This window comes from Mixophyes fleayi, chromosome 11, assembly GCF_038048845.1.
Source record: "Mixophyes fleayi isolate aMixFle1 chromosome 11, aMixFle1.hap1, whole genome shotgun sequence".
Lineage (NCBI taxonomy): Eukaryota > Metazoa > Chordata > Amphibia > Anura > Limnodynastidae > Mixophyes > Mixophyes fleayi.
The window spans coordinates 15,273,724-15,754,491 of NC_134412.1; the positions used below are offsets into that span (position 1 = coordinate 15,273,724).

The 480,768-nt window shown below is 42.7% G+C and overlaps 2 protein-coding genes and 1 long non-coding RNA gene across 4 annotated transcripts; 1 reads left to right on the plus strand and 2 right to left on the minus strand.

The window, feature by feature from the left end:
* Positions 1-71,386: 71,386 nt before the first annotated feature.
* Positions 71,387-97,324, plus strand: LOC142107258 (cell surface glycoprotein MUC18-like). 2 transcript variants are annotated; one of them, XM_075190566.1, is made up of 8 exons: positions 71,387-71,529; positions 76,407-76,531; positions 84,910-85,114; positions 87,945-88,087; positions 89,225-89,390; positions 93,084-93,225; positions 93,909-94,012; positions 95,795-97,324. In XM_075190566.1, the coding sequence occupies exons 1-7, from the start codon at positions 71,469-71,471 to the stop codon at positions 93,997-93,999; spliced, it is 933 nt and encodes a 310-aa protein (XP_075046667.1). In that variant the 5' UTR covers positions 71,387-71,468; the 3' UTR covers positions 94,000-94,012; positions 95,795-97,324. The 2 variants fall into 2 exon arrangements, with proteins under 2 accessions (XP_075046667.1, XP_075046668.1); XM_075190567.1 differs by having other exon boundaries at positions 93,909-94,009; positions 95,793-97,324.
* A 1,401-nt stretch (positions 97,325-98,725) lies between these two features.
* Positions 98,726-334,082, minus strand: CADM4 (cell adhesion molecule 4). Its single transcript, XM_075190796.1, has 9 exons — positions 333,922-334,082; positions 130,070-130,216; positions 127,625-127,777; positions 127,006-127,140; positions 122,189-122,350; positions 118,660-118,750; positions 105,840-106,012; positions 104,992-105,120; positions 98,726-104,013 (listed from the first exon to the last, which is right to left on the minus strand). The coding sequence occupies exons 1-9, from the start codon at positions 334,001-334,003 to the stop codon at positions 103,904-103,906; spliced, it is 1,182 nt and encodes a 393-aa protein (XP_075046897.1). The 5' UTR covers positions 334,004-334,082; the 3' UTR covers positions 98,726-103,903.
* A 43,898-nt stretch (positions 334,083-377,980) lies between these two features.
* LOC142107236 (uncharacterized) lies at positions 377,981-395,743 on the minus strand. The gene is made up of 3 exons (XR_012679914.1): positions 395,706-395,743; positions 379,106-379,224; positions 377,981-378,044 (listed from the first exon to the last, which is right to left on the minus strand). It is a non-coding gene; the product is annotated as an uncharacterized LOC142107236 (long non-coding RNA).
* Positions 395,744-480,768: the final 85,025 nt, after the last annotated feature.

Here is a 480,768-nt window from a genome sequence, read left to right on the forward strand (position 1 = left end):
AACCCTGCCCACAAATGGGCATTTATTCAAGACTCCACTAACTTTCTGGTTAAGCCCCAGCCTTTTGTGCACCACTAAAAGGGATGTCCCAGTAAAATTGAGACAGCTGTGAGGTGTGCTCTTAATTACCCCACAGATAGTACCACCCCTCACAACGTACACACTTTGATGGTGGGTACCTGGGACAACACTAGTTTTTAGTATTTTTGGTTACTATTCCTTGGCTGGATGGGATTTTAACGCCAACCTCCTGCCCTCCAATTATAATCACTGATTTCAATCTAGAGGAGCCAACTGCCATATTTTAGATGGAAAATCGAATACTCTCATCTGAGCTAAACTTATAATCATCATTTATTTATATAGCGCCACTGATTCCTCAGCGCTGTACAGAGAACTCATTCACATCAGTCCCTGTCCCATTGGAGCTTACAGTCTAAATTCCCTAATGTACACACAGAGAGACAGAGACTAGGGTCAATTTTGATAGCAGCCAATTAACCTACCAGTATGTTTTTTTTGGAGTGTGGGCGGAAACTGGAGCACCCGGAGGAAACCCACGCAAACACGGGGAGAACATACAAACTCCACACAAATAAGGCCATGGTCGGGAATTGAACTAATGACCCCAGTGCTGTGAGGCAGAAGTGCTAACCATTGAGCCACCGTGCTGCCCAACAATATAATACAAACTAATGAAAAACAAATAAATAGAAATTGGATAACGTTATAAAAAGATGAGCTTGTCAATACTGCATCTGATTTTTTGGCATAGCATATTGTGCCACTGAGTGTAAGTACTCGTGCATTCTAAATACGTGGAAAGTTTTCTTCTCTAACTTTCTCCATAATTAATCTGTAGCTTGTGGGGTAGAGGACGAAAATTAATATAAATGGGTGTAAATAGTTAATTAAAAACAATTTTCCACAAAATAGCCAGAAGAGACCTGGCTATCCATTTTGTCATCCAGATTAGCCTGATTAAGGATGGTTGACGCATTAAAATGCAGCCAGATATTAATGAACATCTATAGATCTCTTGTCTTGCAATGTGACAAATGTGTCCCAAATATGAGGGCCATTATTTCATAAATCAGGTTACATTTACATAGAGCAGAACCACTTTTCATTTACTCTTTATTTCCATCCAACAAAAAAAAGGTCTTTAGGCTTAAAGAGGAAGTCAACATTTTAATTCTCTACCCTCCATAAATATATAGCAAACCATTTATTTACTGTATAAATCTGTAATCCTAACTACCTATTTTCGGATCCCTCTCCCCCTTGATGAGGTAGTAGATGTGCAAGACGATACTGATTTTTGGGTGTATGAATATTCATGAACCGTCTAGCGCTCACGTCCTCAAAATGTCATTCATACAAACTGTGAACGAGAGAGTAAGTCCTGCTTTGCCATAATGCAGTAAGAGATCTCTATTAATATCTATAGTTGTAGTCACAGCTTCAGGCTGCAAGAAGGTACGAGGTACAAACAAAAGAATACAAGTGCTACCGGTTCACCTCAAACATAACAAGTTGCGCTCACATACGGAAAATTAATTGGGCCTAACAATGCTTATGTAACTGTTCCAACTTGCCAGGAATCTCAGTCTGATCTCAGCGATATAGAACCTGTTGCCGCTGGAAGGCTGGGTGGTGTTAAGTGCGTATTGTCGCTAACCAATAACGATTGTCGAACCTCGATTTGTGTTTCCAAAGCACTAAGATTTATTCTCAAAAAGAAGCAGAATAATTCAAGCGAAATAATAATAATAAGTACAGCCGTTACTTATCGCAGGCGCTCTGGATCCAGTGTGCAGTCATTCAATCCTGAAGTCTGGGGACAAGATGTCTGAACACTAGATGAGAAGCTGCTGCTTATATGCACACAGAAATGCAGTAATACAATGAAGATGGTATAGCTTGCTTCTATTGGTCCAGGTTTCAGGAAGGTCCAAGGGGTTGTCAATCATTGGCTAGTTCATCCTAAGGAATCCAAAGGAGGGGGTCATCTCTCCAGGGGGTATGCTCTGCTCTTCCCGCCAAGATCCCTTAGTCTTAAGTAGTTCATAATTCCCTATCATTCATATCTTGTGTATGCACTCTGCGATTCCTTCGCAGAGTGAACCAAACAGTAGCAAATGTTAAGAGGTTTATTATGATACCACTCATGATATAATTCCTTCAACCTGCTCCATATATTTCACTAATGTGCATATAACTTATATTATAACACATAAATACTACTATATTTCGACATAACTGACTATGTGTTGCAACTACCATTAATGTGTACTATTTTACAAGTATGCGTGTTTGTGCGAATGTATGGTAAAAGACCAAATACTGTTGCTGCCACGTGTAGTAGCTGCGTACGCCTTTCCACGCCGTAGCGTGCCCTTGTACGTCATAGCGTACCGTACGCATCTTTTCAGACAAAGACAACCAAGTTTGCTCGATTTTAATTGAAATGACTTTATCCAATTTGCTGACTTCGACAGTGGGGTGCAGCATATCAATGCCAAATACCCCGACAACACTTACCACTACATGGTGATTCCGAAGGGCTCCTTACTGACTATCACCAATGACGACTACTGTTGAAAGCGACTTGAACCAATCACGAAGAAGAAATATGCCGGCTCCCCTTTATGACGTCATTCACCATGGCGATGGGATTATCGCTGTTCTTAATGGGGTACTGTAACTATGTGCCTATGTACAATGTAGTTTACAAAGCCTTCTTCATTGTACATAGGCGCATGTTTACATTACACCATTAACAGCAGCGATAATCCCATCGCCATGGTGAATGACGTCTTCGTGATTGGTTCAAGTTGCTTTCAACAGTAGTCCTCATTGGTAATCATTGGTAGGAGTCCTTCGGAATCATCATGTCGTGGTAAATGTTGTCGGGGTATTCGGCATCGTTATGCTGACTACCACCGTGTAGGCTGTAGGATCAGGAAGCTGCGGTAAAGCCAACCTAATAACTCCCAAATAGTCCAAATATGTTGACAAGTTTACCTATAGTGTCAAGATGTAACAGTTGCAGTGAATGGTAGGTGTCATAGGGAGGATGATGTAGACACACACATTTTGGGACTTTGAATCCCTTGATCATAGGTGATCTACAAGGAGGTACTAACCAACCCACGAAAAGAGAAGGAACAATAGCAATAGAACTCCATGTCTTGCCATAAATAGACTCCTAAGCCAAGGATTGTCTACTTGCGTGTTGGTTCCCTAACTACTCGCTTGAGAGATGGCACACAAACGTAATCCAGAATGCTGGTGCTCTTGGCTGATTTAGCAATTGGCAGATTCTTGTCCTGCATATTGAAATGATCACCTTATCTTTAATAATATTTCAGTGATTTCCTCTAGTACTCTGTCCGATCCCTCATTTGGGGTATTAGTTGTTCCTATTTGAAGAAAATATCTCGCCAGTTTCTAGAGTTACCCAGTTTACCAGACTCCGGCTTTGAAACTTAGCCATTGCTTACCACTACCTTTGTACCAGACCCTGGCTTTGAGCATCCACCACTACTTATCGCTACCTGTGTACCAGACTCCGGCTTTGAACATCCACCACTTCTTACCGCTACCTGTGTACCAGACTCCGGCTTTGAACATCCACCACTACTTATCGCTACCTGTGTACCAGACTCCGGCTTTGAACATCCACCACTTCTTACCACTACCTGTGTACCAGACCCTGGCTTTGAGCATCCACCACTTCTTACCGCTACCTGTGTACCAGACCCTGGCTTTGAACATCCACCACTACTTATCGCTACCTGTGTACCAGACCCTGGCATTGAGAATCCACCACTACTTATCGCTACCTGTATACCAGACCCTGGCTTTGAACATCCACCACTACTTATCGCTACCTGTATACCAGACCCTGGCTTTGAACATCCACCACTACTTATCACAGCTACCTGTGTACCAGACTCCGGCTTTAAACATCTACCACTACTTATCGCTATCTGTGCACCAGACCTTGGCTAGTTGTTACCTGTGCAATCCTTCTTCCAGCTTCAATGCCTACTTGTGCCTTATCTACATTGAAACTCTTTTACAGCAACTACTACTCTGCTACCTGTCTCGCAGACAACCCAGCTACCAATCACAGCTTCCGTCCAGCTCCATTACCTCAGCCAGGACTTCATATTGTTTATCATGCATCACTATTGAGTTTGAAAAAGAGACTTCGTCCTGGGTATCAGCGGCCTCCAGCCACCAGGGTCTATCCATCTTCCACAAATTGTACCAATAATTTAATGAATGCACCCAAGATGGCCGCCTCATCGTCTTTCTGAGGTAAAAATGGATACGAATATTGCCTTAAAGAAAGAGATAATCATCCACTGGAATAACATTCTCTCACTATATTAAAAAGGTTTCTTGAGCTAGAAACATTTATTTTCCTGAAGGAATTCTAGCTACTGTGGTTAAAAAAAAAGAATGTTGTACAATAATGTGGTAAGGTTCAGTCTCCCTGCTGCCTCCATACATGTCTCTCGTTAACAGAAAGAAGACGCGGCGGCGTGAGACTTAAAAGATACACTGACCCCTCCGGCAGTGAGAGGCTTATGTTTTATTAACCAACCACGCTGACACTAGTTGTACTGTATTACAGGCATTTCAACGCCTCTGTGTTCTGGAGCTATAAAAGCTTTGCACTTGAAACACACAGTTTACAATCTCCAGAGAATAAGTTAAGTGTTATTTAGCGAGGTGACTGGATCTTCTTATTACTAGAGAATGGATACAGCAAAATGTCATCCTGTATAGTTACAATTGCAGACTATATCTACTATTATAATGTCTACATATAACGCACCTCTGTGCAATTGGATCTTTCTTTTCATTTATTCACCGTCCCTCCCCCAGTGGAGCTTACAGACTAATTGCCCTACCCCAGGCACCCAAACACTATAGGGGCAAATTTTCTCTGAAGTCAATTCACATGGCAGACACGGGGAGAACATATAAATGCCACGCATGTAGAGTCAAACCTGGGGGAAAGACAGCGTTGACAGGCAGCAATGCTGACCACTTAAATTCTAGGGTATATTTACTAAACTGCGCGTTTGAAAAGGTAGAGATGTTGCTGTCATGAATATAGCGAACTTACAGTTGTTTATAAGGGTTAACCCATCACATAATTGTGGGGAATAAGACCTAAATCATAACTGCAGTGTAAATATGGTATATTAATTGAATCCACTGATAAGTTGAACTACTGAAGGGTAAAATGTGAAGACAGAAAGTCTGTTGTGTGTGTATTTCATGGCTCTGCACATTCCAGTGTGAGAAGATAGGAGTGTCACCTGTGACAGCCTCAAAGAGCCCCTGCTGTAAGATATATCCTGGCCTGGGATGGAGTTTTGACACCTAGATAGACTTTTAAGAACCTCTCAGCATGGTGTCTGGCTCAAAGAGCCCATGTGCTGACTTGGCTATATATGATATAGACAAAAATAATTCAGTTTTAAAATATACCACTTAAAATCAATAAAAGTAGTGATGAACCACATATTGCTCAATAGTATGATGAAGGGCAGCTCATATGTCAAATTAAGAATTCTTCCCCACAGAGAAGTTAAGGAAATAAGTGTAAGCTCTACGAATAAACTGTATTTAAGAATGTTTGGTATCAAAAGATGGACAAATTCATAGGAGATTTATTAATAATAAAATTGGATTTGTGTGACGCTCCACAGAAATGTTAGGTCACATAGTAGAATTGGGTAGTAAATCAGACAACATGCAAATGGTGATTGAAAAAAGTATCACAGACTACAATCCCCAGGAGGTGGGAAGGTGTAAAGGTGTCTTTAAAAAGTTGAGACCAGTTACAACAAAATTGTCAGTCTTTTGGGAAAATCAATCCACATTGATAAGCTGTCCATCTTCCTAGCAAATTTCCCGTGGCACAAATTATACAACTCATGTAAGTTATACTCTAAATGTAACCCTTTTTATTTTAAACCGTTTTGCTTGTGTATGCTATGTCAGTTTATTAATTGGTTTTTTTTTTATATCTGAATGCCCTGTACTTTTGTATATTAAATCTATAATTTAATATGTGGCGTCCTTGATACTCGAATCCATTAGCCTATTAAGAAGAATATAGCTCGACCAAGTTAACCCTTTGAATGTCGGTGTGTGATTTGTTGATACATATGATTACCAATCTTAGTGTGTGCTTGCCTTTACATTTGTGTAACAGTCTGGATGTGTGAAGAGTTAACCCTTTGTTTGCTGGCGGGGTCTTATTAGCCTGTGATAGCTAGAAGCCTTGTGTGCCAGTGTGGGACAGTATATTGGGGTCCTATAGCCTGTATTCAATAGGTGGTGGCAAACCTGAAGTGTGTGGGGGTGTGAGCGCTGTCTGGAGGCGATTCAGTAGGTCTATAACCTGTGTGATAGATAGAGAGAGACTGTGGGCTGGAATCGCGTGCCCCCTCATACAGCAAACACCCAAAGTCACGGCAACTGGGAGCGTGTTTGTGACAGTTGCCTATAGCAACCAATCAGATTCTAGCTGTCATTTTGTAGAATGCACTAAATAAATGATAACTAGAATCTGATTGGTTGCTATCGGCAACATCTCCAATTTTTCAAACCTGAAGTTTAGTAAATATACCCCCTGGTCTCGCTAGTTGTAAGAGATCATATATGGCAGCCGCAAGAGGTGGGCCAGGAAGTGAAGTCAGGTAGCGTATAGGGAAGGAGTATGTCATTAATAACTACTAAATAAATTGATTGAATGTATCCACAAGCCAACATGAATATGGTGCCAAATCATATTCTCAAATCATGGCTGTTAATTGCAGGATTGTTTTATGAGATGGGTGTTGTGAGTTCTAATTTATTAGGCGTTCATAGACATAATATTCTGGGTTAAGGATCACTGTGCTTCATAATTAACTTGTGATGTTTCATTATGTATTATAATGAACTTAATATTGTGGTGTATATTCTAAACTGGATTTAGTCCTGGTTGTTTCCCGTCCTTCCAAATTATTTCCATCTAAGATGTGGCCTTTGACCTTTTCCCTAAATTCTGCCCTGCCTCTCATATAACATGTATTAGGTACCCACCTAGATGCAAATATATTAACACCATCGTCCAAATGACAGCTTGCATAGCAACCGATCAGATTTTGTCTTTACAATTTCGAAAAATGGAACCAAACGTCTGGTTGCTATTGGCAACACCACCTTTTCTACATAATTACCCGTAGAACATTAGAATGTAGAATTTTTTCTTAAATGTTCCTCAATGTGTCATATTGCCTCCTACTGTAAGCATGGTCCCCATTAGCCTTTACAGTAACTTCCTGACACTGAGCGTTATGTCAAAGCTTGCTGTCTATAAGCACAACTAAACCCTTCTCTATTAAGCCTTGACCTCATTTTGCCCAATTTACTTTGTATGTAGTGTGCTCACTCTTGCTTAACAAATGTATAACCTTGCGTTTATCTGAATTAAATCTCATCTGCCATTTACCTGCTCAAGCCTGCAGTTTATTCAAGTAGGTCGGCAGCGAAATTATATCCTGCTGGTCGTACATAATTTACCCAGCTGTCTGCGGAGATGGAGGCTTTGGTCTTTGTGCTACCTTCAGGTCATTAAGCAAAATCAGCAGCCCCATTACCAAATTTTCAAGGCATGTCACTTACATCTTCAGCAAAGCCTGAAAACATGTATATTCCATTTATATCAATTCTTGCTGCCTGACTTCCAAGCACTTCTCAGCTGAGAATATTTTACCCATGAATGTGATTATTTTACATAGTATATGATGTTTTCTCTGGGTGTACTGAAAAATTGCTTGGTCCCGGTAGACACAATCTGGCCGTGACATCTACTGACATTTCTCCACTGTTAATAACATCCATCCCAATCGAAGACACCAATTCCATTGCCTGTCTCTTGTCTGACCTTCATGTCTCTGGATGTCCCCTCTTCCTTACGGTTACCCCCCCTGTCTCCTGCCTTAATGCCAGTCTTCCTCTGTCTTTTGTTATTTTTGTGTGTCCACTATGGTCTCTTGTACGTCCTCTCCTTGTCTACCCCGCTGGTCTTCAACGTCTGCCTGCCATTCCTTTCCAAGTTCCACTTATGTTCCTGTTAAAGCACCAGGATGTTGTATAGAAGGTGTATGAGATTTTCTAGTTCTGAATTCCCACACGAGTAGCTCCTCCTCTTTATAAAGCCTGCTACAACTGCTAACCGGCCTGGTGCTTCTGTAGCGTCTGCGGGAAAGGACAGACGCACACAAAGTTCTTAGCTTCATCACACTTGGTCCATCTACAGATCGTACGGACTCTTTAGCATGGCCCCTCAATGCGCTTGAGTCTAGGAAGAAACCACAACAATTCACTAAAGGGCATGGATACACAGTGGAAGTAAGGGGGTGTACGAGGTGACGGGCAGTAGACCCTGCACTCTTCTCCTATCGCCGACACCTCAACAATATCTGGTCCTGGGTACAGGACTATGGATATTCGGGACAAGTTAGTATCCCGCATGAATATCCTACTGACCGATGTACTGGTGAGGGCCCCACCAAGAGACAGACTAAACGGAAAGAAGATACTCACCAGGTAATCGCTGTCTTCTCTTGATAGCCGTCTGCACTTCCAGGATCGGCGTCTAGAAAAAGGGGCGACACAAGACAGCCCACCCACAATGCTGTCTACCAGACTATTATGTACTTCCCACATTGTACAATAATACAACAAAACAGCGCCCAGTTCCTAAAAAACAAACTATGTGACCAGATGCTGCGCAACTATTAGCCTGATTACCTTGCCAAGGCGCCAAAAATTTAAATGGCAGGAGGTGAGTCCTGATTGACTCAGCGTTCCAGCCACTGTTGGGTTGGCAGCAAATGATTTCCGATTCGCTGTCACCAGTATCGGGACCTGATAGGAAGAAGAAGAACTTACCGGTCAGATGAGTTTCCTCCTCTTCTTTTCTTCGCCCTCTTCACAGGCTCCACAACCAGTGGGTACCCTCTCACAAGTCTACAGAGGGAGAAAGGGGCAACTAGCGTATATGTAGTGTATAGGGGTCGCAGCTTGGTTCCAATCCACCTGGGCTGGGTTGTGGTTGCTGCCACTGATCTAATGTTGAACCATATAAAGCCAAAATTATCATTATGTTTCTTTGTCTAGGAACAACTGGTAACTTTTATTCTTCATCTTGAGGTGCACCCCCAGCCGGCCACCCCACTCTGCCTCTGATCCTACGTCTCTCTTCACCTCTCATTACTTCCTACCACTCCCGCCTCCAAAACTTCTCTTGTGCTGCCCACCCAGGTGATGTCCAAGAAGCTGACAGGGCCAAAGTCAGGGATGTTGAGGGGCCCATTGGTGGGGGACTATAATGGGGGGTGGGGGGTAAGGGGCAGGCCCGGGGCCTCACGGTTCCAATGCTATCAGTCAACGAGGTGGAGGTATCCAAGAAGCCCAGTGGTAAGCATGACTGTCTCACAGCACTGAGGCCATGGCTACCATTTCAACCAGGTCATTATCTGTGCGGAGTTTGTATGTTCTCCCCGTGTCTGTGTTAGTTCTCTGGGTGCTCCGGTTCCAAACCAAAAATATTGGGAGATTAGTTAACTTCTGATGAAATTAACCCTTGTGTGTGTTGTAGGATGGTAGACAATTTAGACTATAAGCTTGGCTGGGGCCGGGACTGAGGCGAGGGATTAAACATTCTCTGTAAAGCACGTAATTGGTGCTATAAAAATACACAAACCAGAAAGCCACTCTATTAACAGTCGAGGACCATGTACCAAAAAGAGAGGTGTTATGTAGAAGATAAAATAAGCAAAATCCGTCAGCCAGTAAAAAAAACACCAATTAAAAAGTCTTAGTTATTAGTTTTCTGGGAGATTGTTTATTTCCTACATAAATAAAGGTTATTTTTATTATTTTTATTATTATTATTATTATTAATAATAATAATAATAATAATAATAATAATAATAATGGGAAAAAGGGATTAGAGCAAATTTAGACTTTGTTGAAATCTTAAAAGATAAGTAAATGTTCAACACAATTGAAAGGAAAAATCCCTAATAATGTAAGAAAAAGCTGTGCCCTAAAACCACTTACCTTTCTGTATGTCTCCTTTACGTAAACCAAAGTGGAAATACATTATTTAGAGGGACACAATTAAGCTGACCTTTAAACATTTCTGTTTGATTGGGTTCAGTCAGCAACTTCAGACCACTGAATTCAGTATTGTAAGTGCTGCCATTAGCTGATGGTCAGTCAACAAGTACTTTAATTTCTGGAGGCCAGTCAGCCTTTACCCTCAAGTGATGGAGGTCAGGTAGTAGGACCTCCATATTATTGATGAGACCAGTTAAGAACTTAATGGCAGTCAGTCTGTTCTGACCCAGAGTCCTTACTGTTCATGCACAACCTAGGGTCACTCATGTCCAGTTGCCAGTTTTGTTAATCAACACAGGGGAGAGCGTGAAGGCTGCCGTAGAAGGATCTTCCTCTGCGATGCTCTCCCCATAGGATTGAATAGCTATGGCGTTAACCATCGGGGTCAAACTGGGCCAATTTGCCCACACAGAAGTCCCCATTTAGTATTGTGGGGATTGCGGTTCTTTGCATAATGCAGGAAATATCTCTGATATCTTCAGCATTAGGTCGTTCAGTAACCACCTCCATTTTATAAAGGTCAGTCAGTAACCACCTCCATGTTATAAAGGCCAGTCAGTAAGCACCTCCATGTTATAAAGGTCAGTCAGTAACCACCTCCATTTTATAAAGGTCAGTCAGTAACCACCTCCATTTAATAGGGGTCAGTCAGTAAGCACCTCCATTGTCACGGGCACTAGGAGTCTTTACCCAGGGATCACCAGGTGATAAGCTTACCAGAGCAGTATAAGTGGTAATATGGTACTCTGGTAGCAGGGTGATCACGGAACAGGAGACAGCAGATGATAGAGATGCTCAGGAAAGTCTATGACTAGCAGCACTGGTAATATATATGTAGTAATACACGAGGAACTGAATGGACAAAGGACACGTGAGGGTAGTCAGTGGTCTGCGGTAGCAAGTTGTACCACTGCTATAGTGAGGAGGAATGTCCAACAGAAACGAGGAGGTGATGAGAGTCAGCGGTCTGCGGTTAGCAAGTTGTACCGCTGTCTGGGTGAAGGAATGGAATCCAAGTGGAGGTATCCGGGGAGTCAGTGGTCTGCGTTAGCAAGTTGTACCACTGGTATGTGAGAGGATACTGGAACAGGTGACACGGGAAACAGGGATCAGTGGTCTGCCTCTAGCAAGTTGTACCACTGAATATATATGTGAGGAGGAGCACGGGGAGAGACTGCAATACAGAGGATACACGGGCACCTTGAACTTGATCCACAATGACATGCACAATATAGTAATGACTGAACAGCACTTCAGTAATATAAAGTCATAGAAACTATCCGAGCAAAAGATAACACAGTCAATGATGGCGAAAGTCTCAGCGGATAGTAAGCTCCAGAGGAGAACAACTCAGTCCAGCAAGATATGCAATACACCAGCACAGTCAATGAGAAGTATGCATACCGTGGTTCAGGAGCAGGCTGTCAGACAGGAGTGCAGAGATACCTGAACGGCTGGAGGCCGGCAGGATGCGAAGTCCCTGGAGGGTGAAGCGGTAATAAAGTAGGTGCAGCGCACAGGTAGGTAGACCAGCAGGGGAACAAATACTCAGGAAGCAGTAGTATGTAGAACTGGACTCCTGGAGGACCCTGAAGAGTAGCGATGGTCTAGACGAGATGAAAGCAGTGAGGCGCAGATCCGATGCAGACTGGCGAGTAGAGACCAGCAGGAACACTGAGAAGCACGGAGAGCGGATCAGCTGCTGTAGACACAAGTAGAACTGAGGAGTAGCAGCCAGCAGGACTCTGCAGGTACACGGAGGTAGCGGATAGCAACCAGCAGGTGCAGCCACGATGAAACACGGGAGAGCAGAGCTGAGCTGGAACTGTTGAGCACGGAGAGCAGCGGATAGGAATTAGTTGTAGCAGTCTCGAGGAAACACGGGAGAGTTGAGATGAGCTGAAGACTGAAGCGCACGGAGGCAGCAGATAGGAATCAGCCAAACAGTCACGATGAAACACAGGAGGGTTGAAGTGGTCTGAGGACTGTAGTGCACGGAGGCAGCGGATAGGAATCAGCTAACAGTCACGATGAAACACAGCAGAGTTGAAGTGGTCTGAAGACTGTAGTGCACGGAGGCAGCGGATAGGAATCAGCTAACAGTCACGATGAAACACAGCAGAGTTGAAGTGGTCTGAAGACTGTAGTGCACGGAGGCAGCGGATAGGAATCAGCTAACAGTCACGATGAAACACAGCAGAGTTGAAGTGGTCTGAAGACTGTAGTGCACGGAGGCAGCGGATAGGAATCAGCTAACAGTCACGATGAAACACAGCAGAGTTGAAGTGGTCTGAAGACTGTAGTGCACGGAGGCAGCGGATAGGAATCAGCTAACAGTCACGATGGAACACAGGAGAGTTGAAGTGGTCTGAAGACTGTAGTGCACGGAGGCAGCGGATAGGAATCAGCTAACAGTCACGATGAAACACAGGAGAGTTGAAGTGGTCTGGAAACCACAGGAATAGAAGTGGTCTGGAAACCACAGGAATCAGCAGCGCTGAATACACGAGGAAACTTAGGAACACCTTCAGAGGCTCATGGGGAATGAGACTCCAAGATCAGGCAACAAGGTATGGACAGCAGGTGCTTTAAATAGGGAGTGTTGCCTGATCAGCCAATTAAGTTAAAGGAACAGGTACTGAAGGTTTTGAAAGGGCTGCGCATGCGCAGACCCTCAGGATGGTGGACGGCCACGGTTCCTAAACATACGGGAAGAAGCACTCACAGTCTGGTGAGTGACAGTACCCCCCCTTTTAAAGGTGGGCACAGAACGCCTGGAACCGGGCTTGTCCGGATTTTTGGAATAAAACTTCTTAAGAAGAGCTGGGGCGTTGAGATCTTCAGCTTTGATCCATGAACGCTCCTCAGGACCAAAGCCCTTCCAATGAACGAGGAAACGGAGAACTCCTCGCGAAATTTTTGCGTCCAATACATGAGTAATCTCGAAATCTTCCTCCTGATGAACTTGAACTGGCTGAGGTGCTGAAGGAGGAGCCGAGAAACGGTTGATGATGAGAGGTTTGAGCAAGGACACGTGGAAAGCATTGGAAATACGAAGGTTCTTAGGAAGTAGAAGTTTGAAACAAACTGGATTTATCACTTGAATGATCCTATATGGACCAATAAAACGGGGAGCGAATTTCATAGATGGGACCTTCAAACGAATATTTTTGGTAGATAACCAGACACGATCTCCAATTTTCAGTGGTGGAATAGCCCGCCTCTTCTTATCTGTGAAAGACTTATATTTGGCAGATGTCTTCTTTAAACAGGTTTTGACCTGAGACCAAATATTTTTGAAGGTCTGACAAACAGTCTCTACAGCAGGAACTTGGGTGGGAGGGAGGGCAGAAAATTCCGGAAGAGACGAATGATGACCGTAAACTACCAGCACTTGACTTTTTAAAGATGACTCCTGAGATCCATCTTCAACGTCCGAGGACGTCACGAACGCCCGATGAGGAGGAAGGCGTTCAGACTGAACCTTATCGCACAGATCCGTAGATGAAGGATCCTGTGGAGGAGGACCTGGTGGAATAGACGAATGCTGTCTTTTGAATGAAACCACTTGAGAGAGACAACGATGATGACATTCAGCTCCCCAAGACGTAACTTGAGAAGTGCGCCAGTCAATCTGGGGAGAATGACATTGAAGCCATGGAAGGCCTAAGACAATCGGACTTGTCGTAACAGGAAGAATTAAAAACGAAATCTCTTCATAGTGTAGCACACCAATCTGAAGCGTTACTGGAGACGTACTCTGGGTGATGAGACCATTGATGAGACGTGATCCATCTATAGCAGTCACAGTAATTGGTGTTTTCAAAGTAATCACTGGTAGGGACCATTGATTCACTAGGGATTTAGAAATGAAATTTCCTGCTGCTCCAGAATCAATCAGTGCTTGAGACTCAAAGGATTTGGTAGCAAAGGAAATCGTAACATCAAAAGCGCAGACTTTTAATTTCGTAGAAGATGGAGAGGACTCCAGGAACCCTAACCTTATCTCCCCAGTATTGGTTAGAGCCCGGCATTTCCTGGGACAAGAATTGAGCATATGCGTGGAATCAGCACAATAGATACAAAGTCTATTCTTTACTCTTCGGTTCCTCTCCTCTAAAGTTAATTTGGAACGTCCTATCTCCATGGGAATCACAGAAGGTGAAGCTGGACGAAATTGAGGGGTTGAGCGAAGAGGTGCTTTAACTGAAGTTGTTTTCTCAGATTCTCTTTCACGAAACCTCATGTCTACACGATGGCAAAGAGAGATCAAATCTTCTAATGACGTAGGAAGCTCTTGGGTAGTCAGTGCATCTTTAATTTTATCGGAGAGCCCCTGCCAGAAGGCGGAAATTAATGCTTCAGTGTTCCACTGAAGTTCAGAGGCTAATATCCTAAATTGAATGACGTACTGGCCTACTGTATGAGAACCCTGACGTAAACGAAGAATGCTGGAAGCAGCGGAGGTCACACGACCTGGTTCATCGAACACACTTCGGAACGTAGAAATGAATTTGGCACTATCTTGTAATACAGGATCGTTTCTCTCCCACAGAGGGGAGGCCCAAGCCAGAGCTTGTCCAGAAAACAATGAGATAAGATAGGCCACTCTGGAACGATGGGTAGAAAAATTTTGAGGTTGGAGCTCAAAATGAACTGAGCATTGGTTGAGAAAACCCCTACAAGTTTTGGGGTCTCCATCGTACTTTGACGGAGTAGGCAGGTGAAGCGTGGGAGCTGTAGACACCTGGGATGGCACTGGGGAAACGGAGGAAAGCACAGGAGCTTCAACATTAGCTGTAACGGTCTGTCCAGATGTTCCTTGGGAGGCTAACGACTGGTAGCATTGAAGTAACAGCTGTTGGCGAGCATCCTGTTGCTCCACACGGGTGACCAGATGCTGCAGCATCTCTTTGGCTGTAGGTTCCGTATCTGGGTCTGTCATGGCCTGATCTTACTGTCACGGGCACTAGGAGTCTTTACCCAGGGATCACCAGGTGATAAGCTTACCAGAGCAGTATAGGTGGTAATATGGTACTCTGGTAGCAGGGTGATCACGGAACAGGAGACAGCAGATGATAGAGATGCTCAGGAAAGTCTATGACTAGCAGCACTGGTAATATATATGTAGTAATACACGAGGAACTGAATGGACAAAGGACACGTGAGGGTAGTCAGTGGTCTGCGGTAGCAAGTTGTACCACTGCTATAGTGAGGAGGAATGTCCAACAGAAACGAGGAGGTGATGAGAGTCAGCGGTCTGCGGTTAGCAAGTTGTACCGCTGTCTGGGTGAAGGAATGGAATCCAAGTGGAGGTATCCGGGGAGTCAGTGGTCTGCGTTAGCAAGTTGTACCACTGCTATGTGAGAGGATACTGGAACAGGTGACACAGGAAACAGGGATCAGTGGTCTGCCTCTAGCAAGTTGTACCACTGAATATATATGTGAGGAGGAGCACGGGGAGAGACTGCAATACAGAGGATACACGGGCACCTTGAACTTGATCCACAATGACATGCACAATATAGTAATGACTGAACAGCACTGCAGTAATATAAAGTCATAGAAACTATCCGAGCAAAAGATAACACAGTCAATGATGGCGAAAGTCTCAGCGGATAGTAAGCTCCAGAGGAGAACAACTCAGTCCAGCAAGATATGCAATACACCAGCACAGTCAATGAGAAGTATGCATACCGTGGTTCAGGAGCAGGCTGTCAGACAGGAGTGCAGAGATACCGGAACGGCTGGAGGCCGGCAGGATGCGAAGTCCCTGGAGGGTGAAGCGGTAATAAAGTAGGTGCAGCGCACAGGTAGGTAGACCAGCAGGGGAACAAATACTCAGGAAGCAGTAGTATGTAGAACTGGACTCCTGGAGGACCCTGAAGAGTAGCGATGGTCTAGACGAGATGAAAGCAGTGAGGGGCAGATCCGATGCAGACTGGCGAGTAGAGACCAGCAGGAACACTGAGAAGCACGGAGAGCGGATCAGCTGCTGTAGACACAAGTAGAACTGAGGAGTAGCAGCCAGCAGGACTCTGCAGGTACACGGAGGTAGCGGATAGCAACCAGCAGGTGCAGCCACGATGAAACACGGGAGAGCAGAGCTGAGCTGGAACTGTTGAGCACGGAGAGCAGCGGATAGGAATCAGTTGTAGCAGTCTCGAGGAAACACGGGAGAGTTGAGATGAGCTGAAGACTGAAGCGCACGGAGGCAGCAGATAGGAATCAGCCAAACAGTCACGATGAAACACAGGAGGGTTGAAGTGGTCTGAGGACTGTAGTGCACGGAGGCAGCGGATATGAATCAGCTAACAGTCACGATGAAACACAGCAGAGTTGAAGTGGTCTGAAGACTGTAGTGCACGGAGGCAGCGGATAGGAATCAGCTAACAGTCACGATGAAACACAGCAGAGTTGAAGTGGTCTGAAGACTGTAGTGCACGGAGGCAGCGGATAGGAATCAGCTAACAGTCACGATGAAACACAGGAGAGTTGAAGTGGTCTGGAAACCACAGGAGTAGAAGTGGTCTGGAAACCACAGGAATCAGCAGCGCTGAATACACGAGGAAACACAGGAACACCTTCAGAGGCTCATGGAGAATGAGACTCCAAGATCAGGCAACGAGGTATGGACAGCAGGTGCTTTAAATAGGGAGTGTTGCCTGATCAGCCAATTAAGTTAAAGGAACAGGTACTGAAGGTTTTGAAAGGGCTGCGCATGCGCAGACCCTCAGGATGGTGGACGGCCACGGTTCCTAAACACACGGGAAGAAGCACTCACAGTCTGGTGAGTGACAGACATTTTATAGAGGCCAGTCAGTAACCACCTCCATTTTAGAGAGGCCAGTCAGTAACCACCTCCATTTTATAGAGGCCAGTCAGTAACCACCTCCATTTTATAAAGGTCAGTCAGTAACTACCTCCATTTTATAGAGTTCAGTCAGTAACCACCTCCATTTTATAGAGTTCAGTCAGTAACCACCTCCATTTTATAGAGTTCAGTCAGTAACCACCTCCATTTTATAGAGTTCAGTCAGTAACCACCTCCATTTTATAGAGTTCAGTCCGTAACCACCTCCATTTTATAGAGTTCAGTCCGTAACCACTTCCATTTTATAGAGTTCAGTCCGTAACCACCTCCATTTTATAGAGGCCCATCAGTAAGCAAGGTTTATAGACCAAACAACCATATCATTTTGTGGTAATTTGGGTATTTACCATGGTAATCATAAGCTATTTTCTGTAAGAGATAACGTCAGTGAGCACCACCATTTGACAGCAATCAGTTAGGACCTCATTCAGCTATAATCTTTTCCTTTTTACAAGGTTTGATAAATCTACCCCTTAAACATTACTTATTTTAAGACCAATGCAATCCTTTCTTTTTGAGCTCTGCTTTCTGTATAAAACATTGGTACTCCCTCATATATATGATAGATCTTGTCTGTCTACTTTTATTGAAATTAGCAAATTGTTTGCACAATACCCGTAGGTCAGACAGCTCTAGGGAGATATGGTCACTTTATAGAGTTATATTCAGTTCCATAGGGAAAAAGCTTTTCACACACGACTTCACAATGAACAGAGGTCGCCCCTTTCAACTAAAGGAAGGTCAATTTCATCTTCAGAAAGGATTTGTTTTCTGCAGTCGGAGCAGTGACGTTATCAGATCGGGACACAGGACAGAGCTGTGACAAATAGCAGATAGTTGTAAGAAATGGTTGGGTGCTTTTTTAGTATAACAGGATATAGGAAGTTGCTGGTATCAGTATTACACCTTGTAGCATTCGATTCAGGAAGAAACCAGATTGTCGTGCAGGACTTTGACGGAATATAGAGACCACATTTTTTTTTTTATTGTATTAGGGATATGAACGGTTGTATTTAATTAACTTGTACCTTTTTTTTTTTTAACCTCAGTAACATTGTAACTATGTACAGGGTAATTCCACAGAAACGTATAGCCAATTAAACAGTACAGCAATTTGTACAAAAGCTGATACATTGTGGTAAACAAATGATTTTAGGAATATATATGTAATAACTTAATTCCAGAGACTGCAATGGTGAATACCTAGTTGACAGTAATCATATTTAATAAACTGCGGGAAAAAGATATTGCCTATAGCAACCAATCAGATTCTAGGGCCTAATTCATTAAGGATCTTAACTTAAGAAACTTCTTATTTCAGTCTCCTGGACAAAACCATGTTACAATGCAAGGGGTGCAAATTAGTATTCTGTTTTGCACATAAGTTAAATACTGACTGTTTTTTCATGTAGCACACAAATATCAACTTTAAATTTCAGTGTACAAATAAGCTATAAAGTGTTTGTGTGCTACATGAAAAAACTGACAGTATTTAACGTATGTGCAAAACAAAATACTAATTTGCAGAACATTCTATTTTTATATCATCAAATTAATTTTTCCACTCTTCATTTCCTGAGTACCGCAGGGGTGCACATTGTCATAGCAGCTGCTAATATTTGTAAACATGCATATACACCTACTAACATTTATGTAAATATGCAGCAAAGTGATAAAAAATATTATATTTTTATATCGGGCACCTAGTCCCCCTCCCCCATAATTATACATAACTATGTATTCTGAGCAGATGACAATATAATACAAGGTCTGAATTGCTTATGTCATTTTGTTATGGCTGAGCAGTTTCAATTCAAGCCTGATAAAAATCCCCCATTTACCTTCACTCCTTCAAGACACCATCGTGCCAGCCCCCTTTGTCTGGTAAATGTTAGGTAAAGGTCATGTTGTAAAAGGTTATTGTAATAACGGTTTGTGAGAAATTAGTATGTCCAGTACTATGGAGACAGAATACAAGACTTAATATAAGGATTCCATTTGCACTTGGGCCCATGGGAGGCTGCAAGATAAAAGATCAGCACACGATTGCAGCTGTATAAATTCCAAGCTTAAACCACCAGGGGGCACACTTGAATGAATTCTTTAATAACAACAGAGAACGGTCAACTGGTGTATTTTGTATATGCAAGAGACCCAATTTTGCAGTAGCAAATTGTAATGATGACTTTTAGCATTTCAACTACCTTTTTTAATTAAATTATACGTAAAAAGAAAAGTCAAGTTTTTCAGACAAAAATGTAATTGTAAAGCGCTACGGAATATGTTGGCGCTATATAAATAAATGATTACGATGATGATGATTTAAGTACGGCTGTCGTTCTGACGTTACCAACCCTGTGCTGTTAGTGGAATATTATGCTGGTTTCTTCTCCTCTCCTTTTCCAGAGAGACCGATATTGGCTGCAATGTGTTGGGGTTGGTTGGATATAATGTACTGGGTTGGAGTTAGGCATAATATCCTGGGAACTGCTGAACTGATTGTGATGGCCACTGCTATGTATAAAGTATAGGCATAGTTGGGGATAATATTTGGCATTGCTCAGTATAATATGCTGTATTTATTCAACAGAACCAGCAGTGGGCAACAGGTGACCAGTGGCCCGCCAAACCTACACCTGTGTCCGCCCGTTCTGTTGCGCCCGCTCTTATCAGTACGGTGCCAGCCCACTTCTCCATCACGTGACCTCATAGTTGCCTACTCTTCCGGAATGTCCGGGAGACTCCCGAATTCCCCGGTTCCTGGCCAATTCGTTAGTTATCCTCGACCTCTGAGACCAAAACGTCCCTTTGTGGGACAATGATCTTCAGACCTCCATTTTCCGCAAGGCTAGGAGGGTTCTTTTGCACTGGGATCCACCAAGGCTTCACCCAGAGTTCAGTAATTTACTCATCCCTCGGAAGGGAGAGCATCAGAGGTTTTCAGGGGTTCTGGGAACCTCAAAGCCACACTGCCCACCCTAGATCCTCGAGGGAGTATAGAGCCAATAAGGGTCTACCGCACCCCTAAATCCTTGAAAAATAAACAAAAAAGGTAAAGTGACACATAAGACTTGGAATAAATAGTGCCGTGTGGGTGCAATATTTTTGGCCAGGCAAATAAAAAAAATCTCCCGCCCAGCTAGAAGGCCGGGGCATAAGGAGGCAATTGCATAAATGAAAGGGGTCAAAAGTGACTTAAAAATGACATGTGGTGTTTGGGTGTTCACATAGACTTCATTTGTCTGTAGTCCCTTTTCTCGTCTTTGTGTGTCTTGTCTGTGGTCCTCACTCTCCCCTCCTGTTTTGTCCCCTAAATGCTTCTAATTTTCCATTTACTTGAAAGTTCACCTGGTCCTTGAACCAGCATGGCAGCTCTTCCATGTGACAGGATGCTAATGGTGCCAAATGCACACGGCTGCCTCTACCCTACAAGAGGGAGCCGGTGGGACAATGAGTTTCTTACTCCCAAACTATTACGACCCTGGCAGCATTAACATTCAACAGTCTCACCAGAAATCAGGGGCTCGCGCTTCCTAAATCTACTGGACTGTCTACTGGGCGAGTGCTGGTATATTGGCACTAACATGACACTAATATCCCTGCATTCAGCCTGCAGTGCTAAGCTACACACAGATAGGACCCTAGTCGGAATCAAACCCATGGCTGTGAGACCACAATGCTAAGCACTACGCCTTTCTGTCCGTCCCGCCCACCAGTTTCTGCCCTTTAATGTGCTATTAATGCTTCGTGTGAAAATATATATCTGAGAGTAAATTTAATGTAACTAATTGGTGATACATTCTATGTGCAGATATGAAAACAAAGAATATTGAGGGCCCTGCTCATAAGAGCTTACATTCTAATTGGAAGAGGGCACAGCTGAAGCAAGAGGAGCGAGTGTGACTGGGAGTGGAGATTGGATCAGTGTGAGGGGGCATTAGTGTGGGTAGAGTAGGTCGGAGTAGCATAATCTCTAATAAAGAGATGGGCTTTCAGGGAACATTTAAAGATTTGAAAGTTGTGGGAGAGTCTGATCGGGCGTGGTAGGGAATTCCACAAGTGGGAAGCAGCACAGGAGAAGTCTTGTAGGAGTGAGAGGTGGTTACCAGAAATGAGACGAGGCGCAGGTCAGAGGTAGATCAAAGAGGGCGGGAGGGAGAGTATTTTGAAATAAAATTTGGTAAATATGATGTGTTGTTGATATAAGGGCTCTCCTTCAACCGAAAAGTGGTTACTTAGCCACCCTGTTAGTAACCCCACCTGATAATCACAACTAATGATGATATACAGTAAATAAAATGTGCTTTACTTGAGAAATGTACTGGCGGATGTATATATTTTATCATGTGAGCTGTATATTTTCCATTGCAGGTTTTTCTCTCTGTATTTTTCATTTGATATATTATCTTCTCTTGGCGCTGACAAGGTTAAGGGAAGTCCGTGTCCCCAGGCTTTGGGCAGTCAGTGAACTGGATCCGTGGAGGAATACTGAAGCAAGACGCTGCCTTGTCTCCAGCGTGGGGAAGCGCCCAATGCCTGTGACATTAGTGAGTCCCTCGTTACGACTGATCACCTGCGCAGATTGGGCGTGTAATGAATCTGGATTAGTCTGAGATGAGATCCAGGCCCGGTAGACAGGGAGTTTATCCCGCAGTTGATGAGCTGTTTAAAATGCGATGTATTCTCCACAGTGAGACTGTACTGTGAAGTGAATAATTACCCTGCTTTACACATACATCCATATAGAAGTATTTCACAAATCACAAACGTGCATCATGACACACACCGAACTAGCATTTAGTAACAGACATGTTCGTGGTTACATTTAAATACAAGCCCCACTTCAAGCAGCCTGTCTTTCAGTCACAAGTGTCTATAACTGCATACAGCGGTTTCGGTCAGCCATTTTGTCGAAGCACAAATGACAGGACAGGTTCTCTAGCTGACAAACTGAAAACAAGCTGCTGGAATTTTAATGTCATTCCTGACTGGAAAGTCTCCCAATTAGCCCTCTTTAGGTCCTTATTCAGAACTTGGGGGTATTACTAGACCCAGATGTTAGGGCAAAAGGCCTGACTGTAGGGATGGCCCCACTGCACAGTGGGATTAAAGGGATTGTTCAGTGTCAGGTGACTTTGATTTATTGATTTGTAGGTGTCCTCCTACAACTTTTATTATATTTTACTAAACTTTCTGGTTTCCTTCTGTCATTTTCAGCAGTGTGTTTATAGCAATAGTCAGATTTGTTCATTTTCTGTGCTCTGGCATAGAGCACAATGCTGCTTTCCAGATACAACTGTATTGAATGCAACAAGTACAGGCGAGTTGTCCTATTCCTGGGCAATGGAAAATAAATGATTAATAAAAGTAATAAATTAAGGTCGGTATAAAATAATCCCGGCCTGATCCATACAAACCTTGTGTACAAGTGACAGGGGAAATAATGGTGGCTTAGTGGTTAGCACTTCTGCCTCACAGCACTAAGTTCGATTCTCGACCATGGCCTTATCTGTGAGGAGTTTGTATGTTCTCTCCGTGTTTGCGTGGGTTTTCTCCAGGTGCTCCAGTTTCCTCCCAAACTCCAAAAACATACTGGTAGGTTAATTGGTTGCTATTAAATATACCTTAGTCTCTCTTGGTCTGTGTGTGTGTATGTTAGGGGATTTAGATTGCAAGCTCCAATGGCGCATGGGACTGATGTAAATGAGTTCTCTGTACAGCGATGGGTAATTAGTGGCACTATATAAAATAAATAGATGATGATGATTATAATCAGTCTCCACAGGGCATGTAAAATCCTTTGGCGTACCTCCCAACATGTAAGTGGGACAAAATAGTCCCTGCCAGAAACACCCAGGGCTAGATTTACTAAGCTGCGGGTTTGAAAAAGTGGGGATGTTGCCTATAGCAACCAATCAGATTCTACCTTTCATTTATTTAGTACCTTCTACAAAATGACAGCTAGAATCTGATTGGTTGCTATAGGCAACATCCCCACTTTTTCAAACCCGCAGCTTAGTAAATATACCCCCCAGTCTCTGCCAGAAACACCCTCTTTTGTAAGCTCTAGACCTCTTACTGCCCTAGAATTTTTTTGCCCTCATAAACAACTTGTAATATATCCCCACTACTGACATGTCTGGGAGGGAAATTACAGGTTCCTGGAATCCACCTAAGTGAAGACATTTTTTTTTAAATAATGATGCTAAAAAGCATTAAAATAAAACGTAAATTGCAGTACCACTTAAGACCACCAGAGCACTTGCAACACTTTTTCTTTGCAAACCGTACAATAAATACAGTATTTATAGTTAAATAAAGTTTGTTGTTAAAACCTCGATTGGATTCCCATATTATACCCCCCAACAGCTTAACAAAAGTGGGTGGGTTTTTATCAAAATTTGCCCATTTGTAGGCGGCGTTTTGGTGGAAAGGGGGAGGGGCTTTCTTTGTCCTATTTTCCTGATTATAAATGTTGGGGCTGGTATAAACTATTTGTGGTGATAGTCGCTATATACAGTATATATTAAAAAAAATAACGTGACCTTTGACAAAACGAACGGACCTATGAAAAGCTTGCATTTACTTCTGTAATAGTTCACATCCTATTGTACATGTTACATTTGGAATCCCCCCTCTGACATCCTGCTCCTCCCCTATCCCACCACAAATCATCTTGAACCCTACCCCTACATCCCATTAAAAAAAAAAAAAAAACAGCTTCATTTAGAATTAGGAGCAAAGCAAAAAAAAAAAAAAAGGTGCAAATTTGCTCCCGGACAAACCATGTTGCAATCCAAGTGGTGCAAATGTATTTATGGGGGTTTTTTGCATGCAGGGAACATACTGGCTGTTTTTGCATGTAGCACACGAATACTGAGCAGCTTTATTTTTACACTGCAATTTAGAGTTGAGCTTCGACACGCCCCCTTCCAACTCTAAATCTGTCTGCACATTTTAAATACCACCCCTAATTGCAGTGCGCCATGGTTTCACCAAGATGCAAATTTGCTCTCTTTTTTTTTTTGCTTTGCTCTTAGCGCAAAATGAGGCCCAACATCGGTAATTGAAAATGATCGTGGATTTTTTGCCACCGTCTGTCCGCGCCTCTGTATCCTTTCCTCAAATACAGGTATGTCTGCTGCTAACAACACATGCAGTATAAAAAGAAATAAAACTTTTTTCTCTACTTATAGAACCCCCTTAAGTCTCTACCTTTCTCGCAAGTTAAATGTGTGTGCGAAAAGCCAGCTAAAAATTAGGTGTATAGAGAAAGAGTTATTTTGTATGCAATTCATGTCTGGCAGCTCAATCACCGGAGCGGGGATAGGCTGCTATTATGGGTGTGCGAGGACTAGACTTGGGAACACTTGTAATACTATTAAAATACCGATATAAGATGATATATGAGAATGAATGTGATGGTTTCTGTTGCAGTGTGTCAAAGGGGCTATTTAATTTTTCCTCTACGTGAGGCTCACATAGCAACAAGAGAGCGTACGTGGGAGGAATGGCACAAGGGATAGGTGTAATGTGTTTCACCAATGTGTTGGATGCTCAGCCGGTGGAGAGGTAATATTAAAAGGTAATTATTTTTTGCTCTCCGACATATCGGAGTCATGTGATCACAGGCAGCGGCGGTCTGGGCTGGGGGGCAGAGGGGCATCTCCCCCCCCCCCCCCCCGGGGTGGTCCCATAGTGGGCTACCTTGGGCTGGATCAATGGGCCACCTGCATTTTTTTCCCCTTTAAAATTCAACTCTTGTCCCCCGGGCCAAAATTTGCCAGTCCTCCCCTGATCACAGGAATAATTAATGATGTTAACCTGGGCTAAGGGGTCCTCCATCCCCCCGTGAGGCCCCCCCCCTGTGAGCTACCGCCCCTCCCCGGAGATACATCCATTTGCGTAGCGTATTTTGCATGAAATAGCTCTTCGCATGCTCAAAAAACAGCACGCCAACGAACGCAATTGTATGCAGTCATATCCGAATGCAAATGACGCTTAGGACTGCCTATAACTTGAGGGATGGCAGAGGCGGGCTAATATAGACTATGTACAGTAAGGGTTTGCCGAGGGCGCTCTGATGAGGCAGATTCAAGTCCTGGGTTTCTCATGTACGCTTGGTTTTAGCCGTATTGCTCGCACCAGCTACTGGACTGGTGTAAGTGCCAACTGATAGTGATAACTGGCGCGGCAGAACATTTGCATTAAAAACTAAATGTATTTTCGTGCCACTAGCTAGCACATAGCGTGTGTGCAAGTAAGATAGACTATGAAAAAGCATTATATGTACTGTACACATTAAAAGCATCTTTATTTATGTATCTAATGTTAAAAAAATAATGTTATTATTATATAGAAATAATATTTTTATTAATGGTTATTCTGTTTAGAGCTGTTCATTTATTTGATAATATAACATTTTATTTATGCATTCTGGTGTGACCTTATATTGCACAGAGGCTTGTGTGTATTTGAAGGGGCATAGAGTCAACTATTTAGTTGGTCTCTTATTATATTTGGTACCGTATTGTGCTATTTTTATTCATTTTCTACATGCTTCAAGTGCCGGCTATATTCCACTCAGCATACGCAGGAGTTGACATCACCGGATCAATCTGGAAGTAAATAAGTGACTCCGTTGGAATCCTACGGTCTCTTCATACCCCTCTCTCCGCTTGGAGCTTTCTTCCACCACAGTAAGTGGTGGGTCAGGCGGCTACACACGCAGCTGTGAACTGCGGATTACACAAGGACCATCATCTGATGCAGTGCGTGAAGTTATCCGTGAGAGTATTCCGCTAAAGCCTAAAAGGCTGCACTATTATTCACCCACGATTCCAGTCTGCATCATGAAGGAGTGGGACTCCAATCTATAACCATCGGACACACAGTGATCCTAAGGAGATGATTCTCTAATGGTATAAATTAACGGGTGTGCAGAACGACGCATCTAATTCCAATCAGAGACAGTGAGTACTATAATATATCTTACTCATTTATGTGTCTTTCTCCATCTATGGGGTATGAAGTGGAATACACTTTTCATGGTGAACTACTACTATAAAACCAACTGGAAGCGGAGGCTTCAGATTATCTTTACTCCGTACGGAGCTATACATATGGCTATATAGATATTATTATTCATCGGAAAAAGTCTTTTATTATTATATGTGGACTAACATCTACGGCAATAATCAGCATTTTTACAAGGTATACAGCTGTTATACATATTGCTAATAGTAGCAGTGTGGTTCCAACAATATAGACTCATGAGCACTATTACATATGGTTTTTTACAGCCAATGAATTGTTATATTATTCTATGTCACAGTGCACTGTGACGTAGATTCTGTATATCTTTCCTCCTATTATCATCATTTAAGCATCAATAGGTAATATATGTATGATTTTATTGTGATATTAAATACTATTTTATATATTTGACCACTCGTGATCTGCTATTTATGCTCTACTAGCCACACTGTTAGATTTGAGCGCTGCATTCGTTTTTTGTAGCTGAGGCCTGTGTGTATACTGCAATCTACATACGACAAGTAACGTTTAGGCAGAGCGGACTTACACTCAGAATCAAGCTGAAACCTATCTTGAGATCCGCTTGGATTTGAATACGGTCGGCACTGCGCACAAGTATCACGCTCTTGTTTAAAACGCATCTTAGGTGCATGTTGTGTGCAGACAGGAATCAGGTCCCAGTGGGGTGCAAAAGTTTTTGAGGAGCTGGGTGGGTTGGCTCATTCCTCGCTAGATGCCAGCCGGCTGTTTTAATTTGCCTACATTCAAAAACGAGATTTTGTTTAGTGGAAGAGGATATTTAGGTTCCAGAGGTGGAGGTGGCGTCTGTTTAGCAGGTGATCACAGAAGCTCTTTCCCTGCTAAAGGACTGATTTTTGTGGCTGCTTAAGAGGTTCCAGAAATCAGAAGTCATCCCTTAGATTGTACGCTCCTTTGAGCAGGGTCATCTCTCCTCCTGTCTTCATCACTTTTAACTCTGCTCTCCAGCTACCTTACCCTCCTCCTCTATGACCTTCTTCTCCCCGTTCCCTCTTGCTCCCTCCTCTCCACTCTGGGGGTTTCCCTGCCATCCGTGCCCTCCCTCTTGGGCTCCGCCGTATGCGGGACCTTCCCCTCTCCCCTCCCCCGCCCCTCTAGCTGTGCTTTGAGCTCACTGAGTTACTGTGCGTTTTGTTTACTCTATTGTGCTGTCTCACCTTTGTATTGTAATTTTGTTTGTCCCTGTGCGGCGCTACGGATACCTAGCGGCGCCCTATAAATAAAAATTAATAATAATAATAATTAATAATCTTTTAGTTTCTATGGAATAGCTTTGTACAGCTGCATTGATGTGTGTAAGTGCATTTAGGTGTGGATTGTCCCACTGTCCTTATAGTCAGGACCTTTGTCCCGACTGCCCAGAATGTTGGAAGGTATGTCAGTGTCAGGGTCCTTTTATTGGAGCAGAAAGCAGCAGTCTGGTGTTTTGGAAGTGCTAGGCACGCTCCCATTGGAGGTTACATGCCCCCACGTGACGTAAAATATATACTGGTTACAATGGTCAGCAAGATATCCAGTAATAGTAATGCTAATTAGTAGCTGAAATTCTCAAGACGCTCATCAGTAGAAAAGGATGACCTCTAGTAGCAGTAATGCCCACCAGGATTCCCTGCAGTAGCAGTAATGCCCCTATTACCTACTTGACTGTTCTCACGGTATGTGCGAGAGGCTGGCGACTTTCAGGGAGTCCTCCCGGAATTTTGGAAAAGCAGGCACCTCCCAGATTCTGTGCGGAGGGCAGGCTTAATGACGTGAATCAGAATCATGTAATTAACCCGCCACCCCTCCCCCGCAATGCCATGAATCACGACAGTTTGAAGGCAATGGGCGCACTCTCATGTCACATTAAGTGGCACGTGAAATGTCTTTCTCCGTCACCCCCGTGAAAACATTCCAAAGAGTCAGATAAGGGAGTTAAAAAGCTATTAAACAAGGCAGTCCAAGCACTAGGACCTGCACTGGGATATTCCAGACGGTTAGCAGGTGAGGCAGTGATTTCTTTGGCTTCTAGTCAGTCCCTAGCCTGCATTCTCAGTGATGTCACTGGTTCCCAGGGAATGGATAGGCTTCGTTCTCAGTGATGTCATTGGTTCCCAGTGAATGGATAGTCTTCGTTCTCAGTGATGTCACTGGTTCCCAGGGAATGGATAGGCTTCGTTCTCAGTGATGTCATTGGTTCCGAGGGAATGGATAGGCTGCATTCTCAGTGATGTCACTGGTTCCCAGGGAATGGATAAGCTTCGTTCTCAGTGATGTCATTGGTTTCCAGGGAATGGATAGGCATCATTCTCAGTGATGTCACTGGTTCCCAGTGAATGGATAGGCTGCATTCTCAGTGATGTCACTGGTTCCCAGGGAATGGATAGGCTTCGTTACCAGTGATGTCATTGGTTCCCAGGGAATGGATAGGCTTCGTTATCAGTGATGTCATTGGTTCCCAGGGAAAGGATAGGCTGCATTCTCAGTGATGTCACTGGTTCCCAGGGAATGGATAAGCTTCGTTCTCAGTGATGTCATTGGTTTCCAGGGAATGGATAGGCATCATTCTCAGTGATGTCACTGGTTCCCAGTGAATGGATAGGCTTCGTTCTCAGTGATGTCATTGGTTTCCAGTGAATGGATAGGCTGCGTTCTCAGTGATGTCACTGGTTCCTAGTGAATGGATAGGCTGCATTCTCAGTGATGTCACTGGTTTCTAGTGAATGGATAGGCCGCATTCCAAGTGATGTCACTGGTTCCTAGTGAATGGATAGGCTGCATTATAAAAGATATCACTGGTTCCTATTGAATGGATAGGCTGCATTGTAAGAGATATCACTGGTTTCTAGTGAATGGATAGGCTGCATTATAAGAGATATAACTGGTTTCTAGTGAATGGATAGGCTGCATTATAAGAGATATCACTGGTTTCTAGTGAATGGATAGTGTCATGAATCAGAGTCTTAGCCCTGTTCACGCTACTCGGTGGTACCATATCACAGTGCATCTCCCTTTTGTCAGAATGCAGCATTCTAAATCCTGGGGCAAAGCGTGACTTTTGTCTGCTGCACTGGAGGCTGCCATCTTGGGTGAGACATTTTTCAACATCCTGCTTATTTGGAGCACCTGACTTCATTCACCAGTTAGCTCCCTCTGCAGGCTATAAAAGTCACCTCCTACACTCAGCTAATTGACAGTGCAACACTTTCCTAGTTCCAGCTTACCACTCATGGTGTGTGTTTGCTGCTGCAATCTACCTCCTGTACAGAGTTAAGCCATTAACCCTTCGTGTGAATGCAGCTTCAATCTGCCTGCTTCTATACAGACTTTGACCATTTACCCTTTGTGTGGATTCAGCTTACATCTATCTGCTGCTGTACAGATTATAGCTTTCACCCCTTGTGTGGATCCAGCTCACTTCAGCCTATTCCTCTGTCTCACCTACTGGCTATCTGGGGTAGTAGGTTACTGCTCTGAGTCCAACTTCCAACTTCTGGAGCCATCTCTGTGTTTCTGGGTACCGGCTTCCAGTTCCAGGCTTGACTCAGAATCTGAGTTGCCTGGGGCCAGTTCCAGGCTCATACAGTTCAAGAGGTAGTCACCCCTGATAATTCACTGCCTGAGTTCTTTGCCTTCCCGGTCCCCATTTTGGTACTATAATCATCTGAGTTTCTGGATCCTTGAGGGTACTGAGTCTCTGACCATGGTTCAGTCTCTCTATTCCAGCGTCCAGGTTCCAGTCCACCAGGTCCAGATTCCAGTAGTTTATTCAAGTACGGAGTCCAGTCCAGTTTTCCTCCTCCTGGCATCTGGTATACATGAATAGAGCACATCCTCCCTCTATGAGCAAGACCTTCATCCCCTCCTAGCTGACACTTCATCTCTGCCACAGCTAGTTCCAAGGGCCCCGAGACGGATCCCAGAAACCCTATTGCCGTGACAGATAGGTTACATTCTCAGTGATGTCAGTGGTTCCTAGTGACTGGATAGGCTGTTTTCTCAGTGATGTCATTGGTTTCCAGTGAATGGATAGGCTGCATTCTCAGTGATATTATTGGTTCCCAGTGAATGGATAGGCTGCATTCTCAGTGATATTATTGGTTCCCATTGAATGGATAGGCTGCATTCTCAGTGATATTATTGGTTCCCAGTAAATGGATAGGCTGCATTCTCAGTGATATTATTGGTTCCCAGTGAATGGATAGGCTGCATTCTCAGTGATATCATTGGTTCCCAGTGAATGGATAGGCTGCATTCTCAGTGATATTATTGGTTCCCAGTGAATGGATAGGCTGCATTCTCAGTGATATTATTGGTTCCCAGTGAATGGATAGGCTGCATTCTCAGTGAGGTCACTGGTTGCTGATGAATGGATAGGCTGCATTATCAGTGTTGTCACTGGTTCCCGGTGAATGGATAGGCTGCATTTTCGTGATGTCACTGGTTCCTAGTGAATGGATAGGCTGCATTCTCATGAATTTTGGTTACCACCGTGCACAGATTATGGGGACACTTTGACCACACTGATCTCACACCACTCCAGAAACCTTAGAACAGTGCTTGATATGACTCCACAATACCAACATGTTTACTGAGCATTGTTGCAGGAAGATCTTGTACAGCAATTAGTTACTGTCATTTTGAAGTTATACGCATCCGGGGATATGCTGATAAACTGAGGCAGTTGTAGAGAATTACATAAAAGCTAATTTACTCAGAGCAATATGATTTCCAACAGATCAAATAATGATGAAACTGGCAGGTTGCATTTCCCACTGTACTGTACGTGATTTTTATGTTGATTTGTGAAGGTGTACACCCCAAAATCACGCAGGATAAAGGGCTCAGTAAGTTCTTCATGTGGCCACAGTGACTCGGGCCATAGCTAGTTCATGGTGTGACCTGATTGGATGTGGTCCTAGCCAATATGTCCCATTTATTGTTTAGGAATATTGAGGTGTAAGGGATGAGAACATTTTTCATTATTACTAAGTTGTTTTGTAACATTTTGTGGTGATCATAATACAATGAAAAAGCCCATATTCTGGTGACCGCAGTACAATGCAGAGCCCATATTATAGTGACCGCAGTGCAATGCAGAGCCTATATTATAGTGACCGCAGTACAATGCAGAGCCCATATTATAGTGACCTCAGTACAATGCAGAGCCCATACTATAGTGACCGCAGTATAATGCAGAGCCCATGTTATAGTGACCGCAGTACAATGCAGAGCCTATATTATAGTGACCGCAGTACAATGCAGAGCCCATATTATAGTGACCTCAGTACAATGCAGAGCCCATATTATAGTGACCGCAGTACAATGCAGAGCCTATATTATAGTGACCGCAGTACAATGCAGAGCCCATATTCTAGTGACCTCAGTACAATGCAGAACCCATATTCTAGTGACCGCAGTACAATGCAGAGCCCATATTATAGTGACCTCAATACAATGCAGAGCCCATATTATAGTGACCGCAGTACAATGCAGAGCCCATATTCTAGTGACCACAGTACGATGCAGAGCCCATATTCTAGTGACCTCAGTACGATGCAGAGCCCATATTCTAGTGACCGCATTTCAATGCAGAGCCCATATTCTAGTGACTGCAGTACAATGCAGAGCCTATATTCTAGTGACCTCAGTACAATGCAGAGCCTATATTATAGTGACCGCAGTACAATGCAGAGCCCATATTCTAGTGATCGCAGTACAATGCAGAGCCCATATTCTAGTGACCTCAGTACAATGCAGAGCCCATATTATAGTGACAGCAGTACAATGCAGAGCTCATATTATAGTGACCTCAGTACAATGCAGAGCCCATATTCTAGTGACCTCAGTACAATGCAGAGCCCATATTCTAGTGACTGCAGTACAATGCAGAGCCCATATTATAGTGACAGCAGTACAATGCAGAGCTCATATTATAGTGACCTCAGTACAATGCAGAGCTCATATTATAATTACCTCAGTACAATGCAGAGCCCATATTATAGTGACCTCAGTACAATGCAGAGCCCATATTATAATGACCGCAGTACAATGCAGAGCCCATATTATAGTGACCCCAGTACAATGCAGAGCCCATATTATAATGACCTCAGTACAATGCAGAGCCCATATTATAGTGACCTCAGTACAATGCAGAGCCCATATTATAGTGACCTCAGTACAATGCAGAGCCCATATTATAGTGACCGCAGTACAATGCAGAGCCCATATTATAGTGACAGCAGTACAATGCAGAGCGCATATTATAATGACCTCAGTACAATGCAGAGCTCATATTATAGTGACTGCAGTACAATGCAGAGCCTATATTATAGTGACCTCAGTACAATGCAGAGCCCATATTATAGTGACCGCAGTACAATGCAGAGCCCATATTATAGTGACCTCAGTACAATGCAGAGCCCATATTATAGTGACCTCAGTACAATGCAGAGCCCATATTATAGTGACAGCAGTACAATGCAGAGCGCATATTATAATGACCTCAGTACAATGCAGAGCTCATATTATAGTGACTGCAGTACAATGCAGAGCCCATATTATAGTGACCTCAGTACAATGCAGAGCCCATATTATAGTGACCTCAGTACAATGCAGAGCGCATATTATAATGACCTCAGTACAATGCAGAGCGCATATTCTAGTGACCGCAGTACAATGCAGAGCCCATATTCTAGTGACCTCAGTACAATGCAGAGCCCATATTCTAGTGACCGCAGTACAATGCAGAGCCCATATTCTAGTGACCGCAGTACAATGCAGAGCCCATGTTATAGTGACCGCAGTACAATGCAGAGCCCATATTATAATGACCGCAGTATAATGCAGAGCCCATATTATAGTGACCTCAGTACAATGCAGAGCCCATATTATAATGACCTCAGTACAATGCAGAGCCTATATTATAGTGACCGCAGTACAATGCAGAGCCCATATTATAATGACCGCAGTATAATGCAGAGCCCATATTATAGTGACCGCAGTACAATGCAGAGCCCATATTATAGTGACCTCAGTACAATGCAGAGCCCATATTATAATGACCGCAGTACAATGCAGAGCCCATATTATAGTGACCTCAGTACAATGCAGAGCCCATATTATAGTGATTATTTCTTCTGTCTAAAAGTACAAAATTATAGACATTCCAGTCTTATTGAACTTATCCATCTATACTTTTAACCAGGTTAAATAAAGTAGTAAATCTATAGATCTGCTGCGTTGCTGTGATTTAGACAACCATGGTTAGGCTGCATTCTCAGTTACATTGCTGGTATTAAGGGGACGATGCAAGGATCCCGGCGCTTGTATCATGTGTTTGCCTTAGTAAAAAAAACCATTATACAAGCGCCAGGTCCTTGCATCGCCCCCTTAGTACAAGCAATGTAACTGTAAGTGACAAGCATCCCAGTGTCGGCTTGTTCGCCTGTCTGCTATTTTTTTGAACAATGCCGGAAATGTTGTGTGTAAGTATTTCAGGGAGTCTGTATATTTGACATATCGACATTACCAGATTCTGCATTGTAATGTTACTCTCATTCTTGTCAGCAAGTTAGAAGTCGCAATAGTTACCACCGCCGCGGTCAATGTATATTGAGCCTTCGCATACAAAAACATTACTACAATTAATGTCAAGTGGTGGCTTTATTTGTTCCTTAACTGCCTTTCTCCTTCACTGACAACACAAATATATGAAAGTCAAAGAATCATTACATTTATTTTCACTTTATTTGATCTTAGTGAAGTTAAAGCAAAACATAGGAGGGCAACTCTCGACCTCATTCCTTTGTACATTTGCATCCATTACCAAGTATCTCCTATTTATAGAACATCAGTATTTTATGCAGTGTCACGTCAAGAGGATTATGTCACCGACAATTTACATACGATGACAAGAAATGAAAGTAAAAGCGATTGTGACCAGCCAATATTACAGAGACTGGGGGATTTTTCTCCTGTACGTTATGCAATTACCCTCGTGAACACCCGGCTATAAAAATGGATTAGAGGATCTTGCCTACTGCTTTCATTTTCGGTGAAACTTACCGTCTTACTTGACATTATAAAATGAGATCATCTTTAACAGAACGAGCTAAAATGATTATAAACATGTGAAATTCTGGCCTGAGCCAAACAATAACTTTAGCACAAAGAATCTCTCAATCTTTATTCAGCAAGCAAACCCTTGCAATGTGTGTGCCCTTTAGCCCATAGTTGCCTACTCTCCCGGAATGTCCGGAATGTTTGGGAGTTCTCCCGGACTCCCGAGAGAGCAGGCAAAAATCCCGGATCCAGCTGTCGCTGTTGTTGAAGATGGTGGGGGGCGGGACTAAACGCTGCATCGTGGCCCCACCCCCTGCCACTCTCCCGGGAATGCCTAGCGGTAGTCTCCCGAATTCTGGATAGATCTCCTGGACTCCAGCAAGCCATTCTTTCGCGTTCTGCCCACTTTATAGCTTTCATGTGATTGCAACGTGGGGCCAAAATGATGTGATTCACTGCACCCCACCCACCTCTGTCCTCTCAGTCACCTCTCCTAAGGGATCTCCCAGAGGGAAAGAGGAAAAGTAGGTTAGTAGGTCCTTAGGTTCACCCCAAATTCCCAGGATACGCCCTCTAGAGGATGGTCGTACAAAGCATCCAAGAGAAAGCAACTATGCAGGAGAGATTGGAAATACATTGCTTTTTCCTCCATATCTATTTTAGTACATAGACCGGATTGAGTTTCCAGAACAGACAATTCACTTTTAATTGCCTATGCCAGAGATAGGCAAACTGGGACGTTGTTGAACTACAAATCCCAGAATGCTCTGCCAGCCACTTCAATTCTTGATCATAGCCAATTGAAACCTAACATCCATGCTTAAGTCCTGTCCACAATGTGGGGTCATCAAGTCCAGAATGCAGATGATCACATTCAGAAGCAGTAATTTATTTAAGCAAAGACGATACATTTTATATAGTGGCGAAGGAAGATGAACTAATGACTATAGGGGGTCACTGAATCTCTGAGATACAGTTCGCTCTGCAGACAAGAGTGACGACCTGGGCATAGATCTTGTCTGGACGAGAGCCAGGCTTCAGCCGGCGAATCTTAATTTGGTGGAAAATACATCATAATACAAGATATAATTTACAGATTTTAAATCATTATGACATAAAGGCCAGCAGCAGCCATTACGCATAAAGACATTGTGATTTAAAATGCATTGTATCATGTTCTGACTAATTACCAGACGCCTTACACAGAGCTGCGTTCCTTAGATCTACCTTCCGAATTAATTAGTTTTTTAAAAGGGCAGCGTCCCCTGCTTCCATTGTTATACAACTGGGCTATATCCTGAACAAAACATTTGTAATTGCACATCATTGCTTCGTTTCTTAAAGGAGAACTCCGGCCCTTAAAAAATATCTACTCCCCAGGATCACCGACCCCTGGTCATCCTCTCGTACTTTCCACCGCCGTGTCCTCCTTGCCCACCGAGTCTAAGAATAGTCTGAGCTGTCTTTGTGTGACCACGATTTGTCCAATAAACCGAGACCTGGCATTAGGTAAGTGGACAAGTCGATGTCCCGGGTAAGTACCCCACTGATGGGCTGTGGGTGGTATCCATAAACCATTATTAGAGATGGGAGTTCTTCTATGACTTCTTCTTCTATGGGGGGGAATTCAATTGGCGGCGATGTGGCGCGCGGACATTGAACCGCTCACACTGCCGGCAATTACGGTAGAAATCTCTGCTCACTTTTTCTTGCACCCCTGTGGGGTAAACAATAATATTGCATTTGTAATAAATACTTTAGCTGCAGTTATGAATGATTTGCAGGAAACCTGGACGTGTCTATGAGCAGTGGCAATACAGGTCAGGTGTTAGGATTCTCCCTGTTTTATAAAGGGGTGTTTAGTTAGTATTGATGCAGTAATCTGTCCTGTGACATCCTTACTATATGGCCTGCTCGCAGTAACGGAGAACTAGAATTGTCTCAATACATGTTGTTCTTTTATTTTTAACAAAGGGTATCTCCGAAGGCATTGAACCCAATACAGAGATTCAGCAATATATGGTATTGTGTGTGGCCTTTTGTAGATGAGTGATCTTCAGATGACTTTTCTGAAAGTCCGATTACTGGCCTGATGTGTGAGTTTCTCCAGCAGGGATTACCTGGTGTGACAGATCACAGCGCTAGAAGTGTGAGCACATCCTTCTGGGATATCCTATCAGTTCCAACAGTCCCTCCCCTCAGCAGTCCACTCTACCCAGCTATATATCCAATTTTTAAGTCATTTCTCAAATTCTTATGGTACTATTTATTTTCACGCATTCATTTAAGTTTTGTTTTGTGTTTAATTTAATGACGGTTACGGTTTCCAGTCACTCTGGATTGTAGGGAACAAGAAATCAGAATGGAAACAGTGCTCCAATAAGGGTGAAAGAGTGTTTCTGTCGGGGAGAATTCAGTCTTGGCTCTGGCCCTCATTAGAAAGGGGGTAAAAAATTGATTGAAAAGGATATCATGTAAATGGCATTTTCCTGAAATCTCTTCTTATGAATGAGAGTGGCTTACTTGCAAGGAAAATTAATATTGTATAGGGGGTGTCCACTTCTCAAATAAACCTTAGCTCACTCACACACACATTCCGGGTAAACGCACTTGGGGGTATTTTTACTAAACTGCGGGTTTGAAAAAACAGAAATGTTGCCTATAGCAACCAATCAGATTCTAGTTATCATTTATTTAGTACATTCTACAAAATGACAGCTAGAATCTGATTGGTTGCTATAGGCAACATCTCCACTTTTTCAAATGAGCAGTTTAGTAAATATACGCCTTGGTATTTATTGTACTGCCTTATATTCTATGGCCTTAAAACCTTACAAGTAGGTGGCTGGTATACAACAAATTTAATCTCTGATGGGATTGAAAATGTGTAACCCCAATATGATAAATGGTTAATAACAACGTTACAATTCATTGGAAGGGTAACATTATCTGAACCATAATGCACAATATCTGAAATTGACATAAACACTGAGTAAAAACACAGCAATTATGATGACGTGAATAGCCGGAATCACATTAAAACCCTTAAACAGGGTAATGTACATTGCAGCGGGATAGCCAGGTTTTGATGGGTGGGGGAGCGAATTCAAAAAAATAGTTGCAAGCTGTTTTGAAGAGTGGAATCAAAAAAACTCATTCTGTCAAGAAAATTATAAAAAATTATTTATTGTAAATTATTTATTGTAATATATTGTAAATGAGAGTCATGGACCGTATAGGAAATATTCACCGCACTAATCTAGACAGTCAGTCAGTGCATTATTATGAGAATGAAATTGACTATTGTGCCCAGTTTGACCAGAAGCAGCCCCTTATTATAGATTGAGTATAACAAGTCCAGAACTCACAGTGATAGTTGCATAAAGGTTTAGTAATCTCGAAATAATTTGTGTGATACATTGTGATTTTTAATGGTGATTGACGCATAATTTATTCGGTAGGGTTTGTATTCCTGTTAACACAAATACAATACAACTATCAAGATAATTGGTACACATACACGACTCGGTGGGAGTGTAATATTAATAAATTGTTGTTCATTATGGCCTGTGTGTGCAGCATATGGAAGTCAGAGGTGGGGACAGCGGTCAATGTCAATGTGTTTGAAATGTGTTTGATTTGTGCCTCAAATGAGTGAACCACATAAATAGATTCGGATGCAGTATCTGGAGCAGAAGAAAAATAATGTGATTTGCTTACAAAGGACAGAAGTCAGGAGCATATGTTTACCGTTCTGCTCTGCCCGGACACAGACCACACTCTTCAGGGGCGGGCATCTCTCTATCACCCCGCCCTCAGGCTCACTCGCGGAACAATAGAGAGGCATCAGTGGGGAGGATCTGCATTCCAGTGCCTCGCCTCAGGGCTAGACAATACTGTTCTCCTTTCACTGGTAACGCTGCCACGCAGCATCATTTAACCCAGCAATGCCGGAAAAGACTGACGCCCCATCCCCATTGAAGTTCACTACTGATTAGGTTCCGCTGCTAACTCCCAAGACAGCCGGCCCTTAAGGTGCCAATCTTAACTACAATTGTGTTAGGGGGAGCGTTCACTCCCCCTGCTCCCTGCTGGCTACACCACTGGTACACAGCTCTATATAACAAGAATGAGGTGGTATATCTATATCACAATACTAGCGCGGTAGTAAAGATTGGTATTACTTTTGTCGGTAAGACTTTCAGCTTTCCCTGTTAAAAGCGCAGCTTGCTCTATAATATTTGCAGCTCTGTCTAAGGGATGTGTAGCCAAACTCATCTACAGTTTCTAAGTACAGTGTCCTCTGCCTAGTTTTAGGGTAATAATAAACACAATACTCGCTCTCACTGTGTGTTTCCTCCTCTGTAGTAGGTTCGGCAGCTGAACTGGAACTGGTTTCTGAAACACTGCGGCTTCGCAGGGTATGGCGTCTGACCCAGCAATGACCACACCTACATCCTCCTCCCATGCTTCTCCTCCATCTTCCTCTGTTCTAGAGCCCAAGGAACCTCTCTTGGCAGAATCTGATACCACATCCTGGGCCTAAATCATCAAAGAGTGCAATACGTTGCGTATTTTGCGCACAATTACTCTGCGCATGCCCAGAACCGTTCTGTACACCAGAGAACGCAGCAACGTCCAATTCATCTTGGAGCTCAAAGGACGCTTACTACAGCCTATGATTCCAGGGGCGGAGGGGAAGAGGAATGGGCGTGTGCATGTAGTCAATGTACATAAAGGCGTGCCAAGCTCAAGCGCATCGGGCATGGCCCGATTTAAGCTTTGGGCATCTCTAAGGTATGTGATTTTCAATATCATCATTTGCACCAGGTGCAAGTACCAATTACAAGTGATGACGGCTATATATGCAATGCTAGAACATGTTTGTAATCACAAGCAACTGTAAATATGTGTCTTATGCATAGTAGACATTTGGAAAATCCTAATAAATGTATTTTATAGAAAAAATAAAAATAAAAAATAACTTATTTTTAAATGATTATATAATTAACAGGTGACATTAATTGAATTTTTTTTTCTGTGCGTACTTTTGTGACTTTATATTCCACATATGTATTGGACGTAGCCTGCAGTGTGGACCTAGAGCCGTATTCGTACTCCTCCCCTGTCAACTCTCAAGGCGGCTCACGAGTCCGCAGAGGGACCCTTCACCTGCCAGGTAAGACTCCTCTTACCGCTGCCACCTTTTATTGATAAATTGTGCTACCAAATATGTTCTATTGCTGCGATAGGCAGCAATAGGAAATCTTCAGAACCACAGGGTCTTGAGAAATATACCCCAAAGACTTTAAACATGAAAATAAATAAACACGTTTTCTCCTTACTAATTGACTTCCTAGATTTTCCCTTCCTGTTTAATTTTTTTTTTTTTTTTTTGCTTTACATGTCATCCTCCCCATGTCAATGTTTCCCTCCCCACCCAGATAAACTAATCTGCATAGTCCTTTATGCCTAGTGTCCAGTGTAATCTTCTAAGCACAGGAGGTCCATTTCTATGTAATGGAATTCATCAAAAGACATATTTCAGTAAAATATGCAAGATTACTGTAGTACGGAGAGATTGCAGTCTTTCTGGTTTGCCGAGCACTGATTCCGCCAAGATTAACTCGCAGAAAAAAGTTATTTTCTGCAGAACTAGTCTTGTATGCTGAAAGGTCTCCGCTATGCCTTATAAAACCTGGAATGAAACACTGAGACAGCACTACGGAGTAATATCATTTATCACTTCAGTCCTGTTTTACTAGTTCATTTCTGTAGTAAAGCGACACCAATCAGGAGGCGGAGAACAGGATTTATATGACTTATGTCATACAAAACGTCTTCACAGACCACATCTCGTCCACAGTCTCTAAATTCTTCTATTGAGTTGTCCTCAAATATCAGAAGGAAATAATTTATAGAAGAGCCCACTCATACACATACATAGTAATGTGTTCTATGTACAATATCCATCCCTCTCATATCTATATCTATATTATCTAGCTCATATCTATGCATCCCACCTCTATCTATCTCATATATATATATTATGATTAGATTGATAGATAGATAGATAGATAGAAATGAGATAGATAGATAGATGGATTGATATAAGATAGATAGATATGAGAGATAGATAGATAGATAGATAGATAGATAGATAGATAGATAGATAGATAGATAGATGGATCGATATAAGATAGATAGATATGAGAGATAGATAGATAGATAGATAGATAGATAGATAGATGGATCGATATAAGATAGATAGATATGAGAGATAGATAGATAGATAGATAGATAGATAGATAGAAATGAGATAGATAGATAGGTAGAAATGAGATAGATAGATAGATAGATAGATAGATAGATAGATAGATAGATAGATAGAAATGAGATAGATAGATAGATAGAAATGAGATAGATAGATTGATAGAAATGAGATAGATAGATAGATAGATAGATAGATAGAAATGAGATAGATATAGATAGATAGATAGATAGATAGATAGATAGAGAGATAAATAGACAGATAAATAGAAATGAGATAGATAGATAGATAGATAGATAGAAATGAGATATATAGATAAATAGATAGATATATAGTGTTCTTTTTTTTTATTTTGTTTAATTAAACTTTCTGATATCAGTTGTACCAAAACCTTGGACTTGTGTGACTTCTCTGCTGCTGTACAATCACATCCACCCCAAGAGATAGCACCTCTTACCCTACCGAGAGATGGATAGATAGATAGATAGATAGATAGATAGCTAAACAGATAGATAGATAGATAGATAGATAGCTAAACAGATAGACTGATATGAGATAGATACATAGATATGACATAGATAGAATTATAAAATTACAGCCATGTTTTGGGGGCTCAATTAACGACCTACTCACAAATTGTGCTCTCCTTTTTGGACCTAAAATCAATTCATCTATACAAGAAAAAAAATGTTTTGCTTTTTTTATTTCATTTATGCTTAGATGAGATAATATAACGGTAATAATGAGCAGGCCACATTACTTTTACTCTTAACGCGGCCAATTGAATTCTCCCCCTAAGAGTCTGTGACGTATGCTGCTGGTACAGACCTGCGCGTATCCTGAGATACCTGCAGCTTTACAAATGCCGCATTGCATCTTTTTTTAATGAACGCAATCTGCGCCTGTGGTTTGCATCCCAATTGCGGCCAGCTCTGCTCCAGTCCCTTTGTGCCTCATGCCTCAAATATGTCTCTAGTTCCTAGTGCAGTCATTGGGGTGGATTTACTAATGTTTCTAAAAAGGAAAAGGGGAGATGTTGCCCATAGCAACCAATAAGATTCTAGAATGTACTAGATAAATTATAGCTAAAATCTGATTGGTTGCTATGGGCAACACTTCCACTTTTCTCTTTAGAAGGTTTTAAATGTACCCCATTGGCTGTTCTCAGTGCAGATGACAGACAGGCTGGGAGCCTTAGGTCTGGGCTGAACTGTAGCCGCAGAGGCCGTCCCTTGCTTCATTATTATGAAAATCCCCCATCACAAAACAAATTAAAGTTAATTTTTTGATTACTGGTATAATACATTCATTTCCGTTACACATATATAATATGGTGGAAATTGAGGTCATGGAGCTCTGCACGGTTGGATAGCGGGGAGCAGAGGCAGCAAAAACTGCGTATGGTGACAAAAGTTTGAATCTGGGCATGATGCCAGGTACACTTTAGTGCAAATGAGGACTAAATACGGGCACGAAAATCCCCATGGTACCGATGAGAGGAAAGAATGCAATTTTCAGAAAAGCAGAATGTACTCTCTCCAGTCATTAAGTCATTTTAAAGCGTCAAATTGGTTTGGTGCAAATTAATGGGGTTTCACTAATTAATATAGAACAAGCAGAACCTTAATTGCATATTTTCTCTCCTAGTTTCTCCCAATTCTCCCATATATTAGAAAAAATATTTATACCAATATGCTGTCAAAGAAAAAGCCCTACCAATGCAAAAATGTATAAGGGCCTGAGTCATTAAGGATAGCAAAGCATAAAAAATGAGTAACTTTGCACCTTTGCAAAACCATGTTGCATTGGACGGGGGAGGTAAATTTAAAATATGGGGGCAGATTTATAGTTGGGGTAGGGCATGTCCTAGAGATCAACTTTAAATTGCAGTGTAAAAATAAAGCTATCAAGTATTTCTGTGTTACATGGAAAACCAGTCAGTATTTAAGTTGTGTGCAAAATAATGAACTAATTTGCACCCCTTGCATTATAACATGGTTTGTCCAAGAGCAGTTACTCAGGTCCTAAATGTTAAATTTGCTTTGGCCCAGAAGGGGTTAAGATAACGGACAACTTGCATATTGTTAACGGTTTATTACGGATTTCAATTTGGAGAATTAGAGCTTTTTTGTTGAACGTGCCTTGTTCATTCCTCTAATGCTGCTTTTTTCGAAATCTAGAGTGGGGAACAAAAGGTCGAAAAGCCAGGCGGACAAAAGCTTTTCCACAATCAATAAACTCATCACTCAGCTGCTGAAAAGCTAAGAAGCTGCAGGGACCTCAGACCCTTCTCTTCCAAAAGCCGGAATGGGATCTGCTCCTGACAATAAGATAATCAGAGTATCAGTTTCATATTTTAATAAGCCCAGTGTGAGAGGACTGTGTATTTCCATAAATTAACTAGAACAGAGTAGGTTATGTTTAATTTCTAGCCACGCATTCAGAACCTACTATGGATATGACAAGTAGAATTCTGCCAATCTATAAGTTCTAGCGTATGTCAGAAACCACAAGCCAATCTCTACGAAGCTTCAGGCTTAGACTACATTATCACACGCCTAAGTGATGTGAGATAGAGAAGCCCCTCCCTACTGAACAACGTTTTAAATATGTCAGCGGTCATCAAAAAACTGTAACAAACTTAGTGGGTCACTTTATTAAAGGAAAAAACCCTTGTCTCCTGTGAAAATGTTATCGCCATCTCAGGAGAACAGAAGAAAATAATTTCATTACAAAGCATTTGTCTTCTCAACATTCAATATTTTTAACATATTTTATATTATTTTTATTTACATATTTTATTTATATTTTTTTACTATTATTATTATTATTATTTTTTTTTTACAACTGAAGTGTAATTGAAAACCCAAGCAAAACAGGTCACTAAGGTGCATATGCCTAAAGTTTGACCTGGAGAAATGATAAGTTAACTTGTATCTATATATTAATAGCATAGGAATGGTTTTTATGAGTGACTTATTTCTATGATGCCGTTGTCTGTGCAGGGCATATACCAAATTAAAGGTCTTGGTCTGTAATATTGGCATTGTAACTGATTGCATCGTTTCAGGGTTATTTCACAAAACGTCATCACCAATACATTACCGTTGTGCTTTGGAAAATGCGACAGTTGGCAATACACCTGTGCACCTGCTGGTTGCTCTGGAAACTGTGACAGTTCGTGAACTCTCCCTGTGCACCTGCTGGGTGACCTGTATCATGTGACCTGCTGGGTGGTTTGGAAACTGTGACAGTTATTTACTGTTCTGCTGGGTGACCTGGAACATGTGACCTGTTGGGTGGTCTGGAAACTGTAAAAGTTATTTGCAGCCGCATATATCAGCGAGTCTTGCGGGGATATCAATCAGCTGCTGTGTTATTTCATTATTCACTTATCCTGGCTTTGGTATAAAAAGTTATTGAATTCTGTCAATAAAGTAATTTAGTCATTACATTTCAGTTTAATTTAAGGCGGTTATCCCTGTCACTTTTATTTATCACCTTCAGCTACTTACAATAATACTATTCTCTTCCTCCGCCACAGCTTCCTTGAATGTAAAACGCAATCTATATCTTGATAAGTTGACTGTGTCATTTCATACGCTGGAATCCTGTATTGTTTCTCTGGAGCTAGGTTGTTCTGCTCCAGCACCCGATTCCTCCTCCTTATGTCTCTATTTTCTTTGTCTCTGAGAGTCGGCCTGTTACGTGTCTGTCTTGAAACTTTCCTTTAGTCAAAGATTATTTGTGGACAAGCTGTTTCGTTATGGTAATTCCCTGTGTCAGTAGAGACAATTCATTTCTTTTACAAGGGAAAATGATATTATAACTCTGCTTTGTGTCAAGAAATATGCTGTGTGGTCTGACGTATTGGAGCCTAAGTAACATTATTAGAAGCAGGACAGGTTAAAGAGAACCTGGTATTTAATATGATGCTTAAGGAAGATGTATTTTTAGAATATTTTCTACTGGAAGCCGACATCCCCAAACTAGTAGAAGCATATTTTCCCAAAGCATCAAAGACTCCCGTCCCCCACCCTGAACCCTAGTGTCTGCACCTATGGCATGATTCATCACCATCATCATCAGTCATTTATATAGCACCCAGGGCCAGATTAAGGGAATAGAGGCCCCTGGGCTCAGGGGGCCTCCATTCCCCCGTGAGCCCCCCTTGTGAGTCGCCACCTTCCGTGAGGCCCCCCCCAAGGGCTTAACTCTCTGTTCTCTTGTCACTGTAGTCATACTTCCGCAGCCTACTGTAAGCTCCTTACTGAGGAGATCTCGTGAGAGTGAGACTCATAGTCCAACTCTCACGAGATCTCCTCAGTAAGCAGATTACTGAGCACCGCGGAAGTACTACTGTGACAGGCTCAGCAGCAGGGCCGTAACTAGGGCTGTGCGATAAGGGCGACCACCCAGGGCGCAACGCTGAAAGGGGGCGCATTTTAGGAATGTTTTAGGTTCATTTGGTTAAAATTGAGGGCTAGGGAGGCGGCATTTGTCTTTCTCACCCCAGGCGCTAGAATTCTAAGTTACGGCTCTGCTCAGCAGCATTGATCGGGCCGGGAACGCCCCCGGCCCTGCGCTAATCAATAATGCCGCTGAGTACTTTCAAGGGCCCCCTGGATGCCCAAGGCCCCTGGGCTATAGCCTAGTTAGACCTCGGGTTAATCCGGCCCTGAACGTATCTCTGCAGTGTCTTGTCTGTTAGAGCAGAGCAGACCTAGACCCATATTTATCAACAGGCGTATCTCCAGATCTGCTGGTTGTTGAATAAGGATGTGTGCATACCTGATGTATGTGCGTTTTTAAACAAAATGCCTGTTACGTTCATTTTATGTTTCTTGATGAATGAGGCTCTTGATGTTTTGCTTACTTTTTTTAATGAATCAGTGAGTCTAAGTCAAAATTCCCAAGGCTGTGATGACTGGAGAACACAAGTGATTAGTTACTCCTGATCTGTAGAGTCCTGGGCACGGTACCAGGTAACTGCCAAAATCAAGGAACACCCACAAGTGTCTTAATAGCGTACAAAGCCCTCAGTAGGCATAGGGGCAGGTGTGGTATGTCTTGGGATATATTCTGTAAGTGCATAGAATTCTAATGCAGGAATGTGACACTAACGTTGTTGGAACACTCATTAAGTGTGCACGTGATTTGGCATATGATGACTGGGACAGACTTGTGGTTTATATCATTGGTCGGGGGTCAGTAGGTGGTTTCAATATAGAAAGTGAATAAATGTAAGTTTTGCAAAGAACTGTGTAGTAAAAGTGGGAATATGGTGCAATATTCTATGGAGATTAAGAAGGTGGACCTGGAATTTGATAACCATGGTCTTATCTGTGTGGAGTTTGTATGTTCTTCCCATGTTTGCGTGGGTTTCCTCCGGGGGCTCCGGTTTTCTCCCACAATCCAGAAACATACTAGTAGGTTAATTGGCCGCTATCAAGAAATTGACCCTAGTCTGTGTGTCTGTCTCTCTGTCTATCTGTGTGTGTGTGTGTGTGTGTGTGTGTTAGGGAATTTAAACTGTAAGCTCCAATGGGGCAGGGACTGATGTGAGTGAGTTCTCTGTATAGCGCTACGGAATTAGTGGCGCTATATAAATAGATGGTGATGATGATGAATCTAAAGAGATGAGTTTTCTGGGAAGGCTTGAAGGATTGGAGGTTAGGGGGAAGTCTTGTTGTACAAAGGAGGGATTTCCACAGAGTGGGTGCAGCCAAACAATTCATGTAAATGGAAATGACACCAAGTAGTGAGTGCTGATGAGAAGCTTTGGCAGAGCAGAATGGATGAGCTGGGAGATATATTACGAGACAATTAATAAAAGAGTTTTGTTGGGAGTTTTTTCGTTTCAATACTCTTGTTTCATTAGAGAACCTACAAAATATAAATCTAATGTATAAACCATAACCAACATTCCAGGAACAAAACTGTCCATGTCTCATCCGCACAGTCCTGCTTTGACCGAACCATTACCACTCCGACCAAATCCTGTCCGATTTGCATACCACACCCCCAACTTTATTAGGCCAACTTCTTTCAGACCCTGAAAGTCATGATGCTCCCACAAAATTCGGGACTGTTAGTGGATATGAAATACAACAATCACATCTCAGAAGAGAGGCAAGGAAAATCATGGACAAAACCAAGAAGAGAGAAGACAATACAAGTGTCACATCCACCAATATTTAATGCAGGATTGAGTCATGGTCAGTCAGGGCAAGTACTTGTTGTAAGGCAGAATGAGAAGAGTCCAGGGGGTATATTTACTAAACTGCGGGAGATGTTGCCTATAGCAACCAGTCAGATTCTAGTTATCATTTACTTAGTACATTCTACAAAATGACAGCTACAATCTGATTGGTTGCTATAGGCAACATCTCCACTTTTTTAAACAAGCAGGTTAGTAAATCTACCCCCAGGTCTCCCAAAGGGTCCTACAGTATGTAAATCTGCCTTCCAGTACAGGGCAAGCAGGAATGAAGGCCAAGCACAGTGGACTTAGGTGTCCTGTGGATCTCGATCTGTTTCCCAAGTTTCCCACACGTGCCATGGAAGAATGGAACAAAATATAATAAAACTGATAAAAGTCTCATAAGCAGATGAAATAATGTTGGAAGAAGTTCTAGAGATGTTAGAAAACAGAAAACATTACATATATTTTCAGCATGGGATTGTACTGTGGGGCTTAAGAGATTTGTCCTGAGAAACCTACAAGTGGCTAATTCCATTTTTTTGTGGTATAGTTCCACTTTAGGCATTGCCTGCTGACTTACAGTAGGTCTATTTTACGCCTCAATGTTCACAACCACCAACGAACCATCTTTCAACCTCCGACCCTGGTCTGGCCTACACGGAGTTGGGAATCATTATCTTCTGAGGCAATGAATCTACTTGACATATTGGTCAATTGATTCAACGAGAGGACTCATTACATTACATACATACCTAGGTGCCATTAGCCCTAGTTGTGAACGCACACTCTATAGGTAATGCGTCATCGCTCATGCAGACAGAAGAGAATTGCCTGAAAAAGTGTTGGGGAAACCAGAGAGTCAGGATTATATTGATCAAATAACTATAAGCGAGAGATTATTCACAGCAGTTCCCGACTACATTGAATAAACATTGTAGAATGGTAGAGTGGTTTTTTTGCCTATTATTTTAGTATTGAATGTAAAACACCATTCCATTGAATATGAAAAAGCATTTTGTAGAGTTACACGTGTCCGTAAAAAATCCCAATACAAAAAATTCAGAGCCTTCAGCATGACCCCTTCAATCTAGTACACAATGCTCTGCTCCTAATGTCATACTTATTTCTCTAATGCCGTTACCTGGTCTGAAATAATCCATTGCTAAAAGGGGTGGTTTTAAACAGCAATTAATTAATTCAGCACAAGTGTCTGCAAAAGGAAAATGAGTGTGAATCCCTGTCTCTAGAATATTTTAGTGAATGAAATGTATATGTATATAGAGCTGCTCCATTTCGGCAATGCTGAATTGTACAGCAGCCGCGACGCTGTCAAAGAAGCGTCCGCGGCAGTGCTGTATTGTAATACAATACAGCACCACCGCGGATGCTTCTTTGACAGCGCCGTGGCTGCTGTACAGTACAGTGCTGCTGTGTAGGGGAAATGTTTAGCGCCCGTTTGTTCGCGAAAGGGAGGGGTTTCTGGAGAACCAGAAACCCCCCCCCCCCTTCGTGCGCCCATGCGATTAGCAAAATCCAAAAGGGGAGTGGCCTTGCCTAAAATGGGCAACACAAAATGGCCTTGATTTGGGTCATACAGGCATGAACTAATTATAATTATAATGGAGCCATGTAACCCTACATATACATTCCAACCAACTAGAGTCTAGATAACGTCTCTCAATATATATATACAGTATATATATATATATATATATATATATATATCCTAAGTAATTAAGTTCCTGTCTTTTTACCTAGAAGTAACTATAGCAACACATTTTTTAAAAGTTACTTTTTACCTATTTTTCCTAGTTCTTTCTATTAAGTGCTCATAAACTAAAACAAATATTTATTCCAACGTGCAACCAACAGAAACCCATAGCCCTACAAAAATATCAAATAGAAATAGATAAAGAAATGGAAAAATTATTGGCAGAGCGCAAAACTCTCCAAATATGAAACGGTAATGTAGATATTACTGCATGCAGCATTAATATGGGTATTTGGGTTTGAGCATGGCACTGTGCTTTACTCATATAGTCTCTTTGTGTTTTGAGTTATCAGCAGATGGAGTTAATGTAACTTACATTCTCAGTAGGTTTGTGTGCTTTAAGCACTGGGGGGTTAATAGTCCCAATATCCACAAATTAAAATAATTAGCCTTGTTTCCAAGCAATCCTGCACACATAACTCATACTGCCCCTCTCTAACAGAGCATTAACTCCTCCCGGTAGGAAGACGAAGAAACTGGAAATACATAGCTTATTAACCCCTTACTGCTAAGTAGTCTAATCTGCAATTCGCAGGAACAGATACATCACGTAAAAGTGGACAGAAAATAGGTTACGTTAGATGGAGGCAGAGCTGCGGCTGCCCAATCAGCTTCTCTTGCAAAATTAAAAGAAAAAGACAGTTGTTGTCAGCGCTTGTCCTTAACACTGTATATATACTGTATGTGTGTCTAGCAAAATGAAAACTGGAGGTATCATTTCAGGTAACATTTCAGCCATGTTGCATTAGTAGACTAATTGCTGACTCATCTGGGATCCTGTGTGAAGAATCACTGGCACTTTGATCAGGGCCAGCGAAACATGGTAAGCTCCTGACAACTTACCCGCAGGTGAAGTCTCTATATAGCTCTCTGTCTGTGGCTTCCTGCTGCCTCCATTCCTCTCTGTACATCATGTCACTGCACCTGTCACATGCAGCTCTGTCCTCACTAACACATCACTCATCTCCTGATATACTTTGTGCTGCTGGGGGACCCTGCTCCTTCCACTATATAACTCTCAGTCTGTGGCTTCCTGCTGCCTCCATTCCCCTCCACACATTATGTCACTGCCCCTGTCACATGCAGCCTTGTCCTCACTAACACATCACTTTCTCCTGATATACTCTTTGCTGCTGGGGACCCTGTTCCTTCCAGTAAATAGCTCTCAGTCTGTGGCTTCCTGCTACCTCCATTCTCCTCCTCACATCATGTCACTGCCCCTGTCACATGCAGCCCTGTCCTCACTAACACATCACTCATCTCCTGATATAATCTGTGCTGCTGGGGGACCCTGCTCCTTCCACTATATATAACTCTCAGTCTGTGACTTCCTGCTGCCTCCATTCCCCTCATCTCATCATGTCACTGCTTCCTGCAAGATCAGTTTGATGAACTAATCAGGTACATTTTGTTCTAGATTAGCCTGTGGACGGATACATGGACAGTCTGGAGGTGATGATTGATAACAAAAATGAGTGCTCTGACCATAGTCAAACACCACTGAAAGCTCATGTAAAAGTTCCAAAGCCCCAGGTAAGTCAAACAATATTATAAGAAGAACAAACCCCCCCTCTACCCTACTGATAAATGCGTTAAATAAAATGTTTGATAAATATAAGGTCCTTATTAAAGTTTGAGGGACGAAGGAATTATTCTTGATGCTCCCTGAAGAGTGAGTGGTCTAGTGGGACCGTTGTATGAAGCTGGTATTTTTAAATAACAGTTTAAAAGAGGATGACGCAGAAATCCAAGTAAGCCAAATAAAGTAATAACAAACACACCCTCATTTTTTACTTTTAGTTTCCTTTTAAATCATAATAGCTTATTTATGTCCTATTAACTAGAGATGCTCGGGCTCGGTTTTCTGAAAACCGAACCCACCTGAACGTAGGAGATCCGAGTAGGCTTGCGACTCGGCTCGGTACTTTTGCGCGTCCTCGGGTCTGATCAAGGCAAAACATCATCGTTGCATTGTGGGATCTCGCGGGTTTTGGATTCTGTAAGTACCTCCCTCGCCAGGAGATTCAGCGCCATTGCTCACTCAGAAACAGGAGGGGTAGCAGTAAACCAATTACAAAAATGAGGTGTATCTGCGCTATGAGACCCAAAAAGCAGCCTTTCACCTTATAGTACCCAATCCCCACAGGTACTAGAAAGATATATACATAAAACAAGTGTAAGGAAAAACTGGCGCTGATGGTATAAATCCTCAAAGTCTACAAAGTTAATAGTCCCCAAAAAAAAGTGTCCTCCAAGTGGAGTAATAAAACGACCAAAACTCCGGAAATAATGATAATGATGTAATTCTTCTATGCTTGATCCAATCTTCCAATATTGATCTCATAGATGAACATAAAAAAGAAGCGAAGAAATATACATAGCGTAACCTGTAAATTTCAATGTAGCACAGGAAGCTATCCCTATATAGCCCGTGTGTAGATACTAATACACTTTCACCACGTGATAGGAAAATTCCTATAACCCCTTAAGGGTGTACACTTATTAGACGTAGTGAAATTTCAAGCATTGAACCAAACAGATAGAGTTTCTCCTGTGACCAACTCCTTCAAATACGAATATCCACTCCATCAGAATAAGGACCAAAGAAGGGAAAAGAAATAGATCTCCATAGTGTAAAATCTTCCCATTTAATTTCCACACATAAAAACTTTACACATTTCACATGTAATAAACTCTAAAAAATAAATAGCGCTGAGTCCTGCTACAATGGAGATAGATGGACTCTTACCGTCCTTCCTTTCAAAACAAGCGTGGTTGATGTTAAATCCAATATCGCCAGCTGTGTCCCGGGTAACACTCCCGCGATCCACGCTGTCTGAAGAGAAGAGACGACGGATGGAACCTCCGCTGTATGCGTATGACGTCACTCACCCCCGTCTGCCGACGCGTTTCGATTGTAAATCTTTATCAAGGCGTGGTGAGTTGACAAACTGACAGTCTTTTATCTTACATCCGGACCAATTATAGGCTTCCTCCGGGTCTTCTGTGCAATTTCAATTATAATAAATGCTCGCGGGTCCTTATAAACATCTATTCAATATAAAAACACAAAACTTTTCTGTTTATTATTGTTACACAATCTTCACTCCTCACCCAGAATGCAGTGTTCTTGTCACTCTCCAGTCTCCTGTGACATTGCTCAGTGCCATTGCGCACACGGAAACAGGAGGGATAGCAGTGTTCTTGTCACTCTCCAGTCTCCTGTGAAATTGCTCAGTGCCATTGCTCACACGAAACAGTAGGGGTTGCAGTGTTCTTGTCACTCTCCAGTGATATTGTTCACTACCATTGCTCATACAGAAACAGGAGGGGTAGCAGTGTTCTTGTCACTCTCCAGTCTCCTGTGAAATTGCTTAGTGCCATTGCTCACACGAAACAGGAGGGGTAGCAGTGTTCTTGTCACTCTCCAGTCTCCTGTGAAATTGCTCAGTGCCATTGCTCACACAGAAACAGGGGTATCAGTGTTCTTGTCACTCTCCAGTCTCCTGTGAAATTGCTCAGTGCCATTACTCATACAGAAACAGGAGGGGTAGCAGTGTTCTTGTCACTCTCAAGTCCCCAGTGACATTGCTCAGTGCCATTGCTCACACAGAAACAGGGGTGGTAGCAGTGTTCTTGTCATTTGACAAAAATTGACTGGAAATTAATGTTATTGAGGTTAATAATAATGTAGGAACAAAAATGGGCCAAATAATGTGATTTTAGAAAAAACAATAGGGATCCAAAAACCAAAACACATGAGGGCAGTTTTGCCAAAACCAAAACACAAAGTTTATACAGATCCAAAACTAAAACCAAAACCAAAACATGGGGGTCAGTGAACATCTCTACTATTAACATGTCTCAGTCAGTAGTCATTTCTGACTGCAGATCCTTTGCCTGTTGCTCCCACTGGTTTCCTTGTCTGGCTGCACCTGGTTATTAGAAGGACCTTCACATGGTAGCCAGAAAAACGGAATTCTAAGTCATTTCTTCTAATCTGTTGTTTCTGTACTTGTTTTGCAGCTGGGAAGTCCGGTAGACTCTCTTGTGCGTGGTGTCAGTGGAAACTCCCTGGATTCTATCTGTATTTTATTCTCAGTGCACGATAGTCCTGCTCTGTCCGATGTCGCACTTAGATACTTCCTTATACAGGTGGCTAATATGTAGATCTGGTGCTCACAACAGGTCTTAGACAGTACTGCAACAAGTGGCATATTGAACCAAGGACAAATTCCATAGTTGCCTACTCTCCCAGAATGTCCGGGAAACTCCCGAAGTTTTGGGAGTTCTTCCGGACTTCCGAGAGAGCCGGGTAAGCTCCAAGATCATACCCTGTTCATTGGTGAATTGGGTGAGGGTGGGTCTAAACGCGTCATAACAACACGAATCTCATGGCCACGTCCCCATGACGGAGCCACTTCCCGGACAGCTTGACGCCAATGTTGGCAAGTATGATAAATTCATGTCACCTCACTTCACTAGCAGAGTCTAGCAGCAACTCTTTCATGTTACTTTACTTGCCCATTATATTATAATCTACAGGAGTGTAATGAATGCTGTAGCAGAGGGTGTGGCTGCTATCGGGCCCCTGAGGTGAGGGGGCCCCATGACGTCTGTTCATCCGCTACGCTAGGCCCTGCTCTGTTCTTCAAAAGACTATGGGCTATATTTACTAAGCTTCGGGTTTGAAAAAGTCGAGGCGTTTCCTATAGCAGCCAATCAGAATCTAGTTAGCATTTATTTAGTGCATTGACAGCTAGAATCGCACTGGTTGCTATATGCAACATCTCCACTTTTTTAATGCCTATATTATTAACAGGTGACATTAGATGAATAGGTTTTTTTGTGACTTTATATTCCGCGTATGTATTGGACGTATCCTGCAGTGTATTGTCTGTTAGAGCAGAGCTGACCTAGACCCTCATTTACCACCACACGTATCTTCACATCCATTCCTTGTTGTAGTCGGGCGTACGTATACCCGATCTATGTGCGTTTTAAAACAATCGCACATTGCGCTCAGTAAGCGTGCCTTGGTGAATAGGTCTGATGTACCTACCTCCCAGCATAGCAAATAAACAAATTAGCACACAGCACTAGGGTCACGTGTTTTATTCCAACCAGGGCGCTATTGATGTGGAGTTTGTATGTTCTGCCCGTGTTTGCGTGGGTATCCTCTCATAGAAACATACTGCTATGTTAATAGGATTATGAAAAGAATTGTCCCTAGTCTGCGGGTATGTGGTAGGGAATTTATATTGTAAGTTCCATTGGGGTAAGGACTGATGTGAATGATTATTCTCTGTACAACGCTGCATAATATGATTGGCACTCTCTCTCTCTCACTCTCTCTTTCTCTTTATATATATATATATATGTATATATATATATATATATATATATATATATACAAGTTAACCCGTGCATGATACTCATGCATTCTAGTCAAATCAAGCTACATAAGGTGTTAAAAAGGTTCTTGTCATGCATTTGGGCCTAGCCCATGCCTCCTCAGGGGAAGAGCGTTACTTCCCTACGCAAGCGCCCTTTTTTAATGTGGTTTTGTCCACATGTCACCACCTCATCATTTTTCTCCATCACCTCATCCTTCATCTTCATCGCCACATCCTTCATCAAGCTACTTAAGGTGTTAAAAACTCCCCACTGTCACCCCCAGCAACCACCAACCACTCCCAACTGTCACTTCTCCTTCTAGAAATATATAGGTCAGTGTATAACTCTGCCCAGCAGGTGGCACTGCAGCTTGGTTTTTTTTTTTCACACACGCCACTAGGCATTTATATAGTAGAATATATATATATATATATATATATATATATATATATATATATATATATATATATATGATAATAATAATGATACACGAAATCCTTCTTCCTGAATGTCAAATACATTTTCCTTTACTTACTGGTAATAAATGTTAGCATTCATTACCAGTTAAAGTTTAGTCACAAAATCACTAGTTCAGCCACAAAATAGTCGCTCCGGCTATATGAAGTCAAAGGGTGCTCTTTAATATGACCTGTGATTTTCTTATTTTTCTTCACCTTATAATGTCTACGGATGTTATTTGCTATTTGGAGTTATTTATTTAAAACTTATTTTAATTTAACCTCTTTCTGATCATTCGCTCTTTAATCAAAATGGGTTCTGTTTTATTCACTCGGTCTTGATTCATGACCAGATATCGTGTGTTCATTACCTTTTACAGCTCTTATTACCTTTGTATTGTATAATATACTGTTATGTATTATATACTGGTCATTCATTATGCAGTCTTTCATTCTGCCTGCCTGGCATTAAGAATTAAGCAGTGCTCTCTCGTTTTCTGCATCAATCAGGGCTCAGAGGTAGACGCCGCCGTGCAATCTGAAGGTGAACGGACAATTTTTTTTTTTTCCACAACGGCAAACGGGATAATGAATCCTGCTCAGAACTAATAAAAATATAGCAAGCAGTGAACCTTAAATATACTACTCCGGGAATCACCTTAGATGTGGATAGGCAGATGCAAGCTCTTCATAAAAAAGGGATTACCAGAGCAACTTTAATGTAGAGTTTGAGGATGATGTTATATTACAGGTATAATCTTCTAACAATATTGAAGCCTAACAACAAAATCAACAATTTGTAGCATCTTTGAACACTGTACAGAGGGAGAGGAAGGGAGGAATGACATTTTCAATGGTCCAACCGCTTTAGCACCATTCATAAACCAGAATGTGCCTATTGGGTCATTTTAATTTTATATGTAGGATAATACTTTACTGAGAAATAGAAGGAAATTAAAAATTGCCAAGGAGTTCGTTCTGCGACCATATAAAAGAAGACGACACAAGGTATGTAATCTACTCTTGAGGACACTGCGTTATTTATCAATTTCCCCATCATCAATGGCCCCATCCAGGACATGGAAAAAAGAACTATCAATGTTTTCTGGTTCTTGCAACAACTGATTCCCCGTTACTCCAATGTGGGGAAATCCACTGATGACCCACTACTTGGGGGCTCGTGAGCTCTTCTATTGGAAATGAAAGTTAATGAAGATAATTGACATTATTGTAAAGGAAACACATAAAACATTTGGCAGTTTCAGGAGTAGTTCTAATTACATTGTGAGGATACTTCTGAATTTGGGAATTGCTCTCTCCTGTTAGGCTATAATGAGACCGAAAATAACAAGGTACAGACTTCATAAACCTATGTCTAAAATATAACACACTCCTTATTCATAAAGCCCCTTCTGACCTAATGAGTTGTTTCAATAAATGTGTATTACAATGCTTAGCGGTTGATATTTTTTTATCTTACATAACCTATCTTACCCTCTTAACATATACCTAGAGTCCTACAGAATCCTTTTCAAACTCCTCACCACCACTTACAAGGCTCTCTCCAACTCTGCTGCCCCTTATATCTCTAACCTCCTCTCCATTCACACTCCTGCCTGCTCCCTGCGCTCGGCCAACGACCGCCGCCTCTCTTCCACTCTTATCACCTCTTCACACTTCAGAATCCAAGACTTTTCCCGTGCAGCCCCCCTTCTCGGAAATGACCTCCCTTGTTCCATCTGTCTCTCTCCTACTCTGTGCTCCTTCAAACGTGCACTCAAAACTCACCTCTTTTTCAAAGCCTACCAACCATCTACTTAACCCCCTTCTCCTCCCTTAAGCTCATTCTCCCTTCTCTCCTCTTGCCTCAACTGGCTCCTCTTGTGCCTGGTCTGTTTACCCTCCCTTAGGATTTAAGCTCGTATGAGCAGGGCCCCCTCCCCTCCTGTCTCCATACCTGTTCTTCCGCTCCGTCTTTACTGCATATGACTGGCCGGAGTTTCTGAAGTATTGGTACTTTTTGTTCATTGTTCTGTATGGTTTCACCCTGTATAGTCTACTGTTAGTACTGTGTGCGGCGCTGCGGATACCTTGTGGCGCCTAACAAATAAATGATAATAATAATAATAATAACTACCATTGGTGCAGCAAGTTGGGTGCATGGAGATAATGGGGCCCGCTGCACAGAGGACAAGTGAGCTGTGGGCCCCGCTGCAGGGAAGTGAGAAGGAGGGAACCAGGTCCCGTAGCTCGCTAGTTCTGCTTCTGCCTAGAATATTTGACGCCAGACTTAATTGTGGCAAAATAAAGGAGTTTATGTGGCAAAAATTGTATGATGGAGGAGAAAACAGCAGGCAGTGCGACAAGGCCCAAAACCAGATATCCCAACGTGGGTCAAATTCCCCTTTGGTTAGCAAACGACGTGGGTATCAACTTTCACCTTCACCGGCGATCAATTATCCCTGGCAATCCAAAACCTGTAACTCCTCCTGGCTGAAAGGAGCGCAACCACAAGCTGACCCACAGAGGCGGTACTTGTACCAAAACTATAGTCGACTCTTTGAAGGGAAACGGGTCCCACCAGATTAATGTGCGCCCACCAATCACTGCCCGCTGACTGCACTGCATAGTCCTGCAACAAAAAAATCTCTATCCAGGACCTCCAAAATACGAAACGCCATACTGGGCCAGGAACCAGCGAAAAGAGAAAAGTCGCCATAAAAATAGAACATCTTAAGAATCCAACAGCAGGTGACGAAGAATCCAACCATTACCTAGGAGGATGGACGGGCAACGTCCTGGATCCTAGAGACTGATTTCCACTCCGCCCTCACTTTTACTAAGTAATCCTTAGCCCTCCCCTAGTGACATCAGCTGGGCGTACCCGACCCCTGCTAGCTCTTTTAACCCGTAGAGAGGTGAACACCACTGTGACACATCAAATGTTAGGGCAGTAGCATGGTTTTAAAAAAACGGGCGTCTTACTTGAAATGGGTGTGGCTTGGGCAAGTATGGGTGTGGTTTGGGCAGACCAGGGGGGTGGCCTATTTTGCCCCAGATTTTCAATAAGTAATATTGACAGACTTATAAAAAAAAAGTTGTATAACCTTATTTCAGCTATTGTGTAAAATTATATATCATTTCTGTCAAAGTGGGGTGCGTAAGCATTTGTATATTGTGTTAATGAAATGGTACAGAAGCTACTAATGAAAAAAAAAATATTTTACATTAACTCACTAACAATTTATTCAATTAAAAATAACAAGCCTTCTGATAGTTAATGCATTTTAGCGGTAATGTTAAATTAAATGTTGATAATTGCAGCGCATTCTTAGGAAATTAGACGTTTTAATAGTTGTTCTTCATTTTCTTTAGACAGGAATAACTTCCTACTTTTTAATACGGGGCGCTGATTCAGAGCAATTGGTAAGAAAAAACATCTGTATTAGGTGTAATTCTAAAACACTGATATTTTCTTATGGAAATAACTCAATCTCGTCTACTTTTTAAGAGTAAGAGGCAGGAGAGCAGGAAAAGTGGTGAATTATTGTTACAGATGATGGAGAACAAAGAATGAAGAGACAGGAAAAGACAAAATTTAAATTCCTCTGCTATAGAATATTTCCCAATTTATTTCAATACCAAAGGCTGAAACCCAGGCTCTAGATGCTTTTAGTGTCTGAAAAAAAAGAACCATTCTAAATTCTAAAGATTTAATTGTGGTTATTCCTGTGCTTCTTAATTGGATATTGTACACTGAGCAATTATAACATGTATTAGCATCTGTAGGTACCAAAAAAATATAAATAAAGTGTTTCTAGAAGTTTGTAAAAGTTATACATCAATCACTGGGCAGGGAAATCTCCAATGGCAGAAAACTATGGTTGTCAGCTATCATTGCATTTACTGACAGTCAGTAAAAGGTCAGCTTGTCATTAAAATAATGTCAACCTCTCACTGTGGTAGATATCACATGGATTCGCTGTGGATTTGGGTCAGAATAGGGTTCAAATCCTACAATTTTCGATGCATAGGCTGGTTTTATTGTAGATGCTACTATTTTGTCTTTTTATCCTTTGTATAATGTGTCAGTAAAAATGTTGGATGTCAGTATATTGTTATAACAGTTAAGTTGGATGGTGCAATCTTACAGGGAGATTAAACGTCTGTAAATGTCTAATAAATATTACACTTGCTTTATATACATATTTTATTCCATCCACATACAGCAAGCACTTATTGTGAGTTATATTTACCTGAAAGCAGGTCAGCGAGCCGAGGACTGGTACACTGGCAGTAGCAAGGTACAAAATCAGTATGCTGAAGGGAAGTCCAATAACAGGACAGGATCTGGAACACAGGCAATAGTGCAGTACAAAATCAGGATCTGAGAGAGAGTGGTCAAAACAATCAAGGACTGATACACAAGGGGTTGACAGGCAGAACCACCATCCAAGAAGGAATCACAAGGGAAGCCAAGATCAGCAGCAATACAGCATAACAGGTGGCCAGTCTGGGTATGAATACTTGTTGCTCTGACACAGCTGCAGTGTCAAAGTGAGCTTTATATACTCAGCCATGATCATGTGACCACCTGAACCAGGAAATGCTGACCCCTACACAGAGGCAGAGGAAATCAGCAGCACAGGAGTGTGACACAGGTGCCGGTGTGTTGTCACCTGGCTGCCTTACTCTCTCTGTCCCTTGATTCGCAGATGACTGGCCTCTCTAGCTTTGATCTTTGGTTCTTGGATGACCACCCTCTATAGCTTTGACCTCTGGCTATTGGATTAATTTTTCACTGGTTTTGACCCCTGGCTCTTGGACAACTACCTTCTCTGGCTCTGGATCCCTGTCTAATCCCTGGATTTGCTGCTACATGAGACTAACTCTCTGTATTTACAGTATTTATGTATGTACAGTATCTCTTCTCACTAAAATCTCTATCTGTGTTTACTGGAATCCAACGCAATATTCACAAACAAAAATGTTAGAGACCTGACACAAGCCTCTCAAGTAGTTTGGAAGCAAAGGGGTGGAGAGTAAAAGAGCGCTATTTGGAGGTAGGGTTGCGAGATAGTTCATTGAGTTAGGTGTAACGTTTTAGCTGGATATGCCACACAGGAGTTATACAGAACTTACAACTTGGCACCGAAGACTGGAAAATTCATCTGAATAACATTGTTGATTTGGAACCCTACCTACAATAAGGTCTTTATTTGGCCTTCCACCTTAAAGACACATTGGTCTTATTCATTCCTGATAACTGATAATGTTTTTAATCCATATTTTATATATAAGCTGTTTCACTTATTATAAATTGAGAGATACATTTGCTCATACATGTGAATGATATCTTATAGTGGGTATATACCTTGTGCTCTATAGACTGCGTATTATTGTATTGTCTATTGTTCCTATTAGCAGCAGAGACACTTACATTTCTCTTATTCTGTGCAGCACAGACCTTCAGATGTGTTTATTTTAAAGTAAAATTCTATTTAACTAAATGAACTGAGGTCACACTCACACCTCCTCCTAGCCACACTGTGGCTATTATTAGCAGTGAGCACTCACCCTTACATGACTGTGCGGCATCAATTATCCTTCACTCACACAGAGACATAACCGTAACTCATCAGACTTATTTATATATGAGTATATGTCTTGCAAATATGTCTTTGACCATGCTTGTAGCCGCTTCCTGCTCCTCCTCTCGAAGACAGGATCCTTCATGACACATAAGCTACCTCATTTTACTTAGATGTTTTACAGCTATTTCAGGCCATGTTATTATATACTTACAATAATTTTTGTTCGAATAGCTTGTCACATACTGTATATTTGAAACACAAAAACAAACAAAGGAGAAACACTAACTTAGTGCTGAAAAAGTTAATTCTGGCTATGATAGAAAGGACTCTGAGTAAAGATACCTTTATGGGAACAGACATCGCTACTCAATGTGAGTGTTTTTAATGTCATTTCAATAAATGTACAATGCGTTTTTACGCTATGAGCGGATTTTTTTCTCTTCTTACCCTGTATATATGCTAATCGGGTTGAGGAGGAACTACAACATTTCCTACAAAGTGATTAAGGGCACCATCCTACACCCGGATAGAACTGTGATTTTGAACTGGTAACGTCAGAAACATTCCCCACAAGAAGTGGGGTAGGACTTTTTCAGCTTGCATAATACAGTATTTGTTTTTTGTTTGTCCCCTTCTGTCTCCACATCCTTCCCCCTGCGCCGACTTCTGTATTTATTGCAATTATATGATAGAAAGGTGTCAGAACACACAGAGAATCGCAGCTTGCTGTGTATGGGGCTGTGTAGCAGCAGACCGGTAAGAGTGCTCCTGCTGACCCTTGTCCACTGCTGAAAGTGCCTACAACTGCCACGTGAGCACCAGAACTGGACCATGAAGCAATAGAAGGAGGTCTCCTGCTCTGATGAATCGCGTTTTCTTTTACATCATGTGGACGGCCGGGTGCGTGTGCATCATTTACCTGGGGAAGAGATGGCACCAGGTTGCACTATGGGAAGAAGACAAGCCCAGCGGAGACAGTGTGATTCTCTGGACAATGTTCTGCTGGGAAACCTTGGGTCATGACATTCATGTGGATGTTACTTTGACACGTACCACCTACCTAAACATTGTTGCAGACCAAGCACACCCCTTTATGGCAACGGTATACCCTGATGCCAGTGGCCTCCTTCAGCAGGATAATGCGCCCTGCCTCCCTTTTTCTCCATATTCAACTTGGTGAACTGTGCCTGAGACAGCCATATATCTGCTGGGGATTGGAGAGCTACTAGCTGAGTAGCAGAAATTAGTAAGATAACTCTGTCCAGGTTTAAATACACAGGCAGTAGTAGAGCCTCTGGTTTGGTTTTGCAGGTAAACTTCCTTTTAGTATCTTGGATGTTGCACTAGTATCTTATGACATTGAAAAGCTAGGCTCATTGATGGCATTGAGAAAAGTCTCTTCACTAAAATAACAAGCAAGCAGGTTTGGTGGACTAGTAGTTTGATGCTCTACTAACAGCAATGTAAAGCTTCCTAGTTTGAGTCCTAAGGTAGGTTTAATTTTTACACATTTGAACCAGCCTGGTTGATAACATTGATAAAAATTTCCAGAAACACTGATGACAAAAGCTAGCTTAGTTGTCTAGATGCCCAGTACTCACCTCTCTATGATGGAGATGTCTAGAAGCCAGGTACTTATTTGGCTGTGATGGTGAACTTGTTACTTGAATCCCTAGGTGTGTTCTCTCTTACTACAATAACTGTTGCACCAGGCTGCTTTGTGACATTGAGAAAAGTACATGAGCTGGCCCAGCAAGCCACAGCTGGTAATGTGAGAGTCCCAGGTTTGAATCTCCAGACAGGTATCATTTTAGTACTTAGGATATTGCACACGCTTGGTGACATTTAGAAAAGTCTTACCTCCTATAGACACTGTGCTGGGTCACTGGACTAGTACCCATGTGCTCTACTAACAGAGATGTTGAATTTCCGCCAGACAGCATTATGTCAATACCTTGGATGTTGCTCCAGGCTGGTTGAAGACATTGATCATAATCTCACCTCCCCCAATACCTAGCAAACAAGGTGGCTCTGTAGACTTGTGTCCAGAGTCTCTGTTCACAGCTAATGCTGGAGTCTCTGGTTTGAACCCCAAGAGAGGCTTCTTTTAACTACCTTGCCTGATGCATCAGGATGAATTATGATACTGTGGTGAAAAAGTCACTTCTATAAGTGTAAGCTGGCTCAGAGGACTAATACCCTGGTTCGCTGGTTGTGGAGGTGATTGAGCTCTTAGTTCAAATCCACAAATAGCTATACCCTTTTGTACATTGGATTTTACACCTGGCTTTTTGAAGACATTGAGAAAAGTCTCTCCCCACTTGCTTACACCATATGTTGGCTCAGAGGACTAATAGCCAGGTGCTCTTCTGACTTTATGATGGCTGAGGTCCTGGTTCAAATCCCCCTTAGAACATTGGTTGGTGTACTTGGCTGTTTCATGATATTGATGAAGAGCCTTACTACTTACCTGAAGGATGATATGTCTTTAGTTAGTCCCAAAAGTTGCTCCATATGCTCCATATCTGCAAAATGCAACACAGTTCCCAACTGGCTAACACAGTTCCCAACTGGCTAACACAGTTCCCAACTGGCTAACACAGTTCCCAACTGGCTAACACAGTTCCCAACTGGCTAACACAGTTCCCAACTGGCTAACACAGTTCCCAACTGAGAAAAGAAGAAAAGTAATTTAGTGGAAATGTAAGAAAGTAGTTCTCTTTTCATAACTTGACTGTTGTACTTTTACACACAACAGTCAAGTTTATTAAAGAATGCTAGACAATTAAGACTTCTAGAAGTGAACCCAATAACCAGCCCCTGAACAGGCTAATGACATAGGAGACACCAAGCCTGTCAGGGGAATCAAACCGGGACCTTCAGCATCACAGTCAGCAATCCTAGCAACTAGCCATCCAAGCCAGTACATGATAATAAGCAGCAATGAGACTTATATCAATGTCATCAAGGGGCCTGGAGCAAAATGTTACCTGACTGGGGATTCAAACCAGGAACCATATAAACTACAATCAGATCACCTATGTACTGAGCCACCAAGCTTGAACATTTCTTGCTGGTATGGAGAAACTTTTCTCATGGACTTTATCAAGCCTGTTGCAATATGAAATGTGCAACAGGCCCATGGACAGTCGTCTACTATGACTGTCAATGGGCACCTTAGTACTCTCAACTGAGCTAACTTATACTTTTCCAAATGTATTCAATCAGCCTGCTGCAACATTCAATGTACTAAAAAGAGACCAGACAGGGGATTCAAACCAGAGTCTCCTCTATAACCGTAAGTAAAGAACCTGGCTCCTAGCCTGGTGAGCCACTCCTTCCTTTAAGCAACAAAGGTTTTTTGACTTGCAGTTCAGCAACATGGACCATTCCTGATGCAAAGTTACTGATTAAAGACAGTGAGGAAAGACTCCACATGTTGCTTAAAGGAAGGAATGGCTCACCAGGCTAGGAGCCAGGTTCTTTACTTACATTGATCGAGGAGCCTCTGGTTTGAATCCGCTGTCTGGTCTCATTTTAATACATTGAATGTTACAGCAGGCTGATTGAAGACATTGAGAAAAGTATAAGTTAGCTCAGTTGAGAGTACTAAGGTGCCCATTGACAGTCATAGTAGACGACTGTCCATGGGCCTGTTGCACATTTCATATTGCAACAGGCTTGATAAAGTCCATGAGAAAAGTTTCTCCATACCTACAAGAAACGTTCAAGCTTTGTGGCTCAGTATATAGGCGATCTGATTGTAGGTTATATGGTTCCTGGTTTGAATCCCCAGTCAGGTAACATTTACAGCTACTTTGATTTTGCTCCAGGCCCCTTGATGACATTGATAAAAGTCTCGCGGCTGCTTACTATCATGTACTGGCTTGGATGGCTAGTTGCCAGGATTGCTGACTGTGATGCTGAAGGTCCCGGTTTGATTCCCCTGACAGGCTTGATGGTGTCTCCTATGTCATTAGCCTGTTCAGGGGCTGGTTATTGGGTTCACTTCTAGAAGTCTTAATTGTCTAGCATTCTTTAATAAACTTGACTGTTGTGTGTAAAAGTACAACAGTCAAGTTATGAAAAGAGAACTACTTTCTTACATTATTAACTCACTAAATTACTTTTCTTCTTTTCCCAGTTGGGAACTGTGTTAGCCAGTTGGGAACTGTGTTAGCCAGTTGGGAACTGTGTTAGCCAGTAGCCAGTTGGGAACTGTGTTGCATTTTGCAGATATGGAGCAACTTTTGGGACTAACTAAAGACATGTCATCCTTCAGGTAAGTAGTAAGGCTCTTCTTCAATATCATGAAACAGCCAAGTACACCAACCAATGTTCTAAGGGGGATTTGAACCAGGACCTCAGCCATCATAAAGTCAGGAGAGCACCTGGCTATTAGTCCTCTGAGCCAACATATGGTGTAAGCAAGTGGGGAGAGACTTTTCTCAATGTCTTCAAAAAGCCAGGTGTAAAATCCAATGTACAAAAGGGTATAGCTATTTGTGGATTTGAACTAAGATCTCAATCACCTCCACAACCAGTGAACCAGGGTATTAGCCCTCTGAGCCAGCTTACACTTATATAAGTGACTTTTTCCCCACAGTATCATAATTCATCCTGGTGCATCAGGCAAGGTAGTTAAAAGAAGCCTGTCTTGGGGTTCAAACCAGAGACTCCAGCATTAGCTGAGAACAGAGACTCTGGACACAAGTCTAGAGAGCCACCTTGTTTGCTAGGTATGAGGGGTGAAATTATGATCAATGTCTTCAACCAGCCTGGAGCAACATCCAAGGTATTGACATAATGCTGTCTGGGGGAAATTCAACATCTCTGTTAGTAGAGCACATGGGTACTAGTCCAGTCTAGTGGGCAAACACAGTAAAGTGCTCAACTGACAACAGAGTTCCCATCAAGAATGAGAAATAGAAGTGTCTCAAGAATGAGAAAAGAGTAGTCACATCTATGTTGTGACTATAGTCATATACACAACAGCCAAGTTTATTAAAGAATGCTAGACAAATTAACACATCATCACTTCCAGAAGAGAACCCAATAACCAGGCTGATGACATAGGAGAGATCATCAAGCCTGTGTGAGGATTCAAACTGGGGACTTCAGCATCACAGTCAGCAATCTGGCTACTACACCACTGAGCCAGTACACAACCTAAGCAGCAGTGAGACTTTTATCAATGACATCCTGGGGCCTGGAGCAAAATTAAAGGTGCTGTAAATGTCAGCTGGCCAAGGAATCGAACAAGGGAAGTCATGTAGATAGTAAACAGATCATCTATCTACTGCACCACCAAGCTAGAACATTCTTTGAAGATATGGAGGGACTTTTCTCATGGACTTCATCAAACCTGTTGCAACATGAAATGTGTGAAAAAAGAAGCCACTTGGAATTCATTGCAGGACCTGTAATATGACTGTCCATGGGCACCTCACTACTAGTCAACTGAACTAACTTATACTTTTCTCAATGTCTTCAATTAGCTTGATGCAACGTTCAATTTACTAAAATGAAACCAGACAGGGGATTCAAACTAGAGCCTTCTTTATCACTTCAAGCACAGAAACAAGCGACCAGTGTGATGAGCCATTTCTTTCTTTAAGCAAAATGTTGGACTTTTCTCACTGTCTTTAATCAGTAACTTTTTTTATCAGGAATGGGCCATGTTTCTGAACTACAAGTCCCTGCAAACTCAATAAACCTCTGTTTGGCCATCAGTGGAGAGAGTCCAGCCACAACTGGAGTCCTCTATTTCTCTGACTGCAAAAGTCTTTGATATTTGATTATCTTATATTTCTACATAGGTACCTTTAGAGCTTTGAAACAATGGTGTCAAATCATTCTGCTCTGTGGTGGGGTTTGTACATGTCAAGGACTATAGGAAGGGGAAGGTGACAAGTAATATATGGAGTGATGAGGATGATGATGATGATGATTTTGGTGTGGTCACCTCTCCAACAGACAATTCACGGCTGGGGGCAGCTTGTGGTAGAGGTTAAAGAGAGATCTTTGGGGCCTCCTCACACTTGGGGCAGTTAGTGAGAGAGACAAATATCTAAGTTAGGTACAATGAAGTTATAACTGGTTAGATACAACCCTGATACCTGTGTGATAAATGTCAGATATTACTCTTTAAGATAGACACAAAGGGCCTGATTCATTAAGGAACGCGAATGCCGATATGTGACGTATTTTGCATAAAATTGTTCTGCGCATGCCCAGAAACAAACCATGCGTCAGAGAGAGCAGCAGCGTCCAATTCATCTTCGAGCACAAAGGACCCTACTACAGACTACAATTTCAGGGGTGGATCAGGGAGGGAATTGGGTGTATGTGTGTGGTCAATGTACAGTAAGGACGTGCCAAGCTGGAGTGCAATCAGCAGCATCCGATTCAAGCTTTGGGCATCTCAAAGGTGTTTTTCTGTCATATCACGTGCACCAGCTGCAGGTCAAATGTAAGTGCAGATTACTAGCAATGATGTTCTCATATGCATGCTATAACATGTGTTTGCAATCAGGAGCAACTGTAAAAATGTATTTTATGTAATTAGACATTAATAACATCCTAATAAATGTATTTTATGGAGAGAATTTATTTTTTAATGTTTTGTTATTAATAGCTATAACAGGTGACGTTAATTTAATTTTTCTTTATTTCTGTGCGGGACTTTATAGACCACATATGTTTTGAATGTATCCTGCAGTGTATTGTCTGTTAGAGCAGAGCTGACCTAGAACTGTATTCATCAGCAGAGCCGGGCTAGATTAAGGGCCTCATAGAGCTGGGGTTGAAAATTATAATGATCCTATTGTGAGAAGTGCCATCCCACCGGAGGTGTGGCCAGCTGTGTGTGGGCGTGGTCAGCTGTGTGTGGGCGTGGTCAGTAACCACCTACATCTCCCTCCCATCCTCCCTTATATAAAGAGTGCACCACTAACTGGATCACACAGCATGTATGTGAAGTAAAGAGTGGGAATACGTCCCAGCTGTCCCTCATGCCGGGACAAGCTCCTGACTGATCAGGATAGTCCCCTAAAATCAGGACTATCCTGATCAGGACAGTTAAAAGGTAAAGATATGTTATTTTATTGACCATTAAAGACAAAAATTCAAACAATGGTTGATTTTTTTTTATTTATACATTGCTTTAATAGAAACATACATGAAAAATGCTAATATTCAGGTTTTTAACATTGAACAAAGTACAGGGTGCTGAAAACTTAAGAAACATAGAATCTAATTATAAATATATATATAAATACACTGTCTATTGTATCTATCTATGTTGATCCTACTATATAAACATTCACTGTCCACTTTTTTAGGTATACCTGAACACCTGCTAGTTAATGCAAATATCTAATAAGCCAATCATGTGGCAGAAACTCAATGCATAAAAGCATGAGGACATCAGGGGCTGGGGGGCATCTGTTCCCCCAGCCGGTCCCATAATGGGCAACCTTGTGCTGGGTCACTGGTCCACCTGCATTTTTTTACCACCAGATATTCAACCCCCCCCCCTTCATTCTCTTCTTCTTCATCACCCCCCATCTAGTGGATAAACTACCTTTTTCCCTGTGGAGTAGTATATACATTTTAAGGTGTGTTTATATTCAAAGAGGAACATTGCATCATATCAAGTAATTCAACCTAACTGTAAACAGGATTATGGTTTTCAAAACTCAACATACAAGGAGGACGGCATTGTGAGAACAAATACATGTTTTATATTTATAACATCATCTGTGTCAGAGAAATAAACACAATAACAGATGCCCAACAATCATCTTTGTGACAGTAATTTACGAGTTCAGGTTCATTGACCCAAATAATAAAACGTTTTACGTGAGTAAAGTGCACGTTTCACTTTACTCTACCTGCAATATACTCAAAATACTCTATAACACAAAAGTAGACATTCATGAAGAATGCAGAAGACCTTTAATTATATGAGAGACTTGAGTGAGAGAAAACACACCCTGTGGTGGTCTAGTTCCGTGTTTGTGATTGGTTATTCAGCAGCGAGGGGGCGGAGTAGAACCGGTTCATGTACAGTTAGCGTGAGCTTCCTCCCCCTGGCAACAAACGTGCTTCTATAGCAATGATGGAAACCTGATATATTTAAAGGGTCGCATGTGCTGTCCTCCAACCTTCAAAAGGGCCACACAGTACCCTTAATCTCAGTAATAGAAAACTGACCCAAAATGACCACCACACCCTCACATCACTCATAAAAACATCCACCGACATGTCCCATAGACCCAGGGGCGGATCTAGAATATTATTTCACGGGAAGGACTGTAATGTGCTGGGTTAGGTAGGAAGGACTGTGATAGTTGGGTTAGGTAAGAAGGACTGTAATGTGTTGGGTTAGGTAGGAAGGACTGTAATGTGCTGGGTTAGGTAGGAAGGACTGTGATAGTTGGGTTAGGTATGAAGCACTGTAATGTGTTGGGTTAGGTAGTAAGGACTGTGATAGTTGGGTTAGGCATTAAGCACTGTAATGTGTTGGGTTAGGTAGGAAGGACTGTAATGTGTTGGGTTGGGAAGGAAGGACTATAAGAGTTGGGTTAGGTAGGAAGGACTGTAATGTGTTGGGTTAGGTAGGAAGGACTGTAATGTGTTGGGTTGGGAAGGAAGGACTATAAGAGTTGGGTTAGGTAGGAAGGACTGTAATGTGTTGGGTTAGGTAGGAAGGACTGTAATGTGTTGGGTAGGTTAGGAAGGACTGTAAGAGTTGGGTTAGGTAGGAAGCACTGTAATGTGTTGGGTTAGGTAGAAAGGACTGTAATGTGTTGGGTCGGCTAGGAAGGACTGTAAGAGTTTGGTTAGGTAGGAAGGACTGTAATGTGTTGGGTTAGGTAGTAAGGACTGTGATAGTTGGGTTACGCAGGAAGCACTGTAATGTGTTGGGTCAGATAGGAAATACTTTAATAGTTGGGTTAGGTAGGAAGAGCTGTAATGGTTGGGATAGGTAAAAAGGACTGTAATGTGCTGGGTTAGATAGGAAGGACTGTAATGTGTTGGGTCGGGTATGAAGGACTGTAATGTGCTGGGTTAGGTAGAAAGGACTGTAAGAGTTGGGTTAGGTAAGACGGACTGTAATGTGTTGGGTCGGGTAGGAAGGACTGTAATGTGCTGGGTTAGGTAGGAAGGACTGTAAGAGTTGGGTTAGGTAAGAAGGACTGTGATAGTTGGGTTCGGTAGAAAGGACTGTAAGATTTGGGTTAGGTAGGATGGACTGTAATGTGTGGGGATAGGTAGAAAGGACTGTAATGTGCTGGGTTAGATAGGAAGGACAGAAACGTGTTGGGGTATGTTAAGAAGGACTGTAATAGTTGGGTTAGGAACGACTGTAATATTTGGGTTAGAAAGGACTGTAATAGTTGGGTCAGCTAGGAAGGACTGTAAGAGTTTGGTTAGGTAGGAAGGACTGTAATATGTTGAGTTAGGTAAGAAGGACTGTGATAGTTGGGTTAGGTAGAAAGGACTGTAATGTGTTGGGTCAGGTAGGAAGGACTGTAAGAGTTGGGTTAGGAAAGACTGTAATAGTTAGGTCGGCTAGGAAGGACTGTAAGAGTTGGGTTAGGTAGAAAGGACTGTAATGTGTTGGTATAGGTAGTAATAGGAAGGACTGTAATAGTTGGGTTAGGAAAGACTGTAATAGTTAGGTCGGCTAGGAAGGACTGTAATGTGTTGGTATAGGTAGTAAGGACTGTGATAGTTGGGTTAGGAAGGACTGTAATAGTTGGGTTATGAAAGACTGTAATAGTTAGGTCGGCTAGGAAGGACTGTGATAGTTGGGTTAGGTAGGAAGGACTGTAATGTGTTGGTATAGGTAGTAAGGACTGTGATAGTTGGGTTAGGTAGGAAGGACTGTAATGTGTTGGGTTAGGTAAAAAGGACTGTAATGTGCAGGGTTAGATAGGAAGGACAGAAACGTGTTAGGGTATGTTAAGAAGGACTGTAATAGTTGGGTTAGGAAGGACAGTAATAGTTGGGTTAAGAAGGACTGTAATAGTTGGGTTAGGAAGGACAGTAATAGTTGGGTTAAGAAGGACAGTAATAGCTGGGTTAGGAAGGACAGTAATAATTGGGTTAGGAAGGACAGTAATAGTTGGGTTAGGAAGGACAGTAATAGTTGGGTTAAGAAGGACAGTAATAGTTGGGTTAAGGACAGTAATAGTTGGGTTAAGAAGGACAGTAATAGTTGGGTTAGGAAGGACAGTAATAGTTGGGTTAAGAAGGACAGTAATAGTTGGGTTAGGAAGGACAGTAATAGTTGGGTTAGGAAGGACAGTAATAGTTGGGTTAGGAAGGACAGTAATAGTTGGGTTAGGAAGGACAGTAATAGTTGGGTTAAGAAGGACAGTAATAGTTGGGTTAAGAAGGACAGTAATAGTTGGGTTAAGAAGGACAGTAATAGTTGGGTTAGGAAGGACAGTAATAGTTGGGTTAAGAAGGACAGTAATAGTTGGGTTAGGAAGGACAGTAATAGTTGGGTTAGGAAGGACAGTAATAGTTGGGTTAGGAAGGACAGTAATAGTTGGGTTAGGAAGGACAGTAATAGTTGGGTTAGGAAGGACAGTAATAGTTGGGTTAGGAAGGACAGTAATAGTTGGGTTAAGAAGGACAGTAATAGTTGGGTTAAGAAGGACAGTAATAGTTGGGTTAAGAAGGACAGTAATAGTTGGGTTAAGAAGGACAGTAATAGTTGGGTTAAGAAGGACAGTAATAGTTGGGTTAAGAAGGACAGTAATAGTTGGGTTAAGAAGGACAGTAATAGTTGGGTTAGGAAGGACAGTAATAGTTGGGTTAGGAAGGACAGTAATAGTTGGGTTAGGAAGGACAGTAATAGTTGGGTTAGGAAGGACAGTAATAGTTGGGTTAGGAAGGACAGTAATAGTTGGGTTAGGAAGGACAGTAATAGTTGGGTTAAGGACAGTAATAGTTGGGTTAGGAAGGACAGTAATAGTTGGGTTAGGAAGGACAGTAATAGTTGGGTTAGGAAGGACAGTAATAGTTGGGTTAGGAAGGACAGTAATAGTTGGGTTAAGAAGGACAGTAATAGTTGGGTTAGGAAGGACAGTAATAGTTGGGTTAAGAAGGACAGTAATAGTTGGGTTAAGAAGGACAGTAATAGTTGGGTTAGGAAGGACAGTAATAGTTGGGTTAGGTAGGAAGTAAGTTAGGTAGGACTGTAATATGTTGGAATATGTAAAAAGGACTGTAATAGTTAGGTTAGAAAAGACTGCCAAGTGCTGGGTTACACAGGAGAGGATAAACAGAACTTAACTTGCTTTGTGAACAAAAAAGACAACTTCTCTCTACTATATACGACTGCGACACACAGAGTGTGCTGAGGACATCTGCCTAGCTACTAGTGATGCTTCCATTATCCTGATCTTCTATTGGCCAGCTGGAGTGTGGAAACTTTGTTCTTGGGGCTCTGCCCGTCACCTCCTGTTAGTGTCACGTGTGTGCATTGTGTGTGTTACATTGTACTTGCAGGAAGCTGCTGTATTACAAAACAAAGACTCAACAAGATACAGCAACATGAAGTTCCTGGTGTGTCTGTCCCTCCTTGCTGGGATCTGCACTTTAGCTGGACGTGGAGGTGAGATCATTCTCTCTGTCCAACTTTACTGTGGTTATTAATGTGAGGTCAATAATAATTATTAATAACCTGCACCCTACACTGAGTTCTGAGTAATGTCTTTGTGTAGTGTAAGCCTGCTACTTGCTGCGTTTGTTTACGTGTTTTTCTGTTTCATCCAAATACTTTTATTCCACTTTGTCATGTTTATTTGTGGTTTTTTTTATTGTAACTACAAGTATACTTTGTATATAAATAGAAGTATTTTGTTGTGATATATTGTTATTACTGTTTGTGGTTAATGCAGGGCGTTTACTAAAGATCCCATGTAAGATAAAATTTAAACGTTCTATAAGCTTATTCCAACTTCTGTTAACTTAGATCTATCAGGAGTTGACATTATGGACAAATAAGTATTGAGAGTTAAAGATTTTGGGGTGGAAATATAAGGGAACTTCCTGGGGTAATTGGGACACATGCGAGCCCTATATTAATACAGTTGATTACAGTGGTGGTTTACACTGGGGGATACTCTCATACCAATGATGGTCTAAAATAGATAATAGCTAAGGGTATAAATAGACTTTTGTAATTCTCAACTTCAATAAAGGAACCTATGTTAATCATAAATAATTAGGATTTTAGAAACAGGACAGACTACAGGGTTTAAAAATGAATCATTTGAAAAGTTGAATTGTGAAGCGCGGTAGATTTGCTGTCTGTCGCTATATAAGATAGTTGATGAGGTTGAAAAAAGACACCAGTCCATCAAGTTCAACCTATTTTGGATCTCCTGCGATCCTGCACTTATATTTAAAATTGATCCAGAGTAAGAAACCGCCAATCTGTTTCAATTGTGAAAATCCCCCCAGACACAATATTGCAATCCTATTTTTACCCTATATCCACTACTATCCTTCATTTTAATTAACGGTCATATCCCTGGATACACTTTTTTTTGCAAAAAAATTTGTCTAACCCTTTCTTAAACATATCTATTTAATTTGCCATCACAACCTTCCCTGGCAGTGAATTCCATAGCTTGACTGCCCTTACTGTAAAGAACCCCTTCCTTTGCTGGTTGTGAAATTTCCTTTCCTCTAACCTAAGGGGATGACCGTCTGTCCTGTGTATAGTCCTTGGGGTAAAAAGTTCCCATGAAAGTTCTCTGTAGTGACCCTTAAATGTATTTGTACAAAAAAATTAAATATTAATAAATAGTAATAACAGCCACTACATGTGGAGACGATGGGCATATGATAAATTCCTCATTTACAACATGTACTTGATATGTAGCACAGAACACATTTATTTTCTACTTAAATAATCTGCACTGCACATATATATGCAAAGTAAAGAAAAATATGAAGAAACACAGACGCGTAAATGTTGTATTAAGCACCAGCCCCCTACCAGCTTTGTACCATCCCCTTCATCAAATAAAACTTTTCAGGTTTTCTCCTAAAATACTGCTTGATTTGGCCTTATTTAATGCTGCTTCTATGCAGATAACTCCCTCACTCCACCTAACTCCTCCCATCAGCTGATGTGTACACGCAAAGAGGATTCTGCTCCGCGCTCCTGGCATTTTTTGCGCTTAGTGTTTCCACTAGTAAAATAGTCATGTTTATTAAAAGTATTAACAGAATTCAGGCAGTATATTTAAAAAGAAGTTCTCGAACAAAGGGGGGCACACTTTGAAGTTGGAGGAAGGATGGCTGAAATGTAAAATAAGGAAATACTTATTTATAGGAAGCCTGATAGATCCATGAAAGAGTCTCCCTGTAGAATACGAAAATGCAGGGGACTGACATCTGGGTATTGTTACGACCCATTTAAAAAACAAACACAAGCACAGTAAAAATAAAGACTGGATGAATATTTAGGTATTTGTTCCCATTAAAAGTTATATTTCAGTGTTAATGCTTTCGGGGTCTTTTTTTTGGTGGGGTGCCACCATATTAAGGTAAAAAAATAATAATTATTATTAAATTATTACTAAAATAAAAAATACTGTTCACTATAGAGTTCAGTGATTTTTATTTTCACAACAACTGCATTCAGAATTGAGCTTCCCACTGGGTGGGCAAAACAAGTGTCTTTGTGGGTCTAAGATGCCAATCAGGCATTGCAGGCTATGAGGAAGTATCCTCGTTCAAGTGTAAAAGGGAAATTTCTGCACGATTTTACAGAATTGACGTCTCAGAGTCTGGGGGATTTCTTTAGACTCACTGAAACATCTAGAAGAGGCACTCCTGTTTAGGAGGACTGACTTCTGGGAAACGACATTTGCTTAGCTTCGTGTGAATCATTGTCTTCACCCCCTCTGGCTTATACAGCATGACACAGACTTGTGAAATGAAATCACTTTCACGCAGACATTAGTCATTTAACTACAATAATCATATCTTTTATATAGTACAGCTATCTTGTTCATGTCTGCTTTCTGGTGTATATTACTTTAATGATACACTAAGCCTAGGTGTGTCCTGTTCCCTCTGTTTGAGCTTGTGTTTGTGTTAGTCTGCTGTGTTTTCCTGTGTAAATAAGTGGCTGCTTATGTGCATCATTGTGTTTTGCCTTCCCTGTGTTTGTATTTTTATATTACGTGTCTACGTCCTCTGTGCTAACCGTTGACCGGCAAGTTAGATTATATTGCTTTTGTATAAATACACCTGCGCTCCTCTCCTGCTATCTTATATAATAGTAGTTAGGCAACCTGTCCAAAGCATGCTATGCGAGGTATTTGTAGTTCAACAGCCCCTGCAGAAGATTCGATGTTAAGAAACTGGAAAGCAAGAAATGTTTTAATTTGGCCATTGCTGTTTGTGTTGAACATATAGGTGACTAAGCATATAAATCTCTATGCTGCGCTAATTCCCACGTTTGTTTTCTTGCATTGTGTTCCGTTTCGAACCAGACAAGAACCAACTTGTGCCCTGAGTCTCACCAGGTGCTATCCCTAAATTGCAGAACATAGTGAACGATACACAACGCTGATTAGGTGTAACGCAAGTCACAAAGTTTCTAACGCTTGAGAGCGAAAAGCCTGAGAGCTTTATGCACACAGAGACATATGATCAATAAATGCAACAAAAACATGTAAACGTATAAACTTGTACAAAACGTGTAAACTTGTACTAAACATGTAAACTTGTACAAAACGTGTAAACTTGTACAAAATGTGTAAACTTGGATACAAAAATATGTATCTTTAATCTATAGAGAATAATGCTGTCCCCCTTAAATTCACGTAGGTAGAAAAATCTAAATCATACACAATTGGGAGAATATTGTACCTTTAAAAACCGTCAACATGTGGAGACTTGCTCCCATGTATTTGAAATACCATTTCATATAAAATAAAGTTAAATTTTAGTTCTAATTTTCCATAAAGACCTAGGAGAGAATCCTTTCCAAACAAAATAAAAGTCATAAGATTTGTTCAGTTGGGTTTCATTTTAACTCAGAAGACTCGTCACTTGATCTACAAAGGTGTCTTAGATCCTGCAGGGATTGAGGCCCCCCCTCCAGTGATGATACAATTACCAGGCATGTAACACGAGAAGATCATACTGTGCGTGATATTGTCTGAACCAGCGCACTGAGCCTTTCATCAGGACTGGCAAATATTGCTGGAGTTCTCCAGTCAGGAGTTATTAGCCAGAGGATAAGAGGATTGCAAGTCCATCTGACGCTACAGATCTATTGTAAATAGATATACAGCCAGTCTCATTGATGTGTCTTATGTTCTCTGTATCTGCTGCCTTCCTGCATGGGAGCAGCCATTTTGTTGGTTGAACTAACATGCATAGCGAACAGCCAATCAGTTCACTAGCTGCTAGTGACATCATTGTGACACAGCTTGAACATACTTGCCAACTTTTACTCGTTGACTTCAGGGAGATCCTGTGGGAGGTGGGCTTGTGGGGGCGGGGCTAAATGAATTGCATCATTTTGGCCCCGCCCATGAATGATTGTCACAATTTTGGCCAATAACAGCAGGCTACGATGACGCAATATTTGCGTCATTAAGCCCCCCCCCTCCCCACCACTTATCTACTGCGGGGGCGAGAACCGGGAGGTTGCCCAGCTCTCCTGGGAGGTCTCCCAGAAATGCGGGTGTCTCACAGACATTCCGGGAGAGTAGGCAACTATGCATTAAAGAAAAGCAGCTAATGAATCTCTAGAGACTGAAGTGTCTTTTACATTTCTGTCTCCATTACTGAAGTCATGTTGTCTTACCTGTCGGTCTTTGATTCAATCTTGGTCTCCATGAAAATGGCCACCTCCATAGGCATCAATACATGGACATAGGACACAATTTTTGAACTGTGTCATAATGCCACAGATGGTGAAGCCAACCACGTCTTGTACTGGCTCAGTATCAGGGAGAATGCCAGACTCTTCAGGGAGTGAGGGAGATCACCCCTATTTCAGGGAGTCTTCCTGACATTCAGAGAGAGTTGGCAAGTATGAGCTTGAATATTGGTTCGGAAAACACAAAATGGCCACTGTATGTGGTCGATGGGTGCTCTTTTAAGAGTTCTGTATTAGTGGGGCTTGACAATTAACAATGAGACAGCAAATGCAACAACTACCATTATCCTCTCACAAGGGCTGAATTTCACCAGTTGAAGTGACAAATTATATAGCAAAAAAGTTACAGGGACTCTCCACTTGAATTAAAAAAAAATAAAATCACCCCTCAAACCTTTAGGATCAGCCCCATAAACTTAATTTTTTTTGTTTTCATTTATTCAACAAGAGGTTCAAAGACCCTACCTCAGCATACTCACCCACTACATAGCAGATGATGTATAAATTGTTTTTATGTGTATGATTTGTTTTTTGAGACGCCCCCAGAACTTTAAGAAACTTGTGTGTTTCCCTTTAAGCCAATGCCGGGTTGACTATCTCTGGACCACAGTATCCAGTACAAGAGGGAGAAGATGTGGTCTTGGAATGTCTTTCAGACAGCGAATCCGATATGGGAAATTATACGTTCCAAAAATACAGCACAGTAAGTATGTGTGTGTGAGTGAGCGTGCTTGTATAGTGGTATATACATTTTATTAAGTCTTAAACGCACTCTTTACTGCTGCTAAAGTGTATCAGTTATCTGCACCCAGTAACGACAGTCCTCACCATAGCTGAGAACGCAGTTTATTCATTTGTTAGGATCTGTTGACTGCACGAGTCAGAGTTTAGTCAATAAATAACTTTTAAAGCGACTACATTTTTATGTTTCTTTTGTATTTGTCTTTTGTGGACATTAATGGGTAAATGTAAAACATATTTTTGATATAAGACTTTTATGCAGTTTCAGTAATGACGCTAATAAGACAGCCTGCAGAATCCGCCATTCAGGAGAGGTGCCGTTAATGTTCTTCTCTTCATGATAATCCTTGCAACATCTTGGGCGCTTGTTCTAGTTGCAATGTCGTTGTAAGGCTGTAGTCAGGTCTAGAGAGGATGGAAACATTTATGATGACTTGTTTAGAATATGCCGTCCACTGTGCTAGACATAATTAAGCAAAGAAAATATATGAGGTTGTAGTTTATATAAGGTGTGTTTGACTAAGGTTATTGTACTCAGTCTTCATCTCCTGCTCATTCGGATCTCCCCAGTTAATGGGCCAATAAGTTTATCAGACTGTGTATAACAGCAGTAGAGTTCTTGCATACGTTACAGTATTGCTTTGCTTTGTTGTTTATGCTTTTTTTTTGTGTTGTGGATTTTTTTTTTTTTTAGCCAAATGCTTATAGCAGTTACATATTAATTGAAAGTGAAACATTAACTTGTTAACAATTCTAGTCTCTAGGCTGTAAGCTATCCAGGGATGTGTGTTAAGTCACTGTTTGTTCAAGGGAATGTCATGTATTTCTGCTTTGTGTACACAATATCAAATGACTTCTTACAGCGTGATCGCGCAAGCCGTGGCAAGCTTGAGGCCACATCACATGATTAAGCTCTGGCCGCATTAGAAATCATCAAGCCTTGGTAAGGTATTATAATAGTTTGAGGGAGGCCTTGCGCGTATCGTTGCACGCTCCCAAATGTCACGCTGTAGCAGAATAAATCTTTTTAATTGGATTCTTTACAAACTCTGAGAACTCGGATATTGTTGTGTCATATTTCTTACGTACAGCAGCAAAGTATATTACTATAGAGCGATAAAATGTCTCTACAGAAGCCATTATCATTTTGATTGTGTTTTATCTCTTTCCCTGCATGATAAATATATAATTCTGTACTTGAAATCACCAGAAATATAAATGCGTTGTCTGTCTGTGTAAATGGGCGATGACACATATGTAGTCGTAGTTTGCAAAGGCCAATGCATGTACACAGTGTTTGATATTTTACATTATAGTTCAGAATTTTGTGAACTATAGATTCTGTTTGACCTTGGTGGCATCGTACCACATCCAGGGGCTATCAGGCCATGCACGGACTTGTAGTTCCACAGCGGCTTGCCAAGCAGAGGTTACCTATTGTCTGATCTGTAACCTAGCTAAGCACACTGTAGTTGTTTAGCTGTTGCAGAAGGACTTCATGTCTTATTGAGCTGGGAAACTTTGACAAGGAGTCAGTGTGTCCTTCCATGGTCACGACAGTTCAATGGTCCAGTCTGTGTGTCAGTGACCTTGTGCCTACAATTATTCCTCAACTGTAATGTAATCACAGCCAGCCGCTCACAAAGCCAGTCTCTTGTCTTCCAAAATCTGCCCGCACGAATCAAAAAAAAATAAAATGATTTTTATATTACAAATGTTTGTTTTACACTAAACAAAGAGTCGAACACAAACTTTTACTTGTAAAATGAAAAGCAAATACAATTATACGGCTGCGTCGGTTTCGCTTGGCGGCTTTGCCTGCTTTCCTGCTACGAATCTGCCGGAGAACGTCACTGCATGTTTGTTTGTTCTGCGCTCCGAGTGATGGATGGCCTAGAAAGCTGCTTACAGGAGGAAAATGCCAGTGCCAGTGTTAAAGAAGAGCACTTAGGGGAACAATGTACACTATTTACAGGCAGGGTTTATTTTCGGCTAAAAGGAAAGGATTACGGTGGCGAGCATTTGTGAGCTCTTAGAGTTATCTGTATCTCTGTATTGATTTGACTTAAATTGAGATTTGATTAACATCTGCGTTCTACCAACAGGCCGAGAGGATGCGGTTAAACAAATAACAGAGAAGACAATTACTTTTCAGGTCTTTATTTGAACATGTTTGGCCGAATGGCGGCATAGGCCTGATCCTACAGAAGCATAATGCCATTATATATATAAAAACAAGATTTCGTGTTGCCAGACAAGATTATTTCATAGTTGCCAACTTTCTGTTGAAAAAAACTGGCATTTTGTTGCGGGGAGGGGGGCCAAAATGACACGATTCACTGCAAATTGCGTCATTGAGTCTGTTGTGGGAGAATCGCCTGTTCTCCCGGGAGCCTGGGAGACCTACCCTGAATTCGGGAGTCTCCCGGACACTCCGGGAGAGCCGGTAAGTATGGATTATTTACATGAAGTTGAAGAGGTGGAGCAGGCACAGGCAGGAGGTGTTCCCTGCTTGGTACGGAGAGAGGGTACAGAGCTTTTAATTTTCACCCCACAAAAGGACTTGAATTTTACACGTCTTGACCATGGAGTTATGTACTAATCCACCTCTGCTGTATAACCAGTGCAGGAGCCACTTATTAACATGGCGTCCTACTGGAAGATTACTCAACCCGACCATCTTGTGCATTTTATTACTTCCTACAAGTGGCTTTTTATTTACAACTGATTCCACGCTAGGCGTTGATAATGTGCCTTATATCTGTCATTGTGCATCTGATATACTTGTATTGTTTTTATACTGGGGATAAGAAGTTAGTTAATGTTGGAAGGAAAGGAAAAAAGAAACGTAAAAAGCAAAGAAAGTAAATAAAATAAACGTAACATGAAAGTATTGATTATATCAGGTCTGGCCAATCTGTGACTCTCCCGGTGTGGTGGAACTACAAGTCCCAGCATGCCCTCCCAGCTATGGAGCTTGTAGTTTCACTACACTTGGGGAGCCACTGGTTGGCCAGGCCGATCCATGCAGAGGCCCTTATGAAAGAGACATTTCATGAACACTGCAAAGTAAACAAGTTCAAGTGCAGCAAGATGTGCGTGACCAGCGGAATAGGGGAAGGTGTTGTAAGAGGTGTCACACTGGTGTCTTACGTGATCCGTTCTGCAGAAATGTTCCTCTGTGTTAGCTGCATCTTCCTGTCAGGCCGAAATGTCATCTAGGTATTCCCCTGTATCTCCTGCTATTCTCTGCAGGTCGTCTGAATCATTGTCTGTCTCCTATGACCTCCTGTCAGGAGCACAGCTGTCATGGTGAAAGCCTCCCTTGTACTTTGTACTGTTAGCTGCTGTTTGCGTGAGACTGTATTATGCTATGTGATGTGTTTTATCGCTTCTCTGTTATGTTATGTGTCTCTCTGATACCATTTATTGCTCTGCGGTAACCTAGGCTGCATGTGACTTTACTTTCATTTGGTTACAGATCTTACTCTGTACTGACCTGTGATACCATATGCTCCTCTGTGATATCATATGTCATTCTTTCATACCTTGTACCCCTCTGTGATGTACCGAGTCACTGTCAGAGTCACGTCTAGTATTACAAAACAAGCGTTTACCTTATCAGCGCTTCTCCTTAACACTGCCTGTCTGTGTGTATCTAGCAAAATGAAAACATGAGATATTGGTTCATATTTTGATCAAAACATTTAAGCCTGCATCCCATCATCAAGGGCACCTCATTGTATGAAGATCCTACACTTACCTATATGCTATAAACAACATTAAATTGCTGTTAAAATCAGATACACTCACCTCCCAGGTATAGGGGCTTACATCTAACAAGGGCTGGCTTGTGAGCCACACCCAAATGAGCCTTAAATAGGCTTGACGGACAGCTGCTAAGGTAATATTTTGGATCAGTGATCCTGCATACACATTATCCTGGGAGTGCTCATCTCCCTGTAGTTCTGATTTGTATGGCCCAAAAGGGGCAGGGCTTAGCTGTAAGAGGGTGGTGCTACCTTATGTAAATTTGGCCACAATTGGATGGATTGGGGGTGTAGTCACATTTTATTCCTAATCTTTCTACATGTCATTTTGGGAGCTATGGGGGCAATTAATGCATTTCATCATATTTCCTTATCAAACCTCCCAACATTCCAATTTTTGCAATTGGAACACTGTGAGAAAGGGGTGTGAGCATCTCGCGATTGGCGACTTATGATAGAGGTGTGGCTGTGTCCGCATGGCGGTGGGGCTACGACACCCAGAGAAATGCGTAGCTCTTCTGAAGCATTAGGCTGCTCCCCCGTATCTCATCTGAAAACACCCTTCCATCTACAGGTGCACGCGGCAGCCGCTTTCCGCTGTGGATGGGATATACCGGAGAACGATCCTGGTAGTCGGGACCGTGCATTGTCCCGTCTAAATCGGGACATATTGGAGAAATGCGATTTTATTTTTTTCACTCTATGGGTGTCATTGCATTTCGTCCCCATTGCTGTGTGCAAAAATATAATTGTAGTGTTGTGTGAATTTGTGAGACGAGACAGAGGTAAGACATTTGTACCTCTGCTAAAAGCTCTGCTGAATCCACCCCAGTACCTGTGAGCGCTCCCCTCTCCAGCCCGCATGGAAAGTTCCTCCCAGCTGTTGACGATAATGTGGTTACAAACCAGTTGGGCAACATTTCTTGACGATTTGTTTTGTCTCATTTTGTAAAACAGTGGTTTTATTATCTCTGAACCACTTCCTTGTTAGAGGTAAACAAAGCGCTTTGTGTTACCAATATGCAGTGTTGTAACTGAGATATGGGGGTATATTTACTAAACTGCAGGTCTGGTAAAGTGGAGATGTTGCCTATAGCAACCAATTAGATTCTAGTTATCATTTATTTAGTGCATTCTACAAAATGACAGCTAGAATCTAATTGGTTGCTATAGGCAACATCTCCACTTTTAGTTTTGAGAGGTTTTTCTACCCCATAGTCTTCTATACAGAATGTCTACCTCCATTGTTTTTCCTTAGAAAATGTTTTGTTTTTTTTAGATTAGATGCCCCCCACACAGTTAAAGGTCAGACCAATTTTCAAGTGTTGGCGATGTGCCAGTTTGATATGGAATTTTATTTTTCAGTCAATCAGTTTTATTTTGTTTTTGTTTTCATGTCATTGGGCTTCTTATGTCACCATATTGGAAAAAATTTGTTTTTTTTTTGTACATTTCTATTGTATAGCATTCTTGCCTAATCTCCCGGGATTTCCGCAAGGCTCCCGAATTTCAGGGCGTCCTCCCAGAAGAGTAGGCACCCTCCTGGACACTTTTGTGGGCGGGGCTTAATGATATAAGTGTCATTAAACCCCACCCTCACTATTCAATTCCACTAATTTCTGCTTTTTTAAATGGGGGCGGAGCTACCGTGACGTAACTGCGTCGTCCACGCCCCCCTACACCTGACCGGGAGATCCCGGAGGACAGGCTTTAAAAGTTGGCAAGTATGTTTTATAGGCATTATACTGTATATGGAAAAAAAACAGGCAAATATAGGAACATGCCTATGTGTGTGTGTGTGTATATATATATATATATATATATATATATATATATATATATATATATATATATATTTATTTTTATTTATTTTTTTACCCACTACTTTGTCCCACTTAAGTGGTTCTTTCTGGCCTAAGGGATACCAAGCCAGTCTTTTACATCCCTTTGAACACTTAACTGGGTAGTAAATATAGTGCCAAGTTTTATTTTGATCAAAGACATATTTACTACTATTAATGTTTATTTTTTGCATTGTCTTGTTTACCATTCTGCCAATTAACATTGTTTATGTGAGCTCTATTGGCTGCTATAATAAATATACGCTATATAAAAAGATATAAATATTGATACCAGGGCACCTCTTGAGTAAACAATCCGGCATTGTCAGGAAGCAGGACCTTTTTTTTTAAGCATCCGTCTATTTCTGCAAAATACATTAACCCCTTCAGTGGCAAACACAGGAATTATAGAGGGGGAGGGGTCCAAATACTTCCATTGTGAAGCCCATTTAACAAGTTTTTCGTGGGACTTGTAGTGTCTTAATACCGCTGTCTGTGGATGGCAGTAACACATTTATACAATTTAAAGGATGCTTTTTATTATTTGAATAATGTATTTTCTGATGAATGAAGGTTTCTAAATATTTATAATGAAATGGTAGAAATTTGATCTGTACTTGCTGTTGCTGATATCCGGACAGGGTGAGCAGTGTTCTCTGTCCTGTTTTGCTCTGAGTGCTGTAAAATTGTAGATTAATCACACTTTCATTCTTTGCTTCTGAAAGGTGAAATTTGATGGCGGAGGGGGCGGAGCTCAGCGAATGACGCAAATGTGTCATTTTACCGTGGGAGAAGGGCCTTAAATGACGTGAATCACAAAGAATCGCATCATGGGGGCTCCCACCATGCGGGGGTAGTAAGAAAAAAACTTTCTCAGAGTGGTCAGCATCAGGAGCTGGCGATTTTGGGGAGGGGGGGTATCAGGGCAACTGGAAACCCCCCTTCCTAACTGCTCGCCTGCTAGCTTATAGGGAATGCAGTGATTGGCTTGGAAACCATTTTGACTTAGAGCTGTGCAACCACCTAGGTAAAATATATTCTCCCTTCTTTCTCCTAGCTAAGGTGCCCTCGGTTCTCTAAGGTGGATGGGGCACCTAAATGAAATCTTGTACAAAGTGTTAGTGAGCAATAAAGCTGTAGCAAGACAATATTGTTTAATTTTTTTTATTTTTATTGCTTGTTCTTTTTAACACTTTTTATTACTTTGGAGGCGTAGTGTTATATAGATGTGATAGCAGCTCACGTTTCTCTTTATCACTGTAACTGAATTTGTCCAACCCTGAGCTACAATTGGTACTACAATCTGAAACATAACACTGAACCCCACAAACTACACTGTTACCCGCTATCTATATAAATATCTATTAAACCCCACATATTACGCTACAGTGTAATATATGATACACTATAATCCCCTGATCTCCACCATGCACACACCACTAACACATACACACGGTCTCCTCTAAAATCTCCACACAGTTATATATCGTCCTGGTTTGTCGCTTTCCATATTTTAAGTTCATTCACCTGACGTACTATGAAATGTAACCTTTACAGCAGTGGAAAATAACTATGAATTGAATCCTGGAGATCTGATTTGCAGAGAGGAAAGACAAGAATTACTGCATCGTCCTATAGAGATGTGCGACCTTTGTACTGAACCTGAAGGTGAAGTCATGACTGAAGCATTTGCAGTTTCAGGCTCCCCGTGGCTCTCCAACTGCTGTGGAACTACAGCCATTGATAGCTACCATCGTGGCGGGGCAGTTCTCTAACTCCTGGGTTACAACGGCGAATTTACCTCTCAATTAGTTGCACCCATGTCGTTGTTTAATATAAACCAGTGTATCCCCCCCACGATTGTTAGAAGAGAGTACAGGACATTTAGCTGGTCCCGTAGGCAGGAGAACACAGTGGCGGAACTACCATTGGTGGGGCAGGTGCCCATGGAGATAATGGGGCCCGGAGTCGGGGACCCTGGCTCCCTCCTCCCTGCAGCGGAGTCCACAACTCGCTAGTTCCGACCTCTGGCAGAACATTTTTATTTTAGCCGACTAGATGAATGCAAACTGTTACCTACAGTCGCCCAGTTCACCCAATCGCTGGTCGATGTTGCCAATGTAATCAACCCCAATGGTGCAAAAAACGCCCGCAGTGCATTCAGCCCATACTTCTTGGCCATCTATCAGAGTAGAGAACATTGATATCTACAGTGAGTGTGATGTCATCACACATTGACACTTTGCAGGATGGAGACAGACCACCGCAGTCATTTAACGCTGATCAGCCTAACAGCTCTCAGGGTTGTCCGCTGTTGCCCCCAGTATCCGCTAGTGTTGATGAGCACCATGCGGTAGGGGCCACCAGTGTTGGATCTGTACGCTTTAGGCAGAGGACTACATGTCAGGTGCGATTTAAGAATACATTGATACAGCTTTTACAGGAAGGATCAATGCCAAATTTGCCATGAATTATAAATCATCCCGCGACTTCCCACCAACTGCTGGCGGATGGACCATGCTGTCAACTGTAGCGGCGCAGTAGATTGATGCCTCGTTCATCTATCACTTTTCGGTTGCCCATATTCTGGGTCATTTCTATGTTTTAGATACTTGGCGTTGTTATTGGTCAGTGTGAGATGTTTAGAAGCTAATGTACGTCTTCTTCAATAACAGAATGAAAAATACATGGTGTGATGCTAATAGTTCTGTCTCCTTTTATGTCACCAGTGGATGAAGACCTGGGTTCAGCTGGACTCCGGCCGGTATCTTCGCTGCTGGTTCTTCAACGTCAACATATCTCGCGTTGACAGACGGCTGTTCATGGAACTCAACGACGTCACCGATTACCAGAAAGGGCCGTACCGCTGCGTGTCAAGCGGAAACCAGACCAGCGACTACGAGGTGTCGGAGAACTTCACCATCTCTGTCATCTGTGAGTTTTTTTTTATTTCAGTCGCTTTCTGTGGTTGATAAAACAATGGAGCTCCCGCCTAAAGATGGGGAGCCTTGTTGGTTAGCGGAGGTGGCACAGTAGTTAGTATTGGGGCCTTGCAGTCTGGGGTCTTGAGTTTTATGTATGGAGTATGTATGTTCTCCCCATGCTTGTGTGGGTTTCGTCTGCGCTCTCCTGTTATCCCCAACAGTACAAAAACATACTGCCAGGTTAATTGGCTGACTGTTAAATTGGTCCTAGTGCCTCTGCTCAGGAAATTAGATCGAATAATGAATAAGTTATTTGCACAGCGCGACGTAATCAGGATAATAGTCCTCACATCGTAATTTAATTTTCCAAAATGTAGTGTATTAACTATTAAACCTATTATAAAACATATGTTTCTGTTAATATATATATATATATATATATATATATATATATATATATATATTGAGAGAGAGAGAGAGAGAGATATAGAGATAGATAGATAGATAGATCAGCTGTACGGTCTTTGCAGAGAGACAATTAATATCACCTCTAAGCTGAGCAGCCACGGGATGAAACGGTTAATATTCTATGATCCTCAGAAAGCCAGGTTGAAGGACGTCAATTAGAATTTATAGTCTATTCCGAAAGCCAGTTTTTAACTCTTCAGTTGCCGGATCGGGCAGCTTAGCAGGATCAGTAGCCACAGCCACACTTTGCAATCACGAGACAATTATTTTTACTGACAAGTAAAAGACGATACCACGGAGCAGCGTTTTAAACGTTAAGAAAGGAATCTGCAGAAGCATGAAGGGGGCTCAGGAGCTGTCAGAATGAGGTTCACAGCGCTAGACAGCGCCAACGCCAAACAATACTTACCTGTTCCCAGCTGACCTGTATCATTTTCTTACTGCCGAATGAAAACTTAATTCATTGTTACTGTCAGTAAATTTACTGACGTTTGTCATCGCTTGGATAACACAATGGTTGAATGCGAAAAATTACCATAGAACCCTGGCCAATAAATACAAACGTTCTGTTCTTCTCCGAACATACTCCTCAGTTTGGACCTAAATATATCATGATAGTGAGGGGGCTGCCTTTTGTATTTCTTATGTCTTTCACTTTTATTTTTTGGATAAAGTGCGACTACAAACGCGTTTCTTGGCAGAGATACAACAGGAAGCCACAAAATCATCATCATCATCATCATTTATTTATATAGCACCACTAATTCCGCAGCGCTGTACAGAGAACTCACTCACATCAGTCCCTGCCCCATTGGAGATTACAGTCTAAATTCCCTAACATACGCACACAGACACACATTCATACACAGACAGACAGAGAGGGAGAGACTAGTGTCAATTTTGATAGCAGCCAATTAACCACTGTGCTGCCCCTTATAAATGCACCTCATTACAAGTATAAGACGAGACTCCGTCTCCACACTTCCCAGCTTTCTAAGTTGAGATCTCGCCTCCACTTCCCCCGAGCCGCAATGGCGCGATTCTGTCATCGCTTTCCGCAGGGGCTAGGAAGTTGGCGTGATCAGGGAGAAAGGCCTGGGAGTCTCCCGGAGATTGAGGGAGAGCTGGAAAGTACGTCGATCTCTGTCAGTTTAGAGCTTTTGCAGAAAAGGTCTTTTTTTTTGGAGCGGAAGTGACGACTTACCCCTCTGCACAGCACGTAACCGACCTAAAAACACACCCTCTCCCCCTGTCACCTCAGTTCAGTAATCTCGTTCCGCAGAGTGAAATCTTTCCATAAAACTTGACACATCGATGTTCCTACGGGGCAACACCCTCACTCCCGACAATAAACTGTCCGTGACTTCTGCTCTTCCGCAATTGCCGCCAACTTTCTCGGCAAACTTGTGCAGAAATCTCGGCCTACTCGCGCAAAACAAAGAGCGTGACACCCAACAAAGAGCATTATACACTGCAACCTAGGCCGTGTGCTTGGGATATGAGATCCAATGTGTTTATCTGTAGTGACAGCAGAGATAAGCGTTTTTTCCCCCAGGCTGTGTCACGATCATTGTCCCTTCCTGGCAGCGCAGGTTCTTTAGCAGGCGCGGCGCAGGATCTGAATGCCTAGGAGGGCGTCACATCACAGGAGACATCTTTCATCTAAAGGGCACGGGGAAGCCTGGGAACGTGATCCTTACAACAATACACTAAATGAATGCAGCAGGAGGCTGAGAAAAATATCACTGGGTTATCACAAAATGTCACCAAACCTCCACAAAGAGCCACAGGAAATACATCAAATATTGAAATGGAGCTGAGCGTATAATGAGCTTTTGACTGAAGCGTACACAGAAGTAGACACAATCGCCTACCCTCAAACACCCGTCGCCCAGCAGCTGAGTGTCAGGTGTAACAGCGAATACAAATATAACACAGTGCTTATCGTTTCAGGGATGGACTTTGTCTTCTGGTTTACTCTGTATTGTTTTCAATGGAAGTGAGGGTGGAGTAAATGGGAGGAGCCTATTTCTTGAGTAAGTCCACGACTCCGCAATGTCATAGTTCAGCCACAATGATGTAACACTTGTTTCTTGCAACTAGGCCACACTCTAGCTATAGTGTTATGAGAAGAGCATGAGCACTCGATAAGATTGACAGGAGAGCTCTGGGAGGAGATAATGGGATTACGGGGGAAAGAAGAGCAATAATGGCATCTGTACTGAACGGCGAGCTCCGCAAGTGGACTTATTAGCACCGTCAACTAGATAAAGAATGTTTTTAACTGTTTATCGCTTGATATTTGCATTAGACAACTGCAAACGGAGAATAGAAAACCAGAGTGCTTAATTATTTTCCGTTTCTCCGCACAGATTTGCAGGATATCTACCTCCAGAAGGCCCATTCTTGGCGCAGCAGCGTCTCCGATGTTGTGTGGGTGGAGGAAGGCTCCACGCTGGAGGTGAAATGCACCGCTTACTCCTCACAGGAGCCCATCTACGAGTGGAGCCAAGAGGTAAGGGTGTAACGCAACGGGGGCGGTTTTTTGAAAACTGGGGTAAGCGCGTAGAAGAGGAGGTGGCACATTTTCATCCACCCGTACGTCTGTTTATTAAGGCAAATGTCTGTCTGTCCCTGGGGCGAATTCACAAAAGTATTTGTACGAAAACAAAATGAAAGAGAAAAATAATAAAAAAAATTTGAGTGACGTAAAACTCACAAATGTTACCAAAATACTTTAACACCTTTAATGTTTAATATATTTTATTTCACATCTTTTTAAAAGTCTTAAAATGTTTTCCAGAATAATCACAGTTTTGTTTTTAGTTTTTTAAAAATCTTACACCCCCCCCCCCCTAAAAATCTAAGTTAAAATATAGCACTTTTAAAGGTATATTCAAAAGCAGTCAGATGTTACTGTCAACATTTCCTTGCAACCAGTTCAGGAAGCAGATTTGACATTATCTTGATATCTAATTACTGTTTAAGCACATTATAATGTATATAAACAATTGACACTTACCTGGGAATCAGTTGGACCCTTGATGTGAACTGTAGGGACTTGGATTTAAAAATATATATATATGTGTGTGTGTGTATGTGTATTTGTGTATGTATGTATATATATATATGTATATATGTGTATATGTATATACTCTCTCTTCAATAATATTTGTATAATATATGAGTGATTTAACTCCTGTAGATACTATCTGTATAAGCTGCGTTCTAAATAATGCACTCCCTAATGCAAATTATTAGACCATCACCTTGGATGTCTGTGACCGGTATAAAATCACCTGGCCTACAGTCTTTTATATGGTCAAAAAACTCCTCTGTGACTTGCAATTCTCATATAACTTACAGCAGGGAATGCTTTTGCATTATACCAGATATAATAGAACAGGTTAGTTCATACTCCCAAACGCAAACTGCTATATATAGATTATGTATATTGTTTGTAGTGTGAAGAATAACACCCGCTAGTGTGTGATGATCACACATATTGGAAGTTACCGTGCTGTATAGAAGCAGTTGAACTGCAGCCTTGGGCCTTTATATGGTCATTTGTAATATCCTTATAATTCACAGTAGGGAGCACATTGTCTCATTTATCACTCGCCTGAAGCCTATGCCAATTTTTCCCCGACAGTTCAGTGACTGGATATTACCCTCCGATACCCTCATCATCAAAAACGTGAACGAAGCTCACGAGGGGAAGTACATCTGCCTGGCCCGTCACCCAGACATGTTCAGTCTGGTCAAGACCAAGTCCTTCGAGCTCAGAGTGATGCCCAAAGGTCCCGAGCACGTCCGAGGTAAATAATAGCAACCCCAGTCTGTCTCTCGTATCGAGTCATGGATCTTCATGACTAATGACAACGGTAAAACCGATGGATTGACGCACAAGAGCTCAAACTTTGTTGCCGGTCAATACCACGCCGGAATTTGTATGTCTGCCTTGTATTTCCCTGTTTGATATATGCCCTTTTTTTCCCAAGTTATTTCAACGCTGGCATTTGTTTTTGTCTACTGTGTATGTTCCTATTTGATATATGCCCAGTGTTCAGCGCAGTCTCGTGATGTAGCGCTGTGACGGTTTACAAATCACGGACAATAATAAGAATCCTACAATCAGACTGGATTAGTGCACAGTCCTAAATGAGGCGCAAGATATTGATATTTGAATAACCGGACCGTGAAGAAAGTTTCATTGTCTATAGATCTTCAACACTGTCTGTAATTCATGTTTACGTTACAGTGTAGCTACAGGAATGTGTTGTTGTTTTGTATCACTCACAGTCAAGGCCAATGCCACTTGTCATTGGGAAAGCTTTGTTATGTAACTGCGTTATGTAACACACATTGTTACCTTGAGGCTGGCATGTTGAGCGGATAGAGGAAGGCTACACCGAGATGGGAGTTTTTTTCTCTTCTTTTTTTTTTTTGGAACAGCTACAAAATTTAGCACAATTTATCTTTTAGGAATCCCATTCAAGGGAACGCAAAGGGTTTTAGCTGCTTATTATGAGTTTCTGAAATGTCAAAGCACTTCACATACCCCAGCAAGAAACCTAAAACCGTCTGGACGTAGCCTATGAGATATCACCAAATGAAATGTGATGGCAATGTAAGATTGTTGGCTTGTGCACACAGCAAGCTCTACTCCGCACAACAGAAATGTGTGCCATATCATTAAATGTTAAGAACACCAGGATGTCATCTTCTGGTCCCTTTTAAGGACCAGGAAACACACAAAAGAAAATTAATATAATGCCCTTGCCCAAAATTCCCCATCTCTTCCTTCTCCTCCAGTTATGCAGATCATCACCGGGAAGCCCTGCTGGAGAAAGCAGCTTTCCCTTTATAACAAGGAAAAAAAGCCATCTTTGGCTAGTGTGCCATGCAAAGAATCCCTCACATAGCTGACCCTGCAGAATGAATGCACATTTCGTGTTTCTGCAGTGAGAGGGGGTTTGTTGTCGGCAGTATAGCAGCACGGTGGCTTGGTGGTTAGCAGTTCTGCCTTACAGCACTGGGTTATGAGTTTGATTCCTGACCGTGGCCTTATCTGCGTGGAGTTTGCATGTTCTCCCTGTGTTTGCGTAGGTTTCCTCCAGGTGCTCCGGTTTCCTCCCACAATCCAAAAACATACTAGTCGGTGAATTGGCTGCTATCAAATTGACCCTAGTCCCTCTGTGTGTGTATATTAGGGAATTTAGATTGTAAGCTCCAATAGGGCAGGGACGGATGTGAGTGAGTGCTCTGTACAGCGCTGCGGAATTAGTGGCGCTATATAAATGATGATGAATATTGCAAGACGGCCGGGCATCATTATAACAACAGCTATGGATCCACATTTACTAACTTAGTCTTTGCACTTTCACCATACAGCGTAATCGGTTTGGTCTTGTCTCTTCTCACTCCACCACCCCTTATACTGGTTATGTGTGTGAACGGCTGTATAATCAGCTGTGAACGATAACCGCATTTCCTTTTTTGGCAGCCTCCGATGTCTCCCTAGCCACCAAAGATAATAATAATTACTGCCATGGCCGTATTAGACGGTCCCTAATCTGTGCCAGAGAGTGACAAACATAACTATGTTTTCACATTTGGATTTAGATATTACTTATTCATTCCTGTTTCATTTCTTACTCATGAAATTTACCTCAGACAGACATTACGCTGCTCATAGCACCCCCCCATCCCCGGCCCTTCCCCCGGGCAGCTTCCTGTTGCAGATAAACTCGCCTCACGTGATATAGCTGTGTGGCAGCTTTACTTTCTCTTACTGTAAACAGAAGAGACAAGATTAAACGTGTCACCAAGTATACCTAAGTATCATTTATTACAAATGTAATTGCAATGTTAAAATGTTTTTGTCCTGAAATGACAACTTCAGGATTCTCTACTGTGAAATGTAAGACCACAGCAGCGGCACATGCAGGATTGCTAGGGGGGGGTTCCCCACCCAAAAAAAAGAAAGAAAACACGCATGGGCAGCAGCTCCGTTTCGGCAGCACTGTACTATACAGCAGCCGCGGCGCTGTCAAAGAAGCGTCCGCAGCGGTGCTGTATACACCGCCGCGGACGCTTCTTTGACAGCGCCGCGGCTGCTGTATAGTACAGTGCCGCTATGTGGGGCACATCGTTAGCGGAGGGGAGGGGTTTCTGGAAACTCCCCCTGCGTACGCCCCTGCACAGGGCACCTCCGAATCCTGTGACCTGTATAAATTTATATGGTCATGGAAATGCTCAGATCTTTCTAATTTTCTTATTTCTCAGTAGTTATTATATTATTGTATTATCTACTAACATACAAGGCCATCAGCAAAACTGCACCGACATACATCTCCTCACTTGTCTCAAAATATCTCCACACTCGACACCTCTCTTCTGCACAAGATCTGCGTCTCTCTTCCACTCACATCACTTCCTCCCATTCCCGGTTACAGGACTTTATTCGGGGTGCACCCACTCTGTGGCATTCCCTCCATCGCACAGTAAGACTTTCTTCTTGTCTTTAAACCTTCAGGCGTTCTCTGAAAACCAACCTCTCCAGACAAGCTTATAATATTCCTCAACCAGCATCTTAGCCTCATTAACCTATTGCCATGCTCTACACCGGTAACACAAGACAGCAACTCTCTGACCAACATTGCTGTGTAACTGGATCACATAGCACACTAAGCACTTAATACTTTTGCATTCTGACTGGGCTAGTATGCAATATGTAGCGCTCAACCTCATGGATCAAACCCCTATTGTTCGATCATCAATCTCTATATAGCGCCACTAATTCTGCAGCGCTGTACAGAGAACTCACATCAGTCCCTGTCCCATTGGAACTTACAGTCTAAATTTCCTAATATACACACATACTAGGATCAATTTGATAGCAGCCAATTAACCTACCAGTATGTTTTTAGAGTATGGGAGGAAACCGGAGCACCCGGAGGAAACCCACGCAAACACGGGGAGAACATACAAACTCCCACGCAAATAAGGCCATGATTGGCAATCAAACTTATTACCCCAGTGCTGAGAGGCAGAAGTGCTAACCACTGAGCCACCATCCTATAATTGTAGGCTTGCAAGCAGGGCCTTCCTACATCTCTGTCTGCGTAGCCCAGTATTATTTCTGTGTTTGCTCTCAATTGTAAAGCACTACAGAAGATGCTGACACTTTATTAATAAATGTTAATAATAATAATTAATAATATTATACATACACCAAGCTGTAAATATGTCCATATCTACCTGTATGCCTTATATAAGTAATAACATAATTAATAATTTCATAAATAGAATATAATAATGAGCGACTCTCTGCTCTGACATTTGCACTGAGAAATTTTGCAACAAGTGAACCAGACTTTAGGCCACTCCTACTAGGCCGCCAACACGGCCGGTCTTCGCTTGTCTGACGCCAACCTTTGCACATTGCTGTGCATGATGCCAGTGTGATATTGATGGGTAACGGGTTTTATTTGTCTTTCTCTCTGCAGCATTCTCCACCGGCCTGAACTTACCAGACATTCTTCTTTACATCACTATTCCTGCCGTGCTCCTGGCAACCCTGGTCTTCTCCGTCTTCATTATCATCCTCCGTCATCGCAGACAACAACTCAGGAAGCCACAGATCAGCCTGTGAGTTGTTAATATAAACACCAGGGTCAGCCTGTTTTGCATGTTTTCACTGTCATTTAGCCACACCAGAGATCTGCAGTGCACACTATGACCTTCAGGTGGCGATGGAGTCCTGCCAAATTTATATTATGTAGAATGCAATTTGTAGACTATGCTAGGGTAAGAATTATATAAGCCGTACTTGTGTGTACTCTGTATAATATTGTACAGTATAGGATGGGTGCAGGGTTATAATACTGTGTTACAGGTTTCTGAGCTACAAATGATGTGATCCACTTTATCCAACAACAACGTAATGTTCCCATGTCATCACTGCAATTCCTCAGGGCCCATAGTTATCATATCAATAAGTATAAAAAAATAGATGGAAATAGATGGATTTTTGTTTGTTTTTATTTCAACTTTACGAACTATGTTGACTTCATCCCGTCCCTCAACAATTGCTGGCCAAGGCGGTAGTCTTGGGTGAGCCTAAGCACTGTTCTATGTGATGGCCTCTAGATGGCAGTGGTGCAAGAAAAGGGGGCCGCTCGTTTGTCTACCATAGAGAGGTCTCTGGTCAGCCCCCTATAGATTGATTCTGTCTAACCAGCTAGACTCCTTGACACACAGGTGGCTCTTGTGTCCTCCAATTATACATTGCACATTGTATGTTAACTTTTCTTGCTCTCTCTCCTAAACAGAGTGGATGGTGAGAAGAGAACCCCCATATATAAAGGGAGCCTCCAGTCCGTGAGCAGCACCACCTCTGACACGCAGCCACTGGTCATGTGATTGGTGGAGCCAGGTCAGTGACGTAGCATTGTCCACATTATTGATGTGTTCTACTCACTAACATTATGCAGGGCTTCAGTCGGGAGATTCGGGGGAGAAGTCATGTGACACGGGGTAGGAGGAGGGCGTGGTGACATTGTATTGCGTCACCATAGCCCCCACTATATAAAGCCAAAATTCACGGTATTGAATGTAGGGGGTTGAGCTTAATGACGCAATTAAGTCCTGCCCCTTCCATTCACTGCTGTGAATTTCGGCAAATGCTGGGGCTTTGCCTACTCTTCAGGGAGTCCGTGAGGACTCCCCGAAATCCGGGAGCCTCCCGGAAATTTCCGGGAGAATAGGCAAGTATGCCATAATGTGCGTTTAGTAAAAGAGCACACAACAATTCAACAACTCTATTCAAAGACATCATTTCTTAATGATAACAGGAGCTACAAAAGTCAATGTTGAAAATGTTTCTATTTAAAAAATTTAGTCTCCGTGAGCTTCCTCAGTTTCTCCAGTTGTAGAATCCCCCAGAATCTCCCTGATCTGGTGTCGGTGACCCCGGAGACCTGTTGTCTAACCGATAAATGAGGGCATAGGAAGAGCGGAAATATGTATTTATTGACACACTACTAGACAATCTCAGCATAACACACACATTTATTATAGTGTAATGGTGCTGAATTGGGGGGTGGGGGGTTTCAGAAAGACTCACTGTTTCCGACAGGGACAAGTATGGCAGCAGTCAGAGGCTATACTGAAACACCAAACACATCTGGAAGCTAAGTGAGATAATCTTCTTCCACCTTTTAGGACATAACAACTTAGGACATAACAACTTACATTTTTACCTTGTTTAGGCTTTTGTTCATAGCCGGGCTGTGCCTGGGCATCCTTGTCTGAGGTGGCACCCGAAATGGTCCTCTTGTCATCCCTCAGGGCAGATAGACACAGAGCTTGTGGTAAATTCAGTCCCAGCTTGAGTCGAACAAACGGTGACATTCCCCCAAAAGCTTGACGGACCATGAACTTCGGCACAACTGAACAAACCACGCCAAATATACACCCATGTGTTATATGTATCTGTATGCAAACAACCATAGACTTTTGTGATAGTGGTGGCCACCTTAATATTGTAATATCTAAGCATTATTAGGCCTCCCAGCTTAGTAATTAGCAATGCTTTAGGCTTAATTCCCTTTATTTTGTGACACCTCAGTGATCCAAAAAGTTTCTGCTTGAAGTTAAAAACCTGGGGCCTGATTCATTAAGGATCTTAACTTGAGAAACTTCTTATTTCAGTCTCCTGGACAAAACCATGTTACAATGCAAGGGGTGCAAATTAGTATTCTGTTTTGCACATAAGTTAAATACTGACTGTTTTTTCATGTAACACACAAATACTTGATAGCTTATTTGTACACTGAAATTTAAAAGTTGATATTTGTGTGCTACATGAAAAAACAGTCAGTATTTAACTTATGTGCAAAACAGAATACTAATTTGCACCCCTTGCATTGTAACATGGTTTTGTCCAGGAGACTGAAATAAGAAGTTTCTCAAGTTAGGATCCTTAATGAATCAGGCCCCTGATCCCTTGGACAAAAATAAAAAAAGTGTTGTCAAGAAACGGCAGACTTAATTTTTACCTTTTGGAATATAGACTCATGATCGGTGATAGAAGAGAAACTGACCGTATATCAGGGCGTACAAATAATCATTGCATTACCGCCTGAGCCTATGATCTTATATTAGGCTGGGTGAGACCTGAGCACTCAGTAATTCTTCTCTCCGTGTCTTCTCCTAGAGCTGCCAGGACATGTCTTCTTCCCTGAGTAGACCTCACCGTGTCCCCAACCAAAAGCCTGCTGCGTTCTGTATGTCTGTCTGAATCCGGTGGAGGGAATTCAAGTGGCGTCAAAGAGAGAAATATGTTTGTGTGATGTTATTAAACCATTATTAATCGATTCAGAGTTAAAAAAAAAGAAAAAAAATCAAATCTTACTGTAGCACTTGGTAATTTAGATGTTAATCAAACTTCTTTATGCAAACACGATCACTGTTATTCCGCTACGCCTACTTCAAAGGCCAGCAATTAGTCCGGCATCTCGGATACCAAAGACTTCCAAGACTCGTTCGAACTGCTGTTGGTAATTGGATTATTAAATATCTCCGCTCAACGCCTCCCGCAAGCTGGCATGTCCTGTCCACGGCAGAAGGGATTGCATCCTTCGTCCTACTAATCTGTCAGCCTAGAAGGATGTTTAGAACAACTCAGCCTGGTCCTTTTAACGGCACATGATGGATCTGAATTGTTTGGCACAGATACAAAGCCTTGCTCCTATGCTATGTCAGTGCCACTTACCATATTATAGTAAACAACAGAGTTATTGTCTTATGCTTTTAATGTACACGAGTAGCACTCCAAGATCGGACAGAATAGACCTGGAGATAGCCCCGTCTCTCTACAAAGCAGTTGTTATATTAGAAATATTTTTATATGCTTCATGCACATTTAAAAGCTAGTTTGTGCACAGTCGGTTTAGCTGTCGGGCATCGCCGTAGACCAGAGGTATGAGTCATGTGACTGTTGCTGAACTACAAGTTTCAGAAGCAGCCATAGATAGACAACTATGTAGGGTCTGCAACATTAAAAACACCAACAGAGTTTCATAAACTGGAGAAGCTTTGTGTAGCTGATGTTTAATCTGTAGCTTGGGCAGTTAGTGCCAATTGATGTGATGTGAGCCAGCTTCTGAATAGGGAATTTATAAAAACCACTCCAGCTTGAGCAGTAGTAAAGGTATAATTGCTCGGGTAAATCTGTCCTGTAACAGACCAGCCTTGCTATATCCTGCATCCCAGGACCCCCCCTCTGCTAAGACTTCCGTTCTATCTGTAGCCATCAACTAGGGAGGACACAGCATTCATAAGAATGCAGCCTGTCCATTCACTAGGAACTAATGATGTCACAGTGATGTCACCAAGTCTTAACGAATAGGTGAACTGCCTTCCTTATGGCTCCAACTCCGTAGTGTCTGGTGGGGGTGCCCTTGTTAGTATTTGAAATGCATTGCCTTACAAAACAAATTCAAATTTTGATTTCATTTATGGGGGGAGTAGTGTTTTTTTGTTTATGTATTTGATTATTTTCTACTGTTTATCTGTGCTTGGTTGTCCAATCCCTGCAGAGCTTTCAGGGGCCCTGTTGCTTTTTCCAGGGCACTATGCTGTGTTTTTTGTAAGGGCCTATGTTTGTGTACGGATCACTCCTCTACTGTTACCTGTGTTAATTGCATTGTTTTACTAATAAAATTTGACATTGGACACCAGATAATTGAAGTTTGTTTTTTTTGTAAAGAAACTTTTTACGGACCAGAGCTGGGAAGATACAGAACGAGATTGGGCTCAGAGGGATGTTCTGATACAAAAGTGGATTTAGATGGCATGGAGCCAGTGTGAGAAACTACAGATGGATAAAGCAGGATTTGTAAAAGGACTAGTGTCAGATGCATAAATACTGGTCTCCCGGGGCTTCCGTTTGGTGAACCTAGGTGTTGTCCTAGGGCTCCAAGGTTTATAGGGCACCTAAAGTACCAAATGAGTGACCACTGCAACATTTGGAAAAAGGCAAAGTATTGCACTATGGCTAAATGTAAACTGATCGGCAGAGATGTGCTCTGTCCCAGAATAATCACTAATACTGCTGATACTCCTTAATATCATTCAGCAAACTGAAACCAAGGTCTCTATTTTCAATAGCCAGGGGTTCCTCTCTGAATAGTCCAATAACAACTGCAGCAGTAGAATACCTATGGTTTGCCAGCTCCTGCATCCTGGGATTTGTAGTTGGACGAGCCGTACGTTGCCTTAGGCTAGGTTCACACTGGAGAATTTTCCGACCAATCTGTTATCTACAACGATTGTACCTACGGCTGAAGGTCCAACCGGTCAGACGATTCCTGCTTACACACTACACACGATTTACCTTCAGATCTGTGCTCTTCATCTGGTCCTATAATCGTTTAGAGAATGACGGCACAAAAGTCACCCATTCATTCATTCCCGTCACACTGATTAACCACCGTGTTATAACTATCCACATGTCCTCATGAATTTTGTTAGCTTCTGTGACTCTGAAACGAAATATTCAGTCTCGGCACGAAACGAACAAATATTCCATCTACGGCACTCTCTACATTTAGTCACTATGGGCCTGATTCATTAAGGATCTTAACTTGAGAAACTTCTTATTTCATTCTCCTGGACAAAACCATGTTACAATGCAAGGGGTGCAAATTAGTTTCCTGTTTTGCACATAAGTTAAATACTGACTGTTTTTTCATGTAGCACACAAATATCAACTTTAAATTTCAGTGTACAAATAAGCTATCAAGTATTTGTGTGCTACATGAAAAAACAGGATTCAGCATTCCTGAAAAAGGGGCTGATTATAATTGCATTATTATTGGTCATAATTGGCCTCTATGGACTGTGACACTGCTGCATTAAGACTGGATTAAAGTAATGTTTATCCAAAACGAATGAAATAATCCTTAGTGGAGTTTTTTATTCATCCCCCCTCTAAATCAACAATGAGAGCATTGAAAATACTGTTGGCATACAGACGTGCCCCATTCATCAAACCTGCGGCTGTGTTACCCAGAATTCCCTGCTGCCGGGTCTCATTTTTCGTCTACAGCCTCCATCTTGAAATAAAAACACACATCACCACGAATTAACTAAACATGAACTTTATTTTTATTTTTTTCTCGGTTTTCTTATTAGTTTGTTTTAATCTGTCCGCTCTTGTCGACTGTTGTGGGTTTTATTTTTTTTTGTCCTTTTTTTTTTTGGTACATTGTGTACAAAAATTGGTGCTCCGGACAGGTTTGTGAGATGACAGAAAACAAAAAAAAAAAATGGAGGGGATCAGGGAGCGGTGGAGAGAGGAAAGAGGGGGGACATGAAGGGAGAAAAAAAAAATACACAAAGCCCCTCCACCCCTCAAGTAGCAGGAACACCCACGTCCCCCCCCCCCCCCACTTCTCTCTCCACAACAAGACCGGTGTCCACATTTCCCACACAGGGGAAGCAGCTTTTTTCATTTACTACCAGAGAGACCATATACATTTAAAAAGAACGAGACTGTACACAGTTTTCAGCTTAGAAGGAACAAAAAAAAATAAAAAAAAAGTCTCTGGTTGTCCTGACAAAATTGCACAAGTGAAAGTTATTCCCCTTCTGCTGCTTTTCCCACTTCTTCTAGATCTGTGGAACAGGGTATTGTGCTGTTAGAAGTATATGGCTTTCAGGCCGGATATTTGACAAGCGATTAACCCTTTTGCTGACAGAGGAAGGGGAGGGGCGATGTTGGCTCTACCAATAGCAAAAGAGTTAAAGCAATACGTTAAATTTACAAAGAAAAAACAAAAAGATGGCACAGTACACGTTGAGTTGGGTAAGTGCTTCCATTTCTCGTGTCACGGCCACATCCTCCGCTCCTGCCTCCAAAAACTGACTTGGACGCTATAGTTTTTATTTACATATATATATTTATATATTAATTTCCCCCTAGGTTCATGGCTTTTTTAAATTTTATTTTAAAGGTTTACAGTTAACGATAAACAACAAGAGAGACAATTGGGTGTCGTAAAAACAAAACAAAAAAAAAACAAAAACTAAAAAACAAAAAAACGGAAAATAAAGGAACACGGCACAGATTAAAAAAGAATGACATCCACCCCACCCCCAGTGAAAATAAAAACAAGACGATATACACAGCCCAGTCAAAATGGCTCCCTGTCACGCAGGAAGCGATGTTACAAAGCAGTTCGTTGGCTCCCAACTGTCTCATAAATATCATGAATTATATAGAAGGAGTGGGATCAGACTCTAGATTCCGTTCTCCGGACATAACCCTGCTTCATATCCCTTCGCTGAATATAAGGAGCTCCGAATACCTGGCACCCATCACTTCACGAGGCGGAAAAATGGCCGACGGCAGCCATTTTTGTTTTCTACGTTTTGTTTAACCAGTACCTCTTTGACTTTTCCAATACATTGTTAAATAACATTATTTAATTGGGGATAAAGTCATGGTTGGGATAATCTATAGCTTGGGGGAACACTTGGGATTAGTCAGAAACTATAGTTCATGGTGAAATCCTGACCAATACACCTGTGTGCTTTATCTCCTCGGTTCCACGTGGCCCAAACTGTATAATTTATCCTTTGTGCCTCAAGATGCTTCATCATTATTCCCAAGAAGTTTAGATGATTAAATAGAAGAGTATAAAATAGGATAATGCACACAGCAGCCAATTACAGATTATCTTAGATTAAGCGCGTGAGGTTTAGACTAGATGGATGGAATGGTCTACCTTATCTGTATATATGTTACAGCATATATGTGTTATTTTATCATGTTAATAAAGGCGCCTCTAGGAAGTTAAAATGGATGCCTCGTGAGTGTTTGTTCACCTCACACCTCAGCGACCTCTCTCTAGTTCCCAGTGAATTAAAAGATTGCGTTCCAGGAATATTGGTTCATCCTGCAAAATGGCCGCCTCCCTTGTGTGAAGGGGACGGTTATAAAGTTCAAGACTTGAATGAGGTAAAAATAGAGAAAACAAGTAAATTCAGCAACCTTAGTATATCACTTATGAATGTGACTTTGCCCTAACTTATTTTTCCCCAATGACTCACCTGAATGGATGAGTCTGATATAAGTTCGATTACTGGATAAATTATACTCTCTATTGGAGGTAGACTGTGGAACTACTGGCCCCAGCATACTTTGTAGTTCTGCCACAGATTCGGAGACGCCCGAGCCTGCTCTATATAAACATTTACATTGTTCTATGAACCGTCAGGAAACAATATGGCTATAAGTTATTCTACACAAAAGTATCTGATCTCCCAGTATATTTGCATTTTAATTAAAATGACTATGCGACTTTGGCGTAAATGTATCAAGCTGCGGGTTTGAAAAAGTAGAGATGTTGCCTATAGCAACCAATTAGATTCTAGCTGTCATTTATTTAGTACATTCTACAAAACGACAGCTGGAATCTGATTGGTTGCTATAGGCAACATCTCCACTTTTTCATACCCGCAGCTTGATACATTTACTCCTTTATCTTGCTTGTTCCATAAAATAAATTACCACATGATGTCAAAAATCATAGCCACCCCCCCCCTCCTCACACTGGGAGTACTATCATTACTTAGATATGAGAGTATTACTAGAACTAAAGAGATCACTTTACTAAAAATATAGAAAAATAAATAGTTATGAAATTAAACAATGTACATCGGAGATTTAATTACAATTGTTTTCTCTATTTTTGCATCACAAAGGGGTAAATGTATTACCCTGCGGATTTGTCACATCGCCTATTTTCGGCGGTTTTGACGGCCATATTAAAATTTGACGAATCCGCAGTTTAATACATTTACCCCCAAAGTCTCCAATTTAGAAGCATAACCACATACTACACACCAAACCTGCTAAAGTGAACTAAACTCTCGCGTGGTTTGAAGCACTTTCACAGAAGGAACAACTTGATTGTTTCTAATTGTAAAATAGTTGATATGTTTCTTCAGAAAAAATATATTGTAGTGTTTTTTTTACAAACTCCATCCCACACAGCGTGCCTGCTGTCTGGTTTTACTTAACTAGGGTGTCAGTGTCTGGCCCCTCCCACTACCAGACACCAACATTCTACTGCTGTAAGATGGGGCATTAATGGTCGGCTGAGTGTAGAACAGAGGGGCATCTTTTATTTTTCATACTAAAGGGTATTTTTTTTAAACCATTTCCACTGTGAAAATGCTTTTAACTGTGCATTTCCCTGGCCCTGATATATTATGTTCTCAAAAATAATTTGCAGAGCCCCAACAGATAGGGGAATTATATCATGGGCAAGCTCTGGAGTTTTGGGAGGGCAAAGGGGGGGGGGGTTCTCATTAGCAATCCCAAGCAGCCTGTCACTTCTGAATATCAGAGTCTGTTGCCTGCCAAGTCGGCTCCATTATTTAAATCTAAAATGTCATTTTAATAGATAATTTCTGTCGCCATTGTTCAAATAAACCACTCCTATTCAGGACAGCGGACTTCTGGGTAAAGCCATTTCCCAGAAGTCTGTTCTCTTGACTCTGCTTTTCTTCTTGTGTTTCAGCAAGGCCGCCTCACCGCCTAAATGAGATGTCTGTTTAGTTTAATTAGCTATAAACCCTCCAAAAATGATACCTATGTCCACCTGCAACCCGCTGAAAGGTTGCAAGCTCTTCAGCCGTCACAAACAATATGTACACAGCGACATAATTGGTATTCTTTAATACGGCACACGTGCTGACTGATGCATTACACTGCTGGTAAGGGAAGCGGTTGACGTCTGTAGAAAAACCTGCATATATTACAAGACTGACACACGGGATGTTCACTTAAAGTGATCCTCAAATGTCGGTGTGCTTTGCCTGATACTGTAGTACGGTTCATCATAGAACGCGATGACCTGCAGGACAAAGGGGTTAATCGCGCCGAAAGGAAAGGTGCTTCTCGCTTTTTGGCAAAATGCACCAAAAACTTGCCAAAAACCCCAAAAAACCCTTTACAGCTGGATGAGTCAGCAAATCAAAGTGGTTGAGCACAATATCCCAACCTCCGGCACAGTCACCGGGGCGTTATCTAGATCCAGCTACGTGGTAAGATTGCTGCAGCATGCAGCTGATTGCTGTGTTTATTTTGACAGAATTGATGCAATTAAGTGTCTAAAAGTAGACGGCAACTAATTACCGCAACCAATTCCCTGCACGTATTAAAAGTGACAGGCAAATACTTGTGCACGGTTAATTGTGAAAGGTTCCCTACATGTGGCAGGGCTGAATCGGCAAATATAAGTGGCTAGTAACTGGCTTCCTCGCAGTGTTTATAATGCCTCAATCAGTTCCTCGAATTACTCTCGTTCTCCCTTTTAAACCTGTGACTTATGGCTCCATTCTCTCTCCCCGCAGCAGCTCCCCCTCCTCACTGGAGACTGAGCCGTGCTGATTTCTGCCTAATTACGGTGATTAAACAAACGTCACGCTCTTAATACCGAGCCTGTACTGGCACAAATCACTGAGCTCTCGTCCTGCCCAGCTCACTTTTCATCCAAAGCTATTACCAGGAACACGGCTCCGTAAACCATAGGCCATTCCTGGGAGCTGGAGTGTCCTAGAGGCGCCAGGCTTTCGTGTTGAAAACGTAGAGAAAGGCTCCCAGGCTTGGCATGAGCCAGCTTGGTGTTATCCCGTACCAGTGTTTATGCAATTAGAGACAACAGACTCTGTATTCGTAAGTGCCAGGCTCTCACCCCCCCCCCCCCCTCTATTGTTATAGTCTGCCATTGATGTCCTATCGTGTTGATGGGTCGAGATATGTGTATAGGTCTCACTAGAGGTATACGGTATGTTCTCCTTTCATTTAACCCTTCAGTATTTTTACAATTGCTCTGTTGTGTACGTCCAACGACAAACAAACATCATTTCTTTTTTGTCCATTAAAGGAAATTCAGAGATCAATCATTATCCTGAACAGAACTGACATACAATATGTCTTTCCATCAAGCATAGCCCACCATTTGTCTTCACGTAAGCAACCTCTAAACCAGATCATTGACCCCCCCCTCCGAGGTGTAAGGTCTCAGCAAACGCCCAAAATTGCCGATACTCTCGCAACAAGGAGGCTAATTCCTGTCCATTCTATCAGTGTTCTAAAAACGTCGTACTATCCCACTGCCTCAACTTCCCCGCTGCCCACCCGCAAAAGGTAAGATAAAAATAAAAAATTCAGATTATTAATACTGTGTTGGGATTTTTTTTTCTTCTCTGTGTCTCTTTCTTTTTTTTCTTTTTCTTTTTTTGTTTATTTTTAAATAAAAAATTCCTCCTTCCGCTTGTGGTTCTCGCCTCCGTTTAGAAAGGCCTCCCTGGCTTCTCCATGCTCGTCCAGTCCGCTTGCTTCGTGAGTCAGGTAGGAACCTACGAGAGAGTCACACACACTGCCGTTACAGCGGGGGGGAGGGTGGGAGGGTGGGTCTGATTTCATGTGCGTAAGTCACGTGGCTAGAGGCAATACAAAGGACACCAGCGCCAGTGATAGACAACAGCCCCGAGCCACACAATCCCTGTCAAGTTAAATCTTTGATCTGTGCGCAAAGAGACAAAAAAGGAAACGTTACCCGCTTGAATGTTGTGTCTGGTATTCTCCGGGCGAAGCTGGTTTAGCCTGATCATCCAGTATGTTGCCTTGGGGACATTGCTTAGTCCCCAGGACAGAGGAAGGCAGCTTTTTTTCGTGCTGGTGTGGAACTACAATTCCTAGCAGCAGCTTAAAGTAGTCAAAGGTTGGCTCTCTCTGCTGGATCCTCTACTATATATGTACCGCCTAAGGTAGAATATAAGGGTTCTAGGTCACCCAGTGGGCAAAGGTTTTTATTTTACAGTAGGGAGTTAGTTATTTCCTATAATACACACGTTTTAATTTGTGTGGGGTGACCCTGATCTCAGTGTTTCAGCTTCACTGAGAGTTCCGATTCCATCACGGAACACTTTTACAAAGAGTTGTGATCAGGCCATAAGGAAACCGAAGGGGGGGGGGGGTTCCTAGTGCCTAGAAAACCCCCCTCCAAGACTGGGGCACTGTATAATTGAGGTAGCTGGACCCTGCCCCCGATTCACACGGCTCTGCTTGAAAAGGGAAAGCTGCGTGCACCTAACAGTAGTGCACGCAGCATTGCCCATGTATATTATGGGGATAGGACGAGTTGGAGAGCAGCCAAGCACTGTCTAATATTATAGCTACGCCCCCATGCATGCTGGACACGCCCACTAGTGGCGTGGTGTGGAAACCCCCCTCTACAAATCCTGCGTTTGCCCCTGCCGGCGCTACTCTCTAAGACATCCTTACACCCTTGTCCATTACTACCGTTTCACCGTCCAGACCCTCCACCTTCTCACCTTTTTGCCGCACGGAGCACCAGACCATGATAATCAGGACGCAGATAACGAGGAAGACCAGAAGCGCCAATATCCCACCGATGATCGCGTAGGGAACCTGAGTCTGGGCCTCAATGATCGCTCCGGGATCTGTAAGAGAGACGGTGAATAGTTCAAAAAATCCGTAAGCACCGGAACCGACGGTATCCCTTATAACCACCGCAATATATATTAAGACATAAACACAAACTCCAACAGAGAATCCATTTTATTTTCCAGGAGAGCTGAATCTACTTTATCAAACTGTGGCGATTAGAGAGTCAACAAGAATCATTGGGCTTCACGAAATCCCACAAGACCACCTGACAAATGAGTTTTATATGTGTTCGATGGCGTCATTTTCAGTAATGGGAGTTACATTTTCGGATTTCTTTCCATCGTGGTTTTGCCATTGGAAATCTCTAAATCGAGAATTATTATTTTCAAAGAATTTACTTTCTTTGTACATCTAAAATACAGAATTATTGGATATAGAGCCCTGTAATTATTTTTTTTTACTGCATTTAGCATCTACGATGATACAAGAGTATCTAACCATAAATAGTTTATAATCTATGTGCCCTTTAGGTTGTCATCGGTGGTTATCCATTTCCATAACCACTTATGAGAAATATATGCCAACCTGTGTACTATAACTTCATGACTATAGTAACTGTTTAATAGATCACCCTTAAATCTCTGAATGGTTCGGAATCCTGGGAGTTGTAGTTAGAGACCTAGCGTAGTGTTCTATATCCACCACATTCCGCTGTGCCGTGCCCCAGACTCCGCACCCTATTCTCATTCCCCAGACGGCTCCTCCTACTCACCATACACCACCAGGACATACTGGTCTGAGGAACGCCCGTGCTTGTTGGAGACCTGGCAGCTGTAGGTCCCGTTGTCCTGCAGGCTGAGCGAGGGGAAGCTCAGTAGGTCGCCCTGGATCTGTGCTCGTTCTGGTAATGAGTCATTGAGACGGCTCCAGATGATCTCGGACGGCCTGTCAGGATGGGAATATATCATCAGGAATGCTCTAGTTCCTATAAAGTACTGTCAAGTATGCAGCTCCGACCTCAATGTATAAAGCGGAATCATACAGATAACATTTATCACCAGCGCCAATAGACCTGGCACTGCTTTAAAGACTGCCAGGTTGGGGGCTACAACACCACCGTGGTGCAAATGCAAAAGTTTTAAAAATCAGGGTCCAACATTTGACATACAAGTTCCAGCAAAACCTACCAGTCTAAGCTGGGAGCTGTAGTTCCCTGCAGCTGTGGATTCACAGGTCGGCTAACCCTGACCTATGTTATAATAAAATGTCCTAGTTTAGCATTTATTGGGCTATTCTTATTTATTGACTCTTGTTTAGCAGTTTGAAATTGGTGATCGATTTGGCATTTATGAAACCTCTCCTTTGTAAATCAGAAAGTAGAGACCTCATGCTGTAACAACGCTTCATATACTTGGCGAGCCAGGCCATCTAAACACATCCTCTACTGTTCTTATGAAGCAACAATGTTCATCACATCATCATCATCACCATTTATTTATATAGTGCCACTAATTCCGCAGCGCTGTACAGAGAACTCACTCACATCAGTCCCTGCCCGATTGGAGCTTACAGTCTAAATTCCCTAACATACACAGACAGACAGACTAGGGTCAATTTGTTAGCAGCCAATTAACCTACCAGTATGTTTTTGGAATGTGGGAGGAAACCGGAGCACCTGGAGGAAACCCAAGCAAACACGGGGAAACCATACAAACTCCTCACAGATAAGGCCATGGTCGGGAATTGAACTCACAACCCCAGTGCTGTAAGGCAGAAGTGCTAACCACTGAGCCACCATGCTGCCCATAACTCACATTACAGATTCATGTAGCACATGATTTCTTCTACAAAGCTCCGGCTTATACAAACGTGACTTGGAAATGCTAGAGTAATGTTTTACCGGTCAGAAGACTAAATAACTACTTCTGAATTTAGTACAGGATGGACTACACTGCCTGAACTTCCCTCTATGTAATCAGGATAGGAATGTACTAAAAGTATTCTTTTTTTATAATAGAGAATGGATTGCCTGTATCTCTTGTCAGAACAGATCTAGAATGTGTTCTGTGGTTTGTCTATTTTTTCTTTAACATGCATTGAATGGGGGTTTAAACACAGTTAGTTCTGATTGATCTACCCAATTGCCAAGCAATAGGTTTCATGTCCAGTCTGACAACATTAATGGTACGTTTCATTCCACAGATTTGGTTCAGTCTGCACAGATGTCAGTCATCAGCTGACCAGAATTTTCAGCCAGACATCATGGAGTGATTTCAGCTACTATCTTGTTACCAGCTTCAGGGTATGCTAAAATGTTTTTACAGTACTCGTATAAAAAGGACTTCCAGGGAACCTATTAAGCTCTCGGCATAGACTTTAGTACTGAGGATGATTTACTAGTTTAGTACTTTCAAAGACACATACATGATTTTAGTATGTAGTGTTTTAATGCTTGTGTGTTTCGCTCTACCTTAACATACTCTGAATTATACGGCGTACTGTACTCTTTCTAGAGGAAAACTATCATTTGTCTCCTAAACTGCCCCCCCACAACTCACCTTAATTAGAAATATGGATTCTTCTACACCCGTGTGGTGATAATAGGCTTTAAGCACCGCGGCTTCCTAGTTACAGAGCGACTGCCGTACTACTCAATATGCGCAGGAGAGTTACATGTCGTATTGTGCAATGGCGCAAACGTGCACAACGGCTCCAGGGTAACTATGTCTCATTTGGAAGACGCAGAGCTGGAATAGTGGCCAGGGGCCATGGATAGAGCTTGGTTTCCTGGTGGATGGATTTGCATGTCTAATTAAGGTAAATTACCGAGTGGGAATTTATAATTATTTAATGTTTTACTTTTAAAATATTCTAGCACAGACATGCATATTTATCGTGACTGCAGTTAAATTCTGCTTAAAAGTACCTATAGAGTGGACTAAACCATTGTGTGGGCTGAACCACTCTTTAGCCTATCAATACACAAGGTATTAGTGACCTTACTGGAGTATAATTAACATTTTTGTCTAAGCCATACATACAAAAATGCCCTCCTGGAGACGCAGAGTGGTGGTCAACACTGATGTGTGAGGATGACATGAGTCAATGTGCCCTGGGCCCAGCCAATTCCTCTGGGAGAGTCAGTATGTATCGTTCTAGACCTTATGAGCCTGATTCATGGCCGAACGCAACTTGCACCTAAGTTGCATTTTTAAACACAGAACAGAACTTGTACGCAAATCAGAGCGGATCTCAAGATAAATTTCGATGTTAATCTGGGTGTCGGTACACTCTGGCTAAACAGTACTTGCCGTAGCTAGACACAGACAACAGACTGCAGTATACGTACATGCGGAAGTACAATATAAGGTCACATCAGAACACATAAACCTTTTATTTGATCAACAAAATAAATAATAACCATTAACAGTATAATCATTTACATAAATATCTAGTTTCAAGTAAATATTTTTTGCATCTTTAGCTAAAGATTATTTACATAAATAAAAATGCTCTCAGTTCTAACTGTACATACAATGCGTTCTTCTAGTATGTGTTAGTTGCAAACAGTTGTTGTGTGATAGCTAGTGGCACGCAAACGTATCATTTTTAATTCAAAGGCTATACCGTGTCAGTCATCACTATCAGTCGGCATTTACACCTGTCATGTAATGGGTGCAAAAAGATTACTGTACATGGCCCATGTTAGCCCACCTCTCAAGTCATAGGCCGTCGTAAGTGTCCAAACATAAATTGCGCTCATTGGCGTAAAGGCCGTTTCTTAGCCTACGCAGAGATATTTCACGCAAGATTGACTTACGTGCAAACATGAAACATACTTGCCAACTCTCCCTGAATGTCAGGGAGACTCCCTGAAATAGGGGTGATCTCCCTCACTCCCTGAAGAGTCTGGCATTCTCCCTGATGCTGAGCCAGTACAAGACGTGGTTGGCTTCGCCATCTGTGGCATGATGACACAGCTCAGAAATTGTGTCCTATGTCCATGTATTGATGCCTATGGAGGTGCCCATTTTCATGGAGACCAAGATTTAATCAAAGGCTGACAGGTAAGACAACATGACTTCAGTAAAGGAGACAGAAATGTAAAGGAAACTTCAGTCTCTGGAGATTCATTAGCTGCTTTTCTTTAACACATAGTTGGCTACCGGGAGACTCCCGCAATTCTGGGAGACCTCCCGGGCTCCCGGGAGAGCAGGGCAACCTCCCGTGTCTCGCCCCCACAATAGGTAAGTGCCGGGGGGTGCTTGATAACGCAAATATTGCGTCATCTTAGCCCCGCACCCTGCTTTAATTGGCCAAAATTGTGACAATCGTTAGGGGACGGTGGCAAAATGATGCGATTCATCAAGCCCCGCCCCCGCATGCCCACCTCTCCAGGGATCTCCCTGAAGCCAATGAGGAAAGGTTGGCAAGTATGACATGAATCAGTCACTATATCCCCATTATATCTTACATAACATCATACTTGTCTACTCTCCCGGACTGTGACAGGGGTGGAGCTTAATGACTCGATTTCACCCCCCGTTATAAAATGCAGTGAATTTTTGCATTTCCTAGCAGGGGGCAGGGCCGCTGTGATGCAATGGCGGCTCGCCATGCCCCCTCCTACCCATATCACATGACCAAGTATGACCATGAAAATATCCCAGTGTTTCAGTATTGAATATCTGCACAATAAAGATCATTGTTTTTCTGCAGATTTTACATATGATGTTCTTCCCGTCTACTCTTATTATCTGGGCTTTAGAAATTAACATTTATTGAAAAGGAGCATTTAAAATGCAAAAAAGTGCACATGACACATACAGTAAACATGAAATGATAGGCATTATAGCGTTCCAAGGTCTTTACAAACCATATTGTGTGTAACCTTCATGGATGATGAGTGGGGATCGGCTTAGCGGCAGCGTCCTTGGAGTGTATTTTTGAAAGGGTCTCACTAACTGGGTTAGAATAACTATGGGGACAATTGTGGAAAAGTGTTTTTTTTTTAAAAATAAAAAATAAATAAAACAATTTATCTCTCCCTATGCTAAAAAAAAAAATGCCTTATCTGACCCCAAAAACAATGTGGAATTTAGCAGGTACACAAAGTATAAACTATTTCTCAGTTAAACAAAGACTTAGTAAAACACGATCTAATCACAAACATATAAAATGACTCCGGTTTATTAATGGATTGACACAACTTGCTAAATAAACCCTATTCCAATGTTTAATACACTCTTATATAGCATGGGACTGTGGATAAATGCTCTGTATACCTATCCCGCTTAACAACCTTGGTAATAGCGTAATACAGCTTAACCTCAGCCGTTGCACCGTGCCTCTTAATAATCCCTATCAGACAGCATAATAAACTCTGTCTATTGCACAGGACAACCCAAGTCATTACACAGCACTATTTGAAGGACAAACACACTTAGTGTATCACTTAGATCTTGATAGCATCCCATTTCTACTAGCAGATGAAGGAGGACCAGTTAAAGCAGGCCTCATTTACAATAAGCACCGGATAAACAGTGCAAAACACCTTCGTTTTGCACCAGTGGTCAGCAAAGCGCACATCAAGATGCACACCTACTTTCTGCATACTTGCCCACTTTTTGGGCCTCCTCTCCAGGATCCAAGGGGCAAGTGTACGGGATGTGATGTCCTCATACCCTTCCCCCACCCCAGCTATGAAGTATATCACTCCCTCAAGGCCCCTACCTACTTCACAAGAAAGAGAAGTTGAAGGGTTGGAAGACTCCCCGAAATTCAAAAGTAGAAGAGAGTCGGAAAGATCTGAAGAGGTGCAGAGTTGTAAACATCCAAACGCCTACAACAAATAACCTCTCTTTTCATTAACTAAAACATTTCCATTTTTACACTGAAATACTGCTCATTTATTGGTTAAATTAGTTACAAGCAAACAGCCAATGTACATCTGGAAGACGCGAAATCCCATTAAAAATCCAAGACGAGACCGGTCTCCACTAGCTCCAGTTTAATACACTAGTCGTGCTCCCACATTCAAAAACAAAATTTGATTTTAGGGGTCAATATTATTTAAAGGAGATACAGGTGGTGGAGACTAGATAGAAATTAAAATTAATGACAGGGGTGGTGCTGTAGTAGGCTGGACTTTGATGTGAGGTTTTTTACTATGTCCACTATACACAGAGAACATACCTCCCTTCTCTCCCAGACATTATGAATTTCACCCTCCCGGATCCAACCCAAAATTCTTGCAAAATTGGCAAGGGGCGCTGCGCACTGCCGACAACAATTGTGTCATCACAAGTTGAAGTTAGTAAATTAGCTTTAGTCTACATTTATTTTCTACAATTGTTCCTTAGAACATATAAGGATACATGATTTTTAAGAGAGACTTGAAACATGTTTCTATGAGTAGTTGCTTTGAAATCTGCCATATTGCTTTTTGTCATTAGGTTAAATGAAGACTCATTCTTAGCAAGCGCCACCTAGTGGTCAACTGATTGCAAAAGCTGGTAGAATGCTTGCAGGCTTTTGTCAGGCAATGTCTTTAAAGGAAACATCTCTTACGGAAGCACTAGTCTATTAATCATTAAGTGGAAAAATGCAGAATGTGTATTATTTTCAGTATGACTAAGTTTCAGTATTATATTCTGTACAGTTAGAACATTTACACAAATATTAGGCAACCATTGGCTCTCCTACGCCTGTGGGACTACAAATCACAACCGGCCCTGCCAACCAGAGGTCTAAGAGCTCTAATGTAGTTTTGGATGGAAATATGGGATCTTTAAGGCCAGGTCTAAGCTTTTTATCATATTCAGTCTTCACCTCCTTTCCATTCAAGGTGTCCTCAGTTTTGAAATGGGCAAGGATAGGACATTAGCCAGCCAATCAGATCATTGGAATGTTCACACAATCGCGGAGATGATTGGGCTAATCTTGAAGGGAGTAGTAACTTATGTTAGTGAGGACAGAGCTGCATGTGACAGGGGCAGTGACATGATGTGAGGAGGGGAATGGAGTTTGCAGGAAGTCACAGAATGAGAGTTATATAGTGGAAGGAGCAGGGTCCCCCAGCAGCACAGAGTATATCAGGAGATGAGTGATGTGTTAGTGAGGACAGGGCAGCATGTGACAGGGGCAGTGACATGATGTGAGGAGGGGAATGGAGGCAGCAGGAAGTCGCAGACAGAGTTATATAGTGGAAGAAGCAGGGTCCCCAGCAGCACAGAGTATATCAGGAGATGAGTGATGTGTTAGTGAGGACAGGGCTGCGTGTGACAGGGGCAGTGACATGATGTGAGGAGGGGAATAGAGGAAGCAGGAAGCCACAGACTGAGAGCTATATAGTAGAAGGAGCAGGATCTCCCCAAAAGTACAGCGTAGTGATGTGAGGGTCCCATCAAACTGGTGCAGGAAAACTGTGGTGTCAGATACATTTCTATAGGAAACAAAGTTCATGCATCCAACTAATTTTATGTTAGCACGTACTTCTGTCAAAGACATCCTACCATCTTCTATGATCACATTGCCCAGTGGCTTCTAGTTATAGGCTGGCAGAGCTGGGGAGCCTGGTCAATTCCTAAATCCCAAATACAAGAGGATGAGAGATACAGCAGCAGCGGTAACAATACAAAGCCCATTGTTCTGCATAGAGCAGATCTCGGCATACCACGCTGACAGACAGAAGGGCCCTCGCTGCCAACATACAGAGAAAACAGCTGGGGAGAATTAGGACCGCGAGAAATGACCGTTTATGAGCCACTGGCCCTCTCTCCTCTCTGCCAGAACAAAGGACACGAAATGTGTTTGCATCGAGTTCAGACGACGAGAGTTAAATGACGAGGTGACCGGGAGACAGAGAGGAATAATCTGAGGAATGTCTTGTTACAGTCACTGCAGTCTCACTAATAACTTGTCCTGTGGTTACATTTAACTTTGTGGACATAATAGCAACTGAAAAAAAAATTGTGGCTCTGACAAGTCATTAGCGAGACATAGAAACTGAAAACATTTACAGTATATTAACAATCCTTGTTAGAGTTTCATGCTCGTCGGGCTGCTTCTCTGTAGTACGTCTCTAGTGACATCGCTCTTAGGCGCAGGTGTCTACTCCCAGAATGTTTGGGAGACTCCCAAATGAGGGGGGAGACCTCCCAGACTCCTGATAGAGCAGGCAAATCTCCAGCAATGGCGTTGACGTGATGCTAGGTGAGCGTAACGCCGCAATTAGCATGAATCATGGCCGTCGTATTCACTACGGTTTTGTTTATGCTCCATACTCCATTTCCTAAATTTTTGGCCAAAAATATGTGGGGTTTACCGATTTGAGGATAACGCAGTACGGCTGCTATTTATCATACTGGAGCTGCTCTGGAAGACTCCCCTCCTCCTCTAAGGATTTTACCTTTTCGTGAATGGAGGAAGTGCTGTGCGCATGCGCAGCCAACGTCCACGCATGCGCAGCCAACGTCCACGCATGTACAGGGTGATCTGACCCAATGGGGGATCAAGTGAAGCCTATTGGGCTTCACTGGACACCATAGATAAGATGAGCCAACACATCATCAGTTTGATGTTTTATTTACAACGCAGTCCCCTTAGAGGTCTATGGGAACTACAGTAGCAAATGAAAAGTAGGTTAAAGCAGGAGAAATCTGCATTACCCCTTGATAAATTGAGAGAAGACCTGTAACAGACATTCTCTGGAGAAAACAGCTGTGTCCTCTGGATTGCCGTCTAAGAAACCGACCCCATTATCTGTCTCACAATGGACAGAAGAAAATAGACTATAGTTTTATCTGTCTAAAATTTTTTTGCAAATTAAGAAATAATATGCTAATTTTCTGGCTGCAGAAGTCCTAATCAGTCATTTCTACTGTGTGGTTATATCTAATAACAAGTAATAGTGACAATTGTGGGCATCACGGTGGCTCAGTGGTTAGCACTTCTGCCTCACTGTGCTGGGGTCTTGAGTTCAATTCCCAACCATGGCCTTAACTGTGTAGACTTTGTATGTTCTCCCTGTGTTTGCGTGGGTTTCCTCCAGGTGCTCTGGTTTCCTCCCACACTGGTAGGTTAATTGGCTGCTATCAATTTGACCCTAGTCTGTCTGTGTGTGTGTGTATATAGTAGGGAATTTAGACTGTAAGCTCCAATGGGGCAGGGACTGATGTGAGTGAGTTCTCTGTACAGCGCTGCGGAATCAGTGGAGCTATATAAATAAATGGTGATAATGATGAATAGTGACCAGTTTATAGACTACACTGCACTGATACAAATATGTTTGTTAGACAGTTCCAGGGATAAGAACATACTTGCCAACTCTCCCAGATTATCTGGGAGACTCCTGAATTCCAGGTAGGTCTCCCGGACTCCCAGGAGAGTAGGGCATCCTCCCGCATCTGTTCACTTCCTAGTGAAGGATTTGGAACTTCCATGACGCTATTCGGAATCGTGTCAGGGGAAGGACCAAAATGATGTGATTCACCGAGCCCCGCCCACACATAACCTCTTCTCCCCTATATATTCAGTGACACAATTAGCGAACCGAGAGGGACAACCTTGGAAATATTGCTGGGAGGGGGGAGGTGGGGACACAAAAATTGAGTGCATGCGTCTCAAGGAACAAATAAGCATATTCTGTGACAGCATCGTTGTTATGAGAATATTATCCGTCTGTTTGAGGTAAATGTCCCCTCTCAGCATTTTGGGAAGTGTGACTGGATATATTTTATCATTTCATTTCTTCTGAAACATACGGCACAGACAAAAATGCCGTTTTAATACTGATAACAGCATTTGAAAACATAATATAAATCTAGCAAGCGAATGATAATCAGGACAAACCGGAGAGAGGTGAAAACTATGCAAAGAGAGAACTATGGAAAAATGCCGTCTTCCTGTGGTGTGCAGGAAGTGACATCACAACGTACACCGTTAGTGAACCCAATCCCTCTGTCCTCCCAAACTGTCTTTCCTTGGGGTGTGAGGAATAGATCTATGTGTATAAACTCACCCAATGGCTCACAAAAGTGTCTGTAAGCATGCTCTATGTTGCATGCGGAAAATCCCAACCATCCCATCAAATGAACTATAACTGGCCCTATGTGCAGAGATATTCAGCGATTAGATCTTTTGATGAATGATTATAAAATTATTTAATGCATGAGCAATGTTATACTATTACTTGTTTTTATGCCTTTGTAGCTGTGTATAGTAAGCTGCGTTTTATGTAGAGATGCTCACTGACCCCCGTGAACTGGTTTTGGTTTGGGATCTGGATTAGCTTCGTGTTTTGGTTTTGGCAAAACGGCCTTCGTGTGTTTTGGATTTTTTAGAAAAAAAAACTATAAAATACGCTAAAATCGCATAATTTTGCACTTTTTTTGTTCCTACATTATTATTAACCTCAATAACACTAATTTCAAGTCATTTTCAATATTGACCACCTCACAGGTCACAATATTATTTTCATACACTCTCGGACAAATACTGCAGTGACCTGGCTGGATGGTAAGCGACAGAGCAATGACACAAACACACGGCAGCTCCTAGCACATCTAGGACACATTGGCACACAGCAGTGGCGGAAAAGATAAATGGGGGTCCAGCCTCCCTCCCACCGCCCATTATGATGGATCTTAAAAAGGGATCAAAAACTCGCGAGATCCGATGGCGTCACGATACCGTTTTGCCTTGTTTTCAAATCCGAAAAAGCGCGACAGTACCGAGTCGACTCGGCTCGGATCTGCTAAGTTCGGTTCTTAGGGTACCGAGCCTGAGAATCTCTAGTTTTATGATATTTGTATCTGAGCGGCGCTGTGAGGTGTGAGTGTGCACAAAACGCCTCATGACTTCAGTGATGTCACTATTTCCTAGCGATTTGATAGGCCGCTCTCCCATGCAGCGCCGGTGCTAGGGTCCTTGGCGCCCTAGGCACAGTGTGAAAATTGGCGCCCCCCCTTTAAAAATCGGCGCCCCCCCCGCCGTGGGTCAAAATTGGCGCTGCGCTTCCCTCCCCTCAGCTCCCCTCCCCATGTCTTTCTTTATCTTACCTGCATGAAGCTGCTCCTCACTGCTCTGTCTTCTCCCCTCCACTCACAGACACTGTCGGGCCGCGATGATGTCATCATCCTGGCCTGTCACTGTCAGTGAGCGGAGGGGAGGAGACAGAGCAGAGAGGAGCAGCTTCATGCAGGTAAGATTCATAGCCCCTTCCCCCCTCTCCTCCCCGTGGATTTCCGCACAGTTTTAAATGACCATAGTCATTTTTTTTTAATTTTGAGGCGCCCTGCAGAGCCTGGCGCCCTAGGCAATTGCTTAACCTTGCCTAATGGGAGCGCCGGGCCTGCTCCCATGCATATTGGTTCAAGCCACAAAATGGCTGCCTCCACCCTGTGCAGGTCACACGTCCACTTTAACGGCAGAGCAGGGCTAGGTGTGTGGCTGCTGTGCTAAATTGAGAACAACACATTAGGTTTGGAGAGTGTAGTGAAGATTGAGAGACACTTCAGCCACTATTGATTGTATAAAAGGTGCTCTTTCATGTAGGCTATCTAGTGCTCTGTAGAAATCAGTCTTCGCCTGTTGTGTGGGGTTTTCTGGAGGATTGTACTGATTAGGATTCTTAGTGGTGTTTAGGGATGCAGTGGGAGGTTTGCGCGTCTGCTCTCTTTCTCTGCCTGCCGCTGCAGTGTGAGATATATGGGGTGTGCAGGTCGTATTAAAACACGTTTTATGTTCTGCCCGCACGTCATCGGGATGTCTGCTCTGGGGTTTATATATCCATGCAGGGGCTGCAGAGAAGATGCGGGGACGATTTATAAGATCTGAGACTGTACAGATCCAGAGCCACAAAAAAAAAATGTATTTATTTCCCTACTCCCCCCTCACCCCCCCCCCCCCACCACCACCAGCAACTCAGCACACTGCTGCTACTGCTGTGCACGTATTTCACCGAGAAATGTTCCTCTGCTTCCAGGACAGGGGGAGAAGCACTTACAGATGCATGTCACAGGCAGTTCACAAAGTCGCTGCCGGTTTTGAAAAAGCTTCGAAAATTCCCTGAATATCTTATTAGTAAAAGTTAAAAACAACACGTACTCATAAAGGTCTAGTTCTCTTGAAATTCTTGGCATACTCACAGGGGGGATTCAATTAGCCAAGAAGTGTCTCACGGACGATTCGGAGACGCTTCGCTGAGGAGATTTTGGCAGAAATCTCTGCTCATTTTTCTTTATACCCCTGAAAAATGAGCGGAGATTTCTACCCTAACTGCCGGCGCCGTGTGCGGCACGAGGTGCGCGGGCCACATCGCCGGCGGTTGCATTACCCCCGTAGACACAGTTTATTTTGTGTAGAGGACACAGCGTCGCTGTGTGAAAGGATGAACGCTTTCAATACACTATACAGCCACCGACAGAATCTGAGAAACAAAGGATGCAAAGAAAGAGGGGAACAAACGAAGGGGTCTATTTATCAAGACCCCGCTATATTGTTATATTGGTGCCTAACGCAATAGGATCCCGGCCAAGGCTCCCGCCGGCAATAATTTTCTGTAGTGTGTACCCAGCCTTACTCCTCTAAGCTAACCTTGCCTCCAAATAGAAGGCTAATGTGCAGTACAGGCCCTGTTGGCAATCTTACTCGGAGGCTCAACCTCTACAGCGCCTGCAAGTCTAGTGCAAGGTAATAGAAAGTGTTACAGAGGAGAGACCCCGGTCGGACCACCTGGAGGAAACGGGACCCACTTAGAGAATAGCGCCATTTTGAGTAGTATTCTCCAATAACTCGAAGAGCACTTGTTGTCTACACACGATGGTGGCAGCTATTTTGTCGCAATACAACTTGGAATGAGTGACATCACTGAGGAGCTTCATGGAGAACCAGTACCTAGTCTACTTAATGGCTGCATTCTCACGGATATTGGTTTAGGCTACAACATGGCTGCCTCCACTGGAGATCACCTGTGCCTCTTTTGTGTATTTGGAGCTGTTTTTTTTTTTTAACACATTAGGCAAAATGCGCTTAGGAATGAAGTTCTCCACCAGAGTGCAAATGAAAGGCACAAAATGTGTCTTATTAGATTTATACAACGAGACCAGCTCCGACCTGGTGCAAAAAGTCATCTTCACGGTGCAGAAATGTCCGTGTGTATAAACATACCCCAACTCCATCCTGTATCTCATTCCAATAATTTAGCTTCACAAACAGAAATCTTGTTTCTGCAATTCTCCACAAACCAGGTATGATGGTGCTCATGTAAGGAACAACTGCACTGTAAATACATTGTGTGTAGTATAATAATGTTTCTACTATGACTTTATTGACATTTGTTAAGAGTTTTATTAGAGTTTGAACGCAGGAATCAAGGGTTATCAGAGGCATCACAAGACTGCTAAGAGGACCGTGTAATGGGTCATGTCCTCTGAAACATGGACATGCAACCAAACACAAACACACGATGCAAAGACCCAGCTACCCCAACAACTAGCTCAGATAAGGACATGACAGCCCACAAGTGGATACATAACAATGAAGTTGGTGGGTTAGTGTGGCCAGCGAATGATGTAACAGCGGCTCCTTACCTGGGATTCCCAGTTACGTCACATTTCAGAGACAAGAGGTCCCCCTCCCTCACCAGGAGCTGAGAGGCCTGAATACGAGCTGTAGGGGAAACTGTAGGAGAGAGAGGAGTCAGAACACAGAAAAGGAAACATAGTGGTAAATAGGTCCAATTCAACTAACTACAATCTGTAAGTAAAATCATGCTGTCATACATTAGATGTGTTCTGAAGACCACGGATCATCATTATAGTCTTCCAACTTGTTCTCATTGCCTCACAGATCCAGTACTAGGGTTAAATTTACTAACGTTTACTAAAATGGAAAAGTGGAGGTGTTGCCCATAGCAGCCAATCAGATTCCAGTTATCATTTTCTACACTGTATTAGATAAATGAGAGCTAGAATATGATTGGTTGTTATTGCCAACACCTCCACTTTTTTTTTTTTTTTTTAGAAGATTTGGTAATGGTACCTCCTAGTGTGAGGAAATTTCTGTTCATATTACAAAGAGCACAAGCCAGAGCCTGACTGTCAATGTTGTAAATTGTTGTAAAATGCTAGAAATAGCACCATATGCGCCAGCATTTTCCGCAGTGCTATACAATTGGGAACACACACAGTAATAAAACAAAACTGGGTAATACAGACAGACAGGGAGGTAAGAAGGCTCGACTCGCAGGCTTACAATCTATTTCAAGCAAATTTCACTATATGTGACAGGGTGAACATGCCAGAGATTTCCTTTAATCTATCCCTCGCCTTACCACCTCCAGACCCCTGCTTAGCAGACACAGTAACATTGCCGTGTGTTTTATCTGTGTCCAGCCATATGCACCTCTGCAATCCGCTATATATGGCACTGGGCTGCCATGGTTACAGCCTGGCGACGCCCCTGTCGCTAATTAAGGCAGTTATGTGAGAAAATGTTAATTTAATTAGAGGTAAATGATGAAGCCTCGCTGGTTCCTCCTCATGAAAACTATCAATAGAAGTATTCGGGCTGTTTTGTTCAGTGGTGACACAGACTGGTCTGGGGGGGGGGGGGGGGGAGGGGGTCCTGAAATACATACACGGAGCTCCAGACAGATATATTGTAATGTATTCCTGCCCCCCACGGGCCTCTCAGGAATATATTATTTTATTTACATAATGCTAATTGTGTATACAGCGAGGTTCAGAAATCTTTGCATGCAGGATCATAGGATGTGTCTAGAAGAATTATAGTGATTAGAGCGGCATTTACCCCCCCAATGAGGGGTGCAGCTGCTGATGCACCTCTTGAGCAGCTTGGCTTCTTAAAGGGCAACTAAGCTTTTAAAGGGGACACCAGAGGTGGAAGTGGGCTGGTGTATGGTGGTATGTCAAACCGCTACTTCTTCTACTGCTTTGACTGGAAACTATCCAATTTCATTCACTTACATCCCCATACCGACATTCCTAAATTTCCACTTCGACCACTGAGCCACACAGCATAATTTTACCCAAATTAGGACCAGATCCTCATAACTATGTCCACATTCCTGTGATCCCATGCCCATTTGCAGCAAAAGAGATCACCAGAAGGTAGATTCATCAACACCTTCTAAAAAGGAAATGCGGAACTGTTTCCCATAGCAACCAATCAGATTCCAGCTGTCATTTTCTAAGCTGTACTAGATAGCTAGAATGTAATTGGTTGCTATGGGCAATGCCTACGCTTTTCCTATATTAAAGGTTTGATAAATCTATTTGTAGTGCCTTAAATAAGCCGCAGACCATATCAATAAAACAGAACCAAAACGTCAACCTGACATTTTAATTTTGGAATATTAATTATAGGACATTAACCTATATTTTAAAGCACGGAACATGGGCACTGCCCACAAATGTCAACGTTACATCAATCGTCCTACACTCATTTATGGCTTAGATTAATCCTGAGAGTGAGCGATCATTGGACCTGATTCACTAAGGAGCGTAACTGATGATTTCTGCGTATAATTTCGCATAATTACCCAGCATATGCCGAGAACTGAACCATAGGCCACAAAACACAGCAGCTTCTAATTCAGATTTTAACGCAAAGGACACTTATGACAGCTTAAGAATTCAGGGAGAGAAGAGGGAGGGGAATGGTCGGATGCACATAGCCAATGTACAGTAAGGGCGGGCTAAGCTCGAGTGCACGCAGCAGTGTCCGATTCAAACTCTGGGTGTCTCTAAGGTACGTGTTTTTAGTGGTATCTCTTGCTCCAGCTACAGGTCTAGTCTAAGTACTGATTACTAGTGAGGACGCCTGTTTATGCATGCAATAATATGTATTTGCAATCGGGAGCCACTGTAAAAAGGTTTTTTTTATGTACAGTAGACATTTATAACATCCTAATAAATGTTTTTCACTCAAAATTTGTTTTTTGTTTTGTTTTTTTTTTTAAAAATGTTTTGCCAATTATGTCAAAATTGAATAGTTGTTTTTTTTCTGTTTCTTCGTTTGTGAGTTTATATTCCTCATATGCATTGGACGTATCCTATAGTATCTTGTTTGTTAGAGCAGAGCGCACCTAGACCTGTATTCATCAACGGACGTATGTTCTCACCCACTCCTTGTTGAATAAGTGTGTATACCGTTTCACCATTGCTTTTTTTAAAACAAAATGCACATAACGTTCGTTTTGCATGCCTTAATGAATCGGTCCCCGTGCTAAAACCAAGACCTTTCTGCGAAGTGGAAATAGCTGTGTGTCCTAAATCCACCATTTCCAATTAATTGTAAATAATGTCCATGAACTCTAATAGGACTTCTGTAGTTGCTAAATTATCACGGAAAATGTGGACTACTCTGTATTATACTCCAAGTTATAACGATGAAACAATCAAAGTTTCTCAGACGCTTGTTTTGTCCAGCAATGAAAGTCCCAGGCGCTATTTATCGTTTTTAGAACAAATAATGTCACACAACAATGTCCATTTAAGAGCTTAAGTGATCCGGAAGTTGCAGTAAGTCCATTAAACAATCATCAGTGTGGGACAATGCTGTCTACTGCACAGTTTAGCTAACATAAATGTGTAAATAACACACATTAAGGCACTTGCTAGTGTAATTAACAAACAATGATTCCTATGTGATGTCTGGAGGCTCAAAAAATGTCAATACCTGTTAAGGTCACGGAGACAGCAAGTAGGGGTCACTGGGAATTATGAAGGTTTATTTGGAGTTTAAGGGGGTCGGCAAAGGGATTGCTGAGGATTACTGGCAGTCAATGGGGGTCACGGGGATATAGTTTGAGCAAACAAGAAGTTGGAAGGGGTCAAAGTTATGGAGAATTAGCAGAAGGCAGATGTTATTGTGATTTAATTTGGGATAATGGGATATATTATCTGTCAACAGAAGTTCATGAGTGATTAAGATTTAGCGTGACTTACTAGGAGTGTATAGAGGTTATTGGAGGTTTGTTGAGATGATTATAAACTTGCCCATTTGGTGTTAAATGAGCATTTTAGGACACTAGAGCTGGTAGGCACAATATTGGTTACTCAGAATAATTAAATACTCAATATGTGCTTTACTTACACTGGACGTCCAACACGTATTGTGTCTGCTTCTTCTGTCCCTTTAGAGCGGCGTGAGAGGCCTCGCAAGTAACAATCTCCCCGTTGTCTTTCCTTTCAACCGGGAACTGGATGCTGTTGGTGATGCTGAAAGTCTTTATATTCTCCTGTTTGCTGGTGACTCCTATAAAACCAATGAATTTGAATCAGAATATTCCCGAAGGCAACTTGCAATTGGAGCGCAAATATCTGATGTTTTTTCTATTTTATTTTACCACATACATTTGTGGTAAAAAAAAATACTTATTGAGGTGCGTTGTGCCCAAGACATGAATCACCTATTACGCTCATCTGCTTAATTCGCTTATCTATATGTACAAAAATAAGATTTAGTGGTATCATTCATAACGAACCATATAAGGTAAAACATATATAAACAGGATGGGTGTATATTAGAGATGTTAGTTGTAATAAACTCATGTAGGTCAAATCTCAGTTTGTTCTTGGGTTAATTTAAGCTTCCCCCTCCCCCCAAAAAAAACAACAAATTTGCATCATACATAAACATGAGCATCCATTGGTCTCCACAGGAAGCAGCCATCTTGCTTGGCGAGATTAATGATTAACATTTGCGTCTCTACACACGGGTCTATTTTTTATTTATCTAGGAGCGGTGAGCACTCATATTTCTTTATTATTTATTTATATAAAATATATTTCCACATGGCGCTGTGTGAAAGTGGCTTTTCCAAGCTTTGATTTCAATCTTGTTTTTTGAGTGGTTTTAACTTATCACAGTTGTGATCCTCTTATGAACAACATAGGAGCAGAATTCAACATTGATTTTAAAACACTCTACAGCCCCTTACGACCGGTCTTACGCAAAAACACTAAGAAAAGAGACCGTACCAGGTTTCGCTTAGTTTTTTTGATACCAAGCGATAGATTATTGTTTTATACAAATAACTTAAAGCACACCACAGGCGAGGAAGCCATTTTGTAGGCCGAGCCAATGTTCCTAAGACTGCGGTCTAACAATTCACAGCAGTGATCTCACAAAGTCACACTGCCCCCCCCCCCTCTATTTTTATTGGCCTTAGCAGGGATGACTGCTTTGGGGGCGGGGCTAACGACACAAATTCTTTGAGCCCCGCCCCCACACACCCAACTGCCTCCCGGGACACAAGTTGCTAATGTTGGCAACTATGGGGTAGATTTACCAAACCATCTAAAAAGGAACAGTGGTGTTGCCCGTAGCAACCAATCAGATTCTAGCTAGCATTATAGAGAATGTAGTAGATAAAGCTAGAATCTGATTGGTTGCAATGTACAATACCTTCACTTTTCCTTTTTAAAAAGTTTGATACATTTACCTCTTTAATGGTGGGAGTTTGCGCTCAGAATGTGCGTCGCAGTGAATCACCAGGAGGATTAGAGCGCCAGAATCTCCCTGACCGCTCTGATCATTTCATGTGTCTGGCAGTCTTGTTATCTGTATATGTCACATCCATCTACTCTTTCATATCTCTCTTCCCTATCATAGCAGCACACATTCCCTATATATCTCCCTATTTGTAGCTGTTCTCTATACAACACTGCCATCTTCTTATCTGGAATCATTCTCTAGATTTCTGTCTGCATCTCCGCAGTTTCAATCACCCCGCAGCCACAATGAATCCTGGATACAATCCTTATCATAAGCCGGGCGCTTGTAGTTCTCTCTGCACAACTTCAACACACTCTTACAGCTCCCGGGGGGAGAAATCCCTGGTATAAGAACGACACAGCCATGCAATGTCCTTGGCTGAAACAGAAAATACTTCATCCTGATTGCAGTGTCCCCACAGGACCCTCGCGCTCAGTCTCAAGGGACGTCACGTGGAAACCAAAACACACACTACACACACACACACACACACGCAGCACTCATATGAGCAGCCTCGAGAGGCTTCACACACAAACCGAAATACATATTACCCCCACACAGCCATCACATGCCTATTATCAAGGGATATCACACACAAACCTAGACACTTTACACACTCGATCCTTGCGTGTCCTAGGATATAAGCTCTTACGAGCAGCGTCCTCTTCCCTCCTGTCTCTATACCTATTCTTCTTTTACAACTCCACTGTGCAAGCTATGTTTGGAGTAGGAATGTTCACTGACCCCCGTGTTTTGGTTCTGGATCTGTATTAACTTCGCGTTTTGGTTTTGGCAAAACCGCCCTCACGTGTTTTGGGTTTGGATCTGTATTTTGTTTTAAAAAAAAAAATGCTAAAAAATGCTAAACTCACATAATTTGGATCTTTTGTTCCTACATTATAATTAGCCTCAATAACATTAATTTCCAGTTATTTCCAGTCAATATTTGTGAAGTGACAAGAACACAGCTACCCCTCTTATTTCTGTATGAGTAATGGCACTGAGCAATGGCACTGGAGAGTGACAAAGAACACTGCTACCCCTGTTTCTGTGTGAGCAATGGCACGAAGCAATGTCACAGAGAATAGGAGTGACAAGAACACTGCTAACCCTCCTATTTCTGTATGAGCAATGGCACTGAGCAATGGCACTGGAGAATGGAGAGTGACAAGTACACTGCTAACCCTGTTTCTATGTGAGCAATGGCACTGAGCCATGTCACTGGAGAATGGAGAGTGACAAGAACACTGCTAACCCTGTTTCTATGTGAGCAATGGCACTGAGCCATGTCACTGGAGAATGGAGAGTGACAAGAACACTGCTACCCCTGTTTCTGTGTGAGCAATGGCACTAAACAATGTCACAGAGAATGGAGAGTGACAAGAACACTGCTAACCCTCCTATTTCTGTATGAGCAATGGCACTGAGCAATGACACTGGAGAGTGACAAAGAACACTGCTACCCCTGTTTCTGTGAGAGCAATGGCACTAAGCAATGGCAGTGGAGAGTGACAAAGAACACTGCTACCCCTGTTTCTGTGAGAGCAATGGCACTAAGCAATGTCACAGAGAATGGAGAGTGACAAGAACACTGCTACACCTGTTTCTATGTGAGCAATTGCACTGGAGACTGGAGAGTGACAAGAATACTGCTAAACCTGTTTCTGTGTGAGCAATGGCACTGAGCAATGTCACTGGAGAATGGAGAGTGACAAGTATACTGCTAACCCTGTTTCTATGTGAGCAATGGCACTGAGCAATGGCACTGGAGACTGGAGAGTGACAAGAACACTGATAGCCCTGTTTCTGTGTGAGCAATGGTACTAAGCAATGTCACTGGAACTGGAGAGTGACAAGAACACTGATAGCCCTGTTTCTGTGTGAGCAATGGCGCTGGATCTCCTGGGGAGAAAGGTACTTATGAAATACAAAAGCCGCGAGATCCGACAACGCAATAATGACATTTTGCCTCAATTCAGATCCGAGGAAGCTGGAAAGTATTGAGCCGGCTCGGCCGGGTATTCAGATTGGCAATGTGCTGGGGGGGAGGGGGGTGTTCAGTTTTCAGAAAACCAAGCCTGAGCATCTCTAGTTTGGAGCTATTGAAGTACTGATATTTTTGTTCACTGTTCTGTACTGTTTTACTGTCTGTTTTCTGTATGGCACTACAGAAACCTTCTTGCACCCTATGAATAAAGATTAATCATCTTTGCATGTGCAGTCCCATTTGATGTCATCCACGGATAGAATTACCCTCTACACATAGATGCACATGCACACACAACTCTCATGTACCCAGGCTCAAGGCATGTCATATTTTAACACACAAACCAAAATACATTCAACACACACAACACTCACATACCCAGTCTCAATAGATATCAGATGCGTGTCTCACAAAACACATACTCCACTTAACCTCAACTTTCATTCTTGGTTGCATATAAACACACAATTTTACACAAATTCTAATAAAACTCAAAATCGGAACGCAAATATACTGGAAACAAGGTGAGATGTTTAAGCAAAACTCTTGTCATCTATTTACTGTTCAAGAACAGAGCGGATTGCCCACACAGTAACGCTAAGCAAGAGAAATCACCTGCTACAAATAGATATCTACAAAATATATTTAAATTTTCTGCTGAGGAACAGCCGGAGCAGAGTCCCTAAATAATCATTTGAATTCTGCTCTTCAAAAATCAACCATGATGTTTTGGATAGTACAAGTTTATAGATTAATACATCCAATAGTATAAACCCCTTCGAGACTTCCCCACCCCTTAAACTATGGGGGGAATTTAATTGGACGCGTTACTGCCAAAAGTAATGTAGCCTGCGCACTATTACCAATATTACAGTAATAGTATGCATTATTACTGTTAATACGGCAATCTTTAACACTGTTTTTTGCTCGCAGCTCAGGGAGCCATGAGCAGAAATCAGGGTTAAAATTACCTTATTAACGGTAATATAATTTATGCCGCATTGAACGTGGCCGAATTGAATTCCCCCCCTATGAATGGCGTATTAACTACACAAAATTCATTGTACACAGATGAAATTACAAGTAAGTTATGCTTACTAAATGCCCAATTACCCACAACCTACTCTCATTGTACACATAAAGAACACATCAATAACAATGAGACTACACTGAAAGTGGAACTATTGACAAATATACAGTATACTATCAGTGACTTGACTGGGGTCAGCCTTGGTGTTTATGATAGCAGCCATGACTGTGCTGTGGATACTGACAGCAATGATGGAGCAGTTTTATGCTGTTGTTCCAAAGTCCTGACAATCTGTAGTGCCAGTTTTTCACAGAAATATGGCATAGTGTAACGAGAGAACGTCAGAAAAGCAAGGTTTGTGCTCCTCTAAATGATCAACATTAATGATGCGCTCACCTTTCAGCTCCTTGCGGTCTCGGTACCAGCGCAGTGTAGCTTCGGGTTTCGTTCGTGGAGCAGAGCAGATGAGCTCCACCTGGCCCCCCTCTACCGCCTGATCCCTCACTTCTACCACTGGATTTTCCGGGGGAACTGTGGGCAACAAAATACATCATACACGGTGCTAGGTGGATGAAAAATGGCGCTACGTTTATGGTTGTGTTATACAGTAATTGTGTTACGCACTTAATCACTGAAAACAAAACAGACTTATATTAGGACCAAATCTGGCATCTAAAATTGTTATGTGTAAGGAGCAGTCCCCTTGGTAGGAAGTGTCTTATTTATGATGTGCAGTGATGTTTTTTGAGTGAGTGCTTACTATCGGCATGTGCTGACTGGCGAGCAGTAGGTGCCAAGCGTCGTTTTTGGTGGCGATATTTAACAGTGCTATCCATATAATTACATAAAGAGGATTACAACATGTCTATGGTCCAAGTGCTGATGAAAAATTATGCCATGCAAGGTCTACACAAAATGTCAGATAAGTTGGGAACCACAAAACATAGGGTTTCCAGGGAGGCATCTGACCCATTGGCCACAAGTTGGGTACACACAGTACCATTAAGGCCCTTACCGAGCACAGTGAGTGTGGCGATCTGGTGATGTGTGTCTTCTGTATACAGCTGGCAGAAGTATCCACCTTCATCCTCCAACTTTGCATTGGATAAATGAATCTTGACCAGCTTCGGTGTGAACTCAACTAACTGGAACCTCTCATCCTTTAGAGCTGCAGAGAGATATCAAAAAATAAGTCAAGATTGATGGATGGACGGGTGGACAGACAGGGGGATGGAGAGGTGACTGGACAGGTGGATGGACAGGGAGAAAACAGTTGAATGGAGAGGTGGAAGGACAGTAGAATGGACAGGAAGATGAACAGATGGAAGAATAGATGGAAGAACAAGTGGATGGAAAGGAGGATGGATGAACAGGAGGAAGGACAGGTGGAAATACAGGTGGATGAACAGATGGATGAACAGGTGGATGAACAGGAGAATGAACAGATGGAAGGACAGGAGGATGGAAGGATGGATGGACAGGAGGATGGACATGGAGAAGACAGGAGGATGGACAAATGGAAAGACAGGTGGATGAACAGAAGGAAGAACAGGTGGATGGAAAGGAGGATGGAGAGGTGAATGGACAGGAGGATATATAGCTGGACGGACAGGAATAAGACAGTTGGATGGAGAGGTGGAAGGACAGGTGGAAGGACAGGAGGATGGACAGGTGGATGGACAGGTGGATGGACAGGTGGATGGACAGGTGGATGGACAGGTGGATGGACAGGTGGATGGACAGGTGGATGGACAGGTGGATGGACAGGTGGATGGACAGGTGGATGGACAGGTGGATGGACAGGTGGATGGACAGGTGGATGGACAGGTGGATGGACAGGTGGATGGACAGGTGGATGGACAGGTGGATGGACAGGAGGATGGACAGGAGGATGGACAGGAGGATGGACAGGTGGATGTAAGGATGGATGGACAAGAGGATGGAAGGATGGATGGACAAGAGGATGGAAGGATGGATGGACAAGAGGATGGAAGGATGGATGGGCAGGAGGATGAACAGATGAATGGATTGTACCTGTTTCCCCACACACAAAAGACAGCTACTGTGTCCATGTCTATTAATTCACTAAGAACTAGTGGCTTGATCATGAGACACTTATGGATTTCATTGTTGCAGACATATGTTGCTGCATTTATCTACAATGTAAATAATTACTGTAAAGTGCCTTCAACTTAGTATAGATTTGTAATCCACAACAGATGATAATACATGTATAAACTCATGTACATAATATCTGTATAAAGATTAAGAAATGATGTCATCAGTAATAATTGGGGAGTAGTGTTCTCTCTTCAGTCTTCAATAGGAAATGTTGTGAATTATATGTTCCCTTCCCCAACGTAAATTATTACACATATTAGAAGTCACCCCTGTATTATCAGGGGACCCCATGGTGACTTGTAGTAACTTACACAAGGTTGTACCTTATCTCATATATAGTGCACAATAGACATTGATATAAGCTCAGTGCTGAAATAACCCAACTAGGGCACGACCACCTCAACACTTGTAGCTAATAAGGATATTCTAAGTCACCCTGGAAGTCTTGTGATATTTCAATTTAATCTCAGTATCTGATCTTCTAAGAGGAAGTAGTAATAATCATCCAGCGTGAGTAAAACATTTCCCCAAAATCTTTAAAAGTGAGACCTTTTTGTTCCTCCTATTTTTTGTGTGCTGAAGTTACAGCTATTGAATTGAAACCGCAGATGTTTGGATAAAATTAGAAATTAGAAGTGGGATAGAATTAGCCTGAATCACACTAGGGAGGGGGTATCATTATGGCAAATTGTAACGTTTAGCCTCCCCCCAGTCTCCCGATGTACCGCTGTATACTCAGCTACACACATACACACACAGGGAACCTTTGATTACAGCCGGTGCTTCAGACGGGTCTCTGAATCATCCCCAAAAAATGAAATGTTACCCAATCATAAAAACCCTGCAGTGGGTGTATCAGCATTGTTTAATGCTACGTTTGGTCAACGTTAGGGAACCTGCAGCTCTCTAGCCGTTGGGGAACTACAAATGTCAGCATGCTTTGGTTAGCAGAGTCAGTGGTGTTCAGTTGTACAGTCCCTATCATAGATAATTAAGGGGTCTATTTATTTATATATGTAGATATTGGTGATTTTCTACCACCGCTTTTATAAAATCACTTATCACCATAATGTATAATTAAATATCATTTAATAATAAAAATCAAATAGTAAAAAAAAAAAAAATTAAAATATAAAAAAAAACAATATTGTCCATTGAAAAAATAATTTATTCTACATTTTTTAATTAATTTTCTTCCGATATCGCCAACATTGTTTGTTCTCTCTTATTTGCGGAGATACTTGCCCTATAATAAATATTCCCCTAAATCCAGGCCGCAACCATATAAACTTTAGCTCAGCCACAGCTGGTGACTGCCACATTTATAGGTCCTACTTACCACGTGTTCCGTTGAAGAAGAGGGTTTGGCGAGAAGGATTCTGGATCACCACGATTGAGCCATCGTACTGATGTAAGCGGCAGCTGATCTCCGCCATGCCACCTTCTACCACGGTTACGTTCTCAGCCTGCACTTCCTGAGAGAATGCTGCAATAGAAAAGAGACAGCAGGTGACCCGGTGGTAGAGTATCGGTGTAATCTCAGAGGTCATTAGAGGATTATGGGGTGTCAGGAGGGCTGTACAGCCCAAAAGGAAAATTCATAGCTAAACTACGACCAGATTAAATAAAATGATTGTGTTCAACTTGCACAGAGATTAGTAAAGTCTAATTTTTTTGATTTTTGATGACATTCTGCTGTTCCCCATGCTAATTATTCATCTTAGTTTACCAGCTCTCATCAAGTAGAACTCCCCCCGGTACCTCTCAAGGCAGTTAAGTAACGTTCTTCTGCTTCTACCATATTTTTTATAAAATAAAAACGGACGATATATAATTCATACTTGCTCCTTCACCCGGAATGTCGGGGAGAGTCCAGAATTGCCTCTCCCGGACTCCTGGGAGAGGCAGGCCTTACCCCGCCCCCTTCCCACTTACTAGTGAAGTGACCAGGATGTTGGGCCTTTGTAATATGATTAGTCGCAAATCGTGTCATTTTGGCCTCGCCCCCCATGGCCAAAAATAAAAAATGACAGTAACCTCCATAACTCATTTTGCAAGGAAAAGGGCAGGGGCACACTGAGCATTTTTAAGGGGGGGGTTTCCCCTCCACCGAAAAAAAAAAAAAAAAAAGCGGGCGAGCTGCCGCGCATGCGCCCGCGCAGCAGCTCATTTTAGGCAGCACTGTACTATACAGCAGCCGCGGCGCTGTCAAAGAAGCGTCCGCGGCGGTGCTGAGACCCAGAATCCCCCCCTGCGTGCGCAACTGACGGGTACAGACGCAATTATTGTTGCACGCATGGAAAATGCAGCTTGTATTTGCATGTAGCGCACAAAGAGTGGGCATCTTTGTTTTAACACTGAGATTTAGAGTTGAGCTAGCATACTCCCCCTCCCAACTCAAAATGTGCAGACAGATTTAAGGTTTGCCCGCCATGGATTGCACCTTCTAGCTGTATTTATTCTAAAACTCTAAATGAAGCCCAGGGGAGCAAGGCTTAGTAACAGACCAAAAAAAAAAAGGGCCTTGAAGTGAGACAAGCTACCAGGGGATGAAGAGAGATGCTGGGGGCTAAGAGTGTGACATACAGTGACTGTGGGAGAGATTGTCACAGGAGGTACGAGACTTCAAGGGATAAAGGACACAGCTCCCTATATAACCAAGCATCAATGCCAGGAGTTTCTTTGACATGTGTGTGGGCTTTCTGCAGGTTGTCAGACAGAATCAGCTTGTTAACCAAGGTCTTTACACTGACACATATCGTTAGCTAGTAGTTTTAGGATGAAGTTTTACCCGACCTTAAAAAAAAAAAGTAACATGTAGGCAGCTTTATACATTCTATTAAAAAGGTGAATGTCCTGGTATCATTACCCAGCGAACAGTGTCTGCTTTTGGGGGTTAATAATGCAGCATAAGATAGAAGCACAGCAACTGATCACCTTCCACATAATAATTAGACAGAATTAGAACCTCTCACACTACCCTCCTGACGCCCACAAAACATCTTAATCAGACAGCAGACAGGAATTTGTGCTGTCTGCAGACTAAAATACACACAATCAGGCTCATTTATAAAAGCTGCCTCTGAGAGGTGGTTTTTCAGGTGATAAAAAAAAATTGTCATTAATGGTCTCTCATTTCCAACAAATTTACAGTGTCGGGCTATACTTCATGCAGATGTCTCACCATTGTCTAAACAATGTTTAGGGAAAGGGGCATAGGAGGCGTGCGTCGTTCTTCTCTTGCTCTGTTGCGACGGTTTTCAGAAATGTCTCTTGTACTGTCTCTGTTTTGTTCTACTAGAAGAGTGGCTTCATGAGCTACTACGGTGTCAAAGCAAAACAAGTTGGATGTATGAATGTTGTTTGATGTTGAAATGCGTTGTGACGCCACCATTTTTCTGCATCGGTTTCCAAGGAACCTCACATCACAGCTCTAAGCCGAGAGAGGATCCCACTCTTTCCATTAGCAAATATTAATGAGGTTTCTTACTTATCTACCTTAAATCATGACATTGCCCCTGTATTATGCAGTAATCAAATCAGTGAAGAATGACTGCCCCTCAAAAGATCCAAGACCTGGAACTATGGCGGAGCTTATCAATTTTGTGCTCTAGAGCGCTAAAGGAGCTGGCCTATGGAAGCTGGAGTGGAAATGGAATCAGAATGGATTAGGGTTCGAGAACATATCAGAACATTTTCAAACCAATTCCATGGGCACTTTACTTCTGAACCAAGGTATCCAATCACATCTCATGCGCAGAACTCACATCTCTAAAACCCCCACCCCCTGCCACAACATGGCATTGTGAGGCTTAATAATGCTAACCACATCTCTGCCTGGGATTCGGGAGAGTGCCTGCCCTTCCAGGAGTCCGGGAGGGGTCCTTGAAATTCAGAGGTCTCCCAGACATTCCAAGAGAGTAGGCAAATTTGAGCCTGGAGCCAGTCTAAAGCTGGCAAACATGGCGCACTGCCAGCACTACTCCAAAGAACTGTACTTGAGCAGTAAACAGACTTAACAATTTGGAGATGATTCTCTTCACATGTTACAGCAGTAACACTTTTTCTATAAATAAACGCACATTGACACGGAAGTGTGTGCCAAGTACTGTTTCACACTAAGCTGCAACTGGTTGGAGGTCATGTAACACCTCGTTTACTTGTAGCCGGAGGCCAGTGGACTGCGGTGGCACAAGGTCATGTGATACCCAAGGCAAAGATGCTTAACTATTCTTTACGCCGTGAAAAAATATGATGTGAGTGCATGGTCACTGCATAGCAACGCTGCAGGACTTATATTTTATACTTCTGAATGTTTTGATGGACTTAAGTATTAATCTAACAAGCCATGGAAAAGCCAGGATTTCTCTTTGGTGATGCACAGCAAAACAATGATTGTTTTCATGTCTGACCTTGTGCACCCAATTTTGTTTGGGCTCAAGGCAGTTGCCTTTTGTCCCTACTTCTCGGCACAACCCTGCTGCTGGTCATCGTCATAGAAATAGAGATCACAGTGTTCGCATCTACGACAGGATCCACAGTTCTAAGGGGCTCCAGGTCTGAGGACCCACAAGCCAAGCAACAAATCCCCCTCCAAGATTATACACATTGATTATAAAACAAGATTATAAACTGTATTACACTTCTTACTTATAGCTCCCTCTGCACTCCTCCCTCCTCCGGCTGCAGGTGGAGCAGCACACAGGACGAGTGATAAATGAAAGTGAAACGCGTAGACACTATGGAGGAAGCTTTAAACGAAGGTAAGAAGGTGTCTGCCATCAAGGGATACCCTGGTGTAGGTGTTGCACTAGGACCCAGGGTCCCCTAGCCACACCAACACTGGCAGTCATGTGATTTCAAGACAAAGGATAACTAAGCACAAACATATACGGTATATGAAGGTAAATTACACTGCACAGTCTGTTTCCGACTTTCCACTGTACGTTTGTTGAAGAGTGGTAGTAAATATTAAAGCCACACCCTAAAGTGAGGGCAAAAGTCTCAAATATTAAAGCTCAGCATGTCATTCACAGTACTTTCTGTAGCATTGCTTCACTCAATGAAGCCAGTTTTTGCCTCAATGATATTACTGGTCTCTAGTGATTTAATAAGCCTAATTCTTATAAATTGTTTCGGCTAACAGAATGATTACCCCACAGTGTACAGTTGCACTTTCAGAACACCACATATATCACAATAACTTGACACAGATCCTTCGGCACTCAAAATTCTGAGCTGAGGAATTCTATTGTTGCCACAAATATGGGTGCTACAACTCATGTGGTCTACGGTGGCCTACTAAGGGTTTTCTGTGGCCTTAAGCTTCCATGAGAACCTATATAGACCATCATCTCACCATATGGGTACAGGGATTGATAATAAACATATACGTATAAAATATATAAAAACTCAGGATAGAAAGAGACTTTTTACAACACTTCTCTCCATAGACGAACATGCGATCGTAAATCTACCCAGCACACAAGCAGAGGGGTATCTACAAAGCTCTTCTGTAAATTAATGAACAGCAGAAGGTACTGTTCAGTGTCTTCTTCTGATTAAATGAATTATTAATGAAATAATGCCTATGCAAAAGACGCACACTCATGAACGTCTTTGATATCACAGCATAGGGCTACTGCAAGGCATACATGATCCGTTTTTAACCACAAAAAGCACTAATTAACATTTATATTTCAATAAATCCTCTTTAGGCAGGGTCAACAATACACATAATTTGTTGTACATTGCCTCCAGCCTACATAACCGTGTTTGACAGACTCATTTGCCCGGCAGAGAAGCCAACGGATGGAGGTTTTAGTCAACCTTTGTGCAACATATGTGCAAACCCTGAGGGGAATCTCTTGCTTTGTGGATAATTCCCTCAGGACCTGAACTACTAAGCTATCCCAGTGTTTCATGTTAACACCGCAGTAACTGTACATTTCCTTCTTCTGAAGGATTACCATATAGCTTCTGCCTTCTCTTATTCAATGCCCCATATCGTTTTACGATCGACTTCCTCTGATTCTCTCTCCGACAATGTACAGGAATCACCATAATACTGTCGTATGGATTTCACAGTACGATATTCTATACATCCCCAGCTCATTCAGCAAATCTTAGATCCTATATCATTTGTTATTTATTATATATACTCAGTATACGTGCTAAGCCTAACTGTATTACTGTATCCATTATTATTGTTCATTTATATAGAACTAATCATATTACGCTGCTCTGAACAGATAATATGTACTCATTCATGTCAGTCTCTGCCCCATTGGAGATTACAGTCTAAATTCCTTAACACACATGCGCACTCAGAAACCAATTAATCTCCTAGTATGGCGTGTGGGAGGAAACCGGAGCACCCGCAGGAAACCCACCCAAACACGGGGAGAACATACAAACTCTACACAGAGAGGGACAATGATGCGATCAAACCCATGGCGCCAGAGCTGCGAGGTAGCAATGCTGACCACCGTGTAACCATGCTGCAGAATCTTTCACCCCAACTTTAACCTACCGGTACTATTTGTGGTGTTGTGCTACTGTCCCTTAATTTGACCCTATTATCTATACTTCTTTTCTGGGCATTATAAGCTAACTTTTATTAAAAGACAAACTCATGTTCAGCAAAATAGTCATCACGGAAGTTTTACGGCACCTAGGTCCGCCTAAACTGCACCGCGCACGAACCGCGTAGATGAACCCACTCAACAGAAAAGTGTACTCAGCAATTCTATTGAAATATGAGGTTAGTTGTCTTGTGGAATTAGTTCATTGAATTGAAGAGAAACAATTAGCAAAACAATGACGTTGAGCTTCAGACTGACCTGACTGCTCAGATGATTTACAGCATTAAAAGTTAAAGCAGAGACTCTACAATAGAAAATGATAATTAAGCAATGTTAAGAAATTTTGCATGCAAGACAAATATAACAAATACGGAACTTGGATGTCTTGGCACAATTCGGAATGCGTTCTACACTTCTTTATGAAAATCTAGGTCAAATCATGCTCGTTCATGGCAGCATTAACCGTATTAATTTCTGTGCCAGTGAGACGAAGTTTAAATTGCTAATGATATGTAAATATAGTGTCACATGAGCAGAGCCTTCTTAAGAAAATAGCCGAGATGACCAACAGGACAAGGAGGGCAACCTTAGAAAATATAGTAATGGAACCTGGATAGCAGAGGACCTAAAGTCAATCCCAGCATTCTGGTGTTTTAGGAAGACAACTGTCTCCTTTATTCTAAACTAGACCTGCTACCAACACACAGTGGAAGCAGCCATTTGTTGGCAGAACTAGTAGGCAGCCTATTCATTTGCCAGTAAACCAGTGACATCAGTAAGGCACCCTCCAACTAATATTTATGAGCTCTGACCAATATTCATGAGCCCTGACTAATATTCATGAGCCCGACTAATATTCATGAGCTCTGACTAATATTCATGAGCTCTGACTAATATTCATGAGGTTCTGGCTTCTAGTGTATTGATAGGTCGTATTCTCCTATATCTTTTGTTCAGACCATAAAACGACTGCCTCCATCGTGTCTTACCCGCGGCTAAATCTCCGTTAGCAGCAGAAGCCAGGAAATTGCCGGTGCAGCATCCACTAATGACATTTAATGGATGTCTAGGTCTATATTTGCAGCAATGTTCACTTGTGACTGCCACTGAGATAACCAACAGTGTGACATTACTCTTGACACGGGGAAACTTATGTCTTACGTATTGTTTATCTGCTGCCCCTCCTCTACCTATATTTTTACCCATTCATTCTTACTTTCTCTTTTCTGTTATGCTTTCGGTACATTTTGCCCTCGCTGCCTGTACTGGCTTCTCTCTCTCGCCTTCCACTCCTCTCTCTGCAGATTTGTTTAATTCTCTTTATTCCCCACACTGCCACCCGCTATATTGGCATTAATAAGCAGACTTTGGTGATCTCAGGGTTCTGTGTTCCGACATAATCTGATGACAGTACGTACCAGCTGCTAAGTGCTTGCTGCATGTGGCTGGGTGGAAACGAAGGTTCTGTAGGAGTTTAAATATCACCAAGCAATTGCTCATTTTTTTAACGAACGGAAACTGAACCTACTGCTCCGATGTAACCTCTTCCTGGAATGCCAAATGTCCCATAAAATCTGTCTATACAACTGACCCTTATTATCTAGCCTGACTAACAGCTGCCAATGCCATAAAACCAACGCCAAACAGCTCCTTCTGAAAACTGCACACAAATAACCAGTGTGGATAAAAATACCTCATTAATAACTTTGACCCAAAGTGCCAACCTCCCTCTATGACTTCTCCCTACGACTACCCCATACAATATTTACAAACATCTCTGCCATACAATGTATCCCAAGTATCCCATATAAACACCACTGCAGGATTTCCAAGAGTGAATTATTATTAGGGTTTTTGTTATACAGTCACATGACATTCTTCTGCATCAAGCTGCCATAGAATAGCCTACAAGCCACAGGGTACAGTGAATAGGTAAGAGAAGAATGACAGGGCTCTACACTGCCACATAGTGGCCGCAAGTAATACTGCAGTGTGTTTCTTTTTTTCTATTAAAACTATAGGCAGTCAAGCTACCTGTATTGTACATGTGAGCAAGCCTATGACCTGCCCGTGCAATCTCTCTATACAAACTGTCATAAGTACCTTTCCGTTAAATTTTATTTATAATAAGTCCCCTTTCTCTGGCTTTATATATAACGTCCCATAGGACTTGTTCATTATATTCTGTTCTATAACTGCACTGTTCATTATTCACCTACAGCTATCTCATATAATTGTTTCTTTCAACTGCCAATTAAAGCCTATAAGAATTGTTCCTCTGATTATCACCCTACAATTACAACACAGAACGTTACATCAAACTGCTGCAAATAGTCTGATTCCATATAATTCATTCCAATCCATTGTTTCGGTTCCCTGGTAGAGAAAAAGGATGATGTCATATCAGTACACTCTGTACATCCTGTGATTAAACCTCTGCTGTTCTTGGATGAAGCACCGAGTTGTCCAATTGCCCTCCTAGTATTTTACGCTGATAGACATCTATCATCCATCGCACCAAAGGCTTCCGGTTCTCAGTGCTGTAGTACGCATAAGGTTAACTAATGCTACAGGCTCCCTGCTCCCCCCCTCCCCCGACAAGAGAACAGGCTGACCCCAGACTATACATATCTTGTACTGAACTGCAAATAAGACAATTATACCCCAGTGTTAGAGCCGAGTTTGGGGAGTTCTGTACACCGGGCGGATAACACTCTCTCATCACAATTCTAGACAACTGCTGAGTGTTTAAGGGGTTTGTTGTGAAAAGCTCACACTGGAGCAGAGGATTTGCTGGTTACACTGAATCCATTAGATGCTGAGAACCAGATTAGATTAGAATGTCCTAAGCCTGGCAACAATTTCCGGCCCTTCAATTATAAAGCAGGACTACCTGACCTTGTCTCACTGCTAGGGCTTCCGTCTTACCTCATGTTTAACTATGTACTGTCTAGAGTATAGAGCTACATAGGCAAGACCAACAAATAACAACATAAATAGCACACAGAAGCCTTAAGGCAATGATCATAAGCGCCTCCACCATCTTAATTTGGGTTCAATTGTTGCTCCTCAGCAATTTGTGCTTATTTGCTCTCTAAGTGGTTTTTATCCAGAGACGGAGCATTTAGCATTGATGCAGTTCTACGACTCCCTGGAATAATCTCAGGCCGAAAATGTTTCAGTCATCAAATTGCCAAGAGCCATGATGACAGGGAACAGACCTGATGTCATAATTGCTGAGCGAATCATATGTATCGATAAGATACAGTTCTTCGGCAAAAGCACAAAGCACCAGGGCCACAATGTGGAACCAGGGCCCGATCGCATGTGGGTCTGTTGGGCGGCCAGGAGATGCTCATCTGGTGGATTTCAAGTGGACCAATTTGTGGTCAGCATGAGAATAGGGAAAAATATCAGGAAAAACCAAAGCAGATGGTGGGAGTTATCCTCAGCCAAAGAACCACAAAGCTAAGTCAGGTTTCAGGAACTCGCGGCTTAGTTGCTTGGACTGTATACGAATCTGCTACGTGGTTCTTAAATTACCCTGACAGGCTCTTTGTACCCATAAGGCCAAGTGCTTCACCTTGGATAGGCAATATTGTCTCCTCTACTAATATGCCACCTAAAGCAAGATCTTCATGATGCTCCATAAGAGTCATTGCCAGTCTAACAACGAGCCCGGTAGAGTTTCACCTCCAGGCATCGTTCACAAAATAGGCCCACTTCACTTAAAATAACAACAACATTGTTTTGTAGAGCTTTGACACAAAAGACGATCAGCCAAGAGGAGATGTATGCTCCTACAGACCACCAAATTAACATTATATTCAGATAAATTATTGTATTCTTTATTATAGGAGGATTTCTTTTTTATTTCTTAATTCTCAGTCCCTGTTCCGAGTCCCACTGTACACAGAGCGAGTATCGGAATAGGAGATTGCCGCATGTGCCAACTTCCAGCAGGGTGGCGCTGAAGATTCCAGCACCCCCCCTGGGTACTGCCCCCTCGTGAACTGATAGGCTGCTTTGTCATGACTACTGTGGCTGCCTCTGTGGTATAGATGGCAAGGGCACTGTAAAATCCCAACCGAACTGAATATTAAAATCACAGAGACAGTGATTTGGTCACTAATGCTAATATCAACTGACAAAATGGGCACTTTTTCAGTAGGCAGACCCCCGGCTCCATCTCACACATTGTTCCCAATATGCTGGGCTATAAAGAAAGGATAGTGTCAAGCACTGCAGTTCTATTCTTCTAAGAAAATCTATCGCGCTGGGTTGCACTGAACAGCACATTTAATTGATGCCGTGCAAAACTGTCTTTGTATTAGATCAAGCTCCTAACTCTTTCATCTTCGGATCTCTCAGTTCAGAAGCAACATCTCACATCTGCTGGAAGCAAACGTCAATCTTCACTATTCGATGTGGAAATCGTTACACCGCATTATTCTCAGTTGCATAGATGGATAACTGTGCAAGTCCCAAGGTCAAAAATGACATTTGCCAGAGAGATTAGGGCACATGTACATTTCTCTTCAAGCTGCCAGGGATAATATACATGTATGGACAAGTTCTCATAGAGCGGCAGAGAGATGTGAGGACTGGCCAGGATCAGACAAAGATAGGGACAACAAGTTGAAGTTTAACGCTTCACCTGTAACGCGGTTCCTGCACCTTTAAGCTGCTGCAGATGCTTGTGGGGCGATAGTGTGGCACTGACCTTTTGGGAGGCGGGTGACATTCCAGATGGAGATGACAGCAAACGGCACTGGGGAGTGGGTAGAGGAGGGGGCAGAGTGGTGACCTGCTCTGCAATGGAGGGAGTGAGGAATTGACAGGCGAGGGGCACAGAGCTGCCACTTAAAAAGGTCAGTGAAAAATGTCATAAGATTTATCACTACTCTGCAGGCTTGGAGAAATGGAGAGATGGGGGGGGGGGGGGGAGCTGAAACTGAGATGGAGCGAGAGGAGGAAGAAGAAGTAGATAAACACGTTCAGCACCAATATGTGGACAGCTCCTTTCACAATCTACCTTGCATGGTGGAATGGAGGAAGATGTAAAAAGATCAGTAATAAAACAAGGACTGTTAGATAATAAAGGACAGCTCAGGGAAGCCACACTGAGATGCACGCAGCACGTATACAGAGCTGTAATAACTGACTAGGTGAGAAGAAAATGAGATTGCTTCATTTATTGGACCCAACCGGCAATGCCTTATTCATGTCACTTACACACAAGCTGCTGATACTGCAGGATGTGGTATAAGAGGCCTCCGGACATATGGAGCACGCAGAAGAGAAGCTAAATTGTGTACTCAACGACGCCAACGGTGAGCTCACCGAACTACAGAAGTCGCTGCAAAATACACATAACACAAAACGTGGATACGATGACAGACGCCAGGTACCATTTATAGGCGGCTCATAATACGGTTAAAAGGCAGCAGTCAACTATCTCTATGATGCATGAAGATATATGCCCATACAGACTATGGTATGGAAACATAAACATAAGTAGAAAAACAGGCACACACACCAAAATAATAAAGACAAGAAAAAAACACACATAACAGAGCCGTGTACACAAACAAACAAAGACATTTACGCAGGAGAAATACGCAGGACGTGCTCCGCCGGGACTCTGAACACCTGGCCTCCGTCCAAACACGTTCCAGAAATAAGGAAATCAGCCCAAATCTGACTGAAGTGAGGAGTGATTGTAACTTTACCCACAGTAAATTACATGCCAGAGAGCACTCAGCATGGCAAGAGCAGCTGGCAAGATAGAGACTGAGGGAGGGGGGAGGTGCGGCAATCGGAAAACAGAGAGAGAGAGAGAGAGAGAGAGTGAAAGCAAAGAGAGAAAAAGCGAATGACAGACAGAGATCTAGAGTGAAATGAGAGTGAGTGAGAAAGATGAGAGAAGGATAGAGAGAGAGAGGGGGGAGAAGAGAGTTAGAGAGCTGTTTTTTTTATTATTTAAAGCCTGAAAAGCAGTGCTCTCGTGTCCAAGTGTCTGAAAAAATAAGTGAAAACTTAAAAAACGTGCACAAGGGTGAGGTACATGGCCCTCCTTGATAAAGGAAAGGCCCTAGTCCTCGACACCCGGATCCAAAAGGACCCTTAGGGGGCTAGGGTCCCTTTAGCCCCTGGGATCCGCCAAAGCTTCACCCAGGGCTCGGCAACTCGTCCAACCCCCGGAAGGGAGGACCCACAATGGTTTTCAGGGGGGCCAGAACCTCAGGGCTGCACAGCCCCCTTAGATCTTCGGCAGGAAAGCCCAAAAGGGCCTACCCGCGCCCCTAAAATCCTTGAAAAGAAAAAGAAAACATAAAAATAAGTGAAGTGACAAACAGTGAGAAAATAAATAGTGCCGTGCAAAACGGCTCCGGCCTTTCGACCGGGGCCGTTAGAGAGATAGAGAGCAGATTACGGGGTGAGACATGGACAATGGAAGTTACGCAGAAGAACAACATTCTCTCTAGGCCTAAGGAGAGTGTTATAACTGTGCGCTTATCTTTAGATATACACATTCAGCACCAGCATATGGGACAGCTCCTTTCACAATGTACCCTGTACTAGAAGAGGCTTGGGACACCTTTGCCTCCAGAGTGGTTGCGGAAATCCAAGTACCAGCATGTAGAGGCTGGCAGAGGATGCTGGTACTTGTAGTTATACAACACAGCTAGAGATTACCCTGTGCCACAAGTGCAGACAGATTAGAGTATCCAATACTTTGTAAAGGAGGGTGAGTTCTAGGGGAACCAATGACTGAAGAATACTGTCCTCATTAGGCTGTATCTTGTAAACCGCTCTGATATTCTGGGAGGGTTTGGGAAATAAACACCCCATGAGCTCAGGCAGAAGCTGTAATGTTAGGAACAGATCCTTCTTGATCGTCTTTAAAACATCTCAGGTTCTAACAAGATAGGGAAACAATATAATCATTAACATGTATCAGGACTGCAATATGTTCTTTCAGAGAGGCCGTAGTTAGAATATACCCTGTACATATTTAACTCAATCATCCTGACATTGCCCTGACCTATCGACACACACACACAAACTCATCCCACCAAACAACTCCTGTATAATGGCTGTTAGATAAGGTAGTAATGTAGTGTGTGATATTTCTCTATAGGTCTATGGGCGCGCGCCTTTAATACCTACAAAAGATGTCCAACGCTGTAGATCATTATATCACCTGTAATGAAGTTACGATGATTCTCCCCGATGCTTTGTGACAACTTCTATAACTTTTCCTAGCGCTCCATATAACTGTTCATTACATGTTACTAACGTCGCAAATAATTGCTTCCTATATTTCCTTCAGCACAAGTAAATCTCCACTGACTCCACAGCAGCACGCTCTATTAATACAGAACAGACTCCATCTCCCAGTCACTGCAATGTGACTCCATAGAGCCTTTTTGCTGTTACAATACTGACTTTATAGAACCTCTGTTGCTAATACAATTCACTTCTAGAATACACACAAAGACATATCTATCTATCTATCTCATATCTATCATCATCCTCATTATCAGCTATTTATATAGCGCCACTAATTCCGCAACGCTGTACAGAGATCTCACTCACATCTGTCCCTGCCCCATTGGAGCTTACAGTCTAAATTCCCTAATATACAGAGAGAGAGGGAGAGAGACTAGGGTCAATTTGATAGCAGCCAATTAACCCACTAGTATGTATTTGAAGTGTGGGTGGAAACCGGAGCACCCGGAGGAAACCCACACAAACACGGGGAGAACACACAAACTCCACGCAAGTAAGGCCATGGTCGGGAATCAAACTCATGATCCCCTTCGCTGTGAGGCAGAAGTGCTAACCACTAAGCCACTGTGCTGCCCACGTCTCACATCTATCTATCTCATATCTATCTATAAATCTATCTATATAAACTCAGGAAAAGGAGAGCACACAATAGTGTAGTATTTCTAGGTACCAACCAAATGACTATTTAAAAACTGCCTACATTAATTAAGATGAAATATGAAATAGTCTTATCTTATATAAATCCTGGACCGCCTTTCCATACAGATCTCACATTTGATGATATCGATATACTCACCAAGGAACCTGTTTGTGAGTCACCAACAAAAAATATAAAGGGAAAAGAAACAGGAATGGCCCCGATAGGCCCCTATGTGTAAAAAGTGTCTTTTAATTAACAAATGCTAAAAACATGATTGAACATCAAAAACAAATTTTGAGCGCTTATCTGTAACGCAGAAGATCATGACCTCCGCCATCTGCCAGATCTAGAAATCAACGTCCAGGTGGGGTCCACACTACAGCTTCAAAGGTTAGATCAAACTGAAACAATGTGGGGGAGGTCACCCAACGCGTTTCGTCTCATGACTTCTTCGCTGTATAGCGTAGTATGTCAGTATACCTTTAGGATAATTCAATAAGAAAACTGTGTCAACCCTATTTAAAATGATGTTGCCTTATCTGAAACTACGATAAGTCATCAGAGTATTCTCTCTCTCTATAGATACATATCAGACTCTAATTGGCCGACTGCATATTGACGCCTTCATTCATTGGCCTTGCAGCTCCACTATGAGCAAGTTTCGTTGCTCTATTAATGTTTTTAATTTTAAATCCCTATGGGTTACCCTCAACAACAAAACAAGAAGATTCCCTATGAATTAGGGGTGTAATAAAAAGGTATACAAGGAGTTTTTATTTGACTAAAAATACGTTTTCTATGGCGTCTCTCTCTATTAGGTACTATTATGGCATTACATGTTACAGCCTGCTCTGGCATGGGACTTGTAGTTCCACAATAGTATTTAATTTAGTTTTGACTTTATACTATAACCCTGGTACCCACTGCACCAGTGGTGCCAGGAGGATTACTAAAGGGCAGTTATCCAAACTTGTGGTACTACCCACCCAGCAAGAGTTGCCATTATCGGTAGCAATCATGTCTCAATCACCTTCAGGAATAAAGTGGTTAATAGCCATCGTCATAACTTTATCGGCACATATCCATTGTATCTAGCACCACGGAGATAAACAATCACCTTCATAAGAATAACAAGGCGGAGAAACTTAATCACACTCCATAGCTGTACTGGGTATTAAGTCCGTACTCTGGAGATAATATTGAATATTCAGGCGCGTGTGGTGCACAATCTCCGGAGCTTGTCCTGGAGTCAATGAAAATTGTAATAACCATTGTATGACAGCTCAAAAGATGGATTGCACCATGGGAGAGGGAATCCCCAGACCTCACATACATAATGAAAAGACAATGTAATTAGCAATGTGTGTTCAGGGAGAAAAGCAGGGAGGGGTCCTCTATGGAGAACTGCCCACTTTATCTACTATCAACAACTGCACTCTCTGGAGCCGGAGCAGTAATGGATCCAACAGTCGCAGTGGACAAGACTGAAAACCAGCAAAGAAATGAATAGCTTTCTTAACCCCCCCTATGCAAAGACGACTCTTAACCTCTATAATGGCAGGAGCAGTACAATGACCACCAGTGATTTATATGCATTTATACAGAGCTTTCTATAATAACACAAAACAATTTAATGACCATTTTGTGGGCTGAACCAATACCTTGAGATTACAACCTATCAATTAACTAGGAGCTAGTGACATCATTAAGGCACGAGGCAGTCATTGGCTAAGGCTTAGCCAATGACTGCCTCGTGCCTTAACCAGGGTTTCCCAAACCCAGTCCTCAGGGCTCCCTAACAGTGCAGGTTTTCCATATCTCCTTGCTGGAGCACAGGTGTATTCATTACTGAGTGACACATTGTAACAGATGCACAGGTGGTCCTAATTATGTCACATGTGATCTGGAAAACCTGCACTGTTAGGGAGCCCTGAGGACTGGATTTGGGAAACCCTGGGCTAAGCTCAGAAAATTGTTCTACCAGCTTAACAAAGCACAAAATCCTCTATGGTGGTGACGTCTGTCACACCTAGATTTGCACCAAAGCACGTGGAATTTTTCTGATCAAGATAGCTTGCAGCCGCCAATGGGGGAAGTCGGGGAGAGCCAATACGTTCCTTGTATGTTGTAGGCTCGCCAGTGGGTCTAGTTTGGCGGAACAGTGCAAAAAAGAGGATTGAGAACTGGCGAAGAACATCCCATCTTACCCTCATCCCATAGGCAAACTGAGGGGGGTTTTCTAGTGTCCGGAAACCCCCCTCCAAGCCTGAGGCACTGTATAATTAAGGTGGCTGGACCCTGCCCCCGCTTCACACGGCTCTGCTTGAAAAAGGGAGAGCTGCGTGCCCCTAACAGTAGTGCACGCAGCATTGCCCACGTATATTATAGGGATAGGAAGAGTTGGAGAGCAGCCAAGCTCTGTCTAATATTATAGCCACGCCTCCATGCATGCTGGTTACGCCCACTGGTGGCGTGGTGTGGAAATCTCCCTCTACAAATCCTGCGTTTGCCCCTGCATCCTATACTTTTAATGGGATGCATTTTACACCATTGGTCCCACTTTAAAAAACTGATGTAGATTGTTACCTTGGATGCTGTGAGTTTGACCAAGAAACACTGAGCACTTTGCCGATCACCGTAAGACTACAAAGCAGAAAAGTACTTTGCGCGGTACTGTCAGTGCATTTAGACGAAGCTGGTATATTTTTTTTCCCCGCGTGTCATAATAGAAAATGCGACTATTTTACTTTTCGAATTATGGAGACCGTGCAAGCCAAGGTTGAGCCCTTTAGTCAGTTTGATAAATAACCCCATTTGTGTGTCACACTGCAGAGAGCTCTTGTGGGAAGAGGGAATGTATAAAATCATAGTAAAAGCTAAAATGGAAGAAAATTGGTGTAAAGTACAAGATTCCACTTACAAACACCACTGTGACCATTATAAATACATTGCGAGTAGCTCGAAGATGTGAGGTTGACTGAACGTGGGCAAAAACAGTCTGACGGATGTTAAGGAGCAATCGTACGTTTGAGGAGAGATTCACTATCCAGAGTGGAGTCTGTGTAAAATAGGAAACCTCTCCGTGGTTTAGGAATCTGTCGCACTGTCTGTCCCATCAAACTACAAATCCCAGCATGCTTTGCCTGTTAATTGGCTTTGTTGTAACTGTGGAGACGTCTCTTTCTGAAGTGACTACTTTCAACCCTCTCGCTGTTTAGAGAATCCCTCCCAAACCGTGGGAGATTCTGATAACAGATATACAATGGCAAGAGGAATAACGAGAAGCAGGGATGTAATGCGTAATTAAGGCCAAACAGCCTTGAAAAAAGGGAAAATGGAATTAGCGAATGATCAGGGAAAACACATTTGTATTTCAGAGGAGAAAGTTATGATAGTTATTGTTATCACAACAGAACACTGACTGAAGAAGACACAGAGCTGTCACATTCCAAAATAGATTGCATTCAGGGAAAAATGTTCTAATATACAGTGATAGAGTTACACTAAATGGGGCCTGAAAGTGGAACAGAATCAGGAGATGCGATACGCTACAGCGGAGGTAGGCAGCCTTCGGCTCCCCAGCTGTTGTAGATCTACAAGTCCCAGCATGCAAAGCAAGTTGGCGGTGCTTGCAAAGGAGCAAATGTTTGCTCCCAGGATGTGTACGAAAGTCCTTTTGTGGTGAAAATGCTCCACAAAACGAACTATAGTTTCTTGCACAGGGGAGCAATTCCAGGCACTTTTATGTGTCCAGCTGCATTTAGTTAAAAACTTAAAAACACGCTCAAACTCCCATCAGTAGACAATATTTTTAAACCCCCCCTCACACACAGACGCCATTTTGACCATCAGATCCATGTGTGTCCTAAAAAATACAGGTGTATAGATGCAGGCGTGTGACCTCACCACATGCACTGCAGGATGCTATTTTTTTAAAGTTACCCCTATTTAATGTATGGAGGTAAAAATCCTTTACTAACAGGACAGTAGGGCAGTTGTGACATCATAACCAAGCGCCACACCCCCTGCCCATTACAAACATGGAGGAGCAACAGCCGGCAACATCACAGGTAAGCTTAATGTGGGGGCACAGCTGTGACAATCAAGACAGTCAGTAAGTGTTTTAGGGGCTCCTTTTACGCCCTGGAGCCCTAGGTAACCACCTATAGTCGCCTAGTGTTAGCACTTGCCCTGGCTATTGCTGCTATGCCTTACTTGCCTTGAATTTCCAGGAGGCTCCCGAATGTTCGGGGAGTCCTCCCGGAAGAGTAGGCTTCCTCCCGGGCTACGGTGGAGGCGGGGCTTAATGACACAAATTTGCATAATCAAATCCCGCCACCCACTATGCAATGCTACGATTTTTGCCATTCAAAGCAGGGGGCGGGGCCACGGTGACGTCACCAGGCCCCACATACCCCTGTCACATGACCTTCCCTCCAGAATCTCCCAGAGGGAAGGTTATAAAAGCTGGCAAGTATGTACTACGCCACTGCAGGAGGGGCAGATATATTCAGCTCTCTTTGTGCATACTTCAAGCATCTGTGGGAATAACTAGTGGAACTGTCTCGGCAGGGAGGTCACTAAGGGAATGTACTACTCTCTCCAAACCACCCCTGCCGTCTCTCAGCTTCAGTGCATGACCTCTGGTTCTAGAACGTCTCTTCCTCTGAGTTATGCTTTCATGGATTCCTTTGTTAAGTCCCTTAATGTGTGTAAATGTTCTTATCACTCCCACTTTACTCTTCCCTGCTCAGAGCTCGACATACTACACAGAAAGCCGATGGCTCCTCTGGGTGCCGTATACCAGGGATGTTCCGCTCCCATACATCTTTATATGAGGGACTATTAGTGGTGCAGAGTTGATGAGAGAGTTGGTTGCAGACTGGCTGATCCTTCTCCACTCTGTAACTTCAGCACAAACTTTTCACATATTAAGAGGAATTGATGCCTCGCAGATTTTCTCTGTACTCATAGATCAATTACGTGAAAACCGCGGCAATTTACGGGTTTGGCAGGAGACAATACCCCGTGCCAAGGTGACAAATTCCGCAGGTTACGTGTAGCCAAGTGAGGGGGGGGGGGGTTTGGGTATTGTGTGTATCCAGAGATGATATAAAGCTGGTACAGGCTGTGCTGACAGCTGCTGATTCAAAACGCACACACTGCCCTGTGAACAGGACTCCGCTGATGGAGGTCTGCAGACTATCGCACCCAGCAAGACCGTGAGATGGAGGGAAACAAAACCAAGGAAACTAAGGACGGAGAATGGATGGCGTAAACTAAATGCGCATTTTAATTGAAAGCTACGTCTGCTACATCATTTTAAAAGGGACACAGCCACCAAAATTGTGTATAATTTATACTTATATTTAAACATAACCATTACAAGCATATTTTTGATACTGATCGGATAAAGATTGAAGAAAAATAAAACATTTTTTTTTATTGTTTCGCTGCTATAGGCTCTTTTTCGGCTGCCCCCCCACTCCCATCAGTTTTAATCACCAGTACTATAAGTACTTACTATTATCACTAATTAGGTGATAGCGTTGTCTATAGTCTTCATTGAAAGATTAAAACAGAAAGAAAACAGATAACTGACTAGTCCTCTATACTTAAATCAATTTTTTTTTCTCTCATGACAATATCACTTTATTTTTAAATATTCGTGTTGAAAGCAGCCATGATGCATACGGACAGTATGATAGTTCAGGCCTGTTAAATACACTCTTTTAATACCATGTATTGCTGCAAACTTTGCATATAACAGAGGGTTAAGCAGTATTGTAAATATATAGCATGTAATTCTGAGTCTCCTATACCGTATTTGCCTCTTCTCCGTGAACGGAAAGGAGTCTCCCAAATTTTGTAGAGTTCTCCCGAGAGAGCAAGCCACCCCCCTGGATCCCACCTAGTTCCCCTCTGAATTGCAGCATTTCGCAGGAGGGGTCAGGAGGAAACCCATCTGGAATTTGTGAGTCTCCCGGACATTCCGGTAGAATGGGAGAGTATGATTTTAATGATCACAGAGGGCTTGTCCACTTTTACCAGAATTATACATATCTCCCTACAGTACCAGTCTTGACATGTGCCATTTTAAAAAGGGGTGGAGCCTTCTTATAAAGTGGGTGTGGCTTCAAGCACATTTGGGCCCGATTGGCAGGTCAGGGGCGGGGTTTTGGCAGATCTGGCGCAAGGCTTATTTTGTACCAAGTTTGAACTGTTAAAAGCATGGTGAATTAGATGGCAGCTTATGAAGTAAACCCCCACCTAAGATAGCGTGTAATATCAACTGTTTCCCACTAAAGTTTTTAGAAGTCACAATAATTAATATGGGGTGTAGTATTCATGGACTGATCAGCCCTGTCTTTACAGACTTTCTGCATACATTAGGTGGATGGGTTTATGTATAGATTCCATGGGGTAGATTTACTAAATCCATACTTGCCGACTTTTTTAAGTCAGAATCCTGGGAGGTGCCTGGAAGAGGTGGGCGTTTTGGGGGCGGGGCTAGGCAAATCATGCCATTTGGGCCCCACCCCTGTGACGTAATGATGCAAACGCATCATTTTACAGCAAGGGGCGTGGCCAAATTCTCAGGGAATCCCGGCATTTTGGATCTTATTCTGCCCACTACCTGGAATCCGGGAGTCTAACAGACATTCCGAGAAGGTTGGCAAGTATGACTAAACCTTCTAAAAAATATAAGTGGAGGTGTTGCCCATAGCAACCAATCAGGTTCTAGCTATCATGTTCTAGAATGTAGTAGATCAATGATAAGTAGACTCTGAATAGGTCCTATGGGCAACACCTCCACAGAAGGTTCTTTGTATATGAATGCAGTTAAGTTGAGGTGGGCACCTACTAATATGTGATATGTAAACATGCTGTCAAAGGTCACTTCAGGCCAGAGGACAGACTTCGTCATGCAAAACAACCCACTGTAGAGCAATCACTTAGAGTCTATGGAGTACGTTTACCAAGCAATCACAACCTTGCTACAATAGAGTGGGCATTATCACTATGGTAAACTACAACAAAATGGTGTCCACCGCTGCATGTAAGTGGTAGGTACCTTTAAACAACAGCTTCTGTTGCTTCCAATAGAACATTCTGCTCCTTCACTAAACCCAATTCCTTTCTGCAGTAAATGTTTTAGACTTTTTTTTCCTCTCAAATACATATACTGTATCTCAACATATATATCACTATATTTAATTTCTGTTTCAATCTGCCAGCTGCAGACATATTTTTCTTGCCTTTTCTATTCTAATCACAGTTCCACATCTCCTTCCTTTTTTCATTCTTTTAACGCGCTTTCATCTGCTCTCCTATTTTCTTCCTCTCGCTCACCCTTTCTATCTTTTTCCTCCTTTTCCACAAACCAATTACTCCTCCACACGTAACTATTTTCTGAGCTGTCAAGTCTGCCCATTATGGCAGAATTTAGTGAGTCCTTGAATATATCCAAGAGCCCAGCAATGTGGAAATATGGGGGTCGTGCTCCCACCCTCCATCCACGACTCCCAGCATGCCTAGGGGCGCACACTGTCTATTCAGCACATCTTGGAACCTGCATAATAAAAACTGGTTCTTCTAAGACTGATGATCGATTGCAAGCTCTTTGTACAACTCAGGAGCGAAGAGAGTAAAAACTTACAGTAAACATATAGACAAAAATACTACTATTATTAAAAACTGACATGTAGCTTAAATTACCATAGTAAAATCAAATGTTATACACACCACGGCACACAGTGCTCAAATGTGCATCAACAACGCTAAGACCTTAAATGGCATTATCCTAACATTGGACCTAAGAAACATCCAATTATTGCTTAATAATGTTGTAAATAAGTCTCCACTACAAATTATTACTTTCTAATTCAATGCTACCTCATAAATATCCTAAATATTATGATAAAATGTACCCACTGGACGCACACAGTGGAGGAAGCCATTTTGTGGGCAGGAGCAATAATAGTAATACTGGTTTATCGGACAAAATGGCTGCCTCCTCATTTTCTGCCAACAACACTTCAAGCAATATTTTTAAAGCAAATGAGCCTCGTTATCAATCATTTTGGTAATTATATATATATATATACAAAGCTGTTTTATGGTTACATTTGTTATAATAAAATGGCGTTTACTGGCCCTTCGAGATATCCCAGTTGCCTTCCTAGTATATGGCCTTCTATGTATATACCACTGTGGCAAGCTGTCACTTGTTAAGTCTCCACTTTGCAGACAGTCTCTTCAGGTCAGTAATTGAATATAATCTGCTCTCCTGTCCCATGTCTTGATACCCAGACAGTCATAGGTCATGAGGTTCCTAGCTCATCCCTTGTAGACACAGATCAGATCAGTGACCCTCAAAGACTGGGATTATTAGGATAACGGTAAGGGACATCTGAGGTACCATGATCTCCAGTAAATACCGTGGCTTCTTCACAAATACCAAGTATTCCCTTTACATAGAGATGGGTATGTTTAGATCTGCAGAGGCTGATTTTATCAACTGAAAATTGCCCTTTTCCTGTTTTATTGAGTAATATAAATACCAATATGTCTTGCGTTTACTAGGGACAAAGCTGAAAATAATAAAAAAAATAATTACTACAATAAATCATGAGCTGTTTCTCAATGTCCAAAAATACATTAAAGTGATGCAAGATGGCTGGTGTTGAAAGTTTCCTCTTTCAGTTCCGTCCAACAAAGAGTGGCATTACAATGCGGGCGAGCGTGGAGCAGAGACGTGTGAGGTCTGGGAAGAGTGTGTGAAAGAGGATCTATAAAAATCCCACGTGTTCGACCTATAAAGGATATCCAAGGCTGCCAAAAATCTATTCTCCTCATAAATATTCTCAACATTTCTGTGCATTTATGGAGTGGATGTTTCCCGCTGTCTGGTTGTAATCTGCTGGGGTACTGGACTTAATCGGCTATTTAAGGCATCGAGAAGACTGCTTCTGGACCGGGGAAGCAGTTGGGCACAACGGTTATCACCGACGAGTAAGGACGGAGAATAAAAAGTAGGCAAGGGTGCTTTTTAATGAGTGACGATGGTTCGTAAGGAAGGGAAGGTGGGCTCTAACATCATCATCATCATTTATTTATATAGCGCCAACATATTCCGTAGCGCTTTACAATTGGGGACAAACATAGTAAACTAATAAACAAACTGAGTAAAACGGACAAAGAGGTGAGAAGGCCCTGCTCGCAAGCTTACAATCTATGGGACAATGGGAGTTTGACACCTGAGGTTAAGTCTACATTTTGCATTTCGGCCCAGCCAGACTGTAAAGGTAAAAGTGACTCATAAGCTAAATGATCCCGTCACACAACAATGTCGTTCAAGGGGTAGTTGTCTTGTGTGAAATTGTGTAACGGGTGGTAATAGGGTAATGTAGTGAGGTTAAGACGGTGGTTGAGGAATATTATAAGCTTGTCTGAAGAGGTGGGTTTTCAGAGAACGCTTGAAAGTTTGTAGACCAAAGGACAGTCTTATTGTGCGAACAGAAACGAACAAGGGTGGACTCTTATGAGTGAGTGAGGACCAGTAGTAAAGCAGAATTGTTGGATAACAAGTGACTATAGGTTCTAATAACTAAGAAAACGCTGTTCAGAAGGAGGGAGGATTCTAAGGCTATAAAGAGAGGGTGGGTTCCAGTGTGTGATGATCTGTTATAGTAACATTATGTTGTTTCTGTAGAGTAAAGACGGGTCCTAGTGAGTGAAAATCTGTTCTAATAAGTAAGAAAGAAATGGAATGCGATCCCTGTTTAGCAAAGAGGAAATTAATATAAGTGCAACCAACATGCTCTCGGAGGCAATACCATGTGCCCCGCTGGACACTGTAACACTATATTCTGCTGATACTGTACAGCAGTTAATGGAAGTCACATTGCAACTTCTTACGTTGCAGAGTGAGACTGAAATACTAAGTGAGGAGCAAAAGTCCTTCAGTATGTGTAAAGTGTAAATTGTACATAAAGTCATCAGATCAATAGCACCTACGACTAAGTTGTATTTCCTCCATCTCCGATGGTATAAAATTAAGGAATTAAAAAATGAGCAAAATCATGTAAACAATTGAGAATGACATCAAGAAGAATCTAGAGCCGGAAGTGATAGGACATTTGGATACCGTAGACCCTGACTGCGTTCTGTAAAAGACTGAGCGGACGCACAACCGTGTGGCAATACATACAACCCTATGCCACTTTATACTATGCCATTATGTAGCATGCTCTCTACCCAATGCCACTATACATGGCTCTGGTTGAAGTGAATGTCGAGGTCTAATTTCAGAGACTTTTGGTAATGAGTGAAACCAACTTCACAATATTCCCTTGTCTAGCCTGTAACAAGAGGAACCGAGGGGTTAATGTTTACAGGTCACATGTTGCCGCTCATTTGCATGTGTAACGAGAGGTACGACTGGAAGGGTTCCGGGCCCTGATTACATACATATTTAAAGGGTTACCAAAATTAACCTCCAGCTTGAAGATCCGCTCGCATCTCTGAAAGAGATTAACATAATGGTGCTATTACAGAAGCATAGCTCTGCCCTGCAGCCCCTCTGCTATTCCTGCGCAATGCAAAGCTTGCCCTGTACATCTTCAGACAGTCGTGGAGAGGGGGGGGGGGCGGATACTACTCTACTAAACCTTGATTAAGACCCCCACCTGAAGTAGTGCCACTGATCATTTGCCAAGTAACTCCCAGTGGAGGGGGGGTGGTGTTGGCAGTTGTAGTGGTGCACGTTGGCATACACAATATACATGTGTGCCATTGATCCTCAGGTGTATTACAGATATATTACACTGGCATAAAAAAAAGTGCGTCTATCCCCCAGTGCATTGTTATAACCAACGAGAGGTGCTACAATCACAATCACTCTTCTGTTACAGGATGTAAAACAACATCCATGTTATTGTATATACGTAGGTTAATAATAAGCCATTTTGTTTCATGTCAGTAAACCTGTGCTGTACTTCATCATCATCATCATCATCATATATTTATATAGCAGCCACTTATTCCGCAGCGCTGTACAGAGAACTCACTCACATCAGTCCCTGCCCCATTGGGGCTTACAGTTTAAATTCTCTAATACACACACAGACTAGAGTCAATTTGTTAGCAGCCAATTAACCTACCAGTATGTTTTTTGGATTGTGGGAGGAAACCGGAGGAAACCCACACAGACACAGGGAGAACATACAAACTCCTCACAGATAAGGCCATGGTCAGGAATTGAACTCATGACCCCAGTGCTGTAAGGCAGAAGTGCTAACCACTTATCCACCGTGCTGCCGTACTTACATAAAGAGGGCGGTATATGCGTTATATCTATGTGCTTGAGAGCAAAATAATGTTAAAACATATATCTCTTGTGCAGTACAGAGTCTATGGAGGTCCCTACGGTACATGCAGAAATTTAAGGATGTTTTTAGAGGTGGGGGTTGGGGGCAGTCTTGCACTCCAGATATGCTAGAAACGCCCTCCCAGGGACATAGCTAAGCCCTCTATATTGCGTACACACAAGTATCAAGACAGGTCTACGGCCCCTACATGGGAAGAATGCTTCTATCTATCCCATATCTATCTACCTACCTATCTATCTGTCTGTCTATTTATCCATCATTCAATTCATTCCTAGTGATGTCCCGTCGGAGCCTTGAGTGATGAAGCTCGGCGGGATGTCAATGCAGAAAAACATTGCTGGGTTTTGCTCGCACCTCAAAGAGATACAATCAAAAATCAGCAATGTTTTACTACGCACCGTAAAATCATGAAGAGGTAACATCACACAAGGTTCTGACGAGGCTTCGCGTTGAATTGAAATCCCCATCTAAGGGGCAGACTCAATTCCCCGTGTTGTTCTTTGGAACAACGCCGGCCGCGCACTATTACTGTTAGTATGGTAATAGCTGCGCATTATTACCGTCACTACGGTAATTTCAACGCTGATTTTACTCGTAACGGTAATAGTGCGCGGTCTGCGTTGTTCTAAAGAATTGAATTACAACTATTATTGTACATGTGTAGCTATACACATATAATAGGTAAATCTCTATATAAATCAAGCAAGCCGTGCCGTACAAGATATAACAGTTAATAGCTGTACAGTTATAAATATTGACGTAACCAGTTTGCTACTAAGCCCAGGGAATAAAACAACAGTCGACTGCTGTAGAGTTCCATAAAAAGAAGTCGTCACACCACAATTGCATTAGTGTGATACATAATGATACCTCCAAATATCTAAATATTAAGGTGACATCAGCGTGCACCGACTGTAGCTGTGGCGAGAAGAGGAGCGCTGGATGGGGTTTTGCCTTTGGACAAATAGATCGTTAGAATGTAATAACTTTTTACATTAACTGGCTGCTCACCATCCATTCTTACACTTTCACTCCTTCCGACAAGTGAGAGAAAGAGACGTATAAATAGGAGCTAGTGTTATCACACCCAGCAGGAGAAGACAGGGCGTGAAATAAAGGGGGTGCAGCAGAAAGGAGAGGGGAGGTGGGGAGGGGAGGGGAGGGGGGCAGCAGAATATTATAGAATGTGTGGAGGTCGTGTAAATGAAAAAAAAAAAAATTAGCTCTGGCAGGAAGACAGAAAAGGCAGGAGATAATTATATAGAAAGAGAGAATAGGAGAAAAGGGGGCTGCAGATGAGAAGTCGAGGTAAGCAGAGTGTATGCAAGAGGAGGAAGAGTCCGAGATCATTCCCGCCAACTCGGAAAGCCTCTGATTGACACCTCACTCCGTACTGGGGGTCACGAACACACGCCCCTGTCAAGAAGTTCCGTCCCTAGCGATCCCTGCTTTCTTACACGTTTCCACGGCGACAGTAGACACTGATTTGCATTTTAAGCTGCAAGCTTTCATTAGGCCTTAGAGACTATTATAGAGCCCCCAAACAAGGGGTGCGCGGAGATCAACATCATGCAATGACATCTCCTGTGATTGAAGGGTTAATAATGCCTGTGGGAAATAATGAGACAATAAAAAGTCTACTATAAGGCCCAAGACTGTGGCCATTTGTCACCGCTGGCCCAGAAAGAGTTAACATGGCCACCAGGATGGCATCATCATTTTTTATTTTTTTTTAAGCCTAAGCTACTTGATGTGTTCAGTGTATTACAGAAGCAGTGATGCTAAGCTTTCTGAAAGCAAATCCCTATTACTGTCAATGGGGTTTTATGTGATAATTGGAGCACCGGGAACTTTAACGCCTGGAGGTCAGGTCAGAAGTCGAAAGACGACCAGTGACGCTCTGACCAAAGCACAATCGATGGACAACACATCATATTTGAAGAAATTTCAGGTTGGGTGGTGGAGGCCTTGTTAGAAGAACCAGAAAAGAGCAGCCGGCGTGTGTGTGTATATCTGGGAGCGAAATATCATATACACTGAGAGCAAAGCCATCTGTCTTTCAGCAGAATAGAGGAGGGGGTATAGAGAGGGGGAGAGAGAGAGCATGAAGAAAACAGAACAGAGAAGGAAATAGGAAGGAGAGGAAAGAAAACATCACAGGGAGAGAAGAAAATATAGATATAATAAAGAAAGAGATAGGGATAATAATCAATGCAGAGAGAAGTAATAATATAGGAAGAGGATGATGAGAAAGTGAGAGGACATAGCAAACTGGGACCAGATGGGATGAGAAGAGAGGAAAAAATAAGCTGGTAAGTTTGGAAACTATGTACACATGATGCAAGTCTTACATAGTGTCATGATTTGCAAGAATACCTGCTAACTTAGATATGGGAGATTCCAAAGGGGAGGTCAAGTGGTAAGAGTGATTGGGGGCATGATGCGGAATTTAGCATCAGTTAGGCCCAGCCCCTGCTGTGCAATGCCGCAACTGCGTCATCGTCGCGGTGGTTGGGCTCAAAATGATGCCATTCGACCTGAATTATGAAGTCCCCAGCCCACCCAACTTCACTAGGAAGTGGGCGTTACAAGGGAGGGTGGACTGCTGTCCCCGGAGTTCGGGAGAACTACCTGAAACTTGAGTCTCCTGGACATTCCCCAACTAAACCCACAGCTGGGTACATTATTATGCTCCTGACGGCTTCCATGACATCACACAAGAGTGGCGCTTCTATTATGCATAAAAAGGAGATGACAGGTATAAGTTCAATCTACTAAACTGGGTTTTACCCTTGCATATGAGTAAAGGAAACTGAATGCCCTCCTCTTGAACTCCGTTTGTACTATGTCCTTCCTCTGAATCACCTCCTCTTATACCCAGTCCTTCCTCTGAATCTCCTCCTCTTATACCCAGTCCTTCCTCTGAATCTCCTCCTCTTATACCCAGTCCTTCCTCTGAATCTCCTCCTCTTATACCCAGTCCTTCCTCTGAATCTCCTCCTCTTATACCCAGTCCTTCCTCTGAATCTCCTCCTCTTATACCCAGTCCTTCCTCTGACTCTCCTCCTCTTGTACTCTGTCCTTCCTCTGACTCTCCTTGTCTTGTAACCTGTCCTTCCTCTGAATCGCCTCCTCTTGTACTCTGTCCTTCCTCTGAATTTCCTTGTCTTCTAACCCATTCTTTCTCTGAATCAACTCATCTTGTACCCTGTTCCTTTATCTGAATCTCCTCATTTTGTACTTTGTCCTTCCTCTGAATCTCCTCCTCTTGTAGCTTGTCCTCTGTATTGATCTGGAAGGCAGTGTCTTTCTCTGACGTTCTGTCAGTTCATAAGATAAAGGACGAAAGGATTTCAATCCACATCAGGCACGAAGAAAGGAACAAATTATAGACCACTGAGACAAGATGAGGAATAGGGTGTATTATTAATAGAGAAAATCACTAAAAGGTCAATGAGAGGTGAAGTGATAATTATGGGAGATTTCATTGTGCCTGATGTGGATTTGAATCTGCCAATTGCTAAGCCAGCTAGGTTTAGCAATTGGTCTTCTAGTAGTGCTATTCCAGAATGCTTTGTGGGACATATCTCAAGTCATTTCTTCAAGAAAGCAATCGTAGATTTAGTGATCACAAATGGTGACTTTAGTTGGATACACAGTAGAGGTTTTTCAGCCAATTATCAGGCAAATCACACGCTAAATGACTGTTCGGCCCGTTATCTCGTTAGTATTTGCGCTCCAAAGATGAACGATTATCGTTCGAAAGCACATCATATCATTGGATTTTTAAACCGGACTAAAAATCCCTGTCAACGATGGAATGATGTTGTTCCAATTCTGCAGTGTGTACACATCTCCCGGATCTGCCCACTTCCTAGTGAAGTGGGCAGAATTAGGTCCAAAACGCAGCGATTCCCCGGGAATCTCGGGTGTTTGGCCCTGGCTCCGCTGTAAAATGACGCGTTTTGCGTCATTACGTGACAGGGGCGGGGCCAAAAGGGTGCGATTTTCGGGGCCCCGTCCCCTGCATGCCCACCTTCCCTGGCAGGCTCCCTGATCATACTTGCCATAGGTTGGCAAGTATGCCATTGATCTCTATGGACTGTGCAGAGTCACAATCTTTTCAGCCAATGGTTATGACATATGAAGAGCACAGAGCCGACCAGGGCCGTAACGAGGGTGGTGCGGGCGGTACCGTCGCCCAGGGCGCAAGGCCAAGGGGGGCGCAGCAACCGCCCGCTACCTGCCTCCGAGTCCATACCTTCAGCCCTTAAGATAGTAGAGGTCTAGCGGGGTAATCTGTGAATCCAAAAAGTCCTCATACATGCTGTACAGAGAGATCATCGCGTCCATAACAGCTCCGGTCCCCTCTTCCTCCATCTTCTGATCTCCAGGCTCACAGCGTCCTTAGAAACGAGGACTGCCGACCGGGTGCCTGTCATAAAGGCCGGGAAACATTCACCTTTGTGGCGTCAGCAGGCAGCACCCAATCAGAGGTCGGGCTGCGGTAACCCCGCCCACATGTGTCAGGCAGAACTGCTCGCTGATTGTTGGTTACAGAGCTGCTACTGACAGGTACTGTAAGGTCAACAAAACGTTATCCCAGTATACTGCTTGCCTTTTAATTCGGTGGATTACATTTAGAGTTTATTTTTATGTGCGGATTGTAAAAAAAAAAAAAAAGATACAGGTATTTGTTATTGTTTTTGTACTGTATACTAAACGCAATATTTATCTAAAATATAAGTTGTTGCCATAGGAAAGATAATTTTTAATATAATACCACTTATTATTATAAGCAGTATATGTAAATAAGAATGTTTTCATGTAAACAATAATATTTGCAGAACTTAATAAATATTTGAAAATGTAATCACATAATAGCTTAGTGTACAAAAGCCAATACTCATTGGTGAGCCCTGTCGAACATCACCCCCCTTCATAAAGTGACTAAAAACTCCCTCACCTGCAGCCTAATGGTGCCTGGAAATGCATTATTTGACCCCTGTGTGGCTACTGTGCATTTGTTGCTAAGGTTGTGCACACGGATAGCAATGGGACCATGTGTTGGGTGCAGAGAGGCTTATTCGAGTGCGATGAACACCCATACACTACATTGGAAAGATGAGCTAACGCCATATGGCGAAAGCAAAGCTTGCTAAATGTGGTCAGATCGCAATCCCCATAGAGGTATATAGTAGGTTGGCCACACCCACTTGTCAAATGCCACTCCCACTTAGATGGGGGGCGCCGGTGCCCTGTCTCGCCCAGGGCGCTAAAATCTCTAGTTACAGCACTGGAGCCGACGGTAAATCTTGTAAAACGTGTATAGCGTGTACACATGAATAGGCATGCTGATCAGGATTTTTTCTTTTTCCAGTTGTTGGTAAAATCGTTAAGGATATCGCATCAGGAGAAATTTTCTGTAGTATGTACCCAGCCTTAATATCACACGTAGGAGAGAACTTGGGGTCTAGTGACAATGGGTCAATTTGGTTTAAAATACCGACAGCAATAAAGCAGAACTGCACCAATGCAAAAGTCTTTCTTTTCAGAAGTCTGACTTTAGTCAAATGCTAATCAGAGGATAAAATAGCATCTAAAGCTAGTCTAAAAGAGACACAGTAAAACGTGCTAAAGCACAAAAAGCATAATAGATTGCACAGTCAGTAGAAATGGGTAACAAAACATTCTTTAGATAAAATAGGGAAAGGCAAAAAAAAAAACAAAGGAGAAACAATAAGACTAAAAGCTGAATGGGTCGGATATGCTGAAGAAAAAGAAATTGCAGACTGCCAAGTAACCATTTTTGCTATGCATTCACTGTTGAAAATGCAAAGGTGTCACCTACACTAGAGGGAACAAAATATGCTTTATTGTACTGTACAAAGAAATATACTAACTACAGAAGGGGTGGAACTTGAAGCTTCAAAATTAACAGTTGGTAAGTTAAAGGGTGCAGATGGTAAAAATATGAGTATTTAAAGAACTAAGAATAGTGCCTTCAACCAAACTTTTTAGGCAATTGCTGGTGGTGGGTATAATTCCAGGTGATAGGAGAATGGCAAATTTTGTTCCATTACACAAAACAAATGGCAGTCGGAAAGATTATAACTATAGACCTATGAGTCTCACATCAATCGTAGGGAAAATAATGGAATAATTTTAGAGTCAAACTAGAGACATGATCCTAAGCAGCATAGGTCTGCTGCTGGGAGATCATGTTAAACCATACTTGTCAACTCTCCCTGAATGTCAGGGAGACTCCCTGAAATAGGGGTGATCTCCCTCACTCCCTGAAGAGTCTGGCATTCTCCCTGATGTTGAGCCAGTACAAGACGTGGTTGGCTTCACCATCTGTGGCATGATGACACGGTTCAGAAATTGTGTCCTATGTCCATGTATTGATGCCTATGGAGGTGGCCATTTTCATGGAGACCAAGATTTAATCAAAGACTGACAGGTAAGACAACATGACTTCAGTAATGGAGACTGAAATGTAAAGGTCACTTCAGTCTCTAGAGATTCATTAGCTGCTTTTCTTTAACGCATAGTTGCCTACTCTTCCGGAATGTCTGGGAGACCTCTCGAGCTCCCAGGAGAGCAGGGCAACCTCCTGGTTCTCACCCCTGCAATAGATAAGTGGTGGGGACGGGGCTTGATGATGCAAATATCGCATCATCTTAGCCCCACCCCCTGCTGTAATTGTCCAAAATTGTGAAAATCGTTCAGGGGGCAGGGTCAAAATGATGCGATTCATCAAGCCCCGCCCCCGCACACCCACCTCCCCCGGGATCTTCCTGAAGCCAACGAGGAAAAGTTGGCAAGTATGTGTTAAACATATCTAGTGGATTTTTTGGACATGGTTACGAAAGTGACAGACCAGGGTAGATCAGTGGATATGGCTTATTTAGATATTCATAAGTCATTTGATGCAGTATCACACAGAAATGTACAGCAATTAAATAACGGAAAGTCCTTACTCAATAGTAGATAGTGGAATGGATAAAAGTTTGGCTAAAAGATAGAAGATACAGTGTTGTAATCAATGGTGCAAGTTAAGATAAAGGGCTGGTAACCTGTGAAGACAGCGAAGAACCTCTTTGAGTACTGTGTATATGTTCTGGAGGTCATTTCTCCAAAACTTAATTCATAAAAATAGAAAAAAAAAGCTGTAACCCATTGTTCTTCTGAAAGTCCTCTACTAAAATGTTTTTAATGTGAATGCCATACGGTTCTAATTTGTCCTTCCTCTGAATGTCCTCCTCTCCTAACCTGTCCTTCTTCTACATGTCCTCCTCTCCTAACCTGTCCTTCCTCTACATGTCCTCCTCTCCTAACCTGTCCTTCCTTTACATGTCCTCCTCTCCTAACCTGTCCTTCCTCTACATGTCCTCCTCCCCTAGCCTGTCCTTCCTCTACATGTCCTCCTCCCCTAGCCTGTCCTTCCTCTGCATGTCCTACTCTCCTAACCTGTCCTTCCTCTACATGTCCTACTCTCCTAACCTGTCCTTCCTCTGCATGTTCTACTTTCCTAACCTGTCCTTCCTCTACATGTCCCCCTCTCCTAACCTGTCCTTCCTCTGCATGTCCTACTCTCCTAACCTGTCCTTCTTCTACATGTCCTCCTGTCCTAACCTGTCCTTCCTCTACATGTCCTCCTCTCTTTACCTGTCCTTCTTCTACATGTCCTCCTGTCCTAACCTTTCCTTCCTCTACATGTCCTCCTCTCTTTACCTGTCCTTCCTCTACATGTCTTCCTCTACATGTCCTCCTCTCTTTACCTGTCCTTCTTCTACATGTCCTACTCTCCTAACCTGTCCTTCCTCTGCATGTCCTACTCTCCTAACCTGTCCATCCTCTGCATGTCCTACTCTCCTAACCTGTCCTTCCTCTGCATGTCCTACTCTCCTAACCTGTCCTTCCTCTACATGTCCTCCTCTCTTTACCTGTCCTTCTTCTACATGTCCTCCTGTCCTAACCTGTCCTTCCTCTACATGTCCTCCTCTCTTTACCTGTTCTTCTTCTACATGTCCTCCTGTCTAACCTGTCCTTCCTCTACATGTCCTCCTCTCTTTACCTGTCCTTCCGCTGCATGTCCTACTCTTCTATGATGTCTTTCCTGTGAATGATCACTGTTTGTTGTAACCTGCCTTCTAATGATTATCCTCCTTTAAATCCTTTATCTGTACCTCCAAATGGTCTTGTTTTGCTCTCTCACCCGTCCTTCCCCTGAATATCCACTGCTACTTATAATAACATGTTTTCTTGTATTTGAAGGGTCAAAATAATCTCACATCTTGTTGGACTGATTTCTAAGCATGGCTGCAAAACTAATGATGTTGGTTAAGAATAAGGTAAAGAAGATGGTAATACAAGCAATGCGTCAGCAGTGAATTTAGCCTTAGAGAGGACACATCCTATCTGACCCAATACCAGCAATCAGACAAATTCCTTGGATTAATTATGGAATGTACTTATTTCAGATACAGATTCAATTCCAATCCATTTTCAAATGCAATTAATTATTCTGCTATTACCATTTCCTTAGATACGTAATTCCTAGGGTTTGGTGGGGCACAGGTACATCCTTACAGTGTTCATAATAACTCAACTTCTGCCACCATAACAGACTCAAGTGAAACGTGAATGCTACCCCTGTTAGAAAAAGACGCATGAAGTGTCTTTGTGGAAATGTTCACGATCCGTATTTGTAATTTCCGCCGAATTTAAAGCATACTTGCCAACTTATGGCAAGTATGATCCGGGAGCCTGCCGGGGAAGGTGGGCGTGCAAGGGACGGAGCTCCGAAAACGCATCATTTGGGCGATTTCCGGCGTTTTGGACCTAATTCTGCCCACTTCACTAGGAAGTGGGCAGATCCGGGAGGTTGCTACACTCTTCAAGGGAGTCCGTGAGACTCACACGAAATGCGGGAGTCTCCCGGACATTCCGGGAGAGTTGGCAAGTATGATTTAAAGTCTATAAAAAGAGCTGGGACCACAACTGTGTCAATTCAGTGGCTTGGGTGAAAACAGACGAAGCAAAAATTATAGGAGGAAATCAGCGTGGAACACAGCAGCAGAAAGCTGCAAACGTTCCGGGGCCAAGTGCAGAGTGCGGGGCGGTTTTGTAAATTTCGTGCATCTCCAGCAATTTGTAAAAGACAAGATTTACACAGTTGAGCACACATTGGGGAAGCAGCTAGCCGATAATAAAATACCAGATTGTACAAATGATGCTCTTGATTGTAGGAAGAGGTGAACATTTTGTGGAACAGTTTTGAAAATTTCTATACTTATTTCTAAGAAACAAGAGTTACAAGGTTATACACACATTGGGGTGCGCTCAGCTGCAAATAAAAGAGATTTTGCAAATGAGGCACAAGATAAAAGGACATACTTTGCATGTTAAGAAACAGAAGATCTCGGTCCTGTATCAGGTGACATTTTATAAAAGCTTATAATGAGCGGCAGCTGAAACAACATGAATACAGAGTGACATTTGTTCTATTAAGAAGTGTTTGTTATTTTAAGGGAATGTATGAATAAAATACAAATACGAAAGTGTACATTTTAGCATTTCTAAATATAGTTGTAAAAATTGCCCACTGTAACATGGCAGAGATGTTTGTTATAATTCGTACTTGTGGGGAGATGAATTATTTTTGCACTTTGCAATTCCAAGTGCTTGTATTGAGTCTGTATCTGTGCTGACAAGCACATCTGATTAGACAGAATTGGCAGCTGTCCAGTCAGCTACACCTGTCAATGTGTGCAGCTTGTCGGATACCATGATGTCATTATATGTTTTGGACTAGAATTTTACAAGTATATCTACTAAGGGTGCCAGGGCTGAAAGCCCAAGGGGGAGGGTAACTTTTGTAGTGGGGAAGGGCAGAAAACAACACCAAGAATCATTGGCTTGCAATCTCCTGGTTAACTGGAATACACTGTACAGATTGGTGGGTTGGAAGCATATAACTCAGAATGTTATGCTATGCTATTTCAACCTTTTGACCATCTTAGCAGCACATTAATCATACTGTACTTGCTTTTATTTCATACCTGCTGTTTGGGAGATGTGGAGAGCGGGTATAAAGGAAGAGTGGGACATGACTTGATGACGCCAATCGCATCATCAAATGGGCGGGGCAAATGTGTACAATGACGCTTGAATGCGCCATCAGCCCTATCTGTGTCAGCCTAGGTGGGCGTGTCAACCATCCGCTCACCAGACGAGACAACTATGATGTTAATCATTAACGGTAAGCTAAAGGATGTGGTTTTTCCTGTCTATTTACTTTGCATAAATAGATCTTTAATGGAAAGTCAGGTAAGAGATGAAAGAAACAAATCCCTTTTTATAAACAAGGGATAGGATCCATAAAGAGACTAGCTTTTATCTGTCAGACATACATTTATTTATTAACCTTTATTTGTATGGAGTCTACATATAACGCGCCACTTTACATAGAATATTCAATCATTCACATCAGACAGTTTCTGCCCCAGTGGAGCTTACAGTCTATATTCTCTACCACACAAACACAGCAGCCAATTAATCTACCAGGATGCTTTTGGAGTGTGGGAGGAAACCGAAGTACCCCGGGGAAGGGGGGGGGGTCCTAAACAAACACAGGAAGAACAGACCCTACAGAGATAGGGCCCTGGCAATGCTAACCACTGTGCCACCGTGCTGCCCAAATCAAATGTCCGCTTGGTTGTTACGTCTTTAGTGGAGATTAATCCACACCGATCTGTATGCCGCCTGTAAATAATTGAGAACAAGGTATTAGGCTCCAAAAGTGCCAAGCATGCTGCTTTCAGGTGTTGCATTAAAGCAATTTGATCAAATCTAATAAAGAATAAAACCATCGCACTGGTACAATATGACGAGCGTAAGTATAATAGAAAGTCAGAGAAGACGAAGACCAAGTGGGAGAAATAAATATGAGATAAAGGAGAGCAGGAGGGATGATTGTGATATGACAAGGCAGGGAACACAGGTTGGTGACTTGTCACTGTCACAGAGACCCGAGACGTCTGGATGAGCATCTATAAACTTTATGTCACATTTACAGCCACAAGCTGTTGTGCGTCCTGCTGGAAATCAAGTGAGCTCCGTGGGCACAGGAACAGGGAACGAAAGGAAATAAAGAGCGGCTAAGAGAACAACATGACAGCGCCTGTATTGAGACCATGGGGTAAATGTATCAAGCTGAGAGTATTCCGGCAGGTTTGAAAAGTGGAGATGTTGCCTATAGCAACCAATCAGATTCTAGCTATCATTTTGTAGAATGCACTAAATAAAACGATAGCTAGAATCTGATTGGCTTTTCAAACCTGCCGGAAAACTCTCAGCTTGATACATTTACCCCCATGTTTCACAACCTCAGAAAGAGTGCCACCCAAAGGGCAGTTGTGATGGGCACTGCAGAAAATAAAACTCACAGCTTCTACCGGTTTATTATTATTGTTTATCGATATAGCGCCAATCACATTACGCAGCGTTGTACAGCGGATTTGTGGCCATTCACACGAGTCCCTGCCCCATTGGGGATTACAATTAAGGTTATGGTTGTTTTATCACGAGTCTCAGGACTATAACTGGCCTCTAAAGTCTGTTGCTGATAAGCATTAAAGTCTACAGGAATGGAGAGATAGAACCCAGGAGGAGCCGGCAGTTGTGTCCCGCAGGATAATCATGGATGACTGTTGATTCTACTAGAGCATTCTGGGGACATCTGCTATGTGACTACTGGATGTCACTGACGATACAAGCTAACAACAGACGAAAAAACAATTAATGATTCTATTGTACATAAGAGACTGAAAATATGTTCGTATTTATACGTAAAGTTCAAAGACTGTGCCCTGCCGAGAGCGCCAAATGTTGCACAGAGATATACGGACTGGATATCTACACAGCAGGTATTAGGGAAATGGCCGAGTCATTTATTCCTGATATGACTCTCTCTGTTTGTCCTGTGGTACAGAGGGCTCATTCATGCTGCGGGGTGAAGGTTTCTTAACCCCGCACTTATCGTCTTTGATGTCAGAGCTCATTCCTAAATTGGTGAAGTTTCATAATAGATACATTAAGAGACAGGCGTAATATTTTGTATTGTTATTTGGTTTGTTAAGGGGTGAATGTTGGGGCTTGAGAAAATATTAAAAACCCAAGCTTATTTCTTGTCCAATCTGTACCGAACCAAATAATGATTTTGTACTACAACATGCTTATATTCCAGTTGTCTCAATTTGAAAGGCATCTACTGTATTTCCCCATGTATAAGGGGTAGCGGCGATGCAGGGGGGAGAGCAGCGTTACAGTGGCAGCAGGGTGGTAGAGGGGGAGGGGGTAGCAATACAGTGGCAGCGGGGGGGATCAAGGAGGAGGGGGCAGCGGTACAGTGATATGCGCGCATCCAGGAGGAGGGGGGCAGAGACACAGTGGCAGCGGGGATCCAGGAGGAGGGGGAGCGGTATGCGTGCATCCAGGAGGAGGGGGGGCAGAGGCACTGTGGCAGCGGGGATTCAGAAGGAGGGGGACAGAGGTACAGTGGCAGCGGGGATCCAGGAGGAGGGGGGCAGAGGCACAGTGGCAGCGGGGATCCAGGAGGAGGGGGAGCGGTATGCGTGCATCCAGGAGGAGGGGGGCAGAGGCACAGTGGCAGCGGGGATCCAGGAGGAGGGGGACAGGGGTACAGTGGCAGCGGGGATCCAGGAGGAGGGGGAGCGGTATGCGTACATCCAGGAGGAGGAGGGGCAGAGGCACTGTGGCAGCGGGGATTCAGAAGGAGGGGGACAGAGGTACAGTGGCAGCGGGGATCCAGGAGGAGGGGGGCAGAGGCACAGTGGCAGCGGGGATCCAGCAGGAGGTGGACAGGGGTACAGTGGCAGCGGGGATCCAGGAGGAGGGGGAGCGGTATGCGTGCATACAGGAGGAGGGGGGCAGAGGCACAGTGGCAGCGGGGATCCAGGAGTAGGGGGACAGAGGCACAGTGGCAGTGGGGATCCAGGAGGAGGGGGACGGGGTACAGTGGCAGCGGGGATCCAGGAGGAGGGGGAGCGGTATGCGCGCATCCAGGAGGACGGGGGCAGAGGCACTGTGGCAGCGGGGATCCAGGAGGGGGACAGCGGTACAGTGGCAGCAGGGGGATCCAGGAAGAGGGGGCAGCGGTACAGTGGCAGCAGGGGGATCCAGGAGGAGGGGGCAGCGGTACAGCGGTATGGACGTATCCAGGAGGAGGGGGGCAGAGGCACAGTGGCAGCAGGGGGATCCAGGAGGAGGGGGCAGTGGTACAGTGGCAGCAGGGATCCAGGAGGAGGGGGTGGCGTTACAGCGGTATGGACGTATCCAGGAGGAGGGGGGCAGAGGCACAGTGGCAGCGGGGATCCAGGGGGAGGGGGAGAGTGGTATGCGTGCATCCAGGAGGAGGGGGGCAGAGGCACAGTGGCAGCGGGGATCCAGGGGGAGGGGGACAGAGGTACAGTGGCAGCAGGGGGATCCAGGAGGAGGGGGCAGCGGTACAGTGGCAGCGGGGATCCAGGAGGAGGGGGCAGCGGTACAGCGGTATGGACGTATCCAGGAGGAGGGGGGCAGAGGCACAGTGGCAGCGGGGATCCAGGAGGAGGGGAACAGAGGTACAGTGGCAGCGGGGATCCAGGAAGAGGGGGAGCAGTATGCGCACATCCAGGAGGAGGGGGGCAGAGGCACAGTGGCAGCGGGGATCACAATCAGAGCAGCCGGCCAGCACACTCTCCCTGTCTGTCTCTGCCGAACGGACCTGCAGGGAGACAGTGCTGCCCAGCTGCTCTGATTGTGATCAGAGCAGCCGGGCAGCACTCTCTCTCTGCCCTTTTTGACAGCTACTGTAATATTTTTTTCTTCACATTTCGGGGGCCAAAATTAAGGTGAGTCTAATACATGGGAGCTCCTTATACATGGGGAAATGCGATATCTTGTTCTTCCTTTTCAACAAAAATAGTTTAAAACATGCAGCATTAAAGGAAACCCAACCATTCTCTCCATCATGATACATACAAGAGAGGCAATTGCCTCTCCTTTGCTTTCCTACCAGCTTTCCTATGTCTTGTGTAACAGAACGGACACTGATATCAAGAACTATGATGATAGTAAGAAGCATTGGATGTCCTCCCTAGCTGATCATTAACTTTCTGAAAAATGGCGGGTCTATTTTATTGGAATAGTTGAATAAATGACATATTGCTTAATGAGAGATGTTGTCGTATAAAGGTGTTGTAGCTGTACCGCCACTTATGCAACGTCTGTTGATTGACACTTCGGTTTGGATATTTATTTTTTATGTAATATAATATCCGCAGGTTATCACGTCAAACAATGGAGAAAAAAAAAAAATCAGGTATTGTAATTATATTCCCAGGAAGACAGACATGTCATAACTAATGCTGATAACTAATGGGAGACCATGAACTGGAAATGAGTGAAGCCATAAATGTTATGATACTAACACATAATGAGTGACTGTAGTCTATTGAGTGTCAATGACTCTATTATCTATCCAGCGACACTGACATATAATGACAGACGCTGTTATTGAGAAACACACACCCATAAAAGTGAGGATTTACCTATAGTGTGACACTTAGTGTGACGTTAGGTACAGAGTGACAGTGTTATGTTGTTATTTATCAGTGATACGGATATGTACTGAATGATAACATTAATTAACAAGTGATCCTGTGTCACCTAGCACGCTACACCGACATGCAATGATTGATGCTGTTATCTGATGACTGACACTGTCAAATACTTAGTAATACCGTTATCTTTCAAGAGACACTGACGTGTAATGAGTAACATCGTTATCTATAGAGTGACAATAACATGTAATGCTCCTATCAGGACAGGCTGGGCTAGGGGGGGGCTGGTCCCATAATGAGACACTGTGAGACACTGTGAGTGACACTGTTATCTATAGCGTAACACTGACATGTAATGAGTGACACTGTTGTCTATAGAGTAACACTGACATATAATGAGTGACACTGTTGTCTATAGCGTAACACTGACATGTAATGAGTGACACTGTTGTCTATAGCGTAACACTGACAAGTAATGAGTGACACTGTTATCTATAGAGTAACACTGACAAGTAATGAGTGACACTGTTGTCTATAGCGTAACACTGACATGTAATTAGTGACACTGTTGTCTATAGAGTAACACTGACAAGTAATGAGTGACACTGTTGTCTATAGCGTAACACTGACAAGTAATGAGTGACACTGTTGTCTATAGCGTAACACTGACAAGTAATGAGTGACACTTATCTATAGCGTAACACTGACATGTAATGAGTGACACTGTTGTCTATAGCGTAACACTGACAAGTAATGAGTGACACTGTTGTCTATAGAGTAACACTGACAAGTAATGAGTGACACTGTTGTCTATAGCGTAACACTGACAAGTAATGAGTGACACTGTTGTCTATAGCGTAACACTGACAAGTAATGAGTGACACTTGTCTATAGAGTAACACTGACAAGTAATGAGTGACACTGTTGTCTATAGCGTAACACTGACAAGTAATGAGTGACACTGTTGTCTATAGAGTAACACTGACATGTAATGAGTGACACTGTTGTCTATAGCGTAACACTGACATGTAATGAGTGACACTGTTGTCTATAGCGTAACACTGACAAGTAATGAGTGACACTGTTGTCTATAGCGTAACACTGACAAGTAATGAGTGACACTGTTGTCTATAGCGTAACACTGACAAGTAATTAGTGACACTGTTGTCTATAGAGTAACACTGACAAGTAATGAGTGACACTGTTGTCTATAGCGTAACACTGACAAGTAATTAGTGACACTGTTGTCTATAGCGTAACACTGACAAGTAATGAGTGACACTGTTGTCTATAGCGTAACACTGACATGTAATGAGTGACACTGTTGTCTATAGCGTAACACTGACATGTAATGAGTGACACTGTTGTCTATAGAGTAACACTGACAAGTAATGAGTGACACTGTTGTCTATAGCGTAACACTGACAAGTAATGAGTGACACTGTTGTCTATCAGGTAAGACTGACATGTAATGAGTGACACTGTTGTCTATAGGGTAAGACTGACATGTAATGAGTGACACTGTTGTCTATAGCGTAACACTGACAAGTAATTAGTGACACTGTTGTCTATCAGGTAAGACTGGCATGTAATGAGTGACATTGTTGTCTATAGCGTAACACTGATATGTAATGAGTGACACTGTTGTCTATAGCGTAACACTGACATGTAATGAGTGACACTGTTGTCTATAGGGTAAGACTGACATGTAATGAGTGACACTGTTGTCTATAGCGTAACACTGACAAGTAATGAGTGACACTGTTGTCTATAGCGTAACACTGACATGTAATGAGTGACACTGTTGTCTATAGGGTAAGACTGACATGTAATGAGTGACACTGTTGTCTATAGCGTAACACTGACATGTAATGAGTGACACTGTTGTCTATAGGGTAAGACTGACATGTAATGAGTGACACTGTTGTCTATAGCGTAACACTGACAAGTAATGAGTGACACTGTTGTCTATAGCGTAACACTAAAAAGTAATGAGTGACACTGTTGTCTATAGCGTAACACTGACATGTAATGAGTGACACTGTTGTCTATAGCGTAACACTGACAAGTAATGAGTGACACTGTTGTCTATAGCGTAACACTGACAAGTAATGAGTGACACTGTTGTCTATAGCGTAACACTGACATGTAATGAGTGACACTGTTGTCTATAGGTCAAGACTGACATGTAATGAGTGACACTGTTGTCTATAGCGTAACACTGACATGTAATGAGTGACACTGTTGTCTATAGAGTAACACTGACATGTAATGAGTGACACTGTTGTCTATAGCGTAACACTGACATGTAATTAGTGACACTGTTGTCTATAGAGTAACACTGACATGTAATGAGTGACACTGTTGTCTATAGAGTAACACTGACATGTAATGAGTGACACTGTTGTCTATAGAGTAACACTGACATGTAATGAGTGACACTGTTGTCTATAGAGTAACACTGACATGTAGTGAGTGACACTGTTGTCTATAGCGTAACACTGACATGTAATGAGTGACACTGTTCTCTATAGCGTAACACTGACATATAATGAGTGACACTGTTGTCTATAGAGTAAGACTGACATGTAATGAGTGACACTGTTGTCTATAGCGTAACACTGACATGTAATGAGTGACACTGTTGTCTATAGAGTAACACTGGCATGTAATGAGTGACACTGTTGTCTATAGAGTAACACTGACATGTAATGAGTGACACTGTTGTCTATAGCGTAACACTGACAAGTAATGAGTGACACTGTTGTCTATAGAGTAACACTGACATGTAATGAGTGACACTGTTGTCTATAGCGTAACACTGACATGTAATGAGTGACACTGTTGTCTATAGAGTAAGACTGACATGTAATGAGTGACACTGTTGTCTATAGCGTAACACTGACATGTAATGAGTGACACTGTTGTCTATAGCGTAACACTGACAAGTAATGAGTGACACTGTTGTCTATAGAGTAACACTGACATGTAATGAGTGACACTGTTGTCTATAGCGTAACACTGACATGTAATGAGTGACACTGTTGTCTATAGAGTAACACTGACAAGTAATGAGTGACACTGTTGTCTATAGAGTAACACTGACATGTAATGAGTGACACTGTTGTCTATAGAGTAACACTGACAAGTAATGAGTGACACTGTTGTCTATAGAGTAACACTGACATGTAATGAGTGACACTGTTGTCTATAGAGTAACACTGACAAGTAATGAGTGACACTGTTGTCTATAGAGTAACACTGATATGTAATGAGTGACACTGTTGTCTATAGAGTAACACTGACAAGTAATGAGTGACACTGTTGTCTATAGAGTAACACTGACATGTAATGAGTGACACTGTTGTCTATAGAGTAACACTGACAAGTAATGAGTGACACTGTTGTCTATAGCGTAACACTGACAAGTAATGAGTGACACTGTTATTGATCGAGCAACACTGACATGTAATGAGTGACACTGTTGCCTGTCAAGTAAGACTGACATGTAATGAGTGGTGCTGTTTTCTATTGGTGAAATTGACATGCATATCTATCTTGTAATACTGGAATGACAATATTATATGTAGACTGACACTAACAAATACTGTGACTGTTAACTATGGACAGAAATTATATGTACAGCGTAACATTGTTTATACAGTCTCGTTAAACTACAGTAAGCAAATATATCACCAGTGGAATGATACTGATATGTAATGAGTGACACTATTATTTACTGAGTGATGTCATGAAACAAGTGAGCGTTTCGTCTACCAAGTGACACAGATATGTATGAGTGACAGTTTTATTAATCATTACACTGACATGTTAGAGTAAAACGAAAACATAATGAATTACACTGCTACTAGATATGTATCTAATCTATAGTATTTTGATTAGTTGGAATACTGAATTCTTTTAATACCTATCCCAAATTTTATTTATTAACATTATGCAAATAGGACTAATAAAACTGTATATACAACTTTAGTCCCAGGATGGAATTAATTTGTGATGTCATCATCTATCAAGCGGTAACAACTCCTAATAAGTAATGTTATCATCTACTGAGGTTCAACGATACCTAATAAGTGATGTCATCATCTACTGAGGTTCAACGATACCTAATAAGTGATGTCATCATCTACCGAGGTGCAATGCCAGGTAATAAGTAATATCATCTAATCGATGGGCAATGACAAGTGATGAATGAGTGATGTCATTATCTATCGTAGGGCAATAACACGTAATGTGATGTCATTATTGATCGATGGTTAACGACAAGTAATGAGCTACGTAATCATCTATGGATGGGCAAGGACACATAATGAGTGATGTGATCAGCAATTGATGGGTGACGACATGTAAGTTATGTCATCACCTAATTGATGGGCAATAATGCTAAATGAGTGATGTCATCATCTATCAATAATAGATAATGAGTGATGTTGCCATCTATCAATGGGCAACAACACATAAAAAAGGATGTCATTATTTATCGATGTGTAACGGCACGTAATGAGTAATGTCATCATCTATTCAATGGGCAATAACACGTAATGAGTGATGTTGCCATCTGTTAATGGGCAACGACATATAATGAGTGACATCATCATCTATCGATGGCAAATGACACCAAATGAGTGATGTCATCATCTACTTAGGTGCAATAACACATAACAAGTGATGTCTTCATCTATTGGTGGGTAACGACACGTAACAAGTGATGTCATCCTCTGTCGATGGGCAATGGCACAAAATGAATGATGTCATAATCTACCATTGGGCAACAACATGTAATGTAATCTCATCACATATCGATGGGCAATGACACATAATGAATGATGTCATCATCTATGGACGAGCAACGGCACGTAATGAGTGATGTTATCATCAATCTCATGGCAACAACAAGCTATGAGTGATGTCATCATCTATCAATGGGCAACGACACATACTATGTGATGTCATAATCGATCGATGGGAAACGAAAGTAGTGTGACGTCATCATCCATTGATGGGCAATGGCACATAATGAGTGATGTCATCATCTATCCATGGACAATAACATGTAATGAATGATGCCATCATCGACACGTTAGGAGTGATACCATCATCTACCAAGAGGCAGCTACACATAGTAATTGATATAAGCAACAACACATAATGAGTGATGCCATTATATAATGTATGATACCGACACTACTATAGATATGCTCACTGAATAAGTAGCACCGGCATCCGAGTTATTTTGATGATAAATATCTGGCACTTTTAAAGAATTCCTAGTGCCTAATAAAGACTGCTCTGACTTCCAATCAACTCTGTTGACTATCTGCCTAGCAACAAATGACACTTGCAGCTATAGGACATTTAGGTAATGGGTGAGAGTGACATTTAATGAGCTAGATTGTCCTCCAATAAGTCACTGCTCTGAAAATGTAACCCCCAGAACAATAGAAGCAACGAGAGGTGAGAGATCAGAAGAGAAAACTGTGTGTGGGGCGAGGAGAGAGCAGGCGAGAGAGGACAGTGCTGCAGAGAGTAATGGAACGGTCTCTAATTGAGTCACCGCTGGATGCCTCAGGATTGTCTGTCTGCCTCTAAACACTCAGGAACTATTGATTAAAAACTCAAAGGACCCTTACTGCTGTCTTTTATTGTGTTTTATACCTCTCCATCTCTCCCAGTCCAGTTCTGTGTCCCTATCCTTTCTCTGTGTCCATCATCTCTCTCTATATCTATCTCTCCCTCTTGGCTATTCCAAGTCTATCCCACTGTCTGCATTTCCCTCTATATTGTTTCCTAGGCTTTTCTATACTGTAATCGACTCTCCCTCTTTTCTTTGTAAAACAAACACACAGCGCAGTGTTCTATTGAACAAAAGATTTTCACTACCACCCTGCAGTATGGATTTTTCAGAAGTGCTTGGTGTTAACTCTTTCATTAGTGATATGTACTTGTCTAGTATTCACTCTCTGACTCTCGTTTACCATCGTCTCTCCATTTTCCGCTCCCTCTCTCCCATCCTCCAACCTCCCTGTCCTTCGTTCTCTTTTTTTTTTTTTTCTGTCCTCAACTCGCTTTATTCCCTGAACGATAAAAGTTGATGACTTCACATTTTGCCAATCACTTCACTCTATTGTTGTGACAGTGGCAGTCTTGGGTACACAGAACATCCCCTCTATCTCCTCTCAAAGGCACTCATTATCCTGCATAGCCACGACTCAGCAACTTTTGGCTGACTGAGAAAGGGTTAACGTGCTGGCATTGAAACTCGCCAGTAAATTGAAAGCACTCCATCCCCCCGGGAAACTCTGCTCCATCTCATCTCGCAAAACACATTTCACCATTACATTAACATGATAGTGTGTACATAATATTGTGTCTGTATCTATGCACCTGTCCCCAGAGAAGACTAGTCCTTAAGGTACTACACTCTGCAAGCCTGCTCTTACCCCACATACTGTGCTTGAGATGTGAAATTAATTTGCAGAGAATTGAATCAAGCAGAGGACGATGTTGTGCAATTAGCCATTAATCAGATGTTTGTGAAAACTGAATGAAACATTACATAGTGCTTTTTTTAAAAAATTTTGCAGGAAAACGCTGAAACGGCAGCAACACATACATGCATGGTCACACACCGACAGCCTAATCTGTAAGCCATGCCACAACATTTTAGTCATGCCAGGCTGTGTACATAGTCATGCCAGGCTCTGTACCACCGTGCTGTATTCATGATGTCAGGCTTTGTAAGCTGCACCATGATGTATGACAGACGCCAGGCTGTATACCCAGCGCGATGATGTATGACAGATGCCAGACTGTGTACCCAGCACAATGATGAATTAGGAATGCCAGCTTCTGTACCCAGCAGTAGTCTGTGTTATCTGCTTAGCAGGATGCACTTTCCAATATGAAGATGCCATTCAGCAGTATACACAGTAAGATTGTCTGATCAACTGATTAGCCAGGAACAGTCGGCAAAAGCAACGAACAGGGTTGCAGGTTGCAATGACTGCATTTAAACTGCTTGTTACATGGTTTTGTTGCAAGAGGGTCCCAATTAGTCAGATGAACTGGTAAGCTTACCGTAAGTGGTGCCACCTAATGACAGATTAAGATCTTGGGCTATAGCAAAGGTGGGCAATATGCTATTCAACATCACATTATGAGATCCAACCAGCGGCACAAGGTGTTTACACAACCCAGACCATGTTACCTCACTATGACATTCGTGTCACAAGGATGAAGAACAAAGGGGGACAATTATTATGGTCAAGGGCTGCATGTGATCAATATAAGGACTACATGAGGCCTCAAGTCTTTCTGCTACCCACTGTTGGGCTAGAATCAAGTCATGGGCTAAACATATGAGTACCATGCTTCCTGTCTTACTGCCTTCTGATGCCCTCATAGTACCCAATAAACACCTGAAAACAAGATAGTGCGCTGTAATTAACAATTAATTTGAACAATGAGCCCTATACCCAGGGTCTAGTCATCTATACCTAACACCATCCTCACGTTACCGTTATATAATGCCCTTAGAAACATAGACTATGACGGCAGATAAGAACCACTTGGCCCATCTAGTCTGCCCACATTTTAACCTACGGTAACCTCAAACCCTATTTGATCCTTAGTTTTTTATAAGGATATCCTTATGTCTATCCCAGGCATGTTTACATTGCTCTACTGTATTAGCCCCTACCACCTCTGATGGGAGGCTATTCCACTTATCCACTACCCTTTCTGTGAAGTACTTTTACCTCTAATTTCCTCTGACCCTACTTCCCCCCAGTGTCAGTTCATGTCCTCGTGTTCTAGTACTTCTCTTCCTTTGAAAAATGTTTCCCTTCTGTACGTTGCTAAAATCATTGATAAATTTGAAAGTTTCTATCATGTCCCCCCTTTCCCTTCTTTGCTCCAAACTATACATATTAAGATCTTTGAGTCTTTCCGGGTACACTTTGTGCTGTAGGCCATGCACCATTTTAGTCCATCTTTGTACAGTCCATAATGTATTTCTATCCTTCTGGAGATATGGCCTCCAGAGCAGAACACAGTATTCTAGATGTGGCCGTACCAATGACCTATACAGTGGTATTATTACTTCTTTCTGCTACTGATTCCTCTCCCTATGCAACCAAGCATCTGACTTGCCTTCCTCCTTGCTTTGTTACATTACTTACCTGCCTTTAAGTCACCTGAAATAGTGACTCCTAGATCCCTTTCCCCCTCAGTAGTTTCCATTCTAGAACCATTAATACTATATTTAGCCTTTGGGTTTTTGAGACCCAAGTGCATGATTTTGCATTTTTTGGCATTAAACTGTAGTTGCCACTCTCTTGACCAATTCTCTAGTCTACCTAGATCATCAATCATTTGTTTTACCCCTCCTGGTGTGTCGACCCTGCTGCATATCTTAAATAATATTTCACTGATTTAGTGTTGAAGAAGACACATATTCCAATATCCTCTCGAAGTTGCAGATGGACTATGAATTGTATATACTGTGCATACATAGTCATGTAAGCGGCACCAATGTGTTAGACGTCAGGTAACAGGATTCTGTCATGAACTAACTTGTACTACGGATGCCAGGCTTGTACTATTAGACATTTTACGTTGTGATACTGTTGTTGTAATCGCTGACCTGCCAGCACTCTTACCCACAATTGTGGCATAACTGTAAGACTGTACACAACAGTAATGTTACCTCTGGGGAGTTACAATAACACCAGACGTCTCATCCAAGGAGGATTATGCTCCAATTCTTGGCTGCAATTGTTGCTCTAAGGAGGGCCCATAACAAGATCCTCTAATGGTATTTTTTTTATTTACTACATAGGGGGGAATTCAATTGACTGCAAGTTTTTTTTTCTCCCACCGGGTTAAAAAAAACAAATTCCCTGCGCAGGTTTTTACCTGCTAGAGCGACCGTTTCTAGTTAACGCAGCGTCAAAACTGGTGCAATTCAATTGAAAAACAGGTAACTCTGCCCCTGTGCGTTAATCATTGGTGCTTGCGAATTTTTAGGGAAGTAAAGGGGACGGTTTAACGCGGTCTGAAATTTATTTAAGCCATAGATAGGGATAAAACGAGCAGTATTGTAGGAGAAGAGGTGTGTACCTTGCTGTGTGCTGAGCGGACAATAAGGGCGCATGGGTGCAACACCAACCTCAGCGACACTCAACTGATTCCGGGATACCGACTTGGATTGGCAAGTGGATGGGCCAGTCTCTGCGAAAATGTTCTTAGGGAGCTGGCTAGAAAGCTCGCACATGCTCAGTGGAACTGAGAGCCCAAGTTTGAGATTTTAGTTCCATTCATTAAAATTAAAACAAATAATAATAATAAAAAAAGAAAAAAATAGATAAAAAAAAAAAAGAAAAAGAAAAAATGTTTATTCGAAGATTACTCAAATGGATTAAAGCTATCCCCTGACAGTGCTCCCATTACACTGATTTTATTAGATATGATAGCGATATTTCTTGAGCGGCCACTGATCAGATAAGGTGTATCAGATTAATACAGCCGGCCGGAGAGTTAAGAAACACACAGGTCTGTTTGCACAAACTCTGACAAAAAACATCAGTTTTGAAGTTCACGTTACGTAGACATATCACAATCACGCAGGCGTACAATATATGGCATTATGCCAACGAAGAGAAAAATACACATCAAGGCTAAGCAGACTAAAAGAAATGCATTAGATTTGGGTATAATATTTCTACGTATTTCTAGAAATCGCTAACAAGCAGATGCCTTATCTATACACATCATACAACCTTGGATCCACAAGTGACAGACAGCTGGGTAGCTTCCATGGCACTGAGCAAGCCTGTAGCAAAGTACAAATCTCCAAAACTAAATACGCTAAGTTTGTTATAGACTTAAACTGCTTTGGTTCATCTGACAATCTAACCACTAACACTTTCAGATATTATCCAGAAATACTTGGCTTACCTACAATTATCTTAATACCATTATACAACCATTGTTATTCTATCTGTAATATACATCATTATATTCAGGTGAGAACTAACAATCATTAAAACACAGACGGGAATACAAGTATATACATTAGATAACGGTTTGAAGTCATTAACCCGATAGGAAGCAATAAGGGTTTATTTAGTGGTTTAAGTGAGTTTTACTGGCATTAGGAAAGCCTAGTTTACACCTAAAACCCTGCACTGTGTTTCACCGATCTGGATAAAGATAATACATTATATATATGCATCTCAGAAACAAATCAGGCCTTCCCAGCCTCAAGCAGGTGATAAAACAGGCGATAACATCCTCAATTATTTGCGTTATTGCACACATTTCATCTCCGGGAATCAAGCTATCACATATAGTATTTTACAGTGGAATAACCTCCCAAAGCGACGTTATATCTGGAGCTATGCCTACACCGCATCTGAAAGCATCAATTGATTAAAAAGAAAGACAAATGTTTTGCTGACAAATCAAGAGTCGCTTTGTGGCGATATTTAGTGATGTAGGGAACATGTTCTAGATCTGAGACTCCAAAAGGAGACTCCAAAAGGTTTCTGATCCTGAATATCTTGTAACTTGCAGTGTTTAGAATTCAGCCCCTGATAGACCAGAACTGATGTGATCTCTATAAGTAGATTCCCATAAGTATTTATTTTTGTAATAGGCTTCCTAATGAAAATACGAGGACACTTTCATCATTATTATTATCTTTCAATTATATAGCAGCAACGTATTCCATAGTGCTGTACAATCAGAGACAACAAACTGAACATATCATGATTTACAATACAATAACAAGTAATAAAACGAAGAAGATGAGAGGCTTCTATGCAGTAGAGCTTACAATCTAACTGTTATTCGCTATGATGTATTCATGCCCAAAGGTATCGCTTGCCTAATCTCTCGGAATATCTTGGAGACTCTCAAATTTTTGGGCGGTCTCTCGGGTGAGCAGGACACCCTCCTCACCCAATTCAATAGAGTAATGGGCGTTAGCCGGGTGGGTGTCATGTTCTCCGATGTGACCTAAACAATTCTATTGGTAGTATGAGGTATAGTTCTGAAAATGGCATAAAAATAGTGTTGGGTCTATTTATGACACTACGTCATAAATTTTCTATCGCTGTTCTATTATTGCGTCAATTTACCATGAAATTGTCACCAGAGCAGCTAAGTGATAATGACTGGCAGCAGTACGAGTCCTCCAACGTGGAGGTACATGTGCTTACGTGATCCGGTGAAAGCTATTACCGGCCAGGAGGAATCGATACATAGGGTATGTCCTGAAAAAGGGCTTTATTCCCTTTCATAAATAGGCCTCTATAAGAGATAAAGATAGCAAGGTGAGATGACTAAAAGATAATCACTATAAAGTAGTGTAATAACAGCTGGCTGCCTCCCCCCCCCCCCCAAAAAAAACCCAAGGGTGTGTAAACCATACTTGCCAACCTTAAAATAGTGAATTCCGGGAGATCCCGGGCAGCGGGCGTGGTTGGAGGGTGGGGCGCAGTCAATCGCGTCATTTGGGCCCCACCCCTGTGACAAAACCATTGCAGGAGGCGATTCACGTCATTTTGGCAAGTAAATTGCAGTATGCGGGATACTTGCTTGCTCTCCCGGATTTCGAGAGTCTCCCGGGCATTCCTGGAGAGTTGGAAAGTATGGTGTAAACTTCTGCATAGTCTCTCCAAGTATATAGCGCATGGTACATAGCAGTGATGAGCAACTCTGCAAGGTTGGGACTAGAACTAGGCTGTAGGGACTAGATGACTGGGGGAGGTGGGGACGCAGGTCAAGGCTCAGCGGGCCACTGATGGTCCGCAGGCTGCCAGCTACTGGGGGCAATGGTGTCAGGGGCAAACGCAGGATTTGTAGAGGGGGGTTTCCACACCACGCCGCCAGTGGGCATAACCAACATGCATGATAATATAGATGGGCAATGCTGTGTGCACTACTGTTAGGTGCATGCAGCTCTCCCTTTTCAAGCAGAGTGGTCTGAAGCGGGAGCAGGGTTCAGCCACCTCAATTATACAGTGACCCAGGCTTGGAGGGGGGGGGGGGGGTACCAGGCACTAGGAACCTCCCCTCGGTTTGCCTATGGGTGTGGACCCCCAGGGGACAGAGCTCCACCAATCTGCTACACGGGGGTCAGGAGCTAATGACGGGGAAGGACTATTCATCAGTGCATCGACTCAAACGCTATCACAGCCCTTCCACCTTTGTAAATTACAACCTCACGGTTGAAGACAGGCAGGTGAGCAGAGAGACCAGAGAGGAGATCTGCTACAATAGCTAAAGACCGCGCTGAGATATGTAAACCGACGCTCATAGTACTCAGCCTCTTCCTGGAACGGGGTGAATGAGAGTTAATGAGAAGAAATGAATACTTTTTTTTTCCCTGCACTTGACTGCCAGATTGGCATCACACAAGAGGAAGGCAGCGTGCCATCCAAAACTTCCCTCTACTGTTTTAATGTCTGTTATAATTTAGGAGTGCAGCGAGAGGATTCTCCAGTCATTTGCTGCTCTGTCCCTGTGGACTCGCTAATATAGTTTCGGAAAAACCTTGTTAAATGTACAAAGCACCAACAAAAATGTAAACCAACATGACAAGCGCCTAACACCTATGTAAGTACAGAGAGCACGTGGCTCTTGCAGCAGGAGATATGTCAGATAATTAGTGCATTAAAAGATGTTCCTCTCCCGGCAATGTTAAGTTGCAGTCTCTGGCATTTATCCCATTCACTCTAAATTATTGTTATTAAAAAGCCCAGGTAGGACATTGACGGTGGTCCTGTCAGTGGGTAACTGGGGGCTGCAGGCTATATTGCCTGCAGGTAGAGAAAGATGTCCTTAGTAGACAACTTTAACAGTAATGTCGGGTGACTACAGGTAGATCAAAGTTGGCCAGACAAAGGGCTGAATATTAGTGGGAAATTTTCTATTAAGCAGTGTGAGAGCTCTGCTGCTGTGTGACCTGTTCTGCCGACAGACACAGTGTACGGAGAAGAGAGCTGCCTGTTCTAATCAATGTACATGAGTTCTCTGTACAGCGCTACGGAATCAGTGGCGCTATATAAATAAACGGTGATGATGGTGTACAATGGTGAGCATACAATAAACAGGTGCTAACAGCAATAAGCTAACTTTCGCAGGCAGCAGGTTTTGAAGGGCAGCAAAAAAACATAGTGGAGTAAATATAAGGATGCTGATTATCTCACTACAAGCATCTTAATTAGGGTTTCAAACCTTAGATCTTGTAGTGTTCGGTGACATAATCTAGTCTCTTCGGCACCTGTTAGGTGGACCATGCTTTGCCTGAAGAGATTGCACTTGTAAATACTAATGGATGAAGTCTGATAGCTAATGCAATGTCTATCATCATCAACATCCTTTATTTATATGGCGCCACTAATTCCGCAGCGCTGTACAGAGAACTCACTCACATCAGTCCCTGCCCCATTGGAGTTTACAGTCGAAATTCCCTAACACACACAAACTAGGGTCAAATTGTTAGCAGCCAATTAACCTACCAGTATGTTTTTGGAGTTTGGGAGGAAACCAGAGCACCTGGAAGAAACCCCACGCAAACACGGGGAGAACATACAAACTCCTCACAGATAAGGCCATGGTCGGGAATTGAACTCATGACCCCAGTGCTGTGAGGCAGAAGTGCTAACCACTGAGCCACCGTGCTGCCCCTGTCTATAGCATTCCGAGCGTAAGTACTGAAACCCTACTCAGTACTACATGTCAGCGTGGGAGCGTCAAAGAGGTAGATTCAAAGCGCATCATAAGATCCCCCCGTTTGGCCAGGATGGTCTCATAGTGGGCTACCTTGGGCTGGGTCACTAGGCTACTTGCATTTTTTTTTTTCCTTTAAAAATATTCCTAATAGGCTTCTAAGCCATGCCTCGCCCCATGGGCTAAAATTTGCCAGCCAGTCCCTGCCAGTTTGTTAGATCCCTACGACTGCAAGACATGCCAACGCAAATCTTGGTGTTATGTTTTTTTTGTAAGAAGCGTGCCATATCAGTGCCCCCCTCAGTCCATATCAGTGCCCCCCTCAGCAGAGTACTTTGAGTGACACCTGTTACTACAAGGTGTGAGAAGTCTGATCATGTCCTGTCTACTGACAGAGCACAGGAAGAAAAAGAGAGAGAACTGGACCCAACACAAACCAATTTGTCTAATTTAAACTCCTTTGTATGATATTATTTCAAGAGCTTTCCGTAGTCAATCATGTATTTATAACCCGTGCCGTTATATGCCCCCTCCACCGTGAAATCTCTACCTCTCTATGGGGCATATTTAATAAAGCACGATAGTGCTTTTAACGGGTAATTAAGGTCCCACAGTGTCCTCCGCAAATTTATTAAGGGGGCATCGCAGCAGATATCATGGATATCTGCTGCTTTGCACTCCTCTTCGTTTTTGGGAGCAGTCACCATTCAACAGAATGGTGACTGCTCCTGGCCGCAATCTAACAAGTCCCGAAAAAACATTTTTTTCGGGAACTTGTCATGTTAATGTACGCCAGCTGGAGCTGGCGTACATCATCCGAATTGAGGAAATCCAATGCTGTCAGCTCTGCTCCGATGAGCAGAGCTGGACAGCGCATGTGTGGAGGGATCACATGATCCCTCCCTGTCACTCAGCGCTCTCTCTCTGCAACAGAGAGGGGATCTGTATGCGCATGTGCAGTTCTTGGAACTGGACATGCGCACTTGAAGAGTGAAGAGAAGACCCGGAGACAGCGCTTCCGAAGAGGGGGGTAAGTATGATTTTTTTTATCACTGAAACAGCAGTTTTTCGGAACTGCTGTTTCTCTGCAGGGCTGTACATAAATGTGAGAAGTAGTTCAATCCTTATCATTGCGATAAGGATTGAAAACTACTTTTCACTTTATGTGAATAATGATAAATGTGCCCCTATGTTTGCAAATTTCTTCATTACAGGTCCGTCTATCCTGCAATGTATATCATTACTGACGATGATAACCGAAGGTCACGATCGGATGTAACATCCAAAAGGTGACTGTGTTCTAAACGAAAATCATTATTACTGTATTCTTAAAAGATTATGTTGAATAATCCCCAATGCGTGATATGAAGCGCTGAGGCCGTATCGATTGCTATCTAACGTTAAAACAATCCGGTTTCCGATAATGGTTCCTTGTTCTGCTCGGCAAGGGGAGGGTTAAATACAGAACTCCTACATCAGGGTAGGGAAGGAGAGGCGGCTGCATGCGATGACATTATTCAATGTCTGTCATCGGCCGTGTGACAGAGGAGGGCTCGGTAATTACACAGAAAACGAACTTTTAGACACAAATTGCAATGAGCGAACACCAGCAGCCTAGATGTGTTGTGTTGATGATACAGGAGGGAACTTGAAAACACATAGGGTGTGAGGTTACAAAGAGGGGAATTTAAATGGAAAAAATGCTGGTTATTATCCAGGAAGGGTGACTAGTGGCACTTGTGTAGCGGACAGAAAACCAGAGAAAGAAATGCACTTAAGATGTGATAATTGCACAGATGAAATTGTTTTCTTTCTTTTAAGCAGTCCCCTGTGCTCTGCCAGCGTACAAAGACATCCAAGTTCGGAAGCAGTCGGGTTAAGAGACAGTCAGAGGGAGATAGGGATGTCTAATCATGTCAGTAACTCGGTAGGTTTCATAGGTTTAGCCTGAGGCCTCTGGGTTTACTGAAACCTGCTGCCTATCAGTGCATTGTGCCAAAGCTCTGGGGAGCGTTACCTGTTAGATGAACATCCTCTGCCTGCCTGCTCCAATAAGGCCAACTCTACACAACCTGCCCTAGGGGAGGCTACCCTCGTCTTGTATAGTGTATGAACAACTATATATTTATATCCCACGCTGAGATGCTGTGGAGTAACAGCAACGCACGGTAGGGAATCCCGAAATTTACATAGTAATAGAGTGAGTAATTCCTCGTGAACAAGCTGAAAGAAAACAATACCCTGCAAAGATCTTAAAAAAAATAAAAGACCAATTATCATCACGTACAGTGGAGGCAAGCTATGGCATAGGCCAAACCAATATCCCTACGGGTGTAGCCTATCCATTCATTAGGAATCAGTGACATCACTGGTCTCCCCAACATGGACAGAGGTAATGTAGGATATCGCTGTCCCCATTGATCGCTATGGGGATGTCAACATGATCCAATTCATCAAGGGCAAGTCTTTCGGAGATATCCCTCGATAGCCAACTCCTATATCAGATGGCGTTAGCAGCAATTACCATTGGTGGGAAAGTCAATCATCGCTGAACTAAGCTAATGGCAAAAGGCATCTCTGGGGGACTTCACTGGGGGGGGGGGGGGGGGGGGGAGTTCTTTGTTGGCAAAGCCTCTTTTCAGCAGATGTATCCCAGAAACCAAATACTATTCACTTGCTCCGAAAACTTGTGAGCAAAGATTATCTAATAGATCTAATATTATTATTATTATTATTATTAATATTTATTTATAAGGAGCCACAAGGCGTCCGCAGCGCCGTACAGAGACAAACAAATTACAATACAATGGGAGACAGCACAGTACAGTAAACAGTAAGCACAGTAACTCAGTAAGCTCATTGCACAGCTAGAGAGGGCGGGGAAGGGGGAGGGAGGATCCGCAAACGACGGGGCCCAAGAAGGAGGGCGCGGAAGACAGGGAGACTCCCAGGGGGGAGGAGGGAGCGAGAGTGGACGTGGGATGGAGGACCCTCGAGGAGGAGGGCTAAGTAGCTGGAGAGCAGAGTTAGAAGTGGTGGAAACAGGAGGAGAGATGGCCCTGCTCAGAGGAGCGTACAATCTAACAACAATATCTATTGGTATTTATCTCGGAAAACCCCTGATAAATGATAAATAGACCTCTGCTGATCTCTGGTTGCTGAGAGAAACACGATAGAGCAAGCTCTTGCATCTAACCATCTCCTCTAAGGTTGGTGACTGGTGCCCATTTGTTACTACACACAACCATCTGCTAGGTGTCAGGCGGTCTCACCGGGACGGTCGCCTGCTTGGTCTCCCCGTGCTTCTGGTTGCCAGGCAACCAGACGCGGCACTTCCGGCTGCCCGGCCAGCTGCGCATGCACGTCCCATTGCCAGCCAACGGGACACTACTCTCAACCTCCGCCGCCGCCCACTCGCTCCCCATTGGCTGCTTGGCCTTTATAAGGCATATCCTGACTGTCTCCCAGTGCCAGAGTATCGGGTCTATTCCTGCCTCCAGTGTTTCAGTATCTTTTACCTTGTCTTGACTCTTATGCCGGCCTGTGCCCTTTAGACCCGGGCCGTTTGACTACCCCTTTGGATTTCCCGATTGTACCGCATTGCCAGACTGTTACCGACCCAGCTTGTCTTACTATTCCTCTGGATACTCCTTGTGTACTTTGATTGCCAGCATCGTTACCGACCCGGCTTGTCTGACTACGCTCTCCTCGTGCCTCGCTATCTGACTTGGTGAAGGACCGCGACCTGCGTGTCTCCAGTGGCTAAGTCCATACCTCCTTGCAGGGGTCCCTGGTGAATACCAGGGGCGCGTTAGATTCCGCACCTTCCTCCAAGCAGTGTCAACACTATCAGGTACGCAACAGTTAGTTGTGACACTAGGAAGCGGACTTCATATATGTAAATATACCATTGTAGATGTAAAGTTTATTTAAGCTGCCTGCACACAGCTACGCATTTCTAAAGAGTGATGGGCTAAAATTTTTATCTGTGTAGAGAATTATTTGTGCATTTGAGGTTATTTGAGGGTGGGGGGGGGGGGGGTGGAATGATCTTCTCATACATATGGAAAACAAAGAGACGACTGCTCTGTATACAGAACGTGCTTTTGCAGCAACTGAGAACTGCAGAAAGCTGTCAAGTGCCCGACGGTGCTCATCAGCTCCCACGAGCCTGTGCACTTATCTTGTAAAAGGGCTGTGTCTACAACAGGTTGCATTACAGTCTAACAGCTCTCTACCGTGTCAATTAGAAGACATTCACTCCTGCATTGTGTACACAGATGAAAAGTGCCACACGACTACACCTGATATTAAATCCAAGTACCCTTACCCGATATTAACCCATCCCTGCCACTGTGAAACAGGAAAACAAGCTCCCTGACCTGATTCGATCATTTGGACAGGTCACTGGATTAGGTGAATGTTTAGGTTAATTGTCTGGTGACTAAAATGAACCCTAGTGGGTGCTGGGAGTGTGGGAGGCGGGGGGGGCAATGGGACAGGGACTGACGAGAATGATTGAATATTCTCTGTACAGCTCTGATGGCGCTATATGAGTGAATAAATTATAATAAAAACATTAAAACATGTGCTCTATAGAAATGTTTTGGTTTCTTTATTCCCCATTTCCCCATCCCGTTCCCTACCAGGAATCGGAAGCTGTCAGAAGCGTCCTTTGTGCTCGACAATAAATTGCATACACTTGTATTCACTGGTACATAGGCCGTTTCTGGCCATGTGCAGAGCTATTTAAGGCAAAATATGGCTCGTATCGGCACTTACGTTCCTTAGTCATACTTGCCAACTCTCCCGGAATGCCCGGGAGACTCCCCAATTCCGGGTAGGTCTTCCGGACTGTCGGGAGAGCTGACAATTCTCCCGCATCTGCCCACTTCCTAGTAAAGTGGGCAGATTTGAAGCCTCCATGATGCAATTCTCCGGAAATCGCATCATTTTGCGTTTGCGTCATTACGTCACAGGGGGCGGGGCCAAAATGGTGCAATTCACGGAGCCCCACCCCCTCCCGCCCAGCTCTACAACGAGACTCCTGGAAAGCCAATCGTTAAAGGTTGGCAACTATGTCGTTAATGATTCAGGGCCTTTATGTGCCAAGTCCCTTTAATTTTAGGATTTTCCCACATATAGATTGTTTTTATTATAAAAATCTGTGCCTCTGAGTCATACAGTGAATCCCAGCACTATTTTAAAAAAAAACGCAACAATGCCCCCCCCCTCACTCTGCTCCCACTAATTCCAGCATTTCCAGAATATCACGCTGATTCCTGCTATTATACCCACATAGAGATCTCTTTTGTGAGTTCTCGAAACATCCTGCACCTCACATTCTTACAGCTGTCGCCCCCAGAGGTAAAACAGACCACCCTCCGTTCCTTTCACAAATCACTGTCATATAAAACTCCTCGCATATAACCACATGGGGATCACGCAGTGCAACAATATTAGAACTGTAAGACTTCACATATTCCTGCTCAGATTTGCATCAGCAGCCTGGGCTGTACGATGGAGTATATATTGCCTGAGGCCTCTGTGAATAAATAAAACACTTTTAATTAATAAGAGTGCAGCCCTGCACGCTTGTGCTGTCTTTCTTATTTAGGGAAGGAGGTAAAAACTATGTTTATAACATATGCTGCATCTAAACTCTGAATACCGGCAATAATGTCTCAGCCACCAGAGTGATTAGTTGAACAATTTAGCATAGGATGGGGGAGAACTATGGATTTACTGAGTTGAGCCACGACTGTGACAAAAAGACGCAACATTATACATTAAGGGACCGATTCAGATTTAAGTCATACTTGCCAACTCTCTCTGAATGTCAGGGAGACTCCCTGAAATAGGGGTGATCTCCCTCACTCCCTGAAGAGTCTGGCATTCTCCCTGATGCTGAGCCAGTACAAGACGTGGTTGGCTTCGCCATCTGTGGCATGATGACACGGTTCAGAAATTGTGTCCTATGTCCATGTATTGATGCCTATGGAGGTGGCCATTTTCATGGAGACCAAGATTTAATCAAAGACTGACAGGTAAGACAACATGACTTCAGTAATGGAGACAGAAATGTAAAAGACACTTCAGTCTCTAGAGATTCATTAGCTGATTTTCTTTAACGCAGAGTTGACTGCTCTCCCAGAATGTCTGCATTTTTGGGAGACCTCCTTCGCCCCCGTAATAAATAAGTGGTGTGGGGCGGGGCTTAATTATGCAAATATCGCGTCATCTTAGCCCCACCCCTGCTGTAATTGGCCAAAATTGAGACAATCGTTTAGGGGGCGGGGCCAAAATGATGCGATTCATCAAGCCCCGCTCCCGCACACCCACCTCCCCCAGGATCTCCCTGAAGCCAACGAGGAAAAGAGGGAAGTATGCTCTATAGGGCTGTTTCCATGTTGCTTGTCCAAGTGTTAAATATTATCTTGCTTATACATTAATTTTATGCACAGTATAGAAGGTACTGCCTGGGTTCCTGAGCCTATTCCTATTATATAGTATATTATATATTAGTACTCTTAGTAGACTGTTCACCCATATAATGAATTATGGCACATGGTGACGAGAGATGCACTAAAGGCTGCAGCGCCAGCACTATCACCCGCAGTACACACTGCGACTCGTCACTAGTAGGATATATATTTCTCTGTACTGTTGTTTCTCTTCAAGTATTACAGGGAATCCCTACTTGGATGAATTCACTCAGAGTGACAGCGGATTAATGTTCTGCCAATTCTTTCGTCTGTGCCTAATTCTCCTCTATTGTAAATTACCCCTGTACTGACTGTCTCTTCCTGTATTCTCAGAACACCCCAGTACTCTCTCTGCACTCCGAGATTACCCCTGTACTGACTGTCTCTGCCTGTATTCCCAAAGCACCCCAGTACTCTCTCTGCACTCCGAGATTACCCCTGTACTGACTGTCTCTTCCTGTATTCTCAGAACACCCCAGTACTCTCTCTGCACTCCGAGATTACCCCTGTACTGACTGTCTCTTCCTGTATTCTCAGAACACCCCAGTACTCTCTCTGCACTCCGAGATTACCCCTGTACTGACTGTCTCTTCCTGTATTCTCAGAACACCCCAGTACTCTCTCTGCACTCCGAGATTACCCCTGTACTGACTGTCTCTTCCTGTATTCTCAGAGCTCCCAAGTACTCTTTCTGCACTCCGAGATTATCCCTGTACTGACGGTCTCTGCCTGTATTCCCAAAGCACCCCAGTACTCTCTATGCACTCCGAGATTACCCCTGTACTGACTGTCTCTTCCTGTATTCTCAGAGCACCCCAGTACTCTCTCTGCACTCAGAGATTACCCCTGTACTGACTGTCTCTTAATGTATTCTCAGAGCAACCCAGTACTCTCTCTGCACTCCAAGATTACCCCTGTACTGACTGTCTCTCCCTGTATTCTCAGAGCACCCCAGTATTCTCTCTGCACTCCGAGATTACCCCTGTACTGACTGTCTCTCCCTGTACACAGAGATTACCGACAATACTGACTCCCTGTACCCTGAGCACCCCAGAACTGACTGTCTACCCCTCTACTCTGAGAGCACCCATATATACTGTGTGTATATATACTGTTATACTGTGTGTATATATATATATATATATATATATATATATATATATATATATATATATATATATATACACACACATGAAATTACGCAATACTTAATGTACTGTTATTAGAAGTCTTCTGTGAGATTCGTAATCTGTACTTCCCAGTGACTTCTAATACCCATATAATTTACAGTAGGGAGTGCATTATTTTGTTACATGTAAGTGGATTTGCACATGATGGTCACTAAGGAGAGCAAAGTAAAAGAGGAGTAACTTTGCACTTTGGCAAAACCATGTTCCATTGGAGGGAGAGGTAAATTTAAAATGTGGGGACAGGTTTATAGTTGGGGGAGGGCATGTCCTAGATCAACTTTAAATATCAGTGTAAAAATAAAGCTATAAAGTATTTGTGTGCTAGATGAAAAAACAGCCAGTATTTTCCTTATGTGCAAAATAATAAAACTAATTTGCACCCTTTGTATTGTAACATGGTTTTTCCAGGAGCAAATTTACTCCTTTTTTGTTTTGCTTTGCTCTCCTCAATGAGTCAGGCCCAATAACTCTGCATTTGTCGCACTGCGCATGCACCTGTATTTTGAGTTGCACTTACAGCTCCCTGCATTTTGTGAGGCAGTAAGGGTGCCTGTGACCGTACAGTGAGAGCCTTTCTACACCCCTTTCAGATGCGTTTTATATTGGGTTACAGGTAGCCCTCAGGAGGCGTGTCTTTGCGCTTCCATAAGCCAGGTGCACAGTTACTAGCTGATGAGGAGGAGGACTGACGTATCTTTGCTCCGTACGCATCTTTGCACTCCATTTTATTCTGCATGGAGACAAGCACCTATATGGACTAGAGAGGGGTCAGTCTACAGCAGTGATGGCTAACCAGTGACACTCCAGGTGTTGTGAAACTACAAGCCCCAGCATGCTTTGCCAATAGATAACTAGCTGGTAGCTGGCAGAGCATGCTGGGACTTGTAGTTTCACAACCCTTGGAGTGTCACAGCTTAGCCATCACTAGTCTACGCTAATGTCCCCTTATGCCAGGAATGTGACTTACACAGGAAGGGAGTTCTGGTCTGTCCTTCATACTGTACACATATATGCACTTTTCTTCTCATCCATCTCACTTTCATTTTCTAAACACTCCTCTTTCCTCGCTCCTCTTTATCTAATTCCGCTCTCTCTTTCCAGCCACTCTTCCATCTTTCTTCTGGCGGATTCCTCTGCCACCCTCCTCCCGCATTACCCTTCCATTTCATTCTCTTATAATCTCATTTTCCCTCAGAGGATCCTTTCATCTTCCTGTCTGTATCCTGCTCGTTGCTCTTCCTCGCTCTGTATCGGAGCTTTCATCTGTCCTCCGCACACCCCCCCCCCCACTCGTACTCCTCCATCCTTTCCCTCCCGCTTTAGAACGTTACACCTGTTGCTCAGACTCAGATACTTCCTGGGACCCAGACTGAAATCATCCATTACAGATCTCACAGGTAGGATAAGTTAGCGCCATTCATTCCAAACATTGACTCCACCGCAGACCAATGTGTGCTGTACCACATATATCAGACATGTCATGCAAATAACATTGTGAACTAACTGCAATCGTTGGAGAGGAGGGGTCAGATTAATGGTAAGGTAAGAACATATTTGCTGACTTTCTGAAGAGCTGCCTGGGGGAGGTGGATGCTCGGGGGCGGGGCTATGCAAATTGTGCCATTCTGGCCCCGCCCCGCGACGTAATACTGCGGTTCCGAGAATCGCTGCACTTTGGCTCTAATTCTGCCCACTTTATAGTGAAGTGGGCAGATGCGGAACGATGCCATACTCTCCCGGGAGTCTGGGAGACCTACCCGGAATCTGGGAGTCTCCCGGACATTCCGGAGGAGTTGGCAAGTATGGGCAAGGAACATATAAAAAAAAAAAAAGAATATTATGTTATATATAGTGTAATGATCACATTACGAGCAGTCATGGGGAGGAGCCAATTGAAGCATGGGAACGAGTAATGGTATAATGGGAGGAGCTACAGCATTGATGGACAACCTTTAACCTTGCTGATAAAATCAATGCTCCACACCAGATGTTCAGCAATAGAAGTGGTAAAGTCATTTGCATACATAGGCAACATATAGAATGACATTAATAGGTACAGAATAGCTGCGGTAATGTAAAGTATCAAACTATTATACTGCACAAGAGGAGGGTTTATGGATAGACAGCATTCTATATAGAGAGAGAGATATAGAGAGAGAGAGAGATAGATAGATATAGATATATAGATATAAATATAAAGAAGTTTGCTTGTTGGCGAATATAGTTATTTAGTATCGAAAAAGTAACCTATTAGACCACATAGCGACAAATATTGAAAACATCATTTTCTGTTTGTAAACAATTCTTTGACTGCTGGAAGGAAACAGCCACAACACGACTTAACGACAAGGAGACAAAGCAACAAATCTTATTTTCTAAATAGCATTTCTGGTCTATTTACCAAACAATTCGCTAATATATAACAAACGCTACACATTACAGATCGGACCCTGCCGGGTGACCCTGCTAGTTATTAATAAAAAAAGTGATCAATCATGAGACAGAAACAACGCACTGCAGGAACAATCTTCCTCTTATATAATAATTTCTCATTGTAATGCCTAAATTAGAGCGAAATGATGTGTATATTTATTATACAAACATGCAGTGGTGGTTGAGAGCTTAGAGGGCTATGACATGGGAGAGGTTATGGGGCAAAAATCCAAGCCTGGAACTATGTCTTGAAGATCAAAAGACCTTGCTGTAAAACACAGAAGAAGCTATATAACTTACAACAATGAATTTAGCAAAACATGGAAAAGTTTGTATATTAAACGCAGGGGCAAACGCAGGATTTGTAGAGGGGGGTTTCCACACAATGCCGCCAGTGGGCGTGACCATCATGCATGGGGGCGTGGCTATAATTTTAGACGGTGGTTGGCTGCTCTCCAACTCTTCCTATCCCCATAATATACATGGACAATGCAGTGGCGGATCCAGGGGCGGGCGATCGGGGCGATCGCCCCCCCTACCAGGGGCTTGCTGCCGACAGCTGCACAATCAGAGCAGCGGGACAGCACACTTTCACTGCTGAACGGACCTGCACATACTGTGCAGCCGCCGGCAGCCTTAGAACACAGAAAGGGGGCGGTGCCTAAATCGCCCCCCTCTAAAATCGCCCCGGGTAGGGCAAATGTCTGGGTCCGCCCCTGGGACAATGCTGCGTGGACTACTGTTAGGTGCACACAGCTCTCCCTTTTCAAGCAGAGCCGTGTGAAGCGAGGGCAGGATCCAGCCACCTCAATTATACAGTGCCCCAGGCTTGGTGGGGGGTTTCCAGGCACTAGGAAACTCCCCTTCGGTTTGAAACCTGTACGATCACCTGCTGAAAACATTTTGGCAATATGCTCCAGCCCAACCTGAAGGAGTTGTGTGCAAACTCCTGGGGCACATCATTAAAATTATTTGTTACAAAGCTGCACGAAGGTGGAAAAGCCTTTAACGTGAGGCGCTAGAAGCTGGGTTATATGTGGGGAAAAAATGACTAACTTTGAGAAGTTTGAATAATACAATCCTATATATAGCCCGCATTGAGAACACACACATTTACTGCCTGTTGTAATTTCCTCATCTTGCTGTGAATCCTTTCAAGCCCCGCATGGTTCGGTATATAATGCTTTCTCTGTGTAAGGAACTCCGAAATTGTATCACAAGCTCCTTTTGTTTAATGCACTAGAAGTACAGGAGAGGGATATTCCCTGACAGACATGAATGCCGGTCTGTTTGATACACATTGTGCCGACCGTGTGACCTTTACCTGCAGGCTGGCACCAATCTCTCATCAAACCCTGCCCCCAGCAGAGCGGGACATGAGCTGAGAGGGAAGCAGCAAGAGGGCGGCCATTTTTGATGTGACCAGAACAGAAACATGTGAAGGGGTTAATGGCAAACAATATCATCAGTTTAAATTGTTTTTCTCCTTTAGATGTCTCTATGATTACCCCTGTGGGGAGCCAATATGTGTTCATTTCTAACAATACTTCAACATCACCATTTACTATCAGTATAAGGTGCACTGAGCAGGATCCCGTGTATCACAGCTGGAGACAGCAAAATAGATTAGCTGCAGATGAAGATTTTCTCATGTTAACCGCCTCTGGGATCTTATATTATTGGATTTTTGTCTCTAAGACCATTAACGCTCTCTCGTTTGCAGACTTCAATGGCTGAGGACCTACAACTCCCATCCCACCTGGCTTGTCAGGATATGCTGGGACCCATGTCTGACAGGCAGTGCATGCTGGGATTGTAGTCCAACGGCAGCAGGTAGAAACGCAGACTGTCTGAAGATGTCTACTCTTCACACTGTTCAAGGCCAGCATGTTCAGGGGATTGAATTAATTCTTTCCTATTTGCATTGCAGAGTATATACTTTAAGCTTAATGCTGCACTCTGAGCACGGTGATTGGAAAATGCTGCTGCACGGTCATTGCCCAAGGTCATATTAAGATATGGGGGGATGAATTCTGAAGCAGGTTTGGGAGATAATCACTGCTTACAAGCACACATTTTTCTCAAGACACTGAATGGGGGGCAAACTGCAGTCAGTCCGGCGCTGAAAGTGTTAATAGGGGACATCTGGGGTTGATACTGAACCCCCCCCCCCCTCTACCCTTCTCCGTTGCCACTCTCCGCTGTCACCAAATCTGCAGCTGCATCCTATTACCATGACAACCAACCCACCCCCTCCGGCGTTGCTAAGAAACAGCAGCATCCGCCATCCCTCAAAAAGCTGCAGGCGGGAGGGAGGGAGGGAAGGGGGGGGGGGGGGGGGTGGGGTTAACCCTTGAACCGCTGGCAAAATGCAAAGTGACAGACCAACATGCATAAACATAATTCAGAGCAAGGTTATAGATACCGCTGCTCAGAGTCCCTGTCTTGTATAATCTCATCTTAATGCAGTATGCACAAAAATAATGTGTACAAAATAGTCGCACTAAGAAGGCGAGATTCCTGCAATCTGTTCACTAAAACAATACGTATAAAAGATAGATGGTATTACAGCGTCATCTCCGTGTGTATCTTCTTAGTAAAAAAAAATTAGTCAAACAATTAATAAGATTAGCCACATATATTTGGCTAATGTTGAAAAATGATGTTTGGAGCGGCAATGTTTGCCCCTGGTGTGAATAGAACTCAGGAAAGTACCCCATGGCCTGATGCCACGCACAGCTGAATACAATTGTTTGCCCAATCGTCAAATGTTGATGTGTTAACTATTTGGGCCTGATTCACTGACAAACACAGAACGTATGTAATGTACGTTTTTAAACAAAATGCACATCGGGGATACGCAAGTCCGTATTCAACAATGGCTGGATCTGAAGATACGTCTCTTGATGAATACAGGTCTAGGTCCGCTCTGCTCTAATAGACAATACGCTGCAGGATACATCCAATACATTTGTGGAATATCAAATCACAAAAGAAGGCACAGAAAAAAAAAAAATGTTATTATTACTTCCTGTACGTAAAAATTAGAGATGCTCAGGCTCTGTTTTCTGAAAATCGAGTCCACCCGAACTTAGGGGATCCGAGAAGGCTCGAGAGCCGGCTCGGTACTTTCGTGCGCCCTCAGATCTGAATCGAGGCAAAACGTCATTGTTGCGTTGTCGGCTCTCGTGGATTTTGGATTCCATAAGTACCTCCCTCCCCAGGAGATCCAGCGCCATTGCGCACACAGAAACAGGGGTAGCAGTGTTCTTGTCACTTGACAAAAATTGACTGCAAATTATTGGAAATTAATGTTATTGAGGTTAATAACGTAGGGATAAAAAAAAGAGCCAAATTATGAGATTTAAGCTAAAAAAAATAAATAGGGATTTTAGAGAGAAAAATCGGAATCCAAAACGAAAAGCAAAACACGCGAGGGCGGTTTTGCCAAAACCAAAACACGACGTTAATCCAGATCCAAAACTAAACCCAAAACACGGGTGTCCGTGAACATCTCTAATAAAAATAACATTTTCCAGTTGCATAGCATTTGTGCGCCAAATACGCAACATATCACCATTTGCTCTCCTTAATGAATCAGGCCCTTTGACCATAAACCATTCAGATAATAGTCCCATTGATCGTCCTATCTTCCCCTCTTTGCTTCCTTTCATCTCTGGGGTATCCAACTGCCTCACACATGGATCAGTGACTAACTTACCAAATTTTTAACTAATTTTCTATCATGACAGATGAATTCCGATCTGAATAGATCTAATTTTAATCTCAAACAGTAAAATGGTCGTTCAACTTGGTACAAAAAAAGGCTTAAAAATTGTCCAGTTAAACTTGTATGTACATATCCAGCCTAACACTTATTAGCTGGTTGGAAACATCCACTGCATTCATGTTCGGAGAATTATTTCATATATTAGCTAACATGGACCTGCTAATCTTAACATTACACCGCTTATGACAACTTTTTTTCTGACTACTAGCTGGAAAAATGTATTTTGTATGAATATCTTTGTTTTGTTTGTGCTACCAATGTTGTCACGTGTTCTGTATTTTTGCCCTTTCTGTAATGGGAAATGCGTTAGAAGAGGGGATGCCGTAAGCATCTCTGGATGCTTAGGGGGGGAATTCAATTAGCCGCGAAGTGTCTCCGAAAAGTCTGTATGACACTTTGCGGCGGAGATTTTACATAAATCTCCGCTCATTTAGGGTGCAAAGAAATATGAGCAGATATTTCTACCGTAATTGCCGGATATGTGGGCGGACACCACCAGCAATTGAATTCCCCCCTTAGTGTGAAATTATATCACCTCTGAAATATCTTTATTTTACAACCCTCGATGTATCCATAACACAGATATTTAAATATAATCTAATATCGCAAAATAAATATATTCTGAAAATGCCCCCATAACCTCTCATCAGCTTTTGCAGAAAAAACGTTGTTGTTGTATTTCTCCTGACGTTATCTGTTGCACACACAATTGTACCGCTGGTGTATGCGTAGTTTGACTCCAAGCATCAACTTGAGAGCCTTGTGAAGAGGATTTCCATCTCCCGAAAGATATCCTGAAATCTGTGCTTAAAGTAAACTCTTACGAAAAAATACATTCCCTGCAAATCCAACCGCCAGGCTGATACAATCAATGCAGATACCTAGCAGCATATTTTACAGGGGAAAAAGAAAAAAAGTTAGGGCTTACTTGCTCTCTACACTCAAACCGTGGCTGTCGTCTACAGAGGAGGAAGCCATATTGTGGACTGAACCAATATTTATAATTAAAAATGGCAATCAATTTATCAGGAACTAGTGACAACACTGCAGAATGAGGCACTTTGTGAATAAATATATGGACGGCCGTAATTTGAAGTGCGCACCGTTCATGCGCATGGGAACTCTTACAGAAAGCAGTTAATTGCTTTTGCTCTTAACAGCTTCTTGGTGCTTGTGCACCCTCGACTCAGTCCTGGGTTGGAGGACTACAGGGAGCATGTTCATGTACTGGGAGGAACTGCAGCTTCTGCAGTGACTGTTTCTGTGTGTTCCTTCCAACAATCAGCTTCAAGGCTTCCATGCTGTCAATGACAACATCTCCTGCACTGTGAAATAGGTAAATATGATGCAATGCAATAAGGTTATGAAGTTCAGGGGGAAGATGTGATTCCATCTGGCGCCTTTCAAAGCCTTTAAAAAAACAGAGGCAACTATACAGCGGTAAGCTTTCCCTATATTTTTGTTTGCAAACATATTCCTTGTACAAAGATGTGGGGCCGGATTCATTAAGGAAAGTAAAGCAAAAAAAAAGAGTAACTTTGCACCTTGGCAAAACCATGTTGTATTGGAGGGGGAGGTAAATTTAAAATGTGGGGACAGATTTATAGTTGGGGCAGGGCAGGTCCTAGATCAACTTTTATTGTCAGTGTAAAAATAAAGTATTTGTGTGCTACGTGAAAAAACATCCAGTATTTTCCTCACATGCAAAATAATAAATTAATTTGCACCCCTTGCATTGCAACAGGGTTTTGCCAAGGTTCAAAGTTACTCTTTTGTTCTGCTTTACTTCTCTTAATGATTCAGGCCCATGATGTTTTTGTTTCTGATACAAGGAATGGGAACAGAGATGTCCACTGCAGGACTGGGACTGATGGAGGGAAGGGGGAAGCCGACATATTTCGTATTCAGATTGGTAGAAATAGATTGTATAAATTAAATTTTTCCTGATGAAATTGAAGAGCTAAAATAATATTATTATTATGTGAAAGTGTAGGCTGTATAAGTGAAATAGAGAAGGGTTATAGGTACACAGCCAATGGGGAACAAGGTCCTTAAAGGTGTTGTCCACTTTTGGATCAATCAATCCTTTCCCCAAAAAATAGCCGCCCCCTCTGGACACAGCCCTATGCTACCTATAAGGAACCTGCATCTATAGCTATGGCTGCACTTAAGACAGGTCTCCAGTCCCTGCCAACTCCAATTTATAGAACCATTAATTGCCAGTCACTCAGGTACACACAATACTGACAGGGCTATGATAAAATGCAGCGTTTCAACACAAATCAAACCCGTCCTGAAATCCTCTGCAAGTTAATATCCGCACTTCATAGCTGTATTAATTAATCCCATCAGACCACTGATTAGATTACATTTGGAACTGAGAGAATAACTCCAGTATGCAGTAATATACTGGGCAGCTTCCTCCTCGCTGGCCAGATTAATCCGCTCCCAGTCGGGGACTTTAATAGCCCCTCCCTGCGCTGCTCTCTTAAACAGACTCACATAAATACGTTTGTTTAAAGCATCGAGGTCTCCGACACGCAACGGAAGCAGCCATTTTGTGGGCTGATAAAATATTTGGCCTATCAATTCACTCAGACAAAGTAGCATCACTAAGGGGCCCATTTATTAATTAACGGGCCATCTTCATATGGCATTATCCACTGTGGACAAGTTTTGAAAAGCTATGCTTTTTGGAACTTGATGAAATTGCCCAGACCGCACAGTCCTCACTGAGTATTATGGGGACTGTGGCTAATGAGGTAATTTGTCAAATTAGGATTTTCTTAAAATTAATATTTTACTTAAAAATGCTCAAACTATGCGGAAAAATCAGTTTCCATGTGGTGTAGGGGTTCATAAAAAGGATCCCAAGTCACGAGACACTATTGCCTTATGACAAAATGGCTGCCTGCACTGTTTATAGGTAACAGCATATTTGCCTAATCCATATCTCCCAACATGTCTGTACCTCCCTTTCCACAACATCACCACCCGCGGAACAAACTTATCCCCGAGCGGGATAGAGTCCTAAAATCATGAAGTATGCTTCTCCCCTGGAATGTCCAGGCGATACCCAAATTCCATGGAGTCCTCCAGATCTACCCTTCCAGATCACGCTTTCCTATCTTGTGATCGCATCATCATAAAAAGAAATAAAAGTAGGGATTATTGATTTTATGATAAACAGATCAACCATAGAATGTTCAATTAAATATAAAGATCAATAATCCCTACTTTTATTTCCAATGAATGCATTGCACAGCGCAGAACCTGTGGGAATAAGTCTAGATATCCTGTGATATGTGTCCTTAAGTGTACTTTTTACCTCAGGTTTCAGAGATATCATTAAATCTGAGTGATTTCTCAGCTGCAATCTGCAAGAATATTGGTTTGGAGTTCAAAATGGCTGCCCAGTGTCAGAGCTGATACAAGTCCCAGAGGTGTGTGGGGGGGCACCTTGTTTGGCTAAAACCTATACCTATGAACAGCGATTCTTTACCGTAGCAGGTGGCAATATGCAAAACCAAACACTGACGCGATGTTCGGCACCACCTCGCACTCAATTGATTTTACACCATAGAGGAGTGTTGGCCAAAAGTGGACTATGACATGTATGTGATCATTTAAACACTTAGCGACTGATAATAATATTGCAAAATCACAAGAGAAAAAAATGATACTGAATCTAGGAATCACAAACATATCATAAACAATAGTATATTAGATGCTGAAGTTTACCATTAATAACATCACTGTTGTCTGTGGCCTGTGATTTTGTCATTATTAAAATGTAATTAAACATAATTCATTTTCAAGCGTATGATTTCCTTGATCACAATGGCAAAACAATTTTTTAATGTTGACAATAAGAGGACATAATATAACTCCATAAGTTATGACTACCAAAAACAATCACATCACTTGCAGTATACATTAGCGAGAGAAAGTTTATGAACCTTAATTATCCTGACCCAAAACTTCATCTGATTGTCTTCTAAATTAAAAATAATCTGATTATGGGCAAAATAAGCAGCAATTCCACATAGGTATTTTTTTTTTTTAATTTAAATGGCATGCAACTGTAATTTTTCATAGCTATCCTACAATAAATAATCTCCTTTTCAAAATCTCTCTAGAAGGCATGCAAGTATGGCTGCCAGTCACAGACTCTCAGCATGTCATTTGATGGCAGAGGGGATGAGGAGAAGGGGAATATTTTTTACAGTGTAGACAGAGCTCAGAAAGATGTTCCAAAGCCTCTATGCTCAATATATGTGCCAGGTTACTGTGGTTACCATGGTACTCACATGACACTGAGCAGAACTATGTCATTAATGGCAGTCTGAAAAAACAAACCAAGGAAAATGGTAATTACCCTTAAAGGGGTGCAGCCAATTACTATATCTAAACTGCTTTCGTCGACAATTACAGTGACTATTGGATCAGCGAATTGCATCATTTGGCATCACCCCTTGAACTGTCATCCCAATTTCTAGCCTATTACAGCATACAGCATTAACTTATGAAGTTGCCAGTAACCAGGAGGTTGCTCTGCTCTCTACTATGGATAAAAGCCATCAACCCCATGGCATGTGGCGCAAGTCATTAGAGGGCACCGGTTTCCCACCCCTTCTGGAGTCTCCAATTTACTTCATACTTGCCAACTTTTCCTCGTTGGCTTCAGGGACATCCCAGGGGAGGTGGGTGTGCTGGAGCGGGGCTTGATGAATCACATCATTTTGGTCCCGTCCCCTAAATGATTGTCACAATTTTGGACAATTACAACAAGGGGCGGGGCTAAGGTGACGCGATATGTGTGTCAAATAAGACTCAGCCACAATGTTATTTACAGCGCAGTATCACACACCAGGCTCTCAGGTCTATTGTGGGGGCGAGAACCGGAAGAGTAGGCAACTCTGCGTTAAAGAAAAGCAGCTAATGAATCTCTAGAGACTGAAGTGTCTTTTACATTTCTGTTTCCATTACTGAAGTCATGTTTTCTTACCTGTCAGTCTTTGATTAAATCTTGGTCTCCATGAAAATGGCCACCTCCATAGGCATCAATACATGGACATAGGACACAATTTCTGAACTGTGTCATCATGCTGCAGATGGCGAAGCCAACCACGTCTTGTACTGGGTCAGCATCAGGGAGAATGCCAGACTCTTCAGGGAGTGAGGGAGATCACCCATATTTCAGGGAGTCTCCCTGACATTCAGGGAGAGTTGGCAAGTATGGTTTACTTGTCGGTCAACCAAGGACTTCAGTGAAGAGACATGTTGACAAGTGCATCATGAGAGATACACTTGTGTGTTTGTGTGAGGGTAAAGGGAAAGGGCAAGCAGCCACAATAATGGCCCACCAGGACTCCTGGAGGGCCATTCCATAGCTGCGAGGGGGTAAGTATATAGTGCTGCTACTGTCCCCACTGGGATAATAACGCCACCAGAAAGAACACAGACAACTCACAGCCATTGCAAGTCTGCAGATGTTTATCACTGTCCGCTGGAGATTCATCTCTGGCCATATAATAGTCTATGACATGGTAAACAAATGCTAAGCTCTCTGTAACTAAGCTTCTAGAAAAATATATCAATAATCTGTATTAACCCGTTGGTGGGAGAGCAATGATGGACTGTGATATACCCTACTGTTACTGCACGGGTGGTATAATTCGGAATATAGTTAATATCTTTCTCTCTGTCTGCAAGGGTCAGAACAGTATGCTCCCTCGGGGAGCCTGGATTCCCGGGTTGAAGCTGCAGTGAGAGGATTGGGGGGGGAATGTGTTTTGCAAAAAATGATTTGCTTAAGGGAAATCAAATCCATGCTGTGATAATGGCAGAGATTAAAGGAAGACTAGAGGGAATGGACTAAATGCAAAGCAATGACAGGGAGATATAGCCAGAGAGATGGGGGGGGAGATTGGGAGAAACAATGCAGAAGGGAATGTGACCGAGGTGGGAGAGAGGAAGACGAGGATTTATGTATATGATGTGTATAATGTCCGAAATTACAGCCCTCTTAGATTATCCAGGAATTCTTGGATAATATTAATCAAAAGAAAATTCTGAAGGCGGTTTCGATGTGATTTTCATATTTTAAAAGTGCACTTGTCAGCACCGTCCAGTGGAGGCAGACATTTTGTGGGCTAAGGACAGAGAACAGCAAATTGTGCCGTTTTGGCGCTGCTCCCCACAACGCAAGGATGCACAAACGTCATTTTGCTGCGGGGGTCGAGGCCAAAATGATGCGATTCACAGCGATACGCGTCATGGAGGCTTCCATCCTGACCACTTCACCAGGAAATCCAGGAGACATACCCGGAATTCAGGAGAGTGTACAAGTATGGGATACAGCCTATTGATTCACTAGGAATCAGTGATATCACAGAGGTGCCTCATGGAACAAGTAGAACCAAACTTTAAACATAGCTTATTAATCTACTAGGAATTAGTGACATCGGTGAGGTGCGAGGCACCCAGTGTTCTGACCAGGACAAAAATATAGGACAATGTTATTTACAGTGCAGTATTATGCATCAGGCTCTTGGGTCCTGTTACTTATCCCTTCGTTGTCTTTCTAAGCTCTCACTGAGGTCCACAGTCTCTGCTGGTCTCAGATCTCTCTGCAGGATGCCGAGACCAGTCTGCCTCCACTCCAGAGATCCCTGCAAAACCAGTACATGGGCGCTGCCATCTTGGATCCAGTCACATGATCCCTCTCAGCCAGTCAGAGTGCTGCTTCAGCTCAGCCTCCAATCAGGTGATAGCAGTTAGTATAAAAGGACTTCCTGGAGCCCTAACCTGATGCCAGTGCCACGTTGAATTCAGACGCCGACCTGGTTCCCAGCACTCTGCAGTCTTCTCGATTATTTCTGCCCAGACAATGCAGTCTACATTCCGGTCCAGCATTCCAGTTCCACTACTTGCCATACTTCAGTGCCATTCATATTCTCCTCTAGTCTCCTGATCTCACAGCAACCATCATCTGTACCAGTCCTTTCTCTTCCATGCAAAGGAACCTAATCCAGCCACCCACCTGTTTGTACATGGTCACCAGTCCTGCTCCAGAGGCGCAATCCAGCCCAGGTACAGACAGATCCTCAGGAATGACAGGCAGAAGAATAGAGATAGAAGAACGATACTTTTTACCAGAAACTGTGGTAACCATACTAGTTCCAAATGTATTCATCGCCTGCATTGATATGAATACTGGTTTTGCCCACAAGATGGCTGCCTCTCATGAGCGTAGAAGATACACTTTACGGTGCCTCTGTGATTGCACTGGTTTCTTGTGAATCGATAGGCCATACTTGCCTACTTTCAGGCAGTGCAGTCCTGGAGAGGGGCGTGACTAGAGGGCGAGAGAGGCGGTGCGCTGTGAATCATGTCATTTTGGTACCGCCCCAGCGACGGAAATTATGTTTTGTTGCCAGGGGCCGGGCCAAAATGACGCGATTCACCGCAAATCGCATTATTTTGACCAGGAAATTGCGGGATGCAGGAGACTTGCCTGCTCTCCCGGGAGTCCGGGAGACTGAGCCGGATTTTAGGAGTCTCCCGGGCATTCTGGGAGAGTTGACAAGTATGCAATAGGCTGAAAGGCTCATAAATGTTGGTTCAGGCCATAAAATGGCTGCCTCCCCTGTGTGCAAGTGATAGTCACACTCAAAGAGATCTGCATAGAGCACCCATGTTATTAATGGGACACAGCCAGCAATGAAACCCAAATGTACACAATGATGTATTTTTACAGAAACCCGCACTCAGTAAGATCTATAAAGCCACAAAATACCTCAGTCCTAAAAAGGGGAGAAAACTCAGAAAAATTCCTTAGAAAGTCCTCCGTTATTACGGGTCATTAGCCAAGTGTGCTTATCATCATCATCAGTTATTTATATAGCGCCACTAATTCCGCAGCGCTGTACAAAGAACTCATTTGCATCAGTCCCTGCCCCATAGGAGCTTACAGTCTAAATTCCCTAACATACATATACACATACACACACACACACACACACACACACACACACACACACACACACACACACACACAGAGACTAGGGTTAATTTTGATAGCAGCCAATTAACCTACCAGTATGTTTTTGGAGTGTGGGAGGAAACCGGAGCACCCAGAGGAAACCCACGCAAACACGGGGAGAACATACAAACTCCACACAGATAAGGCCATGGCCGGGAATCAAACTCATGACCCCAGTGCTGTAAGGCAGAAGTGCTTATCAGTAAAATGTGGGCATTGTGCGCTGTCTAGTCCTAAAACAATATATTTACACCAGCAACAGGGACCAGAATCCCTTATGTATTTCTCACTGAGGTATTTTAGGGTACGTGTAAGACATTGAGACAGCACATAAGCACCTGACTCGTCTAAAACGTCCTCAAAAAGAGCACGGGATTAACTAGAATGTTTATACATAGACATGGCATCGCTACAGTCTATCTGCTTATTAGGCCTCTGTGCCAGGAACATGAAGCAGGAAACTCAGTGATTGGTAAAGACCCTTTGCATAAGCTGCCTCATCCCATACACCCAAGCAATAAGAACACTTTATCAGCCATCACCATAAGGGATAAAATTATCACCCATACGGCTCCCGCCGCGTCTACCTCATTCCGAATAACTGAACAGCTGTTTTACTAAAATATTTAACAGCCGATAAACAAGGACCCTACAAGGATAGGTTTGCAAACACCGCAACACCTACATGCCTATATGCGTGCGGCTTTATTTAACTGTTTTGCGGCCACGTCGGATTACATCGCCGGCTTTCCTGGAGGAGATTACCAGTTGCTTCTACTTAAAAACCTTTAGGGACTATTTACGACCCTTATGTAATGTCTTCCAGCGAAGGTTTGTCAGGTCTCCAAGTTCTCTGATGTACGTTGGCAAAGCAATTATGATGCCATCATTAGTCAAACAGATAAACATAATTAGCCGATGTTTGGCTGAGCTTCTTCCAGAGAAATGACATATTTTCATTGCCCCCACCCCCCAGAATAGCGACACGTAGAAGTCAAATGACTATTCCCTAAGGTCCTGAGCTACAATGAAAATCCGATGCATTGCAGGCTGCCGCTTTAATGCTTAAAATGGTTTCACTGCCTAGGCTGTCGGGTAGAATTAAGACTCCTAGGGCATGCCGAACTATTTCACATGCACTATTCTTTATCCCTGAATGGCCATTATCCTGTGAAAGGGATTACTCAGAAAACAACGTTTCATGCAGAGAGAAACAATGGTTCTCCCAGAGAGAGCGATGCTATGTATATATATTATGAATTATATTGAACTGCTCAGACTAGATAATATTCCACTTGCCCCTATGTGAACAGGTATATGCTACAACTCAACAGGGGGAAAGGCCTTTAAAGACAATTCAAGGAAAACTTATTTATAAGAGATAAACTGAATATAGCTCTAGGAGGTTGGGTATAGACCAACCATATGGAACCCACAGTCTACTTGTCCACTTGTACAGTCCATCTATTTAAAAACAAGTCTAATGTTTTTTTTAGGTCATGTCTACAAAAACAGGATACACGTTGGGCTAAACAAAAGGAGGGTAAAATGACACTGACCCTTGTAGACACGAGAAAGAACAACTGAATCACAAAACAATTGTTTAGAATAAGGGTACGTTCTGAGCAATGGTTGGTAAACTTTGTCAGGCAACCAAATTGGCTAACGAAATTTGCACACATGTGGGAAGCTTAAGATTTTTATCAGGTAAGGGTGACTATTGAATTACATTTGCCATAAATACTGCTGTGACCCAAAAACGACAAATATTATCCTAATATATTTTGGGCCGAGTTGTACTTTAATATTGTAGTTCTGCGTTGTTCTAATAAATCGCAAATTAAGTTCATGGTCAGAAGACAACTCCCAAAATGCATCGGTTCTATTGCTCATATGTCTACAGAGATTCGCAGATGGTTCCTATTGTAAGCTTTTTCATGGTAACGTGGCCACTGGGTGGCACTGTTCATATGTTGTCCATAGGTGAGATGTAATAGACAGAAAATCAGGATATTCATAAGGCATATGACAAGTCAGCTCATGCATGCCCACAAGGACAGAAACTGGCCTATGAAAGAGGATTAATCAGGGTATGGTAAAAATTCCCAAAATCATAACTTACTCGGATTTGGGGATATATTTACTAAACTGCGAGTTTGAAAAAGTGGAGATGTTGCCTATAGCAACCAATCAGATTCTAGCTGTCATTTTGCAGAATGCCCTAAATAAATGATAACTAGAATCTGATTGGTTGCTACAGGCAACATCTCTACTTTTTCAAACCTGCAGTTTAGTAAATGTTCCCCTTAGACTCCTGACAAGACAGACTGTGGCTGTCAGATTTATTTTCTGAATTCTAAATCCAGTTACGCAGTGAGCTTTTACAAACTGTAATTAACATCTTCATTGCTTCTGAAATATTAAACAATGACAATGGAAATAAATCTGCTATTTATCAACTTGAGGATAGCTGTCCTTTGAATTTTTCCATTGACTTGTTCTAGGAGTCCTGAGACACATAGGTCACAGAGATCATTAGAAACACAATGGAGTTCAGCTACTCAGCTAAAAGATACAAGTTTCTTTGTATTAAATATTCATCACACCCTGATGTACAGTAAGAATCTAACTAGACATCTATTTCTACAGATCTGCTCACTGTTAGTATGGAACGGATATATAGGCAACCTCAAACCCTCTGGCTGCTGCTGAAAATTTCCCATGATGCTCGGCCAGCCGTTTGCTTAGCATCCTGGGAGGCAAAATTCAAGAACAGTTGGAGCGCCAAGGGCTGAACTACCCTGCTGTAGAAAAATAATTATTTATTGAAATGTAGCAAGACAGCAAAGTACTGCCTTTACCACATCAGGAAAAACAGAGCATCTACATTGCATGGTGATATGTACGTAATTCAGGAGTATGGGGCAAACAGTATAAATGATAAAGCTGCTAAATAAATTGTACTAACCGCTCCCGTATTGTAGCCAGAGCCCAGGAGGTTGCTCTACGCAACTGTAGGCTCCTCTCAAAGCCCCGGACAAAAACGAGGGCTGTGTGGCGCTGCAGAAGGGGCGTGTGAGCAGAAGGACCAATCACATGTGATCACCAAGGCCCCGCCCCCTTCATGAGTCTCCCGGACATTGCGGGAGAGTAGGCAAGTGTGACAAATAGGTGTCACTCACCGGACTGTGAGTGCTTCTTCCCGGACATTTAGGAACCGTGGCCGTCCTCCATCCTGAGGGACTGCGCATGCGCAGCCCTTTCTATACCTCCAGTGTATGTTCCTTTAACTTAATTGGCAGATCAGGCAACCTCCCTATATTAAGCACCTGTGGTCAACACCACGTTGCCTGATCTTGGAGTCTCATTCCCCATGAGTCTCTGAAGGTGTTCCTGTGTTTCCTCGTTCATTCAGCCCAGCTGATTCCTGTGGTTTCCAAACCACTTCTACCTCTGTGGTTTCCAAACCACTTCTACTGCTGTGGTTCCCATACCACTTCTACCATCTACTGTATCATCGTGACTGTGAGCTGATTCCTATCCGCTGCCTCCGTGCACTACAGTCTTCTAATCACTTCAACTCTACCATTTATCATTGGGACTGTTAGCTGATGCCTATCCGCTGCCTCCGTGCACTACAGGCTTCAACCACATCCACTCACCTGTTCATGATTGTGACTGCCAGCTGATTCCTATCCGCTGCCTCCGTGCACTACAGTCTTCAACCTGCAACTCGTCTGTGTTTTCATCATCGTGACTGTTTGGCTGATTCCTATCCGCTGCCTCCGTGCACTACAGTCTTCAACCTGCAACTCGTCTGTGTTTCATCATCGTGACTGCTAGCTGATTCCTATCCGCTGCCTCTGTGCGCTTCAGTCTTCAGTCCTTGTCAACTCTACCGTGTTTCCTTGAGTCTGCTGCCACTATTGCTACCCGCTACTCTCCGTGATCATCTGTTCCAGTTCAACTCTGCTCCGGGGTCCCATCGTTACTGCACCTGCTGGTTGCTATTGGTTACCTCCGTGTTCCCGCAGAGACCCGCTGCTGTTACTTCTCAGCGCTACTCATCCATCTACTGCTGATCCGCTCTCCACGCCTTCCTGTGTTCCCTGCTGGTCTACCTACCTGTGCGCTGCACCTGCTAGACCCCCGCTTCACCCATCCAGGGACTTGTATCCTGCTGGCCTCCTGCCCTTCAGGTATCTCTGCACTCCTGTCTGACTGCCTTCTCCTGAACCACGGTATGCATACTTCCCATTGACTGTGCTGTGTATTGCATACCTTGCTGGACTGTGTTGGTTCTCCTCTGGAGTGTACTATCCGCTGAGTCTATTGCCATCATTGACTGTGTTGGTTCTCCTCTGGAGTGTACTATCTGCTGACTCTACTGCCATCATTGACTGTGTTATCTCATGCTGGATTACTTCAAGAGACTTTCTATATTGGCAGTGTTGTTCAGTCATTTATACATTTATATTGTGCATATTACTGTGGATCAAAGTCAAGGTGCCCGTGTATATATTGTGTTGCAGTCTCTCCCCGTGCACCTCCTCCCATATATATTCAGTGGTACAACTTGCTAGTGGCAGACCACTGACTCCTGTTTACAGTTTCACCTGTTCCAGTATCCTCTCACATAGCAGTGGTACAACTTGCTAACGCAGACCACTGACTCCCCGGATACCTCCACTTGGATTCCATTCCTTCACTCAGACAGCGGTACAACTTGCTATCCGCAGACCGCTGACTCTCATCACCTCCTCGTTTCTGTTGGACATCCCTCCTCACTATAGCAGTGGTACAACTTGCTACCGCAGACCACTGACTACCTTCACGTGTCCTTTGTCCATACAGTTCCTTGTGTATTACTACCTCCATATTGCCAGTGCTGCTAGTCATAGACTTTCCTGAGCATCTCATCATCTGCTATTTCCTGTTCCGTGATCACCCTGCTACCAGAGTACCATATTACCACCTATACTGCTCTGGTAAGCCTATCACCTGGTGATCCCTGGGTAAAGACTCCTAGTGCCCGTGACAGTAAGATCAGGCCATGACAGACCCAGATACGGAACCTACCGCTAAAGAGATGCTGCAGCATCTGGTCAGCCGTGTGGAGCAACAGGATGCTTGCCAACAGCTGTTACTTCAATGTTACCAATCATTAACCTCCCAAGGAACATCTGGACAGACTGTTACAGCTAATATTGAAGCTCCTGTGCTTTCCTCCGTTTCCCCAGTGCCATCCCAGGTGTCTACAGCTCCTACGCTTCACCTGCCTACTCCGTCAAAATATGACGGGGACCCCAAAACTTGTAGAGGTTTCCTTAACCAATGTTCAGTCCATTTTGAACTCCAACCTCAAAATTTTTCTACCCATCGTTCCAGAGTGGCCTATCTTATCTCATTGTTTTCGGGTCAAGCCCTGGCTTGGGCCTCCCCCCTGTGGGAAAGAAACGATCCAATTCTACAAGATAGTGCCAAATTCATTTCCACGTTCCGAAGTGTGTTCGATGAACCAGGTCGTGTGACCTTCGCTGCTTCCAGCATTCTTCGTTTGCGACAAGGCTCCCATACTGTAGGACAGTATGTCATTCAATTTAGGATCTTAGCCTCTGAACTTCAGTGGAACACTGAAGCATTAGTTGCCGCCTTCTGGCAGGGGCTCTCCGATAAAATTAAAGATGCACTGACTACCCAAGAGCTTCCTTCGTCACTAGAAGATTTGATCTCTCTTTGCCATCGTGTAGATATGAGATTTCGTGAAAGAGAGTCTGAGAAAACAACAGCTGTCAAAGCACCTCTTCGTTTAAACCCTCAATTTCGTCCAGCTCCATCCTCTGTGATTCCCATGGAGATAGGACGTTCCAAATTATCTTCAGAGGAAAGGAAACGAAGAGTAAAGAATAGACTCTGTATCTATTGTGCTGATTCCACGCATATGCTCAGCTCTTGCCCTAAGAGATCGGGAAATGCCAGGCCCTAACTAGTTCTGGAGAGGTGAAGTTAGGGTCCCTGGAGTCCTCTCCATTGTCTATGAAATCTAAAGTCTGCGCTTTTGATGTTACGATTTCCTTTGCTACCAAATCCTTTGAGTCACAGGCATTGATTGATTCCGGAGCAGCAGGAAATTTCATTTCTAAATCACTAGTGAATCAATGGTCCCTACCAGTGATCACTTTAAAAACACCCATTACTGTGACGGCTATAGATGGATCACGTCTCATCAATGGTCTCATCACCCAGAGTACGTCTCCAGTAACCCTTCAGATTGGTGTACTACACCATGAAGAAATTTCGTTTTTAATTCTTCCAGTTACGACAAGTCCGATTGTCTTAGGCCTTCCATGGCTTCAATGTCACTCTCCCCAGATTGACTGGCGCACCCCTCAAGTTACGTCTTGGGGGTCTGAATGTCACCATCGTTGTCTCTCTCAAGTTATTCCTCTCAAAGTACAGCAATCTTCCATCTCATCTTCCTCCCCGGGACTCCCTCCTCAGTATGCTTCATTTGCCGATGTGTTTGATAAAGCTCAGTCTGAACGTCTTCCTCCTCATCGTTCTTGGGATTGTCCGATCGACCTTCTACCTGGCAAGACTCCTCCCAGGGGTCGGGTCTATCCTCTCTCGTTACCTGAAACTCAAGCCACATCTGAGTACATACAGGAGAATCTCCAGCGTGGGTTCATTCGACCTTCCACCTCTCCCGCTGGAGCTGGGTTCTTCTTCGTCAAAAAGAAGGATGGATCATTACGCCCTTGTATAGATTTTCGTGGACTCAATGCCATTACTATCAAGAATCGGTATCCCATTCCGCTGATCACTGAGCTATTTGATCGCATCAAGGGAGCTCGGATATTTACTAAGTTGGATCTTCGTGGTGCCTACAATTTAATTAGAATCCGTTCCGGTGACGAATGGAAGACCGCGTTTAACACCAGAGATGGGCATTACGAATATTTAGTAATGCCCTTCGGGCTGTGTAATGCCTCCGCGGTTTTCCAGGGTTTCATCAATGAGATCTTTCGGGACTTATTATATGTATGTGTCGTTGTCTACCTGGACGACATATTGATCTTCTCACAGGACCTGCCTTCTCATCACCAACATGTGGCAGAGGTCCTCTCCAGACTACGGAAAAACTCGTTGTTCTGTAAATTGGAAAAATGTTCATTCGAGTTACCCCAGATTCCATTCTTGGGGTATATAGTTTCCGGAGTTGGCCTGAAGATGGATCCAGACAAAGTAAATGCTGTACTACATTGGCCTCAGCCAACTACTCTTCGTGCCATCCAGCGTTTTTTAGGTTTTGCCAATTACTATAGACGCTTCATTCAAGACTTCTCATCCATTGCATCTCCCATTGTGGCCTTAACTCGGAAAGGGGCTAATACTAAGCAATGGTCATCTGAGGCTCTCCAAGCCTTTCAAATCCTCAAAGAGTCCTTCTCGTCTGCTCCCATTCTGCGACAACCTGATGTGACACTCCCCTTCTTCCTAGAAGTAGATGCCTCTAATGTGGGCTTAGGAGCTATTCTCTCCCAACGCTCGGAGCAACAAAAATTACATCCTTGTGCCTTCTACTCTCGGGGTCTTCTGCCCGCAGAGAAAAACTATACTATCGGGGACAAGGAGTTGCTGGCCATCAAAGCTGCATTAGAGGAATGGAGATACTTGTTGGAGGGAGCTCGCCATCCGGTGACGATCTTCACGGATCATAAGAACTTGTCATATTTGCAATCTGCTCAATGCTTGAACCCTCGTCAAGCAAGATGGTCTCTTTTCTTTTCCCGTTTTGAATTAATTATAACCTTCAAACCAGCTGCTAAGAACAAGAAAGCTGACGCTCTATCTCGAGCTTTTGTGACGTCCTCTGATGTAGAAGAGGTTCCCAACCATGCTATTCTAGACCCCAAATGTATTTCTCTGGCTGCTTCATCCACCAAAATGCTACCATTTGGGAAGACCCTCGTGCCTCCTACTCTGAGGCGGAAAATCCTTTCGTGGTTCCATGCCTCTCGTTTTTCTGGACACGCCGGTGAACATAAGACCTTTGAGATTCTCTCTCGTAGTTACTGGTGGCCTTCAATGAGGAGAGACGTCAAAGAGTTTATTGCTTCCTGTGATTTATGTTCTCAGTTTAAATCCTCCCGCAGAACTCCAGCAGGGTTGCTGCGACCACTACCCATTCCGTCCAAGCCTTGGACCCATATTAGTATGGATTTCGTTACTGATTTGCCACCAAGTAAGAATCACAATACTATTTGGGTAGTGGTAGACAGATTTTCGAAGATGGCTCATTTCGTCCCTCTGTCCGGTTTACCTTCCTCGTCTACTCTGGCTGAACATTTCATTAAAGAAATCTTCCGCATCCATGGATGTCCGTCTGAGATTGTGTCAGATAGAGGAGTACAATTCGTTTCCAGATTCTGGCGGGCCCTTTGTAAAACCTTGGGCATACGATTAGCACTCTCATCGTCTTACCATCCGCAATCTAACGGACAAACGGAACGAGTCAATCAAGATCTTGAGACTTTTATTAGGATGTTCTCTTCAGCCAACCAAGACAACTGGGTAGAATTGCTCCCTTGGGCTGAATTCGCCCATAACAACATGTACCATGAGTCATCATCCAAAACTCCATTCTTTGTGGTCTACGGTCACCATCCGTCTTTTCCGGAATTTCCTGCCCTCCCGCCCACCCAAGTTCCTGCTGTGGAGACTGCTTGTCAGACCTTCAAAAATATCTGGTCTCAGGTCAAAACCTGTTTAAAGAAGACATCTAACAAATATAAGTCTTTCGCAGATAAGAAGAGGCGGGCTATTCCACCACTAAAAATTGGAGATCGTGTCTGGTTATCTACCAAAAATATTCGTTTGAAGGTTCCATCTATGAAATTCGCCCCTCGTTTTATTGGTCCATATAGGATCATTCAAGTTATCAATCCAGTATGTGTTAAACTTCTTCTTCCTAAGAATCTTCGGATTTCCAATGCCTTCCATGTGTCCTTGCTCAAACCTCTCATCATCAACCGTTTCTCGACTCCTTCCTCAGCACCGCAGCCAGTTCAAGTTCATCAGGAGGAGGATTTCGAGATTACTGAGGTATTGGATGCAAAAATTTCGCGAGGAGTCCTCCGTTTCCTCGTTCATTGGAAGGGCTTTGGTCCTGAAGAGCGTTCATGGATCAAAGCTGAAGATCTTAATGCTCCTGCCCTTCTGAAGAAGTTTTATTCCAAAAATCCGGACAAACCCGGTTCCAGGCGTTCTGTGCCCACCTTTAAAAGGGGGGGTACTGTCACTCACCGGACTGTGAGTGCTTCTTCCCGGACATTTAGGAACCGTGGCCGTCCTCCATCCTGAGGGACTGCGCATGCGCAGCCCTTTCTATACCTCCAGTGTATGTTCCTTTAACTTAATTGGCAGATCAGGCAACCTCCCTATATTAAGCACCTGTGGTCAACACCACGTTGCCTGATCTTGGAGTCTCATTCCCCATGAGTCTCTGAAGGTGTTCCTGTGTTTCCTCGTTCATTCAGCCCAGCTGATTCCTGTGGTTTCCAAACCACTTCTACCTCTGTGGTTTCCAAACCACTTCTACTGCTGTGGTTCCCATACCACTTCTACCATCTACTGTATCATCGTGACTGTGAGCTGATTCCTATCCGCTGCCTCCGTGCACTACAGTCTTCTAATCACTTCAACTCTACCATTTATCATTGGGACTGTTAGCTGATGCCTATCCGCTGCCTCCGTGCACTACAGGCTTCAACCACATCCACTCACCTGTTCATGATTGTGACTGCCAGCTGATTCCTATCCGCTGCCTCCGTGCACTACAGTCTTCAACCTGCAACTCGTCTGTGTTTTCATCATCGTGACTGTTTGGCTGATTCCTATCCGCTGCCTCCGTGCACTACAGTCTTCAACCTGCAACTCGTCTGTGTTTCATCATCGTGACTGCTAGCTGATTCCTATCCGCTGCCTCTGTGCGCTTCAGTCTTCAGTCCTTGTCAACTCTACCGTGTTTCCTTGAGTCTGCTGCCACTATTGCTACCCGCTACTCTCCGTGATCATCTGTTCCAGTTCAACTCTGCTCCGGGGTCCCATCGTTACTGCACCTGCTGGTTGCTATTGGTTACCTCCGTGTTCCCGCAGAGACCCGCTGCTGTTACTTCTCAGCGCTACTCATCCATCTACTGCTGATCCGCTCTCCACGCCTTCCTGTGTTCCCTGCTGGTCTACCTACCTGTGCGCTGCACCTGCTAGACCCCCGCTTCACCCATCCAGGGACTTGTATCCTGCTGGCCTCCTGCCCTTCAGGTATCTCTGCACTCCTGTCTGACTGCCTTCTCCTGAACCACGGTATGCATACTTCCCATTGACTGTGCTGTGTATTGCATACCTTGCTGGACTGTGTTGGTTCTCCTCTGGAGTGTACTATCCGCTGAGTCTATTGCCATCATTGACTGTGTTGGTTCTCCTCTGGAGTGTACTATCTGCTGACTCTACTGCCATCATTGACTGTGTTATCTCATGCTGGATTACTTCAAGAGACTTTCTATATTGGCAGTGTTGTTCAGTCATTTATACATTTATATTGTGCATATTACTGTGGATCAAAGTCAAGGTGCCCGTGTATATATTGTGTTGCAGTCTCTCCCCGTGCACCTCCTCCCATATATATTCAGTGGTACAACTTGCTAGTGGCAGACCACTGACTCCTGTTTACAGTTTCACCTGTTCCAGTATCCTCTCACATAGCAGTGGTACAACTTGCTAACGCAGACCACTGACTCCCCGGATACCTCCACTTGGATTCCATTCCTTCACTCAGACAGCGGTACAACTTGCTATCCGCAGACCGCTGACTCTCATCACCTCCTCGTTTCTGTTGGACATCCCTCCTCACTATAGCAGTGGTACAACTTGCTACCGCAGACCACTGACTACCTTCACGTGTCCTTTGTCCATACAGTTCCTTGTGTATTACTACCTCCATATTGCCAGTGCTGCTAGTCATAGACTTTCCTGAGCATCTCATCATCTGCTATTTCCTGTTCCGTGATCACCCTGCTACCAGAGTACCATATTACCACCTATACTGCTCTGGTAAGCCTATCACCTGGTGATCCCTGGGTAAAGACTCCTAGTGCCCGTGACAATAGGTTAATAGAGAACCCTTCAGGACCGAACAGCCATGTCCAAGAGATCTCCCACAATAATCACTTGAGGCAGTCCCCATTGTCCACCAACTACTTCTCAGCAATTCTCTTGGCCATGGAAACCAGCGGCAGGTACGTACAGCATTGATCGGGTGTTTCAAGGGCAGAGGCAGCCCAGCACTCCTGAAGCATTGACAACGTCCTGGGGTGACATGGTGCGCCCCTTATATTATGACCAAGCTCCCTTCTTGTCTGTCCCGAATCTTGATTTGCAAATTTTGGGAGGTATGTAATCATCTGAGCCACGTTCAGGCAAACCAGCAAACCAGCATGTGTGAGGAGACGGTATTCATTTTCCGTTACAAGCGCACAATAGCCTGTACCTAACAAAAGAGACTACGTGACAGGTTCTCTACGAGGAAACTGCGTTACCTATTCTTTCCTCTACAACAACACTACAACAGTAGTAGGCGTTATGCAATCTCTAATATCTTGTCACTCATAAACAAAACGAATGTGAAATGTAGAAAATGACTCATACTTCTTAGAATGCTAAAAGAACATTATCATCACAATACGATTAGCGTTCAAAATACTTTCTCTTTCATTGATTTCAGAGATTGAATGAAGCTCTATTTTAGAAGTTTAACTCATACTTGCCAACTTTTCTAATGTCTCCTCTGGGGGATTCCAGATGGAATGTTAAGCACAACTGTGGAGGGTGAGAAGGAGAACATGGCACCCCTGATTTTGCCATAGAAGCGGGGCCAAAATGACGCGATTGGTGACGAATGATATTGTTTAAATTGATTGGCGCACGTTATGACCGTTGTCTACAGATGCGGCCGCGGTGCAGAGCTGCTATGGAAATGTTTATCCCTGCGATTTTACAAATGGCAATGTATGTATAGAAATATAGTATAGATATATAGTATAGATAGTATGTTATAACACCACTTCTCCTACTGCCATCACTGCAAAACTATCACATTACATTCCCTTACATTTCCATACCACCATGGCTAAATTTCCACTTCAACCACTCCATATATATATATGTCCCAACCATCCACTGTCACAACTTTAGGCGTAGAGTACCTGCTAACGTTGGCACAACTCAAGAGGAAGGTGCGGAATCTAACGGGACGCTGGTTTTCACCAAGAACCCCCGCAAGGCGGTATGGTCTCCGCTGCAGGAGACACGCAGGTCTCGGTCCTTCACCGAGTCGTATAGCGAGGCACAGGATGAGAGTAGTCTGGTGAACCGGTTCGGTAACGTGCCGGCAACGAGGTACAAGGGGGAATCCAGAAGAGAGGTCAGACAAGCCGGATCGGTAACAGTTTGGAGCAACAATGCACAAGGGAAAATCCAAAGAGAAGTCAAACAATCCGGGTAGTAGGGGCATAGGAATATCAGAGGTAGCCAGGCAAGCCAAATCACAGGAACACTGGAGCAGGGAGGAAGACCTAATACTCTGGCACAGATGGGAGAATAGGGACTGCCTTATATAGTATGGGCAACCAATGAGAGGGAGAGAGGCGGCGGCCGGTTAGAATAGCGTCCGTTGCCTAGCCAATAGCCAACTGGATTTTATTTAAACAAGAAAGAGATGAGAGTAGACAGATTTTAGAGATAATATAGCATAACTCCCAACATTTAAAATCACAAAATCAATACAAAACAAGCCCTGCCCCATTGTGTCCAAACTCCGCCCATAAATACAGAGATGCGGACAAAGCTCCACCCAGTCTTATTTAAGTCCCATTCCTTTTCCAGCCCGCTAATCGGGAGGTCTCGCTAAAATCGGGACAGCTGGGAAGTATGATACAGTAGTTTTAAAATAAACATGCCCTAGCCACCGTAGCCTTAGCCAGAGGAACGTCAAGGAAATGACTAACAGTCGTTCCTTTCCATTTTAGCTCACATCCCATTTAAAAATTATTACATCTAATTCCGTAAAAAGACCAGTGTGGTTTATGTGAGGACAAGTTCATCTACTTATTATCATCGACTTATTATGTCTTATAATTATAACCACCATAAAGTGTTAAAATAATGTATTTTGTTTTAAATGCAATTTATATAAGGAATGTTTTCTTCAGAGTATTTTTTTTTATTATTAGTTCTACTATCCTGATCTATTATTTTTTATGTGTTCATAAAATGAATAAAATTATTAATCAAGAAATATAAAAAAAAAAAAAACAAGCTGCAAGACAGGGGTAGGATTATAAAAATAAAACATTGCAGTTAAAATAAAGGGGAAAAAAAGAGTTTAAATAAAATTGTAGAACACTTTTATTATAATAAAACAGCATAATATACAAGCTGAACTTAAAGGGGCCGAAAGAGTCAGCTCCTCTTGTAGGTAGGAGACGGACCGCTTAGTCCGCCAAGTTTAGTATCAAGAAGCCCTGAATGAATGACTGTGTGATGGGGCAGACGTCCAGGGGAGTGTGCTTCTTCCCAATGCCATGATAATATAAGCAATGTGCGCATTCTGCCCCTTCCTGAACTGCCAGCAGTCTAGGGGGTAAATGTATCAAGCTGCGAGTTTTCCGGCGGGTTTGAAAAGTGGAGATGTTGGCTATAGCAACCAATCAGATTCTAGTTATCATTTATTAAGTACATTCTACAAAGTGACGAATCACATAATTTTGGCCTCCTAAACGATTGTCACAATCTATTGCGGGGCGAGAACTGGGAGGTTGCCTTGTTCTCCCAGGTGCCTTCCCACAAATGAGGGAGTAGGCAACTATGCGTTAAAGAAAAGCAGCTAATCAATCTATAGAGACTGAAGTGTCTTTTACATTTCTGTCTCCATTACTGAAGTCATGTTGTCTTACCTGTCAGTCTTTGATCAAATCTTGGTCTCCATGAAAATGGCCATCTCCATAGGCATCAATACATGGACATAGGACACAATTTCTGAACTGTGTCATCATGCCACATATGGCGAAGCCAACCACGTCTTGTAGTGGCTCAGCATCAGGGAGAATGCCAGACTCTTCAGGGAGTGAGGGAGATCACCCCTATTTCAGGGAGTCTCCCTGACATTAAGAAAGAGTTGGCAAGTATGGCTTAACCACACATTTAGGTTAAACACTGGTGGACATCTGCCGAGTAGATTTACAAGCATGGCTGAAAACAATCCGATCGGTTTTCATCCAATAATCAGGTAGGACAATCATTTGCGGAACGCGTGGTATCCAGCGGCATTTACTTAGGAACACCCTGAACAGCTTCTGGTATCAGAAGATGCTCAGAAGAGATGAGAAGGATGACTAGGGATGAAGCCCCGATGTAGTGTTCCGCCACCCGTAGCTACAGGACCCACTGGGGACAATACCATTGTGACATGAAGATCTACCCCCATCCCAAAAAAACCGACGCATTTTAGCAAGAATAGGCATATGCCTCTCGGCAATGTCATCTTAGTTGTGGTGGTGTATTTTTAGACTACCGTACATGAAGCTAAAAAAGGTTTTTTACGGTGGAGCAGCTATTAAGGTTAGGGTGCAGTGAGCTAAAACGACCCAAAAAGCATCTTAAATTAAGAAGGTTTTTGCTGTATTGATTTTCAGTAGAAGGCATTTGTCATTGTTTAGGACGTGGCCACGGACACTAGCGATGGTTGACCAGTTTGCTCAATCTAACGGGCACAGGCGGATTAAAGACCGTCAAAACCAAAAACTCTCTCATTCATTCTTCAAAACAGTTTACATGGACTTTACACGCTATTTATCTGACCTTGAAGCCTTGGTTCATCTACAAGGAGATGTACTTTGTAGAAAATGATTCTTTTGATGCAGAAGCCTACAGAGGAGGACGTTGAGGTTGAGGCATAACCTTGTTTAAACCCCTCTTTGTGATTAAACACAACAACAACCGCCGGCTACAAATTCCAGTTGCAACATCACAGCCCTGTCTGTTGAGCAACGCGGCTTCAGGTGAAATTTAGCTGTTTAACTCTTTCCTCGAGGAAGGAATCTGCAGTGTCGAGAGGGAAAGGGTTACAAAACCAAAAGCTGTGCTAAAAACAAAAGTACAACATTTGAGAGAGGTGGTTGATAGAGACACGCTGAAGGCACAAGATGGCATCTGTTTAGCACACTGGCTCGGAACAGCATCTGGTTAGCGGAAGATAAGAAAAACCTGTCTACATGCCATATGGGGGCTGTCAGGGACGCCTCCCACTTATTTTTAGAGCATTAATACATAATAGCTCATGGCTTTCTGATGAAAAAAAAAATGGGACACACCAAACCAGATTCATTAAAAGTCTGAAAGGTTGGGGGAACTATTTCACCCCATGAGCTTTTGTTGCAAAAAAAAAAAAAAAAATACTCAAAATCCCTACAAGCAAAATATTTATACATTTCATTTTAAAACTTTTAAGCCATCTTTTAAAATTATTTCAGTGCTCTTTTACTTGATACTTTTTCTGTGCAATATATGCCACTGAAATTTCGATTAAGAGCGCTTTTCTGATCCTCGTTTAATGCGAAAGTCTCTGACATTAAGAGAGTTGGATTATAAATAAATATATATATATTTTTTTGTTATTGAAGCCCAGCTACTTGGCTCAGACAGCGCCTCTGGCATCGTGCGCTGCCAAGGGCTGCGGTTAGGATGTCAAAAAAAACCCTCAGGGGCCACCAACCACTTTAGAGCTTTTTAAACCTTTTTTCTTAAATGTATGGGTAAAGTATCAAATCTCCGGAGTCCAGATTACCTAAAATAAAAAGTATTAGCATTGCTAGCATTACCGAGAAAGAAATCAGACCTGAAACTGAAGATTGTCAACCTTGAAGGGGCTGGTAGATGGGGCGCACACTGCACAAACCAAAAAACATAACTACACTCCTCTAAGAATACCGTTTATAGGAGGCCATTTACGAAACGCAACTGATGTGCACAGCAAACTGTCTGGTCTTGGCACCGGTGCGCATGGATGGCACACAATAAGATCGCACACCTAGGTGTGCGGAGAGGTGGAATAGTCTCCAGAGATGCGTAAATGTCTTGTCAACGTCACACCCCTAACGCTTGTACCACCTATTTCAGTATAGTCATTGTTTCGGATAATCTCTTAAAATGCTGCTCGGTTTAGCCCCATTTACGGCATAAAATTAATCAAGAGTGGCCGATATTAGGACTGTCTACAATATTGTGTGCGTGAGATCCGCTTCATGCAAAGGACGCAAGAACGATAAAGAAACCTGTTTAGCAAACAGTTGCAGAAGAGCATTCACATAGCAACAAACTAAGATCGAACCTACTTGACTACTGTCTCGGAATCTCAGGAGACGCCTTAAATTCGCTAGGAGAGTGGGCTGCTGTCAAGGACCCCACTTGTCTTTCTTATGAAGTAGACGGGGAATTGAGGACACAATCTGTCTCAGCGGTGGGCAGGGCCTAATCATGCAAAGAGACTAGCAATATCGTCACCACCCCATCCCCCCACACATACACACACCTCCTCTCCTGCACTTGATTCCTGGACCTCCCCTCCGGGATCGCATGGATGGGAAGTCCAAAAAGTAGACAGGTATGAAATGATGTGACGGTGTACAGGGGCAAACGCAGGATTTGTAGAGGGGGATTTCCACACCACGCCACCAGTGGGCGTGACCAGCATGCATGGGGACGTGGCTATTATTTTAGACAGTGCTTGGCTGCTTTCCAACTCTTCCTTTCCCTATAATATACATGGGCAATGCTGCGTGTACTACTGTTAGGTGCACACAGCTCCCCCTTCACGAGCACAGTCGTGTGAAGTGGGAGCAGGGTCCAGCCATCTGAATTATACAGTGCCCCAGGTTTGGAGGGGGTTTCCAGGCACTAGGAACCCCCCCCCTCGGTTTGCCTATAGTGTAAACCCCTTATAAATATGTCCCTCTAGTACCTTTGGAAACGGCCCACACTACATGAGTTTCCATGATTGGGAATGAGATATGAACATTCAATGCCAACGGAGTTAGATTAATCCTCAATGTCAAGCTGCAGCTACAAGGTGAAATAAATGTCATGCAATATCAATACACAGGAATTCAGACCCATTTTAACAAATCACAAGTCCTTGGTAAACATTGGACCACAGAGCGCTTTCTTCAACAATTCTTAGTAAAAAAAAAAAAAAAAAAAAGAAAAGGAATGAAAGACTAATCTTGAGAAGTTCAAAGAAGGGCAAGGAAATAAAATAAAGATAATTGGAAATGTGAAGTGTTATTGAATTCTATCCAAATTTGGTGCGTTTACTTTAGGAGAAAGGTACACGGGTTACTGTGTACGGACAAATGTGAGGTCAATATAAAGACATTGTGAAGGGACCCTTTCATCCCATTGTATAAGTGAGAATCTGAGTAAATGGAGGGACACTAATCCATCAGCAAATGATAGTCTTCTTCACTTGAAGGGCAGTTCAGCTGTGAAATTCACTCTGGTCACGGAAAATGATGAAATATGTCTCAAAGAGAAATATGCTCCTAGCCCGCTGCCCGTGGTCCAAGTCCGGGGTAATGGACGCAAACTGAGTCCCTGCTAAAAATTATTTACAAAAATGACGTTCTAAGAAACTAAATAAAAACAGAAGCCAAATGCACAAAATATAAATAAAATTATCCTCAGTTTGTATGGGGAATGTATTCAACCAGGAAAGCTACCCAAAAAACAGCTATTTATCAGCAGTCTTAGTGGTTGATTTACTAAAACTTCTAAATAGGAAAAGTGGAGGCATTGCCAATAGCAACCAATCAGATATTAGTTCTCATTTTGCAGAATGTACTAGATAAATGATATCTAGATTCTGATTGGTTGATATGGCCAACACATTTGCTTTTCCTTTTTAGTAGTAAATCCACCCATTAGTGTTTTAGATCAGCGATAAGATGCTGCAGGACAGGCAATAGCAGAGACAGAGCTCTGCCCAATGGGTGTTTAGCATACTGTGTGCACGCCCTAATGGGCCAACTCCCAAAACTCAGTGTTGGATATCCTGTGACACTCCAGGTGTTGTGAAACTACACGTCCCAGCATACCCTTCCAGCAATAAGCTGCTATCTATGGACAAAGCATGCTGGGACTTGTAGTTTCACAACATCTGGAGTGTCACAGGTTAGCCAACACTGTCCCAGGTGAATATAGGGGGGGGGGGGGGGGGGAAGGGTTTTTTAATATTTACTTTTCCATTCGACCTTTGTTGCTGTCTAATTAAAATGAAATATCCTGTGCCCCGAAGGTGACAGGTCTTCTTCAAAATTGCGGTTATTCAGGAAGTAAAGGGTGTTACTAAACTATTTTTTTGTTGCGATCCGATGAAACATCACCAGCAATAGGGAATGGGTTGCTAAGTATTATGATATTAACATAACATTAACATATATGGGATGCCAACCGCAGAACACTGGACAAACATTATTTTTGGGATCGCTGGTCCCTCTAATCTCACTTAGCGTATTGAGATTTTAGCGGGGCGGAGAGGTTGCCATAGGAATCAATGATCACTGTTGCAGAAGCATTTTTTAAAGAAACGTGTATTTGCTTGTCTGCAAAAGTCAACACAGACATAATTAACAGGAGACAGAAAGTGGAGTGCAGCAAGTCCGTCTTTCAGGAACTTGGACAATTCAAAATGAATAAACTAAAAAAAACAAAAAAAAATGTTTTTTGAGTATAATTCCTAGAAATAGCAGTGTATGGAGCTGGTCTCTTGGTACAGATAAAGCAAATGTGGGCACAATTGGTGGGTAAACAGCATGGGTAAAAAAGAAAGTGGATAATGCGGAGGTCTACTACATGTACCGCGTACTTGCCTAACTCTCCCGGATTGTCAAGGACAATCACTAATTTCCTCCCGGACTCCCGTCAGAGAACAAAACCTTCCTGGGTGAAGTGGGCGGGGGCTTGAAGACGTGATGTGAAATGCGTCTTAATTGTGCAAATCGCGTTGCCACCCTCCGCACCCACCCAATACTTGGACCTTCCCGCTACTATCTCACGGAGAGGAGGTCCAAAAAGTAGAGTATTGAGTGTACAGTATAACATTTTCTTATAAAAACCATAATACGTAGTTATGTGAAGGGTGGGCAAGCCTGGAAAACCTGGACAACCATGGGTCCCAGACATTGGTAAAAGCTCTCGAGGAGTTGCAGATAATATTGGTCATATACTGCATCCGCTGGGTCTGCCAAACTCTGTTAACTATTGACTGCAAGGACGGAGGAGATTTCTGTCGCCAGTCTGTTGCTATTTGGCAAGTAGCCGCCGAGAGAATGTGCCTAATTAATTTAATTTGATGACATGTTGCCGAGGGAGCTCCCAGAGGAAGAGGAAAGAATTTGGGCTCCAGGGGAATATCCACCTGAAGGACTGATTGGATCAAACGTTTGATGTCGATCCAGAAGCTTCACATGTTTTGGGCATGTCCACCGAATAGTTCAGGGAGGATTCTACAGAGTCGCCAAGGCACGTAGTACCATTGGTAGAGCACCTTATAGGTATTCTCTTTATTTCTAACACAGATAGAACTGGAGGCTGAATTCTCATGGACCTTATCCCATTCCTCATCTAAAATATATGTTGTTTTATGCAGGGCTAAGGGCTAAACTGCGGGATTGAAAAAGTGGAGATGTTGCCTACAGCGACCAATCAGATTCTAGCTGTCATTTATTTAGTACAGTCTACAAAATGACAGCTAGAATCTGATTGGTTGCTATAGGCAACATCTCCACATGCACAGTTTAGTAAATATACCCCTAAGTCTTGATGAGGGACTTCAGTAATCCCAGACTGAGAATCTAGCAAACGTTGGTGCTTTTTATCAGAAGGTCAAAATAATAAATTAGACAAAAAAACTGTGTTTTATTAAAAAAAATATATATCTATTGTTACATGTAAACATTACTATTGCAAAGCTCATCACTTTCTGTATCTAACACAGAAGGCCACATTCATCAAATAAGTATATGTGCTGCTTGAAATATTGCATTGCATTGTAGTTATGGAAGTATGAGAGAATCTATTGTGCTAAACTGCGGGATCAAACGGCATGTGGTCTATGAGGATTGTTCTCCAAAACGGACCGTCAGGAAAAAAAATGGAGTATAATTGACTTTAAAAAAAAGTTAACTTTAGTATAATGTAATATTTTATAAATAATATTGACATTATTTTAACAACCTGTTTAATTGTATGTCAATGAGGAAAACGGGCAGCATTTTAATTAACGCCAAGTACAAAGCAATTTATATAGGATTTGCGTTACGGTTTAAAAAAATATAAACAAATAAATAAATAAATGAAAATAAGCCAAAAAAGGGAACTCCGTAATTAAAAGTGCTGCTGTTGCCAAAAGTGCTGTTAAAAGTTTTAATTTTCGCAGTAAAGCGAAGGAAAAGTGCAGAGTATTCAATATTTTTCTTTTCTTCTAATCTCAATTCTATTGAGTTTTTAGAGGGAAACAAACATAAAAATCCACACGTTGTAAAAGAGGTGTACATGATGTTTTATGAAATGCAAGATCTAAGAGTTATATACATAAAAAGCTTTTATTAGGAAAACATGACACTAAGGGGGGAATTCAATTCCCCCCGAATTAGTGCGGCATTAAAGCTATTACCATTATTACGGTAATTTTAAACCGTCTTTTTAAGCCGGCATTGAAACTACCGTAATAACGGTAATAATGTGCAGGCCGCGTTACTTTTACCAGTACCGCGGCCAACTGAATTCCCCCTAACGGGGCTGATTCATAAAAAAAATTGCACAGTGTCCCGAATTGGCCACAAGACAATATGCGGCAATTTTCTTGTGTAAAATATCCGCTCACTTTTGTTCGCACCCTATAGGGACGGGAGCCTAAACCAAACAGGTGTCAAGAATATTCATAATAAAACACAAATAAATCCCTAGCTCAGGCATTTCTGACTAAAGCCTGGTGTAATAGACTGGTTCGAGGTGAAGGTATGGGGTAGATTTAGTAAAGCTTTTAAAAAGGAAAAAGTGAAGGTGTTACCCATAGCAACCAATCAGAATGCAGCTATCATTTGTCTAGTACATTCTAAAAAATGACAGCTAGAAGCCGATTGGTCGCTATGGGCAACACTCCTAGCTAGCGAGAGACCGTTGGTTCCATCGGGAAGTTATATTGCTCTACTGCATCATGGTATATTCTTCAGAGGCACTAGATGCACGCCCCGAATGCGACGCTGTTATGCCGCCATCTTGGTATGACCACGCCCATTTTCATTCAGTATATCAATTGCAAAGATCCAACCCTTAGGAGGCACAAGGCTTGTATTACAATGTTTCTGGGTCTCGAATTTATGGACGTCCACCTCATTTATCGAATACAGGTGGGAGGTCTGGATACTAGGACAATGCATAATTGTACACATTTCCAAGCGATAGATTACAGAGTTACCACGTTGACTATCTGCTAATATGTAAACCCCAAAATATCTAGTCAAATATTGAAATTAAAAAACATCTGTAGATATTTAGAGCTGAAATCTTCTCAGACTTTCTAGGCATAGAATAGGCAAGCAATACTAACACCACGACCACTGTGAAGTGGAGGTGTTGTCAATAGCAACCACATTCTCAAATGATAGCTAGAACCTGATTGGTTGCTGTGGGCAACACCTCCACTTTTCCGTTTTAGAAACCTAAATACAACTCAACCTAAGAAACATATGAGGAACTGTCAGCTGATGATATACAAAACCAAATTTAGATGTCTGTCACAGGTCATAGATATTATGGGCTAGATTTACTAAACTGCAAGTTTGAAAAAGTGGAGATGTTGCCTATAGCAACCAATCAGATTCTAGTTATCATTTATGTAGTGCACTCTACAAAATGATAGCTAGAATCTGATTGGTTGCCATAGGCAACATCTCCACTTTTTCAAACCTGCAGCTTAGTAAATATACCCCTATGAGTCTACTCCATTATAACGTACCTCATAATAATGACTCCAAATTGCAAATATGATCGCTTTGATAGCCCATTGCAAACTAATGTACTGTGGAGTACTTTTCTATATTACATTATTTTAGTTCAGAGGAGTTACAGACAGGAAGTCAAGCATGCATAGGAGAAAATGTTTTCCAAAACATAATGGGTCTGATTAATTAAGAAAAGTAAGGCAAAACCATGTAACAATGCAAGGGGTGCAAATTCGCTTATTATTTTGCACATAAGTTAAATATTGGCTGTTTTTTCACGTAGCGCACAAATATTTGATAGCTTTATTCGTACACTGACATTTAAAGTTAATCTAGGACATGCCCTACCCCAACTATAAATCTGTCCCCACATTTTAAATTTATCTTCCTCTCCAATGCAACATGGTTTTGCCCAGGTGCAAAGTTACTCTTTTTTTTTTGCTTTCCTTTCCTTAATGAATCAGACACAATATCTTTGGATTTGACATGTTCCTGGGCTATTGTGTATATTATATATTGCAAACTATTGTCTATATTATATAAAAAGACTCAGAGAATATCATGACATAACGCATAACAACCTGATTTTCCATTCACGGAAGGAAAACATTTTAGATATTTCTCTTGGCACAATAAAATCATGTTCACCAACAAGATTAGATTTATAGACACACTTATACGGATAATATTACATCTTGGCTGACCCAATGGTGGGTAGATTTGGGGCAGCACAGTGGCCTAGTGGTTAGCACATCTGCCTCACAGCACTGGGGTCATGAGTTCAATTCCCAACCATGGCCTTATCTGTGTGGAGTTTGTATGTTCTCCCTGTGTTTGCGTGGGTTTGCTCCGGGTGCTCCGGTTTCCTCCCACACTCCAAAAACATACTGGTAGATTAATTGGCTGCAATTAAAAATTGACCCTAGTCTCTGTGTGAGTGTGTGTATATAGTAGGGAATTTAGACTGTAAGCTCCAATGGGGCAGGGACTGATGTGAATGAGTTCTCTGTACAGCGCTGCGGAATTAGTGGCGCTATATAAATAAATGATGATGATGATGATGATATGGAACAAGATGAGAAAGTGATATCTTAGCTCTCCACATACAGGGAATCAGAGATACAACCCAATATTTCAATACTTCACATACACCCGAGACCAGATCATGACAAACAGGTCTTTCTAGAGAGTCTATATACACAACACAGATGGAGGAACAGTGATAAACTTGTCTCACACTTCAGCTCTGCGATGGCAGGAGGCTATTTCTCACTGCAGTGTATTACCGTTCATATAATCACACAGGTATATATGTTGTGTTTGCCAGACTGGGTATTTATAAAGATAGCTTGTCCCTAGTTGTCAGAGACAAATTGCAGAGTATCCTTGTAGCTGAGGCTGTTCGGTGTGATGTACAGCAGGTGGATGATCTATACGGATAGGGTGGTAAACACTGCGCTGTTACAGCCACAAGAACATATAATGAAAATCTACTGACAGGCCACATAAAGAAGGAAAAATTCAAACTGAGCATTAGTAAGGATGTAACCCCTTGTAGTACCATATCAATACAAAGAATTCAAAGCACATTTTTATTCTTTAACCAATTCTATATTAAAGCACCAAGCGCACATAGAAGATTTAATTAAGTTTTAAACATGCATGTTTTTTTTTTCCACAGCTATCCTACTATAAATTATTATACCCTTTTCAAAATTTCTCTGGCGTACAAAGCAAGTATGGCTGCCAGGCACAGACACAGTCAGTCTGCCACAAAGGCACAGGCTCACAGCTCTCAGCATGTCATGTGTTGGCAGAGGAGGGAGTAGGAGGTGGTCACAGTGCAGATAGAGTTCAAAGGGGTGTTCCAAAAGCTCTCTGCCCACTACATCATGTGACTGTGGTTGCCATGGTAGTCCAAAAACATAAATCATTACTAGCAGCCTGAAGACAAAAAACAAGGGGAGATGGTAAATACCAACATTGTTCTTGTACCTGCCACTTGTGCCCGCATTAATGGATGGGTGTTCGGAGGGAAGGGGGCAAGGGGCAGCCTGGTGCTACAAAAATGCGATGTGACCACTCCCCCATTGCAATGTGGCCACACCCCTTTCCTGAACAAATAATGTACATGTTACTCCCTCTTCACTAAAACATAAGAACTACATTTTATGTCCGGCTTTTTGTAATCTGTTAGATGTAAGACAAGACTAACATTTTACATGTGACAACTAAACCTACAGTATATATTTTCATAGCTGATACGCAATATGCATAAACAAATATGAAAAAGACAAAATCTACAACACTAGAAATCAATCAATACTTTGCAACAAGGGCTGAGAATTTCTTTGAAGTACATATCTTGAATGCCCCTATAGCTCTTTCACATCAATTCAACTTTTATTTCAGTGTAACATTGTCTTTAATAAATGTCAAACTCAATTTTTTTTTTTTTTACATTTCTGCTCCAGATACGCCGCACAGTCTTACTTAGAAGACGATTGGTTAATCCCACCTTCGCCCAGGCATTGCGCCTGTTTTCACCTTGCTCTGGTGGCTTGACGAAGCAATGATACCCTAATGAGAATATCACTATTACAGATTATTAAGCAATGTCCTAAGCCTTGGGATGGAGCAGTCAGCCCACTGGAACAGAACGCTGCCTTCCGCCAAGAGCCTGAAACGTGGGCCAACACCATCTCCAATGGGTCATTTAACTTACTATGCAAATTTTATGCTAATTCCATCTCCCTTCACCCAGCAATTACTCAGAACAGGGGAGGAACCTTCGCTCGCCGTAAAGAACAGGAAGAGGCAATGGTGGAGACGATGAAGGGTTAGCCGGCTAGTTCTTTAAGGGAACGATAAGATCTAAATGTAAGATAAAATAAAATAGACAGCTATATCTTTTTTTTTTTTTTTTTTTTCTAAGACTTTTATACTACTGTAATCTGTTTCGCTCAGGCGCTTCTATCTCTTCCTCTGCCTTTGTTTTTTTTGTGTCTATTGTACGGGAGCCTTTTGTGAAAACCGTAGCGTACAGTACGTACCGAGTCTGAATTGTGCCCATCTGTAAACCCTGGCACCAGATTACCAGCTGCTACAATCAGTGCAGCCTCTGCTTGATAAGCGGCGTGTCATACTCCATACCAGGCTGCCTGTCTCAGCTTTTACAGCTAGCAGGCTTTAATAAATGGAGACCGAGGGGAGTAGAACTGTACACTAAAAACATCTTGTACTATAAAAAAAAAAAAAATGTTATATGGAAATTGAACTATAAAAATGTTCTAACATCTCGGCTTTATACCTAGAGGAGCTCCTTTAAGTCCTAAAGAGGACGGACCTCCCACTGGGGAATAAAGGCAATTTCTGTACAGTGACACTTTAGTGTCTGAGAACGGCAGAGTGTTTAAGGCCAAGAGAGAGCGGCACGTGGTTGGCTATGAGCAGATCTGTGGTTATCACTGCGACACATGTGCCTAGACCACTCTATTGGAAAGAATAGAGGGACCATAGGCAAACCGAGATGGGTTTTCTAGTGCCTGGAAACCCCCCTCCAAACCTGGGGCACTGTATAATTGAGGTGGCTGGACCCTGCCCCCGCTTCACACGGCTCTGCTTGAAAAGGGGGAGCTGCATGCACCTAACAGTAGTGCATACAGCATTGCCCATGGGGGTAGGAAGAGTTGGAGAGCAGCCAAGCACTGCCTAATGTTATAGCCACGCCCCCATGCATGCTGGTCACGCCCACTGGTGGCGTGGTGTGGAAATCCCCCTCTACAAATCCTGCGTTTGCCCCCTGGGGACATCCAAGCACTTTATTTAATTTATTGCAGATATTTCAAAGTCAGCTTTTAACAGTAATTGTTTATAGTGTGACCCTGTATCCGTCATACAAAATAAATCACCCTTTTTGAAAGGTCTGTCATTAGAAGATATAACACAGTAGGTAAAGGTGTGAATAGAATAATAATACTCTACCTGTACATACTTGCCAACATTGCAAGAAAAGCAAATTGGGGCATGTCCCGATTTTGCAAAACCACACCCACTATCCACCTGGCTTTGCCCACATTGTACACTCCTCTAAATCAGCAAGCTCCGCCCTTTTTGGTGATGAAAATAGTGAACTGTGCAATGACCACCAAGGGGGTAAATGTATCAACCAGCAAATTCTGCAAGTCAACGATTTCTGGCGACTTTGCAGGGATCATTTAAAACAGTAATGGATTTCAAGACAAAACTTGCCTTGAAAGCCACTGCCGTTTTAAGTTTTCCTCTGCAAAGTTGCCGGAAATCAGCGACTTGCAGAACCCGCTGGTTGATACATTTACCCCCAGGACTTTTCCATTCCATTTTACCTGTACCTGTAGTTTTTCCTGTTTAGATTTGAGATCTGGTAACCGCACTGTGATGACATCTATGGATGGATGTATCCAGGGATAAAACGGATATCTGCAACTGTCTGTTGCTAAACCCAAGTCACTGATAGACCAACACATCGCCTTATATCATGATGGGTAAAAGGAAGGAGGAATAGGACAATGCACAACACAGTAAGGAAAGGACTGATGGAAACAAAGTAACTATGATTTAAATGCCTGGTCTCAGAGGTTTAGGACAAAGTAAGTTAGACGAGCCCTCTATATTGTTTTTTTAATTACAAGCTTCCACTTGTAGCTATATCCTCTAAAACTATATAGATACTATGGGGGGAATTCAACTCAGCGCAATGTCTCTAGAAGTTCAGTTATGAGGGCACTCTGCAGTGATGAAACATTGTGGATTTCGCCTCACAACCCATAGAGATGTGTGGGGAAATCTGTGAAGTTTGGGCGCCATCGTACCCAGACATGCTCAAAGCCAAACATGGCGGTGATGTTTGGTGGCACATCGGGCACAATCGAATTCTTCCCTGCGATTCTTTCGTTTATGGCTAACATTTTTGCTTATATTAGCACTTGGGTTAATCTATGGAACAGCACAGTGGCTCAGTGGTTAGCACTTCTGCCTTACAGCACTGGGGTCATGAGTCCAATTCCCGACCAATTGCCTTATCTGTGTGGAGTTTGTATGTTCTCCCTGTGTTTGCGTGGGTTTCCTCCGGGTGCTCCGGTTTCCTCCCACACGCCAAAAACATACTGGTAGGTTAATTGGCTGCTAACAAATTGACCCTAGTCTCTGTCTGTCTGTGTGTGTATGTTAGGGAATTTAGACTGTAAGCCCCAATGGGGCAGTGACTGATGTGCGTGAGTTCTCTGTACAGCGCTGCGGAATCAGTGGCGCTATATAAATAACTGATGATGGGGATGATGATGATCTATGTTAGGTTAAAAATTTAGGGCAGCTTAATAGTCAGAATTTGAACTGTGCTAAGGCTGTATAAATGATGGGACTGAGATGGTTAGGATAAGGTGATTGTTCCTTACTTGGTTATATTTAATTTGATCCAGTAGAAATAGAGTGAGAATCAACTCACTTAAACGATGAGTTTAGTAGGGGAGTCTCTTGTTTTCCTAGGAGAAAGCAGCTATTTTTTACGACCTCTCCATTACCATAAAATCTATTGGTGGGCCGTCTGTCCTGGTGGGCTCAAGCTCATTGCCCTTACCGTTTTTTAATTTAACTGGCCCCGAATTGATGCTTACAGTAAATAAATAAAATTCTAACAACTGAATGGAGCCTTCCCCAGAGAATTCTGGCTCAGCAATTATGCAAAATCAATTAATATATACCAACACAACTTAAGAGTCCAGTACTGACTGCTGTGAAAAGGCAAGTCAGCTAGTAGGGTACAGCGCAAAGACACATCCTTCAGTATTTAATGCATATTCTCTCTCTATGATTTGTACTTAAAAGACAGAAAAGTTATTAACTTATCTTCGCATGGATCATCCGCTTTTGATTAAGTAATATATTTTTCTAATTTATTTAACAAAAATATACCAGATCATTTGAAGCCCTTTAATTTCATATATGCCACTTTAATTTTTATCTGCTGACAACAGTCATTTTATAGTGACTTCAATATACACATTGTAACGGGCTATTGGAATTGCAATGGCGTGTATGGGCGCCATAGAAATGGCGTATTAAACTAAGCCAATAGTAAATTAAAACATTTCAGTTTAGTCACCATTTTAAGGGATTGTCTCGCCATTCCGGGGCAGTCAAAACTTTTGATCCTCAATGTGGCATGACCCCTTTTCCATCAGCACGAAGGAGCAGCACGCACTGTTCCAATTAACGCATTTACAATGTTGGGTGATATGTCAAAAGAAACTTAGGTTTTGTGTATAGTCTAAACATGTGACATCTTTAACAATTTCACCAAATTAATATTTCTGTATTTATTGCCTGATCAATTTATAACATGAAAAAATTAATGTACACAGCCTGTATACCACTTACATAAACTGATGCTATTATAGCTACCACTTTTCATCTTCTGCCATGCCCTGATAGATAGACTGCTCAGCCAGTCATACCCTGGCATCAGATTGTACCTCCCAACATTGGTGCCAGACCAAATCTGGACAAAGTGTGCACAAGTGTAGGCCATGTCTGTCAGTGACCCGCTTCACTGAAGCACTAGACCTTCACCCCCCCCCCCCCCCCCATTAAAATGACCTCTGAATTGCTGCACACATCAGTGGTAAGTGAACATCCCCACTTCTAGATAGCTGGAACACAGGTGCTTCAATCGGATGTATGTATCGATGTGATATTTTGCAGGGACTAAGTACATACTTAATCTAGGGATAGACGGGACTGTCCTATGTCCTCTACAGCGGTACAGGTTCACTAACCCATTAAAATATTTTCTATTGACTATTTTAGAAAACGTACTACTAACAGCCAAGCATTTTTACTGGCTTGTTATGCAATATTAAGTTGTATGGACAGAAAAAAATAAATGTTGTGTAATCTATCTATATCAGAAGGGTGAATGGTTGTCCATTGTTTGGGTGATAACTGACTCAGTGAGCAGATTTCTAACAATTTTACTTTGTGTTCATTGTTAATTAGTGATTTTATTGAGCTGTTTATGAAAGGTTACATTTTATTGTTCTGTTCCTTTCATGGGGAGCTGGGTTTGATTGCTTTTTAGGTATTTGTGTGGTCTGCATTTAATTGTGCTATTCATTGTCGGCTTATTTTTCACCGTTGTGCTTTGTGGCAAAGTGGCGCAGAGACCGTTTCCTGGTCACCCATCCAAGCTGCCAAGGGTACAACTGGCAGTGCCATGCTCCCTGGAACACAGTTCTCTGCCAATTCCTCTATACATAGATCAGTGTTGGCTCGCAGTGTTTACACGGCTCTGCCAGTCCTACCATGTCCACACAGAATAACATGGGCAGTGCCAGGGCCACTCTGTATGCATTAAGCGATTATCCTGGTTGTTATATTGAGAGTAACATAACCTCTTATTGTCATTCAGGTCGGCGCGGACCCTTCCTCTGCCACATTCTCACCGAGCGCTGCCTGAAGCAGAGATATGGATGGAGCACAGGAGAAGGGGCTGGGTATATACGGAGAACAAACGAAGCTCTGTAGGAAAACCTCCTCCCCAGTGAGCCATATAAAGGGAGCTGTAATCTGCAGGCTGCAGGGAGTGCGTGAGAGAAATGCAGAGCACAGGCAGCAGCACGTTCCCCTCCCTGCTCTGCAATGCTCCCCTCTCTGCCACCTCTTTATATCACTCGACAAACCTACTATCAGCTCCCTGCACCTTCCTTATCCTTATCTTTATCCCAGCTCTGCACCTTTATACCCCGCTCTGCACCTTTATACCCTGCTCTGCACCTTTATTCTCTGCTCCTTTATTCCCAGCCCTGCTCCGTTATTCTCTGCACCTTTATACCCTGCTCTGCACCTTTTTACCCCGCTCTGCACCTTTATTCTCTGCTCTGCACCTTTATTCTCTGCACCTTTATTGCCTGCTCTGCACCTTCATTTCCTGCACATTTGTTCTCTGCTCTGCACCTTTATTCCCAGCACTGCACCTTTATACCACGCTTTGCATCTTTATTCTCTGCCCCTTTATTCCCCGCTCTGCACCGTTATTCTCTGCTCTGCACCTTTATTCCTGCTCTTCACCTTTATACCATGCTCTGCATCTTTATTCTCTGCCCCTTTATTCCCAGCTCTGCACCGTTATTCTCTGCACCGTTATTCCCAGCTCTGCACCGTTATTCTCTGCTCTGCACCGTTATTCCCAGCTCTGCATCTTTATTCCCAGCTGTGCACCTTTATTTCCTGCACATTTGTTCTCTGCTCTGCACCTTTATTCCCAGCTCTGCACCTTTATTCCTGCTCTGAAACTTTATTTCCTGCACATTTGTTCTCTGCTCTGCACCTTTATTCCCAGATCTGCATCTTTGCTCTCTGCCCCTTTATTTCCTGCTCTGCACCTTTATCCAAACTCTGCACCTTAATTCCTGCTCTGCACCTTTATTCTCAGTACAGCACTCCCTATATGTTCTGCTCAATACTCCGTAGTCCACACCCTTCACTATTGTGCAACTGTCTCAGCTGCCTTCTCTCTGCAGGCTCATACCTGTCCCTGCTCTGTGCCGTGTGTCCCATCTATATAAATCATTACTCACCAGATCTTCAGGCTTCTTATGTAACCCCCCAGTCCCAGCTACGCTTCTTATATCCTAGGATATTACAGAATTCTACACAGCCTGGAATCCTCCCACTCTCTCTCCATACACTGGTGTAAACTATATACAAATAAACACCCACTCCCTCTAGGGTTATCACTATCGGTCACCCGTACCCTGGGCACATACTCAAGTATGGCGCACTCTGGATTCACCTAGACCATGATCCCAAGCTTCCATGTCATGCCACCATTTAGCCGTGGCTCCACCCCCAATCTGGTAGACCCCACCCCCAATCTGGTAGACCCTACCCCATGTAACTGCAAAGACTGGACTCTCCAGCAAAATGGTCAGTTTGCATTGACCACAGGTTAAACACATTCAACTGGTGACTGTTACCAAGGTGAAATTTACATTTATTTTAATGCCCCTATTTGCAATATCGTCCTCCTTTGTGGTTTTGACTGGAAAGATGGTTGGCTGGCATAGACCGACTAGTGAAAAGAAAAAAGAAAGCCGATATCTAAAATACCAAAGAAATGTAATATTAAACCACTTCTATACTGCTCCCTAAACAGTGCTGCCCCATCCATGTAAATACCTAGTGATACCTAGATATGGGGGTAAATGTATCAAGCTGAGAGTTTTCTGAAGGGTTTGAAAAGTGGAGATGTTGCCTAAAGCAACCAATCAGATTCTAGCTGTCATTTTGTAGAATGTACTAAATAAATGATAGCTAGAATCTGATTGGTTTTTCAAACCCGCCGGAAACCTGTCAGCTTGATACATTTACCCCCTGGTGTTGAGTTATACACAAATCCTGTCTGTTGATTTCATATGTCGTCCTCTGATGCCACCACCATATGCACACTCTGCTCTATGTTTCTCCCCTACCTCCATTTCTTCCATCTACCCCTTTCCTATCCCCCTCTCGCCTTCTCCTCCTCCTCCTCCTCCCACCCTTGTGTCTTGGTCTTTGACTCTGAATGGGATTGAGGTCCCTGGAGATTGCGCAATGTTATAGTCAGCTGGGTTCCTCATTAAGATCAGCATTTCACTCCCTTTCAGAGACAGATGCTTCTCATTAACGGGCGGGATGGCAGAGGACTGACCTTCTCACATCGCCTCGCTCCAGTCATGCCAACCACAGGTGTCTCTACTAGATGCCACGGGGCATCTCCTCCTCAACGCGCCCGTTTCTATAGATCGCCACGTAAAAACATCCCACGTGACATCTCATTTCCCAGACGTGTCTATTCCTATGGATCCAATTAGATTAATGGCCCCTGTAAAACATTAACTTATCACAAGCTGGGGCCCGCCCGTCCTATTGATCTGCAATTCTCCCATCTTCAAAATTGGGACCATCCCTCATTTGCTTGTGCTTGTGTTCACACTTGGACCATCTGCTCTTATTTAACTCCTTTGCTGTAGTCAGGGGAAAATAATTGCGCTCTCTCTCTCTGCTGGCAGTCGAAGGGTAAAGGCGGCTTACTGTAATATTTCACAATGATCTTAGAAAATGAAAATCTAAAGTGCTTGATTCATAAATACTTGCTCATTCTGCTATTACGCTATTGAATTATAATAATTTGCAAATATATATTTAAAATTATGTTGCAGCACTTCTGTGGACGATAGCACTCAGGAACGTTTCTCGAATTCAGCCCATTGTTAGAAACTGGTTAAACAAAGCGGCTGGGGGGATCCGCTGAGAGTAACACCCCTTCCTAGAACTCTGCTTGGCTCTTCCAATTTGCCCCCGCTATAAATATTATGAGATTTAAATCCCTTTAATCTTATCGCAGCCTAAGCATGTCCAATCAATTAAATCCTATTATAAATTCTAATTACACCCCATATAAGCGTGGATAGGAGAGAGGAATTAGCCTACACACAATCATATGCCGCCAAGACTTATTTCTCCCATTCATTACAGTGAAAAGACGGCACTGTATGTAGTTCCACTGACACAAAGGGGATCCCTGACCTCTGAAGCCAGCCTCTAATCTGTGTTCATTTAACTGGGGTGCAAGAGGGCGCGACCCAGCGTTGTAAATCTGTGGTTCTTCCTCCCCCCCCCCCCCCCTCCAGGGAAATCCGAAGCCACGTTAAACAATTATATCTCAAATTACCGGCGGTGTAAATTAGTTATACTCCAGTATACTTATTGCTAAGATATCACTTTAAAAGACCAAGAAATAGAAAAGGTAAAGTACGCTGTTCAGTGTAACCCTGACTATTAAAAAGTAAACTATTGCCTCTTCGGATTAAAGCAGAGATCTGATGCACCTCTCACATCTTTAAGACAGTGTGATGTGATCAGAGAACCATCAGCCACACCTCCCAAGTGTCTCGATTTCGGTGAGACGGCCCCGATTTCAATGCACCGGATGGGAACAGCTTTTTGGAATGGAATGATGGGAGTTATGTGTACAAAATCCATCCACTTTCATCCAGCGCTGAACAGGTCCCGCATGAGCGCGTCACTTTCATGGCCTTTTAAGGGGAGACGAGGGTAGTAAGGGGTGACCAAGTGCTGGAGAAGCCCCCAAAATGATAGATCCATGCCCCTGTCTTTATATGGCCACACCCCAACACCTTCTCTGTCCCGATTTGAACAGTCACAATGTTGGGAGATGGGACAACATGAAGACCCACGCCCCCAGCGTGATGTGAGGCCTCTCCCATGTCTGGATTTTACTCCAGTCCACATTTCTACAGTGCAAGTCTGAGAGTTACCGGGGATCAGTTACAACAGCAAAAACCACAGCGCTAACGCTCTGTTGTGACATCACGCTCATAGATTAACGTGAGCTTTACCAGGAAGCGCAGAGATCAGCCAATAAGGGGAGAAGCACCCTACCTTTGCAATGAACTATAAGATTTTCAATTTTGCAGGTCTGGATTATTTAAATGAGATACAGGGCTGGAAAAGGTGCATTTAAAGGGACAGGAGAGTGCGAAATTCTTTGCCCCATGATCTCCCAGAGATCGGGTCTTGTCCCTCTGCTTATAATAAATGCACCCCCGGGTGTGATCCTACGGTGGCTGTAGTTTGCACTTTGACGTGACGCAGCGCTCAGCGCAGTTTGCAGGGCATCCGCTAACCCGCGAAACTAGCCGCAGTTTACACGGGTGTGGCAAAATGCGCGCGCGCCTTACGCGCTTGGTGACAAGTAGGTGCCCTTGAATGCATAAAACAGCATCATTAATTGATTCCTGAGTTCCGCTGTATCTTTCCTTACGGAACGGTCACAGGACAACACGTGATTTGGAATATACTGCACTATGCAGTTCCTCTTTGTTCACGTTTTGTCCCTGAGATGTAAAGGTTTTGCTGCCATTCCATAAGGAGAGATACAGCGGACCTCATCAATCAATTGACACAGATAAGCCTGATAATTGATTACCTCTGGTACAAGTTCAATACGTACCTTTAATTCAGCACTATATACACTTCCAAAGTGTACGGATAGTCGTCGGCAACCTGATTATTATTTTTTCAAGGAAGTTTTTCTATTTCACTGAAGTTAGCGCCTAGCGCCACTACTGCCATTTCTCTTTCCCTGGTCTCTGCTCACTTCATCTGTCGTAGCCATTGGCTGAAAAAATCGTGACTCTGCAAACTCTATGGAGATCCTGAGTGCTCACACTGCAGAATTGGAAGGATATTATTCCACCGTTGAACAAGATTTTTAGTCCGGTTTAAAAATCAAATGAAACAATACAATGAGCTTTGTGAACAATAATCGCTCATCATTTCAGTGTACAACCGAATGCAATATTGGGTCGAACAATCATTTATGGTGTGATTGACACGATAATCAGCTGACAAGCCTGTAGTGTGTGCCCAGCCTTACTACTGTAACCTTTTATCCGATGGTCTACCTAATAAGCTCTACTGCAATCCAAACCAGCCAATTCTTGCACCAGTTCAACAAATCGATTCTTAGAAGTTCATCTGAATTTCTCCAATTTGAGATCGATTAAAAAACAAAAGCTAAATTCGAAAAAAGTTTGATCCTGTTCCACCGTCTTCTGGCTGGTTCCCACATGATTGAGCTTTTTCGCACATGGTTGGGTTGAAATTGATGCACGTTCAAGCTGAATTAGATACATTACGTTTTTTAATTGTGAATGACAAACCTTCAAAAGCATAAAACAAACCTCAAATGGCAAACTTGCAACACTGTAGTGTCTGAGGTTCGGTTATAAAAGAAAATAAATGTTAACATACTTATTATAAATATTATTTAAATATTGTTAATGTTAGGGTTTTTCATTTTCTTTTAAAATGCAAATGGTGAACCTGGAAAGACGGACTGCGCATTCAACCGGTGAGTATACGCTGCAAATTTCTAACCACAAATTTAAAACGGTGTCTAATGATCATGGTACCGTAAATGTGGACATCGATTTATGATCCATTGAATCCCCTGCGCAAAATAAAACATAGTCTATCACTAACCTTCGAAGCTGTCCCAATAGTTACCCACATTCCGCCAAAACACCCATCTGGGCAGCACGGTGGCTCAGTGGTTAGCACTTCTGCCTCACAGCACTGGGGTCATGAGTTGGATTCTCAACCATGGCCTTAGCTGTGTGAAGTTAGTATGTTCTCCCCGTGTTTGAGTGGGTTTCCTCCGGGTGCTCGGGTTTCCTCCCACACTCCAAAAACATACTGGTAGGTTTATTGGCTGCTGACAAAGTGTGTGTCTGTGTGTTAGGGAATTTAGACTGTAAGCTCCATTGGGACAGGGACTGATGTAAACGACAAATATTCTTTGTACAGCGCTGCAGAACTGGTGGCGCTATATAAACAAACGGTGACGGTCTGCCTATTGCCCCTGTGTACGGCGCTGTTATTCACTGTCGCTCTCAGCTTCTACGTGTTGATTAAGCTGCCATTTGTATTCAAACTCTATTATTAGCAATTTATACAACTGCCAATAAGACAAGCGATTTTACATGTTTTTTCCGACTTCTTCCTCTTTATACTTAATCATTTGTAACCCAAGATTACCGTTGTAATGATACAATCAAAGTGCATATTCCTTAGCACTGATTAAAGTGTAACTTATCAGAAAACATGAAAGTGTCACTGCTTAAACTCCCCGCACGCGGCTCCTTTTCATGTCTTTGAAAGTGATAAATGGGTAATATACAGTAAAACTATCTCACATTAGTTATACACCCTGGACCTTTGCTGATCAAGGGGGTGCAGTGGTGATCTCTCACAATAGATAGATTCCTGCTTAGTAGTAAATTATATAATAATATGTAACTTTTTTTTTTTAATCCTGAAAATTTTATTGATTTCTCTTTAACAGACACTGGAAACATCAAAAAATAAACATTCAGTCAAAAATAGAAAGTGTTTCCATCTACACAGGAAGAAAGGAAAGTGCTGTAGGATTCCTTATCAATTAGGAATGTATATTCAATGCAGACATTTAAACATGTTTGCCAATGTCCGGCAGACTCCTGAATTTCGGGTAGGTCTCCGGGACGCCCAGGAGAGTAGGGCATCTTCCTGCATCTGCCCAATTCCTAATGGAGTGGACAGGATTAGAGCCGCAATGACACAGTTCTCAAGGTATCGTGTAATTTTGACCCTGCCCCCGTTGTAAAATGACGCTGACGCTGCATTACGTCACGGGTCGAAAATGGTGCAATTTGCCAAGTCCCATCCCCATAGGCAAATCGAGGGGGTTTCCTAGTGCCTGGAAACTCCCCTCCAACCCTGGAGCACTGTATAATTGAGGTGGCTGGACCTTGCCCCCGCTTCACATGGCTCTGCTTGAAAAGGGAGAGCTGCGTGCACCTAACAGTAGTGCACGCAGCATTGCCCATGTATATTATGGGGATAGGAAGAGTTGGAGAGCAGCCAAGCACTGTCTAAAATTATAGCCACGCCCCCATACATGCTTGTCACGCCCACTGGCAGCATGGTGTGGAAATCCCCCTCTACAATTCCTGCGTTTACCCCTGATCCCCTCCACCCCTCCGGAGTGAAACATCAAAAAGTTGGCAAGTATGCATTTAAGCAATTATAGACATCAGTGATTATTATGAATTATCTGCTCTTTGGGCTCCCAATTCCGGAACTGAAAGCTCCCCGACCAAACTATGCTGTGAAACCCGGGAATGAAATGTTGTACCCATGACTAAAAGTATAGCAAAGACCTGTTTGCATTATACACACACGTGGTCATTGTTGAGATAAATCATCGATAAAACTATGCACGATTTGAATTAGCTTTTGGTTAGGGCAGAAATTCCTGCGACACCGAGGTCATGTGATCCTTCAGAGCCAATGTAATAAAAGCTGGCTCCTGATGATGTCACAGGATGTTTCTCAGGAGCACACTGAGCATGCTCCTGCCAGTACATGGGTTGATCACTCTCATTAATACTCATGAATATTTATAACGGCCCAGCAGATAGATAGCTTAATGCAGACATGTATGGAGGTGAATATTGAAGAACAATATAGCTGTAACACAGTAAATATTTGATGCTGTAATATAGCTGCTAGCAGAAGAATAATCATACACTGTCTAAGTTACTTGGAATATTCTCTATTGGAATAAGACAGAATTAAACAACTAATTAATGATTTATAGATTTATAAATTAACAGAGCTCACTACCATGGAAAGGTAAAACAATGCATAGAGAACCAATAAACCCCATAATGACAATTTTACATGTGAACATATAAGCCATACAAAACCATTGTGTAGAGTTACCCTGACATAACACTAAGGGGTAAATTTACTAAACTGCGGGTCTGAAAAAGTGGAGATATTGCCTATAGCAACCAATCAGATTCTAGCTGTCATTTTGTAGAATGCACTAAATAAATGACAGCTGAAATCTGATTGGTCGCTATAGGCAACATCTCCACTTTTTGAAACCCGCAGTTTAGTAAATCTAGCCCAAAATCTACCCATGAGCAGAAATGCGGAGACCCAGCAAAAGCAATATGTTAACTCTTTACCACTCTGTGGCAGTATGACATAGTTTCCTATTCTCTCGGAATGTCTGGGTGACTCTCGAATTTTTGGGAGTCACCCGGATGACTCCCGAATTTTTGGGAGTATGCAGTATCACCGGTAATGATCAGTTGCCTCTGTAATATTTTCTTGGATACAGGCAGGACACATCGCCGTAATAAACAAAAATCAGTTGTTGCCACTATGGGAGATTTGATAAATAAATAGACCTCTTACTGCTGCTAGCAATCCTTGCCCAAACTTCCCATCTGTCCCTCTTAATAGACTCAAATCCAACCTCCCCTTCCAAATGGTTCCTTTTGTCACAGTGATCTGAATGAATAAAAAAACAAATCAATTTGCTAAAAAAAAAAAAAAAAGTGTTGAAATATGCCGTGGAGGGGCAGAAGGGGCATTTGCCCCGGCCATAAGGGGCAGATGGGCCCCTATTAGACTTCCTTGTAAGGCAACCTGGGCCTGATTCATTAAGGATCTTAACTTGAGAAACTTCTTATTTCAGTCTCCTGGACAAAACCATGTTACAATGCAAGGGGTGCAAATTAGTATTCTGTTTTGCACATAAGTTTTAAATACTGGCTGTTTTTTCATGTAGCACACAAATACTTGATATCTTATTTGTACACTGAAATTTAAAGTTGATATTTGTGTGCTACATGAAAAAACAGTCAGTGTTTAACTTATGTGCAAAACAGAATACTAATTTGCACCCCTTGCATTGTAACATGGTTTTGTCCCGGAGATTGAAATAATAAGTTTCTCAAGTTAAGATCCTTAATGAATCAGGCTCCTGGATATTAGAGACCCTAAAAGACCTTCTATATCAGACGCGGATGTCCAAAGAAGACAGGAGAGTCCTTGTTGTAAAGAGTGCAAGCTCATGGGCCCACTCCTGTCTAAAATCGGCCTTAGCCTTGAGATTTGGGATGTGATATCATCAGAGTGCCTGCGCTGGACTTTTTTGGAATTTTGAAAAGTTTTCACACGTTCGACAAGAAGTCGTTTTGGGTTAAACTCACAAAAAAATTCCGTGAGGTTGCTGGGCGTGGGTAATGTGACCGCCTGAAACGGCTGGGTGATAAATTGTCAATTAACTGGGTTGTTTGCCTTGTACTGCCTCATTCCAGCTCTGTACACCCTGCTTGAAACGCTAATAAAACTTTATACCAGCACAAATCCTACTAAAAATATTTATCCTCAAGCTTTTAATCATATAGTCTTATTGGATAAACCCCTAATGGCCTTGGTATGCCACATAAGCAATTAATTATTGTTAATAGATGAGAATTAATCTCTGCCTTACATCTTATTGCAGGGTAACATGTCATTTTTAAATGGAAATAATATTACACCCTCTCCACATCATCGCAGCAAATCCAACGCCAGATTGCTAAATAAGATCCCGCTTAAAGGAACATTACAGCGGGAAGACAACAGTGTTCCGAATTAAAGGAGGGCTGTGTGGTATTCACAAACATATCAAAGATTCTAAAACTGAACAATACACGCAGTTAACATTAGTTGGTCATTGTGAATGACAATATATAAGAACAACACTAGATGGCGCTGTTTGTGGAGTGGCAGAAGTTCTCACCAGCCAATAGAAGCAGTTAGGTGGGACGACGGATGTTGCTGCTATGACTACCGGTGCGCCTAGTTTTGCAAAGCAGCGCAAAAAAATGAGATTTCATTTTGCAGATTGAGAGAGAAGAGATTCAGGGGTGAAAAGGGTAAATTTTCAGGGGTGTCCCATGCCTTGTGGAAGGACGCACAGCCATTTCCCCTCCACAAATGCACCTAAAATTTTGCATCAGCACAGTGACGGCCGAGATTATTATCAGCGTTTAATTTATGGGGCGCCACAAAGTTCCGCAGCGCTGTGCATGGCGGTAGTATAATCAAGGTAGGCATAGTTCGCATAAGCAAACAAAAATTTGCATAGCACGGGTAACGAGCACAAGATGGATAATATAATTCAAGTCATATTACAATGGGCAATTCACGAGCAATTGCAAGAATGATAAGGTTAGTCAAGGCTGACAAGGGAGGCGTAGGTAGCAAGTGGGGTAGGAGCAAACAAGAGGAAGGAGGGCTCTGGTCGTAGGAGCTTACAATCCAAAAAGGAGGGGTTAGAGTGGAATAATAAGAGGGTGACATGTGGAGGGGAAGGAGGGGGACGTTAGGGATGGGTAAGGCATTGGTGAATAGGTGAGTTTTGAGGGAGCGTTTGAAGCAATAAAGGCTGGGGGAGAATCTGAGGGAGAGCATTTCACAGATGAGGAGCAGCGCGAGAGAAGTTGGGAGTGGAAGTGGTAATCAGAGGCGAGGAGGGGCACATGCCGTTGGCTGAGCGGAGAGGCCAGGAAGGAGTATGATAGGAGATGAGGTTGGAGATGTCAGGGGAGAGAAGCGGGCGAGAACTTTGTAGGTGAGGGTGAGGAGTTTGAATTGGATTCTATAAGGGACTGAATTTCATCCTATACATTTAATGAGACATTTTGCATCCTCCAGTTGCACTTCAGCAGAGCAGTGAATCTCTAAGCGCAGTTTAACAAAATGTGAGACGTAATAAAGACAGTTGTGTCGTCCTTTCATTCTACTAATTAATGTAGGCCAAATGGAACATTTTATTTTAATGAAAGGTGTTGTATGTGAAGTGGTAGAAGGTTGATATTTGAAGTGACGTTTACACTTTTTCACAATGCGCCTCAGATTTTTCTGCCTCCCCACCTAAGCACACTTGGGGGTAAATTTATCAAGCTGCGGGTTTGAAAAAGTGGAGATGTTGCCTATAGCAACCAATCAGACTCTGTTATCATTTATTTAGTAGATTCTACAAAATGACACCTAGAATCTGATTGGTTGTTATAGACAACATCTCCATTTTTTCAAACCTGCAGCTTGATAAATTTCACCCTTGGGAGTTTGTGGAGGTGAAAATAAGGTCCACTGTCCGCTAGCAGGAGGTGCACTTTAAGCATTGCTTAAATAAATGCTGGGCATGGCATTCAAAGACATTATGTTGCATTTCGGAGTTAAGAACGGATTGTTATCTAATATGATGCAAGATTAGGGACTGCACTAGTCGTTCTGCTGCCTGAGGGGACAACTGACATATCATCTCTCTCTTCCCTTACACAACCTTGTTATTGGTAAATGTTTTTCCAAACTTGTTTCTGGTCAACGGAAGTCCTATACAGCTATAGATAAAGCAATAATAGGTATTCTAAAGTAAAAAATCCCTCATTGTCCTATGACTTAACAATGTGTAATCCAGGTATTCATTGTAGTACTAATACGTCATAGAGTATTATAATAGCTAAATAGTTTTTCTGGTTATAAAACTGCTTCCTGGGCTTAGTACATGTGTTGCCAAACAAGAGATTGGTAATTTTATCTGTGTCTGTTTTGCCGCTATAGTTTAATATATGTAATTCTTTAGATGAACAGAGATGGTTGTAATGGATTCCTTAAAATGTTTAATTACATCTCGAAGCCAGAGGTGTTATTTTATAAATTGATCATATGTCACGTCAAAAACTGCCCTCATTTTCTGCCACGACTCCCCCCCCCCCCCTTAACCTGAAGCTCGTAGTTTTCCTTCTGTTAGTACATATTCCTACTGTACCTATCCCTATACTCACAAATACATCCATATCTCACACGTCTCCCGGGCTGGAAATCGGGACACTTTAGACCACGTTCCCAAACAACCACACGTCCAATCCACCATGACTATGCCCCCAATTGGCTAGGTCAAGCTCCCCAGCATGACCACTGCAGAGGTGTCAGTAGGATTTAGAAATCCCGCAAGAAAATTTGGAAAGTGCTCCCATTATCAATCTGCTCCCCAGCACCACTATTACCACACCAATTACAATCCCAAAATAATACCCAATTAATTATAATAACAACAATAATAATAACAATAACAATAATAAGAATAATAATAATGATATCGTTTCCAGGGCATCCTTGGGGGGGGTAATCAGTTTCCAGAAACCCCCCTACACTTGAAAACGACAATTCTCTGGTTTAGACAAAGGAAACGGTTAGAATCACGCGGACTTGGCTGTTTCCACATGATTATGACAACTTTAAGTATTTGTGGCATCAATTTCTCTGGGGTTCATTCATCACTTGGTGCTTAGAACCACTGGCCCCATAGATCTCTATGGGGCCAACAATTTACCAAGCTGCATAAAGCTTTGCTTCACGCAAAATGCTACCGCCATCTTCAGGCGTCGTTACGCATGTCTTACTTTGTTCTATGGCGGCTGGGGACTGTAGCCTTTCACCCCACACATGCACTGTATATGCCAGCCAGCAAATCATGGCCGTCATCTCTTTCACCACTGCGGCTAAAGACATAACTGGGGGGGGGGGGGCGGGAGGGGTTTGTACTTCCCCGGGACAGCTGTTTCGGAAGTGCTGTCCCGGCTAAAGTCTTATAACAAAGGGTGGTGAAAAAAAAAGTTAAGAATGCAAATTATCAGGGCAAACCCCCGATATCTAGTAAATAGGCCCCGGGTGAGTAACTGTAACACTAATTGTAATTTGTTTTATTTAAATGGATGTGAGTGGGAGATTACGGATTAATTTTGTTGTATTGCTTTACAAGGTATTCCATTATAATGATATTTTGGTAAGATGCTCAACAATAATTTATTTAAAGGAGGAGATTAATATTAATGTGTGTTATTTATTGTACAGCTAACTTTATGCCTCATTTTGTTTATTAAACTCACGTTATAACATTTTTATACATTGTACTTTTCTATTATTTTTTTTACTATTGCAGCAACTGTTGTTTTTTTCAAAGAAACCATGTATATCCAACCCCCCCCCCCCCCCCACTAGAAACCCTGCTTTTGCCCCCTGCATATAAAGCATTACTTGCCAACTGTCCCGGAATGCCCGGGAGACTCCCGAATTCTGGGTAGGTCTCCCGGAGACCTGGGAGGGCTGACAATTCTCCAGCATCTGCCCACTTCCTAGTGAAGTGGGCAGATTTGAAGTCTCCATGATCGTAAGTAGAACCTCCCTTCACCTAACCTACCCACCCGCGGGTCAAACATGTCCCCGGGAGCGACAGCAGGACAGGGCTCTAAAATCGGGACTGTCCTGCTGAAATTGGTAAAGTTGGGAGGTATACGATGGATACAACAGGTCTGTTCTGGTAACTGCCGACTCTGGAAACACGAGCAACAATATTATTCTACATTTTCACGTCAAGGATCCTTAATATTATATTTAACAAAAGCACATAACGAAAAAAAAAGGAGCGCATTCACTCTCCCCAATTCATCTACACCAGCCACTCAAATGATAACATAGTTGCCTACTCTCCCGGAATATCTGGGAGACTCCCAAATTTTTGGGAGTTGTCCCAGACTCCCAGGTGAACAGGCAAACCTCACGCATACTGCCCTCTTCTTTGGTGAAGTGGGGCTAAACGTGGCGTCCTGGCCCCGTCCCCTGATATAATTGGCCAACATTGGTATACTTTGACAGGGGGCGTGGCCAGGATGACACACTCTGTGTGGCCACGCCCCAGGGTTGCAACGCAAAGTTGACAAATATGAATAAGGATTGTCAATCTAAATTAACATGTGTTTATTAACCTAAAAAGTCATGCATATAAAAACGATCCAACTTATATTTTATTTTAAATCCAATACTGCAGATCTGCAATAAGCCCTCTCTGTCATCCATCAAGTATAATGAAAAGGAACATAAATATTATTGTATATAAGGTGCTCTAACCTCTGTGGACTTGGTACTAGGCGCCCACAGTTATAAATGAACCCAACTCCCTCCCGGCAATTAGCGTCATGATTCATTCAGACATGTGTAGAAGTTTGCTGCCGCAGCAAAAATCACGCCCGCTTTTATTTACTTGCGAGTTTTCCCAGTTATTTTTTTTTCCCATCAACCTTTGCAGCATTTAGAAAATGAAGTGACAAATTGTAGGTCCGTACAATTTATTGTCGCTGTGATCTTGCTGTGTTGCTGGAACGTTGCCAGAGGCGGCATGAAAGTGATTGTCACCCGTGTGCACTGCTGCATCCATCAAGGTGGAAACTATTTTTGGTTTTTTTAAATCATTTTTCCGTCAGCATGATGTCACATGACATGACTTGTCACATGACTTGCATGCATACTTGCCAACTCTCCCGGAATGTCCGGAGACTCCCGCATTTTGTGAGAGTCTCCCGGACTCCCGGGCGAGTGTGGCAATCTCCCGAATTCTGCCCACTTCACTAGGAAGTGCCCCACTTCCTAGTGAAGTGGGCAGAATTAGATCCCAAACGCCGCGATTCCCGGTGAATCGCGGCGTTTGGGCCCCGCCCCCGCTGTCAAATGACGCAATTTGCGTCATGACGTCACAGGGGGCGGGGCCGAAATGACGCGATTTCGGCCACCCCGCCCCTTCACGCCCCCCTCCACTGGCTGGCTCCCGAAGGGAGCTGAAGAAAGTAGGTAAGTATGCTTGCATGTAGTGATGACATCACAGGCTGTGGTTTACAAGTTGGCACAGCCTGGCAGTGTAGTCCGCTGAGAACGGTCTATTGGCACCAAAACCTATATCTTATCTGTCAATGGCACAGTGGCATTCTGCATATGGGTACATCATTGTGCCTCTCCCCAATATGAGCAAAGCATTCTGGGATTCTATGGAGTACACTCGCACGCACCGTGAGGTTTGGGAGATCCCGGGCAGGGGGCGTGACCAGAGGGCTGGAGGGGGCGGGGAGCGGTCAGTAGCGTCATTTTGACCCTGCCCAGCAAAGAAAATTACATTTTGTCGTGGCGGCGGTGCCAAAATTACGCAATTCACCACGAATCGCATTATTTTGCCCAGGGACTCATGAGATGCGGGAGACTTACCTGTTCTCGCGGGAGACCGGGAGACCGACCCGGATTACGAGAGTCTCCCGGACATTCCAGGAGAGTTGGCAAGTATGGTACAAAGCATATAAACAAGTCTAAAAATAGAACCCACTCTTTATAATGATCCTATACACACTTGCGTTTTTACTAGCGTTAGGCAGCGTGTTCTCATCCCTTTCCATTCACATCTTTACCACAAATCCTAAAGTAAACTACTTAAAAGCGCTATCACATGTTAAATGCATTTGCATTAAATCACATTTCCACTCGGGTTTTTTTGGGAGTTCTAAAAAAAAAAAAAAAAATCTTGCTGATGGAAATTAAAAAACTTGAAGCAAGTAACAAGAGATGTCTTTATCTCTACAGCCGGGCGTTTATAACCGACACCGTGAAGGATCCCTCGGCACAGTCTGGTAGATGGCTCGCATCGTCCTCAAACTACCTGACAGCTGAAATCCGGATGCTTTTTCCTATGACATTGAGGCAATCCTAGGGAACTAGAAAATCTCTTTAACTGGAGCAGAGCCTGTAATCCAGCAATTGAAATCTTCCTCGCCCTCAGTACGTAGGACTCCGCGTGATCCCAGGAGGGAAAAACAGAATAATCCCACAGTCTTCAAAGCATTTCCTACCCCGGAGCGAGAGATAGTTGCGCAGGCTCCTCTCGCTCCCTCACCACAAAAGCAGACAGATCAAACGCAAAAGCCAGGATTTGGCTTCAAAGGCGCTCAAGATGGTAGAGGAGAGGGGGGGGAACCTATTGGGAACGGTACCCCAGCTCTTCCATGTTTCCTATGGGGCCATATCAACGACCAAAAGTGGCTCACAGTGCGATAGAGGGATGTAATATGTAATTACTTTTCATGGGTCAGTAACTTCACTTAGATGAGCGTATGCAAATCAACTTACTTTTTTTTAAAGAGGGTATAAATAGGATTACAGCTTGTTGGATCGTTCAAAAGAAAAGTTAACTCTTTGTGTACACAGAAATATTGTTATTGAATGTTCCTTCACTTCAGCTTTCGATCTTGAATAAAACACTCTTGCTACACACAGTGCTTGAACACATGTAATGCTTGGATAAAGCAGCAGTGGACAATTTCATTATTGAAACTTTTTCAGAACTACTTTGTCGTTTATGTAGAGGTGTATAAAATCTACACCCAGAGCTATCCAAACATCTCATTTATCGGCATGATCCAAACTTGCCAATATTCGAAAATAGTTTGCAGAGGTAACTGAAGTCTGAGGGACATATTAACCATGACGTCACTACTTGATCTAAACATACAATTCTATACCACAGTAGGACACTACACCTCCAACATGACCTGACCACTGGACATGATCATAATACAATTCTATTACACTGTATACAGACATAGGACACTACACCCCCAACATGACCTGACCACTGGACATGATCATAATACAATTCTATTACACTGTATACAGACATAGGTCACTACACCCCCACCATGACCTGACCACTGGACATGATCATAATACAATTCTATTACACTGTATACAGACATAGGTCACTACACCCCCACCATGACCTGACCACTGGACATGATCATAATACAATTCTATTACACTCTATACAGACATAGGACACTACACCACCAACATGACCTGACCACTGGACATGATCATAATACAATTCTATTACACTCTATACAGACATAGGACACTACACCCCCACCATGACCTGACCACTGGACATGATCATAATACAATTCTATTACCCTCTATACAGACATAGGACACTGCACCTCCAACATGACCTGATCACTGGGCATGATCATAATACAATTCTATTACACTGTATACAGACATAGGACACTACACCCCCACCATGACCTGACCACTGGACATGATCATAATACAATTCTATTACACTGTATACAGACATAGGACACTACATCCCCAACATGACCTGACCACTGGACATGATCATAGTACAATTCTATTACACTGTATACAGACATAGGACACTACATCCCAACATAACCTGACCACTGGACATGATCATAATACAATTCTATTACACTTTATACAGACATAGGACACTACATCCCAACATGACCTGACCACTGGACATGATCATAATACAATTCTATTACACTGTATACAGACATAGGACACTACACCCCCAACATGACCTGACCACTGGACATGATCATAATACAATTCTATTACACTATACAGACATAGGACACTACACCCCCAACATGACCTGACCATTGGACATGATCATAATACGATTCTATTACACTGTATATAGACATAGGACACTACACCCCCACCATGACCTGACCACTGGACATGATCATAATACAATTCTATTACACTCTATACAGACATAGGACACTACACCTCCAACATGACCTGACCATTGGACATGATCATAATACGATTCTATTACACTGTATATAGACATAGGACACTACACCCCCAACATGACCTGACCACTGGACATGATCATAATACAATTCTATTACACTCTATACAGACATAGGACACTACACCTCCAACATGACCTGACCACTGGACATAACCATTTACTTGAGCACCCAGCAATCTAGCCGTCCCAACCTCTTTTAATTACACCAATACCACAAAATCATCACCAACAATAACGATGCCAAGAAAGATGCAAAATTTCACTGAACAAAACATTATAAAATCTTTCTCCGTCATAACTATTCTATTCTCATGTGAAATTTCCATCTATTGCAATATAATCCTCCACTTTATTGGTGTCTAAATAGCCAATTATGCTGCTGAGTAACACACATCCCATGATGCTCAGCCAGACACTACCTGACTAAGCATCATGGGTAATCTTGTTTAGCATTTTTTTTTTACAGCAACGTTTGCACAGTCTAAAAGCTGCAGTCACTACAGATAAATAAAAGAAAAAAAAAAAAGGCCTTTAATATACGGGTGACACATCAAGTATCTCCATGTAAGAGTCACTGTGAACACAATTATCTATCGCATTATGCAGCCCTGCAGAGAGAGATTAGTGGCCGGTACATAAAACATGTGCCATGTTTGAAGTTATGGGCAGACAATGGTTTGCTGTCCTCTGGCAGTGACAATGGCCTGTGTGGGGGTCTAGACGAGTTACCTGGAAACCCCCCGAGATAATGAGACGTGACTCATTTGGTGCTTTGTAGTAAAATGTTCCTACTGGCAAATGGCTGGGCGCAGGTATTCAGCTAACATTAGGGAGACTGAGAAGACAGCCTTTTGTCTTCCACCTATCTACTCTTTGAGATCCTCATAATGAAAGCTGAAATCATTGTTTGATAGATAATACATGTTGGATACATAATCTTTCAGTGGATATGGTTAGAATTAGACAGTAAATCAAGCTAGTCATTAAGCTTTCTTAATTCTTCCTGGGGGAGTAAACTGTGATCTTCCCTGGCTTTGTACCTCTACCTGCTGGGCACTAAAGGATTGCGGCATTTAAGATGCAAGAGGCACTCACAGACAAATGGGCATATATAAAACATACTGGTGGCATGGGCATTGGACTGGTTGCAATCAACCAACGCATTGGCGCACCTTTGATTTGAGCATTCTGTTTCAAATGAACCTCAGTGTCTGTGGTGGACCAAGCCAATAGGGTGCCCCAGGTAATAACATATAAATGACTTACCACCCCTTGCAAATAAAAACAACAAGAAACGCATTTTGAAGATGCCCCCAGGGATTGTAGAGGACACGTTACAGGACTGGTCTCCTGCCTCCTCTTACTGTCTGCCACTCTGCTGTGTGCCACTCTGCACCCCTTGCTCAGAGAGGGAAGGTGCATTCCTTCCCCACTAAGCAGAACTTAATCCCAGAACCCTAGTGTGCTAGCTCGTGCCCATGGCATTCTGGAGCTTCCAATACCTTGTAGTGTCGGTGATCAGTCAACAGGGGGCGCAGTGAGCTCCCTCCTGACCGTGGAGACCGCACTGACAGTAGAGAGCAGGGTAGATGGGTAGTCTGTAAAAGCTCTTCCCACCCAAAAGCTGGGTCACCATGTTCCCAGGGTATCTTGTAGAGATGAGCAGACTACATTCTGTCCCATACTTACGGATTCTATTTAGTTCTGATTATACCGATTTATGGTCTGAAATCATTTCAACGTGTGGGTGGTGTGAGTCACAGATATGTTTGTGCCTTGGTATGCACGTGGGAGTGTATATGTCTGTGTGTCTATGTGTTGTTTTGTTTGTTTGCATTATGTAATACTGCATATCGGTGAATGAGAGCGCGAGACATATGTTGTGTGAGGGGATAGTGAAGATATTAAAGATTTGTCCTAGGAAATGTTTGATCCTGGAATGTCCTATCTCTCTCTCTCTCTATATACACACACACACACACACACACACACACACACACACACACACCATATATCCTGATGTCAGATCCCCTACACCGCACCCACATTCTCTTGCAGACCCCAATCTGCCCTCCTCCACCTACCATCCTATATCTCTTGCCTCTTTGCCTACAAATCACCTGAGAGGCTTTTGTATAACCACCTATCTTACTTTCTCTACTTCTTACACATCTTCCCCTCCACTCCCACTATCTGTTGGGGTCCCACATGACTTCTCGGTCCTCTGCTTTTCTCACTGTACACCTATTATCTTGGTGAACTAGTTTGCTCATTCAGTCCCCAGTACCACCTATAGTCTGGTGTCCTCCTCTGACCTTATCTTCTCTACTACCTTGCCTGACCAACTATCTCTGTGCTATTTCCACATGGGTGTCTCAACGATATCTGAAATTAAACGTGTCCGAAGCAGAGGTTATAAACTCCCTTTCTTCTAGAGTCACTGCCTACTCTGAAATCTTCCTCACTGTCTACACCACCACAAATCTGACAAGCCCACTGCCTCTGTGTCATCCTTGACTCCCCCCTCTGCTTTACTCCTCACTTCTAGTATCTTCCAGTATCTCTTGCATTTCGCTTCTCGGCCTTCTGGCTAAGATCGAGTGCAGTTGTGGCAGAGCTGCACTTGGTCCTCTGGCCAGGGGCCGGGTGAGCTGCGTTGAAAGCCCGGGACTAATGTGCCCCCGGAGTGGCGATCCGGGGGTGCCAAAAAATCACAGGTCAGGAGCACCCTAAAACAGATACAATGTGATTATGTTGGCACCGAGCACGTTATACCACTTTCAATATACGCACCGCCTTTTTATTCGTTGCCCCGGCCTTATGGCTGGGCGAGAAAATTTTGTGGCCGTAACCACTCGGCACTTTTTTATTTTTTTTATTTATGACACTTCTTGTTTGTCACTTTCACTTTTATGTTTGATTGCTTCACGGATTTTTAGGGGTGCGGGTAGGCCCTTTTGGGCCGTGTCCCCTAAGATCTAGGGGGGTTGTGCGGCATTTTGGTTCCTGCCCCCCTGAACCCCATCGTTGGCTCATCCTTCCGGGGGTGAGCTAGTTGTCGAGTCCTGGGTGAAGCCTCGGTGGATCCCAGGGGCTAAAGGGACCCCCCTAGCTTTGCGGCGAAGGGGGTCTGAAGACCCTTGCCCCCTAAGGGACCTTTTGGTTCCGAGGGTCGGGGACTAGGTTCCCTTTCTTTTTAAAGAAAGGGCCAAGTACCGCACCCCTTGTGCACTTTTTTACTGATTTTGCACCTTTTTTGGTCACATTGGGTTTTTGATTGCACGTTCCCAGGCTTTCAATAAAAAAAAAAATCTCTTGCATTCCTGGCGTCTCCACCTTCTAAATTGTTAGAATAAACCAATACTCAAGATGCAACCAAAACTCTTATCCATTCATTCATTTCCACTCCTCCATTACTGCAACCTCCACCTATCTGGCATTCCACTTATCCATCTGTCCCCACTTCAAGACATCCGAAGTGCTGCTTGCAAGGCTGTTCATCCTTTCTTGCCACTCAAAATCTTCCACACCAGTCGGCAAATTCCAACATTTCCAACCTCACCTCACAATACTCTCCCTTGCACCCTCTAAACTACATCTGTCACCCCCTCTAAAAAACACTTCTCACTTCCGCATATAACACTTCTCTTGTGTTGCCTGATCAGACTCTCCTCCAGCCTTCAAATCTTTTAAAACTCAACTCTTTCCAAGAGTCTACCCTACAGCTCTCCTCTCTCCCCATTAGCCTGTAAGCTCTCATGTGCACAGCTCTCAATACCCTTTGTTTTTACGTCTGCATTAAGTTTATCCTCCCTGTATGTTCCAGTTTTATATATGCTGTTTGCCCCGCTGTCTGGCGCTCGGGAGCACTGTTTCGCCTTTCAAATCAACGGCAATAACAGTAATCATAATATTAATATACTTTATGCAATTATCCTTATCTCTTATTATTCTCTAGGCTTTATAAAGAATATAGTTTATAATGTTGAAGTTTTTAATTGCCATAACACTGAATTATAATCAAGTTCAATAAACACACCACAAAAGGGGATGATAGTACTTCAATGTCTGGGTAGATGTTACCAAGCGCGATATGATTACTTGTACCTACACAGAAGCAGGGTGTCTACACGAACGAGTGTCTATGTGTGAACGTGTGCAAGGAGACCTTGGTTAACAGATAACTTTTAACTTCTACAGAATGCAGACATTTTTTTGGCCAGGTTCCATGTGTTATGTGAAGAATTCAGGTATGTGGATGTCACGTCACAGAACATTCATGTACAGACAACAATTATACAAGGCAGCAAATAGCAACACCCAGTGCCGGGGGTATAGGGAACCGTCTTAGTACATAGTGGTACATGCTGACCTGGCCTTGAAATCTTATCATTTAAACAAGATTGCAGCTATACTACTTTACATGCTGGACAAGTAGTACGGTTGATAACGGGCCACTGGCTTCCCAAGCCTACGCTAGAGCCATGGTTACACCGATCACCGTTATATGTTAATCCTAAAGCCACCACACATGCTTTCAATTTACTTGTCTCTACTACTGCTTCATGGATGCCTCTGAGATACGTTTATTCTTCTTTCTATAAGGTATTCCAACGTTTGGCACAAAGACGATTATAAACACAAAAACATTTTGTACACAACACCGACTGGTTGTTAATGTGTGCCTATTATGAGCAATGTACACATAAAGAGTCTTTGGAAGGGACTCTGTTATCAAACATAAATCTGGCGTTGTTCTTGGCAGTAGAGACAGTTCCGGAGACAGATGTAAGATCCATGCGTCAACCTTTGGAAAGTGCAAAGACTTTTACATAGTTCTTCTCTTTTCTGCCAACTTGTTACTATACTAGAGGGGCACGCTGCAAAGGATTTGACGGTAGACATGACAATCCCTTGTGCACAGTCCTTGTAGGAATCCTGGCATGGATCCATCTCTTGCAGGAGCACTGGAGAATGTGGGGTACAAAAGGAACGTACGCCACGGCTGTCAACAGGAGTAATGCTTTAGTTTGTCACGCTGGCTTAATTTTTTGGACACTCTTTATTTTTGAGCACCCTTGTGCATGCCCCAGAAACACTTCTCCAATCTTGAAATCACAATGTATCGCCGACCAGGACGTGTGTAGTTCTTTGTATGTAAGTGGTTCAGGACAGTCGGATTTACCACGCTTGACATTGCCATTTCATAAGTATGCAGTGAACGGCAGGACTAACTGGTCACTCTCGGGTAATTGCCGTGGCATTAAACGTTCATAGAACAGAAGGAGTTAACACATATACAGTCAAGGTCAGATGACTTGAATGCTCTGTTTTGCTGGAGTCATGTCACCCTCCCACTTTCTGGTAAATTAAACTCTAACCAACTCTTTAAGCACTAAACCAAGTGTCCTCCTGAATCGGCTCCAAAGGTGATTCCTCTGCTACGTGCGATCTCTATCTGTGATAAGAGCCTGGGCTTCCCGCTGAGCTCACTGTGAGGAGCCAGTAAAGAGAGATGTTTCACTGCTAAAAAGGAGCATCAATAATGCAGCATGGATCTGTAACCACACATTATGGCTGGCAGCTTATACACTTAACTCCTTTCCATCAAAAAGACCTTCACATCATTCGTGATGTCCAGGGAAAGCTCCATACGCCAAACCCCATGAGCCAGTGGGGTATGCGAAGTACAAAGAGTTGAAAGAAATAGAATGGGGGGGGGGTGTAATACATAACACAAGAAATAAAGAGAGAATAATAAAAGAAGGTCGGAAAGAACTGGGTGAGGGAATATGACAGAGAGAGAGAAAAGATAAATTTGCAGTAGAAGACATACCGTGAATAGTATACCGCATGTTAATCTCATGTCTAAAAAGATAAAGAGAAAAGTAGTACCAAAAGATTATATGATCAAATACATTGAGCGATCACTGAAAGCTGAACTTCAGCAGAAGGGACAGTGACACAGAGACATTATACCGCAAACGCTGAACATTTAGTTACGGAGACATGAAAACTTATGTTCATGGAGGAGACACTTCATACCAAAGACCATCACAGCAGACTGGAGACATCCCAACGTGATGTAACAGAGCAGACGCCAAGACCCAAGATCTACAGAACAAATCTAAGACATTCCTCCACCAGAAACCATCATAGTACAACAAGAGACAACTGACCAAGAGAGTCTAAGAGTATAAGCCACATGATGAGAAATAGTCTCTGATGTTGGGGTATTTCGGATTTGATTTCTATCAGAGCAGATGGGATTTACAGAACAGGTCCAAGACATTCCACCATCAGAGTCCATCATAGTACAACAAGAGACAACAGACCAAGTAAAATTAGAAGAGTATAGGCCACAGGCTGTAAATTAGATATCAAATCCAAAACATGCCACCATCAGAGCAGATGGGATCTACAGAACAGGTCCAAGACATTCCACGCCATCAGTGAACATCATAGTAAACTGGAGACACAAGAGAAGAGTTAAAGAGAGTACAAGTCACTGTCACACGCCGGTCCCATAGCTAGGTATTGGCGTTGTGACTTGCCCTTTAAGACCTATGTTGGTGCTTGCTCTTACTTCAGAGTCTCTACCTGTCCATAGGTGTTTCTCGTTATATTGATTGGGACCTCCTTCTGAAGCCTATTGGTCCCAGAGGACTATTTCAAGTTCCTGTAATCATGGACTCATTGTCTGATCTTCGTGTTACTCACACTGCCGTGGGTTCTGGCTGCATATCTGACCTTTTGCCTATCTGCTTGATACTATCGGTGGCCGAAGCTACCTGTCATCATTGCTCTCCATCGGCTCCGCTGTATGCCAGTTCGTGGTTCATCTACAAGCTGAAGTTACGTGGTGTCATTCATCTGCACGCAAAACTATTCGTGAGTTGTCTGCTACACCTGCGCTCATGCTGATTGGCTCCAGTACTATTCTACTCGGCTGTCTATGTTGCGGTATTCTATGTTGAACTACAATCAAGTTCTCTTGTCATCTGTGGTTCTATGTCTGGCACGGCTATTATTATTCTGCTGATTATTTGCTGGACTGTTAATATGAATATACTGCTAAGCCGGGAGCCTCTACTTCAATTCAAGTTGTGTGCATTACAGCTGTCATCTAATTGTGATGAACTCACGCTTACCCGTTAACCGTATCTCCTGTGACCTGTAGTTCTACGCTCAGTTTGGATTTCGTTATCACGCTGTACTTCTAGGCAACACCTTCCTGCTTACCCAAGTACCTGGATGGCATATAGCGTTCTTTGTTCCGCTATATAAACTATTGTGATACATATAACCACCTGCTAAAGTGAATCATATTATACGTTTGGATCAGCCAAGTCTACATACTATTCTCATCGGACTTTTAGCTGTGTCAGTGGTTCACCTTCATCTGCTGTGTGTTTCGTGTGGGATCCAAGTGTTCTATTACCATCTAGCGTTGAACTGTTATATTGTCTATTTCACATGCTGTTGCCATTGGTTACCAACTGAAGTGCATCTGTGATTACGATTGTATTTTATTATAACTGCTGTTGTATCTTCTATCAATATATCAAGTTGCAACACACTACCATCGTTTGTGTTATTGTTCCTTGTGATGCTCTCAAGTTAAGAACTTCAATTCCATCGTGTCCTGTCTCCACCACCCTCTGCTATCACCATCTAAGTAGAGGCTGGGGATCCATAATTATCCTTAGCCCTGACAATCACACATTGAGAATTAGAAATCAATTCCGAAATACCCCAACAACAGTGCAGAACGGATCTACAGAAAAGGTCCAAGATATTCCAGCATCATTGACCATCATAGTAAACTGGAGCCACCAGAGCAGGAGCATCTAATAGAGTATAAGCCACATGCTGAAAAATTAAAAATCCAATCCGAAACCCCCATCATCAGAGACAATCGAGTAAACTGGAAAAAACGCACCAGGAGAGTCTAAAAGTGTAGAAACTACAACCAGAAATCTACAGACCAAATCTGAGACAGCTTCCACTAGCGACCACCAGCGCTGACTGGAGTCAACCCACAAGGTCGTTCCAACACTTCTGACCGGACAACCAAAGAACACTCATACTCAAATACTGCATTGCAGGGCCGTTGTTAGATGCAGCACCCGAACAACGAGATCAGTACAATTTACCCCACGTTTGTGTCCAAGTTGGACAATGATCTGGTTGTTCAGCTATTATCAGCTAATATCCGAATATAGGCAGTTAAGACACCCCAGGATAAAAGACCATTAGGACAGCCTGGGACAAGAGGAAGCAACAATTAATCTGCAGACCAAACACAAAACACCACACACTCAGGGCTTGTTTATATCTTTATAACTTTCATTTAGTTTTCATGCATCTTGGATAAACAAGGCGTAAAAAAATAGAACATATCAAGCGAATAGTGTTCTGTTCAATCCTTGAAAAACAATTAAAACGCATGGAAATCTTCTGAGGGAAAAATGAAAAAATCTGCAGACGACTCTTTGACAACACACACACAAAGAGCATGACACCACAAGAGACCTGCAGATTACACGCCTGCATTGCACATTTGTCCTTGAGGAGAAAAAGGACATCCTACCACTGCAATAAACCTGCAGATCACAAATGTTAAAAGCACTGCGTTAGCCATTCAGAGGAAAATGACACATCCTACCACTGTAAGAGACCTGCACAGTAAGAAAAGGCAAGAGGTTTGCAGGACATAAATTAGTACCCTCTATTTGCATATGAATAAAATGAAGGTTTGGAGGATGTAAGAGCGAAACAGACACACACAGGTTATGGCATCACGGTGACTTAGTAGTTAGAACTTCTGCCTCACAGCGCTGGGGACAGGAGTTCGATTCCCGACCCTGTGTGACGTCTGTATGTTCTTCCCGTGTTTGCGTGGGTTTCCTCCGGGTACTCCGGTTTCCTCCCACAATCCAAAAAAACATACTAGTATTATAATTAGCAGCTATCAAATTGACCCTAGTCTGTCTGTGTGTATGTTAGGGAATTTAGATTGTAAACTCTATTGAAGCAGGGACTGATGTGAGTGAGTTCTCTGTACAGCGCTGCGGAATTAGTGGCGCTATATAAATAAGATAATGAAGATGATGGCATCCTTAAGGAAATGTTTGATTGACTGCAGATGACCCCAATTGACACCTGCCGCCAGCAAATCACACTAACACCCGATTTGCTCGCTCCTCTCTCTCACGTGGCAGACTCTCAGGGTTCAGCTGGGAATAAAATCCAGAGAATTGGTCCACGTCTCCTGTGTCTTCTGCTCCCACTCCGGAGCTTTATAAAGATGTCACTCACTCGCATTATCACCTTCCTGCTCTCAGCCACAAATAATATATTCTGTGCACATATAGATGGGGAGGGGGGGGGGGGGGGGGGTGACACAGTCCTACTGGCTCTGTATAGATTGTTCACACATCCTAAACAGCATATTGAGTGCATCAGTTGTGTGTGTGTGTGTGTGTGTGAGTGAAACTTAAAGCAACATATTGTATATCTGTAGCTACAGGTCCCGTTAAAGATTTTCTCAGCCTGATCCATCACAAAAAAAAAGAGCAAATAAAAACACACAAATTAAATACCTTAATTGTAAAAAAAGTAAAAGTACACCAGAAAATATTATTAAGTAATTGTGCTCGTTTAACATTGTAAGAATTGGGTGCACCAGGCAACCTGTGCTCTCTCATTGCTATTAAACTACAAGTCCCAGCCAGTCCGGGGGGAGCGCAACGGTTTTGTGAAGCAGGTGCATCGCTGTCTATCTATTTTTTCTTTCAAATAGAAAACAGCAAGAGGTCGTTTGCGTTCATTCGGGTATATTTTATCACTCAGGGAAAAATACACAGCAAGGGACTGAAAGAAGCATTGAGAAATACAACACTTTATTAGAGCAGTTTTGTGCATAGAGACAAATAACACACAAATGTTTTTTTCCTGACATACAGAAAGCATTGCATAGATAATTTGCAACAAAGCAACCAAAAAAACATATAAAAGATTTATATTATAAGATTAACAGAATACAGTATGTCTCTGTCTAGGCTTACATGTATCATCTGCCCTCTAAACTCCCATTGAAAATACCTGCAGAGTATGTATATTTTACTGCAAAGGTCCCTCCCCCCCCCCTTAATGCTTCTGAACTTGACAGAAATATTGCTTCTAACCCAGGATCAGCCATTTGCTGTAGATAATTCCTGGTTTTAACTAGGGATGTGCACCGGCGACTTTTGAGGTCTCGTGTTTTGTGTTTTGGATCCGGATTTTCGTTATTTTTGAGGTTCGGATTTGTCTCGCAAAACACTTGACGAAAGGTCTCGGTTCGGATTTAAGGTATTGGATTCGGATTTTTTTTGAAAAAAACATAAAAAGTTTAAAAATCAAGTTTTTGGGCTTATTTTCACTCTAGGCTATTATTAACCTCAATAACATTCAATAACAAGCATTTCCACTAATTTACAGTGTATTCTGAACACCTCACAATATAGTTATTAGTCCAAAACGTTGCAACAAGGTATCTTTCTGGACTGCGTAGAGGAGTGGGTCACCACAATATATATTAAAAACCCTGAACTTTTATGATTCGCACCAATAATTGTACCTGGACTGCGTAGAGGAGTGGGTCACCACAATATATTAAAAACCCTGAACTTTTATGAATCGCACCAATAAATGTACCTGGACTGCGTAGAGGAGTGGGTCACCACAATATATATAATAAGAAAACCATCAACTGGTTTGATTCGCACCAATAAATGTACCTGGACTGCGTAGAGGAGTGGGTCACCACAATATATTAAAAACCCTGAACTTTTATGAATCGCACCAATAAATGTACCTGGACTGCGTAGAGGAGTGGGTCACCACAATATATATAATAAGAAAACCATCAACTTGTTTGATTCGCACCAATAAATGTACCTGGACTGCGTAGAGGAGTGGGTCACCACAATATCTTAAAAACCCTGAACTTTTATGAATCGCACCAATAAATGTACCTGGACTGCGTAGAGGAGTGGGTCACCACAATATATATAATAAGAAAACCATCAACTTGTTTGATTCGCACCAATAAATGTACCTGGACTGCGTAGAGGAGTGGGTCACCACAATATATTAAAAACCCTGAACTTTTATGAATCGCACCAATAAATGTACCTGGACTGCGTAGAGGAGTGGGTCACCACAATATCTTAAAAACCCTGAACTTTTATGAATCGCACCAATAAATGTACCTGGACTGCGTAGAGGAGTGGGTCACCACAATATATATAATAAGAAAACCATCAACTTGTTTGATTCGCACCAATAAATGTACCTGGACTGCGTAGAGGAGTGGGTCACCACAATATATATAATAAGAAAACCATCAACTTGTTTGATTCGCACCAATAAATGTACCTGGACTGCGTAGAGGAGTGGGCACTGGGCACCACAATAAAATATATAAAAAACCTTCAACAGGTCTGCATTACACTACACATACGGCTGCTCCTCCATCCTCTCCATCATATACATGTTGGAGTTTTAGCATGTGACAACCTCTTGTTTTTGATAATGTCAGTGCATTTTGAATATTTTTCAATTTGCCCCACACCACTGAATGTACTTTATCTATGATACGCATCTATCTATCTTGACTGCGTAGTGTGGTGGCCCCGGTACACAATTTGGTACCGGGGCCACAATAAAATAAATACACCCTCCACGTGTCAGAATTCCACCAAACAAGTATCTGGACTGCGTAGTGGGGTGGCCCCGGTACCCAACTTGATACCGGGGCCACAATAAAATAAATACACCCTCCACGTGTCAGAATTCCACCAAACAAGTATCTGGACTGCGTAGTGGGGTGGCCCCGGTACCCAACTTGATACCGGGGCCACAATAAAATAAATACACCCTCCACGTGTCAGAATTCCACCAAACAAGTATCTGGACTGCGTAGTGGGGTGGCCCCGGTACCCAACTTGATACCGGGGCCACAATAAAATAAATACACCCTCCACGTGTCAGAATTCCACCAAACAAGTATCTGGACTGCGTAGTGGGGTGGCCCCGGTACCCAACTTGATACCGGGGCCACAATAAAATAAATACACCCTCCACGTGTCAGAATTCCACCAAACAAGTATCTGGACTGCGTAGTGGGGTGGCCCCGGTACCCAACTTGATACCGGGGCCACAATAAAATAAATACACCCTCCACGTGTCAGAATTCCACCAAACAAGTATCTGGACTGCGTAGTGGGGTGGCCCCGGTACCCAACTTGATACCGGGGCCACAATAAAATAAATACACCCTCCACGTGTCAGAATTCCACCAAACAAGTATCTGGACTGCGTAGTGGGGTGGCCCCGGTACCCAACTTGATACCGGGGCCACAATACCTCCTCCAAACATGCTACAGACAATTCGTCATTGAGATCCCATTAAGTATGTTAAAGACAGACAGGGTCCAAGTGTTATTAGTTGACTTTGTAAAGAAAAAAACTGTCCCTGTTGCACATAGTCGTGCAATGAAGACTTACTTTTTCATTTAAAGGCACGATCTTTCAAGTGTAGTGTTTGTAAGTCTAAGTCATATTATACTTTTGGTAAAATTGGTTTTTTTGGTTCCTCTTTATGTTAATTAATTAGTAATAGAATTAAAGTAGGAAATAGAATTAAATAGAATTAAAGTAGGAAATAGAGTGGTATAGAGTTGTAGTGTGGTATAGATAGAGTGGTCCACACAATATAATAATAAAACCCTCAACTGGTCTGAATTCCACCAAACAAGTATCTTGACTGCGTAGTGTGGTGGCCCCGGTACACAATTTGGTACCGAGGCCACAATATAATTAAAAAACCCTCCACGTGTCGGAATTCCACCAAACAAGTATCTGGACTGCATAGTGGGGTGGCCCCGGTACCCAATTTGATACCGGGGCCACAATACCTCCTCAAAACATGCTCCAGACAATTCGTCATTGACAGACCCCAGACAGACAGGGTCGTAGTGTTACTGTTTGACTTTGTAAACCCAAAAAAATGTCCCTGTTGCACTTGCACATAGTCGTGCAATCAAGACTGACTTTTTCATTTAAAGGCACGATCTTTCAAGTGTCAGAAAGAGAGAGAAGACACAGGAGAGGAGAGTTGTAGCTGGGGACCTGGGGTGGAAGCTCCCAGGCTCCCCCAGCATTGCCTGGAAGTCTGAGCGTGGTGACTGAGCCAGGGCAAGGAATGTGTGCCCTGGATGAGGGGGAGAACTCCATGCCACTATAGTGAACCCAAGAGAGAGGGGGACACTGCACATGGAAGAGGCCCTGGAGTGAGGGCTGCTACAAGAGGCATGGTAGCTGTAGTGTCAGATCCTGAGGCTGAGAGTACACAGAGTGACGTGTCAGAGCACAGGAGACATTATCCCCGCAGAGGAGGGATGAGCTGCAGTTGAGAGGTCTGCTGTTGAAATAGGACATGCACACTTTAACAAACCAATCATTTCAGCGACAGGGCCTACCAAACAACTTTGACTGAAATGATTGGTTTGTTTGGGCCCCCACACCAAAAAAGCTATTCATCTCTCCCTGTACAGACTAAACAGGCTCTACTGAGGCAAGATGTCGTCCTCATCCTCAACCTCTGATTCCTCTCCCCCTACAGTGTCTACTTCCTCCTCATCACACATTATCAATTCGTCCCCGCTGGACTCCACAACCACAGGTCCCTCTGTAGTATCTGGAGGGCAGTGCTGTACTTCATTGAGGAATTGATTATTCATTTTTATAAACATCATTTTTTCAACGTTGTGAGGAAGCAACCTCCTTCGCCGCTCACTGACCAGGTTCCCCGCTGCACTAAAAACTCTTTCCGAGTACACACTGGAGGGGGGACAACTCAGGTAAAATAGAGCCAGTTTGTACAGGGGCTTCCAAACTGCCTTTTTTTCCTGCCAGTAACAATATGGACTGTCTGACATGTCTACTTGGATGGTGTCAGCAAAGTAATCATCCACAATTTTTTCTATTGTGACAGCATCCAATGCAGCGAGAGTAGACATGTCTGCAATGGTTGGCAGGTCCTTCAGTCCGGACCAGATGTTATCAGCATCCCCGCCAGTGCCTCTTTTGGGAAAACTGAGCTTTTTCCTCGCAGCCATAGATGTGGAAGAAAATGAGGGTGGAGCTGTTGGCATGTCACGGTCCTCTTCAGAGGACAATCTCCTGACCAGCAGGTCTTTGCACCGCTGTAGATTTGTGTCCGCCGGAAACAGAGACACAACATACGCTTTAAACCGAGGATCGAGCACGGTGGCCAGAATGTATTCCTCTGACTTTAAAAGAGTGACCACCCTCGGATCCTGGCAAAGCGTACGAAGGGCTACATCCACAAGAGCTACATGCTTGCTGTAATCGCAATGGCTTACCAGCTCCTCCCTCACTTTCTCCAGCTGCTTCTGCAACAGCCTGATCAGGGGAATGACCTGACTCAAGCTGGCAGTGTCGGAACTGACTTCTCGTGTGGCAAGTTCAAATGGCTGCAGAACCTTGCACAACACGGAAATCAGTCTCCACTGCGCTTGACTCAGGCGCATCCCCACTCCTTTGCCTATGTCGTAGGTGGCTGTGTAGGCCTGAATGGCCTTTTGCTGCTCCTCCATCCTCTGCAGCATATAGAGGGTGGAGTTCCAGCGCGTCACAACCTCTTGTTTGAGGTGATGGCAGGGCAGGTTCAAGCTTTTCTGATGTGCCTCTAGTCTGCGGTAGGCACTGGCTGAATGCCGAAAGTGTCCAGCAATTTTGCGGGCCACCGCAAGCATCTCCTGCACACCCCTGTCACTCTTGAGGTAATGCTGCACCACCAAATTAATGGTGTGGGCAAAACATGGGACGTGCTGGAAATTGCCCATATTTAATGCCCGCACAATGTTACTGGCATTGTCTGACACCACAAATCCCCATGAGAGTCTAAGTGGGGTAAGCCACTGGGAGATAATTTCCCTCATTTTCTCTAATATGTTGGCAGCGTTGTGCCTCTTATTAAAGCCTGTAATGCACAATGTTGCCTGCCTTTGCATGAGCAGCCATTTTGTAGATGCTGCTACTGATGCAGCTGTTGCTGTTGCTGCGGAAGGGGATGCATCTACCCAGTGGGCTGTCACAGTCATATAGTCCTTCGTTTGCCCAGAACCACTTGTCCACATGTCCGTGGTTAAGTGGACAGTGGGTACAACCGCATTTTTAAGAGCACTGAGGACACTTGATCGTACTTCTCTGTACATTTTTGGTATCGCCTGCCTAGTGAAGTGGAATCTCGAGGGGATTTGGTACCGGGGACACAATACCTCCATCAACCCTCTAAATCCCACTCCACTGATGGCGGACACCGGGCGCACGTCTAACACCAACATTGCAGTTACAGCCGCAGTTATACGCTTTGCAATAGGGTGACTACTATCGTATTTGGTGGTCATGGCAAACGACTGTTGGACGGTCAATTGTTTGGTGAAAGACTTAGCGGTCTTACGACTTCCCCTCTGGGAAGATGACCGACTAACAGCAGCAACAGCAGCAGTGGCAGTAGTAGGCGTACCGCTGCAGGATTCCTCGGATGAATCCCGTATTGAGGAGGACTCAGTCTGGCTGGTGACTTGGGCTGCAGGACTGAATCTGATGGAGATTGTGGAGGAAGTTGACGAGGAGGGTGTTGCTGGTGTGTATCCAACTGGACCACGGGATTTAGGTGTCCCTGTACCGATGAGGGTCCTAGCCCCAGTTCCTGAACTAACCACTGAACTATGAAGGTTATTCAGGTGACGTATAAGGGAGGATGTTCCTAGGTGGGCAAGATCCTTACCCCTGCTTATTTGAGCTTTACATAAGCTACATATTGCCATACATTGGTTGTCTGGATTTGGATAAAAATAACTCCAGACCGAAGAGGTGCATTTTTTGGTCTTCTGACCAGGCATGACGATGGGCTTTTTCATCCCATGGACATCAGCTGTTTCCCCCCCTGGTGCCTCATTTACAATAACCACATCACCATCCTCATCATCAAGTTCCTCCACAGCGCCAGCTACATCATCAATAGCCTCCTCCCGAGCCACCTCTTCCCGTACAGTGATGGGAAGGTCAGGCTTGACAACCACCAACACGCTTGGACTCGCCTTGGGGATTTGTGATAATTTCTCTTTAGAAGGCAGAGTTGTTTGCTGTTTTGTTGCTGACAGCATAACTCTCTTCAATTTTTTGTAGGGGGGGGGAGGAGGAGGAGGGCTAAGATCCGTGGGTGAAGCTGAACCACTAGTCATGAACACGGGCCAGGGCCTAAGCCGTTCCTTGCCACTCCGTGTCGTAAATGGCATATTGGCAACTTTACGTTTCTCCTCAGATGATTTTAAGTTTCTCTTTTTGCTACTTTTTCTTAACTTGGGCTTTTTGGATTTTACATGCCCGGTACTACGAGATTGGGCATCGGGCTTGGAAGACGACGTTGATGGCATTTCATCGTCTATGTCATGACTAGTGGCAGCAGCTTCAGCATTAGGAGGAAGTGGGTCTTGATCTTTCCCTACTTTATCCTCCAAATTTTTGGTCTCCATTATATGTAGCACAAGATACTGCAGAATGTGTGAACTTGGTAATATTGCAGTACCAATGGACTTATAATGCTGGATTGGTTTTGCAAATTTGGTTATAATTATTATATATATTTTTTTTTTTTTAAATTTTTTATTTTTTTTTACTTTTTTTTTATTTTTTACAAACTTGGGAATAATGGGGAAATAACTATGCCCTTAGAAGCACAGAGCACAGGACACAGCACCACTGGACTGAACAGGACACGGCACAGGACCCAGCAGCACTACGGAACTCAGCAGGACAGAGCACAGGACACAGCACCACTGGACTGATACTGCAGAATGTGTAAACTTTGTAATATTGCAGTACCACTGGACTTTTACTGCTGAATGTGTGAACTTGGTAATATTGCAGTACCAATGGACTTATAATGCTGGATTGGTTTTGCAAATTTGGTTATAATTATTATATATATTTTTTTTTTTTTAAATTTTTTATTTTTTTTTACTTTTTTTTTATTTTTTACAAACTTGGGAATAATGGGGAAATAACTATGCCCTTAGAAGCACAGAGCACAGGACACAGCACCACTGGACTGAACAGGACACGGCACAGGACCCAGCAGCACTACGGAACTCAGCAGGACAGAGCACAGGACACAGCACCACTGGACTGATACTGCAGAATGTGTAAACTTTGTAATATTGCAGTACCACTGGACTTTTACTGCTGAATGTGTGAACTTGGTAATATTGCAGTACCAATGGACTTATAATGCTGGATTGGTTTTGCAAATTTGGTTATAATTATTATATATTTTTTTTTTTTTTTAATTTTTTTATTTTTTTTTACTTTTTTTTTATTTTTTACAAACTTGGGAATAATGGGGAAATAACTATGCCCTTAGAAGCACAGAGCACAGGACACAGCACCACTGGACTGAACAGGACACGGCACAGGACCCAGCAGCACTACGGAACTCAGCAGGACAGAGCACAGGACACAGCACCACTGGACTGATACTGCAGAATGTGTAAACTTTGTAATATTGCAGTACCACTGGACTTTTACTGCTGAATGTGTGAACTTGGTAATATTGCAGTACCAATGGGCTTATACTGCAGGATTGGTTGTGAAAATTTTGTGGTAATTAAAAAATATTAAAGTAGTTTTTGGTATTTTATAAAAAAAACTTTTTTTTATTTTTTTAAACACAGGGGAATATTGGGGAAATAACTATGCCCTTAGAAGCACAGAGCACAGGACACAGCACCACTGGACTGAACAGGACACAGCACAGGACCCAGCAGCACCACTGACCTCAGAAGGACAGAGCACAGCACACAGCACCACTGGACTGATACTGCAGAACACAGCACAGCACAGCACAGCACAGCACTAAACAGCACAGCACTAAACAGCACAGAACTAAACAGCACAGAACTAAACAGCACAGAGGACCACCTAACACACCCTCCCTCTACCCTGATCAATGCCCGAGTGAAGATGGCGGCGACTAGCGGGGAATTTATAGGATCCGAGTATCGCGAGATCCGACAACGGGATTATGAGTCAGAGCCTCAGTTTCACTTTTGAATTTGGCGCCAATACCCGGATCTGTCTCGGATCCGACTCGGATCCGCAACGTTCGGGTGGGCTCGGATTTCAGAAATCCGAGCGCGCTCATCCCTAGTTTTAACACGTTTATATTGCTACCTCTGGAAAAATTCTAATTGGTGATCATAAAATTCTAATCATGTAAAAATAATAATGTGTTGTGAGTACTCGCACATCCTCTTGCACACGTGCACACAGTCATGAATCCAGAAGCCCGCTCGGAATACTGACTATATAACTGATTGAAATTCCAAAAGGACTGTCCTAAAGATCACAGAGCCCCAACCCCCCAGCCAGTTAAAGCCACGTTAACCAAGCACATTGGTACACAAGCACACACAGGCAGAATCATTCATGTATACCCTGCAGAATATGGCACTTACCTATAAAACTTTACTTCTGTTCAGCTATGACATTATATAACATCCACCGCTTATGCCTAAAAAAAGTATACAAATGTAAAAGCAAACAACACAAAAACCTAATTGTAAAATATATATTATATACCCAGAGCGACACAATGACACAGATCCCAGAGATGTCCTGTAGGCGAGGACATGTTATAGTACCACTATGCAGCATAAAGCTGGAAATTGGGAGTGATAATCTATTATCGCCGCCTGATTACTATGCAACACATCCCTTGCACCAGCCTAACGTGATTATAGCAAGACCGTATTTCCCAGCAAACACTCCACCACACACACAATATAAAATAACATGCAGCCCCTAGGTCGCTATTCAATCCACACAGCGGGTGTACAGATAGAGGATGCTCGGCTGAGAAACACGAGCTTCACCCTCCAGCTGGCTGCCGGCTACAGGGAATTTATAACCATGGAAATACACTAGGCTTCATTTGAGTCTGTAAAACAATATGCAGTTAATATAGACCCAATTCATTTTTGGAGCACGTGCCGTTTGCTGCTGCTCAGTAGCGCGGACGCCACATTTTGGTCTATTGCAGCTAAGGTGTTGCATTTAAAGTGTGGCTGCTATATGCCAACCAGTCCCAATTTTGCAGGTTCTGTTCCCGGCAAGATTATGTTGCTGGCAAAGGCCCAATGGACCGAAGAAGGGCCGTGTGTCTTGCAGAGGCTTATTTATTCATCACCGTTAATTATCATTGGTCATTGCAACGATGACAGATGACTTTTCGGCTACATTTATTAAAGAAATGTTCACAGGGCAGCGCATCCGATAGGTGGTTGTCCCAGCGATGAGTTTTGTTACCTGTCAACTTTGCGTTCTCTCCCGGTGTATGTACGGAGTGCATGCACGACCGTAGGCATTTTGTGATAGTTACCGGAGAGTAGGGCAGGAAGGCTGAGGAGAGGGATCTTCTACCGCAATGCTCTCCTTGTAGGGTAGAATGGATAATGCCATCAACGGGTTCAGAGCTTGTTAAACTGCCCCAGACTGCAGTGCCCATTGAAAATTATGGGGACTGAGGTTTCATGCGAAACTTAGCCTAATGCAGGTGATACCTATGATAATGTCACGCTCCTGTGCTGCTGATTCCTGTGCCTCTGTGTACAGGTCAGCATTTCCTGGTTCAGGCGGTCACATGATCGTGGGAGACAGCATATTCAAACCTGCAGAGTATAAAAGGCTCACCCTGACAATGCCTTGTCAGAGCAACAAGTTACCATTTGGCATCTGGCTCTCCACTTCCAACTAAATCCTGTTTTCCCTCGCTGTACTACGCTACCGCTAAAGAGTCTGCCCTGCCTGGTCCAGCCTTGGCCTTGTTCCCTTACCAACTGTGTGTCACCTATCATATCAGTGGGCTAACCTAAGGGCTGCGACCTGCGGACCTCCGGAAGCAAAATCCATCTCGCCTTGGTGGTTCTTGGTTAAGACCGGAGGGGTTCGTTAGACGCTGCGCCTTGGGAAGTCCGGCGCTAATACTGACTGATAGAAAACTCCTGAGAATCCTAACAGATCTCTCCTGCACTAGGCTTTTGTTACATACCCATGCGGATAAAGCCGTTTCTGCATGGTTTGCGACTTAATAATTAGTCCCCATAATGAGCTGGTGATCGTATTGTTTTATGAAGACAATTTGTATGCCTTGAAATGTGTTCTTGTGTTACTATATGTATGAACAGCTGCACGGTGTTCTTTCTTTTTTTATATGTAGATGGAAAGCCATAAATCAAGATAAATTTCCTATTTATCAAAGCTCCTGGGCCAGCGAAGACTATCGATGCCGGCAACCTACACCATAGCCTTCGGCAAAGCTTGCCCATGACTAATTATCATGGGCAATACTGGACATTTTAGGATAGCGATAGCCAAGGGGTACTGTAAGGAAAAATAATATTTAATAGTAAAATAAAGCATTTTTTTAATAAAGTTATTTTATTTTTTTTTTCTATTTTTTTAAAATAGTTTTATTATTATTTTTTTGCAAAGCCAGGCCTCCGGTTCCAACCTGCATGCGCAAGTCCTCTTATCCATGCCAGCCAGTATCGCCAGGTAGCTGGCCCATCAACTTTCGTTGATAAATTGTGCAATAGAAGATTTTCTTCAATATGGTAGGGTCTTGATCATAGTTGCCTACTGTCCCGGAATTTCTGGGAGGCTCCCGAATTTTGGGGAGTCCTGCCAGACCCCCGAAAGAGCCGGCATCCTCCACGATGTGATGGAGGTGGAGCTTAATGATGCGATCCTGAGTCACTAAGCCCCTCCCCTGCTATGCAGTTCAACGTTTCCTAGCAAGGGGGCGGGGCTACGGCATCACCACACCCCCTCCCACCCCCTGTCACATGACTTCTCCTCCAAGTAGGCAAGTATGGTCTTGATACATAAACCATTATGCACATTGGATATACTGTGATTCTCTGTGCTTTTGCATATGACCAAGTGGTCAGGATAAATCTGCAGGTTTTCAAATTAGCGCGAAATGAGACACAGATTAAAAAGAACACGGTCTAAACAATTGCTAGTGCCAAATGGACTATATTCAATATTATATGTCTGTCTCTGGAATTAAATCTGGCAACCTTTACATAAAACAGTTTTTAGAATATCTTTTATGAACATTTAATTTAATTAGATCTTTTTTTTTTTTTTTTTCCTTTTAACAAACAAGGACATAAATGATACCAACTATATTTATGTGACTATAGGCAACTTAGCAGGCGCAGTTGAGAACAGCAAAATGGTTGAGCACCTGCAGTGCTAACCTATTTTAAACTCGATTTGTTGTTTAAAAATACATTACATTGAATAATTCATCATGCTTTAATAAATTACATTTATTTAAGCTTAACTAAGCTATTAGTGCCAAATACTTTAAAGAAATTCAGGAAAGTGAATTGTCTCTGATGAAATGTAATTGCAATAATTGAACACACAGTAGACATTGTGGTTGGCTGCAGACTTAGCTGAATAATATATGTAGGACTGGTTTTCCGGGGGGGGGGGGGGGGGGGGGGGGGGTCTGTAGACTTTACTCTTTGTGCCTATGCAATTTTAGGGCTGAAATCTTCAGCCAACTGCAACAGTTAATAAAACTTGACAAACGATCAAAGAGACGCTCTGTACTGTGTTGGATGGGGGTATAAGGGGCACACCAGGGAGAACAATGGCCAATGAAATAGTGCTGGTCTGAAGGGTGTGGCCAATCCCAGGAGGGCGTGACTAGCCCTTAACTAGTCTCCCCCCGAACCATCCCCTTCCATTATAACCATCTATGCATAGGGTAGGAGAAGGGGCCCTCAGGCAGTGGGGCCCCTAGGGATTTCCTCAGTATCCCAGTGGATCAGTGCAACACTGACTCTATATGGTCAACTTGTGAGGTGTCCAAATAAGGCCACCATGCTGATCCTCTAAATAAGCTTGTGGGCCAATAAACGATGGCGGGTGGGACTTCCACCCTGAAGTTTATAGATTAAATTAATTTGGAGGGCAAATTACACAGGACTATCAGAAGAACCATAATATGTGTTCTCCTCAAAATACTATATATTTATAGTTAGTCAAATACCATAATCAAATACTACACTGGTCTATACAACGTTAAGGCAAGAAGGTCCTCTATGAAATTTGAAACCTCCCATCTGTCACAACTATATGTTGCGTACCTGCTAGTGTTGGCACTACTTGGAGGAAGGCGTGGAATCTAATGTGCCCCTGCTATTTACCAGGGACCCCCGCAAGTAGATATGGACTCCGTCGCGGTCCTTCCCCGAGTCGGCTAGCGAGGCACGTGAGAAGACTGGTCAGACAAGCCAGGTCGGTAACAATGCTGGCGAACAAGGTACACAGGGGATATCCAGAAGTGAGGTGAGACAAGCCGAGTCGGTAACAGTCAGGCAATGCGGTACAAAAGGAAAATCTTAAAGAGTGGTCAAACGGTCCGGGTAGAAAGGGCACTGGAAAGCAGGGTAGTCAAGGCAATGCAAAGGTACAGGAACACTGGAGCAGGCAATGAGACCTGATACTCTGGCACTGGAGGTCTGACTGGTGATGCCTTATAAAGTCTAGGCAGCCAATGGGCAGAGAGGGGGCGGCGGCGCTGTCATCAGTCGCCACCGGAGATTCCAAGTAGCGTCCCGTTGCTAGGCGACGCATGCGCAGAAGGTCGGGTCGGGCGGCCGGAAGTTCGGCATCTGGTTGCCTGGCAACCAGACGCGCGGGAAGAAGTTACAGGCGACCGTCCCGGAGAGACAGCGGGACAGCGCCCGACATCATCTTATTACGTAACGGGCATTGGTGCCCCAACCAGCATTTCATCCTTGCAGAGCAGTATGGAGACAATGTGGCAGAGCTTAAAAGAAGAAGCCTGATGTTGAAGATGAAGGATCCACTCCCACAGGGCAGATCCCCGTCTGGGATACTCCTCTACAGTAATATCACACAGTAACTTTGCGTCCATAGGTTCAACAACAGAGACATGACGAACAATATCAACTACATTTGTGTTTAGGTTGCTGGAGATTTGACTGTACCTTGGAACCGTACTTCATAATGGATGCATTATTTAGAACAGAAATTGTTTATTTTAATATCAACCAGTGGTATATACCGTTTGCCTAAACAAGTGTAGTCTTCATACTCCCAGGGAGCCTGTGTCCTGGCTGACCTCTAATGAACCCCTGTGCCAACACTATGCACCAACATCTCTTTGCTCCCTGAACTCTATTCATCAAAGCCTTTGATAAAGTGGGTTACCAGTTGGAAACCATGCTACTTGCAGTGTTACTGGTCATTGGTTTGAATTTGCTTTTACCTTCTGACTTCTGGATACATGAGAACCAAATGATCAGGTTGTGGCACTCTTGTGGAACACTGGGAAGACCGCAACGTGCTTTGGATGCGCATCGTTGGATCCCTTGGTTTTGCATCTGTGCTCCAAGATGGTCAAAATAGTTAATGTCAAGGAAACTACTCTCCACCCACGGAAGGCAACTCCACGAACAAAAAATATAAAATATGCCACAGGTCTCAGGGAGGCGGATAAATCTGAACAGTCCAAACTCCTACTGCGTTAGAATAACCTATAAAACTCAATGACCGCCAACACTGAGCTGGTGCAAATCTCAAGTCACTTTGCGCCAATAAATGGCTGTGCGCCACTCAACACAAAGATAAAGTTGGCCAAAAACGTGCCCTCTACACCACTTTATCTTGTTTCTATAATCTCACTCCACAATTATAATCTTTTTAGTTTATTATTATACCACAAACCTAGGCTCTTTAGTGTAAATACATTGAGGCGTGCAGGTTTGGATTTTGTAGTCGACACTTTAGCTCCAATAGAGTTTTATTTTTAGACTTTAACATACAAACCACTAATGATGACACAAAAAAATCACCTTGCTGTCGTTCACCAATTTTTCTTAAATTGCCTAGATAATACAGACAATAAAGCTGTCCAACTAGCCCCTCCACCAGCAGTCGTCAATGTTACGGCAGGAATCTCAGCTCAATTTTTCTCACACCCCATAGAAGGGCGCAGAAAAATGAGTGGTGATTAAAACTGCAACAGCTGACAATCTGCACAGCCGGACAACCCGGGAGACTCCCGGACTCCCGGTCTCTTGGGAGAGTATGGTAGCCTCCCGCATCCGCCCACTTCCTAGTGAAGTGGGCTGCATTAGATAAAAAATGCTGTGAATCTCATGGAATCGTGGCATTTGGCCCCACCCCCCACAGTAAAATGACGCGATAACGTCATTACGTCACAGAGGCGTGGCTAAAATGATGTGATCTGCATAGTCCCGCCCCCAAAACGTCCACCTCCCCACACAGCTCCCTGGCGCCAATGTTTCAAAATTGGCAAGCATGATTAAGTAGGATAATGTACTTCATACTCTAAAATAAAAAGGGTATTACAAGTCGCCTTGGAGTTCTTGGACCATGAAAATCCTCCATAGCGTACATTTTACAGTATGGGGAACAATATTCTCATTATAAATATACAGACACACACTTTGCTTTATAATACATATTTTTATATAGTATATAATTATACGTGAACGGTAGGGATGTTGGTATGTTGAGTTTTCCGAGAGATGACACAGCCAACTGTTATTATAAAGGCATTAAATTATAGCTTATAACGCTGTGTGGAAGGAGATTCTGGGGAACAACAAGGATGAGTAAGTATCAGGTAGCATAGAGCCGTTACTGAGGAAACCAGAATAAGGATAACAATTGAATATACACAGCATAGAGGTGCTGTTTACACCGTGTTATTACAGAGTTATTAATGTGTGCACACTTGTCGTGAAGAGAGTTGTGGATTTCTGCAGAAATAATAAAAGAACACAGATCACGGGAGTTATTAATTAAGCGGACCATGTAGGGGAAATCTTCTCTGATGTACAATGCATCTTTCCAGAAGCAACAGCAATAATATCCATGAAGAATGAAGAGCCTCCAGGGGACACTAGGGGAAAAAAAGAGAGAGAGCGTCTTGGAAGCTGGAGATGGAGGGGAATAGTAACACAGAGAGATCTTCAGATGCTACGTGACAGGAAAGTACAGGACAGTCTTGCAGATTCCTCATAAACCTGACAGGAAAGTTTCCTCAAACTGGCTGTCGCTGATCTCCCAAGCTGCTCAGACATTCACACGTGGTCTGCACAGGTAACCTTAACCCTTTCTTGCATTTATTAAAGGGAGCCTGTCTGTGAGCGGTGGTGCAGCCATCTTGTCGCTCGAACCATTGTTCACTTGAAGGAAACCCATCAATCACTTTGTGCCTCCTCATCCCAGAAAATAGTTACCTCCAGTGAATAGGTTGTTTGCCTACCTTGTATATCCACCCCCCCCCCCCCAGTGGCGGATCCAGGGGGGTCGCCCCCCCTACCAGGGGACTGCTGCCGACAGCTGCACACTGTGCAGGTCCGTTCAGCAGTGACAGTGTGCTGACCGGCTGCTCTGATTGTGTTTTAGCCTTAGACACCAGAAAGGGGCGGGGCCTAAATTGCCCCCCCTAAAATCGCCCCAGGTAGGACAAATGTCTAGATCCGCCCCTGCCCCCCCCCCCCCCCACCCCAGGGGAGGGCTGGCAAATTTTAGCCTGAGGGGCAGGCCTCGACTCAGCAGCCTATTAGGAACATTTCGCAAAAATATTGGGTGGCATCTAGTAGGGTGGCCTGCTCTTCTGGGAGTCCGAGAGAACCCCCCCTGAAATTCGGGAAACTTCCGGTCATTTTCCTCAAATTATCAAGGAATCATAGCAGAAAACTTGCTTAGCACAAACGTTTGAAGCATCCCTCGGACATCCATTAATTCTCTTTAGAGACGCAATGGATTGGAAGGAATTACCAGATTTAAAGACTACTGAAAAATAAATTTGATATAGTCCATCATAGGGACAGAGAGTTTTTATTCACATGTAAACTAAGAATGTGTGTGAACGTACACATTAGACCAAAATATAATATTAATACTTCAGAAATAAGAATGATTATTTTGGTTAGGTAGCGTTGTAACAAACCTCACATGATGTATTTTCAGTTATCTCATTGAGTAAGTTTGAAGTGGGTGGGTTTGAATGAACCATGAGACCAACCTATAGCCAGAGCATTAGATTATGCGCTCGGCCAGACCAAGCAGTAGAGATTTTGACCTTTAAAAGGAGGGACGTACCAGGAAAACCCATTGCCCACCAGGTCACAAATAGCGGGACCCATAATCCACAATCCAAAAAGTCACATAACAGTGCCCATCAACCGTCCTCTTGTCTTGAGGAAAAATCCCAAACTGGGGTATTAACCCAAACGATTTGGCGAGAACAACTCCAGAACTGCTGCCAAAGCCAATCCCAGGGTTTCCCGCAAACATCTATATCTATAAAGCACTGTACAATCCCCCTTCCAGTATGGACAACCAACAACCCCCCACGGTTTAAACACAACACAGCCTGTGACAAATGTCAAGTTGACAATTCTCCAAGTATTTTGTTGTAGAAAATTATTTTGTCAATTCTTTTTTTTATGTTAGCAATACTTTAGATTATATTTTCAATCTAATATTTTCTTCTTTATTTTGTACATGTACATTTGTGTGTAATTATATATATATATATATATATATATATATATATATATATATATATATATATATATATATATATATATATGAAACAACAACAAAAAACGCCTTTTGAGAAAGTCTTTGGACGAAACGCGTCAAGCGTACTATCTGACTGTTGAGACCACTTCACTTTGGAACTTCACAGTGGTGGCTTTGTTTTCAGATAAGTTATTTTATGTCTTGTTGATGTACAGGCATATGTTTGCCCGTATATCAAAACAAACCCGTGCTTATCCAACTGGCTGATTAGGCTGCAGCCTAATCGGCCTATTGGATAATCATGCCCTATTGTTTTCTGATTGGAAATTTGACTTTTTAACGACCGGCAGAAAATTTACTGATGGTAGATCACAATGGGGTATATTTACTAAACTACAGGTTTGAAAATCTGGACAATCAGATTCTAGTTATCATTTATTTAGTACATTCAACAAAATGACAGCTAGAATCTGATTGGCTGCTATAGGCAACATCTCCACTTTTTCAAACCCGCAGTTTAGCAAATATACCCCTATAAGGAAAAACGTATGAAGCAAGCTGAGAACTTTCTAACTATACTACGTTAACATGTGAGTAAAATGGAAAAAAAAATGTGCTCATCACACCATATATAACTGTTGATCAGCCCTTAATATGACATAATCGTCAAACTAAAAAAAAATATATAAAGCAAGAAAAACTAATAAATGAGACAACCAAACAGCAAGTGATAAAACTCCCTCCCTCCCCCCCCCCCATTATTCATTTACCAGACAGACTTATTCATGCCATGCAAATAGGGACTCAGATAGAACAAGGGAGAAAGTAGTTTTATAGTCTGGTAATTAGGTTACAAACATATCACTATAGATGCTGAAAAACAAACTGGTTTTGCTGAGAGAAACACAGATGTAAAGCATTCTCCACATTATCAGCTAATTAGTGATAACATAGTTAAATTGTTTTCAGTGCTGTTTAAAGTGGAATGCCAATTGGATTGATATATGTCTTTGGTATGTAAACTTTGAGCTGTGTTCAGGAACATGCTGAATGCAGCTCCTACTGGAATGGAATGGGACTTAGGGGTATATTTACTAAACTGCAGGTTTGAGAAAGTGGAGATGTTGCCTATAGCAACCAATCAGATTCTAGCTATCATTTTGTAGAATGTACTAAATAAATGCTAGCTAGAATCTGATTGGTTGCTATAGGCAACACCTCCACGTTTTCAAATTCAGTTTAGTAAATATACCTCTAATTGTTCTGTCTAGCACTTTTTTACAAATGCACTTTTGTGGGTTTTCTTGAAATCACTTCTCATTACAGTGTTCCATGGGCATATCTTTACATAGGGCAATTAGCCTTATGTCATCAGGGGCAAACGCATGATTTGTAGAAGGGGGTTTCCACACTACGCCACCAGTGGGTGTGACCAGCATGCATGGGGGCGTGGCCATAACTTTAGACAGTGCTTGGCTGCTCTCCAACTCTTCCTATCCCCATAATATACATGGGCAATGCTGCGTGCACTACTGTTAAGTACACGCAGCTCTCCCTTTTGGAAGCAGAACTGTGTGAAGCGGGAGCAGGGTGCAGCAACCTCAATCATACAGTCTCCCAGGCTTAAAGGGGGGTTTTCCAGGCATTTGGAAACCCCCTCGGTTTGCCTATGGCCATTACAGTGTGAGCTGAATTCATGACCATACGTGCAGCTATTCAGTAGCCAATGTGGTCATTTTAGATCAGATTGGACACAGATCCCATGGCTTGATATCATGTACAGACAGATTTACTGAGAGGGGATGAGGGGTTAGTCACCTGACCAGACGGTTGGACAGTTGGGTTCCTTTCACACCATGAAATATCAAAATGTACCCAGCTGGTATTTTCCTGTATAGTGTCCCTGACTAGTCAGACACAAGAGGGTTTATACTGAAAACTACATGGGGAAGGCAACTCCATTAAGACTGCTTGACCTTAAATAAAGCAGGGTACACAGTCACACGGGTAAGATATATACACTTAAGAGCCTAATTATGAATGGCCGCATATCCCCCCCATTAAATATCATCCCTTATCACAATGCTAAGGGATTATATTTTGCGGCCATTCATTAAAAAATTAACCCGGAAAGCGCATCTAACGTGGGGGTCGTTACTGAGCGCGTGCGATCTTTGGACGCCTATGCACAGAGCCATTTTGCAGTAGTGACTGGAGTGAAGAGCAGGACGGGCACGGGGAGGGATCCAAAGATCCACCTCCTGCCATGGTCTCCCCATAGGGTAGAATGGCATTGACCATTGGGGTCATGCTCCGAAAAGATAGGCTTTTTGGAGCTTGTTAAATTGGTCCACACCGCAGTCCACATTGAAAATGATGGGGGCGTTGTAAGTACATTTGCAAATCTAAGATAATATAACAATAATATTAATGCTGGCTTAATTCTGCTGTGTCGTTTTACACCTCTGCTTGACGTTCATCCGTGAAATCAACCTCAAGATGTTATTAATGCATTAGAGCAGGGGTGTCCAACCTTTTAGCTTCCCTGGGCCACATTGGCAGACGACGAGTTGGTTTGGGCCGCACATAAGATACACTAACAACAATGATAGCTGATCATCCAAAAAATCATAGAAAACATAGTTAACATATATATATATATATATATATATATATATATATATATATATATATATATATATATATATATATATCACTGTTTTTCAAATACTTACCTTTCAATCGCCCTGTTCAAAAAATCCTCTCTAGTTATTATACTATAATCACTTTTTGTATTGTTTCGATGCAATATCATTTAAGCCAGGCATTGTATATCAGGGTGCCCTGACCAGGCCTGCGGTACCTGACATATTCACCACTGTGACCCCAAATTGTGACCTGTTTTGATAATTACACCACTATGTTAGTTAAGGGATAACAACTTATAATGGGCCAAAGAGAATAATATATAATGCCCCATTAGTATTACAAGTAGAAGTATGTAGCAGGGAGATAAGGTCCATGATGCTCCAGGACCAGGTGACTTTTATTCACTTGTCAGCGTCCCTTAAAATAATAAAAAAAATCCCCCTTAACTTACCTTTTAATCGGCTTGTTCTCTGATCCTCTTCTCTTCTTTTCTCCAATTCTGTGCTGCTGATTGTTCTTCTCGCGCGGGTGTCTCCTCTGTGCTGCGCTCCGCAATGGATGTTGGGTGTGATGACATCACGCCCGACATTCACTGCGACTGCCGCACGGAGGAGGAGACAAGGGAGGGAGCCGGAGTACCAGCTGACGTGACCGCAAGGTAAGTATTTTCTTTTTTTTTTTTGCAGGATTTTTTTTTTCCATTAAGAGCGCTGCCCCCTTGCCACAACCAAAACTCTTTCTGGGCCACATTTACAGGCGTGCTGGGCCGCGGGTTGGACAACCATGCATTAGATAGTACTACAGACGATAGTAACGTAAAATACATATAGACATCTCAATAGTACAAACAAAACAACAACTGGTACCGTAATAATAAGACCAAAGCCGAAAGAGTTACAAATCTGTTTTGGTTTATCTTTAAATGCTACACTGACCTCCCCTCCCCCCCCCCCCAAAAAAAAAATTCCATCTCTCCCATCCCTCATTTCAAAGCCTAAGCAGCTGCCAGGAATTAGAGCGTCCGCACGGCAATAAACTGCTGCAATCAGCTACAATTGTACCATGAATTCAGTCGCATTCTCTGGAAATTAAATTGCTCATCGCCCAGTACCACGGGACGGAGGGAGAGGGGGGGCTGGCATATTAAGGAGGATAGCGCCCTAGGATTGTAAGATAATTGCACCAGGGACTGGAACACTGGACAAATGTGGGAAAAGCAGAAAACTGAGGACACGAGTAGATGCAGAGGGGAAAAGAACAAGGAACAGTTTCCAGTAATACACTCTAATTGCTTAATTCGTTTACCGCCTGAGGGTCCTACACGATAATCTGCAAATAATATGTGCCCGACGTGCGATCTTTGATATAATCAAGTTGCCGAAATTGCTTAAAGTGACGCAGGCCTTTAACTCTCTTGAGGATGATTGGCAGGTGCCAACAAGCATCATAGTAACCGGAGGCCACGGGCAGAGATTTGATACGCCGCATTACAATACACAGCCCTGGCTTTCTCTATCCGCAAGCTGGCACAGACAGGCACGACAGGTGGAAGGCATCTTGATACATTATACTTAGGAAGCATATTAAACGAAGTCTGAACACTGAAATAAAAAAAATAAAAAAGTGAAACATTGAGGTTTAAGATTTTTTTTTTTACCATAAAGTTAGATGATTTGCATAAGTATATATTGCTGGGATGTAGGTTTTTAAGGCACCTTGCGGTAATCAGACACAAATCACAAGAATGTGTTTACAGAAATCATCTCTATGCAAATACTTGCAAGGAAGTCTATCCCAAGGATAGTGAGGCTGCTATGAAAAACCAGCCCATCAAAATCAATCCATTGCTCCTATTCTGCTGTACAGAAACCAACTATAAATGGGAACTTTAGGTGAGGCCGTTATTCAATCATCCCAACCCCTTGCAGGACCATATTAACCGTAGAGCCTCTCCATAACCATGATGACATTTCCATGGAGAGGGCTGCTGAATAACTTCTCAGTGGTTCACAGGACACCCAACAAGAGTGCCAGGGACTGTTATTGTACTCAGAGTTTATTATTAGAATTATTATTATCGCTTCTCGGCTAAGATCAAGTACAGTTGTGGCAGAGCTGGACTTGGTCCTCTGGCCAGGGGGCTGGGAGGTTGAAAGCCCGGGACTAATGTGCCCCTAAAACCACTGATGCCCTCCCAGGGAATGGGCAAGCTTGTCTTACCTTGGGTGAAGCTCTAGCAGATCCCAGGGTCAAAAGGGGTCCCCCTAGCCTTGCAGAGAAGGGGGTTTGAAGACCCTTGCCCGTTAGGGGACCGATTGGTTTTGGGGTCGAGGACTAGGGCCCTTTCTCTATAGAGGAGGACATGTTCCACACCCTTTTGTGCACCTTTTTTTGGCACATTAGGGCACGAAAGCACTGTTCCTGGGCTTTCAAAAAAATTATTATTAATATTAACAGTTGTGCATGGTCATCTGTACAAAATTCTTCAAGTTGTAGCCAATAAATGTGTGACCTCAATGGCAGTAAGAATCCAGATCTAAAGATTGATCTAGGACAGGGGTTGCTTTGAGGGCCTTGCTTGGGACCATAAATGAGATGGCAACTGGGGAAACCTACTCAAGTGGTCCTGGTCATAAGACTACCCTTGTCTCAACTTTTGCCACCAGAACCTGCACATATAAACATTAATACTGTCTGTCTCACCCAACCCTGAGCGCCTACATTGACTTAAGACTCTCTCAACACCAATATAAGAGAGTCTCTCTCTTGAAGAGACCCTCACACAAGTGTTCACGAGGGTGGGTTCTTTCCCGAGGCCAATGCAACACAACCAAGGATGTGGACGTTGTTATTGAACATAAACTCTGTAACACAATCTACCAGTCAGCAGTAAGCATTGTACCCCTTCCCCTATATCTTTAATATAACCCTTTCTTGAACTTACCTATATCATCGCGTTTTGTCAAAAACTTCTCCACAAACTTACATCTCTAGTATAACTGTTGAATGCCAATGATGAAATACAGGCCAACATTTAGGGTGACAGGATTTCAGCTCTGGTCCGGTTCCATGAATTTTTGGAGTGATATATGACTTAACGTCCTTTAGAAATTATATTTCTTTCTCATTTCACGTGTAACTGCACTTGTGGCGGAAACAAAGATGTTTTGTTGAACAGAAACCTGTCAGCTTAAAATATTTAATTGTTGCTAAAATATGTGTATTTCTTTTATACGGAAGTGATCAGCGGATATCATCATCATCAGTTATTTCTATAGCACCACTAATTGCGCAGCGCTGTACAGAGAACTCACTCACATCAGTCCCTGCCCCATTGGAGCTTACAGTCTAAATTCACTAAAATACACACACACAGACAGACATAGAGAGAGACACTAAGGTCAATTTTGATAGCAGCCAATTAACCTACCAGTATGTTTTTGGAGTGTGGGAGGAAACCGGAGCACCAGGAGGAAACCCACGCAAACACGGGGAGAACCTACAAACTCCTCACAGATAAGACCATGGTCGGGAATCAAACTCATGACCGCAGCGCTGTGAGGCAGAAGTGCTCAGCACTTAGCCACCATGCTGCCCCAGGTATTAAGGCTAGGGAGCTTTGAAATTTCACTTGAGGCCTGTTGGTTGGTTAATATACCTTATAGTGATCAACATATTGGGACAAATAAAAATTTCCCTTATACAAAGCTGCTACAGATTAAAACACCTTTGCCGTTTACAGGGTGAGGAGATTGTTAGAAGCCGCGTCTGTGAATGCGGTCCGGCACAATCGGTGAATGAGGCAGGGCGGACCGAGGGCGTGTGACAGCATCTGTCACACTGGATGGCACTTCTGAGAGCAAAGCAGGGTCAAAACTCTTTTTTTCTCGTATTATTTTTTTTCCAGAACTCAACGTGATCATTAATAACGAAAGTTTACAGCTGCGGCGAGCCGGCTAAAGGCTGTTTACTCGTGTCCTGAGCAGTGATAGATGGCCAGTCCCACAGAGACAAAGCAGGAGTGAGATACGGAGAGAGCTGGGTAGTGAGGGACAGAGAGATAGAGGTGAGGGTGATGGATTGTGAGATGGATAGAGAGCAAAATGGGGTCTGAGGTAAAAAAAAAAAAAAAAAGAGTCAACTCTTGGGATGAGAGAAAAATGAAAAGAACAAGTGAGAATGAGAGTAATTTAGTGCTAAAATCTATACCAAAACCTACCAAGAAAGCAAGAGGGAGTTTTTTCTGCCAAGAATTTCCAACACCGTCGGAATATAAAACAAGTACAATTCTGACAGGAAATCAAGGATGAAAAGTAAGGAAAAGAGTGGGAGAGAGGGAAGAGGGAAAGAGGATGACAGCGAGGTGGGAGAGAGTGGGCAATCGTTTGCAGGCACAGCCAGTACTGAGGTAATACTCTGCAGAAATGCAAAATACGGAGGTACATTTATAATGGGGTAATAGTCTGCATGTCAGACCTTTAGTGGTGTAATACTCTGCTGCTTAGGGTATCCTGAGGTAAAACGCTGAAGGCAAAGCTGGTAGACTGGCAGTGAGGGGCAAGTCTGGCCTACCCTGCCCTGATAATCCACAGCGGACTCTACTGAGGCGATATTCTGCAGTGAAGTCAGCTGTGCATCTTAAGCTATACTGATGCAATACTCTGCAGATCAGGACTTCTTAATGAGAAAGTGTGTTGACACATGGCTTATATGTCACAGTGCAGCTTGATGAACCGAGGTGACATTCTGCAGACAAGGCCTGGACTGTAGTAGTACTGGGCAGCTAGCTATACTGAAGTAATACTCTGCAGACAATGCCAGCTGTAATGTATGGTAATACTGCTCTGTCCAGTTCTGTGATGGACCCAGAGTTATAAAACTAATGCAGAGCTCCTTTAAGTGTTAAAGTTGCTACCCAAAGGAGTTACTTTCTGGTCTACCTGGAACATACTTATCTACACTCCCGGAATGTCCAGGAGTTTCCAGAATTCCATCCCCAGATTCACTAGTGATGTGGGCGGAGTCTGGATTTGATGATGCCAAAAAACTAAAGGGTCAAAACTTTAAAACCTGGGACTCTCTCTGGAAGTCAGTGATAGCGGTGCAACTATGACACCGCAGGAAATAGATTACGAAAATAAGCGCCCCTATATCATAATGTAATAATACAGTTTAGTGATATAAATGAGTATATTATATATTTATACGTAATCCTTAGGTCTTCCTCTACGCTCCTGTTCCCTCTCGCTGCTGTCTATATTTCTCTCCCGCTTTTCTATCTTCTCACCGGCTTTTGATGATTTTTTTCCCTCCCGTTACTGCACCTAATGAGGGTTATTCTTCAAGGCCTTGTGCGTCTCACACAGCTAGGAGATTAAACATCTTTTTCTTCTCCGTGACAGATGCCCGCAACATTTCGCCAGCCAGGGCCCACGGACGTAAGACGGTTAAAAGGAACTATAACCACAAAAGTCTAGAGAGGGCTAAACATTTGGCTGGTTACCAAACGAATTAAGAAGGAATAATTTATCTGGCACGGAGGGATGAAAGACATTACTATGCAGGAATAAAACCATTTCTTCTGATAGCTCAATGTATCAATCTCACTACACGAGTGTTTACACATAATGTTTATTTCAGTACAGCAAGAGGATTTCATCAACTTGCATTAGGGGTAGCAGCTATTAGGAAAAAGAGTGATCTGCGCGCTTTTCAGAATCCTTCTTTTCAGGTTCCTCCATAATCCACAATGTGATAGCGGCGCAAATTGTGCAATTAACTGTTGCTTCGCCTCTGCAGTGGGCGGAAATTCATTATTTGGGCTTTGCTATGGCCTAAACTATGAGATCATCTGACCTCAGCAGAACAACCTACGAGACGTGAGATGATTAGTTGGCGGTGGGCAGACAAAGCCATGGAAACATTAACTCAGTAACACACTAAAGGTTTCACTTTAGTGTATTAAACCATTATCTTATTATTCTCCAAAGGACAGAAGCATGAGCAGTTGTAAGTATAGACCTGGGATCAGCATCGGTGCTAGGGTCCTTGGCGCCCTAGGCACAGTGTTAAAATCGGCGCCCCCCCCTTTAAAAATCGGCGCCCCCCTGTCAAAATTGGCGCTGCGTTTCCTTCCCCTCCCCATGTCTTTCTTTAACTTACCTGCATGAAGCTGCTCCTCTCTGCGGCCCGTGATGATGACATCATCACGGCCTGTCACTGTCAGTGAGCGGAGGGGAGAAGACAGAGCAGAGAGGAGCAGCTTCATGCAGGTAAGATTCATAGCCCCTTCCCTCCTCTCCTCCCCGTGGATTTGCGTTTTCAATGACTAGTAATTTTTTTTTAATTTTGAGGCGCCCTGCATAGGCCGGCGCTCTAGGCAATTGCCTAACCTTGCCTAATGGGAGCGCCGGGCCTGCCTGGGATTTGGCAACTCACAGTGGCCCACTTGCCGGAGCGTGCAAACAGTTCTCCTGGAAGGACACTCAAGGGGATAGGCCTTCAAGCCTTGGCGCCTTCAGTGAACAATGAACGAGCATAAGCGTGATTCAGAAATTAGCGTCAACATGCGACTTGCTACCACCCTCTTAATATAAATGGTTTCGTCAAAAATCACCCAACTCGTCATTCCACCCCCACTTATATCCTGGAAGCAACTTATGCAAAGTAGACAAGTGTCATCATCATCATTTATTTATATAGCGCCAGCAAATTCTGTAGCGTTTAACAATTGGGTCAAGTATGCTGTAACTATTAAACTAAACATATTGCCACATTGAAAAAAAGACAGGGTTATATTTTGATGATGGGTACAATCAGCATTGAATTAACATTGAAGGTCTATAATGCATAACGGCAAATACAGAGAAAATGTAATGTGAACATTCCAGGAATATAAGGCACTGTTCTATCTATTCTGCAAACCGAGATACAATGACAGCGTCATAAAACGACCGCACATATAGAGACCTTATTTCACCAGTTCCATCATCCAAATTTTAAAAGATACATATTAAATAGTCAGTCGAAAAAAAAAAACAATCGCCAAACACAACAACTATGATATCATCCAAGACGTGCTCAGTTATATGATCGTTTTTAATGTTCATTTAAGGTCATTCTTCTCCCGCTCACCAGTGGGTGCACAGTTTTAAAGTGGGCAGGAACAGAACCACCTGTATCCAATCAGATTATCAGGCTGTTCACAGCAGCACAGATTATTTCAGACAAGTGTGAAAGGTACAGTAGAGAATAGATGACGGTCACATAAAAGGAAGCTATAGAGTAGTGGTTTTGGCACTGGAATATACTAGTAAACTAATAGGGTAGGTATACTGTGGTTGGCATTGTAGAGTGATAGGGCGGGGACATAACTAGGAATTTGTGGGCCCAACTTACTACTCAAGGGTGGACATGGGGGCACACACAACTGTGGGCCCCATAACATCTGCACCCGATGCTCCTATAACAGTTAAACATTTGGGCGGAGGTCTTGATGGCTAAAGAAGAATTCTAGAGATTAAAGCAGAATATTTGACCAGTCGCAGTACCAGGAATACAGTGATGCCGGGTTTCTTGGCTGTGATCTCTCACAGGCCGGCTGGCGCATATCTTCGGACAGAATCCTTTGTCTCAGAACAATGGCATTCCAAAGAAGACTGTGCTAAACAGATAGGGTAATTGTTGTGTACTGTACATGGAGATTGCTGACTGAGCGTGTCCAATGCAGAGAATAACGTGGACATAAAGAAGAATAGAGAATGGCTCTACTAGCACAATGCACATTTTCTGCTTCAGCAATTTATAAAAACAGCCCTTGTATCATAGTACAGAAATTATTACATATTTTATTTTTCTTATGGGCTTTGCATTCTCTCCCTTCTCTGTCTACTTAATAGAAATGGGCAAATTAATACAACCGATTTGACGAATAATATAAACTCAGTGAAGAATCTGTCCAATCACAGTGCATGGAATGTCAAGAAGCCAATCAAAAAGTGTCTACAGCAGGCCTGGAGAACCTGTGGCTCTCCAGGTACAACTAAAAGCCCCAGAATGCTTTGCCAGATGATACCTGGCAGGGTATAGTGGGACTTGTAGATTCACTGCCCCTGGAGAGCCAAAGGTTGACCAAGCCTGGTCAATCACCTTGTAAAAGTAGATTAGAGTGCCTCTGGCTTTCATAACTCCTGCATTGTTCTAGGGGACGACATGTGTAGATCCCATATCTCACAAATGTCCCAGTTTAAAGGCTCCGTCCAGCCCGAGCAAAATTTTGTCCTGCAGTTGGATAGATTGGTAGTTATTCTTAATAAACGACGGTACGGGCACTTACTTTTGAGGAGCAGCGCGAACACAAGTATTCAGCATGCGGAACAAGTTACGGAAAAAAAAGAAAAGGTGTAAAGGACGCAATATTTGGGAGCTGCTTGTCACATGGAAGGGTGCACGGCCACTTCCCCAAATGTAACAATGCACATTTTCCACCAGCTCATAGCTGGCGATCTTCAGGTCTTGACCTATTCTTTTAATGGCTTTCCATTTCCACTTCATCTGTGGGAGCACTCCGAGCAATGTCATAAAAAGCTTCACACACACACACAAAAGTATCCCATATAATAAGGCAGTCACTATGGGGCACATTTATCATTTATCGTTGAAATAGAGAAATGGTTATCAATCCTTATCGGACGGATAAGTATTGATTAATTTCTCAAATTTATCAAAACCGGAGTACAGAAACAGCAGTCCCGATAATCTGCTGTTTCTGTGGAAAAAAAAAAACATACTTACCCCCCTCTTCGGAAGCGCTGTCTTCGGGTCTTCTCTTCACTTTTCAAGTGCGCATGTCCAGTTCCAACTGGACATGCGCACACAGATCCCCTCTCTGTCTCTGCAACGATAGTTGCAGAGAGAGAGCGCTGAGTGACAGGGAGGGATCATGTGATCCCTCCACACATGCGCTGTCCAGCTCTGCTCTCCGGAGCAGAGCTGACAGCATTAGATTTCCTCAATTCGGATGATGTACGCCAGCAGACTGGCATACATTAACATGACAAGTTCCCGAAAAAAATGTTTTTTTCGGGACTTGTTAGATTGCGGCCAGGAGCAGTCACCATTCTGTTGAACGGTGACTGCTCCCAAAAACGAAGAGGAGTGCAAAGCAGCAGATATCCATGATATCTGCTGCGATGCCCCCTTAATAAATTTGCGGAGGACACTGTGGGACCTTAATTATCCGTTAAAAGCACTATCGTGCTTTATTAAATATGCCCCTATATCCCTGCACTCTAATGATTAACTTAAGCCATACATAAGGCTAAACCGAGCAGCGAGATGACAAATTGTAGACTTTTAAGCAAATTAAAGGGTTGTTCTAAAGAACGGTAGGACGTCATGTAAGATTGGCGCAGAGTTCCTCTCCCTAACCCCCTTTTTGCACTTATCATTACTATATTATAATTATATATAGTACCTAGGTAACATATTTCTTGCTACTGCTACTTCAATAGTTGCATTGTCCTACAACACTCATACATTCAAACTGTCCGTTAATTCAAGACTCGTCCTGTCACCCCATCGATCATTACTTTTGCTCTGATTCCAGGACAGTTGGGAGAGATATGTCCCTTTGAATGCGGGACTTCGAAATGTGTCGCACATCCGTGCCCCCTTCTCCTGCACGCAATTAAGGGCGGTATAAACTGAGAGGTTTGTGACTGGTGCAAAAACTATATTTTGTTATGCACTTGCCATCGGCTTTTTTTGTTATCTAAGTTCTAAGTTTACAATACTAAAAGAAGACAAGTATGAATTATATCGATGTATAAGTACACGGGCAATTTATTGTGATATCAGTGTACATGTTGTAACTCACCGACACATTTTTTCTGTACTAATTACTAGTCAATCTGTCCACCTCCTCTATTTAAAAGCCCCTTTTCATTGTGAAGTCACAATATCCAATTTACTAGTAGTGACTGTCAGTTAGAATGGTGTCAGATGCACCGTTAATAGCACTCCGTTGCTCCCACGCTGACACCCTGATTGGGGGATAGCCCCCTCCCCATCGTAGAGGTACGATTACGCTTTGAAGACGTTGCGTTCTGGGTTCCCTGTAATGTGTCAGCAGGGGGGTGATGGAGTACTATTAACGCTAGTACTTTTCCAGCTGGACCACCATCTCTAACGCTCAGTGACTTGATGCTGCCTTCTGCTCCACATATGGAGCAGTGATTGCTGTGAATTGTAGCCAAAATTTGCTGATACACAGCGAACAGAAGTTCTGGGCTCTCTCATACTGCTAATGCTTTACAGAACCAAAGATGCTCCCACAAATGGGAGTTTCCAATTCCTGGAAATATTGGCTTCGGTAGCGTTCTGAAAGATCGCCTTGTCCCTCTGCTAATGAATACAAGCTAGTCATGATTGATTGGGGTTACCCTGATGTTACCTCCCAACATTTTAAAAAGCAGTATCAGGCCAAACCACACCCAGATCTGTCCAAATCAGTGTTGGCTAGCCTGTGACACGCCAGGTGTTGTGAAACTACAAGTCCCAGCCTATCCTTCTAGCAATAAGCTACTATATATTGGTAAAGCATGCTGGGACTTGTAGGCTCACAACACCTGGAGTGTCACAGGTTAGCCAACACTGGTCCAAATCATGTCCACACTATGGCGAGTCACTACAGCGTCCCACCCAAATAGGCACTGTTATGTGGTATGCTATTGGATATCATGGAAAGTGACCAGAAATACTTTACTTAAAAAAAGGAAAATAACTGTAATGAGGTGTAGGGAAATTGCCCTCTTACACCCCAAATAAAAAAACAAAAACAGGCATTAGAAAAATTTAAGCATAGCTGTCACCTAGCAACGCTAGGGCATACTTGCCAACAGGGATTCTGGGAGACTCCCGAATTCCAGATAGGTCTCCCAGACGAGCTGGCAATTCTCCCGCATCTGCCCACTTCCTAGTGAAGTGGGCAGATTTTGAGCCTCCATGGTGCGATTCTCCGGGATAATTAATAGGCTGCATTCTATATCATACTTGCCAACTTTTCCTCGTTGGCTTCAGGGAGATCCCGGGGGAGGTGGGCGTGCGGGGGCGGGGCTTGACAAATCACATCATTTTGGCCCTGCCCCCTAAACGATTGTCACAATATTGGCCAATTACACCAGGGGGCGAAGCTAAGATGACACATTTGCATCATTAAACCTCGCCCCCCGCCACTTACCTATTGCAGGGGCGAGAACCGGGAAGTTGCCCTGCTCTCCTGGGAGGTCTCCCAGAAATGCGGGAGTCTCCCGGACATTCCGGAAGAATAGGCAACTATGCGCTAAAGAAAAGCAGCTAATGAATCTATAGAGACTGAAGTGTCTTTTACATTTCTGTCTCCATTACTGAAGTCATGTTGTCTTACCTGTCAGTCTTTGATTAAATCTTGGTCTCCATGAAAATGGCCACCTCCATAGGCATCATTACATGGGCATAGGACACAATCTCCGAACCTTGTCATCATGCCACGGATGGCGAAGCCAACCACATCTTGTACTGGCTCAGCATGAGGGAGAATGCCAGACTCTTCAGGGAGTGTGGGAGATCACCCCTATTTCAGGGAGTCTCCCGACATTCCGGGAGAGTCGGCAAGTATGATCTATATCTCAAAGCTCGTCATGTAACATAGGCTAGTGACAGACGGGTGGCGTTCATTGAGTGTATCGGCACCATGGAGTTGAATTGATGGGTTAAACTATACTATAAGATCTCTAGGGACTAACAATCCCTCTTCAGTCTAGAAGATGGTAGTAGTATGATTGTAGATAAACAACACACTCCTCCGGGACGGGAATACAGTGTCTTGTTAGAGTAATTGCAAACCATATGCTGGTAGCATATGAAATGTCTGTATACCAGGCATTATACTGCACACTGGGAATAGAAACTTAATGATTGCCCATATGACACCCAGCCATACAGACTGCTGGGATTCTAACCACTCTCCTGCAGGAGACACATCAGGATCCCTGGTGCCTCTGTCGCCTTGTCACCCTAATTGAAAGCTCGGACAGACAGGACAGGTTATATACCATGTCACAGTGGATTGAGGGAGATGGATCTCATGAGCTATATTTCCCTGTCTGCCGGTGTCGTCCTGCATTGTAACGGTCACATTCAATGAGTACGAATCGCTCTGTGCATGTGTCACCGTGTCACTTTGCATTGCAATGGAACAGACTCTTGGCCTCCTCCTGTCACCCCACATTGGGAAATAGATTAGATGTACTATAAGAAAAGCCCCCTCTGTCACACGTTCAATGCACAACGTATGACTTTTACAACCGCTTATAGGTAACCAGGCAGAAAAAAAATAAAATGCACAACTGATGCTGTACAAAGACAATAGAAGGATGTCAGCCATTGTCCGTGAGCTGCTCACCAGGCGTTAGGCCCGCAGTCCTGACCAGATGACTGAATGCACTTTTGTCATTGCTCAGTGCGGAGTCCTCAGTTAGACCCACTCCGTGAAATATGCCAACAATCCATACATTCCCTAGAGAGCAATACTGGGCTGCGTGAGCATCACCCAACATTCCATAGCCATTAACCCCTTAGTGCAAATTCATGTCCATGTCTGGGCGGCTCTGTGATGGAATCGGACTTTACTGCTAAGATTTACTGAACTGTTTACGCTAGAGCTCAAGCAGATCTGACACAACAATGTGATCAGGATGTAAGAGTGTATTTAGTATCAGCAGTGCAGGTCACCACCATCGGTGAAATGTTTGTGTTGCACTTGTTGCGTGCACAAATATCCAAGACCTAATTCACTAAGAACCAGTGACGTCAATGTGACACAAAGTGCCACAGTGACGTCACTATTTGCTCGTGAAATGACAGGCTGCAATCTCACTGTCTCCACTAAGGGTCTGCAAGAGATATCAACCAATCAGGGGTCCCCTTTCATGAGATTTGCGCAGTCAGGATAATGAAAGCTATCATTTAATTGGTTGCTATGGGCTGCAGCATATGTGCCCAGGCTGAAAGTAGCTGGGCCTCAGGGCCATCTTTTCCATTGGGCACGATGGGCAGCTGCCCGGGGGCCCCACCGGCAAGGGGGCCCCATAGGCACGGATGTTAATGAGAATACATAATCCTGCAAAAGAAAAAAACCAGCAAAAAAAACCTACAAGGGTCACTGAGCAAGTACATCTATCTCTCTCTATCTCTATATATCTATATCTGTATCTATATCTAGGGGCCCCAGTGCACTGCTTTGCCCGGGGGCCCATAATGTTGTTAAGATAGCCCTGCTGGGCCTTAGGAGAATGGGCGGGACTTCACCAGAAAAAGTGGACGTGGCTGAACGCGTTTTGTGTCCCAATTTTGCCTGGATACATTTTGGAAGGTATCTCATTTCATGAAGTCGAAATCCACACATATACCATGCACACACTTGCTGACCTTTGCAGCAAGCTATCCGGGAGGGGGATCCTTCATGGGTGCGAGGCCACACTGTTCGTGTCTTTAGACTCCGCCCCCTGGCAATATTTGACCATTTTAGCCTATCACAGCAGGGGGCAGGGCCAGGATGACGCATTTAGCCCTGCTCCCACCCACTTCACCAACGGGGAGAGCTGGTTGCCTTGCTTTCCCGGGAGACCCGGAGAACTCCCAGACATTCAGGAGTCTCTCGGACATTCCGGGAGACCAAGGCAACTATGATCATACATCTAAATAGGTTCATCTAGTGTTCACCAAAACTCAAATGTGAGAGCAGAGATCAGCAAAAGAAAGATCTGTTGATATATGCCTCAGTGTTGTCACTAGTGGATAGACTGCATTTTTAGGAATATTAGATATACCCACAAAATGGCTGGTCTTCAGGTGACAACTACATCTTCAAAGCTCCTGAAAGGGCTAAAAATAAGATGTGGATCATATCACACCTAAAAAAGAGATAACACATAGGGGTAGATTTATCTAACCTTCTAAAAAAAAGAAAAGTGTTGCCCATAGCAACCAATTAGAATCTAGCTATGAGTTTCTACAATGTACTAAATAAATAATAGCTAGAATCTGATTGGTTGCTTTCACTCTACCATTTGAGAAGGTTTGACGAATCTAACCCATGATATTAACAATCCGTTGAACCAGGGCATTATATTTCATGAAATCTGAACTATTGTCCATTGGCTAAAATTAATCTACAGAACAAAATCCAATAAATTCACTTATTTCTAGATATAAATCCTGTCATGGTATCTTGGAACTTATGAATGTGTGTTATGGAAACAATAAGTGGTTCTAGTTCATTATAATCTTTATTCTTCATCCTTTATAATGAAAATGTTTCATTGATCCTCAATCACTCATTACCAGCAAGAACCAAGCCATGCGTATATACAAATAATTATGTGTATGTGCCATATTTTTTTCTTATGTCAAATACACTAATATCATACTTGCCAACTCTCCCGGAATGTCCGGGAGACTCACGAAATCCGGGTAGGTCTCCCGGACTCCCGGGAGAGCAGGCAAGTATCCTGCATACTGCAATTTACTCTCTAAAATGAAGCGATTTGCGGTAAATCGCGTCATTTTGGCCCCGGGGGTGGGGCCAAAATTACGTGATTGACCGCGTCCCGCCCTCCAACCATGCTCCCTGGCAGGGATCTTCCGGAATTCACTATTCAAAGGTTCGCAAGTAGACTAATATGCAAACATTAAAATCGCTTATAAATTTTCTCCTTTCAGATGTTTGTATCCCCCCCCATTCCTTTCCCTTTAACGTAGGTGAAGCCATTTTGTTTGCTATCAGTTCACTATAAACTAGTGGTATGACTGAGGTATGAGGGATGGAGTACCTCATTCCTTGGCAAGGTCACAAGTACCTAGTGAAATGATAGGCTGCATATTGGTTTATCTCACAAAATGGCTGCCTCCACTGTCTGTAGGCAACTGACCCAATATAAGCCTGCGTATCTTGGGCTTGACCTAAAACGGCTGCCAGTCTCTAAGTTTGATCTACATTGTCCAAACTCTAAAACGTACAGCTGACCAGACCATAGAGATACAATTCCTGGAATACACTATACATCAACTGAGATATCAACCGACCACAAATCACCAGTGAAAGAAAGTCAGGTTTTTTTTTTCCCCAAGACATACTCTCAGTGATGGAATAAGATAATGGGAAAAAAAAAGAGAAGTAAATCATTATTTCACAGGTGACACAGGGTCAAAAGACATCTCGGAGTTAACCTCACGGTCCACTGTAGCTCACGTCAATTAGTTCTTTATACACCGAACATTCCCTTATGAAACAGCCTCTATCTAATACAGAAGTGCCAATTAAGACAGCAATTCGATAGGTAGGAACCCATGTAAAACAGACTTGAATTGAGATGAGTGAAATATAAAAATGACATGGTAGAATTTATGAAACCAATGGCAGCAGCAAGCCCATGATTTTCTGGCATTACTGTGTGAAAGGGAACAAGTTATTACCTCCAGTTCTGAGGGACCCCTAAATAGACATCTGTTCGGGATCTCTTCATATAATCACAGATGTTCAAACATTTACAAAGGCGGATCAATCAGAGTTAATGTTGTTTCTCCTGTGACATTGTATTCGCTCTCTGCATGAGGAGACACGTTAAGATGACTCAACCCAAATCAACATAGTTATGGTTTTAACCTCAACGCAATTTCTCTTGATTTAAAGATATCCCCCTCAGGTTAATCATCCTACATTCCAATTAGAGCATCCCCTCTATGAAACAATATTAGAACCTCAGAGATCCCATGTTTGGGGAGTTGAAGCGCCGGTGGTCTGGGATAAAAGTGCGTCACGTTTGAACGCCGTTATGTGCCGGTGCCTATCTCTCGGACATGGAACCCTGTAGTTCTACTCATCAGAACTTCGTACCTCTACAAAACGCAATTTGAATTTCGCCATGACATCTCTATTTATTTATTTTATACACATCCTTTTCCAGTCTTCTCGTTCTTATGTGCGTTTGTTTGTATTATTACAGAACAACATATCTGCTTATGTCCACGGTGCAGGGTACAAAACTCGAGTTAGGGGTTCAAACAGACCACAAAGGAGGATGAAAAAAGAAATAAACAATTCTATTTTGTACGGATAAGGGAAATAGAAAGAATCCGTCAAATCAAGGAAGCGTTGATATGTTAACAATGCAATTCATACAACAATAGGCACAGAACACATGGTGCGCATGAATATAACCTACGTACAATAAGGCATAAGAAGTAGAATTGATCCATCGTATGACTGACAATCAAATTACAATACACATCATTATCTGCAGAACAAATTGTGTTCTAGTCTTCAATGGTGCCGCACAGAGATACCTCTGCATTATCCTACAAAACGCTCTATATTTACTTCCCAGTAAATACAGGAGGCCATCCCCCGACCTTGCAGAGCTACAGATAACAGTCATGAATGCGCCATGTATTCGCAGCCGTGTGCTTGCCGTCAGAAGCATTAACACGAGCTGGTGACCTTGTGTGAGAGAGACTACGTCTGAAATAATAGCCTATAAACAGAGGTGGTATGTGATACTATTTCTGGCGTCATGTGATCATTTTTCAGCTAAGATAAAGATACAGATAAAGTAGAATATGCTATTAAAAAGGACCCGTCGTCTACACACAGGGAAGGCAGCCATTTTGTTTTGGGCTGTAAACCAATATTCATTACACTTGCAGCCAATTACCAAAAACTTAGTGATGTCACCAGTTCCTAGCGAATTGACGGGTAGAATTCTCACCAACATTGGTTCAGCGCACAAAATCCATACTTGCCAAGTTTTAAAATCAAGCGGCGGGGGGGGTAGGCGGCCACAAATCATGAAATTCTGGCCCCACCCTCTGCGGCAAAATGGTATGACCGAGTCTCTGCTTCAAGGGGGCGAGGCCAAAAATGGTGCAATTTGCGGCGATTTGGGCGATCGAGGATTCTGTTCCGCCCACTTCACTAGGCAAGTATGATAAAGTCACTGGGCCTGGTTCATTAAGGATCTTAACTTGAGAAACTTATTATTTAAGTCTCCTGGACAAAACCATGTTACAATGCAAGGGGTGCAAACTAGTATTCTGTTTTGCACATAAGTTAAATACTGGCTGTTTTTTCATGTAGCACACACATACTTGATAGCTTATTTGTACACTGAAATTTAAAGTTGATATTTGTGTGCTACATGAAAAAACAGGCAGTATTTAACTTATGTGCAAAACAGAATACTAGTTTGCACCCCTTGCATTGTAACATGGTTTTGTCCAGGAGACTTAAATAATAAGTTTCTCAAGTTAAGATCCTTAATGAATCAGCCCGACTGTCTCCATTGTGTATAGGCGACACCTGCCTATCTTATACTTGAATGCGGACGTACGTGTGTGCAATATCAGGCCGATTTTAAAAAAACGCAAATTGCGTTCACTTTGCATTCCTTGATGATCAGGCCCCAAGTGAACAGATGTATGATGTGTTAATTAGTGTCCTCTTTTCCCGTTCCACATCTAATTGATGTAAATGACATTAAGCCATGCCCACCTCTCAAACTCCGCCTCCTCGCCTCCCGGGGAAACAAATCAACGAAAAGTAGGCAAGTATGATATAGGTGACGAGTGACCTTCAAGCACCACGTACAACCCTCTGCTTGGAGGCTGCTCAATATAAACTCTTCTTCCAGTTTCTCAAGTCTCTCAAATTGTATAGTATGGACTCCTAAAGGAAGCACTTTCATAACTAACCATACAGAAGCCTATAAAGACGCCTCTTGCCACACACGCACACCCAATAATTAGATTACATCCACCCTCCCTCTTTCTGCCCCACAAACAAACACACCCTCACATTGCTATACACAAACACAGCCGCAGCAAACACGAACCTACATCAGAATGTGCTTTCATCCCATACACATGGGTGCTTGTCTTTCTCTTTATACCGCTCTGCCCATATACACCTGTGTCCTGTGTCCTGATCTGCACTGTCTGCTGACATCAGGGAATGCACTTAAGTTCTATTCTGGCTTTCACCCAATTTGAACAACATAAACATCCACCCAGAGCTCCCTACAAGTTATTCGGAGGCACATACCAATTATATACAATACTCAGTCATTGTAACGTCAACTTGGAACACAGGACCGTATGACCATGGTAAAGAGCTTTATACAAAACTGAATAGTGCACATTTGTTAAGAGAAAGAGACCGGAAGTATCAAAAGTGAGAACTTCATTCATCCATAGGCACCAAGAGGTCTATTTATCAAAAGGCAAAACGCTCTACGGCCCCTTTGTCGCAGGTGATAGGACGTTGTCTTATACAACGCAGGTGTTTGACTGCCGCTAGTTTCCAAACGCAAAGCATAGAGAAGCCTATTAATATTGATTGCGGAAGTACAAGTACCGTACCAAACCTTACCAACCTGGTATCGCCATCTATGCATGGGTCATAATATTAATGAACACAACTAAACTTTCAACACTCTTGAAGCCATGAGTACGGCTTTTATCATTTACCTGGAAAACCTGCTTTTATCTTGAATTGCATTTTCTAAAGAGAAAATATAGGGCCTGATTCATTAAGGATCTTAACTTAAGAAACTTCTTATTTCAGTCTCCTGGACAAAACCATGTTACAATGCAAGGGGTGCAAATTAGTATTCTGTTTTGCACATAAAAGTTAAACACTGACTGTTTTTTCATGTAGCACACAAATACTTGATAGCTTATTTGTACACTGAAATTTAAAAGTTGATATTTGTGTGTTGCATGAAAAAACAGTCAGTATTAGACTGAAATAAGAAGTTTCTCAAGTTAAGATCCTTAATGAATCAGGCCCATAGTCATTTACTCACAGGTTGACTAGTGCTGACCTTTAGGTAACTTTTTTCAATCTAATTCCAACTGTCAGTTGCCAAACAAGTTTTTATTTAATATTTTTGCACTGCTAGGACTACAAAATAGAGTAATAATTCCATGTAATTTGAAAGACCGTTTTCCTCAAGATGTAAAGTGTTTAGGCACACTTATTTCTCTTAAAGAAAACACAGTATATAACGTTAATTCCAGGATTCTCAAGGGATGGAGAGGAGAATTAGATATTGGATCATTCAGCATCCAGAATCTCATGGTGCCTTCTTTAACATATTTTTCCTAAGTGTTACTGAATATTGTACTATTCTAACCCATACTTGCCAACTCTCCAGGAATTAAAGGACAACTGAACATCCTAAGCATGCATCATTCATTTTTCTTAGCTATCATCCTACAAATCAGTATCTCCATTTGAAAAGGTGTCTTGGCAGACAAAAACGGCTGCCAGGCACAGTCAGTCTGCTACACAGACAGCGGCTCACAGCTCTCAGTATGTCATGTGATGGCAGAGGAAGGAGTAGGAGGATGTCACAGTGCAGACAGAGCTCAGAGAGGTGTTCCAAAGCCTCTCTGCCCACTACATCATGTGACCATGGGAGTCCAGAAACATAAATCATTGATAGCAACCTGAAGAAAAATACAAGGGGAGATGGTAAATACAACATTCTTCTTTTAGCCTGTCACAATGATTTATGTTACAAAAAATACCTGATCTTTTCAAAGGATTGCAGCTTTAACTGTATGTGGCGTCTGTGCTTTAAAGCTTTTTGTTTACATTGCAAAGTAAGTGGCACTTAAAAAAGAACAAGTATAAACTATTCATAGATGATATAAAAGGTACACACAAGGCAATACATTGATGTAGTTTGAATGTGGACAACCTTAAGAAGATTCTATTTATTATAAGAATAACAGACTACATTCTATACTGACTTTACATACGATACATCATTATATTGGTAACATTGTACCCAATGATGGCTAATAGCTTGGTATAATTGACATACAGAAAAAAACATATTTAGATATAAATGGTCTCAAGGAGACATGTCTCATGTAAAAAAGACAGATCAATAAAGTAATTATTGGTAACTCATGATGTATTGTTTATGCAACATAAAACCTATCTCTGAAAACTCTACCTAACTAGAAACCCATTATACATATAAATACAAATAAAATCTTCACCACTAAAAGCAGAGCTCATTTAAAACAACCATTTACAGAAGTTAGCGGTTTGTTTTCTTCCAAGTCTCTTCAGGAATAATAAAAATATGCATTTAATTACAGATGTCTGTTCCTAATAACCTGAATGAACTCAGATGAACTTAACAAAAAAAGGCCTTTTACTATAGATCAAAAGTTAAAATGAAACGACTGTATTGCTGCAGAGTGCTTATGAAAGGGGATGTGTGGATCGGAGTAATATCACTTGAAATATTTGTGTTTTAAGAGAAATAGTCTTTTTCAGTGCATGAACACTTATTATATTCGTTTTTTATAACTGGTTACACACAGACAAGAAGGTGATGAAGGGGGAGGGGCTAGAATACCCTGCAGCCAATCAGAACTTTGGAATGTTCATAAAAGCACATGATGCAAGGCTCATGTCAAATGACTAGAGAAAGTTATTGCTGTCAAATGTACATTTATATAAAAGCAAATTTCAAATGTTAATCATTTGTTCTACTATTAACCACCAAGTTGTTGTAATTTGTGTTTTGCATCAACTGTCTCCAAGAAATACTTTAAGACTTTACAACCTTAAAATAGTTATAGATTAGCTGATCTTAATAGGCAGTTGTTTTGACCTTCAATATAATCCATCTAACATAAGAAAAAGTTTAACATGACGAAAGTGAATTTTTGTTACAAATTTATTTGTTTAAAATGTTAATATATTGAAATATATAAACTATAATATGTCACAACGAAGAAACATAACTATTATAATAAATTTTTATGGGGAAGGGGGAGGACAGAGGAGAGACATGGAAAAGATTATACATAAAACGCGAAATGCAGTGGACACAAGCAGAAGATATCCAAGGTTTCCAACATTTTTAAGAATCTGTGTGTAACTATAATGTTAGCAGAGACCATCGTCTCCACCATATCATTATTAATCTTTATTTTGTACGGCGTCACAAGGTTTCCGCAGCACCTTACAAGATACAAAAACAGCAGACCAAAACAGTACAGAGTACAACAGTACAGAGCAGAACAAGTAGAACCAAGACTAGAGGCGCCCCAAACATTGTAAGTAAAGTGACGTTGGAGAAGAAGAAATGATAACGAGACAGCAGGGAAAAGGGCCCTGCTCATAAGAGCTTACATACTAAAGAGGGAGGGGAAATAGACAGCAGGCACGAAAGGAGTCAGTGGAGGGGTGAAATGCAAGAGGAGACCGGGAAGTGGGAGGAGGGGAGAACAAGGGTTGGATGGTTGATTGGCTTTAAGGAATAGATGGGTTTTGAGTGACTGCTTGAAGGTGCTCAGATTAGAGGACAGACGGATGGAGCGAGGGAGGTCGTTCCAGTGAAGGGGGTCAGCACGGGAGAAGTCTTGAATTCTGGAGTGGGATGAGGTGATCAGTGCGGAGTTTGAATGTAGAGGAGGTTCGAGATATAATGGGCAGTGGAATGAGAGAGAGCCTTGTAGGTGATGGCAAAGAGTTTAAAGAGTTTATATAAATAAATTAATGATGATGATTATGATGATGATGATGAAAGAGGATTCTGTAGTGGAAAGGAAGCTTTGTTGTAAGGATACAACACAGAGAGGCCATGGTCGCTGATGGGATTTTTGTTTGGTGGAAATAACTAACTGTGCAAGCATGGTAATACACCTCATCAGTTTATATGATGATATATCTAGATCTGGAATATCTGCACTCTGTTTTACTGCTCAAGCCATTCTGAAAATCTTACTCCATAACTCCCACTTGCCTACTTTCTCACCCTTCTGGAGATACCGGTGGAAACGTCCAAAGGGCAAATATGGGAATGTGACGATGCATTTCACCTCATGGCGGCCCCACCTCTCCACTGCACAACGATACAGTCACATTATGGCATAGCACAAGGGTGGGGCCATGACATCAAGAGTCACGTCATCCTGGATCCTAGCGAGCAGCTCAACCCAATAAGGACTATAATCTCCCTACTTTAATCATACATCCCTGGCAGCCAAAAATACTACCAGGCCTTTCTCTGGCTCACCTTGGCGTTAGAACACATTTTGTGGCCTGAACCAATATTCACTCTATGAGTTCACCAGGAATAAATGACATCAGTGTCTAATAACTTAGTGGTTCTGCCAATAAAACGGCTGCCTTCTTTAGGTATAGGTCCAGTTTAATCTCTCAGGAACAGGTTACAAAAAAAAAAACCCTGCAAAACCTACAAACACTGTTTGTTCTGAATGGTGAATGTCATACAATGCACCAATATCGGAAATATAAAACCCTTGATTTTATCAGCAGACCTTCCCACAGCGCTCTAATACAGCTGACCTAAGGGTCATCTCCTGCCTTAATTAGAGCATGGATATGCATTAGGGGACGGAAAGAAGATCAACCTACGTAAGCCTACATCTGTGTATACAGCCCATGTAGTCCTGTGTATCTGAAGATCCTAATCAGCTATTTTATTTAGCGCCACTAATTCCGCAGCGCTGTACAGAGAACTCATCCACATCAGTCCCTGACCAATTGGAGCTTACAGTCTAAATTCCCTAACATACACTAGGGTCAATTTTTTAGCAGACAATTAACCTACCAGTATGTTTTTGGAGTGTGGGAGGAAACCGGAGCACCCGGAGGAAACCCACGCAAACACAGGGAGAACATACAAACTCCACACAGATAAGGCCATGGTTGGGAATTGAACTCATGACCCCAGTGCTGTGAGGCAGAAGTGCTAACCACTTTGCCAACCGTGCTGCCCACAAGCCGAGGTGAACAGTGGAGTTGACCAGGCTGCACATCACCGTGAAACCTTCAGACAGCTCCCTTGCATGAGAGAATCCCTGAAAAGTACCATCCTTTAGAAGGATTCAGCTTCAAATGGTAATTTCCTTTGCTTAGTCTTCTCTTAAACTGTAAATTCTGCATGACAGTGTGGCATTGTTCCAGTGACCCTATTAGCTCCGCACAAGTTAACATATTACAGTGTTATTATTTGCAACAAAGAAGATTAATATTAAAACGTTGACTCCCTCTCCTGAGCTGATGGGAGCTGCCGCCTCCTTCGAGCACCAGGCACAGACGTTTTCACCCTTTGAACAGGATCCAGATGATGCAAATGTAAGAGATGTAATGACGGAAAGATCATAGTAACCAGGCAGGGATGAGAGCCGTTGGCAAATGTTCCAGATCGCAGCTGAGGGAGAAGCCTCCACCTCTCCGTCTATTTGCTTAGAGGCAGAAAATGCGATTTGGCTGAAAACTGCTTTGACCAGCAGTTTTGCGCCGCAAAGTTGCAAAAATAGGTGTTCGTTTTATTTATTTTTGCATCCGTGGCTAATGGTTAAGTCGGCAGGACAAGGAAGGGGATTATGAAACGTGATGTACAAATTCATTTTAAAGAGAAAGGAGTCACAAAATGAAGGTGGGAGCAGTACAACGGTCCTGATAGTCATTAAACATTAAGCAGATTTTTACAGTCATGTCATGATCTGCAGTATGGACACGTACGTACATAGGACCCCAGTGCAATCATCATAATCACCATTTATATAGCACCACCGATTCCGCAGCGCTGTACAGAGAACTCACTCACATCAGTCCCTGCCCCATTGGAGCTTACAGTCTAAATCCCCTAACACACACACACACACACAGACAGAGACTAGGGTCAATTTTGATAGCAGCCAATTAACCTACCAGTATGTTTTTGGAGGGTGGGAGGAAACCGGAGCACCCGGAGGAAACCCACGAAAACACAGGTATAACATACAAACTCCACACAGATAAGGCCATGGTCGGGAATTGACTCAAGACCCCAGCGCTGTGAGGTAGCAGTGCTAACCACTGAGCCACCATGCTGCAATGCCTCTTGCTATGCTTTCCCTAACAATTCTTCCTTGAGAACTTTGTGGCGAGTCATATATGGCATTGACCTCGTCAAGGGCACCCATCTACAGGTATCTATTCATACTAGATTAATACAATTTCTGGAAACAAAAGGAACCTATGATCAACTGTTGAACTGTGCCTCAACCTTCCACCAAGCGGAAAGGGCCACAAGCTTGCAGTTAATACCGAAAACCCTTTAGGAACTGGGCAATTATTCCATGGAAAGATTCAACATAATCCAGGTAATGTCAGGTTTAACTATTTCCATATCTACAGTGGTAGTTCTCTTAAACCGAACAAAAGTCATCCTTCAAGACATAAAACTCTGCCATGGGACTTCTTCTGTAGTATCATCATCATCATCATTTATTTATATAGCGCCACTGATTCCGCAGCGCTGTACAGAGAACTCACTCACATCAGTCCCTGCCCCATTGGAGCTTACAGTCTAAATCCCCTAACATACACACACAGACAGACAGACAGACAGAGACAGACTAGGGTCAATTTGATAGCAGCCAATTAACCTACTAGTATGTTTTTTTGGAGTGTGGGAGGAAACCGGAGCACCCGGAGGAAACCCACATAAACTGGGGGAGAGCATACAAACTCCACACAGATAAGGCCATGGACGGGAATTGAACTCATGACCCCAGTGCTGTGAGGCAGAAGTGCTAACCACTTTGCCAACCGTGCTGCCCTACTCCTGTAGTATGGGGGATAGGTTTAATTACAGGCAACTTCCAAGGGAAACAAGAGCTTTTGACAATTGCAAAAGGGATTCATAGTATACAGTCAACTCCAAAACGTGTGATATTTCTACCACATGTAAAGCATTTGCCAAGGAAACCAAAATTTTGGAAACACAACAGTACGAGCAGGACTGTAAGAAGTGGTAAAAGTCCCAATCAGTATATCCATTTATATATTTTTATATTTCTGATAAACTGTGGATGACTTTCATTTCTATATCGAACAATGAGGTATTTTGTATGGTTTTTTTTCTTGTACAGTTGGACTTTATTAAGTTTAGAATACATGGTTTGGAGGGATGTTTGGGTTTTGGAAGGTTTGATGAGAAATGCCCAATGTACCTTTGGACATAAATTTCGTTCGGCCATCTCTGCGTCTGAGTCTAGACCCAAACTCAAACGTTGACCACGCACCCACAGCTACATTGTAGCAAGAAAATGCTAAAGTATAAAGATGGAATTCGAATCCTCCGTCACTTACAGTCACAATCACTTAACCTAAGAGCTATCTCACGCTTTGCTGGGTCTGCAGAGAGTAAGCCACCCACTTGCAAAACTGATCTGCGCGCAGTTTATCATAACCATCAATTTTATTTTGGCGACTGTAAATCAAGCTCTCGGTATATGCGGTGAGAATCTGAAATCAAGGCTTCGGTTTTTGAGGTTTCGCAGTGAACGGGGACCTCTTGGCAGGTGCGGAAGAAACAGGTAGAGGGCACAAGGAAAACGCATGTCAGCTGTCTGTCTCTGCAACGCTGCTGGGTGTTAGGATCTGATTTGCAAGACGAGCTGAGCACAGAGTGTCATTATACAGAAAATACAAGCTAATCTTTTTCTCTCTTTATGCCCTCATCACCAAGAATTGTCAGATCCCAATGAGTGGCTGATTTTACTTGTTAAAAAAAAAGTATTTGCAGGGCGGTACAGAATGTAGGAGCTGGCAGTGGGGCGAAGTGGCGTCTGTCTTGCATACCAATAGCCAGAGAATTCAACTCTTTCTCTGAGGATAGGTCTCGGAGCCTTTCTACTGCGCCCACATGCAGGGAAATTACAGTTTTATTAACCTTTTCAGTGATTTCTTGCAGAGCACTGTGAAGACTGGACGGCGCAACACGATCTGCAGATCAACGCAGCAATCTGATTGTCACCAGAAATCTGCAGAGTTAAGTCGTTAGGACTGATTCTCACGTCAGGGGATAGTTGTCTATTATAGCTAGTTTTCAGGAAGGGGTCCAAGTTTTAAAGATTTGACCCTAGAAATTGCTGCTCTGCGAATGTCCCTGTTTTACAATATTACCAACTAAATTGGCTTCTGCTACTACCCTACTGGATTTATAAACTTGATTTTTTTTTTTAAAGAGGAATAAAATAATGAGATCGAAAAAAAAATTTAGTAACTGTGATTTGATGGGTATTGTAGTACTGCAAGTTCTGTCAACATTACAGTGTCTAACTATTGCCCAAGCACAATAGTTGGTTCTTAATTTTGACACTAAAAACACCCAAAAAACGGTCTTGGATAATTCCTTTAAACCAGTGTATAGCTGAGCTAAACAACAAAACTGATTGTAGTTCCCCAAGCAGAATAGCAGAGTTGTAGCATTCAGGGGGCCCCTATTTTGTGAGACATTACCCAAATTCCCAGCCCCACTTTGGGGCACCTGACCAATGAAATTCAAGTGCTGGAGACACCTCCATTCTTGATTGGGTGGTGAGCACTGATTGGATGGCTGTGACAACTGTCCAATCAGGGCTTTTGACACAAGAGGAGTTGGGAGTGCTCAAATACAAAATATTCCTGCCTGTACCAGCAGCAGAATTAACTGGTGATCAGGTGCTAATATTATACTAGTTGGGGGAAGGTTATTAATAGAATATAATTTCAGTTCTGGATGGAGTACTGCATTAAAACTGCACAACTTTGCTTCATTTCTGCCCCGTCAATATCCATCATCAACAGAACTTTGTTCATAGTCTCAGATTCTCTGCATCAAAGGCAGCTTACAATGGGGGTAAAAATCAATATCAAACAATAACTTAACGATCTAACCGACTTCTTGCAAAGAAATCCATCAGTAAATTATGTCCTTTAAACTAGGGAACAAATTGGCCTCCAAGTTTTAACCTCATATCTTCATAATACCTGTCCAGGAGCTGCAATACACACAGCAATGACGTAGATGTTTTTAAATATCCGCCTGAAATGAACACTGCATTAATTAGCAAAATGCTTTGCTAACTGCAAACATGAAACTGAGCCGAGGGCACTGGGGCCCGCGAGAGGTTAATCTGGTATGTAAATGAAGCATTGTTGTTAGTGTAGGCTGACATGTAAGACAAACAGAGCTCCCCCTCTCCGCCCTAATCTGGAGAGTTTCTGGATCCCTGGCCAAGGGAATGGAATGGGGAGAAGCCCAACCATTCTGGGACTAAGGGATGCCAGGAATACATTACAAGCATGATGGAAAGGAGACATTTAGGAAAACGGTGCATATGAAGTTGCACAAAAAGTTGTTGTATTTTTATTTTTGTTTACTTTTTTGTTCACCAAGTGGAACTGGAAACCCAAGTCATGGCCTTCAGTTCCACCGCGCATGCGTAAGCCTCCTAGCTGGGTCACGCATACGCATGTCCCATGACACTGGTCCGGCGAAGCGGTAAGTTGACCCTTATCGGTCAAGGTCAGTATCACTCAGCTGTCTCGGCAAGATTTTAATATTAAATTATGGTGATTGGTGATTTTCTATCACTGCGATAAGCAGCTGTCTGAGACCAGCCCTATATTATAAATAGACGCCTCAAAGATATAGATAGATAGATAGATAGATAGATAGATAGATAGTTAGATAGATAGATAAAAAGATAGTTGGATAGAAATATATCAGATAGATAGATGGATAGATAGATAGATAGATAGATAGATAGATAGATAGAGATAATGTAATTGCTCGGAGTCACAGGATGAAATGTGTGAAATTAACCATTTTATGAAGTTGTTTCTCCTTCTCTAACACCCCCCTCCCCCTCCTCCTTTCTTGGTATTATAGCTAAACAATATGTTGAGGTGTTGCTCTATTATCGATAGCGAGATACATTAGGAGTCCATTCAAACAGGGTTTATAAAGAGGTTGAGAGGATTAAAAGCATTAAGTAGGGTGGGGTTTCCGTCTTAAACCTTTTATTTCCAGAGGGGTCTTTCACTGGTTCTAAAATGACAAATCCACCCACTTACCAAATATAACCGTTCCCTATAAAACGTCTTATTACTTGTAATAGGCCTTCAGTAAAACATCTCCTAATGTTCTTTACAACTGACTCCATAATGTATTAACCACTCCCTGTAATGTCACCTATAACAATGATCCCATACATAGTAACACTTCTTCAGAATGGCCCCTATTGTGTTATATAAACACGCATCCTTTTGTCCCATCAAGCCTCCATTTGTTAGATGTAAGAATCTTTCACCACACCCCACCCCTAGTAACTAGTGTTGTCTCCTGGTATCAGGTCATGTGCATTAACCCTATATATGCAAGTTTTTTGTTTTTTTTAAACTGTCAACCAATAAAACACAGATATGTAGCATCCCTACACATGATAGTAAGCGGCCTTAAGACTCGGAATGTTCAATCAAACTTTGGTTTCACAAAGTTCCAAGCGGAATGTTACAATGTTACAAACGGAATCATGTATACACCTGATCTACTATGGCGGTGATAGTTGTTACTCAAATGCTTCCAGCTGTGCAGCACTGACCTATGGGTTAATCAGGACAATGATTTAGAGCAGAGATCAGGGAACTTTTTTACCTTTTACCCCTAAATATATTTCGATACGCCGACATTACCCCCTTGATTTGAAAGGAAAGAAATACTATAAATGAGTGGGGTCTCTAGTAATGTGTCTTCGTGGACTATTCTGGAGACACACCCAGCACCTCGTGTGTCTCCAGAATAGTCCACGAAGACACATTACTAGAGACCCCACTCATTTCATGCCCCACAGAACTACAGGGATTTCTCTACCGTATTAGCCAGCAAATTGTTCAACCGGATGTGCCACCTCGCTGCTAATTGATTTTTCCCCTACGAAAGAGGTTTTATCAACTTTATTATCAACCTTTATATATACACACCTTCTATATATTACACAGTGCTTTACAGAGAATATTTAGTCATTCACATCGATCCTTACTACAGTGAAGTTTATAATCTATATTCCCTACCACACAAACACACACAGATTCATTTTGTCAGCAACCAATGAACCAACGTGCATCTCTTTGGAGTGTGAGAGGGGACCAACACAAACATGGAGGAGAACGTGCAAACTCCACAATGATAGGCCAGAATAAAATCCATGGTCCTAGAGCTGCGAGGCAACGAATACGCCAGCGTACCAACCATTTGGGACAGGAAAATGGACTTTACTCCTACTCCAATGAAGGGTTGCTTAGTGCAAAGTTATCAGGTGAAACAATGGCTATTAACATTGCTCAAAGGTGTAAATCTGCACTAAATTCATAGCAACCAATCAGGAATCTGCTTGCATCTGTCTAGTGAAAGTGACACAATGTTACAAAATGAAAGCAAAGATCTGATTGGTTGCTATGTTTATAGCTCAGGTTTGTGACTTTGAGCAATGCTAGTAAACAGACCTCACAGACAGCATAAACACTGAATTGTATGAACAACAGGGAGATGAGTGTGGAGGATGGGAGCTGCAGTTTGTCGAAAATATAACAACCCCTACCTCAAACTTCTTATTAAGTATTGCGTAAGGATGCATCTAAATTGAACCATACTTGCCTACATTTGGCAAGACGTATCTGGGAGAGGGGTGTGTCTAGAGTGTGCGAGGGGGGCGGGAGGGGGCGAGGCGCGACAGATATGCAGTTTTGCCGCTTGAGGGCGGGGCCAAAATGACACGATTCGCCGTGAATCGCGTCATTTTAGACCCGCAATTGTGGGATGCGGGAGATTTGCCAGCTCTCCCGGGAGTCCGTGAGACCCACCCGAATTTCGGACATTCCTGGAGAGTTGGCAAGTATGTATTGAACCAATAATAGATTGTAGAGGATGTAGTATCATCATCATCACCATTTATTTATATAGCGCCACTGATTCTGCAGCATTGTACAGAGAACTCACTCACATCAGTCCCTGCCCCATTATGGCTCACAGTCTTAATTTCCTAACACACACACATACACATACACACAGATTAGAGTCAATTTGTTAGCAGCCATTTAACCTACCAGTATGTTTTTGGAGTGTGGAAACCGGAGCACCCGGAGGAACCCCACACAAAACACGGGGAGAACATACAAACTCCTCACAGATAATGCCATGGTCGGGAATTGAACTCATGACCCCAGTGCTGTGAGGTTGAAGTGCTAACCACTGAGCCACCGTGCTGCCCACAAGTATGTGCTTAGGCAACCTATGTGCACACAGGTTTGTAAGGTTTGTAAGACAACTCCTGCTGGGAAATACTATGCATTACCTACCCAAGCATAAAGGGGAAATCCACATTAGCATATTCTATTATCCAGGACAGGCATGTTTATTTTCCTTGCCCTTTGGTATGTCAACAGATCTACTGGGCCAAAACAAATGTATCCAATGCACAGGCCTGAGTATTTATATAGCATCTAAACGTGCCCACACACGCTGCCATACCGCAACGGGTCTTGGGCACGTTTCCTGATTTTGCAGAGTGTGAGGGTTGCTAATGGCCACGATCCCCATTTACTGGTCCTCTCCAAACTAAGAGGATCATTTTCTGACACGGTGGAAAATGGACCTGCTGACAACTGCGCGGTTATCTTCTGGCCGCCGTAACCGGTGCGAATCAGAGAAAAGTGGTCTAAATAATCGTCCCAAAGAGCCAGGGCTACCATTCGGTGAACCAACGCCATTGCCTAGGATGTACAGTGCAGATAGGCAATATATGGCTGTGCTGTCGCGGAACTACAAGTTCAAGACTGCCCTGCCACCGAGGGGAATCCTGGAACTGGTAGTTTTCTAGCTCATATTTGCCAACTCTCCCGGAATGTCCGGGAGACTCCTGAAATTCGGGTCGGTCTCACGGACTCCCGGGAGAGCAGGGAAGTCTACCGCATCCCACAACTGCCTAGCCTAACTGACGCGACTGGCGTATTTTGGCTGCTCCCCCGCGACAAAACGTCATTTTCGTCGGGGGTGGCGGAGCCAAAATGACGCATTAGGCCGCGCCCCACCCCCTCCCACTCTCTAGCCACGCCCCTCTCCCGGACTACACTTGCCGAATGTAGGCAAGTATGTTCTAACTACTGAAGAGCAACAGGTCGCCTGAGCTGAAAGGAGAGTCTATCAAAATCCCCATGATGGAAATTAAATAAGTACCAGCTTTTTAAATTGACTTGGACATAGGCAGTCAAAAATGAGCCAATTGGTTCTCTTCAGTTGTCAATTCCTATATTTCCAATTAGGATTTCCGCAGAAATCTCGATACAAAGTATCCCCGCTAAATACTGACACTCACTGGCGCGTATTCCGCTCGTGTTGTCCTTATTCCTGCTCTGGGAGACGCAGCTAATCCTGAATTCCACGGATGACTCCTCATCCTCCTGCAGATCACTGGAGTGTGTCCTGAGGGAAATCTCAAGCAAACAGGGCTGGTCTCACACTGTCCCTACTAATCGCAGTCATGTTCTGACCCCACCGCGGGCTGCCGCCGCTTCAGCAGTAACCCCTTTAGTGCCCGAGGGCTTGTTCTCCAAAGTAAATTGGTAAAAGGTCCGTGATCCTATCGCTTTATCCCCAATCTCCGCTGACTGCTGCTGAAAAAAACTATATTTGTTTTAATGTCATTTGCAGGCGATAGGAAGTCATATTAAATGCTTTCATGTGCATACATCAGGTTATTATTCCGGCTGTAAAACTACAGCCGACCCTGGAATTGAATGGGTTAAATAAAAGAGATGAATATTACGGCTGTATGAATACAACTGACTCTGGCAGTGAACGGGTTAAAACGCAGTGAATATTGCCACCTCTGTCTGGAAGTGAATGGGTTAACCAGTCTAAGCCACCTCGTCTTGAAGGTGAGCACTATAGCGGTGTGTCTAAATAATTACTGTTTCTCTTTGGCAGGGAATAGGTGAAATACAGATTTTCACGAGAGACCAAGGGGCTAGATTTACTAAACTGCGGGTTTGAAAAAGTGGAGATGTTGCCTATAGCAACCAATCAGATTCTAGTTGTTTTTTATTTAGTACATTCTAGAAGATGAGAACTAGAATCTGATTGGTTGCTATAGGCAACATCTCCATTTTTTCAAACCAGCAGTTTAGTAAATATACTCCCAAATGTGCATTATCTTGAGTTCCCTATCCGCACCGTGATGAACAATCTAGGGTCAGCAACGCAGAAAAGGATGCCCTACAGCTTCACCTTCGCCCCTGGAACTGAACAGGTTAACATTGTGGGCCTAAATCATCTTCGGACGCAACTTGTGTTTAAAAAAACGAGAGCACGGAATTTGAGCGTATTTCCGACTGTATTCAAATACAAACCGATCTCAGTATATGTTTCCATTTGGATCTGGTTTTAAGTACGCTCAGAGTAAACGTTACTTGTATGTAGACGGACAGGACACAGTGCAGGATAGGCACATTCATGTGCAATTTAAAGTCCCGTCTGAATGCATGCAAAAGAAAATGTATATATTGTTTAAAACAAATGAACAACTCCTTACATTATAATCATTAAAAAAAAAAGTTTGTAAAAAGATGTTTACATTTATTTTTAATAGTAAATGCATAAATCAGGATGTCAAGGCGTACTGTACATACAATGCATCCTATAGTCATGCTAGCTAATGGCACACATACGTGTAGCTTTTATTACAATGACTATGCCATGACAGTTATCACTATCAGCACATACACCTGCCCTGTATCTGGCACAAATGATCTGGCTAAAAAAAACGTACCGTGTAAAAGTTCTGCTCTGCAAGTCGTAGGCTGATCCAAGTGTAATTTGTTATTCAATTGCGTAAGGTCCATTTCCGAAGATGAATCAGAAAATGAACAGTTCAACCATATTTATAAACAATTCCTTTTTCCAACTGGAAACGAACGAGTCAACGCTATTGAATCACATTTCTTCCTGGAAATGAACGGGTTAACAGTGCGTCCGTGGATTTGCTTCCATATGGAAGTGAATAGGTTAACATTTGTCTAGCGAAGTGAAGTGAACTTTGCAGTGAAATGACCGCATCAGCTCACTGTGACAGGTCTCCCCGGCTGTGCCCTCCACGTCGCTGCTAATTTTGGTCAAACGTTATGCGTTCAGTTTTACAATATCTGAGAAGGAGAAAGAGTGAAAAAAAAACCAAACCTATCCATTTAGAATTAAATCGAGCTGTAATCTGTAGAAGTCGCTCAGTGTGTGGACATCAGTGTTAAGCACATAGGCAAACCGAGGGGGGTTTACTAGTGCCTGGAAACCCCCCCTCCAAGCCTGGGGCACTGTACAATTGAGGTGGTTGGACCCTGCCCCTACTTCACACGGCTCTGCTTGAAAAGGGAGAGCTGTGTGCACCTAACAGTAGTGCACGCAGCATTGCCCATGTATATTATAGGGATAGGAAGAGTTGGAGAGCAGCCAAGCACTGTCTAATATTATAGTCACGCCCCCATGCATGCTGGTCAAACCCACTGGTGGCGTGGTGTGGAAACCCCCCTCTACAAATCCTGCGTTTGCCCCTGAAGCAGGGTATACTCAGGCAACATTATTCCAAAAGAGCAAAGCATTAGATTTATGAATACATCTATGTGTATTTGAAAAAATCAAAACACTAACAGTATGAAACATATAATGGAACCTGTGCTTATACTAATTCCATAACGGTAATTTACGACCTGTAAAATCTACACCTAGAAATGCCCCCTCCCTTCGGAGGCACAACTAGAAGGTTTAAAAAGTGCATCCCAGGACCCTGAGGGTGGTAGAGAATACAAATCCGTTTTTTAGGAGAAAAGGGCTGTGCGTCTGTCAACTGCTTTATCTAATTTAAGGAATACAGTTTTTGAACTTCGGTGCAAAAGTGAGTTTGGCTAATCCGCAAATAGCGAGAGACCTCCTGGATCTGCCAAACTGGTCTCATCGACCAGTACAAATCCACAGCGATGCCTGTCTGTTTGTGTGTGTGTTAGGAAATTTAGACTGTAAGCTCCGATGGGGCAGGGACTGATGTGAGTGAGTTCTCTGTACAGCGCTGCGGAATCAGTGGCGCAATATAAATAAATGGTGATGATGATGATGATGAGATGCTACATCTTGGTCTGCAAATCCACAAATTTTCCCATAAATCTCTTGCACTTGCGTACGAGTAATAAAGATCACAAAAATGTTTTTTTAAATGATAAACTACAGATGAGCACAATTTACATATTTGTTCCATGAAATATTCGCATAATTCCGCACGTAGCCATGAAGTTTTGCACATGTCACCAGCAGCATTTGACCTTAAACGAGTCCAGCCCTACCACAGCCAAACACCACGAATTGACCCTTCTTGTTCCACCTCTATTCCAAGAATATAATTTCAGCAAAATGTCAATTTACAAATACAATGCAGAATGGCACAGCAAAAACCGATCAGAAAGTTTGCACTGAATCCGTCTGTAACTTGTGTGGGACTCCTCTGCCATTTCACTCATCTACTTGCAACTAACATTGAGCAGAGCAAAGCTTGCCTTGTATTTGCATTCTAAAAATACGTTTCTCTTGAAAATGAAACAGTCAATCAGCTTCTGTTTGGGTAAACACAGATTCTACCAGGCATAAACATCTCCACTGCAAGTATTTCCTCCAGTAGAATTATATATATATATATATATATATATATATATATATACACAGTATATTTATCTAGAATTATATTTATTATTACTCCTTATGGGTATAGTAAAAACATAGCTATAAATAGGACTTTCTGTTGTAACTTGCAAGATGGAAAATATTGTGAACTGCAAGGTGGCAAAAGCGATAATATTTAAGTGGACTGAGAAGCTGATCGGGACAAGCAGGAGCAATCTTCCTCTCAAACCTTGGCTGAGTCACAGATAGATTAAAAAGTCTTCAGGCTAAGGGTGTGCGTTGGGTGTAAGCTTGTATCTACCAGTCAGCGAGACAGGCTGGGGTAAGAGGAGTGTTTTTTCTTTTGCACATAAAATATATAATACATTTTAGAAAAATAAAGCAGCAAGTTAATATTTTGAAATGATAATGTATGCAAGGATCACTGTATCCCATACTTGCCAACTCTCCCAGAATGTCCGGGAGACTCCCGCATTTCACGCGAGTCTTACGGACTCCCGGGAGAGTGTGTCAATCTCCTGGATCTGCTCACTTCCTAGTGAAGTGGGCAGAATTAGGTACAAAACACTGCGATTCACCGGGAATCGGGGCCAAAATGACGTGATGTTCGGAGCCCCGTCCCCTGCACGCCCACCTTCCTGATATAGCGCCACTAATTCCGCAGCGCTGTACAGAGAACTCACTCACATCAGTCCCTGCCCCATTGAAGCTTACTGCCTAAATTTCCTTACACACACACACACACACACACACACACACACAGTAGGTCAATTTGATAGCAGCCAATTAACCTACCAGTATGTTTTTGGAGTGTGGGAGGAACCCAGAGCACATGGAGGAAACCCACGCAAACACGGGGAGAACATACAAACTCCTCACAGATAAGGCCATGGTCGGGAATTGAACTCATGACCACAGTGCTGTAAGGCAGAAGTGCTAACCACTAAGTCCATTCTTGCCTACTCTCTCAAATGTCAAGATACTCACGAATTTCGGGGAGTTCTCTCGGACAAGCCCCCCCAAGTACATATAACACTCACAAAATACCTCCTTCTTAAACCATAAACGATGGTAGGACACAGTGGCAAAACCATTGCCGCGGAAGGAGAACAGACACATTATTTATAACCACTGCAGATCTAGTATAAAAAGACATTATTCCAACAATAATTATTACAGCCGGCACACAGGAAAGCTTATTTTTACTTGTTGCGTTCATGGTTTGTTTTGGAAAATTGTCAACCTGTACTAACACTCCTGTTTGCTGTAGAGATTAATAATCTCTACTTTACTGGCCTAACGGTGATTGCTGCTTGAACAGAAGGTTCCGTTGGGACAAAAGAAGTATACAAAGAATGCAGACATGTGTGCAAACTCGTGTCTGGTGATAACAGATAACACAAGCGCCGTGCCTTCTTTCAATATGCTTAATGCTAGCCATAGCTTCATTTCATGCTGTGACAAACCTGCCTTAAAGTTCATTTAAAACTATTAAAAAAAAATAAAAAAAAATACTCTAGTACAGGCGTAAATTTTTATGCAAGTGGGAAACGGGTCCTAAAAATGTTGGGATGAATAAAACTGGATCCAAGAGAGATGAGTAAAGGGGAGCACAATCCATTTTACATATCGTCACTCTAGATATCTTGATTTCAACACTTTGTAGCGTTTACACTTAGACGTGTGATACACATGGACTAGCACACAGATATCACCCCAACACACTGCTTGAAAATCAGTTCATTAACCCTCTTTCAAAGCTGAAAAACGTTAAAGATATTAAAGGTCTCGTCTATCTGTTGCCGCTGTAAATATAATGACGTTATGCAATGCCTGGGGTGTAAACACACCGTTACGGAAATAAATAGACTGATTGTCAAACAACACACATATATTATCATACCTCTCATCAGGGCACAGGATCCTGCAGAATTTAGGAAACAAGGACCTATTTAACATGCTCCTAATCCCCGGAAATGGCAGATTTGGGTGGACCACCGCTATTTTAAGTATTTCTTCTATTTTTAACTACAGTTATCGTCAGCAATGACTGCTATTTTTCGTGATTTAACAAGTTCTGAAAATCAAAGATTTTTAGGAACTTGTACCTGATGGCTATCGACATCTGAAACTGGTGCTAGTTTTTGAATCCTATATGGAGAGCATTGTGGTAGAGGGATCTTCAGATCACTCACCGCATCTTACCTGCCCTCACCTCCGGTGACTATCACAAAAGTGGCCACTTTGCGGATAGTGACCATAGAGAAGATTGGATATAGCTACACTTGTTTATTCGCAAACGTTTATCATGATTGCTGTTCCGGCTGCTGACAATTTTTTCATTCCTTATCATTGCGATAATAATCCCAAAGCCCAATTGTAATCCAAGTGTAAACACACAGATCATTATAGGACCAGTGGCGGATCCGGAAGGTGGGGTGGGGGGGGGGGGCGATCGGTGCAATCAGATCTTTAAATTGCGGCCAAGATGTCAATCAAAACGGAGGAGGGGCGGGGCAAATCGGGACCAGGGCCTGGGCCAACTGGGAGCAGCCAATCGAATGAAGGAGGGGCGTGACTATGTTAAATCGCCCTAAAAATCGTCTAGGTCCGCCCCTGTATGGGACATGGTGGTAAAGGTAATATAGATGACTTCAGGACTGATGGTCTCTGGCTGTGGAATCATCGTCTGATGCGAGTTCTCTGTACAGCGCTGCAGAATTAGTGGCGCTATATAAATAAATGGTGATGATGACGATGACCATATTAAAATGTCCCAGAGATTGCTGAAGTGATCTAGCCGAGCAACTAAATCGTCCCGGGTGAAGCCAGGTTATAGACTAAGGAAGATGTACTGTTACTGATAATAGTAGATATTATCCTAGAAGTTTTATTTTAGCTCTACGTCCAAGCCTAGTTTACATGTTAATGATCACACTAGGCTCTATCAGAAGCTGTGACTTCCATTTCTAAATAGATACCGCAGCTTTTATCCCCCTAAAGTTTTTAGATTATAATAGTGAAATGCAATACAAAATACATAACATTAAGTTATATAAAGGTCACTGAGTAAACACATGGCAGAACACATCATTGTATGGACCACAAAGTTCCGTCCACCCAGTGTCTATACACTGTGTATATACAATGTTATCTCTGAAATTTAGTGTTGTGTCAAGATGGTATTTCTTAAATAAAAGCAAATGTGATAATATCTGCATTACCCCCGGTCTGAGAGCACGCTGGTATTCATTCTGAAGGACACATTATGGAGTGTAGCTATAGCTCCATCCATACCAGTAATCGTGCGTAAATTCGTTGTGATCACACATCTCCTTTTATGTACCATAAAAAACTATTCCAAGCATTGCACTATCAGGGGAATATCGGCAGGAGCCGAGTAGTATTGGTCTGGGATACTTCCATATCTGTCATCAGTCCCGATTTTGCCCGAAATCTTCTCCCCTCCTCTCCCCTCAAAACATTCCCATTGCCGTGCACACTACTGCCATGCCAAGCAGCGGTCACTGACAAATACCTCCCAAATGTCCACCCCCCTGTGGGACAAAGCCGTCCCAACTGGGATGACAGGACTGTCCCACCTAAATCGGAATGGTAGGGAGGTATAAGTACAGTTCATTAGATTGCAAGCTCTCGAAAGCAGGGAGCTCTCTCCGCTTCTCCACTCTCACCTTGTATCATGCCTCTTGCGTACTCTGTGTTACACTATACCCTCTTGTCTTATATATTGCACTTTATTTATTGGTATTAATGCATTTATGCTTCCTGAGTGTTCCGTATTTTGCTCGTTGTCCCTGTATTTTTATGTTGTGCTTTATTTCCCCAATATACAGCCCTGCGGAATTCTGAGGCAGCATATAAACAAATGCTAATAATAATAATAATAATAATAATACACTTCACAAAGCATTGTAATATAAAACAGAGGAAAGCAATAAAGCACAAAGGACACAGGGACTAAGGGCTTAGGTTGTGTTCAGTGTTGAGTGCTGTAGAAAGCACAAAGTAAACTGCCATTCACTGGAACGGAAAGTACGCACTGCAGCGGCACAGGGACGTAGAATATGCAGACAGTGATAGGGATGATAAGCAAGGCTATGAGATGGGTCCCGTGCAGGGCGCAAAATTCCATTTGCTCCAAACTTTGCTCATCTGTAGTGAAATGAAGAAAAATTGTATTTATTTGTTGAAAAAAACAACAACTACCCCATAGGCAATGCGCTAGTGACTGCCCTCCCCACGCGACGTGCGTCATTAAACCCAGGATGACGCAGTTTACTGTGAATCACGTCAGTAAGCCCCGCCCCTACATACTTCACAGGGGCAGTGGGCAGGAAGCGGGAGGGTACTCTCCGGGGAGAACTCCTAGAAATTCGACAGTCTCTCGGACATCCTGGCAGAGTAGACAACTATGAGTGCACAGGAGATCAAGAACTACAATATGGCATGCACAGAAGATGTAGAGCTATGCAGAGAACAAGTGACGTTGAGCTATGCAGAGAACAGGTGACGTCGAGCTATGCAGAGAACAGGTGACGTTGAGCTATGCAGAGAACAGGTGACGTCGAGCTATGCAGAGAACAGGTGACGTAGAACTATGCAGAGCACAGGTGACGTAGAACTATGCAGAGCACAGGTGACGTAGAGCTATGCAGAGCACAGGTGACGTAGAGCTATGCAGAGCACAGGTGACGTAGAGCTATGCAGAGCACAGGTGACGTAGAGCTATGCAGAGCACAGGTGATGTAGAACTATGCAGTGCATAGATATTGAAGATATGCAGTACACAGCAGATAAAGAGATACAATATGCAGTGCACCGGAGATACAAGGCTGTACAGAATATGCAGAGTAAATAAGGGACAATGCAGCTGTACATCCAGTGCACAGCACAGTGTGATTATGGGTAAGAGGGAAGCAGTAAGAAAGATGAACTGCGCCAGGGCACGAGGTACCCGCTGATGTATAGCTGCGGAGGTGGTGGCGACCTGGGCTCTGGAACTAGTTCAGCTATTGATTTGTAGAAATGTAATTTCACAGGAGGCATCTGCCGGCCACGATAAGATGTCCTAAGGCTCCAGAGGTGGGAAATATAGAAGAATATTCTCATGGAAATGCGCCCTGGAACACAAACACTGAATAGGAAGCAGCGCGTCTGTGTCCTCTTCATGGCTTAACCTTCCTGAACAGCTTTGATTCGCTAATTTGAGCCGAGTCGAGCGTCACAGAGAAAGGGAGATAGAGAAATGGGGGGGGGGGGGGGACTAGAGAGGGAGATAGAGATTGACAGATGGGCAGTAAGAATATGAGAGGAGTGAGATGAGTAAATGAAGAAGGGAGAGAGGAAGAAAGAGATGGAGAGCGGCCCCGAGACTTTAAAATGTCCTCGGTATCTGTACTAGGTGACTTAGTAGTAGACAGATGTACGTCCAGGGAACATACACAGCTCAGATGCAGAGCTCTATTTATCAAAGGACGAAAAGCCCTATTGCCAAAGAAACCGGGTATTTTCACTGGCGTTGAGGCTTCCCCCTTCTACATTTAGGTGATAACACCTGGGGAGGATTATTTAACAAGCATCAAGATAGAACTTGTACGGCCCCAATACTTGTTCTGTCATCGCCATCTGAGGGTTAATTAAGCATTTTTTTCAACTGACATCTATAGCCCCATATGTCCCTTAACACCCCAACTGGTGTCCAACATGTCCCCCTACTCACGGATCTATGTTCCACATGCCCCACGCCTCTCTAACCAGCACCCCACATGCCCTTCAGCTCACCAGTCTGTGTCACACATGGCCGACTCCTTCCCTACCTGTACCCACGTGCCCCTCCCCTCACCAACCTGTACCCACGTGCCCCTCCCCTCACCAACCTGTACCCACGTGCCCCTCCCCTCACCAACCTGTACCCCACATGCCCCTCCCCTCACCAGTCTGTGTCACACATGGCCGACTCCTCCCTACATGTACCCACGTGCCCCTCCTCTCACCAACCTTTACCCCACATGCCCCTCCCCTCACCAGTCTGAGTCACACATGGACGACTCCTCCCCTACTTGTACCCACATGCCCCTCCCATCACCAACCAGTCCCCCACATTCCTCTCATCACCAACCAGTACCCCACATTCCCCTCTCATCACCAACCAGTACCCCACATTCCCCTCTCATCACCAACCAGTACCCCACATTCCCCTCTCATCACCAACCTATACCCCACATTCCTCTCTCATCACCAACCTATACCCCACATTCCCCTCTCATCACCAACCTATACCCCACATTCCCCTCTCATCACCAACCTATACCCCACATTCCCCTCTCATCACCAACCTATACCCCACATTCCCCTCTCATCACCAACCTATACCCCACATTCCCCTCTCATCACCAACCTATACCCCACATTCCCCTCTCATCACCAACCTATACCCCACATTCCCCTCTCATCACCAACCTGTACCGCACATTCCCCTCTCATCACCAACCTGTACCGCACATTCCCCTCTCATCACCAACCTGTACTCCAAATGCCCATCCCCTCACCAATCTGTGTCACATGACTGACTCCTCCCCTACCTATACCCCACATGCCTTTCTCCAACTTGATCGCCATCTACTTTCCTCCTCCCCTGCGATCTATGTACCGCGTAGCAGAATGCAGTTCCTCCACCTCCGTTTCATTCCCCCGTCACACCATCCCTGGATATATACAAAGTACAGACACAGCGCCGTATCCTGAGTACAAACACTGTACAGATCAGCCTCTCTCTTTCCTAAATCATCTCCCTCTTCAGATCTGATGTATAGTTCTCCACCGGCTTCCAAACCTGGAGGTTTGATTTCTAAACTTGCAATAATATCCGTGAAACTATATCAAAGATAAACGCGCATTACAGACACATCTACGTTTCTTAAGATGAAATGTTAATGCTGTACACAGTTCTATAGGTCAGCTGGGTTGGAAAGTAACAAGGTAAAGACACAACGTAGCTACATACACACACAGAGATTTTCAGAACATGAGAGACAGCAGCTATAAGAATAACAGAACAATCAATAGAAGTACCTGCTGTAAGGTGCCTTGAGAAACGGGATGAAATGTTATACTCTCCATCACCCACCGGTTAGACCTGCAAGGTGCAGTGAAACTCGTATGGAGAACATGTATATAATCTCTACACATAGGCAAACCGAGGCAGGGGGGGGGGGTCCGAATGCCTGGAAACCCCCCTCCAAGCCTGGGGCACTGTATAATTGAGGTGGCTGGACCCTGCCCCCGCTTCACACGGCTCTGCTTGAAAAGGGAGAGCTGCGTGCACCTAACAGTAGTGCATGCAGCATTGCCCATGTATATTATGGGGATAGGAAGAGTTGGAGAGCAGCCAAACACTGTCTAAAATTATAGCCACGCCCCCATGCATGCTGGTCACGCCCACTGGTGGCGTGGTGTGGAAACCCCCCCTCTACAAATCCTGCGTTTGCCCCTGCTACACAAGGTGCTGCCCGATTCTACTGCTGTGTACTTAGATCTCAACTTTTAATGATCCCCCTCATCCGAGTCTGAATCCTTCACCTTCCACTTGTGCCAGTCTGCTGGCATTTCTTCGTGGGCGACAGATGACAAGGTGGGAATGAGCAAAACAGAGTGTCAGACTGCATAGATGGATGGCAGACATAGGATCCACAGCAGCATAAGCTTGATACAAAAAAAATTAACTTTTAACCTATTCTCTCCTTCCACCGCTCTGTGTATTAACACATTTCTTAGATTAATAGATTTGTACCCACCATGTCTGTTTATTTCGAGTACATAGTTGGCTGGGTCTGAATATACATCATTGATCAGGGTTGGCACTGTCCGTATTAAAACCAATAGAACTGGGAATTAATTTTAGACAGTCGGAGTTTGTTATGAATCTGGCAGTAAAGTGACTTCATGGAATCCTTAACAGTCTTTTAAAGGGACAATAAACTCATTTACCAAGAAGGTTAAATAGCCGCTGTAAATGACTGGTAAATCATTAGCATATTTAATAAGATTAAGGTAAGGTTAAGTATCAGAAATAAAGTTTATCAGAACAGCGCCCCCTAGAGATAAAATTATGATGAACAACCCTAAAACAGAAATATTCGGTGTTCCGGTTGGATGACCGTATCTTCTTGGGTCATTGGTATAGGTGGATTTGGCTAAGACCATTTCAATTGGAGGATTTAGGGGACATTTATTCGATGTTTGTCTTTTTATCTCAATCATTTGTTTTATTTTTACATAATTAGCGAGGCTGAAAACCTTGTACTAAATCATAATAGTGTTAAACTAAATAAAGACAAACAAAAGCCCCATCAATGCAGCGTCACGTTTAACCTCATAGGGAGGAAAATAATTGCTGAGTTCCTTCTGTACACGGAAATAGGAATGATTCCCTTGTTCAATCACCCCAATTATATTCACTCCTCTGTTATAGTAGTCATTTGGTGGGATGAGCATGACGTGAGGGATATATATATCCAGGGATATATATATATTGTATTGACTGTAGCCAATGACTTAATTGGAATACGTATACTTGTTTGCACTGTATTGTGCGTATATATATATATATATATATATATATATATATATATATATATATATATATATTTATTTAATTTTTCAAACAAACAGAAACAAAATATGTATGTGAAATGAAACTTGTTTCGCCTACTGTTTTCTGGATGCAGAGATTCAGTAAACAAGGTACATGGCGAAGAAAGAATTTAAGCATACTTGCCTATTCTCCCGGAATGTCCAGGAAGACTCCCGAAATTTGGGTCGGTTTTACGGACTCCCGGGAGAGCTGGCAAATCTCCCGCATCCCGCAATTGCGGGGCTAAAATGACATTTTGCCCCCCCGCGACAAAATGGCATATTTATGGAGGGGCGAGGCCAAAATGACACGATTGCCCGTGTTCCGCCCTCTAGACACACCCCTCTCCCGGATACGACTTCCCAAATGTAGGCAAGGATGAATTTAAGGCTTGCACGTTGCTGAATTCTTTTAGTATGTACGGGTAATGTATATATGAGATAATGTTCTCCCCACAAGAAGTCAACTGACGACTTCTGAGACTATACAACAGCACAAGGCAGTAGGACACAGGTTAGAGAAATCCAGGGTGACTTTTAATATCCATAAAAATGTAGGTTTTCCCAATGAACATAAGTAATGACATCAGAGCTCACTGATAATTAGCAGTGACGTCAGAACGCCCTGTAAACAGATATTATTTACAGAACTATATACATTAACGTCACTTGTGCATTATATGCTCTCTCTGGGCCCGATTCACCAAGCAACGCAAAGTGAACACAATTTGCGGTCTTTGAAATCAGACACAAATTGCACACAGGTACCCCCGTATTCAAGTGCAAGAGGGTCTCAAGGAACTTTTACATTTGATTACAGGTATAAGTACGGTACTTGTCTATGCAGACAGATCACTGCAGGATACCACAATGCATATGTACCATATAAAGTCCCATCAGAACGCACAGAAAGAAAATATTATTTACATTAACACCTGTTAATTCTATAATCAATAACAAAACTACATTTAAAAATAAATAAATAAAATGTTCTTTTTTTTCTAATACTATTAACATCTACTTCAGCTACAGATTGCAAACACATGTTATAGCATGCATGACTGTCATCACTATCAACTGGCACTTACAGCTGTCCTGTAGCAGGTACAAGTGAAACGGCTAAAAATCACGTACCTGAGAGGTGCCCAGAGCGGACGAATGTGCATGCGCTCGGCCGCGGCATGCCCTTACCGTACGCTGCCTACGTGCAGGATTTCTAGGGGGGTTCCAAATGTTTGATTTTGGAACAAACAAAAATAAACTTGCTGCGATATAATCGGCAACAGACCCTTTTTTGCAGTTAAATTATTTGACTGTAAATAAGAAGTGTGGTGGAGTCACAGAGCGTAAGACGTAATCGAATAACTGGTGCAGAAGCCGCTACTGAGAGGCGTTTCCTCCACTCGCCGCTTTTATTCACTTTTCTGAAATATTTTACCCTGGTCCAGAAAGGTTTGTGAAACCCCCGGTAATTCTAACTTATTTTAATATTTTACATTTACAAGAAAGAAAAAATGTCTACTGCCGAGATTCCGAGACTTTTGGTGCTGCGTGGGTAGGGGCGATTTTCCTAAATGTACAACATGAAAATGACATAAAGAGAAGTGGTACTGTGCAGTGTATATATGTACAGCACCAACAAGACATATACAGAAGTGGTACTGTGCAGTGTATACATGTACAGCACCAACAAGACATATACAGAAGTGGTACTGTGCAGTGTATACATGTACAGCACCAACAAGACATATACAGAAGTGGTACTGTGCAGTGTATACATGTACAGCACCAACAAGACATATACAGAAGTGGTACTGTGCAGTGTATACATGTACAGCACCAACAAGACATATACAGAAGTGGTACTGTGCAGTGTATATATGTACAGCACCAACAAGACATATACAGAAGTGGTACTGTGCAGTGTATACATGTACAGCACCAACAAGACATATACAGAAGTGGTACTGTGCAGTGTATATATGTACAGCACCAACAACACATATACAGAAGTGGTACTGTGCAGTGTATATATGTACAGCACCAACAAGACATATACAGATGTGGTACTGTGCAGTGTATATATGTACAGCACCAACAAGACATATACAGAGGTGGTACTGTGCAGTGTATACATGTACAGCACCAACAAGACATACATAGAAGTGGTACTGTGCAGTGTATACATGTACAGCACCAACAACACATAAATAGAAGTGGTACTGTGCAGTGTATATATGTACAGCACCAACAACACATAGATAGAAGTGGTACTGTGCAGTGTATATATGTACTTCACCAACAACACATAAATAGAAGTGGTACTGTGCAGTATCCATACATTCAGCATAACAAAACAATTCAGAATCGCATACAAAACAGACTTTAGGCAGTAAAGCTGTAGTCAGACATGAACACTAGAATTAGAACAGTAAAATGTACATAAATGTAATAAAATATTACCTAAAAAAGGAATGAGGCATAAAGCTGTACATTAATGTGAACACTGGTTTAAATAAATCTGATCATCTAACCATATTAATATTACTCTACAAAACTAATATTAATCTCCCCTCGCACCCAATTAAAATAAAAACGATTAAACTTTGTGTTATAGCTACTTACCCAGTGCTGCACCTCAGACTGCATATGATAACAGGACATTGACTTTCTCTAGTTTCTATTTCAGACACTGGAGCACTAGATCGAAAACTATAAAAATAATACACTAGAGACAAAACTGACGACGGCCATTTTGTTGAGGCCAACGTTCATGAAAACATATGCCGATGCTCATGGAAATGTTTCGTAGGCTGCAGACAATGTTGTTATAGTTCATTTAACATATCTACTAACTGGGAGGTTCCATGATTAGAGAAAGGGGGGTTTCTGGGTACCTGGAAACCACCCCTAAGTGCTCCCTTACTTTCCCAACCCCGTTCCGTCCTTCAATTCGCAGCCAGTCGGAAGTGTCGTTTGCGTTCACAGATGAATTGCGCTCACTGGCAATTTCAAGCAATATACGGCACGCAACGGGACTAACTTTCTTTAAAGAATCAGGCCCTTTATCTATACATGAATATATACATACACAGCGGTTGAAGTGGACATTTAGAAGCGGCAGTATGAAACTTTAGAAGTGGCGGTATGAAAAATGTAATGGGAATGCAAGTGAATGGGATTTGATAGTTTTGCAATGAAGACAGTAGGAGACTCTGCGGTACAGCAAACCACCGTACACACCCCCACTTCCCCCACTGTGTGTGTATATAGTGTGTATAACAGAAGAGATAAAGAGAGACATTGATCTTGGATATCAGTGTTCTATTAACCATTGTTGCTCAATTGACCATCAGAACAGACTGCAAGGTCGCGGTCTTGATCCCCAGCACAATAGAACACACAGGAAGACTATAACCACAAGCTCATTAGGATGCAAAGGGAGCGCTCACCTATCCCCAGTTCATTATACTACGCCTGGAGCACCTCAGCTCATTATCACATAACATCATCACAGAACGCTGCTTAGGGTCGACCACCAAACCTGCTCTACTCAATCCCATTTTTATTTTTTTTTGCTAAAGCACGCACCCAGCTTCAGGTCTTTTATCCAAAGCAGGTTCCAGGTTCAAAAGCCTGGGCCTAAGCAAAAAGTAATTACCATTATTCTATTCCAGCTGTTCCCGAGTCTGACTGCGTCTTATCCTTTGATTTCTGGTCCTTCTGTGTCATTGGCTGACTAGCGAGGTCAGAATGATATCCTGTCCCAAAGCCCAGGGCCTCATTGCAATGGGGGTGTCCTACAAGAAGCCCAGACGTTTATTTAGACTCTGCGCCTCAGGTAATCTCCATAGAACTTTTGGAAGACAAACAGTTGATTTTATTCCCAGCAGCGCAACTTGAAGTCTGACCTGGAACATCGCCCCTCGCCCCCCCCCCCCCGTTCCCAGTTACCACTCTGTATATGTGTCATTGTAATTATATGAATATAATTGCCGGTATCGTTGCCTTCAGAGCAGAGTAGTAGTAATGTACAAATCTCCCCTTATTTGCCAGAGGGACCTGGAAACCATCGCTCTGAATATTACATTAAACAAAAGCCTTTGATGTCGGCAAGCTGAACAATTTGTAATTGTAAGGCGCTATTTAAATGCAGGTTGTTGGTATAATGGAAGTGTTAGAGCCGGCGCATACACATTTTAGCTTGTTCATGGATTTATGGAACAGAAATTGCTGCCCTCAATACGCTTATTATTTATTTTTGACACTTTTTTTTTTTTTTTGTGCATTTAAAGTGTACCCAACATCTATACGATGGAGGCAGCCATTTTGTGAACTGATGTCTAGCCTATCAATTCTCTAGGAACTAAGGATAGCAATGAGCCGTGAGTATGTGTTTAGCCCATAAAATGTCTGCTATGATGTTTTAGGCAACAGGTATATTAAAAATAATAATAATAATAATAATAATTAGCAATAAATAATATTTTCTGCTATGGATGGTTAAACCCTAAAACATAAGGTCCTCGGGACAGGCTAGAATATATGCCAAGGATTAATTTTAATAGATCGTTTATGAGGTAAGAGGGCATTTGTGTAACAGAATGAACGACATGTGATATGGCTAACCAGCAGGCAATGCATGTTGGGAATTTAACAACAAGTGGCGTGCAAGAAACTGGCCAGTCATACCATAGAGTACGGCGGTTTGTGAGGGAAGGAAATACATGTTGTTATTTTCCTTAATGTTCCCTGGAAATGTAAAGAAAATGTATACGTTACCTATGGGCAAGGGAATATATTTATTCTGTACACAAATCACGTACAAAAACCAAATCATTGGTGATCATTGAGACAGAAAACACTTTTTTCTCTCTGCAAAAAAACTGTTTTGTTTACATATCTTCAGAGCCGTAGGATTAAACTTTCAATGGGACCAAAATTTGCTCCTTCCAAGTGCGCTTTATATGGGACCCCCTGATTCTAAGGCATAAAACAAGCGAAACTGAAGATTGAATTAATATATAATTCGACCTTAACGCTGAAGATTGGGTGGAATATCATAAGTAGAACCCGGTACCCAGGAAAGATTACTTACCTGGGGTTCACAGTCCGGCAGCTTACTGCCTTATCTTGTCATGCCTTCGGTGGTACAGACACGCTGCCCGTCAATAAAAAGACTGGGTTGGCAGGATGTCAACCACATTGCTGAGCAGCGGATTGCGTGCACAAAATATCGAAGGATCTTTGATCTTCCATTCCTCATGTAGGTAATCCTTTAGAAGCGGGTTTTACTTAGGATATTGAACCAGACCTGATTTTCAGCGTTGGGTGGAATTATCCTTTAAAAGAACAGATGGTCCTGAAGTGTTACTATAACGGATATTGTCGTGTTAGTATTACTCTTTCAACCAGTCGCGCCAACAGAAATGTTTTCCGCAACCTCTTATTTTGCGGTTCGCAATTGATCTTATGAACTGACCTCTATATGCAATTATAACCAACGCAGGAAGCAGACCAGAGGGCAGATGGATCAAACCTTCTAAAAAGTTAAAGCGCAGGTGCTGCCCATATAAACCAATCAGAAGCTAGCTCTCAAATTCTAGAAATGCACACCTCCTTTTCCAAAGGTTTGACACCTCTGTCCCCAGATCTGTGCAGGAAACACACTAAATGACTTGTCCTGGATATAACCCAATGCAGGACAGCATGCACAAACCATTAACGTCATTTAAAAGGTAGAAAACTCCCCCGTTACTTTAACATATATCTGAATTAATGGTACAAATCGCACTTTTACTTATGAGTCACTTGCAGTCTAGGAATCTGTGAACTTTCAGCGGCAAAACAAAACGAACGACGCTCATAGTTTTAATATCAAACACATGATTAAGGAGCGTGCGATTTAACTGTCCAACCTTTTCCCATTAAATATAACAGAAGAACTTGTATGATATCATTGAGAGTACTGTTGACATTTGCATCCTACCTTATTTAATTGTCTTACTGTATGAAACAGAAAACACTATGGCCAACTAACACATCCCCTGGATCACAAGAATTTTCTTTTTACAAATATATTTTACATCGAAAGCAGGCGGGATTTATCTAGCGGCACGCTAGATTTGTTTACAAATTGACGTGTTCTGGGCAACTCTGCAGCATTTAAACCAACTGGTGTTTAACCTGTCACCAAGTTCTCACAATTGATGACAGCAAACTAACAAGAACAGTAGAGGGAAAAGACACAGCGACTGCAACGTTGCAGTTATTTTTAACTTCGTGTGTACGAGGGAGAGGTACACACGCACTCTTTTGAGACAATTCATTTTTAATCAGCAATGTGCAGACATATTCATATTACGCAGGTAGGAACCTTTTGCCTCACACCCTGGGGGCCTGCTCTAGTCATGTGACTAAAAGACATAAGGTATAGGCAACGTCAAACTATTCACAGTTACAGAAGTACGCGGCTTTTAGGAATATAGGTCACACCCAATTCATGTAAAGGGATTCGCAGCTGGTGTTGACGAACCCTGAAAACAGCATGTACTAACCCGCGATAAGATCAAAGCCATCTACTCAGCCAAAGAGGAAGATACAATGTTAATGTAAACATAAACATCTTATGTAACCTGCCTTCTGTTCAGAAAGAGTGGTGTATATAATATAGTAAACATCTAAAGTTAATATATAAGAAAACACTAGCAAATAATATCAATAGTGAGTACAGATTCCATCATTGGGGAAACTTGTGAATTAAAAGGAATAAATGATTGTGGATATTCACAGAAGTCCACAGTGAGCTCTAATAACCTTATAATTTACAGCAGGGGTGCATTACAACTCATAAAATACACAGTATATTATAAAATGTCGCAAAGCACTAAAACTCCCCAAAGAATCAAATGTAGACATCAGATAAATACTTTTGAATGCCACATGACGACAATATATAATATATATATATATACACACACACACACACACACACATATAACAAACAAAAATGGTAGTGAGGGGAAAAGTCCTATAAAATACATAGGTATAGCATATGTCACTATACCACCAAAAAAATAACATAATAGAGATTAATACAGTGCAATTCAGAGATTCATAGAAAATATTAAATAATGTATTTTTTAAATATTAAATAATATTTTATTTAATTAATGATGACCATATTCTGTTATCAGAAGTAGGATATATATATCACACAGACACAAGTAATGCATTATCTGCAAACGTGTATTTTGCAAATGCAGAGATCAGTAAACACTTTCACTCTCCCTGTGTTAGCAGTTTCATATTTATAGTCCTGAATGATTGTTACAAAGACTCAGTTTGTACTTTATAGGTCAGCCTTGATAGATTAACGTCCCCAAAACTTGCACAGTCCCCACACACACATCCCCATGTGTAAGAGATAAATGATACATGTTTGCAAATAATGCCTAGGACAAGTCTGCGCCCACAGCGCCCCTGACAGCAGTGTCCCCCCTGCTAGGAGGATTGGATAGAGCCAGCTCAGATTGTCCTGGCAGATGATTGGCAGAGTGTTGGGTGCTCAGGAAGCACTGGCTGGTTTAATAACCACTGTGATTAACTATCACTGATGTGTCATGTGGTCAGGTTATCAGAAGTCATATGATTAATGCAGCTACTTAGCCCATGTGTTAGAGCTCCTCAATATGTAGTCCAATGGAGGAGAGAAAAAGCAATGGTTGCAGGATGCAATAAGGCACTCTCTGGGATATATATATATAGGAGATTCACATTGTGATTAACATGAGTGAACACAATTTGGTGTAATACAATATAATTCATAAATATATATCATTAAACTGTTGCAATACATATATAAATAATGTAAATATATCACAGTAATATATATATAGCCAAAAGTACACACACCTGTCCCCTTAGCATTTTTCAAGCAATCCTGGCTTAATTATGTGAAAATTATTTATTTAGAGTTAACAAGCCATCCTCTAGTCGTAGCATTCAGCAAGAGACTTCTCATCCTGAAAGGCAGTATTGTTGGAAAGCCCATTGCTATATCTCCCTCTAATGACGGGAAAAGAACACGCTGAGAAGTAAATGACCTTTTTTTTTTCTTACTTTCAGATGAAGCCAAAAACTATACAGACATCAAGTTACAAGTCGGGAGGTGTCAGGTGCCCAGCAGATGGCACAGAGTGGCAGAGATGGGCACAGGGGAGGGGGTATCTCTAACACCATCAAGAACATGCAGCAGAGGTGGGCAGCCTGTGCCTGCTGTAGGACTACAAGTCTCAGCATGGCAGGCTGGGGCTTGTAGTTCCACAGCAGCTGATCATTACACCCATGCCCTCCAGTGCCAAGGGGGTCGGGTCCCAGGACTATCAATCCGTGCTACATTGTGACATTTGATATAAAAAAAAAAAACGCATCTGCTGCGCACGCAGTCTCAGACTGATAGCAACACGCAGCATCAATGGAGATAGGATCCTGTGTAGCCCCCAGCACTGTGGGTACCACTGCCAGCCCCACTGAATGGACAATGCGGACAATTGGGTGGAATCTCTTCCCTGCTGGCTTGGCACTGGGAGAAGGGGGGGGGGGGGGGGGGACAAGTGAAGAAGATGACAAGGGCAGAGCAGGGACCTTGTTATTTTGGACCACAGGGATTAACTCTTTTCATCCCGGCTGCATCAATCACACATGCTGGAGGGGATGGGTACACACACACACACACATACATACAACCCCAAAAAAAATTAAACAAAAAGGAGGAGGAAGAAGGAGGAGGAGGAGGGGGGCACAGCATTCAGCAAACGATGCTGCCCCTTAAACACACATCTCTTTGTTTAAAATCGTCTGCAGCAAGGAAAAAAAAAAGCAAAATGCAAAAAGCATCCCTTAAAATACCTTCTCTCCCAAAAAAATCACTAGCCCCCAAACCTGCAACTACCCTCCTTCCTTAACTCCTTCCATGCCAGGGGTTGACCTGCGAACCCCAATCTGCTTGACCCTGGTCAAGCCAAGAGCTTGCAGACAACAAGTAGAGCTCATTGCAGAGAACAAGAACATTACATAGGGCTTTAACTCCTTCCCTGCCAGCCAGTGCCTTGCAGGTGCCTGTCTATGTCATTGCAATCCACCCCCCCCCCCCCTCTCCCTCCCCCTCCTTGTAAATGCAGAAGATAATACAGATGGAGAGGTCCCATTGGGGGGTACCAGGGAGCCCCTTACCTGTCCCCGCAGTGCTGAGCAGCACGATCCCCAGGACCCAGCAGCCATGTAGTAGTGGTAGTAGTGTGTGTCCAGGAGCCATGGTGAAGAAGTGGCTTCCTATGCTGCTGTCTTGTTCTCACTGCCTCCCTCTGCACCTGCCCTGCCACTAATGTATGCTAATGAGATGCAAAGGGAGGGGAGGAGCCCCCGGGAGAGAGAAGCCTATAGCGGAGGGAGCTCTGTCCCTGTCTATGCAGAAAGGGAGGTGACTGTTTACTAGTCCCATGCGGGTGTTATAGGGGGAGGCTTTAACCCATCCACTGCTGGACTGCTCTGCAAAAAAGGGACTTGTGCTGGGACTGTTTATCCGCAATGGGGATACACAGCCTGGTTAATGGATAATCAAGACAAAATAAATAAAATAAAATGCAATGCTAATAAAAAAAAGTTTTGCAATACTAGTTTAGTTTAAGTCATCTTTTCTTTTTTGTGAATTGAGTTGTTTTTTTTTGCTAAGATTAATGAACACAAAATATTGAGCTCAAAGGGTGTAGGGGGAAATACTGGTATCGAAGTCATTTAGAAAGTAGGTGCTTCTCCCTTTTTTATTTCAATACACTGGGCAAGCTTTGCAATTTGAATGGAGGACACAGTATGGTGCCCTTCTGTTGGGGAACTACAAGTTCCAGTATGCCCTGCCAGCCAAGGTTCTGCTATTTGGACACAGGATGGCACACTCTGACCTAAAGATGCTCTGCAGGGAACGTCTGACACTGTGAGAGTTGTTTGGTTCTGATTTGCCCAGGAGCTTGGGCAGAGTTTGCCAACTGATGTTAGAAAATAACTTTAGATCCAGCTAATTAATTTAACCCATGTTATCGCAGTTTGAGAATAAGTAGAAAAAGCAGAAGCAGACTGTGATCACACAGAGAAAATGAGGGAGGTTGGTGGAAACATGACATAGTATATAGTTATATTTAGATTACCCAGCATGCACAGCCAGGGCTGTCAAGAGGAATTTGGGGCCCCAGTACAGCTACTACCGGGGGCCCCTTCCATAGCCACAAAGGGTGCGTGATCATACCAGTTTATTGGTCCCTCTCACTACAAAGGTAGACCAGGGGCCCCACATCGGCCTGGGCCCCTGGTACTCTCTGCCTGCCCCCGCCCCTCTTTTACCCTTGTGCACAAGAAGACTGGTTCTCTGGTTAGCAGTAGAAATGGAAGGAACATTTCCAAGGACATAGCTTTAAAACCTGTATCCCTGGAAAGCATTATGGGTTATTAACTATGACTGACGTTTTCTAGGCATCAATATGGAATTTAAAGTGTAACTGTCACCTACATAAAACTCTATTACGTTAAGGTGCAATACTGCAGTGACAGAACATACAGTATATTTAAAGACCAGGAGCCACTGGTATCACGGATAAATGGACCTCAACACTTTGATCACATTATTAACTAAGAACCATTCCTTGTTTTTAAAGAATGACCAATTTGGCAGCATATTCAGATGTCCTTGTTTTAGCCTATATGTATGTTTTTGGCTATTTCTGGTGTGCTCTCGCCCCTTGGAGTGTAATGTGCTTGTCACCTGCATACAGCAGACGCAGCCGTGCTGTGGGCCGGTGGGATGTTCACGTCAACGCGGCCTATGAATTCAAAAGGAATTGCGACATCACTAGGTCATGAGTGATGTCACTTGTTTCTAATGATGTCATTGTTTGAATGTTGGTTCAGATGGCAAAATGCCTCTTTTCTTTCCAGATGACAGGTAAAGTGCAAAGTCTTATTTTCCATCAAGAGTGGCTGTGTCAGTGTTAAAACAAGCAACTAGTCTTGAGAGCTTGCAATCTAACCTAGCACCCGGACCATGCCACGCAGTTTATTGGGAATCTTTTAAAGGGGGAAAAAATGCAGTGATGTAGCCCTAGGCTGTCCACTATGGGACTGGCCTGTGGGGCAAATGCCCCTCAGCCCGGCCAGCCCCTGTCTATAGGCCACAGCAATGACCTGTCCCCCAATGAAGACTTCACACAGATTCTCCCTTGCAGTAAAATTGTTTATATAACAAGGTAAATAATTGAGCAGAGACCGTAATACAAAGGAAATTAGTCTTTGCAATATCTAAACTCTGGAGACAGATCCTTCAATCTCACAGCATGAGAGTGAAAACACATTTTGCTGCATTCAGGGAATGTGGGTGGAGACATGCAGATGAGCTACTCCTGTGTCACCTTTAGCTTCATATCTTTTTAAAGGGGAAGTCTAAACTAGTTTCACCAGTGAAATAGCTGCAACCTGTCAGCACCTTCATACCACATCCTGTAAGAACAGCTTACAGGCAGAATCTTAGCAGTCGGACCTGTAATATTTCATACCTGATTACAGAAGTGTCAGACTCTTGTAAATAAGAAATATTTGGTAGCACGGTGGCGTAGTGGTTAGCACTTCTGCCTCACAGCGCTGGGGTCATGAGTTCAATTCCCGACCATGGCCTTATCTGTGTGGACTTTGTATGTTCTCCCCGTGTTTGCGTGGGTTTCCTCCGGGTGCTCCGGTTTCCTCCCACACTCCAAAAACATACTGGTAGGTTAATTGGCTGCTAACAAATTGACCCTAGTCTGTCTCTCTGTCTATGTGTGTATGTTAGGGAATTTAGACTGTAAGCTTCAATGGGGCAGGGACTGATTTGAGTGAGTTCTCTGTACAGCGCTGCGAAATTAGTGGCGCTATATAAATAAATGGTGATGATGATGATATTCTTTTTTTGCTGAAAATGTTTCCGAGAGTCCTCTGACTATCTGCCACCAGCACAACTTCTACCAATCTTTATTTCCCTCATTCCACACGTTTTTCAGAGCGATCCATTCGTCCGCCTTGCACGTAACTAGGCGCACGTCCATTTGTGGATTAAAGAAGTGTCCTCGGGCAAAAACCTATTGCATGTTTTGCAGGCTGAGACAGGAATGAACGGGGCGGACAAAGTAAAGAAATCCGGTTACAGTTTTGCACGCTGTCACTTTAGGTCCAGCTCTTTAATAAATGTAAAACTATTCCATTGTTTCCAAAAAATTGTGCTCATTAGAGACTCACTCATAGTTCCCAACTGTTTTGGAATGTTAGGAAGTCTCCCAAATTAGCGGGAGGGTGCTAGTTCTCCCGGACCCCCGGGAGACCAGGGGGTAAATGTATTAAGCTGAGAGTTTCCGGAATTTTTTAAAAGTGGAAGATGTTGCCTATAGCAACCAATCAGATTCTAGCTGACATTCTGTAGAATGTCCTAAATAAATGATAGTTAAAATCTGATTGGTCGCTATAGGCAACATCTTCCACTTTTCAAACCCGCCGAAAACTCTCAGCTTGATACATTTAACCCCAGGGGCTAGATTTACTAAACTGCAGGTTTGAAAAAGTGGAGATGTTGCCTATAGCAACCAATCAGATCCTAGTTATCATTTATTTAGTACATTCTGCAAAATGACAGCTAGAATCTGATTGGTTGCTATAGGCAACATCTCCACTTTTTCTAACCCGCAGTTTAGTAAATATTCCCCCAGGTCTTTTTCCCAGATCCCACCAACATCCAAGTGAAGTCGATGGGACGGGGACCTCAATGAAGCGTTTTGCTGCAGCATTTAGACTCAGGGGTTGGGGCCAAAATGATGCAATTTGCGTATTTCAAGTATATCCACATTTATACAATACATAAATCTCAAGTATGAGGTCACTGGTCTTTAATAATCTGTACTTGTACATATTGGGATTCTAGTGCATTTAAGGAAGAAGCAAAAGTCATCCCAAGGAAAGCATAGTCTGATCTGTGGCCACCTAACTGAACAGTTTGCTGAAATTAACTTTATATATAGTGAAAATGAACACATTTTATTTCCTACATTAAAAGAGATGCTTTCAACACTATTATATAGACGTGCTGTCTGCGTACCTTCATAAAGTTTTTCATTTTTATTGTTTAATCTGGTGATTATTTTACAAAATGACTGTATTATCATTGTAAAATAACTACATATTTTTTTAAAACTAAAGAGGTAATTGCCTTTAATTCACGAAAGGGTGACAAATAAATGAATATCTTGTTAAGAAGAAGATTTTAATTATTAGAAAGAGAGTCCTGTTATTTCCACCCGTAAGGGCTGATTTGGTAACATTGCACCAAGGTGCAAAAGTTGCCCTGCACTCCAGCAAGCAGTTAGCAATGTGACTGTGTATTGCAAATGAAAGAAAGAATGCAACAGCTTGATGGATTGTTATGCAGGGGAGGGAAAGTGTCCAAGCAAAGCAGGTCAAGTTTTTCTTTCAACTTTGCGGTCTCAGAATCCTTAAAGCATATCCTGTTGGGATGTGCTAGAACGACAGAGACTATTTCCAGGTTCTGTTCTGGGCTAATCCATACTTGCCAACATTTGGAAACTTAATTGCGGGAGATCCCAGGCAGGGAGCGTGATTGGAGGGCGGGAGTGGCGGGGCACGGCAAATCGCATCAGCTTGGCCCCTCCCCCGCGACAAAACAACATTTTGTCGCGGGGCAGGGCCAAAATGCAGCAATTCTTCGCGAATCGCTTCATTTTGAGGAGCAAGTTGCCATATGCGGGATACTTGCCTGCTCTCCCGGGAGTCCGGGAGACCCACCCGAATTTCGGAAGTCTCCCGGACATTCCGGGAGAGTTGGCAAGTATGAGCTAATCTCTGTGCATGTGTGGCCATCACAGTAAATGGTGAACTAATGGCATCTGAAGATGCTAACCTAAGCTTTTGAAAGGGGATATGGGGACTAAGAGATAATTTAGGGAACGTCGGAGATATCGGTTATATCTCTGGTGTTGCGCTGTTGTTAAATAGCCTTATTGCTATAAAATAAGCCTTAATCTGGCGGAAACAGGCAGGATTAAGGCAAATTAATGTTTGATAAATAGGTCTGTTATTCTCTTGGCCCTGTAACATCGGTAAGTATTCACAACTAGACAATGTCTGCTATAACAGGTAACTCTACTTCTAACAACCATCCTGAAAAGCTAAAGGGGCCTATGTATCACTAATCTCATTTTGCTCCCTGTTAATTAGCATTCCTTATGGCCGTTTTTAAAGGATGCGTTTTCGTACCCATTTATTATAAAAATCACACCAGCACGCGGTGTCGTATAGGAGCTGGCCCGCCCATGACTATATGGCCACCCAGTGCTTATCGCAGAGGTGAAAGAATGAACTTTCCTCTACTAACCCAATGGGGGTATATTTACTAATCTGCGGGTTTGAAAGAGTGGAGATGTTGCCTATAGCAACCAATCAGATTCTAGCTTTCATCCATTTAGTGCAGTCTACAAAATGACAGCTAGAATCTGGTTGGTTGCTATAGGCAACATCTCCACTCTTTCAAACCCACAGATTAGTAAATATATCCCAATGTCTTTACTGCACATGATTAGCCTACCCTGTAACCGATTTCCTGCCTTACCCTCCCCTGTAATATATTTTCCCCTCATTCAGCCATTCCTTGTACAGTATGTCTGAAAGGAGAGTATTATAAGATTGGTAAGTATGGTGGGGACTGGTGAGTGGGGTTAATGTGAATGATATTAAATGGATGTTGGGGCTGGCTGGGACGGACTTGGCTTATTTATTGAATATGAATGCTATTAAATGTCGAGCTGGCTGCGAGGGGGAGGGTGGCCTCGAGTGTTCGTTTGTTGCTCTGCTTTCCTGGAGTTGAACCTATGTCTGCAGCAGCAGGTAGTCAAAATCAGGGAAATTAACACAAAAACACATTGTCATCTATTAACAGTTTGTTACTACCAGAAGTAGTAAAGATCATATCTAAAAGTTCAAAACTGCGGACCTGCAGGGCGGATGATGTTGCCGTGAGCAACAGAGGTAATGATGCCCTGAACGTGTGCTGCATTGTAAAATATATAGTATTAATAGTTTAAAGCGGCGGTGGGCTGTTACTCATCGGAATGGTGCGGCCCTCTAACCTTCACAAGGGCCGCGCGTTAACCTCAATCTCAGTAATAAGTTGAAACAAAACATTTAAGCAAAGAAAGAGGCACCTATCTGTAATAACATATCAGCAGGCATGTTAAACAAGTGTTACAAGCTGTAACAAACAAATCGGACAGTAAGGCAGGCAGGAGCTGGGACCACGGGTGGCGGCTCGGAGGGCCGCCTGTTGCCCATCACAACAGGCGGCATCACAAACTGGTTGCGCCCAGCTACCAAATGATACCATTCATGGGGCTATGACAATGCGATTTCCACACATGATCAGGAATTGAACTCATGACCCCAGTACTGTGAGGCAGAAGTGCTAACCACTGAGCCACCGTGCTGCCCGTACGGACTGACACAGTGAGTGACAAGAGCATTATTACTACCTATTACCTCTTCTTACGCACGCATTCAAGACTTCTCCCGCGCTGCCCCCTCCATCAGAACATCCCCCAATCTGTGCAGTTTCAAACCGGCATTACAAACCCACCTTTTCTTAAAAGCCCTTCAGTCATCTGCTTAATTACCCACCTTGTCGGCTAGCTCTCCCTCTCATCCCTTCTTCCCCCTTCCTTTCTCATTCCATGTGACTCTCTCTCTGTATCACCCTTGCATCTTCAATTTGTTTGCCCCTCCCTTTAGATTATAAGCTCCCTTGAGCAGGGCCCTCTCTCCTCCTGTTTCCACCACTTTTAATTTTGCTCTCCAGCTACTCAGCCCACCTCCTTCTTGGACCTTCTGTCCTCTGTCTCCTCTTGCTTTTCCCTGCCCATCTCAGTGGCTCTTACCTGTCAGCCGCGCCCACCCTCTTGGGCACAGGTTTCCAGCTTGTGCTGAATATCCCTCACCCTTAACCTTTCAGGTTGTGTCTTTAGCTGCGCTTTGAGCTTCCTGAGTTATAGTGCTTATTGTTAACTGTACCGTGCTGTTTTACCTTGTACTGTCCTATTGTTTGTATCTGTACGGCGCTACGGACACCTTGTGGCGCCCTATAAACAAAAAAAATAATAATAATAATAACTTGCATACTGGCTCAATGCATCCAACAGGAGTCCTACCCAACCCAGGGGTGCACGCAGGATTGTTAATGGGGGGGGGGGGGGGGTTTCCCTTCCCGAAAAAAAATAGAGAACTGCTGCGCATGCGGCCGCGCATGCGCAGCAACTCCATTTCGGCGGCACTGTATTTTACAGCAGCCTCGGAAGCGGCCGCTTCTTTGACAGCGCCGTGGCTGCTGTACAGTAAAGTGCCTCTATGTAGGGGCACGGTTTAGCCCCCGTTCTTCGAGGAGGGGAGGGGTTTCTGGAGAACCCCCCCTGCGTGCGCCCCTGCAGCCAGCCCCTGTTTCTTACTGGATACAAGGCAGAGCATTCAGTAATAGCCAATTTCAAGCAGATATCGCTTTTTTTCTCCTCTGTGGACATTGAGAACTGAGATGCACCTTTGATAAACCTCAGTATATCCCTGATACTTGCTTAATGTATTATTTGAGGTGCTGCCTGGCTTTCTCAGAAGACTAGTGGTAAAAGCCACATTTCAGCAAGTAATATGATATCAAAGACTGTTTTCTTTTTTTTATATATAAATATTGCAAAAACATCGCTGCTAGCTAGAACAACAAATTATAAATAATATTGCATAAGGATTGCTGGCAAAACATTTATTAACAGGATGCAAGAAGTTCAATAAAAAACACATTTAATAAACAAGTAGCAAAAATGTTTAGTGAACTTGTCAGACACCAGTCAAATTTGTTTCTAGACATTCAACAGCAAAATATTTATTTGTCCTCATTATAACGTACAAGAAACCCTAGGATTAATATTATGTTCACGTACAATTAAACTAAATAATATATCTGAAATAACTGACGTAGTTATGCTTAGATACATATGTCCAGTGTGCTATCTATCCCATTCAATTAGAGAAAGCATTTCTACACCATAACCCCCAATATTTGCCTTTACAATGTGGCACAGTCACTTGTCCAAAATGGGTGTGGCCACTTCACAGTGGGCGTGACCATGCCTCTGGGGGGGGGGGGGGGGGGGCAACCTTGCGCTTCTAGGCTTTTGTGCACGCAACATTCAAGCAATGTGGGTCCATCTAACAACGTAGCGACAAACCTTGCTCACCAGCGGGGCTGTGGTTCAGTCCCCTCAAATCAGGACTGTCCTTCTGATATAGGGATAGCTGAGAGGTATGCCACATCAGTTTACATGCTTTTACTAGCTTTGAAAAGCACTATTCAAAGCATAATTTTGACACTAGTGGGTAAGGTAGGAGGGATAGTTGCAGATACTGATAAGTGACGAAGTTATTCAGCATGGTGGCTTAGTGGTTAGCACTTCTGTCTCACAGCACTGGGGTCATGAGTTTGATTCCCAACCATGGTCTTATCTGTGAGGAGTTTGTATGTCCTCCCCCATGTTTGCGTGGGTTTCCTCTGGGTGCTCCGGTTTACTCCCACACTTTAAAAAGATACTAGTAGGTCAATTGGCTGCTTTTAACTTGACCTTAATCTCTCTGGGTCTGTGTATGTTAAGGCATTTAGACAGTAAGCTCCAATGGGGCAGGGACTGATGTGGGCGAGTTCTCTGTCCAGCGCTGCGGAATTAGTGGTGATATATAAATAGCTGCTGATAATGATCGGTGTATAAAAAAAAAAACACATTATCAAGGACAACTATTTGACTGTTTGGTTTGGTGCTGAAAAGCATAGCTTCTATCAGAGCAGCTGGAGTGGCTTTTGTGGATGAAAGATAATATTTACTGTATCCTTAATATTCAGAACACTGAGTGTGCGTCATGCAGAGAACTAAATAAGTCAGATAATACATTAAATACTTTTGTATACTGTTGTTATTTACTTAGGATTAGGAACATATTTAAACGTTAATTATTTATAAAAGATTGTGATTATAAAAGCGCAGGGTGCCTCGATTGCAAACAAAGCACTGTGTATCTGCTACTGGTAGATATGTATCCACATCTCTATTATGCATAGTGTTGTGCCCTCAGTACGTGCTCAGCGGTGTGTTTATGTAAGAGGCAGAGCATTGTGCTTGTGTAAAATGTATAGCAGAGCAGTGTGTCTTTATACCATGCAGAGACGTGTGTCACTGTAAAATGCAGAGCATTATTACCGTACGATGCACAGCAGAGTTTCCCTATAGCATGCAGAGCAGTATATCTATACCATGCAGAGCAATGTGTCTACTGTGCAGAGCATTGTCCGTAAATTGCTTAACGGTTGATGGTCAACCATGACGCGACTCCCTGAAAGCATACCTAAAACCTTAGCATTAAATAAAAGACACGGGCTAGATTTACTAAACTGCGGGTGTGAAAAAGTGGAGATGTAGCCTACAGCAACCAATCAGATTCTAGCTGTCATTTATTTAGTACATTCTACAAAATGACAGCTAGAATCTGATTGGTTGCTGAAGGCTACATCTCCACTTTTTCAAACCCGCAGTTTAGTAAATATAGCCCATGGACACCAGAGTTTGGCAAATACAAGGTCAAGTTTATTAACATGAGAAAACAAATGGTGGTGAAGAAAGCAGAACCAATTCCCATCATATCACAATGAGGGTCTCTCACCCCTCAATATAAATCAACTGGGGGACGGTTTCCTACAGAGTGTGCACTGTTACAATAACAGGATATCCATAAACCCCAAGCCTTAGAGGACCAGCGTCCCCTCTGGGCTGACGTAATATAACCAACAAACCCGCTCACGAGGGTGTAACCGAAACCAAAGCCTGAGAGACTGGTGGACTCGTAAGCTAACCAAGCATACGCCCATCAGGTATTGGCCGCTAGCTGGTAATGCTTTCTGACCACGCCAGGTGCTGTAGGGGACCAAGGCCCACCACCATACTGACCTAATGACCCATCCTCAAACGCACATAAATGCACTTAATAAAAATGCCTAGATACTCCTCCATCAGAGGTGCACCATAGGGCATAAAAAGGCGTAGAAAGCAAAACTTTATCCGCGGGTGCTCAGTCCGTTTACCACCTATGGACAGCATAAACCAGGAAACAAATTAATTCACCTTGCTTTGCACCATTTCCACTGCTCTGCCATCTGAAAAATTCCTCCAAATCCACCAGGAATAATCAGACCAGCAGATAACAAGATGAGACGCCCAGAAACCCTCAAAATCAGATCAATTGAAGTGCCAAGGCCAAAATAATTACCTTCCAAATGAATGACAAGACAATGATGGACACTTCTGAAAGCCACTTCCTTATGAAAAAAGAGTCTGAAACCCAGACCACCGCAAGCCCCTCTGCCCCAACCAGACAACAACTACTGGCCCAGAAATGGAATAATTGTCCTTTGCCAACCGACGAAGAGCAGCCCAATTCACAAAGGAATAGCCAATCACCCAGATTTCCTACAATGACCTTGCAATGCAGGAGAAAGAGCCCAAACGTCACAACCAAAAAGCCAACAGCAACAAAAACATGAAACACAAGTGGGAACATTCCACCCAGGCGGCCGGAGAGGAGAACAAGAGGGAATAAGAAAAATAGAGCGGAGGATCGGAAAGAGAGAAAAACGAGCCATAGAGATGAGAACGGGTAACCCACACGAAGGACAAAAAAATAAAAAACCTTAGGATCCAATAGTCAATCAGGCTCCCATAACAGAGGAAAAATTAGGTAAAATCCAAATGTAACAAATGACCAAAGCCCTGTGTCACCCATCAAATTTCGATCTCTGCAATTGTTGAATACTCTGAACAGTAGCTCCAGCAACGGCCACTGATGTAGCCCCCAATCCGATAGGAATTCATGCCAAAACACAGACTATCCAACCCCAACTGCTCCAATGTTTGTTTGAGGATAACAGTGAACTGGTATCTAGAAATGAGTTAAACCAACTGTGAACCCCCTTACCATACAGTAGTAACAGGGCAAATCAAAACATTCCAGTGAGGAGACAGTGTAAACCACTGCTCCTTGCTCGATGGGTCCGTCTTAGGCTGCTGGGCCTTACAGGTGACGGAAGAGTCGGAAATAACCAAGCATTCCGGAGAACGGGGACAACTTGGAGGAGGCAATAAGCTCTTTAACCCTGCAAGTACCAAAGAACAACATAACAACCGCAGTGCGAAGCAGCAAACTCTCGTAAATATTACCGACATCTTTAACAGTCCCAAACATGGACTCCAGCATAGCAGGACTAATAGGTTGTCTCGGATCCAACTGGAAAGGTTGCGTGACCACCCTTTCAAAGCCTTAGTGATGACAAAACTCTTAGACGCATCAAGCTGGCCGTACATTGTGGCAAAAAATGATAAAACTGCTAAGGAAGCAGCCTGCATACCTCTTCATTAAGTGAGACAGTTCTAAGAGGCTCTCTATGCCGGCTTGACACTCCGCCGGACATAAAGCGAACAAGGCAGGCCAATGAAGGACGCACGCGGCGCCAAGGCCCTAGACCTATCCTAGCGCCTATGGGACAGAACGTCAACCAAAACATTGTCAACCCCCGGGACATGCCGAGCTCAATAACAAACATGAAACTGCAGGCAAAGCAAAACTAAACGCCAAAAGAGGCCGTTAGCGGGTAGAGAAGATGCACTCTGCTCGTTAATGAATTGCATCACACCCAATTGTTGTACAAAAACACAATCTGTTTCCCTTGCAACTGGGGAGCCCAAAGCTCTAACGCCACAAGAATAGGAAACAATTTGAGCAGGACTATGTAACATGTCCATTCCGCAGCAGCCCATTACAACGGCCATGGTGCTGCACACCAATCACCATCAAAATATGTGCCATATCCCATCCAAGTCCTCACGAATTTCCACAGACAAGAAAATACAGCAAAGAGACTTGGTACAACCCATGGTACCACTGTCAAGTTTCTGGCAGAAGACTTGTCCCATAGGGATAAAATAGATTGGGCCTTCCGCAAAGTCACCTTGGCAGACATCCGCACCTCTGTCTGTAGTCATCACCTGAAGCCTACCCACCTTATCAGCGGGGAGCCGACGTTGCCCTAGAGCAGTGTCAATTTCAATGCCTAAATAAGAGAAATGGGTAGCAGGAACCTCCTTCTTATCGTGAGCCATGGGAACGCCGAAGGAATGAAGAAGCGCAATCAAAGACAAAAGGCATCTGCACAGGAGACGGACATGCTGTCCATGATGACGAAGATATCATCCAAGTAATGAGTGATACCCCGATGACCTGCTCTACAATTCTAAACATGTGTGACGGCCTGCGCAGCAAAGCCCTGTTTTGTGCTTAACTACCTTTGCACTGATATGAGAGAGAGTACAGACATTGGCGAAACTACTGCCGGTGCATGGAGTACACCGACAACACCCCCTACCCCCCTCCTTAAGCTCTGGGCTCCATACCCGCTGCACCCCCGCTATCGAATACTTCGGCCACAGCACTGGGGGGTGACTTTATTTCATGTGTCAAGTGTTTCTCAGGATGGTCTTAACAGGACAACATCTTTTCAAAATGAATTTTATTCTTGGTAAAAAGCATTAATTTCAATGTAATAACTTTTTTTTTTTTTTCAAATTACTTAATGTTTTCAACATTTTTCTCTTTAATTAGTAAAACTAAAAGGCAAAATCTGAACTTTTAAGTTACACTTTACTTGTACTACAGCTCACACAAGGGCCCAACCGTAGAGATTGACCCTTGGGGCTAGATTTACTAAGCTGTGGGTTTAAAAAAGTGGGGATGTTGCCTATAGCAACCAATCAGATTCTAGTTGTCATTTTGTAGAAAGTACTAGATAAATGACAGCTAGAATCTGATTGGTTGCTATAGGCAACATCCCCACTTTTTCAAACCCGCAGCTTAGTAAATGTAGCCCTTGATCTCTTACCACGAGTAATGCTCAGCCAACTCTGCTATATATATATATATATATATATATATATATATATATATATATATATATATATATATATATATATATTAGATAGATATTACAAATTACACCCATGAGTAAAGAAAAGATCATTCTAATCACTGTGATGGGACTCCTAATGTTAAACAGGCCCCATAGGAGTTCTTTTGTGGTTTCTTCAGCAGAATTCGTAGCTTTGTCGTGGAGGATACTATACTAAAATATTGAAATTAGTGGAGCTGGCCATTGACTGTAATAAACACGGAGCACTGTACATAGCGATGTACTCTGCAGGGACGTGGCAGAGGATGAGTTAAGTATTGACTAAGGGCCAGGCCCCCGTCTCTGCCCTCCTGCAGGTGGGTGTCCGGAGTTATGTAGGAGGGCACTGCAGCCTTGTCTGCTCCCTTTGTTCATTGTGCCCTGCAAATATCCCAGTCGGAATGAGTTCATTCCAAAAATCCTGAAAATGTGTTGGGGGGGGGGGGGGGGGGGGAGGCCAGCGCTGATTCACTTGGCTGAATGACAAGACCTATCACTTCTGTGATGTTGTCTTACACATGTAACTGTTCCGGAGATAAGAGATGCCAGATTAATGTCCTTGCACCTAGGCTTCCTCAGACACAATGGGCCTTATTCGTTTTCAGCTGTATGTCTGTGCTTTGATTCCACACTGTGTAAGCCCTGAAACGAACGTTACGCCACTGAGCGCAGTTGCAGATAATTCACATACGCACACGTTTGACACTTACGACTTGAGAGGCGGAATGGGGAGGGAAGATTTATTTTCAAAATGCATTGTATGGAATGGACGCATTGAAGAGTTTGTTATTTAGTGACTTCATGTAATATTATTTATAAAAATAAACAATAAAATATTCTTTATATTTGACAATTTTTTTAATATTATATTATTAGCAGTTGTTATTTTACTTTATGATAAAATAAAGGTTATGTGCGTTCATATGTGAAATTATTGTACATACACACACGTGCTTTTCTGTTATGCGTGTCTGCGTACGGCAAGTACTGTTTAGACAGCGTATTTCCACCTATATTCAAGTCGTAAGTTATCTTAGGATCTGAATATGGGTGGATCTACACACAAGTTGCGTGCTCTTTTTAAAACACATAAATTACGGCCAAGTTGCTTTCGTGTTTGAATCACGTACATTAACTTTTCATTCCCCCAATCTGTGGCTATATCTACTGAAATGTATACAAAAGCACGTACATATCTCTATTGGATGTATTGTCCATTGTAAGGACCCATTTTCCTTTGTTCTTTTTTCTTCAAAATTGTCCCTCTTTTTTCGATGAATGGATCTGGATGGATAAACTCCTCCCTCTTTCTTTAGCTTGTTTTCGCAGCAGTACAATGGCACAGCCTTCACGTTACGTGTTTAAGGGGACTCTTTAGTAAAATGCAGTGGATGAGGCTTATTATCTCTCACCAGAAAACCACTGCTCAGACGACAATAGCACAAGAAGAATCTCAGCAGTACTTGGAGAGCGGAGCCCTGTCTCTGGTGAAAACACCCATTTTTGCCGGAGAAACTGCTTTTTGCCTTTTAGTAATAACGAACAATAACAACCCATAATGTTTGTAGAGGTATAGATCAAGCCGTGTACTATCTGTGTGCATCACAAGGAAAATAACACAGATCAGAAGAAAAAAAAAAAGCCTGTATAATATACTGACAAATATGGTGCTTTATTGGCACACGTTGTGACAGACCCTCTGTCTCCTAACAACAGAGATAAATGACGGCTCCCGATGAACAAATGAGCTTCTCGTGTAAAAGAAAGGACTAAAACGGCTCCAACAGAAGATGGGAATTGTAAACGGTTCCCAATAAAAACATAAACAGATGGAATGATTCAAATGTCTGCTCACCCAAAACTGGGGCCACGGCTGCTACGTTTCAGCTAGTCTGCACTATGTCTGTGCTTAATAAGGGGGGGGAAGTCGACGTTTCGTTAACAATCATGTATATTGGAGGAGATAACATTTTTTTAGTAATGTTTTTATGATAAACAAATGTAACCTTTAAGGTGTGTCAAAAGAAAGGGGAATCATTTGTGCTCAACAGATTAGGTCAGTGTGTATTTCTAAACTTTAAAAAAAAAAAAAAAAAACTTTACAGCACCCCAATTCCTCCCCTTTTTGCCCATGAATGTATACATTATTTTGTTTGCTGTAATTCATGTTCGCAAAAGTACCAGGTCTGTTGGTCTACCAGCATATTGTGTGATGTAGTGCAGAGGAGGTCATGTGGAAATTAGCATCTCATTTCAACAGGGGTAGGTGGAAGGGATCAACTTGACGACTACATTCTTTCACACCAGGGAGCCTCCTGTGTGTCTGTTTTAAAGACATGTTCCAATGATGCAGTTCTTTGTTAAATTGCAAATTACAGTGTATTTGTTATTTTCTATTTTTATATATTGTTTGAATTAAAATTTTAGATACGTATTGTTCTATATGATTAGAGATTCCTATTACTATAGCTTTCCTCTGACGCTAAAAATTAATTTGTAATATACTCTGTTGATGCTAAGATATGCTGCTATAAGGAAAAGGGGTCAGTTTCTTTTGCAAAACCAGGGAAGAAGTGAATCACCCATCCTTATAAAGATCTTGTCCATTGGCACAGTTAAATCTAGTCCTGATTGGTAGGCTCGGTGTAGTTGACACTCTTCATTGGCTACTCTGCTCCTACAACTAGTAGGATTGCCACAGAATTCCTATTTTAATTTATGGCAGTGGCGGAGGTTTTGACTGAAGAATCAGATGCTATTAACCCTTTGCTGTGTGCTCTGTTACATTAGCTGCAGTATGATCTTGTTAACCCTTGCCTGTATGAGTCATAATTGCTGTTAGTATATAATCCTGGAGGTTATATAGTCACTATTATTATACCTTTTATTAATAAACCGTCAATATAAAAAAAAAAAAAAATGGATATTTGCCTAGTTGTAGTAGTGTGTGCCCACATTCATGGTGCCAGGGGGCGGGAGGGCAGCAGGGCGAAGGAAGAATGGCAGGCGTTAATCTCCGCCATTTAATCCTGGGTACATTCTATCGTTGGCCATGGTAAAATGCTGGTGGGTGCCCAGTGTCGCTACATTAATGATTTTTTAAAACGAATATTTAGAAAAGAAAGAGAAGCAGTATAAATATATATATATATATATATATATTTTTTTTTTATAAAACGGTCACATATCACACATTTCAGTGATACATTAATATCTAGCCAACTGCCATTATTCTGTTACCAAAACCAAACCTAGTTTGCAACCAGCTCCACCCACAGCCCATCCTAACATATTCCACGTCTTTTCCTAACTCTGCCTCTTACCTGTTGCCGCTCCCCTCCTTTCATTTCCTTTGGTGCTACTTACATGCCCCATTGGTGCCAGTCTCATGCTCCTTTGGCGCCAGTCTCATGCTCCTTTGGCGCCAGTCTCATGCTCCTTTGGTAATGCTCTCCTGCTTCTTTGGCGCCAGTCTCATGCACCTTTGGCGCCAGTCTCATGCTCCTTTGGCGCCAGTCTCATGCTCCTTTGGCGCCAGTCTCATGCTCCTTTGGCGCCAGTCTCATGCTCCTTTGGCGCCAGTCTCATGCTCCTTTGGCGCCAGTCTCATGCTCCTTTGGCGCCAGTCTCATGCTACATTGACACCACTTTCATGCTTCTTTGGTGCCAGTCTCATGCTCCTTTGGTAATGTTCTCCTGCTCCTTTGGTGCCAGTCTCATGCTCCTTTGGTAATGTTCTCCTGCTCCTTTGGTGCCAGTCTCATGCTCCTTTGGTAATGTTCTCCTGCTCCTTTGGCGCCAGTCTCATGCTCCTTTGGTAATGCTCTCCTGCTTCTTTGGCGCCAGTCTCATGCTCCTTTGGCGCCAGTCTCATGCTCCTTTGGCGCCAGTCTCATGCTCCTTTGGCGCCAGTCTCATGCTCCTTTGGCGCCAGTCTCATGCTCCTTTGGCGCCAGTCTCATGCTCCTTTGGCGCCAGTCTCATGCTCCTTTGGTAATGCTCTCCTGCTTCTTTGGCGCCAGTCTCATGCTCCTTTGGCGCCAGTCTCATGCTCCTTTGGCGCCAGTCTCATGCTCCTTTGGCGCCAGTCTCATGCTACATTGACACCACTTTCATGCTTCTTTGGTGCCAGTCTCATGCTCCTTTGGTAATGCTCTCCTGCTTCTTTGGCGCCAGTCTCATGCTCCTTTGGCGCCAGTCTCATGCTCCTTTGGCGCCAGTCTCATGCTCCTTTGGCGCCAGTCTCATGCTCCTTTGGCGCCAGTCTCATGCTACATTGACACCACTTTCATGCTTCTTTGGTGCCAGTCTCATGCTCCTTTGGTAATGTTCTCCTGCTCCTTTGGTGCCAGTCTCATGCTCCTTTGGTAATGTTCTCCTGCTCCTTTGGTGCCAGTCTCATGCTCCTTTGGTAATGTTCTCCTGCTCCTTTGGTGCCAGTCTCATGCTCCTTTGGTAATGTTCTCCTGCTCCTTTGGTGCCAGTCTCATGCTCCTTTGGTAATGCTCTCCTGCTTCTTTGGCGCCAGTCTCATGCTCCTTTGGCGCCAGTCTCATGCTCCTTTGGCGCCAGTCTCATGCTCCTTTGGCGCCAGTCTCATGCTCCTTTGGCGCCAGTCTCATGCTCCTTTGGCGCCAGTCTCATGCTCCTTTGGTAATGCTCTCCTGCTTCTTTGGCGCCAGTCTCATGCTCCTTTGGCGCCAGTCTCATGCTCCTTTGGCGCCAGTCTCATGCTCCTTTGGCGCCAGTCTCATCCTACATTGACACCACTTTCATGCTTCTTTGGTGCCAGTCTCATGCTCCTTTGGTAATGCTCTCCTGCTTCTTTGGCGCCAGTCTCATGCTCCCTTGGCGCCAGTCTCATGCTCCCTTGGCGCCAGTCTCATGCCCCTTTGCTACCATGCTCCTTTGGTCCAAATCTCATGCTCCTTTGGTGCCAGCCTCATGTAACTTTTAGTGCCAGTCTCATCCTACATTGGCACCACTTTCATGCTCCTTTGGTGCCAGTCTCATCCTACATTGACACCACTTTCATGCTTCTTTGGTGCCAGTCTTATGCTACTTGAGACTGGCATCTTGACAGCTCTGCAGAGGCTAGGTACCAGCAATACAATTTTCGAAGATATGGTACATTGCTTCCTGGAATTTATCCAGCCAAACATTCACCGATCATTCCAGCTCAGTGGGTGCATTTATGCATACAGAGTAGTCATTAGTACAGACCCTTGATTGATTTTGCAGGTGATTTAAAACAGGCAGAGACTGAGCCATTCTTAAATCCTTGACTTCTAAACAAAACATCGTCCTTTGTATCTGCTTACATACTGCGCACAGTGTTACACAGCACGGCACAGTCAACAAAAAAGAAAATATAAGTGTTCGGGCTTAATGCTGCTGAGTAAATCTAAGGTACTTCCAGTTTCACAAGAGGTAATTTACGAAGCACTAAACATTTGCTGCGCAGATCAAAAGCAGTTCTGATATGTTATTCACCTTGATGTGTGCAAATGCGCTTAGGTTTCTGCCAATGCCAGTGGTTTTGCGAAGATAGCGGCATTTGTGGAAGACCAGGTAGTGGCACAGGCAAAGGGGAGGAGTCGGGGGGAGGGATTGCTTTCCTTGAAAAGGTACGGGTACTAGAACCTAGATTTTATTTTTGGGAGTGACAATATTGAGATAAGTGGGTGCACATATCACCCATTATTGAGACGTCCAGAAGCCTCACCCCGATCTTCCCAAACTCTGCCCAGAACCTCCTCAAAACACCCACGTTGGGGGGGGGGGGGGAACACTGCCCATTTTAATATAAGCTCCGCCTCTTTCCAGGTCCATGGTATGGGACTGGTTAGCCAAAATCAAGACAGTTGGGAGGTATGTGAACAGAGGGTCCATTTTTAGAGGCTTTGCTGAGTGAAGGGCCGCATGACTATTTCACCTCCCAACTGTCCTGATTTGCGGGCCGCACAGTGTTGGGGCTCAACTAAAAAAGTGGGTGGAGTTTTACAAAATTAAACCGTGGGTGGGTAGAACAGCAGAGAGTAGATTCATCAAACCTTCTAAACAGGAAAAGTGGAGGTGTTGCCCATATCAACCCAGGACTGTGGGGCCCGGTACTAATTAATCTGGCCGGGCCCCCCTCCCTATACACGTGCTCCCCCTCCCTCTTCGCCATACATGCGCCCCCTATCCCTCATCATAGTACATTCCCCCCACTTCCTCATCACAGTAAATGTTCTCCTCCGCCCAAAGTAAATGTCCCCCTCTCCTCTCCCCGCAATTAATGTCCCCCTCCCCCCCAGTTAATGTCCCCCTCTCCCCCCCAATCACAGTTAAAGTCCCCTTTTCTCTCTCACCGCCCCTCCACAATTAAGGTCCCTCTCTTCCCCCCTCCCCATACATGTGCCTCCCTCCACAGTTAAGGTCCCCCGGGCTCTCCCTCTCCACCCCCTCAAAAAAAAGAATAGCTAATTAACTTACCTTCTTCTCCGCGATGCTGCAGCTCCTGGTCACCGATCCACTGTGGGTGCGGTGCGCAGTGATGACATCACCACGCTGTGCTCCCAGCCTATCAGAGTCTGGGAGGCAGAGCTGCAGCATCGCGGAGAAGAGGGTAAGAAAAAAAAAGGGGCAGCACGGTCGGTCTGTCCGGGGCCCCTCACAGCAGTACTGGCCGTACTCCCCCAGATGGCGGCCCTGTATCGACCAATCAAATTTTGCCTATCATTTGTCTAGTACATGACTAGAAAATAATAGCTAAAATCTGATTGGCAGCTTTGGGCCACACCTCCATTTTTCATTTTTTTTCTTTAGATGGGTTGATAAATACACCCCTTGGTGTGCAACTTATAGTGAGCTGGGCGGACTATCCACTGGTGATAATTTATTGGGTAAAATTGCAGTAATAACTGTTTTTTTTTATTGTTGCGATAAGAAATATAATCTTTAAAGCCACAGATTGATAAATAGGCTCCTATATGTTTAGATTTCCCTGGGGCTTTGTGTCTCTTCACTAACACTTAGAATGAACTATTTATCTGAGACCTTTCCCACGGATTACTGGGGCTGATTAGGTTCCTAATTATCTGGTCACTACATATCGGCTCTCACTCAATTGGGCTTTCAGTTTCCATCTATTGTGTTTTAACTAGGCTGCCACAAATTATTGCTTTTAGTATTTATTATTGATTTATTATATGAAATTATGTTTTATCTGATGTGTTTTGAATACAAGATCCACAATTATGTCGTTTTTTTTCAGCTGTTATTAATTGTAATAAATTGTAGCTTTTATGATTCACAGATGCTATCTATTATTAGTAATATTATTATTATTTTAAATGATTATCTTTTTGAATAGCATCCTCGGTCTTATTCTAATTACATAGATTGTTCAGAGATCACATTAGTGTTATTTCGTTTGTTTGGTTTCTTGGCTGATTGCTATGAGACGATTTTTGGCTCATAGCATCAGTATCTAACCTGCTCTGTATACTTGCCGTTTTTTCACATTTGGAAGCAGTAACGACTCCATTTTTTCCAGTTAGCATCAGATCTGGTTCAGCATATGCTTTGACCCACAAATGGCTGAGTTTGTTTTAGCCTGTGCTTTGCATCCTCTGATTTTGTACTCCAATGGACCTGTTTTTATACGCAGACCACAAGAGAACGGGCAACTATTTTGTAAAGGTCCGAACTGTTCCACGCTTTCTTGTGGACAGGACTGGATTCTCTATTCCATCCTTTTCTTGTGACAAGACTGCACCTAAGCCGACATCGGAGGCATCAATTTAGAGGAAGAACCTCAGGGTCAGGGTCTTGTAGTACTGGAGAGCAACAGAGGGCTAAGCCAAGATCTGACCAAGCAGCCTCTGCAGAGACCAGGCTACCCAATCTAGACAGCGTTTCCTCACCAGGTCGTTAAGTGGAGCAGCTCTAGTGGCTAAATGGCTTACAAATTGCCTGTAGCAACCTACAAGGCCGAGGAAGGTTCTTAACTGTGATTTCTTTTATGGTCTTGGCCAGTTTTTGACTACATTCGCCTTGTCTAGTTGGAGTTTCACTTGCCCCAAATATTTGGCTTCTCTCATAGCTATGGCACATTTTTCTGAATTAGCTGTCAAGTCTATGGACCTCAAGGCGGCTAAAACGGCTGCAACTGTGGGCAGATGTGACTTCCAGTTTGAGGTATAGATCACTATGTCGTCTAAGTAAGCAGCTGCATAGGTTGTATGGGGTCTAAGCAATTTATCCATAGCCCTATGAAAGGTGGCAGGTGCCCCATGCAACCCAATGGGTAGAACCTTATATTGGAAGAGACCATCATGGGTGGAAAATGAGGATGTAAAGGGAACTTGCCAATACTCCTTTGTTACATCAAAAAGTCAAGTAATCAAATAGTAAGTACCAGATTGATTTTCTATCAGTTCATCCACCTGTGGCATAGGATAGGTATCGAACTAGGATATGCAGTTTAACCACCTAAAGTCATTGCAGAAGCAAATACTCCCATTGTTGTTTTTTTTTGGGACAAGCAAAATATGGCTGTTCCACTCACTGATGGGGTCTCGGACTTGTGTTTCCAGCACATCCCACGGATGCTCGATAGGATTGAGTTCTGGGGAGTTTGGAGCTCAAGTCAACACTTTGAACTCTTTGTCATGTCCTCAAACCATTTCTGAACAATATTTGCAGTGTGGCAGGGAGTTTTGTCTTGCCAAAAGAGGCCACTGCCATCAGGGAATACCGTTGCCATGAAGGGGTGTGCTTAATATGCAACAATGTTTAGGTAGGTGGTACGTGTCGAAGTAACATCCACATGAATGTCAGGACCGTAAGTTTCCCAGCAGAACTCTGCCCAAAGCATCACACTGCCTCCGGCGGCTTGCAGAACTTTTAGATGGGGAGCCTGTTCTGAGCCTGTATTCAGGGAACCCCTGCACTGATTGGGATGAAACCAACGCAAGGTGGTCCAGTTGGACCCTGGCCATGTTTTAAGCGGGTAAGGGCCCCAGTTGGACCTCCTGATGGTGTACACTGGGCAGACCTTTGACCCAGGGAGCCTGTTCTGAGCCTTCCACTGGTTGGATTTGGATGAAAACTTCACAGACTGGTAACATTGGATCACAGAAGACATACTATGGGACTGAGGTCCCAGTCAGACCTCCTGTTTGGGTACGCTGGACAGAACTTTGACCGGGGAGTCTGTTCTGCGCCTGCCACTGGATGGATTTGGATGACATTTGATATAAAAACAAGAACGACTCATAGGTGTGTTGGAAAAGCTGCTAATTATTTTTAGGTGGAGAGCTACATCCAACTCATTGATAACTTAGTAACTCGAAGATTTAAATCCAGGCAACGCCGGGTACTTCAGATAATACTGTATATATGTAATAAACTGAAAATGTGCCATATTTATGACATGTTATATACATTAAATTATATTTGCTTAGGGATACTTTTTAACAGGAGTATCATACAGATCCCTATGGATGATTCACACATGAATGCATATTGCAATGTCAATGACTGTATGATGATTCATGGAATAGGAGTTGTTGTGAAAACGCATAGGACAAACATGGCTATTTATAAGACTCAGATCTAGTATAGATCTAGTAAAATAGTTTCAATTTATCATCCAATGTAGCGGTCATCTATTAAGGAAAACTGGACCCCAGAAGTGTAAAGAAAAGGGAGCAGGAGCCGCTAGTTAGAGCCAGTGCAGGGCCTCCTTGGCCTCTGCAAACCTCGCATTCCTGTGGACAGGGACTGAAGTGTCACTGCCGCCCTAGGCTACTGCACCAGTTGCCTCCCCCCCAAACAACTGTGTGTAAATATGTGTATATATATATATATATATATATATATATATATATATATATATATATTACACACATAAAACACAATTCATTCTGCACTTCATCTCTTACCTGATCTTGCAGCGTAGACTACCTGATGTTCTCTTTTGCTTGTTCTTAAATGTTGACCGTTGGCTCCTGGAAACTTGGGAGTCCTGTATTTAAAATGTGCAAAACTTGTATTATAGCGCAAAATTTTAACAAACCCTGAATGAGTCAAACACATCATTCCATTATGACCATATAAAACAACCCCCTAGTACAGATATAGACAAAAAAAAATATATGAAAATTATTTACATATATTACATAAAATCTACCAGCCCTGACTGTCTAGTATTTAGCATTCTAGTCACCGCCACACAATACAGAGATCATGCCCCCTACAAGCTATTTCATCAGCTCCCCCCTGCCAGCCACTACATCCCCCGGCCATTTTTATCAACCCCCCCCAGAAGGTTTATGACCCACACCATCTATTTCATCAGCCACCCACTCATGTGTTCACCCTCCAAGTCAATTCATTAACCCCACCTCAATCACTTCATTAACCCCCCCCTCACAGTCACTTCAATAACCCCCCCAGTCAATTAATTAACCTCCCCTAGCTACTTCCTTAACCCCCCTGATATTTAACAAATAGAACTTACCTTGCTGTCTTCTGATCCTCATTTCTCCGGCACTTCTGTCTTCCTGACAGGCAGCTCACAGCACACCCCATGCTGTTAGCTGCCCTATCAGTGCAGCAAGTGTGGTCATGTGATCATCTCACATGACCACACTAAGCTTAGCACCACAGCTGCACTGACAGGGCAGCTAACAGCATCGGATTTGCTGTTATCTGCCTGCATCAGTGTGATTGAATACACTGACAGCCGGGACCGCCTCCTTGAGACCAGGGGCCACCCCACGGAGGAGGCAGCACCGGACATTTTAGGAAGTAAAATTTATTTTATTTTTTTTAAAAAAAAGCTTGCTAATTGTTCTGGCGCTGTGCCCCCTAGGGACCCAGCACCCCAGGCTGCAGCCTGATCAACCATTCGGCTGCCCATGGAGCTAGAAGATGGAAAGTGACATCAGAGTCCACCAGAAGGAAGGAGTTTGGCACCAGAAGAGGAGAAACACAGTCGAGAAGGAAGTAGGCATGGACATTGCTGGAACCACCACCTAGCAGAGGAGAGCTGTTGAGTAAGGAGAGTCAGTGCAGTCAATGCAAGGGAGCTGGGAAGTGAGTCCTGTTACTGCTGGGAGAGTGAGTACTAAAGAGGGAGAGACTGCAGGGTGGTGCACAGCCGTAGATAGCACTGCCATTATAGAGGGGCTGAATGCTATGAGGAGAGCTGTCAGCCTAACAGAGCGAGCTTCCAGAGTCACAGGAACAACTGCCAGTATCAGAGTGAGAGCTGCCAATTCCACAGGCAGGCCTGCTAGTGTCAGGGAGTAAGCTGCAAGTCCAAAATATATCTCAAAGATTAGAATGTACAAAATAATGACGCACTCTAATCCACTAAACTACAATAACATATTAAATCTTTATTAATCACTGTATTAAAAGAGCTATTTTTCATCTATATAGCCCATCTGTATCTTATAGTTCATTCGCTGTGTATTTTAGTATTTTTATTAGAAATGGAAATGTGAAAATAAAGTGAAGTGAAGGAATGGGGAATATTGACATATCAAGAAATGAAAACACAGAACTAGCTGTGTGTATCCACAACACAAGACGATCACTTGGATATTATTGTTTTATTCTTATACGTAAAGAATGTTGCGTAAATATAAATACAATTTATTTCTGTTTTATAAATTGTTTTTAGAGTAAATATCTATTATTAACTGAATGATTGAGACATAAATGTGTTGGTTCCCAGAGTGTTGTTAATATCATTATTCAAGCCCCATAAATAAAAGCCGATTGTAGCATTTAATTTTCCTTTGTTTTATAAGGTCTTGTCCCCTGTGATTACTTGGGATATTGTTCTTATATTCTACTTAGTAATGCGGTATGTCTGTACTTGAAATGCCAGGAATTACATTGTCTGCATTAGACATTAGGGATATATATATTATATATATATATATATATATATATATATATATATATATATATATATATATATATATATATATATATATATATATATATATATATATAGCGCTCGATGACTAAACTTAAATTAACTATAACTATCGCATGTAGCTCCAACTGTCATTTATTTAGTTTTATCATCAAATATGACTGTAATTTAAGAAAGGTGACCAGGTCGCAATGTTCTAGTATTGGTGAACCAGAGTATTGTAATTGCAAAAGGTAGAAAAAAAGTGTAATTTAATTATTACATTGCAAAGCTAAGGGGGTGTATTCGATTGTCAGCGAGTTGTTTTTTTTTTTTTTTACTGCATTGAGTCATTTTAACGCTGTTTTTTTTATCATTTTCCAGCGGGTTAACTTTACCAATCGATTCAATTCCATTTTTAATGCTCATTTTTTTTTCATGAAACGGTCCTCTCGCGCTCCAGTAGAAGGTCTGTTGAAAGTATAGGGTGTGCAAGAGGCAGCCGCGTTAAAAGCTATTCAATTGTTTTTTAATCCGGCGCGTTAAACAGGCCAATATGCTCTTTTATCTCACACCTCTTTGGGGTGTGTTAAAAATTAAAAACCTCTGAAAACTATTTGAAATTATGTAATAATGTGAAAAAAAAGTTAAACTATGTTTATCACTAATACCTAACATGTAAAAGTTGATTTTCTTGTAAAAAAAATAATGAAGTAAAAAAAAAAAACATTATAAAAATAGAACAAATAGAATCACTAATTAATTATATTTATATATGTTTTGTTTTTGGTACAAATATGAATGTAGTAATGTGTTTGACATGTATAGAGGATTCTATGTTAAAAAATAGATTAATAAAAAAATATGCTAAAGAAAGTACTATTATGTAGATATTATCAATGTGTAATGCAATCTAATGTATGAAAATGTATGCAAAACCTTTTTTTTGTGTTATACATGACAGCGTTAAAACTCCCCTTCACTCCCCTAAAAACTCGCAAACACAATGTTTAACGCGCGGGGGCACGGTTCCCTCTTTTTCAATTGAATTGCACGAGTTTTTGCGCTGCACTAACTAAAAACGTTAGGTTATTGTAGACTCTTGTATCATCAACACGTTTGGTTTACTGCAGTTCAGCATATATAAATCTGCTGTGCATATTTATACGTATGATCAAAATAGATATGTAAAATATCAATATTTGTCTATAGGATAGAATATGTAACCTTACAGTATCACCTGTTCAACTGATATTATTTTCAATTAGCTCCCACTGTTGTTTAATGAATATTTTTACCCTTGTTGGGGAGCTTAATCAAATTGCAACACTCCAGTATTTGATTACCTTATCAATTTAAAGCAAGGGGCGGATTTCAAGATATTATAGAGATATTGGCTTAAACTCCAGTCATACAGCTGTTGGTAATATGGTCAGCCTCACTCGTTTGTTGAAATATCGTTGGTCAGCATCTATTATCAGTTGTCTATGTAAATTGGTTACTTGGCTGTAAAATATTTCGTTAATACTAATATTCTGTTGCAGCATTCCGATACTTGTACATTTTAAGCGCAATGGATTTAAATTTTTTTTGCAGATGACACTAAACTCTGTAAGGTAATAAAATCAGAGCAAGATGTAGCTTCTCTACAGTGGGACTTAAATAAACTGGAGGATTGGTCGGCCAAATGGAATATGAGGTTTAACATAGATAAATGTAAGGTTATGCATTTAGGGATCAAAAACAAGAACGCAATCTTTAAATTAAATGGAATTAATTTAGAAGAATCTATAATGGAAAAGGATTTGGGAGTGCTCGTAGACAGTAGACTTCGCAATAGTGCTCAATGTCAAGCAGCAACTGCAAGGCCAAATAAAGTATTGGCATGCATAAAAAGGGGCATAGATGCAAGGGAAGACAGTGTAATTTTGCATCTGTATAAATCGTTGGTAAGACCTTATCTTGAATATACAGTACAGTTCTGGGCACCACTCTATAAAAAAGATAATTTGGAACTAGAGAGGGTTCAGAGAAGGGCGACAAAATTGATAAAGGGTATGGAGTCATTAAGTTATGGGGAAAGGTTAGCCAGTTTAGGCATGTTTACTTTAGAAAAGAGGCGTCTAAGAGGAGATATGATTACTATGTACAAATACATTAAGGGTCAATACAGAGAGCTTTCATGGGAACTTTTTACCCCAAGGACTATACACAGGACACACGGTCACCCCCTAAGGTTAGAGGAGAGGAATTTTCACAACCAGAAAAGGAAGGGGTTCTTTACAGTAAGGGCAGTCAAATTATGGAATTCATTGCCAGGGAAGGTTGTGATGGCAGATTCAATAGATGTGTTTAAGAAAGGGTTAGACAATTTTTTGGCGGAAAAGTGTATGCAGGGATACGACCGTTAATTAAAATGAAGGATAGTAGTGGATATAGGGTAAAAATAAGACTGCAATATTGGGTCTGGATAAATTTCAATATAAGTGCAGGATCGCAGGAGATCCAAAATAGGTTGAACTTGATGGACTGGTGTCTTTTTTCAACCTCATCAACTATGTTACTATGTAAAATTATTCTACCTATATTAAATCGTAGCACTTGGTTTCCGATGATTTTTTATATATCCTGATATGCTATATATACTGCTTAACTCTTCTTACGGTAACCATTATGTAATTGACATAAATTCGAGTCTTACGGCTGTTGAGTCTTGTGGCGTCAGCTTGACGGATATTTTAAAGTATCGTGGTTCAGCTTCTGTTATTAATTGCATTTATAAATCCGTCAGGAGCGATTATCATTTGTCATTTGTTATTTGCTGCTGGGCTGCATCACAAGTATACATAGTTGTAAGATGCTTAAATTTAAAAGGACAGATATATATTTAGTATTAAGTATTTGAGCACAGGCAGACAAATCTTTGCCTCCGTCAGCTCTAGGATTGTATGCTGTCCTCTGTTAGATTAATTCACTATCTACCATACACTATGTGTTCATTTCGTTCAGGAAAAATTATTTAAAGCTAATCATTGTTAGCGGATAGTATTGGGCAAAGGTATAGCTGCTGGATAATTTCATTAATGCTAATATATTTATAAATTTCAAAAGCAGCTAAGCTTCTTTCACATCCTGGGTATTGTGCTTGTGGATTGTGACGTGGGAATAACTACTACTGCCAAAAGAGTTAATCTTTGTACCAAATTCTTCTAATTGACATATTCTACAGCAACAGTCACTTAAGCCACTTTAACTTCTCTGAGGGCAAGTTCTTCTTCGCCTATTCATTATCCATTGATTTACTGGCCTTCCCGTGGACAGGGCAATTAATAAACAGCCAATTGCCTTGTCTCCTTTTTCTTGGTGTGTGAATAATCACCAGTCGTTGCCTTTGAGTTGAGAGAGAGGGTTTTCCTGATTCTACTGTTGGGTGTATTGGTGATAGTCACAGGTGTGAATGAACAGATTTCGTTTGAGTACCAAACCAACGAGTGGGTCATCAGTAGTGAATCAGATTGTACATTGTGCTCATGGATTACTAGATAGATGTCACTCAGTGAGCTGCAGTTTAATAGTGGAGATCATTGACATGATTTTAAGACAGATTTGGAAGCACAACACATCCGCATAAGAACATTATCTCCTACAATAAGGTTATCGGGGTTTTGATAGAAAACAAATCGCTGGTATGATAGTTTATAAGCGTAGTGACAAGTTCATATTGCTTGGGTACTGGATCGATAAGGCCGTACTCCTTAGAAAACTTGCAGATTTGTTTCTAGAACTTGGCATCAAGTTTCGGAAAATGACCAAGTCATTACTACCTGACCGGCATGTTGCATTCAGCAATGAGCATCATCTAATTCTCAGCAAAAAAACCCCCAAGGGCTAGATTTACTAAACTGCGGGTTTGAAAAAGTGGAGATGTTGCCTATAGCAACCAATCAGATTTTAGCTGTCATTTATTTAGGACATTCTACAGAATGTCAGCTAGAATCTGATTGGTTGCCATAGGCAACATCTCCACTTTTTCAAACCCACAGCTTAGTAAATATACCCCCAAAAGTTCTTAGAATAAGAATATATGCTGAGAATTCTAGTTTACCCAATATACAGAAAGAGAGAAATAGAGGTCAACAGTCGACACATATTGTACTATAAGAACAGATTTTGATTACAACTCTTATTTTAGAAATGAAATCTCTGACTAATCAGTACTGTAGGTTTTTCCAAATACATATTAGAATTTAATTTCGTCTAACTCTTTGTGCAATATTTTGGTTAACATAGCAAGCTCCCGTCAGTCATTTAGGCTGTAGTGTCATCGTATCTTTTGCAGAGAGAAGGTGGATTTGATGGTCTGTGGAGAGAATCGTGCAGGTGGAATCAGAGAGTGTTGATGTCAACGTGCGATTTTGAGACTGTCTGGCATATATACATGTAGTGTAAACACTCTAGACTAGATGAAGAAATTATACTGAGTAAATGGTGTTAAGTCTCGCACCTCATTTTCATCTCTGCTCGTTCTCTCACAATTACTGAAGAGCTGTGACTCAATGATGTCATTTCAGACAGGTTAAGCGGTTTTTCCTTTGCTGGGGAGACTGGGGCCCGTGTATCGGGATTAAAGGAGTTTGAAAGATAGAATTAAACATTTCTCTGCTGGTATAAATGATATGGAGCAATATAAATCATTGAATGTTTGCACATTATAGTATATGACAACTCCATATGTAATATCAAGCAAAATAAATCATTGAGAGATTGCACATGGCAATAACATATATGCCCATTCTGCCGGAATGTCTGGGAGACTCCCGAACTTCGGGTACCTCTCCCAGACAAAGTGGGCGGAACGTGGGGGACATTGATGACGGGTTTGATTGCAAATCACGTCAATTTATCCCTGCCCCTACTGATTCAATGACACGATCTCTGCATTTCACTGCGAAGGAGTGGGGCGGGGGGCAACGTGATGCGATTCGCTATACCAGGCCCCCTGAATGTGCCCCTTGACCTCCTCAGTCAGAAAGTAGGCAAGTATGGGCAATATGTGAGGTTATATCTACAGCTTTGCCATCGCCAACATATCATATGGTTATTGGGCAGGCTCGGCAAACCTAGTGTTGCTCAACGGCGGTGGATCTACAAATCTCAGCATGCCTGCAAGCCAAGAGAGGTTTGTGTAGTTTATCTTGAGAAAATAGCAACACCCCTGAAGTTTTTCTGAACTACATTTGAAAGGTGTCTTAAGTAGAAATCATCCAATTTTTGCTGCATTTTGGCCTGCATTGAGTTACTCTTTCCATTGGAACCTCACCAACTCTCAGCCAGTTTTATAACTGGACGATAGCTGCTCGGTTTCCTGCTCTTCACTGACAATGCCGTGAATGGGACACAGTAGGAGGTATCTAACAGGGAGAGCTGAAATACGTAACTATACTACAAGACATGGGTCTGACTATTAGACTTGGCACCAGTTTTGGTTCTGAATTTTAGATGTGGCACCAGAAAGAGAGTTCGCATTTTAGACTTGTTTTGGAAGATTAAATACAGGCAATCATTTTCTCACAGATGTAAGAAGATCCCTACACCCCCTCCTCATTTTGAGAGAGACAAGAATGAAATGACAATGGATAAAGTGAGTTCTGGGTAATTATGAATATTCTAATGGATTCGTCAGATGCTTTAGGCAAAATATCTGGTGTATAAGGTTTACTTTGTATTTGAATTAGAGATGCTCACTGACCCCCATGAACTGGTTTTGGATCTGGATTAGCTTCGTGTTTTGGTGTTGGCAAAACCGCCCACGTGTGTTTTGGTTTTGGATTTTTTAGGAAAAATCCTAAAATATGCTAAAATCACATATTTTTCCTCTTTTTTTTGTTCTTACAGTATTATTAACCTCAATAACACTAATTTCAAATCATTTACAGTAAATTTTGACCACATCACAGGTCACAATATTATTTACATACACTCTCGGACAAATACTGCAGCGACCTGGCTGGATGGTAAGCGACAGAGCAATGACACAAACACACGGCAGTTCCTAGCACATCTAGGACACATTGGCACACAGCAGTGGCAGAAAAGAAAAATGGTGCAAGATGGAATTGTCCTTGGGGCAGCCCTCCCTCCCACCCCCCGCTATGTTGGATCTTAAAAAAGAATTCAAAACTACCGAGATCTGACAACGTAACAATGACGTTTTGCCTCGTTTTCGATTCCAAAGGGCGTGCGAGAGTACCGAGCCGACTCGATCCCCTAAGTTCGGGTGTGTTCGATTCTTGAGGAATCGAGCCTGAGCATCTCTAATTTGAATATGCTTGTGAGAAGCTTGTTAAATATTCTAATAAACATGTCAACTTAAAATTGATCTGGAGTGAATATTGAACAATTTAGTGTTTCAGTGGGTGATTAGGTACAGAAAGAATTACATGGGTAGGTGGCTTGGCAAAAATAGGAACTTTATACATGCACAATCTGCTTACAGTCATTTAAATACCTTCTCCGTTTTGTGGATTGGGGACATAGCTATTTGTACCATGTTCCCACAGTGGTAAACAAGCCAACTACCCATGTACGTCTATTATCCCATGTTACAATGTTCTCAATCTGCACTTCACAGATTGAGAACACACCTAAACATGGGCCCTAAAAAACCCACCTTTTTCTTAAAGCCTTTCTGTCTCCCACTTAACTTCCTACCTTATCTTCTGCCTCTGTCCCCCTACTCTCCCTCTCTCCCCTGTGTCTCTCTGTCTGTCCACCCCTCCCCTTAGATTGTACGCTCCTCTGAGCAGGGCCATCTCTCCTCCTGTTTCCACCACTTCTAACTCTGCTCTCCAGCTACTTAGCCCTCCTCCTCGAGGCTCCACTGCACGTCCACTCTCGCTTCCTCCTCCCCTGGGGGTCTCCCTGTCTTCCGCGCCCTCCTTCTTGGGCCCCGTCATTTGCGGATCCTACCTCCCCCTTCCCCGCCCTCTCTAGCTGTGCATTGAGCTTACTGAGTTGCTGTGCTTACTGTTTACTGTACTGTGCTGTCTCCCATTGTATTGTAATTTGTTTGTCTCTGTACGGCGCTGTGGACGCCTTGTGGCGCCTTATAAATGAAAATTAATAATAATAATAATAATAATAATAATAATAATTTCTTTTCAAAGTCCTGTAAAGAAAGTTACTTTCTACAAATACTCTTGTTTCCTTAAGACTTTATGCTACATCTCCATCTTAGAAACAACCATCTGAGTGCCCTCTTGGCATATTGATAAGTGATCCTTAGTTTTGGATTACATTGTGGATTGAAAACAGACACACAAGATACTTATGTACTCAAACACTTAGAAAAGATGCATTATTTTCAAAATAAGTTATTTTCCAGTTAGACATCAGCACCAGATTGCATTAGGCTGGCTGAAAAAAAGTTCTCTTTTTTTTCTAAATAAAATTGCTAAAATTGAGATGTATTGGGAATGAGATTTTTAATTGTTCCATCTTTAGTACTTCAATTTCTGAGAGTAAAAGATCTATAAATGTTTATGGGATTTTACCCCCTGGCGTCCACTAAAGATATTATGTTTCTAACCTCCTCTTTAGCGATGACTGTTATACTTTCTTAGCATCCACAATAAGATATTCACGGTTTTTCAGATTATTTTGTTTTTATTGTGTTATTTTACTCAATTTTGCGTTTTGTTAAATAATTCTTCTAGTGCCTTGAATGTTCAGTGGGGTCTACACCAGGGAAAATGTGCTAGAAAGATCCAGAAATGACCATTTAAAATAATCTAAAATTTGTACCACAATCTGCAACACCCAGGGGTAAATGTATGAACCTCCGGATTCTTCATCTCCGGCGAGTTCAGCGTCTTCAGCGCTTAAATTTAAAGCGGCGCTGCCTTGTAAAGGGAAACTTCCCTTTACAAGGCAGCGCCGCTTTAAATTTGAGCGCTGAAGACGCTGAACTCGCCGGAGATGAAGAATCCGGAGGTTCATACATTTACCCCCCAGTTTTTGTACAATGTACATTCGGTGAATTGCACCTTTTGGCTATACCTAAAAGATGAGTGCGTTGAATTAGTATAATGAGAATGCAGCCAATCAATTCACTAACAAGTGACAACACTGAAGCACATAATGGATAGAAATTCTCAAATTAATCAAACTAGTTTACAATTTGGCCAGTTTGTGGGCTTGTTCATGGAGCGATATTAATTTTTGGCCTTGTTCCATGAAGTTTAACTGCCCCTACCACCCTGACCTCGAAGGTGAACATTGAACTTGAATTTTTAGTTCAAGCAGTGGTCAGCGTGCCCAGGAAACATTCGGATGTGACTCCCAGGCTAACATTCGGACGTGACCTAACATTGGGACGTAACCTCCAGGCTAACATTCGGATGTGACCTAACATTCAGATGTGACCACTAGGCTAACATTGGGACGTGACCTAACATTAGGATGTGACCGGCAGGCTAACATTGGGGCGTTACCGCCAGGCTAACATTCGGACGTGACCTAACATTTGGATGTGACCGCCAGGCAAAAATGCGGACGTGACTACCATGCTAACATTCGGGCGTAACCCCCAGGCTAATATTCGGGCGTAACCCCCAGGCTAACATTCGGGCGTAGCCCCCAGGCTAACATTCGGACGTGACCCAACATTCGGACGTGACCCAACATTCGGACGTGACCCAACATTCGGACGCGACTTCCAGGCCAACATTCGGACGCGACTTCCAGGCCAACATTCGGACGCGACTTCCAGGCCAACATTCGGACGCGACTTCCAGGCCAACATTCGGACGCGACTTCCAGGCCAACATTCGGACGCGACTTCCAGGCTAGTTTCAAATTTGTGAGCCCTATCCCAATTCAGCCAGATACTGCTGCCAACTTGCTAACATGCACCCGCTACATGCACATGCTGAGATAAAATCAGCACCCGACAGTGAGCCACAAGTAGTACATTTACTGAAACCAATTGATAAATACCAAATAATGCTCACTAATAAAATCGGACATGTCTAGGAAGACTAGTTATTATAAGATATGACATACAAACCCTGAGGAACAAAGAAGTGAAAAACCTGGAATCTGATATGGAGTTAATAAAACGGGTGTCCTCTTACCAAAACAAATTAGATGACATGAAAAGCAGGCTACGCAGAAATAACCTTCGTTTGGGGGGACTATCTCAGAGAGCTGATGGGAATCTTTACTGGTGGAAATATTTGATTCTGAGGTGATTTTCAAAAAATTCCTTGAGACACCTTAGAATTCCAAAACAAGCAGGGACCAGCAGAAGCATCCACAAGCCCGTTTGTCGTCCTTCTTCTCAAGTAGCTCCTTATGCTGGCACGGGAAACAGGCAGGATCCAATAACAAAATGGCAGCTTATCATTTTCCCTCAGACTTTTCCATTTTGATACAGCATCAACACCCATCCTTCTTCACTGGGAAGAAGTGTCTTAGAGTTATTCATATTCCCTCTGCCATGTTGTTCCCACCAAAAGTGAAATGAACAGTGACAAAGCTGTTTTCTTCAGCTACCCAAACAAAATCCACGCACATGAATATTATGTACATGTATGCAATCAAATCAAGCTTTGGCTGTCCCATATAATGTTTGATTATATACGACTAGGCAGGAAGTAATGGGTGGGGGGGATAAATATTGTCTACTAATATATTTTTCTGCCCTTCAACAAGGTCACGGCCAACAGCGGTGGCCTTTTATAGGTTGTTAAAACGTATAGTTCTGTGTAACACCTCATAAAGGTTTCAGATAATGGAATTAGGCATCTTCCAATTGAAGGGAGAATCAGGGAGGTTGGAGGGGGTTGGGAATTCAATATGGTTTATAGGTTAATGCGTCTCACTACACTGCACATACTAGCATTAACACATCAACACAGGTCATTTGCATACATTGTATATGGGTAGATTTGTCTATGGACAAGGCTATAATATTTTGACTGCTCCAGCTAAAACACTTGTCTCTTGGAATGTCCATGACATGAAACAAATTAAACATTGATATTTAATTATGTCAGGAGGTTGAGAACTGATATACACATGTGACAAGAAACTCATATAATGGGGAAGTAGCATAGACTAACTTACCATTCCATATACTCTACCTGTGCCAGGGGAGTATGAAGTTTAATTAGCAATTCTGTCTCCTTCTCCCCAATAGCTATTAAATTGGATTTCAAGGGCAGATATGTGATCATCGAAATGCAATATTAATGGCACTAAATTGCTGTTGGTTAATGTGCGTTGTCCTCTGCTTTGACTTTGACCTGATTAATGAGGTTGTACTAAAACTTGCTGAAATGCTTCCTTTACTGATAATGATCGTAGTATTAAATGCCAGGCTGGGTAGAATGCATAGAAGGGTGAAATTAGGAGATCCTGGTCCTGTGGTAACCAAAATTCCTAGCACTTTAAATCTCACTGAGATCTGGAGAGCTACAAGAACAATGTTCTCTCGTCATTCCTCTTCTAATGCATCACTGTTCCGTATAGACATAATTATTCCAAACCTGAGCAGGGTTTGAAGGTTCCATCCTCAATGTGGGGCTTACAGTCTAAATTCCCTAACATACACACACACAAACTAGGGTCAATTTGTTAGCAGCCAATTAACCTACCAGTATGTTTTTGGAGTGTGGGAGGAAATCGGAGCACCCGGAGGAAACCCACGCAAACACAGGGAGAACATAGAAACTCCTCACAGATAAGGCCCTGGTCGGGAATTGAACTCTTGACCCCAGTGCTGTAAGGCAGATGTGCTAACCACTAAGCCACCATCTTTGCAGATAATATGGCTACAACCTCAAATGGGATATAATGAGATGGCTTGACGCCTTCTACCACAGGCAACATGGTGAAGCATCACTTTATAATAAAAACAACGAAAGAAATAGAACCCAGGTAAAAGTTAAAAAGCTGGAAAGGCAGTACACAGATCCACCATTGTCATATATATATATATATATATATATATTATATATATATATATATATATATAAAGCCCAAATTGAGGCAAAGCAAACACACGCCAAGAGGATGCCAAAAAAAGATTTATTCTATGTGAGGCGCAAATGGTTCGAGAGTAGAGACCAGTGGGCAAAATGCTGGTGCTTTTCTCTAGAGAGCAGCTTGTCAATACAGCAATAACAGAGTTAGGAGTTAACAATTGCCAATTAGTAACCCAAGCTATTTTGATCAAGAAATGTGTTAGAGCATTTTATGAAAGATTATATTGATCCTCACTGAGGATATTTCACTACCAACAATGACACCAGATGCTTCATTAGCATTAGAAGCAAATATTACACTTGAAGAGGTTGCAGCATCTATGGATTTACTCACAACCTGTGAAATCCTAGGTCTAGAGGGACGTTTGGAGGAAATAGCACCTAGACTAATAGATTTATACTCTAAAGCATTTTTAAAAGGGAAATTTCCACCTTTGTTGACAAACTCCCTCATTATGGTAAAAGTCAGGCAAAGAGCTCATGGATTGCAGTTCATTTTTGGTGCATATACTTAATTTACATTAATTAACACAAAATGTAAAATCTTGACAGTCAGGCTCAACACAGATGGTTCTAATCCATAGGGATCAAAGGTGGCTTATGTCTGTGGGCCCAACAGCAATCCATTTAAATTGGGTCTTTAGCAATTTGCAAATGAACCACAAGACTCCACAGTCAGAAGCTCAGATGAGGAGGCCAAAAAGGTAAAAAGAAACTGAGGGCCATGGATTAATTTTGGTGGACACACTTTAAATATCTTGGTATATATGTCACTTTGAGACTTGAAGAATTTGCGGCACTTAAAGTGCTCCAACTTTTCAGTAAACAGATTGTGGGGGGGGGGGGGGGGGGGGGGGGGGGGGGAGTTGTTGCGGACCATTATTGGCTGGGTTAATCAGTGGGAAATGAATGTCCTTCTAAAGCTGTTGCATGCTTTCCAATCGTCCCCAGTTTTTATTCTTTAAAAACACTTCAATCATCTTAAAAATGTAAGGACCCACACTTTCTCGTCTCATAGCTTCGGCATATTTATCCATGGATCCAAGATTCTAATATTACCTCTGGAGCCACCTTTGAAGCTGAACAGAGTCTCCTGGTAATCATTTAATGGCGTTATTCTGAAACAATGCTAGTTTATAAAGTAAAAAACAGTGCTACCGAAAACTGCATATAAGGCCAGGAAGATATCTCGCCTCTGAGACCTGCATTGTTTATACTTTTGCAAAAAATCAATAAAAAAAATATTGTTTAAGAAATATATATATTGTCAAAAAATATTAAGACAAAATGATATAGAAGACAAGAAACAGTAATATTATAGGTACATTGCCAGGGCTGAAGGGCATGTTAAAAACGGTTTTCCAGTCATCATTTTTATCCACATTAAGTTATAAGCTCTACGTAAATCGAGATTTATGAAAACTGAAGCTTTGTGGATTTGATCACAAAGCTCAGATAGCAAACAAAGAGGATGACATTTTTGGTGGTTTTGTTAAGGCCTTCCTAGTCTACACAGTCTTTAAGTGCGCTCTTCTCTTTCCTTAATAAAGTTAAAACCTGCAATATCCGGAGAGGTGGATTTTCAAATTAAACCTCTGTCCAGGTTCTTCATCTGTTCCTACAACCCAGGCGGTGTCTAAATAAAATTATACTGTATATAACTATAAATATATACTGTACTAGCCAAGAGGTTGATGGCACCATTATTTGGATGATAGGGTCGCAGGACACCAGCATTGCCCTTAGAAAACAGATTACTGAGGATAAATTATTGGATACAACTGCAAGGATATCAATGAAAAAGAGGGGTGTCACGGAATTGCAGAGATGGCCGCTAACCGGTATTAGCGCAACTGAACAGGGAGGCAGGGAATCTAACATACCCCGGTATTCACCAGGGACCCCCGCAAGGGAGTTTGGGCTTAGCTGCAGAGGGTACGCAGGTCGCGGTTCTCCAAGGCAGTCACCGCTTTAGCGTTAGTAGTAGACAGGCGTAGTCAGACAGTCCAGGTCAAAGCCAAACAAGCAGAGCGGCACAAAGGGAGGATCCAGAAAGTAGTCAGGTCAAGCCAAATAATCAAACCAGCCCAGCAACATGGTACCAACGCGTAACACAGGAGAGTAGTAGGAAGCAAGCCGAGTTAGAACCGAAGAACACTGGATCAAAAGTAACAGCAGAAGCTGAAGTAGGGAGTGAACCAATACTCTGGCACCTTAAAGGTGTCAGAGGATGCTCTATAAACAGTAAGATGCACCCTGATTGGGTGATGGAGATTTGGCGGTCAGGCACACTGACCGCCGACAGATGAGTGGGGGAGGCACAGGCGCCTGTCTCCTGCACCAAGTGTCGGTGCGGAAACGGCAAGGGAAAAGGCGAACAAACTCCTCCAAGCTAGAGGTGAAGCAAGAGGACCTCTAGGAAAGTATGTACAGAAGATACCAACAAGACCAAGAAGTAGCTCTTTGTGTAAAGCATCAACTCGAAGGGTAAGAGTTGTAGTTCTGAACTGAATAGAATCTTCAGGGATGAGAACTATTAATTGCAGCTCAAGTCAAAGATTTTTCCTTGGGTACTGTGGAAATTCCAAGTTCTTCAATGTGACCATATTCAATAAAGCTTCATGTTGCTCATAAATCCAGGAAGGCAAATGTTGAGAAAGTTGTGTTGTCAAGAGACATTCACAATTACGGAAAAATTATGTGAATTGTTAGTTACGGGAGAGAGATAAACTTCTTCTAGCATGACCTATCTGGCTTCAGCTAGATGTTCGAATTTCCTTTCTGAGCACATGGGATGCCAGAATGAACATTATTTCTGCAATAAAAACATGGATCCAATGTTCTCCTGTGGATACACTACTCCTTAGAGAGACATAAGCAGAGAGACATAGGCTCTTTAGTGAAAGTAAGTAAAGGTTATTGGAAGTTGGACGCCAAATACACTTGGCGATGAACTCATTAGAAAGTCCTAGGAGATTCCAAAATGCCACTGTATCCTTAGTGCTTTCAGAGAGACCTTGCCAGAAGGCAGAGACTCCAAAGCAGTGTTGGCTAACCTGTGACACTCTAGGTGTTGTGAAACTACATGTCCCAGCATGCTTTGCCAATATATAGCAGCTTATTGCTGGAAGGGTATGCTGAGACTTGTAGTTTCACAACACCTAGAGTGTCACAGGTTAGCCAACACTGCCCTAAAGCTTCATTGTTTCAGCCCATTTTTGAGGGGGAACCTGGAAATAAAGGCTGAACAGTTGGATAAGAGCAGAAAGGTTCAGGTAAGGTTGGGCTTATCCTGATAAGAGAAACAATATGAAGACTACTTAATACCATTCTGGAAAAAAAATAAATATATATTCCCAGGCTAAAGTTCATAATGAATTGAGCACTGGTTGTAAAAGCCCAAAAGGGGGCTGTGTATCTCCATTATAATGAGGTAGTGGAGGAATGCGCAAGTTAGTCACAGGTTGTGCAGGAATATGCAGGAATCTTCGTTACAGGTGGAGAAACTGTTGAAGAATTTAAACGAGGATGGAAGAGCTAATGAGGGCTGGAGAACTTTGATTACAGCCTACCTCCCCTGCCTCCTAATTAGCAGAGGGACTGATCCGGAGGCCGGGGGCAGAATATAGAAGTAGAAGGAGGCAACTGATGGGCTACTGCGGTAGGAAGATCTTCTCTACCTGGTGAGCGTTGCTGTAAATGTTCCAGTGACCTGGTGGAAAATAAATCCATATATGTTACGGTTAATAATTATTTTCTTGCAAGCAGACCTCTAATTTCTTGGTATTTACTTTTTCATGTCTGACAACTCGTCCTGACATTTTCCCCAGACTTCTTGCTCAGGTCTCAAATGATTCTTCAGCTATGAAACTCATTTTCTGCTTTCTGTCATATTGGAGCTTCGTCCTATCATCCTTTGCTTGTGTTCTATAATTTACATAACTGTTTCTTCCATTATTAATCCTAATACTCTATTTAGCTTGTAATAATCCCATGGAAAGTAATTGCATATAATTTGCATTTTCCTTCCGTTTGGGGGGAAAAAAAAACACATTGTTATATTAGTTTTCAAATTCTTCCACCAATCTGAACATTTTTTTTTAATACATTGTCTTATTGTATGCGATTATGCAATGCCATTTATTAACATTTTCACAGATGATCAGCCACCGTGGATACATTTACTTTCCAGATTGTTTATATTCCTGTAATTTTGTACAATTTTATTATTTAAAGGGCACTTGTCACTGACACACAGTTTAGACAGCTATTTTATACAGCCTATAAATTTACTAAAAACGACTTACATCATTGAGACATGAGGCTCTTTGTGGCAGTGAAACGTCCAATATTTCATAGCCAAATGGAAACTGTGAATATTTTGAGAAACAGTTTTCAAAACATGGCTCACCAATATTAGTTGCTATGGTCTTAGTGCACCCTTGCACCTTTGAGCAATGTTAGTAAATAGCTCTCTGTATTTTTACATTTTTTTTCCCCTTGGCTCCAAAACAAGTTTTATAATTAACAATTCATATATGAGAATCTCTCTCTCTCGAAAGTCGAGAGTCAACACCATTCTGGTCTGAGGGCTGTTTTTACAGATTTAATTTTATTGTACCGCCCTGCGTCATTGTGACAAATGCCACCTATTCTACACCCACTTGCCCTACCTAGTTTGTTAATCCCAAAATTGGGAACTATCGTAATTCATAAAACACTAATAAAGTGTCTAAACTGAATATATAATTTGATTGATTCTTTAAAAAAAAAAAAAAAAAAAAAAAAGTAAAAACATAATAAGTTTCCTAAAAAAACAAAGAAAAATGGAATATACCCATTTGAGGGATTAGGCATATATCCCAAATCTGCATATATTGGCGAGCCCGCCAATCAGCTGCCTTTTGGCCTGATGCTGGCGTTCAGGGAAAGCTGCCTTTGAAACTCATGGTGATGAATAAGGAAATTCCCAAAACATAGCCTGATACGCCATAAGTTAAATCCATCATATCAATGATAGTGCTCATAAAATTATAATATTCATTTAAAATGGCCAATAAGCTATAAAATGCTTGTGATAATGCCCAAAATATTATATGCCAAAGATAATGCCAATTAAGACTTAATATGTCTAACAAAATGTGACATACCGTGATAATGCTCAGCCCTATAATATATCTATATGTAGTAGTAATGACCATTAAGATATCCATTAATAACAGCAATCTCAAATTATATGAACAGCAGTAGCAGCTATGCCCAGTATGTTACTCATCAGTAGTAGTAACGCTCATTATGATACCCAGAAGTAGTAATGGCCACATGTAAGCAAAGCAATATTAGAATATATAATGTAATATAATGTAATAATGTTCAATATGCCCATTAGTTATACCCCAATAAGTTGCTAAGTTGCCTGTCATCTACATTTGCTTCCCGCATCCTCTTGAATGTTAACTCTCACCAGTTTGGCCCTCTCTGCCTCCTATCTCCTTATTCTAAGGTTTTCCTTTTTTTACGTTGTTTGTATCTACATTTGTTTGTTTGTGATTTAGATACAATACAGTACATTCATCTTGAATTCTATTAGGCGCCTGGGGATTACCCTGAGTTTACTTGAGGTTTTCTGCATTCCTTTTGTTCTAGTTGTGTCTTCTAATGTAGTTACTTTCTCTATTGTCTCTTCTACTATTGATTTTACTGATTCTATTGTTTCTTTTGCTCCTTAATTAGCTGTTTTTTCTTCTGTTTATTTTTTGTTGATTGTGCAGTGCTGCGGATTCCGTGGCACCTTATAATTAAACTATGATAACGATGATGATGGTTATTATGATGATTAATGATCTGTACTAACCAATATTTGCTGCTATCCCCCCTCCTCCTTCAGATGGATGAGTCCTGGTATATCAGTGTCCAATAAAGTCCAGACGGTGCTCACTGTCATCCATGATGTTAAGATTTATGTCACTGATTTCTACTTAGAACCTAACTGGGTGTACCCAAACATCACAGCAACTGATGTATGATACCAGGTTGGCCCTCAATCAGGAACCTACACGCTGACACCAGAACAATTTTCATGATGGAGAGGAGGGAGCTGACCAAGGTACAGGCCAAGGACACAGCCCTGTTAAAACGGGGATTGTCCTCAGAAATCAGGAATGGTTGTCCACGGTAAGCCAGAAATCCAAGCCCAAACCCCCTAGTGGCTGTCACTTTAGATATGTGCCCACAAGTGGATATAGCTCTGTAACAGTGAGCATGCATGATAGTTTGATGATGGGAGGACTGAGTACTTCATGAACACCCAGGACTCGGATAATCACTTTGTGTCTAGTGAACTGATAGGTGTCACTAGGCACAAAGCCTACTGGCTGTCCACACAAAGTCTGCCTCGGCTGTCTGTAGACTAGGGGACCAGTTGAATGATTCATCGTTTGACCATTGCCACCGCACCATCCAGAGAGTGTCGTCAAGGTTGTTTCCCACAGTATAATGGGCATTTTTTGTTTTGTTGACATAAACTGGGTGATAACAAATAGCAGGAGCTGGTGATGGGAGATAAAGTGACTGCTTCTCTCCTTGTTACAGCGACACTGGCAGATATAATCTACAACCTCTTGGCTATGCCTTCCTCTCGTCTCCGCATGATAAGACTTAGACATGGAAGTCGATGGGCCATGGCGAGCTCACAGCAGGAGCGCACAGACTGAAGACATTGAAGCCCCATTAAGTTTGTCCCAACCACTGAGGGGTGACACACAAGTGAGGATGGTGCCACAGGTCTGTGACTCCATCTACTCGAACACATCTGAGCAACCAAACTTAAAATATACCATTTCTATGTAACCTTAACAACGGTGTCTCTTGCAACTAAGCAATGATACCTGTAACATCCAGATACCTAATATTGGGAAAAATACTCAATTTATAGTTTATTACTACTGCTGGTCAGATATATCTTCATTTTTCCCTTGTGAAAAAATGCAAAATGGCAACAAGAATTTAAAGTAGAATTAAAGCTGCTGGAAATGAATGCAAGATTCTAACAAAATATTGCTAAAAACCCCCAAACCAACCAACTCTTTGTTTTGAGGTATTTCAAGCTAGTTCCCCTGGTTAATATTATTCCATATGTATTTAGTTAAACAATTCTTTAATAATTTTACATCTTTGTACAATTTTGTGGGGGTGAGGTTATTGCCCCTGTAAATGTTCTGTATATGATTAGAGAAATGCATAGTACTCTTTTCTAATGTCCAGGAGTCTCAGGGACTTCGTGTAGCTGCCCCGGATCCTTTCTCCTGGATCCCGAACACTAATTTGGAAATTATGGTGAAATGTGAGTGTTGTTTTCTTAATTCATTCTTTCTTTGTATATTGGAATGTATCATTGTAAAGGAGAACAGCCATATTGCTTCTGGTGAGTTGAATGGATCACTGTATATACCTGGACACCAATACAGTAGAGCCAACCAGCCAATCTAACATGGAAAATATTCATCATGATCATTTATTTATATAACACAACTAATTCCGCAGCGCTGTACAGAGAACTCACTCACATCAGTCTCTGCCCCATTGGGGCTCACAGTCTAAATTCCCTAACATATACACATACACAGACAGACAGACAGACTAGAGTCAATTTTGTTAGCAGTCAGTTAACCTACCAGTAAGTTTTTGGAGGAAACCGGAGCACCCGGAGGAAACCCACGCAAGCACAGGGAGAACATACAGACTCCTCACAGATAAGGCCATGGTCGGGAATTGAACTCATGACCCCAGCGCTGTGAGGCAGACGTGCTAACCACTGAGCCACCGTACACAGCAGATTGTTTATTTTCATACATCACTGCAGCTAGCAGGGCAATACAAGTCCCAGTATTATCTGGCGTAACTGGCAGGGCCCACTGTCAGTTATAGTGCCTCACCAGCTGGATATGACATTCCATGTTAGAATTACTTGGCACAGCTAAGTCACACATTTCCTATTCTACACCGTGGCTGGCATATTGCTGTATATTTACATTTATTGATATTTTAAATGTAAAAAAAATTCACCATCTTTCAACTGCTTTGGAGAGAAATGAAATGTAAGATTATTATTTGTTTGCTTTCAATTTAAATTCTAATGTTAAACGCGACCTTCCCATGAAGGTGGAAGCAGCCACGACCTGGGTAACTAGATCCATTTTCCTTTCTTCTGTTATATTAAAGTGCTGTCAACCTAGAAAGGGCATTAAATGCATATAATTAATCTAAAAATCGGTGCCATTCCTTGTTACACTGTCTTTCTATTTATTTGCAAAACAGTAAGTACACTTAGCATTTGTGTAACATTCATTACCCTTTTTGAACCTAGGGTTTTTCTTTACATATACAAAGCTAGATTAGAAGTCATACTCTATGCACCAAAGAGAAAATATACAGCATAGCACAGGATGGGTAATAATTCAGGTTATTATAGTGAGAATAATGTACACCCTATTGTAAAAAAAAAATAAAGGGATTATAATACACCTAGTAGTTCTAGGACCATTTTTGACCATTTTGTACAGATTACAGAGCGCCAAAGTAACTTGAATATTCTTTTCTATTTTACAGCATTGCATATTATTAGCTAGTTGTTATTGTGAGGTGAACCTCTAGGGGCTAGATGCATACTTAGTAGAAATGTGCACTGGCCCCCATATTCTGGGGTTGGATGTGGTTTTGGTTCTAAAACATCTTCTCCTTTTGGTTTTGTTACAGGTTTTGCCCAAAAATCCTGAAAGATTTTGAATCTGGTTTTAATTAAAAATTTGGAAAAAAAGGTAACATTATGTGATTTCTGTTTTTGCTCCTATATTACTATTTATTGCAGTGATGGCTAACCTGTGACACTCCAGGTGTTGTAAAACTACAAGCCCCAGCATGCTTTGCCAGCTATCAGCTAGTTATTTACTGGCAAAGCATGCTGGGGCTTGTAGTTTCACAACACCTGGAGTGTTAGCCATCACTGATTTATAACATTAACATTCATTTACAGTCTATTTTCTAATGATATCTTCACAACTGTCCAAATTTTTTACTAATTTCTGCCAAAGTCTGCAGCGAGCTGGCTGCTTAAAATTAGTGACAGAGCAGGTTACAAAAAGATACAATCACCATTTCTGCTTTCATTTTCTTTTAATTTAATTCCATATCTCACATTATAAGTCGGCGTTTCGAGGTTCTACATTTCAACCTTTGTCAAGACAACCACATAGAATGATAGAAAAGGCAGATATTAAAAAACTATGTAGTTACCTTATGCAATCCCAGATTGTCTTCAGCTGCAGCTCATGATTCATCAAAAGTCTGGTACTGGTAGGACTTATTAACTCCCAACTCAACAACCAACAGCAAGAACCTTTAACCTTTTATTTCTGGATCAAAGAGGTGGAAAAGGCAACTTAGAAATAATACATTCGATACAAATGGGTAGACAATGCATTCAGCATAGACCATAAAATAAAAAAAAATATAAATCACTACAATAAACAGATAGCTTAGTGGTCACACCAGAGAAAGATAAGGTTCTCTACAATATCTCAGTCTTTTACTTGAAATTAAGGTGAAGTAAAACAGTCTTAACTCTGTTAACAAATGGACGAAATGAAGCAGTTTCTGTAAATAACTGATCGCTCTTTTATCAGCACAATAGTTGCACAGATTAATACTCTTTATCTGCCGGCCATAGTGTTGTAACATAATAATCTTTTGATAGGACAAATAACATTCTGGGGCTGGCTGGGATCTGTAGTTCCACAGAACTAAACGGTATCCAATAGTCACAAGGTTCCCGTAACAAAGTTACTGTTTTGTGTTTAAATGATACTCCAATATAGAATGAGTCTAGTAGTCCTACAAATCCAAATAAAGTTCTGACAAATAATTCAGTCTCTACACCAAAAAAAAATGACGTGATTCATTTAGTCATTTTGGCTGCCGATTTGCAGGATGCAGGAGACTTGCCTACTCTCCCAGGAGTCCGGGAGACCTACCTGAAATTCGGTAGTCTCCCGGACATTCTGTAAGAGTGCGCAAGTATGTTGTAGTGCCACGTTGTTGCACAGACTCTATCATTCTGTGACTCAGTCTACCTCTGATTAATAATACAGGTGTTCCACATATGGTCTGAAAAATTATACTTAGAGCTATAATCTTGTTTCTCACTACTGTTATGTCTCAAACAGTACAAAGTCCCACTCTTTTAGGGTATAGTGTATAGACTCACCCCAGCACACTGGGCTGCTGCGCTATCAGGGAAAACTTGTCAGTGCAGCTGCTGTTATCTCCAACTAGCCTGTTGCTTGTTTGTTTTTCTGTTTCAGTTTTCTTTGCACAGCACCTCTCATCACACTTCTTTCCTCTCCACAAAAGTTCCTTGCACACAAACACACTAAAATCTCACTGGATTTTGGCTGTAATCTCACTCTCAGTCTGTCCCTCCTTGACTGACAGCTGCAAGAACCAATGAGCAGTAGGAGCAGGGAAACTCCTGGGTCCTATGCTTCCTGGGCTTGCACAGATCTTTTTAAAGGGACCATGCACATATATCAAACTCTGGGGCACAACATGAGTACCTAAGACATGTACCAAGGAGGTGCAATAACGCACCTCCACTATCAAATGTACACTCCGGCAGCATGCATTCCAGCTTCGAAAGCATTGACCAGAAGTGCAATGACACACTTCCTGTATTACAAACATTTTGATTCCATATTTTCCAGGAAATTATGTTTTGCAGATCCGATTTTGGTGCAAAGATTCGAGTCTTGTTTTGTATCTACTCGGAACCCCAAATCACGGATCTGTTGGAATTTTCAGAATCCGATCGGCTCATCTCTAATACTTAATGGGGAGTTCCCCACTGCCCAGAACCTCCTACCTTGACACTCGAATCACATGATCTCCCGGTACATCACTGAAGCTAACCCATCTAACATTCATTTTTTTTTTGTATTAGCAGGACCCACAGTAATTCAGAGATAATCAAATGCCCGACTGAAGGTTGCAAATTCTCACCTGGATAAACCATGTTGTGCAGCAAAGAGTGCAGCAGCAATTTTTGTTTTTACATGGTGGGAAAATAATGTCCGCTTTAGCATGCAACACACAAATACCGAGCAGCTACTGCACTGTGATTTAGGGTTGCGGAAGAATGTGCCCCCTCCGAACTCTAAATCTATCAGCACATTTTAGGATTGTGACAAAAGATTAATAGTATTCTGTGGATACGCCACCTGGAGATGCAGGAAATTTAAAGTAGTCTGCTTCGCAGGATCTTATTATTGTCTTTTATTTATAAGGAGTCACACGGGTTCCACAGCGCCATACATAGGCCGTTTGAACATACAAGAAAATGACAAAATAACCAGTAAGTGACAGAAATAAATACAAACAACAAGTTTGCACAATTTAATCAAAACCCGCAAAATGACATACTTACGTAACGATCACACTAGTAAAGAGAGCTGAGTCAGAGCGTGCAGTCTAGAAGGGAGGGACGGACTCAGAGAGGTTGAAATTTAGTGTGGGAATAGAGGTGGGGGATGCAAATGCAGGAGAGTTATGCTCCCAAAGGTCTGGTATAGAGATTTGTGCTAAGGGTGATGATATCATCAACACCTATCTTTACTGTGTATTAAAAAAATATAACAATAACAGAAGAATTAAATAAGTTAAATTTTAAATCCCCCCTGCCCCCCCCCCCCCCCCCCAAAAAAGCAACCAGTACAAACAATTTAGCTAGTTACCATTAAAACAGGAGGTCAACCCAGGCCACATGGGATGGATAGTGTAACACAGTGGTGGTAGTGGGGGGTATACGGTGGTATGCCAGACTGCTACTTCTCCTACTGCCTTCATTGTAACTATGAAGTTCCATTCACATACATTTTCTATACCGCCACTTCTACATTTCCACTTTGACCTCTGGTGTAACACCAGAAAAGAAAGCAAGAGATCGGGTAGATAGTCAAAGAAAGCATGCAGAGAACTAAAAGCACCAGCATGCCCATGGCTCCCAGAGCCTAATAGTAAAAAATAACCCATGTGCACACTTTGAATTTTGCAATATCTTAATTGAAATAAATACTCACTAAAATCCCTCACTTACCACGTTATTAGTAGTCCAGTTGGAAAAAAAATAAATGAGAAGGACGAGGACTTACTCGTAACATCACTGAAAAGGAGGCAATACTCAATCAGCCAATCATCATCATCATTATTTATATAGCGCCACAGATTCCACAGTGCTGTACAGAGAACTCTTTCACATCAGTCCCTGCTCCATTGGAGCCTACAGTCTAAATTCCCTAACATACAGAGAGAGAGAGACTAGGGTCAATTTTGATAGCAGCCAATTAACCTACTAGTATGTTTTTGGAGTGTGGGGGGAAACCAGAGCACCTGGAGGAAACCCACGCAAACACAAGGAGAACAAACTCCACACAGATAAGACCATGGTCAGGAATTGAACTCATGACCCCAGCACTGGGAGGCAGAAGTGCTAACCACTTAGCCACCGTGCTGCCCAATCAGAGCGGCTGGCTTCTAATTGGCTGGAGAGCGGAAAAACCGCTCTGATTGGCTGTTTGTGTATAAGTTGACGATAAGTTATAATAATATTTTACAGGAGTGACATCACCACTCACCAAATATATATTTTACAGTGTATTTGCGTATATTCATGTCACCAGTACATTGTAGATTTTTATTATCCCTTTTGGTGGCTATTGTACTGTATTTTTAGTCCTATCAGGCTTAAGGGTGATAGTACTGTGTAATACAGAGTGATAATTTGCAGTTTTTATGTCTGTGATAAAACAAGTTGATACGTGTGAATGAACGTGTTGTCCTGTATCCCTCACTTGGATAAATATAGACATCTGTGTTTATTAATCTGTGTCCATGGATTATGCCTGAAGTGAACGCTGCAACAGAGGAAGATGTAATCATTTGTTGAACATAATAAACATAATGGAAATCCATTTTTTTTTCCAGCATGTGGGGAAAATACTTATGCCTACAAGTTGCTTTTATGACCTTTTATGGCGAATCTGATGTTTGAAAGCGGATTGCAGGCGTTTTTCCTGAGATCTGTGTTAGAAGTATGCAGAGTCAGTCCATTGTGCAGAGGGCGTTAATAGACTGTTCTTTACACATCAGCCGGATATTTTCTGTCCGGCTGGAGCGAGGCAGAAGCTGGTTTTACTCCTCGTCTGCTAATCTTCAGCAGCACAATTCTTGTATTTTAGGCAAGCTGCTAAAACAACAGATGACTCACAAGATGGGCATCGGAGCCAGAATCATTCGGCTTACGGGTGTCGGAGACACAGCGGTCATTAAGTGGGCGCAGTTTTTCCGGACTTTGCCTTGTGGATTAAAAAACAACACAGTTTAATTTAGAGGTAGCTAGAAATAGGAATAATATTTAGTTTGGTTAGTGGATCGGTGATATTTTCTCATTCCTTTTTATGTGCATGATATTTAAAGGAGCACAGCTAAGAGTTTATACTTTCTAATATGTTGCGTAAAATAAAATATAACGGAAAAGCTTTGATTTCTTTAATGTTCGCAGATCACTGCCCCTTTCAAAGCAACCTGACTCTTGGGGCTAGATTTACTAAGCTGCGGGTTTGAAAAAGTGGGGATGTTGCCTATAGCAACCAATCAGATTCTAGCTGTCATTTTGTACAATGTACTAAAGAAATGAAAGCTGGAATCTGATTGGTTGCTATAGGAAACATCCCCTCTTTTTCAAACCCGCGGCTTAGTAAATCTAGCCCTTGGTCCTTTTGTGTGGAGGATCCCTTGACCTGCTTTGTATGTGCATGTCATTGTTGGTCCAGGAGTAGACACTCTGACGCTAGATTTAGCTCCGGCCCATCGTAAAGGATTATATCCTGGGACCAGTAGTGTGATGGGAATCTGACCTTTCACTGTTGGTTTTGCTATTAGTTGTTAGCTAACTTGCATTACTCTCTCCGCCACCGCATTTGTCTGTTTAAATAAAACTGGGACCTTTTGCCAAATTTAAACTTTGTGTCCTTCTGGTTACTTTATGCTCTCAATCACACTAATAGAAATCTGAACATACGAAGAAGGTTTGGGTGCATGAAAGAGAGATATCAACACTATGCAGTTTATTGTAGATAGACAAAAGGATATAGAATGAATATTGACCCTGATCCTGCATATTTGCAATTACCTGTAGATGAGGACTTGAATTTCCCATTTCCTTTCTTATTTGGTTGTTCGTGCGCTCCGTGCGGAATCACTACCTCTCACTCCCTTCATCTGGATCTCAGTAGAAGACGGGTAGAGTGAATTTTAACTTTGATCAGTCATACGGAAGACAGGAATGTAAAAATAAACCTGTATGTATGAGCCGCTAATGAAAAAAAATCAGCAAGTAAACACATAATCTCACACTGAGACAGCACATTTAGTCAAGGTGAGAAGGGAAAATCTGCTATTTATAAACAGGCTGCTCGGCTTCTGTGTTAATTAATTTCCAGTCCTTCAACACCTTCTTCAAATGTCACCGGTAATTAACGAATGAAGTAGAGACTCACCGTGGGGTCATTCGGTGTGTTGTTCCAACCTATTCACTACTTTTGAATAAGCCGTGAACTGTAATCTATAACTGGTTTATAAACTATAGCTGTCGCCTACACGTGTTGACTAATGACTCAGTGATACACAGTAACTGCTTTCTAATGAATTGATAGTGCCTCGTGCCTCACTGGTGTCACTGGTTCCTAGTGAATCGGTAGTGCCTCTTGACTTGATAGTGTTACATGCCTCCGAGATGGCAATGGTTCCTAGTGCAATAACAGTGCCTTACTCCTCAGTGTCTCATTGAATCAGGCTCAGGCAATGGCCATAAGGAATGGTGTGTCTGAGAGTATAAGTGGATTGGTCTAGGCTCTTAATAAAACGGGCTTCTAAGCCTCCGAGACCTGCTTGGACCACGGCTGATCACTGCTTGGCCACATCAACCTTAATATGTGATTGAAAAATTGCTTATTTTGCCATTGGAATTATTTTTTTAACTTGTCCCAGTGTCATTGTTGCCCCAGCTCTATTCATAGATTTGGCGGAATGTAAAGTTACAAGTACCGTATGGATTGCTATTACACGGTATGGCGAAGTGAAAGTGAAACTCGAAGATTGTATCATCGGAACTTCCCACGTTTAAGAGGTGGCCTGTTCCACTGATAGTGCCTCGTGCCTCAGTGTCTCTACTGTGTTAAGGCAATGGGTACTGTGAGAATACTGGGTTTATCTGGCCCATTTCTACCCACTTCACATCCGCTGGCCACCCAGTACCTTCTAAGGTTCCTATAGTCCAGTGGTCAGGGAACAGGGGTAAATTACCCCAAATTAAATTCCTGGGGGTAATGCTGCCGATTCACATGCTGTCAGTTGGATTGTAGACCCCTTTAAATGTGAAATTGCTGTTGTACCAGAAGAGCCTCAAGGGTTCGCAGAGGCACTTCTTGAGCTTCGATGTAATAATGAAGCACGTATTGCATTTGAATACAAAGCAGATCTGTCATATTTTTGGATGTCAACAGCTGCAAAGGCATTCAAAATGGCACATGAGGAGGCAGTCAAAAAGTTGCCTTTTGCAACAACCTACCTTTGCAAACAAGGATTATCCACTCTAACAAACATAAAAACAAAGCAGAGAAATCGATTGGACGCTGAAGACTGTATCCAATTTGCTCTGACATCAAAATGCCCCAATATTGATGCTCTCGTATCAAAAATGAAGCAACATCATTTCTCCAAAACCTGAAGTTTTGAAGTTGAAACTTTCAAATAAATTTTGAATAGATTCAATAATATTTTGAATTCCAATAATTAATAATATATGATTTCCTTCCTTTCAAATCAAGGGGGTAACGTCGGCGTGTGCAAATATATTTGGGGGTAAAAGGTAAAAAAGTTCTCTGACCCCTGCTATAGTCACTCAGGTAAATGCAGTTATAAAGTACAACAATACATTTATTGTAATAAAAGCACTACAATATTATATACAAACAGTAAATAAATGCCAGGCAGGTTTACCACATTATCTGTCCCTTACCCCACTAGCTTAAGAAAGGAGTAACAGTCACCTGGCTGAAATGACTTGTAGAATCCAAAACCAAGGGATTTCTTACAGCAGCAGATGTAGTCTTCTGGTAGAGAACATAAGCTCAACACCAGCCACCCTGCACCTTCCAAGAATCAATCCTCAGAATCAACACCCCCCCTCCCCCCGAAGTGGCTCCTTATATCTAGGGTCAAATTTCCACAGAGTTTCCCCCTCCCTGGGCAAACCCCTGGCTCTCTCCTTAAACATTGGTGGGTGCTGAACCAGGGAGTTGGAGGGGGAGTGGAGATGAGCTGCCCTTCCACAGTGGCTCCCCTGCTGTGTTCCTGCCAAAATGTCTGGGCTTGTCCAGTGGAAGACAATGGATACTAATTGGCCTTCCCCACCTCCAGATCTAGGAATGCAGTTACAGCCCCCCCACCTGCATCCTGGACCCCACCTGATCCTTACCCATAACCCACCGGACTTCAATTTAAGAACAAAGTAAACCAGCATCACTGCGATATCAACAATATACAATAAACAATATACAATTTTACAATGAGTAACGTATAGTGAAAAAGTCTCCTATATAGGCATGGCTACAATGTCCCCTTAGCCACATGTAATTAAACACTGCATTTCTACTCTGGTGAGCTGGGGAACATTAACAGGGCTATCAAAAGTACTATGCTCCACATTTTGTGAGAAACGAGGGACAGGCTGGTTATGGTGATGTCAAACTTGTTTTGTGACAGGTACGCTACAAGCAAACTTTATTTTCAGAGCACTTTAAAATATGCATTTATGCAGATAGGACTATGGTTACTATGAGTTGCTCTGTTACTTGATGCCAATTGATATACACATCCATATAATGCTGCTCAACACTGGCACACGCAGAATGTGCGGTTTGAAGGGAGGGCAAGGGGTGATGGCCACACCCTCATTGTGCCATAACCACGCCCACCACGACATGGCCACACCCCCATTATGCCATGACCACACACCCACCATGACATGACCGCATTCCTTTCACAATCAGTCCGAGTTCAAATATAGCTACAAAGTTGGGAGGTATGAGTATATCCAAGTATTAATCAATACGTGTAGTTCTATTTTATTCTGTATAAAGAGCCGTGGAGAACATATATTGATTTTAAAATCAGTATAATGTCGTTTTGGAAATGTAAAAGTTGTAATTTGAGCATTTAAACAACCCTAAAATATGTTCTGAGACCTCTTAGGGCAAGCTCACATTTCAGCAATGCTGAGTATGCAGCCTTTACAGGAGAACTATAGGCATCAGGTAATTGCTAACCCTGAAATCCACCAACTGGAAGAACTGTAGCTCCGGTAGTATTTGCTAATTATCCAGGAGAAACATCTGTTAAATTATCTTATTAAACACTGTGGTCCTTTAGTTCACCACCAAATTTGTTTTTGGGAGGAATGAGGTTTAACATTAAAAATACATATTGCCTAAAGGTCACGTTATACATTCACCTGTTCTGAACGAAGAACAGGTGATTATCATTGGCCAATGGGCTGCTGGTTACTGGGGTGACGTCATAACTGTTGAGGTATGAGGGACTTAAGGCTCATGTTGTGTTGAAGACAAATACGTAAGAAAATGAACTCTAAAAACTGAAAATAAAAATAAAGCATACTCGGAGACATACCAGGTACAACCAGATCGTAAGCACAACAAACTTTTTTTTTAACATTTGTTTTGATACCGAAAACCACATTCGCTATTAGTTTTGAATTAAATTTACCTGACCCCCCCCCCCCACCCCACTATCATGGACGAATGAAAGTTGCAGAAATGTCATGCTAGCATAACATCATAATCATCATCATCATCACCATTTATTTATATAGCGCAACTAATTCCGCAGCGCTGTACAGAGATCTCACTCACATCAGTCCCTGCCCCATTGGGGCTTACAGTCTACATTTCCTAACATATACACACACAGACTAAGGTCAATTTGTTAGCAGCCAATTAACCTACCAGTATGTTTTTGGACTGTGGGAGGAAACCGGAGCACCCAGAGGAAACCCACACAAACACGGGGAGAACATACAAACTCCTCACAGATAAGGCCATGGTTGGGAATTGAACTCAAGACCCCAGTGCTGTAAGGGAGAAGTGCTAACCACTTAGCCACCACCAAATCACGTTAATGCTAAGAAATTGGGTGTACGTACAAGTTTACTTAAGTCCCTTTGTGTCTAATGTCTCAGTGATAACACTAGTCCCTGGTATAGTGTTAGAGTGAATACTGGATCAGAAAAAATGTCTTCCTCCGCTATGTGAAGGTGTACGTCTTCCGACCAGTATACATAGATATTTTCCTATGCATCTTTATCAACCCGAGAAGCCAGACAAGCTACATAATATTCTTATAACTGTTTTATGTTGTGTGCGTTGGAGGGATGGATAGTCACCAAAAAGACAAAGTTTGAAGTGAACCAACCAAAAGAAATTAAAACCAGCAAGAAATTTGTATTGGTGTCACAGTTGTTTTAAAAGGTGTGGAGAAAAGATTCACCAGTTTTATGTAAAAAAAAAGTAATATATCAATATAAATAAACTGATGGATTAGTAGGTAAATATAAAATGTCACTTCAAAATAAGGATGGATTCAATATATTCACTTCTGAGTTCTGTTGCCTTCTAAGATAAATTAATTTTCTGTTTAAGGTAGAGTTGCATAAGTTAGACATAAACTCACCTCTGATGAAACCAATTACGAAAAAAGTGGTTGGAGAAATGCGTCAGAAACGCACTGACGGAGAACTGACTGCCCGATTATCCTCACGATTTTACTGTAGACTGTGGCTTCGCTAAACTTAAATAACATTTATATGATTATCTGTAAACAGTGCGATCATATCTAATGATTATTTGCATTCATTGACAGACTGCAGATCCCTGTTAGGGAGAAAATCAGTTCAGATAAGCACAATTTTAAGATTTAATTTGTTTACAAGCGCCTGAATAATTTTATTTACTGTATCAAAAACAAAAAGGCTTTCATGGTATTTGTATCTACCCTCTTGGGTTTCTTTGCAATGCTTTACTATGCTTTTAAGGTAAGAATGTCAACTGCTATCTTGGATAAATAGTCAGCCGCTAATTTTCTCCTTATCATTAAAACGCTTTATTATTTAAACAGCAATGAATGATCTTGAGTGACGGTCAATAAGTGAAGAGTAGAAAGATCTACCACATGTTATCGGCAGGGGAATTAGAAACGAACAGACTGGGGAATTTTCTAGAATAACGGCAGCAGGGGTGTCAAATCATATTTGGAGAAAGCAGATCAGGTCGGGAATGTGAAAGGAAATCGTTGCTTACTCCGGTGAGGGGGAATGATTGAGCCGTTCACAAGCTGTGGGTGTAAGATCATTTCTACCACAATGAAAATAAGACATTATGTTGTGTCATTGTATATGACGTAGTCTTTCATCCTACTATTTGATAAAAACTCTTCTTTTTTTTGTACACATCCTATGTTGAGCGATACTGCAAGTTTTCAATCAGGTCTACGTTACCTTTAGGTTAGTGGTCAGGGAACAGAGGCAAATTACCCCAAATGGGGTAAAAATGAAATTCCTGGGGGTAATGCTGCCGATTCACATGCTGTCAGTTGGATTGTAGACCCCTTTAAATGTGAAATTGCTGTTGTACCAGAAGAGCATCAAGGGTTGGCAGAGGCACTTCTTGCGCTTTGATGTAATAATGAAGCAGGTATTGCATTTGAAAACAAAGCAGATCCGTCATATTTTTGGATGTCAATAGCTGCAAAGGCATTCAAAATTGCACATAAGGAGGCAGTCAAAAAGTTGCTGCCTTTTGCAACAACCTACCTTTGCGAACAAGGATTTTCCACTCTAACGAACATAAAAACAAAGCAGAGAAATCGATTGGACGCTGAAGACTGTATCCAAATTGCTCTGACATCAAAATGCCCCAATATTGCTCTCGTATCAAAAATGAAGCAACATCATTTCTCCAAAACCTAAAGTTTTGAAGTTGAAGCTGTCAAAGAATTTTGAATAGATTCAATAAAATTCTGAATGCCAATAATTAATAATATACGATTTCCTTCCTTTCAAATCAAATCTCCCCACCTCCACACTCAAGGGTAGAGTATCCTAAGAGGGGACAGAGGCAGGGACGACTTTCCGACTGGGCACGATGGGCAGTTGCCCAGGGGCCCAGCGGACAAGGGGGCCCGAGGCAGGACTCCTATAAAAAATAAATAAAAAAATTACCTTTTGCGGTCATCTGACCGTTCAGGTCAGATGACGATCCGGCTCACTACCTGGTCCCCTTTCCCGTGATGGCGTCATCACTCCTGACATTCACTGCGAGCACAGCATGGAGGACAGGGCAATTGAAATGTAAGTTAAGGGGGATTTAAAAAAAAAAAAAAAAGTGATTTTATATATATATATATATATATACCACTTTTTTTTTTACACATATAGGGGCCCCGGTGCACTGCTTTGCCCGGGTGCCCATAATGTTGTTAAGATGGCCCTGGACGGAGGAGATGTGGCTCCTAGCTCCTCCGTGTTCAGTACAATACACATGTTTTAGTGATGCAAGTTATAAAATTCTGTACATGCAGTAGATGGGTCTACTTGGGCATATTTGCTCACATGAAAGGGTGAATTAGATTTTTACTTACTTTTAATTAACATTTTGTTTTACTGTGCAGATGTGTTTTTTTTCATGCATATAATATATGCTTAAACAAACTGTGTGTATAAAATAATCCAATGCAGTAAATTGTAAATTGCCTTGAGCATTTCATCCATATTATAATTGAATTTTGGGGTCTTTCACACGGTTCCTTCATTATACACTTTCTTGGATATCAGACTAAATTTTCCCGGTCCCTTGTAAACTGTGAAACGGGGGATTGATTAAAAAAACAAAAAAACAAGTGTCTTATATTATTTGTGGAGAAATGGTTTATCCGCTGTCTCTGATCCCTCTACACCCCCTCACATGATCCTGAGGGGCTCACAGCGTAGTCTGACATTTGGGTTTGAATGTAAAATTGCCGTAGTCGGAGGTTGTGTTAAAGAAGCTGTTTAGGCAAACTACAATATGCAGTAGTTTACAGTCCAATGCCAGGCTGGGAGCTGGTGATACTGAACAGAAAAGGGTTATTGAGTATGGGACTTCTGTGGCTTCTGTTTTTTTGGGTGACGGGGCGTGGTCTATTCCCAAAACAAATTATTTGATTGTTTTGTTTTAAAATGTTCACAGCTCTTATTTCATTTTTGGGATTCTGGGAGAAGAAGTGGCCCGGTAGATGTCTGGTTTTCGGACACTGTACTAACCTTGTGAATACTTTATGCTTGGGCTGTCAAAGCAGCTGTTGTTAAAATGAATACCCAGAATGCCATACCTGTCAAGGGCTTGGAAAACCCATGGTTCTAGAGTTCCAGTACAGTCACAGGTTGCCTTATCTTTCTTTTTTGCATGCATCAGGAATACGATATCCAACAGCTTGGACTTAATCTGCCATTCGGTCTTACTGCTACCATCCAGGCTACTACTGGGTGTTGTATGTAGCTGCTGCAGCACCTCTTTGCTGGTGACTGTGGCTGGTTCTTTGTGGCTGCTTACTCTGGATCAGCAGGGCAGGATGACATAGGACAGCCGGTGGATGAATTAGAGTGCAAGCTCTTATCTGTAGGTTTATATAGAGTACTGCTTTTTGCTCAATAGTAGCTCTTAAAATACGTTACACATCACATAGAGGCAGTGATAATAGACACACAGATGGAAAACACACAATATATATCTGTTAGGTTTCCAGGTTACCTTAGTCAGTACTTATGCCGGCCTTCCTGGGGCGCGGAGTCTAACGGCCCTCCCGCTCTTCTCCAAGAACCGCCGCAAGGCAGGGTGGGTTTTGCTGCCGGAGAACCGCAGGTCGTGGCCCCCAGGTTAGCCTACTGACGTAAGGAGAGAGTTCTATGAGATGGACAGGCAGAGACACGGACAGATCTACAGGGAACTGATGACCAGGTTCACTAACCGTATATCTGGAAGATAGCAGCCTGGAGCGGAAGCTGGTTGGTACGCAGGAATCAGTCCACGATGTAGCACCAGGGGTGAGGCAGAAGAGTAGTCAGGAATACAGCCGGTTCGGTACACAGGAGTCAGTCCAATACGCGGTACCAGGGTTTAGGCAGGAGGGTAGCCAGGGACACAGCCGGATCGGTATACAGGAGTCAGTCCAATATACGGTACCAGGGATGAGGCAGGAGAGTAGTCAGGAATACAGTCGGTTCAGTACACAGAAGTCTGTCCAGTATGCAGTACCAGGGATGATGCAGGAGAGTAGTCAGGTATACAGCCGGTTCGGTACACAGAAGTCTGTAGCAGCACAGGGGAAAAGCACAAGGGAGATAGGAGCACAGGAAATGCAGCCAGATGCAGGTAACACGTTGCTCTGACACAGATAGTGTGTCAGAGCAGAGTTAAAGTAGGATTTGAATTCCCCGCCCAGAGATCATCTGACCTCCGCCGAGACCTACCCGAAAGTGCGGCGGTACGGGGCGGGGGATCGGCGCTGAGACAGGTAAGCGCCGTGACAATATCACATTCAAGTACACAATGCAGATAAAATATATCAACATGTGCTCTTTAGAAAGAACCAAAAGCAACTTTGAAATTAGCACGTGAAAATATTGGACCAATCCTAGTGGGTGATACAATCAGAATGGCCAATACCTTGGGTTGTGGATGCTGAGGGTAAGGTGAAGATCGGAAACCCTATAGTGACATCTTTACCACTACAGAGGATCCCAGTACAATGGTAAGTATCCCAGTCTGAAGGTAAGTCATCATTATCAACTATCCCCACGGCCATTCAAACAACTTGGCCCAAAAAATGATAAATGATGACTGTCGCATTGTGAAATGCACAAGAATGGGGACGCAGTCGTCTGATTGGCCTTTCCTCGTTTGCTGTTACACCTACAACACAACAACAACTACCTCCAATTTACTTCCAAGTCTGTCGGACGCCTCTTCTGCATTGTAGTTAAACGACAGATGGTGCAATTATAGTTCCGTAATCTAATATCTCTAGTAATACACCAACATAGTTTTCACTGTAAGACTCTATGACATTCACGGAGTGGCTCAGCTTGTACTAACTAAAATGCTTTGAGGCAGAGTCTGAAATTTATTTTGAAAGTTATAATTAAAGTGTTATATGAGGACAGATGTAGCAGTTATTTTAGAAAAACAGAAGCCATTGTACACAAATAAATGAATTGGCTTAACAAACATCAAAGAAAGGGTCAATGTAGGTCGATTCGAATGCATTCTGTACATGAAAATCATATATTAGTACGATATTCAAATTACATTCATATCAATGTTTATAAAGCTCAACATTTTTGTATGGCGTTGATGTAATATCTCCGATTCTCATGGCAACAGCCTTGTTCAATCAGCTCATCTTCAAGTCACTTTTAGTTACCGATAGAAACATTCATTGACCTCTCTATCGCTAGAATCCCCGTGACACCTATAACCGGTGTTAAATCTATTGGAGTGAAAATTGCATCCAATATGGCCTTGAAGGTATATTTTATTGAAAACATGTTTGAAAACAATAACTCTTTTATGTCTCTCAATAAAGCAAATTGTCTCCCAGGTCTGAGAAAGGATTTGTGCAAAAGTTATTGCTTTTTTTAAGCTTCACTGCATTTTGAATGAAACATGCGCCGTTTTGGTTCTTGGCGACTTTGCCGACATGTGAATGTTCCTAGCCAATGGCAATTGATATACAATATAAGCAGAATTTAAGTTTACCCAGCTTCTATGTGTATTCTGTAAGTCAAAGCAGTGGTCTAAAACACTAGCCTGAAATAAGTGTACTGTGCATGGATTTCTGATTTCATAGGGCCTGATTCATTAAGGATCTTAACTTGAGAAACTTCTTAGTTCGGTCTCCTGGACAAAACCATGTTACAATGCAAGGGGTGCAAATTAGTATTCTGTTTTGCACATAAGTTAAATACTGCCTGTTTTTTGCATGTAGCACACAAATATCAACTTTTAAATTTCAGTGTACAAATAAGCTATCAAGTATTTGTGTGTTACATGAAAAAACAGGCAGTATTTATCTTATGTGCAAAACAGAATACTAATTTGCACCCCTTGCATTGTAACATGGTTTTGTCCAGAACCTGAAATAAGAAGTTTCTCAAGTTAAGATCCTTAATGAATCAGGCCCCTAGTCCAGTATTATTATTATTATTATTATCTTTTATTAATAAGGCGTCACAAAGGGTCCGCAGCGCCGTACATGACAGATACAGAAAGCAGTGATCCATGACACACAACATGATACATGAAGAACAAAATACAAAGCCCAGGAATACTGAATGAATAAAAATACAGGTAACATGGTAATGCAGACCAAATTATTTGTAGGACAGTGAGCGAGAGGGATGGTAGTGACCAGCGAGAATAAGGTCTGAGCTTAAAAAAACAGGGCTAGGGAAGCAGACCAAGAGGTACAGAGGGTGATGGAATAGTAGAAGGAGAACACAAGGAAAGAGAGAGACACAAATAGGGTGGTATTGACTAGGGGAGTAGGGTGTAAAAGTCGGGACAAGGGAGATAATAGGAAGCTTGATAGGCTTGAACGAATATTCTATTGCATATGAGGTAGACCTAGTTCAAATTCAAACATAGCAATTTGTTTCCCTTTGACTCTAATGATGCATGAGTGACTGCAATTGATGGGGAATAGTGCAGCTTAGATGACTTAGACTTAAATAAGGGATCACTGATCCCTGTGATGATCATAAGGGCCTTTCACACAGCTAATAGGGGCACCTCAGGGTGAATGTTTGAATAGGATACATCTACACTCCATTGAATATTAGCCTTGTGTTTTCAGAGTGGACATGTGAGAATGGTGTTGGTAGTCCTGATTGCGATTGCCACAATTCTGACAATCACAATCACCACAAAGGAATGCCAATTACAATAATCCCAAAAGGCAGTAAATCCAGACTTACTTTAAAAGAGACACACAACATCCGGCCTCTATAATCTAATGTAAGGTTTAAGTTTAGGGTTAGGGTTAGGATTAGGATAAAGGGTTATACATTATAGAGGCAGCGGGTCCTGGCATTGCTGCTATATAACCGGAAATCTCACCATCGTCATTTTAATTGACGTCATTTCCAACTCCCGGGATTTTCTGCATTCGGAAAGAGTAGCAGGTTTGTCGTGGAAGTTGTGTGTCTTTTGTAGTCTAGATTTCCCGCTTATCGGAATTATTCTAAACGATACTCTTTTGTCGCGATTGCCATTGTCGGAATTATGGCAATCACTGAAGTGTACCCCACCCGAGCAAGGACCTCGAGTTCCTCATCAGTCACCCCTTTTTTTTAAATGCAACCTGAACTGCATTGTGTTCCATGTAATGGAAGCTGAACATAATACAGCTCATCAGGATGAATAAAGTGGTGTAAATGCCCATGTGCACTCATCCATTGACTTTTCAAAATGTATTGAGCGTCACAACATTAAAATAAAGAATTGTCTACATCAATCCTAAATAAATTTCTCCAGCCACAAGTTCTTGATAGTCTTGTTTGCTGTTGGATATCGGTTTATTCACTAGTAGTGTCTTGCTAGAGGCTAACTCCAGTGTGGTAAAAATAAAAAACCCAAAATATTAATTACATGTCTTTCCTAAAATACTGTCTTACCTTTCTTTGGGTTGTCATAATGGCCATGCTTTCCAAAATATTGTTTCTCAGTTTAGTATACCCGCCATTCGGCATCTATGAAATCGTCCAACCTACTCAAGTTGCAGGTAGAGAATATATGGTAAAACAAGAACATATATAAAGAAACATATATAGAAATATATCAACATGAACATAGGTTGAACAGTCAAATACATACTACCATAAATAAGTTACTGTAAAGAAGGTAACACCAAAATAATAAATGCAAAAGAAAAGCTATGTATTCCATCCCAGGTCTGTAGATATCTCCAGATACTTCCCCTATCTCCTGTAACCATCTTCTCTAACCTGTCTATCAATCCTGACCTCGACAGCCATGGCAGATCATCTGATTTTTTAGAGGCAACCACCAGTTACGTTGCCATAGTGATATATCAATTAATGTATTCAGCTATTTCTCTAAACCCACAGCCAGACCGGTTTATAAATGTGCCACAGCCTCTACCATAAACCAGCTTCTGTGTTCATGTTTCAAACAAGGAAACTGGTTGCACATAACATGCGGTATAATCACCGCATTCCTTCCACACGACCCAAGTACCAGAGCTAAAATAATCACCCATGAGACAGTAGATGAACTATCTTTTTCCAAAAGCCATCTCTATGGATAGCCTAGAGGAGACATAGACAAACTCAACATTCCGAATGGCACCAAACAGTATCCTCCATCAAGCTTGACCATCTTTCGTACTACTAATAAATGCCATATCTTAGTCTACAGTGTATTATTCATATAGGGGGCTGTTGGTATTACCTCTACTCCCACTTCCACATGTAAAATCCTTGATCTTCTCACATAAGTGACTGACACCGTACTTCAAGATTTCAGACAAAATGCAAAGGGTTGACGAAGAAGATGGCATTTGCATAGTAGCAGAAGTCTGCACCGATCGATTAAAGGAGTTGGGTGGAGTCAAAGTGTTCCCTGAAAAGTACGGTATTAGGTGTGCTGACAATTTAATTCGCAGAGAGACTATTTAAATGAGATAAAAGGATGAAGAGGATACATTTTTATGGGTGTTCTTTGCTGTATGGAGGGGTCACAACCATTTCTACTCCACAGAAGGACTGCACCAACTCTAAACCTGTGGAGATCGGGCCTGTACGTCTAATGGAAAGCAGAGAAGCGTATTTCTAGTCCTCTAACTCTCATGGCTAATTTAAGGCATCAATCTAGTTGAACCAAACAGTGAGCTTGTGGAACATAAATGATTTATTCAATGACAAGGGTGGTTATAAAGGGTGGGAGGTTGGACTTTTAATGTGATGTTGACTCTTTTGCACTGTGCACCACTTGTGATTTTCCACCTTCCTGCAAGCCTAGATGCACTTCTAGTTTGAGGCATCCCCCAAAAGTGGGGATGGACCTTAAAGGGTACTGGTCGGACCATACAGGCACACTGGTGTAAAGGCAAGTCTTGCTGTGTGCATCCAATGTTCTTCATAATTTAGGCCCACTGTGTTTCATTTTTTTTATACCTTGGCAATGACCTTCCTTCCTCTTCTGTGACCTGGGATTGTGTGAAGCTTGGCCTAGGTACTATATTATTTCCACAAGCCTCTCTCCCTGGCCTCCATCGTGATCGTCTCAGTGTGTCACATTGGAAAGAAGATTTTTATTATGAGTAATAGGTGAAGTCATCTGTGAAGTAAGAGTTGCCAGGTAACGCAACATCTAAAGCCCACTTTCAATGAAGTGAGCCATAGTGTATCCTATAGCCTGCACCTTTCAGGCATGTCATTTAACTCCTCAGCCTCCGCTTCCTCCCTTCTTGTTATGTGTATGCAGGCAGTGTGGATCAATAATTGTTGATCAGTAGATTTTTCAAGTTGAGCAATCTTTAATATTTATTGTAGCAGAAATAATATGACCAATATCCACAGTGCGGGAGAATTGGGATGAAATAACGTTCTATTGAGTGGCGTCATATTTTCAGAACACGTAGTTTCAATCTTATTAAATAAAGTCGTCACTTAACTATGACCAGAGACAAGACGGTAACACAGATGAAAGGGTCACTTCTCCAGACATATTGTTTTTTTTGGGAGTTGGACATATACAGGTTTAAGAACCGCTGAGATGAAACGCAAGTAAAAATAGCACATTTACTTCCAAGTCGGTGGAATCTTAAGATGTTTACGTCAGTCCTACATCATATACACTTACATCCAACCAGATCATGAGCACAAGATAAGGTTTTTTTTTTTTTAACATTTGCTTTGATAGAGAAAATGCATTCGCAATTAGGCTTGATTTAAATAAAAAAAGAAAAAGAAAACGGTCTATAAAAACGCAGGTATTATCTTCCTTCTCTTGTATGATTGAATTTAACAAAAATGCAATGCTAAAATACTCCCATGAAATCATTTAATACAGGCATGATCAATCAAGGAAGCACCTATTAGCTTTGGAGGGGAATCTGCAATCGGCCAATCAGAAGCAGCTAGCTAGTGCTGGCAAAGATCATCATCAGTTTGTATTTGCACCAGCCCTTGGGCACCCATTATGCTCTAATATCAGGTATATCTGTGTCTTCATATGGGTCTGCCTCATATATGAACACGCATCTTACTGTACTTAGAATACGACTGCATGCCCCTTCCCTCCCCATTACGCCACTCCAGCAAAGAGGCGAAGTGTCAGATTTGTATATGGACAAAGGCGTATGGGGGTACGCCCAACTCAGTATAAACCCACTTTTGTACAGTGTCCACTTTAGATACTCGGTATATGAGAGTGGTTAGTAGCCAGTGAAAGACTGGAAGGTACTAACCACACAGGGTAATTGTTGCAGAGTTCAGGATTGTAGGACTGGAGGATGGGTATTACTGTCAGGATTCCCTACATAAAGCCACGGAAAGAGCGTAATGATTAAAGTGGTTTTTATTAAACACCGGTTAGAAAAGTTTCAGGATACAGTACAGTCGGGTCTGGCAGAAATGGCAAAAAAACTCAGTAAATAACATATGCAGAATGCGATGGTTTGCAGGACTTTATTACGAAGTAGTGGAGATGATGCACTAGGTGTGACAGTCTGCGGAGCAAGGCACTGAAGATAATGGACACAGGATGCGATGGTGATGATCTGCGGATAGATGTGCTGGAGACTCAGAAAACAGGTAGCAATAATCTGCAGAGCATTACCACAGGATAGTGGAGTAGTCACAGTTGCTGAGATGATCTGCGGATAGATGCGCTGAAGACTCAGAAAACAGGTAGCAAATAATCTACAGAGCGTTACCACAGGATAGTGGAGTAGGCACAGTGGCTGATATGATCTGCGAATAGATGCGCTGGAAACTCAGAGAACAGGTAGCAAACAGGAGCCAGGGAACAGAACATCTAAGAAAGGAGAGTAGACCTGAAGATCAATGAGGATAAGACATGGGAACAGGCACAGCAACACAGGAAATGCAACAGATGATCTGGCATAGGTTGCTGGGACAGGCAGGTCTTTATAGGCCAGAGGCAGGTGTTTAACCTTCCAGGAATAACGAGGCAGGTCTGGCAGATGAGAGAGCAGTCTGAGTATCACAGTGGCCCCTTTGGTGGAACATGGTACTACAGGCAGGATACATCAATATACAAAGGTCCAACAAAGTTCCTGGCAGACAGGAGCTGCAAGATGCAGATCATGACAATTACACACTGTGCAAATGGAGAGAGATTATTATCAGTGGTGGAACAGTCTGTTTTAGCACCTAAGGTGAATTTGGTAAAATGTACTCCTCCCACTATTTACCAGTCTGACCATTATTTGTACATATTACATAACACTGCCTTTCTACATTAGACTCAGCACTGACCAGGCACCAAAATATATCAGTACAGCAACCCTAGAACACATTCCTGTAACAAATATACAATACAAACCCCTATTCCTGGTGGCTACCATGCGGAGATCATTGCTGAATTGCTAGTGTAAATTAAACAACCAAATGTCTTTATTCAGGCAAAATGCATAAACAAGGACTCAGTTCGTGGGATATGCAGGATTCCACGTAGCAGTATAAACAGGTATAACTCAAATCCACATACATGAACAATTGTGATCAATGGCAGGAAAGTCCACAGAGCAACAGGTTTCAAGTAATGATAGATACAGTTAACTAGCAGGGGCAATAATAATGAGTTACCCAAGTCCAGGAGGCATGAGGCTGTCCAGGGAAGCAGACAAACTGAGTCCAGGGACCAAGCAGAGATCAGGGTAAGCAGAATCCAATAGCCAGGCAGAGGTCAGGGTCACAAGTGAATAAGCATAGTCCAGTAATTAAGCCGAGGTCAGGGCAACAGGCAAACAAACAGGGTTCAGGAATCAGGCAGAGGGTCACAACAGGCAGTCAAACAGCAACTAAGCAAAACTAGAACAGGGATTAACAGGAGACAAGCAGTAGCCAGGTAAAAATGATGAACTGCACAGAGCACAGATAGAGGAAGGTATTTGGAGCTGTGAGACAGGTGCAGTTCTAATCAGGCATCAGGCAATTAGATTAACTCCTACAGGCATGGTGAAAAGTTCAGGAACAGAACAGCAGCACCTTTGGTAGATTTGAGGTACTGCTGCTATATACAAAATATAGGCAGAGTCATAACAAGTACATATAGTATAAAATAGTTCACAGATGCTATGATACAAAAATGGAGAGACGATTGCCCATTTCCTAGGGGTTGCAGTCCAAGAGAATGGAGAGCCAGGTCTGGACTTTATAAAGCTCAACCCACTGTTCCTGTTGTCCTCTGCAACCATGTGTGAATGATAAAATCATCACTCTCTTGGATGCTTACAGCACTTTATTCCCATGCACCAATGTGTCTGTACTGTGTATTGCTTTTTTCAGGTACATCAACTCATGATGGACTACGCAGGCTCTGAGCCCGCTGTGTATTAGCCGGCCAGCAGAGCCACTCTGCATGTACCGGCTGAGGCCCGAGAGTCTCACTGTAATGTAAGAATATTATTATGGGGTGTTTGGTTACAGTCTTGAACAACAGATGTTCAGTGCGCTTGCAAACGCAAAAGACACTTACTACAACCTACGATTTTGTGGAGTGGACCGGGTGGGGAAAGAGGGTTTTACTGTTTTAACATTGATGCCTGTATTGTTATCAGATAACAATAATGCAAGATATTTTTTTAATTTTCCTGTGCGTTCCTTGGCGCATTTATAATAACATAGGTATTGGATGCATCCTGCTGCGTCCAGAGTATTAGAGCAGGTCTGCCTCTGATTTCAAAAGCACATGTATCTTGAGATCCGCGCCTCGCTGAATTCAGCCTAAATACGTGCATATAATACACGGGTTACGATCAAAATGGCCCATGATGCTTGTCCTCCGCATAATACAAAAGGGGGTCCCGAATGGGCTATACTTTCTTAAGCATGCCCGATACCCACCTTTAGTCACAGTCAATCTACTGGCTTGGGCAGATTTTGCACACGACAATCATATTCATGGATCGACAAACAGGACTCTATTCTTCATCTTCTGTCTCCGATCTTAGACTTAAAGTACACGTTTGTTTTCCTACGAGGATTCCTATTGTTGATGTCACCACTTCTGATCTCCAAGGAGTTTGGAACGAGACCAAACAGGCTGGTCTTAGGTCCAATGTTCTCTAAAAAAAACATATGCGGACAGACACCGTGAGTTGAGGTATGACTCTTCTGTTAAAATATCAAAATAACCCTTCAGTACATTTAACCCTATAAAATATTGGAGCGTATTCTACGCAGTCCCAACACCTTCCATGTCCTTCTTCTCAAACCTCTGGCAAGCAATCATTTCTCCTTTAAGTTATCTTTCCCGAAACCACTTATATTCCATCACCAGCAAGAGTTTGAAGTAAAACAAATTTTAGGCTCCCTCAAAAGACCGAAAGAAAGATTGAGGTCAGACAGAATGATGTACGTGCTCCTTTTGTCTCACAGTTCATTAGTTTTCAGTCACACAAACCGCTGATTCCTTTTTATTGTTTAGTGCTCAATGTATTTCATGCCTGCTGATATGAACAAGTGCCAGGCTTCATAGTTGACAACATATTTTCATAAATTGGAGTGCAGGTTTCTCTATTGCTTGTCTGGTCACATGTCACTGACCTGGTCTGTTTACTGACCATCCGTATCTGCCTGCTACCTTGAGCTTCAACTTGTTTTCAAATGCTAAACCAGCACGGCCCGTCCTGAACTCTGGCCTTTCTCTGACATTGGTCCTTGTCCCTGGTCATTTCTGTGTTGGCAAACCTGGGGACTGCAACCTGCAGGTATATTGCCACCCATCAGTCCGTCAACTCCAAGAGAGGGTCCCTTGCAAAGATCAGACATCTATTAGGCCCCGCTCCTCAGGTAAGCATCGTCCGTTAGCGGCACAGTGGGTCCATACCTATGACCTGTGACAGCACTTCCAGCTTGAGACATCAATCTGCCCTGATTGTCCAACCAGCAGAACTGGATTTGCTGGTAAGACACAGAAGCTTGGGTTCTAGAGGGACAGGTGGGATGAGAAGAATTTTGCAGAAAGTGCATTTTACTTGTTCAGAAGTAGACATCCTGTAGCTTTCTAGCTGTAGCAGAACCATGAGATCCAAGCATGGTGTACAAGCTTTTGGCTGTCATGATACGCCAGGACTTGGTTGTGCAATACCTGGGGAGCCATACATGACTTTGTGTTGGAAGGTCACTATTCATATTATTAACTCTTTGAACCTTCACAGTATGTGCTTAAATTGCTCATTTTTTATATGAGATATTATTTACATGTTACTTTGTCATATTTACATAAAACTAGAGATGTTCACTGACCCCCGTGTTTTGGTTTTGGTTTTGGATCTGTACTAACTTCGTGTTTTGGTTTTGTCAAAACCACCCTCACGTGTTTTGGTTTTGGATCTGTATTTTATTTTAAAAAAAAATGTAACTGCTAAAAAATGCTAAAATCACATAATTTGGCTCTTTTTTGTTCCTACATTATTATTAACTTCAATAACATTAATTTCCAGTAATTTCCAGTCAATTTTTGTTAAGTGACAAGAACACTGCTACCCCTCCTGTTTCTGTATGATCAATGGCACTGAGCAATGGTACTGGAGACTGGAGAGTGACAAGAACACTGCTACCCCTGTTTCTGTGTGAGCAATGGCACTGAGCAATGTCACTGGAGACTGGAGAGTGGCAAGAACACTGCTACCCCTCCTGTTTCTGCATGACTAATGGCCTTGAGCAATGTCACTGGAGACTGGAGAATGACAAGAACACTGCTACCCCTGTTTCTGTATGTGCAATGGCACTGAGCAATGTCACGGGAGACTGGAGAGTAATAAGAACACTGCTACCCTTCCTGTTTCTGCATGAGTAATGGCACTGAGCAATGTCACTGGAGACTGGAGAATGACAAGAACACTGCTAGCCCTGTTTCTGTGTGAACAATGGCACTGGAGACTGGAGAGTGACAAGAACACTGCTACCCTTGTTTCTGTGTGAGCAATGTCACTGGAGACTGGAGAGTGACAAGAACACTGCTACCCCTCCTGTTTCTGCATGAGTAATGGCACTGAGCAATGTCACTGGAGACTGGAGAATGACAAGAACACTGCTACCCATGTTTCTGTGTAAGCAATGTCACTGGAGACTGGAGAGTGACAAGAACACTGCTACCCCTCCTGTTTCTGCAAGAGTAATGGCACTGAGCAATATCACTGGAGACTGGAGAATGACAAGAACACTGCTACCCCTGTTTCTGTGTGAACAATGGCACTGAGCAATGACACCGGAGACTGGAGAGTGACAAGTACACTGCTACCCCTCCTGTTTCTGTATGAGCAATGACACTGGAGTGTGGATTGAGTGGGCAGCACGGTGGCTCAGTGGTTAGCACTTCTGCCTCACAGCGCTGGGGTCAAGAGTTCAATTCCCAACCATGGCCTTATCTGTGTGGAGTTTGTATGTTCTGCGTGGGTTTCCTCCGGGTGCTCCAGTTTTCTCCCACACTCCAAAAACATACTAGTAGGTTAATTGGCTGCTATCAAAATTGACCCTAGTCTTTCTCTTTCTCTGTCTGTGTGTGCATGTTAGGGAATTTAGATTGTAAGCTGCAATGGGACAGGGACTGATGTGAATGAGTTCTCTGTACAGCGCTGCGGAATCAGTGGCGCTATATAAATAAATGGTGATGATGATGAGTGTGACAAGAACACTGCTACCCATGTTTCTGTGTGAACAATGGCACTGGATCCAGGGCCATCTTAACAACATTATGGGCCCCCGGGCAAAGCAGAGCACCGGGGCCCATAGATATAGATGTATACAGATAGAGATAGATAGATGTACTTGCTCAGTGACCCTTGAAGGTTTTTTTTTGCAGGTTTTTTTCTTTTGCAGGATTATTTATTCTCATTAAGAGCCATGCCTATGGGGCCCCCTTGCCCGTGGGGCCCCCGGGCACCTGCCCATCATGCCCAATGGAAAAGATGGCCCTGACTGGATCTCCTGGGGAGGGAGGTACTTGTGGAATCCAAAACCCGCGAGATTCGACGACGCAGCAATTATTCTTTGCTCGATTCAGATCCGAGTAAGCAGGAAAATACCGCATTGGCGATGTTCAGAGGGGCTCGTTTTTCAAATAACCGAGCCTTAGCATTGCTAAATAAAAACCTGTATGAGCTAACATATAGGGCACATTTTAATTAAAACTTTCAATGAATGAAATGTATATTTTGGGGGGTTATTGTCAGTGTGTGTGTAGTTTAGTATTCTCTGTCTATCCTCCTGTTCATTAATTCGTTAAATTATATGATATTTCATGTTTATCAGCATCCCAAGGTTATGTATTCCTATATAAATGACAATACAAAGAGAAGAATCTTCAAAGGAATGTAGATATAAAAGTGGATGCTTCACAGAGGAGCAAAGATCATGGAAAAACATTCCTGGATTATATCAATAACGTGAAACAGTGTGTATCACATACAACTTACATGCCTGTAATATGCAGACTGCTTTGTATTCGTAATAAGCAGAGCAGAATGCACTGGTAACATACAATGTGATACATATTTGTAGCGTGCAGAGCAGGATGTAATTGTACGATGACGAGCAGAACGTGCCGCTAACATGCAGAGCACAGTGTAATGTGCAGAGCACAATGTAATATGCACAGTGTAACGTGCAGAGCACAATGTAATATGCACAGTGTAACGTGCAGAGCACAATGTAATATGCACAGTGTAACGTGCAGAGCACAATGTAATAAGCACAGTGTAACGTGCAGAGCACAATGTAATATGCACAGTGTAACGTGCAGAGCACAATGTAATAAGCACAGTGTAACGTGCAGAGCACAATGTAATATGCACAGTGTAACGTGCAGAGCACAATGTAATATGCACAGTGTAAAGTGCAGAGCACAATGTAATAAACACAATGTAACGTGCAGAGCACAATGTAATATGCACAGTGTAACATAGCATATGTAACATGCATTCAAAGACAGAGCGGACAGGGATGCGTTCAACAGTGATTTTGAGTATGATACGCTAAAAAACGTAAGATATGTGCCTTATCTGTATATTCAGCTATTTGTGGTCACAACAGACAGTGAATACAACACATTACTCGACTTGTTTTTCTGTTTTAATTACACCTTTCTTATTTTTTACTTGAATATATACATACATGGACACACACATGGGGCACACATACAGAGAGACACACACACGCACACAGACAGACGGACACATAGACCTGCCTGTGCCCTCAGATACAGTATATGCCTAGAATGGTGTTGGGTACTGAGGAAATAAGTAGTAGAGCTTCTTACTCATTCTGCTGAAGGGAAGCCCCTAAATAAAGTTTTGCCAGAACTTTTATTTTAGTATGTCCCTGTTATTGAAGTTATACAAACAATTTTTCTGTAGACCATAGGCTTCTGCACTGAAGCCTATTTAAATAGCTCACCCACTTTGACTACTGCATTGGAGACAAATTTGATGGTGACATTTGATCACCAAGTGGTAATGATGACCAAATGGTGAGTTAGACTGAGCAGTGGAGAAGTGGCGGCATGTCATATTGTCATATAGCGCCCCACTTCAACTACTGCTCCAAGATGTATAAATATCCCTTTGTTAAAATACTCAATAGACATATGTCACCTCCATTTTTCTATATAAAGCTGTGTATATCTAGGTCAAACTTGCAGACACTAACAGAATGTTCAGCATACTTGCCAACTCTCCCTGAATGTCAGGGAGTCTCCCTGAAATAGGGGTGATCTCCCTCACTCCCTCAAGAGTCTGGCATTCTCCCTGATGCTGAGCCAGTACAAGACGTGGTTGGCTTCTCCATCTGTGGCATGATGACACAGTTCAGAAATTGTGTCCTATGTCCATGCATTGATGCCTGTGGAGGTGGCCATTTTCATGGAGACCAAGATTGAATCAAAGACTGTGTCACGGTCCGGAGACTGGATAGGAGCCCAGTGGCAGGGAGGAAGGCTGGCTAACAGGAGATGAGATGGAAGAAAGGTCAAACAAGCCGGGTTCGGTACACAGAGAGGCGTAGAAGTTCAAAGGTTGAGGCAGAAGCATAGTGGAGGGCAAGCCAAGGTCGGTACACGTGTAGTAGATGCGGGTACACAGGAACAGCAACAGGAGCAGGCGCTTGATCACAGGCACAGAGCACAATAATCAGGCACTGGAGACAGGAACTGGCCACTCTTTTATAGGAAGTCAAGGGGTGGAGCTAAGGCATGGTGGAAGATCAGGAGATCACTGGAACTGATCTAGAACACAGAATAAAGGCAAGGAACTGTCCAGCAGTCAGAATAGCTCAGTCAGCAGAGCAGAAGTCCACAGACGCAGAAGCCCTGGGCTCGAATCCTGACAGACTGGCACGTAGGATAACGTGTCTTCAGTAATAGAGACAGAAATGTAAAAGACACTTCAGTCTCTAGAGATTCATTAGCTGCTTTTCTTTAACGCATAGTTGCCTACTCTCCTGGAATGTCTGGGAGACCTCCCGGGCTCCCGGGAGAGCAGGGCAACCTCCCACTTCTCGTCCCCGTTATAGATAAGTGGTGGGGGTGGGGCTTAATGACACAAATATTGTGTCATCTTTGGTCTGCCCCCTGCTTAGTTGGCCAAAATTGTGACAATCGTTTAGAGGCGGTGCCAAAATGATGCAATTTGTCAAGCCCCACCCCCGCACGCCCACCTCCCCGGGACTCCCAAAAGCCAACGAGGAAAAATTGGCAAATATGATGTTCAGGAGTAAAGCAGTGGGTAATCTTTTGGGGGGTATATTTACCAAACTGTGGGCTTGAAAAAGTGGAGATGTTGCCTATAGCAACCAATCAGATTCTAGCTGTCATTTTGTAGAATGCACTAAATAAATGATAACTAGAATCTTTTCTTTTCAAACCCGGCGGAAAACTCAGCTTGATACATTTACCCCAGGGTGTTATCGCACACACACCACACCCTTAAGTCCTGCTCTCCCCCGACTTCACTTAGCTATTTGCCATCAGTCCACTGAAAGGGGCTACCAACTAATAGTCTGCAGAATTCATAATGGTCAGCTAGATGCAAAAAGCCGCTGCTCAATCAGCCTCAATGGCTTTGTTGATACAAACATATGCTCAGTGTGATAAGGTGCAATATAAACGGAGATCTGCACAAGGTGGTTTCATACATTTCCGGCAGGTCATGCATGTGAAGAGGGTGAGCTCAGCTGATGCTGCAGAATTTATTGGTACAAGGTTATGGAAATTCCCTGTGATATACAAAGGATGCAGCCGCCTGATTTGCATGCAGCAGATCTGTGTTTGTTTTTGTAAAGATGTATCTCATTCTGCTGGCAGCTTCCTGTAATGATGAGAACTATCTCTCTGTGCTCTTAAACATTCTCTCCGAGATTAACTCTCTTACTACCAGAGTCAATGAAATCTGAATTTGTATTACACGCCTTAAAGATAAACAATACCCTTTTTTTGGGCTATATTTTATTGATCGTATAAAACTTAAATACACTCAGAAGTCCACTTGCTGCATGTAGCTGGGTTATATAGATTTCATTGTGTGGGTGTCCTGCTGAGACTGAATCTAACAGCCAATTAAAGGAAAATTGTAGTCTCCAATAAAGTTTATTCAAACTTCCCTAAAGCTACAATAGTTGAACTGTGGAAGCAGATGTATTATTCTCACACCCTCCCTCTCTCCCCAGAATCCCCATCGGGCCTATGTTTGAAATCAACATATATATTTTTCAGGTCTAACTGTTTTGCAGAGTGCAGCAAAATTGTTATAGCAAAGCCATTTTGATTGCAGTGAATAGTAAAAGGGAATGTTAGAGCTCTAATTACTCATTTTCTCACCTCTGCTATCTCCAGCTCATAAGTAGATAGGTTAGAAAATAATAAACAATATTACGCTCATCTTTCCAGCAGCAGAGAAGTCAATAATTTTTTTTCTTCAAATAATTTTATAATAAATTCTGTGTGGAGTTCCCTTTTAAACACAGAAAGCTATTTTTATGCAATTCTACTTTCTCTCTTTAACAAATGGTTAACCTGAAATATTGCTTTTTGGTGGATTTCCGTAAGACCCTGCCCTCCGCACAAGCACCATAGCCCGGGTTACCAGTTATGCTAGTTCTAAGTGGTCTTTTCCCTACACAACCTCTCACTCCATCCTCCAACTGTTTTAAGATTAGGATTATGGTTAACTATACACTTAGTAATTCTTCTTACTATTATTATTATCTTGTATTTGTAAAGCATGGTACAAACAAATGACATACAATGAAATGAGGAATGGATGGTCCTCCCCATACAAGATTACAATCTAATTGAATATTCAATTACGATTCGTGCCCGCAATTACATAAGGTAGCGAAACAACAATATGTGTTCACGGATACAGACACTGTGCTAGTTTCTGGCTCAGGGCAGTTGGTGATTACAGACACTGTGCTAGTTGCTGGCTCTGGGCACTTGCTGATTACACACACTGTGCTAGTTTCTGGCTCAGGGCAGTTGCTGATTACAGGCACTGTGCTAGTTCCTGGCTCAGGTCAGTTGGTGATTACAGGCACTGTGCTACTTCCTGGCTCTGGTCAGTTGGTGATTACAGGCACTGTGCTACTTCCTGGCTCTGGTCAGTTGGTGATTACAGGCACTGTGCTACTTCCTGGCTCTGGTCAGTTGGTGATTACAGGCACTGTGCTAGTTGCTGGCTCTGGGCACTTGCTGATTACAGGCACTGTGCTACTTCCTGGCTCTGGTCAGTTGGTGATTACAAGCACTGTGCTAGTTCCTGGCACTGGGCAGTTGCTGATTACAGGCACTGTGCTAGTTCCTGGGTCTGGTCAGTTGCTGATTACAGGCACTGTGCTAGTTCCTGGCACTGGGCAGTTGCTGATTACAGACACTGTGCTAGTTCCTGGCACTGGGCAGTTGGTGATTACAGGCACTGTGCTAGTTCCTGGCTCAGGGCAGTTGCTGGTTACACACACTGTGCTAGTTGCTGGCTCAGGGTAGTTGCTGATTACAGGCACTGTGCTAGTTCTTGGCTCTGGTTAGTTGGTGATTACAGGCGCTGTGCTAGTTCCTGGCTCAGGGCAGTTGCTGATTACAGGCACTGTGCTAGTTCCTGGGTCTGGTCAGTTGCTGATTACAGGCACTGTGCTAGTTCCTGGCACTGGGCAGTTGCTGATTACAGACACTGTGCTAGTTCCTGGCTCAGGGCAGTTGCTGGTTACAGGCACTGTGCTAGTTCCTGGCTTTGGGCAGTTGGTGATTACAGACACTGTGCTAGTTCCTGGCACTAGGCAGTTGCTGATTACAGACACTGTGCTAGTACCTGGCTCAGGGCAGTTGCTGGTTACAGGCACTGTGCTAGTTCCTGGCTTTGGGCAGTTGGTGATTACAGACACTGTGCTAGTTCCTGGCACTAGGCAGTTGCTGATTACAGACACTGTGCTAGTTCCTGGCTTTGGGCAGTTGGTGATTACAGACACTATGCTAGTTCCTGGCACTAGGCAGTTGCTGATTACAGACACTGTGCTAGTTCCTGGCTCAGGGCAGTTGCTGGTTACAGGCACTGTGCTAGTTCCTGGCTCAGGGCAGTTGCTGGTTACAGGCACTGTGCTAGTTTCTGGCTTTGGGTAGTTGGTGATTACAGACACTAGTAGTTAAATTTGACCAAATCTTAGTCACAGTGATCTAATTTCAGTGTCATACTAATTTGAAGTGAAAAGCAGAAATTAGGGTCTGCAAAGGGAGTAGAGGGAGAGGAAAGCCTTGCAGACAGTGGATGAGCCATCTGGAACTCATTCTTGCCTACTCTTCTGGAACTTTGGAGAAACTCACGAATTTATGTACTTCTGTAAGAGTAGGTATGTATGTACAGCAAGGGCAGCTGATTCAAGTTCTTGGTTTCCGGTAAGTACGCTTGGTTTAGCCGTATCATTTACACCAGCTCCAGGGCAGGTGTAAGTGCCGAATGTTAATGATGACTAACACCGCACAGATTTTGTATTAAAAGCTACATGTATGCGTGCCTCTAAATAGCACAGAACATGTGTATGCAAGTAAGAGACACTATAAAAATGCATTGTGTATGTGCAGTACACATTACAAACATCCGGATTTATGTATATAATGTAGAAATAAAATTTGAAAATTTTAAACACATTTTTATTAATGTTTATAGTATTATGAGTTTTTTTATTGCATGTGTTCTGATGTGACATACGTATGTGAGCATCCTGCACTCTGTTCTGTCTTTTAATATACGGCACGTAACATTTAGGCAGAGCGTACTTACAGCAAGATTCAAATTATGCTCAAGTTCCGTACTCTTTTTTTAAGCGCAAATTGCGTACGAGTTGCATGCAGACTTGAATCAGGCCCATACTGAATGCCCCAAATAGTAAAACAATTTTTTTTGCCACCATAAAAAAATAACAAAATCTTACCTAACATCTTCATTCTGTCTTGGTCCAATGTAATCCAATGTTGAGGTGGATAATCTGTATGGGAAAAAAATAAAAATAAACCACATTGAACGGATAGACATCTCCCAAGGAGCACTCAATGCAAAATTAATGGAACCCATCTAGTTAATAGCCAGCAGCTAATCAGGAATGATCTATTACCCCACTCATCCAATCAAAGATAAGAGAACACTCCTGTTTGACTGCCTGGCTATTAACTAACCCGGCTCCCTGGAGCTTCATTCATTTTAATTATTAATTATGGGCGCAGAATTTTTATGTTTATGGTGCCAAAAATTGATCATTGCTGAGTAGCGATACGTCAGTGGTAACGTATGAAATAAAACATTTTCCTATGCGATCACTGTGGTTCCAAAGCGCAAGAGTTTTATTTATTTAATATATAGTTAGCAGTTGTTATTTTAGTTTATGATCAAATATAAGTTTTGTGCGTTCTGACGTGAAATTATTGTACCTATGCATGTGCAAATACTTCATTCTGTTATGTACAGTATGTCTACATACAGAAAGTACTATTTATACAGAATATATCTCCACCCCTGTTCAAATCTTAAGGTATATTGAGAATCAATTTAATATTAATATGAGCGGAACTAGGGAACAGTTCCATGTACTCTTTAAACATGAATATTACGGCCAATTTGTGTTTGTACATGAGTCAGGCCCTCAGTTTCTAAGCTACTGATCACATAATTGCCAGTAATTGCACTTTGTGCTTGTGATAGTTTTTGCCATTGGATACAAGCTTCTCTGATAAAAGCCACAGGCCTCATCATCTTGTCCTGGTCTGACATCCACCTAGGCCTCCCAGACTGGTGTCTGTATTAAGACTGTACAACTTCAGAGTGTGGTTGAGACAGTTCTTGAGTTACTCAAATTAAATGAGTTCACACTCATCATTCTATTGTCCTGTAAGGGTCTTACCCGTTCTCTAACTTCATAGACGCGTACCTATTATGTAGTTATTTATCTGCCTCATCAGGCGTTATGTCAGCATGGATGCACACAAGAGGGGGTCTGATTCATTAGTGTTCTTATCTGCCGTTTTTTGCTTATCTTAAGCAAATCCACTCTGTGCATGCCCAGAAAAGGGAGATAAGAAGCAAAATCCACTCCGTAAGTGAATAATTTCTTAAGTTAAGATGAAAATCCATCTTAACTTCACTCTTATCTCCCTGTTTCTTCTTAAAACAAGCATCTTAACTTTTGCACAAGATAAGATCACTAATGAATCAGGCCCAAGATGTTGAACGGGTGCGCCAAATGCCAACCTTCAGAACATGGTTCACATCTGCACACCGCTAGGTCCATGCTACATCAAATACTTTATGGCTTTATGTCACATGAATGCCTCCCTCGTTGTAGCTTTAGATGATCTTACCTTGTGCTCTGTGTTCTGTTATTCCATATATCAATTGTGCCATAAGATTTGATTGAAATTTACCAGCCCTGACCTATGCTCTGTTCCTGACAGTACCTGATGTTGTACTGCCGCTGCTGATTTGGTTCCTGACCCCAGTCTGTTTCACTTTGTTGCCTTCTCCAGTGTTAATTGACCTATTTAATACCCACATACTAAGCTCTAAGAAAAGGGGGCTTCTATAGATGACAAACATGAGCAGTCTCAATTATTGGTGTTTATGAGAAGGTTTGGGGGTCTGACTTTACAAATCCTTTATGTTCTCTATGGATCTACTGAGACCTTTTGGCTTCTTCCAATGGACATCTTCAGCTGAAACATCCTCTTCAATGTCCCACTAGAGTAGCTGATTTAGATTTCCACTTGGAGAATCCCTTTCCAAATGTTTGTATTGCCAGCAGAATCCCAGTAAGGAATGTAGAACAGTGATCTCCTGGTCCAAGAGGTGAAAGCCTTTATCTTGCTTGAATGCTTGGATCAATGGCTTCCCCCTCCACATGCACCACATGACCGACATATTTCACATATAGTAAAGAGTATTTGCACTTGTTGATTGACAGTTTCAGGCCCTCCTTTCCCATCTTTTCCAAAACCTTGATGAGTCTCCATCCATGCTTTTTCAGAGTCTTCAAAGATAATTAAGTCATCTAAATAGATCAGGACTACGGTTTTCTCCACTGGAGTGTAGAAGGTGCAGTCTTCTCGCTGGATGAATGGGGATCAGATAGTATTAATTCTTAAGTTAAGTACACTAAACCACTTGCTGCCAACCAAACAGTTGTCCTCAGTTCTGGGAGTGGTGTATTGGTCTGGAATGTTTTTTTGGTTCAAAGTACTATCATGTTCACAGATGTATGGACCAATTCTTCCTCAAAACCACAATCAGAGAAACATATAGACTTCTTGACTCTCTTACGATGCCAACTCTTTGAGCTGCCTCCACAAGTCTCCAGGAGTACACCCTGAAAGAAAAATCTTTCTTTTATCAGATATTTTACTAGGTAACTCTTTCAACAGCCCTTATCAAGTTTACTTGAGAATACATTCCTTTTCTTTGCTATCTGCTTGATCAACCAGTGCTCCCATTCTGAAGAGAGCCAACCACATCCGATCTAAAAATCTTCCAGGTCTAGCCTGTTGCAGTTGATACTGTCACCAGCTAAACTAGCGGCAAATAAGCGACTTGTAGATGTGGAGATGCTTCATTTGTTGAAAGAATGATGGGCCAGTTCCTGTATTCTTTAACCTGACTGATAGAATACCCGTATGGTATTTTATGCCCCCGCTCACACAGAATTTGGGAACTACTTACAAACTAATGGTTAATGCTACACATGGACCCATGTCCATCATAAATTCTGAGCTGTTACTCTCTCCACACATCTTCACACTGACCCAAACACACAACATCTGTCCTGGACCAATAATATGTTCTTTCTGAGGCAAGGGCCCCACATAGCCAAGTTCTTAAGTTGTTTCATTCTGTCTCCTTTGTGATGCCTGCAAAACTGATCTTAACATAGGATGTTGGAACCAATTCTAATTTTGATCAATGGATTCTGTCTCTACGGTGAGTATAAGTGGCGGGGAGAAAACTACCCTACACATATATTAAATTTTGACTATATTTGAGAATAGGACAGGTATGGTCTATATTTTAATCATAGACTATTTGTACAAATCCCATTAACACACTTGAATCTTCATGTACATGAAGACATGGGTGTCTGGTGTTAGCACCCCTACTAACACCAGACATCCAATCACAACTCACCCCACCTTGACATACACCTTCAAATACACATCAAGCACATGCATCCTGATCTCAACCTCAGAACAGGCAACATTAAACAGTCTCCCCCTAATCTCCTCTAGCTCAACAGTCCAAGTCTTCAAAACATGTTGGTAGCTCATTTGGCTTGTGACCTAATCAACCCTAGTGTGTGATTCACGTTACTGAATTTAGCCTGGAAGCTCCTCAGGGGTAGGGCCAAATGTGAACGATTAAACATTCTCTATAAGGCACTGCATAATATATTGGCTCTATATAAATAAACAAATATAAATAATAATTTCTGAAACAGCAGTAGTGTGGTGAGGGAAAGGTAGTGATGACGCACACGGTTTGGTCTGAGATGAAATGTTCCTATTTTAAAGAACAAGAGAAAGCAGCTGTTTCTATGCTGGGGAGGTTGAGTCTCCCTGAACCGCGGGGAACTTGGCAGTTCTACTAGTTATGGAGAGAGGTAAGTAAGAATTGCATTGAAGGAAGTATCCTCTAAGAGAAAACAAATCACAATTTTAAAAAAATATATATTTTGCAAGCAACCACAAGAAAAACACGTTATTAATCCTCTGGAACATGCAGCATACCAGTATCAGAGACAGAGACAAGCGGGGGCCAGGAATCTTTTGTTTTCTATTCTGTTTATTCTTCACTACTCGCTTCTGTTCCACACTAATTCCTGTGATATTTTCTTATATGTGTTGCTCCTGTCTCAGCGCCAAATTGTGCTTATAGTCCGGCTCACAATACCGTCCTCATTAGTGACAAGAATCTGCCTGTGTGCTGACACCGTTGGAGAATTTGCTTGATGATTATTACCATTCATCGTCAACTTTGGACCCGTGTTAGGATTGTATTTTGTTATTCTTTGCATTGATATTTGTTACTTCACATCTATTTTACTGTGTGTGCCTGAGAGAGTGTGTCTATGAATATTGATATATATTTTTCTGTTTTGTGCAGTAATTTCTAGATAATTCATTTTTTCCCCATGGAGGGCCCGATGCATTAAGTAAGTAAAAAAGTAGAGTAGAAAAAAGAGGGGCAACTTTGCTCCTGGACAAACCATGTTACAATGCAAGGGGTGCAAATTAGTTTATTATTTTACAAACAAGGAAAATACTGGCTGTTTTTTTTGATGATACACACAAATACTTGATAGCTTTATTTTTACACACAAATTTAAAGTTGATCTAGGACATGCCCTAAGCCAACTATATATCTGTCCCCACATTTTAAATTTACCTCCCCTTCCAATGCAACATGGTTTTGCCAAGGTGTAAAGTTACTCCTTTTTTTGCTTTCCTTTCCTTAATGAATCAGGCCCAGAGAGTCTTTGTGTAAATATCTCACTGGTAAGAAGGTGGATACATTTAAAAAGACAAAGGGCCTGATTCATTAAGGAAAGGAAAGCAAAAAAGGAGTAACTTTGCACCTTGGAAAAACCACGTTGCATTGGAGGGGGTGGTAAATTTAAAACATGGGGACAGATTTATAGCTGGGGTAGGGCATGTCCTAGATCAACGTTAAACTTGTGTGTAAAAATAAAGCTATCAAGTATTTGTGTGTTACATGAAAAAACAGTCATTGTTTAACTTATGTGCAAAATAATAAACTCATTTGCACCCCTTGCATTGTAACATGGTTTGTCCATGAAAAAATTTACTCCTTTTTTTGCCTTATTTTCCTTAATGAATCAGGCCCAAAGTTGGCTTACAACTGAATTGTTAGGACTTCTGTGTCATACTGCTAATAAAAGCAAGTAAACAGGTACAGGAATGGAACCAATTAGTTCCATTGAGCCTATACCCACTACCATTTGCACTTGCAGTTGGGAATGCTTGAGAAACGGTGCAGTTTTTTTGACTATATTCTGATCAATTGAGAAGCCTGCATTGATCCCCTCCCGACCACGAGAGCTCATCATCTAACACGTCATGTCATGGCCACTTTTGAAACCCAGGGTAATTGGTGTTTAATTCCAACAGCCAGTGGCTATGTCGCTTAGGCACGCCACTGCAGAGACCGTCCAGGATTGTCATTGAAGGAGTTTGAATATATTGAGCGTAAACTAGGCAGAGGCTGATTGGCCAGGGTAGGACAAGTCCTGGAACTGCAATATATCATAGACTCCCCATCGTCCTGATTCACAACTGTAAGAAGGACGTGGACTAACAATTTTGGGGCGTTGCCTGTGAACAATTAGTGTGTGATTTGGCAGATTGGGAAAACGGCAACTTGTTCCGATTTTATCTCCTTATGCTCTCGTAGAAACTGTGCATAGGTTTGCTAAGATTGCTATCTTACCAAGAAACCATAGAATTATGGACAGCAAGAAAAAAACATGACTTTGATTGTGGGCTGGGAGAACTCCTGACAGACCCGGTTAAGAGGCTTTCCGAGATAGAGGGCTGTGGGCAAAGCAAGACAGAGTAAACCTGACCTCGTCATCATAAATTACCTACTATTCCCCTTTTATATGCTGTTTTATCTGGACTTTTACTAGACTCGATAAGGATTATAAAACCTCTGATGCACATTTGTCCATGTCAACAAGCCAACACACTCAACGGGATGTGACCTCAACCACCTGAGACATTATGATGAAGACATCTTCTGCCCTGTAAGGATAGGTCATCGAGTGAACCTGAGAAATCTCCTAAAACTTAAGCAGAACTTTAACAAGCAAATGAAAGTGCATTGTTTTTAATTTTTGAATGGACAGGCAAAATAGATTGGCTTGTAGATACCATGTCTTGGAGGACAGATGATGACCTATCTCAAGTTGTGAACCAGAGTTCCTAATTTTTACTGAAGCTGCCTCTACAGTTTTGAGCCCTCTATGCAGCAAAATGCGTATACATATTTATACTTTTTTATGTGTTTCTTACTTAGTAGGGATAGACAACCTGCGGCTCTCCAGGTGTCGTGAAACTACAAGTCCCAGCATGCTTTGCCAGCCATTAACCAGCCAATATCTGGCAGGGTATGCTAGGCCTTGTAGTTTCATAACAACTGGAGAGCCTCAGGTTGCCCATCCTTGCTATTTAATATCCACTGTTTGGTTAACCCGTGGTAACATTTGAAAAAATAAAACATTCTGTATTGTAAAATCAAGAAGTCATTTGTTTCCTAATTTCCGAACGCAGTTCTCAAGCATTTCCTAATATATGAAAAGCTCACTTTCACAGGCGTTGTGTGCTACAGTTGCATAATTAGCTACAATCAACACCACGCATTGAGTGTAAATTAGCTTTTACATTTGTCCCGGACATTAGACCTGCAACAGAGAAGCAGGAAAATTAACAGCTCTTTATAATAAGGACACTTTTATTTAGCATTTATAAATTTATAAGTAGATAGTTTTGGTGGATGCCACCAAAACTATCTTCCACGCACTCATCATCTCCCGCCTGGATTATTGTAACCTCCTCCTCACTGGCCTCCCCCACTTCTATCTTCCCCCCCCTCCGCTCTATACTCAATGCGGCCGCAAGACTCATCTTCCTCTCAAGCCGCTCCCCTTCGCCTACACAACTCTTTTCAAACTCCTCACCACCACTTACAAGGCTCTCTCCCACTCTACTGCCCCTATATCTGTAACCTCCTCTCCATTCACACTCCTGCCCGCTCCCTGCGCTCGGCCAATGACCACCAGCTCTCCTCCACTCTGGTCACCTCTTCCCACTCTAGAATTCAAGACTTTTCCCGTGCGGCCCCGCTTCACTGGAACGACCTCCCTTGTTCCATCCGTCTCTCTCCTACTCTGTGCTCCTTCAAACGTGCACTCAAAACTCACCTCTTCCTCAAAGCCTACCAACCATCCACTTAACCCCCATCTCCTCCCTTCAGCTTGTTCTCCCTTCTCTCCCCTTGCCACAGCTGGCTCCTCTTGTGCCTGGTCTGTTTACCCTCCCTTAGGATGTAAGCTTGCATGAGCAGGGCCCTCTTCCCTCCTGTCTCCTCACCTATTCTTCTGCTCCGTCGTAGCCTGCCTGGAGTTTCTGAAGTATTGGTACTTTTTGTTCATTGTTCTGTATGGTTTCACCCTGTATAATCTACTGTTTGTACTGTGTGCGACGCTGCGGAAACCTTGTGGCGCCTAACAAATAAATGATAATAATAATAATAATAATAATATTTAATAAAGAAGCAACTATCAATAATCTAACCATATATTTTGTAATGGACAGTATACGTTCATTTTGCAATTAATTGTATTCATTTACATTTATAGCATTTATATTTATTTACAATATTTCGCAGTACGTTTAGCTTACAGAGTTCGCCGTTGACAATGCAGCACAGGGTAGTCGGTGACTAGCTAGTCTTCAAGCAGCGGCAATGATAGTGACAACTACAGAGCTATAAACTATTGTCAGAAAAAAAAGACACCATCGTTTCCAGGTCCAAAATGTTAAAAAAAAAATGTATGCAATTTCTTAATTAAAAATCTTTTAATTTTTTCTCTTATCTTATGTGTTATATTAACAAAAATTCCAAATCACTTTTTTCTTTTATCTTTCTTTTCTGGTACAGAAATGAAAATAGGATAAAAGTAAGATCAAGGGAGATGACTACAATGTATTACAGACCATAATATTTTGATGACAGTTCTCCAGCAGTAATGTTGCTTTTCCCGTTGCTATTTGTTTTGATGTGCCCAGTAATATTCTTTAGATTATTAATAATATCACAGATAAAAGGTTTCAAGGGACACTCATTATTCTTCGCTGCTGCACTAAAGGCCTCAATCAAGGCGCTATATAGCTTGTTGACTGTGAAACTCTATATACATAAAGCTGATTTATTTTGTGTTAAAGTACACCTCTTGCATGCATACAATAACATTCATTTACAAAAGTAAGTGGTCTTTTGTGGTGTCACATACTCACTTCGGCGCAAATGTACCTGGCAAGGTGCAATTTATTTGCGGGTCGATAAGGCAACGTTTGTGGGTGTGCAAGACTTGCAGAGTTCATATTAGGAGCATGAAGGTCGCTACTTTTTCACCCACTTGCAAAAACAAGATTTAATTTTAAAGGGCTAAATTATTTAAACAAGATCATTTTAAATTATGTAATTATGTCCTGTAAATACATTCTGGGGTACAATTAGGTAACATTTTGTGTATGTGTGTGTGTGTTGGTTACCCAAAAATTCTATTCTACAATTAGACCTTTGCTCAGATTCATGCGTCATCCACTAATGTAGATCTGGACCAAAGCCATCATCCATGTTCTCATCATTTCCCGTATTGACTACTGTAAACTTCTTCTTACTGGCTTCCTCCTCTCCCACCTCACCCCATCAGGTCTATACTCAACGTGGCTATGAGACCATTTTCCTCTCCCGCCTCTCCTCTTCTGCCTCTCCTCTCTGCATCGCCCTACACTAGCTCCCCTTTCCCTACAGAATATTTTTCAAACTCCTCACCTACAAGGCCCTCTCCTACTCCACTGCCCCTTATATCTCCAACCTCCTCTCCATTCACACTCCATCCCGTTTCCTGCGGTTGGCCAATGACCGTCGCCTTTCCTCCACCCTGGTCACCTCATCCCACCCCTGAATCCAAGATTTCTCCCAGGCTGCCCCTCTTCATTGGAACAAACTCCCTTGCTCCGTCCGACTGTCCCCTAATTTGGGCTCCTTCAAACGGGCACTCAAAACTCATCTGTTCCTCAAAGCCTACCGCCATCCGCCTAATCTTCTATCCATACTTGATTACCTTACCCTCTCTCTCCCCCCTCTCTTGCACTTGATTCCCTCTTCTGACTCTCTGTGTGCCTCCTGTCTGTTTCTCCTCCCTCTAGAATGTAAGCTCTTACGAGCAGGGCCCTCTTCCCTCCTGTCTCACTACCTAATCTTCTGCTCCTACTTCAATATGCAAGTTATGTGTGGAGAGATTGAATTCCTGGTAGTATTTGTTTAATGGTCGGTACTGTTTCTACCCTCTATGGTCTTATGTCTGTCTCTGTACGGTGTTGCGAAGATTTTGTGGCGCCCCATAAAGGCTAATAATAATATTAATAATAATAATAATAATAATAATAATCTGGTATGTAGTGTCCATTATTATCTAGTTCTCTATTGAGTTTCGTATCTTGTTCCTCAACTTTTGCATGTGACTCAACCATTTTTCAACACCTCCTTATTCTACGAGTAGGGATATTTCTACATCCAGGACCTGCAAACTCTCGGACAGCTGTAGGTCTGATAGACGTCCAACTCTCGACTAGCAGGTCCAGTTTCCCAAAAGCAGACCATAAGATTAGACTCCTAGACAACCCCCATGCTTCAAACATTGCATTTGCACCGGATGTCAGATAATTGCTATAGCCCAGCAAAATAGTTATTGGCTAAAATTATATTTATAGGCTAAATGACCCCTGTCAAACCTAATGCAATGTTTCCTACAGTTATAGTATATTTACAATAGTTTAATGATATATTGTATAATAATCATAAGCAATCAGAGGTGACATTGGGAAGGCAATAGTGATTTTGTCACATGTGAACCAGAGGATGAAAAAGGAAAATTCTACTCACAAGAATGAAGGTTTAATACATATTTAAGGCCTCAAAACTTGATTGACTTGTTATGTATTAAATTAAGCCACAGTTGGATAAACACTTTCACAATATTGTGCCTATTCTCAATAACTTGGGGCTATTCTGAGCAGATAACTAAGAAATATAAAATGAAAAAAATAAAATAAATGTATTTATTTGTTATTTATTTACATAGCACCAGTAATATAAGTTGCTAGTAACAGAAGACAAAGCAGTAAGAGATTAGAAATTAGAGTTTTATACATGAGGTTAAGTCATACTTGCCAACTCTCCCGGAATGTCCGGGAGACTCCTGAAATTCGGTTCAGTCTCGTTGGCATTTCTCCCGCATCCTGGATTTCACCGAGAATCACGCCAAATGACGCGATTCTCGGCGATTGAAGCCATTTTGGAGGGCGGGAGGGGGCGGGACGAGGCCAATCGCGTCATTTTGGCGGGACCTAAATGACACGTTTGGCCTCGTCCCGCCCCCTCCCGCCCTCCAGTCACGCCCCCTCTCCCGGAAACTTGTTTCCGAGAGTTGGCAAGTATGGGTTAAGTGGCATATTGTTGCAATGGTAAGAAGCGTTTAGTGGTGTCACGTGATCAAGTGAGAGGTCAGGAGGTCTTTTTAATCATAGAAGGAGAACGAGTGTGAGTTTGTGTGAACTGGGTAGTGTAAGATGGTTCATAGAATTTAAGGGGATGACAAAGAAACATGGATTTAATTAAACACCAACAATTCCTAGAAACTGATGGCCCAGTCAGTGAAGAAATTGAAGCTGAAGAGAGGTCGGATAATTCAGCAAGACAACGATCCAAAAAATATCCCAAAATCAACAGTTAAGTACAGGAACAAAACAGTTAGGTTTTGGAGTGACCTTCACAGTCCTCAGACTTGAATATTATTGCTAATCCGTGGGGAGATCTCAAACACTTTGTGCATAAAGTAGACTTAAGAATATTTCTAGGCTAAAACATAAAAGCCTTTTAGGCAGCTACAAGAAATGTTTGGGAGCTGTGATTTTTGCCAACGGATGTGTTACTAAATAGTGAGTGACATGGTGCCCAAACGTTTGCAAATGTCACATTCGCTGTTTTATTTTCGTGTTTTAAATTCAGGTAATATATAGTGATTGTGCATTAAAATCTACAGAAAAGTGTCATATTTGAGGTTATACCTTGCAGCATGATAAGGTTGTGTTAACTTGTTTTCACTTAGAGATTCAGTGAAACATGAAATTTGTCTAGAGTGCAAACTTTTGCATTATCTATCTATCTATCTATCTATCTATCTATCTATCTATCATCATCTATTTATTTATTTATATAGCGCCACTAATTCCACAGCAATGTACAGAGAATTCACTCACATCAGTCCCTGTCCCATTGGAGCTTACAGTCTAAATCCCCTAACATACACACACACAGACTGAGAAAGACTAAGGTCAATTTAATAGTAGCTAATTAACCTACTAGTATGTTTTTGTGAGAGGAAACTGGAGCACCCGGAGGAAACCCACACAAACACGAGAAGAACATACAAAGTCCACACAGATAAGGCCATGGTCGGGAATCGAACTCATGACCCCAGTGCTGTGGTTAGCAGAAGTGCTAACCACTAAGCCACTGTATCTATCTATCTATCTCATAACTATCTATCTATATATCTATCTATCTATCTCATAACCATCTCTCTATCTATTTATCTATATATCTCATATCTATCTCATATCTATCTATCATTACATTGGTTTGCCCATCAGTTCCAAGGTTTCCTTGATCCTCAGACACTTTGGCCCATTCTCACCAACACTCTTATTTCATTTTTTCAGATGAAATACGGATATTCTTCACCTGTCAAAGCATTTTAGGATTAACATTTAGTAGCGAACGTCTGCCCCATCCAATTCAGAAGATCAGTACCTGGCCCCATCCCAAACACCAGTCACCCTACAATACCCGCAGAGCAGTGAGCGAATTTAATGCTCGTCCAGACCACACAGATATTACATCTTCCTGTAGTGCATCAATACATTTCTCATCACCATTAATGTCATTCCTCAGCCACAGGAAAGAGAAGATACGTTGGCAGAGATTCATTAAGCAATAATATGATAGGGAAAATCCGTGCTGTCCACATGGTTTGTAAACATTCTCTTGGTGTTAGTTAAACAACGGAAGGACACGTCGGGACAATGGCGTAAGCATCTCAGGGGCAATTCAGAGGTCCTTTAAAAAACCCTAAATCAGAACTATGCAATAAAAATGTTTATGCTAAAATGAAATGTTAGCAATGTCTAGTTATGCTTTTTAAAGAGTTAAATGAATTATAGTTAAAATGATGACCTAAAACGAAAAGTGTAGTATTGGGTAGAGTTTAGTTAGAGGGTGGTCTTGCTCCAACCGTGACAGAACCCCAGTGCTCCAGCCTTATAACGGAAAGAACACATAGAACTTCCTGAAACTTCCAGGCATTTAAAAGGTTTACATAATATATTTATTTTCCCCTGCGGGCTTCAGGTAGCGAAACCTCATAGTCTCCTTCTCCAATATAGGTAGCACCTCAAGAGGAGATCACCATTCAGCCAACAGATTGCTCACCTGCATGGGTAACAGCAAAGACACGAAGGTGGATGTTATGGAAATGCCACCTCTCTTGTTGTGTGTTTCTTATATTTCCCTGGCCAGCTGGCTGACCTCATCTAGACAGTTGCACATATTCAGAAACATACTCTAAAACATTCTTATCTCTAAAGGGTTGCTCCTCCCATGGTTTTTTTTGCAAAGGTGGAGCATACCCCGAGGCTTCCTGCCATATAACAGCTCAAATAGTGAAAAGTTGGTTGAAGCCGGGGGATCTCACAGAGAGCAACGAGGAGAAAGGAAAGGAGTTCATTACAGTTTTACTCTGAATAAATCTCTATAATGTAATAATGTATAATAATATTAGGCCATCAACTGTGGATGGTGGACAATCAGCCTAACCGAGCCAATTCTCTTAATACTGAGCCTGCGAGGCCATATAAAGGACATAAGCCCATCCAGTATGAAGATATGGTGGATCTATTCCATACTTGCCCTAGCAGCATATGTAAGTGGCCCCTGACGATCTTGTGGCCTATCATGGAAGTATAGGGTTGATTTTAGAGGTTAAAATCCTGACTTTACTATTCTCTGATCCAGTGTGTGGGTGAGATGAACCCTTTGTGATATCTGCCGTCTCCATCCTAGACTGGTAGAATGACTCTAAGGGCTAGATTTACTATCAGGCGTGATGCATGGCGTTTTGAAGCCGCCATGCATCGCCGCGGTTTTCCGGCGTGTTTGCATATGAAACAGCCGGATTTACTAATGGACGCATTTGATCTTCATTTTGAAGCCGCCGGCGATGTCACGGCGGGATGTAATGCTCAAAGCCGCCGGCGGCTTTGAATAGAACATGGCGCTTTTGCTTTAAATGACGGCGCTTTCGTGTAAAGGCGGTTTTTTTGAAAATTACACCTGCCTCATGGCCTGTTACTATTGGCTATTTTCAAAGTCAGGAGATTTGACATCACAAGCCCTATATAAACCACTGGCCTGACACTTTTTCTTTGATAGGGGTTTGAGGAGTTTTGTGAGAGGAGTTTGGAGGAGAGTTGTTTGCTGAGAGTTTTTGTGAGTTGGAGTTTGGTGGCTTTGTGTATCTGAGAGAAGTGTGAGTAGTCCTGTGGTTTTTTCCTGTTTTGTACATTTATTTTCTCATTTATTTTCGGTATTGTCTTTTTTGTATTTGACTTGTCCTTTGTCTGTGTTACTTGTGTGTGATTGTGTGGAGAGTGTGTCTGTACTTAGTGTAGTTTGTCCTTTGTGTTTGTAAGTCTTTCTGTGTTTTGTGTGTTTGACATTTCTTTGTCATTATGTCCAGAGAGAGGAGGGGAGCAGAGGCTGAGGAGAGGGAGATGGAGGTTGAGGGGTCAGAGGAGGGAGAGGGAGAGGTTGAGGAGACAGGACAGAGCAGGAAGACCAAGACAGGGAGGAATGTGCGTTTCTCACATGATGAGAATTGTGTGTTGGTGCACAATATCATTCCCTGCTACGAGGTGATCTTGGGGAACCTGGCAGCCCGGACTCCGCTAAGGCGGCGCCACCAATTGTGGGGGAGAGTGTGCGACGCTGTTAACGCGGTGGGCCCACTAAAGAGGACAGTGGCGCACTGCCGCAAGAGATTTTCGGACATTAAGAGGAGGTTGAAGGAAAAAATGGCCCAGGAAAGGAGGTCCACAAGACGCACGGGTGGTGGCCCCCCTCTTCGCGTTGAATATACCAGCTATGAGGAGGAGCTGCGGCAGATAATGCCCCGTGAAATAGTGGAGGGAATTAATGTGCAAGACACAGATTCGCCCTCGTTTGCCCAAGTAGTTGGTGAGTGATTTGTCCTTTTTAAGCTAACAATATTGAAAATGTTTTTTTATTGTAAAAGTGTCTTTTTTCCATATAAAAGTGTTTTTTTGACTCAATCAGTATTTAAAGGGCAATAATTTTGTTTATAACTGTTTTTTAATGTGCAAACACATGTCTTCCAAAGATTTATTATTTGTAAAAGGCTTTTTGCTGCAAATACATTGTATGCTTTTTCTAATACATCCAGAATCACCTGGACCACAGTTGAGTCCCATTCCTACAGCTACACCTCCACCTTCAGTCAGTGATTCGGCCACAGAAGAGCAAGCAGGTGTGTGATTTATATTTTTGTGCTAAATAATGGAGTTAATTGTTTTTCTGTGGAAATGTTGCTGGCAATGTTTTTTTTGTTAAAATATGGTGTGCTATGCGACCTTAGGGCTACATTTACTAAACTGAGATGTTGGCTAGAGCAACCAATCTGAATATACCTTTACTTTATTTATTGCATTCTACAAAAAGAGAGCTCAAATCTGATTGGTTGCTATAGGCAACGTCTTCACTTTTTTACACACGCAGTTAAGTCAAAATACCCAGCATGTACTACACAGAGGGAGGACTGAAATAGGATTTGTGTACCCCAAGGCACGGTCTAGCCAGATATTGCGTAATAAATCACAATATTTGTAGGTTAAAAATACTATGCTTTTTTAGCCCCCTCAACCATACATAGTTCATATGATACTGGGTATTAAAAGGATAATATGTGCATCCTTAAGCAGGTAGCATAGGACAATAAATCATTCATGCAAAAATTGTGAAACAATCTGTAGTTTGTAAAGATTATTCTTTCCTATCAAGTGTTCAGAATGCAATATACAAACATATTATATCCTATATACTTACCGTCATTTTCATACACAGGGCCCTCTTCATACCAGGCACCTCAGGTGGAGTCCCTCCAAATGTCCCCTGAGCCAGATGAGCAAACCATAATCACCCTGGAAACAGTGGATGCCCCTGTGTCTGGTTTCCAGGATGTTGCACCTGGCCCTGCTGAAGCCCCAGCACACCAGCAGCCGGCACCTCAGAGTATGGACCCAGCCCGTGAAATGGCGCAGTCTATTGGTGCTTTCCAGCAGCAGCAATCAGTCTTCATGGAGAGCCAAACTCGCAACATTTCCCAAATTGCGGCCCAGTTGAGGCGGATACACCGCACAAATAGCCAAATTCCTGCTGCAATCAATCGTCTGGCTAATGCCTGGGAGCAATCCAATCTGCAGATGGCCCAAATGACTGGGGCTGTGGAGGCATTAAATTCCTCCGTTCGCGAGGGGAATGCGAACCTGACCCGGCTGGCAGGCCAACTGCAGCAAGAACTCATTGCCCGCTTGCCTGCACCCTTTTCCTCGGCCAGCACAAGTACCGCTAGTACGCCAAGCAGATCGGCACAGAGTACTCCTCCAAGGAGAGGTGCTCGCACCAGGGGTGGGCGAGGCAGAGGAGAGAGTGGGGCAAGACATAGCGATATGCAAGCAAAAAGGCGTCGCTAGCGCTAACACATGACTATTGCCTCATGCTTTTTTTACTTTGTATAAGCATTATCCTTTATTATTTATTGTGTTGTACTGCAATAAATGCAGTTAAATTTCTATGGTGTCAGTGTTTATTTTCTGCTAATTAAACAAGAGTATAGTGATGTTTTAAAAAACTAGGCACTCAAATCATTTACACATTGCCCTCTGACTGTCACAAACATTGCACTCACATCAAACACATTTTAGAGAAATAAATGTTTTTCCTATTGTGTAGTAGTTTGTAATGAGACGGACTCTAATCTGCCTTCCGCCCTCTGTGCTCTGCACATCACCAGATGTGACACAGACCCCTTCTGCTTCAGTGTGTACTGCACTAATCGGTGGGGTAAATTGATGTAATGCTAGATTATGTATCAAACAGCCAGCCAGGATAATATCAGACCCCTTTTCAGGTGCATACATAACCACCCCACCAGATTATTCTAGTAAGCTGAACCTGGTTTACCAAAGTACAAATGTACGCTATAACACACCTCTACTAGTGGGTTTGTGCCTGAATTTGTGCTGTGCAGATGTGTGAGGATGCAGCAGAGGAGTCATCAGCCAGAAACCCATTCTTTATTGAGTACAGGTAAAATTGCTTTTACACTCTGTTAAGGGATTTGTTGCAATATTAAACAAATGTTGAACTTAGTAAAAAAATTGCATCGTGGGAAAACAGAAGAGAAAAAGAAACCCAAATTACACTGCCATTACAAGACACTGGCCTTTTAACATATACAATCCCAAAGGGACAAACTTTGCACATGAAATGGCCCTTTCCCTTCTGTTCAGATTGACCAAATACCTCAAACAGCACACTGTTTGAACAATCTCGCCGCTCACAAGCAGCGCTTTCATTTTGGTCTTTTGAATGGCGGTTTTCCGGCGCCTTTATAAACCCCCTAATAGTAAATCCGGCTGTTTGTATGTGGAGCATTGTTGAAACCGTCACGGCGCTTTATACAGAGGCGGGTTTGAAAACATCATTTCTGGCCGTTTGGATGGCGGGTTTAGCGTTAGTAAATCCGGCGATGGCTAAACCGCCGGCAAACCCGCCGAAAGTCGGCGGCTTTACAAACACGCCTGATAGTAAATCTAGCCCTAAATCTTCATTAGGAAGTTCCCTGTCAATCGTTACTACACGCAACGATTCCCCTCTTCTCCACTCTGACTTCCACACTTTCTGGCTGCTATTTACGATGGGCTATCATGGCAAGGAAGCCATAGCTAGAGATGTGTGAAACTCCGGTTGAAGGTCCATTTGTGATTTTGGGTCAAACTTTCGGTGCATTGAATCTCAAAAAGTAAATCAATGCATTGTGGGAGTAAAAAAAGTTGATAATATAAATTTTTTCACTTTGCTAAATTTTGATTAATGCTACTCAGATATTCTGCTATGAACGGGTTTCCTCTGATTCAGCTTGTTAGGTGATCCAAGACCCTAAAAGCGGCCAAAATCTGTCGAATCCCAAATCACAATAAATTGCTTGTCTATCTGTAGCCAAACGTGAGCTGTCATGTGACCTTAGATATTATCTACTTGCACAGCGACACACAGGGGCATATTCAATTGTCCGGATTCCCCGCCGCGTTAAAACTACTACCGTTATTACGGTAATAGTTAGCGAGCTGAAATCCAGCGAGAAAACTACCGTAATAACGGTAATAGTGCGCAGAGTGCGAGATTTTCGGCGTTTCCGCCGACAATTAAATATGCCCCATAGAATTCAAATGGACAATGGACCATGCTGTTAATGGCAAAATCAGTATGGGGATGTATGTGATGCTTAATGGAAGTCAAACGGGCGGCAGCCGAACAAACACAGGCGCTTTTATTTCCTTTGGGAGCGGCAGCAGAGTTTTTTAGATCCATAAACGGGTTTAATTTTGACGTTTGGGCCAGCAGTGGTGTAAAGCCCAGAGTTCAGTGGGAGGCTGTATGCAGATACAACAGTGAAATGTAGTGAGATGCAATGTAAGTAAATAAGTAAAACTACGATATCAGACTTAAAAATGTTATATAAAGACATTAGTTCTCTTTTGTTTTACTTACTTGTCCAGCACTTCTTGGTCCTGGATGTAAGATGAGGTATTTACAGACAAACTACAACATAATGTACTGTCACAGTATAGCACCATACTGCCCAACTATCCTGTTTTAGGCCAGATAGTCCCAATGTGAGGTCTCTGTCCCTCCATCCTGATCGGGACACCTTTGTTCCACAAGATGGTTATTTTTAAAGCATCACTGATGTGCGGGGCATTCAGGGGGTGTTTTTAAAGTGGGGGCCAGCCCAACAACACATTGGGGGTGGGGGGGTGTGAATACACCATGTGGCATGTGACAATGACCACTTCCAGTGAGCGCACGTTGTTTCGGTTGCCCCAGTGCCGTATCTTAAAATTTTAGCGCCTGGGACGAGAAACAAAAATGTCACCCCCTTAGCCCTCAAATTTAATCAAATGAACTTAAAACATTCACAAACTGCGGCCCCCTTCAGCATTGTGCACTCGGCGGTCGCCCTTATCGCACAGCCCTCGTTACGTCCCTGGGTTGTTCAACTTATAAAGTTAAGAGGTATGTAGCATATTGTAATAAATTTTAGACCAGGACAATGTGTGGATCCGCAGCCCAGAAACTGCATCTGTGGCTGTAAGTATAACAGCTCATTGATAACGTGTATAAATCATAAGGGAACTTGCTGCATGTCTTCATTTTGTTTAATAACTTATGTATATATGTAACGTTTCTTATTATGTCGCAAATAAAATGTTATGTTGGAGTGAGAAATAAAAGGCCTCAATTAAGAAATGTAGCACTGAGATTCTATCCCCATCTTTTTCCCTGCGTCTTAATCATAATTACGGAAAGAAACAGAGATGTTCTTAATAATTGAAAAAGACATGTAGTAAAGAATATTTCCACATCATTGAAGAATGAACCCATTAACTATATGGAATAGATATAATTACTCCACTCCAATGGTCACACATAACAGGTGGGGTGGTCTCGGTCCACAATATCTCCATAGCCTACAGCCTTTTGTGCTGAATGTGCTTTCTATGCCTCTGCAAAAAAAATTCTAAGTGATGTAGAAATAAAGTTTGATACATTTTTTTTTTTATAAGCGCTTTTAATATTGTTGTGTGGGACAAGTGTTGGATGAAACTTAACGGCGCAAGTAGGACCTTGAGATTAACCTTGGGTGAGAGGCATGATATATATTCCTCCTATAAACTCTGGGAGATGCTTTTTTACAAATGCATTATGAGGTTTTCTGCATAAATTAATAGACTGAGGAAATTAACTTTCTGTTGCAATGAGAATTGAAACTCATAGGTGGTCAACATCCCTTTTATAATAATCTATTTCAAGAATGGCAGATCAGCCCTGCTGTGATTCCCAGAGGATTTCTGTGAATTCTACTCCTCTTTGGGAATACTGGAAATTCCATTTCTGGGCTGGGAAGGGCATCTTCCAAAATTTAGAAGCCTACAACCGAAGAGGTGGCCAGTTAAAACAGCCAAAAAATTGAGCACACAAGAAAAATACGCAGACCACATGCTACCTTCACTGTCTTTCATAGAAACCCATAGCTAAGCATTGGACTAGGCCATCATAGAATATAGAATATATATGCTAAATAATTGACCTAGGAATGTAATTCTTTCATTACATTTCCTTTTCTCTTTCAGCTCGGTGAGTTGATGTTCAATTAATATATGGGCAGTAATTTTGCCCATACCACAACACGGTTCAGTGACTTAGATACTTCATTATCGTCTATATGCACGTGGGCTCGGCCTGAGACTATCTGATTCAAAATCTAATATGAGCGAGAATATTACTTGGACTGGCCATGGCTGGTTTGCCAATGTGATGCACTTGAATACCTGCTGTGGTTCTGATTTTCTGGACGTTCATGCTTCCCCAAGAACTCTGTTCTCTCGGATTATCTCTGTAGAACGATGGACCTTTGGTTAGTTAGAGAAAGTAAATCTCAACTGGGATCCTGGACAAATGGGTTTAGCTTCCTGGGTTTAGTTCAGGGTTTTTGTTATAGCATTTCTGTGTTGTTTTTTTCCATAACTGTGGTTACTTTCATTCTTTGTCTAACATTGTTTACAGGCCAGAGCTCTTAAATTAGGTGGAAATGTTACACCCTTGATAACCAAGATGGCCAACTGTTAGCACCACCAAAGGGCTTGGTTCATCTCAACAGCGTTATAAACTGGTCTAGGACTTTGGATCTTCTAAGTTCCTCCGGAAATACCAACGTGTTCTGAGATATGTCTGGAGGTTTTTATAGGATGCTTGTCTGGTAAATTGATGATGTTGACTGCACCCCCATGGCAGGGCTTGTTTATATTACTTATATACACATGTGGTTTACATGAAAATAGTCATTGCTAGTGGATTTGGATTGTATTAAATCAGCACAGTTCCCCTCAATTGTCTTATTTGACCACTTTGCTGTTTCTCTACAGATTTCTCCTCCTACTTCCTTTGACATGGAGACATTGTCCATGAGGCTGTAGAAAACGAGTTACAATCACATTTCAAGTTAACAATAACGGGGGGGGATGGGACTTTTCAGACTTTAGTCTGGGAAGCTCATAAAGCTGTAATTAGAGAGGTTGCGATGTCCTAAGAAGAACATGCAAAGAGAGGTAAAAGCCCAAAAAGGGCTCAACTCAAACAAATCAAGGCCCTCAAATTGCCACCTAGAAGAAATCTTGTGCACCAGATCCTAGTTAATCTAAAAGCACTTAGAGTGTAATTCAAGACAAAAAAAGTCAAACACTTTTTACACTTGTCTCTCACATTTGTGTAAGCACTTCGAAATAGATAAAGCTTATTTTTATCTCACAAATTACATGATGACAGATTGGTGCACACGTCTGTGAGGATTGCTATGGCCAATGAATACAAGTGCCTGTAATTCATGACTGAACTGCCTACGACTTGAAGGTTAGAATGGGGGAGAGAAGAGGTCCAGGAAATGTAGTCAATGTACAATAAGGGTGTGGCCAAAGCAGACGTGGCCGATTCAAGTCTTGGGTTTCTCTAAAGCACGTCTGTTTAGACGTATCATTTGCACCAACTACTGGCCAGGTGTGATAGTGATGTCTGCCACGTCATCGTCTCTGTATTAAACACTACATGCATGCGTGCCACTTGATAGCAAAGAACATTTGTATTCAAGTAAAATAGAATATAAAAACATATTGTATTTACAATAAACACATTGCATTAGCAAAGAACATTTGTAAGCAAGTAAGAGAGAATATAAAAACATATTGTATTTACAGCACGCATTAACACAAATATTTATTAATGATTATAGTATTATGAGTTGTTAATTTATTTTATAGAATTTTCTGATGGGACTTTATATTGCACATATGCATGTGTGAATCCTGTGTTCTGTCTGTCTACATACGGTAAGTAACGTATAGCCAAAGGGTACTTATATCCAGATTCAAATTGAAACATATCTTGAGATCCTACGGATATGAATATGGTCAGAATTACACTTAAGTTACATGCTCATTTTTTAAATGCAGGTAGCACCCAAACATGGATCAGGCCGCAATGTCTAGAGAGGGAGATTACAGTAGGTGCAATTAGAAGAACTAGAATTGCCTTCAGGGAACTCTCCTGATGAGTTCAAACTTCCCCACTACAAGATATACCTAAATCTGCTCTTGACTTATTTGATAAGACACAATCTCCAAGGCCACCTTTGTGTCTTCTGAAGTGTCAACAACTCATAAAGAGGGTGAAGACCCTTCCTTATGCCACAATTACTGCCTAATTTACCTTCTAAATATTGATACAAAACTATACTATAATGAATAGGTCTAAGCAATTTCTCTCTAGTTGGATCCACCCCGACCAAACGTGATTTGTCCTCAAGCAGCCGGAGACAAAGCTCCATTTCTATAATACTCTCCACCAAGTCTGAGGGGACTCTGCTTCTTTCTACGGACTCCGATATTTCTAAGGACTCTGAGAAAGGATTTGACAGGGTACTTTGTAAATTCCTGTTCGCCATTCTTACAAGGTGTCACGGGCACTAGGAGTCTTTACCCAGGGATCACCAGATGATAGGCTTACCAGAGCAGTATAGGTGGTAATATGGTACTCTGGTAGCAGGGTGATCACGGAACAGGAAATAGCAGATGATGAGATGCTCAGGAAAGTCTATGACTAGCAGCACTGGCAATATGGAGGTAGTAATACACGAGGAACTGTATGGACAAAGGACACGTGAAGGTAGTCAGTGGTCTGCGGTAGCAAGTTGTACCACTGCTATAGTGAGGAGGAATGTCCAACAGAAACGAGGAGGTGATGAGAGTCAGCGGTCTGCGGATAGCAAGTTGTACCGCTGTCTGAGTGAAGGAATGGAATCCAAATGGAGGTATCCAAGGAGTCAGTGGTCTGCGTAGCAAGTTGTACCACTGCTATGTGAGAGGATACTGGAACAGGTGAAACTGTAAACAGGAGTCAGTGGTCTGACATCAGCAAGTTGTACCACTGAATATATATGTGAGGAGGTGCACGGGGGAAGACTGCAACACAGGATATACACAGGCACCTTATACACGATCCACAGTAATATGCACAATATGGATATACATATATATAAATGACTGATCAGGTCTGCAATCTAGAAAGTCTCTTGAAGTAGTCCAGCACAATGATAACACAGTCAATGATGGCAATAGACTCAGCGGACAGCAAACTCCAGAGAGAACCAAACACAGTCCAGCAAGATATGCAATACACAGCACAGTCAATGAGAAGTATGCATACCGTGGTTCAGCAGTAGCAGTCAGATGGGATTGCAGCGGTACCTGAGCGGCTGGAGACCGACTGGATAGGAAGTCCCTGGATAGGTGAAGCAGCGGTCTAGCAGGTGCAGCGCACAGGTGAGTAGACCGACAGGGACACGAATCCACAGGAGTCAGCAACACGTGGAACTGGACTCATAGGAAACCCAGGAGAATGGAGATGATCCAGCAGAGGGTAGTAGAAGAGATACAAATCCAATGCTGACAGGAGGGTAGAGGCCAGTGGAACACGTGAAGGCGTGGAGAGTGGATCAGCAGGAGATGGACGATAGCGCTGACCACAGCGGCAGGACTCAGCGGCACACGGAGGTAACCAGTAGCAACCACAGGAACCAACAGCGATGGGAAACAGGAGTGCAGCGCAGGGCAGGAACTGTAGATCACGAAGTGTAGCAGATGGTAATGAAAAGCGGCAGTCTCGAGGAAGTCACAGCAAAGATGAGATGAGAGTGTAGTGCACGGAGGCAGCGGATAGTAATCAGCTGGCAGTCACGATGTTGAACACAGGCGAGTTGTAAGCAGGAGACTGTAGTGCACAGAGGCAGCGGATAGCAGTCAGCTGGCAGTCACGATGTTGAACACAGGCGAATTGCAAGCAGGAGACTGTAGTGCACAGAGGCAGCGGATAGTAGTCAGCTGGCAGTCACGATGTTGAACACAGGCGAGTTGCAAGCAGGAGACTGTAGTGCACAGAGGCAGCGGATAGAAATCAGCAAACAGACTTGATGAGAAGCAGGTGAGTGAGGTAAAAGCTGGAGTGCACGGAGGCAGCGGATAGCAATGAGCAAACAGTCACATTGATATAAAATAACGTTGAAGTGGTGTAGAAGACTGTAGTGCACGGAGGCAGCGGATAGGAATCAGCAAACAGTCATGATGATAAAGTTGATGGTAGAAGTGGTATGGAACCACAGTAGTAGAAGTGGTTTGGAAACCACAGGAATCAGCAGCACTGAATACACAAGTAATACAGGAACACCTTCAGAGACTCATGAGGAATGAGACTCCAAGATCAGGCAACGTGGTAGTGACCACAGGTGCTTAATATAGGGAGGTTGCCTGATCTGCCAATTAAGTTAAAGGAACATACACTGAAGGTTTGGAAAGGGCTGCGCATGCGCAGTCCCTCAGGATAGAGGACGTCCACGGTTCCTAATAGTCCGGGAAGAAGCACTCACAGTCCGGTGAGTGACAGTACCCCCCCTTTTAAAGGTGGGCACAGAACGCCTGGAACCGGGCTTGTCCGGATTTTTGGAATAAAACTTCTTCAGAAGGGCAGGAGCATTAAGATCTTCAGCTTTGATCCATGAACGCTCTTCAGGACCAAAGCCCTTCCAATGAACGAGGAAACGGAGGACTCCTCGCGAAATTTTTGCATCCAATACCTCAGTAATCTCGAAATCCTCCTCCTGATGAACTTGAACTGGCTGCGGTGCTGAGGGAGGAGTCGAGAAACGATTGATAATAAGAGGTTTGAGTAAGGACACATGGAAGGCATTGGAAATCCGAAGATTCTTAGGAAGAAGAAGTTTAACACATACTGGATTGATAACTTGAATGATCCTATATGGACCAATAAAACGAGGGGCGAATTTCATAGATGGAACCTTCAAACGAATATTTTTGGTAGATAACCAAACCCGATCTCCAATTTTTAGTGGTGGAATAGCCCGCCTCTTCTTATCTGCGAAAGACTTATATTTGTTAGATGTCTTCTTTAAACAGGTTTTGACCTGAGACCAGATATTTTTGAAGGTCTGACAAGCAGTCTCCACAGCAGGAACTTGGGTGGGTGGGAGGGCAGGAAATTCCGGAAAAGACGGATGGTGACCGTAAACCACAAAGAATGGAGTTTTGGATGATGACTCATGGTACATGTTGTTATGGGCGAATTCAGCCCAAGGGAGCAATTCTACCCAGTTGTCTTGGTTGGCTGAAGAGAACATCCTAATAAAAGTCTCAAGATCTTGATTGACTCGTTCCGTTTGTCCGTTAGATTGCGGATGGTACGATGATGAGAGTGCTAATCGTATGCCCAAGGTTTTACAAAGGGCCCGCCAGAATCTGGACACGAATTGTACTCCTCTATCAGACACAATCTCAGATGGACATCCATGGATACGGAAGATCTCTTTAATGAAATGTTCAGCCAGGATAGACGAGGAAGGCAAACCAGACAGAGGGATGAAATGAGCCATCTTCGAAAATCTGTCCACTACGACCCAAATAGTGTTATGGCTCTTACTAGGTGGTAAGTCAGTAACGAAATCCATACTAATATGGGTCCATGGTTTGGACGGAATGGGTAGTGGTCGCAGCAACCCTGCTGGGGTTCTGCGGGAGGATTTGAATTGCGAACATAATTCACAGGAAGCAATGAACTCTTTGACGTCTCTCCTCATTGAAGGCCACCAGTAACTTCGAGAGAGGATCTCAAAAGTCTTGTGTTCACCGGCGTGTCCAGAAAAACGAGAGGCATGGAACCACGAAAGGATTTTCCTCCTTAGAGTAGGAGGCACGAGGGTCTTCCCAAATGGTAGCGTTTTGGTGGATGAAGCAGCCAGTGAGATACATTTGGGGTCTAGAATGGTATGGTTGGAAACCTCTTCTATATCAGAGGACGTAGCAAAGGCTCTAGATAAGGCATCAGCTTTTTTGTTCTTGGCAGCTGGTTTGAAGGTAATTATTAATTCAAAACGGGAAAAGAAAAGAGACCATCTTGCTTGACGAGGGTTCAAGCATTGGGCAGACTGGAGATATGACAAGTTCTTATGATCCGTGAAGATCGTCACCGGATGGCGAGCTCCCTCCAACAAGTATCTCCATTCCTCTAATGCGGCTTTGATAGCCAGTAATTCCTTGTCTCCGATGGTATAATTCTTCTCTGCGGGTAGGAGACCCCGAGAATAGAAGGCACAAGGGTGGAATTTTTGCTGTTCCGAGCGTTGGGAGAGAATAGCTCCTAAGCCCACATTAGAGGCATCTACTTCTAGGAAAAAAGGGAGTGTCACATCAGGCTGACGAAGGATTGGAGCCGAAGAGAAGGACTCTTTTAATGTTTGAAAGGCTTGAATAGCCTCAGTAGACCATTGCTTAGGATTAGCCCCTTTACGAGTCAGGGCCACAATAGGAGATGCAATGGAAGAAAAGTCTTGAATGAAGCGTCTATAGTAATTGGCAAAACCTAAAAAACGCTGGATGGCACGAAGAGTAGTTGGCTGGGGCCAATGTAGTACAGCATTTACTTTGTCAGGATCCATCTTCAGACCAACTCCGGAAACAATATACCCCAAGAATGGAATCTGGGGTAATTCGAATGAACATTTTTCTAATTTACAGAACAATGAATTTTTCCGTAGCCTGGAGAGGACTTCTGCCACATGTTGGTGGTGAGAAGGCAGGTCCTGTGAAAAAATCAATATGTCGTCCAGGTAGACGACGACACATACATATAATAAGTCCCGAAAAATCTCATTGATGAAGCCCTGAAAAACGGCGGGGGCATTACATAGCCCGAAAGGCATTACCAGATATTCGTAATGCCCGTCTCTGGTGTTAAACGCCGTCTTCCATTCGTCACCGGAACGGATTCTGATTAAATTGTAAGCACCACGAAGATCCAACTTAGTAAAAATACGGGCTCCCTTAATGCGGTCAAATAGCTCAGTGATCAACGGAATGGGATACCGGTTCTTGATAGTAATGGCATTGAGTCCACGAAAATCTATACAAGGGCGTAATGATCCATCCTTCTTTTTGACAAAGAAGAACCCAGCTCCAGCGGGCGAGGTGGAAGGTCGAATGAACCCACGCTGGAGGTTCTCCCGTATATATTCAGATGTAGCTTGAGTTTCAGGTAACGAGAGTGGATAGACCCGGCCTCTGGGAGGAGTCTTGCCAGGAAGAAGATCAATCGGACAATCCCAAGAACGATGAGGAGGAAGACGTTCAGACTGAGCTTTATCAAAAACATCGGTAAATGAAGCATATTGAGGAGGGAGTCCCGGTGAAATAGCTGAAATGGAAGCTTGCTGTACCTTGAGAGGAATGACTTGGGAAAGGCAATGATGGTGACATTCAGGCCCCCAAGACGTGACTTGAGGGGTGCGCCAGTCAATCTGGGGAGAGTGACACTGAAGCCATGGAAGGCCTAGGACAATCGGACTTGTCGTAACAGGAAGAATTAAAAACGATATCTCTTCATGATGCAGAGCACCAATCTGAAGGGTTACTGGAGACGTACTCTGGGTGATGAGACCGTTGATGAGACGTGATCCATCGATAGCCGTCACAGTAATGGGAGTTTTTAAGGTAATCATTGGTAGAGACCATTGATTAACTAACGATTTGGAAATAAAATTTCCTGCTGCTCCGGAATCAATCAATGCCTGTGACTCAAAGGTCTTGGTAGCAAAGGAAATAGTCACATCAAAAGCGCAGACTTTAGATTTCATAGACGATGGAGAGGACTCCAGGGACCCTAACTTCACCTCTCCAGAACTAGTTAGGGCCTGGCATTTCCCGATCTCTTAGGGCAGGAGCTGAGGACATGAGTGGAATCAGCACAATAGATACAGAGTCTATTCTTGACTCTTCGTTTCCTCTCCTCAGAAGATAACTTGGAACGTCCAATCTCCATGGGAATCACAGCGGGTGACACTGGACGAAATTGAGGGTTAGAGCGAAAAGGTGCTTTAGCAGAAGTCGTTTTCTCAGCCTCTCTTTCACGAAATCTCATATCAACACGATGGCAAAGAGAGATCAAATCTTCAAGTGACGAGGGAAGCTCTTGGGTAGTCAGTGCATCTTTAATTTTATCGGAAAGCCCCTGCCAGAAGGCGGCAACTAGGGCTTCAGTGTTCCACTGAAATTCAGAGGCTAAGATCCTAAATTGAATGACGTACTGGCCTACAGTATGAGATCCTTGTCGCAGACGGAGGATGCTGGAAGCAGCGGAGGTCACACGACCTGGTTCATCGAACACACTTCGGAATGTGGAAATGAATTTGGCACTATCTTGTAGAATTGGATCGTTTCTTTCCCACAGGGGGGAGGCCCAAGCCAGGGCTTGACCCGAAAACAATGAGATAAGATAGGCCACTCTGGAACGATGGGTAGAAAAATTTTGAGGTTGGAGTTCAAAATGGACTGAACATTGGTTAAGGAAACCTCTACAAGTTTTGGGGTCCCCGTCATATTTTGACGGAGTAGGCAGGTGAAGCGTAGGAGCTGTAGACACCTGGGATGGCAATGGGGAAACGGAGGAAAGCACAGGAGCTTCAATATTAGCTGTAACAGTCTGTCCAGATGTTCCTTGGGAGGTTAATGATTGGTAACATTGAAGTAACAGCTGTTGGCGAGCATCCTGTTGCTCCACACGGCTGACCAGATGCTGCAGCATCTCTTTAGCAGTAGGTTCCGTATCTGGGTCTGTCATGGCCTGATCTTACTGTCACGGGCACTAGGAGTCTTTACCCAGGGATCACCAGATGATAGGCTTACCAGAGCAGTATAGGTGGTAATATGGTACTCTGGTAGCAGGGTGATCACGGAACAGGAAATAGCAGATGATGAGATGCTCAGGAAAGTCTATGACTAGCAGCACTGGCAATATGGAGGTAGTAATACACGAGGAACTGTATGGACAAAGGACACGTGAAGGTAGTCAGTGGTCTGCGGTAGCAAGTTGTACCACTGCTATAGTGAGGAGGAATGTCCAACAGAAACGAGGAGGTGATGAGAGTCAGCGGTCTGCGGATAGCAAGTTGTACCGCTGTCTGAGTGAAGGAATGGAATCCAAATGGAGGTATCCAAGGAGTCAGTGGTCTGCGTAGCAAGTTGTACCACTGCTATGTGAGAGGATACTGGAACAGGTGAAACTGTAAACAGGAGTCAGTGGTCTGACATCAGCAAGTTGTACCACTGAATATATATGTGAGGAGGTGCACGGGGGAAGACTGCAACACAGGATATACACAGGCACCTTATACACGATCCACAGTAATATGCACAATATGGATATACATATATATAAATGACTGATCAGGTCTGCAATCTAGAAAGTCTCTTGAAGTAGTCCAGCACAATGATAACACAGTCAATGATGGCAATAGACTCAGCGGACAGCAAACTCCAGAGAGAACCAAACACAGTCCAGCAAGATATGCAATACACAGCACAGTCAATGAGAAGTATGCATACCGTGGTTCAGCAGTAGCAGTCAGATGGGATTGCAGCGGTACCTGAGCGGCTGGAGACCGACTGGATAGGAAGTCCCTGGATAGGTGAAGCAGCGGTCTAGCAGGTGCAGCGCACAGGTGAGTAGACCGACAGGGACACGAATCCACAGGAGTCAGCAACACGTGGAACTGGACTCATAGGAAACCCAGGAGAATGGAGATGATCCAGCAGAGGGTAGTAGAAGAGATACAAATCCAATGCTGACAGGAGGGTAGAGGCCAGTGGAACACGTGAAGGCGTGGAGAGTGGATCAGCAGGAGATGGACGATAGCGCTGACCACAGCGGCAGGACTCAGCGGCACACGGAGGTAACCAGTAGCAACCACAGGAACCAACAGCGATGGGAAACAGGAGTGCAGCGCAGGGCAGGAACTGTAGATCACGAAGTGTAGCAGATGGTAATGAAAAGCGGCAGTCTCGAGGAAGTCACAGCAAAGATGAGATGAGAGTGTAGTGCACGGAGGCAGCGGATAGTAATCAGCTGGCAGTCACGATGTTGAACACAGGCGAGTTGTAAGCAGGAGACTGTAGTGCACAGAGGCAGCGGATAGCAGTCAGCTGGCAGTCACGATGTTGAACACAGGCGAATTGCAAGCAGGAGACTGTAGTGCACAGAGGCAGCGGATAGTAGTCAGCTGGCAGTCACGATGTTGAACACAGGCGAGTTGCAAGCAGGAGACTGTAGTGCACAGAGGCAGCGGATAGAAATCAGCAAACAGACTTGATGAGAAGCAGGTGAGTGAGGTAAAAGCTGGAGTGCACGGAGGCAGCGGATAGCAATGAGCAAACAGTCACATTGATATAAAATAACGTTGAAGTGGTGTAGAAGACTGTAGTGCACGGAGGCAGCGGATAGGAATCAGCAAACAGTCATGATGATAAAGTTGATGGTAGAAGTGGTATGGAACCACAGTAGTAGAAGTGGTTTGGAAACCACAGGAATCAGCAGCACTGAATACACAAGTAATACAGGAACACCTTCAGAGACTCATGAGGAATGAGACTCCAAGATCAGGCAACGTGGTAGTGACCACAGGTGCTTAATATAGGGAGGTTGCCTGATCTGCCAATTAAGTTAAAGGAACATACACTGAAGGTTTGGAAAGGGCTGCGCATGCGCAGTCCCTCAGGATAGAGGACGTCCACGGTTCCTAATAGTCCGGGAAGAAGCACTCACAGTCCGGTGAGTGACACAAGGTTAGGGATGGGTCCCTCACACATGTACTAAATGAGGTTGTGAGTAAATGGTCATATCTGAGATCCATTCCTTATATGAATTATTAAGAAGTCCTAGTTCATAAGAGAAAATACCAATATTTATGGCCTTAAGGTAGGAACGAAAAAGGTTACATTTTGGCCACATTTGCTGATGATATCCCTTATATGTAAGCCAGCCACGTTATTCTCTCCCAAACACTTTAAAACAGTTTGAACATTTTCAGAACCTCTCAGGCTTCAAAATAAACCTCAGTAAGTCTGAGATACTATCTCTATATCTGAGTAAACACCTGATAGCTCAAACTATGTCCCCATTAACTATCCTATTTCTTCGGGCATGGAGCAAAGTCAAATATTGACCAGTTGACTCAATGCCTACATAGGGGCTAGATGTCCTAAACTGCGGATTTGAAAAAGTGGAGATGTTGCCTATCGCAACCAATCAAATTCTATGTATCATTTATTTAGTACATTCTACAAATTGACAGCTAGAATCTGATTGGTTACTATAGGCAACATCTCCACTTTTCAAACCCGCCGGAAAACTCTCAGCTTGATACAGTTACCCCCAGGTCTACAGAATAAGAACTTTACACCCTGATCGTCAAGGAGCCAGTCACTGCTATGACACTTATTGCATGGCTCATCTTTGAGTGACATTAGCAAAGCCTGTGGCTCCAACCGTTAGATCATTGGAGATTTTCCCAAACCAGTAATTTTGTGGCATCCTTGCCTAAGCTGTTAATTATTGATTCCACACCACCTACTGCAGTTACATTATAACGTCAAACAAATAGAGTGTCTGACATTAAAATGCATCATTTGTTTCTGGACATAGAATAGGTCTGTCAGTGCAAGGACCCCAGTAAATTACATTGCTATATGCAGAAAGAGAAGGATCGCTTCAATATATAAAACATTTTGGCACTGTGATTGTGATTTAGTGGCTGTAAGTGAGATCAAGGCAGGGTAGAGGCATTCACATACCTTGGGGTGGCCGAAATATCCCTATATTTCCGTACATAACTGCAACAGTATATTTCCTAGTATGCAGTATACCGGAAGTAATTATCACTTAATCTTATTTTTTGGGCTTCATAATTTAACATTATGGACAGGGATGCAGATCGGTGCTGTTTTCAATTCAAGGAAATATCTAATAATGAAGCAGATGTTCACCTACTGTGGGGTTCAATTCATCTGATCAGTAATGTACATCAATGGTGCTCGTGTCCATGAGCCCAAAGACCAAATGTTCCAGCTTTCTGTCACATTAGCAGCTGCTTCACAAGTATCAACAACAACCCTATTATAAAACTGTAACCATAATAATTGAAATGAAAACCTTGAATTACTTGTTATTTGCTTTTTCAAGCATTTCATCTCTGAAAACATTTTTCATAATAAATGAAACAACTTGCTTGTAAATTAGTGTATGTACTTGTGTAAATTTGTATATGTACTTGTGTAAATTAGTGTATGTACTTGTGTAAATTTGTATATGTACTTGTGTAAATTAGTGTATGTACTTGTTAATTATACGGGCACCACCGTAATTCACCAAAAGACCTGGCGCCACCACTAGACGACCCTATGCGGTCCCCTAGGGCTCCAAGGTTTAGGGGGGCCTAAAACACTGAATAAGTTGCATTCAGGGCTTTTAATGTCACTGCAGTGCCCCCACACTAGGTTCTGGCCGCGGACACGGAGGAGCCTTTGAAGTTGCTGGATGCCGATCTCCCATATCAGGGACACACTGGGAGTGTGCTGCAGTGCTATGGCGTCAAACCCCAGCACCCACTTGCAGTCTGACGGAGGAACAGATGCTCCCCTTCCCTCCTCTACACAAGAAAATAGAGTTATGGGTATAGTCTACGGTACTGTCAGCGTTTATCAGTCAGCAAGAATCATATATTTATAAAGTGGACAAAAATGCAGATCTGCACAAAATAAGTCCCACTGAGTCCCACCCACTACTACTACTCTCCCAGAATCTCTGTGAGACTCATGAATTTTGGGCAGGCCAACCTCTAGCATCCTGCCCACTTCCTAGTGAAGTGGGAGTGACGTAGGCACCGAGAACTGTTTCATTTTGGACCCGACCCCAATGCACTTTAACGCAATGGGCAATGTCAAAGTTATGTAAATCTCTGTGACACCCTCCCCAATACAGATGCTACTTGACCAATACTCTGGGATCTCCCAGAGGGGATTTTAGATAAAGTTGGCATCTATACACCCAAACCCCACCTGATGCAGCTAAAAACTCCCATTTTGCATGAAACTCCGCCCACTGTCATGTAAGTCCAACCCCCTTTTGAGTTATGAATGGTGCAGACTTTTGCAGCCAAGAAGATGTCATAATTTTACTACATATCCGCGCGTTTACCTGTATAAATTTGTAATCTGTGCAAAAGTTTAATTAAAACAGTATTCTTCCTGTGTTTTTGTGTCTTTGTACATGAGCCCTAGTGACTGCAAGCTGTGCAAAGGGTACGTTGCTTGGGATTGCAATAAAATATGCTATTCTGTTTTAATTTTTAAAAAAGCTACAGTGAAAAGGCAGTGTAAGATTAGATCACACTAAGCCATAACAAGCATCCAGACGTTTGTATTTCATTATGTTGTCTTTCTTCTCTTATTTGGTTATCACTGTAACATTGTTAATCGCCTGATGGGCTGCATTTAAACTGGCCGCACTAAACACTTCTCTTGTGTGCATAGCACCCTCTAGTGGCCAAAACTGGAATAGGATCACAGCACACACATCAAATATTATTTTCACTGTGTTGGGCCACCAGGTGTTGCGAAAACTCCTGATTATTCATCATCTTAGACAAATTCCTCATCTCTTACATACATTAATCCTCCGCATGATGGCACAGTTGTTAGCATTACTGCCTCACAGTCTTCGGACCTTGGGTTTTAAATTTGCAACAATGGTATTATGTGGGTTGATTTTCAATATCTTCAAAGGTCTCCAGATATATATGACCGTTTGCATAGTGCTTCTTGCCTGATTTCACACTGGATATTAAATTTGACTTAAACTAAACCATCATGCACAAAGAAAGTACCACCAACATTAGGACTAGCTAATAAATATGTCCTAACATGTGTGGCAAGAGCCCGCTACTGCAGAAGCACACGCGTACAACTTCTTCCTTTTTATGGTCCTTTATTGTCAGGATGGTAATAATGTTTTGACACCGTATACTTGCACAGCAATTATGGAGACCCTCAACGCTTACTATACATAGTCCAGCTCTCTGTCAAGATCAGCCAGCTAGCCCAGCGTTGATCTCCCTGAACAATGAAACAAGCAGGGTTTTATACCCGACACTCCTCCCACAGGCCTAGCTTGATGGACAGGTGACACACCCACCTTCTCTTTAAAAAGGACACGCCCATCCCTGGCTCTGTTTAGACTATCAGACCCACCCTGTCTGTTTGCTGAGAGGAAGCAGCTTTTTAAATCTTGTAAGTAAACCAACTTTTACTACACATATGTTTTTACCTGGTTTAATCTCCACCTAGGTACATAACTGTGCCAATGTTTTACTCTACTTCCCTGCTTTCTCTGCATATTGCCAGCTAAATGCCTCCTTTTGTTACACATGTTATACTAGACAGCTAACCTGGCAAAGCCCTTACAGAATCTACATTACCTATACCTTAAGGATCATACCACTAAACACTGCAAATGATTTTCATCAATAACTGTTGTATATTTGCCCAAATCACTAGGACATCTCTCTTTTGTAGAAATTAAAATCTATCCAATCCTCAAACCCACAAAATAGCATGATTAACAACAAAATCCTAGTAATGAATCTAACAACAAAGAGGTCAAATGAAACTGACCTTCTAGAATCTACAGAAACTCTGTTTACCCGTCAGTTAACCAGTAAGATGTTCTCAAGATGATCTGATATGTGTGTGACCAGCTACATTATTTTGTGAAGCTCCAACCAACAACCGAGACTGTACACACTCAAACATGAATAATAAAAGTAAGTAGCTATGAGGTCCCTCATTAAGTCTACTTAAATATGACGTTCAACCAATCATTTCAAGCTTACAACTGTTACACCTAACAGCTATATCATACACTTGCAGAACAAGGACTAGAGGTCTTCACCTATAGCAGCCGCCTTTCCCGTAGAGATTGTTGCGCTCACAGGTACTCAGATGCCCCAGGACTTCAACTCTAACATAGTGCAAGTTTATGAATTACCATAGCACGGAACAGGAGGAGGAGGCTGAAGGAAGCGATGGTCAGAAACAGACCAGGGACTAAGGACTGAGGCAATAGGTGTATCCAAATAACAAGGCAGAGGTCAGGGCAATAAGCATACAATCAAGGTCCAATAAACAAGCCAAGAGTCATGCACAGAAATTAAATCCAAGATTCGGCAGAGACGCGCTGGTAAGTGAATGCCGCGACTTGTAACAACAACATATAAGACCAGGTTGATTGGGCTACGGACTGCTGTAAATCTTGTAGAGTGGAATTCGTCACCATCTCAGACTAGATCCCATAGGTATGATGGGAAACTGGGGAAAAGCCTGATTATTTTAAAGAAATGCAAACCCTATTTTATCAACTAATATTAAAGATTATCTACTTATTTGCTAATCCACTGCCCAATATAGTCAAAGTTGCGACTATATTATAAAAAGTAAACCATTGTTTAGTCTAATTCATGCCATGATGTAAACCACTGAGCTAACCATTTTAGAATGTGACATGACCAACTCTACACCGACATCTCCAGACAACAAAGAATCACTATCAACAAACTCTTCCTGAAAACATGACTGATCATTACATGAACTAATGAGTCCATACCTGCAAATCATCTTTAATATCAGTTGAGAACCTAATATACCAATGGGGGATTTTTATAACTGAAGAGGATACAAAATAAGCACTTTGAAGAATGCTCTCAGGATGGGCATAACTCTCATTGTAAAATTCAAATGGCCTATTAAAAACAGCAAATATGTTATTTCTGTTTCTCACAAGTGATAGCCTAATGACTTTAATTGAGCCAATGTGTCAGCTGGTAGTCTAAACGCTAATGACGACCAATGACATAAAACTTAGGTCAAGGTCTGTTCCACAGGTGGCTAATGAAATAGATTGTATGTCCCTTGACCCATGCAACCACACAAAAGGGATGCAAATATCAAAATAAACCAGGAAAGTGAACAGTCCATAGGCAAACATTTGTCACAATGAAATAAACCATGAAATGGAAAACTTAACCTTAAAAAACAGCGAAGATAGGAAGTTACCTAAATGCCATGGTATATACAGTCATGGGCAAAAGTTTTGAGAATGACACAAGTACTGGTTTTCACAAACTTTGGTCTGGGGAGTTTCCTGGCTATGGACCCAATATTTCGATGTTTTGATCCCCGAGCCACTTGGTTATCACTTTTGCCTTATGGCAAGGTGCTCCATCATGCTGGAAAAGGCATTGTTCATCACCAAACTGTTCTTTGATGGTTGGGAGAAGTTGCTCTTGGAGAATGTTTTGGTACCATTCTTTATTCATGGCTGTGTTCTTAGGCAAAATTGTGAGTGAGCCCACTCCATTGGCTGAGAAGCAACCCCACACATGAATGGTCTCAGGATGCTTTACTGTTGGCATGACACAGGACTGATGGTAGCGCTCACCTTTCCTTCTCTGGACAAGCGTTTTTCCAGATGCCCCAAACAATCTGAAAGGGGATTCATCAGAGAACATGACTTTACCCCAGCCCTCAGCAGTCCAATCCCTGTACCTTTTGCAGAATATCAGTCTGCCCTGATGTTTTTCCTGGAGAGCAGTGGCTTCTTTGCTGGCCTTCTTGACACCAGGTCGTCCTCCAAGTCTTCGCCTCACTGTGCGTGCAGATGCACTTACACCTGACTGCTGCCATTCCTGAGCAAGCTCTGCACTGGTGGTGCCCCGATCCCGCAGCTAAATCACCTTTAGGAGACGGTCCTGGCACTTGCTGGATGTTCTTGGGCGCCCTGAAGCCCTCTTCAAAACTATTGAACCTCTCTCCTTGAAGTTCTTGATGATCCCATAAATGGTTGATTTAGGTGCAATCTTACTAGCAACAATATCCTTCCCTGTGAAGCCCTTTTTGTGAAAAGCAATGATGACTGCACGTGTTTCCTTGCAGTTAACCGTGGTTAACAGAGGAAGAACAATGATTTCAAGCACCACCCTGCTTTTAAAGCTTCCAGTCTTATTCTAACTCAATCAGCATGACAAAGTGATCTCCAGCCTTGTCCTCATCAACACTCTCACCTGTGTTAACGAGAAAATCACTGACCTTAGCTGGTCCTTTTGTGGCAGGGCTGAAATGCAGTGAAAATGTTGTTTTTGGGATAAAGTTCATTGTCATGTCAAAGAGGGACTTTGAAATTAATTGCAATTCATCTGATCACTCTTCATGACATTCTGGAGTATATGCAAATTGCCATCATAAAAACTGAGGCAGCGGACTTTCTGAAAAATTATATTTGTGTCTTTCTCAAAACTTTTGGCCTTGACTGTAGTATGTACTGACCCCAAACTCTGATTAACTTAATAGCCTCATCAATGATGCCAACATTGATAGAAGAGCCTACAGGGATTGTGAGTAAAGATATTTATCTGTGCGACCCCCAGACCCAGTAATCACCTGTGTGTTAGGGGAAGGGGGTGTCCTGGGAGTTGAGTGGCAGGGGAGAAGTCATCAGCACTAGGGGGCTATCTAATGCAGCCTCAGTGCAGAAGGCTACAGTTCCCAGTATGTCCCAGAAGCCTGGACACATGAAATTATGTCAGAGCCCACCAAGAGAGGGGATATTGACACCAGAGCTGGGGGAAAATGCGAAAAAGCGCAGGAGTGTGGCAGAGGCATTGTCGTTGCCAGGAACGTCACCATATTCTGTGGATCCTCAGTGCAGAAACTAGAACATGTATGTTCACTGAGTGTGCCAAAGGGGTACTGTGTTTACAAGTGCCATAATGCCAGGCAGAGAAGTGGAGGGAGTGTATTGCACTGCAGGAGATGAGAAAAGCCACCAATCCCTTACACAGAGTGGCAAGTCTCATGGAGTAAGTTTCACTTTTAAAAGAGAAAGCTGCCAAACTTGCAAATAAGGCAGCAAGTCTAGTCCAAGAAGCTGCCAATCTATCAGGAGGAGCTGCCAGATTATTATAACTAGCTGCCAGACTAACAGAGGAAACTGCCAATTCCGGAAGGGAGTATGTCACTGCCTCAGAGTAATCTGCCAGGAGTTCTGTACAAGCTGCCAGAGGAAGTCCAGATCCAGCCAGGAAGAACATAAAAAGTCCAGGTCCATCCCCCGGATCCAGGGAGACCACAGAGTTGCTCAGGACATCTACTGCATGTCCTGTATCTTTGCCATTGTTTCAGGTTCCTGCTCCTGCTATTACTAATACCCCAGCAATATTGCCCTTTGGAGAGGAGAGTCACTGGAGATCTTACCAGATCTTTGATACGTGTTTAAATATCCATCCAGTTTACCAGAACTTGTCAGAGTATTAGCATTATGTTGCCCTACACTGCTGGGACTTCTCATCTCCTTATCCTTACCACTTAATAGTACTTAGTTACCAAGAGATTAATCCACTACTTTTTCATTGCACTTAAATGTTCCCATTCAAGAGACTGTATTTCTTGGTGTGCAATAAATCTCCAGTTGCTACAAGAGCTGTGTGTATTACCTGCCACATCACCTTCTTCATATTTGCTATTGTTGGGACTACATCTCATAATATGATTGTTTTCTTCATATAGCAAGTTTTATTCCTCAGAGATGCTAACAATTTCATTATTGATATCAAGGTTTTATTACTACTTATTGCTACCCCATCTTTCTTAAATTCAGGCTCATTTTATGGTTCAGAATGCACACTTACCATTAGTGGTAGTTTCTCTATTTTATCCATGTCTCCTGTATTGAATTTCTTGCATCAAGATGTGCACCTGTAGGTTAGGAGTAATACCCCTCTTAGATACTATTCTAGCCCAGGATTTAAGCAACGAATACATTTAGTGCCATGAACTGATACACTGTATCATTCTTCATGTTTGACTGTGATTCCGTGTATTCACATACAGCTGTTTATCCCACTCATTTGTATTGAGTATTTCCTGTGTCAATTGTCTTCAGCTATTGCTAAATAATATTGTCTTTTCAAGTATGTCTACTGAGCCAAATCTTAGTCTTGCAATTTATTGCATATTTGTTATGGCAAATTTTTTATCTTGTGGTTACATTAGTCTTCACCTTATCAACAATAACAGAGGTTAAACATTGTACATCACTCACTACCTATCAGGCTACAAGCCTATAGGTTATACAGCCTTACATTAAACGTGCCAAGTAGCTTATCCCCTATAACTGGAGAGTGCGTTGACACAAGTCATGTACTTAGTCATATGGGGTTTCCTGAATCAACCACTTGATCTACAAGACCAGAAAAGAAACACCTAGCCCCCATTCAAGGAATTACCTAATTTCTTGCCCCATCTCTAACCAGTGGGCATCTAGGCTGCTTAACGTTCTTGTTAATGGCTGCACACATGAATCCTTCTTGTACTTCTGAAGTTCTCTCCTCAGTCATTTACTGTAATCATTCTCTTTCACATTGTGGGGAGAGAACCTCTTTCTGATTTCATCTGGTCCTCGGTCTCAGACTTTCCTGCTTCTTGCATGACACACAAAGGCCTCAAGCATTGGCTCACCTTTAGCTGGGTACACAAAACAGGTTTTTCATCTGATTATCGGGCCCATCAGATGATTAACGAAAGTTAGGTCCGATATCGCATTACTGTGAACGCTCCCACAATCATGTTTTATCGTTCCAAAGCACATTGTATCGTTTGATTTTATAAACAGACTAAAAATCTTTTTCAACGATGGAATGATGTCGTTCCATTTCTGCAGTGTGTACGCACTCACTACCGGCAGTGTCCATAGATCTCCATAGATTTTACAGTCACAATCTTTTCAGCCGATGGTTATGACAGATGAAGAGCACAGATCCGAAGGTAATCTTGTAAAACGTGTATAGTGTGTACACATGAATCGGCTGCTGATCGGGACTTTCAGTCTTTGGTAAAATCGTTAAAGATATCACATTTTCTGTAGTATATACCCAGCCTAATACTGAGGCCGTCTGGTGGACTCCAGTCTCCTTAGACAGACCTCTTACCCCAACTCTTGCAGGAAAGATAGCTCAACTCTGAGCTTGATGAGCTACAGATAGCTTTGGTCACACACCTTTTGTAATCCTGTACGGAAGGATCTTTCGCTCTCCATATATTTTTTTAAAAAACGTGTAAGTAACTTTTTCTTTTTTCATTTTATGTGAGTTATTTGTATGTAGTTCACTATATCCAAATTGCTTTTTCATGTGCATCTTTCACCATTGCTATCCATGTGGGTGCGGAATAAACAAAGAAATTGAAGATTATATTTATCAATATTTTTTTTAACATTATTGCCAAAATTAACTTTCTCTCTCATTTATTAATGTTTTATTGCACCGTTCAGGTGTCCCAGAGAAGTGGTTACAGGAAGAGTGGAAGATGATGATGATGATGAAATGGGATCTTCAGCCTAATGTGTTCCAGGAATGACTAGGAATCATTTTTTTCCACAGGACCAGAGATGGCCATTGTGTATACATGAAGCCTGAGTGGAGAAATGTTCAGCAGAGACCTCAAGTGAGGTAGAAACCGTCAGCGCCACTCCTTATATAAACTACCCTTCCTCCCACTCTTTTGTGGCAGTGTCAACTCAGCCAAATTAGTGCAGGAGGGAGCAAACAGCTCTCTTACCAGCTGATCCACACACTGGTCTGAGCCTGTCAGTCAAGACCAGAGAATTGGCGAGCACACATTTGCCGGCACCCCTATCCACTTGCGTGCAAGCAGACGTATTTGTGCGTTCCTACACCACACTGCTTGATTCAGTATAGGCATCAAGGGATATTAGGTGCTGGAATTTGGTGGACCTCTGGCATAGGGCAGCAGAAAATAATAATTAACAGGTACAGTTTACTAATTAAGGTACAATAACATATTCAAGTAAAATAACATACAATTTCTTTAATTCTGATTAGATTTTCCTTTAATTAAGCTTTTCTGAAAGTTGAGGCGATGCAAATGGGAATAATAGTTTCATTTGAGGAAAATTTTTTTTTAGCTTTCACCAAGTAGACCTTAAGGAACGTTTAACACTTCCGCATAAAGCCCCCATGCGCTCCAGTTTGACGCCAAAGGAGTTAAATGAACCATCATTTCCATCTGAAACATTTTATATCTAGGGAAACACAATGTTCTTGATTAAAATTGCATTCTATAACTTTTGTTGCCTTTATCGGTACATTTCAACATGTCTCCGAGCTTCTCAATTAGATAGCAGGTGCTCATAATTACTGTATAGGCGAGATTAAAAAAAACCCACATTTTTAGAACCTGCCCCACGATTTTAATAATCTCTGTATCTGCACCTGCTGCAAAGACCCAATCTCACTTTTTTTTCCTTCAAAATCCTTTAAAAAGTGCAGTTAAACAGATGGGTTATAGAAAAGTGCTTGCAGAGTTATCACTCTTGAAGATGTGTATTCTATATGGAAGGGGAAAATAGATTCTTAATTTTCATGTATTCTGCCTCTGGCTAATTAGAAGCCCTGATGGTTTGAAAAACTCATCAATTCACGTATTGGATTCTAAATGTAATTAACGTAATACACTTGTGAGTTCTAATAGTGTTATATTAGTGTATCAGAAGCAAGAAAAAGGTTGTCATCTATTAATTGGGAAGCACCGACCACAGAGAGCCTGCGCATGGGAAATACATGATAAATACATACATGCGGAAGACTACGCAAGTATATGCAAATGGAGGATTCTATTATTTGGTGGGATGGGATATTATAATTAGAAGATGTGGTCAGGATTTAGAACCAAGTCTGATTTAGTGACTGGCTGCAGAGTTTTCAGACAACGTCATATGGGTCAGTAATGACAAATCAGCCACTCTATTATTATTGCTATTATGAATATTAATATAATTCATTTAATTAGCGACATCTTCTCTGTAGTGTTTTATACTCATTTCAGTGGGATGCTGTCATAAGCTGGGTTCTTCTGACGGTCTTAACTACCAGTATTTGCACTGCTACGTTGGGAGGTGCGGAGTCTAAACACGTCTCAGGTCTTCACCAGGGATCCCCGCAAGGAGATTTGGGTGTAGCTGTTAAGACGTGCAGGTCGCAGCCCTCCCAGGTAGCTATCAGCGAGGTACGGGTGAACTATCGAAGTCGTGCAATCCAAGGTCAAAACCGAGCAGGCAAGATAAGGTATCGAAGGATAAAGCAAAGGAATCGTCAGGAAGCCAGAGGTCAAACCAGGAAATCAGGATGGGTCCAAGGGAGAATCCAAAAAGGGTGGTCAGGCAAAACTGGGTCAAATTCGAGTAGACTGGAGAGCAAGATATTGCAATACTAAGAACTAGACTAGATACTCTGACACCCTAGTGGTACCAGAGTCTGATTTATATACATGCTGATCCTTACTCATTGGTGGACGTGGGGTCGGCGGTCAGATCAGCTGAAATGCTGCCTGGCGTCTCCGTTGCCTAGCAATGGAGATGCGATGTTCGGGCGCATGTGCCCATACTTCCTATTAGTACCGGAAGCAAGGAAGGAGAGAAGGCGTCCGTCCCCAGCACCTGGTGAGTTTGGGGAAGGGCCGTTTTTAAATGTAAAATAGGTTTTTTGAACTGAGCATGAGCACGAAAAATGTGTATCCCTACATTCATAGTATATTATTTTCGTATCCCTGATTTGCCCCTCCTTACATCTGGAGAGGAGGAACAAGGAATGAAAGGGGTCTACTAACGCAGGCCAGGTACAATATGTGTCACATCATTATCAACTGAACAAAGGGAGTGTATCTGTTAATGATGATGAATGGAGATTCGATTCCGCTGCCGCACAATGATAGGCTTAAACCTTCATACGCTTTAAACCTATCATCATGCGGACGCATTACGTGTTTATCGTACGAATTCATATGCCACTGAAAATAAACACACAAATGCTTTTTCTACGCAACCTAATTTACCCCTGTGCTTTTGACGCATGTGCATCCATCTTTGAATGAGCCCCAATGTATTAAAAACTTATGTAACATTTTGACACATGTAATAAAGACATGTAATAAATGTCCTATGTGGCCAAACAAATATAAAACTAAGGTAAGTGGCAAAAGAGCAGTATTATATAATTTTAAAAAAGCGCAAAGCAATCAAGTTTATCCGCCAAATGTGAAAGTGAGTGATACATTCATTGATGTATTGACTTCTGCAGAAACGCAAGTTACAGTCATGCACAAAAATCTAGGTCCTTGTAATAGTGTTTGATTTCCAAATTACACACAACTATAGCTACAGTATTTAACTAGTTTGCTGTCACTAACTAGGTTGGGGTGATGAAGCCATCTGTGATTCGGTGAGGAGCGAGGATTTAGATTTCGGAGTAAATTCCTGCCTACTTCCAATTCCCTGATGCTGTGTAATTTGCCTCCTATGTCTTCTTGTAATCTGAAGTGGAAGCTCCATTTGTATTATTACCTGTGGTCTCACAGTGTACAAGACACTTCTCTTAGATCTCTTCTGTTCCCTGTTGTGGATGGTGTCAAGTCCAGGAAAATTTGGAGGCTAAAATCCTGTAGAAAATGTGAGTTGCTTTGATTTGCCAAAACAATCTGAAGTTTTTGTTTTTTAGAATCACATACCTTAGGGGGCTCAGAGTCCCAGGTCTTAGGACGAAGACCTCTATGTGCTCTTACTATGAGAATCGTTTTGGCTGGTAAGGTTGGGTTCAACGTTGCTGATAGACTTATAGGATATTACCGGAGATTAGAAGCATCTATCGACTCTGTGATGTTCAGGCTGAAATTGTTCATTTAGATTAGTTTTGTGATGTTCTTGGCCAAGTCAGTGATGACGTTTCTCAGTTCCCCCACTGCCTTCTGGTTGCAAAGCAGTTTTTAAGGTCCATTATTAATATCTTATTTTGTAGCACATGTACCATCAAATCAAAGTCCATATCTGAATCTGTGTTATCGTGCAGAAAGGCAGGGGAGAAATTTTGTTGGTCTTGCTTGTCTTGACAGGTACAACACTGTGTGACTTCTGCTGAGGTCACCTTCTTGTTCCTCGTCGACAATATTTTTGGGTGAGTTAGTTCAAATTAATGCCCAGTATTTGTAAATTAAAATTCTTTATGCCGTTTGTGGCTCTGGATTATGACATTAGATTATTCATATTTATATATCTTTATTTTTTTTAAATTTATCCTAGAGTCCTAGAATGAATAAAATGTTGGAAGCAAATATATTGTCTTTGTCAAAGTGTGCACTAGAGGTCAGTAGATCCACTCATAAGATTCCAAACACAATGCGTGAAACAGACAATTTGGAAAGAAAAAGGCTGTCTTACTTTCTTCCTGTATAAATGACCAATGTAGAAGTATAGAAGTTGGATCAGAATACAGTTTTCTTTATACTGTGTTAGCCCTGTCCCCTCCTTCACTTTGATTGGACCTGGAGGCTGAGAAACAGGCAGAATGGCCGGGCAGGATCATCCGTCTGTCTCTCGGCTGTCAGGCAGATGTATGCAATGTGCTCTTGGGGGGCATTGCTCAGAATAACCCCCTCTGGATCTGCCACTGAATGAAACAGATCGGTTAAGGCTGATATGTTGAGGCTGGAGGGGTCTAGTAACTACAGTGGGCTCCCCTAACTGTTGGACAATTGGATGCCATCCGACTGAAGGATCAGCACTGGACATTGGATACTGAAACTATAGGGCCCTGAATATGCTGCACAGAGAGAGATTGTTGCCCACCACTCTTCCCGGATCTCTCTGCCTGCTCCCCCCCCGCTTCTCTTGTCACTCCTCCTTTCTCTCTCAGTCCCTTGTGCAACTTGGTGATGGGTGTACCACTTCCTCTCCCTCCCCCCAGCACAAGGCATGCTGCATAGTCTGCAGTAACCGGGGTCAGCCCAGCTCCTGCTCCACCTCTCTCTTTCTAAGTCCCACCACTGGGGGGCAAGGCCGTGGTTGACATCTTCATGCGCTTGCTTTACTGAATTTACACGTGAACAATCCTGGTCCATCTCTCCAAGCATCCCACTAATAGGTGCTCTTGTGCACGGCATTAAATGGATCTTTTTAGAGGAGGAAAGTGTAACAGATTCTGGATACTATATTACTAATCTTGATTAGCGCTGGCTTACCTGAGGTGCGGAGTCTAACGATCTCCCCGGTGTTCACCAAGAACCGCCGCAAGGCGGGGTGGGCTTCGCTGCCAGGAGTCGCAGGTCGCGGTCCCCAGGTTCGCCTCAAGATGTAGTACAGCGGAGTGAAGCGGTGGTAGCGGAGTCAACAAGCCGGTTCGGTACACAGGACTGGAGTCAGGCAGAATCAGAAGGCAACTCGGAGTCAACAAGCCAGGTTCGGTACACGGGTCACAAGAATAGGAGAATGGTCAGCAAGCCGGGTCGGTACACAGGGATTAGAGAGCCAGGGAAGTAAAACAGGCAGAGATCAGCACACAGGAGACACTGGATACAGGAAGACACTGCAATCTACGAAGAGCAGGAGCCAGGAACAGGTAAGTGTTGCTCTGACACTCAGCGAGTGTCAGAGTGAGGTTTTTATACAGACGGGGATTCAAAATCCCCGCCTCTAGGTTGTGATCATGTGACCGCCTCCGGGTGCGGTCACATGGTCCTGAATGCGGAAGTGCGGCTGGACGGAGCGGCGGGGATAAGGTAAGTCCGTAACAGTACCCCCTGCCATAAAGGTGGACTCCGAACACCTAATAGGGTTTCAAAGGAAATTTTTTATGGAAGGATCTAAGTAGACGGGGAGCATGTAGGTCAATGGCTCTTACCCATGAGCGCTCCTCAGGACCGTAACCCTTCCAATCCACCAAGAACTGTATGGCACCTTGAACTTTACGAGAATCTAGGATAGTTTTAATCTCGTATTCAACTTGATCCCGATCCACAGCAGGAGGAGGAGTTCTGGATGAGGTGGAGAATCTGTTGGTTACCATCGGTTTTAACAAGGAGACATGGAAGACATTGGGTATACGTAAAGAGGGAGGCAGACTCAATCTAAAGGCTACGGGATTAATAATCTCAGATATAGCAAATGGGCCAATAAACTTGGGAGCAAATTTTTTACTGGGAACCTTTAAACGAATGTTCTGGGTGGATAGCCATACCCTGTCACCAACTGCAAAACTTGGAGTCATTCTTCTCCTTTTATCGTAGAATTTTTTGGAACGAGTAGTTGCTTGTTTTAAGTTTGTCTTGGTTTGTTCCCAAATATCAGAGAAGTTACGAACCAGAGAGTCCACTGCTGGAACTTCAGAAGATGAGACTTGAGAGAAGGTGGGTAGTCTAGGATGGCAGCCATACAGAACAAAAAAGGGGGAGTTAGAGATGGCCTCATGAAAATGGTTGTTATGGGCGAACTCGGCCCAAGGGAGAAGGTCCACCCAGTTGTCTTGGTTACTAGAGATAAATATTCTTAGAAACTTCTCTAATTCTTGGTTGGTTCTCTCAGTAGCCCCATTGGACTGGGGATGATATGCGGAAGAGAAGTCAAGCTTAATCCCGGATTTATTGCAAAAAGACCGCCAAAATTTTGATATGAATTGTGATCCCCTATCGGAGACAATATGTTGAGGACAGCCATGGAGGCGAAATATTTCTTTAATAAAAATATCGGCTAAGGAGGAGGAAGAAGGAAGGCCTTTGAGAGCAATAAAGTGAGCTGTTTTAGAGAAGCGATCCGTGACCACAAGCGCTACAGTACAGGATTTGGAAGGGGGAAGGTCCGTGATAAAATCCATGGAGATCTGTGACCAAGGGTAATCAGGAATGGGTAATGGGAGCAAGCATCCATAAGGCTTCTTCCTAGAGGTCTTGTGTTGAGCACATTTGGAACAAGCAGCAACAAATTTCTTCACATCCTCCAGCAAGGAAGGCCACCAGTAGCTTCGGGACAATAAGTCCCAGGTCTTGCGAATGCCGGCATGCCCAGAGAAGAGTGAGTGATGAGCCCAGTGAAGGAGCCGGGTGCGTAGATGTGGCAAGATGAATGTTTTGCCTGGAGGGCAGCCCTTTTTTAGGTGTGTAGCTGCCAATACTTGACATGGGTTTACAATGAATTTCTTATCCTCCGAGGATTCCATGTCAGCTGGATCAAAAGAGCGAGATAAGGCGTCTGCCTTCGTGTTCTTAGCTCCTGAGTGAAAAGTGATGTTGAAATCAAAGCGTGAGAAGAATAAGGACCACCTTGCTTGTCGAGGATTTAGACATCGGGCAGTGCGTAAGTACAGCAAATTCTTATGGTCGGTATATATGGTGATAGGGAATTGTGCTCCTTCTAGTAAATGTCTCCATTCGGAGAGAGCCAATTTGATGGCCAGGAGCTCTTTGTCGCCAATCCCATAATTCCTCTCAGCAGGTAAAAAGCGACGGGAAAAGAATCCGCAGGGATGAAGTTTTCCAGAAGGACCTCGCTGTGATAGTACGGCTCCTGTGCCAACAGAAGAGGCATCTACCTCCAGGACAAAGGGACGAGAACAATCTGGCTGTTGAAGAATGGGTGCGGATGAAAAGAGAGACTTTAATAATATAAAGGCTTGGATAGCCTCAGAGGACCAAATACCAGCGTCAGCAGATTTGCGGGTCAATGCTGTGATGGGAGCCACGAGAGAGGAGTACCCCTTGATAAATTGACGATAATAGTTGGAGAATCCTAGGAAGCGTTGAGTGGCTTTAAGGCCTGAAGGTTGGGGCCAGTCAAGTATGGCTTTCAATTTTGTGGGATCCATCTGTAGACCGGTGCCCGAAATAATATATCCCAGGAAGGGAATTTGTCTCTGCTCGAAGGTGCATTTCTCCAATTTGCAAAATAACTGATTTTTTCGGATACGAGAGAGGACCTCCAATACATGAGTACGATGAGATGCTAGATCTTGAGAAAAGATGAGAATGTCGTCCAAGTAGATGACTACAGATTGGTACAAGAGGTCTTGAAACAGCTCATTCATAAAGCTCTGAAATATGGCTGGGGCATTGCATAGCCCGAAAGGCATGACTAGATATTCAAAGTGGCCGTATCGGGTGTTAAACGCCGTCTTCCATTCATCCCCCTCCTTAATGCGTATAAGGTTATACGCTCCTCTGAGGTCAAGTTTAGAAAAGATGGTGGCACCCTTGATCCGGTCAAATAGTTCAGAAATCAGTGGCAGTGGATACCGATTTTTAACGGTAATGGCATTCAGGCCTCTGTAATCAATGCAAGGGCGGAGGCCCCCATCTTTCTTTTTTACGAAGAAGAAGCCAGCCCCAGCTGGGGAGGCAGACTTGCGGATGAAGCCCCTGCTTAGATTTTCTTGGATGTACTCCTCCATAGCCTTAGATTCCGGGAGGGAAAGGGGGTAAACACGGCCCCTGGGAATGGGTTTACCAGGTATCAGATCAATGCCACAGTCCCAGATTCTGTGAGGAGGAAGTCTAGTGGCCTCTTGTTGACAGAAAACATCAGAGAAGGTTTGGTATGGCTCAGGCAGGAGAGTCACAGGAAATTCTTGGGTACGTCTGGGACTATTCGGGGGAACCACTCTCTGTAGGCAGCGAGAGAAGCAGGACTGTCCCCAGGACAATATGTGACCAGATCTCCAGTCCAAGGTGGGAGAGTGGGCACGAAACCAAGGAAGTCCTAGGATGACTGGGTTGGTAGATCTCTGTATTACTAGAAAAGAAATCTTCTCCCGATGAAGTGCTCCTATCTGAAGTAGAAGAGGAATAGTGCGTACCAAGATGGACCCCTCAGGGATTCTTCCCCCATCAATGGCCATCAGAGAGATGGGTTGTTCCAAGGCTTGTGTGGGAATAGCGAATTGTTTAACTACTGTGGCAGAGATGAAATTTCCTGCGGCCCCGGAATCTAGAAGAGCCGACTGCGGGAAGGTCTTTTGTCCTAACTGAAGGGAAATGGGAATAGACAGGCAATCATTACTATTGGGAACTGACTGACACTGAGAAAAGAGGCCCAACGACACAGCTCCAGAACTCGTTAGGCCCTGTCGTTTCCCGAGCGTTTGGGACAAGAACTCAGAAGATGGCCACTCTCACCACAATATAAACACAACTTGTTCCGAAATCTCCTCTCCCTCTCTTCGGCTGATAGGCGGGTCCTCCCAAGTTGCATGGGCTCTTCAGGGGGAAGAACAGGGGTTTGGAAGTTGGGGGCCAGGCGAATCATGCTACGCCGCGACTGTTCCTTCTCGGAATTACGTTCCTTGAAACGCAAATCAACTTTGACACAGAGGGAGATAATGTCGTCCAAAGATGTAGGGAGTTCCTGGGATACCAACTCGTCTTTGATTCGGTCTGAAAGGCCCTGCCAGAATGTAGCTACTAGAGCCTCATCATTCCAGCGAAGTTCAGAGGCCATGGTTCTGAAGTGGACCGCATACTGCCCCACAGACTGGTTTCCCTGGCGGAGTCGTAGTAAGCCGGAAGCGGCATTGGACACCCTTCCTGGCTCATCAAATATCTTCTTGAAGGTGGACAAGAAGAGGTTGAAGTCATGTAGAATGGGGTCGTCCCTCTCCCATAAGGGGGAAGCCCATGCTAAGGCTTGACCGGACAATAACGAAATCACATAGGCCACTTTCGTTTTTCCGGAGGGGAAGTTCCCAGGTAGAAGCTCGAATTGTATAGAGCATTGATTTAAAAATCCTCTACAATTTTTAGGGTCTCCATCGAACTTAGGTGGGTTAGGTAACCGTAGCTGCGAGGAAGAAGCTGCTGCTGCTGCCTGAGGTACAGGGGCCACTGCCGGCCCAGGTGATCCACCAGCCACTAGGGTGTTCTGGACAACATCCAAGCGAGTGGATAGGCTATTGAGGAATTTTAAAAGTTGCTCTTGGTTAGCTTCTTGTTTATCCATCCTTCCTACTAAATGCTCCAACAGATCTTTAGCTGTGGTATCCATGGTCAGAGCAAACTGTAACAGATTCTGGATACTATATTACTAATCTTGATTAGCGCTGGCTTACCTGAGGTGCGGAGTCTAACGATCTCCCCGGTGTTCACCAAGAACCGCCGCAAGGCGGGGTGGGCTTCGCTGCCAGGAGTCGCAGGTCGCGGTCCCCAGGTTCGCCTCAAGATGTAGTACAGCGGAGTGAAGCGGTGGTAGCGGAGTCAACAAGCCGGTTCGGTACACAGGACTGGAGTCAGGCAGAATCAGAAGGCAACTCGGAGTCAACAAGCCAGGTTCGGTACACGGGTCACAAGAATAGGAGAATGGTCAGCAAGCCGGGTCGGTACACAGGGATTAGAGAGCCAGGGATGTAAAACAGGCAGAGATCAGCACACAGGAGACACTGGAAACAGGAAGACACTGCAATCTACGAAGAGCAGTGACACGGGCACTAGGAGTCTTTACCCAGGGATCACCAGATGGTAGGCTTACCAGAGCAATGTAGATGGTAATAGGGTACTCTGGTAGCTGGGTGATCACGGAACATGAAATGATGACCGAGGAGATGCTCAGGAAAGTCTATGACTAGCAACACTGGTAATAATGAGGTAATGATACACAAGGAACTGTATGGACAAGGACACGTGTAGGTAGTCAGTGGTCTGCGATAGCAAGTTGTACCACTGCTATAGTGAGGAGGAATGTCCAACAGAGACAAGGAGGTGATGAGAGTCAGCGGTCTGCGGGTAGCAAGTTGTACCGCTGTCTGAGTGAAGGAATGGAATCCAAGTGGAGGTATCCAGGTAGTCAGTGGTCTGCGGTAGCAAGTTGTACCACTGCTATGTGAGAGGATAATGGAACAGGTGATACCGGAAACAGGGATCAGTGGTCTGACATCAGCAAGTTGTACCACTGCATATATATGTGAGGAGGTGCACGGGGGAAGACTGCAACACAGGATATACACAGGCACCTTATACACGATCCACAGTAATATGCACAATATAGGTATATATATATGTAAATGACTGATCAGGTCTGCAATCTAGAAAGTCTCTTGAAGTAGTCCAGCACAATGATAACACAGTCAATGATGACAATAGACTCAGCGGATAGCAGACTCCAGAGAGAACCAAACACAGTCCAGCAAGATATGCAATACACAGCACAGTCAATGAGAAGTATGCATACCGTGGTTCAGTAGTAGCAGTCAGATGGGATTGCAGCGGTACCTGAGCGGCTGGAGACCGACTGGATAGGAAGTCCCTGGATAGGAGAAGCAGCGGTCTAGCAGGTGCAGCGCACAGGTGAGTAGACCGACAGGGACACGAATCCACAGGAGTCAGCAACACGTGGAACTGGACTCATAGGAAACCCAGGAGAATGGAGATGATCCAGCAGAGGGTAGTAGAAGAGATACAAATCCAATGCTGACAGGAGGGTAGAGGCCAGTGGAACACGTGAAGGCGTGGAGAGTGGATCAGCAGGAGATGGACGATAGCGCTGACCACAGCGGCAGGACTCAGCGGCACACGGAGGTAACCAGTAGCAACCACAGGAACCAACAGCGATGGGAAACAGGAGTGCAGCGCAGGGCAGGAGCTGTAGATCACGAAGTGTAGCAGATGGTAATGAAAAGCGGCAGTCTCGAGGAAGACACAGCAAAGATGAGATGAGAGTGTAGTGCACGGAGGCAGCGGATAGTAATCAGCTGGCAGTCACGATGTTGAACACAGGCGAGTTGCAAGCAGGAGACTGTAGTGCACAGAGGCAGCGGATAGTAGTCAGCTGGCAGTCACGATGCTGAACACAGGCGAGTTGCAAGCAGGAGACTGTAGTGCACAGAGGCAGCTGATAGTAGTCAGCTGGCAGTCACGATGTTGAACACAGGCGAGTTGCAAGCAGGAGACTGTAGTGCACGGAGGCAGCGGATAGAAATCAGCAAACAGACTTGATGAGAAGCAGGTGAGTGAGGTATAAGCTGGAGTGCACGGAGGCAGCGGATAGCAACGAGTAAACAGTCACTTAGATATAAAATAACGATGAAGTGGTGTAGAAGACTGTAGTGCACGGAGGCAGCGGATAGGAATCAGCAAACAGTCATGATGATACAGTTGATGGTAGAAGTGGTATGGAACCACAGTAGTAGTAGTGGTTAGGAAACCACAGGAATCAGCAGCACTGAATACACAAGTAATACAGGAACACCTTCAGAGACTCATGAGGAAGGAGACTCCAAGATCAGGCAACGTGGTAGTGACCACAGGTGCTTAATATAGGGAGGTTGCCTGATCTGCCAATTAAGTTAAAGGGGTATACACTGAAGTATAGAAAAGGGCTGCGCATGCGCAGACCCTCAGGATGGTGGACGGCCACGGTTCCTAAATGTCCGGGAAGAGGCACTCACGGTCCGGTGAGTGACAGTACCCCCCCTTTTAAAGGTGGGCACAGAACGCCTGGAACCGGGCTTGTCCGGATTTTTGGAGTAAAACTTCTTCAAAAGGGCAGGAGCATTAAGATCTTCAGCTTTGATCCAAGAGCGCTCCTCAGGACCAAAGCCCTTCCAATGAACGAGGAAGTGGAGGACTCCTCGCGAAATTTTTGCATCTAGTACCTCGGTAATCTCAAAATCCTCCTCCTGATGGACTTGAACTGGCTGCGGAGCTGAGGGAGGAGTTGAAAAACGGTTGATAATAAGAGGTTTGAGCAAAGATACATGGAAGGCATTAGAAATCCGAAGACTCTTAGGAAGAAGGAGTTTCACACATACTGGATTGATAACTTGAATGATCCTATATGGACCAATAAAACGAGGAGCGAATTTCATGGATGGAACCTTCAAACGAATATTTTTTGTGGATAACCAGACACGATCTCCAATTTTTAGTGGTGGAATAGCCCGCCTCTTCTTATCAGCGAAAGATTTATATTTGACAGATGTCTTCTTTAAACAGGTTCTAACCTGAGACCAGATATTTTTAAAGGTCTGACAAACAGTTTCCACCGCAGGAACTTGGGTGGGCAGGAGGGCAGGAAATTCCGGAAAAGACGGATGGTGACCGTGAACCACCAGCACTTGACTTTTTGAAGATGACTCCTGAGATCCATCTTCAACGTCCGATGACGTCATGAACGCCCGATGAGGAGGAAGGCGTTCAGACTGAACTTTATCACACAGATCCGTAGATGAAGGATCTTGTGGAGGAGGACCTGGTGGAATAGACGAATGCTGTCTTTTGAATGAAACCACTTGGGAGAGACAACGATGATGACATTCAGTTCCCCAAGATGTAACTCGAGGAGTGCGCCAGTCAATCTGGGGAGAGTGACACTGAAGCCATGGAAGGCCTAAGACAATCGGACTTGTCGTAACAGGAAGGATCAAAAACGATATTTCTTCATGATGCAGGGCACCAATCTGAAGGGTTACTGGAGACGTACTCTGGGTGATGAGACCGTTGATGAGACGTGATCCATCTATAGCCGTCACAGTAATGGGTGTTTTTAAGGTAATCACTGGTAGAGACCATTGGTTTACTAATGATTTGGAAATAAAATTTCCTGCTGCTCCGGAATCAATCAATGCCTGTGACTCAAAGGTTTTGGTAGCAAAGGAAATAGTCACATCCAAAGCGCAGACTTTAGATTTCATAGACGATGGAGAGGACTGCAGGAACCCTAACCTTATCTCCCCAGTATTGGTTAGAGCCCGGCATCTCCTGGGACAAGAATTGAGCATATGCGTAGAATCGGCACAATAGATACAAAGTCTATTCTTTATTCTTCGGTCCCTCTCCTCTAAAGTTAATTTGGAGCGACCTATCTCCATGGGTATCACCGGAGATGAAGCTGGGTGAAATTGAGGATTTGAGAGAAGAGGTGTTTTAACCGAAGTTGATTTCTCAGGTTCTCATTCACGAAACCTCAGGTCTACACGATGGCAAAGAGAGATCAAATCTTCTAAAGAGGAGGGTAGTTCTTGTGAAGTCAGTGCGTTTTTAATTTTATCGGAAAGCCCCTGCCAGAAGGCGGCAATTAATGCTTCAGTGTTCCACTGAAGTTCAGAGGCTAAGATCCTAAATTGAATGACGTACTGAGCCACAGTGCGAGATCCTTGGCGAAGACGGAGAATGCTGGATGCAGCGGAAATAACACGACCTGGTTCATCGAATACACTTCGGAACGTGGAAATAAATTCGGCACTATCCTGTAACAATGGATCGTTTCTTTCCCACAGAGGGGAAGCCCAAGCCAGGGCTTGTCCTGAAAACAATGAAATAAGATAGGCCACTCTGGAACGATGGGTAGAAAAATTTTGAGGTTGGAGCTCAAAATGAACTGAGCATTGAGTAAGAAAACCCCTACAGGTTTTGGGGTCTCCATCATATTTTGACGGAGTAGGCAGGTGTAGCGTGGAAGCAGTAGACACCTGGGATGGCACAGGGGAAGAAGATGACGACACGGAAGGATCAACAGTGGCTGCTACCTTAGGCACAGAAGTTACTTGGGCGACTAAAGTCTGATAACATTGCAGCAACTGTTGTTGACGAACATCTTGTTGTTCCATACGGGTAACCAGATATTGCAGCATCTCTTTGGCGGTAGGTTCCACATCTGGGTCTGTCATGGCCTGATCTTACTGACACGGGCACTAGGAGTCTTTACCCAGGGATCACCAGATGGTAGGCTTACCAGAGCAATGTAGATGGTAATAGGGTACTCTGGTAGCTGGGTGATCACGGAACATGAAATGATGACCGAGGAGATGCTCAGGAAAGTCTATGACTAGCAACACTGGTAATAATGAGGTAATGATACACAAGGAACTGTATGGACAAGGACACGTGTAGGTAGTCAGTGGTCTGCGATAGCAAGTTGTACCACTGCTATAGTGAGGAGGAATGTCCAACAGAGACAAGGAGGTGATGAGAGTCAGCGGTCTGCGGGTAGCAAGTTGTACCGCTGTCTGAGTGAAGGAATGGAATCCAAGTGGAGGTATCCAGGTAGTCAGTGGTCTGCGGTAGCAAGTTGTACCACTGCTATGTGAGAGGATAATGGAACAGGTGATACCGGAAACAGGGATCAGTGGTCTGACATCAGCAAGTTGTACCACTGCATATATATGTGAGGAGGTGCACGGGGGAAGACTGCAACACAGGATATACACAGGCACCTTATACACGATCCACAGTAATATGCACAATATAGGTATATATATATGTAAATGACTGATCAGGTCTGCAATCTAGAAAGTCTCTTGAAGTAGTCCAGCACAATGATAACACAGTCAATGATGACAATAGACTCAGCGGATAGCAGACTCCAGAGAGAACCAAACACAGTCCAGCAAGATATGCAATACACAGCACAGTCAATGAGAAGTATGCATACCGTGGTTCAGTAGTAGCAGTCAGATGGGATTGCAGCGGTACCTGAGCGGCTGGAGACCGACTGGATAGGAAGTCCCTGGATAGGAGAAGCAGCGGTCTAGCAGGTGCAGCGCACAGGTGAGTAGACCGACAGGGACACGAATCCACAGGAGTCAGCAACACGTGGAACTGGACTCATAGGAAACCCAGGAGAATGGAGATGATCCAGCAGAGGGTAGTAGAAGAGATACAAATCCAATGCTGACAGGAGGGTAGAGGCCAGTGGAACACGTGAAGGCGTGGAGAGTGGATCAGCAGGAGATGGACGATAGCGCTGACCACAGCGGCAGGACTCAGCGGCACACGGAGGTAACCAGTAGCAACCACAGGAACCAACAGCGATGGGAAACAGGAGTGCAGCGCAGGGCAGGAGCTGTAGATCACGAAGTGTAGCAGATGGTAATGAAAAGCGGCAGTCTCGAGGAAGACACAGCAAAGATGAGATGAGAGTGTAGTGCACGGAGGCAGCGGATAGTAATCAGCTGGCAGTCACGATGTTGAACACAGGCGAGTTGCAAGCAGGAGACTGTAGTGCACAGAGGCAGCGGATAGTAGTCAGCTGGCAGTCACGATGCTGAACACAGGCGAGTTGCAAGCAGGAGACTGTAGTGCACAGAGGCAGCTGATAGTAGTCAGCTGGCAGTCACGATGTTGAACACAGGCGAGTTGCAAGCAGGAGACTGTAGTGCACGGAGGCAGCGGATAGAAATCAGCAAACAGACTTGATGAGAAGCAGGTGAGTGAGGTATAAGCTGGAGTGCACGGAGGCAGCGGATAGCAACGAGTAAACAGTCACTTAGATATAAAATAACGATGAAGTGGTGTAGAAGACTGTAGTGCACGGAGGCAGCGGATAGGAATCAGCAAACAGTCATGATGATACAGTTGATGGTAGAAGTGGTATGGAACCACAGTAGTAGTAGTGGTTAGGAAACCACAGGAATCAGCAGCACTGAATACACAAGTAATACAGGAACACCTTCAGAGACTCATGAGGAAGGAGACTCCAAGATCAGGCAACGTGGTAGTGACCACAGGTGCTTAATATAGGGAGGTTGCCTGATCTGCCAATTAAGTTAAAGGGGTATACACTGAAGTATAGAAAAGGGCTGCGCATGCGCAGACCCTCAGGATGGTGGACGGCCACGGTTCCTAAATGTCCGGGAAGAGGCACTCACGGTCCGGTGAGTGACAAGCAGGAGCCAGGAACAGGTAAGTGTTGCTCTGACACTCAGCGAGTGTCAGAGTGAGGTTTTTATACAGACGGGGATTCAAAATCCCCGCCTCTAGGTTGTGATCATGTGACCGCCTCCGGGTGCGGTCACATGGTCCTAAATGCGGAAGTGCGGCTGGACGGAGCGGCGGGGATAAGGTAAGTCCGTAACAGAAAGGGGATTGGGGGCGGCCCTGATTTGATATCAAATGACCAATCTACCAACCCTGCATTGGTTACCAACTATGGCCATACCCCTTTATCTTTTTGTCTAATGGCCATGACAACTATCCTGCCCACATTTGGTCCTTTAGATTGACATCCACACTCTCCTTACACCATTGTCAAATCTCAATCACATGCTAGTTCCAATATCCCTGGTACACAGCCTTGGTTCTGAACAGTGTTTTGTGCCTCCCTGATACTTGTGTCTCCTTGATTGTGAATTCTCTTTGACCCAGTCCTGTTGTTTTAGTATTCTGGATCTTCCATTCTATAGGACTTCCTATTATTATAGATCTTGTATAGCAAAAAAAAAAGAGATAAACATCTCAGGGCGCTACCGTGTACACCACAACATATAAATTAGGTAGGAGATAAATAATGGAAACAAGTACATAAATGTCCATTACGTGAAGGGTCCTTGTTAATAAGTCCACAGTCGGTGAATATCCTTTCCTTATAGTATCAGTGTAGCATTCTATTGGAGGTACTCATATTCATATAGAGGAGATATGTGAAAAAAAAGAGAAGGATTGTGCAATAGTGTATTACCATCAATACCACATTTATCAAACACCCAATAAAACGACACATAAAAACACAGAAATTGCTATGATTCTCCAATGCCAGGTAATGTCCGCCTACCAGATATGGCCGATCGTGAAGGCATATAGTAAAGTTGTTTTACACAAAGGCCCCACGTGCTGTGATGAGAATTCTCAAGGTCCAGTCAGTCCCAGGATGTAGATACTGTACCGACGCGTTTCAACCTCACTTAGGTCTTTATCAAGGCATCTACAAGCCTTCACGATCGGCATAAGAAAATACTGTGCATCCATCATGACCATTGCTAGGAAGTGAACAAGCAATGTGTTGGGGTATAGACAGTATTTAAGCATTTTATTGCACCTCACGTTAGGTTTAGGCTTTAAGTGAGGGACATCTTTCTGCACGCAAATCCCAAGGCTCAGCTAAAGGAGCATGCCAGTTAATATTAACAGTAACTGGGGGTACGCCGTTAAACACCATGGACCGGTCTAAGGAAAATCAACCGGGCTGAATTTTCCTTACAATCCGTCCATCATCATCATCCCCATTTATTTATATAGCACCACTGATTCCGCAGTGCTGTACAGAGAACTCATTCACATCAGTCCCTGCCCCATTGGAGCTTACAGCCTAAATTCCCTAACATTCACACACAGACAGACAGACAGAGAGAGACTAGGGTGAATTTTGACAGCAGCCAATTAACCTACCCGTATGTTTTTTGGAGTGTGGGAGGAAACCGGAGCACCCAGAGGAAACCCACACAAACACCAGAAGAACATATAAACTCCACACAGATATGGCCATGGTCGGGAATTGAACTCATGACCCCAGTGCTGTGAGGCAGAAGTGCTAACCACTTAACCACCATGCTGCCCATAATGTGTCTTAATTGGCAGCGTGCTCTAATATATAGGTGTAGTGGAAAGCATTTGCAATTTTTAAAGTATAGTGCAAACCTGCATGGAAATTAATGTCTGGAGAAATAAAATACATTTTATGCAAAATGCTTTATGAATATATGGAAAATTATCTGGAAACTCTGCATACTGTTTTCTGACTCTCAAAAGTCTGTAACCACATAAGGTTAAGGAGCTCTGTAATGTTTTTTTTTATTTACTGTATCTTTATAAATATTCAGTAAAACATGTAAGCATGTAACTTGCTTATCTGTTATATTTCCAGCTATTATAGTGATGAGGGGATTTTCTCTACTCTAGCAAAATGAATTGCTGTAATATACATGAACTATAGTCGAACATTGCCACCTAGCGGCTGAACTATAGTAGAACACATACATAGTATCTTTGTTTCGTCTTCAGTTTGTGAGAAAATCACATTGTATAGTATGGGGATGGGGGCAAAAAAGGGTTATCATCATAATTTAGTTATATAGCACCACCCATTCCGCAGGGCTGAACAGAGAACTCATTCACATCTGTCCTCGCCCCATTGGAGCTTACAGTCTAAATTCCCTAACATACACACACACAGACAGAGAGAGAGAGAGAGAGAGAGACTACGGTCAATTTTTTTTAAATAACAGCCAATTAACCTACCAGTATGGTTTTGGAGTGTGGGAGAAAACCGGAGCACCAGGAGGAAACCAACGCAAACACGGGGAGAACATACAAACTCCTCACAGATAAGGCCATGGTCAGGAATTGAACTCATGATCCCAGTGCTGTAAGGCAGAAGTGCGAACATGCCACCAGTGAGGATTTCTGTTCTGATTCCAGGACAGATGGGAGATATGTCCCAATATGAGGAGAATTTTGGCTTTGAAGGATATTGAAAGGATATTTTTAGCAGAGGGAAGGGCAGGGGCAGGCTGGCTGGGAGGCATCTGTCCCCCGACCGGTCCCGTAGTGGGCTACCTTTGGCTGGGTCACTGGGCCACCTGCATTTTTTTCCCCTTTAAAATGATCCTAATATGCTGCTGAGTCGAGTCTTGCCCGCTGGGGTAAAATTTACCAACCCTAACCTGGGGAAGGGATTAAGGGCAGCCCTCATGGTTAGAAAAGCTGGGCTTGCTGTAACGCCTGCAGGGAACAGGACAGACACACACAGATAACTTACCTCTCAAATGATGACCACTTCCTGTCCGTTTCTGAGTCACCCCAGCCGCTGTCCTATCCCAGCAGACCAGCAACTGAACCTCTGTCACCTCACTCCACTTCCCTCTAAGGATGAAACAGAAATTACGGCCATGCCTACCAGGAAAGGACTGTCTGAGAACACAGCAAGGAGCAGAGACACTCAAGTCAATCTCGCTTGCCGCCTGTTATGATTCCTAGTAACCTCAGCAAGCAGCCACGGAAGGATAATACAAATGTCTTTATTCCAGCAAAATATTTAAACAGGGATTCAGTTCCAGGAACATGCAGGTTTTCATAAACAGGTCTAATGAACAGGTATGGCAGGAAGGTACACAGAAATGAATGGTTCCAGGAACATGCAGGTTTTCATAAACAGGTATAAGTTTTTACCCCAGTCCAGAAGGCACAAGGCTGTCCAGGAAAGTAGATAGAGTCCAGGGATGTTGTGAATTAGCATACAGCGGTGGTAAGATCCAGGCAAAAAGGTCAGGGCTGGCGGCAAACAACAAATCCAGGAAACAGGCAGAGATCGAGGTCATAGGCAATACAGCAGAGTCCAGTACACGGTCCAAGGTCATACACAGCAAGATCAATCCAAAGGCAGAGAAGGGGAACTGAGCAGGGAGCAGGTAAGTATGCACTGAGCAGGAACAAACGGGAACACAAGCAGCAGCCAGGTATACAAGGATGAACTGCTCAGAGCACAGCTTGAGGCAGGTACTTAAAGCAGTGCCACAGGTGCAGCTCCAATTAGGTCTCAGGTAAGGAAATTAACTCCTTCAGGTATGTTGCAGAGTTCAGGAGCAGAACAGCAGCACCTCTGGTGGTATGAGGTACTGCTGCTAGGTACAAATGACAGACAGAGTTGTAACACCGCCACCTTGTTTTGCTCTTGCCAAGGGCACAGGATTACAAGTATTTGGGACCAGGAACAGTCCCACCCCAAATACTCTACTCACCCTTCGGAGAGGGCCTAACCAGAAGTAGGAATAGAGCGTTATACTCACCGGGCACTTGAACTTCTGGTCCCTGCTCTCCTGTTCCTCTCCGTCACCTGTGGAAGACAGACACAACACAACCTCCCTCTACTCTACCAGTGAGGCTAGTATGTACAACCCACACAACTGGCACTAACTAACAACAGGCGGCCCGACCCTAAAACAAACAACTAACTAATGGTCAGGAAAGCAACTTTACTATAAACTAGGTGTAGTGTACTCCTTAAGCCTCCTCCCTCTACATACGGGGAACACCAGCCGGTGTTCACGTTCTACTCCGGAGGACTGATCCTAAAACCCTCACCCGGGTCGTACAGAGAAGACTATCTTCTCACTATGGGGTCACTCACGGAATCCCAAGGACCAGTCGCACATGGCATGATTGAGGCTCACTGGAGCAGTTCACCACCGGAGTGGCAGCATCCGCACACGGAACCGCCAGTTGTCACAACCGGAGCTCGAAACGGCCGCCTTCACCTAAGCGGAACACTGCCCCAATCTGGAACCACCAGGGACCCTGCCGGAACATAAACTGGAACACTCAAATGGAACCACGGGGCGCACCCCTGGAACTCAGGTGGGCTGTGCTGCACTGCCAGTGAGGTGCCCAATCACCGCCTCAGAAAACCAGCGTAACCCCAGGGACCTACGGGACGGGAAGACTACCGTGAATTCCCTAACTGTGTGTGTGCTCCTAACTACCCTTTGTCCCCACAGACACAGGTTATAACAGGAAAAGAGTAAGGAAACAAGAGCCTACCTTTAATGGGGGCTTGACGTCTTGCACCTGTAAATAAACACACACAGCACAACCAAATACAATACACAATACAGTATTCACCACACAGGTGGAATAAGACTCTGCTGCTGTATCTGGAAGGCTGACCACGTAATACACCCCTCTGCTATCTAACCAGACGGTTTAGTATAGCACTAACAGGAGCCTTCTGCTCTACTGTTGCCTAGGACTATCACCTAGATTCACACGACACAACTCTGGGATTGTACCCTATTCTAGATCAGGGCTCTCACGCCCACTACCTACAGGGCCTGGTTCCCTCTTTACCAGGGGCTTTATGCCCTACACCATGGGCTCTCTGCCCAGCTACTAAGGGCCTTGTGCCCTGACTATCGGCCTTATGCTCCCTGTGCCTTGTGCTCTGAGCCCACTAACTAGGGCCTAGTGCCCTTCTAACTATGGGCTCCAAACCACTAACTAGGCCTTGTGGCCTTCCTGACTATGGGTTCTAGCCCACTAACTAGGGCCTTGTGCCCTTTACTGACACCGGTCTTAAAGCCCCCTAACTACATATATGGGCCTTATGCCCAATTAACCCTGGGCCTTGTGCCCCTAACTGTAGCCACGGGCCTAGTGCCCAACAGTGCCCACGGGCCTTGTGCCCAACCTAACTGCGGAGAGTATACTAACCTGCTCTGCTCAGGATACTCAACTTGTTCCCGCCGTCTTCTTTACCAGACCATCCAGTCAGCGGCCCCTCTTCTCCTGTTTGGTGCTGGGCTTCCGACGGCTCTCTGGGCAGGGGCGCTCTCAGCCCTTACAAAGGCTCCCCGCCGACGTATCTGGCGCTGGTCTCCTGCTGATCTCTGGATGGGGACGCTCTTAGGCCTTACAAGGGCTCCCCGCCGATGTCTCTGGCATTTTCTTTCAGTGGCAGGGTAGCTCCATGCCCTGACAAGGGCTCCCTGTCACTTCCGACGTCTTCCGCTGTCTTCTTCTCTCCGGACATCCCACGATGTCATCTCTTCTCTCCGCCGGCGAACTTCTGGCAAGATGGCGTCGCCCGGGGGCTTAAATAACCGCCGGCGCGACGTCATCACTCGGCGCCGCCGAGAGCGCTGATTGGCTCACCGCTGCGCCAATAATTTAAATGGCCGGAGGTGAGCCAGGAGTGGCTCACCCATCCGGCCGCCGATTGGCCAGCAGGGGGAGGCGAGCCCTGATTGGCTCACCTGCCCACTGCTTGCCAGACCTGCGGAAAAAGAAAAATACTCACCAGTGCTGGATCACAGGAATGGTAAGTTTCCTTTTCTTTCTTCACCCTCTTCACGGGCACAGCAGCAGGATCCATCTTCGCCCTCTTCCAGCTGGGTGCTGCTCCGGGGCACATCTCTACATTTCCACCAAGGGGATTTGGCATACCCCAAGGTGAGGTGGCCATGCCCATACCTTTAGCATGTGTTACCGGTGAAACGCAGTGAGCACAATAACCATATTTGGAAGGGTCATGCCAATATATTGCCTCTGTTATATTTATACCAGGCCTCTGTTAAACTTCATGATGGTATTTTTAAGGTAACTAGCGATGGATGCCATTTATGCAACAAACCATTTTTTGTTCTTGACCACTAATAAAGAGGCTTCCATTTGAAGGTTATATTACAGCGATATAAATGATTAATCCATATTTATCCATGTGTTTGTTAATTTATGTTAGGTATTTGATTAGTTTAGATTGCCACTGAAACCCAAAATTAAGTTGGAGTCTTTTTCATGTGTTGGGATGTGTAGCGCTAAAGTGAGATCTTATATTCTTGTAGCGATGACCTTTCTATCAGCACTGATTCAAAAAGAAGTTGCGTAGGTTTCTCAGCAAATACTGAGGAGTACAAGGGAACACTGGTCTGATTCGGATACTCTTTGGGGATGACATAGCGTGAGCCCATTCATCGTAGCTGAGCTAGAGGGGTTGCGCTATAACATTTGTAAATCTATGAGGGATTTTCCCTCAAAGCCAAAGGATTGTACAAACGAGAACATAAGAGGCCATGAGATGCGGTTTAAGGCATTCTCTGCATCTAACGCCAACACTAGAGATGGAATTTTGTTTGATAAATATGGTATAATATGTTTATTATGCTAAAACGAACAGAGGTGACCAGCACCAAGAGACAAATTTATAGGATCCAAGATAGCAGCCAGGAAATGAACGAAGCTTGCAACCATGTTCTATGTTCAGGGGGAGGCTTATTCCAGCGCATATAGATCCTTAGAACTCTATTGTAGAATCAAAGATAAAAGGAATACAATAGTGTACACTGTGTGATAGATGTATTTCTTTTTAATAATGAAATGTACTCACCCCGTATTGGTAATGTAGACACTTTGGACAATACTTCAGAAGTGGTTGTTAGATACATCAGGACTGGATACAGAGGGTGGTTGGTCAGGTATCAAGTGGACTATGCCTTCTGGTTTGCCCCTCTGCAATTGGTTGCTTATGTTCTGGTAAAAGTAGAAAAAACTCCACCAATAGTTACATTGTACTGTTGAGTGAAGAATTTAATTTTATTTCATTTTCATTCTGAAAACTTTGATCTGATATTGTCCAAAGTGTCTATATCACCAGCACTGGGTAAGTGCTTTTGATTATTTAAAGGAAATACATCTATCACACAGTGCACACTATTGTATTCATGTTTTTTTTTATTGTACATTAGAGTTCTAAGGCTCTATATGTGCCTGAATATATATATATATATATATATATATATATATATATATATATATATATATATTACACACACATACACACACACCTGAGCTAGAAGTCTAATATGCGTCTGGTGTTATCTGATGCTTATCTGTTGGGAATTAAACTAACTTGGTCTGGATCAATTAGTGACAATAGGATGGAATTCAGTATATTAGCTAATACTTTAGCAAAAAGCTTTAAGTCAGTGTTCAAGAGGGAAATCGGGTGGTAGTTTGAACAGATAAATGGATTCTTGCTTTGTTTGTGAATGAAAATAATTTTAGTTTTTGGGGTCTTTGCAAGTAAGCATTTACCTCTCATGCCTATTAAACAGCGCTACTTCCATTACCAAATTAACAACTTCTTCAAAATGTGGAATTAGTGTCTCCAAATTGGTTATCAAATACCAGGGTCAGACCATTTGGGGTAGGAAAATTAGCAGTGTTTGGGAATTTGAGCAGTGGAATAACCATCACTTATTGGTTTGTTTAGGAAATGAGCTTGAGCTTAAGTTGAAATTAGAATCTTAATATTGTTTGGGAACAAGTTGATTTTGGAGTTGTGTTTGTAACAGGGGAAACAGACCACTTAACTTATTTAACTTATGATTAATTTGATCTCCACGGGATTGTATATTCCCTGTCCTTGAGCAGTGACAATCCTTTGGATGTGGTGGGAGGTCGTTTTTTAAGTTGGTTCGCCATCGGTATTGGTTTTATTCCCTTTATAGTAGAAAGTTTGGTTTCGACGACCTTAATGTGTGTTCTAGTTTTTCAGCCAGCTTTGAATTCAGTTCACCTCTTACTTTAGTTACTTGTACCTCGAGTCCTCGAGGTAGCGCCTTTTTATGTTTGGTTTTAAGCTGTTGTAAATTCGAAGCTAATTCATTGATTTTGTGGTTTATCTCTATGTTTTACATAACCTATATGTGACCATTAATCGTGGTTGTGAGTTAGATTAACTAAAGGGTGATATGTTAAAACTGTCTGTCTTTGGCATTTTTTTAGGTGGTTAGAAAAACCGCCTTTACTAAAGGCAAAACTGCTGGGTAAAAAAACACAATAAAGCACCATTGTATAAAGTTTCACATTACAAATTGCCATGATAAAAATACAAATCATCAGATTTACCAAGCGCCTGACAGAAAAATAACCAGAAAAAAAGACAGAAAAAGGAGGTGCTTACGAGAAGGGACCAATGACTTATTGAATTATTGGGGCAATTATTACTTCTAGATTAAGGGGCAAAGTTAATTATAATTAACTTATGGAGTTACATTTAATTTTTCATTATATTTAGGGGCTATATTATCATATTATTATTATTGGGTAACATATATAAGGGTGGCAATATTATTTGATTGCTAACAGGGGCAATAATTATTTATGATTAAGGGTGTGCACCGGGCACTTTTGGTGTTTTGGGTTCTGATTAGCTTGAGGTTTTGGGTTCTGATTTGTTTTGCCAAAACACCTGACGAAAGGTTTTGGTTCTGATTTAGGGTTTTGGGTTCTGATTTATTTTTAAAAAAGCATAAAAAGTGCTAAAATCCAGTTTTTTGTTTTTTTTTCACTCCTACGCTATTATTAACCTCAATAACATTCAATAACAATCATTTCCACTAATTTCCAGTCTATTCAGAACACCTCACAATATTGTTTTTAGTCCAAAGCGTTGCACCGAGGTAGCTGGATGTCTAAGCTAGGCGACACAAGTGGGCGGCACAAACACGTGGCCCATCGTAGGTGGCTGTGTAGGCTTGAATGGCCTTTTTCTGCTCCTCCATCCTCTGCAGCATATAGAGGGTGAAGTTCTAGCGCGTCACTACCTCTTGTTTTCGGTGATGACAGGGCATTTTCATTATTTTTGGATTTGGCAGCAACAGTGAACGTAGTTTAATATCTGATACGCAGCTATCTGGACTGCGTAGTGGAGTGGCCCCGGTACCCAATTTGGTACCGGGGCCACAATACCTCCTCCAACTGGTCTGAATTCCACTGCACAGATGGCTGCTCCTACATCCTCTGCAGCATATAGAGGGTGTAGTTCTAGCGCGTCAATACCTCTTGTTTTCGATGATGACAAGGCATTTTAATTATTTTTGGATTTGGCAGCAACAGTGAACGTATTTTAATATCTGATACGCAGCTATCTGGACTGGTACCGGGGCCACAATACCTCCTTCAGCTAGTCTAAATTCCACTGCACAGATGGCGGACACCGGACGCACGTCTAACACCAACATAGCTGTGCCGGTGACATGGCCTGCAGGAATATCTCTCATGGAGATAGAACTAGGCCCCAAAGAGCAGATAATGCCAAAAAAAGAGTTGCAAGATGGAATTGTCCTTGGGACCTCCCACCCACCCTTATGTTGTTGAAATAGGACATGGACACTTTAACAAACCAATCATTTCAGCGACAGGGCCTACCAAACTACTGTGGCTGAAATGATTGGTTTCTTTGGGCCCCCACACAAAAAAAGCTATTCATCTCTCCCTGTACAAACTAAACTGGCTCTACTGAGGCAAGATGTCGTCCTCATCCTCATCCTCTGATTCCTGGCCCCCTTCAGTGTGTACTTCCTCATCCTCACACATTATCAATTCGTCCCCGCTGGACTCCACAACCACAGGTCCCTCTGTAGTATCTGGAGGCCAGTGCTGTACTTGATTGAGGAATTGATAATTCATTTTTATGAACATCATTTTTTCTACGTCTTGCGGAAGCAGCCTCCCTTCCCTCTCACTGACCAGGTTCCCCGCTGCTCTAAAAACTCTTTCCGAGTACACACTGGAGGGGGGACAACTCAGGTAAAATAGAGCCAGTTTGTACAGGAGCTTCCAAACTGGCTTTTTTCCTGCCAGAAAGAATATGGACTGTCTGACATGTCTACTTGGATGGTGTCAGCAAAGTAATCCTCCACCGTTTTTTCAATTGTGACAGCATCCAATGCAGCTGCAGTAGACATGTCTGCAATGGTTGGCAGGTCCTTCAGTCCAGACCAGATGTTCTCAGCATCCCCGCCAGCGGGTCTTTTAGGAAAACTGAGCTTTTTCCTCACAGCCACAGGTGTTGAAGATTGGGCATCGCCCTTAGCAGACGACGTTGATGGCATTTCATCGTCTATGTCATGACTAGTGGCAGCAGCTTCAGCATTAGGAGGAAGTGGGTCTTGATCTTTCCCTACTTTATCCTCCAAATTTTTGTACTCCATTATATGCAGCACAAGAGAGCGTACCCCTAAACCACACACACTCGGCAAAGCCTTTACAAATTATCTGCGGCACAGGAGAGTACCACTGGACTGGAGTTATACAGCAGTACCTAGTATTTTTTGGTACAGCAGCAACAGTGAACGTAGTTTGACTTTTAAATAGCAGTACCTAGTATTTTTGGGTACAGCAGCAACAGTGAACGTAGTTTGACTTTTAAATAGCAGTACCTAGTATTTTTTGGTACAGCAGCAACAGTGAACGTAGTTTGACTTTTAAATAGCAGTACCTAGTATTTTTGGGTACAGCAGCAACAGTGAACGTAGTTTGACTTTTAAATAGCAGTACCTAGTATTTTTTGGTACAGCAGCAACAGTGAACGTAGTTTGACTTTTAAATAGCAGTACCTAGTATTTTTTAACTAATGTTTTTATATTTTTTTTCAATTATTGTTGGATAATTTTTTTAGATTTTTTTTTTATTATTATTTTTTTATAAGTTTTTTCTAATTTTTTTTTAGAACTTTTGGATAATTTGGAAATAACAATGCCCTTAGCAGAACAGAGCACAGGACACAGGCAGCACCACTGGACTCAGCAGGACAGAGCACAGGACACAGCACCACTGGACTCAGCAGGACAGAGCACTGGACAAAGCACCACTGGACTCAGCAGAACAGAGCACTGGACAAAGCACAAAGCAACACTAAACTGAAAAGCAGGACAGGAGCTCCCTAACTACAACCTCCCTCACGAGTGATCGCAGCCAGAATGAAGATGGCGGCCGCGAGGGGTGAATTTATGACATCCGAGTCTCGCGAGATCCGACGCGAGACTTGCATGTCATAGCCTCGGTTTGGCTTCATTTGCCGCCCGGAAGTTCCCGAACAGTGCTCGGATCCCGTCGGATCCGCACTGTTCGAGTGGGCTCGGATTAACGGAATCCAAGCCCGCTCATCTCTATTTATGATGGGGGCAAATTTATTATTTCATGACGGGTGCACCATGTCTACTGCACACATGTGGAACTAACAGTTTCCACACACAGTGATATAATAAATAATCAAGCCAATGTTTTGGAGGCCTTGATCTCTGAATAAAATCTATACTGCTTTATGTGTTATGGTTAAGCACTGTATTGTCTTGTGTTGGGTATCAGAACAGATCTGTTTATTTAGAAAACCTTTTATAGAGTGTATGCTGCCATGGTTTTAAGCTGTCATTTATAAGCAGAATTTTGTTAAACATTATCGGTTTAAAGCTCAGTTTTTCCCCAACTAACAATAAAAGTAAAATAGTTGCATAAAATCATTATGGTTCAAGAACCAACACAGACGACCTCATTATCAAAGTACACCGTAAACGCACAACAAATCGCTTTAGTTTTCCACCTTTAACTAGAAGAGCGGAAGGTGGATAAATCGAAAGAGGAAAAAGTGTAAACATCCCATTAAACTCCAAACTTCCAGCTACTTTAGAATCACCACTTTCATTCAATAAAACATTTCTAAAATAGTGCTGGGTTTATCTCCATTTCCGGATAAAGAGGGGACTTCAGGATTGTTTTTCATTCATTTTACTTTTTTTTAAAGCTTAGTGGGCAAAGTGCGTCTGGAATTGTGCTTCTCTGTCAAAGTGTAACTGGCCAGTGCAAAATAGGATTAAAGGAATAGGATTGAGACCTGATCTCCACCAGATTAGATGCAAGAACCAAATCCTTTTGTGGCTGTGCGCTTCTCCATATAGCAAGAAACGCCCCTAGGATTGTACCCTCTGTACCCCCATAGCTCATTTCAATAATCTCATTCTGCAAAATGAAATCTGAATTGGTGCAAACATCTTTTCCTCTTCAAAAGTTTCATCTTCAGCTGAGGCACATGGCATTGCCAAAGAGGATTTTGCACTGTCCCTTGGCCTTTTTGTGGTTTGTCAATGAGGCCCAATGTGGCTTTTGTATTCCACACTTAAAAACAACCCACCACAACTATACACCAAAAATATTTATCAAAAGTTCAGTTTGTTGTATGCTCATTAAAAAGCAACTCGTTTTGACAATTTCCATGTTTAAAAAGCATGTTTTTTATTATTATGGTATTCATAGCAACACCGAGGCTTGCTTGCTACCATGGTGTAAAGAGCAATAATTTAGCAACCAATCAGATAGTAACAAGTAAAAACAATTAGACCAAATTTTAGTTTCAAAGGCCCTTGAATATGTTCGCTGTACAATCATATTTAGAGCCTAATTCGAACTTGTAGTTTGCTATTCATGTTAAATTAGTGTTTTTTAAAAATCTTTATTTTTAAATACTATTCAAATAATATTTTAGAAAAGTAATTTTTTTATGTGATCTACAAACACTACACAAAAATGTTAAAAATATATCAATTAAGGTTCAAGCATGCTTTATCATGAGCAAACTTCACATTCTTGTATTGATTCAGACGTGGAGAACAATGTATCCTAGCAGTGGTTAGAAGAAAGTACACCTAAAATTACAATTAAGTGACAATAACTATTTGTAGCAGTTTGAGGCTGAGCAGGATGAGACAGTAATACTGCGATGTAATAGTCGCTGTCAGAGGTATGATCAGGAAGATACTTTACCTCTGTGTGATAAACCAAAATACTGTATTGACCCCATATTGCTTAGTACATTGTGCAACATAAGAGATAATGTGAGTAATGAAGGCGTAAAATAATGAAAAGTAAGTGGATGAAAATGTAAAGGAAAATTTGTCTGGAGCATCTGTGATAATATTATTATTAAGCTATAAGAGGGTGATCAGAGCAGAAAGCTACTGCCCTCTGTAGCACAATGATGTGCGCTCAAGGTCAACAGGCAACTGATGAAGCGGGTCAGACACGTATTCTTGGGAGAAAGAGCGATCATGCAATCGGCACAACGAGAAGATGATGTTTAGGCGGTGATGAGGTTTAGCACATTTATTGTGGTATCAGAAAGGGAATGAACACTTGCGTATTTCAGGAAACACAAATTATACATTAATTATTAAACTATAAAAATTTGGAGGCACATGTTGTGAAAAAGGTCAAAGCTTTATTTAATTAGCACTTAAAAAATGTTGACAAAAAACAGCACTGCAAGAGGTCAGCTACAGTTATAAGCATTCTGATGCCCTCCCACCCTGGCACCTTGCCCTTGGAGATACCACCTCACCTATCTTTGAACAGGACCCCCATGAAGGTTGTATTATGCCCTTAGGCTCCTACTGCACCCCTAAGTCAGCTGACCGCAGTGCTTTTCTGCTTTGCTGGGACTTGTTTGCCATAAAAAAACATGTTGGCATAGCCCATCCTACATTTTACTTGGGTGTGTTTGGGTAGGAATTTATTAATCTGTTTACAGAGTGTTCCTGGTCCCTTAAATATACCCTGAACTCTGTAGACCTGATGATTTGGACCCTGACTTCTTCATATAGAAAGTGTGTGTACACTATATAATTTGCATTTGGGATTCTATGTAATTTATTAAAAAAAAGTATAACTTGTCATCATAATAAGCTGTTATACATTTAACCCAACCACAGTCAGCTTTAGGAATTGGCGAATCGGAAACTTTTATTACGCTGGGAAAGTGTTGTCTAACAAGATGCTTCGCCACAGAAATCCAACTGGAGGGTCCAATGT

Excerpts from the sequence above, each read along its gene's own strand:
- CADM4 (XM_075190796.1), bottom strand. The coding sequence starts at position 334,003 with ATGGCTCCTGGACACACACTACTACCACTACTACATGGCTGCTGGGTC. Across the intron at positions 122,351-127,005 it reads AGACCGCAAGGAGCTGAAAG|GAGTCACCAGCAAACAGGAG; the intron begins GTGAGCGCATCA and ends TTGGTTTTATAG. Across the intron at positions 106,013-118,659 it reads GACGTAACTGGGAATCCCAG|GCCGTCCGAGATCATCTGGA; the intron begins GTAAGGAGCCGC and ends CCATCCTGACAG.
- LOC142107258 (XM_075190566.1), top strand. The coding sequence starts at position 71,469 with ATGAAGTTCCTGGTGTGTCTGTCCCTCCTTGCTGGGATCTGCACTTTA. Across the intron at positions 89,391-93,083 it reads AGGTCCCGAGCACGTCCGAG|CATTCTCCACCGGCCTGAAC; the intron begins GTAAATAATAGC and ends TTCTCTCTGCAG. Across the intron at positions 93,226-93,908 it reads AGGAAGCCACAGATCAGCCT|AGTGGATGGTGAGAAGAGAA; the intron begins GTGAGTTGTTAA and ends TCTCCTAAACAG.